Source organism: Tamandua tetradactyla, chromosome 14, assembly GCF_023851605.1.
Source record: "Tamandua tetradactyla isolate mTamTet1 chromosome 14, mTamTet1.pri, whole genome shotgun sequence".
NCBI classification, from domain to species: domain Eukaryota; kingdom Metazoa; phylum Chordata; class Mammalia; order Pilosa; family Myrmecophagidae; genus Tamandua; species Tamandua tetradactyla.
The window spans coordinates 74,934,249-75,504,296 of NC_135340.1; the positions used below are offsets into that span (position 1 = coordinate 74,934,249).

Sequence of the window (570,048 nt, forward strand, 5' to 3'; positions counted from 1 at the left end):
TAACATTTCTGTCTTCAAAGTCCTGGGAATTGCCAAGGGTTGTTAGTTTTATGTTGTATCTTTTGCTAACACTACAATGTAACAAAGGCAAACATACAATGATTTTACTCACAATCCCGGTGCCCTAAAACAGACCTATTATAGTACGTGGAATCACTAAATATATTCCTGTGCCACAAAGTAGCCAGAAGTATTTCCGTTTTACAGAAGAGGAAACAGGTTAAAAAATGTCAGATGCCTTAAAGCCAAAAGCGGGTGAGGCAAGGAAGGTATTTAACCGTGGTCTCTTAAATCGTCATTTAAACCTTACCCTACCACCTTGATCATCTGTACCCGAGTAACTGAGAGGTGAACCATAATTTTATTTTTAATTTTTTTGTTTTTGTGGGCCATAATTTTTAAACAGCGTCATAAAATAGGAGTGATGGGAAAACTTGTGGATTGAGCCTGATATCACGAGTCATTCCATTCACTGCTGTGCTGTGGGCATTCTACCATTCCCTTCCTCTTTCCTCTTTCTCGTTCTGTCTTGACTTTCATCACCCACTTCCTTCTTCTCTCTTTCAAAGCAAACATCCCAGTTCTTTTTGCAGTCGCGGATCCACTCTTCTCTCCAAGGTTGGGGGTCACACCTTGTTTCTTATTTTTAAAACCGTCTTTCGTCATAGGACTGACCGGATTTCCAACAAATACTTACTAAGCACCGCCCATTTGTCCGCTGTTGTGCTAGGTGCCAGGAGCACAAAGGAGAATCGTCACACAAATCGCTGTTACCCTTTGTTGTTGTTGTTGTGTTTTGCCTCTCCTTGGAACTCAGTTTTAGAGAATTCCCACTCCTTCAGCCCGCGTTGGAGGCTCACCATCTAACACCGCGCAGCCCTCAGCCGGCGCAACCTCAACTCCAACTCGACCTTTTCGGCCGGGGAATAAAGGTCGGAAATGGCATTTCCAGGGTACTCTCTAGAACCAACTTCTGCCCACCCAGTACAAACGAGAAACATCCATAGGCGAGGACATGTCAAAATTCAGGGAAGGCTTCCTACGTCTGCTTTCCCAATAAGATATTTTTCTTTTTCTTAGACGCCTGGGTTAAAAAAAAAAAAAAGAAAAAAGAAAGAAAGAAAAAAAAAAAAGACCGAGAACGGGAGGGGGGGGAGGGAACTCGTTGTTGTGACAACCAAAAAGGTTACGGGAAATCCAACCAATCAGTGTGCGGGAATGCCTCCTGGCTTAGCCAATGAGAAGAGCGCGCCGTACGTAGGGCCGCCCAATGGGGGCGCGAACGGCGCGGTATTTGAATCCTGGAACAAGGCGACCTCGCTGAAAATCGCCAGCGGTGCGGGTGGGAAGGGCTGACCTAACGGCGCCGCGGAGGCTTGTGCCCTCCCTCTCCAGACCGCGTCCCTCCTTGGGCCCGGCTGTCACTCTTGCCTTCCCTGTCCCTAATGGCGCTGCTCCGACGCCCGACGGTGAGTGGGCCCGGCTGCCCCTTCACACGGGCCGGCCGCTTCCGCCCTGCAGTCCCCTCGCCCTCCTTTCGCTTCTCTCTCTTTTCGGCCTTGAGTCTGGTCATCCCAACCAGTGCTACTTTTCGCCTCTCCGGGGCTCCTCGCTTCCTCTGCATTCCGGGCCCAGTGGCCGGTCCTCCCTGGTCGGCCTCTCGGCGCCTCGGTTGGCCTCTGCGGGTTCCCTCTCCCTGGTCGGGCCCCTCCCTGCCCTGGGCTGGGAGAGGTGTAGGAAAGCGCTTCGGGGATGTACCTGTCAATGAGCCCCCAGACCCCAGAGCTCTGGACCTTCCTTGTACACGGAGGGCGAGTCCCAAGTGCCCATTGTTGTTAAAGCGCTATCCAAATGGAGGTTCGTGGGATTTCCTCCTCCTTCTTTCATAACTCTGCTTGTTAAGGGATCTGTGGTGGGTGCGGGAGGAAAAACCGGAAGAAATTCTGAATGTTGGATCTAGCAACTGCCATGGCCTGCCCCACCCTCTCACCCCCATTTCTCTTTGTCTGAGCTTCCCATTTATTACTGCGCAGTAAGTCTTGTAAGCTAAGCTCACTAATGTTTGTCCTTAATTTATTTATTTTTTTACTTCAATGTAATACAAAGTTTGCCTATAATTTGGATCAGTATGGCATACCGGGAGAGAAGGGTTCAAATTCCTTTATTTCACCTTTGCAGAAATCACAGTGTTAGGTTGTTTCAGATGTTTGTCCTGTACCTGGACCTACTTTTCCTTTGCTGAAAACATGAGGGCCTGACCCACCTGAGTTCCATTGTCCTGACTGAAATGCTAGTTAAAAGCTGCCAATTTTTCCTTCCAGATGAATTTTAACTTAGGCACATTACCAGGCTTCAACCCATCAGCATTACCCAACTTTGTTGTTGTTGTTTTTAAAGTTGACAGTTGCTCTGGAAAAATTGAACATGGGAATTTTGCGAATCGTAATGTGTTGAATACTTTCAACATTCAGTTCATCCCATCATGAATCTAAGTTGAATGGACAAGTAATTTTTTTTTTATCCCCCCCTCTCCCCACCATGTTCTTTACTAGTCAAATTTTTTTCTGTTCAAGAAGACTTGGGTTTTCTTCTGGGCCTCTGTCTCTCCTATCTTACCAAGTGGTATCCTGGTAGCTCCACTCAAACCCCTGGTTGGGAACTTTCTTAGGATTGTGAGCCTGAAACTCTCAGAACATACTACTCTGTCTCCTGAAATGTTCAATTAAGATTAAATAATGATTTTTACTTCATACAATTCAACCTTCCTTAAATTTGAGACAAAACTGTGAGACAAAACTTTGTTACCCCCAAAACCTATTTTCTTTCTAAGTATTCTTAATATGAGAGAGCATGCTATAGCAACTTCATTTTAAAAAGCACTGTATCTCTAACATCATGTCAAAGAACAGACACTTCTTATTTTTACAGTGGCATGAGAATCAAAGCTAGGTTAGGTTTTAAACCTCTGCTTTCTAAAAATCAGCCAGCCCTATTATAGCTTTTAAATATTGTGTCCTAATTATATTTGTTATCAGTCACTGTAAAGAAATGTTTAAAAATAGATGCCTTTGATTTATAATAATCTCTAAATGATGGGTGCTACATGAGAGATAATCGCTTATCAGTGAAGCTTTCAAGCTTCTTACAGTCTGCTTTATCTTTATTTTAAATACATTGGATGAGCAATTTGCTTAGCTTAGAGTGATGTTATCAATCATAAATAGCATTTCTGTATTCCCTAAAAATGTATCTTTTCCCTCTCACACATCTCAGCATATTTACCTTTCCCAAAGCAATTCTGAATTTTAGTATCTGACATTAGCAAAGTACTCTAAATTCTCAACTCTTTATTGATTTTTTTTTCATAGGTATCCAGTGATTTGGAGAATATTGACAAAGGAGTTAACCCCAAAGCTAAGAGCCATGTGACCATTAGGCGGGCAGTTTTAGAAGAAATCGGAAATAGAGTTACAACCAGAACAGCACAGATAGCCAAGGTAACAACCATGAAGTCTGTGGCTTGTGTGCAAGGGCACTTAGAGGCAGTACTGGTTGGTTTGTCCTCTTTACATTTCTGTTTCTTTCCAGAAAGCTCAGAACACCAAAGTACCAGTGCGAACCATCAAAACGGCAAATGTCAACAAACAACTAAAACCTACAGCTTCTGTGAAACCAGTACAGATGGAAATGTTATCTCCAAAGGTAGGGAGTTCGGAATTTGTAAACATATTTCCTGAAGTAGCTGGTTTTCAGCTACACCGCAGGAGGGCCTTGTACCTGTCACTATAACTTTTGAAAAGCATATCTACAGCTCTGCTTTGAAACAGAAATGAATACATGTATATATATATGTGTTTGTATGTTTATGTGTGAGTGTGTGTGTATATATATATATATATATATATATAAAACCCTTATCAGTTATATGGTTTCCAAATATTTCTCCCATTTTATAGGTTGTTTTTTTCAATTTCTTGATAATGTCCTTTGATGCACAAAAGGTTTAATTTTGATGAAGTCTGGTTTATCTTTTTTAACTTTTGTTGCTCACACATTTGGGGTCATATCTGAAAATCCACTGCCTAATCCCAGGTCATGACGATTTGCCCCTCTGCTATTTTCTAAGAGTTTTTTAGTTTTTAACTTTTAGATTTAGGCCTTTGATCCATTTTGAGTTAATTTTTGTATATGGTATAAGGGTAGGGGTCTAACTTCATTCTTTTGCATGTGGATATCCAGTTGTCCCAATACCATTTGTTGAAGAGCCAATTCTTTGTCCATCGCATGTATTTAGCACCTCCGTTGAAAAATCAGTTGGCCAGAGATGTGTGGGTCTATTTCAGGACTTTAATTCTGTTCCATTATTCTGTGTGTGTATCTTTATTCCAGTAACCACACTGTTTTGTTTTTTTTTTAGTTAAATACTATTTTGATTATTATAGCTTTGTAGTACCTTTTGAAATCAGGAAGTGTGAATCCTCTCACTTTCTTCCTTTTCAAAGTGATTTTTGCTATCCAGGGTCCTTACATTTCCATATAAATGTGGGGATCAACCTTTCCATTTCTGCAAAATGGCTGCTGAAATTTTGAGGGGGGTTGTATTGAATCTGTAGATCACTTTGGGTAAATTGACATCTTAATAATATTAAGTTCCAATCCATGAACATGGGATATCTTGCCATTTACTTATATCTTTTAATTTCTTTCAGCTGTGATTCTGAATTTGTTTATTAGCCCTGGTAGTTTTTTTGTGGATTCCTTTGGATTTTCTCAATAAAAGATCATGTCACCTATAGGTAGAGTTAGTTTTACTTACTCCTTTCCAGTTTGGACATATACCTCTTTTAGTGGTGGTACCATAATTTAATGTTATAAACTTAAGTAGTGTGGTGGGGTATTGAAGCTATATGTGCCACAGAAAGATGTGTTGTTAAATTTAATTCATTCCTGTGGGTGTGAACCCATTGTAATAGGACACTTTGATGCAGCTACTTTAGTTAAGATATGACTCACCTCATTCAAGATGGGTCTTAATCTTATTACTGGAGTCCTTTACAAGACAATGAAATTCATACAAAGAGAGAAAGCCATGGAAGCAAGAAGCTGAAATCAGTGAAACCTGAAGGAGAAGGGAGAGACCAGCAGACACCTCCACGTGCCTTGCCATGTGATAGAGGAGCCAAGGATCACCAGCAGCCAGTCTTAGGGAAGAAAGCATTGCCTCAGTGGTGTCTTGTTTGGACATTTTCCCAGTCTCAAAACCATGAGCAAATTCCCATTGTTTAACCCAATGTACTTAATGGTATTTAGTTTGAGCAGCCTAGGAAACTAAATAGATTTTGGTATGGTAAGTGGGGTGCTGCTATCAAAATACCAAAAATGTGGAAACAGCTTTGGAATTGGCAGTGATTCAAAGCTAGAAGACTTTTGAGGCAATTGATAGAAAAGGCCTAGATTGCTTTGAAGAGACTATTGGTAGAAATATAGATGCTAAAGGTACTTCTGATGAGGCCTTAGACAGAAAAGATAAATGTGTTATTGGAAACTGTAATAAAGACAATCCTTGTTTTAAAGTAGCAGAATATTTGGCAAATTTGAGTTCTGATGTTGGATGGAAGGTGGAACTTGAGAGTGATGAGCTTGGGTATTTTGCTGAAGAAATCTCCAAGGTAAATATGGAAAGTGCTGGCTGGCTTCTTGCAATTTATAGTAGAACATAAGGGGAAAGGGATAAGCTGATTACTGAACTCCTGGGCACAAAGAAACCAGAAATTAATGGTTTGGAAAATTCTGAGCTTCCTCAAAGAGAGTCCCCAGAGAATAGGGCTCCATGTGAAGGTTTAACGGAACATGGAACCAGTCAGCAATTTCTGTGCAAGTCAGGATTGGAGGTGCAGTTATCCAAGAAGAATCCGTGGAAAATCCTACTCTCTGATGATTTGAACCCCTGTGTACTACATACAAAAGAAATTTCTTAGCCAATTTGTGTGAACAAAACCCTTCCAGTCTGAACAAAAAGCGATTTAAAAGGGACATATTGAAGGAAAAGTCACTTCAAGGGTAGAACCATGGAGACTGAGTTCTGGAATACAGGCACTTTCTTGGGCTAAGAGAGTGGGTCCACCCATGTGTGTGAAAAGGGTGAGACTACCCTAGTTTTGGGGAGGGCAGGTTTTCTACCCTGTTGCTCAGTAAGAGTGCTGCCACCCCAATGCCCCAAAAGGGTGGAGTCTGTGCCGCATTGATTGTCCAGAGTCTGGCTGCCACCTGGATGCTCTGAGAGGGTGGAACCTTCTCCCCAGTATTTGGGGACAGCATGGTCACTGTGCATGCACTTTGTAGTGGGGGTGCTGCTGCCTCATTGGCCTAGAGGACAAAATATTGTTCCATAGATGACTCTCAGACCTTGAAATCTAATGGAGTATGCCCTGTAGTGTTTCAGAATTGTTTGGGGCTCATGATCCCTTTTTTCCATCCAATTTCTTCCTATGGAAAAGGGAATGTTTAGCCTATGGCTGTCCCACCATTGTATATTGGAAGCAGATAACTCATTCTCTAGGTTTCATAGGTCCAGGGAATTGTGTCCTGGGACAGACAACACCTATAACCAATTTTGATTAGACTTTGTACTAAGCTTTTTGGATATTGTGATGGAAGAATATATTTTATATATGAAAAGAACATGTCTTTTGGATACAAGAGGGTGGTGTGTGGTCTTTGAAGCTGTATGTACCCCAGAAAAACATGTTCTTAAACTTAACCTATTTCTGTGGGTGTGAGTCTGTTGTAATAAACCCTTTTGATGAGGTTACTTCAGGTAAGGTATGATCCACCTTATTCAGGATGGGTTCATCCTATTATTGAAGTCCTTTATAAATAGAATAAATATAGAGATAGAAAGCAAGAAAGCCACAGAACAAGAAACTGAAATCAGTGAAACCTGAAAGAGAAGGGAGAGAATAGCAGACACTGCCATGTGACAGAGGAGCCAAGGATCACCAGTAGCCAGTCTTAGGGAAGAAAGCATTGCCTTCATGGTGCCTTGATTTGGACATTTTCCTGATCTCAAAACCATGAGCAAATAAATTCCCAGTATTGAATCTTACTCATTTCGTGGTATTTGCTAGGAAATAGCAGCCTAGGAAAATTAAAACAAGTAGCAAAGTTAGTTATCTTAATTTAGTGATCTCAGAGTACAGTTTGATGGATTTTATTAAAATAATCAACTATAAGAATGAGCTTGCCATGAAGGCTTTGGAAACTCACAATTCTTGTGACCCAAACTCATATAAGAAAAAGGTAATTCCAAAATTCTGTTTATGCATTGTAATCTGTGTGACTAGTTCATAAATTATTTGTGCCATTTCAATGAAACAGACACTGTTGTGAGTGCTGAGAATATGATAATTACTTCAGCTTTTCTGGCTCAAAAATATGTATTGCATGTCTGAAATTTTTCAAAATGTAACATTGTGTAAAGGTTTAAGATATTTCTTTATTTCAGGAGACTTATGTAGAAGGGGCATATATACCTCAATGTTCAAGTCTCTGGGCAGTATATAACAATTTTCAAAGGATGAAAATAGACATAGTGCAGTCTTCAGAAAATATGCTAAAGGAGTGAGAAAGCGCAGAAGAATGGACCACGGAAGTGGTCGGGATTTGAAGGATAGGGAGAAGCTGATAGGAAAAGGTGCTCTTTAAGGAACAAAGCAGCAGCAAGAATAAAAGCAGCAACATCCAAATAGGCCTATAATTTGGGCAAATAAACTGCAAGTCTAAGTTGTACCAGAGGTTTGTGTGATGGAGCAGACAGTAAGGTTGGGAAGAAGGTTGAAGGCCTTGAGATTTGCATTTTATCCTTATATGTAGTGAGGGAACAATGAAAAGTTTGGAAGAGAAGTGAAGAGATGGTAGCACGGTAGGGTGGCTGTGCTGGTTTGAAAGGATTGTGTGCCCCAGAAAAGCCATGTTTTGATCCTGATCCAGTCTTGTGGGAGCAGCAGTTTCTTTTAAACCTTATTCAGCCCTGTATGTTGGAAACGTAATTAGATTATCTCCACAAAGATGTGACCCCACCCATTCCGGGTGGGTCTTGATTAGTTTACTGAAATCCTATAAAAGAACCACTTTGGAAATGCTTCAGAATCACAGAGCCCATGCAACCAGAGACCTTTGGAAATGAAGAAGGAATATGTCCCCCAGGGAGCTTCATGAAACAAGAAGCCTGTAGAGAAAGCTAGCAGACGTCGCCATGTGCCTTTCCAGTTGAGATAGAAACCCTGAACTTCATCAGCCTTTCTTGAGTGAAGGCCACCTCTTGTTGGTGTCTTAATTGGGACATTTTCACAGCCTTTGAAGTGTAAACTAGCAACTTATTAAATTCCCCCCGTTAAAGCCATTCTGTTTCTGGTATATAGCATTCTGGCAGCTAGCAAACTAGAACAGTGACCATGGAAGTGAAGTAGATTAGGAGGTACTGTAATTGTCCAAGCAAGAGCTGATAAGGGTTTGAACTAGCCTCGGCCTCTCCTAAGTGCTCACCCATATACCTGTATGTATACAGAGTGCTAAGTAAAAGCACTGAGTACGTTTAGGATGTACCACAACTGCTTTCAGAGACATCCTCCTATGTATTTAGAAGGAATATTTTGAATTCATTGCTTGGGGTATAGGAATGAGATGCTTAAATACTTAGGTATTTAAGAAACACAATCTAGAAATACAACTGCAAATAGGCCAGGGACATATGAAGGAGAGGAACAGACCCAAAAACCTCCCTAGAAGTGATGTTTGAAAGCATGTTCCTATTCATAAAACACATGAAAAGAAACTTCAAATCAAGTGCTAAGTCTCAGACAAATATTGCTGGCTCAAGGTTGACCTTTTTAAAGAGGGAACCTTCCTTCAAAGGTTTCTAATGACCTCCTGAATGCCAAATCCAAAAGCAGGTTTTCAGGCTTTGACCTCTTAACAATTTGCAGCATTTCATATGGGTAACTGATTGAATGTGGTTCCTTCCACATTGCAGGGAAGCAATTGGCAGTATATTCAAATTGTTATTTCCTGTGCAGTAACTCTGTTTTTAAAGTTTGTCCTAAGAAAGTGATCAAAGGGCTTTTCAATAGTGCTTTAATGAATACTTCTTACATAGTAAAGAAATGCCCTGTAATAGAAGATCAGTTAAATCCGTTTAATGAAATACTAGTCAATCATAAATATCATGTTTCAGTTGAATAAAGATGTGGAAATGCTTGTAACATTAAGTGGAAAAATCATGTATATACCATATATGCAATTAAAAACCTAAATTTGCTTTTTAAAGTATATATTTATATGCAAAGTATTAATTATAGGTTCTTTATTTTTATTTATTTTAAAAATATTTTTATTGATAAAATTTAATATACAATCATTCTTAGCATACAAACATTCCATGAATGGTATACAATTATTGGCTCACAACATCATCACATAGCTGTGCACTCACCACCATGATCACCTTTTTGAACATTGCATCCCTACAGAAAAAGAAATAAAAAAGAAAAAACTCATGCATACCATATCCCTTACCCCTCCCTCTCATTGACCACTAGTATTTCAATCTACTAAATTTATTTTACCCTTTATCTCTACTGTTTTTTTATTTTTTATCCATATTTTTTACTCATCTGTTCATACCCCAGATAAAAGGAGCATCAGACACAAGGTTTTCACTATCACAGTCACATTGTAAAGGCTTCTGGGGCCGTGTTTCTTGATGATGATTGTATAATGATATAGCTTTCACAATGTGACTGTGTGATTGTGAAAACCTTGTGTCTGATGCTCCTTTTATCTACCTTGCCAACAGACGAGTAGAACATACGGAATAAAAATAAATAATAGGGGGAACAAATGTTAAAATAAATTTAGTTTGAAATGCTAGTGATCAATGAAAGGGAGCAGAAAGAGGTATGGTATGTATAATTTTTTTTTCTGTTTTCATTTTATTTCTTTTTCTGACTTGATGCAAATGTTCTAAGAAATGATCATGATGATGAATATGCAACTATGTGATGATATTGTGAATTACTGATTATATATGTAGGACGGAATGATTATATATTAAGAATGTTTATGTTTCTTTGTTATCTTTTTTTAATTTAAAACTAATAAAAAAATTTAAAAAAGAAAAAGAAACAAGGCTACTGGAACATAGCTTTACAGCCTCAGGTACTTCCCTCCAGCCACTCTAACACACCACAAACTGTAAAGGGATATCTATATAATGTGTAAGAATAACCTCCAGTATAACCTCCTCACTCTGTCCAAAATCTCCCAGCCAATGACACTCCAATTTTTCTTTCTTCTGTCTTCTCCCTCTTGACCAAGAAGCCCACCTCAATCCCCTGATGCCAGGTCCCGGCCCATCCTGGACTCCTGTCCCACTGCTGCCAGGGAGTTTCACCCCCCTGGGAGTCATATCCCATGCAGGCGGGGGCAGGCAGTGAGTCCACTTGCCATGTTGGCCTAGAAAGAGAGGCAACATCTGAGCAACAGAAGCGGTTCTCTGGGGGTAACTCTTAGGCCTAAGTAGGCCTTACATAGGCTTAGCCAATCCTTTGCAGGAATATGTTTTGTAGCGGTGAACCCCAAGATTAATTGACTTGGCCGTCCCCACTGATTGTGAGAATTTCAGAAATTCTCCAGTTGGGGAAGTTGAACACCTCCCCCATTTTCCTCATTCCTTCAACGGGGTTTTGCAAATACTTCTTTACTCACTGTCCAAATCACTCTGGGATTTACTGGGGCATCGATTATAGGTATTTTTGAGTATTGTATAGTAAAGGTCCATATACTGTTTAGAATCTGAGAGACAGTTTTTTTTTTTTTAAACAAAGAACTAAAAAATGTTATGAAAGAAAGAAAGGAGAAATTGTTCCCTCCTATTCCCTCCACAGTTCCACCCTTTCTGCGTTCTCTGTATTTCACATTTCATTAGTCAGTCCTTCTTCTCTAGCTTCCTGACAAGATTGAGACCACTATGTATCAGAAAAATAATTATGGACCTGTCTTGGTTTGCCAGGGCTGCTGTAACCAAGTACCACAGACTGGTTGGCAAAAATAAGAGGAATTTTTTTTTTTGATCAGTCCGTTCTATGTATATAATCAGTAATTCACAATATCATCACATAGTTGCATATTCATCATCATGATCATTTCTTGGAACATTTGCATCTATTCAGAAAAAGAAATAAAATGAAAATAGGAAAAAAAAAATTTTACATACCATACCCCTTACCCCTCCCTTTCATTGATCACTAGCATTTCAAACTAAATTTATTTTAACATTTGTTCCCCCTATTATTTTATTTTTATTCCATATGTTCTACTCATCTGTTAACAAGGTAGATAAAAGGAGCATCAGACACTAAGTTTTCACAATCACACAGTCACACTGTGGAAGCTATATCATTATACTATCATCATCAAGAAACATGGCTACTGGAACACAGCTCTACATTTTCAGGCAGTTCCCTCCAGCCTCTCCATTACATCTTGAATAACAAGGTGATATCTACTTAATGTTTAAGAATAACCTCCAGGATAAGCTCTGGACTCTGTTTGGAATCTCTCAGCCATTGACACTTTGTTGCATTTCACTCTTCTCCCTTTTGGTCAAGAAGGTTTTCTCAATCCCTTGATGCTGAGTCTCAGCTCATTCTAGGATTTCTGTCCTACGATGCCAGGAAGGTCCACACTCCTGGGAGTCATGTCCCACATAGACAGGGAGGGTGGTGAGTTTGCTTGCTGTGTTGGCTGGAGAGAGAGGCCACATCTGAGCAACAAAAGAGACTCTCTTGGGGGTGACTCTTAGGCCTAATTTTAAGTAGGCTTGACCTATCCTTTGTGGGGTTAAGTTTCATAAGAACAAACCCCAAGACTGGGGGCTTAGCCTATAGCTTTGGTTGTCCATGCTGCTTGTGAGAATATCAAGAATTCAACTTGGGGAGGTTGAATTTTCCCCTGTTCTCACCATTCCCAGAAGGGAACTTTGCAAATACGTTTCCACTCACTGATCAAATCACTCTGGGATTCATCGGGGCATCACTCTGGACAAACAAACAAAATCTCATGTCCTACCCAAGGTTCCATGTACTTATGGTGTTCAACCAAGTTATCTACATAGGTTATATTAGAAAATGCATTAGTCAAAATATAAATTTTGTACCAAATAAACATTTTTTGCTTTAGTCTCACATATAAGTTGAAATTTTAAAATATTCATTACCATCTATTTTCAGCATCCTGCAGTAATGATATTCCTTTGTTCTTCCTCCTGCAAAAACATTTTTTAAATTTGTACATTTAGTCACTATCATTATACACTCTAGGCATTCCTAGATTATACAATCTCAGTCTTTATCGTCTATCTTTCTTTCTGATTTCATTTGTGCCCCCAGCCCTTCTCCCTCTATCATTCTCACATTCAGCTTCATTCAGTGTTTTAACATAATTGTATTACAGTTAGGTAGTATTGTGCTGTCCATTTCTGAGTTTTTATATTCAGTCCTGTTGCACAGTCTGTATCCCTTCAGCTCCAATTACCCAATATCTTACCCTATTTCTATCTCCCGATGGTCTCTGTTACCAACTAAGTATTCCAAGTTTATTCACTTATGTCAGTTCATATCAGTGAGACCATACAGTATTTGTCCTAAAAGGAATTTTTTGTTACACGGTTTTGGATTCTAGAAGTCCCAACTTGAGGTGTTGGCAGGTTCATACTTTCTCTGAAATCTGCAGCATTCTGGTGGCAGCTTGCTGGCAGTCTACAACTCAGTCTCCACTCCCGTCACTTAGCCATCTGTCTTCCTTCTGTGTCTTCTCTCTCATTCTGTGTCCAAATATCCTCTGCTTATAAGGACTCCAGTCATATTGAATTTAAGTGCATCCTGGTTCAGTTTGGCCTCACCTTAACTAATAGGATTTTCAAAGATCTCCTTTTACAAATGAGTTCTCATTCACAGGATTTGGGGTTAGGATTTGGACATGTCTTTGTGGGGGAGCATGATTCAATCCATAACAAGACCTGTAACTCAATTCTTAAAAACCACTTTCATTGCTAAGATACATAGCTGGATATTCTAGTTTTAGAAGACATCAAGGAGTAATGAACAATTATTTCCAGTTCAAGTATACTTTTCTCTCAGGAGCATAGAGCAGAAGAGACCATGAAGTTTACAAATTTAGGTTGAGCACCTCTGCTTGCCTGTCCATTGGTGACTGAGGTGAGCCCTTTGACTTTTATTATGTCAACCTGCAGAGTTATCACTGCTTTATAGCCAATCCCTGGAATTGTGGAAATGCCAGTTGAGCACAGGGTTTTTAGCAGCATTAAGCCCTGGAAATTTCTAAGATAGGCCATGTATCCATGAAAGCAAGATTCTAATCTAGTCTTCTAGCTGATGAAGAAACAGAATCTCTGGCTATGACCTTGAAAGAGTTCCAGACATTCACAGGTATTTGCAGAAGATTATTATCCTGCAATTTTTGGAGAAAATAAAGATTTCTTGCTGACTAATGATACTTTAGTAAATACTGAGTGTTTTGAAAGGAATGGGAAAGATTTGTGCTGGCACCTTGTTTGTTGGGCATTTGGGAGGCAAGTAGAATAAACACTGCCTCAAGTAACTCCCAGTCAAGTTAGGGAATGAGGGAGTTGAAGAGCGGGTTATAATACACCATAACAGAGATAGACATTAGTTTAGGAGAGGTGGTGGGGAGACGCAGCTAGAAATTCAGATGAGTTTTCGGATTTACAGATTTGGTTTAAACACCAAACTCAGTGATAGTCATTATTCAAGCACAATCAAGTTTTATGGACTAATTTTCCCTAATGCAAAAACTATATATTAAAGGGTAATAAGCATAACTATTCACATTTTCTTAAAAGAACCTTTATTTTTAATCATGCAAGAAATATCTAGTCATAAAAATAGCAAAACGATACAGAAGTACATAGAGTACCTAAAATATAAAGTCATTTTATTTAACTATCCCCCTACTCCTGATATTCATTTCCATTCCCTAAAGCTAATCAAGGTAACTGGTTTAGCTTTTCTGGATTTAGGTCTGTCTATATATACACACATACATGCTTATTAGTACAAATCTCGAGTCATCTGATTGGAATTGAAAGTTTTTCTTGGGGTCCTTTCCTATTGCATTTAATCTATGTGTTTTACCATAAATTTAGTAAGTTAAGGAACTTGGTGTTTTATCAAAACTTGTATAAATAGCTGTATATTTGCATATTAATACTTTACAAGTCCCCTTGTCTCAATGGACCCAACTCAGTCAGTACTAAGAGAACTGTAGAAGTCTTTACTCATACTCCACCCAGTGCCTTATCAAACAGAGGCTTCTCAAATTAAACAAATTTTACATCCTTACTGTTAATGAGCTTACTTTTAAGTTGTCAGCCCCTACTTTTTTTTTTTGTACCTTTTTTATCATATAATATAACAGATATGCAAAGCAAAGAAAGAAAAAAGCAATAGTTTTCAAAGCACCCTTCAACAAGTAGTTACAGGACAGATCCCAGAGTTTGTCATGGACTACCATACGATCCTCTCACATTTTTCCTTCTAGCTGCTCCATAATATAGGAGGATAGAAGGTTTAAATATTTTATCATCACAATTGACTTTTTGTGTGTGTGTGTGAAAAATAACATATATACAAAAAAGCAATAAATTAGTTTGACATGGGCTCCGATTCCACAATTGTAGATTTTTACTTCTAGCTGCTCTAAGATATTGGAGACTAAAAGAAATATTAATTTAATGATTCAGCATTCATATTCGTTACTACTTAATTCCACCATCACCTTTGATCTTTCTATCCCTCTCTTTAGGGCTATGGCCATTCTAACTTTTCCCTGTTGGAAGGATCTGTCACTAATGTGGGGTAGAGATGGAGAGGCTGGGTCCTCTAAGTTTCAGGACTTATCTGGACTAGGGACTCTTCTGGAGGTTGTAGATTTCTACAGAGTTACTCCAGTGCGTGGAACCCTTGTGGAATCTTATATATTGCCCTGGCTGTTCTTTAGAATTGGCTGGAATGGTCCTGGTTGGGGTTTGGCAGGTTATGATAGGTAACAAGGTCTACCTGAAGCTTGCATAAGAGCAACCTTGAGAGTAGCCTCTCGACTCTATTTGAACTCTCTCTGCCACTGATACTTTTTTAGTTATACTTATTTTCCCCCTTTTGGTCAGGATAGAATTGTTGATCCCATGGTGCCAGGGCCAGATTCATCCCTGGGAGTCATCTCCCATGTCGCCAGGGAGACTTTCACCCCTGGATGTCATGTCCCATGTAGGAGAGAGGGCAATGATTTCACTTGCAGAGTTGCAGCCCCTACTTTTTTCATTCAATAGTTTGTGACCATTAGCTAGCTGATTTGGTTCTTAATTTTTGCATGTAGCAGACGCTGGAAAATAGGGTTTGAGCAACTACCTAAACAGATGAGTAGGACCTTAAAAACAGTCTTGGAATAAGTAAATTATGTGAAAGCCCAAAAGGAATTGCTTTCAAGAAGCTCTAAGTTAATGGCCAGAGCAAGTATTCTCATCTCATTTTGGTGGCTTTTAGATACCCTATAGCTAAACTCAGCTGCACTTCTGAATGGAACACTGATAAACATTCCAAACTGATAAGGCAACACATGAACCTTTCAGACTGAGCCTTCATCGAGGAGTGGCAATAATTTCTATCTCCTTAAACTGGGTTTGATAGCACTGACTGCCCTTCTTGGGGTGGGTGATAATGCTTATCCTTAGAAAAGGTACCCTTAAACTGAAACTACATGAGGTTATTAAAATTCCTAAATTTGATTGCTAAATTCCTACAGTGGTTTCGCTTTGCCTCAGATAAAATCTATACTCCTTAATCAGGTTCCTTCTCATCTTCCCAGTCCATCTGCTTACTCTTTATGTGTTAGGGTCCTACCAAACCAAATCCAAATCAACTTGCAGTTCCCAGAATTTCCTTTATTTCTTCACTTTCCCTGGTACTTTCTTCATGCTTTCCTTTTACCTTCTCATCTTTTTTCAGGTCTTAAACCTCCCTGGTAAACTTAATCAGGCTACTCTCCAGAACCCATATAGATCTTTGCATTCATTCTAGCCCCATAAGGTTCTTAAATTCTTCAATAAAAGACCTGCATAATTCCCATTCACTTGGCCCTTAGTGATTTAAGAGAGAAGGACATGTTTTGAATTATTTTGGTTTTGTTTTGGTCTTCTTTAGGATAATCATTGAGCTTAATATAGAGTTAAATAGTCTCTTTTATGATTCAGCCTTCTCTTTGCTTTTTTATTTTATTACCTTAATACATGTTCTTTATAACCTAGAAATCGCATTAAGTTTCACTTTGAAAAGTGACCCTTATTCTTTTCAAGAGTAATGGTTTATTTATGCTTCATTACTAAATGCTTGTTTTATCTGACTTCATGAATTTTTAATTTGTGTGATTTTTATAAATAAAATAATCATCCAGTCAGCATGAAAAAATAAATAGTGGGTTGTATACTTGCTCAGTCTTTCCTTCCTCCTCCTATTTATTTATAGACTGAGATGTGCTTTTCTGTTTCTTAGCTGCCAAACAATTTCTCTTTTAGAATAAGTTAGTTGAAGAGAATAAGAAAACATTGCATTTGCAGACAAGGCCACAGTTAAAGTAAATGATCAGTTTCAGTAGTCTCGGAACTCAGGTGGTTACGTTTCTTTCATTCAATATATGTACCTTGAGCACCTACTATGTATCAGGAATTATATTAGATACTTGAGATACTTTAGTGGACAAAGCCAATGAAAATAAACCAATAAATGTAAGCTTATAGTGCTTATATTTTAGCAGAGGCAGACAGAAATATAGTATATAAGTAAACTCTATAGTATATTGAAATAGAATAGGCTCTATAGACAAAAAACACAATTAGAGAGATTTTATGTATTTTTGGATTATAACCTGCACCCAATTCTACCCTACCCCATAGGAGAGGAGATCAGGATAGACTTTACTGAAAAGGTAACTGTGTTAGTTTGCAAGCTGGCAGAATGCAATATACCTGAAACTGAATGGAGTTTAAAACAGGGAATTTATTAAATTGCAGGTTTACAGTTCTAAGGCCATGAAAATGTCCAAATTAAGGCAAGTCTATAAAAATGTCCAATCTCTGGCATCCAGGGAAATATACTATGGTTCAAAAAGGCTGATGATATTCAGGGTTTCTTTCTCAGCTAGGAGGGCACATGGTGATGAAGTCTGCTAGCTTTCTCTCCAGGCTTGTTTCATGAAGCTCCCCTGGGGGTGTTTTCCTTGTTCATCTGCAAAGGTCTCTGGCTGTGTGGACTCTGTTAGTTTTGGCTGCTCTCCAGCTTTTTCCAAAATGGTTCCCTCTAAAAGGGCTCCCGTAAGCAACCCCGCCTTGAATGGGCAGAAAGACATCTCCATGGAAACCATCTAATCAAAAGTTACAACCCACAATTGGGTGGGTCATATCTCCATGGAAACAATAAAAAAGATACCACCCAGTAATATTGAATGAGGATAAAAGGACATAGCTTTTCTGGGGTACACAACAAATTCAAACCAGCACAGTAACTTTAAGAAAAATTTGAAGAAGGTGAGGGGATTATCCATGTGGATATGGGGGCAAAAGCATTCCAGGTGGAGGAGTCTGCTTGCTGCAAAGGAGGCTCAGCCCAGAGGCCAGTGGCTAGATTGGAGAAAGCCAGGGAAAGAATGGTAGTAGATGGGTTAGAGAGGGAAAGGAGGGGAGGCCATATGGCTTATAGGCCATTGCAAGGACTTGGGTTTTTTTTTTTTTTTTTTAACTTAGGTTTTTACTTTAGTGAAATTAGAGGGTTTTAGACAGAGGAGTATCTCTAAAAACTTCCTCTTTTGTATCCTGAATTATTCATCTTTTAATCTGAAATTTGTTTGTTTTGGCTTTAATATATTTCAAAAATGCATCTGACATAAAACGCAAATGGCTCTGTTCATATTTGTTGTTAAGGCAATTCCTAAGGTAATAATTTGCTTTATTTAATTTGTTGATGTAGGGTCCATCTCCCACACCTGAGGAAGTGTCTATGAAGGAAGAGAACCTATGCCAAGCTTTCTCTGATGCTTTACTCTGCAAAGTCGAGGATATTGATAATGAAGATTGGGAGAATCCTCAACTCTGCAGTGACTATGTTAAGGACATCTATCAGTATCTAAGGCAGCTGGAGGTGAGCGGGCCTTTGTGTTGGGTTATACAGGCAGGATGGAGTTTTGGAAACTGGAAAGGAAATGAGATTGGCTTTTTAAACTTTCATTTCCACCAACAGGTTCTGCAATCTATAACCCCCCGTTTCCTAGACGGAAGAGACATTAACGGGCGTATGCGCGCCATCCTGGTGGACTGGCTGGTGCAAGTTCACTCCAAGTTTAGGCTCCTGCAGGAGACTCTGTACATGTGCATTGCCATCATGGATCGGTTTTTACAGGTAAATGTGGCTCGGGAACTTTATGCCAGCAGCTCACTGAACACTGCATTTATGATTTGGAGTAGAAAGCTAAGGTGTGGTACATTGGAAGAAAGGACCCAAAGCTACTTCAATGAGAAGTCTGAGAACTTCTGGTGCTAAAAAGGGAAGTAGCCAAGCATGTCAAATCTTACCTTGGGTGATACTGATCAATGTGCACATTTCTGCAAGTTCAGCCTGCTAAAAAGTGCTTAGGAAAAAATACATTTTGCCCCAATTATTCATTACCTCTTTCAGACCATTAGGTGGTCTGAAAGTCAGTCTGAAATATGAAGTGTATTTGGACACTGGGTTTCTAGGCTGACTTGCATAATTTCCGAAGTTTGATATTCTTTGGTATTATGTTTCTTCATCTGAAAAATAAGAAGTTTGGCTAGAGAACCTCAAAGGTCCAGCCAGCTCTGGCATTGAATGACTATAAAAGTAAAAGGGAGAAGTAGAATTAAAAAAAAGGTATACGAGTGGAATAGATTGAGAATGTAAGGCATAAAGTAAAGAGGAATGTGAGAAAAGAAACTGAGAGGCAGGAGTGATCAAAATATTTATCAACTGGTAAGGCATAGACACTGACTGGTCAGAAGAGACGTTAGACATAAACTGTTAGTATGTTATCCACCAAACGCCAGCCCTGTTTGGTAAGGTGAGATTTTAAATTAATTTAAAATCAGTATTCATGGAATGAATTTAGGTCAAGTACAAATCTATCCAAACAATATTTTAATTATATTAATAATAATGACCCTGAGGTACTGTAAAGTCCTCAATAATTGTAGGCTTACTGGTTTTCAGTATACATCCTCATTGAGCAGGAAAGCAGAGTATATTTTAGACAGATTTTCAATAATGAGAGTTGAAGCAAAAAAAGTAAAGGCCAAGTTAAACAAACAAGGAAATTAAGGGAATCATTTCTTCACCAGGCTGTGATTTTCCCTGACTCTGAAGTATCATTGAAAGATTCTTCAAACTGGATGAGTGTATGTTTGGTGAGAATTAAGGAAAAGTTTGAGCCACTTCCTTCATTACCCCTAAAAGCCCATTAAATAATTGCTTTTTTGCTTGCCTTCATCTCCATTTAGACTGCTTCGAGTGCCCGACAGGGCTGCTACAGATGCTCCAGTCAGTATAAGGGGGAGGGAGCAGCGACTGGGAGCTTGTTTGTCAGGCTTGGATTCATGCATCGGCTTCCCTACTCAGTCACTGAGTGATCTTGGTCTGCTTTCTGAACCTCTTCTCTAGCCTTCTGCTTGTAAATGGGAATAACATATGTAATTCCTAGTTTTGTATGTATGTGAGGATTTCATAATGGATTAGAATCTTAGCACCAGACCTGGTATGTAGTGAGTGCTCAATATAGAAGCTGCCATGCTTGGTGGCAGTACTTTGGAGGGCATGGGTAGAGGCAACAGTTCTTCAAGCCTTGGTTTCTTCTCATCTTCCTGTACCCAGAGCACCAATCCTCCTTTTAGAGGTGACTTTTAACATGTTTTTCTTCAATTAGATTCAGCCAGTCTCTCGTAAGAAGCTTCAACTGGTTGGGATTACAGCTCTGCTCTTGGCTTCCAAGTATGAGGAAATGTTTTCTCCAAACATTGAAGACTTTGTTTACATCACAGACAATGCTTATACAAGTTCCCAAATCCGAGAAATGGAAACTCTAATTTTGAAAGAACTAAAATTTGAGTTGGGTCGACCTTTGCCACTACACTTCTTAAGGCGGGCATCAAAAGCTGGAGAAGTAAGTATCTCCAACTCTGTAAGAAACTTTATTTTACTGTTCAGTGTCTTATCCCAGAAACATTGACCTACATGAATTTAGAAAAAGCATCCAGTAGATAGGTCCCAATACTTACCTCATTCGTTCTTAAGAGAAGAGGCATTATGTCTGTGTTTTTAACTTATTGTGGAATAGAGCAGTTCTTGTGAGGAATAAGTGAGTTAGGCTTTCACCCAGAATTTTGCAAGATAGTTGTAACAATTGTGATTCTTACTGCCCTTGGCTGTCCTTTCGTAGGTTGATGTTGAGCAGCACACTTTAGCCAAGTATCTGATGGAGCTGACTCTCGTTGACTATGACATGGTGCACTATCACCCTTCTAAAGTAGCAGCGGCTGCTTCCTGCTTGTCTCAGAAGGTTCTAGGCCAAGGAAAATGGGTGAGTGGAGGATTTAAGAAGAAATCAACTATGTTATAGTTTAGGGCTCTTGATATGAAAGTTCTTAGCATTTTCACAATGCTTTCCTTGAATAATTATTTAAAGCCCAAAGGCCTAAAAGAAAGCAATCCAAATGCCCTTCCACAGGAGACTAGTTGAATAGGCCGTGGTGCACAAATGTGTTATATGTATTATAGAAAAATAATATATTATAAAGAAAGACTGAGGAAGGCAACTAAGAACTGATATGGTGTGATTTCTGGGATATTAAGTTAAACAAGCTAGTTGTCAAGCAAACAAGAGAAAGAAAGGCCAAGGCCTGGATTGATTATTCAAGTAAAGACACAAGGAGCCACTTCTAGATTCTGTCAGTTTAATACTTAATCAAACAGCCAAAGGAAGAGAGCCAAAGGGGCCAGCTCCCCCATTGTTTCCTCACAGACCAAAAAGGACCAAGCCAAAACAAAAGCGCCTGGATGATTACAATGCGAGTCATGGGGTACTCCGTTGCTGGGGAGCCAATTTTAGATTGCACTCAGCAACTTTAAGATTCTGCAGCTCTATTCTGAAAGGAGAGGGCAGAGAGTCTCTTCATAACCCAGGCAGCAGTGAGAAACATAACCTTTCAGGGGAGGCAGGGAGGTAAGGCAGTACCTCTCACACCTGCCATAGTCTGCTGTTCCAAGAGGATCACAAAGCATTTTGCCAGGACAAATTAGCTGTAGTTCAAGCGTTTGGATATGTGGAAGGTTGCCAGGAAAGAGCTGTTCCCCGTAAAGTATTGTACATTTTTTGTAGAAAAGAAAGGGAAATGAGAATAGGTGTGTGTACTTCTGTATTTGCTAATTGAAAAAAAAAAACATGGGAAGAATAAAACAGAAACTAATGAGATGGATAACTGGAGGGAAAATGGGACTAGGCAGGGGTAGAAGAAAGGTGCAGGTCTTTTGATTGTAACTTTTTACATAGTTATGACTTCTGAGCTATATAAATGTTTTATATGAACCCTAATGTAACAATGTAATAATAGATCAAATTGGTATATACAGACGCAAGAATTAGTTCAATAACTTGAACACAGCATTCTAACTTTATATCCCCTTAGTGGGATATAAAGTTATAAAAAACAAAGGACCAAAAAGAGTTAGTTACTTAAAGTTTACTTAGTAGGTTTATGGTATTGTAATTCTGAAACTATTTTATTCATTTTATAGGATAAAGCAAATACAGATTCATGTTATTAAAGGTTACAATTTTCTTTATAAGAGAACAGATAAAATATTTTAAAAAATCAAAAACAAAGGAAAGAATGTAATTAACACTACTGAATTGTATACTTGAAAGTGATTAAAATGTAAAATGTTTTGTTTTATATATGTTAACTACAATAAAAAATTAAATTAAAAAAAAGAAAGAAAAATAAAGGAAAAAAGCAAAACAAAAGGAAAACCCTTAAGTTTAATTTGGAAATATCAGTAAATTCATAATAAAAGGGCCTAGAAAGATGCCAACCCAGTAGCAATGAGCATCCGTAGTGCCCTTATCTTGGATACTAAATGCCATTATCCACCAGGAACTGGGGCTCCAAGAGAAATTCTCTTTGTGAGGCTGGGTCACGAGGCCGGGCACAGCTGGCTTCTCAGGCTTCTGTCCTCTGATGCGTAAACACACAGGGCCCAGCAAGATTCCTGGATACAGTCTTTGTTCTTCTGGATTTGGTAAATTGCTGCCTGTGGAACAATTTATTTCCTAATTCCCAACCTTTTCCACTGACTGAAAATACAGTACCTGTGGACCTGTATAACCATCTTTAAAAATAAACGAGACCTTTAACACTTGAATTAGCTGAGAGCCTCACAGTGTCTTAATTTGACAGTGTCTGAGGGCCAGAATCATCCTGCATTTACTGGCTGCTTTAGCATTGCTAGTACCACACTAGTGTTTAGGGCTATGATTGAATTTCCGGAAGGTAAGAATATTCTTTTACAGCTTTCATGTAAGTACTATCTGCATGTGTAAAATATGCTCTTCTAAAGGAGTAGAGGGTTTATCTTGCCCATGGATGCCTTGTTCATGTCTTCCTTCTCTTTGCATTGTGCTCCAGAGCTTAAAGCAGCAGTACTACACTGGCTACCCAGAGAATGAAGTACTGGAGGTCATGCAGCACATGGCCAAAAATGTAGTCAGAGTAAATGAAAATTTAACAAAATTCATTGTAAGTACTATTCTTTTTTAAGCTGTGGAAAGCACTGGATTATGGGTTTTATGCGTGCAAACATGTGCTTTGTGTTTTCATGTAAATATATTATTGGCATATGTGGGAGTCAATTTTAGCACAGTCTACTTTTCTAGTACAGCATGGAGTGGAACATCTTAATGAGACTTGATTCTTTTGAAAGCAGGCTTGATCTTTCTTTGAAACAAGGTAGATAGACAAACAGTGTCTGGCCCAGTTTGCATCCAGCCTGTCAGTGCATTTACCCTATGTTAGTACCACCACCCAGGGTGGAGCAAGCAGCAAGCAGGGGTGGTTGGTGAGCATGTGATGAGGAAGAGTAAGTGCCCAGCTTGAGTGGCTTTGTGGAACTTAGATTACTCAGAGCCTTTGTCCAGGATATTTTGGGACAATGACTTTACAGTCCCTGCTTAGCAAGCATGGTGAAGGAAGAGGAGTGAAAAGCCCTGTTAGGAAGCATCCTGGGGGTGTGGTGTCTGCCTCCAATGACTCCTGGGAGGAGAAGTCACAGGAGACTTCAGTCAGTCTTGTGTTTGTGTAGTGCTGAATATCTGAGCTCACCAAGAGTCTAGCGACAGAGAGCAAGATATTTGCACCCCATAAGTCACAAGTGTCCTCAGAATATGATTGGACACTATGGAGTTATTATATATTTGAGTAGTCCTGAGTACTCAAGATCTGCAATCTCTTGAGTACTAATTGCCACTTACTTTTATTGCCAGTTATTGCTGTCAGGCCTGGCTAACCTGTATGTCCCTGTGGCACTTTGATACAATATCCCATCCCTCTGGTAGCTTATGAGGAAGTGCCTGCTCCTTGGACCTCGAAATAAGTCCCCCACCCCATCACCCATGCTACCAGATGAGTTTTATTCATTCATAGGTATGGAAGGAAATGGTCAGGAAAAATCTTGTTCCTGACCATTGCCTTCCATACCTATTAATGAATAGGTCACATTTTGTGACCTTAGAGCTTTCATTAGCTTCAGTGATTTGGCCTCATCATACCATCTGGAAATTGTGGGTCTGACCCTTAGATATAAGTAAATTAAGAATGAGGTATAAAGTGGGTCCTGATATGTGCTTTATCACAAATGACTTCTGCAGGCCATCAAGAATAAGTATGCAAGCAGCAAACTTCTGAAGATCAGCACAATCCCTCAGCTGAACTCAAAAACCATCAAAGACCTTGCCTCACCTCTGATGGTGAGGTCCTAGGCTGCTGCGGCTCCCAGGAATGAGTGCTTCATCCATGCACTTTTTCTTACTGGTTTGGAACTCTTGACTTTGTATATAGTCCTCTGGTCTATTTCATGAAACCTTTTCTGAGACCTATTTTCTAAATGTATGTTGAGGAAAAATAAAGCTATTGATTTTTCTTAAAGTATCCCATGCATATTTGTTTATACATAGGCTTTTACCAATTTTCTTAAAGCTATGATGAATAGTATGTAAATTACTGTCTTTATGACTTTGGTGAAGGCCTTCCTACTATTTTCTCAAATGGAAAAACTAGAACTTGGCTTCAGTGAATTCTAATAAAATATTTTCCTAAACTTCTCAAATATAAGAAGATTAATTCATTATGAAAATTAAAAATGAGAAGATAACTATGATGGTTCCCTTTCTTCAACCTACTCAACAGCCAGCTATTCTCTAGTTCTTACATAGAAGCATGGTGCCCAGTGGGGCAGAAGCAGCTGTTATAATGGGTCTCTCTTTCAAAGCCCAGTGGTTGAGACCAGGAATGCAATCCCAAGTGGCCAAGGGGGCCACTGCTGCAGGATGCAAATGGCCCAGTGGCACCCTGTTAAAGTTGAAACTTGGAATACATTTTCCTATCATGATGTTTGAGCTACATTATGGGTTAAATAGTCTTTTTTTTAAATGTATGTGTAGACATTTAATCACTTTTTTTTTTTTTTTTTTGGCATGGGCAGGCTCCAGAAATCGAACCTGGGTGACATTTAATCATCTTTGACATTGTTTTCTAAGGGGAAATGAATTCTAAGTCTGCAACTGCTAACTTTTAAAAATTCCATAAATGTGAGTCTCTTATGGCAGAAACTTCCCAAACTGTCAGTTCAACAAAAATGGCAATTGATTTAAAAAAATTTTTTTTATTGAAATATATTATATATTCATATACCATGTACTCATCCGAAGTGTACAGTCAGTGGTTGACAATCTCATCATATAGCTATGCATTCATCATCACAAGGTAATTGGGTTTTGAAAGAAAGGAGTTGATCAAATAAGTTGGGGAATATTGCAAACCCAGGGAAACTTTATAAAGGCTCTGAGAAGCTTTGTAGTAAACTCATTTAATTCAGCATCTCCCAACCTAGAGTTTGGCAAATGCTATCTTCTACTTTGCTCAACAGTGAAATCAACAAGCGCTTGGCTCTATGATTCAAGTACCACTAAGGTGTGACTAACCTGTCAAGGAGGAACTGGCTGTAATTAGGGCTCCTTTGATTAGGGTTCCTTTCTCACCTCCTGCTCCTTAGGCAGGTTAGGGCTGCCTGATTACTAAGTTTTGAGCATTTTGAGGACCTGGGTATTTTTATATGGTGAAATCCTAATGATTGCTTATCAAATTTTATAAATATGCCTTATTGACTTAGTAAAACCTGTTCCCATGGCAGCAGTAGATCAACTTAGGTCACAAGTGTGAATGGTAATGAAGTGTGACCATGAAAGGGAGCTTTCCTGGCTTTGAAAAGAGAAGTTATTTTCCAAGGATGTGTAAGCTCAACTTCTGAAACCAAGTTTCTTAATTGCATATTTTGCTTAAATATTTAATAGACTGACTAAGGAAATTCTTACTTCAGCATATAAAAAAAAAAAGACCTTTAAAATTAAGTATCCTTATATGCCACAGCAGGCACCCAAAACAAAAATGTAGTAAGTATAAAATAAGCTGTCAAAGTAGAAATCATAATATCATAAAAACATTGACCCAGAAAATGAGATGCTGTCACCCTAGGTATAGAAAAGCATAAACTCTGAAGCTAAACTGCTTGGGTTTGAGTCTACTTACCAGCTGTGTGGCCTCTATGCCTCAGTTTTTATATCTGTAAACTGGGGAAAAGAGTGTCTGTCGCTTAGGGTTGTATTAAATAGAATTAGTGTATGTGGTAGTTAGATTCAGTTGTCAACTTGGCCAGGTGAAGGCACCTAGTTCTGTTGCTGTGGCCATGAGCCAATGGTACGTGAACCTCATCTGTTGCTGATTTACATCTGCAGTCAGCTAGGAGGCGAGCCTCCTGCAATGAAGGACATTTGACTTAATTGGCTGGTGCTTAAATGAGAAGTCAGTGTACTCGCAGCTCAGCCCAGGCCTTTGGAGATGCAGAAAGAAGTCACCCCCAGGAAAGTTGTTGAAACCCAGGGGCCTGGAGAGAAGGCCGGCAGAGAACATCCTGTGCCTTCCCACATAAGAAAGAACCTCAGTGGAAAGTTAGCTGCCTTTCCTCTGAAGAACTAACAAAATAAATCCCCTTTTATTACAAGCCAATCCGTTTCTGGTGTGTTGCATTCCAGCAGCTAGCAAACTAGAACAGTGTATTTCAAGTGAAGTATCTAGCACAAAGGAGCACAAACATTGGCTGCTTTCCTAAGGAGAAGGGTGATGGTCTTGGTAAGAAATGGGCTCTGGTGATTCTAAGATATGTTAGACTCAGCTCTTGTCCATTGAAGGCGTTTATAAGTTTATAGTTGTTAGAGTCCTATTTGTGAGTTCTCTTTCTCTCGTCTTTCTTAGATATTAGAAGTTTAAGGGATGACACATTAGACTGATTAACAAACTCCTCGATATTTGTTGAATTGGAAACACAATGATTAAAAGCATGAGCCTTGGGGTCAGACATGGTTCAAATCTGGCTCCCCCATTTAAGAGTTGTGTGATCTTGGGCAAGTTAATAAACTATACTGAGCCCCAGTCTTCTCATCTGCAAAGTGAAGATTTTAGATTGGATAATATTGATTAAAGGGAGAAGAAGGTTCAGTACAGTAGGAGGGAAAGGAATCAAGATCAGTTGATGGAAATAAAAGTGAGTACTAAATTCAGGAGGAATGGTGAAGATTAGGCCTTGGGAGAGAGGTTGAAACAAGGAAGGAGAGGGAACAATACTGCAGAATGACTATGAAATGGCCATAAAATTAGAGTCTCCAACAAAGATGCACCGTACATGCTCCACTCTTGACTACTCTGGAAACCAGACGCCATCTCTACTCCAGCTGTCAATAACTTGGACGTCACCTGTAAAAGTGTTAGCAATCCGAGGCAGAGCCAGACTTAGTCTGGCTAGCTCTAATCATGGAAGGTCTGGGAGGGAGCCATGCAGGGATAACATTTGGATTATGTATAATCCATATTCTGAGGCCAGACAGTGGAGTTTCTAAGTCGTATAGATGCACATCCATGTTGTCTCTTACTTGTTCTTATGAGCCTGTAAGGGGACCATAGCTACAAGGAGGAGGAGCAAATTCTGCCCTAGTGCCTTGTAAGCTGCTTAAACTGCTCTCTGCAGAGATTAACTTTCCCCAGTGTCCATTCCCTCTTCTTCCATGAAATTTAACCAGATACTTTTAACCAGCTCCTCTTACAGGTGAGGTCACATAATTTAGTTCCTACTAGTAGAATATGAATGCATATTTCCATGGAATGTCCTTTAAGGAAGAATTGATATTCATCTTTTCACCCTTCATGGGGTTGGACCTGGCAGTGGTCCAACCTGATACAACTATCAGGTTTGATCAGGATGGGCCAGGACAACATATTAGGGAATGGCTGGATTTGCATGTTGGTGGGAGAGCAAACTTAAAACTTTTCCCCCTTTGACCTCTCTGTGTGCTTCAGTATATTGCTTGCCTAAGAAATGCCCCACTTTCTTGTATTCAGGGAGCAACCACTTGCTCTCTCTGCTATACTCCCCTCATTCATTATCTCTTACTCCTTCTGGTGGTTCTCAAAATGTGGTCTGGGATTCCTGGAAGTTCTCGAGAACCTTTCAAGGAGACTGTGGAGTTGAAACTATCTTGAGGATAATGCTAAGATGTTATTTGCCTTTTTTCACTCATTCTCTAGGTCACGTGTGGTGGAATCTTCCAGAGGCTACATGGTATGAGATGATGTCATTGCTCTGGCTGATGGCTAATGGAATGTGTATGTGTGTAACTATTCTTGTGTTTTTTACAATGTGTTTTAATTCTAGGAGGGCAAATATTGAAAGCTATAACCAAATAACCAAAACTCGTTGGGGTTCTCAATAAAAGTATAAGAATGTGGAGGGTTTCTGTGCTCATGGAGTTAGAGAACTGCTGGTCTTCAACTTAAATTTGCATACCTCTGCCCAAGGTTCCATGTACAAGTCTGCTCACGTGGTTCTTGGTTACCTTCACCTTTGGTTGAAGGGATCTGTCTACTCTTCCCCTGTGTTTTATACGGCTCAGCATGTGCGTTGTGTGTGTGCACACGTGCATACCCCTTATCCTGGACAGGATGGCAAGCTCCCAGGAGGCAGGGATGGCTCCTTGATCTTTATGTTCTCCTAGGTTGTGATTAATCCTAGGTCCTGAACTAATCCATTTAACTGAACAGTGAACAAAATGACAGGCCTGGCTAGATCCAGAGACTAGAGGAAACTCAGATACGACTTTGAGGCCTCAGAGAAAAAAAACATTTTTCTGAAGATTTTTTAAGCAGGGGGGAAAAAAGGGGGGAGGGGGGAAATGTCATGCCTTAAAGTTCCCTACTCCTGATTTTTTTCCCTGTCCATTTAAAATCCTTAAATAGACATTAAGTTGAAGAATAAAGCACTATTTCTCAAAACTTTTCTTTCTAATGAATAGTTCCAGGACCTCTACCTAGGATCTAAGTCTATTTCATCTATAAATCTGGATTTACTCATTCACTCATTCAAACAACGTTTACACTGGCTGAGGTAGGGAGAGGCGGGTGGCGAAGGTGCAGTCTGTGAGTGCCGTATGGACACTCTGTGTGCTGACTGTGGGGACATGTAACTGTTCACTTTGCCCCTTAGAGCCTGAGCGTTCCCAGTTATACCCAAGTTCAAAACGTCAATCATTAGATGTCAGCTAGGCATGATTTTTAGGAGGGAAAACAAAGCTTGTCCTAGCCACCCAGGAGTTTATGTTAATAGCAGGTGGCCTTGGCATTCCTACTGGGTGGCCCAGCCAAGGAGAAGGGGGCTCAGATCAGATCTTTGTTCCATCTTTCTTCCTTCCTCCCAATTTCAGTAGAACCATCACTGTGAAAATACTTTGTAAAATACTAACAATGATTAGTACCAATAGGGATTACCTTTCTTCATTTTATTACATTATGGCTTTATTTTCTTCCACCTCTTACCTGGTCATAAAATGGAACTGAAAGATACTTTAACCATTATTTGTTACAGTTACTGAATGAAGCTTGCTTCCTGTTCTTGAACTAAAACAGGAGAATTAAATGGTTTATCTTTGTTCAAATTTAGATACATTTCTTTCCTTTTATCTAAGTCCTGATCTTTTTTTTTTCCTCAGAGACTTGGCAATCCACAAATAAATGGTACAAAGTTTGTATACTGGTCAAACCCCGATTTCCCAATAGCTAAAGAAGACTGTGGCAGCTGTGACAGGGATAGATAATTTTCAATCTTTTACAGTTATTCCGTTATTGATGAATATTACATTTCCAACTTTTCACTATTACTGCAAATAAATGTCATGAAAGAATAGGGCAGTATGCTGATTTCTTTATTTACTTAGGAGGTAGGGGATGGAACCCAGAGAGGGGCAGAGGAAAATTCCCGTAGGGAAATGGTTGAGAAGGGTTTTCAGGAACTGAACTAGAAAGCAGTAACACTGATTCTATAGTTGAAAATGAATAGTGCACATTTGTAAGTACCTGGTGCGGATCTTGTAATAAAGCCTACCTTATGAATAAGTACAGTGGAATACTACTTAGTACATTCATACATGTTTCTACCATCTTGAGATTTTTATATATACAGTATATGATCTGCTTTTATAAATGTACAGCTTGAAAAAAAAAGAGATCCTTTTTGTAGTAAGTACAGCCTTCAACACAAAACTGACATGGGCCAGCCACATTCCAATTGAAGACCTGGAGAAAACAAGGCTGTCAGCCTGGGCCCCAGCCCCTGCCCAGCCAGGCAGCCCTGATGGTCCCAGCAAAGTGTAAACCAAAGTTCCTCTGCACCTGTGGGCTCAGCAGGTTACGCCTGCCCTTGGCACTTGCACGGCTAGTGCCCACTCCTGCAAAGCCCAGCCTGTAGACAGCAGGTCCTCCCTGAGGGAAGGTGGCAGAGGGAGGAATGTGTGTGTTGGGTAAAGAAAAAAGGGATGAAAGAAATGTGCTCTTCAACTAAAGGCACTTGTCAGCAGCCGCCCACAGCTATTCCCTGGACCTGGTGAGCATGCGGGGTGTGGTTTTGATAGAGGCCAATAAAGTCTGAGTGGACCTCGCTAATCCTCTCACCAGGTTTAAATACAATAAATAAATCTCTGTGGGTGGTGGTTTTGCTCTTCTGGGTTCCTGTGAACAGGCTATCTTTTAGGATCATTTATGGAGTGACACTCCCTGCCCTCAATCCAGCGTTTTCGTTGTCCTCAATGGGGAAGGTGTCGGTAACTCCAGGTCTTAGAGAAGCAATTGCTCGCTGTGAATCGGAAGGGGAGCACCCCGATGTCCCCTCCTGTCTGCGCCAGGCGCTCCTCTGCCCAGTGCATCAGCTTCTGGCGCTTCAGATCTTGGTCACGTAGTTGTTGGGAAAGAGGCCCTGCTTGCCTCGTAATCGACCCGTCCACCAGCCAGAAGGATCTGCAGGGAGAGAGCAACGACGATCTCTGAAGTTTTTAAATATAGCTTCATTATATTTTAATTTGTCTTCTTTATGAAACTACAAAGCTCCCAGCCAAGCCCATGGACAATGTAGGTTGCCTTCCTGCTTCCATCCCATCCACCTTCACTTTGAACAGACCATGAAGTTTGGGCCCCCCCAATTCCCAGGACAGTCTCTGCTAGGCCTAACCCATTCAGGCCACAGAAGTTGGTTCAGGGGTAGGCACAAATCCAAATTTGGTTTGATCGGAGTGAAACCTAGGACTTTTGTCCAATGGCTAAGGAGAAATTTCAGAGATAAGGCAGATTTTAGACATGGTTTGATCTGTTGGCCTAGAGCTAGAGTCCCCATTTTGCTACTATGAGGAAAAACAGCTTGAGAACGAGCAGATACAAAGAAGAGAACAGAGCTGATGGAAGCATTAGAAATGAAGCTGAAGTTCCTGATCAAACTGAGCCTGAAGCCAGCACTACCTCTGCAAGTTTCAGAGGAGCCCATGATTACACTTCAGGCTTAAACTAGTATTTATGGCAATGGGACTGTGTGCTCTTTGGGAGGTCATTCCAGCCAGCCAGCCATGCGCTTACCTTCTTTGATAATATCAATAATGTCATTGGCATTGAAGCTGAGTTCATCTGTGTCCTGAGCATCATAGGCGTATAGAGCCTTGCACTGTGGCACCTGCGGCTTAGGCTTGGGTTGGGGCTTGGGTCTGCCTCCTGCTGGGGGCGGCCGGCTGGTCGTCTGTCTCCGTACACTGTGGGGTCAATACAGCCAGATGAAAGATGGGAATTAACAGGAGGCAGTAATACCTGGTGGTGATCGGGAGCGCGGGGGCCATCGCCAACCTGTTCAGGTTCAAATCCAGCTCCACCCTTACAAGCTATGTGGGCCAGGGGCACTCCTTCAACTTTCTCAAAGAAAAAAATTCCTCCCACGGCGAAGTCATTGCAAAAGCACACAGCTCTTAATCAACGTCAGCTGCTGCTGTTATTATTTCCCCAACACAGAAGTGTAGAAAAGACATTCACACAAGTGTATAAAGCATGTGTATGTATACACAAACACACACACAGATTTAAGTAATAGTGCAATAAATAGTCATGGATTCAACCCCAACACCCAACTTAAGAAATGGAACTTTGGCCAGTACCACAGAAGCCTGCCAGTACCTCTCCCTCAACTACACTCCCCCCGAAAGTAGCCACTACCCTTCATTTTCTATAAATGATTCCTCTGCTTTTCTTCATAGTTTTACCACACACTTAAATACCCCTAAACATTATACTTGGTTTGCTTGTTTTTCAGCTGTATGCAAAAGGAATCACACTATGCATAATCTATTATCACTCCCTCAACATTTTGGAGATATATCCACGTTGATGCATGTAAGGGTGGTTTATTCATTCTCCTTGGTTTATAGTATTTTATTCTATGACTATGTCACAATTACTTATCCAGGGTACTGTGGATAGTCATTTGTGTTGATTCCAGTTTACTACTTCAAAAAAAAATACTGCTGTAAATATTTGCAGAGCAAGAGTTTATTTAGAGCAGTTTTTTAGCCTCGGCTCCTGACATTTTGGGCTGGATAATTCTTTGTGGTCGGGGGCTGTCCTGTGTATTACAGGATGTTTAGCGGCATCCCTGGTCTCCACACACTAAATGCCAATAAAACCCCTGCTACTAAATATGATAAAATATGTCACCAGAGCCAGCAACCTAAGCCTGGTTCTAGCTTTAAATTTATTTTTCTACATACCATGCAGCTTCAAGTAACCATTCATACATACAGCATCAAAAAGGCAAATAACTTGTTTCTACTACGTGAGATTTTAAAAGTTTTGTCTGAAGAATAATTTATTAAATATCTTCATAAAAAGCATTTTAGCAAAGAAAAGGAAATCGAAATATGGAAAACTTTTTTTTCTTTTCACTGTAGAACGACAAACCACAGTAACGCATACATCCACGATTGGGCTGGTTTTTTGGTCTGTCCATGACTGTTAAAAACCACAGGAGAAAACAGCAAAAGGAAGGATGTCTCTCCTCTGGCCTGAGTTCTGAAAGGAAAATGCATGCCAGCTTTGAGCTAAGCTCTCCAGAGACCACAGCATCCCTGTCCTTGCTGAGTCCTGCTCACTTTTTCAGAGCTTGCAAAGCTGGTTGGGTGACGACATGCTAACTAGGTGCTGACAAACAAATGAGACCAGGAGGGGTGGCTGGGAGGACCCTGGTTGCCAGCTGGGGGCAGGCCTGCCACTGGCAGGGGCGGAGCTCCTCAGGTACAGCCCAGGTTTGACTGGGCTCTGCCCTGACCCTGCACAGGAGGGAGCAATCCCCTGGGTTACTCCGTCTCTGCTCTCCTCATATACAAAACACTTTCCTTTAACTTGGAGGAAAGGCATCTTAGAGATTGTTAGAATGCCATCATTTCCTGCCCAGTGTCTATTGGAAATTCCCATTTCTTGCTTGAGAAGTGCTTGCTTCTCTGAAAGTTGGCCAGGCAAGCAGGCTTTTAATTAAGCAACCTGGTCACTGGGGATTTGTCAGCATTTGGGTAATAAGAAGCATTAGCCTGGATACCAGAAGTCATCTGATTTCCCAGCAACAAGGAAACCGGGGTGGGGTGGCAGGCATCCAACACCCTGGGAGGGAGGAAAGCCTCTCGTCTGGCAGTTCCATGAAGCTAGGTTAGGAGCACACACATGTGTGAACGCACACACACAATGCAAATACGTGTAGGTGGAAATGTGGCTTCTCTTATGTTCAGGGTGGATGGGGCCTCCATAGCCCAAAAGGGGGTTCAGGGCTTAGCTGCAAGCCCCTCCTCTTGAGGATGGCAGAGACTTCCCCCTGACAGGTGCGACCACCCTCCTTCTTCTGCCACAACTGCCTCCAGCCTTGTCTGAGCACTCTCCACCCTCCTCCTCCATGTCTGTCCTGCCAGCTGCTTCTCTTTCAGGCCCCTGACCACTCTAGCTTGGCATTTATTATTCACTCGATGCTCTACCTAAAACTCCTTCTAAGGGCTTCTCTTCTACTCTTGGGGAAAAAAATAAAAAACCTTCACAGGGATTATAGAGTTCCTACCAGGTATGGTCCCTGCTTACCTCCCAGCCTCAGGTCCCACTGCAGGCAACTAGCACCTTCTGCATGGGAGCCCCCGAATCCTATGGGAGTGATGGGCCCTGTCCATGTACTCATAACTTAGTTCCCTGCACATTTCCTGCACCACCCTCATCAGTGTTTATAATGTGTGTGTGTGTGTTTGAAGTTATATGTATGTACAATATGTGATTCCTGTTTTCCCATCCAGACTGTAAATTCAGCAAGGGCAGAATAGCATCTCTTTGGCTCACCATTTGAACTTCTGCTTTATCGCAGCGCCCAGTACCTAACAGGAGCTTAGTGAATATTTGCTGACGGGACAAATGTTTTTGGATAGAATTTTTTTCTCCCTGCTTCCTCACCTAGACAATGAACCCCCTTGACAATAATGACCACATTTCAGGAACACAGAATAATTATTTTGGAGCTGAAAGAGACCCACTCAGTCTTTCAATTTGTAGATGTGGAAAGTCACTTGTCCGGGGTGTGGAGGTGGGATCAGGTTCCCTATCTTGGGCCACACCTGTCGACAGATGTGTATAAAACTTTTACAAAATTGAAGTGCTTATGGGTAAAACAATATGTGTGGAACTTGCTTCAGAATACTTCAGCACAGAAAAAACTTTTAAAAAGCATGCAGGGAAAAGCAAGTAGGTAAACTGTTGATGTAGGAGGACAACAGGTACACGGTGGTTCATTATACTATTCTACTTTTGCAGCTGAAATTTTTCATAAAAACAAAAAACAATAAAAAAAGAAAACCAAACACAAAACACTTTGTTTTATGTTTTTCTGAGTTGTAAACCACCATCTCCCATTTTAATCCTATCCCCAGGTTCCTCTTGGGAATCCAGTTAGAAAAAAGGCCCCCTTTGGGCTCTGCCTGGAAGTGCACAGAGGAGCAGACCTGGCCTTGAGGGGTCCAATTAGGGAACAGACATGTACCTACGCCAACTGCTCTTACAGTGGGCCTTCCAAGTATGGAAAGAAGCATGGCTGTTAACTCACTGGCAGAAAAATAATTCTGAGCTTGAGAGGGGGGAAGTCAGGGAAGTCTTCCTGGAGGAAGTGACACTGAGCTGGTTTGGAGGGAAACAGAAAACCGTTCCTGGGTATGTGAAAGTCATAGAAGAAGACAACATCAGCAGAGGTCAAGGAATAAAACAACCCTTCACAAATACTTCTTCTGTCATACAGAAAATTGTTTTGTTGCATTTAAAAACTTTACTCTGCATCCTCTAGTATCTTAACCACAACACAGCTTGCCCTAAAACATTTTTTAGTGATTGATTGCCATGTTTTCCTATTAACCCAACCTTTTTTTTTTTTTTGTCTATTATACTTTTCAACTCAATTACCAATGAAGCATTAATTTTGTATATATGTGTAACCTGGTTCCTCCCTCAACCCATGGTATGTTGCTCTCTATTGCCGTGTGAGGTCTCTGAGGGGACAGCCACGCATCATCACCATCACCGTGCCCAGCAGCATCTGCCAGTGCCCAGCATGGAGGGAGCTCAGGAAACATTTACTGAATTGAGGGGACCAGTGCAGTGTATTGGATGGGAACTTCCAGAACGGCAGTGTAAGGAATGTACCGATTGACTGAACAGGTCAAAATCAGCAAAGACAGAGTGTATGCGGATGGCAGGACAGGATAGCTGGAGTTAACCCTGCCGCAACGAACAGCTAAAGAAGAGACAGGAGGGCAGTGGAGATGGTGCTTCCAGGGTGTGAGTGACCCAGGAGCATCTTCTGCACCACACAGGGCGGACCTGGGTGCAAAAGTTGAGCAACTGAGCAGAGAACCGGAGACTGGCTGGCTGGTGCAAACAGCCTAACACAGAAGCCTGGAGCCCGCAGGAGTGCACGGACAGGGAGAAGGGGGCTAGGAAATAAGCAAAGCCCCGTTCCTTGAACACTACCCTTACCAGCGCAGTCCTGTGACCTGCAACTCATCCCACACCCCACGCACCTGAACCCCATTACCAGCCTCCACTCAGCGCTCCAAGCCCCCCAGCCCCACCAAGCCCGCGTGCGTGTACCTGCCCTACGCAGTCACACGCCTGCCCCAGCCCAACCCACCTCTCCTGTGCAAGCACAGTCTCGCCCCGCCCTTCCTCAGCTCTACCTCCCAGTCCCTGCCCCCCAGAGTCCAGGGGGGCTTTTTCTCTAACTAGATTCCCAAGAGGAACCTGGAGATAGGATTAAAATGGGAGATGGTGGTTTACAATTCAGAAAAGCAGAACAAAGTATTTCATGTTTGGTTTTCTTTCTTTGTTTTTATGAAAAATTTCAGCTCCCAAAATAGAAACATATAATGAATCACTATGTACCTGTTTTCCCCCAACATCAACAGTTTACTTACTTGCTTTTTAAAAATTTTTCCTAGGCTGAAGCATTTTGAAGCAAGTTCCAGATTTACTATCACTTACTCCCGGCTACATAAAGGCTGCAGGCGCCCCCCACAGGCAGTAGCCAGCACATAAAGGCTGCAGGCACTCACCTCGATACCCAGGCTACACCGGCCGGCCCATAGGGCCACGCAATCCCACCCCGCCGCCCATTCTGAGTTCTGCGCACATTTATAGCACTCCCAGATCCGCGCATGCGCAGGACACCCAGCCACACACACCCCCAGCTCTGAGAAAGCGCTGACCCATGCAGCCGGACCACATTTGCCCCCAGCGATGCCTGCATAACACTGGCTGCCCTAGCTCTGTGCATGCGCACAAAGGTCCCCACTTCCCCATACCCGTGCACCCGCACAACCACATACGCCACCACTGATGGGCCCCCACACTCACTGGCACCTGCGTAGCATCCCCAATCTATGCCTATACCCGCATGTACCACATTACCCTACTATTGTGCCCTGCCCCGAGCCCTGCATCCTGCTCCACATCCATCCTGCAAACACAAGGCATTAGCCTACTGAAGGAAATCAACTTCCAAAGTAAACCAACCAAGATATTTACATGCTGCTAAGACAGCAGAAGATCACTAAGCATATCATGATGCAGAGAGATACAGCCCAACCTAATGACCAAATTAAAACACCAGAGAGACACAGATGGTGGAACAACTAATCAAAGATGTTCATGTAACTCTATTAAATAAAATCAGTGGGATGGCTAATGACATAAAGGAGATCAAGAAAGCAGTAGAAGAGCATAAAGAGAAATATGAAAGAATAAATAGAAAAACAGTGAATATCACAGAGATTAAAGATGCTGTAGACCAAATAAAAAACATACTAGAGACAGACACACAACAACAGATTTGAAGAGGAACAAGAAAGAATAAGCAAACTAGAGGGCAAGACAATCGGTTTTGAAATAACAAATAACAAATCAATCGATTCTGAAATAACTAAAATAACAAATGGCAAGAAAGATGGAAAAATTTGAATTGGATCTCAGGGAAATGATATAAAAACAAAGCACACAAATAGAAGAATCAGTGGTGTCCCAGAAGGAGAAGAGAAGAGTAAAGGACTAGGAAGAGTAGTTGAGGATATAATGGTGGAAATCTTCTCAACCCTTACAAAGGACATAAATACACAAGTCAAAGAAGTTCAATGAACTCCAAACAAAGTAAGTCTAAATAGACCTTTCCCAAGGCACATGCTAATCAGTCTATCAAATGTGGAAGAGAAGCAGAAAACCCTGAAAGCAGCAAAAGAAATATAATCTACTACATACAAGGGAAACCACATAAGACTGAGTTCAGACTACTCAAATGGTACTGTGGTGGTGAGAAGGCAGTGGTGTGATATATTTAAGATCCTAAAAGAGAAAGACTTCCAGGCAAGAATTCTGTACCCAGTTAAACTGACCTTCAAAACTGAAGGAGAGCTTAAAAGTTTCACAGACAAACAAATCCTGAAAGAATATGTCAACAAGAGACCAGCCCTACAAGAAATACTAAAGGGAGTTCTGCCAGTTGAAAAAGAAAAAAAGACAGGAGAGGGGGTCTGGAGGAGGGCACAGAATTGAAGAGTACCAGTAAGGGTAATATCTAGAATAAAAAGAGAAAGAGGAAAGAGAATAGATAGATCTGACGAATAAAATCCAAAAAATTAGATGATGGATTCAAGAAATGCCTATTTGGTAATAACTTTGAATGTTAATGGGCTAAATTTATCAATTAAAAGATACAGATTGTCAGGAAGGATTTAAGAAATATAATCCAGCTATATGCTGGTTACAAAAGACTCTCTTAGACACGAAGATACAAATAGATTGAAAGCGAAAGGATGGGGGAAAAGATGTTCCATGCATGTTGTAAACAAAAGAAAGTAGGATATTAGCTATACTAATATCAGATAAAATAAACTTTAAATGTAAAGAAATCATAAGAGACAAAGAAGGACACTATATATTAATAAAAGGGACAATTCACCAAGAAGAAATAAAAATCATAAATGTTTATACTTCCAATCAAGGAGCTCCAAAGTATATGAGACAGACATTGGCAAAACTGAAAGGAGAGATAGATATTTCAACAATAATAGTAGAAGACTTCAATACACCATTCTCCTCTATAGATAGAACAACCAGACAGAAGATCAACAAGGAAATAGGGGAGTTAAACAACTTGATAAATGAATTAGACCTAACAGACATATATAGGTCATTACACCTCAAAACACAAGGATATACATTCTTCTCTAGTGCTTATGGAACATTCTCCAGAATAGATCACATGCTGGGGCACAAAACAGGTCTTTATAAATGTAAAAACACTGAAATTACTCAAAGCATTTTCTCTGATCACAATGGAATAAAGCTGGATATTAATAACCACCAAAGAATGAGGACATTCACAAATATATGAAGATTAAATAACACACTCTTGAAAAACCAGTGGGTCAAAGAAGAAATTGCTAGAGAATTCAGTAGCTATCTGGAGATGAATGAAAATGAGAATACAACGTATCAGAACTTATGGGATGTTGCAAAGGCTGGCTGAGAGGGAAATTTATTGCCCTAAATGCCTATATTAAACAACAAGAAAGAGCAAAAATTGAGGACTTAACAGCACACCTGCAGGAACTTGACCCCAAAGCAAATAATAGAAGAGAAATAAAAAGGTTAAAGCAGAGTTAAATGAATGGGAAAAACAATAGTATCAATAGAACAAAGGAATCAATAAAATAAAAAGTTGGTTGTTTGAGAAAATCAATGAAATTGATGGGCCACTAGCAAAACGGACAAAGAAAAAAAGAGAGAGGATGCAGATAAACAAAATCAGAAATGAGAACGGGTGCATAACCACAGACCCTGAAGAAATAAAAGAAATCAAAAGGGATACTATGAACAGCTATATGCCAGCAAACTTGGCAACTTAGATGAAATGGACAAATTCCTGGAAACACACAAACAAACTACACTGACTCAGGAAAAAATAGAAGTCTCAACAAACCAATCACAAGTAAAGAGATTCAATCAGTCATCAAAAATCTTCCTACAAAGAAAAGCCCAGGGCCAGATGGCTTTGCAGGGGAGTTTTATCAAACATTCCAAAAAGGACTAACACCAATCCTGTTCAAACTTTTCCAAAAAACCGAGGGAAAAAGGAACACTACCTAACTCATTTTATGAAGCCAATATCATTTTAATACCAACACTGGGTAAAGATACTATACGAAAGGAAAACTACAAGACAATCTCCCTAATGAACATAGATGCAAAAATTCTCAGCAAAATACTAGCAAATTGAATCCAACAACACATTAAAAGAATTATGCATCTTGACCAAGTGGGGTTTATATCAGGAATGCAAGGATGGTTCAACACAAGAAAATCAATTAATGCAGTACAGCACATTAACAAATCAAAAGGGAAAAATCATATGATCATCTCGACTGATGCTGAAAATGCATTCAACAAAATTCAGCATCCTTTTCTGATAAAAACACTCCAAAAGATAGGAATCAAAAGTAACTACCTCAATACGATAAAGGGCATATATAAAAAAAGATAGCCAGCATTGTACTCAATGGAGAGAGACTGAAAGCTTTCCCTCTTAAGATCAGGAACAAAACAAGGATGCCCACCATCACCACTATTATTCACAATGTACTAGAAGTTCTAGCTGAAGCAATCAGGCAGGACAAGAAATAAAAGGCATCCAGCTGGAAAGGAAACAGTAAAACTTTGATTATTTGTAGATGACATACTATACTTGGAACATCCTGAGAAATCTACAACAAAGTTACTTCAGCTAGTAAACAAATTCAGCAAGGTGGCAGGATATGAAATCAATGTGCAAAAATCAGTAATGTTTCTATACACAACCAATGACCTAACTGAGGAGTCAGTTAAGGAAAAAATTCCATCAAAATAGCAGCTAAAAGGATCAAGTACTTAGAAATGAACTTAAGTAGGGACGTATGGGACTTGTACACAGAAAACTACATAACATCGCTAAAAAAAATCAAAGAAGATCTAAATAGGTGGAAAGACATTCTCTGTTCATGGGTAGAAAGTTAAATATAGTTAAGATGTCAATTCTACCCAAATTGGTCTACAGATTCAATGCAGTACCAATCAAAATTCCAACAACCTACTTTGAAGACTTGGAAAAGCTAGTTACCAAATTCATCTGGAAGGGAAAAAGACCCCGAATAGCTAAAAGCATCCTTAAAAAAAATAATGAAGTGGGAGGATTAACACTTTCCAACTTTAAAAGTTATTATAGGTCAGGCCACGGTGGCTCAACAGGCAGAGTTCTTGCCTGCCATGCTGGTGACCCGGGTTCCATTCCCGGTGCCTGCTCCCATAAAAAAAAAAAGTTAATATACATGAGATTTTGTAGGTTTGTCCAGCATGAGATTTTGTAGGTATGTCCAGAGCGATGCTCTGATAAATCCCAGAGCTCTCTGAACAGTGAATAAAAAAGCATTTGCAAAGTCCCCTTGGGGGAATGGCGAGAAAGGGGAAAAATTCAACTTCCCCATTTGGAGAACTCCTGATATTCTCACAAGCAGTGGGGACAAACAAATCTATAGGCTGAGCCCTCAGTCTTGGGGTTTGTTCCTAAGAAACTTATCCCCACAAAGGACAGACTAAGCCTACTTAAAATTAGGTCTGAGTCACTCCCAGAGAACCTCTTATGTTGCTCAGATGTGGTCTATTTCTCTTTCAGCCAACATGGCAAGCAAACTCACCACCCTCCCCATGGGACATGACTCCCAGTGGTGTAAACCTCCCTGGCAATGTGGGACAGAAATCCTAGAATGAGCTGGGACTCAGCATAAAGGGATTGAGAAAGCCTTCTTGACCGAAAGGGGGAAGAGAGAAATGAGATAAAATAAAGTGTCAGTGGCTGAGAGATTTCAAACAGAGTCGCGAGGTTATCCAGGAGGTTATTCTTATACATTATACAGATATCCCCTTTATAGATTAAAGGGTATTAGGCTAGAGGGAAGTGCCTGAAATTGTAGAGCTGTGTTCCAGTGGCCATGTTTTTTGAAAATGATTGTATAATGATATAGCTTTCGCAATGTGACTGTGTGATTGTGAAAACCTTGTGTCTGATGCTCCTTTCATCTACGGTATGGACAGATGAGTAAAACACATGGATTAAAAATAAATATATAATGGGAGAACAAATGTTAAAATGAAAAAATGTATATTGGGAAAAAAAAGAAAATACCAAAGATCTGGTTAAATCTAAAATATGCAGTATATGATGATAATAATAATGATATTTCTTAATTAACAGAATAAAAAAAGCAACAACACTGAATCATAATGCTGAAATACACCAGCAAAAATGTTGAGTAGAAAGAGAGAATCATAGTTTAAAAGGTTCCTTTTAATTCTGAAGGACAGTTATTATACTATTCAAATTCAGACTTTGTTGTAATAAATATGATTTAAAAAGTTATTATAAGGCCACAGTGGTCAAAACAGCATGATACTGGCACAAAGATAGAAGTATTTACCAATGGAATTGAATTAAGAGTGCAGAAATAGACCACCAAATCTATGGTCAACTTTTTGACCAGGGCCCTGAATCCACTGAACTGGGACAAAATAGTCTGTTCAATAACTAGGCATGGGAGAACTAGATATCAATAGCCAAAAGAATGAAAGAGGACCTTTTCCTTACACCCTATACAAAAATCAACTCAAAGTGGACCAAACACCGAAAGTATCAGATGTAGCACCATAAAGCTTCTAGAAGAAAATGTAGGGAAGCATCTTCAAATTCTAGTAATAGGAGGTAATTCCTAAACTTTACACCAAAAGCACAAGTAACAAAAGAAAAAATAGATAAACGGGAACCCATTAGAATCAAATACTTCTGCACCTCAAAAGACTTTGTCAAAAAGGAGAAGAGGCAGCCAATTCAATGGGAGGAAATATTTGGGAAGTGCACATCGGACAAAGGTTTGATATCCTGTATACATAAAGAAATCATACAGCTCAACAACAAAAGAACAAACAATCCAATTATAAAATGGGCTAAAGATAAGAACAGGCATTTTTCTGAAGAGCAAATGCAGATGGCTCAAATGCACATGAAGAGATTCTCACTTTCATTACTATAAGGGAAATAACTGCAGATCAAAACTACAATGAGCTATCACTTCACACCTTTAAGAATGGCTGCTATTAAACAAACAGGAAACTATAAATGTTGGAGAGGATGTGGAGAAATTGGGACATGTATGCACTGCTGGTGGGAATGCATAATGGTAGAGCCACTATGGAAGACGGTTTGGTTGTTCTTTAGGAACAACTAAATATAGAGTTGCCCTATGACCCAGCAATAGCAATACTTGGTATATACCCAGAAAAGCTGAAAGCAGTGACACAAACAGCCATTTGCACCTTGATGTTCATAGCAGCATTATTCACAATTGCTAAGAATGGATCCAGTCCCAATGCCCATCAACAGATGAGTGCATTAACAAAATATGGGATATACATATGATGCAAACTTTAGGGATACCGAAATCAATAGGCCAAGCCCTTGATCTTGAGGCTTATGCTTGGGAAGCTTATGTAGGTCGCAGAGAAGCTTAGACTTAAGCATGTCTAAGAGTTACTTCTGGAGAGCCTCTTTTGTTGCTCAGATGTGGCCTCATTCTCTCTAAGCCCAACTCTGCAAGTGAAATCATTGCCCTCCCCGCTACATGGGACATGATATCCAGGGGTGAAAGTCTCCCTGGCGGTGTGGGATCACCAATTCCATCCTGACCAAAACGGGGAAAAGAAGTGTAACTAATAAAGCTTAGGTTAGACATTGTTACCTATCATAACTTGCCAAACCCCAACTGAAACGATTCCAGCCAATCCTAAAGAACACGTAGGGCAATACATAAGATTCTACAAAGGTTCCATGCACTGGGGTAACTTTCCAGAAACCTCCAACCTCCAGATGGGTCCCTGGATGAGATAAATCCTGAAACCTAAAGGGTCCAGCCTTTCTAGAACATCAGCTAGTTCCATCCCCCATCCCATATTATTGACAGCCCCTTCCAACATGAAAAAGTTAGAATGGCCATAGTCCCTAAAAAGTGTGATAGAAAGATCAAAGGTGGTGGTGGAGTTACACAGTGAAGATAGGAGTTAACAAACGAATATGAATGCTGAATCATTAAATCGATATCTCTTTTAGTTTCCAGTATCTTAGAGCAGAAGAAATAAAAAAACCTAAAATTGTGGAATTGTAACCCATACCAAACTCTGAAATTTGTTCTACAACTAATTTGGTGCTGTGCTTTGAAATTTATTACTTTTTTGTATATATGTTATTTTTCACAAAAAAGAAAAAAAAAGTTGATTGTGCTGATAATATATATATATATTTAAGCCTTCTAGCCGTCTGTACTCCAGAGCAGCTAGAAGGAAAAATCTGAGATGATGGTATGGCAGCCCATGATGAACTCTGGGCTGTCCTATAACTACTTGTTGAAGAGTGCCCTGAAAACTACTGCTTTTTTCTTTCTTTGCTTTGTATATGTATTGTATATGTCAGATTATACAATATATAAAATTTTAAAAAATCAAAGACGATCATTTACAGTCTTTGCGGATTGACGAAAGGCTATACAATGGATTGAGAAGCATTTATTTAACAAAATTTACAGATGCGCACTCCCTGGTAGAGAAGAGCTGTTCTGGGTATTCACTGAGGCCAACACAGTGGTAGTGAACATTAGCAGATCCCATTTCCCCAGTTCAGTACTGCAAAGAGATCTAATATGTTGGACAGTTGGTGGCAGAAAGTGAAAAGACAACCCACAGAATTGGGGAAAATGTTTGCAAATCATATATCTTCTAAGCGTTTATCACCAGAATATATAAAGAACTCCTATAACTGAACAACAAAAGGACAAACAACCCAGATAAAAAATCGACTAAGGGCTTAAATAGACATTTTTCCAAAGAAGATATACAAATGGTCAGTAAGTACATGAAAAGATGGTCAACATCATTTGTCACTAGGGGAATGCAAATCAAAATAATAATGAGACACTGCTTGACATTTATTGAATTGAATTTGTTGTGTACCCCAGATAAGCCAAGTTCTTTAATCCTCATTCAGTATGGCTGGGTGGGATCTTTTTGACTGTTTTCATGGAGAAGCGACCTGCCCAATTGTGGGTGGTAACTTTAGTTGAGAAGGTTTCTGGTGTATTGCATTCTGGCAGCTTTTACAAACTAAAACAGCTGGCTAAAATAAAAAAGATGGCTATTAACAAGAGTAGACGAGAATGTGGAGAAATTGGAACTGTCCTACTCTGCCGATGGAAATACAAAATGGCACAGCCACTTTGGGAAAGTTTGATGCCACCTCAAAATGTTATATATAGAGCTATTACATGATGCAACTCTTCCTGTCTAAATGCCCAAGAGAAATGAAAACACACATCCACACAAAAACTTGTACACCAGTGTTGATAGCAGTAATACTCCTAATAGCCTAAAAGTAAAAACAACCCAAATGTCCATCTACTGAGGAATAGAGAAATTCATACCGTGGAATATTATTTGGCCATGAAGTATTGATGTATGCTACAATATGGGTGGACTTCAGAGTCATTTGTGCTTGAGTGAAAGAAGCTATACACAAAGACCACATATGATATGATTTTGTTTCTAGGAAATGTCCAGAACAGTCTTGTCTATAGCCCAGTGCAGCTGGTGGGGAAGGTAGGGGAGTACTTGGGGAGACGAGGGGTGACTGCTAATGGGAATGAGTTTTTTTTTGGAGGGAGGTTGATAAAAATGTTCTAAAATCAGCTTACAATGATGGTTGCAAACTCCATAAATAAACTAAAAACCATTGAATTGTATCCTTTAAATGGGTTAATATTATAGTATTTAAATTATATCTCAATAAAGCTATTCTGTTTGTTAAAGTAAATCATCTGGGCTCCTTTGGGCTCCTCGGTGGGCATCTCCCAGGGAAGGGGTCAGAGTGAGAAGTGGGCAGCAGTGGGTAGTTAGGAGCATTTAAACAGGTGAGCACAACAGTTATCTGGTTTTTGATCTCAAGGCATCAGAGGCTGCTTCCTTAGCATAAGTGACCGCTGGTTAAAGTAAAACCTCAGGAACTACCTGGGGAACGTGGCTGCCTGTGCAGTCTTACGGCGACAGCCAGCTGAACTGTCCCAGGCCACAGGCAGCTGCTCCAGTGCAGGCCTATGGAGGACAGTGAAAGCCGTGTGGTCACTTATCGCTTGCAGGAGTTTCAGCGCATCCCGCAGCTGGGAGGGAGTGTCCAGGGTAGCTCCGAGGTTGGCCATTGTTTGCTGGGGTGCATGGTGTAGTCTGGGGGTGCTGTGCCTGACCCTGCTGGGCAGGAGGAGCAGGAGGGCGCGTCATGGAGAGCAGTGCTGCTGCTGCTTTAGGGAAGGTCTATTTAGGCAACCCTGAGGTCGCCATTTTCTGGCTCTTTCTTGTTGCCACCTTCTCTGCTACCAGGTAAGGGTCCAGCTGCTCCAAAAGGGTACGTCTTCCCAAAGTGTGTTACAGATCCGGGGAGGAGGGCTTGCCTCATTCTTACACTCTAGATGTGAGTGTCAAGTCCTGGGATGTCTTTGGAATGCCCTCCTGTAGTACTGGGACAGGCGAATTATCCTCAGGTGTGCCTGCCCTGGCCCAGCCGCTGTGTTGGGCATGTTCACAGACGTTGCTCCATTGAATCCTCACAAAACCCCCGTGAAATGACAGAGTCAGGTGCCCGGAACAACCCCCTCTCTGAGTGAACATGGGAGCTCCAGCCAACTTACGTTTCTGGTTCCTTGGCCTCTCCCCAGCCCCCAACCAGCACTGCTGATTCCCGCTCAGCCTTCCATCTCATTTCCATCATCGTTTCCTCCGACTGGGCAAACCTGCTCTCTCAGCCCCCTACCTCCTTCAGAGCAGGGACGGACCTTGGCATTACACTGACTTGTCATCTCTCCATGAAGACGAAGGCTCCAGGGGGCGGGCTGCAGGCCCCAGGGTGTACGCCCTGGCCGAGTGACTGTGGGGGGCCAGAGCCAGACGGCCGGAGGGACAGCCAGTGTCCGGGCCTCGAGGCCCAGCTCGGCCCCAGCTGGCTCGTGACCTGGACAAGGCACCTGGCCTCTAGGCATCCTGTCTACATCTGGAAAACGTGAGAGGATTCAGCCCAGGCCCTTTCTGCCTCTGTGAAAGCTTTACTGAGTGTTCCCGATCAAAGCCCTGCTGTCAGCTGTCCTGACAGGGCTCCCAGTCTCCACCCCTCAGCACACCGCAGCCCTGGACGCCGCCACAGAAAACCGTCCTGCGAACAGCCATTTTCCCAGTCCTCGTAAGACAGGGTCAGCTGCAGAAACCCCAGCAATCGCCTCTGTGTCACTAGATGGCGGTCCTGGGCAATTAATAATGAGAAATGCCTTTCTACAAGCTGCCGGAGACGGATTAAGGAGGTCTTTTAGGCTGCGGGAGCCCTCCCCTCCCAGCCAAGAGGCGACTGGTCAAAACCAGAGGTGGGTACAGACCTTCCACGCACAGCAGACGGGACCCCGCGCAGGGCGCCGGGCCGCACAGACCTACTCGGAAGAGCCAAACATTGCAATTTCAGGCATTCTGTAAACCAGTTAAACGCAGCCATTATTAAAAGCCAAATTGTACAAACTTACAATTAAATGAATTATATTAAAAATGCAGGTAATAAATACTCATGTTGCCTCCCTTTCCAATTTTATTACATTTTACTCCTTGAGGTTATTATTGCCTGCTAACTATGTGTTTTGGAAATCCCATATAATGGTGGGGGACGGCACTTCTCTTCCGAACTCAGGTTCAGTGATAGCCATGTCAGCAGCTCGAAATTGGTCATGTAGTTTACAGCAGAAATCAGGAAGTGCTACAACTCAGGGCCTTTTATCTCCAAAGAACCAGGACACCACTGGGCCCAGACCACGTGATAATCACATTCCCTCTTGTCTTAAAATGCATTGCCTACATGTGCTTTATAGTGGATATGCAGGATTTAGATAACTTTGGACCTCTGGTTGTTTTGTGATATTTACATTTCTGACAAACGTCACATGATCAAAAACTGTGTCATAAAAACAATGATTTCACTGGGAAAATGGGGGTTGGAGCAAGAATTTCAGACACGCAACAACAAAGTTATTTTTCTGGTCGACATTTCAATAATAAAGGTTGGCTTTATATATATCAGTGTATAGTTATAAAACTCCACATCTCTGAGCAAACCTAGTGTAGTTTTTTTATTAGTGTGTGACCCTTCGTTTCAGGGTAATTCATATACACCCGTCACCTAGTTGTGTCCATCACACAGGATGATAACTTCTTTTTCAACAGGTTCTTTTTACTGAGTAGGTCATCAGGCCTCTAATCCAATCACATCATAGCCCATAACACAAATAAAATGTTGGAATTACTTAAGCACATCACTCCCAGTGGTGGGAACACTGGCTCTGCAGGTGAAGCCCTGTGCTAGTGACTGGGGAGGGTCCAGGACGCACTCACCCCAAGACGTCAGACGCCAACTGACATTTCATCCTTGTGGACAGGTGCCAGATCTCACAAGATGCCAAGAGCTCACAAGAAAACAAGACACCGAGTGACATCTGAGGACAAAGCTCTCTACACTGGGGGTTGTTACTTCCCTCGGTCTTTGTAATGCTGCCACTTTGCAGGGGCTGTGAGTTGTTAGGATGATGGAAGCAAAGGATGTTTAATGAGTGTGTTAGGGTTCTATAGAGAAACAGAATCAACAGGGAATATTCATAAATATAAATTTTTTAGAAGTATCTCATATAACCGTGGGAACGTTGTGCTGGTTTGAAGGGAAGTATGCCCCCTAAGAAAAGCCATGTTTTAATATGGATCCCATTTCTTAAAGGTAGAATAGTCTCTATTCAATGCTGTGTATTTGGGACTGTGATGGGATCATCTCCCTGGTTGATGAGATTTAGTTAAGAACGGTTGTTAAACTGAATTAGGGGATGACATGTCTCCACCCATCTGAGTGGGTCTTGATTAGTTTCTGAAGTCCTATAAAAGAGGAAACATTTTGGAGAATGAGAGACTCAGAGAGGGCAGAGAATGCTGCAACACTACAAAGCAGAGAGTCCACCAGCCAGCGACCTTTGGAGATGAAGAAGGGAAATGCCTCCCGGGGAGCTTCATGAAACCAGAAGCCAGGAGAGTAAGCTAGCAGATGACGCCGTGTCTGCCATGTGCCCTTCCAGCCGAGAGAGAAGCCCTGACTGTGTTCGCCATGTGCCTTTCCAGATGAGAGAGAAACCCTGAACTTCATCGGCCTTCTTGAACCAAGGTATCTTTCCCCGGAAGCCTTTGATTGGACATTACTATGGACTTGTTGTAATGGGGACATTTTCTCGGCCTTAGAACTGTAAACTAGCAACTCATTAAATCACCCCTTTTAAAAGCCATTCCGTTTCTGGTATATTGCATTCCAGCAGCTAGCAAACTAGAACAAACGTAGACTCCAAAGTCTGTAGGGCAGGCTGTGAAGCTGACAATTCCAATGGAGGGTCTGGGTGAACTCCACAGGAGAGGCTCGCCGGCCAAAGCAGGAAGAGAGCCTGTCTCTTCTGAATCCTCCTTAAAAGGCTTCCAGTGATTAGATTAAACATCACTCATTAAAGAAGACACTCCCCTTGGCTGATTACAAATGGAATCAGCTGTAGATGTAGCCGATGTGATCATGATTCAATTCTATGAAATGTCCTCATAGCGAAAGACAGGCCAGCACTTGCCCAACCAGACAAACAGGTACAACCACCTGGCCAAGCTGACACATGAACCTGACCATGACAGTTCACCCCTTATCAACCTGCCAGCTATACTCATCACCTTAAACCATACCTAATCTCTAAATAGAAAACAATAAAAGACACATTTTGTTTTCTCTCCTAACAATATTCAACTGTCCTGCATATAATCGGAAACACATTAAATCTCTCCAGAATAGGGTGCAAGTCTTTGGGTAATATTCATTCTTAAACTTGATATCTTACAACTTAAATAGTTTAACATTAACAAAATGGCATTACAGTCCTCGTTTCTGTAACTGATCACGTGGCTGTAGTTCATATTTATCACTACCTTCTTCCACTACCCATTCCATGTTCCCTTTACCCTCAGCAAGCCCTTCAGCTGGCCATAGTTCTTTGCCTGGTGGGGTGACCCAAACCTTCATTCTTAAAGTTTCAGAGCCATTGGTAGCCCTGTCTGGATTGGGTTGCTACAGTTTTCCATGGATTTTAATCACAGGACATGGTAGTACTAAAAGACGCCCTAGGGGATCGCCTATATTCCACGAAAACTCTTCTTTACCTCCATTGTGTAGTTGCAGCCCTATTCCCCCTGATAGTCAGGGTCAATCACCCCAGCCAGTAATGTAATCCTCTTCTTGGCTTGTTGATCCAGGGGCATAAGTAGCCCAAAGTGACCAGGTGGCAGTCTTAGATTCCAGTTCAATGGAATCATTGTTGGTTCTCCTGGTAGAAGCACTCCCCCTTTTGGAACTGAAACCTGTAGACCAGCAGAGCTCAGGGTCGCAGGGACAGAAGCAAAAATTTTCCTAGTGGATCACTAGGGGTAATAGTGAGTGGTGCCACTCCCATTTCCAACCCTTGGTTCCTGGCTATGGGAGAAATAACACCATACAGCAGATGCTGATTCAGAGCATATATAGCTTCCTGGAGAACATTACCCCAGCCCTTCAAGGTATTGGCACCATAATTGAGTTTTCAAAAGGCCATTCCACCATTCTATCAATCCAGCTGCTTCTGGATGATGGGGAACATGGTAAGACCAGAGAATTCCATGAGTATGTGCCTATTCCCACACTTCATTTGCTGTGAAGTGTGTTCCTTGATCAGAAGCAATGCTGTGTGGAATACCATGACAATGGATAAGGCATTCTGTAAGCCCACTGATGGTAGTTTTGGCAGAAGCATTGCATGCAGGGAACACAAACTCATAACTAGAGTATTGTCTATTTCAGTTAGAACAAATCGCTGCCCCTTCCAATAAGGGAGTGGTCCAATGTAATCAACTTGCCACCATGTAGCCGGCTGGTCACCTCGGGGAATGGTGCCATATCAGGGGCTGAGTGTGGGTCTTTGCTGCTGGCAGATTGGGCACTCAGCAGTGGCTGTAGCCAGGTCAGCCTTGGTGAGTGAAAGTCCACGTTACTGAGCCCATGCATAACCTCCATCTTTACTTTGTTCACCATGACCACTTTGTTCATGAGCCCATTGAGCAATGACAGGAGTTGCTGGGGAAAGAGGCTGACTGGCATCCACAGAACAGGTCATCTTATCCACTTGATTATTAAAACCTTCCTCTACTGAAGTCACCCTCTGGTGGGCATTCACATGGGACACAAATATCTTCATGTTTTTAGCTCACTCAGAAAGGTCTATCCACATACCTCTTCCCCAGACTTCCTTGTCACCAATTTTCCAATTATAGTCTTTCCAAGTCCCTGACCATCCATCCAAACCATTAGCAACAGCCCATGAGTCAGTATATAAATGCACCTCTGACCAGTTCTCCTTCCAAGCAAAATGAACAATCAGGTGCTCTGCTTGAAGTTCTGCCCACTGGGAGGATTTCCTCTCACCACTGTCCTTCAAGGACACCCCTGAAAATAGTTGCAGTGCTGTAGCTGTCCACTTTCAGGTGGTACCTGCATAACGTGCTGAACCATCTGTACACCAGGCCCGAGTTTGCTCTTCCTCAATCAATTCACTGTAAGAAACTCCCCAAGAGGCTGGTCTGGGAAAGAGAAGGTAATGTGGCAGGAGTGGAGACCATGGGCATTTGGGCCACTTCCTCATGTAACTTACTTGTGCCTTCAGGACCTGCTCTGGCCCTAACTTGTATAAACCACTTCCATTTTATAATGGAGTGCTGCTGCGCACGCCCAACTTTATGGTGTGGTGGGTCAGACAATACCCAAGTCATGATAGGCAACTCAGGTCTCATGGTAACTTGGTGGCCCATGGTTAAGCGTTCAGTCTCTACTAAGGCCCAGTAGCAGGCCAAAAGCTGTTTCTCAAAAGGAGAGTAGTTATCTGCAGCAGATGGCAAGGCTTTGTTCCAAAATCCTAAGGTTCTGTTTTGATTCTCCTATAGAGGCTTGCCAAAGGCTCCAGACAGCATCTCTATTTGCCACTGACACTTTCAGCACCATTGGATCTGCCAGATCATATGGTCCAAGTGGCAGAGCAGCTTGTACAGCAGCCTGGGCCTGTGGCAGAGCCTGTTCTTGTTCAGGTCCCCACTCAAAATAAGCAGCTTTTCTGGTCGCTTGATAAATGGACTGGGGTAGCACACCCAAATGAGGACTATGTTGTTGCCAAAATCCTAAGAGACCAACTAGGCATTGTGCCTCTTTTTTGGCTGTAAGAGGGGCCAGATGCAGCAACTTATCCTTCACCTTAGAAGGGACATCTCGACATGCCCCACACCAATGGACACCCAGAAATTTCACTGTGGTAGAAAGCCCCTGTATTTTTGTTGGATTTATCTCTCATCCTCTGACTAGTCTAGAGTAGTTGCTACTTCTTGCTCACTAGGTCCAATCAACATGATATCATCAATCTAATGGACCAGTGTGATGTCTCGTGGGAGGGAAAAACGATCAAGGTCCCTGGAGACAAGATTATGACATAGGGCTGGAGGGTTGATATACCCCTGAGGTAGGACAGTGAAAGTATATTGGTGACCTTGCCAGCTGAAAGCAAACTGTTACTGGTGGTTCTTACTAACAGCTATTGAAAAAAAAGCATTTGCCAGATCAATAGCTGCATACCAGGTACCAGGGGATGTATTGATTTGCTCAAGCAATGATACCACATCTGGAACAGCAGCTGCAATTGGAGTTACCACCTGGTTGAGCTTATGATAATCCACTGTCATCCTCCAAGACCCATCTGTTTTCTGCATAGGCCAAATAGGAGGGTTGAATGGGGATGTGGTGGGAATCACCACTCCTGCATCCTTTAAGTCCTTAAGAGTGTCAGTAATCTCTGCAATCCCTCCAAGAATCTGGTATTACTTCTGATTTACTATTTTGCTAGGTAGGGACAGTTCTAGTGGCTTCCACTTGGCTTTTCCCACCATAATAGCCCTCAATGCACGAGTTAGAGAGCCAATGTGGAGATTCTGCCAGTAGCTCAGTATGTGTATTCCAATTATGCTTTCTGGAACTGGGGAAATAATTACAGAATGGGTCCGGGGCCCCAATGGACCCACTGTGAGATGGACCTGAGCTAAAATGTCATCAACCACCTGACCTCCATAAGCCCTCACTCTGACTGATGGACCAGAGTGACGTTTTGGGTCCCCTGGAATTAATGTCACTTCTGAACCAGTGTCTAATAATCCCCGAAATATTTGATCATTTCCTTTTCCCCAATGTGCAGTTACTGGTAAAAGGCCGTCGGTCTCCTTGGGGAAGGCTTGGAGGAAGATTAACAGTATAGATTTGTGGCAGTGTAGCAGGGTTCTCCCCCAAAGGGACCTGGCCTCCCCTTCATTCAAGGGGCTCTGGGTCTGTAAACCGTCTCAAGTCTGGAAATTGATTAAGGGGCCGTGACTCTGTGTTTTTGTAATCAAGTTATACTTCTGTTCACTTGATCTAGAACTCTTGTTCATACAGCTCAAAAAAGAATTTAGTAGACTGTCCATCTATTGTATTTCTAGGTACCCCATGATTTACTAGCCTATGCCACAAATCTCTGCGAATCAGATTATTCTGACTCCTGCTTTGAGTTGGCTGCCTATTATAATAGCCATGTCTACCCTGTCTTTGGCGATTAAGTGCTACACCTGGCTTCTGCCAACTCAGAATCCGGTCAACCCTATTATGTTTAAGGATTCCAGCTCAGTGACAGCAGTTCCCATAGTAATATCTGAGCCACAGAGAAGTGCAACTACAGAGCTCTTCAGGGATGATGGCGCTAGTCTCACAAATTTATTTCTCACTGTTCTGGTAAAAGGTGCATCCTCTGGACATTCCTGGGGTGTAAGAGCAGGCTTTGAATGATAAATCCACTCTAACATTCCAATCTCTCTAAGCTCCTGGATCCCCTCATCTACATTATAACAGGGCAGTTCTGGCATTTCAATCTCAGGTAATGTCAGCCACCTTTTGATCCATGTCTCAGCCAACTATCCAAACAAACTGTTAATGCCTTTTCTCACCCCTTGAGCTATAACATAAAATGCAGAATCTCAGCTTAGTGGGCCCACATCAATAAATTCAGCCTGATTCAGCCTTATATTCCTCCCACCATTATCCCACACCCTTAAAATCCATTGCCACACATATTCACCTGATTTCTGCCTATATAAATTGGAAAACTCACACAGTTCTTTTGGAGTATAACGTACCTCCTCATGTGTGATACTTTATACCTCACCTTTAGGGGCCTCTTGGGACTTTAGTCTAGTTATAGCTCTGGAAGAAATGAGGGGTGGTGAAAAGAATTAGAAGTATCTTCTAAGCCGTTTTCTTCAGGGCTTTCATTTGCAGTTTCATCTGGTAAAACAGGATTAATCACTCTAGGGCTAATCCCTTTAGGTGGAGGTTGGGTGGCCAACTCCTCAAGGCAGGCTGGAGGTGGGGCGGCTATGTCCTCAGGGTGGACTGTAACAGAGTTATCTAGAGAAGACTCAGCATGACCTAGGGTTTCAACTTCTCCACCAACATCATTATCAATCCATATGTCACCATCCCATTTTTCATGGTCTCACTCCTTTCCAATCAATGCCCTCACTTTAACAGCAGACACCATGCAAGACTGACATTTCAGTTTATATCGTAAAGTTGCTACTCTAACAATAAGATTCTGAGTCTGACTTTCAGAGATCTCAAGTCTACGGCTACAGGAAATAAGATTTTCCTTCAGGACACTCACAGAAACATCTACATCTGTCAGACAGCGCTTAAGCTTCTTATTTGAAGCCTTAAGCCCATCCCTTTCATTCATTGATGTATACAGTGCATCTAACAACAACCAGCCAACATCTCTATACTTACTATTTCCACAAAACTCCGTAAAGGTGTCAAAAACATTATCCCCCAGAGCCTGGCTTCATACAAGCGAAGCATTAGAAGAATCAAATGGTGATATTTTGACTATTTCTTTTGCCAACTCACCCCACGGATTGGCAGTGTCATTCTGATTATGGGAATCAGAGTCCTTAGTGCCTTTTAGTCCAGTCAGTTTAGAAAACCATTCATAAAAACCCATTTTTAAGATTCTGTTTCTTAAGAACCACTCCTGTATTAGTTAGGGTTCTCTAGAGAAACAGAATCAACAGGAAATATTCATAAATATAAAACTTTTAAAAGTGTCTCATGTAACCATGAGAACGTAGAGTCCAAAATCTGTAGGGCAGGCTGTGAAGTCGACGATTCCGATGGAGGGTCTGGACGAACTCCAGAGGAGAGGCTTGCCAGCCAAAGCAGGAAGAGAGCCTGTCTCTTCTGAATCCTCGTTAAAAGGCTTCCAGTGATTAGATTAAGAATCACTCATTAAAGAAGATACTCCTCTTGGCTGATTACAAATGGAATCAGCTGTGGATGTAGCTGACGTGATCATGATTTAATTCTATGAAATGTCCTCATAGCAAAAGACAGGTCAGCAGTTGTCCAACCAGACAAGCAGGTACCACCACCTGGCCAAGTTGACAAATGAACCTGACCATGATGGTGAGAAAGAGACCAGAATAGCACAGAGCAAGAAGGAGTTTTTAACTTTCATTTAAACCACTGTCCAAGTGAAGATCTAGTATCTAGTGTCTGTTAACAGGTTACCACTTGCCTCGGTTCTGCTGCTGCTCCGTGCCCACAGGCACTCTGTGGGTGTGTGGATGGGCATGGGGGTGGGGGCGGGGGTTGTCTCCTTGGCTTCCCTGTCTTGACTTCCCTAGGCTGCCCCCCACCCTCAACCCCGTTAAGCCAGCTGCACCTGAAGCTTAGCCCTTCAGAGCCCAGAGCTCTGAAGGCTAGAACAATGCAGGCTAGAACTATGAGTGCTTGAGAACAAGACCAGTGGGCCAGGGAACTCCCACCTTTCATTTCCAGTAGAATATTAAAAATTTCCTGGAAGACCAAAGCACAAGAATGTTAGTAATGACACCAACAAAAAAGAACTTTCAAGTTGCATGGTACTTTATAATTTACAAAGCTCTTACTTAATCATCAAGAAAACCCTGAGGAATGGGTTTTTAAAAACAGCATTTTATTATTATCCCTATTGTGCAGGTGAGGTCAACAAGGTATGAGAGATTAAATGAGAAGTACGAGGTAGCACAGGTGGCAGCTGTGAAACAATCCACCTGCCCAGCATGTGGCACATAGCCGGGGCTGGGCTCAGTAAATATTTGATGAATGAATTAGTGAAGTAACATACAAATGAACTGGAACTCACAGCCAGTTCTTGCAACTGCAAATCCTATACTCTCTGGACACTGCCAAGCCATCTACTGTGAACTAATCTGCAGCTCTCACAACTCCTGGGTGGATATGTCTAGGATATACCAGGGAGAGCTGGAATTAAACTTTCAAATACCACCTCTTTTTTCTGCAGATGTGACATTTATGTCTTAAAATTCCAAGAAGGAAAATAATAGCATTTTATTTCATTGGCCCTCAAAAATATGCCTTGTTCCAAAAGGTTGAATCTATAAACATTACTGGAAATATGGGAATAGATGCCAGGAATTCCTAAACTCCATGTCTGCCCAGGCCAGGATACGGCTGCTGCTCTTGTGGATTATGGGTTTAGAAATATTGCTATTGGACACTTGCTGGAAATTTTAAGCCTTTTGAAAATATGACTCTTTTAGGAAAGTCTTGACAAACAGGCAGCATTTACATTTTTCTATTGATCCCTCTTCTGCGGTGTGGCCAGAAGCCCTCCCTCTGAGGGCTTTCAATATTTTTCTGTTTCTCCAACTTCTAGTTGGATTAATTCCTGGAGTATCTTGACATTTCCCTACCAAGAAACGGACCATAGGATTGAAGAGGTCATAGAAAAGATACTTCTAGTCTGGATTTTAATGCTTCCAATAATGAACCAGAGGTAGATTATGTACATTGCAGTTATAGGAGGGAAAATAAGCATATTTAACAGGTAAACTATGTGTTCCTATGAAAGCAGAGCAAAAGTGGATGAACGAACTGTTTATATGATTCTCGCCTAACCTGTTCTCTTTCCTTGAGAATTAAGATCTTTAAGGTGAATTATGTTTGTCAAAAGTCATGCTAAGGGACTGTAAGATGACGATTCCCCTGGCACACCTTAGTTTTCTAGGACAATAATAATAATGACAACAAGGACGAGAGCTACCACGTGCATAAATACGGCAATGCAAAAGGAGAGAATCCATTTGGGAGGATAATTCAGTGAAGGCTTTTGTGCTCTCTCCAAAAAAAATCCTGATTGAAATGAACATAAACTGGCAAAGGTTTTTCCTCATTAACTTGAGGTGCTATTTAGCATTTGATTTTATCCATATTACATGATCCAAAAGAAATGATTGCTTATGCTAAATACGTCTGTAAAGAAAAACTACATTGAGACTTGGAAAATGGAAAAGATAAGACAAACCCAAGGGTGTGAAAACCCAAGGAAAGACTGGGGTAATCTTGTTTTTATAGATTGGTAAATTTAAGGTCACTATTCGGAATTGTGATATGTACAGGGCTTCTCATATTTATAGAAAAGTACAAACATATGTACACTTTAAACGTATTCCTGGTCAGGATCCCCAAATTCCTTGCTTGCTCCAATAATCTCCTGTGGAATAAAAGCAATTGCTGTTCTATAGGCAAAGAGGGGAAGCTGCAAGTTCAGGTAACCACAAGGCTCCTAAAATGCCATATCCAATGCCACACTGGAAAGAAACTAATTTAATTTTCACCTGTATTTGTTTTAGAAAATAAATACTAAGAGAAAGCTCAACCCTTTGCCAGAGTACCATTTCTTAAGCAATGTTTGTACAGCAGATATGAAGTGTAGAAAGAGGAGGCTGGCTAGGATTCCTGGAGCTACTGGACTGAGCGAGCCTAATAATAGAGTTTTACACACAGCAGACACTCAAGAAATTCTTGCTGCCTGGTAACTGGTTGTGAAAGTGTCCTCTCCCACAGCGTCACAGCCAGTCACCAAAGATAGCATCATATATGTCTGATCCTCGGGTGGAAGGTGGCAAAGGGTATGATAAAACAGGAACCATGCAGCTGAGAGCTGGAAGGGAGCAGCCTCGGTTAAGACACGATGTTCTTAAATTGCCTACTTTTGGCTGACAGATGCTCCCAGCTGGCTGGTGTGCAAGTCTGTAACTTGCAAAGCAGGCTGGAAAAATGGCTTTACTTGCCAAAACCAAAGCAAGCAGGAAGCTAGCAGAAACAGCTAAGAGATTTGGTGCACTTTGTTGACTGATTTGAATCCCCTGCCTACTTTGGGACATAAATCTGGCCCGGGAGGAGTGGCGATGAGAGCTGTTTGATTTTCGTCACATCACCCTTCCACTTCGCCTTCACGTGGAACCACCCCCGACTTTCATCAGTCAGACAGTAGGGACCTTTAGACCAGTGGTTCTCAAAATGTGGTCGCTGGATGAGCCAAATCAGCATTACATGGTAACTCGTTAGAAATACGTATTTTAGGGCTCACCCCAGACCTATGGAGTCAGACTCTAGAGAAGCACTAGTGAGCTGCGTTTTAATAAGCCGCCAGGTGATTCTGAGCACTCAAGTTTGAGAATCTCTGCCTTAGACCAAGCCCACCAGGTAAACCGTGCTCATGACAGCTGGAGGGGTATTCCCAGATCAGAAAAGGTGGAGGAGTGGAGAGAGGCAGCTACTTTATTGACAAAACCAGGATGCTTTTATATCTGTGGCCCAAACGGGGTAAAACTTATCAGGGAGAAGAGGGACATTGGGAGAGAATGTGGATGAAGTTCCTAAAAGCTCTGTGGTCTTTGGGAGGAGAACCCAAGGCAGGAAGCACATGTGACGAGGGGGCAGGGGGGTGAGTAGGTGGGAGCTCATGAGGAAAACGCTGTTGTTTCTTTTCTAACATGGCTCCATTTTATACTCGAGCCTCATTTGACAGGTCTTCATCTTTCTAGAGACATGTAGAGCATGGAAAATGGAAGAGGGCAGAAGGAAGAAGGAAGAAGAGGTGAGAGAGTGGGGTGGGGCAGGTCCATTGCCACACTAAGCCCAGGGAATCAGATAGAGCCACTAATTTCTCCCAAGGTCACTAGTAAAACCACCATGAGATATTGGTTGCAGCATCATGATCATCTTCACCATCCTCAAGCTACAAATGACTGTGTAGCTTCGTACAAGCTAAGTACCATACTAGGTATTTTACGTTTATTACTTCTAAACCTCTCAACAACACTGTAAGCTCGGTGGTATCATCAATGTACAGAAGATGCGATCAAAGCTCAGAGAAGGTAAGTAGCATGTTCAAATTAGGTACTGAAGAACAGAAATAAGATTCTTACCCAGGTCTGACTTCCCCTAAATCTAATGCTTGACAACATCCCTCTATCAACATTCTATCTGATTATTTCGATCCATCCTACACCTAAATACTTCCAGGGATAAGGTGCCCAAATGTACCTCCTAACAGAGTTCACCCACCGGTGTTGAGGTTGACTCTAGTTTTATCCTTTGTGACATGCCTAATCTCTTTTCCACGCTGCTAGCTCTCTGAATATCTGAACAAAGTTTCAGGAATTTTCACTTCCTTGGACTAAAAGTTCTAGGCTCCTTTTTACCACTCTTTATTTTCTGTTCTACAAAACAGGCAGAGAGGCTCTCATTTTAAAGCCTTGAAGATGAGTATTCATAAGAAAACATCTGTATTTCAAGAAATGCTAGGGTGTTTTGTTAATGTCACTAAAGACTCTCAGAGCTGTTATGTCTATGCAACCACAGGTACAGACATGAGGCAAAAAATCCCATTATTCCTCCACTGTGCCGGAGAGCAGAAAAGTACAAAGAGAAATCAAATCTCAGGGACGGAGGACCCTCCTAAAGTTTCCAAGATAAGCCCTCTTTGGAGATGGAAATGATTTGTGTGCTATCAGCTTGGCCAGACATTTAAAAATGCCAGCCAAGGGCCTTATCACCTGGGTTCCTGATTGCAATCTTTGGGTAGAAAACTGAATTTTAGAATCATGCATGGACAAGCCAAAGAAATCCCTGAGACTTGGTGCAACTGATGGAGACAGAGCTTCCCAGCCTCACACACACAACATGGGAATCTTACCCAGCAGCACCCTGGTCTGGGACTTTGAGGAAATCCAAGCTCTCTGGCGTCTGCGATACTCGGTCTGAACCTGTCGACTGCTGTCGAGGCAGGGGTGGGCGGGCCATGGAGGTGTACAGGCCTTTCTGAACAGACCTCTGATTTCCAGGAGCATGGGGGTGTGGCACAAACTGATTTTTTATGACTCCATTCTGATGGTATCCTAGAGAGAGGAAAAAAGGAGAAAACAAAGCTTAAATGTTCTGATCCTTTGCTAGAAGGCTCGCCAAAGTTATTCCATCTATTTGTCATATGACTTCTCCGAGCCCTAGTTTGGCATGTAAAAAACAGTAGGGCATTAGAGCTGATACACTGTGAAGATCAGAGCTAGTATAAACTGCCCAGCAGGTACCTAGAATAAAGCAGGCACTCAGCACATGCTTGTTGAATTTGATGATATAATGAACAGATGTTCTGGGTTTCATAGCCCACAGTCAAGAAGAGGTAAGCATGAAGCTAGTTGGCAGACACATTCATGGATCTAAGAAAAATTATGAGGTTCTGATTCCAAGGGCTGGCAGGCAGCTGTTTAAACAACTGATTATTCATTTCCAAGGGGGTCGGCTTTGGACATTCTCTGCAGGAGCCCAGTGTGTGAGGTGGAGAAAGCATAACACACCGGTAGGGGAAATGGATCAATCTGGATGGGTTTAAGTCTTTTAGCCAAACAATGGTTCCTTATCAAGCCCTTATTACTGATGAGTAAGAGATTATGGTGATGGGCTCTACGCTATGGGCCTTGGCAAAAAGGGGATCATCAATCTGTGCTAGGAATGAAGAACAACCTTATCTCTTCTCCTGCTGACAGGTCTGGACAAGAGCGGAGTAGGGGAACAACACTCCAAGAGGTATGCTTCAGCGCACCCTGCTATCAAGTGTCTCCCAGACAAATGAAATGAGCCTGGGTACTAGCACCATGATTCTTAGCTTACAGGGGGCATGCGGGGTCCAGCTCTGGCTCTGCCTCTAGTAACTGTGTTGACCTCGAGCAAGATATATCACGTTCCAGAGTGTTAGCTTCTTCACTCAGGAAAGCGAGGGAAGAGGCCAGAATTTATCTGGTCATTTCAGCTCTGACATGCATTTATTCCATATCTTGACATCTTTCTTACAGAGATAAGGACTTTTTCCTTGCCAAATAATGTTAAGTCTGACTTGGAGCCAGTTTTCCAAGGGTGGCGCTTTCACAAGGGTACAAAAACGGCTGCGCAGGGGGGCTTCTCGGCCAGCTGCCTCGCCTGCATTTCCTCCCACGGGGCACTCAAGCCAGACCAACACTAGACTTTGGGGTGACTAATCTCTCCCTTCATCTTCCTCCATTTCCCCGAGCCTCCAGGAGTGGGATTTAGATGCGCGTCCCCACACAGCACAGGCTAAGATCCAGTGCGCAGGCGCGGGTCTGGGCGGGGGAGGCAGGAGACCCGCCCTCACGTGAAAGGACAGCAAGGATGGCAGCTCAGAGCGGGGCGTGCTCCGAGGCAGCGTCCTGCAGGGTGGGGTCCAGAGATGGGCTTTTCCAAACACTGCCCGCGAATGACTCGTCCACCACGAGGTAAGGCACGAAACGGAGAGGCAGCATTTAGCAACTCTGACAGCAGTGTGACAGATACATTTCATAGCTGTTGAATCTAATAAGAAATCTTGGCTTGCATTTTGTATGCTTTCAAAATTCCATTCTTCTAGTAATTCATTTTTAGTAAATTGTACGAAAATATGGTTTAGGATGGACTGGATATTAAAAAAAAAACAAACAAGACAAAACCTGGGCCTTCACCACAGAGTTTGAGAAATGCTGATGTAAGGGATTCCGCGCCAATCGGCATATTTTATGAATGAAGAAACTATCACTCAGAGAGGGTGAGAGCCGTGGTCAAGGTCACACAGGAACTCTGTGGCCTGACTTGGTCTCAGCTGCACTGGCCAACCTGGCCGAGGAAAGCGAGCTTTCCATGCGGTCCCTGACAGCTAACCAGCATCCTGCAATGGGGCCAGGCTTTAGAAGCAACACAAAACGACTCTGCTTTTCTTAGGTTCCTTTGTGCTTAGTTTTTTTAAGGCTAGAGAAAGAGGGAGAAAGAGAGACAGCTGGGTCGAGGCAGGATGGGAGACGATGAAAGAGATGAGAATTAGCTTCTCACTCCTAGGCCTCAAGGTCAGTGACCTAGAAGACAACTGTGAGATTCCCCAGCAAGAGATTAAAGCCACGCTTTCTAGTGCTTCTCTCTGCCAGTACTTCACATAGGATTCCATTGTCTGGGGTGACTTGAGTCAAATATGGTCCCAAGATGGCCCTTTCAGACCTAGAATCCTAAACTTTTTAATATCACGCATTCTGAAAATGGTTTCTCATGTATTAAATTTTGGGAGTGATGAGAAAACAATTTTGGGGTGAATTTTGTTCATGTACTTCAAACACCAAACATTAAGGGCAAAAAGTCTTAAATTTATTCAGGTTTGGATTTTATTGATCTGCATGTTACATTTTTATTATGAAAAACACCCACAAAGAGTAGCCGTAAAGTCAAATAAGCTGTTGTCACAATTTTGCAATCCTCTAAGATATTAATCTACTGTTTTTGGAGCAAGGCTGGCAGATCCTAGCTGACTAAGAATAATTTTCTTCTACTTACTCATTATGCTGTGTTAACTGGTTGCAAAATATTGCAGTGGTATTTGGCTAGATGTGGGCGGTGGTAAGGGTTATACCTGACAAACGACGTTTCCCTAAAAGAAGCATCCTACGTCTTGACAGCTGACAGTATCCTGGTTGTCGTGGACAAAGAACTCTTTGTCTCTATTACTAATGTAGGAAATATTTCCTAAGAGAGTAATATTGCGAGGTAATGAAATCTGGATTGTTAATTCAGCTACAGCTTTCACACTCTGATTTTTCCTGAATTTGGGTGTCACAAGTGGGGCCATTGTACTCGTAGGAAAACATCTGGCACTAAAATAAATATACACATGGAGAACATGTGTATATTTATTTACTAATGGGTTTCTTCCTAAACATATTTTACAAGTTACATGAGTTCATATTTGGCAGTCCCAGTCCATGGCTTGTGCTAGGCTTACCTGGGGGAGGAGGAGCAGCTCTCAGTGGGAAATTGGGATTTTGAGTCCCACTGGAATAACCTCTGTTTTGGGTGGTATTTCTTCTGGTAGGACCTAAAAGTAAACAAGCAAGATACGGTTAAACAAGTAGTACTGGTTGGTGTTATAGCTCCTAATGGTTCTGCAGTCATGGAAAACTGTTGGGAAGTTTGGAAACAAGGTCTCAATTTGATTTACAGAAGACTGGCTGCAGTGGAGAAGGGACGGGACACTATGTTTACAGACATACAGCTTTGAAACATCAGAGAAAGTGCCTTTACAAAGAAGTATTAATAAGGTTTAACAAAGGAGTTTCTATTTTTGTAGACTTTGAAAATAGAAGGAGCATTTTGAGGTTTGTATTCATGTTTTGCATACTGTATAGAAGCTGAACATGCAAGCACTGCATCCTTTTGTCACCGGCATAATGCATGTTTCGGGACCAACTGCACATTTGCTGATGTCAAAAGCCTTTTATGTAAGAGTTTATGTTCTACAGTCTTCCACCCTAACATAGAGACCATGAAGGGTAAAGGCAGACTTGTACCACTGACACAGACACAAAGGAGTCAGAAAACAGTCCAGTGATAAATGCAATGCAAATGTGGGCTGGGATGGCAAGGCCATTCGTAATCAGAGGGGATCCCTGCAGAGACATCTGGGTTGCACAGAAATAAGGTCTCCAGTAGGATGTGAAGGAAGGGTAGGATTAAACCAGCTGGAAGTGGGGTGCAGAGGGAATTTCTTGTAAAGAGACAAACTGAAGAACAGAGGAAGTGACAAGTGACATGTGCAGCACAAAGCAAAGGAGCTGGAGCTTGGAGTCAAGAAGTGGATCCTCATCAAAAAGACAGCCTACACAATGGGAGACAACATTTGGAAATGATATATCAGATAAAGGTCTAGTATCCAGAATATATAAAGAGATTGTTTAACTCAGCAACCACAAGTCAGACAACCCAATTACAAAATGGGCAAAAGACGTGAACAGACACTTCTCAGAAGAGGAAATCAATAAAATAGAAAATGACAGGTGTTGGAGAGGATGTGGAGAAAGAGGCACACTTATTCACTGTTGGTGTCAAATGGTACAACCGCTGTGGAAGATGGTGTGGCAGTTCCTCAGGAAGCTAAGTATAGAATTGCCATATGACCTGGCAATACCATTGCTAGGTATCTACTCAGAGCACATGAGGGCAAAGACACAAACATTCGCACACCAATATTTATAGCAGCATTATTTACAATTGCCAAGAGATAGAAACAGCCCAAATGTCCATCAACAGATGAGTGGCTAAACAAGCTGTGGTATATTCATGCGACGAAATATTATGCAGCTGTAAGTCAGAATAAAGTTATGAAGTATGTAACAACATGGATGGACCTTAAGGACATTATGCTGAGTGAGATTAGCCAGAAACAAAAGGGCAAATACTGCATGGTTTCACTGATATGAACTAACATTAAAGAATGAACTTGGAGAATTTCAGTTAAGAACAGAGGTCATCAGGAGATAGAAATAGGGTAGACATTGGGTAATTGGAACTGAAGGGATACAGATTGTGCAAGGGGACTGACTGCAAAAATTCAGAAATGGATAGCACAATACTACCTAACTGTAATACAATAATGTTAGAACACTGAATGAAGCTGAATGTGAGAATGATAGAGGGAGGAGACCTGGGGGCACAAATGAAATCAGAAGGAAAGATAGATAATAAAGACTGAGATGGTATAATCTAGGAATGCCTAGAGTGTGTAATGATAGTGACTAAATGTGCAAATTTAAAAATGTTTTTGCATGAGGAGGAACAAAGGAATGTCAATAATGCAGGGTGTTGAAAACAGATGGTAATTAATATTTTAAAACTTTAACTTATGTGTGAGAATAAAGCAAAAAATACTTATTTGGTACAAAATCTATATTTCAACTACTGCATTTCCTAATATAACTTATGTGGACAGCTTAATTGAACACCATAAGTACATGGAACCTTGAGTAGGGCATGAAATTTTGTAGGTTTGTCCAGAGTGATGCCTCAATAATTCCCAGAAGGATCTGAACAGTGAATAAAAAAGTATTTGCAAAGTCCTGAAGGGGCTTTGGTGGGGAATGGTGAGAAAGGGGAAAAATTCAACTTCCCCAAGTGGAGAATTCTTGACATTCTCACAAGCAGTGTGGACAATCAAAGCTACAGGCTGAGCCCCCAATCTTGGGGTTTGTTCATATGAAACTTAACCCTGCAAAGGACGGGCTAAGCCTACTTAAAATTAGGCCTAAGAGTCACCCCCCAGGAGAACCTCATTTGTTGCTCAGATGTGGCCTCTCTCAGCCAACACGACAAGCAAACTCACTGCCCATCCCCCCTCTCTACATGGGACATGACTCCCAGGGGTGTGGACCTTCTTGGCAACGTGGGACGGAAATCCTAGAATGAGCTGGGACTCAGTACCAAGGGATTGAGAAAATCTTCTTGACTGAAAGAGGGAAGAGAGAAATGAGACAACATAAAGTGTCAATGGCTGAGAGATTCCAAAAAGAGTCGAGAGGTTATCCTGGAGGTTATTCTTACACATTAAATAGATATCAACTTTTTAGCTAAGGCGTAATGGAGAGGCTGGAGGGAACTGCCTGAAACTGTAGAGCTGGGTTCCAGTAGCCATGTTTCTTGAAGATGATTGTATAATGATATAGCTTTTGCAATGTGACTGTGTGATTGTGAAAACCTTGTGTCTGATGCTTCTTTTATCTACCTTATGTACAGATGAGTAAAACGTGGATTAAAAATAAAAACAAATAAATAAATAATAAATTAAAAAATGTTAAAATAAATTTAGTACATTGAAATGCTAGTGATCATTGAATGGGAGGGGTAAGGGGTATGGTATGTATGAATTTTTTTTCTGTTTTCTTTTTATTTCTTTTTCTGAATTGATGCAAATGTTCTAAGAAATGACCATGATGATGAATATACAACTATGTGATGAAAGAAAAAAGAAGGCTCATATTGTATGTTGATTGGTTTTATTAGTAAAAATTAAAAAAAATAAAAGAAGTGGATGCTGGGGAGACCTGAGCATGCAGGTTCAGGGGCAGGGCCAGGGGTAGTGGCTTGGGGAAGGTTTCCCAGATGTCCCCTCCCATGGAGGCATCACAGAGTACCGTGGTAGGCAACACTCTACTTTGGGGCCTACTGACCATTGATCCTACACATTTCACATACATCTACTGGCTATTTGCAGCCCCCTTTCCTTGTTCTGTGCCCTGGGGCCTAAATCCTAGTACCCTGCTCTGCTTTCTGGTTGGTCTTGGCCAATAGGAGGCACTGGCCGGAGACTTCCAAGCCCAAGGAGAGAGAGGTTGGGGTATTTATTCTGCCTGCTTCCACTCTGCTTGGCTTAGAAGAGACTGCCACCCTTCAGCTCAACCTTTCCTCCTGCTCTCTATTCAGGTTTAGGGGAAATAAAGGTTTCCTGCTATTCCTTGTTCTTAGGACCCTACTTTTTCCGCATAACCCTGCCCACATCTTTGCAAATATCTTTTTATTTAAAAGTTTCTTAAAAATCCAAGCCAAACATGCCATCTTTTTCTTGCAAGATTCAAGTGATACACAGATACACATCAACATTTTCCAAGTGGCTATATGCATATAACGGTATAACAGCAGTTATCTACATTGTATTTATATGTTAGTCACATAAAAACAGATTGCTTTGATAAAAGCCTATTTTATGTATAGTATACTCTTCACTGATCACACACATGGACTAAATTTCATAAAGCTGCCTATGTCAAATGAACATATGATCATAATGTACATTATAAATGTAATTTTATGAATATTGATTATAAAGAATCAAAGAAGCCAGCGAAGGAATTAGCCTGGGATTTGGGTTAGTGGAGCACTTACGGGAGTTCTTGGGCAGCCCTGGTCCGATGCTGACCTGCAGCATTTTGTTACTGGGCTTGAGGATGGCCAGGTCACCGAAGCCTTGGTGGAACTGCACTTGCCGGGAGCCACCAGCACTCCAGGGACCCCAACTCTCCTTTTTCAACTTCAGTTCCAGCCTGGGACAAGCACATTCATCGCAATAAACACTTTGGAATGAACCAATGGGAAAAGGTTCTCAGAGACCCCAGCATGGAGTTCTGCTGCTAGGCAAAGCTGCCAGAAAAATGAGGCCAGATGGGAGAGGCCAGGCACAAGGCTTAGGGATGGACTAGAGGCAGGGCTGTGGGAAACCAGCTGATGAGGGAGGTTCCCCATTGAAAGTGCCAGTGGCGCTTGGTCATGTGCAGTGTGAGTTAAGGGGAAATTTAAGAAAAGCTAAATAACTCACACTGAGCAAATACAAACTAGAAGCTCAGTAGGATGCCTATGCCTAGCCTATTAGACCATGTTGCCAAAGCAAATGGAGGTGAGCTGGTGAACAAAACCTTGGCCATTGGCAGTTAGCAAGTCCCCACATGCCCCCCAAAGCTCTCTTATGCATCCATTTTGAGAATGTAGGCTCCACCCATCCCTTTCTTCTGCTTCCAGCATGACCTTCCTCTTGTCTCTTAAATAAAAGATTCTTTAACTGGTGATATATAAAAATGTGCCTTTCCCTATCTCGCTTTGGTGGCCTTTTTTTTCAAATGATAAAATACCCCATTCTATGAAGTCCTTGATTCCCAGAGTGATTCTTTCCATCTGTGACAACCATCAGTACTGTCTTCGGCAGGCTCTCAGATGCAGCGGGGAAGCTGAGGCACCCGGAGCTGGGCTTTGAAGCCCCTTGAGCTTTTCAGACTCTATGAACCTCTCCGCATGCCTGGACCTCAGGGGTGACCAGAGGGCCCCGTATTGTTTTCTTCAGATGTGCGGGCCCCCAACTTACATATTGCTGAACTTCAGAGGTAGTCGCTTCTGGGTTTTTTCCTCATAACGCTTTGCTAAGAGGCTTAAGAATTCAGTTTTGAAGACAGATTCAAGCAAACTGTCATACTCTTGCTCATGGAGAATAAAAATGTCATCTTGCATCGTGCTGCAAAAAGATGGGACAGACATAATGAAAGTTACACATTTGTTTACTGCACCATTTTTCACTCATTTTGCTTCGGAAGGAAGTTTATAGCCTACAAAAAGCATAAACAAAATAATTCTAAACATGATTTTTTTAAATCATGAATTTAAGGGCAATTTTGTTTATATACACACATATATATATACATACACACACACACACACACACACACACACACACACACACATATATATATATATATAAATCCATTGTTAAATTCAAACTTTGTCCTGAAGATCATCCAATACATAAGATATTAAGACTGGAAATCTAGAATGCTATGAATAGAATGGAGCTGAAAATGAACAATTCCAAGTAAGTTCCAAGATAACAGAATTTTTGATATGGTTGTAGCTATTGTAACAGAGCCTGACTTGAACAACTGCAAGCTCGGTTATCAAAAGGGAAGCCAGCATCCTGGTCTTTGTATCCAATTATTAGGAGTCTGAGGCACATGGTCTAATTATACTCTATGCCAGGTGCGCCTGGAATGCAAAAACACATCAAAGTATTGAGATACATAGGGTGTCTGTCTTTAAACTAATGAATTTCATGGGACTAAGCAAACAACGTACCTTTGCAGGAACTGCATGTTTGGATAGGGTGGGGCTGTGAATAAACTCATGTCTGGAAAGAGAGAATGTCAGGAGCTGCAGGCAGGATGGAAAGGAAAGGCTGAGGCCAACCCAGTCCTGGGGAAACGCTCAGTGGTAGGGGGAGATTGATCTGACACAGTTCCTTCTCCAGGCCTCGCTAGACACTGTGGCAAGCTAAAACACAGGTATAATTGAAAGTTTTTAATTTTCTGGCTCAGATGGATGAGGCTACTGCCCCCAAGGCTTCATGTTATACAAGCTTACTATTACCTCCAAGTACCACCGTCAAATGGCCAAGACAATCCTTTAAAGAATGACATTTCCTTAGGGATTTTATGTGTTTTTCCAGGCACTAAACTCAATTTAAGTGAACCTCCCTCAAAGAATTGACCAGTGTAACATTTTAATCTCTTAAAGTGCATGGAAATGCCAGTGAGGTAGTTCTCTTAATCATCGGGGCTGAACTGCACTGCAGGGAAGCTGAGCTCTTCTCCCTGAGCTTCTGGTACCGCTGCGGCTGTGACAAAGCTAGAATGGTGAAGAAAGTGGCTCATAGGGAGGTCTGGGTTTAGAGTGACTTTTGGGACCAGGACTTCTTCTTCTGTGCAGAATTTGATCCATTTAAACTGTATCTTCAGCAGTTCCGATATTCACTTCCATGACCATGACAGGGTCGGGGTGGGCAGTCCTTGGAGCCAGACAGGCTTCCTGAGCCGGGGACCCTGTCGGAACCTTCTCTCTTTGCCTTCTCCCCAACTCCTCAACTGCACCGAGACAGGGACTTCATGATCTGCAGCCAATCCAGCCAGTAGGGGTAGCTGCAGCCTCTTTTCCTGAAACCTCAGCCCCTCAGTCTTCCTACAGGAAAGGGGTCTGTTATCCAACAGAGAAGAAAGGGCTGAGGTAGAAACACAGCACAACTGGGATTTGAAGGCACAGAGTGGTGGCCTGCACAAGCCACGGAGGAGGATTGGAGGAGACTGGAAGCAAGATGCAGCTCAGGGCAGTGAGAACAACAAAAGCAATAGGCCAAACCCTCAATCTTTTGTTTGTTCCTATGAAACTTATCCGTGCAAAGGACAGGCTAAGCCTATTTAAAATTAGGCCTAAGAGTCACCCCCAGAGAACCTCTTCTGTTGCTCAGATGTGGCCCCTCTCTCTCAGCCAACACAACAAGCAAACTCACTGCCCACCCCCTCTCTACATGGGGCATGACCCTCAGGGGTATAAACCTTCCTGGCAACGTGGGACAGATATCTTAGAATGAGAAAACCTTCTCGACCAAAAGGCGGAAAAGAGAAATGAGACAAAATGAAGTGTCAGTGGTTGAAAGTTTCAAATTGAGTCGAGAGGTTATCCTGGAGGTTATTCTTACGCATTATATAGATAACCCCTTTTTAGTTTAAGGTGTATTAGAGACACTACAGGAAAGTGCCTAAACTGTAGAGCTGTGTTCCAGTAGCCGTGTTCCTTTAAGATGATTGTATAACAATAGAGCTTTCACAATGTGACTGTGTGATTGTGAAAACCTTGTGTCTGATGCTCCTTTTAGCTATGGTACGGACAGATGCATAAAAAATATGGATTAAAAATAAATAAATAATAAGGACAACAAATGTTAAAATAAATTGGGTAGAGGGAAATACTAGTGGTCAATGAGAGGGAGGAGTAGGGGGTATAGTATGTATAAGTTTGTTCTTTTTATTTCTTTTTCTGGAGTGATGTAAATGTTCTGAGAAATGACCATGGTGATAAATATTCAACTATGTGATGATATTGTGAGCCACTGATTGCATACCAAGTATGGAATGTTCATATGTTAAGAATGTTAGTGTTGTATGTTGATTTTTTTTATTAATAAAAATTAAAACAAATAAAACATTAAAAAAAAAGATAGAACTCAGGGGAGAGGAACTTGTCTACTTAAGATACATTCTTAGGTCTCAGAGTTCTCCTTGGATGTGCAGTTAAGAGAGCTTTGTTCAGCCCAGGCCTTTGGAGATGCAGAAAGGAATCACCCCGGGGAGAAAAAAAAAAGAGAGAGCTTTGTTTTGGGGGAATAACGGCTATTTGGTCAGACCTGGTCATTTTACCTCATGTTTCAAACATTCCTGCATCACAGCCATGCTTCCCGTGATAGCGGAGATAAAGGTTTGGTTGTGGCGGTGAAGGCCCTGACTACCCATGGTTCAACAACGTAGTGTTTTTATCTGTCACTCAACATTATGTGCAAAAGTAATTCCATGTCTGCAGAGCCCAAGAGCCAGGCACATACCCCTTCCCATTAATAGCATGACCTGGAGGTTGAACAAACCACTTCTGCTCCCACCCCACTGGCCAGAACTTCATCACGTGGTTACCCCTAGCTGCAAGGAAGCCTGGGAAGTGTGGTCTTTGGGTGGGCAGCTGGCTACTGATAAGCGATGAGAATAGGGATGGCCTTCTCCAATCTACCTCCTCGTCCACAGACTGACTAGGAAGCAACATATTTTCCAAAAGGTTGAGAGCAATGTGCCTCAAAAGGCATAGATGTAAAACGACTCTTGTATTCCTGTTTCTGGGTAGGTAAACTCTGGAATTGTCTTAATCACTTCAGTCACTCAGCAATTCAAAAATCCAAAAAGCAACTTCTATAAAAGATTGTGAATTAATGAAATACAGTCCAAGTATCCTAGCACCGAGTGTAAGAGGAGAGCCACATTAGGAAAGGAGCGTGTGCAATAGGGAAAAAGTAAAACACCTTCTGGTGTGCGAGGTGAGGAATTAAACTTCTTTCTGTTTTAGTTGCTTGACTCAAAGCACTCTTTGGTCTGTCTGGACACATCTGATTGCTTGACTGCACTTTAGGCAGCCCAGGGATTACTTAGCAGCGCTAAATGAGCTCAATGCAAGTAACCTTAAGTAATTTAATGCGCTTACATTTATTTAAAAAATTTTATTGTAAGCTTCATTATCATAAAATTAAAAAAAAAAAACAGGACAAAACCTTCAAGGTCAATTATCAACAAGCATCTGGAAATGAGAAGAGATGTGTTTGAACATGTTGACTTCAACCAACAAACTAAAAAAAAACCAGACCTTCAGTGACCCAGGCAAAAGAGTTAGCAAAACTATCTTCACTCAGGCCAAAGTTTTAGCTTATTCCCCTCTCCTCAGCCCATGCTTCTAGACCTTGATAACAAAGCCTTCATGTTTATTTATTCTAAAAAAAATTTTTCAGACTTATGTTTGGATCTCATGCCTGTCTTATTCATATGATTCAACTGCAATTCCTTACAGATGTTTGATGCTGTACCCAGTGCTGAAAAATCCTTTACTAGACCCTGGTTTGGCTCTGTATTTGTTTTTTTTATTCCTCCCTCCTTGTGGCTTATTGCTGTATTGCTGACAACACTAAAAACTTTTGTTTTATCTCTTAACCAATATCTTCTTTATAAAAATGTTAGCTATAAAAAACACTGAGCAAAGCCCAGAAGGAGTTCTTAAAATAAAGGATGGCTCCGCCTTTATTTAAGCTTTCATTATGTCTTTCCTGATCATGAAATATATGTTCTTTGTGGTAAACTGTAAAATAGGAGAATAAAGAAGAAAATAAACCTCATCCAGAATTCAATCCAGATTTCAACCCATACATACAGGTAGGAAAAAAAGATGTTGGAGAATCTGCCTTGGGAAATTTCAAGACATTACGGAATTTTTGGGGGGTTGGCGGTACATGGGCCAGGAATCGAACCTGGGTCTCCCACATGGCAGGCAAGCATTCTACCATGGGATTTTAATTAATTGCGATTATATAACATGTTTTCACATATGGTAAAATAAGCTTCTCTCATTATTTAAAGTTTTCTTGTTATTCTGAGCTAGGCTTTTTTTGTGTGTGTGAGATTAATTAAATAGTTTTTCCAAGTTTCAAAAAATAAATATCTAATAGGGTTGCACCAAATCCATAAAATAAATAGGGGAAAACTGTTACTGTTATGAGCGCCTTCTCAGTTAGGACCATATGTAGATTCCTTTATTTAAGTCTTTTTTTTTTTACGTTTCTCAAACAAAGAAACAAAACAAACAAACAACAAAAACGGATGCACAGAACTCTCTTGCAGGCATCCACACCTTGGAAATGCAATACTGTCAGAACTGTGCACTGCTGTGCCACAGCGTGATAACTGGGGGTCTCACCACGCGTCCAGTGAAGGCAGGAAGGCAGACATCAGAGTTCTGGCTTAAGTTTTACTTAAATGGGGATTTATCCTACTCAGATTATCCTGGAGCCCCTTTGAACAACTGCAGCCTTCATATTTCTCTGAGCTCTTAGCCCTATTTCCATGTGCTGTGATACTATCTTTTCCTTGAAAATTAAGAATTGAAGTTTCTTTCAATTGTAATTCAAATAGACATTTCAATATGTATAAAAGTTAAAGATTTCTAAAAATATGAAGTGTGCTGCAGATTCAAAAAACTTAATTATGGAAAATTTCAAATATGTAAAAAGATAGACAAAATAGTAAAATGCACCTTTACATGTCAGGAAGTTTCAAAAACTATCAATCCATAAATGATCATATTTATCTATGTCCCCATTTTCTCTGTACCCACATACAAACTAGGTTATTTTCAAGCAAAGTACATTATATTATTTTATCCTTATATATTTCTGTGTGTATCTAAAACATAAAGACTCTTTCAATAAAAGTAACCACAGCACAATTAGCATAGCCAAAGAAATTAATAAAGAATCCAAATATCAAAGGCATGCGCCCATTTCCCAAACTGTCTCATAAATGGGTTTTACTGTTGGTTTGTTTGAACAGGGAGCTCTGAACCTATTTTGCTTTGACAGTAGTCGCAAGAGTGAGAAATGGGATTGAAAGATCAAGCTTGTAAGATATTTCAACATTCGTAGCTTTAAGAATCCATTAGTTGATATAATCTCAGCCAAAAGCGAACTAGTGAGTCTCATAATTCTTCAAAACACATTCAAATGTTATAATTAAAAAAAAATACAAGACAACTGTTAAGATCTTTCTTGACACAATCATTGAAATATTTTGAGAACACATATACACCCGTACTTGTTTTTCGGTTTGGTGCCATAATCAACTTTCACTCGCGGTTGGATTCTATTCAGAACATCAGCCCTCTGGTTCTTTTTCTAACCTGATTTCTGAAAACTGGCCTAACACAATGTATAAAGGAAACGAGGCAACAGTATCAGTCTGGGTAAACAAGAGGCTTGAGTAATTGTAAGCACGCAGAAACCACAAATTAAAATAATTTCTTTTTTCACCCTTAGAACCAGGACAGCTTTTAGGCTAACTACCTCATTTCATTAGAACCTCTAAAAAGGGAAGGCCTCAAGGAAGCAAGTCCCCGGACCATGAAAACTAAAGAGGCAGGGGAAAAAAACAGCTGGTACAGGAGGTGTTGTATGGCCAGTGGCTATGAGACAAGGTGGGCTGGGGGGGGGGGGGGGGGGGGGAAGACAAAAGGAAGCTATTTGAATGTGAACAGCCAAGTCTTGATATATGACTGTTTATTATCATAGTCGTTGTGAGCCTTAAGTTGGTGCCTTGGAAACAGGACTCCTTGAGCAGTCAATAGTAATTGAAAGAACAATAATTACTCTCAGAAATGAGCACCTGTGCCCCACAGTTGTGCTTCTCTAGCTTTCAGCCCCGGTTACTGTCAAGTGCACACACAGCCCATCTCTGCCAACCCAGGGATAGCTGGTCCCACTGCAAAAGAAAAAGCAGCTCCCTCTTGGGTTCCACTGCACTCTAGCAGGGCCCACAGCCCGCCCAGCTCAGGCTGGGACACAGCCAGGGTCCGCCTAGGGCACAAAGAACTTTTGAAAGCCACACGGTGCCTTGAGATTTTCCTCGAAATCCATGGCACTGAGACCTACCTGAGGAAAAGGACACTGGTGGAAGCAGCTGCTTAGAAAATTTACCACATCCTGAGTTGTCATGTTTTAAACATCTACCCTCGCTGCTTCCACCAGGAAAATTAGGACCAGACAAAATCAGAAACCACACTGACAAAGGCAAGAATGGACCCAGTGAAATCTGCTTTGGATTATCACACCAGGAATCCCACTGGTGCCGGGATTTCCAGCCTGGTAGGTCAGACGCCTGAGCATGCAAAACCCCAGCTTTTTCCTGAGTGCAGCAGTTTGTCTTCTGCGTGGAATAAGAGTTTAGAGAGGTGCCTAATTCCAGCAAGACATATTCACCAGCGTTCAGAACACTACAACCTTTCCATGCAATTGAAGCCTGGAGGTTCCCCTGGCAAGAGGGCTGGGCCTCAGAAGGGCCCAGCAATACAACTCAAAGAAACTACTGGGTCATGGGGGCCCTTCTTCCTCTTTTTTTTCGTTTTCCAGGGACCAGGAGGCATTTCCTATCAGAAGGAAATCAAGCTGGGAGATTTCAGGACATAGGGAAGTTTCCTCATGCACAGAAGCCCCTCTGCAAAAGGAAGTCTAGTGCTGACAATAAGGGCAGAGCCCCTGCCTGAGGACTGAAGGAGGAACCAAGGGTCCAACTGCCTGTGAACTTGGATCTGAAGGCAGCACTTGGCAATGACAAGATGACTCCAGGACCACAGATTATGGAGACCAATTCGTACTTGCTCCCTCCCTTGTATGAATGGGCAGGAAGAGCCCTAAGGAGCCTCACAGGGACTTCCCTTCCAAGACAAACTGAGGTCAGAGACAACTGAAAAAGCACTGACAGCCCATGGCCACCTCTGCTTAAGGACAGGTGCTGGTGAAATGGGTCAGGTCTTCAGACTGGGTGAGGCAGGGTGGACGGCAGGGCTCTGGACACTTTGCTCTGTTTCAACTACAGCAATTGTACTCTAATTTGGTTCATGTGCTCGGTTTACTGCTAGGACTTTCTGGGAGCAAAGGACGTGGGTATCCCTTGATTGGAGTGGCTGATCAGAAAGCAACCTTCTTGGTATCTTACCCCTGTTATATCAAGACTCCTTGGGACCTCTGAAGTTCAGGCGCCCTTGAGGAGGAAGGGGAATTCAGTTTTGAACACAGCAGCCCGACTTGACCTTTCTCCCGGCTGTGCGAGGACGGCGGGTGGTGACAGTGAGGAGAGAGGGCGGCCCTGCCTCCAGCCCCTCGCCACTCACCTGAGGGACACCGACAGGATCCGATCCATCTCGATTCTCCGCTTCAGCACTTCCTTCACCAGGCCTTTGTCAGGACCCTGCTTGATCTTTTCTCGTCCGATCAAGTATAAGCACTTGGGAGTGAGGAGCAAGTCTCGCTTTACACCCTGCAAGAAGAGATGCTTTCAGAAGGTGGAGAGACATGGCCGAAGTGACAACTGTCCACACAGTGCGCATCTGTTACTAAGATGCAGGCAGCCGCCTTGGGCAGCAGATCTTGACCATTATTGGAAAGACCATTTTGTTTACTGTCTAAACCAGGTCCCTTGGAAGAGAGGGCTGTGCTAATGATTACTGGGTTGACAGATAGGAAACTGCTTCTGTTTGGCTCCTTTTTTCTTTATGTGTCTCCCTACATATATGTATTTCTGTATCTGTACATACACACACACACAGAGGAAGATACGTGCTATGTACATAGGGAGTTCTGTTCACAGTGGTTTTCTGGGGGGTGGGGGGTGGTGTATGGGCCGGGAATCGAACCCAGTTCTCCTGCATGGCAGGCAAGAATTCTACCACTGAGCTAACTGACCACCCTCGTATTTGACCCTTAATGACTTATAAAAATGGCCAACATTAATGGTTCCACCTAAACCATCTGGTGTAAATGGGACTGTTCTGGCCAAACCAACACACGTGTTGCATGCGCCAATGGTTTGCCACACTATGTTTCTCCAAAGGGGAGCCCTCAAGTGTCTGCATATGTTTTCTTGGGAGTCCACGAAGTTTTCTTAAAAAAAAAAAAACAACATATATTTTCAATTTAATGATAATCTTTTAAAATCTAATAAAAATAAATATACTTTGGAACACTTGATCAACTACTTACAACCAAGCAACACCAGGTGACCTAAATTCCCACGTTTACATCGAAAACCTGCACCATAGCTGCTGGCCCCAGGGAGATTCAGGTAGTAAGGAATTATTTAGTTTCAGTAAAGCAGCATTATCCTTCTTATTAATGCTGATGCTTATTTCATTGCTATTATTTTCTGATAAAAAAACAAAAACAAAAACAAAAACACAAACTCTTAATGGAATCATGAGCTATTGAGGCTTTAGACGTCATTTAATAGGCCCAATATAATACTAGACTCAAGAAAGGGAGCACGGGGCGGGCCATGGTGGCTCAGCAGGTAAGAGTGCTTGCCTGCGATGCCAGAAGACCCGGGTTCGATTCCCGGTGCCTGCCCATGTAAAAAAAAAAAAAAAGAAAGGGAGCACCAGGGCGGGCCGCGGTGGCTCAACAGGCAGGAATGCTTGCCTGCAATGCCAGAGGACCCGAGTTCGAATCCCAGTGCCTGCCCATGTAAAAAATAATAATAAAAAGAAAAAAGAAAAAAAAAAAAAAGAAGGCGAGCACCTGAAGGAGGAGTCTAGAAAATCAGCTGTTCTATTAGTGGCTATACAGAGACTGCAAGGCCTCAGGCATTCACTCAGGGAAAATGGGTGAGAACACCAGGCAGTGTGCTTAATAAGGATTATGCAGATATTCTGAATCCTTTGCCCCAGCAATTCCATGCCTACCAATTTATTCTCAAACATTAGGAGACAAATGCACAAAGATGTATTCATTGCAGAGTTGTGATAGTAAGGAAACAAAACAAAACCCCGCACAAAAAACTAAGAATTGATTGAGAAGCCAACTTAAAAAAAGCTCTGTTTCAATAGAATACTAGGCAGCAATAAAAAGTAAGTTCTATTGATACATTTATTGATATGGAAAGTTCTCCCTAGTGTATTATTAAGTGAAAAACAAACAAACAAAAAAAAGCAGGACATGATAGAGCTCATTTTTATAAAACCAAGTATATATTATATCTGTCTAAAAAAGAGCAGAAATAGCCACACAAAGTGTTAACAGTGATTATTTATGAGTATAGGTGGCTATTTTTCTGTGGGCTTATCTGCATTTTTAAAAAATGTTCTACAATTAAGTGTTCTGTTTTGGTAATAAGCAAAGCAACTTTGCAAGTTTTTTTTTTATTATTATTTTTTAAATAAGGAACGTGTTTGGTGCCTCCCAGAGGCCGGTGGCCTATCTGTACCTTGAACCTCCTGTCGTACTTGGTGACCGTGTCTGCAAAATCAATCTTCTCTCTCTTGCCCACAAACTGCTGGAGCTCTGGGTGCTCTTCCATCCCGATGTAATCCCCGATGAAGTTCCGGTTGATGCTGTTTCTCCTTCTCTCCTTCTTGTTCAGCAGGAGGTCGGAGGCTGCAATTCCCAGGAGGATGGAGAAGGAGAAAGATCAGTGCACCAGAAAAAGGAGGAAAAGACTGGTGTGCGAACACACGGACAACTCTGAATGAGGGCAAGCGCTTAGCAGACCCTGTTACAGGCCAAGAAACGTGAACTTGCAACTTCATTTAGGCTCAAACTCATTCTTGAGGTTTGTTAAGTGCATGAGACAGCATGACTAAAATACCTTCTTCTCGCATTTGGACGTATTTCTTCCGGGCCACAAATTTCCTCCATGATTTCTGTATCACTCGGGCATACCCATCATACTTTCTCTCTCTCATCTCTTCAAGAAGAAACAGCTGTGGGCAGAGGAGACGGACATGAGCCAATTTCAAAGGCCTGAACATCATCCCCCCCCCCTTTTTTTTACAATGTAGGGGCACAGTTTACATGGGAAGTAGCTTCTCAGACTCATGAGTAAATATGATAAAATGATTACTATGGCATGTTGTTTATAATCATTATCTATACTTTTATGTGCTTTTTTTTCCTCTTAATGAAAATTAGAAAGGGAAATAGCTGGATCTGAATGTATTCAGTTGGACCTTAATAAGGGCATCTGCTCTCTGCCTTGTTCCTTGTCGCTGTGAGAATCGAGTAAGTGATCCAGCATTTACGTATTCCCTATCTTGCCCCAAAGAGAACATTAAGGGAGCTAGATCAAATGAGTTGATGGAAGCTGCCATTGTATGGTGCTGCCCACAGCCTCTTAATAGAATTTTCCAGCTCCCGTGCTGGGGAAAGTCGGCTGTCCTATTTTTGGTTTCATGCAAGTATCTATTTACTGCCTCACAGGATTCTCCAAGGAATCACTTGAAAGCAGAGGATATTAATCATAGTGATAAGAGCTGGACTTTAGATATGCTAGGAAAGACCTGGCTTCAGTAAGAATGGCTAGGCTATTTAGGGGCCCATGTCACACTCGGGCAGGTCTTGAGGCTCAGACCATTTTAACAATTAACATGGGTTGCTAAAAATCAACGAGCCTCTGAATCATGATAAGGAAAGTAACCAGCTGTAATGTATTGGGAGCCCACTATGGGTCAAGCTTCATTCCAGAGACTTTCTTTCAATCCATGGATGACTACACTAGCAACATACTTCTTTTATCACCTTTTAAAGATGGGAAAGTTGAGGGGCATGGGTAGTTTGGTGGTTAGAATGCCCACCTTTTATGTGGGAGACCTGGGTTCGATTCCTGCACCATGTACCCCCTCCCCAAAAAATTAAAATAAAGGAGTGAATAAGGATGGGAAAATTGGGATCCAAGGGTGAGGCACTAAGATTGAGTGGGGCTGGAAGGTGAACCAAGGTCACTCAGGCTCCTCCTCAGGCCGCATCTTTCTCAGTAAGCTGCATTTGACCCACTCTTAAAATGGTGGGGGACGTCTCTGATTCTCCCTGGAAGTGGTATGAACGACCCTCTAGGAAAAAAATTAAATGGGCCAATAAAGACCCAAAGTAAAACTGATTGATTATTCATCAAAAAATGTTCCACAAGTAAAGAAGCAAGTTTTAAGTGAAGGCAGCGATGTCCACACTCAGGAACCACATCTATCATCTCCTGCCAGTGTCAAGCTGTCCTCACAGCCGCAACCGTGCAGGAGAGACATCCCAACTCCAGTACCAAGGAAGGGGGAATTTAATCCCACAGCTCATAGTGCCATGGTACAAAAGGCATAATAGAGCATATTTCTGAACCTAAAATAAGCACACATTGTTTAACAACCAATAAAATGTTTAAAATTTGAGCCCTGAGGTTGTTTGCCTGTTATAAGAGGATTCCTTGATGTTTCTTATCTTATGTGTTGAGTTTCTGAGTAGGACTTATTTCATCTTCTTTCTTAAGACTAGTTTGGGAGTGCCATAGAAAATGTACTTGTGACGCACAGAAAGGATGAATATATCACCAATCCTTAACTTCCTATAGATTGTTTCAAAGATTATCTGGTTTTTAGTTTCTTTCCAAAAGTCCTGGGGGTCAGCAACCAGGGAGGTTTAAGAAAAAAACAACAACAATAAAACAACCTGGAGGCATATAACAAAAACAAAAAAACAAAAAACAAAAGACAAAAACACACTTTTGGTCTCTGATGTTTAATGTGGGTTCTTAAAGCAAACAGAGTATTTTGCATATTCCACACATTTACTATACAACTTAAGGTGAAATCACAAGGTAGATTTAAAAAAAAAAGCTTTTGTAAAGGTATTTGCATGTCCTGGCCAGATGTGGACGGGGGAGCGTTGCAGCAGAGACGAGAGACGGGTGGTGATGGGGTGGGGGTAGGGTGTGTGGGGCGAGCACATGTGTCTGGGGAAGGGAGGAACAAGTGATGGTAATAAAGCAATTAGGAGGAAGACAAGGCAAAGAAAAATTAAAAATAAATACTAATTTTGGAAATAAAACCCCCAACTGAATCAGAAAATTCAGTTTTAAAAATATTGAAGCTGTTTAAATTACATGTGAAAATTCAGCAAGCTGAAAAGCAAAGGCCAGTATAAAACCAGTGAGTTCTGCATTGTACTGATAAATCACTCCATCCCATTTTAGAAAGAACAGGAACTGTTCTGTGGGTTGCTTCATGGTGTATGACACAACATTTTCATTTTATATTTGGAAATGAAATTGCTGTGATGCTACAAATAACTCACAGTGGAAAATGCTACCACAAACTTTTCATAAACGAGTTCATCAATGTATGCCACTTATTTATTTAATAATATTTATGCTTTATAAAACCCATTACATCCATGATCTTTTCTGAGTCCCAAGCTGATTCTATGAGGCAGACAGAACAGCAGCTCTGGGGTCCATCTCAGAGGAGAAAACTAACTGCAAGACCCAGATTTGCCCAAAGTCATGTGTTTCCGTTATCTTCTACCCTGCAAGTTCTCACATTATTTTGACTTGGTCCAATGACTAATTTTGCTAAGTTTCAGTTGACTCTTGAAAGAGTCTTGTGATCGTTACAGGAACCCCAAGAAACATGATGCTGAACCTCAACTGGTTCCAGCACTGTCTCCAACTTAAAAAGTAACGTCTTTATTCCATGGCCTGAGAGCTCTGCTGGATCCCTGCTCAAATGGAAAGAAAAGTTTCTCTAAATTAATCCTTAAAGGTCCAATAAATTTGAGAATTGTAAAACATACATGTTCAACTTCCTTACTGGTAAATTTTATATTTATACACCCAAAGATCTCTCCCTCTACCTAATGTGTTTCTACAAGTTCTGAATAGACATGACAAATCCTTTCCCTCACTGAAGAGCAGAAAGACAACTATTCTTCAATACTCCATGTTTTCCTCTCAAGGCCCTTTCTGTGCTTCCTCACAGTCCTTAAGGTATGATTTTGGGAATTTCCACCCCTGGGCTCTGCTCATTCTTCAAGGCGGAAGCTTGGATGTATGCACATGTGGCCGGTGTGGCGCCATGGACAGGGTGTAGGTTTACACAAGCCTCTTCTGTCGGCCAAAAAAGTCCCTTCTTAAGATTAGAAACATAGTTTGTTTATTCACATTTTCTTTTATTAGACAACTATTGGATATTCTTTGGGGCCAGTTACTTTTCTAGTCTCTGGTGCATGTTAACATATGAAGCAAAGAGTCCCTGCCCTCAAGGAGATTACCACTTAGAATGAGAGAGAGCTGTAAGGAACCCTTAGATGAGGACATCTGTTTATGCTGAGTGCAAGCTCGCTGAGTGCAGGGAAGGAAATGAAGAGGGGGTATCGGGCCGGGGTATGGGGAGCGGAGGGAAGGTCTTCTTGAGGAGAAGACGTCTAAGGTGTAAAGGAAGGATGAGAAAGAGGAGGCAGCCATGTGGCGGGGAGGGGCTGAAGGCGGTGCTGCAGGGCGGGAGGTGGCACGTGCTCTGGCGCTGAGGCCACGCGAGGCAGGGGCGAGCCTCGTACTCACCGACTCCGGGGCTTTGATGAACACTTTGCTCTTGCCGAGCTGGAACTGGTCGCTGTCCATGTGGACGGACTGCAGCAGATGCAGGACACCGTGTTTCTCATCTCCTCTCCACTGCGGCCAGGTAGCCTTGGTCAGAATGGCGTATCTATGAGGCCAGGCGGGGAGGGAAGGATCAGACTCGGATAAAACCGCCTAGACGGGCTGCGGGGGTGAGGCACCGGGGGCTCCGTCCCCCAGCCACTGCGGCTGGGCAGGACGGGTGATCCATTTCCATTCCCTGGTGCTGAAGGATCTACCTTGATGACCGGAAAAATCCTCTGAATCTGGGATGCCCATTACAAAGCTGCCCTCCTCCTCCCTCCCTGGCTGCCCGTTTCCATGTTAACGCCCCAGTAAAATCTGCTTTCCTTTCTACCAGTTTAAAAATAGCAATACAGAAGGTCACCAATGACATTCTTCACACAAAAACAAATGGTCTTTTCTCAATACGATTTCCCTCTATTTCTTCAGGGCACTTAGCAATCAATGCAAACAAGTTTTACAGAGCATCCTAGAGGTCTATAGGCATCAACCTTCATCTTTTTTTTTTGCATGGGCAAGGCACTGGGAGTCGAACCCAGGTCTCTGGCACTGCAGGCGAGAACTCTGCCTGCTAAGCCACTGTGGCCCACCCATCAACCTTCATCTTTGAAGCTCTGTCTACCTTGAGCCACGAAGTCCTGGTTTCTGGCTACTCTCCACTCTGTCTCTCCACTCTCCTTTGGTTCACCATGTTCCTGGGAACATGTGCACTAAACTCTCCTTTGCCCCTGCTGTCCCCTCTGCCCGGAGTGTTCTCCAAACTTTTTGCATAGCTGGCTCTGACTTAGGCTTCAAGTCTCACCTGCAGTTGACTCTTGCAGAGAGGCCCTAGCAGATCCCCCAATCAAAAACTTCCGCCATGCAATTTTCTCTCACAGCAAGATACTAGTTTCCCTTTAGGGCATGTACAATTAATTCGAAATTATATTTGTGTTTGCGTTTATTTGGTTAATTCATGCCTCCCTCATGAGGACTGGGTGTGCTGTTTGGCTCATCACCTAATAGCTGGCTCCTTAAACAATGCCTGGCACACAGCAGCAATAATCAACACTCATGGTCAACATTTACAAGACGCTCTTTCTGCAACAGGCAGTATTCTCAGTACTTTAGATGTGTGGTCTCATTTTGTTCTTAGAGCAATCTGATGAGACTAGTCTTCCCTTTTTACAGAGTAGAAAAATAGATGCAAATGGAGACTAAACCAAGGCTACTTAGCAGCTAAATGTAAGAGGTGGGATTTGGGATTAGCTGAGTGTGGGAGCTCAGTCTCTTTAATCACTGCTCTGCATGTAATTAGCTGATGAGTACACATTTCTTTTAAGGATGATACTTACAGTTCTAACACATGTCTATGTTAGAAACATCATAATCAGAAATTGACATAATAAAGGAGAAAGAAACCCATTCCAGGATGTCAAATGCAGAAGCGACAGAAGGAAGGAAGGGAAGGAAGGGAAGGAAGGAGGGAGGAGAGAGGAGGGAGGGGGAGGGGAGGGGAGGGGTGGGGGAAGAGGGCAGGATGGGAAATCAGAAGAGCGTCCAGGTGTGGAGCCTGAGAGCGGACAAGGTGCTGGTGTATCTAGGGAACAGCCAGTGAACCTGTGGTGGTTCGGCTCACACGTCACCTTGGCCAGTGATGGTGGCCAGTTGTCTGTCTGGAAAAGCAAGCACTGGCCTATTACTATGAGAACACTTTGTGGACTATAATCGCCAGTAAGCTGACGGCATTTACGACTGATTATATCTACAGTCAACTAAGGAGAGTGTCTTCAACAATGAGAGGCATTTAATCCAATCAGTTAAAGGCGTTAAAGGAGAAGTAATAACTTCAGCAGTCAGAAGAAAGAGTTTTCACCTCTACTTCAGCTAGCCACCTTTTCCTAGAGAATCAAAAACCTTCATCAGAGTTGCCATCTTGCAGCCTGCCCTATGGAATACGGACCCCTGCATCCCCACAGTTGTTGAGACACTTTTGCAAAATCTCATCAGATCTCTTCTGTTGGTTCTGTTTCCGTAGAGAGCCCTGACTAATAATACAGTGCCCCTGGGCCTCGAGAGAAGCAAGGCCCTCCTTGGTTCCCAAAGGCTATTACTAGGATTAGATTGGTTTCTGGCAGCCCAGCTCCTCCAAGAAAGAAGGGAAACTTGAGAAGTGAGGCCCTACATTCAGGACCCATGGCTCCCTGAGAAGACAGAATCAAATCTACCAGTAGGGCCAGGCGATTGAGACCCTCTCCGCTCCCTCCAAATATTTACATCTTGCCTTATAATGTAAACTTCCTAGAGAAGTAAATCCTCCTATTCCTTAATTAGAGATGAAAAGCTTAAAATTAAAGAAATAATGCTGCATTTCTCTCATCTGATACTTTATGGTAAAGAAATTGTTTTGCACAAATTCTCTCTCCCTGTGCCAAAAAGGCCTACAATGGTGAGGGTCTCTGTAATATGTGAGGATTGCCTGGTGTTTCAGAGTCTGCTAGCCATGGAAATACTGTGACCTAGGACCTGTGAGGGTCCCCTTGGCTCTCAAGAAGCCTGATGTACCCTCACCTCTCCCTTCCGTATCTCACTGAAGACACCAGGGCACAAAGCTCTCCCACTAAATATACCCAGTTCATGTCCCCTGCCCCCAGCAAAGACCGGAAAGAACAGATTATACAAGGCAATGTTGCCACTTCCAAACTAGTGCCTGTGATTATTTTGGAAAGACGATGATAATAGCTTGTACTTCTTTGCCAGAGATTCTCAGTTTAAGACTCAAACACACCAATGTTTCTTCTCAAGGCATTTTTCACTGGCTGTTCTCTCAGCCTGGAATGCTCTTCCCTGCCCTTAACTGGTTGGTTCCTTGATATCCCTCAGATATTTCCTCCTCAGAGGAAATGGCGCCGAGGCCCCAGTGACCTCCAGCCACTCGCATTTGAGGTTAAGGGCATTTTCCACTCCCAAGGACACACAAATCTCACAGAGGGAGCACCCCCTCCCACACCGTGCTTACCTGGGATTCCTTTTCTTTCTCCCCCACTGCCAGGCACAGAAAAGTATCCCCTTTCTACTGTTAACATCTGGGCAGCTGGGTCAAGGGAAGGATGCTTATGAAAAATGAAAAGTATAAATGGTTGTAAAAGATAAATTTTGCAAATCTTAGTTTCTACTGCATTTTTCTTCCTAACGAAGCCACATTTGGTCCTATTTCTCCCAACCGCAGGTGAACACATGTTCCATAGCTCGATGAAATGCTTTCTGAAGAATTTAAAGTTATTTTCCCAAGCCAAGACCCAACATGGATGCCATTTCTAACAGCTTTTTAACACTTTGTAAAGGCAGAAAAGTTGTCCTGGGAGGGTGTGAAAAGTGCTTCCCCCCCCCCCCCCCTTTTTTTAAAGCAGTGCTTCAAGAGCACATAGCCTGCAGGGTGTGGGAAAGGGCTGGGAAGGGGGTATTGAGGTGCCTTTTGATTTTTGCACTCCAATACTCAGTCAAGAGGGATGGCTTTGATTAACATAAAGGATTTTCCAGAGGGGAATTGAACGTGCAAAAAAAGCTCTTGCTTCCTTTTTCTAAGCCACCATTATGCTCTAGGTAGTGCTAAGTCATTCCTTTGTTTAGACTTTGGTTTCCTTTGCAGAGAGAAAGACACAATGCATGCATATGTGGGATGCTGTGCTGCATGCTTATATAGACTTTCCCTTTATGTTTTGACTTTCTCTTTCTCACTTGGAAGTCTGTCTGTGGACACCTGGGAAGCCTTTGGTAAATTGGGTCTTTTCTCTCAGTCTCGGAGAGAATGAAGGTATGAGATGGTTAAATTACTCACAGGAGATCACAGACTTAGTGGCAGAGTTTGGACAAATTCTGCATGACCAAGGCTGCAGAGCCACACATCTGATGGAAAACAGTGCTTTTTTTCTAGTGGAATGTTCCCTACCCACTGACGTGGTTGGCCCTCACTTGATTTTTAAGTGGACTGTTCAATAAAAGTTTTGAAAAATACACTGAAATATACTGTTGATTTGAAAAATAGTCTTACACACTTTATTTTTGTTATCCTTCCAGTACTCTCAAACTAAGAGAAGTATGACAGTATGCTTTTGATAAACAGTGCTGACCATTTGCCTTCTGAAAGAGAAATAAATTGAATAAACTGAAATTCCCTCAACATCAGGGGCGCAAAAGGTAGCCACTAAATGCCCAGTTTGTGAAGGACCAGCATAAAAAACCATGCATGGAGTCACATGGTTAACAGAACATCAAGAGATGTGGATATCATAAGCAATGAGGACATCTCACAGCTCAGGTAAGGAGCTGCAAACAAGGAACGCAACCTCCTCAGTGTACCTGAACCAAGGGAGGGGCAGGGCATTCCTGCAAGGAGTACCTGGCTACTTCCTGTCTTGCCCACTCCTGCAGAACTCATAGTATTACTTATGGAAGTGAAGTGCTTTTTGTTTGTTTGTTTTTATTTTCTTTTTAATAGAGTGGAAAGAGGAAGGCCTTTTGTAATTGGTTTCTCAAAAAAAAACAATCAAGGGCGGGCCACGGTGGCTCAGCAGGTAAGAATGCTTGCCTGCCAAGCCCGAGGACCCAGGTTCGATTCCCGGTGCCTGCCCATGTAAAAAAAAAACAATCAATATCAGTTTAAAAAAAACAGGCTGATCAGTTATAACAGTAATACTGATTAGAAACAATTTGCAAACACCAGAGACTTTTCAGGTACAGGAGAAAAAATACTGAAAAAGGATGAAAGCATAAATGTTTTGAATTGTGGAATTAGGAATTGGAACTGTCTTTCTGAATTCGGGAAAGAAGGAGAGAAAATGCTCTCATTCCCTATTTTCTTTATAGATTTTTTCCTTAATTGAAAAAAGGTATTTTCAAAGAAATGCAGTTTTGCAGAAACTTTAATGCTAACTAAGCCAGGGTTCTCAGCTGGATTTACCCCGTCCCTCCCCCAGGGGACATTTGGTAAGGTTTAAATACAATTTTGATTGTCATTACCGGGCAAGGGCAGGAGTGCGACTGGCATTTAATGGGTAGAAGTCAAGGAAGCTGCTGCACATGCTACAGTATGCAGGAAAGCACCCCCGCCCCCAACAAATCCCTAATGTCAATAGCTGAGGTTGAGAAACCATGTGCTAAGCTTGTGTCACCAATCTCTTGAAAGAAGGGCTAGGTCCTTTATAATGAACACGTGTGACATTTGTCAGCAAATGGATGATGCTATAGCCGTACAGAGGCTCTTCAAACTTATTTTCTCAACTTCTTAAATGCTTATTTTCCTATAGTCCTGTTTATACTTTTGGAGTATTGGGCCCTTTAACTCAGAGAGCAGTGAGGGTAAACTTTCACTTCTAGTCCAACCAAAACTATCAAGAATATTGAACGTGTGGAGACTGAGAAAAAAGGTCTTATACTAAGCTGATATCACAGGCCCAGCTGTTCTTAAGCCTTCGATGATTCTCCACACGGGTGGCCACTGGATAATCCATCCCAATCTTAGGATACAAGAGAAGGCAGTCCCTTGGGAAAACTGCCTTGTTAGAAGTTTTGGATTTCAAAGAGAAGAATTAAGCTCTTCTTTAGCCTGCTAGTTGCTTGTCACATACAATTTGAATTAAAAAAAAGAAAGAAAGACTAACCCTACATTTTGCCCCTGTACCATACACACAGAGGGCACAATTGTTTTCTGATGGAACACTAAATGTGGAGTCCTTCTTTATTAGAGGGAGTTAAGTAGATGTAGAAAATACCATGGAACTCCATTAATTTAGAATCATTAGAGAAGTTAGGGTCATATAATATTTTAAGGACACCAAATCTTATTGTTTGAAAAAACAAACAACATGAACGAAGACCAGTTAAAGTATAGGCCCTACAAAATACACTTGTAGTATGTTGACAATACAAGAAAAAAAAAGTGAGTAAAGAGGCAATAGCAATTATACGTAAAATGTGATCCAGGACTGGATTTAATAATGGAAGAAAGATGCCCAAAAGGACATTATTGGGACTTACAAAAAAAAAATTAGAAGATGAACTGCGATGTTATATTTCTTGACCTTTACAAGTGTAAAGTGGTTACATAAATGAACGTTCTTGCTCTTAGGAAATATTAAGAAAGTATTAAGTGTTCAAGGAGCGCAATGCACACAAGCTATACTTAAATGTTTAGAAAATAGATAGATGGAAGTACATACAGAATGTCATGGTAAGTGTGGCAAAATGTTAAAAGTTGGTGGATCGGGGTATCTGGATGGGGGTTCTATTGAAATAATTTACTCAGTCCTTCCTGTGTCACCATTATCATGAATTCCTGAGCACTCATATTACACTAAATAGATGGGCTACTGGATACTTGCAGCCACTAATTTATTCTACAATACATGATGGTAAAATGGGAAAAGGATCTGAATAGCTATTTCTCCAAAAAAGTTATACTAATGGCCAATGTGCATATGAAAACATACTCAAAACCACAATGAGTAATCACTTTACTACACAGGGATAGATATAGACAAAATCAGATAAGAAGTGTTGGTGAGAACGTGGAGAAACTGGAACTTTTATAACTGCTGGTGGGAAATTAAAGTAGTGTGGCCACTGTGGAAAAGTCTGACAGTTCCTCAAAAAAGGTTCAACATACAGTTTCCATATGACACAGTAATTCCATAACTAGAAATATACCCAAGAAATTCAAACATATGTCGACAAAAACATATACACATATGTTCATAGCAGCACTATTCATAACAACCAAGAAGTAGAAACAAACCAAAAGTCCATCAACTGATGGGTGAATAAACAAAAGGTGGTATAACCAAAGGAATATTATGTGTCAGTAAGTAAGAATGAGGGGCAGCTACATGCTGCAACATGGATGAATGTTGAAAACACGATGCTAAGTGAAAGAAGCCAGTCACAAAGGACCACACATTATATGATTCTATTTATATGAAATGTCCAGAACAGGCAAACCTGGAGAGGCAGAAAGTAGATCAGTGGCAGCATATTTGTGCGGAAGGGAGGGACAAATGTGTGATAGCTGAGAGAAGAAGGGTTCTTTTTGGGGCAACGAAAATGCTCTAAAATAGTTTGTAGTATGGTTGTACAACTCTGTCAATATGCCTAAAGCTGTTGAATTGTATATAAATTATATCTCAAAATGGAAAGAAGGGGTGGGCCACAGTGGTCCAGCAGGCAGAATTCTCACCTGCCATGCTGTAGATCTGGGTTTGATTCCCGGTGCCTGCCCATGCCAAAAACCAACCAAACAAACAAAATGGAAGGAAGGCAGGGAGGGAGGGAAGGAAGGGATGGAGGGAGAGAGAGAGTGTGGAGTCATCTGTTCATTACCTTTGTAGGAATTTTTGGAAGATGCGCCGATAGGCGTAACCAGCTCTTCTCACTCGAATGTTTTCTTTCAGACCCAGGTATTCTACTTGATGCTTGACCCTTAAGAGGAGACCATGGAGCAGAAACATTAGTCAACAATTCTCCAACCCCATCATTCCTTCACAACCCCAAACCTGAACTGTAGGGAAACGTATTAAAAAGGCTACAATTTGCTGTGTTCAGAGACTAAGCTGAAGTTCTCAGACTGTTATCATCTTGACCTTTAAAATATTTTATTATGAAATACAGCAATTACAGAAGAGACTATAACATATCTATTTGAAAGAACAGCAAAATAAAATCCCATGTACCCACCATGGTACATGAACAAAAATGCTGTGTTTTCAAAAGAGGAAAGAACTTTGAACCTTTGTATTAAATTGACATTGGAGCTGCTTCTATTATTGAACCTTAAGTTCAATATTGATTCTAGAGCTAATGAGACTATACATCAACGCTCTTCCAGCACAGACAGGAAAGGGCATACAGAACTCTTCATTTCAAATGCCTAAATTGAAAATGTTCTAAAAATATATTGAGCTTATGTTTTCAGTTGGCATTTATAATAGTAAAAACCCAGCAATTTATTGTGAAAAGTGGCTATGCAGAGCACTGCTAGATCGATGCCCTCACATGGGGAGTCTTCACACCAAAAACAGTGCGCCTCACCACGCTGTCAGCCTAGTGGGCCTGCCTTTGGGGTGACGCACAGACACGTGAGTTATGAAAATCCAGCCCCTGCTGAGACGCACAATACCCTGAATGCCGGGAGAGATTGGGAACACTTGCTTTGACGATCCATTCGGGGAGGTGAAACAGGGCCTTTGCCGTGTGCTGTGCAGGCTGGCTGCACACAGGCAAGTGAAAGCATGAGATTTAAGGAAAATGAGACATTAAAAAAGTGAACTCTCTATCTCTTTCTTTTGAAGATAGGACGCTAGAATTGTGTTGTGGCAGGAAGGTAGCTCCCCAAGTTCCCGATTTGGTCTACTTGGCTTCATCCATGCTCAATGATTGGTTCTGGAGAACGGGCCCCTCATGAGCCTGCTGAGCTGAAAAGGCAATCAGTAGCACTCTCTTTACAGTTTCTCATAGGTTCCCAGTAGCTGTCTCCTCAGCAAGTCTCTCATAAAATTCATCATTTCCAACTAAGCCCCACACCTGCTGATGCCTGCCCTGTGCCAGTTACACCACGGGAGGTGTTAGAACACCAAAATAAACAAATCGAATAATAAAATAATAAATAAATAAGAATACGTCTGCTGTGCCAGAGCACAGGTTTGATTCCCGGAGCCTGCCCATGTCAGAAAAATAATAATAATAAAATAAAGGACAATGTATGATTCCAATTGGAGGACCCGCACATGGCGCAGTGCTTAAGAGCAAGTTGGTTTTTTTTGTTTGTTTGTTTTTAATTCTCGTTTTTGTATGCCATACGGCGGGTCACATTTTATTCTTTTCCCATGTGAGTATTCTGGTAGTATAGCACCATTTGTTGAATTTTTGTTTGTTTTATTTTTTGTTTATTTGCTTGTTTGTTTTTTGGGGTAAGTGCATGGGGTGGGAATTGAACCAGGGTCTCCTGCACAGCAGGCAAGAATTCTACCACTGAACTACCCTTGCACCCCTGAGAGCCAGGTTTTGAAGCTGGTTTCTGGGTGTGCTCCTGGCTTTGACACTCTGTGCCTCAGTTTCCTCCTCTATGAAATGGGGGTGGTGATGTTAGAATTTACTTCTTAGGTGGGCACAATCCTCTCAGCCAGCTCCTGGCATGGGTAACATAAAGCTTTTATCATCTTAATATATACCCAGCCACAGATAGATAAACTGCCATAGGAGAATAGAAAAGGAAATGGATTTTTCACAGAGGCTTCTCAGAGACAGTGACATGTGCCTGGACCCAGCTGGATGAACTGAATTCACCAGGATTCGTGCAGAGGAGAAGGTAGAGGCCACAGGAAAAGCAAATAAAGGCTCAAAGGTAGAAAAGATGTGGGTAGGGAGGAGAGAGGAGGTGGAAAAATCAAGAGGAATTGGAGCCTTGACAGCCATGGAAAAAAGGACAGGTCATAGTGAGGGATATTTGAAAAGTCTAAAGTCTAATTGGTCTTTACTTGCGTCATCATAAAAAATACTGGCCCCTTCAAAAATTAACTAAAACTCAATATCCACAGCTGCCTAGTTAGAGTGGAGAGAGAGACAAATAACAGACATCTTTTGCCGTAAATATCTGGTTAAAGCGGTAAAAATCTGATTGAGAAAAATAATTTCCCTTCTCCCATCCACCAAATCCAAAACTCGTCAATGGCCTTTTCTCTAGTAAGGAAATGAGCACAAGGCTGCCCATTTCAGATATTTGCTCATTTTAATGTTCTTTTAATAAATATTGGCTACACTCCAAGCTTTTGAGAAAGAAAATGCATCACCCATTGATTTAAACAGAAACATTCCTTGTCCATGAATCACACAGACAGGAATATTCCTCATGTGAAAACATTGCTTCATTCATTATAACTATGACAATCAGGAAAATTTTTTATTGAATTTTTCATCAGTAGGACAATCAGTTTAGCAAATCCTGTAACATTTTAAATTTCATGCAATCAAGGGATTTGAGCTGATTTTTTAATATCCCTGGAGCCCTGCTGCCTCCTCAGGGAATATTAGGGAGGCTGGCAGTGCCCAGTGGTTCCCTGGGTTGGGCTAGTGCCTTCTCTTGGGAGGGGCCCTTGTCCAGACTATTCTCAGCTCATTAATTCAAGTAGGTCAAGGCCTGAGAAGTCTGCTAGGGCAGCGGTTCAGAATCCAGGGCAAGCAATTTTGCCAAAAGCCAAATAAAAACAGTTTGACAGGAAAAGAAAAAACCCACACCCCATAAATTTGTGGAATGAGTAAATGCATCCACCAAAGACTTCAATTGAGCGTGTAATCCCTGCCAGTGAAGCTCACTGCCCTTTCAAGGACACCGAGCACTCAACATTCATGGAGGAAATGAAACCACTCATCAGGCAATAAAACCAAACCTGGGATTAAGGGAGGAATCCCAGGAAATGATACTATTGGAAATATAAACCAACCCTTTACCAACTGATACCCCGGACTTCTTTTTTTTTTTTAATTTTTAATTTTGTTCCCGACTTCTTAAAAAGCAGTTTACATGGGTTAATTTATGTCATGACGTTCCTCACTGCAATTTAAATAAGAGATATGACAAAAAACAAACAACAACAACAAAAACATGGGAAAGTTCAAAGAGGATTTACTGAATAAAATGGAACACTGTCTTACTCTCTCTATCTTCCAATAGCCAATGAATTAGTTTGGATTTTATGAGAAGGTAGCATCAGGGTTGGAAACTTCCAAGTAGTAGATCATACACAATTTCTATATTGGAGGGGCTTTAAGCAAGGCAGTCTACTTGGTAAGGGCTAGTGTTGGTAGGGGTGCATTTGTAAGGCAAGTGGAAGGTTTTCATTTAAGATTATGTTTGTGGGGAGGGCTGGGGAAGAGAAGATTGGTGGATTTTGACAGGATGGGGAGGGTGGGCTAAAGCAGCCCTAGCCCTACCCCAGCTTCCAAGCCTCTCAAAATTTATTTTTGAGATTGCCTATAATACTCCATCCTTCTGCTCTGTGCGTGTATTTGCACGTGCCTGTGAGTGTGATGTACATGCATGGGTGTGTGTGTAAGAATGACACAGAGACAGAGGCAGACTGACAGTCATGGGGAGAATGATCTGGGAGTGTTCTTTCTGTCAGATAGAAGGTGATATTTCTGCTGGTCTCACAGCTGGTGCTTTGTCATTAATTCTCACCATGCATGCTACAAAATACTTTCTGTAGGCCAATGGGAAATTCTCCCTCCATAGAGAAAGCAAAGTTGGCTTCCCAGATTTAGAATCCTCAGGAGCATTTCACAAGACCCAGCACTCCTTGATATCAGGGATATGTCTTTTTATCTTTTCCCCAGTCCCTAGCATAATACTATGATTGCTCAATAAATAGGGATATATGGATGAAAAAATTGGGTGACATCACAGAGTACTGTAGAGTTATTAAGGGGTATTTTCTCTTATAGATGTACTGCAGCTCAAAAATGAAGGCAAAAATTAAAATATGATTTTGCTACCCATGATGAATTAATGAATATAAGCCTTGGTTATCAATGTCTGTAAACAGCATGAAGAGATAGGAACCAAGCATGTGCCTCCTAATGGAAAAACACATTATCACCTATGAAGTATTCTTAGAAAAAAAGGGAGGAGGAAGAGGAAGAGAAATAAGGAAGAGAAAGTGAAAGAAAAAAATTAAACCTGAATTTGATTAAGTCTCTAATTCTAAGAACCAATTTCTAGGATATACAGAGGATAGAGAAACATGCTAACGATACCACAAGTATCCAATTTGAAAAATTCAGACAGTGAGCAACTACAGAATAAATAACCCAGTTGCTTCCATAATAAATTGTCAGAAGAACAAAAAGAGATCAATTGCCATGTATGGACTGATCTTATTTGGGTCCTGAATCAAATACACTGTAAAAAAAATGAATAAATATATGACAATCAGGAAAATTTGAACACAGATTTAATATCTAATATCAAAAGAATGAGTATCGTTTTCAGGTGTGATAATGTTATTGTGGTTATGTGTTTATAAACAAGAGTTCTTACAACAAAATATTGATAACTGAAGGATATGATGTCTGCGATTGTTTCAAAATACCTGGGGATGAAGGAGGGAACAGATGAGGATGAAGCCAGAACATGATTCATGAGCTGGTAATTATTGACATTAGGTGACAAGTACATGGGGATTTGTGAAACTACTCTGTCAACTTTTGTATATATTTTAAAATTTCTCTAATATAACTTGTAAAAAATTGGATGACCTGTTCCAGATTAACTTTCAGTTTAAAAAGGAAAACCCAAGGACTAGGGATATTAAGTTAATGATGAGGCCAGCACCAGTTGTTCCAAATTCCAGTGCAACCATGTGCTCTACACATCAGCAGTTCTCCAAGTGTGGTCCGAGACCTGCAACGCACCTGCAGTACCTGGGAGCTTTAAAAATGCAAGCTCTTGGGCCCCAGCCTAGACGTACTGAATCAAAAGATCTGGGGGTGGTGACCACATCTGAGTTTTAATAAGCCTTCTGGGGGATTCTTATGAGAACCAGTGTTAAGAGGGGGAGAAGAGCCATTTTTCTACCTTTAGGTGGAAGAGATCACATCTTGCTGGTATCCTTTTGGCATCAAAGGAAAAATGGAACCACACATTTCAGAAAGGAAGAGGACAAAACAAGTATGTCCAGGAGAATGACCACGGGGAGTGGTTGGATTCCATGTCCCAAGGGGAACTGCTGAGGAACTGAGTGATTAGCCCATGGAAGACAAGATTCACAGGAAACATGATGGCTGCCTTGGCACTTTAACTATCAAAAGAGCTGTCAAGTGGAACAGTAATGAGAAGAATTCTCATGGTGGATGACAGAACTTGGACCAAGGTAAAACTGACTGAGAGAAGGACTGTAGAAACATACTAGTAGTGTCATCCATGGATGGACTCAGAACCTTGAGAAGAGTGAGGTCCTTATCGGAGCCTGAAATCATTAGCAGACAACATTGTAGGAGGAACATTAGATTACATAAAATTGAAATATTTCGACAATTAAATAGAAAAGACTTAGGAACATGCATCTATTGATGAAATTATTCAACAAGATGGTGGATTGACCAAAAGGAAGGCTTCAATGTCCAAGCATCGTGATTTCTTAAGATGAGAGAACAGACAGTACCATGAAATATTTAAACATAAAGAAAAACTTTCAGACACTGATTGAGCTTAGGCATTTTCCTTAATGTGTATGTTTTCCCTCCTACAAAGAATCAAATATTTTATCTATTTGCCATAGAATGTGCCAGTAGGATGGGAAATGAACTTATATATGTCCTGCAGAGGAGGTAATTTCCAACTGGTCCTCTCCTGAAGTTTAACATTGATTAAACCACTTGATACTTAAGACTGCTTTCTTTTCTCCAAAAGAGAGACGAGATAACAGTTCTGGTATGCCCATATCCTTTGTCTTGATTATTTCACAACAACCTATTCTCTTCAGTCAGTGTTACCCAGTCCCAGGTTCCCTCACCAGCTTTTCTGCCTATATTTCTATTAACACTGGGACCAGGCCAGTCAGAAATGTGCGCCTGGACCCCCCAGCTAGGGACAAAAATGCCATTCTCTCATCATTTCTCCTACCAAGCATCCCCTTCCATCTTGCATAGGTCAAGCCCCCAAATGCCAGTTGTCAAAGGAACAGTGAACCAGGCTTTCTCAGTAGTCAAGGAGGAAAAGGCACATTGAATGCTTGGGTTCCACATCTTTCCTTTGGCCGATTCCCTACCAGGCTCTCTCTGCTCTTCCATACTGAGCCTACAGCCCAGCCCTGGCACTGTCATGAGCAATCCTAATGGCAGACTTCTTTTTATCCAGCTCTCTGGAACTTCACTCTCAAGCTAAGCACTCTAGGCCACATCTGATGGGTGTCATCAGAGCTGAGTGGATCAAGAATGTCTACCTAGAGCTTCAAACCAATTTTGAGACCACCGTTATTCTACAGCATTAAGGTTTTGCATTTTTTTAAAGATCTGCCCTCAGACTAGTCAAGATCAATATTATGAATTGTTAATTCCGAACTGAATGGCACTGTGAATATTTCAAGAAAATACAGGAGGTAAAATATATATGTATTGTCTACTTATAGTTATGCCTAAGAGTTATTTTCAGAGGATTTCTTTTGTTGCACAGATGTGGCCTCACTCTCTCTCTCTCTCTCTCTAAGCCCAGCTCCGCAAGCGAAATCATCACCCCCCTCCGCCACGTGGGACATGACATGCAGGGGTGAAAGTCCCCCTGGCAGCACGAGAGATGTCTCCCAAGAACGAGCCTAGCAGTTTGGCGGGTCCTCAGAAAGCTAAGTATAGAATTGCCATACAGCCTGGCAATACCATTGCTAGGTATCTACTCAGAGGACATGAGGGCAAGGACACAAACGGACATTTGCACACCAATGTGATTGTGAAAACCTTGTGTCTGATGCTCCTTTTATCTACCTTATCAACAGACGAGTAACACATATGGAATAAAAATAAATAATAGGGGGAACAAATGTTAAAATAAATTTAGTAGATTGAAATGCTAGTGATCAATGAAAGGGAGGGGTAAGGGGTATGATATGTATGAATTTTTTTCTATTGTCTTTTATTTCTTTTTCTGAATTGATGCAAATGCTCTAAGAAATGATCATGATGATGAATATGCAACTATGGGATGATATTGTGAATTACTGATTATATATATAAAACAGAATGATCATATGTTAAGAATGTTTTGTTTGTTTGTTGTTATATATTTTTTTAAATTAAAAATTAACTAAAAAAAAGAATTGAAAAAAAAAAAGAACAAGCCTGGCCCTGGCACCATTGGATAGACAATGCCATCCTGACCAACAGGGGGAAAAGAAGTGTAACAAATAAGGTATCAGTGGCTGAGAGAGTTCAGTACAAGCCTCAGTTAGACATTGTCACTTATCATGGGTTGCCAACACCCAACCAAAACCATTTCTGCCAACCCTAGAGAACACCTAGGATGTTGGATCTCTGAGATTCTACAAAGATACCATGCATTAGGATTACTTTTCAAAAGCCAATAACCTCCAGATAAGTTCCGAGGCCAGATAAGTCCTGAAATGCAGAGGGGCCAGCCTCTCCAGAACACCAATAGTTCTATCCCCCTATCCTGTATTATCAACAGCCCTTTTCAATATGAAAAAGTTATTATGGGCATAGCCCAAATACCCCTAAAGAGTGGGAGTAAGATCAAAGGAGAAGGTGGGGTGTGGTAGTTAGATTTAGTTGTCAACTTGGCCAGGTGAAGGTGCCTGGATCTACTGCTGTGGCCATGAGCCAATGAAGTGTGAACCTCATCTGTTGCTGATTATATCTGCAGTCAGCCAGGAAGCGTGCCTGCTGCAATGAATGATGTTTGATTTAATTGGCTAGTGCTTAAATGAGAGAGTACAACATAGCACAGCCCAAGCAGCTCAGCACACCTCATCTCAGCACTCTCAGCTCAGCCCAGGCCTTTGGAGAAGCAGAAAGAAATCATCCTGGGGAAAGCTGTTGGAACCCAGAGGCCTGTAAAGAAGGCCAGCAGAGATCACCCTGTGCCTTCCCACGTAAGAAAGACCCTCAGTTGAAAGTTAGCTGCCTTTCCTCTGAAGAATTAATGAAATAAATCCCCTTTTATTAAAAGCCAATCTGTCTCTGGTGTGTTGCATTCCAGCAGCTAGCAAACTAGAACATGGGGTTATAACAGAGAAGTTAAATCCTAACAAATGTGTATGATTATGGAGTCATTATATTGATATTTCCTTTAGTCTCCAGTGTCTTGGAACAGCTAGAAGTGAAAACCTAAAATTGTGGAATTGCAACCTATATCAAACTCTGAAATCTGTTCTACAACAAATTGTTGCAATGTGCTTTGAAATTTATTGCTTTTTAGTACATATGCCATTTTTCACAATTAAGGAAAGAAATATGTATATATAGGATCGGTTCTGAAAAAGTTAAGACACCAGGGCATGACAAACACATACCAGGGCCCAACTATGCCCATACCTGCTTTCCTCCCAGTCTTTGGGCTTCTTCGTTTCATTTGGTTTTATGCAGCGAATGTAGTGAGGTGTACATTTCATTAGGGTGCTCACAAGGTCATTGGCTTGTTTCTAGAAAGGAAGAATAACATCAGAAACACGAAACTTTCCCCTTTATAGATCAGCTTTCAAAGAATACTTTGATGTGACACTCCAGGGTGGAAATATTATGATAATTTGTTCATTAAGCTTAGACTCTCTTAAAGCTCTATTGACTTTAATGATGATTTTAACCCTTAAATACGTCTGAAATTTGATCTTTGAAAGCAACTGGGTATTTTTAGTACAGTTACTAAAACCAATCAAAACAACAAAAATCGTAGTAAATAACAATTCATTTCATTCAGTGCAAGGAAGATGTCATGTTAATAACAAAGTAAGTTCATATTATATTGACTTAGAGTCTTTGTAAATACACTCCTCATTACTTTTCTTTTGGGGAGGCAAATTATTTGCAAGGATAAATCATTAAAACAATTTTTGCTTTCTTTACTGAAAATCCAACCAAGGAAGAACCATTCTATTAAAATGATAGAAATTCACAATGCACAAAATATGTGCGATTCATAAAAACTTAGAATTTATAAACTTCTCATATGGCATCTCTACACAACTTTTTCCTCCATGTATTCTTTTCCAAACTTCACAGAGTTTGAGCAGTTTCAATGTGGCAGATCATTTATGACTTCACAAAGTTAAAATATACCATGTAAAATCATTTATCTCATTGGGCACCCAAAGGTCAACTACGTTCAAGCAGAAGAAACTACATAAGGAAAGCTAAACTTGCTTCAAATCATGAGTTTCTCAAGCTTTGTTTGAAGATACAGAGGCAGAGCTTGCATCAGCATTACCTCTACCACCCAGCTAAGCATACTCTGTGGGCCCAAGGATGTGGCTAGAACACATGCAATCTCTTCTTCCAAGCAAATAATAAGAAGAGAGAAAACCTCTAAAAGAAAATAGTGAAAAGCCATCTCCAAAGCCAGAAAACCATTGCTAAGTGAGCAGAAGTGATTTGCTTGCAGAAGACAACCCTCTCTCAATTAGGGCCTTTCGGTTTTCATGGGCTTGGGAAATCTGAAACCCTTGAGAAAAACTCTTGGGTATATTCAAAGCAAGATTTCACTGGTGAATTCAGTTTGCTGTTTAGATGTCCAGAATATAGCATTCTTCGCAATTCTTGAAATCGAGGACAAAGCTGCACAGGTTCCATAATCAAAGCAAAGCCCTATGATGAAAAAGTAATTTGACTTTTATCTTCTTTGTTGATGTAGACCGCACTACAGAACAAATCTGACAGTTTCTGTAACTCATAAGAGGAAGGGGGGGAGGACTGCAGTATCTTATAATAAGCCTTCTTTAAAAAATTACCAAAACAGCAAGAGTAACTTTATAGCTCCTTCTGTCCTAAGCAGTTCTTTAACAGCATACCTTCAGAGTAAAAGTTTTGTTAATGGATAGTGGGGATGGAACCACATATTGTAAATATAATTAATGCCACTGAATTGTGCTTAAGAATGGTTAAAATAGGAAATTTTATGTTATACATGTGTTACCACAATAAAATTTGAAAGAAAAAATCATAAAGAGCCAAGTTTAACTTAAGCATGTGTCACTTGACATAGTTCCCTCTAGCTCAAAATGGTGATGGATAATATTTACTGAGCATACACAGTGGACTGGACATATGGATTATCTATGCTGTAGAATGACTCTAAAAAGTAACTACTATTATTCTGTTTCATAGATGAGAAATTTAAAGAAATAAAGTTTTGCTGAAGATGCCACAGTAGTAAGCAGCAAAGCTGAGGACTGAAACAAAGTCTATGGACTACCAAAGTCTCCTTACCCACAACGATGTATCACCTTCCTAACAAAGATAGGGATAATTTAGTGTGATACAGAGGGATTGATTAGATGAGTTGGTATTAAACAGAAGACTTCAGGTGGAGGGATAATTAAAATTTTTTAAAATAGCTTTATTGAGATATAATTCACACCCATATAATTCACCAATTTAAGTATACAGTTCAGTGGTTTTTAGTGTATTCAGAGTGTTGCATCCATCCACACAACCACTATTACAACATTTTCATCACCCCAAAAAGAAACCTTGTATCCAGTAGCAGTTACATTCCATTTCCCCTAAAAATCTTCTCCCTATATAACAATGAATTTTTTTACTTTCTCCATGCATTTGCCTATTCTTGGCATTTCATATAATGGAACCATACATATGTGGCCCTTGTGACTGCCCAGTTGTACTTAATGTTTTTGTTCATCCATATTGTAGTATGTATCAATACTTCATTTATTTTTATAGCTGAATAATATTTCACTGGATGGATACACAGTATTTGTTTATCCATTCTTCAGTTGATAGGTATTTGTATTCTTTCCTCTTTGGAGCTATTGTGTTTTATGCTACTATTTACATTCATGTACACATATTTGCATGGAGATACATTTTCATTTCATTTAGGCATATACCTTGGTAGAATGGCTGGGTGATAAGTTTAACTTTTAGAAGAACTGACAGACTTATCCAAAGTGATTGCCCCATTTTACATTCCCACCAGAAATGTATGACAGTTCAAAATACTCTACATTTTTGCCAAGATTTGTTATCCTTTTTTTTTTTTTTTAAGCAATGCATTCTTCTTTTTTTTTTTTTAAATGTGCATTAAAAAGAAGCCTTCAGTGGAGGGGTGATTAATTTTTGCTAATGGGAATACAACTTTTTGTGTGTGTATAAAACTGCATAGTTTTTATTTGTGCACTTTAATTTCAGAACAACAACAAAAAACTCACAATACACAACATCCAAACCCATTGTCAAATGGAATGGAGCTCATGGCCCTTGCAACCTGCCTTGGACAGGAAAGGGGAAAAAAACCCACTAGGTATCAGTAGATGGAGCCAGGTGGGACAGGCCACCAGTGCTGTTGTGGGAACCAGGGGACCACTATACAGTGGATACAAGGTTTATGGGTATATAAACACCTAATCTACTTCTTCCATGTGAGATGCATCTTTTGTCGCCCTCAAGGTGCAGGAATCTCATCAGGAACAGCAGCCCTGGCTCTGCAGTCACTTCATCTTCACGCCTAAACCTAGCTTGATCATGTGGAAGATGCGGTTTGAGTGGGTCAGGGAAACCTCAAGGAGAAGCCAGAGGAGCGCAACACAGTTTCAAACAATAGTGCCACCAGGTCCTTGACTGTCTTGTCATTTTTTTTTTTTTTTTTTTTTTTTTTTTTTTTTTTTTTTTTTTTTTTTTTTATTAACGGAAAGAAAAAAAAGAAATTAACACAACATTTAGAAATCATACCATTCTACATATGCACTCAGTAATTCTTAACATCATCACATAGATGCATGATCATTGTTTCTTAGTACATTTGCATCAGTTTAGAGGAACTAGCAACACAACAGAAAAAGATATAAAATGTTAATATAAAGAAAAGAAATAAAAGTAGTAGTAATAGTAAAAAACAACAACAACAAACAAACCAACAAGCAAACCAAAAACAAAAAAAAACCCTATAGCTCAGATGCAGCTTCATTCAGTATTTTAACATGATTACTTTACAATTAGGTATTATTGTGCTGTCCATTTTTGAGTTTTTGTATCTAGTCCTGTTGCACAATCTGTATCCCTTCAGCTTCAATTACCCATTGTCTTACCCTGTTTCTAACTCCTGCTGAACTCTGTTACCAATGACATATTTCAAGTTTATTCTCGAATGTCCGTTCACAACAGTGGGACCATACAGTATTTGTCCTTTAGTTTTTGGCTGGATTCACTCAGCATAATATTCTCTAGGTCCATCCATGTTATCACATGGTTCACAAGTTTATCTTGTCTTAAAGCTGCATAATATTCCATCGTATGTATATACCACAGTTTGTTTAGCCACTCCTCTGTTGATGGAGATTTTGGCTGTTTCCATCTCTTTGCAATTGTAAATAACGCTGCTATAAACATTGGTGTGCAAATGTCCGTTTGTGTCTTTGCCCTTAAGTCCTTTGAGTAGATACCTAGCAATGGTATTGCTGGGTCGTATGGCAATTCTATATTCAGCTTTTTGAGGAACCGCCAAACTGCCTTCCACAGTGGTTGCACCCTTTGACATTCCCACCAACAGTGGATAAGTGTGCCTCTTTCTCCGCATCCTCTCCAGCACTTGTCATTTTCTGTTTTGTTGATAATGGCCATTCTGGTGGGTGTGAGATGATATCTCATTGTGGTTTTGATTTGCATTTCTCTAATGGCCAGGGACATTGAGCATCTCTTCATGTGCCTCTTGGCCATCCGTATTTCTTCTTCTGGTAGGTGTCTGTTTAAGTCTTTTTCCCATTTTGTAATTGGGTTGGCTGTCTTTTTGTTGTTGAGTTGAATAATCTCTTTATAAATTCTGGATACTAGACCCTTATCTGATATGTCATTTCCAAATATTGTCTCCCATTGTGTAGGCTGTCTTTCTACTTTCTTGATGAAGTTCTCTGATGCACAAAAGTGTTTAATTTTGAGAAGCTCCCATTTATTTATTTCCTTCTTCAGTGTTCTTGCTTTAGGTTTAAGGTCCATAAAACCACCTCCAGTTGTAAGATCCATAAGATATCTCCCAACATTTTCCTCTAACTGTTTTATGGTCTTAGACCCAATGTTTAGATCTTTGATCCATTTTGAGTTAACTTTTGTATAGGGTGTGAGAGATGGGTCCTCTTTCATTCTTTTGCATATGGATATCCAGTTCTCTAGGCACCATTTATTGAAGAGACTGTTCTGTCCCAGGTGAGTTGGCTTGACTGCCTTATCAAAGATCAAATGTCCATAGATGAGAGGGTCTATATCTGAGCACTCTATTCGATTCCATTGGTCGATATATCTATCTTTATGCCAATACCATGCTGTTTTGACCACTGTGGCTTCATAATATGCCTTAAAGTCAGGCAGCGCGAGACCTCCAGCTTCGTTTTTTTTCCTCAAGATGTTTTTAGCAATTCGGGGTACCCTGCCCTTCCAGATAAATTTGCTTATTGGTTTTTCTATTTCTGAAAAATATGTTGTTGGGATTTTGATTGGTATTGCATTGAATCTGTAAATCAATTTAGGTAGGATTGACATCTTAACTATATTTAGTCTTCCAATCCATGAACACGGTACGCCCTTCCATCTATTTAGGTCTTCTGTGATTTCTTTTAACAGTTTTTTGTAGTTTTCTTTATATAGGTTTTTTGTCTCTTTGGTTAAATTTATTCCTAGGTATTTTATTCTTTTAGTTGCGATTGTAAATGGGATTCCTTTCTTGATTTCTACCTCAGCTTGTTCATTACTAGTGTATAGAAAAGCTACAGATTTTTGAATGTTGATCTTGTAGCCTGCTACTTTGCTGTACTCATTTATTAGCTCTAGTAATTTTGTTGTGGATTTTTCTGGGTTTTCTACATATAGTATCATATCGTCTGCAAACAGTGATAGTTTTACTTCTTCCTTTCCAATTTTGATGCCTTGTATTTCTTTTTCTTGCCTAATTGCTCTGGCTAGAACTTCCAACACAATGTTGAATAATAGTGGTGATAGTGGACATCCTTGTCTTGTTCCTGATCTTAGGGGGAAAGTTTTCAATTTTTCCCCATTGAGGATGATATTAGCTGTGGGTTTTTCATATATTCCCTCTATCATTTTAAGGAAGTTCCCTTGTATTCCTATCTTTTGAAGTGTTTTCAGCAGGAAAGGATGTTGAATCTTGTCAAATGCCTTCTCTGCATCAATTGAGATGATCATGTGATTTTTCTGCTTTGATTTGTTGATATGGTGTATTACATTAATTGATTTTCTTATGTTGAACCATCCTTGCATACCTGGGATGAATCCTACTTGGTCATGATGTATAATTCTTTTAATGTGTTGTTGGATACGATTTGCTAGAATTTTATTGAGGATTTTTGCATCTGTATTCATTAGAGAGATTGGTCTGTAGTTTTCTTTTTTTGTAATATCTTTGCCTGGTTTTGGTATGAGGGTGATGTTGGCTTCATAGAATGAATTAGGTAGTTTTCCCTCCACTTCGATTATGTTGAAGAGTTTGAGGAGAGTAGGTACTAATTCTTTCTGGAATGTTTGATAGAATTCACATGTGAAGCCGTCTGGTCCTGGACTTTTCTTTTTAGGGAGCTTTTGAATAACTAATTCAATCTCTTTACTTGTGATTGGTTTGTTGAGGTCGTCTATTTCTTCTTGAGTCAAAGTTGGTTGTTCATGTCTTTCCAGGAACCTGTCCATTTCTTCTAAATTGTTGTATTTATTAGCGTAAAGTTGTTCATAGTATCCTGTTATTACCTCCTTTATTTCTGTGAGGTCAGTAGTTATGTCTCCTCTTTCATTTCTAATCTTATTTATTTGCATCCTCTCTCTTCTTCTTTTTGTCAATCTTGCTAAGGGCCCATCAATCTTATTGATTTTCTCATAGAACCAACTTCTGGTCTTATTGATTTTCTCTATTGTTTTCATGTTTTCAATTTCATTTATTTCTGCTCTAATCTTTGTTATTTCTTTCCTTTTGCTTGCTTTGGGATTAGTTTGCTGTTCTTTCTCCAGTTCTTCCAAGTGGACAGTTAATTCCTGCATTTTTGCCTTTTCTTCTTTTCTGATAAAAGCATTTAGGGCAATAAATTTCCCTCTTAGCACTGCCTTTGCTGCGTCCCATAAGTTTTGATATGTTGTGTCTTCATTTTCATTTGCCTCTAGGTATTTACTAATTTCTCTTGCAATTTCTTCTTTGACCCACTTGTTGTTTAAGAGTGTGTTGTTGAGCCTCCATGTATTTATGAATTTTCTGGCACTCCGCCTATTATTGATTTCCAACTTCATTCCTTTATGATCCGAGAAAGTGTTGTGTATGATTTCAATCTTTTTAAATTTGTTAAGACTTGCTTTGTGACCCAGCATATGGTCTATCTTTGAGAATGATCCATGAGCACTTGAAAAAAAGGTGTATCCTGCTGTTGTGGGATGTAATGTCCTATAAATGTCTGTTAAGTCAAGTTCATTTATAGTAATATTCAGGTTCTCTATTTCTTTATTGATCCTCTGTGTAGATGTTCTGTCCATTGATGAGAGTGGTGAATTGAAGTCTCCAACTATTATGGTATATGTGTCTATTTCCCTTTTCAGTGTTTGCAGTGTATTCCTCACGTATTTTGGGGCATTCTGGTTCGGTGCGTAAATATTTATGATTGTTATGTCTTCTTGTTTAATTGTTCCTTTTATTAGTATATAGTGTCCTTCTTTGTCTCTTTTAACTGTTTTACATTTGAAGTCTAATTTGTTGGATATTAGTATAGCCACTCCTGCTCTTTTCTGGTTGTTGTTTGCATGAAATATCTTTTCCCAACCTTTCACTTTCAACCTATATTTATCTTTGGGTCTAAGATGTGTTTCCTGTAGACAGCATATAGAAGGATCCTGTTTTTTAATCCATTCTGCCAGTCTATGTCTTTTAATTGGGGAATTCAGTCCATTGACATTTAGAGTTATTACTGTTTGGATAATATTTTCCTCTACCATTTTGCCTTTTGTATTATATATATCATATCTGTCTTTCCTTCTTTCTACACTTTTCTCCATGTCTCTCTCTTCTGTCTTTTTGTATCTGACTCTAGTGCTTCCTTTAGTATTTCTTGCAAAGCTGGTCTCTTGGTCACAAATTCTCTTAGTGACTTTTTGTCTGAGAATGTTTTAAATTCTCCCTCATTTTTGAAGGACAATTTTGCTGGATATAGGAGTCTTGGCTGGCAGTTTTTCTCTTTTAGTAACTTAAATATATCATCCCACTGTCTTCTAGCTTCCATGGTTTCTGCTGAGAAATCTACACATAGTCTTATTGGGTTTCCCTTGTATGTGACGGATTGTTTTTCTCTCGCTGCCTTCAAGATCCTCTCTTTCTCTTTGACCTCTGACATTCTAACTAGTAAGTGTCTTGGGGAACGCCTATTTGTGTCTAATCTCTTTGGGGTGCGCTGCACTTCTTGGATCTGTAATTTTAGGTCTTTCATAAGAGTTGGGAAATTTTCAGTGATAATTTCTTCCATTAGTTTTTCTCCTCCTTTTCCCTTCTCTTCTCCTTCTGGGATACCCACTACACGTATATTTGTACGGTTCACATTGTCCTTGAGTTCCCTGATACCTTGTTCAAATTTTTCCATTCTTTTCCGGATAGTTTCTGTTTCTTTTTGGAGTTCAGATGTTTCATCCTCCAAATCACTAATTCTATCTTCTGTTTCTTTAAATCTGTCATTGTAGGTATCCATTGTTTTTTCCATCTTTTCTACTTTATCTTTCACTTCCATAAGTTCTGTGATTTGTTTTTTCAGTTTTTCTATTTCTTCTTTATGTTCAGCCCATGTCTTCTTCATGTCCTCCCTCAATTTATCGATTTCGTTTTTGAAGAGGTTTTCCATTTCTCTTCGTATATTCAGCATTAGTTGTTTCAGCTCCTGTATCTCATTTGAACTATTGGTTTCTTCGTTTGACTGGGCCATATGTTCAATTTTCTGAGCGTGATCCGTTATCTTCTGCTGGCGTCTGGGCATTTAGTCAGATTTCCCCGGGTGTTCGACCCCACAGGTTGAAAGGTTTTTCTGCGCAGTCTCTGGGTTCTTTTCTTCCTATCCTGCCCAGTAGGTGGCGCACGTGGCACACGCCTGTCTGTGGGTTCCACCAGCGAAAGTTGCTGTGGGTCCCTCAACTCTGGAAAACTCTCGCCGTAGGGGAGGTTCGGCAACCGAAGCGTCTTGGAAGAATGCCAGCCGGCCCGGGGTTCCAAACGCGGGGAGGGTCGCCGGCTGTCCCAGCACAGGAGAGCGTCCGGCTAAATTAGCTAGTCGGCCCGGGGCACCAAGCGTGGAGGGAGGGCGCCAGCTGTCGCAGCCCGGGAGAGTGCACTGCTCCCAGCCGACGGGGGAGTCACGTGTTTGGAAGGGATCCCCCGGTCACTGTTCTCCACAGTCTGGGGATTTCCGACCCAACTATCTCAGTTGTTCCGGGAGGCCTCGTGTGGTGGGGGCACGAGCCGCCGCGGCCTAAGGGGACCGCCTGTCCAATTCTACCAGCTGGCCTGGGAAGGTGGAAGGGAGGGACTCCGGTCGCTTGCTGTCCCACCCAGGAAAGCCCGTGCCCCTTGGTGATCTCACCGGAGCTGGTTCTCCCAGATAGTCAGCCGTTCCAGGATGGGGTACGCTGTCCCTTTGATCTCCCTCGTGGCTCCGGGAGCTGCTCTGTATTATCTCCACTCCCCCAGTAGTTGTTCTGGAGGAGGAAAGGTGAGGGCGGCAAGGCTGTCGAGGCTGGTAGCGGAGGAGCACGGTGAAGGCGGGTGAAGAGGGCACCGTGTTGGTTGGAGAGCAGCCGGAGCAGGAGGGGGAGGAGGGGGGTAGGGAGGTCGGGCGGCTCGGCTGCTGTGGGGCGCGTGCGCCGCGCGGCGGTCCGGCGGAGAGAGAGAGGGGGTAGGGAGGTCGGGCGGCTCGGCTGCTGCGGGGCGCGTGCGCCGCGCGGCGGTCCAGCGGAGAGAGAGAGGGGGTAGGGAGGTCGGGCGGCTCGGCTGCTGCGGGGCGCGTGCGCCGCGCGGCGGTCCGGCGGAGAGAGAGAGGGGGTAGGGAGGTCGGGCGGCTCGGCTGCTGCGGGGCGCGTGCGCCGCGCGGCGGTCCGGCGGAGAGAGAGAGGGGGTAGGGAGGTCGGGCGGCTCGGCTGCTGCGGGGCGCGTGCGCCGCGCGGCGGTCCGGCGGAGAGAGAGAGGGGGTAGGGAGGTCGGGCGGCTCGGCTGCTGCGGGGCGCGTGCGCCGCGCGGCGGTCCGGCGGAGAGAGAGAGGGGGTAGGGAGGTCGGGCGGCTCGGCTGCTGCGGGGCGCCTGTCTTGTCATTTTTGTCTGCCTCAGTCTTCTGCTGCAGTGTCCCCACAATGGGGTGGTCAAGGTTGATCTCCAGGTGCTTTTTGGCCACCATGTAACCCATTGTAGAGTTTTCCAAAACTGCCTGGGCTTTCATGATTCGCTCCATGTTGGCTGTCCATCCACACATGCTAGTTATAATACAATACAACAGGATGAAGACACAAGCCTATTGGAAACCGTCACCTTCTCAACCTTTTAATGCAAGATTTCCTTCATAAGCTTGCAGAGGTCTTCAAACTTGGCTTTACTCTTCTCCACTTTCTATTTCTCGTCCTCATCCTCAGGTAGCTCCAAACCCCCCTTGTTAACTGAGACCAGGCTCTTCCGATCAAACTCCTTGAGCTGCTGCGTGCAGTACTCATCAACAGGCTCAGTGATTTAGACCACCTCAAAGCTCTGCGTCTGCACTTGCTCCACCAAAGCCGAGTTGGCCACCTGCTCTTTGCTGTCACCAGTGATGTAATAGATGGACTTCTGGGTCTCCTTCATGTGAGACATATTCAGAAAGAGAAGCCATCTCATTTTCAGACTGGGAGGTGTGACAGCGCAGCCACTCAGAAAGGCATCATTAGTTAGTGGAATCCTCATGGATTCCAAGCTTCAGGTTTTTAGAGAATGCCTCATAAAATTTCTTGTAGTTCTTGTCTTTGTCAGCTCAGAGAAGAGCCCAATGCATATCTTCACAGTGTTTTTGTGAATGACCTTCAAGATTTTGCTCTGCTGCAACATTTCTCATGAGATGTTCAGGTGCAGGGCCTCACAGTCAATCATGCCATGAATGAAGTTGAGATACTCTGATATCAATTCATCTCAGTTGTCCATGATGGACACACAAAAGACGGAAAATCTGATGTCGTTCTTTTTCTTCTTGTTTTCGAAGTGGTCAATGGGAGCTCAGTGGGGGATGAACAGCAATGCCTGAAATTCCAACTGACCTCCCACAGAGAAGTGCTTGACTGCCAGGTGGTCTTCCCAATTGTTGGAAAGACTCTTGTAGAATTCTCCATATTCCTCCTGGGTGATGTCATCAGGGTTTCTGTCTTGTTCAGTTCTTTTTGATCAGTGTACTTCTTAATACTCTTGGTTTTCTTGTCCTTACCAATATCATCCTCTTTATCTGAACCCATATCTTCAATCTTGGGCTTCTCTTTATCATCCTTATCTTCTTCTTTCTTACTGTTCTCTTCCTCTGCTTCATCATCATTGATTTCCTTCTCTCATTCCTTTTCTAAATAAAAGGTAACGGGGTAGCATATGAACTATGAGTGCTTCTTCACCACTTCTTTGACCCACCTCTCCGCAGAACTCCATATGTTCTTCTTTAAGATGCAAGATCTCTTTGGTACCCTGGCCAATAGGCTCCCCATGGTCAACATGAACAATGAAGGAACCCCCAGTGGAAGACTCTCAGGCATACTGCTTATCATCTTTGTGCTTTGTGATCACAATCACTTTCTCTGCCACCAAGTAGGCAGAGTAGAAGTCAACACTAAATTGCTCAATCATGGAGATATCTGTCCCAGCCTGCAGTGCCTCCATAAATGCTTTGGTACCAGACTTGGCAATGGTTCTCAAATTATTTATGAGATCAGCCTTGGTCATGCCAATGCCTGTATCCATGAGAGTCAGGGTATGTTCCTGGGGGGTGGGGATGATGCCAATTTTCAACTCTTTACTACTGCCCAATTTGGAGAGGTCTACCAGGCTTTCACAGTGAATCTTGTCCAAAGAATGAGAAGCATTAGAGATCAACTCCAGAAGGAAAATTTCCTTGTTGGAATAGAAAGTATTGATGATAAGAAAAATAAGTTGGGCAATGTTTGTCTGGAAGGCAAAAACCTCCACTTCCTCCTTTCCATAGTGCACTTCATTTTTTAGAACATTTGCATCACTCCAGAAAAAGAAATAAAGAGAAAGAACTCATACATATTGCGTTGGTTTGAAAGGATTACATACCATAGAAAAGACATGGTTGTATCCTAATCCATCATGTGGAGGCAGCCGTTTCTGTTAAATCTTTATTCAGCACTATAGGTTGGAAACTTGATAAGATTATCTCCACAGAGATGTGACTTGCTCATTGTGGGTATTAACCTTTGATTAGAGGAAGATGTGACTCCACCCATTCCAGGTGGGTCTTGATTAATTTACTTCAATCTTTTAAAAGAGGAAGGATTTTGGGGAAAGCTTCAGAATGATGAGAGAGCCATGAGAACCATGAGAACCCACGCAGTCAGAGACTTTTGGAGATGAAGAAGGAAAATGTCCCAGGGGACTTCATGAAAAAAGAATTCTGGAGAGAAAGCTAGTGGACATCACCATATTCGCCATGTGCCTTTGCAGTTGAGAGAGAGAGAATCTGAACTTCATCAGCTTTTCTTGAGTGAAGATAACCTCTTGGTGCCTTAATTTGAACATTTTTAAAGACCTGCTTTAATTGGGACATTTTCTTGGCTTTAGAACTGTAAACTTACAGTTTATTAAATTCCCCTTTTAAAAAGCCATTCTGTTTCTGATATTATCACATTCCGGCAGCTAGCAAACTAGAACACATACCATACCCCTTACCCCTCCCTCTCACTGACCACTAGAATTTCCAGCTACCCAACTTATTTTACCCTTTGCCCACGCTATTATTTATTTATTTTTCTATCCATACTTTTTACTCATCTGTCCATACCCTAGATAAAAGGCATGTCTGACACAAGGTTTTCACAATCACACTATCACATTGTAAAAGCTGTGTCGTTATACAATCATCTTCAAGAAACAAGGCTACTGGAAGTTCAACAGTTTCAGGGAGGTCAAGGCTACTGGAAGTTCAACAGTTTCAGGTACCTCCCTCCAGCCTCTCCAATACACTATAAACTAAAAATGCATATCTGTATAATGCATAAGAACAACCTCCAGGATAACCTCTCGACTCTGTTTGAAATCTCTCAGTCACTGAAACTTTATTGTCTCATTTCTCTCTCCCCCCTTTTAGTTAAGAAGGCTTTCTCAATTCCTTGATGCCAGGTCCCAGCTCATCGTTCTGTTGCCAAGGAGATTTACAGTCCTGGGAGTCATGTCCCACGTGGGGGGTGGGCAGTGAGTTCAACTTGCCATGTTGGCTTAGAGAGAGGCCATATCTAAGCAGTAAGAGAAGTTCTTGAGGGGTGACACTTAGGCCTAAATTTAAGTAGGCTTAGCCTATCCTTTGCAGAAATAAGTTTCATAGGGATGAGCCCCAAGTTTGAGGGCTCAGCCTATTGATTTGGTTGTCTCGACTGCTTGTGAGAATATCAAAAATTCTCCAAATAGGGAAGTTGAATATTTCCTCCTTTCCTCCCAGTGCCCCATGGGGACCTTACGAATACTTCTTTATTCATTGCCCATATTACTCTGGGATATATCGGGGCATCATACTAACCTGGACAAACTAATAAGGTCTTATGCTTTTAGACTTGAGACTAAAGTCTCAAGATTCCATGTACTTATGGTGTTCAACTAAAGAGACCACAGAGGTAAAGTTAGGAAATGCACTACCCAAAATACAAATTTAGCACCAAATAAACATCTTTCCCTTTGGTCCCACACAGAAGCTGAAGTTTTAAAATATGGATGCCCCTGTATTACGATTTACCTCAGTCTTACTCAGATCAGCTTCATTCATATCTCTACTTGAAGTCAGATCCCTTTTATCAACTTTTTAACCAATTCCTCTATGGGGTACTGCTGACTTTCATAGCTTCAGAGCTCTAATTCTAAGTCTCAGGTGTCACACAAATATAGGAAATACATTTTAATCATCAAAATTATCCTGAACGTTCATAGGCAGTAGTCAACTTTACATTTCTGCTGAAGTCATTCTATATAGCCAAGCAGAGTCCATGAGTTAGTACAGAAAGCTACAAATGACACTTGTCCAACAGACGCAGTGATCAAAGTATAAAGCTGGACTACACAGTGAGGGAAGACCTACGGTAAAAGCCCCTTATTCTAACCTCAACACAGATTAAGGCAGACCTTGGTTGGCGAACTGCTTCTACTGCTTGTAAGCTACATGACAAATCACTAAATTTGTCTATGCTTCAGTTTCCTCTCTTATAAAATAAGTGGGTTGGACTAGAAGACCTCTTCTATCTTAATTTCAAGGCTGAAATAGATGTTAAAAGTCACCCAGTCCAATCACCTACCTGATGCTTGAATATTCTGTCATATCCCATACCTCTCAAATCCAGCTTCACTCAGAAAATACTGCATCCCAAATAAGAAAAATAAGGACAAATAAATAAATAAATAAATGGGGGGGTGAAAAGAGGCTAAAAAATTGGGTCGATTACAATAGTGGTAATGAGTGGGAGGGGTAGGGTATGAGATGTATGGTTTTTTTCTTTTGTCTTTTTGTTTCTTTTTCTGGAGTGATACAAATGTTCTAAAAATGGTCATGATGATGAATGCGCAGCTATGAGATGATACTGTGGGCCACTGATGATATACTTTGGATGGATTGAGTGGTGTGTGAAGGTATCTCAATAAAAATATTTGAAAAAAAAAAAAGGAAAAGAAAACACTGCATCCCAGTTCATCTTTGCCAGCCCTGAGCTAAATTCCGTTTCCCTGTAGTGTCAATATTTGGTTCTAATTTCCATATTGGTCCCTTCCAGCCACAACAATAAAGAACTTAGTGAACCCTTTACTGTTATTATATATATCATACTCTTATTTATAATCAAGATAATGGGAGTGTTACCAGAATAGTCTATTGATTACATCCTACAGATCAGTTTTAAAAAGAATTAGAATACAATAAAATACCAAATACCAAAGCTTCCTTGAACATAAAATTAATTTTTCTTTCAAGGATCTCAGGATCCCAAACAATGCTAACACCTCAGGAATCTTCTTAAGACCCAGGGATAGCATTAAGAAACTTCATGATACCTGAAAAATATTGCGGATGTAGAGGGTGCAAGAGATTGGGTCATGGCTATGCACCTCTTCGAAGAGTCTTAAAGGGGAAAACATATAAAATAAAATCCATAGTATTTGTTGCTTTGAGAATTTGCCTTATTTTCTAATGAGTAAAATGTAAAACTTGCAAATCTAAACAGTATAACAGAATTGCCATTTTGTAAATAGAACCACAGTCCCAAAGGCTGAAGCTAACATGCCCACAGGCCCGCCTCCTCCCTCAGCATCTGCAGCATCTAAAACCTGTTCTATCACATCTGCATGCCAAAAACAAAGCGTTAATCCCACCCTCTTATCATTCTCAGTCTACTCTTTTGTTCCATTTAATATCAGGTTTTGATTGAAGTTTTATTTTCACCACTTCGAATATTTGAGCACATGTTTTTTGTTTTTTTTGAAAGAGATTTTGCCATCTTCCAGTTTTGTCTTTTTTTAAAAATATCAATGCAACACACTAAAATAGGTGAAATCTGAACTATTTAAACTACCAAGTTGAGGCTTCTCATTTCGTTCATCTCAGTAAATGATACCATATTCAACTCACTGTTCGGAACAAACACCCTAGGAGTTATCCTTGATTCTTCCTTTCTCTCCCATGACTCATTCCATCTACTGGAAAATCCCTTTTCCTCAACTTTTTTTTTTTAAATACAGTTTTATTGAGCTATATTCACACGCCATACAAACCGTACAAAGCATACAATCACTAGCTCACAGTATCATCACGAAGCTGTGCATATGTTACAGAACATTTTCATTATCCAGAAAAGAAGTAAAAACAAAAAAGAAAACTCAAATCCTGCCATACCTCTTATCTCTCCCCTATTACTGACCCATAGTATTGGTGTGGTATGTTTGTTACTGTTGATGAGAGAATATTAAAATATTACTGTTATATATAGTGAACGTGTGTTTGTTTTTTAAATTGCATTCTAAAGTTGTCAAATACTTCCTCATCAGAATAAGAAATGTGTCAAAATAAGGCCAAGCAAGATCAAAGGTGATGGTGGAGTTACACAGTGAAGGTGGGGTTTAAAAAACTAATATGATTGCTGAATCATTAAATAGATATTTCTTTTAGTCTCCAGTATCTTAGAGCAGCTGGAAGGAAAAACCAAAAATTGTGGAATTGTAACCCATACCAAACACTGAAATCTGTTCTCCAACTAATTGTTGTACTGTGCTTTGAAATTTAGTGCTTTTCTGTATATGTTATTTTACACAAAAAAGGAAAAAAAGTTGATTGCGATGATAAAAAAAGTATTTATTCCTTTTAGCCTCCTATATTTTGGAGCAGCTAGAAGGAAAAATCTGAGATGATGGTATAGTAGCCCATGACAAACTCTGGGGTCTGTCCTGTAACTACTTGTTGAAGACTGCTTTGAGAACTATTGCTTTTTCTTTCTTTGCTTTGTATATATATTATATTAGACAATAAATAATAATAATAATAATAATGCCAATAATAATGCCAGGCAGATTTGCCCCCAAAATCTCCTTACTATTTGACTTTTAATAGGATTTCAGGTAAATTAAATTAATAAGTGCATGTTTATTAGAATAAGGGCTCTGGAATAGGACTGCTAGGTTCAAATCTTGGCTTTGTTGCTTATTAGAAGTGTGTCAGTTCCCCATCTGCAAAATGGGTATAATCATTCTACCTCATGGGATTGTTACAAGGACTAAAAGAGAACAGCAAGACCAAAAGCTGTGAGGTGTCAAAATGTTGGATGCTTTGAACAATCGCCATATTTCTCATCATTACACAATTTGCTGTTCCTGACCAATGGCACTAGTGTATAAGGAGCTAATTCTTCCTTAGCTGGATTATAAACATACAGCAGTGACTCCCTCTGTGGCACTAGTGCATAAGGAGCTAATTCCTCCTTAGCTGGATTATAAACATACAGCAGTGACTCCCTCTGTGGCATCTCTGGAAAGATTTGGAAGCATTATAAAAATAGACCTCTACTTTATTAAAGCTACAAATTGGTTTGGGAATGTCTCAGATTTGCTTCAAAACAGGTCAGGTTGGGGGTTGAGGATAGGAGGGAGGATGGATGTATCAGTGAAATGAGAGGAGCCACGAGCTGAAGTTAGTGATGAGCACACGGGGCTCGCTATATCATCCTCTCTATTTTTGTATATGTTTGACGTTTTCCAGCATAAATAGTTAAAATGTTCAAGGAGCAACTATGATTATCAATGAGAAGGTTTGCAAATCGAAAAGATTTTATCTAGGCTTATAAAAGTACACGGAGTTTAAAATACGAAGAGTGCTGCCGGGGAAGTAAGTGAAGAAGAAAATGAGTGTGCTTCCATTTGAGTCGTAGCCTTCAGGAAGCACTCGAGGTACTGCTCCTTTGAACAGGTGGTGGCCTGCGCTGGGCTCCCACTCTATGCAGCTGGGCTTCTTTTGGTGAATGCAAAGGATGATGTTGTGGAAAAGTTGCATTTGAGACAGGACTATCCAGGAGTTTGAGCAGTCATAGTTTTAAAATCTCAACCCCATAAATTGAAGGCAAGCCAATGCTGTGATATTTCTGTTTGGACCTTTTCTTATTCTTACCCTCTTCAACACTAGAACCCCTAACAAGTTCCCCTTTATAGTAACAGCTTAAGGCCTCTACCTTGTACCGCTCTGCATTTTACTACAATTACTGCAAGTACTACAAAATACGAAGGATTATTCTGAATCTCTTTTGCACTTCCATGCCAAGTTCGCCTCTCCCTTCTTCATTTACTGGTAAATAATTTGCTTTCTTCCTCCATCTTCTTCGCTTCCACCTACAACTTTTGCTCTTACCCTTTTGTCATCCTCTGTTCTATTACTAACAGCAGGATGCTTCCATAACTTCTTCTGAACATAATAATATTAAGCTAACCTTTAAATGTTCTTGAGGGCTCTAGGGAGTAAGTGTCATTGTGGATACTGAACCTTCTAGCTTCAAGAATCTGGATAAGTAAGAATAAGTATCTCTCTCTTTTTTAAATTTAGTTTTTATTATCAAACCAAGGCATAAGTATCTCCTAAGACCTTGAAGAATAATTCATTAAAAAGAAAAACACTAACAGTAACAAAAACAAAAACCAAACTGCTGATTTTTATATACTTTGCATCCCATATGTTTACATTATACTGAAACACACTTGTTTGCTGTAAGTTGATAAGTATAGGACCTGTTTATAAGACTAATGTAATGGTTATCTGTGCCTCAGTTTCTTTTAAAGGGTGCTTCTACTAAATGTTGAATTAAATTTAAAAAAATTAATTTGACAATTCTTGAAGAAATGGTATCTGATAAGGGAAAAGAAAGCACTGCATATATTCACTAAGAGATGTATCTCTCAATGAAAGAAAAAAAGCCCACATATCAAAGAAAACAAATATTTTCAGATACCTTTTAAGTAAGATAAATGTTTATCTGTTGTAATTGTGCATTTTCTTTTTATCTTAGTGATGTAAAAAAACAAACAAACAAACAAAAAACACCTTGGTTTATTTTCAGTCTTACTCTTTAAAGAATCCTCACTGAAAAGTCAACACTTGATAAACTGCCAGGACTGGCTGGAACACACCACTGGACTGCAGTAGGCTCCACATGGCATAGGCTGGCGTTTTGTTCACCTCTATATAAGCAATAATTAGTACAATTCCTGGTGAATAGTAAGGCACTCAAGAAGGTTCTGTTGAATGAATGAATTGATGGATGGATGGATGCCAAAATGGAGCAGAGGTAAAACAAAACCACTTATCAGTCATGTGAAGGCAACTTTATTTCAAGAATTCAGACTTCCAGCTAACCTAGAAATGAGTTGTTTTGGATCTGGGTGAACAAAGAGGCACATTTGGCTTTGAAATATCTTTGAAATAAACTGTGAACAACTCACAGCATAGACCTTTCACCCCCTCTCTCCTACTGAGGGGATTATACATGCTAACTGACTGAGTGGGCATGGCATCTTTTCCTCTCTTGCAAATTGGGTACATCAGTACTCCAGGAATGGTTTTGATTTGTCTGTATCTCTACGGTTAAGAACTCCTTTCTCCACTACCCCATCAATCACTATTCAATGCAGCTAAATACTCTGTCTGGTCTTTGGTAGATGCTGCCAGTGATTAAAGCTATTGAACTTGGGAGGAGAACTGGAATACTTTGAGGATGAAGACTGGTCCTAAAAGGTGGAGAAAATCCTTCATAAAGCCCCTTTGTTATGTGACTGTTGTAAGAGGGAGAATTTCACTCCTAGAGGCAGAAGGTCGGGTTGTCACACAACCTACCAGAGGAAGTGCCTGGGGGTGAGAACTTGCAGCGCACAAGCCCCCTAGACAAGCTGGCTGACTTGAGGCTGACCTCACCGTCAATAGTCTGAAATTTGCCATCCTGAGCATTTCAGGGTCAGCCTAGAAAATTGGCACTTTTGGGTATTTGACTAGACTAGAATATGAAGCAAAGAAAGGAATCAAGTCTTCCAAGGAGGAAAAAATGTCCCAACCTCTGCCCTCCTTTTTATAGGGAATAAGCTTGACCGAAAATCCAGACCACATGAAAGTGAGTCATTGCAACCTTGATGGTCTGGGCTCTTTGGATCTGAATGTGACAGTCTTGTGACTACATTTTCCAGCCCAGAGCTAATCCTTATCCAGAACCTTGAAGTGAAGGCATGAGTCAGAAACTTCACACAGACAATATCTGGGGCCTCATGAGAATTTCCTCTGCTCTCAGCACTCAATTCTCTATTCCAGTGAACCTAACCCAGTTACCAAGCCAGGGCTATTAAGTTTCTCTAGCTCTTTGTACATACACAAGAGGGCCCTACCCAGCAGCACAAAATGCAGCTTGCATCTCACTTCCTCTACAAAAGCTGTAGGCTCCTCTTGACTGAAATCTTCTCATTACATGAACTTTCACTGATTGTTTCCTTTATTTCAGCCAGTGTCCCCGCCTTCAGGATGCTTACCACCGGCCGGGGAGGCAGGCTTCCATACATGAAACACTCAGAGAAGGCCAAGTAAGCCAAAAGGACAGACAATAATGACCACGGGTGTCCATGTAGGTGGGGCTATCTATGGAAAAAGACATGTAGGATTTGGACACTCAGGGCGAGGAGGAAAGGACTTCTAGGTAGGGAATCAGTATGTGCAAAAACAAGTGTCCAAAAAGAATTAAGGAGGGACCAACAAACTTGGCAAAGGAGGTGGTTGACCAGGTAGAACAGGAGCTAATATGTATTTTGTGTTTATCATGCTTCATGCCCTGTGCTAATTACTTTAGGTGAATTATTACATATAATCATTACAGCAACCCCTTGAGATGGGTACTAACATCTCCACTTTGCAGATAAAGCAGAAGAGGCACCGAGAACTAACTTAGGTAGCCTGCTGGCAACCACAGAGCTGGGATTAGAACCAGGTGACAGAACCCCAGAGCCCTTACTGCTAATTACTCATCAATGCCTATGGATATAAAATCAGGGAAGTATTTCATTGCTGTGATTAAAAAAAAATGATTTAGTAACTATTTCTGAAAGTATAAATTATAAAGTGTATTTGACATTTCTCAATTCAGAGGATAATTAGGATCATGAATTTTGCCACATAATGGTTTGGATAACACAGTGAGCCGCCTACAGGTAGCTACCAAAATCACTGTAAGACTCTAAATGAATTGCCTCTGACTTGGAGACACCCCCTGGCCAGATGTGCCCATAATTCACAGCAAGGAGAGGCCTGCAACATCCAGGAGGAGCGATGCATAAATTACCCCTGTGAGAGCCTGCAGAATTTCAGACACGTAAAGTTTCATGTTGGTAAATCTTGGGGCCTTGCTGGAAAACTGCTGTCAAAATTCAAAATGTGGCTCTGAGCCATAAAACTTCTCTGATAGTTTAACATGAATTCTTCCAGATTCAGTCTAAATCCATTTCCTCTGAGTGGCTGATTATCATCTGCTGACTGTTAAGCTGTGAAGGTACTTAATATCCATCTGGGGTTTCGATGCAAGTCAAATTCAGCTTGCATCTTTTTCTCAAGCAGCAACAGCATTACTTCTGGACGTCTTCTGTAACCATCCCCTAGACCTCACTGGCCTCATCCTGCCCAGTGATGGCAGTTCCTGACCCCTAAAAAAGCCTACCTCTTATAGGAAGCTATAGACCTCTTATAGGAAGCTACAGAACATTCCCAAAATAGAACAAACCTTTATTTTGCTTCCGGCAGTAGTTGGACGCCCTTTCTTGTCAGCTTGCAGATTTTCCGGAAATAAAGATTTTATAAAAGGTCTAGAAAAGGAGAAAGAATGGATTAGCAATCCGTGAGTACTTTGGAGGCTGAAAGCCTGCTTCCAGAGAGAATGGAGTGGAGGGCTGCCCAGGAGCCCCCAGCCTTGTCTACAGCACGGCCATCTAGTTCACAGCACAAGCCACCCAGGTTTGACCCAGAGAAACGAGCAACAGAAAAAAGAAACAACAGGAAAGAATTCTCAGATATAAATATCTTGGATAGAAGGCTGAAAAAATAATTTTACAACTTCTGCCTTTTAAATTTCTCCACCCACTGTAACTGGGGTATATCCTCACATTGGAACACATCGTCAAGACAAGCAAGACAGACCAGAGCTCAAGGAATAGTAGGCAACGTCCAGATTCAATGCAGATCCTGCTTTGCTCTGATAAACCTTGGCAGGATTGATATTACGTGCAGTATCCCTGGCCTCTACTTACTAGCTACCAGTAGCACACTCTCCCCAGTGCACCCTCCTCTCCCCAGGTAAACCTTTTAACAGAATACATAACCGTGTTCTGACTTGACAAATGGTGCTTTGGAGACGGTAATTGACTTGCTGGCAAGGGGTGGGGTCTGGACTTGAGCCCCCGGCCTGCATGGTTTTGAGCTTGTGCCATTACTGATTAGGAAATATTGTTGCTGAGGAGGTCAGCCTCTACCACCACCATCCCCAACTCAAATGGTGCTTTTGAGAGCGGGCAATTTAAGGTACAGAAGTAATAAGTCAATACTGCTTAGCTTGCTTGTGTATGTTCATCAGTTCTAATCATTTGTTACATGTCCGCTTTGCTAGCCACATAGGACAGAGACAATGCTTCAGCCACCTTTTACTTCTGGTGTTTGCAGCAGAGTATGGAAAACAGTAAGTGCACAATAAATGTTTGGTGAATGACTGAAGGAAGTGATCTATGTAAATTCGCAATCTGATCATCAAACCCACCTCCTCTTAAATGGCTTTTTGGGTGTCTCGAATTTGCCAGGAAGACTCCCCAGGAATCTATCTTCAATTTGACCAGACACAATTATAGAATTTTACAATCATATAAATTTTAAAACAATAGGTTAAGTCTGCAGGACAAGAATTTATGTTGAATAATCAATAGCTCTCTAATTTGCCCAGAAACTATTACTAAAAAATAAAATCAACTCTGGGAGCAGGACTATTTGACTACCATGAAAACCATAAGTTAGGATGTGTGTCTTACCTGATCTTTTTAGGGAAGAACAAATAGATTTTTCTGTGTTTGGCATGAAAAGAAATTAAGAATCTCAAAAGTGGATGTGTGCATGCAAGGAAGCACAGGCATAAGGAGGTGAGGGAGAGGGAAGAGAACTAAACAAAGCAGAATAATTGCTGACCAGGTTCTGAAAAGGAAACTCAGTTTTGCTTTCACTGTGCTTAGACCTCTCTTATAAAATTATCAGGCTTGCTGACATTAATAGAAGTGGACCTCCACTTGTACAACAGTTTAATAGAGACTAAGGAGCAACTCTTACATGGAGGCAGCTCTAAAAATGATAAAATCTGGAAGTGTGGGCAATATGGTACATGCCTGGCATGTATGGGCCATATCATGTAAATTACGTGTCTTCATTCATTCTCTAGGATCTCGGGGCCCTTTGCAAGGGGACGCAGTGGAGCTGGTCCTGAGATCAAGCAGCTTGTAAGAGGGATACTGCCACCGCTTCCACTTGTATAGCTTAGACAGGACCTTGGCAGTTAAAATGGTTACCTGAGTCAATCCTTCTCTAGTTGCTCCTCCCAAAGTTGTCGAGCTATTTCTCAAGTGCCCAGGATCTCAGGTTAATTTGGGTCTTGCTAAACCACTGGGCTTTTTAAACAAAAATTTTATTTTTATAGATAAATTTTCACACACATAAAGTCCATCCGAAGTATACAATGGCTCACAATATCATCACATTGTTGTATATTCATCACCATGATCATTTTTAGAACATCTGCATTGCTCCAGGAAAATAAATAAAAAGAAAAAACTCATATAACAATACCCCTTACCTCTCCCTCTCACTGACCACTAGTATTTTAAGCCACCCAATTTTACCCCTTATCCCCTCTATCATTTATTTATTTTTTTATCCATATATTTTTTTTACTCATCTGTCCATAACCTGGATAAAAGGAGCATCAGACACAAGGTTTTCACAATCACATTGTCACACTGTAAAAGCTATATCGTTATGCAATCTTCAAGAAACAAGGCTACTGGAACACAGCTCTACAGTTCCAGGTAATTTCCTCTACCCACCTCAGTACACCATAAACTAAAAAGGGATATCTACATAATGCATAACAATAACCTCCAGGATAACCTCTCGACTCTGTTTGAAATCTCTCAGCCACTGAAACTTTATTTTGTCTCATTTCTCTCTTCCCCCTTTTAATTAAGAAGGCTTTCTCAATTTCTTGATGTCGGGTCCCAGCTCATCCCAGGAGTTCGGTCCCACATTGCTAGGGAGGTTTACATCCCTAGGAGTCATGTTCTACTTAGAGGGGAGGGCAGTGAGTTCACCTGCCAAGTTGACTTAGAAAGAGAGGCCACATCTGAGCAACAAAAGAGGTTCTCTGGTGGGAGGTGGGGGGTGGTGACAGTCATAATTTTAAGTAGGCTTAGCCTTTCCATTGCAGAAATAAGTTTCATAGGGGTGAACCCCTAAAAAGAAGGCTCAGCCTATTGATTTTGTTATTCCCACTGCTTGCAAGAATATCAGAAATTCTCCAAATGGGGCAGCTGAGTATCTCCTTTCTCCCCAGGCCCACAAGGGGACTTTGCAAATACTTCTTTATTCACTGCCCAAATTACTCTGGGATATATCAGGGCATCACACTAACCTATACAGACTTACAGGATCTCATGCTCAATTCAAGATTCCATATACTTATGGTGTTCAACTGAATTGATCATACAAGTTAAATTAGGTAATATACTACCCAAAATATAAATTTTGCAGCAAATAAACATCTCTCCCTTTGTTCTCACACAGAAGTTGAAGTTTTAAAATATGGACGATATCATCCTTTACCCTATTCTGATCTACCCCAGTCCTATCCAGATCAGCTTGATTCATATCTCTATGCGAAGTCAGATCCCCTTTTCAACTTTGTAAATAGTTCCTTTGTGGAGTGGTGCTGACTCTCATACCTTCAGAGCCCTAACTCTGCGTCTCAGGTATCACATAAATACCCAAAGTTTCTGGGAATGACCAGATTACATACATACAGCTCAATATCTCAGAATTTGGAAGTAACAGTTACAAGTCCTGAATAGATGTGACTGCTGTAAGAGCTTACAATCTAGGATCCTTTACAATAGGCCCCAACCTGATAACCCATGCTCTTGACTTCAGTCACTGGCCTTTTCAAAAAAACTGAATGACTATACTTAGGATGATGTTCCAAGGGCCAATTGTCATAGAACCAGGCTGTTCTACTCTTAGACGGTCAAAAATGGGGATCCCAACCTAACTGCAGGATGTCAACTCTCCCTGGTAGTAGTATTTCAAATAGTGAAATGAGGGGCCTTGAAGGGTACAGAGATAGATGGTAGGGAAGGGTTAGTGGTACAAGAGAGGGCCTGAGATTGGAAAAAGAAAAGCTATTGTAAGAAACCAACATTTTTTTTCCTTTCAGATTATAACCCAGCCCCAGCAGCTCAAAGGAACAAAATGCCAACCACTTACATGTTGTAAGTTTGTTTTAATATTGAGAATTTGTGATCAAACCACTATCCCATATCAGATGAGGCTAAACACACTTACAGCTCACTGCTCTGCATAAGCTCGATCAGATCCATAAAAAGCACATCACGGTTCCTTTCACAAAAGCCATCCATGTCATAGGATACCTGGCCAAGAATGGAAAGAAACCTAATTTTATCCTTTAAGGATTTCACTGAACACAAACCCAAGTTGACCAAGCCATCCTCACCAGAATGTGTTTATTTCCAAATGCAGCACCTGGGACTTCATAACGAGCTCACGCTAAGGCTATGCATGTACTTATTTAGCTGGTCAGCTCATGTAGCTGATGATGGCCTGTAGGTGCTGGTGGACGGTATCTGGGTGCCCAGATGCTCTATGACCAAGACTGCATCTCTGAAGACCACACTCACCCTTCCATGGATCCACAGGGGATCTCTAAATCATAAACTCAGTCTTTCCCCCAAATTTTAGTTAAGGCAGAACCAATTAAAATAAAAACAAAAAACAAAAAACACCTCAGTGCTCACTGATCCATCGCAATGTACCATATCATCCAAGGCTCTGCAATTTTTCCAAGAAGGCATCAGTGTTACACCCTCTGGCCATAAGTTCAGGGATCCCGTTACCCAGAGACTGGTTGGGGCAAAAAGTAAAACCAGCGGATTACCACAGAACCGGGTGATCCTCAGGAGACACGATCTCAACTTATTTTTGTATCAACAGAACCTACACAGTGCCTGGCACCCAATAGGGACCCAACACTCATGCATTGGATGAAAAGAAAGCTCTCGGACGTTGTTCACAGAGGTTTTTGATCGTAGCAGGAGGTAAGACAAAAATGTCCAAGAGTACTTTGTGCATTCCTCCAGCAGTTATTATATATATTAGGGTGATTCAGGCTTAAAAAAGAACATGCAGTAGTATAAAAAATATTTTGCTCAGCCTCCCCCATGCTTCATATGTTCTATTTGTTGAATGACTAGAATATGGACACGTGAATGAACGTATTTAGACATCAACATCATTTGAAGAGAAAACAGATCCCAGACCCAAAGGTTTAAAACAGGGAGACACTGAAAAGGGTAACTCTGGAGCCCTTGCGCCCGGCCGTACCTTCCCGGCATAATGGTGGATGATGAAGCCCTGGTTCCAGCTGTTGAAGTGCTCGTGCATCCCAATCTGCATCTGCAGCTTCTGGAGCAGCGTCTGGTCGGCCCCCTCGCCCACCGCGTGCATGGTGGCACACACGTCGTCCAGGATGCTCATGATCCCAGGAGGGTTCTGAGGGGACGAGAAGGCAAGGCCCCAAATCACGGATGGTTCCAAAACAGACAAAACTTACTGGGTCCTTTCTGAAGTAAAGAAACAGCTCCCTAAACCTGAGGCAGCACCGCGAACCTCAGCCTTCCCCCTTGAGCAGGGAGGTAAATAATAATAGCTCCACCTGGGGAGTCACCATCGAAGATTCACTAGTGGAGGAAGCCCATTTGCCACAGAGCTGTTTCATTCAAAGTCATGCACTGATCATTATCTGCTTGCGCCTATTTTGTAAAAGTTGGCTTTAAAAATCCAAAAGAAAAATAAAAACATTTTCAGCCTATTACCCATAATAGGCATGTTTATATGAAGTTACAGAGTGTAAAAATTCTATCCTGCATTCCTTCTTTTGTTTCCCATAGTACTATTTTATAAGCATTCCACATGTTTTAAAGAGTCTTCATACTTATAAATTTAATGGCTATATTTCCCTACTCTGATATGCCATAATTTGGTTAACAAACGCATTGTCTATGGATGTCACTGTTCCCAGTATCTGGCTGTTATAAAAAAAGTCATAAAAAAACAATGGACGTCTCTGATTATATTGCCTTTTATTTTCTTTTGAATAATTTTTTAGCACAAAGTCCTAAAAATTATATGATAGGGCTAAAAGGCAGGGGCAGTTTTATGGGTCTTCATATGTGATGCCAAACATGGGACAGTTGTCTTCTCTTAGAATTTAGTAACTACATCTATTTGGATACGGACATTTTACTCATATATACGTTTATATTTACTGCAATAGTAAAACCCTATCACTTTATTTTCGCACATATACATAAACTTACTGGAGTTGCTAAAATTCTCTATGAATCTCATTTGTTCCCCTGTCACTTATGCTAAAACAATGAAACAGAGCACAAAAGCTCACTTCACGCGAACCTGTGTCGCTATAGAAACACACCAGAGCAGCACTTACAACTTTGTTTTCTATGAGGTCACACACGACTTTGTTATTAAAGTACTCAATGGGCGTCCACCTTATTCCCTCTTGAACATACTCTTCCTGTAAAACAGAATGCAGGAATTCTCATTATTCCCCAGTGAGGATCTGCTAGAGCTCAGAACAGAGAGATACAGAAGGATTATAAATCACCATGAAAAAGAAAAACTTGAATGAAGATTTGGAATTTTTCTTTTTCCTAGAGGTGATAAGAAAGGAAATAATTTATTGTTTGGTAACATTTAAGTTTAGTTTGAGCTACATGAAATTGCTACAACACAACTGTTTTTGACATACACACACACACAAAACTAAACCATAGGTTTAGTTACTGAAAATCTCTTTGAATTTCATTTAGCACAGGAGTATGGTTAGCATCTAGGAAATTTAAAGGGCAGGTTCCTCATTCAGGTCAGCTTTTCACTTGATGAATCCTCGACTGTCCTAGTTTTCCTCTTTCTCACTGGTCTTGCTTTCTTGGCTTCCCTCTTGTCTCTCTCTCCTTTCCAGACCTTTAAAGAAAGAAAGTCTTAAGGCTCAATCTTCTAGCCCTTCTGCTTTCTTAATCCTCATTTTCTAGGTGATTTCAATCCTATGGCTTTAAATAAACACCCGTAGGCGAATAACTCCCAAAGTATACTTCTGTCTGGATCTCAACATTTAACTCCCGGCTCAATGATATCCAATTGCCTAATCGGAATCTCCACTTGATGTACAACAGACCTCTGTGAATCAACAGGCAACGCTGTGAATCAAAACCACATCTCCCACCCTCTATCCAACTCCTTCTAATCTTGCTTTTCAGTTTATGGTTTCACCACTGACCCTTTTGTTCAGGTTACGAGGCTAAGAATCATCCTCCAGTCCTCCCTTTCCTTCTTAGTTCATTGCTAATCATTTTGAGCAAGTCCTGTTGGCTCATGGTCCAAAACATACACCAAATCTGACCACTTCTCTCCATATTACTGCCTCTGCTGCCACCCGCATTTTCAAATCTTCATCCATCATTTCTTGCCCAGTCTATGGCAGTAGTCTCCTAGTTGGTTTTGAAACTTCCACGGCTGTTTGTCTTCCCTTACCTCATCCCACCCCTGTAAAGCAGAATGACCTTTCAAAACCATGAAGCATAAATCAGATCCTGTCACTCCCCTACTCAAAATCCTCCAAAGGTTTCCCATCCTTAAAATCCAAAGCCTAGCGGGTGTGAGTGTGGTTCGGGGGTAGAGTTCTTGCCTGCCATGCGGAGACCCGGGTTCAATTCCTGGGCCATGCACTTCCCAAAAAAGAAAACAAACAAATTCAACAAATGGTGCTGCAATAATGGGATACTCACATGGAAAAAGAATGAAATGTGACCCCTACCATACAACATACAGAAAAAGAAAAAAAATCCAAAGCCTATTCCACACCTTCCAGTGTCCTATGTAATCTAGAGCCTGCCTGGTCCTCCAGTCTCCGTTCCTGTCACACCCTCCCTTGGTAGCGCTGCTCTAGCCACTCTAAGGTAGAGGGCTGAAACTCCGGGGCTGAGATGTATTTGAAAACAAAAAGGAGTCATCGATGTTTCTAAGTAGAGGCACTAATATCCCCATGACTAAACATGATTGAAACAGTTTTTAAGATGGTATCTGGAATAAGAGGGAACCCAAGTTGGACTTTCAGAAGCAACTAAAAGCAAGACATGTTATCTTAAGTCAGAATTAGAACAACTGGCCTTGTTAAAAATATATTTCTTTTTAGGGAAGTCTGGGAGTGAAGCAAATGTGAGAAAACCAAGCTTTCCCTTTGGAACACAGTATGTGTCCAAGACAACTGGGATGGAACTAGGTTTTGACTTTTCACTTGGTCAATGAGTCAGAATATAGTAAAAACAGTTAGTCCTAAGTCCAACTTCAGAGCATCATTTGCCTAAAGGAGAAAGAAAATGTAGCAGATGGTGTTTATATTTCATAGACCAAGATGCCATAAACGGCATATGGTTTTTCTGCTGGAATTTTATTTGGTACATTTCACAATACAATACTGAAATCTGAATCTATTATCAAAAAAGAAAAACCTATGATTTTTAATAAAACACATTAGAAACTGAACAAGATGAAGGAATGGCAATTACTTACCTGTTCTGCCTTTAATGTCAGTTCAATAAAAATCTGCTGTAATTTTTCATTAACGAAATTGATACAAAACTGTTCAAAGCCATTTTTCTGAAAAAAAAAAAAAGTAATAATATAAATGTTTCCGCAAAATCATTTTAAAGTCAGTTCTTGAGTGGTTTAGTGAAATGTTCCAAAGTGAAAAGCCTTAACAGAAAAATTCATGGTTTATATTTAGGAGAAATTCATTTGGTAAAGGTACATGAAGAACTCATAAAATCAAAAATGAGCTGTATTTTTTTTTCATTGCATGGAATTATTTCTTGCAAGGCATATGAAATATATCATCTTCAACCAATCCCCAGTTATTGAAACAGGCCTTACCTGGAATATTTCAAAGCCATAGATATCCAGGACGCCAATGTTGTATTCCTCATGGTCCTTCTCCATTGCCTTATTGATGGACTAGGTGAAAAGAAAAACACGGTAATTAATTCCTCTTTATTCATATATAAAAATGGGCATTTCGGGGAGAAAGGGAAGCAAGACTGTACATGGCAAAAACTACTGTCTGCTAGAAATAGAGGATGACATAAAGACTTCCAGCTTTAAAAAAGGTCACAGCGCAAAGTCAAATACTGGGGAAAACCAGTGGAATCCAAAACCACTACGGTAGGGAAAAAATGTTTGTTTACTGATGAAACTTGCTAACTTCTGGCAGAGCTAGTTCTTTTTCTCAGGAAGGAGGACTAAGAGGAAATGCCATCTTGGATGGTTGAAGTGTAAGTCTATTTATTGTAAGGAATCAATATTAAAAGGTCTGCAAATATCATATCTGGTCACCCACTTGCCAGTCATTTAATGACCACCTAACAGGGATTCCAGGGAAAACACACAGTCCCTGTTCTCAGGAGCTTATAGAGAGGGTGAGCAGAATACAGATGATAGCAGTAATTAATAAGATGCCAAAAATAAAACAGTTTCCATGTATTTAACATTTACCTTGTGCCAAGCTTTGCTAACTGCTTTTCCTGTGCTGTTTAACTTAATTCTCCTAACGACACTGGTATTACCATAACCCCCATGTTTTAGAATGTAGCTTGGAGGCTGCTTAAGATTGCACTGAGCAAGAAGCAAGGCTGGGATTAAGCTTCTGCAGCATGATGCCTAAATGTGCATCCATTATGAGAAGTGGCTGTTGCCATTCAATGCAGGGTGTGTGTAGGGTAGAGGGTGAATGCATCAGGAGAGGGAGAAATACAGGAAAAGTATTCCTGATGGGATGAATGCCTGGATGAACTTGGAAGTACCAGAAGGCATTTTCCAGGCAAAGAAAATGACATTATCATCTTCTGTGCAATAATGGGTAAAAATGTAAAGCACTGAGCCCAGTGCCTGACACACAGTCAGTGCCCTGTCCATGGCAGCAGTAATCAGTAACACTTACAGGAGGCATCCTTCCCCTTCTACCACACAAAGAAATTGCGGGATGACAGAAGGGAAGTAAGGTGGAAAGGTACTCTGAACACAGATAAGAAATGTGGGTTCTAGTCTCAACTCTGTGCCATCCATTTGCAGAATGGCCTCAGAAAAATCCACCAATACTCTGGCCTGTGAGTCCCTTCTCAATACAGTGGGGGGTCTTGACAAGCTAAAAGCTTAAATAACATGTGGTATGACCCTAACCTTCTCAAGAATTAGACACCATTCTATGCTATCCTACCCTATTCATATTTGACCATGTTTTAATACTTATAGGTGTTGATGCCCGAATTCAATCACAGACCTTTTGGTTCTAATGTGTATGTTGCTTTCCCCAGACTAGAGTTCCCGTAGGGAACTTTCTAGCTTGAATACATATAAAAGATATAGAAGCAGAATATCTATGACAATTGCCAAATTAACAGGTTTCAAATTCCTTGATCCCTCACTTAATAGCAGTACGACCCTGGGCAAGTTCCTGAATCAATCTGTGCCTCCGTTAACTTATCTGTAAAATTGAGATAAGACCTATTTCACAGGAATGTTGTGAGAATTTACTGTGCTAGTTATTCTAAAATGCTTACAACAGTACCTGGCACATAGTAAGGGCTATTTAAGTGTCTGCTATTATTATTCCAACATTTATAGGTTACAGTGATTAACATAGACTCTCCCTGGCAGCTCTATACTGCTGAAAGACAAATTTAATTTCAGAATATAAATGTGATATATATAAATATGTATATGTATGCATGTAAAAAAATATATATGATTATGCCAAAACTGGAAACATCTATGACAGTTTAAAAATATATCCAAAAAAATCTTTGATATTCCTCTCTTTAAAAGATGGGGCTTAATTCCCCTCCTCTTAAGTATAGATTATACTTAGTAACTTGCTTCTAATGACTAGAATGTGGCAGAAGTGACAATTTGTGAGTCTGAAACTAGGACATAAAAAATCCTGTGTTGTCTTCTTTTTGGATCACGCACTCTGGAGAGAGCAAGCTGTCCTGTTGTGGGGACAGAAAAGCAGCCCTATGGAGAGGCTGAAGTCAGACGAGTGTGCCATCTTGGAAGCACACTATAAGCCTCAATGAGCCTTGAAATGACTGCAGCTCCAACCAACATCTTGGCTGCAACCTCATGTGAGGCCCCAAGTCAGAACCACTGAGCTAACCTCTCCCAAATAAACAATAAGCGAATAAATGCTTATTGTTTTAAGCCACTAAGTGTAACATAAATAACAAATACAACATCCCTAAATGTTAAGGTTCAAAGCCAAGAAAGGTCCATGACAATGGGTTTCCGCCCCTTTTTTCTGGTCTCCAGTTTTAGCTTTACTAAATATTTTGTTCATAAGAAACTGTTACTTCATTAGGCTCAGCTAATATGTCTTGGTGGGCAATTTTAGAAGTAAAAGGGGATTCAGTGAACCCAGGGTGAGAAGTTAAAAGGCAGACTAACATACTGGTTAAAAAGAAGACGCGGAAACATGAAAACAACCCTTAGTAGTTTTAAGCTTTTAGTTAAAATATGGAACCTCAACAAAGTCACCATGTGTTTACTTACATCTACCAAGAAGTCGAAGACCCGGGCGTGCAGGGCCTTGGCGAGGGCGTCCCTGGTGTAACACGCCTGCTCCACATTGAGGGTCACGTGGATGGACTCTGACTTGCCACCCCACTTACTATCCATCTGCCGGCTCGTGAGCTTTTCTTTCAAGCGGTCCTGGTTTATCCCCAGAAGATAAGCAGGAAAAGCCAAAACTATAGAAAACAAACAAACAAAACATGATAGTCTCTCCAAACTGTAACAATTCATGTCACACACACGTGAAGGCACTTGTGTGTGCAAACACAAGACACCATCAATAGACCTCCAAAACTTACAATCTAGTCAAGGCTGCTTATCAGCAAATCCACACACATCTTTGCGGAAAAACTACTTTGTTTTTCCCAATTGTTTTATTACATGAGTCAATTCCTAGGACAATTGAGACTCCCAGTAATAAAAACCAGTGACTCAAGAAGGATGGGGAAAATTCCCCCTACTGAGATCATAGCTAAATGCTTAAAATGGACATACAAATGCTTGCAGCAAAACAGCCAGGAAGGAACTAATATTGCTTTGGCTCCAAATATTCTTCTCTTTCTTTTTGGTACAATGTTTTCAAAACATCATTCCCAAAGAGTTTGTAGCACCTGATATCACTGAACTAATCATTTCAACCAGTCACATATTTATTGTGTACTATGTGTAGGGCTACTAAAGGGAAAGGACAGGGTACAAAATATTTTTTTTTAATATTTATTGAAGACCATCTTGAGGAGGAAAAGATATTACCCAAATAATGAGGACCCCTAAAAGCTGAACATGTGACACAGACAGAAAATAGTGTCCTGTGAGAGTTTAGAGGACGAAGATATTACATTTGCTAGGGTGGTCAAGAAAGATGTGGGATTTGGGCAGGATTTAAAAGGATGAATAGGATTTGCACAGGTGGAGAAGAGAGGAGTAGGAGAAAGGAACGGAATGTGCAAAGGCAAGAAGACAGAAAATCAGGAGAATATGGTTGAGGTTTGGCATTTAGATGAGCATTAGCTGTAGTTTTTCAGCTGTAGCTGAAAGTTAAGGTGGAAGTAGGGGTCCTTGAATGGTATGTTTGGGCTGAAGGCAAAAGGGGGCAATGGATGACATCTTAGGAGGAGTGTTATAGGAAGGTTCCTTTGTGGTTGGCTTATGGAGTGAAAGAGGGGAGCAGTGTCATTCTTAGCATGGCAAACCCTTCCCATTCCAGGGACATGTATAGGGTAATCGTTTTCAGATACAAAACCGAGGCTCCCATGGCTCAGCCACTTATTTCAGAGGTGGGCCAGTGATATAAATGAGATTTTCTTGATTTCTGGTCAAAACACTAATGTGAAGAAATACACTATTCTTAGGCATTGAAAGAATATGCCAATATGAATGAAAGATGTTTATGGACTCAAATGAAAATTTGGGCATGATTTTTCTTTTTCTGCACAGAGCTTTACCAAAATTCTCTGAGAAAAGGATTTTGTTAAGTACCTTCTGATAATGCTGAAAAAGCACCAGCCTCTCGATACAGGATGATCTGTTCACATCTCACAGGTGTTAGAATGTAATGCTCCACATTTCTCAATATAAACTACTAAATGAGGTTGGCAGTAAATGCATTTTAGAACAAGTATAATTCCAGAACAATCGTCTACAAATGTCCTACGGAACTGCTTTGACCAGTGCCAGGGCTTCCTTTCACAAATGACAGGTGAACAAAATCAAACGTGCTAATTCGTCAATGGCCACTTCCTTTAGTTTAGTTATATGAAATGTTAACACTTAGGCAATATGAAACACCTTTGCACAGAGGTGGGGACAGATGACCTCCACGAATCAGACTGATAACCCCTGTTAGGGTAATTATGAGAATTACAAGACTATATATAAAGAACCTCCTGGGCCTCTGTCAAGGGACAAGGTGGTGGTGGGCCTGGCCCAGTTAAGGCAGAAGAAATGGAAATCTCTGCGATTCCTCTGAAGCAGCGTTGCTGGGGAAGTCTGGGCACCTCTGAGAAAACTGGAAGCCTTTGTGACGCCTGGCAATCCCATTTATTTCCAGTTCTTGCCCAAACACTGGGGAATTGAAACTCAGCGGCCCTGGGGTGCAGCCCTATATAATCTGGCCCCAGGCCCTCATGAGTGAACTGGTAGAAGATGATATATGCATTCTGAACCATGCAAAAGCACATAGGAGAGAGACAGTGCCTCAAGCCTCAATGTATTCAGAAGATGAGCCTATCGCTTCACATTTGTCACTGCATATGAAGACATCAAAAAACCACTTAACGATTCAGGAAGAGTCTTAAAAATTTTTTTTTCTGAAAAAAATTAAGATTTTTGGAAGAAAAGATTGTAGGAACATGATTAGATGAAAAACAAGTTTTGTGGGATGAAAACAAGTGAATAAGGCCTATCAAGCATATTGAGAGGTCTGCACAGATAGAGATCATTTGAAGGGCAAATTGGATAAAAGAAATAAAGATAACTCTGAATCTTTGAAAGTATTAAATGAATAGCTACAATCTAAAGACGTAGAACTGCTCCAGCTAAGGACAGAAGTGGAAATTCTGCAGGTGATGAGGAATTGAGATCTCCCTTCATCTTACTGGGAGGTGGAAAAGTTGAGCTGTGACTGGAAGATCCATGGTTTGGCACAAGAGCTGGAACTGATGAGGAAAGAATGCAATGATCTCAAAATAGAGCTACAAAAATCCAAACAAATGGTCTGTCTCAGGAAGACAATCTGAAGAGCAGAGCTCTCCAAAGACTAAGCATTTCAAGTGATGATATACAACAGACATAATGGGAACTGAAGAGAGAAATGTCTAATTTACATCTAGTGATGAGTACAAGCTAAACTAAGAAAACTGAAAACCCCAACTGCAATCAAGAAATCCTGTACCCCAGCAGGATGCGTTGAAGACCTTGGAAAAGATAACACAAAGCTGCTTGACAAATTTTACTGCAATATATTAAAGACATACCTCTCTCTCACCGAAAGGCAATAAAGCTTTTTGTCATACCGTATCTTTCCCTTTGCCAGGAGACATAAGGATTTTATCCAAGAAGCCAATTCTTCCATCATAGACAGATAAAGAGAGATAGTACAAACTTTCAGGGACACAATTCTTACGGCAGACATTTCCTGGAAGATAATTCTTGGGTATTTCCAAGCCTTCCTAAATCAAATGAGACAGCATTTGGGGAAACTACAAGTAAACCTTTGCCTTTATCCAACTTGCCACCACTGCATTACTTGGCTCAACATAATCAAAACCAACTTTCTAAGAATTCTGAAGAGTCACGATTTGGTCACAAGGATGCTCTATCTCCCTAGGTGGTTCCACCAAGAAATTATTTGACAAACTGAAAGTGGATTTTGATTAAAATTTTGTGGTTCTTCAGTATACACATTTGCATCTACCGTACCATAATATGTAGTTGATTTTCCACTGTCAAAGAACAGCACATTCCATCCCCACATTCTGGCTAAGAATCAGATACATGCTAGTAATTAATACAATGTCTAAGGTGTTTCAAGAAGACAATTCTACATTTGATGACAATTGCAAATTTCTGCCTCTCAGATAAAGAACACAATTGGAAGATTTTTAGACGTGGTTTTACAAAGCATGTGAAATGCCAAAATATTTCCATTCATAAAGATAAAAAAGGAGGCCACTAATATATGAATAAAACCATGTAAATGGCTTCATATTGCAGAAAGAGGCAAATGGCACTATCAATAGGTTATATTTGTGTTGACCTTATGATGCTTAAAGATATGAAAAATAACACACAGGAATAATGTAGGTTATCGTATTTCTATATGCTATTGTTTTAATGTTTTAGATTTAAAATTGCCTTTTAATCACAATATTAATTAATAAAGTCTTAGAATAGCAATTTGAATTCTAAGACATGAACTAACCCCATCATTTAAATCAACTCTGTCTCAGTACATCCCTCAAATCTTAATTGGAAAACAGAGATGAAATAGTTGTGAATGTGTAAGTAAACTATTATAAAGCTATGTATCATCCAATTAGAAGAAAGTAGAAAGAGTATCATAAAGGTTTCAGTCTAATCTGTTGCTTCAGTTGTCTTTAATGAAAATCTAAATATATGTATATAATTGTATAGTCATTTTCCTCAAAGGGACAACAACTAGCTGCTTATTATGTATAGCAGCTTAAGAACTGTTCAGCTTTGCTTTGAGATGTAATATTTCGTTCATGGAGAGAGTTATTTTAATTCATTGAACTAAGAATTTTAACCCTAGAGACTAAATTTTGTGCTGTATTGATACGGTACAATCATGCAATATCCGCAAAGTCTTTCATTGTCAGTGGCCTAACATTTATATACAAGTAAAGAAATAACAAAGGTGAAATAAATGAAAAAAGAGACTATATATACATAGTTACCAAAGTATCTAGTATACAAGAACCTGTCACCAATGTAATGTAATGTTAGTTATTACTCACCATCACCAGGTAGATGGCCAGCGGCAGGCACAGCTCACCTAACCCAGAGGATACTCAGCATCCACGGTTTATAGCAAACTCACCAGGGCCCTTCACTGTTCATGAGAACCCCATAGTGAATAGTAGCATAAAATGAGTAATTACCCCAGATTTGTCTGTTTTGTAAATATGGGCTTCTCCCCAGGTAAAATGCTAAAGTGGGGCATGGTTAAGATAGCTGGTGAAAATGGATATGCCATTGTTTCTACGACAACAGCTAGAGACACAAAACAATTAGGATGAGGAAGAGAGCTCTTTTTTTTTTTTTTTTAACATGGGCAGGCACCAGGAATCGAACCCGGGTCCTCTGGCATGGCAGGCGAGCATTCTTGCCTGCTGAGCCACCGTGGCCCACCCAAGAGAGTTCTTAAGGTGAGACCAAGACAGACAAAAGAGACTGACAAAGACACATGCTATACTTTCATCTTTCTTATCTCTTCTATAGAAGGGGGCATCACTGAAGGACTGCAGGCACTCCAAAAACAAGGCATTGAATTTGACCAAGAAGTTATAGCTTAAGAAGACAACCAAGAAGTCTAGAAAAAATCCATGCATGTTTTTCAAGTGCAAGCTTTAATAGCCTCCTGTTTTCTTCAGTGGCTGCCCAGGTGCTGAAATTACACAGCGGCTCAGAGTGAATTCCTTCATGCTGTGAATTTCCATGACGGTGTGTATTGGTGTGGCTGGATGATAGAGTCAGCATAGAAGCCTGGGGGTTGGGGGAAGGTAGAGGAAGGAAGAAGCATTGACTAATTTTAAATACATAAAACAGAAGACTCTGTTAGAAAGTAACATTTCAACACATTTTAATAATGAAGAGTGATTTCTATTACCACATTAAAGTGTAAAGCAAAATTGGATTTAATTTTTCCATTTAATCCAAGGTGTAGGGAAAATAGAAAAACTGAAAAGATGAAGCAAAACAAAATTCTGTTTTTACAAATATGAAAGAAATGAACAAGGTAAATATGGTTTATCTCTGACCATTGACAATTAGTTTCTAGGATTAAAGCTTGCACTTGAAAGGAAGGGACATTCTCACTTTTACTTCCAATTGCTACATAGAATGTTTTTCCCCTTTAGTAAAATTCCTAGATTAATTTGCTATTTAGCATCTTTTGAGCAAGACTCATTTCCAAAACTACGTCGTTTGACTTTATTTATGATGACTACACATGTGTACCTAAGTTGAGGTTTGTCCAGCTTGACAGCAACATCAAGGTTTGACTATAGGTCTTTTATCCGAAGGTCAGGTAACAGCCACATTGATTGTTATTAATGGCTATTTTGCTTTAGTAGGTTAGTTGTGATAGAAATCTTGCCTTTTTTTTTTTCTATAACAGATTAGGCAGAAAAAAGTATGCTTTCTTCCATTATAAAAGTGCTTCCCTCTAGAAATTATTTCCACAAATACACTCAAAATATGAGGAAGATAACACAAACCAGGTTATTCATTTCATTACTGTTTGTAATAGCAGAAAATTGGAAACCATATTAATGCCTTATAACAGATGACTGGTTAAATAAATCAAAGCATAGACAAGCAATGGAATACTATGCAGCTATAAAATGGATGAAGTTTCTTATGAAATGGTATAGAATCATCTCCAAGGTATATATTAAGTGAAAGAACAAGCTACAGAACATTGAGATTCATGCTCCCATTATTAAACAAAAATGAGAAAAAAGAATGGGTACGTATAGTCTCTTTGGAATACGTATCCTTGGGGGAAACAGAAGACTGGGAGTATTGGTCCCCTCCGGGGAGGGGAACAACTTGACTGACAAAGGGGTAGATGGAAGAAATTTCACTGTACACTCACTCAACCATGTTAATGTATTATTAACTGAACAACAACAAAAACCGAAATCAATAGAAGTAAATTATTGGGAGGGGGCACATTTCTTTATTAAACCTCATTGGCTGCAAGGACAGCCTTTTCTGAGCTCCTCTTCACCACCTTCAGTCAGGAATATCACAGACCATAATCCTGAGCCTACCCAATAGGCTGGAGGAGACGACTTCCTTTGGACATCAATGTGGATTGAACCACTTCTTTCTCAAGCCTACAGGGAGGGTTTGCTGTTTCAGTGTCATGACTTTGTTCTTAAGCATAAAGAAGCAGTAAAGGATTTTACTATTCAAAAAGGCAAAGAAAACCCAGTCTACTTCCATAGAAACAATTACCAAATCCAAACAGTCAATTTTAAGAGGCAATGGCCCTACTAGATCAATATGTGCATTTATTAGATGTGAAGGAGAATATCCATAAAGTCTAGAAACACAGTCATCATTATTAGGTCATGTTTCTAGACTTTAAGGACACTCTGTATATTTACTATCTTCCATCCCCCCTCCCTTGTTAAACATAATCCATCTTTCTCCTTATCAGATAGACAAAGAAGTTAGTAGAACTTCCTCTTTTTTTTTTTTTAATCAGAAAAGAAAACAAAAACGTAAAAGAGAACCTTATTTGGAATGGAAATATTCCACTGCATTGTCAGCAGTGAGTGTGATACTATTTATTACTTTAACATCTAAATTTATACCCTTGAAGAATGCTGAGAAAGGAAGAAATGTGCTCCTGGGTGGTTAAAGGATGTGTGGGTTCCGAGAGCAGCCTGGAAAGTCATCTGATGCCTAAGAGGCTAATGTCACACGCCACAGGATTTGGGGTGGCCACCCCAAATCTGAAACTGTCTCTCTGTAGGAAAGACTCTGATTTCTTCTCAAAGAGTAAAAATGATCATTCATGCCTTCAGGCCCATAAATACTACTGAATGCTCCTCATTGAAGGCAGTCAGCAGCAGTGTCAAAGGTCTACCTTTCCTGCTTTTAACAACTGCATCTAATCCAACCCACAGGGCAAACTGTGAAGCCGCGAGCTCTCCATATCTCCACATTCTCTAAACCTTGCTCTTCAAGACTTTTCGGTGAATACGGACCTTAAAGACCAGTTACAGAAAAGGTTTTCATTACAAGACTAACCTTTTGAATTGTTAAACCATTACTCTAATCTTCATTAAAGATGTCACTTTATTTTTAAAATTAGAGGTGACAGTCAGCCAGAATTCCACAAAGTTAGTGGTAAAGTGAAACAATTTCATTAATCTTCTCTTTCTCTGGAGGAGCTCATGGTGAGGAGAGGGGCAGGTGCATAGAGAAGACCTAGCCTCTTCTAAGGTTGTTTAGTTCTGCACAGAAGAACGCATAGGACTTCTCATCTCTTTCCAAATTATCCTGACTGAGATCTAAGCAAACTTCTGATGGGAGCTAAGTAACCATGTCCCCTCGCGCAACAACCAGATGCCAAAGCTACCCACACTCTTCGCTCTCCACTGCCGCATAATTGCCAACTTCCTTGAAGCTGATGTTTCCCAGGTGGAGAACTCCTGCCACTATCTGCAGCACCAGCGTTTGCTCTTCTGCAAAGATCCCGATCACATTCATGGCATGCTGGAGGAGAAAAGACTCAGAATTATCCAGACAAGCTGGTCACACGTTTTATAAGTACATCATAAAGAAGTCAAAATTGAGGTTGGGTCACGCAGTTCCTCAGGACAAAGGGAATAGTTCGGCTTAGCTGGCAATGACAGCTGGAAGTTCCTGTGAGACATTATTGCCGACCAGTGCATACTCCCACATTCTTCCCAAAGCACAAAGCCATGCTGGAAAGGCAGTTCTGTCTTTAACACAGCAATCCTCCCAGGAGTGATGGCAGGGGCGTGCCAGGAGGAGAGATACTCAGATGGAGCGGCAGCTGTGCACAAAGCCTTTAAGTCTCTCCTGCTCCCTTGGTGTATTCTTTATGCCAACCATGACTGCCTCTAAGGGCACTACTCCCCCTCTTTCCCACTACTCCAGATCGACTCCTAGACCATCCCCTTGATTGGGAGGTCCGAGAACAGATTTTATTTGCAAAATAATCTTGATTAAATATCTCCAGGAAATCAAATAAAAGCGCCATTAAAAAGTCTTGTCTCTGAAGTTCACGAAGTCTAAAAACAACAGACTAAAATGCCTGAGTTCTAGATATCATTATCCTAAAAGAGCTATACCTAGGACCACTCTATGGGTCCCTTAACTACGTTCTTCCCTCCCAGCTACTTTGAGGCTGCATGGCTCCTTGATGCCATCTTGCTTCTTGGCACCCAGGACACAATGCGTCTGAACATCCTGTCCCTTCCAAACACAAATGTCAGCTCCTCTCAAACTGAGCCCTCATTACCCTTTCAGGGTCTCCGCCTCAGTCCTAGATCTGGGCTGAGGGGCGGGCCTGGCTCATAGCTGACTCAAAGAGCAGTGGTAACGTACATCTTTTATGCTAAATAGATGACCAGCCTACCTCCAGAATGTTCTAGATTGATTCATTTGGTTGTCTCCCACCAGGACATGGCTCCTCAATAACCTACCTAAACTAGTTTCACAATATGTACCATAATAAATATATAATAGGACGCTTCTGATCTGTACAGCAGAGGTGAATTGAAAGCCCTTAAAAATAAAAAAATAATAAATAAAAAAAAGAAGAAGAAGGGTGGCGAAAAAGCTAAAGGTATTCTAACATTTCTAAAGCTGACTGAGAACATAGGAACATTCTTTGCTGGGCCTTTCTAAGAAAAGAGCTCAACAACTGTGCGGGCTAATCTTCGCTTACCAGAGTTTCCTGAAACTCTCGCCTGTCATCGATGTCATCGACCTTGTAGGACCCAGAGAGACTCAGGTAGTAATAATAGTCCATGCTGGTGATGCCGAGGCTGTGTTTCTGCTCTGCAGAGGCACCCTCGATGAGCTGGAGCAAGAGAATGTAGTAGGCGGGCAAGATGAACCCAAAGCACGTAAGTCACCTCGGGATTCTGCAGCCACAAGTCCTGAGCCCAGGAAATGGGGACTTTCCATCCCTGCTTCCTAAAATGATGGTGGCCCTAGTATCTGACATATGAAGGGGCTTCAGAATACTGCTCTATCTGTAGTAGCCCCAAATCATCTCTGCAAATTCTATTGAACATGATAAGACCTGCAAGAGTGAGCACTTTCCCTTGTCCATCAAAGAGAAATGCATTGCTACACTTGTAGGATCCCTTGAAAGAGTGAACGCAAACCAAATTACAATTACTTTGTTCCTAATTTGCTTACAGCTTTTTCAAGTGGAGCTGGCTCCTCCATACTTCTCACTGCAGGGCATATATTTTAAAAAACAGCCTTGGTACCTGGCCTCTGAAACCTCCTGACAACTTCCCTTGACTTTTTGTTCCATCTCTGATGCCTGCCCAAGTCTGGGCAAGACCGTCTTTAAAGGGCTCCAATGAGTAGCATGCAAGAAAATGTTTAAAAATTGACCCTTGGGAGAAAAGAAAAGCCTATTTGTGGATCTGTCCATTTCCATGGTGTACATATTTACACCATAATCAATTTCAAAGTCCCAACAAGATGTTCCTGAAGGGAGAGGTGGGAAGAGATATGCACAGTCCATGCAAGCCAGCCTTGCCACCACGCTGGCTCCAACCCAATAGTTAGGAAAACAGAGCAGAGAGAACTCTTTGCCACAACTCTCCACCTCTGCCAAGGTCTTCGTGATATCTTGCCCCCCCCCCCCCCCAAATCAGCGGCCCACATCTGCATCGTGGGGTCTAGGTCATCCCATGACAGGCTCCTTCACTTTCTTTCTCATTTTTACAAGATCTTTTTGTATCACTCCCTTTCTCCTTTTCCTTTTGCTTTTTGTCTGCGGAACATCTTTTCTCTTCTACTTTTCAGTCTTCTCCTCACTCACGTCACATGGTCCTTCTTTGGCTTACACCTTCAAGCTCCCCTTTTCTAACTCTCACGCTACTCTGCATCTTCTCTGGAAGCCTGCCCTTGACATTCTGAACTTCTTTGTGCTGCAGAATCCACTGCCTCACTGTGGCTTCTAGCTCCTCTCCCCACCACTCTGCTGAGATTCTTCTTGTAGTTACTTTCCAGTCACTAAATCCAACAGCCCTTTCTAGGTCCCCAAATCCCGACCCCTTCCCTTCCCTTCCCTTCCCTTCCCTTCCCTTCAACAGCTATAAGCACCTGATCCTGCGTCTCACCCTTCAGACTCCCCTGGCACTGGTGACAAACAGGGACCTGGGTTTCGTCCTTCTCCTCTCTCTGCTTCACTGCTTCCTCACACCCTCCTCATCATGGATATGTACAGGGACACCCCAAGGTGCTGTACGGGTATTGCTTTTCTCTCCACACTCCCACAGGAGGCTCAGCTACTGCAGTGCTTCAGTGATTTTATGTCAGACTCTTGAACCCTGTTTTCTTCCTGAGCTCATCAGGTTCCCAGCCTTTACTTTGATGGTTCCAGCTTGTGGGCAGAGGACTCCTGGAGGGATGGTGGGGCTTGCAGTTATGGGAAGGGATCCCAAAATCCATTTATGCATGTCTATTTAGGGCTCAAATAAATAATACACTATGTGTGGGAGTGTCATATAGTTATTGTTTCAATTGTCCATGTTACTTTGATTAGTACATTTAAAAGCATTACTAAATTTGCAGACGCTTTTGGTCATTTATGTTGCTTTTCAGCCAATAGATAACAACTAAAAGAATTATATGCCATCGTTTAGATGTCTGCATAACTGAAAAATGTAAATGTGAGCTACTACCACAGTTTAACTTTCTTCTAACCCAGTAATGTTGAACTAAAAACAAGGCAGAAGCAGTTGCCAAGTCCTTCTCAAAGAAAATCAAACGTGGATCAGATATTCTGTATCTAAATATAAAATACCTGACCATAAAGAATTGTTTATGGCATCAATTTTTTAAATGGTGGAACTGAAGATTGTTGAAGCTGAAACACAACTTAAAAGCATCCTGTACATTACTCCATCCCCAAACTCCCTAGGACTTTCGAAATTCTAAGTTGAAACCTTTTGACCTGGCATTAAAGATCCGAACCCTATTTCTAGTCTTTCCTCCAACAATTCACCTTTTGGAGACTTTTGCCCTTGCAAACTGGTTGAGGCAGGATTTACTGATTGGCTTTCCCCTTTCTCACAACTCTGCCTTAGTTTAGGGCCTCTGGCCCCTGGCCACTCTTCCTCCTATTTTATCCATCAAGAGCTATATATATCCTTAAAATCTCCCTAACCATGCCAGTCAAATCTTCCCACGTGAATGCCTACCTGGCAAAGAATCAAACACTCCTGATTAATTTTATTGAACTTTTGAGGTATTTCTGTCTTATCACCCCAACTAGAACTTATTCTCTTTGAGGGTAGAGATAGTCTTAACAACTCTTCCATATACTGACTTGCCCATACTCAAATACATTTATTTCTTGGCTTCCCAGATTGTCTAAATGTGATGGCTGGAAGGAAAATATAAGGCTTTTTGTTTATTTGTTTAAATGGAGAAAGAACTGGGAAGTGGGAAAGAAAACATATAAAGGCAAACCTGGTAAAATATGTGAAAACTCCGCTCTCCAGGGTTCCTCATCACCACCCTAGATTTTTCCAGAAGGAAGTTAGAGATCTTTCCACCATCTGGTTCCCCACCTGGACTGAACTGGATTTCAAAGTATTTTCCCTGCAAGAAAATTAGGGATTTCCTTCAAGGGTTGGTAAATAAAAACATGATGTTCCAAGCAGGCTTTTCATAGAGTATATAATTCAAGGAAATTCATTAATGAAAGACATTATTTTGAGTTATATCCAATTCTGGTCTAGACTTCCTGACCTTTTCCTTTCAGACAATAACCCATGTGGTTCTCGTCCAATCACACAATTCTGTATCAAGAGAATTCACTGTGCTGGCACAACTAAATAAGGATATGCAATATTCCTTGCTCTTGTTCCCCAGTAGGTACTTGACTCTTAAGCCGGAAGGTATAAAAAAATGGGGAAGAAGATCATACATTGCTAACAAGAGACTGACTTCCGCCAGCCTCTCTCAGAGGAAGCAAATATTCCTTTTGGTAGACTCCATGGCTTTGAGCAACAGAAACCAATCCCTTTACCTCTGGAGCATATAAAAGGTTTATTTAAAAGAAAAACATCTGGTAATGAATAAAGTTCTTTCCAGCTATTTGTGAGTGCAGCGATTTTTATTTTTGTAATTACTATTATTATTTCCCTTAAAATTGCTACTAATAAGGAACAGAGAAGAATAACAGAAGCCTGGAATTTAGTCTGAAAAGGTGTTCTGATTCTTAAGTAAGTGAATTTTTTCTCACTAGAATCTATTTTCTCTCCATTTCCCAGAAACTTTAATACAGGGTGAACTTAAATGAAGGAAAGACAAGCATGTGGGCACTAGGGAGTGGAATGGTCTACGGTCAAAATAGATGAATGTTATTCACATTTAATATGTTTAAAATTTGGATGCTGGATAAAACCCACACATTTCGGGGCCGAATCCTGCTGGGCCTCGAGTCTGTAGCTAGAACCATAAATTCATTAAGGACAAGAAAAGTACATTGCACGTTTTTGCTGTTGCCTATGGCAGTCAGTGCCTTCTGGGTGACCCGGTTGATTTAATATTACTTGCTGATTCAAGGTATCTGAAACACTCAAAGAGAAGGCCATCCTTTAAATTAAACTCTGAACCCCCCCACCCAAAAAAACAAAACAAAACAAAAAAATGCCTGGAAACATATACCTAGAAGCACAAAACACAGAGAAGAGACCCAGGCCACTTCTATCCTGAATGACAGTGGTTTCTGAGAAAAGCGGACAGAATAACACCCCATGCTACTTCCTATCGCGGCTGCCCTTCACCACCTCTTCCTTTTTCCACGTTCTGCAGGGAACAGTTCAGACTCCTCCTGCCTCCCAAGTCCCTGCCAATGAGGAGAACATGAAATCAAATGGGACACGCAAATCCAGGAAGGGCAGGTGTAGTAAATGGTGTACTCTTGAGTCTTTCTAAAGGAGAGGCTCCCAGCCTCACTGCCCACTGGAAACACCCAGGGAGCCTTTAAGACATGCTGGTGCCAGCACCACCCCGACCAAGTAAATCAGTAGCTCTAAGAACACCACCCCAACTTGGATAGGTTTAAAAAGTGCCCAGGTCATGTTTTATGGGTAGCCACAGTTGAGAATCTCTTCTCTAAAGTACAGAAATGGTTATACCTGGATAGAAATTGCTAATAGTACAATTACAAAAATGGGCCTGCATCAATTGTAACAAATGTACCACACCAAGGCAAGTGTTAAAAATAGGGCAGTTTGGCCACGAAGGATAGGTCAAGTCAACTTAAAATTTAGGCTTAAGAGTCACCCCCAAGAGAGCCTCTTTTGTTGCTCAGATGTGGCCTCTCTCTCCAGCCAACACGATGAGCAGTCTCACCACCCTGCCCCTCTCTGCATGCGACATGACTCCCAGGGGTGTGGACCTTCCTGGCAACGTGGGACAGAGATCCTGGAATGAGCTGAGACTCAACATCAAGGGACTGAGAAAAACCCTAGAATGAGCTGAGAATTAACATCAAAGGATTGAGAGACCCTTCCTGACCAAAAGGGGTAAGAGTGAAATGAGACTAAGTGTCAATGGCTGAGAGATTCCAAACAGATTGAGAGGTTATCCTGGAGGTTATTCTTACGCATTAAGTAGATATCACCTTGTTGTTCAAAATGTAATGGAGAGGCTGGAGGGAACTGCCTGAAAATGGAGAGCTGTGTTCCAGTAGCCATGTTTCTTGATGATGATTGTGTAATGATATAGCTTCTACAGTGTGACTGTGTGATTGTGAAACCTTGTGTCTGATGCTCCTTTTATCTACCATATCAACAGATGGGTAGAACATATGGAATAAAGATAAATAATAGGGGGAACAAATGCTAAAATAAATTTAGTTTGAAATGCTAATGATCAATGAAAGTGGGGGTAAGGGGTATGGTATGTATAATTTTTTTTTTCTGTTATCGTTTTATTTCTTTTTCTGTTGTCTTTTTATCGCTTTTTCTAAATCGACGCAAATGTTCTAAGAAATGATGAATATGCAACTATGTGATGATATTAAGAATTACTGATTGTATATGTAGAATGGGATGATATGTTAATGTTTTTGTCTGTTAATTTTTTTAAATAAATAAATAATTTAAAAAAAAGGGCGGTTTGGGTGGTGCCACCCTGGCTCAGTGGCAGAGTTCTCGCTTGCTATACCAGAGAACCAGGTTCGATTCCCGGAGCCCGCCCATACCAAAAAAATATATAGGTGGTCTATGGGGATCTGCATCTTATGCATGATTGTTCTGCAAAACCCACAACCTCTCTAATAAAAAAATTTTTTTAAGAAGTTTAGGGTGCTGTTCTCAATAGCTGAACATTAGCCTATGGGGGAGAGGGGGAGATAGCTGCTTTATAAAGTGAAGGAGGAACTACATTTTGATAATTAAATGGGAAGAAACTTTGACTCTATTGATAACACTTTATTTCTGAAGCTGGGTGCGGCTTATATAGATTTTTATTATATTATTTTCAAATAATGTGGGGGGAGTACATGGAAACTCTGTACTATCTGCTTGATTTTTCTGTAAACTAACAACTGTTCTAATAATTAAAACATCTTTAAATTCAAATGATAGATAACAAATGGTTACTCATAAACCATTTGTGTGGAATATTTCAAAATATATATTTTTAATGTAAAAAGATTTACAAATGGAAATATATGGATTTCTATGGTACATAAAAATTTTTAAAAATTTATGATACGTGGCCATTTTTAAAAGTGAAATTTTTGTAAATACTATGTTCAAACTTTTGAATTAAGGTGATTTACATATGCCTTAATATTGTTTTATGTAATGTGCCCATTTTAAAACAAAAACAAGAGCATATTATAACCATTGTTCTGTAGCCTATTTCTGCTAAAATTTAACAATATATTTACAGAACTTATAATTAAGAAATTAACAGGGAACTTACATAATTTATCCTAAAAGTAGTATTTTTGGGTCAAAGATAATGACCATTATAAGTTTTAATAAAAATTTCCAAACTGCTCTCCTGGGAGAATGTCAGTTTTCAATCAAAAGTATCTTTTCCCTAGGAATTAACAATCTCTTTAATGTTTGCCCATCTTAGAGACAGAAAATGATATATTGCTCTAATTTGCATTTCTCTCATTAATAGTGAAGGTATCTTTTGATGCCCTCAGCCACTATTCTGTGCTTATGTTAAATATGTAGGTGAATGCCAATAGATATTCTTTTCCACCTTTCCATTAGGGTTGTACAATATTTTTTAATCAGAAAAGCAACAAACGTTTCTTTTTACTTTTACAAAAACTGATATAGCCAACTTGCCCAAGGAAATCAAACAATTTAAATTGAAAAACTCAAGGAAATTCTCATTTTAATTATTTTTTCTGCTTTCCAAGAAAGACGAGAATGGAAGATAGGAAACTAGAGAGCTAAATTTGGTCAAGCCTTAGCATTTCATGAAGGAGGTTCAGATTGTGATAATCAGAAAAAAAAAAAAAGTCAAGTAGAAATTTAGTTCACATCTTCTTTCCTATTTTCATTATGTAGAAACTTCTTCAAGATAACACACCCCAGGCATTGTGCAAAAAAATATGGGAAATGAACAACGAGTAAATAGTGTGAATAATATCAGGCAGCAAGGAAAGCGAGGGCAAGTGTGCCAGACAGAACTCACCAGGGAACCTAACAATTACTGCATGAGAATTCACTAAGAATTCTCTTGGAAAGAGAGGCATCCTTCCAAAATAGAAATTTAAAAAGAAATTGTTTTTCTCCAAAATTTCAATTTATTTATTTTTAAATTGTCCAGAAACAGACTCACAGATGGCTCTGTGAATGCTTTGGTGCCAGAAATAATCTGTCTGAGTTAAGATGAAAAACCCATATAAATCAACGCTACCTGGTAAACATTAGTTTCTTTGTGAATGTGGCTACCTGTCAAGGGGAATATATTCATATTCATCTTTGGCAGCTTTCCAATTTGCTCCCTCTGGTAAACTGGAAATTTTTTCTGGCTGAGCTGGAAAAATGTCTAAATGAGCTTTACCTCAAGGCATTTGGTGAACATTTTCATTACCTTGGGTAAGTGAGCCAGTTAACAGCCAATCTGTAAGGCCATCAGGTCCAGTCGCTTTGGGATGTTATGTGACCTTAACATACATAAAATAAAAATCAAAGCTAAGTTGGGCAGGATAGGGAGTGAACTTCAGACAACTCAGTCCATCAAGCTTATTCTGGCTGACCAAGTGGAGGAAAGTCCCTCAAAGGTACTGGATTGGGGCTGGAGTCACAGGGTGCACAGAACAAGTCCCAGGCGGAGAAATCATTGTTTCTCAGCAAAAAAACCCTCAACCCCTATCCAATCTACTTGTGTCTTTGTCTGGGAAAGGTCTTTTCTCCATGGCATAAATCAAACTCTTCCAGGTTGAAAGTTGCCATTTTTATCCTGTTTTATTTTCCTTGGTAAGGCAACTCTAGTTGAGAACCGTTTTTGAAATTATCTTGTTTGCATCCCTAAGGCCCACAAATAATTTCAGTCAAAAGGCAAATTGAAGCCCGACAGTATACTACTATAAAAAATGAAGAAAAGATTGAAAAGGAGGCTTCCTAAGGGTATGTGAAAAGCTCCTGTTTCCTTTGGGATATCAGAATTAAATCAAGAATATTGACATCAGGGCAGGCCACGGTGGCTCAGCGGGCAGAGTTCTCCCCTGCCATGCTGGAGACCTGGGTTTGATTCCCGGTGCCTGCCCACGTAAAAAAAAAAAATACCGACATCATCAATCAGGCGATGTTCTCTGAATCAGGGAAGAGACTTACAAATCGGCTGGAGTTGTTGTTCCGGACAGTCTTGGCATTCCCGAAAGCCTCCAGCAGGGGGTTGGACTGCAGGATGATGTCCTTTACATGCTGTCACAGCAAACAGAACAGAGATCAGGAAGGCGCTAACACCTAATGGAGAGCCAAACAGGCCCTGAGAAACTGGTTTCTGGGCGTGGTAAGGTGAGAGGCCCTGGAGGTCCCCGGGGGGGATTTATTCTTTCACCAGGACAGACCTAAACTGTCTATATGTTCAGGACTCCCAATTCCCTTGGCTTGATACAGAGTTCCCTGGAGCCTGCATTAACAAGAGTAAATCAGAATCTACACATGAATCTGCAAACCTTCCCAGACTGGGTTTCCTAACTGATTGCTGCAGCCTCACTCTCAAGTGTGCCAGGAAACACGGAAAGAAGGAAAATGGAGCAGGAAGGGGTTTTTCTACTACTCAGGGTCTTTACTATCTCTACTCCTTACCAACTATACTACTTCCCTAACCCCACCCTCTCCACTGCAATGAGAGTCATCTTAAAACTTCTCCTTCCCAAAAAAAGTGGTGGAAACATAACCCTGTGCTTCTCAAACTTTAATGTGCACGAATCTCCTGGGGATCTTGCTAAAATGCATATTCTGATTCCACAGGTTTAGGCTGAGACCTGAGCTTGCATTTCAAACCGACTCTCTGGTTTTGCCAGCAGTGTACACACTTTGAGCAGCAAGAGTCAACGCTGGGTTGTGTGGCACAATTCCTGGCCTATTGGAAGGGAAGAATTTGGTTTTCAACGACCTTTCTTCTGTGCCAGGCTGAAAAGTGTGCCAACACACTATAGTCCTGAGACAGCTCAACAGACAGGATTTGATGTTGGAGAGGCCTTTGAACAAGTGAGTCATTCCTTGTACTTCTAATTATTCACATACTATGGTTAAGCATGTTCCAGAAATAACAAGCCTTCTGGCTTGTGCTCTTTAGCTACTGACTACTTCCAAGCCAAGAGCTCTGTATCATTGTCCTCATAGGAAAACAGGAAGAGAAAAATCAACATTAAACGTCTGCAGTCTCGCGACTAGGTCACATTCTGTAACAAACAGGGATCGAGTAAGGCACTAACTATTAATTGACTATGTAACAGCTCAAGCGTGCCTTTGGCAGCCCACTGAACATTCAGAGGATAAACGGCCATGTGGGATGAGAACTGGCATACCAACCCAACCAGGAATTCATCATTAGTAATGGCACCGACGGCAAATTCTGGGTGGTCCCTCCACGGGGTCAGTTTCAAAGCTTAGAAACATACTTTTCTAGCTTCTTATTTTCCTTTAAAATCTCATGGATTTATATAAACTTTGCTCTTCCTTATAAAATTAATTTTGAGCATGGATCTTCACTAATCTTTTATATTTTTTCACTGCTGGCAAGACCTGCCTGCACCATTTATCAACAAATAGCTTCTCTTAGGGAAAGAACAAAAGAGAGGGTCTTCTTTATCTCTTCCCTTCTTTAGTTATCCACTATTTTTTTTTTTTACTGAAAATCTTTATGGATGTGTCTGTCCCATCCATCCATCCATCCATCCATCCATCCATCCATCATCTAACTCCATCAACTACAAGTGATGTTCAAAGTTTTTGGCGTATAGTAAGCATGTCAAGGAAAAGAGAACAAACGAATTTAGGTAAAGGGACAGCCCACCTACAAAATAGCATCCTGGATTCCTGTCCCTACATCTCTTCTCTAATGAAAGGGTGCAATTGCATGAATGAAGGAAAGTATATGGACTGGATCACACCGACCTAGGTTCTAAAGCTGCACTCATTGCCCAATAGGCAGGCCAAATGTTCAGCATTTGCTGTATGGCTGGTTCTGAGATATGCTGTAAGTGCCAAGTACACACTGGATTTCAAAGATTTTGTACGAGAAAGAGAAAGTAAACTATCGTATTAATATTTTATATTAGCTACATCTTAAAATGATAATTTTATGTCATTCTTTTTACATTTTTTAAATTGTGGCTGCTACAAAATTAAAAAATGCATTTGTGGCTTGCATTATATTTTTATTGCACAGTGCTACCCTAGCTCCTCCTTCCATTCAGACAAAGAAGATACTTTAAGAGCCTTTTGCTTTAAGTGAGGAACTTTTGAATTCTAGCTTAACCTTCATAATCCACCAGGATCCGACGGAGCAGTATTTAGATAGAGCCACAATAAAGTGAGTTCTAATATATCTTTTGGAAGTCCACAGCTAAAAAAGAAAGTCTACAGCTGACTATGGCAATAATATTGCTGACCAAAAGATTCTGATTCACAAAGGAATCTTTACAGTGAACTTGGAACATGAGTTTCAATCAAAGGAAAACCAGCAGCACTCTTGCTCTCTGGGTCTTCTCCCTTTCTAAAGTTTTCTCACCTTCTTCTTTCTTTTCTGCTTCTTCATCATCTTGTTTTCTTTGTCAGCCCTTTTACTCTCTAATCTTTCCTTCTTTTCATTCTCTCCCCTTTCTCCTTCTTTCAATTTTAACATTTTCATTTACTTCTTAAATTAGTATTTCATTCACATAGTTCAAAATATAAAAGGTTCAAAAGGGCATACAGGGAAAGCACCATCCCAGCTTCCTAGCTTCGCACGCTGAAGGCAACCAGCTGTCAACTCCTCGTGTATCCTTCCAGAGTATGTCATGCATATCCAACAAACACAGATATACGTTCTCTCTTTCCTCAAATGGTACCACATTATACACAATTTTGTGCACCTTATTTTTTTCAATTAATCATATATCTTGGATTATTCCAGATCAGTACATGAAGCTACTTTTTAACAGCTATATGGTATTCCATCATTTGATTATTTTATTTGAATTATTTTACCAGTTGACTAATAAACATTAAGTTATTTCCAGTCTTTTGCCATTACAAAATTGTCACAACAAATAACTATGCATGTATCATTTTGCACACATTTGAGTTTATCTAAAGGATAAATTCGCTTAAACAGACCTGCTGAGTCAAGGAGTGTATGTGTGTAAATCTGAGAGATTTTGCTGAAATGCCCTCCAAAAAGTTGTATTAGGCCATGCTCTAACCAGCAACATATGAGAGTGACTGTGTGCCTATATTCTTTTTTTTATTTTTGCATGGGCAGGCACCGGGAAATGAACCCGGGTCTCGGGCATGGCAGGTGAGAACTCTGCCACTGAGCCACTGTGGTCCGTCCATATATTCTTATAAGCAGTTTTTAAAATACTACAGTATTTTTGCCAAGCTGGTAGGTAAAAAATAATCTTTTGTTATAGTTTTAATTTGTATTTCTCTTAATATCAGTGAAGGTGAGTATCTTTTTACAATCTTCATGAGTCATTTATATTTCCTTTTCTATGAGCTGTCTTTCATCTACTTTATTTTCCTTTTGGACTATTGGTCTTCTTATTGATTTCATAAGAATGCATTTTATATAAACCATAGCCATCTCATAATATACTATTTTTTGCAGATTTCAATTTCTTGGCTATAGAGCCAATATCTTTTCTGAGTAAGAAAAATTCTTTTTAAACCACAAAGAGTCTCTTGCATTACACATAGCTCAGGGTCTCAAAATGGGCTATCTCAACTTACCTGGACTTTGGGGCCTCCTCCAGATACCCTAGAAATGTAGCTCATGATATATTTAGCAGCAACTGTCTTTCCAGCACCACTTTCACCACTGAGGAAAGAAAAATAGTGGATCGTGACCAACCATTAAGTGGATCGTGACAAAACCTAGCCCTCTGCCCACAAATAATAACAAAAAGAAAAGAAGCAAAAAGCAATTCAGCAAAAAAAACGCACAAAATTGATTGGGAAAACATCACAGCAGCGTGAGGGCATCTACATGATTTGTGTAATCAGCATCCACATGGCCTGGAACAGAGTCTTGGTAACTATCAACTTGAACAGGATAGAGAATTTAGTATTTAATGCTCAGTTATAAGGGAAATGGTCATAAAGTTCCATAAAGTTATGGGATAATTTCATGCAGAAATTACAAACAATTTAAGAACACTGAAAACATAAAAAATGAAGTAAGTAAATTTGAGAATATATCATGGTTACAAAAATGTAAAAAAAAAAAAGTTCAGAGGGAACTACCACAAAATATTGGTAGAGGTTGAGGTTAAGGTAACGATTATGAGAGACTTTCAGTTCATATTTTCCAAACTGTTAGTAATGCAGCTGTATTATTTCTGTGATTATAAATTAAAAAGTAGGCATTTCTCAGTTTTCATACCATGCATCTTCGATTGATGCAAACATCTTTATTTTAGGAGTTCTAAACTTAGATGATGAGGCAATATTAATCACATCCTGTATAACAAAGACTGTTTTCCGGTCGGTGGCCTGACTGCACCAGGAGAGGCTATGTTCATAGCACAGTCTACTCTTCCTTCAAAATCCCCTTGCATTGACAATGATCTCATTTCAAAACATGCTTAAGTTAGTCCGGTTATTCACCTCTCTATTGGTAGCCTTTGACTTACCACAATAGAACCGGTTAGAGTCTACACATCCTGTAAAATGATGCTGGAATTTAGTATGAAAAATTCAAATTGTTGCAAATTCATAAGACGATATTTTTGTTTCCTACTGGGGATCAAGAATTTTGGGTACAGAACAAATGTTCTTCTATGAGCACTAAAACCAATTAGTTGTTATCAACTGCTGAGTTACTCAAGAAAAGAGCAAACATGCTCAGGGCACAAGCTATGTGAGGGCACCTTCACCCCCAAAGGAAATGGAAATAATTTTGAAATAATTTGACATTTTTTTAAAAAGGGATCAAAGTAGACATCATGGCCAAAATCAGAACTCGGATGAATTTCTTTGAACTAATATGCTTCGTTTCATGAGAGAGAGTTGGGGGAGGAATTAGGGGCACCACAGTGTGGCCAAGGCTTAAGACGTCAAAAGTGCTGAATCCATGTATGCAACGCATTCGCCACCCTAAGTTCCTGGCTTCTGGGTCACAACAAGGAAATAAGAATACAATTTCACGAGAAAGATATTGGTGGCAAGAATAAATTCCGCAAATCTGGGAGGCTATTGCTTCTCCTAAAGGGGACATGCCTACTCACAGCCAAGAGTAGGTTTAGTAAATATTTGAACTTCATTAGAAATTACCTTTTAGATGGTCAATGTTATCAGATAATTTATACACTAGATCCAGAGTGAAAACACACACCCTCTTTCATTTGCTGCACAGGCTTTGTCCACAATGAAACTCCATTTTATAATGTCAATCTACACTAAAAAATATGGAAAAGTCCGAGAGTACAATGGTGCAACCACCCATTGAAATATTACAAAGATATTTTAAATAATTATGAAGACTATGAGGCAATATTTAAGAAAGAGTGGTAATATAAGCAGAAGACGATGTATCCATAACATTATTACAACTCTAATGTATGGATAAGAACTGAAATTGAACAAGGAAAAACAAATATCTCTAACTTGTTGGGAGCTGGTATATGATGATTCTCTCTTTTGACATAATGTCTCTTAATGCTTAAATTTTTGGAGACAGGCAATTACCCATATAGTTTAAAAACAGCTTTTCCAGAAACAGAGGGTTAACATACCCCAATGATAATCAACACTGGTCAATTTCATCAGATTCAACATTTTCCTATTAAGAATTCCTTAGAGCAAGTTGTAAGAGAAAGGGGGTAAGAGAGAGAGAGAAAGAAAGAAAGGAAAAACAACAAATCCTATTAGAATTATGAAATAAAAGTACAGCTTTTGTAGGTTTGTCCAGAGTGATGCCTTGATAAATCCCAGAAGGATTTGAACAGTGAATGAAAAAGTATTTGCAAAGTCCCCTTGGGGGAATGGTGAGAAAGGGGGAAAATTCAATTTTCCTAAGTAGAGAATTCTTGATATTCTCACAAGCAGTGGGGACAACCAAAGCAATAGGCTAAGCCCCCAATCTTGGGGTTTGTTCATATGAACTTAACCCCACAAAATATAGGCTAAGCCTATTTAAAATTAGGCCTAAGAGTCACCCCCAAGAGAACCTCTTCTGTTGCTCAGATGTGGCCTCTCTCTCTCCACCCAACACAACAAGCAAACTCATTGCCCTCCCACTCTCTACATGGGACATGACTCCCAGGGGTGTGGACCTTCCTGGCAACGTGGGACAGAAATCCTAGAATGAGCTGGGACTCAGCACCAAGGGATTGAGAAACCTTCCGGACAGAAAGGGGGAAGAGAGAAATGAGACAAAATAAAGTGTCAATGGCTGGGAGATTCCAAACAGAGTCGAGAGGTTATCCTGGAGGTTATTCTTAGGTATTAAATAGACATCGCCTGTTTAGTTAAGGCGTAACAGAGAGGCTAGAGGGAACTGCCTGAAAATGTAGAGCTACGTTCCAGTAGCCATGTTTCTTGATGAGGTTTGTATAATGATATAGCTTTTGCAGTGTGACTGTGTGATTGTGAAAACCTTGTGTCTGATTCTTCTTTTATCTATCTCATGGACAGATGAGTAAAACATATGGATTAAAAATAAATAAATAACAGGGGGATCAAATGTTAAAATAAGTTTAGTAGATTGAAATACTAGTGATCAGTGAATGGGAGGGGTAAGGGGTATGGTATGTATGAATTTTTTTCTGTTTTCTTTTTTTTTTATTAATTAAAAAAAAATTAACTAACACAACATTTAGAAATCATTCCATTCTGTTTTCTTTTTATTTCTTTTTCTGAAATGATGCAAATGTTCTAAGAAATGTTCATGATGATGGGTATACAACTATGTGATGAAAAAAGAGAATGTTCATACTGTATGTTGATTGGTTTCATTAATAAAAAAAAGAAAAAAAAAAGTACAGCAGTCTCCCCACTGTGACTTTGGTTACAGCGTGTGCATAGACGAGCAGTATTTTGTCTCTTTTGCTGCAAGTAAAAGAGTAATAGGAAGTAACACATTTCATATCTGAAGATAAGTATGCCAAGCCTTAAAACAGTTAATTGTGAACTTTTCAGAAGATTTAAAGTAATTAGTTCTAGCTGAACATTCACCCAAATTTTCATTTCTTAGTTTCACTTTACGGACACTTAAAAAGAAATTTTATTGATCAGAGGTCAGTCATTTGCTTAAAATACAGTCCGATAATGAAATGTTACATAATTACTTGAAGTTACAGTACCTATAACCAGTGTACTGGAACTTTTGAGTTGGGAAAATATTGTTTCCTTCACTAGACTAAAACCCGAGTTAACAGAATTTGAAGATATTAGACAGTTTATACAGCACACTTGAAATTATTTAGTTCCCATCTCACAGCAGTTAGAGCAATTTGCTTTGCTCTGTTTGTGCTTACATGCAGTCTTTCCTAATAATCCAAAATTTTAACACACTCCCTGGTTGTTCTATAACTGACCCTGAACTAGCCAAGCAATTTCAAAACAAAGTAAAGACAAATGCCATAGCAAATGTCAATTCACATAGGAAATAATGTAATATTTCTTGTGTTAGCTATGGACATGAAAACACATGCTAAAATTTCAAAGAAATGGAAAGAATATTTTGGGAAAAGAAGTTTTACAACTGGGGTCAAGAGTGATAGTTGTTTTTCTTAATCTGCATGCTATTTCTTACCTAAAAATCAATAGTTTTCAACTCATTTCCATTTATTCTAGCGAATGTAAAAATCTCCCTCTCTCTCTCTTTTAAGGTACCCCATAGAATAAGTAAGGAATGTTGGAAAGTTCACCAATCTACTTCTATCTCCTTTTCTTGCTTCTGATCTCAAAATATCTGTACCAGTTCTGTACCACAGAAGCGGTTCCCTTCTAACTGGTGGGGTGAACGTAATTAAAACGTAGCTTTTTCAACTTCATATTTGTTTGCACTTCAGAAAAGATAAAGACTCAAACAAAAATGATGTAGCATTTATTCACCCAACATGCATCGCCTAAGCGCCTCCACGCTCAGGGACTAGACTGGAATGAGGTGTGGCTCCCATCCTCGAGGAACTCACCATCTCCACAGAAAGACAAGTGCCCAGACATTACAGGACCCAGTGCAGGGCTTTCAGGGTACCACAGGTGGCATTTATCTCTGCTTGGAATGTGAGTTGGGAAAAGAACCCTAAAGGAAGTCAAAACTAGTTGCATCTGAACAAGACAAGCAGAGTGTAGCCAGGTGACATGTGTGTGCATGAGTCAGAGAGTGGGGCTGAGGCTTGAACCAAACCAGAGATCAAACCCCACGGGGGACCCAGGAAGGGCACCACAGGCAGTTCTCTAAGACTGGGCAGCAAATGGGAAGCTGAGGGTGAGGCTGGAGGCAACAGAGATAAACTTGGCAGTGGCCGAAAGCACCCAGGGTCTGGTCAGTGTTACATCTTATACAGATATAACTTCCTCTAAACTTTAGTCCTTTCTGTGTGCCAAACTCATGAATTTTGTACCTTTACCAATGCAAGACTAATCGATCTACTATTTAATAGCTTTCTCTAAATTGACTCACGTAACTTAAATACATTTATTTTAGAAGGAACCTCTCCACAAATACTGCATATAGAAAACCAGAATCACTTGCCAAAGTTTGGAAACCTTAAAAATAAACACAAGGAAAATAAAATCGTAATGGTGAAAATAATTCAAATATCCATGGAGGTAGAATAGATAATATAAAATAAACTGTTAGATTTCAAATGAACAGAATCTAGACAACAATGAAAAAGAAATAGGAAAGCCTATAGCCAACAGTGTGGCTAAATTTCAGGTAATGCTATGTGAAAAAAAAAGTTGCAATGGGAGACATGGAATTCATATAGTATGATTTCATTTATATCAAGTTAAAAAAACACACAGAAACTAAAAAGCATGCTGGTTAGGGAAGCAACCATAAGTGGGAAGACCAGAAAGAAAAGCAAGGGAATGATAATATAATACAATTTAAGGTATTGGCTGTCGATGAGTGAAAGAGGAGAGAAGCGGGTATGCTGGAATGAGTAGGGGAGGATCATTGAGGGAAAACAAAGGTAACAGTGATGTCCTTTTACTTAAAAGTGAGGGATGGGTGACATTTGTATCATGCATTTAATAGAAGTCATTTCATTCTACTTAATAGTCAATGCTAACAATTTTTGAAGTTAGTAACATACTAGTTGGCCTACCAAAAGTCTGGAGTCTGAAACTCATTCTCTTTTTAATAAAAAGAGAAATTAATGAGCAAGTGTTAAACAACTTGTGTTAAACCAACACACACAACAGACTTTCTCCTTGATAGAAGCAGCAGTATTGAAATAAAATTTAACGTGGGCCGAGCCTCTCTGTATGCTTCAACATTAATAAACCTTATAATATGCCACCTAGAATCCCACTGCACACCCCAGGGGAGCAGTGTGGCCACCAGCGCGAAGCATGGGCCGGCGCAGAGGTCAGACTGCAAGGACAGAGCCAGGCATCTATTACGGCAGTGGGGTGAGAAAAAGAGATAAAGGGATGGATTCACGCCCTGCTTAGGAAGCAAAACTGGTAGAACTTGGCAAGTGAACAGTCATTGCAAAGGAAGGATAGGAAGGAATTGAGGGTGACTCCCTGGTGTTCGGCCTCAGGAACTGGTGGATATCCATCACCAAGATAAGTGTTTACAGAAAGCCCCTTCCCTGCCTCAGCCTGGAGCAGATGACGGTTGGAGGGGGGTGGGGGTATGGGTGCAATGAGGAATAAGGAGGTAGGAGATAGAGACAGCTGGTATGTCGGGAAGATTGAATACACTGAGCCCATAAGAAAATAAACTGAGCAATAGATAAATACATTGAAAATAATATGAAACAAGTCTCCCAATGCCAGGGAAAGCATTAAATTTTAAAAGGAAGGAAGCAAGGAAGAACCCTGAAAGTTTGGACTGGAATTGAAGGTATCAATATGAACTCATGGCATACACACACACACACACAAGTATATACAGAAATGTATGCGTGTGTGTACATATATATGGTATGTTATGTGTCACGTATTTCCTAGCATTATCTACTGAGAAGGCTGCATAGGTTTGAAGCTGTTTTGTACCCCAGAAAAGCCATGTCCTTTTTCCCTGATCCAATCTTGTGGTGGGAAGTCATGTTTCTTTCAATCCTGATTCAATATTGTTGGGAGGAAACTTTAGATTGTTTTCATGGCGATGTGACACACCCAGTTGTGGGTGTGACCTTTTGATGAGATGGAGATATGACTCTGCCCACTCACAGTGGGTCTTGATTAGCTTACAGGAGTCTTTTAAAAGAGGAAGCATTTTGGAGAACTCTCAGAGCCTACAGAGACACAGGTGTTTGGAAGTGCAGAAGGCCCAGGAGATAGCAGGAGCTGAGAGACCGGCAGAAGCTAGAGAGTTGTTTTAGAGCTGACACAGACAGACACGTTAAGAGATACAGAAAGAAAACATCCCGAGGGAAGCTGTTTGAAACCAACAGCCAAACGACCAGCAGATGCCAGCCACGTGCCTTTCCATTTCAGCCTTCCTTGAGTCAAAGTATCTTTCTCTGGATGCCTTAGTTTGGACACTTTTATGGCCTTAGAACTGTAAACTTGTAACTTAATAAATTCCCTTTATAAAACCCAACCCAGCACCATAGGATCAACAATGCCATCCTGACCAAGTAGGGGAAAAGAAGTGTAATAAATAAGGTATCAGTGGCTGAGAGGGTTCAAATAGAGTCAAGAGACTACTCTGGAGGTCACTCTTATACAAGCTTCAGTTAAACATTGTTACCTACCATAACTTGCCAAACTCCTGCCAAAATCATTCCAGCCAACCCTAAAGAGCACCTAGGGCATTATACATGATTCTACAAAGGTTCCATGCACGAGGGTAACTTTCCAGAAACCTACAACCTCCAGATATGTCCTTGGACCAGATAAGTCCTGAAATGCAGAGGGGCCAGCCTGTCCAAACCATCAACTAGTTCCATCCCCCTATCCCATATTATCAATAACCCCTTTCAAAATATGAAAAAGTTAGAATGGGCATAGTTCAAATATCCCTAAAGATTGGGAGAAAGATCAAAGGTGATGGTGGATTTATAAAGAGAAGGTAGGGTTTAAAAAATGAGCATGATTGATGTATCATTATATTGAAATTTCTTTTAGTCTCCAGCATTACAGAGCAGCTAGAAGCAAAAACCTAAATTTGTGGAACTGTAACCCATACCAAACTCTGAAATCTGTTCTACAACTAACTGTTTTGTTGTGCTTTGAAATTTATTGCTTTTTTGTATATATGTTATTTTTTACAAAAAAGAAAAAATGTTTCTTCTAGCCTCCTGTGTTTTGGAGCAACTAGAAGGAAATACCTGAAATAGTGGAATGATAACCCATAACAAACTCTGAAATCTGTTCTGTAACTACTTGCTGAAGTGTACTCTGAAATCATTGCCTTTTCTTTCTTTTCTTTGTATATATGTTAGATTTAACAATAAAAAAAGCTTTTTTTTTTTTTAAAGCCAATCCATTTCTAGTATATTGGAATTCTGGCAGCAGTAGCAAAACAATGGCCTAAAAGCAATGACACATTAGTATCAATAAACACACAAAGTATCCAGACTTGGCCTTTAAGTATCATTTTCCATTTCGTGGAGCAATGGCCAATTCCGGGGCTGGGGCAAGAAAAGTATAAGCTAAGCCTAGAACATGTGGCTGTACCAACCAGTAAAGAAATGTACGGTGAGGGAATGGTGTGGACCTGTCAAGTTCACAGGACGCAGCCTGACGGGATTCCACTGGCCAAATAAAAATAATGATCGTAATATATTACTATCTGTTGACAAAAATAGGAAGTCCTAAGCCTGTACTGCTATAAAAAAAAGTAAATGAATCAATGCATAAATAGAGAAGGGAAAGTTCTTCCTTACAGTAGAATGCCAACTAATAAAAACAGAGGATATGATGAAAGATTATTACCATTTGGCAACCATGACATAGGTGACTGATTCAGACGAGAGTCGTCGATGGATGATAAGGTTTGTGGGTGGAAGTTAGATAAGGAACAGGATGTTGCAAAATCTCAAAATATGTTCCCAAGGTGCTAATATATCTTTAAAGAAAAAAATGGTAAATTTAATGAGAAGAAGCCTAGCTGACACCTACAGGACCAGAGGATCAAGGACACAGTATCATCCTTATAATATTCCTGCAAAAATGCATGACCAGAGTCTGGTCATGAGCAGACAGCAGAGGAGACATTCTGAGGCCCAGCTGCAGAATTGAGAGCCTGAACTCTAAAACCGAAGGATGTGAAACACAACGAAGGGCTGAGGAGGTATCCAGAATGAAGCCTGAAGGGATAGGATAGTACAATGCAGTCCTCTACAGGGTCCTGGGACAAAAAGGAAAGAGAGATATTTGGGGGGAAATTGGCAAGATGTACATGGAGTCTGGGGGTTGGATGGCAAAGCTGTACCAATACTGATTTCCTGATTGGACTGCATGCTGATGACACAGGAGAGCATCCTTGCTGCTGCGAAATACACACTGGAGGGTCGAGGGGTGATGAGATGTAGACACACACCCACACCTCGCCCTTTAGAAGTTCAGAAAAATGTAATGACATTGGTAATAGCCATCGCTATAGGTGCGCACAAGGGCGTGGAGAGGCTGAAAGAAAATGTGGTAAAATAGTACCCAGTGGGAAATGTGATAAAGGGGATGCAGGAGTTCCTCAAATTCTCCTGGCAACTTTTCTGCACATTTGAAATTACTTCAAAACAGATTTAAAAAAAAAAATAGTTTACTGGGGAGGGCACAAACCTGAGGATGGGGGCGGAAGGAGTAGATGGAACATTTATTTGGTTTGTACATGTGAAATTTGATTTTATATACAAACTTACATACATAGCTGTCTTGATTAGCAGCTGAGTGGGATGCTCAGCAGACAGTTGAAAACCTGAGTCTGAGCACAGGGGAAGGTACAGGATGAGGGTATGGCTGTGTGAGTGATTAACTCATAAAAGAGAGTTGAAACGATGAGAAATTATAACAAGAAAAATGTGATGGAGCAACACAGCACACCTCGGGCCTTAGGGATTGTAGCGGCCACTGTTTGTTCCCACTCCACTTCTATTCCCACCTCCTCTTTCCTGGGATCTGCATAACCTCTGGGCGTTTAGTTATGGGAGACCATAAGTTTTTAAATGAGCATCAGTCAGGCGGATTTCCTTGTGCATGCAGCTCCAGGTACCATCACTGAAACAGGAACCACTGACCTCTTGGGAGCCTGCTAAGGAAAAGCTCCCCGCCGAGACAAAGCGGGAAGGTCAGAGAGGTGCAAGGACAACCAGGAAGATGGGGGACAGCATCATGGAAGCCAAGGGACCCAGGTGTCGACTGTGTCAACATGGCAGAAAATTCCCACTGGGACCTATTTACTTGGACCTCCCTTTTCTGACCTAGGGACACAGTTGTAATGAACTTGACTCATTTCAAAAAGTATAACCCAAGCACAGAAATAGAGAGACAGTTTCAAAACAGATTTTTCCCCCTAATTGTAAAGTTATAAAAGATGAACATAACATAAATATATTTCTCACAAAGATGAGAAATCATATCAAGTTCAAAGTAGCAAACAGATGTTATGCATGAGTGTCAGGGATGATGCAAGTTCTTTACATGTATCAATCATTTGATCCTCATATTAGCCCCGTGAGGTGGGTAGTATTATTATCCCCATTCTTTGGTGAGAAAAATTAAAGAACTCACTCAAGGACACATAGCGAGCTAATGGTGCAGCTAGGAAAAGACTTTAGGTAATGTAACTCAGAAGCCTGAGCCATACTGCTTCAGATGAGGGTAAATATCTAAAATCCTCACATGGGTTGGATAGCCAATTAAAATCAACAATGTTACATTGTGTGTGAATAAACCTGTTTAAAAAAAATGCTGTTTTGAGAAATGTTTCTCAAAGTAACTCCATGGATGGCACACTTCATAGTATAATCAAACTTTAATTACTCCCCAGTCTTTACTGCTACCCCTTAAAGCAAGCCGTGTCAATTTCAAACTGCTGTGTACCCCAGAAAAGCCATGTTCTTTAATCCTGATTCAATATTGTGGGGTGGGATCTTTTTGATTATGTTTCCACAGACATGAGACCCACCTCACTGTGGGTGGAGCCTTTTGATTAGGTGGTTTCTGTGGAAAAGTGTCTCCATCCATTCAAGGTGAGGTTGTTTACTGGAGCCCTTAAAGAGAGAACCATTTTGGAAGAAGCTTAAAAAAAAAAAAAAGCCAACACAGAGAGAAACCTTTGGAGACAGAGAAAGCAAAAGCCCCCGGAGAAGCTGTTTTGAAATGAGAAGCCAGGAGAGAAAGGTAGCAGATGTCTGCCACTGGCCTTCCCAACTAACAGAGAGACCCCAAACGTCATTCATTGGCCCTCTCTTGAGTCAAGGTATCTTTCTCTGGATGCCTTAGTTGGGACATTTTTATGGCCTTTGAAATATAAACTTGTAGCTTAATAGATTCCCTTTACAAAAGCCAACCCATTTCTGGAATATCACATTCTGGCAGCCTTAACAAACTAACACACAAGCCTTTTGCCAAAAACACTTAATAGCGCAAACACAGCTGGAACTAACAAATAATAGTCTGCATCACTGTGATTCCAAAGCAAGATAACTGAAAAACTGAGAAACCACATCAAACGGGTCTGATAGCCTTCTCCAAAGACTCAATTCAGACTCCCTTCCTGGCAGCCCTACTGGATCCAGTGACAGCAAAAAGTGCCTGGTGAAGTATCTCTGTTGCCCCTCTGAGCGGTGGGGGGTGGGGGTGGGTTTCAAGGCTGGGGAGACGTGGGGTCCCCATAAGACCATGTAATCAATCACATACACAAAAATAAAGCCTTAACGCATGCGGGGGTGAAATGTATAAAATATACAAACAGACATGCCAAAACTGCAGAGTAAATGATAAAAATTCATTATTTAACACATTGAAGAAAGCACGTACAAGCCAAAAGGCTGTTATTTCTTCACAGGTGCAGACAAATACCCAGCTAATTAGTATTATCAGGCAGACAAAAATCCTCACCCAGAGTGTGCTGAGAAAATGGCTTCACGGCAATGCTTTTCTTGGACCAGCCTGATAAAATGGGAAGATCCCAGTGTTCAATCTGAAGACTATATATGAGCCCCATTTTGCTATGTTTTATCCATGAAATTTCTTTTAATGTTACTGGCAGATGTTTTACAGCACTCTTTACCAGTTTAAGAATACTTTCCCATGTTTATTTTCTTATTAACCTTCCCTTAATTCTTTTAAGACATTAATCCCATTTTGCTAGTAAAATGTCTGAGGCTTCCCAGCAGTCACACATTTTAAACAGAATAAAAATTCTACACTGTGACTGAACCGTCAGAGATCTTTTCCCTGAAACCACATGACTGTGGATAGTGACAGATCAGCAACCAGAGAACTTAATACTTGCTGACAACCAAACAGCAGGGAAAGGTGGAAAGAGGGCACTACGGGAGCCATACAGCCTTGGCTCTGAGCACGGCTTTTAAATGTGCATGTTTAAATTTGAAAGGTTCCATACCTCTCTGAGACTCAGTTTCTTGATCTGCAGAAATAAAAGGGGAGGAGGTGGTGGTAGTAATATCCAGTTTTCCAGGTTGTTGTGAAGATCAAAAATGAGATAAATAAAAGGTGCTGAGATACAGAGAGAACGCTTGTTACGATTTTGGATCATACATGGTAAGTATACTGAGGTCTAATGAGTCAGCCTTCCTGAATCACACTCCATGACTGATGATAAAGCTACGGAACCACAGCAGGCTAGAAGGTAAGATCTGTAGGGAGCTCTTCAAAGCCACAGTTAGAATGTTGTCCTCACGGGTCCAATCCCACCCCACGGCGGGGCATGTGTGCGGGGTCAGGGGTGGGGTGGTGAGCTGACGGAGCCTCCCTAAGTCAGAGGGACAGGGCAGCCTCAAGGGCCAGGGCTGCTGTGAGAAACAACAAATTGGGTGGACCCACAGAAACACAGAGGAGAGCCTTGCAAAGAGTTCCAAAGCTAATAATAAAAGATTCCTAAAATACATCAAAGACAGGAAGACAGCGTGAGATCAGTGCGACACTTGATGGTGCTGAGGCAAAGAGCAGAGTGGAGGCAGAGACCCAATATTACAGGTGCTATCATCTTTTTCCTTCAATCTGCACTACAGCAAGTATCAGTGATTCCAAATCCAAAATGTCTTTTGAAGCTGGTAGGTCAGAAATTTTAGATTCAATCATGATTACTGTTTACTTTTCCTCTAGCAAAATTCTCATATTCAGTAAGTCACCACGTCCTGTTGGTGTACCTTCAAAATCTCTCACATCTTTAAAAGTTATTTGACACCCATAAGACACAACCTAAAAAGACTTTGTAAACTGGTGTTGGGGACATTAGACAGAATGCCTTACTCTCCAAAAAAAAAAAAAAAACTATTTCAAACAAAAAAAGTTAGAAACTATACCAAATGCGATGCTTTGAAAATGACAACACGCTTTTAAACTTTTAAAAAAAAAAAAAACAGGCTAAGATGGCAAGAGCTGTGGCAGGCCAAAAGTGATAAGAATCCAATTTTTAAGGCAACCATAAACTGCCCCCAAAAATGTTCTCCAAGGTCCAGTAAGTCTCAAAGAAGTCAGTTGGCAAAGTCTTCAATGATGCTTCCAGCCACGCTGCCAAGTTCTCATCTGGTGATATGGAGATGACAGAGAATATGAGGAAAACTTGCTGGTTCTCTTCCCTTTTTCTTTGCCACACCATGATTATTTTATTAAATAGATTTGCATAGATGTCTCTAGCATCCAAAAGTATCACATACATAATTCTAAAACACAAATTCAAAGTCTGGATCTTGGAGAACAGAAGATTAATGAACTAAGAGGATATATACGGGCTGCTCATTTACTAGGTTCAGAGGTGTCCACCAGCCCTTTAAATCATCACTTCCAATGCTAATGTGTCCTGAGCTGTTGTGTTTTTCTGTTTGCACTGCCTGGAGTCCACCATCGTCCGCCCATTCTTTTGATTCCTTCACAGGCTCACTGAAAGTCACATATTAGTTTCCTCCTTGCCTTTCCGACTCAGGTCAGGTCCTTGCCACCTCGTTGATTTTTGAATTAAGAACTCAAATAGTTTAAACGCATCTCCTTATAACTTTATCAAAAGAAGATATTCAGGTGATGATAGCACATGACAGTGAGTATAATTAGCAACACTGAACTGTATGTGAGTGCAGTTGATAGGGGAAGTTAAGAGTCATATATTTCAACAGAAAAGCCAGAGGTTAAAACATAGGAATGTATAACTCAGTCAATCTTGTGGTAGGGCTATGACTGTGATTAACAGTATAAATATAAAAAATCTCCATGAACTAGAATTAAATAGTATGAAACTATTACAAGGAGTTAATAATAGAGTGGTATATGGGGAAAAAAACACACCTACTGCAAACTATGGATTATAGTTAACAAAACTATCTTTATATTCTGTCATCAACAGTAATAAATGCACTGCACCAATGCTAGGGATCAATGATGGGGGGGTATTAGGGAGTGTGGGATGTTGTGAGTGCTCTCTTATTTATTTTGCTTCCTGGAATAATGAAAATGTTCTAGAATCAGTTGTGGTGATAAACACACAACTATGTGATAATACCATGAGCCACTGATTGTATACTTTAGACGGGATTGTATGGGGTGTGAATGTATCTCAATAAAACTGTTTTTACGAAAAGGATAACTTTTTAAACAGATAAAATCATCCTTCAAGAGCTTTGCCAAATTCTGAAAAAATAAAATTAGTGTTTACTAAGCTTTTTTATGTTTATTAAAATTCAATTCCTTTCATGTAGCCCAATTTTATAATCCACTTACACTTTGATTTTACATGCCAAATATACATAATTTTATAATATACTAGGATCTCTTTGGTAAGTGTACACATGTAAAACTTCCTGGCTTGTGGGGTAAAAAGCAGGGATGGGCCATATGTCAAGCTGACCTGTTGGTTTCCTCACTGAATGAGGACTTCGGTGACAAATCCATGAATCAATACACAGCCACAATTTCCTCACAGGTTTCTAGGGATAACAAGTCATAAGAAAATGGCTCTGGCATGGCCATCACATGGTATGTAAATGTGTCTTCACTTCTTTGTAGGAAATCGAAATTAAGGCATTAATAAGGTAGAGTTCTTTGATGTCTGTCCTCCAAATGATAACAAGCACAATCATCAACCTCCCGGGTATGCAGAGAACACCATAAGCAATACATATGAAGTGTTCGGGTTAACAAAAGCACTTACCGTGTTGTGGGTTGAGACTTTCTTTAGGAGCTCCAAGTCAAGCTAACTCTAGCCTCAATGAATGTTCTGACCCCTTCTCATTTTATATGGCAGCTATTAACATCTCCATTAAAATGTGAGAAACTGAAACACAGAGAGGCATCACTTACCAGTAGGGCATGGAGTTTGAAGTCAGACAGGACTAATTTCAAATACAGGCTCTCCCATTTACTAGCATTGAGATCTTGGAATTGTCTTATCCACAGACTGCATAATTTCAAGCGTCTTACCTTCAAGTTCACTAATTCTTTCTTCTGCCAGCCCCAATATAGTGTAAAACCCCTCTAGGGAATTTTTAGTTTTTGTTATTGTGATCTTCAACTCTGTTTGGTGCTTCTTCATCATTTCCATCTCTCTACAGATATTCTCTTTGTGTTTTTCTAGTTCTTTATCCTCATTTTCCTTTAGTTGTCTGATTGTATTCAGGAACATTTTTAAAAAGTCTTTGTCTGGTATGGCCCAGGTCTGATCCTCCTTATAGATGATTTCCAATGCTTTAATCTTCTCCTCTGCCTGGGTCTTCACTTTCTGTTTGTCTGTATTATAATCTTTTGTTGAAACCTGGACATTTTGATTTTTTAAACATTGTAATTTAGACTGAGGCATCTATTTTTTAAAAACATTTTTATTGATAAAATTACATACAAACACGAACATTCTTAACATACAAACCTTCCATACATGGTATAAAATCAATGGCTCACAATATCATCACATGGTTATGAATTCATCACCACAATCACTTTTTAGAACATTTGTGTCACTCCAGAAAAAGAAATGGGGCATCTATTCTTTAAGCTGTATCCAGTTAAATGCTATGGTAGAGCTTTCTTTGAATGCCAGGAGCTAAAAGAAGAAGGAAGAGGAGGAAGAGGAGAAGAAAAAAGGAAACCCCTTTCCCAATCTTTTCAGACTAACCCGCGTGAGTGCTCTTCTGCAGGGCTTATCAATACAACGAATTTAGAAAAAGGCACAGACCACAGTGTAGGGGCCTCCTAGGTCCTTTCTATACATTGTTCTTGCCTTGAGCATTCACATTTGCCCTAAGAATTCTTCTGTTTATACAGTGCAATCTCCCCTCTTTCTTAGGATACAGTTTCTTCATGGTCTACAGTACTACACTGTAAGTGTACAGCCAACAATCCTTTGCCCAAGCAGCCGCTTGACAGTTATCACATAGTCTTCTGTAGAAGAGCTCAGTGAGTTGCCTTCTATACCCAGGGCAAGTTCTGGGACAGAAAGTTCCCCAGGCCACCACAGGCAGATTGGGCCAAGCATACATGCTCCCAGTATGTGCACAAGGGTTACTCTGCTGCCCCTGGATCCGTAGCCAGTAATACATGCAAGCACGGGCCAGCTCCCCATGAAGTCAGTGAGCGGATGGGGAAGGGGTCAGCCAGAGCATTACAAGATCTTACCACCATTAAGTAGACTTTTTCTAGATTGGGCCCTTGGCCTGTTACTGTAATCCTTTAACCATGTTTTTTTTTGAGCTTTGAGACAGATTTTTTGCCAGTTCTTGCTGGTTGTTCAAACCTTCTGCGGATAGATGGAACCATCTTGATCAGGGCAGCTCATCATCAATTTTTTATTTACTAGTTAAATGATATTAAAATTCCCAATATCATCATTTCCAGCTATGAGATGGTCTTCCCTCTTAGAAAAAGCCCTTAGAATAAGGAGCAGGCTTCTCTTACAACCTCCAAGAAAAGGGTTATGTTTATTTTGCAATCATAATGCGCTCTGACAGGTACCATTCCACTCAGCCTCTAGCAGATCAAACACTCAGTTTACAGAAAATCCAGTTGAAGGAACAGGTATAGTGAGACCATGTGCAAGCACGCGTACAAATCCAAACAGGAGGAGAGTCTACAGGAAAACTGGTCTGCTCTCCTCACAAAGTCAATGTCATAAAAAAGAAAGAAAGAAAACGGTGATAGTGGGACAATTATGGTAGGATAAAAAAGATAAGACATAACCAAATGCTACCTGTGTTTCCAGATTTGCATAAACAAGCAGGAAAGGACATATTTTCAACTAGAAAAAAATGCAAATATGAACTGCTTATTTTTAGACCATATTAAGCAATCATTATTTAGTTGTGATAATGTACTGTGGTTAAGCAAATGTTTTTATTTTTCAGAGATGCATATGGAAATATTTAGGGGTAAAACATAAAGTCAACATCTGCCTTGAAATGCTTTGGTGTTGTTTTATGCTTTGGAGCCATGTAAATGTTTTATGCAATTACAAAATAAAATTAAATTAAAAAATTTAAATCTCTAAAAACCAAAATGAAACAAATGAACCTAACAGTAGGTCAGGTTTACACTTTAATGACACAGAAAAGGGTTATTTTAAGTGACTTAAAAAAATTTTTTTTATTGCATAATATAACATACATACAAAGCTAAGAAAAAATAACAATAGTTTTCAAAGCACACTTCAACAAGCAGTGACAGGACAGATCCAAGAGTTTGTCACGGGCTATCATACCATCATCTCAGGTTTTTCCTTCTCGTTGCTCCAAAATATTGGAGGCCAGAAGGAATAAATATTTTTTTTATCATCACAATAGACATTTTTTTCTTTTTTGTGAACAATAACATACATACAAAAAAAGCAATAAATTTCAAAGCACATTGCAACAATTAGTTGTAGAACAGATTTCAGAGTCTGGTATGGGTTACAATTCCACAATTTTAGGGTTTTAGTTCTAGCTACCCTAAGTATTTTAAGTGACTTTTAAAACCATTATTTTGACTGCACATCAGTCAAAATTTACAAATTTTAAAATACATTCAGTATTGCTAGTAATAATCTTGCTGTTAGTATTCTAGAGCATTAATAACATTACTTGTCTTATCCCATTACATAATACACACACATATTTGTGTGTGTGTGTATATATATATTTATTAATATTTATATTTATTCACACAGTGTAAACCATGTAGCTGTGTTAGTGTCATAAGGAATCAAGATTTTCAGCATAAGAGAAATGTGATCCAAAGATAAAAATCAAAGAAATATAAAATTTCTGTAATCTTAAAAATGAACTGGCAATATCAATACTAACACATTTTATTTTTCGCTTAAATTCCTACTGTCTAGATTTTCCACTGAAAAGAATTAGAAGTCTGGTAGAAGACCACCCAGATCAGTGGTCTCTCAGTACCATTTCCTAGCAAATGAATTTTTTGGTGAGATGACCATTTTGAAGTTTTGGGCACGAAATACGTAAGGTGACATCCTTCATAACTGAGGGCAAGGAGGCTATCAAAGACTACTGATGGTACATCAAAAGGACACAGGAGCCAATTCAAGGCCAATCGTCGGCCAAAGATAGAACAATTTGAGCCTCAAAAAACAGAACAATGAGCAGTGTGCTTTGAAATTTACTGTTTTTTTGGATATATGTTATTTTTCACAATTTAAAAAAAAAGAATACTGACTGAAATGTAGTAAAACCAGTAGAGTATTTTAAATCGACTAGTTTTTAAAGACATTAAAGATAAAAAAAGGTATTACCTACAGATGTTACTAGGGCATTGTTCTGGTTTGCTAGCTGCCGGAATGTAACATACTAGAAACAGAATGCCATTTAAAAAGGGGAATTTAATAAGTTACAAGTTTACAGTTCTAAGGTCAAGATAATGTCCCAAATAAAACAAGCCTATAGAAATGTCCAATCTAAGGCATCCAGGGAAAGATACCTTGGTTCAAGAAGGTCGATGACATTCAGGGTTTCTCTCTCGGCTGGAAGGCACATGGCGGCATCTGCTAGCTTTCTCTCCAGGCCTCTTGCTTCATGAAGCTCCCCGGGAGGTGTTTTCCTTCTTCATCTCCAAAAGTCACTGGCTGGTAGACTCTCTGCTTTGTGGTTCTGCAGTATTCTCTGTTCTCTCAGAATCACATGGCTTTCTCTCTAGTTATTCTCAAGAGGAACTCTCTTTCTGTGGTTCTGCAGCATTCTGAAGCTTTCTCCAAAATACTTTTTTTATAGGATTTCAGAAAACTAATCAAGACCCACTTACAATGGATGAGACATGTCTCCATCTAATCAACTTTAATACCCACAGTTGATTGAGTCACACCTCTGTGGAGATAATCTAATCAAGCTTCCAATTTATAGTGCTGAATAGGGATTAGAAGTAACTGTAGCTCTCACAAAATTGTTTAGATTTAAAACATTCCTTTTTTTTTAGGGTACATAAGTCCTTTCAAACTGGCACAGGCATCAATTCATTGCTTTGCAAATTATAAAGTAAAGGCAACAAATGAAGCTTTTTATAAATTTTCCTGTATGGATTATATTTTAAGGTAACAAAACAGAAGAACTCTGACTAATGAATGCAGAAGGAATAACAGAAATGGAAAATACCATTTTTCAATCAATCATTAAATAATGACTGTGAAATGAGAATTTATAATGGATGGACCCACTGACAATCTGAACAGACATTAAGCACACAGTGTCACCCATGAAGCCTTTTTGCCAAAAAATTGAATCTGAATCTGATCAAGCTTCTAGGTTAAATTACCAATTTACAGGAAATATATGGGACAGCAGAACACTTAATGTCACAAGGATACAATTAACCAATCCCAGAGTGAAGAAAAATTCTGCACAGCAAACAACATTTTTCTTCAAGAAATAAATGCAAAAATTTGCAAATGCTAAGAATGTTAAAATTAAGAGATTTAAGAGACATAGCAACCAAGTGGGCTCCATGTGAATTTCAAATAAAAACAAGCCAACTGTAAAAAAACAATTTATAAGACAATCAGGGAAATGGAATAAATTACAACGTTAGAAGATATTGAAGGAATTATTATTTTTAAGGTGTGGTAAGAATTTATCTTTCAAAGATACATATTAAATTATTGACAAATGAAGAGACTTGCTGTCTAGGATTTGCTTTAAATAATTTAGTGGGAGCAGGACAAGAGGAAGAGATAAAACAGAACTGGCCACATATTGATAACTATACAAATTGGATGACAGATACATAGGGCCTTATTACATTATTCTTTCTAATTCTGCATATGTTTGTAAAACTCCATAACAAAGAAGTATAAAACAAAAAAATAAAATCTTGATTCTTGAAGAAGACTGAATAACTATATAGCTTTTACAATGTGACTGTATTATGAAACCTTGTCTCTAATGCTTTCTTTATCCAGGGTATGGACAGACAAGTAAAAAAATAATAATAAGGATAAAAATACGTAAATAATATGAGAAGACAAAGGGTAAAAATTGGGTAAACTGAAATACCATGGGTCAATGAGAGGGAGTAGTAAGGGGTAGGGGATGGAGTTCTTTTTATTTCTTTTTCTGGAGTGATGCAAATGTTCTAAAAATGATCATGGTGAAGAATACACAACTATGTGATGCTATTATGAGCCACTGATTGTATAATATGGCTGGACTGTATGTGTGTGGATATTTCTCAATAAAAATATTTTAAAAAAAAAGAAAAAGGAAGTAAGATTATATAAAAGTCCTAATTATATGAGTAATAAAGAATAACTCTTAAAAAATGTTGGCAGGCTCACACTTTCTCTGAAGATCCTATTTACAAATACGTTCTCATTCACAGAACTACGATTCAGACATGAACATGTCTTTGTGTGAGACCTGATTCATTCCATAAAAGAAGGGAAATAAAGCAAAGCATATTCGATTCTTCTCTGCAGAAATGAATCCAAAATACATTTTAAAGAGTTACATAAAACACCATAAGGTTGATTACACATGTTAGATATATAGATATTTTGATGTTCAGAAAATAAAAATAATAATCTGTTCTTAAAAAAATACTTGAGGTAATAAAATTTGATAAACAGGATAGATGAATGCACAAATGGCAAAATGTTAACAACTATTAAATTCTAAGGGTTGGATATATGAGTGTTCCTACTTTCTATATGATTGAAAATGTTCATAATAGTAAATGATATTTGTGAAGCACTTAAATTTGGTGATGACTCAGAGCTGGGTCAGACAAAAAAAAAAAATACCCATGGTATAAAAGATCTCCAATTCAAACTAAAACCAGAGTACAATCAAAGGGGAGGAGAAATGCTTTAACATTTTAGTTCAAGGTTGGATGGCAAATGTTTTCCTTGATAATGAGAGAAGGATCTGGCTGGCCTCATGTTCTGTGAAGCATGTCTGCCGTCTGAGACAGAGGCATAACAGAGGCCCCATGGAAGTCCAAAGCTTTTATGATATGGAGTTATAAAGAAACCGATAAAAAGCAGCCAATTAACTGGCCACTGACATTACTGACTGTTGCGAAAATGCTGCTTCCTGACAGAATTTGGTAAGTATGAATGTGGTCTCCAACCCACCATGCTACTAACAACAATCTTTCTCTTACCTGATGATGACACACTGGTTCTCCCTGTCAATGATCATGTTTCTGTACATATTGTCTGCGAGAGCATAGATATGTGGTGGGTTTTCATACTGTGCCTAGCAAAGAAAAGCAAAACATAACAGGACTGTGGTCAGATAAAGCAACAAACGACACTTCTTTTCTTGGCCTTAGCAATGAATACTTACCACTAGGTAGTTCGAATGCCTTATAATAGCACTTAAAAACTTGTATAAGAATTCATAAAATTGCCTAAGTCCTACCTGAGACTCAGAGTTAGAGCTCTGAAGCTACGAAAGTCAGCAGTACCCCATACAGGAACTGTTTAAAAAGCTGAAAAAGTGATGAGACATCTAGTAGAGACATGAATGAAGCTGATCTGGATACGGCTGAGGTATATCAGAAGACTGGGTAAAGAATGATATCATCCCCATTTTTAAACTTTAACCTCTGTATGAGACTAAAGGAAGAGATGTTTATTTGGTGCAAAATTTATATTTTGGGTAGTGCCTTTCCTAATTTAACTTGTATGGTCAGTTTAGTTGAACACCATAAGTATATGGAATCTTGAACAGGGCATGAGATTTTGTTGGTTTGTCCAGGTTAGTGTGATGTCTCGACAAATCCCAGAGTGATTTGGACAGCAAATGAAGTATTTGCAAATGGGGGGAAAGGAGAAAATATTCAACTTCCCCATTTGGAGAATTTCTGATATTCTCGAAACAGTGGGGACAATTAAACCAATAGGCCAAGCCCTCGATCGCTGGCTTCATTCCTATGAAACTTATTTCTGCAAAAGACAGGCTAAGCTTACTTAAAATGAGACCTAAGAGTTACCCCCAGAGAACCTCTTTTGTTGCTCACATGTGGCCTCCCTCTCTCTAAGCCGACATGGTAAGTGAACCCATTGTCCTCCTCCACTGTGTGGGACCTGACTCCCAGGGTGTAAATCTCCCTGGCAACGTGGGACAGAACTCCCAGAATGAGCCAGGACCCAGTATCAAGGGACTGAGAAAACCTTCTTGACCAAAAGAGGGAAGAGAGAAATGAGACAAAATAAAGTTTCAGTGGCTGAGAGATTTCAAACAGAGTTGAGAGGTTATCTTGCAGGTTATTCATTATATAGATATTCCTTTTTCAGTTTATGGTATACTGGAGTGGCTAGAGGGAAGTACTTGAAACTGTTGAGCTGTGTTGCAGGAGCCTTGTTTCTTGAAGATGATTATATAATGATATAGCTGTCACAATGTGACTGTGTGATTATGAAAACCTTGTGTCTGATGCTCCTTTGATCAAAAGTATAGACAGATGAGTAAAAACTATGGATTAAAAAATAAACAAATAATGGAGGGAGAAAGGCTAAAATAAATGGATTAGATTGAAATACTAGTGGTCAATGAGAGGGAGGGGTAAGGGGTATGGTATGAATGAGTTTTTCCTTATTTCTTTTTTTTGTTAGAATGATGCAAATGTTCAAAAAAAATGATCATGGTGCTGAATACACAACTGTGTGATGCTATTGTGAGCCACTGATTGTATACCATGTATGGAGTGCTTTTGTTAAGAATGTTTGTAGGTTAAGTTTTTTCAATAAAATATATTTGTTTTAAATTGCTTAGGTCATGAAGAGATATGCCTGATACACTAAGTAGGAATGTGGAAGGACCGTATGTGTGATTCAGCCTTTAGACTTGACCCATGTCTTCAGATTCTCCAGTACCACACCCTTCCTCTTAAAACATGCCTCTGCAGATGACATTTCATTTCTAATGTTTCTGAAGACACTCAAACTAAGAGACGCCTACCAGAAACAGGCTTTAACATCTACTAAGCTTCTAAATGTCTATGGGTAGGTTACAGATTCTGAGACCCCCAAAGGAAAGTAAGTGAGACTATCTATGACTATGGAGAAAAATTTTTTAATTTTCCATAGGAAGAAGCCAGAAGGTGTGTCTTTACAGAAATAAACTGGTTCAGGCTAGTTTGTTCCATCTCCATTGGAAGCAAAAAATTCTATCACACCAAGATGTTTTCCTGGGTGTATGTTTTAGTGTCAAGGGATATTTTATGTATCGATAAATACAAAACCAAATAAATTCTCCATACCTAACAATTTCACTGTCTCAGATCAACTTCAGCCCTGCTTTATTCAACTTTTTGCCACCCATCCTCACAACTCCCTCAAGAATTATTAACAAGAGAAATGTTTCGTGTGGTGTATAGCTACAATAAGAATATCCCTTAAATTTAAGCTTATCTAATGTAAAACACGGTAAGCAGTGAAAAGAAAATTAGATTTAGACTGAGAAGGCATTTAGATTCTGCTTCTCTGCTTACTGGTCTAAAGTGGGGATTGCAATGTCCACGTTGCAAACCTCACAAGGTAACTGAGAAGATGACTGGGAAAGTAATTTGAAACGGTAGAATGACATGCACAGGTGAAGTACAACTTACCTAATAGAGCTAGGAGACTTACTACGCATTGACTCACCACAGAAAAGGGGGCCCAGAAATTGTCACTCATTGTCAAGCTCGGAAAGTTCAGGGTTCAGTACAAGGGGTTACTGGGCAGGGGGCTTTGGTGCCTGCACACCTGCTAAGCACTGATGGACACACTGTCCCTGTTCCCTGATGTGGCAGGCGGTGTGGGGGGGATCGTGGTTCACAAGGAGAACGGCCCAGGGAGGCCCAGAGACTCTTCCTAGGACTAGTCAACCCAAGAACTCTATTTAGAGACCAGAATAATACTTTATCCCTGCCTAGATTCATGGATGGGCCCTCAGGAGCGCAGTTTTGGATGGAGCTTCTACTCCGGACTGCATGTGCAGTATTATTTTTCATGCTTCTTTGAAAATAGAGAAATAGAGGCTTGTAAGAAAGAAAAGATAGGAAATAGAAGGGTATGGAATGGAAAGCTGCAGGCAGGTCGTTGTCCAATAAGGCTTCAAAGCTGCTTAACTAAGTTGCACTTGACCTTTGCACGTTCCGCTGTAATTTTCAAATTGGCTTCCCATCTATGGTTTCAGTGAATCTCTGTGATATGTACAGGGTAGCCATTTCCTCCGCCTGGTCGCTCACTCCTGAGACCTCTGAAAGCCATTCAGTGCTGACTTCCACTCCCAGCCCCACCACACAGCAGCTGCCAGTGTTTTCTCTCCCTGAGCCTCAGTTTCCTGCTCTGTTGAACAAGGCTAGTTAATACCCAGCCAGCACCCCGGGTCCTTTCATTATTGCCGCAAGTGTAATTAACACAGTACCCGGCACTCGGTAAATATCAATTTGACAACATTCTCTGTTACCATTAGCAGTAAAACTCAATATATGTATTTCTGAATTCTAGGGCATTTGAAAAGAAACGTTCATAGGCAGCCACCCTTTTCAGAAAACTGGAGAGAGAAACCACGCACGCGCAGCACTTCCATCCGCCCGCGTTCTCTCTTAGAGACTCCCGAGCCAGCTCCGCGCCTGCTACCCCAGGGCCAGGGCAGGACCTGCCTCCGCTGACAGTGTTTTCCTTGTGCTGGGCTCCCATAAAGGCAGCATTATCAAAGGTCTTTCGCGTGGCAGCCTCCTTCGGCTCCAGCTACCAGCACCATTCATCTGGCAACAATGGGGCGGGCTCTTGCTCTGGGTAAATTGCCTTCCACTTCAACTGATGAATTTGTGTGGGCTCTCTTTTGTTTGTTTTCCAGGGGTCAGGATTAATGGATGCTCTTGTGTCTCTGCTGCAAAGGAAAGAGGGAAGAAAGAGGGAAGGGACCAAAGATGCAGAGGTGGAGAGGCCGGGGGGGAAGCGATGAACCAAGGAATAAAATATATTAGTTAGGATTACAGTTTCTTATTTTTCTCACAAAACCGAAAAGACTATGGAGTTCAGTTTAAATAGGGGCCAGGGTGACATTAATAAGTAAAGTAATAAAACATTTGTTTCTCATGTTCAAGTCACAGCTTAATTGAGGTTCTGATGCTGAGAACGGATCTCATCGCCTGCTTTATTTTTACTCATTACTGATGTTTATTCCTTAGAATTTTGCGGCATTATGTGGAAGCAGGAAGATCCCTCTAGCCACTGGTCCTAGGTCCCATTTAACTAATATTGTACATAAATTAGGTTCAAACATTAGGTGATCCCTTGCTTTTTTTGAGCTGCACTCTAAAGAGAAGCATGTCATTAAAGAGCAAACAATGTCACTTGTTCCAGCTTCCCCAATAAATAATTCATAATAACAAAATGCAAATGTATTGCTAACTTCAAAAAAAACTACTTGTGCATCACACAAACCCTAACACTATGGTAATTTTTGTGGCACATAACTTACCGCTCCTTGGTACATTTCAATTTCCTTTTCTCCAAAATATGGCATCTGCTTGAAAGGGTTGACTGAAATTAATACAGATCCTATATATGTCTGAATTTAAGTCCAGTTAAGGTCCATCATTAATCTTCACAGCTACACATTTTTCAAAGTAAATAACCAGAGGTTAGGAAGAATTCATAATTATTGCTCAAACACAAAGCTCACATCCTTGTGTTCTGAAAGATTACAAATAAAGACAATGGGAACAGTAATGAATTTAATCACCAGAGCACTACAACAATAAAATCATTATTTTAAATGAATTGAAGCACATTATTTCCAAGACTGGTGATAGGTATGCCTAGGAGAAAACAAAACAAAGCAAAAATGGCCAAGGAGTGAAAAGAGCAGAATCACTCCTCTTCTCAAATGGTATGCATTTTCCCCTTGCTACTTTCATATCTCTTAAGTACACTAAATTATATTCATTTACTCATTTAATAAATGGAGAGAAGTAGGATGAACTGAATATAGTCATGCTCTCCAGAAGCTTTGGGGATGAATAAATTAGGTTTAGTGGAAGAAAGTATTATTTCTGCTGAAGGAATACAAGAAGGCTTCTCCGAAGAGGGCATGTTTATATTGGGTCTTGAAAGTTTTATGCAACACATTTTGATATTGCCAAAATCAATAAAATGGCATTATACAATAAGAATATATTGCCATTTATTCATTTAAGAATCAATTAATTTGATCATTTCATCGAATTAATGATCAATTTATATGCTCTGCACCATTTTAGATGCTGGGGATATGACAGTGAACAAGACAGAATAAAACTTCCAGCCCTGATGGAGGGAAAAAAATCTCATAAACACACTCAAACACACCCCAAATTATTTCAGTCCATGATCCAAAAACTGTTAGAAAGTTTACATTTAAAGGTGTAAAACTATAAGAGCTCTTCTCCTAAGGGACATTTATATATTCGATGAAGGAGAACTGTCAAGAGGGCAGCTCAGTGTGTCTGATCATAGCGCCTGATCCCTGAGGGACAGCTCCACTCTGACCTTGGGCAAATCATAATCTCTAGGTCTTGGGTAACGGATGATAGAGATAAAATAGAACCTACTTTATAAACTAAGAGAATTAAATGAAATAATATAAAATGCTTATTTGGCAAAGTATCTACCACATAATAGATTCTATTTCCTTAACTGATATACCCCGAGCTGCATGTTTTGATGCATTTTTGCATCTTTAAAATCAAGATGCGTGTTTCAATCTAGGCGTCTTCATTTGGATGAGACAGCAGCATTATAATTGCTGAACACAAATGAGCCATGTGTGGGGTCAATGGTCTAATTTTTTCAAAATGATATTTACAGATAAAAGTGAGAATGCAGAGTGTTTTGGTTGCTATTACGCTCCCTTTTACATTGACCAGAAAGGTCTTCAAAAGACTTGAAAGGTTGAACATGAATTGGTAGTAGAGAGGTGAGGTGGATTTACGAGCCCACCCAGCTAGGAGGAAATGCAGAAGTAAATGAAAATCTAAAAGGAAGGTCACTAAAGATCATGCAACAAGGGCCAATAGTCTGGAAATTGACAAATGTAGTTCCAATTGCCAAAGAAAGATGCAGCAATGTCCCAATGTCAGTGGGTAAACATTTTTTTTTAACTTTTTAAATTTTATAACATATATACAAAGAAAAATGTAATAGTTTTCAAAGCATTCTTCAAAAAGTAGTGTCATGGTCAGGTTCATGTGTCAACTTGACCAAGTGGTGGTACCTGTTTGTCTGGTTAGGCAACTGCTGGCCTGTCTGTTGCGATGAGGACGTTTCATAGAATTAAATCATGATCATGTCAGCTGCATCCACAGCTGATTCCATTTGTAATCAGCCAAAGGGGCGTGTCTTCTGCAATGAGTGATGCTTAATCTAATCACTGAAAGCCTTGTAAGGAGGATTCAGAAGAGACAGGCTCTTCCTGTTTCAGCTGGTGAGCCTCTCCTGTGGAGTTTGTCCAGACCCTCCATCAGAATCGTCAGCTTCACAGCCTGCCCTGCGGATTTTGGGCTCTGTGTTCCTGTGGTCACATGAGACACTTTTATAAATTTTATATTTGCGAGTGTTCCCTGTTGATTCTGTTTCTCTAAAGAACCCTAACTAATACAAGTAGTTACAGGACAGATCCCAGAGTTTGTCATGGGCTACCATACCATCCTCTTAGATTTTTCCTTCTACCTGCTCCAGAATATAGGAGGCTAGAAGGAATAAATATTATTTTTTCATTACAATCGACTTTTTTTTTTCTTTTTTTGTGAAAAATAACATATACACAAAAAAGCAATAAATTTCAAAGCACAGCACAACAGTTAGTTGTAGAGCAGATTTCAGAGGTTGGTATGGGTTCCAATTTCACAATTTTAGGTGTTTACTTCTAGCTGTTCTAAGATACTGGAGACTAAAAGAAATACCAATTTAATGATTCAGCAATCATATTAGTTTGTTAGATACTACCTTCTCTGTATAACTCTACCATCACCTTTGATCTTTCTATCATACTCTTTAGGGGTAGTTGGGCTATAGCCATTCTAACTTTTTCATGTTGCAAGGGGCTGTCAGTAATATGCAGTAGGGAGATGGAACTAGCTGCTGCTCTGGAGAGGCTGGGCCCTCTAGGTTTCAGGACTTATCTGGTCCAGGGACCCATCTGGAGGTTGTAGATTTCTGGAAAGTTACCCTAGTGCATGGAACCTTCGTAGAAGGTATATTGCTCTAGATGGCAGGAATGGTTTTGGTTGGGGCTTTGGAAAGTTATGGTAGGTAGCAATGTGTAACTAAAGCTTGTGTAACAGCAACCTCCAGAGTAGTCTCTCGACTCTGATTTGAGTGGCCCATATTTTTTGAGGTAAAATTTAGAACAAATTATTAAACAGACAAGAGATGCTCATGATGCTTGAGCCAAAACTCAGTAAATGGTGATAAAATAAAGATTGCACAAAGTTCAGATAAACAAGGAATTATTTTTTCAGTATAAGTATGTCTCAAAGAAGTATGCCCCCTACAATATCTGGGACATTCTGAGACACAAAAGTTACTTGTTCGTTATTTGAAAATCAAATTTAATTAGGTGGCCTCTATTTCATATGGCAACTCTAAATTGGCAACACAAGGATGGAACATAGGGAGTGACTCTTATTTTTTTGCATGGGCAGGCACCAGGAATGGAACCCAGGTCTCCTGCATGGCAGGTGAGAACTCTGCCTGCTGAGCCACTGTGACCTGCCCATGGTGTGACCCTCTGAATATTCAAAATATAACTCCCTTAGTTGGGTTTTTTTTTAGTATCCCTGGCACTTGGTGGGGGCCTAATTAAAACTGAATGGATGAGAAAACACACACATACACACACACACACACACACTCACACACACACAAACCAAAACCAAACAAAAAAAAAACCCTGAATGGATGAGGTATGGCTCTTATTCTGATTCTCAGTTTAACAAATACACTAAATTTTTATGGTTATACAGCATGGCTATAACCATCCTCATTTGAGAAGAGAAGGATATCTATGTCTCCAACTTTCCCCAGGTAGAAATGTGAGAAAATAAGATCCTTCCATGGAGGAGAGTGTTCCTTCCCTTAGTTGTAAAAAAACAAAAAATAGGCTGTTAATGCCACGTGGCGCTAAACAAACTGATCACTGTACATAAAGACTACAGAGCCACGCTAAGAACACAAGCCAAAGGCTCACCTCCATCCATCCCTTTCCCTCACAAAGCCCTAAGCTACCCAGTCGATATGGATTTGGTTGGATATGAGCTTATACACAAACTGACAATTTTTTTTTTTTTTATGGTTAACAATGTGCTATGTGAGGCGACATCTTGTAAAGTGTTGATTTTCACTGAGTGGATTAGATACATTCACAAAGCAAGTCCCAGTAAGGAGACACTCAGAGAAAAAGACTACTTTGGGAAAAATCTAGGCCTATGCCGAATCAGTGAGGAAGGAAAACTGTAGCTGCCCGTCAAATTTCTGGTTTTCAAGGGCAATATTATTTGGGAGGATTCCTGAAAAATAAAATTTGATTTGAAAAGAGTAATACAACCGGTTTCTAAACTAAGTCGCTAGAAACTTGCCTAAATAGGAAAACTGAGCTAAGAGAATTTAATTTAGAATTAGAAACCAAAGCAGCAAACATATTTTAGGTGCAAGAGGATTTGGCCTAATTGTTTAGCATTTTCCACCTGTCTGGGTCTGCAGAGACTTCAGCTATTGCCTTGCTAGCACAGGTGTCCTACGTTTCCAGTTAGCTCAATATCTCTCACGCTCTACTGCATAACTCAGGTGCGCCTTTGGGAAAGCCATCCATATAATTATCTCTGCCCACATAATCTTTGGCTGTGAAGATGCGGCCTAAGGTAAATTTTCAGCATACAGAGATACAAGATTATGATACCAAAATTAGAAAAGAGTAAAATAAATACCATTCTATAGATGTATAAGAGACAGAAGTGACCCAACAGATCAGTTAGCTTATTTGTTCCCAAATACCTGTCCATGGACCTATAATCACCTCTATTATAGCAAGAAAGGTTGCTATAATCTGTAGCAAGAATGACAAAATGAGGCACAAGGCACTGAATTTTTCATAAAGTTCATTTCATTCAACATAAAGGACTGTCCTCTGTCTCAGACTATTTCTTCTCTACTTTTTGTTGTTAAAATTGTCTTTCTCTTATGAAATGTGATGGCAGTATGCTTGTTTCCCATGGTTTTAATTAGGCAAACTAAGCTTTTAACTTAAAAAAAAAAATCATTTTAACCGTTCTCCAAACTGCCCACACGGATCTAGTCGCGTTATCATGAGGTGCAGGGAGGTGAGGGGACTGGCGGGAGAACTGCCCAGCAGGAACCTGAGCTGTCCGGGCTCCTCACCGCAGCCTGCTTCCTCTGCAAAAGGCCACTCCACCCCTCACTCGGAGTATCGACCCTGCCTTGAGCTCCAGAGGATCTGGCACTAAAGTCAACTCCTAGTTCAAGGACTTACAGTGCCAAATGCCTTTGAGTGTGGTCTTTGTAGAAACACCTTTAGAGAAAGTAGGGCCAAATGAGCACGGAGCGCTCTGCATAAGGAGTCATTCTCCACAGCCACGTTGGCTAGAAACGTGTCTGGCCAACCACGAGAGAAAACTGCAGTGTTTTCCTCATATACTTTAGGCTGTAATTGTGAGAAGTATGGCAGAGTCAGAAAATAATGTAAAGTATACCTTCCTTATCTGAGGAAAAATAGCTGGAAAATACTGGTTTTCAATTGGTAAACAATGTCAGCATTTTTTTCTAAATACATTTTTTTTCTAATGCAGAACCAAAAAAAATGTGCATTCTCCCTGAAGACATTAACCATTGATCGTTCCAAACACTGACCCTCAATACAAGATAATATGCTGGGATTGATGTAAAATGAGCAATTTTATACCTAAATGTGGAATCGAATCTTGAAACCCAATCTCTTCTCGTCTTAACTCTTAAGCTCAAGGGAGAAAGAGAGACCGAGACAGAGAGGGTGAGAGAGAAAGAACCTCTTATTTACAATAGCGCTGTTCTCTCATAATACTCCCTTAACATTGAAGTGATAAGGGGGCCATTATCACTTATCAGAGGAAAAGATTTGCAGCCAAACCCTTGGTATTGTTTCATAAACATCCAAGGGAGGCATCAAGCTTCCTCAAAGCTGAAACGCTATTTTGTGCCACTGATGCAAAGCCCACGTCTGCTGGGCTTCCAGTATACTGAGTGGGTAGAGGATTCTAAAACATAAAGTCATAAGTGGTCAAGTACCTCATTTCCTTAGTTGAATACGCTATTAGTCAGTCATTGATTCAAAGGCATTAATTCAAATGTACGTTATCACCCCCCTCTGTGTGAGTCATTTAAAAATTCTGTTGTCTGAATTTAAAAAGCAAGACTTGATTGATAGTCAACAAATTTTCAATGAACATTCAATACTATGCACTATGCCAAGAATTATGTAGGAAACAGAGAAACACTTGATGTGGGATAATGCCATTTTCATGAAAATTAGCAACAAGAAGAAATTTCGTCCATATGTGGTTAGCTAAATTTACACTAATAGGTTAAAAAAAACAAATGCCTGGGGGGTAGGATTCCAGGTAATTTTAATCTGCTCCCTTTTGTTTGACTGCATCTCATAAACTATGATAAATTAACTATGCTGCTTTCATAATAAAGGATTTTTTAAAACTTTTTAAATTGTGTAATATAATCTATATACAAAGCAGAGAAATAAAAAGGCAAGTTTTCGAAGCACTCTTCAACAAGAAGTTACAGGACAGATCCCAGAGTTTGTTATGGGCTACCACACCATCATCTCAGATTTTTCCTTCTAGCTGCTCCAGAATAAAGGATTTTCAAAAAGATACATAAGACACAGTCTTTGCCCTCAAGGAGATTCCCATGTTTTAGGGAAAATAATTTTTATGGGGAAGATTGAGGCCATCTGGATTGACAATGGATAACTACTGGTGACTCCTGACATCATTATTTTTCCTTTTTTTACCCAGCTTATCAAAAACTGTGTTTCCATGTAAATAATGGAAAAATCTGAGCCTACTTTCCAAGAACATTCTGAAAATTAGTTCAACTGTATTTAGTGGAAATGAGATTTTTATGGACTTGTCAATAACCAATCCTCCATTTAAAACAGTTCCTGTGGTAAAATGTATTTGAATTTCCCATAAGCAGCTTTTTACAACCAAATTTTTGGAATATAATTTAGAAATATGAGAGGAACCAATACCCCTGCCTTGGTGTATGATAATAAACTAGAACAGAGGTCATAAAACTTTTTCTGTGATGGGCCAGATAGTAATTAGTTTAGAATTTGTGGACCATATGGTCTGTGCAACTCCTCAGCTTTGCCATTGCATCATGAACACAACCACAGATATAAGACACGAATGAATGGGCATGGCTGTGTTCCAATAAAACCTTAGTTATAAAACGGGTAATGGGCAGGAGGGCAGGATTTTGTCTACTGGCAGCAGTTAGCTACCCCTGATCGAGATGCTATTAGAATGTTGCTAACACATCCAAATATATGTCAATCCTAAAAGCAGGGATTTAAGTACTTTACCCAAGTACTTGCTAAAACTCTTTTATTGTATTTAAGAGGCAGCATAAATACAATGGTCAGAATGGTCCAAGTAGAATAATGTTGCTAATTAATACTGCTCAATAAATACCTGTTAATAAATAACACAGACCTGTGATGGGAAAGGCAGTTCCTGCAACAGTACTATTGCACAGGCTTGGGTATTTTTAAATAATAGCCAAAATGAGCAGTGTAACAAATAAACAACAAAACCTGTAGATGTGAAACTATTCCTCCCCTAACCTATGTAGAACTCTGGGGGTTATTTAGGTTAAAATCTAAAATGCATGTCATAAGTAGCAAAGACTCCACCTTTTAAAAGGCCATCAATAGCTTCATACCCTCAGAAGTCACCACAACAAAAGATAAACTTTCTGTTACTACCATACATTTTTACACAGATATTTGCATACTATGACTAACTCTATGATAACTCCACTAAAAAAATCATCACATAGTTGCACCAAACTCTTGAAGAAACTCCAGAATCCTGCAAGAACTTAAGCCAAAGTCTCAGTTTTTTCTGCTTGCAACTAAATCAAGACACATTTGAATCAAATTTCCACACCAAATTTTTAAGGCCCTATAAAAAAAATTGGCTTCTGGCAAGTTAAATTTGAAGCACAAAGAACAACTCAAGAATGTCAGGTATTTTCAACAGCTGATGGTCACTTCTCACATTTCCATTAGTAAACAGAAGAATGCAGAAAAACTGGTAAAATTGCATATTTTTTTCCAAGCAACAATCTTTTAAAAAATCTTTTAAGTCTAGACTCCCATGTCTGTTTTGCAATCAGGAGGCATTAACCACAGAACCCTTGGCAAACCAAGATTTTTCACAGGAAGAGCTGCAGCAGCAGGTCCGCTACTTGTGGCCAGAGCAAGACAAAGGTATAGTATCATAGATTAAAACAGCCAAGTCCTGGCCACACCTTGACTTTAGTGAAATGCCAGGAAAATAATTTAGTATCATCTCTGCCCTTCCCCAGGCCTCAAGCAAGTGACAGAAAAGAACAAATCTTCACTGGGATGCGGTAAAAATGATGGGGACACATCCAGTCAGTTCAGAATTTCAGATGGATCTCCTTCTGTGAGGAATACTTCTTTCTGTGGGAATTGTCATACAGTGGAGACATTCCCAAGGAAGCTGATAAAGGATACAAAAATGTAGTCATCCATGTATCTCTTCTTTAGGTTCTCTACGATGGCGTTCTCCGTGATTTTTGAAAGCAGCACCATGTCGTCTACGCCGCTGTGTTTGACATTGTGGCTCTGCCAGTGGTATCGGTAGGCACCCTTGCTGCCCTGAAAACACAAAAACACACTTATGAGGACAGTTTATTTTCTCAGGGATTAAAAAGAAAAAGGCACCAATTTCCTAAATGTTCCTCAAATAAAGCACAGCAGAAGGAACAGCACAGACAGGAAAAGGCTTGATAGCAGTAGACCTGGATCCAAGTTCCAGCTTGGCCACCTACAATAAATGAAGTGGGGGGGAAGGTACCCAAGCGCTCTGGGTCACTTAAGATTCTGTTTTCTTATCTGTAAAATAGGAGCAATAAGACCCAACTCATAGCGGTGCTGTGAAGATGAAATAAAAACATTAGGTAAAGCACCTATCGGTGTCAAAACGCCATAAATGACTGTCTCCGACAACTCCTTCAACCTTATTGTTCAGTAGAATTTATCAGTGAAAATAAACAGTGAGATAGAGATGTTCTAGACTTGTGTTGTAAGTTATACAACAGAATTCAGAAGCAGAAAGAACACGTATCCCACAATGGCTAGATCACATGATCATGACTTCTCAAGCCATCTAAATCATTTTCCTCCGTGAATTTACTGGTGTCAGTGTAATTCAGGCCTTTCCTATTCAAAGATAAGTTACATTCTGATGATTGATCCCTGCTGGGCGAACGAAGATGTAGACAGGATGGACTAAACCCCACTGGAAGAGTAAAGCACTGTGCAGTGTGTGTCACGGGGCCAGGGCTGGGGGCAAACTGAGCAAGACTGAACCTTTGCCTTCACCCTGGGAGATCACTACAGCTTGGGGAAGTTTGGACAAGGAGGGAAATAATTCACAATGAGGGTATCTAGAAAGACCACCTCAAACATCAAAGCTAGAATTTGCAAGGTAAAGGAGGCTCTTCAAGAAAAAGGGCAAGTGGATGGGAACAGGAGAACATCATTTTAAATTTCACCTATTTAAATGGTTAAATTGTTTAATGTTTTCTCTGTGAGACATACAGAGACTCTGGGAAAAGCAATCTCTAAAAATGAGCCAAGAAGTCACCACCATAGAAAAAGTCAATGCCTAATACCATTAGCTCAAGCTTGGGGAGAGGAAGGGATCTGAAAGTTTCATACCCATGCTGTCTTGCAGAGGAAAACTGTCCTATATTTGGCTTCCTCAGAACCACATGCAAGACCAATTCTACAAAATCACTTCAGACTTCGCCACTCTTTCCTCTTGTGGCAAAGCAGAAAAAGAGGGAAGACAGAGGCCACGGTGTGACTCACTGGATTTCCACTGAATGCCCACAGTCTACTATCAACCAGATAAAGAGTGCTTGGCGACTCCTCGGAGCACTCACCGTTCCTCCTTACCTAGCTTGGTTATTCTTCGTGAGAACCCACTAAAGTTACCCTCCATAGAAAATTAAGGACCCACTAAAGAGTTCGCCAATTTTTCCTGGTACATTTATTCATTTATTTATTACCTCCATAGATGCCCACCTACTTTAAAAGGCCAAAATGTTATTTTCCTCTTTGAAAAATGTAAGCACAACTGAACAAAACAGAAGGGTTATTAATAAGCCGTTATTTAACTCCTAGAAAAGGCAAGAACAGAAGGGACTTTGTGTCATAGTCTGTTTTTATATTGATCCACAGAAAACGCTTTCTCAAGGTAACCCAAGGCTGCATTGGTGTCCAATCAAACTTCCTTCTCGGCCTCTTCTCAGAGGCTCTTTTTTCCTCCTTGATTCTCTAGCTCCACAGATCACTCAACACTGAAGATTCTCACCCCTGGGTCCCCAGTCCGGAACAAATCATGTGACTAAGCAGTTTTTACATCCGAGGGAATTAACTGTTTGATTTGTGGAGGATGTTTCATTTAAATTTCCAAACAACCCTATGAGACAGGGGTTAACGTTTCCATACTACATAAAAGGAAACTGAGATCTTCCAATAAGTGAATAATAAAGGCAAGATTTAAAATGAAATCTTACATCCAAACATGCTTACTTTACACCACCTCCCTCGTGACTTGTTAGATATTTCTATCCGTTGAGTTTAAGATGGCAATAGGATGACTATAGCCAAAACTGAACTCATCATTAAAAAGACACTCATATTCCACTCTTTGTTAATGATCACCTTCTCTTAGCATCCAAGACAAAAATACCATTATTTTTGACTTAACATATTTTCTATACCCAACTGGTTACAAAGCTAAATCTCTTTCCCCTCCCTTCCTTCCTTCTGTTCTCCCTCTCTCAGGCATGTTACATATGGTAACTCATTTAGCCTCCAACATTATCCCGCACACTATATATCACTATCTCTATTTTACTGATGAAAAACTCTGTAAATTGCCCAAGATCTTCTAATTTTAACTTCTCTCTAATTATTGACACTTATTGCGTTTGTCCTCCTCCCCCACCCTCACATGAAGTATTCGGATAAGGTAGAGGTAGGGAGGGAAGGTGGAGGAGAATTTAGAGTTTTGGGGGTAAGACTCAGAATCCACCATGTGGGTGAATGAAAGCTGGTCTCCTGCTGGGGCTAGAAGCTCTACCAGAGGCTGCAGACATCACCACGGTGGTAGGAAACCAAATAAAGATGCAGAGGCTCTCATCTCAGCCCAGGGGAGCTTAAAATCCCCACCGAGTGAAAACAGAAACACCAATGACCGGGGGACCACAGAGCCTGAAGCGCGGTGTGACCTCTGAGACTTCCCCGGAAATCTTCCTTGGCACATGGTAAGTGATTATCCTTTACAACCCCCAAACCTCGACCATGGAAGCAGAGGCTGGAAACTGCCTTGGGCTCACCGACTACTGTCCTAGAGTTGTGAGAACGTGGGCTGCTGTTCTGGGCAAACACTGGGCCCCGCTTCCCCTTCCACTCGCCCGGGACCATTTCCCTCCCTACTTACAGGCCAGCACCTTCGCAAGAACCAGCCTCCTTCCCTCCCCTGGGCCTCTTTAGTTTCCTCAACTAGAAATGGCCCCCTTTTAAAAAAGAGGGGTGCTCAGCGAGCTCCTTCCTTTCACAGCCCCGGCATGGGAAGGGCAGCACGGCCATCGTAATCGCCGAGAACCAAACATTTACATGCCACAGGGAGCTGGGGAAGAGTTGCTTTTAGCGCTGACAAATACTAAAAAATTCCAACTTAGGACCACCAAGTTGTAAAGATACATGTTTTTACCTAACAGTGATGCCACAGGTAGACTGTCCAGAAAAGCTGAGAAGAATGACTCAATAGCTGATACTTGTTTTTAATATTAATTAAAATTAATCCTGGTTTTGTGCCTTTTTTTTGGAGTTAGACCTTGACCACTAATCTGATACCATCTCCTTTTCGGGTGACCTGTTTCACCAGCAGGCCTGTTACTACTCTCCATGACTAACTGTGTAAGTGCTTTTAATGGAATAAATTGCTTTTTTACATTAAAAAATAATGAGAGTGGTATTTCTCAGTAGATAAGAATTAAGTGCAGACTTTCTCTAAGCCACATTTAGTGTCTGATTAGGCTTATTAAAAAGCAATTGATACACACGCAAATTCTAGAAAAGTTGGGTACGCCCTCATCCACTCGAAGGCACAGATTGTTCTTTGCATTGAGGAGGTGGCCCCAAGTCACGGGAGCCCGAGACCCAGACAAGGAACCTCAGGTGACTGACTCCCCACCTGGCTTTGAAAGGTAGAGCGGCATTGACTGGTGTGTGCTTACCAGGTGGGGACCAGGTGCGGCAAAGGTGAGTCAGTCCACAAAGGCAGGGATTATTCTCTCCCTGAAAACCTCCCCTCACCGCGCAGGGAAGAAAGCCCGAGTGCAGCCCTCGCAGGCCGCAGGAGCAGTTCTGCAAACACTCACACTAGTGTCCCCTTTAGCATTTTTCTTCTATGGTTCACCCAGGACGGAGGAGGAGACCACAAGTTGGGTCTACAGCTTCAGTCACCCAGAAAAGGGAGGTCATTAAATAAGCTCCATAAAATACAATGAGCCCAGTGTTGGGCAAGGTCTGGGAGAGGGTGTGATCAAAAATACCCCTACACTTCTAAAGAGTAAACTGCATGGTATTTTTAGAGAGTCATTTGGAAATAGATATCAGAATTTCAGACCAATACATAAACAATTAGCTAAATTAAAATAAAATTCACATCCTCCTCAATCTGGTTATTCTACTTCCAGAACTTGCCTCCAGATGTGCCGGCAAAAGTATGCCAAGATGTATGTACGTCTTGTACATGCATTTCCACACAGCAGAAATGAAAAGCATAGAATTCCCAGGCTGTCAATTAAAGATTTAAGTCTAACAGATAGTTTTGATCCTTTTCTGTTATGACTTATCAAGACCAAGAAATCCCATCAAAAAACAATGCCAGGGGCGGGCCATGGTGGCTCAGCAGGCAGAGTTCACTGTAGCAGAGTTCATAATAGGGAAAACTGGAAAAACATTCCAAGTGTGCTTGGAATACAGTACACTCATTAAAAGGAATCTGCACGTACTGACATGGAAAGATCTTCAAGATCTACTGTTCAATGAAAAAAGCAATTGATATGTGGAACAATAAGCAATTGTTTAACATTTTAAAAGGGCATGTGTGCTAGAACTGTTTTCTTAAAAGAGACACAAAAGAAGGTTTGGGGAGAAGGGAGACTTACTTCCATTTTATACTTTTCTATACAGTTAAGCTTTTTTTTTAGCATGTGCAAGTGTTAGCAAATTTGAAAAGGAATGGAAACACTGCAAACTATGTCAACACAATGGAGCCTTTTCTGGGGCAGTATTGGGCACTGACTGCGCTGTCTGAGGCCCCAGGTTCCTCATCTAAGACGATTCTGTGCTGATTCCAGGTTGAAAGGTGGAATGGGAGATGCTGCTACATGACAAGATTCTACCTTTTCTGGGACAGTCAGATAGCCCTTGCACACAATAGACCAGCAGATCTGATTTCCAGAAAACCTGGGACCAGAATGCCCTCCACATTCTAGATGCATTTCCACGAGAACCAGATCAGCCACGTTCTTACTGTGGGCAGTGGGCGAAGGGTGCCACTCTGGCCAACTGAATGGACATTGTTTTTTTGATGGGAGTTTTTGGTCTTGGGTAAGTCATAACAGAAAAGGAACAAAACTATCTGTTAGACTTCAATCTTTAACTGACAGCCTGGGAATGTTTTTCATTTCTGCTATGTGACTGCAATGAAACACTTCCAGTTCAAATGACAGAAAAATCAACCTTAAGTATTTGTCTACTGTTTGCAAATCACTGTTACCCATCATTGAGCTTTGGCTATATTTCAACTGTATGAAATTTATACCCCCAATGATTTGATGATGTGAAGATGTGTATTTGAAGCAGGAACGTGTGTGCTGGATTGCAGTGAGCAAAGTACAAGGCAATAGCTAATGAACCAATCCCCCCCACCCCGCTTGACCTCCGAGTGATTGGAAATAACATTTATTTAGCCATTTACTGAAATAAGTGTCACAGTTTATGTGACCTCATTTAATTCCCACAATACCTGTGAAACACAGTATTATAATACTTATGCTACTATTTTACAGAAGGGAAACTGAGGCACAAGGTTTTGAAGTCCACTCTTTCCAAATGCACCAAGATGCCACTGTGTGGAGGGGGTGAGGGCGTGGGAGAAACACAATGGGTGGGGGGCACACAAGGGGATAGCTCAGTGGATATGGAAGATGTCCCAATAATGAAACCAAAGAAATAACGGTGCATCTTACAACCAGTAGCATCTTAGGTTTGATGAATCACTAAATTACATTTACTATGGGTCAGGTACTGTTTTAAGTGCTTTATAAATATTAAGTCATCGTTCAATATCAGATACAAGATTTTATAAATATTTGTATCATTCTGGAAGCATCTGTGAAGAGTTCTACCATATACTAATCTCACTTGAGAACCTGTTTTTACTGGCTTTACTGGTGAGTTTGATGATGTCTGGTTTTAAAGGCTTTGTTGGAAATTTTGTAGCTGCCATGCCCCTCCCACATCTGCGTGATGAGGGTGGGCGTCGAGGGCTACAAGCTGCCTGCCCCCTGACCACAGACTAAAAAGCAAGGGCTTTAGTAATTTTTTTTTTCAATTTGTGAAGGTATCAATATCTACATTCAGGTTTGTGTCTCTAAATAGACATTTCGTGTTAACAATTTGGAGCAGGAAGTGCCTCATGCCCACGGCAATCTCCAGGGATTAGGGTGATTTCTCACTTCTATTCATGCAGGCTGTACTCCAGTGTTTCCCAAACCCTGGTCATTTTCAACGACTTTTACAATTTTTCTATATCCAAGTTCCTTCACCTATTGCTGCATTTCACATTTTTCTATAAACTCACTGTCTTTTTAAATTTGGCTTAATCCTAAACAATAACTTCCATAAAGTCAGCAGTTTGGCATGTTGGTTTCACTTTTTCAATACACGTAAAATAAATAATGAAGACATACGTTTCCAAAAACCCAAAGCCTGTTGTGCATACCTGCCCTGTGCTCCCCCTTGGTCCACGGCCCACACGTGGGACACCCTGCCCTTCACTCCTGGGTTCCTTTTCAAGTCCGCCCATTGAGAATTTAATTGGTGTCTGATCTTTTTCCCAGACAGACTTTTCTCTGCTCTGGAAAATCTCACATGGCAAGACCAGATCCCCGTCTTTGTTCAGTTAGCAGGTGAGAGACTAGGTTTTGTTTTTACAAGTAGAAACTGCCCTGCATGGTGTTTCCGGTCCCTGCACTTGCCATCAGGGATCCCGAGACCCTCCTCCTGGTCCCCTCCCCTCAGAAGACCTCAAGTCCCCAGGGCAAGCCACCAGCAGAGTCTTGAGGCTGGGGAGGAAATTCTCTTGGGGAATTCATTAATTCTTTCTCTATAGGAAAACACCTCTTCTAAGCATTAGCGGCACTGCCCTCTTTCCCTCTCCAGGAATCCTACAACAGTGGCTCTCTCCCCTCTGATGACCAGAGGCCTTTTGAAAGGCCCTCTTTATTTGGGATAGATTTCGATACTTCACATGATTTGGGTGCCCAGTGTTCTAGGCTGCTGATTCGTCCCAGGTACGCAGGCTCTCTGAGAAGCTGCAAGGCTCCGTCCTCTCGGCAATGCAAGGCAAAGGTCTCTGGCTGCGGCTTTTCTGGCCCAGGCACCAGTGCAGCTGAGGCCTCAGGAGGACGGAACCCCTCAAGTACGTCCTCTACAGGGCGTGCTATCTAAAGCTCTCCTGATCCAGTCCCTCCATCTCTAAGTATCTCTAATCCCTCCTTTCCCCGACTTTAGAGCTCCCAGAACACTATTTTCCATAGACACTGTGATGGATTTTGTATGTGTCCTTCTGGGGTACGAACTGGTGGGGAGGTGAGAAGCAGCTCAGTTAGGAAGAAGCAGTTTCTAGGTGCCTGGCTCTCCTGCACACCTCTTAACTCCCTGGAGTCAGGAATTGGGTCTTATTTACCATTGTCCCCAAGGGCCTAGAACAGTGACGGGCACACGGGAGGCGCCCAATAAATAGATGGTAAATGCACGAAATAGAATAAATATTCTTCTCACCTAATAGCAAATTCTTATTATTTATCAGGCACTATCCCAAACATATTTTTTTTTACATGGGCAGGCACCAGGAATCAAACCCAGGTCCTCTGGCATGGCAGGCAAGCGTCCTTGCCTGCTGAGCCACCATGGCCCGCCCATATCCCAAACATTTTACATATGACAACTTAGTCAATCCTCACAGCCCCCTTACCAGACAAGAAACTGAAGCCCAGAGAGGGGAGGTAACATGCCCAGCTCCAGTAGGCAGTCTGGCTCCAGCATCTCTGCAGTAAGCTAAGTGACCGCTGGGAACGGGAGCACTGCCTAAGCTACAGGTAAGGGCAGCACACTGCCGGCCCACTACCTGCCTTTTCTTGCTTGACGAAAGAGAACAGGAAGCGCCACATGGTCTGTGGGTCTGTGCACAAAGCACTGTAGCTAGGAGACGACAGAGGTGACTGGCTCTTTACTCCCTGACACTAAATGAAGAAAGAAAGCTCAGGGCCTGGAGTCCACCTCGGGAGCAAACCTGCTCATGGCCGGACCCCGGTAAGCAGGCCAGTGCCAGGGGCAGCGACGTGCTCCACCAAGGCCAGTGCTGTGGGATCAAATTTCGGGCTGCCTGGGCTCATTTCTCAAGACTTCTTCAAAGTAGGTGTATCACACTGTGGCTGCTATCGGTGGGGGAAATGGGGGTCCTGGGCCCGGAGTCTGCCCCAAGGAAGAAGTGTTCAAAGCTTTCGCTGTCCCCAGGTCACAGCCCTTCAAGCTACAAAACAACACAAATCACACATTTGAAATCCCTTTCCATGACACAGACTCATTTTACTTCTGTCCTTGTTTATATATATATATATATTTTTTTCCTTGTTTATATTTTAATCAAACAAATGAGTCAGCCTGATGTCACCATATCTTTTCAACTGTGGCTCTGCTCATATGATAAAAACTTTCACTTTTAAATAAGTAAGCAAGTTAACAATCCCTTCAAGGAGTTCCCTTTTATTTAACAATCTCTTCGAGGAGCTAGCTCCCTCTCATCACTCCTGCTTCCAAGTGCAAAGGTTCAGACATTGGGGAATGCAATTCTCTGTGCTAATCCAGCAGTGCCTAGAGTTGAGAGACTCGGGTTGAAGTTCAAACTGTACCTCTCATACACTTCCGTGACCTTAGCCAAGAAGAGTTTCATGGAATTTTCTTTCTCACTATCAAGGAGGTCTATTAAACGTATACCTGATGTGATTTTGGTTTTATATCTCTGTTGGTGAGACTTTTCACTATTAGGTTCACAAACCCTCAAAAAACAAAACAAAAAAAGTCCCATCAAACTACGTGCCTTAATTTTTGGTTTGAAAATTATAGTCTCTGAGTCAAGGTAGCTGTTCAGTAAATTTCTTTAATTGAAATAAGAAGCCAAAGCGAGGAAGCAGGCAGACCAGCCAGAAACGTGGGAGCCACTGGCTCTAGTTCATTGTCATTGACTGAAAAGGAAATGAAAACCACAGGAAGTTAATTGGACAACTTCGTGTCACAGAAAATGAACCATAGCTGTGTACCATGTAAGAAAAGAAATCTTAATTTAAAAGTTATTCTGAGGAAAAATAAAAATATGCCAAGACTTAGCACACTGCTGCAAAGTTGATAGTAACTTGATTAAAAACAGTCTCAGGACTCAATACATTCAGTGTCTCTTCTATATTGATTGCAAAATATGCATTATTTATAGGTAATGCAAAATGGTGGAAGCAAGGCCGACAGGAGTTAATCAACTCAAACTTTATGGCTTTCTTAGATGATTTAAATTTTCTGAAAAATAAACCCTTTCGGACATAGCCGAACGAGAACTCAAGAGAAAGAAAAGTTTGTAACGCTGAGGGAATTCTTCTTAGCTGCATCTTTTAACGCCGGTGTGGGAACACTGACTGGGCTTAAAGAACAGGATTTTAGGAAGAGGTGAAACCGGTAAGGAGTGGATCTACCATCTCCCATTCTGGGTGCTGTGTTGGGGAGGAAGGGTCAGGAATGGGGTCAGGGATGTCTCAAGAGCCTTAGTTCTGGGGCTTCTCCAGGATAGAAGCCACGCCCAGAATCCGGGGCATCCCCTCAGCACCACGGCCAGTAGCCAACGCTGAACAAAGTACAGAACCAAGTCCTGCCCTGATAGCCTTCTGTTTCTGGCATGGACACATCTGGACCCATCGTCTGCCTGATCAAGGTCACATGGATGCCATCGTCCTCTAGGGGCAAAATGTGGCCATAAAGGCTTTGGTGAGAAGTCTCGAGAGACATGTGTATCCAGTCCAGAGAGACCTCGAACCGTGGAGTTTAAGGGCTGACTGCCTGGTGGGGGTCAGAGACGAGGGTCCTGTGGGCACATCTCAAGAGGAGCAGTCACTGGAGCAACCACTATTAAATGCTGTCAGTAAGGGTCCTGCAGGCTCGAGACAGCTCAATGCGTGAGAATAACAGATTCCATCCTCTTCGCTCCCTTCCATCACCTGACAGAGGATCCAGGACCCACTTTGCCTTTATGCTCATAATCCACATCTTAGGCTTCAAATAGGGTACTTGGACAAAAAAGGGGGGCTGGGTTCAAAGAACTTAGAAGTTGTGGGGTGGGGGGAGGACTGAGAATCAAGTGTAAGCTTGAGCATAACTCAGTTAAAAGCCTAGTAGGCATGTAGGCAGGCATTTGGCCCTTGCCTCTTCTGTCGCTGGCTTATCTCTCAGAAGCCACACCTACGGTCCAGTTTGCAGTCGGCAAGGCCTGGGCTGGTGGGAGGGGATGGGTGTGGTGAGGGTGTGCCAAGCAAAACACAAATTTGTCCTTGTATTCATGCATTCCTTGCCTACAGAAGTTCAAAGGACCCTTACCTCTGACCTTCAGTCGCTGTGCCCCCCACCCTGCCAAGTTCATAATCAAGTTACAGGGATGAATTTGCAATAAAAGCAATTGGAGGATTTTTTGACAAACATGCTTTTTTCCCTCATTATTGGGTTCTTCCGGGTTTTAGGGAGGCCCCAAACAGGTAAGCTGTGCCTTCCTTTAACCAATTTAAAACTTACAAAAGGTTCAGGGGTGCAAGCGTAGTTCAGTGGTAGAATTATCACCTGACATGAGGGAGACCTGGGTTTAATTCCCAGTCCATGCACTTTTCAAAATAAACAAGCAAAGCAAACAAGCAACAAACAAAAATTCAACAAATGGTGCTGCAATAATGAATACTCACATATGCACATGAAAAATAATGAAAGGTGACCCTGTCATACAGCATATAAAAAAAAAAACTTTACAAAAAGTTCAACTGCAAACAAATATGGATTTTTTTTTTAATACAGAAATTGGACAGGAAGGGAGGGAAGAGTTAGCCAGAGAGAGAGAAAAGACCCTCCTCTCTCTCTGCGGGCACTGGGATTCTAACTGGAAAAGGTTTTAGCATCCCTGCAACTGAAAAGACTCTTAAGGAAGCTACACATTTCAAGGACATTTAGTAAAAGCAGCTTTGAGAGGATTCCAATCACAGTCTCAGAAAATTATATAACCTCTCTAAGCCTCAATTTCTTTCTCTATAAAATGGGGCTAATTATAGCATTGACCATTCTGGGCTGCTGAGATAATGAGGAAGGTTGCATACTACATTGTCTGGCCCACAGTGAGTACCGAGTAAAGATTTGTACAGGTTGTTCATAATAAAAGAATGGGGAATAATCAGCGATATTGCTTTGATTGATACCTGATGTTTCAAGAAATCGAGTACTGTCATCTTCTCTGGCTGAACAAGAAGGTAATAGCAGTCAGAGTCAGTGAATAAATACAGAAGTCATAAGAGCAGCTGAAAACTGCATGGGTAGAAAGAGGGAGAGATAAAGAACAGGCAGCTTCGTTCATTAACCTTGAAAACTTGAGCTCATTCTTTAAATTATATGAGCTTCATTTTCCCATCTGTTACCTGGGAAGATATTTCCCCCCCATTACCCCATCTCACAGAAGTTTCATGATGCTCGAGTGATGTATAATCACATGTTCTGAAAACTCATCAGGCGGTATAAATGTGAAACACAGGATTGATTCTCTTAAGAACTGGGCTCTGCTACAGCAGAGAAGAAATGGGGGAATTTAATGGCATAACTGAAAAGGAAACAAACACCTAAGAAGTACAGTAAACACCATCTTAAGTAACAGAATGATGTGTTAGAGGTAAAACATGTAGAAACATAAGGTACTGTTTTGAATGCGTATCACATCAAATTAATCTAAGCACTTAAATATTTTAAACTTCTCAATTAATAAGCATGGCCATTTGTGAACCTTGACCCTCTGGCAATTGGACTACAGGAGGAAATGGGTGTCAATTCAAATAGCAGATATTGGGAAAAAAGCTTAATTTCTTCCTAGTTTTAATGTAAAAATAAATACAGATATTAGTTTTAATACTTTCTTTCCTGGGCCCATAAACTTCACTTAGGGGGTCAGTTTCCTAGAATTCCTTGCTTCTACCCAAGATACAGGCCAAGATACAGGTGTAAGGAAAAGAAAAAAAACAGAGTAAGGATTGGCTCAAATATCAGAAATCAACTGGTAAAGGAGAAAGGCGATCTCTAGAAAACAGAGGAACTAAAAGTTATAATCTAACTAGAGACCGCTGGCTGAAGAATTTTACAATGTTCCTTTCAATATTAATTAACTTTTTCCTGCTTGCATCACTTAAACATAAAACACAAGCTAGCTATGTCGTTGTGATAATGGGGCATGGACGGCTCACACCAACTTAAAACTCACAACTGGACTTTCTCCATAGAAAAATCAAGGAATGTTTTGATGACTGCCCTCATTTCTCTTTGTGTTCTGAGAAACATAATGCAGCAGCATCAAAAAGGCAACTCATTTCATCAAAAGGTGTACTCCACAATGTTTAGGGAACAGGGAGAAGGCATCACATTTTCTGAGCACTAACTCTGTGCCAGACACTACCTTAGGTGGTATGCATACATCGTTTCATGTGGCCTCAAAAGAATTCTAGAAATAGATAGGTACTGCAATCCCATTTAACAGGGTGAGAACGTTGAGTCAGAGAGAGCAAGTGAGTTATGAGTCCAGATTTCTACTCAGGCTTGGGGGTTTTCAAAATCCACTGCAGCTTCCATTGAAGTTATGCTGGAAGACAAAATAAATGGATTCCCCAACTGGGAAAATGCCTCAAGGGAGACACTCTCTGGTAGGAAGGTTTAAAAGGCAGCACCTGCAGCTGCCTTTAGGTCCCACAACCAGCAAGATGAATGAACGGTCAGGGGGGCATTTTGGCACAGAGAATATCATTGACTCACAGAAAGATAACAGTGCCATGACAAACCACAATGAAGCCAAGAGTCCAAAGCTCAGGAGTCAGAGCAAAACTCGACCACCTGGCTAGAGGGAAGTACCTGAAACTGTAGAGCTGCGTTCCAGTAGCCGTGTTTCTTGAAGATGATTGTATAATGATATAGCTTTTACAATGTGACTGTGTGATTGTGAAAACCTTGTGTCTGATGCTTCTTTGAGCTAGGGTATGGACAGATGAGTAAAAAATACGGATTAAAAATATACAAATAATAGGGGGAACAAAGGTTTAAATTGGGTAGATGGAAATACTAGTTGTCAATGAGAGGGAGGGGCAAGAGGAATGGTATATATGAGTTTTCTCTTCTTTCTTTTTTATTTCTTTTTCTAGAGTGATGCAAACGTTCAAAAAATGATCATGGTGATGAATATACAATCACGTGATGATACTGTGAGCCACTGTATGGAATGTTTGTATGTGAAGAATGCATGTTTGTATGTTGTTTTAATCAATAAAAATATTTTTATTTTTTTGGTTTTTATTTTTAATTTATTTATTAATTTAAAAAATTAACAAACCAAATAAAAATCAGTAATTCACCATATCATCACTTAGTTGCATAGCCATCAATTCTTAGAACATTTGCATTAATTTGGAAAAAGAAATAAAAAGACAATAGAAAAAGAAATAAAAGGAACACAGAAAATAAAAATATTTTGTTTAAAAAAATTCTACCACCCTGAGACACTGGGCTTCAGTCTTGTCTTCTTCAAAGTATCTCTCACAGTCAGTTTCAAGGACAGACCCACAGCCCAGGACTTGAGTAAGTGCAGGCTTGCTCATTCAAGATTATTTTGGGAAAAAGATGATTTCTCTTTGTGACAAAAGTGGCTCTTACCACAATAAGGGCACTCAGAGCAGTTAAAAATAACCTCACAGAAATGCTCTCAAACAAAATAGTCAAGACAGACATCAATGCCCAAAACAGTCCCAGCCAGGGATCTGCAGGAGCAATTTTTTACACAGCTTTTTTTATAACATGCCACTCTTGGCCCTGCAAAATCAGAGCAGGTAGTACACTCTGGCCTCCCTGGGTTTGTGGACAGCAGCTAGGAGGGGCTAGAACTGATAGACAGACTACCCCAAAGCAGTTGGAACAGAAGTCACGTTAGGCAAAGAATCGAGAAAAACTGAGACCTGCTCCCTATATGTCCTCCTGGTACAGTAGAAAAGAGTGAGCTCCATTTTGGGGCAGGGCAGTGAAAGAAAAAAGAAGTCAGCATCGCCAGCTCACAGCAGAGAGCTGTGCTCAAAAACTGCCAGAAAGACCACAAATGTATTTGCATAAACATTTGCATGGTGCCTGGCTGCAAAATGCTGAAGGGATTTGTATTACATTTTGCTCCCAAGCCCGCAGAAGTCCTTTTCTGCCTGAGCCCAGGAACCCAAAATATGAGGAAAATGCAACACCAGCAGCCCTGACTTTCTCCCTGCACTGTAACCCCTTTGCTTTTTGGGAGCTGGGAAAAAGCACAGTATTAGCAATCAAACAACCAACACCCAGATGCACAAGGGAGTGACAACACATCAATTAAGGTTCACTGGAATCGAAAAGAAAAGGTTCACCGCTTGTCTGGATGGAGGATGGCTGGGTTTAAGACGCAGAGTAGCAGTTAGCTTTGTGCTTAGAAGAAAGGGAAAGCTCATTTCAATTTATTTTGCTTTTTAATTCAATGCAGCAAGAAACGAAGAACAAAGGTTAGAAAAGAGAAATAGCTGGAGATTCTGACAAAGATAAAAGGCAAATGATTTAAATTAAACATGAGGGAAGCATTAAAGAAGAGAAGGAAATAAAACAACCTCAGAGATCTAAATATACAACAAAGTTGTTTGATCATAGGGCAAGCAGTATGAGAAAACAAAATACCATAAACGCTCTAAAGGAAAGAAGTGAAATGAGAAAAAGTTTCCTTTCAAACTCCATTCTAAGGAAACCACAGCTCTTTCGCTTGGTAAAGTACAGTTCACATGCTAAAAGGCTAAATTCAGCTTTAAAAAAAAAACCACCACCATCGAGGCAACATTTTCTAGCTAGATAAATTTAAGCCAGCCAATCATTCCCCATAAGTGGGTAAAACTTGTTGCATTTGTAGAGTTTGAGTGGCTCTGAATAAAGGTAGGGATGACTCAATTCATCTTTTTTTCTGTCATTTAACATGTTTACCCTTTTTGAAAATCCTGTTTTACAGGACTCCAAGGAAAATTCATGAGTTTTGAAGAGTGTTTTGAATATTTCTAAACTACTAAATAGGGGTTTCTCTTGTTTCTGAATACTCTTGCCGACGAATCAACTGAGTATAAGTCTGTTGTCCGTTCTGTGTTTCTGCAGCACTTTCCAGGTGTGATTTATAACCTGCTAGAGAATCATCATTTAAACTTCCATGAAACGCACTTGAGCCGAGAGGCATGTGAATTATGGAATTAAGAGAAGCAAGGCTACCGTGGTGTACAAGGATGGCCACAACACCATCTGCTACAGATGGCAAAGCCAGGCCTGAAACAATGCGTAGTTCCTTTCTATTCTGTTTTGAACCATTGTGTTTTGACTCCACTGAATCACTGCCCAGCTTTGGGGCCCGAGTCTGAAAGGCCCCATTGTAAGCGGTATGCTTTCCAGAGCAGAGCTAAGGTTGCTGTAGAAACCTTTCGTATGAATTTCCTGACCAGTGCAATGAAAAGCTCAACCAAATTGTGACATTACTATAGCTACAAGTAAAACTGCCAAAAGATCACCCATTTAGGGGGTCTTTCCTTATCTGAACCTACTATCTGCCACCTAAATCACCTACCAAGCCAAAATAATGACTGAATTTCAGCGAGCCAAAGCTTGGGAAGGGAACCTGTGGAAAGGGTCAGCCCCTTTGTCTATTCCATTCGCGTGGAGGTGGTTAGGCAAAGTGTTGTCTGCAGACAAAGGGGAGGTCTCAGCTCAAGATCTGTTGGGAAAGTCACTTTAACAGAGCTGGACAGGGAAGGGTGGGGCACCCATGTTCCTGATGCCAGAACTAATGAATAGATCTCCATTGTGGTGAGTTAAGATTTAAGCAGTGTGCCCTTCATTTAGCTATGAAAAAGCCATAAGGCAATCACCCCAACTTACTTGATGAAACACTCGGCTAAAGTGAAACTTCTGCCCAAGTACATTTATGGAGGGCTTACTCTGTGCTAAGCAACACTCGAACCCTTTACATATATTAACTCATGTAATTCTCCTAACCAACCTATAAGATTGGCATCATTATTAATCCCGATTTTAGAGGTGAGGAAACGCCGGCATAAAGAAGGTACATAACTTGTCCCAGGTCAACAACCAGCAAACAAGCATTTTGATCCCCAAATCTATGCTCGCCAACCCTTCTCTCCCCACCCTCTTCAGGCAGGCACTGGATGTTGGAATCTGGAGTTCAGGACTAAGGAGTAGGCCAGCGACATCAATGAGGTCTTCCATCAGCTTCTAAGTCGTTGCCATAGGGACAGGTGAGATTGCCGAGAAGAGGAAGAAAACTGAAGATAAGAAAACTAAGGATGGAACCTGGGGAAGCATTTCAGCAATCTGGTCATTCACCATTCATTCATTCATTCATTCATTCATTCTACCAGTAGTTATCATGTGCCTACTAGGAGCCAAGCACTATTCTAGGTGCTTGGGTAATAGCTGTAGACCACACAGACAAAGTCCCTATTTGCATCAAGCTTACTTTCTCATTGGGGAGGCAGAAACCAAATAAACAAATACTTCTTCTGACAGTGGTAAGTGCTATGAAAAAAATCAGGTAATGTGATCAAGTGCCAGGGAAGTTAGAGGAGGCTTCTCTGAAGAGCTAATTTCTGATCAGAGTCATGAATAATGAAAACGAACTTGAAGGGTCTCAGACGGGATAAAGCAGACTGTGAAAGAGGCAGGAAGGTCACCAGGAGAGCAGTAAGACCAAGTTTCTCTTAATCCCTGAACACTGGGCCAGGCGCAGTGGGCACAGAGCTGGTTCTCTCATTCATTTAGCACTTAGACCGGGAGCTTCCTCCACACCAAAGCCAAAGGTTTAACAAAATCCTGGACAGAGAAAAACTCATCACCTAACCAATGTGATGACTAAACCCCTCACATGCACGAAAAATAATCAAACCTGTCCAGACCTCAGAATCTTGCCCAGTTGTCAGGTTAAAATCGGCAGAATAACAAACGGTTGAGACTCTTCAAGTTCTGTGTCTGTCACGTGCAGGTGTTCAGTAAATACCTGTGGAATTAATGAATTTTGAAAAGTAAGCCTGAAAAGTAGCAGTTGATAAAGGGAGCCTTAGGTAGAGCTATGTCAGAAAGTATTGTCGAATGAAGGCACAGGGAAAGGGTTTTAACTGCTCATTCACGTATTAAAATTTTAGAAATACATATGTATATAGCTGAAAGAAATTCAGACAAATGCACAATATTCAGCCTTTAACACATCCTCAGTGCTGTTTTAGGCATCATGGTCAATTCAGAAAAAGTAAATGTCTGAGTCCTCAAGAAACGTTCAATCTGATTTAGCAGAAAAGGCTGATTTGTGCGCAGGACTGATGCTGAGCTGATCCTTTCTGGAGAATACCTCCACCAAGAGTCCGTTTTGAGCGGGCCTAGTATTAAAAATTTCATCTCCCCCCTGCTGATGTTAAACAATTGATAAACCATAAACAGAGCCTGAGATTATTTGGTATAGATTCTATATAATGGCCATGGCCCTCAGACGTTCCTTAGATTTTCCTGGGCAAGATGCTTCAAATACAGGCAATCCTTCATTATCTGAACTCTCGTTATCCAGACTTAGGGAATGTATAGATTTGTACAAAATTTCGAGTAATTTTTCTTCTATCTGAAATCTCACTACATGCTATCACAAACTTATGAACCAAATAAATTTGGACAAAGCAATAGCCCTTGCAATCCACACTTTCTACCTGAACCCTTGCTATCTGAACTCGGAAATCATAAGCTTCAGAGAGTGAAAGATGTTGGCACTTCGTCTATTTGACCATACACTTGGGGAATGTTCTAGAAATGCCAATATTGTTGTCCTCTCAATGTAATTTTCAACAAGAAGGAAAAGGCCACCCATGACAGCCATAGGGATTCAGGGAGGCACACGGGCCCCTGGCTCCCACTCAACCGCTGCATCTGCTCTTCCTGGCACATGGTTCTGATCAGTTTCCTCCTGCACTCAGCAGAGCCCCTCATTTCCTAGATACAAAGTTCAAACTCCTTAGCCTGGTGTTCAAAGTTCTTCAGGATAGGGGTGCCACCTGCCTTGCCAATGTTTATTTCCCACATTGCCCCATGATCCTGCCACCAGACACCTAGGTTATGGCTATGGATAGAACCTTCCACCTCTGCATCTTGGCCACGATGTCCTCACCACCGCAAATGAATGTTCTGCATGTTCAAATCCAGTCCATCCTCCAAGACCCAATTCTAGGCTACTTCTTCAACAACACCACAAGTTCAATGAAAAGACAAACCAAGAGTTTATCTGTACCCCACTGATTATTTATCACTTTCTTCCACTGTATATGCCTTTATCTCCTCTCTCTCTTTTGAAACTGCGAGTCACTTGAGGGTGGGGTTTGCCCCATCTCTGCAATGCCCTATCCTTATAAAAAGCCATGCACATAATAGGGATAATAAATATTTGCTGAATGAAGTAATGATTGAACAAATCACTAAGGGCTGAGTCAACCTAGGAGGTGCCAGGGAGATCAGATGTGAGCTGAAGATTCAAAAGTTTAAGCACTGAATTGGGAGAAAGGAGAGAAGAAAGGCATTCCTATGGGGAGTAAGAGAAGCAAAGATATGGGTGAGGGACTATTAAAAAAGTCATTTGTTACCATTGCTAGGTATCTACTCAAAGGACTTAAGGGCAAAGACACAAACGGACATTTGCACACCAATGTTTATAGCAGCGTTATTTACAATTGCAAAGAGATGGAAACAGCCAAAATGTCCATCAACAGACGAGTGGCTAAACAAACTGTGGTATATACATACGATGGAATATTATGCAGCTTTAAGACAGAATAAACTTATGAAGCATGTAATAACATGGATGGACCTAGAGAACATTATGCTGAGTGAGACTAGCCAAAAACTAAAGCACAAATACTGTATGGTCCCACTGATGTGAACCGACATTAGAGAATAAACTTGGAATATGTCATTGGTAACAGAGACCATCAGGAATTAGAAACAGGGTAAGATAATGGGTAATTGGAGCTGAAGGGATACAGACTGTGCAACAGGACTAGATACAAAAACTCAAAAATGGACAGCACAATACTACCTAATTGTAATGTAGTTATGTTAAAACACTGAATGAAGCTGCATCTGAGCTATAGTTTTTTGTTTGTTTGTTTTTATATATATATATATTTTTTATTTTTTATTTTTATTTTTTTCTCTATATTATCATTTTATTTCTTTTTCTGTTGTCTTGTTATTTCTTTTTCTAAATCGATGCAAATGCACTAAGAAATGATGATCATACATCTATGTGATGATATTAAGAATTACTGATTGCATATGTAGAATGGAATGATTTCTAAATGTTGTGTTAATTTTTTTTTAATTAATAAAAAAAATTAAAAAATTAAAAAAAATTTTAAAAAAGGTCATTTGTGGGCGGTGCAATGGTGGCTCAGTAGCAGAGTTCTCTCCTTCCATGCCAGAGACCCAGGTTCGAATCCCGGTGCCTGCCCATGTTCAAAAAAAAAAAAAAATCGTTAGTGTTTGCATTGAGCTTCCCTCCACGTGAGAGCCCACTAAAGAAACCAACTGGGCTAGAAAAGGTGATTCGTGTCAAGGAAATAATAGACTAGGTTAAATAGGAAAAATAGAGCCAGCTGAGTGAAGGCCAGAACTGCAAGGCTGAGGACTTGGCACAGGAGACAGGAAACAGGCAGCCAAGATGGAATCCCCATCACAGGGTGCAGCCCAGGTCATGCAAAAAAACCTGTCTTCCTTCCAGAGGGAATGGGCCCAAAATATTTTAGTCAGATCCCCATCCAGCAAGAGAAATAATAATGCCACCTCTCATTTATATATTGCTTCTAGTGACCGCTGAGCCGTTAATCATCCTGCCTGAGTCCCAAACCAACTCTGCGAGGAGGGCAGAGCAGGTATAATTATCTCCATTTTACAGCTTGGGAAGGCTGGCATATCTCCCTCTATACCTTAGAGGACCCCAAAGGAGTGGTGGAGATGGGGGGCGGACTGAAGAGCAAATTTCCAGTTGGGCGCATTAGCTTGGGGAATATACCTCTGTTGATCTGTCTAGCATAATGGCTATGTCACTTAATCTTGAGTTATTAATAAACAGGGCTGTGAGTCTCTCTGTGTGCTGAATCTCGCCTACTTAGAAATAAAGAGGGGGCAGGAGGAGGGAACCAGAACCAGAAGCACAGCTAGACTGCTTTTAACCTAGAGACGGGAAAAAACAAACAGAACTTTAAAAGCACAATTTCTAAGCATACTTAAAGGTAGCAATTCTAGCCTTTTAAAAAGCCTCTTGGTTTTGGTAATGCACCACCCCCAAAGAAAGGGCAAAACTATCAAGGCACAGAAAAGCAGGAGATGTCACGCTGTGGGTGAAGGGCACGGCTGCTCCATGCCAACTTCTAAGCAAAATGAGGAATTACAGTAATTCGGCCCACAGCAATTTCCCATTTTAACTGATGTTTCCTGTTTTTCTATGCTGGGCATCATAGGGATATTCAGAACTAAACCCATGGTTCACAGGCCGCCCCCTTCACTGGGGCACATTCTTTTCTGTTCACTCATCGCCTTGTATGCAACATTGCAACCCAAACCAGATCTGTTTTCCTACTGACCTCGGCTGGCGCCCACCACTACTGTTGCTGAGAGAATTTTGGGCTCTGCGGGGCAGAGACGGGGGCTCTGATAGCCCTGGCAGCATGAAGATGTGGAGAGAACCGCTCTCTGGTGTAGCAACACCCTGTGTCTGCTGCCTCTGAAATGGAATCACGATATGCCGGATGGCGTGTCTCTTCAGGAGCCGTTAAGTCAGACAGGGCTGGTTGATTTAGGGACAGAAAGTGGACTGAAGTCTCCGACCTGCCTTTTCAGCTTGCTTGCACTCATCCCAGCATAGAGGAAAAACTGGGATTTCTGTATTGTTTGTTTCAAGATATTGGGTGTTTTAGCTTTTTTTAAAACTTTTTATTTTGAAATAATTTCAACATTATAGAAAAGTTACCAAAAAAACCCCACTATATGCACTTTACCTAGATTTAACGATTTGCAATATTTTGCCACATTTGTTTCATCCAACAGATAGAGAGAGCAATGACACATACACATCAAAATTGACTGCAGACATCATGTCCCTTTACTCCTTAGTATTCCATGTAGGTTTCCTAAGAGTCAGGAATTTCTCTTATGTAACCACAGTAGACTTAATAAATAAATTCAGGAAGTTTAACATTGATTGAATACTTTTTTTATCCAAGCCCATGTTTCAATTTCATCAATTATTCCAATAATGTCTTTTATGACAATTATTTCCTCCTGGTATAAGATCATGTATTGCATTTCACTGTCATATTTCTTAAGTCTCCTTTAATTTGTAACAGCTCCTCAACCTTTCTTTGTTTTATTAATGATGTTTCCATTTTTAAAGAACTGAAGCCAGTTATTTTACAGACTTTCCCTCAGTTTGGCTTTGCCTGATGTTTCCTCGTAATTAGATTCAGGTTTTGCATTTTTGGCTAGAATCCTATTCAAACGATTGTGTCCTTCTCAAGCATCATGCTGGCATACACGATGTTTGTTGATTTTTGTTGGTGATCATTTTAATCACTTGGTTCAAGTACTGTCCAATTTCTCAATTGGCTCATTTCTATTTTCCTCTTTATAACTGGTAAGTCATTTGTAAGGAGATACTTTGAGACTATGTAAATATCCTACTCCTTAGTAAACTTGGACAACTGGTGGTTCTTTTTGTTTTGCTTCATTTTTGACAACTGTTTTTTGATGCAATTAAAATGTAAAACCCATTTATTTGGTGTTCTGGAAGGAGGTATCACTCTCGGAATCGGAGCTTTTCAGACAAGCAACGGTCATCGAGAATTTATGTACACTGCTCAGACATGTGGCCAGTTTCCTTACAGCCTGTTGTTGGGTTCCAGAGAGGCTGAGGCTGCCAGATAACTCTGTCCCTAATGTGTGACATGGTGCGCCACCTCCATAGGGTGTGAAACTATAGATTCCTAGAAGCTGGACTGAAAACCGGAATTATGATTCAAAGTGATTTGTAATGGCCCAGATGGCATTGTGGAAAGAGGCATATAAGGAAATCAGGTCTGTCCATATGCAAAGCCATTATGTATGAGCAGTTTATCTCCAGTTTCCTCTACCCATGCACCCACGAGCCTCACCCCCAACCCCAATCCTGTTTCTTCTCTCTTTTTTCTAAAACACAGAATATATTTAATTCCATCATATAAACTAGGAATAACTTTACCGACAGAAAATGTGGCTATAAGGTACATACATTAAAAGATCAAATCAAGCACATACACATGGGAAATTTATACCAAGTAATTATGCTCAGCATCTTCAATGCTAACACTATCATTAGTATACTACTTTCATTCCCTCCTCTCTTCTTTAGCCACAGCAATATGGAACGAATATCTATTTAAAAGGTGAAAGTGGAAGCATTTCTTTGGACCAGAGCGCGAATACCAAGAGGGAGGGGGCACAGGAGAACTGGAGGTTCCTAATGATGTGAGGGAAAAGGATAAAGTTCAACCAGCCAGCTCAAAGAGGCTGCTAATGCCTGCCCTTGAGCCCCACGGAGGGAAAACCTTCCCTGTATCTAACCTTGGATCACAGCCATTTTTGTTCCTACAAGGAAGTTGCTACCACCTGGGAGCACCATGCAGCAGTTCTCTTTTTGCTAAAAATGATTACGTGGACATAAATAATATCTCAGAAGACTCTGCTATAAAAGGACCAACAGTAGACGGCCACTTTGGCAACTAGAGCGGTTAGGACGGAACCTCGGAAAGAAGCACACACAGCCCCTACTGTGACCTGCCCCAGAAATGCAGCCCACTGTGAGCTTATTCTGAGACTGCAGATGCCCCCTTGCTCTGCCAGTATTACAGCCACATGCTTCACGGACCCGGAGCCCACTCCACAAAGATGTGTGCACGTTAGTGATTTTAAAAGTTACTGCTAACACTCCACCAGAAAAATAAAAACTTCTACACTCTTCAGGTAAAACATTTGTCCTTTAGATTCATTTCTTTTTCAGCCATTCGCTAAATTAATCAATCATTCAACTCAGTCAACAAAGTTCTCTGCTAGGTACTGTGCAGATTAAAAAAAAAGATGCAAAGGTTTACAAATCAATCTGCACTTGAAATTTACAAATTAGTGTACATTTGTGGTTCCATTGTGAGTGATAAGTTCTGTTGACCTAAGATTCAATTCTCTCACCATATAAAAATACTGAATGAGCTGGTCCTATCAGGAAATAGCAGTGCAATTCATACCTAATTGTGAAATATTACTCCTGGCTGCCAGGTAAGCTGAGAAGACCCAAGTTCACACAAATCAGTTGGGCAAATGAATTCTAACCCGGTAACCCATTTAAGGAACTCAGTAACGTCATTTCGGGAACACCAGACCAAGCTCTGATAGGCAGTGGTCAGCTCTCATCTTGATTCATTCCATTTAAATTAAGATGATTAGATTTTTTTTTAAGATTATCCACCACTCCCCCCACCCCTACCCCCTCAATGTTTCTTAAAAAATCTCAAGGCCCAGCAGCCAGGTGCAGAAATTTGTGCGAGGTTGTGTGATACCATCTCTCACCTGGCAAAAGGTTTTAAATATCCTAACTGGAATCCCTAAATCTTTAATGTAATGTAAGATCTTCCTCAGATATACTTTGTTGCCACTGAGAAGCTGAAAGGGCATTTGAGCCACTGTTTACTACAGACTACTTAGCTCCTTTAAAATGGATCTTCTGGTAAAGTGCTAAGTGTTCAGTGCCCAGGCCTTTTGTCCTCTTGAATATCTTGGAGATGAAATCCCAACCAGTCTGTCCGGCAAAACCAGTCCCTGGGGAAAGGCTGAGGGTGGACATGGGTTTCCCGGTTTGCATGGCTCTGCCCAGCCCACACTAAAGGTCATCCCTTTCCTTTCTTTATTGACAGAATAAAGCAGATCCTACCAAGGGCTTGGAACCACTTAACGCCTTCCAACATGGTTCTCAGCCACCCACTCTCCTTACTCAAGGCCTCCCCACCCCTCACTCTCTGACCTCATCACTGGAGGAAGTGAATCTACCCCATGCTGTCACAACTTTTGAAATCTGGAAGTGGGTCACATGATGGAAAAGGAAGTCCAATGCTGGTCCAGGTTAATGCGCTGCTACACCCATCTGGAAACCTATAATCAGCCGCCTTCTAGCTATACATCTTCCAGGGACCTAATTAAAAAAGAAATTCCTAAAATGCCCTTCTTTGGAGATCTGAGTATGAAGCTTTGGTAAGCTTTCTTGAGGGCTCAGAGACTAGTTCTAAGAGGAAATCAAAAGATCAAGTCAGAATCATTGTAAACACCAACAGAAACAACAAACACAGACCTAACACTCTTTGGAGGGACTTATTTTACATCTTTATTTTATTTTCATTTTAAATTTTAGTAGCAACAGCCTACAGATCCTCAGGGTTTGTTAAAAGCATCTCTTTAGTTAGCGTTCCACACAAATTAATGTATCCACATCTCAGGAAGAGCATCGTGGAGGGGTGGGTTAGTGGAGGGGGGAGCGGGGGGTGGGGTGGGTGGGGGGTCTGGCAGTTAGAACATATATTTACTCCAAGCACTTTAGAAACAGACACCCCTGCCCCGCATGTCAGAGTTCATCTTCTCTTTCCGCAGAAATGCCCCCCTTGCAAGGAAGTTCTCTGCAGGAGCCTGACAGCTGGCCCTCTGCTGAGATGCAGCCGCCCCCTCACAGCGGGGGGCTGCATCAGGTGGAAGCGCTTGGGACCTGGGGTTAATGGCCGGAAGACTGTAAATAGTCGTTGAGAAGAGTCTTTTGGACGCTGGGAGGGAAAGTCAGCAACAGCCCCGCTCCCCGCTCCTCGCTCCTCGTAAGCAGAGCTTCTTTATCACCTTCTGCCACTGGCCTGGCGGAGGGCAAAGGTCCAGCACTGGAGCCTGAAGAAGGGACTCGTATTTCCTCTCCTGCTAGAAGTGCACTGGCACTCTTCTTGCTAGTGAGAACTAACAAGATAAAGGATGGGATAGTCTTTTGTAAACCTTATTGCACTATGCAAATGAATTATTCTGACAACATTAAGAGATGATAAGATACTATTTAATTTATTAATTTCTCCCTAATTGTTATACATTTCCCATGGCTTATTTCCCTCCTCATCCTCAGACCCCAGGTTTTAAAAACTGCAAGGAGAATGCCTAAATAAAGATGGACTTATTCACTCCTGGCAGCAGTGAAGCCTCCATTTGGGGTCATGACGGAGAATGGGGTCTGGCTAAAGCTCCAGCGGAGTCTCAGACAAGATGAGCATCAGATGTAGAAAAAGGTAATGCAAGAAAAGGTTGGAATCTATACCCCTTGAGGCTAACTGACAGCAGCATGCCAATGAGGAGATCAGTTATCTGCTATTTTGGGACCTGCCCAAATAAGTAAGGCACCTTCATGAATGTTTTGAGGAAACAGGCAACCCAAAATATAATCAACAAATTAGTCTCCTTTCTTGATATGGCAACAGGCTATGGAAGAATGGGTTTAGCTGGGTGGCCACAGCAGCTTCACAATACCTAAACCACAGAGAAATGTGTTATCCCTAAGATCCATCTCTATCACTGGATTTAACATATTGCCTCTAATAAATGCAAGGCATTTATTGTAAGAATCAATGATGCAATTGATTCTTTGACCAGTCTGGAGTTCCAAGAGGCCAGAGAAATTTGCCTCTTTTTTTTTCAAATGCCCAGCAACCAACAAGCACAGTGCTTGGCACTTCGCAGGGCTTGAAAAATTTTATTAAATTTATAAATGTGAAATCGAACACTGAGATGTAAAATCATTATAAATTTTGAAGTAGTACGAAAAATCTATAAATGTAAAGGTAAATTGTTGAAGGTAAATAAAAAACTTTTGCCAATTTGAAGTCTAAAAAATAGAGTTGGAAGGTAAGGACTGGTCAAGATATCTCCGGGTTTTTTTATAGATAAGGAAACTGAGGCTGAGGGAGGTTGAGAACTTTGCCCAAGATCACACAGCAAGTAAGAGCAGTAGAATCCAAATCTGGGAACATGTGTCCGTGGAGCCTGAACTTGTCACGACTGCCTCCTAGGACATACCAATTCTGAAGAAATAGCAAGAGATTGACTCCAAAGATGCTTTTATTTTACATCAATTTGCAAGACCTAACAATGATGTCCCCAGTTTATCTTCCTTCTGTTTGAAAATGGAAACTTATTTAAGGATGGCTGATTTACCCTATCAGAACTATTTTGGTGGAAAACTGTCTGCTCAAGGGATTGAACATAATAATGAAAAAGTTTCTGGCACAGAAATTCATAATTCACAATTATGAATTCTGGCACAGAATTTATACTTGACTTTCTGGAAGAGAAACTCAGAATGAATTTAAACAAAAACCTTGGTCCTCATGAAAGAGCTGTCTCCAGAGAGGTGACCAAAATAGTGGAGGGGCATTTCTACTGGTGAATCCCCCAGGAGCTGGGGCAGCCGAGCAGACCCCATCCTTTCCTAGGAAACTCCAAGTTCTGTTTCACTTTTCAGTCACTCCCCCCACGTTTTCAAAAGTTCTCTACGTTCACAGTTTGGGATGAGAAATCTGTCTTGGGGTAAAAGCTATGACTTAAATTGCAAGGTATCTAGATCAAGGGTTGACGAACATTTTCTGTAATGGCCAGTTAGTAAGTATTTTAGGCTTTGTGAACTGAAAAATCTCTGTCACAACTGCTTAATTTTGTCCCTGCAATGCAAAAGCAGACGTGGACAGTATGGAAATGGATTATATGACCGAGTTCTAATAAAACTTTATTATGTACACTGAAAAAAAAAAGATATCTCCCAACTCTGCCCAAGAAAGGATGACACTGCGACTAAAGGATGTGTGATTTTAACCCACTAGGAGTTAAAATCTCTAGAGAAGAGAAAGGAGACTTATTCAGCTATTGCCTGGTGAGAATATCCCATAGAATTATTCCAAGCTATCTACCATAGTACGTGGTTCCCATATAAAAGAAAATGTCAGTCCCTAGTCAGTTTTTATAGAAAACATCAAGAGCTTGGCAGGTGAGCCCAACACCACAAATGAAACCTTCTAACACCTTCGATTTCAGACCCCAATTATGTTCAAATTTGATTAGTAGAATCAGCTGCCAATCTGATATAATCCATCAACTGAAATGCAAAAGGAAGTGGCAACAGCACCTTCTGGGTTCCTTACGGAATAAGCAGTGTAATCCCGTAGCTAGTTCCGGTTCTATCTCCCAGCAGCAGTACTGAGGTATAAACATCTCTAATTTGACTCTCTACCTGACTCACAAGTGTGGTTAGTGAGAGGCAGCGGCATCACATGGTTAGACAAAGTGACGGTCACAAAGTTGGTGCTCAAAAGCCACTTCTTTTATTGAACAAGCTATGTAGGATTCTCTTCTAATAAACAACAGGAATGCAATGGCTTCTTTCCTGAATATATGGCAATTCAGAGTTAAAGAGTTTATACATGCATTACCCTATTGGGAGTCATGCCTGAAACAGTTATAAGGGAGGGATCCCCATTTCCATTTTATTAAAGCAGAGGTGAAGGTCAGGTCAAGTTCACATACAAAGCAAAAGACAGAGCTGGGTTCCTACTCTACTACCCCATGTAGCTTCTTTTCATCTCTTCACATCATACCAACACTGGTATGATGGTGACCCCGGGAAACAACTGGAGATGAAATACTTCTTGGTTCTAGAAAGATTTTCCCTTTAGGTTTCTGAAGCTAGTGATAATTTTACAGGGGCTATCAGGACAAAGGGCTGTCATCCAATAATTTAGCTAAGGCACAAAAAAAGTTATAAAATGACTTTTGCCCTTTCGCTTCCTCCATTCAGATGAATGTTGCCTCTTTTCTGAGCTTTCTTTTCACTGAGCTCTGTTGAAACGTCTCTCTGTTGCTTGTCCTTAGCCAGTCAACCAGCAATCTAGTCTGGGTAGAAATGTCAAGAGGTCAGACTCTTAGTTTATTACCTTCCCTAGTACAGGTAAGTGGGGACTATGGACACAAAGCCACTTACTGATGTAAGTTTAGCTATAAATTGAGCTCTTCATTGACCTTGGCTCAAATTAAACCCAGTAGATTTGGTCATTATTTTCTCTGTCATAATCAGAATCCAATGCCTTAAATCTGTAAAGTGCTTTATAATCTTAGAATTTTAAATTTTAAAAAGCTCTTCCACATATATCATTTAATCTTCACAACAACCTTGTGAAGTTAATATTACCATTTCAATTTATAGATCAGGAAGAAGGACTTTTTGAGGGTTAGAAACTGGTCTACGGTCACAGTGAGGTCTCTAAATGAACCCAGATTTTCTGAATTATAAAACAGTACTACTCCAAGAAGGTATTAGAAGGGGCCGATTATAGGATTTGGGCTTTGAATGGATGATTGGAGGTGGGGGGTGATGGTGGTGGTGGTTTGTGACTAAAGAAGCAGGGATTTACTCTAGATTAGATGCTGTTATTAAATGGGGGTGTGCCAGTTTGAAACTGTTGTGTACCCCAGAAAAGCCATGCTCTTTAATCCTGATTTAATATTGTAGTGCAGGATCTTTTTGATTCAGTTGTTTCCATGGTGATATAACCCATCCAGTTGTGGGTGGGACCTTTTGATTAGGTGATTTCTATGGAGGTATGTCTCTACCCATTCAAGGTGCGGTTGCTTATTGGAGTTCTTTAAAGCATTTCGGAAAAAAGCTTTAGAGTTAAAACAGAGAGCCAAAGTGTTGTGAAACCAGACGCCAAAGCACCAGCAGACCCCAGCCATCTGCCCTCTGAGATTGGCCTTTCTTGAGTCAAGGTATCTTTCTCTGGATGCCTTAGTTTGGATATTTTTATGGCCTTAGAACTGTAACCTTGTAATTTAATAAATTCCCTTTATAAAAACCAACCCAATTCTGATATAGTGCATTTCCGCAGCATTAACAGACCAAAACAGGAGGCAATTCTACAATTGGGTATCTCAATAAATCTTTTCTATGAGGAGGGCAAAGACACAATCATTAATTGGAAAAGAAGTAGCAGTCGCTCCTATTAGCTGGGTGAGAGATGTTTTGCGTTCTGTGATTGCACAGTGACCTTTTTTTGTCTGTGTTTAACAATATTCAGAAGTGGCCTTACTTTGTCTCATTGTACCATGGTCTCAGAATGACCATGCCTGAGGTGGGTGTCCTGGGAGATTGCTTGTGCTGGCCGGAAGACCATACAGCCGAGCTGTGGGCCGGGCCAGCTTCTAATGACTCTGATGCCTGGGCTGTGTCAGAACAGTTCCTGCACGTCAGCAGCTCAAACAACTACCCCTAAGCAGCCTACATGTCTAGCAGAAAATCAAGAAAGAGGCCTTAATAATAATCTAAACGAAACCTTTACTTAGTGAAGTCAGAAATGCAATCAGCACTGAAAGATCCTAAAAACTCCCTGAGATGAGCTAAACTCTGAGTCATAGTCTTCTCGCATCCTCTCTTCCTCAATACAGAGTCTCCCATCTGAATAACGGATTCACGGTCAGACAGGAGGCTGGCCACACCTGCAAGCTGTTCCCCAAAATCTGGGTTTTGTTTCCACCAAGTATTAGAATCTCTGACTTTTGAGAGGTTATCCTGCAGGTTATTTTTATGCATTATATAGATATTCCTTCTTAGTTTATCGTACATTGGAGTGGCTGGAGGGAAGTACCTGAAACTGCTGAGTTGTGTTCCAGTAGCCTTGATTCTTTTTTTTTCTTAATCACTAAATTTTTATTCATTGAATTCTTATCACATCGAACAGCAATACAATATCAGTTACTAGAGAGAAATATTAAATAAAGCGATACAGCAATAAAATGAGGCTGGTAGGTAGGAGGAGCAGCCAGGCTAGGGAGAAGTGCAGCGGTAAGGAGAGTAGCCTTGATTCTTGAAGACGATTGCATAACGATACAGCTTTGACAGTGTGACTGTGGGATTGTGAAAGCCTTGTGTCTGATGCCCCTTTAATCCAGGGTATGGACAGATGAGAAAAATTTTCTGGACAAAAAATAAATAAATAATAGGGGGGATAAACTGGGTAGATTGAAATACTAGTGGTCAATGAGAGGGAGGGGTAAGGGGTATGGAATGTATGTGTTTTTGTTTTTTTACTTTTTTATTTATTTTTCTGAAGTGATGCAAATGTTCTAAATATGATCAGGGTGATAAATACATGACTATATGATGATATTATGAACCACTGATGGTTCACCATGTATGGATTGTATGTCTGTGAAGATCTGTCTACATATATATAAAAGAACCTGACTTTCAGTTGAGTACATGGCTGTCTGAATGAGGAATTCAGTCCCAAACTCCCATCCAGCTAACCGTGGCCATGTGGTGTAAGTGGAAGGGATGTCAGCCGCTCTTCTAAAGAGCATCCAAAGGGATGCTCGAAATTAGAAGGTGGTGGCCAGAGCTCCTTCTGGGGCCCATGAAGTCAAGGGCCATACCCTAGGGCTGCAGAGCAGAACACTGGAAAGAGCTGGCACCCCAGATACCTCTAAAGCTTCCATACCAACCTTGAACTGCTACATCCAGAACGCTGTGGGAGACAAACACATGCACACACACCACAAAAATAATCAATAAAACTTCCTCAAAATTGCAACTTTATACACTCAGGCAGAAATTTCAAAGATGTATTAAGTTTAACCCCAGAAGTTATAATACCAGACACAAGTCTTGACTTACTTGAATCCCTTTGCTTTGCATCAGTCCTTCTCTCGTTTCTGTAACACACAATGTTGTTGTATGCTGTGCTCACTAATTGTTTCACGAGTATATTTATTGTTTTTCAATTTGAGGGTATATTCCTAGTATTCCGCTTTTTGTCCTACCCTTTTCCATTAGCCCAGAACCCATTGACAAGGACATAAATGATACTGAATAAATATCATTTTAAATAGCATGTAGAGACTCTATAATGTATAATATAATCATATTAAAACCTCTACCCCTTCAACTATTCACTCCTTCTCATCCTCATGTGAGAGGTTCATGTTCATCAGTGAAGAAACAATACATGCCTCAGCAAATAACTATGGGGTTGCTCCACAGGCTGGCAAAATCTCAAATGTTAAATTTGTGAGCAGCAAGGGTTTAAGCATATAAAATGCCTCTATTTGTAAAAGGCCTCAAAGGACTTTTTTTTTTTTCACTGTTGAATCATCATAGCCCTTACATTGTAAAACCGTTTTCAATTTGCAAAGTATTCTCATACTCATCACCTCTTAGTCCTCGTGTTCAGGCTGCATATTTGCACTTTACGTGTTAAAAACCAGGAGCTAGAAGTTCTGAGATGGGGAGCAACTTGGTAACGGGGTCATTCATGTCAAAATCTCTGGGAATGGTGCTTTGGGTTATTTTCCTGGTTTCGCCATAATGAACAATGTCGGGCAAATCTTCTTGCACATGTAGCTTTCCATCCTTGAGTTAATATTTCCTTGGGATGGCCTACAAAGTGGAATTGATGTTGTGGAAGTTTGAGGACTGTATGTCAGCAGGTAGACAGGAGCATAAGGAAAACACTACCGGCAAGGAAATGAGGGAGAATATAGAGAACAGAGGTTGAAAAGGCAGACCTGATGAGATAAAAGCTTCCAGTTTTTATTTAGCTGGAAATGTAGGCCACTGCTTTCTAAAGGCAGAGTGAAACCAAGCCCAAGCGGATGTCCCCCAGGGGAGCTGCAGTGTGACCTGAGCAGCAGTCACTCTCCTGGCCTCTCCGGTAGCACCTGAGCATAGATTCGCCGACTGGAGCTGCCAGCGGCTGCATCAATGCCTTGGGTTCTGGGAGGACGAGGTACTGCAGAGTCATTTTCTAATGGAGGAAAATAAACAGGAGACCCCGCTGATAGAGACCAGCCTGGGTGGGAAGGGGACAGAGCAAGCACCGGGTTCTAGATTAGTTCCAGAATTCAGTTGGATGTGATCATAATTCTCTGATACTACCTTCTCACCTTCACTCTCAGGACTCACGTCATCTACTCCAAGATCTCTAATCTAGTCCTTTGGGTAAGTATGCAATTTGTTATTGATTACAACGAGTTAAAAACAAATCCTTCAGAAAGATTAGTTTGTAAATTATTTATTTTTATTGATTTATCTTTTATTCCCAGAAGGATAGAATGGCAGAAATAGCTCTGGCCCTAAGAATCTGAAAACCTAGAAGCAAAGAAGAGAAGGAAGATTGAAGAGAAGGGGAAAGCAAAGGAACTGAAGTGAGCAGGAAGGAGCTCTGAGCAAGCACTTTACCTATATTAACTGATTGTTATGCTCACAATAATCTTGGAAGTGTGGGATTGTTGGTCCATTTACTAATGAGAAAAGGAAGCTCTGAGAAGTTAAGTCTCTTGCCTAAACACTAGTCTTTCCACCACCACCCCCCCAAAAAAACCAGGATTGGAAAGCAGTTCTTCTGACCCTGTCAAGGGATTTTCCATTGTTCTAAGGTTGTTGTGAAAAGCAAGTGAGATAATGGATGCAAGACACTTGACAAAGGGCAGGAGTAGGAGAGAAGATTGTGATGATGGCTCAAGGACTGGACAACTGGTTTTCACTAAAAATGTTTCCATCCCTCTGGGTCAGCCCACACCCTGCCTCAGGCTGGATGTTCACCTGGGAACTGACTTAAGCCAAAGGGCATCTGGGAATGCAGCAGAGTCCCCTGGCAGGGTGATGTCTGCCATCCCCTCAGACAATGACACTCCGTGTAAAGGAACCCTTCCCACAAGGCTGTGGGCCAATATTTATGTCATTTTCCATTTACCTTTAAAAATATCTTTATTTCAATGGATTTCCAAGGTTGTACCTCACTTTCCTACCATTTCCACTTTATCACTCTTCTTGCCAGCCTAATAAAGCAATACTTGAGTTAAATGGGAAGAGACAAAGAAAGAGAAGAGGTGCAAAATGAGCAGAGGCAAACTTGTAAAATCGACCTTGTTATCTTCTATATATATAATATCTACATGTAATATAAATAGTATAACAGTGTGCGCACACACACACACACATCTGTGAATAGGCTGAGAATCACCCTTGGTTCCTTCCTCCCCCTACTTCCAATCCTATTGGTTCCACCTCACTTGCTCTTCAACTCCACTTCCTTCTCGCTGCAGTAGTTAAAGTCTTCGTTATTTCTCACCTGCAATAGCACCCTAACTGCTCTCTTTGCCATCAGTGTTCCATCTCCTGCCGCCCTGGGTCCTGGTTCCCTCCCTTTACAATTACTTAATTAAGCTGTTTGCATTACCCTAGTGGCAGCTACCTTACCCTCCCAGCTCACACTGGCTAGCTGACCAACTTGGCCAGCAGCAAGTCCAATACCTGAGATGCAGCCCTGAAAATGAGATGCAGCAAAGTGTCTAAAGGATGGGGAAGAGAAGAGCTGTTCACCAAAAAAGAAAGCTTCAAGTACACAATTTTTCTACTTCACGAGTTTGCCACTGCTAGTTTCATATAAACTCCACAAGAAGTCCATGGCTTCCAGAATTATGGCTGTAAAGAACAAACTTGACCGTGACGTCCCTAAAGGATAAAGTCTAAGTAAGCTCTTGGGGTACCACGTAAGACCTTCACAGGCTGGCCCCTCCTGTCCACTTCTCTCATTGCACACTGAGCTGCAGCCATCACACTGCCCAGGACCTATTCTCACACGCTATATTCAACAATGATCATTGAGAATAGCCCTGAAAGTGAGTCTGGGTGTCCACCATACTGAACCAGCCCATGCGGTCCCACTCTAGAAGACCAAAGTATGGGCACAAAAATCACAGGGATTTACCATATCCGAAGCATGAAGCATAATTTGCTGGTTGTACCAGGCACCAAGTTATCAGGCAATAAATACCAGGTGGTAGTATAAGCAGCTCTCTATTTCCTCTCCAAATTCACTTTTTTTTTTTTTTTTTATTAACGGAAAGAAAAAAAAAGAAATTAACACAACATTTAGAAATCATACCATTCTACATATGCACTCAGTAATTCTTAACATCATCACATAGATGCATGATCATTGTTTCTTAGTACATTTGCATCGGTTTAGAGGAACTAGCAACACAACAGAAAAAGATATAAAATGTTAATATAAAGAAAAGAAATAAAAGTAGTAGTAATAGTAAAAAACAACAACAACAAACAAACCAACAAGCAAACAAAAACAAAAAAAACCCTATAGCTCAGATGCAGCTTCATTCAGTATTTTAACATGATTACTTTACAATTAGGTATTATTGTGCTGTCCATTTTTGAGTTTTTGTATCTAGTCCTGTTGCACAGTCTGTATCCCTTCAGCTTCAATTACCCATTGTCTTACCCTGTTTCTAACTCCTGCTGAACTCTGTTACCAATGACATATTTCAAGTTTATTCTCGAATGTCCGTTCACATCAGTGGGACCATACAGTATTTGTCCTTTAATTTTTGGCTGGATTCACTCAGCATAATATTCTCTAGGTCCATCCATGTTATTACATGGTTCATAAGTTTATCTTGTCTTAAAGCTGCATAATATTCCATCATATGTATATACCACAGTTTGTTTAGCCACTCTTCTGTTGATGGAGATTTTGGCTGTTTCCATCTCTTTGCAATTGTAAATAACGCTGCTATAAACATTGGTGTGCAAATGTCCGTTTGTGTCTTTGCCCTTAAGTCCTTTGAGTAGATACCTAGCAATGGTATTGCTGGGTCGTATGGCAATTCTATATTCAGCTTTTTGAGGAACCGCCAAACTGCCTTCCACAGTGGTTGCACCCTTTGGCATTCCCACCAACAGTGGATAAGTGTGCCTCTTTCTCCGCATCCTCTCCAGCACTTGTCATTTTCTGTTTTGTTGATAATGGCCATTCTGGTGGGTGTGAGATGATATCTCATTGTGGTTTTGATTTGCATTTCTCTAATGGCCAGGGACATTGAGCATCTCTTCATGTGCCTCTTGGCCATCCGTATTTCTTCTTCTGGTAGGTGTCTGTTTAAGTCTTTTTCCCATTTTGTAATTGGGTTGGCTGTCTTTTTGTTGTTGAGTTGAATAATCTCTTTATAAATTCTGGATACTAGACCTTTATCTGATATGTCGTTTCCAAATATTGTCTCCCATTGTGTAGGCTGTCTTTCTACTTTCTTGATGAAGTTCTCTGATGCACAAAAGTGTTTAATTTTGAGGAGCTCCCATTTATTTATTTCCTTCTTCAGTGTTCTTGCTTTAGGTTTAAGGTCCATAAAACCACCTCCAGTTGTAAGATCCATAAGATATCTCCCAACATTTTCCTCTATCTGTTTTATGGTCTTAGACCTAATGTTTAGATCTTTGATCCATTTTGAGTTAACTTTTGTATAGGGTGTGAGAGATGGGTCTTCTTTCATTCTTTTGCATATGGATATCCAGTTCTCTAGGCACCATTTATTGAAGAGACTGCTCTGTCCCAGGTGAGTTGGCTTGACTGCCTTATCAAAGATCAAATGTCCATAGATGAGAGGGTCTATATCTGAGCACTCTATTCGATTCCATTGGTCGATATATCTATCTTTATGCCAATACCATGCTGTTTTGACCACTGTGGCTTCATAATATGCCTTAAAGTCAGGCAGCGCGAGACCTCCAGCTTCGTTTTTTTTCCTCAAGATGTTTTTAGCAATTCGGGGCACCCTGCCCTTCCAGATAAATTTGCTTATTGGTTTTTCTATTTCTGAAAAATAAGTTGTTGGGATTTTGATTGGTATTGCATTGAATCTGTAAATCAATTTAGGTAGGATTGACATCTTAACTATATTTAGTCTTCCAATCCATGAACACGGTATGCCCTTCCATCTATTTAGGTCTTCTGTGATTTCTTTTAACAGTTTTTTGTAGTTTTCTTTATATAGGTTTTTTGTCTCTTTGGTTAAATTTATTCCTAGGTATTTTATTCTTTTAGTTGCGATTGTAAATGGGATTCGTTTCTTGATTTCCGCCTCAGCTTGTTCATTACTAGTGTATAGAAAAGCTACAGATTTTTGAATGTTGATCTTGTAGCCTGCTACTTTGCTGTACTCATTTATTAGCTCTATTAATTTTGTTGTGGATTTTTCTGGGTTTTCTACATATCGTATCATATCGTCTGCAAACAGTGATAGTTTTACTTCTTCCTTTCCAATTTTGATGCCTTGTATTTCTTTTTCTTGCCTAATTGCTCTGGCTAGAACTTCCAACACAATGTTGAATAATAGTGGTGATAGTGGACATCCTTGTCTTGTTCCTGATCTTAGGGGGAAAGTTTTCAATTTTTCCCCATTGAGGATGATATTAGCTGTGGGTTTTTCATATATTCCCTCTATCATTTTAAGGAAGTTCCCTTGTATTCCTATCTTTTGAAGTGTTTTCAGCAGGAAAGGATGTTGAATCTTGTCAAATGCCTTCTCTGCATCAATTGAGATGATCATGTGATTTTTTTGCTTTGATTTGTTGATATGGTGTATTACATTAATTGATTTTCTTATGTTGAACCATCCTTGCATACCTGGGATGAATCCTACTTGGTCATGATGTATAATTCTTTTAAGGTGTTGTTGGATACGATTTGCTAGAATTTTATTGAGGATTTTTGCATCTGTATTCATTAGAGAGATTGGTCTGTAGTTTTCTTTTTTTGTAATATCTTTGCCTGGTTTTGGTATGAGGGTGATGTTGGCTTCATAGAATGAATTAGGTAGTTTTCCCTCCACTTCGATTATGTTGAAGAGTTTGAGGAGAGTAGGTACTAATTCTTTCTGGAATGTTTGATAGAATTCACATGTGAAGCCGTCTGGTCCTGGACTTTTCTTTTTAGGGAGCTTTTGAATAACTAATTCAATCTCTTTACTTGTGATTGGTTTGTTGAGGTCGTCTATTTCTTCTTGAGTCAAAGTTGGTTGTTCATGTCTTTCCAGGAACCTGTCCATTTCTTCTAAATTGTTGTATTTATTAGCGTAAAGTTGTTCATAGTATCCTGTTATTACCTCCTTTATTTCTGTGAGGTCAGTAGTTATGTCTCCTCTTTCATTTCTAATCTTATTTATTTGCATCCTCTCTCTTCTTCTTTTTGTCAATCTTGCTAAGGGCCCATCAATCTTGTTGATTTTCTCATAGAACCAACTTCTGGTCTTATTGATTTTCTCTATTGTTTTCATGTTTTCAATTTCATTTATTTCTGCTCTAATCTTTGTTATTTCTTTCCTTTTGCTTGCTTTGGGATTAGTTTGCTGTTCTTTCTCCAGTTCTTCCAAGTGGACAGTTAATTCCTGCATTTTTGCCTTTTCTTCTTTTCTGATAAAGGCATTTAGGGCAATAAATTTCCCTCTTAGCACTGCCTTTGCTGCGTCCCATAAGTTTTGATATGTTGTGTCTTCATTTTCATTTGCCTCTAGGTATTTACTAATTTCTCTTGCAATTTCTTCTTTGACCCACTTGTTGTTTAAGAGTGTGTTGTTGAGCCTCCATGTATTTATGAATTTTCTGGCCCTCTGCCTATTATTGATTTCCAACTTCATTCCTTTATGATCCGAGAAAGTGTTGTGTATGATTTCAATATTTTTAAATTTGTTAAGACTTGCTTTGTGACCCAGCATATGGTCTATCTTTGAGAATGATCCATGAGCACTTGAAAAAAAGGTGTATCCTGCTGTTGTGGGATGTAATGTCCTATAAATGTCTGTTAAGTCAAGTTCATTTATAGTAATATTCAGGTTCTCTATTTCTTTATTGATCCTCTGTGTAGATGTTCTTTCCATTGATGAGAGTGGTGAATTGAAGTCTCCAACTATTATGGTATATGTGTCTATTTCCCTCTTCAGTGTTTGCAATGTATTCCTCACGTATTTTGGGGCATTCTGGTTCGGTGCGTAAATATTTATGATTGTTATGTCTTCTTGCTTAATTGTTCCTTTTAATAGTATATAGTGTCCTTCTTTGTCTCTTTTAACTGTTTTACATTTGAAGTCTAACTTGTTGGATATTAGTATAGCCACTCCTGCTCTTTTCTGGTTGTTGTTTGCATGAAATATCTTTTCCCAACCTTTCACTTTCAACCTATATTTATCTTTGGGTCTAAGATGTGTTTCCTGTAGACAGCATATAGAAGGATCCTATTTTTTAATCCATTCTGCCAGTCTATGTCTTTTAATTGGGGAATTCAGTCCATTGACATTTAGAGTTATTACTGTTTGGATAATATTTTCCTCTACCATTTTGCCTTTTGTATTATATATATCATATCTGACTTTCCTTCTTTCTACACTTTTCTCCATGTCTCTCTCTTCTGTCTTTTTGTATCTGACTCTAGTGCTTCCTTTAGTATTTCTTGCAGAGCTGGTCTCTTGGTCACAAATTCTCTTAGTGACTTTTTGTCTGAGAATGTTTTAATTTCTCCCTCATTTTTGAAGGACAATTTTGCTGGATATAGGAGTCTTGGCTGGCAGTTTTTCTCTTTTAGTAACTTAAATATATCATCCCACTGTCTTCTAGCTTCCATGGTTTCTGCTGAGAAATCTACACATAGTCTTATTGGGTTTCCCTTGTATGTGACGGATTGTTTTTCTCTCGCTGCCTTCAAGATCCTCTCTTTCTCTTTGACCTCTGACATTCTAACTAGTAAGTGTCTTGGGGAACGCCTATTTGTGTCTAATCTCTTTGGGGTGCGCTGCACTTCTTGGATCTGTAATTTTAGGTCTTTAATAAGAGTTGGGAAATTTTCAGTGATAATTTCTTCCATTAGTTTTTCTCCTCCTTTTCCCTTCTCTTCTCCTTCTGGGATACCCACTACACGTATATTTGTACGGTTCACATTGTCCTTGAGTTCCCTGATACCTTGTTCAAATTTTTCCATTCTTTTCCGGATAGTTTCTGTTTCTTTTTGGAATTCAGATGTTTCATCCTCCAAATCACTAATTCTATCTTCTGTTTCTTTAAATCTGTCATTGTAGGTATCCATTGTTTTTTCCATCTTTTCTACTTTATCTTTCACTTCCATAAGTTCTGCGATTTGTTTTTTCAGTTTTTCTATTTCTTCTTTATGTTCAGCCCATGTCTTCTTCATGTCCTCCCTCAATTTATCGATTTCGTTTTTGAAGAGGTTTTCCATTTCTGTTCGTATATTCAGCATTAGTTGTCTCAGCTCCTGTATCTCATTTGAACTATTGGTTTCTTCGTTTGACTGGGCCATATATTCAATTTTCTGAGCGTGATCCGTTATCTTCTGCTGGCGTCTGGGCATTTAGTCAGATTTCCCCGGGTGTTCGACCCCACAGGTTGAAAGATTTTTCTGTGCAATCTCTGGGTTCTGTTCTTCCTATCCTGCCCAGTAGGTGGCGCTCGTGGCACACGCCTGTCTGTGGGTTCCACCAGCGAAAGTTGCTGTGGGTCCCTCAACTCTGGAAAACTCTCGCCGTAGGGGAGGTTCGGCAACCGAAGCGTCTTGGAAGAATGCCAGCCGGCCCGGGGTTCCAAACGCGGGGAGGGTCGCCGGCCGTCGCAGCACAGGAGAGCGTCCGGCCAAATTAGCCAGTCGGCCCGGGGCACCAAGCGTGGCGGGAGGGCGCCAGCTGTCGCAGCCCGGGAGAGTGCACTGTTCCCAGCCGACGGGGGAGTCACGTGTTTGGAAGGGATCCCCCGGTCACTGTTCTCCGCAGTCTGGGGATTTCCGACCCAACTATCTCAGTTGTTCCGGGGGGCCTCGTGTGATGGGGGCACCAGCCGCCGCGGCCTAAGGGGACCGCCTGTCCAATTCTACCAGCTGGCCCAGGAAGGTGGAAGGGAGGGACTCCGGTCGCTTGCCGTCCCACCCAGGAAAGCCCGTGCCCCTTGGTGATCTCACCGGAGCTGGTTCTCCCAGATAGTCAGCCGTTCCAGGATGGGGTACGCTGTCCCTTTGATCTCCCTCGTGGCTCCGGGGGCTGCTCTGTATTATCTCCACTCCCCCAGTAGCTGTTCTGGAGGAGGAAAGGTGAGGGCGGCAAGGCTGTCGAGGCTGGTGGCGGAGGAGCACGGTGAAGGCGGGGGAAGAGGGCACCGTGGTGGTTGGAGAGCAGCCGGAGCAGGAGGGGGAGGAGAGGGGAGAAGGAGGGCGGGTGGCTCGGCTGCTGCGGGGTGTGGGCGCCGCGCGGCGGGCCGGCGGAGAAAGAGAGGGGAGAAGGAGGGCGGGCGGCTCGGCTGCTGCGGGGCGTGGGCGCCGCGCGGCGGGCCGGCGGAGAAAGAGAGGGGAGAAGGAGACTCCAAATTCACTTTTGAACCTTAACTGATTAAAAAGTAGTTGTTCAGGGATGGTTCAGTGGTAGAATGCTCGCCTTTCATGAGGGAGAGCCAGGTTCAATTCCCAGACCACGCACCCAAAAACAAAAAAAGTAGTTATTGAGTTTATCTACAAGGTACTTACCCCTGTACTAGGTTCGAGGACAGACATAAAGAGAACTAAGACACGGTCATGTTTGCGAGTTCACTCAAATTGGAGAAAGGACTAACATGCATCAATATGCCCACAAGTAGCGTCGTCACTGCTGCTGGGGAAAACCTACACTCAGCACACCATCACAAAATGAGGCCTCCAGCCTGGAAGCTTCAACAATACCAAAACGCTGCCATATGTGTCTTAGACCCTACGCCAGGCCAACTGAACTGAGATGCTCCGGGAGTGAGGGTGGATATTGGGGTCATCCATCTGTGTGTTAACAAGTCCTCCGATGATTCTGATGCACACCAGTTTTTAAGGACAAATGCACTGGTGAGAATACGCATTTCCTATTTCAAAGAAGCTTATAATATCAAAACTACAGGAGAAAAACTGTCGCCTCTAATTAGAATTAATTTCATTCAGTTCTTGACTAAACCTTATTGGTGGGGGGTGCGACGGTAGTTCTGTGGTAGAATTCTCGCCTGCCATGCGGGAGACCCAGGTTCAAATCTTGGTCCGTGTACTTCCCAAAAAGCAAACAAACAAGTAAAACAGACAAATACAAAACAAACAAGCAAAAACTCAACAAATGGTGCTGTAACAACAGGACACTCACATGGAAAAATAATGAAATGTGACCCTGTCATAAAAAAATAAAAAAGAACATTAAATAAAACAAAAATCTAAATGGCGGTACAGAAATATCTGCCAAACATGAAAGCAGAGCCGACCACGTGTGCATGTGACCATGTGTGTGCACGTGACTATGTGTGTTCATGTGACTGCACGTGACTATGTGTGTGCACATGACTATGTGTGTACACATGACTATGTGTGTGCACGTGACCATGTGTGTGCACGTGACTATGTGTGTTCATGTGACTGCACGTGACCATGTGTGTGCACATGACTATGTGTGTGCATGTGACCATGTGTGTGCACGTGACTACGTGTGTGCACACAGACCAAATCAACCATTCCAACCACCAGGAACTAACTATGACTATACAACTGATAGAGGTCCAGAAAATTAATTATTTAAGAAACAACACAGGTCAATGGCTGATGTCATGGTCCTATGGCACAAGAAATTCTCTATAATGAATATAAAGAAAACGATTTAACTGTGGCTACCTGGGGCTCAGAGATACTACTAGGAGTACAGATGCAACAATTTCCGGTGTAACCCATTGTCTTCCAGTGATCATATTTCCACACCCCAGAGGTAAGAGCTGCATATTCCTTTTTGTCAGGAGCCCCCGTATTTAAGGGCCTGCTTTCGCCACTCCCACCAAATGAAGGTTGGATTTATTTTTATTTATGTTGGCCCTGCAGCCCCTCGTTAAATATACTAGGGCCCTGTGTCTGGCATACTGCATTCAAGAAGAGAAAAATAGAAGGAATCAAAGCAAATTGTAGAGAAAGAAGGAGGGGGAAGTTCCCTGGAAGTCTAAAAGTAGGAACCAAGGGTGGTATTTTTGGCTTGGGACTTTCTGTACCACATGAAATTATGAGAATGACTTAATTGTTCCTGTGCATTCGAAACCCAAGAGAAACCATAATAGCTGGGTCACACCCAGACCAACCGGGCGGGAGTCAGACAGGCTGGCCCGCTGCCAACGAAACCTGCTCTACAAACATGAGCGGCTATGCCGTTCGTGTTTACAGGCCAGCACTGAGTCTGAAGGTGAGCAGGTTTGCTCTTCTCCCTCAGTTTCCCCGGAGTAGATGCAGTGGTATGTGAGATAGGGCTGCATGTAGCAAGAGGGGCAGGGTGAGCTCCCAAAGCTCTGCTTTCTAGTCCTTTGTCTACCTTGTCGGTATGTGCAACTCAACCGGCAATTTTAACTTTTCTCTGGGCCCTAATTTCCTCATCCACTGAACGAGAATGGCCACCGTTAGCCTTACCTATTTCAGAGAACGGTGGAGAGAATAAAATAAGAAAACAGACACAGAAAACGTCCTTTGGAAAGTTAAGACTGTTAGACTATTGAGAGTTACTGCTGGACTCTCATTCTCACATAGTATCGTTCCCATCCCTCTTTCTGACATTTGGTGATGGTTGCCTATTGGGTTGTCTGCCCTGTTCCCCTCTCAGCAAGAGGTGGCAGTCACAGCAGTCGACGCAACCTGCCACCTGGTCACAGGAGAAGATGCTGGACCCCAGCTGGACTGGTGGGATCCTCAGGATAATGAGTGACCTAGAGACAAAGTTACCAGTGGCTTAGACTCCTGATATTGCCCCACGGTGATTTTACTTCCCGGGGACATTTGACAATGTCTGGAGTCATTTTGGGTTGTCACAACCGGCGGTGGGAGAATGAGGATATTTACTGGCATCTACTGGGTGGAGACCTGAGACGCTGTTGGACATTCGACCATGCACAGGAAAGAACGATCTGGTCCAAAATGTCTGTAGTGCAAAGAGAGAAGTGGGTGCCACGTGAGAGTGTCCAGGGGTCAAGCAGATAATAAAGGGTAACTCGGGCCGTGGAGGAGCTGGGCTGACTGGAGGTGGGGGGTCTGAAGGGGGGCAGCCACTTGACAGCTCCTGCCAACTGTTACCACAGAGGAACGACATCTCAGAGTTGGCAGGACAAATTTTTCTGGAAAAGTTGAAATCTGGGCTTTCATCTGACATCATCTGCTTTTAAAAAGCTGGCTCAAGTTTTTAAAATGTATGAACTAAATAAACATATCTACAGGCTTCAGGATCCAAAGTCTCCTTTACTTGACTTACTTGGCGTGATCTGATTCCTTTCCTTCCTTGGATGCTGTGACATGACCTGGGATTCTTTTAATAAGCTCTCTGTATTGTCTCAAGAATGATTTCTGCTACATATACCCCTGAAAGCTTTAACTAGTGCACACACCTGCCCTCTCTTACTCACTTCTTCAGCTACATCTTTTGACCTGATGTGTCACCCTCACCCTAGTAAGAAATTGCATCTCTCGGGGTTTCAAGGGAACTTAGAAAATGTCTAGTCCTGCACCTGTCAAGAAAAAACATTTAATAAGTTACTTAACCTTTCTGTGTCTCCACTTCCTCATTTGTAAAATGGGGATGACAACAGTAATAATTCATCAAAGGGCCACTAGAAAGATTGAATGAGTTCATACATTTGCAATGATCAGTTAAAAACTATCACCTTAATCTCTTTCCTGAATTCTTGCCTTTGGAAAAAAATGTCCCAATGCTGCTCCTGCTGCTAATATAAACTATAAAACTGGCACATTTAGATCAAGATTAATACTTAATTTTTGTCTGAGGCTTAGCATAAAAACTCACACAGGATAGCTGAACATTAAATCCAGCTTTCCCTGTGACAAATAAGCCGTGTTCCACTGGTAACTTAGATACATTTTTGAAACATTTTATGAATACCAAGAAATATATTATGCATACATGCATCACTGGACCAACAAACATAGGGGTGGTTTGGATTATGGTGATTCTGAGAAGGGGTGAGAATGAAAGAGAGCGAGAGAGTAAGGGAGGAAGCCATCAAACTATAAAGCTTCCACTTTTGGGGAAAAAAAAAGTATACAAGAAATTCTTGGGCCACACTGCAACCATTTCTCACATCTTGAGAATTTAGTGTATCCAGGTTTTATGGCAAATCTAACCTGCCACAAGGGCTGTGGCATTCTTTGCTGAAGCCAAGTCATTCTATCCGAATTCTTGCCAAGGCTACTTGACCCCCATAAAAATCCTTGATCAGAGAAGTGGGTGCCATTTTTTCCCTCTGCTTTGAAAAGCTTTCTTGAAGACACCCATTACAAAGAGAATAGGATCTGCTCTCTAGACTGGAGGCCAAAATGCTAATTACTGTACACCAAGTCTGCCAAAAAAAAAAAAAAAAAAATTGTAGCCAGCACTCTCTTTCCAGCAGTATTGTACAGAGGAAAGAAAGAGAAAAGTAATGGACTAAATAAAATTCAGAAAGAGTCCTAATATTAGGATGGCATTTGCTTTTCCACATTTGTCCCTCCCACTTTATTCATGATTACTTCTTGTAAATAGAAATTAGTCTTTCAATTGCATAATTTATCATGTAGCAAAACCAGTCCTCTTGCTTTCCATTGAAGAAAGGATTTACATGAGGTCTTCTGGGTCTGTGACCAAATATTTTTCATTATTTCTATAATAGCACTGCGCTATGTTAGGAAGTTATAAACTAAATAACTAAAAATTGAAATATACTAGGGAAATAAATCTGGAATCAGTCCAAACACCTGTAAAAGTTAGTATTACTAAAATATTGCTCGTAAACACTAATAACTAACTCCCCACGGCTTTATCAGTACCAGAGCCCAATAAATAACATCAGCAGTCCAGAAGTATTCTAGAGCTTTGAATTTTATTCTTGCTAAGAATGGTTCCTCCCTAGGCAAAGAAGAAAGAGCACCTGATGTTTGCAATTTGGACGTGCCACAAGTGGCATTATACATTCCATTCCTGCTCTCTCCAATCATCCAGCCAGCCAGCCAGCAAATATTTACGGAGTGCTAATTATGTGCCAGGCACTTTGCTATGAACTGGGAGTCAAAGACGAATAAGATTTTACCTGACCTCATAAAGCTTATAGTCTGGCAGGCAAACAGACAAGCCAAAAGCAATACCAACAGCATTTGAAATGAGCTGGGGATGCTAAGACATGCCTTGGAATGAGAGGCTGAGAACTTATAACTAAGTAGAATTTAACTTAATATGGGTCGTGGCATCAGGTAAGAAGCTTGGGGCAAACTCTAAAGTCACAATCACCAAGATAAGCCCAACAGGGGAAACACTTTGGGAAGGCTAGTGGCACTGACAGGATGTGATTGCCTATTGCAGTTTCCTATTCCTACAAACTGCTTGCCCGCCCTAAGACAAATGGACAGTCTTGTTTTCAGAGAGGCAGTGCTGGGTTTTGGTAACTATCCCACATTGGTTGGGAGGTCTAGGTAAAGGAAGAGTCATGTTCACAAAAGGAGTAAATTCTGTACAGGATGGGGAGACTGAAGTGGGGGATAGATTTTGAAGAACAAATTAGCTGGCTTGTCAGGAGTCTAGGGTACTAAAGAGGAGAAGAGGAGGCACGTCAGGGAGGAAGGAGGGTGTGACATGGGGGTGAGGCAGTCAGTCCTTTCTTTACATGGGCTAATTCAGTCTTTGCGCTAACCCTAGGAGGTAGGTACTATTGGCATCCCCATTCTACAGATGAAGAAACTGAGGCAGAGGGGTTATAAAACTTGTCCAAGATCATTACTATTAGATAGCAGATAAGCCATGAAGCCAAAATGGAAATATGCCCAGCCATATAGAGACTTTGTCTTATATTACATATAGGCTAAGGAGTTCAGGCATACCTTAGTAGGAAGCAGGGAGTCACTGAGGATTTTTAAGCAAGGTAGTACAGAATTAGAATGACAATTCAAGGAACTCACTTGGTCACCATATGCAGAACTGGAAGGAAGGTGGAAGGTAATGGGTGCTTAATGAATGCCTCAGGGGTGCCAGGCCCTCTACAATCATTTTATAATCCTACCTCATTATCCAACAATCACTCTGGAAGAGTCAGACACTGAGATTCCCATTTTACTGATACTGGAAGTAAGACTCAAAATGGGTTGATGACTTGCAATACACTCATATATGTGATGGAATCAGATTTTGGGTCCAAGTGAGACTACTAAAGTCTCTCTCTTTCCCCCAACACTGTCCTGAAAATGCTGGTGGCAAGGAAAGCAACTAGTAGATGTTTCTAAGAGTCAAGATGAGTGGTCATGAGAAATAAGAGGAAGGGATAAGTGGAAAACTTGATAACTGTTTGGACATAGGAATTGAGACACTGAAGCAAAAAAGGAAAAATTTCAGCATCTCAAAATTCTGAGACTGGAAAACTTGTGGTGCCATTTATGGAGATTAGAAAGCTAAAAAGGAAGTTATTTTTATTTATTTGCGTTTGAGGGGTATGCCGAATAGAAGAGGAAGCCTGCCGAAGGGTGACTCAAATATGACCCTTTGGCAGGCTCGACATGCATCACCTAATTTAATGCCCACAAGAGCTCTGAGATAAAGGTTATTGTCTCCATTTAAAAGATGAGAAACATGAGTAAGTTACCAAAGACCATACAGTGAGTAAAATGCAGAGTTCAACGTAAACCCAGGTCTGCCTGACATGATGTCTTTTAGGATCTGCACATTTTAAGCCTCGGGAGATAGGGGGACATGCAGATGAGTTAGAAGTACTTGTACAGCTGGGTAATTCTGGAGAGGCAGAACCAGTATGAATGGATAAATGTTATGAAGAAATCAATTTTAGTTCAAATATGAAGTTTCTGTGGTAACCTGTATTTTTTTTCTAATGTCAAAAGAAAATAAAATTATATAAAATTTTATTATATAAAATTTATTTTATATATTTATAAATATATAAAATTCTTTTAAAAAAGAAAAAAAAATTACCCTGATGTTTCTAATAACTTTAGCTGTTCAAAAATAAACAGGCTCCCCTCTGAGACAATGAGCTCTTAATCACTTGAAATAGTCAAGAATATTTCAGAAATTTTCAGAAGGATTTCTGGAAAGGCGAAACGCTGCAACCTAAGATCACTCAGATAGATATCTTTTAATTCTAAGACTCTTCCTCCCTTCTGTCCCTCACTGGTCACTTCACAGTCACACAGATTGGACTCTGTCGAGAAAAGGCGTCTTTTGTGTCATCTAGAGAACTTTAAAAACCGTGTCACAGCGAAGCTGTATCTTCTATACTTTGAAAAGTGAAATTAAAGGAAAACAGCAAACCCAGAGCAAGTTTAGAAATGAAAGCCCAAACCTTGTGTGGGTAAACACTCCAGAACGTTTGAGAATAGAGTCACGTGTCTTTCAAGCTCAAACTGCTTACCTAGAGAGATTCAGAAGGAAGCAGTGAGAGCCCATGACGGACTGAAAGGAAATCATCTTGCTTACCTGGCTATTTTAAAAACCTGAGAAGCTCTGTCAGAGGTAAAGTGAAATTTAATCGAGTCCTGACCCAGATTTTATTGATCCTAAAAAGCACATCTTTTTGTTTTGTATTATAACATATTAGAATATATCTCACAATTGATGAGGCATCTTAATTTAGTTAACAGTGTTTTTCTTTCTTAAGGGTACGTAAAAAATGGTGCTTCTTAGAATCAATACTCTCAGTTTTAATGATGTATAGTGATTTCCGGACATGATACACCGAGAAACAGTTTTTAAGTTTATTTAAGGATGAAATGGAGAATGACTATGTACACTGAAGAGCCCCATCACGCTAGAGAAGAGGGGGACCACGAGGTTAAGAATGCGGTTGGTGCAAACAAGGAGGAATATTTGGGGAAGCAGCAGGCTAGGACCAAAGGGTGCAGCCAGATAAGGGATCAAGCTGCCCCATCACAGCATCTGGTGAGCTTCCACGATCTTTCTTTTTGTTGTTGTTGGTTTTTAAACCAGGGAAAATTTATTTTGATGGTCTAAAGCAGTGTCATTTCAGATGAGTTCAACAGATTCTTTTTCCTGTGTGCCAGGCACCGGTCAGGCATTCGGGGAGCTCCAAAACTGAACAAGCCCTCAAAAGTTTCAGAGGCACGCTTGCTCCAATTATGTGCCAGTTGTAACAAGTAGAACTTTCTGGTTTGCTACTAACTTTATACATCTGTTTACCGCCTAATCATATATTGTGATTGTACCAGAAGTGGCTGGATACTCTATAAGCTGTATCTTCACACAAATGTTTGGGAAAATAAAGATATGATATATTTTCATTGTATGAGAACATGTAGTGATTTCAAACTCGCAAATATTATAGTAACTCCCTTTGTTTGATAGGAGTAAAAAATATGAAGAATAATAGTATTAATCTTCAGAAACACTGGGGAATAAAACACTCATACCTCTTATCGCTTCCATATCTTTTAATCTGAACCACCTTCTATTATTCCTGAAGCATGCAGGGTCTGAGTTTGGAGAACATCCTGTGTTCTCTGCACCCACGGTGAAGACTTCTGCCCCAGGAGACCCACTGGCTGCCTCACAGAAATCAAGGAAGCCCCCTAAACCAAGATGCAACTGAATTCTAATAGTTTCTGAAGTTCAGGATGTAATGGGGACAGTGGAGGGACTCCCCGCGCCCTAGCTTCACATCTGGATGAAGCACAGCTTCTTTCCATGTGCCCTTGGTCCTAGAAAGCAGGGCTCCGTTTGGCCACAAATTACAAATAGGAAAAGAAGCTTCAGCTGGGAGAAGGTAGGATCACTATGCTTTCTGAGGTCAAAGACCTGGGCACAAATTCAGACAAGTATATACACCTATGTGGACAGTGAGGCAGAATATACAACATCCAAATCATGAGAATATCCATACTGAACCCTGCCATGCAAGGTCATCAATCTGTAAGAACAAAATACAAGTGCAGGTCAGATCAGATGGCTCCTCAGTTATATAAGAGAGAATAGGATTTTCTTTTCTTTTAATTAAAAAAAAAAAAAGAGCATGAGAAAGTCAGCTGTCCCAGGAGTTGGGCAGTGTTGGGGAGCAATTAGAGGTGTCAGATATCTGGGTTAACATCTCCGAGACGCTGACAGAGACAGGGCTCCTGAACATTCAGGAAGAAATGCCTTCCCCAGAAGCGCAGGTGGGAGAGGAGGCTGGGCTTATCCCTGCTCCAAGCATCTCACCGGGAAAGCAGCACACAGCAGAGCCTCAAGATTACTGAAAGAGTGAAAGTACAAGTCGCATCTACCTCTTGGAGACGGTTTAGATGAACTTTAGGAGTAAATGGAGTCTCTGAGCCCTACAGATGTGAGCCGACTCCTGAAGACCCCGCTTCCCTCCGTGTGGGCATCCAGAGGACCTCAATTGTAAGGACGTTTCTCATTTACCAAGCTTAGGATGGCAGTGGGATTTTTTTGTTTTTAGCTTTTTAAGGTTTTTGGAAAGAAATGGCTTTAGACTGGGGAACCATCATCTTTTCAGCAGAGCTTTTATAATCTAAACTAATTCGACTTTCCTTTTATATTAGGAGGAAACCCTCCAAGATACATCAACTGGGGATTTTATGAAAACGATCACAGCTTCACTGAAGACCTTAAAGCCCTGCAGTGAGTCCCATGCAGGAGTGAGTGAGATCGTCTGATCAGTACCTATCTCTACGATAAGCCACTGGTTAGGATGCTTTACGTTATCTCACTCAAGGTTTTCTGCAGTTGGGTTTAAACATAAGTACTAAAATTTAATGTCCAATTATTTTGTTAGCTTTCTTCCAAAAAGGTATACTAATCTTTAAAAAAAAAACAATCCAGTGTTTCCTCTTTATTTTCTAATATTAAATTGATTAAAATCAAACCAGTATCTCCTCCATAAATTAGACCGAGGGGCTGGGGAAAAACTGCTGGGCATCCTGGACATGGAAGCAGGTGCCTGTTTTTAAGGCAGGTGACCCTAGGTTAGCTGAGGCAGCGTTTGGACTCCTAATATCTGTTCTTGATTTTCTCATCTATTAGTGAGGGACATGGACTGACCTCCACAGCCCCTTCAAGCTCTGACCTCTTTAACCTCTGACCAACACTGTTCAGTCAGTTAAGACGTGAAGGTACGAAGAATTTTCTCAAAGCACAAGAAGCAGCAACTGGAACTTTCAAAGCAATTGGAAAAGGAAAGCTGCTCCACGTTCTTTAGGGTCTTGGGAATCTTTAGAAATCAAAGCCTAGTCAAATTCAAAGGCTCAGTTCCTCCTCTGTTTGGGTAGTTTTTATTATCAGGTGTTAAATGGGGGAGACAAGGATTAAAAAAAAAAACCCAGATAGCTATATATTTCTTTCGATACACAAATAATTCTCACTTCCTCTGGAAAATTGCATAGTAGAATTATTTTGGTGGTCAGCCTGAACCCATTTCTCAGCTGAAAATCACAAGATGTTTTCCACCATCACATCAACAGGTGATAACTGTTGGTATTTAAATAACACTTTGAGCTTAAAGGACACCTACACAATGGATTTACACTTTTATGATTTTCGTCACTCATTTTTGTCTATGGACTTTCCTCTTGTGTTAAAATATGCATTGCAACTTTTATACTTTATAGCTATGTTTTAATTAAAGCTGATGTAGTAGTCTCCATATAATTTCTTTCCTTCTTCAATATAGTAGGAAGGAAAACAGTGGGGAATGACTCAAAAGTGTGAGTTCGAGTTACCCTTACTGGCTGAGTAGATAAGTTCTGCCTTCCTCTCCAATGTATGGAAGAAGATTTTATAACACAGCAGGTCTGTGGCTAACCACACTAGAACCACTCAGGGACCGAAAGGGAGGAGAGTACGAAGGTCTTGACTGCCAGGCTTCAGGCAATGAGCTAACACCTTGGGGACAGGGAGTTGGGTGGGACTTCTTGGGGAAGTTCTCAGTGGGAAAACTAAGGAGGCAATGACATTATCTCCCTTGACAGAGATACCTGACTCTTTCATTGAGGGCACAGCTCTACGGAAGAGTCTCTACTTCGTGTGACCCAAGACTTTGCCTCTTACTCCCAACCACCCTCCAAAAATAAAGCTCCAGGTCACTACCAGTCACCGCCAGACCAATGCCTGCTTACCTCTCTGTACACCTTCTCTTCAGAAGGCAATGTGCAATGTGTAACACCCCTCCTAGGAAACCTAGTCCCAAATATTACTTTAGGATCAACAATACCATTCTGAGCAAATGGGGGAAAAGAAGTGTAATTAATAAAGTATCAGTGGCAGAGAGAGTCAAATAGAGTCAAGAGGCTACTCTGGAGGTTGCTCTCATGCAAGTTTCAGGCAGACCTTGGTATCTATCATAACCTGCCAACCCCCAACCAGGACCATTCCAGCCAATCCTAAAGAACACCCAGGGCAATACATAAGATTCCACAAGGGTTCCAGGCACTAGAGTAATTTTCCAGAACCCTACAACCTCCAGATTGTAGACTTATCTGGATAAGTCCTGAAACCTAGCCCAGCTCTTCAGAACATCAGATAGTTCCATCTCCCTACCCCATATTAGCGACAGACCCTTTCAACATGAAAAACTTAGAATTGCCATAGCCCAAACCACCTCAATGAAAGGTATGGAAAGATCAAAGGTGATGGTAGAATTACACATAGAAGATAGGACTTAACAAATGAAAATGAATGCTGAATCATTAAATTGATACCTCTTTTAGTCTCCAGTATTTTAGAGCAGATAAAAGTAAAGACCTAAAATTGTAAAATTATCATCCATGTAAAAGTCTGAAATATGTTCTACAACTATTTGTGGTGCTGTGCTTAGAAATTTGTAGCTTTTTTGTATATATGTCATTGTTCACAAAAAAAAGAGAAGGAAAAAAGTGAAAAAAAAGTCAATTATGATGATAAAAAAATATTTAAGGCCTCTAGCTGCCTATATTCTGGAGCAGCTAGAAAGAAAAATATGAGAGGATGGCATGGTAGGTAGCCCACGACAAACTCTGGGATCTATCTTGTAACCACTTTTTGAAGAGTGTTTCGAAACTATTGCTTCTTTATTTATTTGCTTCGTATGTATGCTATATTATACAATTAAAAAAAGTTTAAAAAAAAGAAAGGAAAAAAGTCTATTGTGATGACAAAAAAGTATTTAAGCCCTGTAGCCTCCTATATTCTAGAGCAGTTAGAAGGAAAAGTATGAGACGATCGTATGGTAGTCCATGACAAACTCTGGGATCTGTCCTGTAACTACTTGTTGAAGAGTGCTTTGAAAACTATTGCTTTTTTATTTCTTTGCTTTGTATATATGTTATACAATTTAAAAAGTTAAAAAAAATATTACTTTATATATTGGCACATAGTAAGCATTTTATATAAATACTTACATTTCTTTACCTTAAAAACATCACTGCTATATGGAGAATGGAATGCAGGAGGGCAAGTGTGGAAGCAGAGAGACCAAATAGGAATATTTTACACCATCCTGGGTGAGAAATTATGGTAGTTGCATTAGTGTGACAACCATGGGGTCAGATTTGATGAATATTTAAGTTAAAGTCATAAGACTTGCTGATGGCTTTGGAGGTGGAAGGTGACAGAAAGAGTGAAGTCAAGGAAGGGCTGGGTTGGGTTGCCCTTTGCAGACACATCCTGGGCAAGGCTGATTTTTCCCATCAGTGGGCAAGAGAATAGATCCACATCAACGCTCTCTTTCCCTTCCCATTCCAGCACTCTGGGAGCTGCCTTGAGAGAAGGTGATGATTCAAGGGCGTGGGTGCGGGCAGGGCTCACCCCCTTGCTGCAAGGAGGCAATCGGGAAACGGCCCACCTCTCTGATGGGGCTGGGGCTGGGTGGTGTGACTCGAGCTGGTGGTGGGGCGGGGACACACTGTACTCAGCAGTAGCTGCAGTGATGGCAGTTCCTGGTTCCATTGCACTATTCCCAGCAGACACACGGCCAGGTACAGAGGTGTCAGCAGAGAGAAGGTTCACCCTGAATGTTAACAGGGCGGTGAAAGAATGTGGCCTTTGCTCAGGCTAAAGACAGGAGGTGGGAACCTAGCAGTGTTTTCTCACACTGGGAAGTGGCCCTCTCCTTGGTCCTGTGCTACCTACCAGAGAACTGGATCCACCTCAGGTTCAAACTGTCAAGATTCTTTTAAATCAACCTTTTAAAAAGAAGTGACCTTCACTGGGTTGTGACCGACCAGACCAAAGAGGTGTGGAGAAGGAGTGTCAGAAGGCTCATTTTTACAATGAAACTCCAGCTGTGCTGCTGTTATTTCTGCTGCTGCTTTGGGGATCTCACCGATTCACATTGCACAGAGTAATTTATTAGTAGTTTATAACAACCAGTCACAGAAACTTAGAGGACATACACAACTACAGCTGTTCAGAAATGAGCCTGACCAAAACAGAGATGCTTTGATCAATGTAGAGTGGAAAACTGCCCACTGCTGGACACAGCTGTTCCCTGGGGAAGGAACTAGGCCAGCTCCCTGCATGTCTGGACATCTGCCTGCAGCAGGCTCCAGGGTAGAGTTTACAGCACCTACAGGGTTAAGCATTTAGTGCACAGGGAAAACCAAGAACTGCAGAAAGGGACAGGTTGTTTATATCCTTATATTCTAGGGAAACATATATTAGCCACTTAAACTCTGTGAAGAGGGCATTATTATCCCAGTTTACAGACAAGGAAACTAGTACTGAGAGATTAAATAACTGCACACTGCTAACTGGGGGCAGGATTAGAATGTGAACCCAGCATTACGTTGACAACACCGCAGCCACTTCATAAAGGAAATTACTGCCATCAACAGAAGGTAGGGAGAGGGACTCAAAATGGAACTTGAATCTAAGGATAAAATTATTAATAACAATTATGAGAATATTATAATTATTTAGTAATTACTAACATTTACTGAGTGCTTATTAATAATAATTTAAATAATTTATTTAACAAATACTTATTGAGCCCCTATCATGTGCCAAGCACTTCTCCAGACCCTGGGGCTACAGCTGTGAACAAAACAAGGTCCCTGCTCTCCCTCAGGGAGCTGACATTCTAGTGGAAGAGACCTGGTGCCAGGTCCCATGAGTTAATCCCTCTTAATCCTCAGGCAACACTATGATGTAGTTACTGTTAAAACTTCCATTCAGTGTGGTCAGAGAGGTTAAGTGACTTGCCCAATGCATCTCAGATTATACAGGAAGTGGCACAGTCAGGATCCAATATTGGGGCCAGAGTTCCTCAGAGTCTTACAACCAGTTCAGATCACTAGATGCCCAAATAGTGACCCGAAAATGAACCAAAGGCTCAAAATATAAACATTTGAGTAGCTACAAACCAAAGAGATCTTGACTTCTGTTCAATAGAGCCGCAGGAACACTTAAGAGGACATTCTAGGGCCTCTGCAAATCAGAGAGGGAGAAAAAATAAAGTCCAACCAAACTTTCCCATAATTTCATATTCCTTCCAAATTCATGGCATCATATGACTCAGTGTGGAAACTGCAAGCTGTCAAACACTGGGCAGGACCACTTCTTGTACAATCTTCCTGGAACCAGGAAGATTCTCTCCTAACATCCTTAAAAGAGCAAACCACAGCTATTTCTACTTCCCAGAACCCTCTGGTGATCAAATACCCACAGATAGGGTGGATGGGTAGTTCAGACATGAAACTCTGGAACGCAAATTAATAATTTACTAATGACTCTAAAATAAATATTGTTCATGGGAAAAAAGGGGGAAAAACCCACTTTAGAATGGGAAGTCAGTCGATTACCTCAATACTTTACAAGCAAGCTGCAAAATATTCTCTTAGAATTCAATATTTATTAATGTTGATGGTTTATTTTTGTAAGAATTAATCATTCCCAGCTTCTATATTCTGCTTCGGTATTAAGTTCACTTTTTTCTGCATGTGGATTCCCGTGCTCTCTGCCCAGACAAATTAATACATATTCCAGAGTCTGGGGACATGATCAATGAAAAACCACAGCAAATTCCTAAGCAGTAATAGATATTCCACATGGCTTGAAAAGGCTGCAGGAGAATTTTCTTAAGGCTAAGAATCAAAGTACTGTAATTGAAGATCTTAAAAATCAAGCAGCAATGGCTTTCCAAGGTACCGAATGTAACATCAAGGATCATTTAAGGTAAATGTCCCTCTTTCAGTCCTTCCCCACGCTCCCTCTAATCCAGTTTCCAGGTCTAGGACGGGTACACAGTCAGCATTAGTTCAGTGGAGTTAACTTAAAATGCCAGCGCAGCATGAAAATGTTACACTAAATGTGCAGAATAATTCCTGGAGGAAAGGAAATATATTTCAATATTCCCAAAGCATGTGCCAGGCATCTGTGCCAGAACTTTGCCGAGTTCTATAGGTACAAAGTGTAAGAAAGGATTGAAAATTGTGACAGTAGTTGGTTGTAGGTAAATTCCTGAGCAAAGCTTTTAAAAATCTATCCTTGACTCAACTTTAGGGTATTTACTATCACATTCCACAATCCAGCCAATATTACAAGCGCACCTGCTCTATCTCTGTGGAAATGAGGTAAATGAGGGGTCTGGCCCTCTGCTTGTTTTGGCAAATAAAGTTTTATTGGAACATGCCAAGTTCATTAATTTACATATTGCCTGTAGCTGATTTTGCACTACAGTGGCAGAGTAATTGTGACAAAGACCGTAAGACCCACAGAGCCTAAAGTACTTACTTACTCTCTTTTTTTTTTACATGGGCAGGCACCGGGAATCTAACCCGGGGCCTGGGGCCTGGCAGGCAAGCACCCTTACCTGCTGAGCCACCGTGGCCCCTTACTTACTCTCTTTACAGAAAGTTTGCCAACCCTGATATAGAAGAAGTTGAGGAAAACCCCAAAAGAGTTGAGCAAAGTCTTGTCCAGTCCACAGTTGCACTTGCTATACTGTGGAAGTTTATGGGGAGATTGAAGCATCTGGAGAAGTGGCAGCCCTTTTAAATCACAAACAGTTTTCAATGTCCCACTGCAATTAGAAGAAGCACGTTCTTGCACTAAGGGAAAAACACTGAAAAGGGGAATTGGGGGTGAGCAACATGTCAGAAAAAGAAAACGTGAGGACCAAGTAACTGCTCCATGTTGTAGGATGAAATACAGGAAAGGAGAGATATTCAAATGGCAAGAAAAAGATGGGACCAGGTCCCTCTTCTCTGATTGCAATTAGTTTGATTAGCAGGGATGGCCCAAACTGTTTCTTAATAGGAAATTATATAGATACCTCAATTCCCCACCCCTTTCTACCTACAGAAAAGAAGGTGAACGGTTGAGCTGGAAAGAATTTTTAGTCCCAAATTATCAAAAACTCAGATACCTTCCTTAATTTTATTTAGGTTAACAGTTTAGTAGCCTGCCTCTAAAATATGTAAAAAGCCTACTTAGGGATCTACATGTAGGTCATTTCCATCTTGATGAGAATTATTTGTCAGGCTGATTTTCTCTTTATATGGAATTAGTTCTGGCTCTAAAATTCTATAATTTCATGGCTTGATTTCACTTCCTGCAGCTCTATTTTATTATTTCAGGGCAGGGGTGGTGTTCAAAAGAGATGAAAGGAAACAGAAAGGCTAATTTTAAAGTAAGGATAAAGTAGGACTATTTCAGTTATAACAAAGTCTGAGAGCTCTCTTTCTTAGCCTAGCAGCTAAGATCTAGATAAAAGTTGGCATATGAGTTAAATTCAATTTAAAAGCAAAAAGTGCCCTAAATTTTGCAGTATGTTAGCCTTTACCTAACTGTATCACTTTAAGCCCCCAAACAACTCTGTGAGTGAAACTAGATAAAGTAGACATTATTCTCATTTTGCAGATGAGAAACGGTTCTCAGACAGGTTGAATCACCTGCTCACAGTCACAGGTAACGTAGAGTTCAGTCTCCTGAGGGCTGCTACTTGTCAGGAGGCAAAGGTGTGACAGGATTACCACATCCAAGAACCCAGCCATTTTAGTGGAAATTTAGTTAGCGGAAATTAATTCTGGGTGTTTCTACAGCTCTTACAATGCATACACCCTCTCAAAATTAAAAGTAAACCTGATATTTCCAAATTGCAATTCACAGACCAGAATGAGTACGCATACTGGAAAGGGGACCCCCACGCTCACTAGAATACAGCTTAACCTGGAGGCGGCAGTCTAGTCGCAGGTGTTTCTGGTTATATTATTCTTTGTCCTATAAATCCTCAAATTGTCAATGACCATATGAACTACATTTCCTCATCTCTTAGGTCAGGCCTTCGTGTTGCTACTGAACAGAAGGGATCTCAGGAATTGACTCTGTATACATCCTATTGGATGCAACCAATCTGATTGTCTAAATTGGCTAATTGTTTCTAGAGCAGGTATTTCCCAATAGACACACCTAACAGTTCCTCTACAACGTTTCCCCCAAAACGGAGTGAGGAGTTGAGCTGGTCAGAGGTACGAATCCCAAATTCTTCTTTCCTTCCCATGAAGACTGGGTGGCCTTATTTATCTGGAGTTGCCACACACAGAACCTCACTGGCTGACAGCTGCTTAGTAAACACAACCTAAACGCAATCCACTAAGAAATGTCACATTTCTTTCAGATTTTGAAATTCTATATTCCAACTTCACATCTCGCTCCTCAAGTTCCTGCTTAAACTATGTAGCTTCATCACTAGCTACTTTCTAATCTAGTCCACCCATTTATCAATCTTAATTACTTCAACAAACTGAGCACCAACTTTATGTCAGACACTGTGCCGAGTCCCGGAGAAAAGTCGTCAACATGACAGAGTTACGGCCTCCACAGAGCTCAAGTCTACTGGGGCTGGAAGAGCAAAATGGAAATTTGAGCTAAGGGGACTCTCAATATATCTTCTCTGCTAGTTTTCTCTTAGTTCATTTTGTTTATTATTATGATGGACAACAAAATTTCAAGTTTAGTATAAGTAATCCATATCTCAGGGCTAATCAACAACAACAGAATGCCTTGTTCTTCAGAATATGGCCGAGTTGTATGATTTCAGGGACAATACCGGAAAATTCTACCGAATATCCTCTTTTTTTCCACTAAGGTGACACCCATTGGTGACAAAGTGACAAGAACTGCTACAGACCCAAAGCAGAATCAGATGGTAGCTATAAAATTGCCACCAATTCCACACAAAAATTCTCTATAAGATGAAAATACAGAAATCACTTGGCAGGGACTTCAGGAGCCCTTCTACTCACAAATGCTAGGTCCTTCAGTACAGTCAAGTAGGGTGAAAAATAGTAGGGCATCTGAGGGAAACCTGCCAACTCTTTAATATCAGCTATTAGAATTATTCACTTGTCACACTGGCATAAATGTCTCTATCATTTTGCTCCATCCACGCATATGTGTCATCTATGGGTGACACATTTGGAAATCTGGAAGGAAATTACTAAACAGACAAGGGAAGCTTGTTTGCAAAAAAAAAAAACAAAAACCCCACATCAATCAAAAAAACCACTTCTTGCTGAGTATATTATAGAGGATGTTTTAACAAATTTATTGGTATAAAGATTCAAGAGTCTTTAATATATTTTGTAAAAACAAGTTAATACCAAAGACTATCAAAGAGAATATTCACACAACAGCGGATCAAACTACAAAAGAGAAAACCAAAGGCATTCAAATGGGACACAAGCCTGCTCAGAATAATCTTTGTTTGTTCCTTGTGCAGCTTATGGTTTTATATTTATATTACGAAACAAAGCACAGACTTGATGTAAAATTTAAAAAGAATAAAGAACCAGGTTTGGCACAACTTGATGGTTACATGTACTATTCTCAGTATTGCTAAAATGTGGACTATCATCAAAGAGTTTGTTGAAATTACTTGAAACCACTCTCAGACACTTCACTGGCAAGCAGAGGCTGCTGCAATATGTGATCTGCCAGCTACCATCAGAATGCAAAATTTTAAAAGAAGCAAGTGATGACTCAGTGTCTGCATCAAGGGGGTATGCTTTTTTGCATTAACAAATCCGTGCTGAATATGAGCGATAATAAAAACCCATTGGCTCTGCATCAAGGGCTGCTCTTCGCTGTTGTTCTTTGCTCAAGCCACATGATGGCCAGGGCTGGAAAAGGAGCAGAGCAGGGGCCTGGCCAGGTTTGCTCCCAGATTTCTTTGAGGTCCTACACAAAGTTTTCTTACCTGCTTGGCAGTTACATTTAGACTGTATTATACCTCATGCACCAGAGAAGAATGGCTGCTGCTAAATACCCAGAGCATTTGTAAACTTTGGCAGACACGATGGAAAGAAAAACTAATAAATTCAAATAACTCCCTGAGAATAGTGGAACAGGACCTATATCACTTGAAACCATGCTGTGGACCTCATCATCTGCAGGAGTATTCCAAGCGTCCTTTAGAATAGACACAGAGCTGCTTGCACACACAATGATGACCCTTCAAAAGTAAGAACTCCTGCCTGTGGTTTGGGGGCCTCTTCAGCCATGTAAAAGGGTGGTCCTGCAAGGACTCCTACCTGCCACTCCTACACCCACCCCCATGACACCCAGTAAATACCAAAAAAGAAAAAGAAAAGCAAGGAGATTTTCTCCTAGATTCAAAATCTCATTTGATGTTTGTTTATGTCCCTTTACATATCGATCTCAAAATACCATGGTAATTCTTTCATTTTTGAAAACTATGGATTTTTAATAGGACTTGAATTTTGGACAGGTGTTGGACCATCTGAAAAAGTCCCTGGTACCTCCAGGTATTCATATAACACACCCTGCAAGAACCTACTTTCTAAGGAAACCTCTGTCTATATAAAATCCCCTTACAATTATTAAATCGTCTATATTCTACAAAACACTTACAGATAATTTACTTCATTTGTTTCCGATAATGGCCCTATGAGGCTGTTAAACCCTATGAGTTTATTGTTATGAATATAATGAACATTTCCATTTTACAGATGTGAAAACTGTGGGAATTGCTCCGAGAACACCAGGGCAATGACGGAAACCAGGGCCTTATACTCTAAATTTCCACTGACTAGTTTTTAAGTATAGCCAAATCGAGTTTACTACAGGCCTGAAAAGAAAGCACATAAAGGACAGGCAATTATGATGAAGCCAATTTTGTTCAGATACGGAGCTGTCATCCACATCTACCAATGGTGAACTAGCTCGTGATTTTTCTAAACATGACCACGCATTAGATATAATTCTCATAATGCAAAGCACATGGTTTTATTCTGCTCTACTATTTCACATTTGGCAGAAAATAGAGCTTTAGGGCTGCAGTACCAGACATAAAAGAACATTCAAACTACCATAGCCTAAAACATCTTGCTTATAAAGTTCTTATGGGACAGGGTAACACCTAAGCTTAGAAACATCTTCGCTTAAGTATTAAGGCAAATCACTTAAACATACTCCCTGTGTTTCCCCATCCATGATGTGGCTAATGTGGTTAAATTAAGCTCATTTTCTTCCTCCTACTCAGCTGAAAAATGTCACCCAAGAGTGTAAATTAATCAAACTAAATCCTCTTGGAAGAAGTAAACTCTGTGGTATTTGCCGATTCAGCTACTAGGTGTAAGTCAAGTGGCCCCGTAGCAACAATTGCATTGCAAGACAAAAGCATGTGGACTTATTTAAGCTTGAAAAAAAAAATTAATCGATGGTTTAGGAATTTGATAGTCCCTTCTATTTACAATCGAACTTCTATTTTCATTAACAGAATTCTTTTATAATAGCCAATTAAAATAGGTCAGTGTTGCAATTTTCCTCCAAAAGGAATTAAAATGTCTTGCACAGCACTCAGTAAATTCCTGACTCCCCAGGTCTCTGCCTGGCAAACTTTCTGTTCTTTTCAACCTATTGGTCATTGAGATGACTGTATGTGTTAAAATCTACAAGGGAAATCATCTGCAGAATTAGGACGGCCAGAACAGAGAGAAAATTGTTTCCTCTGTGGCTTAGAGCACCTTCCCTGCGGGTTCTCCCTGAAAATGTTGGGCCAACTCTGCTTCTCAAAATCTACAGGGCAGGGGTGCTGGAGCTGTGACCCCGTAGCCCGCTGACCTAGGCAAAGAGGGAAGGGGAGTTTCAACCCCCTCTAATCTGTGAGCACTTCCCCCAGGCAGGAGAAGCCAGATTTCCTAACACCCGTGTGGCAAAGAATATAGGAATCTATGGAGAAAGAAACAGCTTGAGGACCAAGGCCAGGATGTAAAACTATGAAAATCTCATAACCATTTTTAATAGACACTAAAATAATAAAGACAGCGTCCTATAAAGAAAATGTTAATGGCATTTTTGTAGATCTTACATTTGCAATAAGGCAAACTAAACTCTTAACTTCCATTTTATCATCCCTAGATATAGATGGAAACCTTTTGGGGTCTTCCTCTCCAGCAGTTCTAATAAATGGTTGTGAATTCATTGTGCTTGGATGTAGATTTTATGTGTAATAAGAGACTTTTCCCCATGCCTGGTTCACTATCCAAATGTTAAACTGATCTGGAGGTTCCCTTCAGGTTCCCAAATGGAGCCAGAAATAAAAGGTAACTTGGTTACTCAAGGAGGAAAACCATTGACATAACCTATTCTATACTGCGGAGCTGGTGTTTCTTGGGTCCATTCCCCAAATTCCTAGAGTTATAGCACCCTTTCCTCTAGGCCAAAATCCCAGCCCACTGACACAGATCCAATTCTAGGGACTTTGGGCTCCCTTTTCACAGGGTTCTTTATTTTTATTCATTTTCTCTAATATTGTTGTTCTGTCACCCATTTTCTCTCTCCTTCCTATACCCAACTTCCAGTTTCTTTTCTTCTTTCCCCTAAATATCCTCAACTGGAGAAAGTTGCAATCTGAATATATGACAAGCAAATTAAGAATATGTGTAATATAATTCAGTGTAAACTGAACTTATTGTTACATGGGATTAAATATATTTGTATTTGCAAAATATCTTTCTTCAAACTCAAAAGAGGTTTTATTCTTCAGAGTAAGTGGGGCTCCAAACTCAGCATCAAGGATATTTAGACATGAGCACAGAAGCAAGAGGTGTGACGTGGAAAAACAAAGGGGCGATGGGCCATGCCAAATCTAAAGGCTGACAGATGAGGGGGCGGTTCTGCCTTCATATTTAACTCACTGAAGGGCTTCTCTATAAGAATTTTTTTTATTCCAGCCTAACATTCCAATTAAAGAAAACCTTTCACATAAAGTCCTAACATTCCAATTAAAGAAAACCTTTCACATAAAGTACTGTGTTCAGTGATGTACAATGTCTATGAAATGCTGTGTTCATGTTATGTTTTCTTTAATCTCACTTTTGTGACATATTGGAGGGAGGAAGGAAATGTTCAAGATAGGAGAAGGCGAGACCTGGACTGTCCTTTGACCTCATTCACTGCGCTTTTTACCTTGTATAGCATCAAATGACAGTCTGGCTCATATTTACAATCAGTTTTGCAAGTGTTTGCATCTTCTGGGGTATCTTTTCCCTTTTACTATTTTTTTCCTTCTAGTTTACTTGCACATTTTAAATTAGAATTATAGTGAGCTTCATAATGTTTGATTTTTATTTTGGAATAAAATCAGGAAGGAGGTATTTAAGAAATCTTAAAAGAACATAATATTTAAATTCAATAAAAACAAGCAGCCATAAAGAGCAGCCAGTCAATAGGCAAGACAGATCAATGGGGTACTAAAGGACCAAGAACCCGAGCTAGCACATCATTTTCTTTTTCCTTTTGATCCATTTATTTGCTTTCATATTGAAGGAATTTAAACATAGCTTACACAATAAGTTCAAGTAATTTATTTGGGGTTATTTTCCAAAATGCTTAACTTTTTATGAAGAAAAACAAAAAAGACAATGAGGAAAAAAGAGGCTTGACTAAGAAGGCAGTGGAGTCTTCTCCCTAAAAGTAAGGGATTTCTAACCACAATGTATTAAGCATGCTGAGCCCAAGGGAAGCTCTTTCCGTGAAGCAATCAGGAAGGGATCCACAGACAGGCTGACTGATCACAAAGGCAGCTTAAGTATTTAAATTCGAAAAATCTTTAGCAAAGTGCAGAACGTTGCAAGAGGGAAGTAGCATTAAAAAGCAAAGCTACAGACCCAGGTTTGACTCTCAGTGCACGCTGGTTATTTAGCTTCCCTATGTCTCAGCTCTCTCCTCTGAGAAATGGAGAGAGAGAAATCTTCTTAGTGGGTAAACGTGAGCATACAGCCTGTCGTGGCCATACGTCCTCACTGCTAATTCCCTCCCCTCCCTGAGAGAGGCTCTGTTCTGACTCAGCAGAGTCGAAAAACAGCCCTTCCTAAACTTGGATTCGGGAAACTTTGGTGGATAGCGACAATAAACTGTGTGACCTTAGACAACACACACTGTCACTCTGACTTTCAATTTTCTCACCCCCAAAATGGCAGGATTAGTCTGAAAGTTTCCAAAATTCTTTCTACCTCAAGAATTCTAAAATGAATGGTGTTCATGGTAATGCAAGAAATTAGTTTCTAGTTTTCTTTTCTTGTATCATCCTTCTCCAGTGTTTTAAATTAAGGTTTATTAATCTCATAGGGAAAAAAATCCGAATTTTTTTCCTCTGCTCTGGAACTATTTATTAGAAGAAGTCTTGGTCTTTTAGATGTGTTACAAAACTCACAGCAAAACCATCTTGACGCCTAAGTACACTTTTGAACACAGAATCAAAGCTCCTAAATAAAATATTAGTTCCAGGAATTCCAAGTCAGTTCTATATCAGGAAGTCTCCAATTGTAACTTTCTTTTTCCTTTATTCCTTCCAGTAAAGAAATGCATATATATATATATATATATATATATAGAGAGAGAGAGAGAGAGAGAGAGAGATACACACACAGATACACACACACATAATATATATTTTTTCTAGTTTTTTAACCTGTTCTTTAAACAAAAAATCAATATGCAACATGTTATTTCATGACAACAAAGTAGAATGTGAAAATATGAGGGTGGGAAAAACAATTTCATGGTTATACAGATGATTATTTCCTTGCACATAAAACTTTTGATTCACTAGCTTGTTTGAAACCAATTGGTTAAACATTCCCTTTTAGCTTTAGCTTTTATATTGTTGTCAGAAAATCAGACTGCCTAACTTATTTTTTATTTCCTGTGATACAAGACAGTTGAGGAAAGACGAGATGTAAAGAGGAAACATCAACTTCTCCCATGCCCGTGTCAGGACAATGAAAGGGTAGTTAGCCTGCAGATGCTATGAGTAGATGCCACATTCACAAGTTACCCAAATCCCCAAGCTTTTTGTGAGTTATTCATAATTTGGATAAGTTTCTGGGTTAAAGCAGTATCTCATAGTTTCCTCTGCTTCCAGGTTACGCTTCCTTTAAAGTCATGACAAGAATTCTGTGGTAGGTAAACCAGATTTTATTCAAACAATGCATTTCTGATTTTCTGGAAGTCCTTCAAATGTAGCTAAACACATGGAGATAGAACTTCCTGACACACCTGAGTATCACTTTATAGCTTGGAAAACTTTTATATAATTTGCTCTTAAAATTATTTGATTCCTGGAGTCATTTTTTTTTTTCTGACTGGGATTACAAACACAAGCCTGGTTACCACTTCTTATCTCATTCTGCTCAGCATATAGTAAAATCCTGGTTAAAACATCGCTTTTGAGGGGGCCACAGTGGCTCAGAGGCCGAGTTCTCACCTGCCATGCCAGAGAACCGGGTTCGATTCCCAGTGCCTGCCCAAGCAAAAGTAAGAAAGAAACAAATAAAAAAACATATTGCTTTCTTCCCTTTACTTTCAAGTGGGTGCTGTGCTTTCTTGACCTTTAGAAGGAGGTGATGCGTCACCAACAACTGGCCCACTAGCAGCAGGTATTTATTCAGAAACATGAGCTAAAGGGTGACCCACTACCGAACACGTTCACCCCAGCTTCTGCTCCTGCTGCCGCTCTGAGTCTTCAGAATGATGACCCAATGGCCGAGACACTCTTTCAGGAGTGTCACTATCATTTCATAACCACCAGGATGGCTATTATTTTAAAAATGGAAAATAAGTGTAGGTAAGGACGAGGAGAAACAGGAACCCTCATGCATTGCTGGTGGGAATGTAAACTGGTGCAGCCACTATGGAATATAGTTTGCTATTTCCTCAAAAAGTGAAACACAGAACTACCATATAACCCAGCAATTCCACATTGAGGCTTATACCTTAAATAACCGAAAACAGGGACTCAAACAGTCAACCGTTAGGACACACGATAGCCGAAAGGTGGAAGCAAACCAAATTTCTATCAACAGATGAATGGATAAACAAAATGTGGTATATCCATGCCATGGAATATTATTCAGCTGTGAAAAAGGAATTAAGCTCTTATACATGCTACAATATGGTTGAACCTTGAAGACAACACGTTGAGTGCAATAAGTCAGACACAAAAGGACAAATATTGTGTGATTTTGCTTATATAAAATACCTAGAATAAGCAAAGGCAGAGAGACAGAAAGTAGATTACAGGTTACTAGGGGCTGAGAGTAGGGGAGAAAGGAGAGTTATTGCATGACAGGTACAGAGCTTTTGTGTGGGGTGATGAAAAGTTTGATAATGGATGATGGTGATGGTAGCACAATATTGTGAATTAGTATCACTGAGCTGCACACATGAAAGCAAAAATTATTAAAATAGGAAACTTTGTGTTGAAATTATATGTTACTACAGTAAAAATGTTTAAAGTGTGCGCTAAGATATTTGAGGGAAAATTATTTCTTTTTTTTATCAACAGAAGTTTTTTGTTAACGGGATAAACCAGAATCTACAATCCCTGAAAACTTAAATAAATGAGATTCTTATTATAATGCCATGGGTTGAGACATGATGGCCAATAAGTTATAAGAACAAAATATGAATGACGTTATTAATATTTTCAAAAGACAATGTTACAGAAAAATCTCTCATTCCTACTAGGAACAAAATTTATAAAATGTACATGATAAACCTAATAAGAAATGTGAAAGAACTGTATAAAGGAAAGCATAATGGTTTATTCACGGCACTAAAAGAAAAGCTGATGGAGACGGATGCCATATTTGTGGATTAAAGACAATTATAAAAATGCTCACCTTTTCAAACTCTTCTATAGATTCCACGCAATTCCAACCAGAGTTCTAAAGAATTTTGTTTTGAAACTTTGACAAGGTGATTCTAAATTTTATCTGGTAGCATAAATGAATATGAATTGCCAAGAACTCATTTAAAAAGGAATATAGTGAGGGAAGTCTTACCCAAACAAATATAAAAACATACTGTTAAATGAGGTCATTAAAACAGTGTGAACTGGTAAATGGTTCAGGAATAGAAAAAAAGCATCAGTAGAACAGAAGAGCCAGAAGCAAATTACAGATGTGACTTTAAAATATGGTGGAGGTGGCATTTCATAACAGAGGACAAAGAATGGGCTATGGAATAAATTATTTCTAGGACCATTAACTCTCTTTTCATGTCCTGATAACCTGTGTTCTCAACTTTAACTTTGACAGTTTGCTTAAACTGTCCATCTCGAAAAAGTGATAGCCCTACCTCACACAAAAAAGCAAATTACAGATAATTTAAGGAGCTAAATTCTTAAAAATACATAAAAGTTCTGGGGAAAAAATGTGGGAAATATGTATATAATTATATAATTTGGAGACAAAGAAGGCTATTGCCTCTGATATGATCCACAGCATTTTTAACAAACAGAGGTTCTCAACTATCTGTTTTCCCAGCAGAATGACCTTGAACCCCTTGTGGCAGATTCCTGAACCTCATCCCAAACCTACTGAGTCACCTCCCCAAGTGACTGATGCCCTGTCATGTTTTGGGGGCCTCTGGTCTCAAAACGAGAACCAAAGTGGGTAATGAGCAGGAGGATTTCAAATGCAAAGCAGTAGCCAGGCTGCCACAGTCTTGCTGTCATTGAAGGTTCGCAGGTGCTATTTACGCAAAGGTTCCCCCTTTTTTTAAAAATCCCCTAGGAACTAGACTCTGTTTTACAGGAGTCAGTTGTATTAAATAAATTCCCTCCATCACCCATTTAAAACAAAACAAAACAACTCATAAGTTACATGAAGCAGGGTGATTTACAGCAAAAAAAAACTTCCTGATCGGCTTGCATTTGGTGTTGTGCCGAATGATGGCACAGCCAACACTTCTTGAATATCTATTCATACTGGCTCTTAATCCTGGCTGCATTTAGAAATCACCCAGGAAGCTTTTAAAAGTATTATACGTATCTGGGTTCCAGCCCCAAGGACTCTCATTTCAAATGGTCTAGGAAAAGAGTCCAGAGACTGGTACCTTTTAAAGCTCCCCAGGTAATTCTAAGCTTGGATTGAGACCAGTCCAATACTTCGGCACAGTGGGAAGGTACCAAAGCAGAGAAAAGAAAAAAAAGGATGATTTGAAACCTTATTTTGTTTAGTAGTTAATTATTATTTAATTAGTTCATTTCCCCCCAAAAATTCGCATATGAACATCTAAGTATACATACATTTGTCTCTTACAATTTCTACTTGTAATGATAATTTTCTAACAGAAGATTTGTAATACTGCTTATGAAACAGATATAGGCATGTGTTTAGCATGCACCTAGATAAGCCTGTGCTTCCCTCAGCCAAGGGTTAAAGAGAAAACAGTGTCCTTCTCCCACTTCTGATAATGCACCGTGAACACGTCACCATGTGCAAAAGGGTGACCTGAACTCACTCTATGCAGAAAATTCAAAGGCAATAAGCCTTTGAATTGCCTGTCCACTAAGGAGGGAGATGAGAATTTTTGCCAAAACTATTTCAAATAGGCAAACTACCCTGCCCAAATTCCATGAATACATCATTACTAACTCATTTCATTCTGCGATTTCTAGTCTCTGTGATGGGGCCTACCACTGTCTGCAAAGCAAAATCTGAAGCATCTCCACCTGCCATTCATACCTCCCAAACCAGTGCATGCGAACGTTGATAGCTGGGCAGGTCAAGCAGAGATGCATCTCTTTCCTTGAAACGTTTTAGACCTTAACCAATTGATTTCATTTTTTGAAGAATTCTCCTTAATAGACAACAGACAACTCTTTCAGATATAATCTGTTAGAAGACTGGAGACAAATGCTATGGTTTTCCTGAAGGTTCATGAGTCAGGACTTGAACAAGTTTGTAGTACCTTACATAGTCTCAATGATAGGATCCAAAGCATTATATAATTTTCTTTTTATTTTCAATATATCACCACTAAATAAGTGAATATAAGCTACTAGAAAAATGAAGGCACTACTCTTGTTTTTTTTTTTAATAATGAAATCAAAGTACACAGAGTTAAATGATTTGTTCTACTCGATTCCAGGAGACAGTGGGGTAGGAGGGACGGGCCCCTCTTCCCAGGTCTACCAGGCAGACTCTGGCCCCACCTTTCCACTCTAACGGGAGTCACAGCGTCACTATGATCATTCACCCACACAAGTTCAGAAATGGGAGTTCCAAGAACTGAGCCGAAGAACAATAACGTTGATAAAATCCAATTGGACCATGTTTATAGCACCCTTCATTCAACAAACTTTGGAAGACACAAAGGGGAAGCAGATACTTTTGTGCCTGTTCACAGGATGAATTATTTTGGGGGGAAGGGAAAAGAAAGGGAGCAGGAAAGGGGAAACCTGATCCATAACTAACCAAAATACCCAACCCACGTTCTGGAAGAGAGCTGCAGACTGACGAGGGCAGAAAAGTATATGGGAAAACCAAAGGGAAACAGTAAATTCTGAGGAGTATAAAGAAATGTAAGTCATTTGTGACCTCAAATGGGCAATCAAATGACCAATAAGATGTACACAAATAGGAATGTGAGATTTTATATAATTAAGTAACTAACATATAACTCCATGATAGCAAGGGCTATGATTTGAAAAAGGGGGGAGTTAAAGCAAGGTTTTCTAGGAAATGAGGCTTCATTTAGTTGGGCCTCAAAGGATTCAGGTAAATGGCACGGAAGGGAAAGGAGTCCAGTCATGGAAAATGGCCTGAACAAGAAGGGGATTCAAGCCAAAGACTCAAATCGCCAAGGGAATCAGCTCATTCATTCAATCAATATTTATTGGGAACCTATCGTGTACAGGCAGTATGCTAGGACCAAATTTGCAGTGAGCAAGGCACTCAACCTGCCCTAAAGAGCTTACATAACCTAAGTCTAATGGGAAATAGAACTGGACGGAGGCAGCTTGTGAATGGGTTTAATTTCAGTAGGAACTGAGAGGTTTTGAGTGACTGTGACATGTGCAAATGATTCCGGCCACGTTGTTTCTGATGAATTACAGGGGAGGAGAGTGAAACTGGGAGACCACTTAATAAACCCTTGTGATGATCCCAGTTTGTGACAAAGCAGATTCGAACTGGGGTGACAGCTGTGAAAAGAGAAAGCATTGTGAAGACAAACACACAGGGCTGAGAAAGAAAAAGAAGGCTGCCTGGGAGAAGAATGAGAAACGTAGATGCCTGGGGAAAAGGGAGGGCCAGTGACATAATCAGGGAATTCTCGAAGGAAAGTCAGTTAGGGGGAAAAAGTAAAGAGCACTTTCTCCAGTCCCAAGATGGAGTGTTCTGGTAGCTAACAGGTTGGGATCTGTTCAGTGCCCTTCTCTACTTTTGTGGTATTGATGTTCTTCAATCTGGATCTCTTTCTTCCTGCTTTAATTTGACAAATCTGCTCTCAGCCTTTTGAGGAGAGGATCTGATAGATTCGGTCACGATGAGGTGATATTATCTGACAAACACCCAGTGTTGTATCAAAAACAATTATGTAGCTCAGAGAGGTCAGTAATGGGAGCCAATTTGACATTAACAGCATCCATGGTGAAGACTTGCAGGATAGACAATCACCTGTTCCATGCACCCACTTAAGCATAGTGTGACTTCAGAGTTGCCTAAGAGGAAAATTTTCCCTCAATCCTGTTCTAAGCATTGCCCTTTAGTTTTCGCTTGAGCAGGATAATTGGGAGTGACTGGTTGGTTGTATTCCTGTACTTGGAAGACAGTCCTGTCTTCCTCCAAGCTTCCTCTGGAGTCACTGCTTGAATCACAGTGTTCCTGTGCACTGGTGCTTTCCAATCACTTAGGGATCTTGTTCATATGCAAAGTCTGAACCCCAGATAGGGCGGGGAGTTCTGCATTTCTAACATCATCCAAGTGATGCCCATGCCACTGGTCCATGGACCGGCAACTTGAAAATGTATGTGTCTAGGAACAGACAGCACCTCTCCAAAGCAGACTTCAATTCAGGTAACCCAGAATTTAAATCTCCCTGTGCCGCTTCTCAGATGGGTGACCTAGACCAGCTCATTTGTTGTTTCCTCCTCTGTAAACTAAGGAAAATAATAATATCCACTTCAAAGGAGGTTCAAAGGCCAGATGGACAAAACATTTAGAGTGGGTCCTCAGTAATTATTAGTTCCAACAGCAGATCCTCTTCTCTTCAATGAGATTCATGGAAGCACATCTCTCCTCCCCCTAAAAAATGTTCTAAGTCCTTAAGCAGGAATGACTGAGAATGCAAACCACAGAACACGCTCAGGTACTGGAAGGGACACTATTCATCATCATGTAACCTGCATGATTACAGACACTTCAAAAATAGCATTATTCTGTACTCGTCTGAGTGATTTACTACAATAAGATCTATTATACGTCTTCCCAGCTCTGAAATACCCAACCAACAATTTTCAGGGAAAGGAATTATTTCTTTTCTAAGAAAACCCATTCAAGGTACACTACATTTAGCCAAAATCAATGTATTAGGCTTTTTCAACTCACATTTCCTCCCCTAAAAGTCAGATTCCATACTACATTAAGAATGGTGTCCTCGTGTATTTTACCATTATTTGATCTAAAAATGATTCATTTCTCCCGCACGCTCTTGTGTCCACGCTGGCCTGTGTGGCCGGTCCAGCTGGTGCAGAGCTGCCACCACCGCCATCACCCCTTCCATCCCTCAGCTGTTTGAGATGAAGCTATTATTTCTGGAGAGACACAACGGCCCCGCAGATCAAGCAGGAAGTGTGGCGGGAGATGGAACAGTGGTGGCCTCTAGCATCTGGCGTGGTTCTGGCTGATGAGAATCTCGCCGGTCACTCCTGCCTCCTCAACAAGACCACGGCAGCCGCGGACTGTGGGAATGAATCACCAGTGAAACGATTTTGAAACCTGCTTCGATTTCAGGGGAAGAATTGTTGAGTTTGATCAATAAGCTAAATAACGACGGCAATGTAGATGGCCTCCTTGTTCAGCTGCCTCTTCCAGAGCACATAGAGGAGAGAAAAGTCTGCAATGCTGTTTCCAGACAAGGATGTTGATGGTTTTTATGTCACTAACATAGGGCAGATGTGTTTGGGCCAGTATTCCATGCTGCCCGCTACCCCATGGGGTTTGTGAGAAATAATGAAACCAACTGGAATTCCAACACTAGGGAAGAACGTGATTGCGGCCGGAAGGTCAGAGAATGTTGGAATGCCCATTGCTATGATGCTGCCCACAGATGAGGCACATGAACGTCCTGGAGGTGATGCCACCATTAAAATATCTCATCCCTATGCTCCCAAAGAGCAGCTGAAGAAACATACAATTCTTGCAGATGTTGTGGTGTCCGCTGGAGGCATTCCAAATCTGATCATAGCAGATATGATCAAGGAAGGAGCAGCAATCATTGATAACGGGAATAAACAGTTACGATCTTGCAACCTCTAAGCCCAAATTGGTTGGACATTTGGACTTTGAAGAAGTCAGAAAGGAAGCCAGTTACATCACACCAGTCCCTGGGGACGTCGGTCCCATGACAGTGGTCATGCTGATGACGAAAACCATTATTGCTGCTAAGGCTTGAAGGTGAGTGGGAAATGCAGATCCAAAGAGCTTGGAGTAGCAACCATTAGCTGTTTTATCTTCTCTTTTATGAACAGTCTTCCAAGCCAGTTCAGGAAGTAAAACAGGCCAATAGAAACGCAGTATTTTTTTTTTATTCTACTGAAATGGCTTAAAATGGTGCTTTGTATTTGTTGAAAGCTTAAATGGATGGGTGTTTGCACAAACAGTTCTTATCCAGGGGGAACACCAGTATCCTACTGGGCCTTGGGACCCAAGAGAAGACGTTCACCACGGGGCATTGTCACATGGCGAATGAAGGCTCAACTTCGTCAGGCCCCTGCATTTTTCACAATTTGCCTTTTCTAGGATTGCATTTCCCACGTGCTACTCCAATAAGAACTGGTACCCACATTAGGTTCAAAACCTCTTGGGTTCAATTGGTCAAACTAGAGGAAAAACATTGCAGAGAAAATCAAGGGAACAGTAAACAGGAAGAAATGATAGCAACTGGGTAAGAAAAAATTACCCAGATTTATACATGTATTCATCAATAGCCAGATTTATCTAAATAAAACAACTGGGTGGGAAAGAAGAAAAACTACATACTAATAATAATCCTAAACTGCTATTTTGTGGCTTAATCGGTGGGAAAACATTTAGGATTCTACCTGCTATTAGCTCTCGTTTTAATGGATGTTACTATTCAGTGAGATCTCCCCATGTGAGTTTTCTGGGATTGAAAAGGCTTATGTTATATAAATTATTCATGTGTGTTGTCATATTTGGCTCTTGCTCTATCTTTAAACTTAATTGGTGAATTTTTTACTACTAAAGAATATCTGGATGGTTTCTTTGGTGTATTTTGAAAAACTAAACTGATAAAGAGTTGGGCTCGATAATCAAAAGGCAGCTTAAGTATGCAACTTATTTTTCCACCAAAGAGTTGTCAGTAGCTATTTGGTTTTCTCTTTGAACCTGTTAGTTTTTACTAAAACGTTTTTTTTTTTTTTTTTTAAAGAGAGAGGGAGGAAGGGAAGGAAAGAAAGACAGACAGAGAAGGAAGGAAGGATGGGAGGAAGAAAGGGAAACATCTTTAAACATTTTCTTATTTTTATTATATTTTGTTTGTTTATTTGTTTTTTACATGGGCTGGGGCCGGGAATCGAACCGGGGTCCTCCGGCATGGCAGGCAAGCACTCTTGCCCGCTGAGCCACCGCGGCCCGCCCCTAAAACGTTTTTAAGAGCTTGAGTTAATATTGAATTTAACCTGACTTCTCTGATTAAAACTTTTTTTTCAATAAAACACTTTGTCCTGGGGAAAAAAAACGACTCATTTACACTGACCACATAAAAATACATTAACTACACAAAACAGAATAGTCTTTTACTTGGAATTATCTATCATATGTGAAGAAATACATCTCCTCTACATTTTCTACATTTTGAAAAGCGAACCACAACTTTGTAAAATGCGTCATTTTTATACAGCTAAATATCAACATCTCCCGTTGTACACATTTATCATTTAACCCCCAAAACTAAAATATGCGAGCCAAGTGAGCATAAATGCCATCATAAATATCAGGCTCCAAAATAAGCTGCAGCTTTGTGTGTTTAGATAGAGTGTATGTAATTTGAAAACAAATTCTCTCCCTTTCTCCATCCTATCCCCCAGAATAACCACTACTTAGAGAAAGCCACACCTGTCACTAGGGGCTGACCAATCTTTCAACAACAACAACAACAAAAATTGAGCAAGCATTAAGAGCCATTCAAAACCAAAGAAAATGCCAAGACACTTTGGGAAAAGTTCCACTCTCAATGCAAATAAAGCTCCCAGAATTCGAGGGAAATAAACAAACCAATTAAGCCATTAGCATGTCTCCTTTGAGACTATCTGATCTCCAGAAAAACCAGGTTCTACTTGGGACAGGTGAGTGGTTAGTCTGCTTAAGGAAAAACAAAAGGCAGCAAATTCTCCCCCTTAAACTGGAGCAGATACCAACTTTGTCAAGAAATCATACATTCTGAAGGTCCACATGGCTGAATGAGGAAACCTTCTTATGCTGCCTGTTAAATCTGGTGGTAAACTTTTATAGCAATCAAAATAGCCTGACCATTCCTTCCCATCAGAGAAGAAAAGCCCCAAAGCAGGGTGGCACCCACAGAGTGGCCTAGGTTGGCAGAACGAGGTAAAACAGGCTGCTGCCCCCCCTTACAGGAGGGCATCTGATTTGGAATGGCTCCATTTGGAGTTGGGAACTTTTAAGAGAAAGGAGCCACGATGAATTTCCTTTCCATTTTGCCTTGGGGAAGGACAAGAAGGGACTCGTTGTGTGGTCTGTGGCGATTACTTAACTTCTTCAGGTCTCAAATGAAGAGGCATTAAGAATCAAAAGAATGAGAGAGCCATGCCATTCCAGCCCACCCAGCTTCCCTCTGCCCACACTGCCTTCAGTGGGAGTTGAGCTGATATCCTGTTCTATTAAAATAAAATGCAAAAGGAACCCCCAATGGTTCTACTTGAAGGGGCTATTTCTATCTTTGAAAAACAAAACAAAAACATTTCCATGTTATTCGTTAACTGTCTGCTTTAAATCCACGGGCTGTCTTCTGTCACTCATAAACTGGAGACTGCCCTGCTGCCACCCACTTGAGTTGGGCAGCCTTCCACCTTCCAGCACCTAATTAGGGCCTAAGTGGTTCGGTTTGCCAATCGTGCTAGGATTTGGAAATACAAAAACAAGCATGATACAGTGTCCCCTTAAGGTGTTTACAGCTTCGCAGGACAGAACAGCAAGCAAATATTTAACGAATTAATATCTCTCAAAACCCTCCCAAGGCTTCCCATTGGCGGGAAGGACCCTTTACTTGCCTCAATTCCTCCATTCACTCGTGCCACAAGCCACTTCAAACTCCTTGCTCCATATACTCAAAAATTTTCGGAGTTCAAATTCGTCCCTTTTGTTACTACTTGGTGAGTACCAGTACAAAGATTCCATGTGAATGCAACTGAGAAATTAGAATGTAAGGGATGATTTTGATGACTGAATCACTATATAGCTATTCCTTTTTGCTTTCTGGTATATTGAAGGAGACAGAGGGAAATTCCTGAAAACTCTAAATTGTAATCCAGCTGCATTGATCTCTGATGATGATTGTGCAGCCCTTATCTACTGCCCCTGTGATTGTAACAACCTTGTGACTAACCTTCAACTGAACTCATTCATCCAGTTTTTCAACTTTAGAGTCTCAGTAATCACTCAAGACAGCCCCTAATAGTTATTAATGAAGAGTCTTGGGTCAGCCTAGAAGTAACCCACCCCAAGTCCACAGTTGTCTTGATAACAAAGACTGGATCTAACTAAAGTGGGCCTCCCTGACATGCACAGTAGCTTAGACTTTAACCCACAAGTCAGTTACATCTCATTATAATACTAAAAATCACGCCCATCATTAAAAATAAATAAATAATAAGAGGAACAAATGTTAAAATAAATTTAGTATATTGAAATGCTAGTGATCAATGAAAGGGAGTGGTAAGGGGTATAGAGAAAACATAGGGGAAACAAAGGCTAAAATATATTGGGTAGATGGAACTACTAGCAATGAGAGCGAGGGGTGAGGGGTACGGTACGTATGAGCTTTTTTCTTTTTATTTCTTTTTCTGAATTGATGCAAATATTCTAAGAAATGATCATGGAGATGAATATACAACTATGTGATGATATTGTGAGTTACTGATTATACCAAGAACAGAGTGATCATATGGTATGAATGTTCGTGTTTGTATGTTGTTATGTTAAAAAAACAATCACGCCCATCATAATAGCAAGGCTACCATTTTCTTACACATACTCTGTGTACTAAACATGTAATCAATCTGCACATGGCTCAATAATCACCTCTAATTGCATCATCTGGGGTCACTGTGCTCATTATCTTAAAACCTGCCCATCTTTCAATTCTATAAAACTATCAGAATCACTGCCGTTCAGGGAGATAGAGTCTGGGCTGACAGGCCATCTGGTCTCCTGCTACACACCTAGTAATTTCTTTCTCTCTTTGAAACCCCGGTGTCTCAGGAACTGGTCACTGAGTGCATCGGGCAAAAGAATCTATTGCCTTTCTCCAGTAACAAGGACAGTTTGGAATTAATAGTATTGGGATTACCTATGAATTTCAAACATCTGTCCTTCAAAACCAAATGCAATAAAAAGCACATTGTTAACTATTGCAAGAGCCCATTTCAGTTCTTTTAGGTTCCTTCTTCCATCTTCTATCTTTGCCTATTTAGAATTGTGAAAACCACTGGCGACATATATAACAATTCCGTTTTCCTGGGAAAACTATCTTCACAGTTTCCCAAACAGCTGGGACGGGGTGGTTGCCTTGATTTCAATTGTACCCGTGTGATGAGTGAAGGAAAAACACAGTAATGGCCAGCTGCATTCTTGCCTCCCAGGAGCGAGTAGTTTGGCTCTCAGGTGCCCATTTTTTGTTTTGTTTTGTTCTTAACATGGGCAGGCACCGGGAATCGAACCCGGGTCTCCGGCATGGCAGGCGAGAACTCTGCCACTGAGCCACCGTGCCCTGCCCTCAGGTGCCCTTTTATATATCTCTATTCCTCTTCTCCTCCCTGTCCTCACCATCCCATCTCCCCAAACGGTAAGCCAAGTGAAGTGAAGAGTGGCACTTAGATCAGAAAACTACATTATTCCCACTAAAATCAAAGGCTCCGGTGACATTTGAATCAGAGGATGCTTTCAGGGACACCCTCCTCCCTGTTCCATTCCATTAGCTGAGTAACCAAGAGCAATTTACCGGAGTGGATTTTACGAGTGCTTCCCTATGTCAGCGTTTCTGCACTCTACTTTTGTCCCAACATAACAACGTAGGGGGCAGTTTTAAAGAATGCATACTCATATCACCGCCCAGGACAAACTCTGGGATCTGTTCTGTAATGACTTGTTGAAGAGTGCTGTGAAAACTACTGCTTTTTTGTGTGTAAATGTTATATTATACAATAAAAAAAAAGTTAAAAAGAAAAAAAAAGAATATATACTCACATACAGCAGAAGGAAATGCAAGTATTTTTTTTCATTAAGTCTTAAAAGAGATTTATATACCTCACATGGCAACTCACTAAACAGAGCGGTGGAGGCTGGAGCTGGAATACCAAAGATGAGAAAAGCTTCTACTTCGCAAAGATTTTGATTAGAGGGAAAGATAAAATGTGCATAAGCAATCACAAGATCTCTGCAGATGAAGGGCCATGGGATTTTCAAGAGGGAAAGAGGACCCAAGAAGGTGGAATGAGGGGGTGGGCTGAGCTAGTGGGATGGGGAAGAGGAGGGAACTGATTCTAGCCACACTGGAGCTGAAGGTGGAGAACATTCAAGCCTGTGAGGGAGCAGCAAGTGGTCGAATTTGATTGGGCAAACTAGGCGGAAGACAAAGCAAAAAGGTAGACTGAGGCCATGCTGTAAAAGCAGAATTCGGAGGACAGGGAAAGTGGTGGAATCTTGCAATTCATGACATCTTCGGTGTTATAAAATATATCTTTGCCAAATAATACTAATATATAACTGCTTTTAAGAAAAAAAATTGAAGACTGATTCATAACCCCAAACAAAGAAGACAGTGCCTCTTTGTCTCTGTAGAGCAGACAACTGCATAACACCTCAGTACTCCATAATGGCTTGGAGAGGTGGCTGAGCAGGGTCGGAGAGAGAAGAGGTAGGGAGGTGGGAGGAAAAGAGAACTCCCCTTCTTTTGGCAGCCTTAATTAAATCTCCCCACTTCTGAGCACATGCAAACTACATTTTCTGCCTTCTCCAGCCCTCCTCTTCACCATCCCACATCCAGAAGAAGGCTTAATTTGGAGGATGGGCGAGAGGTCTTGTCGGGAAGGAATACAACTCTAGTTGAAGGATGTAGTTAGTTAGGGCTTAGGAGGTGGAGGGGTGAAAAAAAAGAGCTGAAAAGAAGAGACTATCCCAATTCCCCCAATTTTTTTCTGTTCCAAGCCTTAGCTCTAGAGAATAAGAACCAGAGCCTCAAAAATTGGAATCTAGCAATTTCCTTCTTATTATGTGCCCTCAGTTAGTAAATATTAATTTTATGATTAAATACTCTCCAGGGAAATAATAGGCTTTTAATTATTTACATAAAGTCAAAGCATTATGTCCTTGATTTATACTTGAAGTCTGTATTGGACTTATTTCTCTTTGTGATCCATAAGAAGATAGAAAAAATTTTATGCTTTATTACTATTCTGAAAAATCAAGTTAGTTATGAGTAAATAATAGGTACCGTGGCCTCCCATTAACTAATCAATTGGTTTAGTGTCTCTGAAAATCTTACCAAAAATAATCATTTCAAAGGATCACTTTGAATCCCCCTTTTCTCTAATGCTGTAGCATGTTTGATTTGCAACTATTTCGGCATCAGCGAAATGAAGGGTTAGGACCAGGATGCCTGGGCTGCAAGTCAAGAGATTTGTATTCTAAGACCCAACTCAACCATTAACTTGCCAGGTCACCTTGGTCAGGTCACCTAAACTCTCTGGACCTTAGAGGGTCATCTGGGGATGCTGGGGACCTCCCAGGGCAGGGGGGGATGCCGATATGGGCATAAGTATAAACTTCACACACAATTTCACATATCCTGGAGGACATACCTCTCACCTCTCATCTTGATATTCTATGCTTAAAGCCATCCAATAATGGAAGGAAACAAGCATTAATTTATAGCTATCACCATAAGACAGGTATATATGAGAAGGAATGAAAAGGCTGCTAACCATGAGCTCACCCTACTCATCACACCTAAAAGCAGTGTCAGAGTAGACGACAGTAGACAGTAGAGTGGAAGAGCCTCCCCACCACTCTCAGCCCTACAACCACACCTTGGACACACAATGATGGATGCCAAGTTTTAGAGGCCACCTCAATGACTGGAGATGTCCACATAATTCTGTAAAGCAAAGCCCCTACTGTTCAAAGTCAAAGGAAAGCTACTAGGTCTGGTTCTCTGAGACAGATCCCTTCTTCCAGCTCAAAGAGTAGTTGGTGCACAAGTTTTGCTTTATTTAAAACCCAATATACTGGGTGCATGGGTGGTTCAGTGATAGAATTTCACCTGCCATGCAAGAGACCTGGGTTTGATCATCAGCCTGTGTACCAAAAAAATAAAGCCAATATCTTATCAAGACATTTATGGGTGAAATATGATATCTAGGATTTGCTTAAAAATAAACCCAGGGTAGGTGAGAACAGAGTAAACGAAATTGGCCACGAATTTCCAATTGTTGAAGTTCAATGATGTAGTTTTAAATTTTTCATTAAACAAAAAGAGAGAAAGAGAAAAGGTGAGTTGAAAGATTCATAGGTTAAAGGATTTTTTGAGACTTCTACACAAAGCTTAGTTATTCTTACTCAATTTACATCCTATTGAGGAGCATACCATATATCACAACCTACGGCTCACAGAATATAGAATTGACATAGGGTTCTTTTGGAAACCATTGTATAGTTCAAAAAACACATGACTTCTAACCAAGGAAAAAAATTATTTTTTGTGTGTGAGGAATATCTCTCTGTACACGGACAGCTCTTTTTAGTGCTGACTGAGAAGAGAACGATGCAGAAAACAGTAATAGACCCACCTGGGAAGGCATGAGCTCCACCCTTGTGTTCCCACAGGCCATTCAGCCCAGTCAGGTTTGGTATGATTCACTGCTAAGTGTGGACTTACGTAAAAGCTTGTTATTTTTACAAAGCTCCCTTTAACGTCAGTCATTAAGTCCTTTTAATGAGTTTTCTTCTTATTAGTTTCTGCTTTTACTTTTTTTCATCAAAACAGCAATTTTAGAATCATACAGGGTCTCCATCCATGCAAAACAACTGCTGTTCCGATTCCTTATGGCTCGGGGAAAAAACAGTGGACCTAACAGGAACAAGGCTGACTTCTCTCTCACACATGGAATTCAAGGAAAAGTCAGAAAAAGTTGGAGCTACCATTGAATATTTGTGCCTCAATTTATTCATCAAATAAAAGAAAGCTGAAAGAGAAGAGGTCAAGCTGGGCAACTAAATCCAAGCCTATCTCACACTGCCTCTAGGCTTCCTCGTGCACTTGCTTTGGCCAATGGGAGAGAAGAAGGCATGATACTGGGACTGAGAAAGCTTTCTTAACCAAAAGGGGGAAGAGAGAGATGTGAAAAAATAAGATTTCAGGGGCGGAGAGATTTCGAACAGAGTCAAGAGGTTATCCTGGAGGTTATTCTTATGCATTATACAGCTATCCTTTTTAGTTATAGTGTATTGGAGTGTCTGGAGGAAAGTACCTGAAACTGTTGATTTCAGTTGTTTCAGTAGCCTTGATTCTTAAAGAAGACTGTATAACTACAGCCTTTACAATGTGACCACGTGATTGTGAAAACCTTGTGTCTGATGCTCCTTTTATCCAGGGTATGGACAGATGAGTAAAAAAAAAAAAAAGACAATAAATAAATAAATAATAGGGGGAGATAAAAGGTAAAAATTGGGTGCATTTAACTATTAGTGGTGAATGAGAGGGAGGGATAAGGTATATGGGATGTATGAGTTTTTTTTCTTTTTATTTCTTTTTCTGGAGTGATGCAAATGTTCTAAAAATGATCATGGTGATGAACACACAACTATGTGATGACATTGTGAGACAATGATTGCCCATTATGTATGGACTGTATGTGTGTGAAAGATTTCTCAATAAAAATAAAATTAAATAAATAAATAAAAGCATGATGCAGATAGAGGCCTAAAAAAGACTTGTTGAGTGGGGCTTGGTGTTCTCGGTTGCTCTTTTCCTGTTCCCAAGAATCTGTGATTATTTCTATGTAAACAAGCCAGGACTAGCCTGCTATGACAAGATATACATAGCCAAGTCATACCCATCGCCCCCGCTGAAACTGAGCACCTTCCAAACACATGTCTGAGGCCTTCCGAGATCACTCATCCCCAATCAAGCCAACAGCTGACCACAGGCAGCAGGTGAACAAGCCCAGACGAGAACTGCCCCAGCTGATCCACAGAATCCTAAGAAATAATAAATGTTCACTGCTTAAGCCACCAAGTTTGAGGTGATTTATTACATTGAAAGCTAACAAACACAACAGAGCAAGAAAAGGTGACTAAGAGATGCTAAGCTGTATTGAACATCCTGGGACATATCCCAGATGGCATGGCACCCACAGAACACTCATGGGACTCACCACTGATTACATCGGATGTCAACTATCAATCAAGTAAACTGACACAGATCCCAAATTGACCATACTTCCTTCACCTCAAGACAATGTTTGCTACAACTCTTGGAATGATCTTCAGGGCTCTGTGAGTGTCCTAAAGTTATATGAAGAAGAATGTGTGCTTACCTATTTTTTTCTTCTTAATTGAAAAAACATTGAAACTACAGGGAATAACGTAAGAAATATCCATGTATGCCCAGCTTAGAGTTAAAGATACTATTTTACCATGTTTGCTTTAGATCTTTTTTATATAAAGCAAGTAAAAAACATTACCAATAGTGTTAAAATTACTTTACTGATCCCAGCACTTGTCTCTCCCTCCTTTCCTCTTCAGAAGCCTGAATTTAGTGTGCATCCATGGGTTTATACTTTAAACATAAATATACATATACACATATATACACTTATATATATATGTGTATGTATGTATATAGCCCTTGTATATGTATATAACCCAATAGAGTCGTCTTGTTTTTAAATTTTTTTAATGATTTCATAATACGTACCTTTCTACAACTTGCTTCTTCACCAAACGCTATCTTTGTGAGATCTATCCATTTTGACGCCATATTATCAATAAGCCACAAAATATTCTTGCATTTCTCTGTGAATGGATATTTAGATTGTTTCCTTTTTTTGCTGTTAAAAACACTGCTGGGATTATCCTCCTTGCAGCTTGATTTGCATTTTCTTAATGACTAAAGATGCTGAATGTCTTTTCATGTACTTACCGATCATTTGGGTATATACACACATATTCTGAATACGAATCCCTTAATACATATGTGACTTGAGAATATTTTCCCCCATTCTGTGAGTTGTTTTATACGTGTGTGTGTGCATGTATTAAGAAAAGAAAAACGCTGCTGGGAAATAGGTCAGTAACTTCTCAGGGGGCCTCAGGACACCCAAATATTAGGAATTACCGTTCCGGTGGCGGGTGGGGGTGGGGCAGCTGTTATTTTGCAGGCACAGTTTTGCATGAGAGCCTCTCCAAGCCTTGGAGAGGTTGTAAAAGCTATCCTTTAACATAACTTAGTAGGAATTTCTATTTGAATGCAACATTTCTTGCCACAAAGGTTTGCCTCAACCTGGGATAGTAAAAAACAGCCCTATTTATTTTCCTTGAAAGTTCCTTAGAATCAAACAATGATACTGTCCAAAACATTGTCACCAAATTCTACATTACCTAAATTTCTATCAACATTAAATGTACCTATGAAATTACTAAGAGCTGTGATATTTTAATTTTTTTGTTTGTTTTGTGTTACGTACATAATGGTAAAGGGCTAAATCTCTTGCAGTTTTCTCATCTTTTGTTATTATTATTTTCTTTTCTCTTAACCTAATTAATATCTGAACACACTTTCTTTTACTTTTATACTTGCTCCCAGTGTGACATCATCTAGTCCTTACTGCAAAGTCCCTAAACAAGGAAATTAAAACCCAAACCCTTTCTACTCATAACAGACATAACAGACAATGTTCTTATGTCCAAATTATCCTGCCCTTGTAATATTGAGTAAAATTTCCAAAATAGATGATTTTTTCATTGATCTTGGCTTCCCATCTGAACTGTTATAGAGACACTTGGAGTCAGAGTTTTCAAATTTAAAAAACAGCAGCAAAAGCCATGGTTGCTACAAGAATGAAATGAAATAACGTATACGAAAGCTTTTTGTTATCGCTTCTCCACTAGACTATGAGCTTCTCACAAGCAAAGGCAGTGCCTAACACATCTTTGATTTCCCAGCTGCTGGCACCTGTAAAAATTCGTACATACCAAGTATGTATGCTAATCTCTTTTGCAACTGCTGTGTCTTCTCCACCCTAGGGTCCAAAAATCTCCAACTCCAGCCACCCAGGTTCTCCAGTGGGACCACTCATATGTGTCAAACTGGAGCCAGAGGTTCGAGTGTCCCCTGGTGCCACAAATTTGAGTGTCAATGCCAGAACACAAGGGGAACCAGTACCATGCACATTTGGGTCGGACCCTGAGCGTGCAGAGTGTACCCCAGGCCTGCCCATCCTTCTCCAGACTCCACTCCAGAGACATGGGGGTTCCTGTCTCAGAAGCTACAGAAGGCTGAGGAACCATTACTGAGCACAGCTGGTGCAGGGACACTCTCGTGTGCACACCTCCGGAGGAGAGATCTCTGTATAGACATGACTTGGGATGGGTAATCAGTTACTTGGGATTAGCATACGGCCACCAAGATATCACACATATGCTTGCAACAGAGAAAGGTTCATAAAATAAATGGAAAAGTCAGAGCACAAATTGTCTATCTGTCCCATAATTACAAGTACATAAAAATAATGTGTGTTTGGATAGATTAGAAAGAAACCCAAAGACATGAAAATAATAGGCGGGCCGTGGTGGCTCAGCGGGCAAAGTGCTTGCCTGCTATGCCGGAGGACCTCGGTTCGATTCCCGGCCCCAGCCCATGTAACAAAAACGGAGAAACAGAATACAATAAAACAAGAAAATGTTTAAAGATGTTTCCCTTTCTTCCTTCCTTCCTTCCTTCTATCCTTCCTTCCTTCTCTCTGTCTTTCCTTTAAAAAAAAAAAAAAAAAAAAAAAAGACATGAAAATAATAATTGTTAGGGCAGTGGTATTATGGGTGAATTCTTCTAAATGTATTTCTTATAATCTTTTAAGTTGATATGGAATAAATCAAAAATAAATAACACAACCTTCTATCACCCATGATGCTTTCTTGAAGGAATCCAGAAAGAAAACTTCCTGGTCAAGTCAAGTCTCTAAGGAAACAGGCTCTATTGTACCATCAGGGTTTGAGGGGAAGAGCCTTATTAGATGGGGCTCAGAAAACCTGAATTAGGCAACATCTCCACCAAAAACAAGCTATGAGATTTGTGAAGTCATTTAATCCTTCTAGACCTCTCTGTGAAATCAAGGAAAAGGACTTAGGATATAATTTTTAAGTTCTCTTTTGGGCGCCTTTGTTTTACCTTCTACAATGCAGCATATGGTTATAAAATATTGTGAATTAATTACTGTTCAACATTTTTTATTGTGAAATATAATGTGAATGAATTTTTAACAAATGCATCAGAACTCAAAACACCTGATAGAGTTATGCGTCCCCCTTCAGAGCAGTTCTTATATTTATTCCAGGAGAGATGGACTTCCTCTCTGGCCTCCAGAGCTTCCTCTGCATGACATCTTCAGTGGGGCTGTCTTCCTCCTTTTAAGGCAGAATGTGGCTTCTGGAAACAGCTGAGAGGGATCTGGTGCAAAATCTGGTCAATAAAATGGTTGATGGGGGGGGGTGCAAGGGTAATTCCAGCCATGCCGGAGACCAGGGTTCAATTCCCAGCACATGCGCTTCCCCCTCCAAAAAAAAAAAAAAAAAATCAACAAACAGTGCTGCAATAATGAGTTAATCGGATGGAAAAAGAATGAAATGTGACCCCCACCAAGGAGCATAGAAAAAAAAATTGGTTGATCAGGCTGGGCACTAACACTTGAGGTCATAAAGGAAATTAAGAAGTAGGTTTTCACAAGTAGCTCATAAATGATAATTCAAAAGCGCTTCAAACAATGGCAATGATGTTATTCCTACCACGCAAGGGGCATGAGAAAGCAGACCTTCATTTCGTTCTGGCATCAACAATGGTTTTTGTTGCCATTTTACCGGTAAGAAAACCAAATTCTTAGTCTACTTGTCAAGGCCAGTGCCATTATTTTAGTAGCGGCTCTTACAGTTCTTATAGATCCACCTCCCTCAAATGTGTCATAAGGAGACACATGCTAGGATGCCCCCAAATATTTCATCCCTGCCAACATAAATTCTGAAGTTGAAATTAAAAGCACAATTTGTTTATCATTATTATGGAATGTGCTTATAAAGCTGAGATATCTGTTTCTAATACTTTTGGCATTTAACCTCTAACCCTTTATTTGTTCTGTAAATACCAAGTCCTGGCAAGGTAAAAAATAGAGAGAGATTAAAGACTCACCCTGAGAATCTCATTTTAATCACATGATTATAAAACCACAAGTTACTGGATCTTTTGTGTAAAAAAAAAAATGACTCAAACTTGGAAAATCATGACTGAACATAGTTTCTACATATTATATCATGAAGCTCATAATAACTTGTATTTGTATAGAGCCTTCCAAATGTTTCTTCTTCATGAAACAGATGACAAGAGCTTTCACAAATTTTTACCAATTAAGAGCCTTATTCCTAGTCTCATCTGGAAATGCAAATGCACTTTCTCTTTCATTTAATCTCACATGAACTCACGACAGAACAACACTAGGTAAAGGAGCCCTTTGAAGTCATATTCCAAGTCATATTTACCAAAGCGCTTGCTGCTATCTAGTCCCAGCCTAATTCCTGAAACAGACTTCAAATTCAAGAGATTCAACTGAGAAAGGAGTAACATAAGATCATCATGAAATACTGGGGGAATGGAGAGAAATTTTCATGCAGAAGGGAGTTCAATTTGTAGCATCAAACCATATATACTGGTGTTTTGAGAGCTCCGAACAGTAGTAGCTACATGCAGATTTTCCCTGTTAAGTAGCTTTCTCCATGGGCAGAATATACGGATCAACTCTCACAAGGGAAACCCAGTGGGAATATGGGGATGTCTCAATAAAAATCTAACACCATTCCTGGAAATGAAGCCAAAGGTTAGACAGTCCTGCTGGGGAGTGAATGGAAGGAAGCACTTTGTTTCACAGAACTACAGCACTTTGAGATTTACAATAGATTGGCTGCAAAGGAAAAACATACATGTGTCTTTGGCCTCTCGTGATGGTCAAACACTTTAGCAAAAAAAAAAAAAAAATCTAGATATACAACTTCACTGAAAAAATCAAACACTGAGTCTCCCAATGGCCAATGGTCTAGGGCTGAGAAGTGGTTGCCTCTTTCCATGCAGCATATGTTCTTTATTCTCTCCCTACAGGCAGCCTCCCCACATCAAATTGTGTCTACCTGGCCTACAGAGTTTGCAACCACTGATAGCAGTCCCAGTAAAAATGCAGAGGGGGCGGCTTTCACCTATTGCAGCTGTCTGCTTCCTGTACTTCTCCGTTCCTCCATCTGCCACCCCACCCACTGTGCTTCTCTCCTTGCCCTGAGCTGGCCAAATATTTCCCGCCAGGATGACCCACCACACTGGCCTCTAGATGATATTCAGGATCCAAATCTTTCCCTAATCCCTCCTCCACCATCAGAACTTTTCTGTATTGCAACCCCTTCCTTTCCAGTTTTGTTTTGTTTTATTATCTTGTTTCGGCCAGGAAACTACTGGCCATCTGATAAGCTAATCAGTAAAAGTAACCAAGTTACCTTCCCAGGAAACATACTCAAAATGAATTCCAGACCTTTAAAATACACGCCTTGACCCAAAGGAAACTACCTATGTTACACTCAGCTCTTCATCAGGTTCCCAAGGCCTTAAGTCTATTTCTGTGTCTTTTTGTGTGTGTAATATCTGCAATTTACTTACACATATTTGTCCTTACACAAATATACAAGCAAGGAAAAGGAAACATATCTTGTACATTTTCTGAGGTGATGGGCATTTCAGATGAACTCTAAAGTGTATTTAATTTACAGAAACACAATGAATCACAGTTTCTGGGTCCAGCTACACAGCAGAGCTACAGACATAGACTCGAGTCCACTGGAAAGTCCAAATTGGTCACGGTACAAAAGCAAAACTTCCTTTGTGGATGATGATAAAGCCAGATTCTGTACAGGAAAACTTCGACACATATTACTAGCAATTAAATTCAAAGAAGGTATTTTGCTGTTCTGAACAATTTACACTAAATTATAGAGACAGACAGAGACTTCTTCAGTTCTTTAACTTTCCTAAGGAAAAAGATGCAAACTCCTATTGCCTGGTGGTGTACTTGGTTTTCCGCAAGGTGGAGAAGAGTGTCCCAATGTGAGATTTCTGGAGGAAGAGATGAGATGAACTACAAACTATACATTGTGCTCATGACTCAGAAGTGAGTCACAACTGAATGAGTCTTGGGAGGGCCTTGGGTACAGGTGAAAAACCTTCCTAAGGTGCCATCAATCTTCCTAAGAGACCTCACACACACACACACACACACACACACACACACACACACACACTCACACACAGTGACTCACACACAAATCCACACAGTGCAGGTGCTCTCCCTGCAGCCTGGCCAAGGGCCTCCTGGTGAAGGACACTCTCCATCCTCTTCCTCACCCACATCCCTGCAGGGTAATGCCTCTTCCCTTCCGTTCCATGCAGCTGAGGGATGCAGCTGGGCAGGCCCAGACAGGTGTGCAACACAAAACGAAACCGGATTTGGCTTGGAGAGGTCCTTACACAAACGGTAAATATTGTAACTGAGGGTTCTGATTATCTAAGATGTTGATGCTCTAAGTCAACTTCACAGGACATCTAATGGGCAGACTTAATTTTACAGGGGAGGAAAGAAATGATTAACTCTTGCCAAATAACTCTAGATCCAGTAGATCTAGTGATGACACATCTCCTGCGTCAGTACAAGCAGCTCTTTCAACTTTTCAGTCAGGGAATCGCGGCTGCACTAGCTGTATCTGATGCACAGACAGGCTTCTGGTGACCTGCAAAATGCCCATCTGTGCTGATGGTAGGGAGCCCATCAAAAGGTAAGTCACACCCTGTCCTCTCCTAGACAAGCTAGAGAATTCGGGAAACAACGCTCCTCCTTAGGACATGCCTCCCGTGCACGGACTGGACCAACCATCTACTTACTGCAAAGCAGTGGGGCTGAATTGAGCATCTTTCTAGGCCTCAAAAGAAGGCATCCACGACTACTTTCTAATCTGCCCAGCATGAAAAATGAATTTAATCAAGGGGAAAGCTAATTTTCCCAAGGTACCACTCACATATTTAAATTCAGTAAGATTCTTTAAGTTTTTGGCAAAATCAATTTTTTTTTTTTTTTTTTTTTAAGAAATACTGAACCATGGAAAATAACTGCAGCCATTCTAAAGTACTAGGACTATCACACTGCCCAAGATCAAGTGGCTGCAGGCACAATTAGGTAGCTCCACCCAAACACACTCTCCATGTAAATGGTTCTCTGTAGGGAGCCCAAAAATCCTGGGGAGTGGACTGACTCCTTAAACCCTAACACTGGAAGAGGAAATTTATTTATAGAAAAAAGTGCCACATAAGTTTGGACTATGTAAAAAGAAAAAGCTTTGGCCAACGATGTTGTTCGAAAGGCTGTCTGTTTATTTTAAATCATTCTTAATAAACACAGCCTCAGTCAAGAGCTGTTTCTGGAATGCAGATTCTGATGGGCCTTTGCTACATGTCCCTCAAGCTGGTCATACAGGATATCGATTTTTAAATTAGTGCTGTGCTGATTATCATTTTGACTTAGCTCCAACTTTCACCGTCATCAAAAAACAACACGCCAGAAGAGAACCAGCTACCACCTAAACGGCGTTATTAGAACACAAGCAGATGTGGAAACTATGAAGCTTTGTAACTTTTTTTCTAATGGTCTGCCACCAACCTCTTCAAAATAGAGTCCTCGCTTGTGCTTGGGAAAGAAAACAACCCCACACCAAAGCCCCAGGGATATGCCTAAGGTTTTTTGTGGATGTTGTTGTTATTGGGGGGCGGGGGCGGGGAAGGGGGCAGTCTGGGGTGGGGGCGAGGGAGTCTGAGACGGGGAGAGCTGAGGAAGAGAAAAAAAATGGAAAGAAGTCGGAGAAAGAGCCAGCTATTTGAATATATCCCCAAAGTGCCGAAAGAGAAAACAATTTAAAACTCACGAGGACTCCCCCTCTGGTCCGAGCCGCTCACAGGACATCCGAAAAGTCCCAAGCATCTCGCACTGGGCCTTCACACAGGTGGTGTTTACTCAGCGTTTTCTGCGCAAAGACCCTCTCCGCCGGCCGGCGCCCCTTAAAAGAGTCCAGGCCAGCCTGGCTCCGCGCTGCGCCCGGGTCCCGTCCGCTCTCAGCAGCCTGCCCACCGCCAGGTGCTCGCCCTACCTGGCGCCCCTTCCTGCCTTTGTGCCGCCCGCGCCGGCCCTCGCCAGGACAGGCTGGGCACCCCCACCCCCGCCGGCGTGCGGATGCCAGCCGGGACAGCTGCGGGCGCTGGCCGGGCCGCCAGACAGCGGAGGGGAGGAGAGGGACTCCGCCTGCGGTGGTGCCCGCCGGCGGGGTGGGAGCGGGGCGCAGCGAGCCGGGATCCCGCGCCAAGGTCCCGACGAATCCTGCCCCCAGCGCGCCAGGACAAGAGCGGGCACAGGAGGCTTTGCCCCCCGCTTCACCGGCAGGAAGAACGGGATCCCGTCCGAGGCCTGTGCCCCTGCAAAACAGATGTGCCCACATTCCGGCTTCCGACAGCTGGCAGCCATAGCCACCCAGCCAAAAAAGTTTCGCGACGCCGAAAGGCGACTGGAAAGTTTTCCTTTGCCCCTCGCTCCCTCTCCCCTAAGCCGGGTTTAGGGAAAGCAGCAGGAAATCAGAGCTCGCGACGTGCCGATTCCCGCGTCCACCTTCTCCAGCCCCGGCCTCGGCGGCGCGGCCAAGGTGGGTGCCCCGCGCCGGGGCTTCCCGCCCCATCCAGGAGTCAGGCGTCCTGGGACGCGGCGCGGCCAACTCACCATGGTGATTCGCCGACGGTCACGCCTCTGCCGGGTCCGGCTGCCGGGAGCTGGGGCCGGAACGCAGTCTCGGGCGAACTTCAAAAGTTGGTTCCCCTCGCCAGAAACAGTCTCCCGACACCCAAGCACTCACAGGAGCCAATGGGAACCCAGGCGGGTCTCCATCCAGGCGGGTTCGGCGGCGCTAGGTGAGGGCGAGAAGGGGGCGACTCGGCAGGCTGCGCGCAGGCTGCGGCGCGCACGGGTCCCCTCCCGCCCGGCGCTCGCCGCCCGCCTAGGTGAGCCCGATGCGCTCGGAGCGTCTGCCTCGCTCGGCGGGTCCCTGCTCTTTCTCCGGCCACTTACTCCCTACTCTGGCTGAGTCTCAGCTCGGGCCGGGCGATCTGTCCATAAATGGAGAATTCAGCTCGGGCCTGCCCAATCAGGGTTTGTTTTCACAGCGTCACTCCTCCGGGAAACTGCAGTAGCCAACAAGCTTGGAGCTGCTGAAGTTTCCAGAGACCTCTGGATCCTGTAGTCCTCCCCTCCAGTCAGACTCCAGCGAGCGCTACTGACCCGGCTCGCTCCCGATTCCAAGACCTGAATTGTTAAGGAGGAAGATCCTCCGGAAAGGAGAGGAAAGCCTCTCTCTCTCTGCCTCTTCACCCCCCCGCCCCCCGCAACGCGAAAGATAGAGAAGGTTTAGCTTCTAAACTGAAGTGGCAAGACTTTCCCAGAACATTTTTTTGTTGTTGTTAAGAAGAAGGAAATATTTTATCAGCATAAAAGATCAGAGTCGTGGCAACAGCCCAAAGGAAATCCTTTTTCTTTCCAACGTCTGGAATTGTGAGGAGTCAAAAATATCATTTCCCCCACCCCTCCTCTTACCTGAATTTCCTCAGAAAACAAAGGAAGGCTTTTTTTTTTTGACTTTTTGACTTTTTGATGGTCGAGAAACGGCAGTACAGCGGGTGGGGTGGAGTGGGGTGGGGTGATAGAGAGATGGGTGGGGAAAAAGTACCAATGACCTCACTCAACATGTATCTATTGAGAACAATCCGAAGTATAATCAGAACTACAAAAGTATTTTATTCCTGAGTGATGCATTTCAATAAGTCGTTTGGGCATGAAAAAAACTGGTGTGGGGGAGAAGCAGAATCCTGAAATAAAGATAGGAAGCCTGATTTTATTGTTTTGGGGGATCAGGAAGTAAACTTGGTGGAGGTTTCCCCTTGGGATCTGGGGGAGATAGCAACTGAAAATTCCAGGGCATCAAAAAACTATCAAGTTTAAGAATGTATGATAATTTAGTTTATAAACTTCTATTAACCCTTCACTTGAATATAAGATCATCAAGTTAGAAAGGATGTTAAAAATGATCTTGTCTGGTATGGATAAACAAGATGTGGTGAATCCATACAATGGAATATTATTCAGCCATTAAAAGGAATGAAGTGGGGATATATGCTACAGGGTGGATGAAGACATCACCAAATAAAAGAAACCAGAGCAGAAAAAGGACATATATTATATGATTCCATTTATATAAAATGTCAAAGATAGGCAAATCCTAGGGGTGAGAAGTAGATTAGTAGTTGCCAGCAGCTGAGTTGGGAGAAGGATGAGAGTGACTAATGGGCACCAGGTTTCCTATTGGAGTGATGAAAATATCCTGGAACTAGATAGCGGTGATGATTGCACAGTTTTGTGTATAACCACTGAATTGTACATTTAAAAGCACGACATTTATTGTATGTGAATTGCATCTCAATAATAAAATTGAAGGAAAATCATCTCACCTAAGTTCTTTTAGTAAATCATTCACGCAGTAAGGCAACAGATTTAATTACCTACCTCGGTGTTAGCACTGCTAGACACCGAGATACAACTGTGAGTACACATGGCCCCTGCCACCACCAACCTTACAATTTTGGAAGCTGGGGGATAACCAATAAATTTAAAAACAATAAAGAACTATAAGAAGGATGTAAATATAATGGGAAGTGATACAGTAGTTTTGAGCAAGGCACTGCTATAATCAAGAGCTATGGTTTAGGAAGGAAATTCATCTGGAAGCAAGTCTGTAGTGTGAACTGAAAAGGAGGCAGCCTGGTATCTACTGAGCACACACTATGTACTAGGCTTTGGCTAGATATGTACAGATATGATTCATTAAATTCTCAGGTAAGTCTAACTCCCTGTCTCTTCGGGACCTGTCAGCTTCAAAACGCTGTCAGGTATTTTAGGAACTAATGGACAGAGGTTACCAAAAGCAAAATTTGAGCTTACTAATATAAGTTATTAACACAAGAAATGCTGTTAAAGTTGGAAATGACGCATTACCTAAGCCACGACCCCTAAACCACGATCCAGGCAAAAGTTAACCCAAGAATACAACTAAATACTAAAAATATCTTCATAACTCTTTAACAACCTGTCAACCTTGGATTTATCTGAGACCATCCTGAGGCTGTCAGCTGTGTTATCATTTGGGATAAAAAGTTTTAAAAAATGCCTACTGTAGGAGATGACTCCGGGGATGAGCCTGGCCCTGTCACGGTGGGATCGACAATGCCATCCTGACCAAAAGGGGGAAAAGAAGTGTAACAAAGTATCAGTGGCTGAGAGAGTTCGAATAAGTCAAGAGGCTACTCTGGAGGTTCACGCTTACGCAAGTTTCAGTTAGACATTACTCCCTGTGCTGGTTTGAAAGGAAGCATGCCCCCTAGAAAAGCCATGTTTCAATCAAAATATCATTTTGTAAAGGGAGAATAATCTCTATTCAATACTGTATGTTTGAAACTGTAATCAGATCATCCCCCTGGATGATGTGATTTAGTCAAGGGTGGTTGTTAAACTGGATTAGGGGACGACATGTCTCCACCAATTTGGGTGGGTCTTGAGTGGTTTATTGGAATCCTATAAAAGAAGAAATATTTTGGAGAATGAGAGATTCAGAGAGAGCAGAGAATGCTGCAGCACTACGAAGCAGAGTCCACAAGCCAGCAACCTTTGATGATGAAAAAGGAAAACGCCTCCCGGGGAGCTTCATGAAACAGGAAGGCAGGAGAAAAAGCTAGCAGATGACGCTTTGCTCATCATGTGCCCTTCCAGCTGAGAGAGAAACCGTGACTGTGTTCGCCATGTGCCTTCTCACTTGAGAGAGAGACCCTGAACTTCATCGGCCTTCTTGAACCAAGGTATCTTTCCCTGGATGCCTTAGATTGGACATTACTATAGATTTGTTGTAATTGGGACATTTTCTCAACCTTAGAACTGTAAACTAGCAACTCATTAAATTCCCCCTTTTAAAAGCCATTCCGTTTCTGGTATAGTGCATTCCGGCAGCTAGTAAACTAGAACACTACCTACTATAACTTGCCAAACCCCAACCAGGACCATTTCTGCCAATCCTAAAGAACACGAGAACATGTAAGGCATTATATATGGTTCTACAAAGCTTCCATGCAGTAGGGTAACTTTTCAGAAACCTACCACTCCCAGATAAGTCCTGAAATGCAGAGGGGCCAGCCTCTCCAGAACATCAACTAGTTCCATCCCTCTATCCCATATTGTAGATAACCCCTTCCAACAGGAAGAAGTTAGAATGGGCATAACCCAAAGAATGATTGCTGAATCGTTATATTGATATTTCTTTTAGTTTCCAGTATCTTAGAGCAGCTAGAAATAAAAACCTAAAATTGTGGAATTGTAATCCATATGAAACTGAAATTTGTTCTTCAACTAATTGTTGCAATGTGCTTTGAAATTTATTGTTTTTTAATATACATGTTATTTTTCACAAAAAAGACAAAAAGTTGATTGTGATGATAATATAATATATATATTTTCCTTCTAGCCTCCAAAGTTCTGGAGCAGCTAGAAGGAAAAATCTGAGATGATGCTATGGCAGCCCATGACACACTCTGGGATCTATCTTGTAACTACTTGTTGAAGAATGCTTTGAAAATCATTGCTTTTTCTTTCTTTGCTTTGTATATATGATATATTACATGACAAAAAAAAGTTAAAAAAAAAAAAAAAAAGAAAAAGGTTAACCCAGGGATACAACTAAATATTAAACATATCCTAATAACTCTTTGACAAGCTATCAATCTTGGATTTATCTAAGACCACTCTGAGGCTGTCAGCTATGTTATCATTTGGGATAAAAAGTTTTTAAGAATGTCTGTGTTTATTTGCCCTAATAATCTTTTCTCCATTTTCAAGAGGCTCTTCCTACTTTAGTAGGTGGAACTTTTATGAAGATATATGATTGTCTTAATTTTTCATGATTTTGCAGTATAATCCTCTTTTATCATATATATACTACATATTTTAATATTTTGTCTAAGAATGCTTACATTATGAGATTTAGTAGCACATGAACTGAATTTGAAGTCTGACTTTTCCACTTAACCAGAATTGAAATCTTAATTTCTCTGAGCTTCAGTTCCCTTACCTATAAAACAGATTGATGTGAGTATAAATGAAATAATGTATGTCAAAAAGATCAACAAATGTTGACTGCTTTTTCCCAGTGCCCACACCATGTGTGTGTTCTAGGTCAGGGATTCAGAACTGAGGTTCCTGGATAAGATCAGATAAACCACGGCCCTCTGAACTTTGCACAGCGTTATGGGGGCTATTCACGTGTGCCTTTTCCGGAAGGAGAGTTATGAGTCTCATCAAATTCTCAAAGATGCCATAACCGTCAGAACTGCCAAAGCATTGGGAATCACCACCCCTGAGCATATAAATTATGCCTTCCTGGACCTTTTCCATCTCTACTGTGTTTTTCTTAAAACGTATGGATTAGAATTGATCTTTATGCTTTAAATACTAAGGCTCGGCCAGGATTCTCAAAGCACTAATTCAGAGTTTGAGCATAGAAGGCAATGTGTACAGTCCATAATTTCATAAAAAATCCCTCCTCACCTTGTCCCTCCGTCCTCACCTTAGGGGAAGTACATCGTGGGTTTTGGCTAGTCTGGACATAGATCCTGGTTTCCCTGGGAGAGTCCTGGTTTTTTCCTTTGTCTCAGTGAAATTATTAATTGCACCCCCTTTTAGCTTCATAACAATTTGGTTTGAATGATAAATTACATAATCACCTTAGATATTTGGACAAATTACACCTCCCATAAATTCTCACATTTAAAATGGAGGTTTTTCCAAGTTTCCTGATTTACACCTATTTTTCAGAGCACTCAGCAATATTTTACTATGTACTTTTTTTATTCAAGGCCACAGTAGCAATGAAGTGGAAGCAACTTTCAAAACTGTAAAACTCATTCTAGACACATGATGGAGCTAGTCAGATGAGACTTTACACAGACCTTTGCATGATTAACCGCAATTTATCTGGAACTGAATGAAAAAGAACAGAGGGAAAAAATTAAGACAGGTACAAAGCACAATTGCCATGTGAATTTATTAGTAAAAAAGCACTACGTATACATTTTGGAAAACAACCAGCAAGAAGATAATATAAGGCAATGAAACTAGTTCCCATGTCAATATGATAAAAGAATACTCAGAACACACTCACAATTACAAAATTAAAGAAAAATTTGTAAGTAGGAAAATTAGGCAAGAAACCTTAAGCAAGATACAAATGAAATAGAAAATTGTGTTACATCAGTGAAAAATGTTCTGCATATCATTGTTCTACCATAGCAGGCATCATTTATTAGCTTCACTAGATATCAACCATAAAGCTAAGTGCTATGTGTGCAATTATCTTTTTTAATCTTCCACCCTATTAACTCCATTTGCAGCTCAGAAACTAAAACTGCTTCAGTTTCCTGGCTGATAAAACAAGCACCATGCAATGGATTGGCTTAACAAGAGGAATTTATTGGCTCACAATTTCAGAGGCTTCTAAGAAGGCTTGCTTCCTCCTAGTAGGCATCTTCTGGCTGGCCAGCAATCTTTGGGGTCCCAGGCTTTTCTGTCACATAGAGCATCTTCTTTCTCTTCTGGTTTCCGTTGACTTGCGGCTCCTGGCTATATCCAGTGGTTTTTCCTTCTGTGTGCAATTTCCTTTGCTTATTGGATTAAGGTCCATTCCATTCGGTTTGGATACACCTTAGCTAATAACATCTTCAAAGATCCTATTTACAAATGGGGTCATACCCAGAGGGCCAGAGGTTGTGACCTGAACATGTCTTTTATGGGGGACTTGATGCAAATCCCAACAGAAACCAAAGTGAGACAGTTTGAGATAACTTGCACAAACCGTCACTCAGCCACCGTGCATCAAATCCATATATTTGCTGGACTCGGAAGCCCCAGCTCTTATACTCTAAGCAGTTAATCTGTAGCAGAAATGTCCACCAGAAAAAACTGTCCCTAAGGCACACCCGATATGAATAGAATCACATTTAACCAAACTGTGTAAGCCTCTCCAAACCAGGGTTCCTGATAAAATTATTACTTTTTTATGGGACATAAAAATTACATTTGTGTAGAGGGCTTAACTCAACTTTAAACACGCAAAAGTGTTCCTTATCTATGATGTTGATATTAAGATGTGAAAGTTTTACACACACAGTTTTTGACGAAAGGTGAAAGTTTGGATTCTAACTATAAAATCCTTATTAATAGCTATGGCAGACAATTTTAGTGGTAGGATAATGTACGATGACACTACCTCCAATGATTACAAATTTGGTTATAATGTAACAATTATCTTGCTGAAATAAAGGAAAAGAAATTTTTTGAATATATGCTAAATTGGGAGCTTATTAAAAGCATATTTATGTGGTATTATTAGTCCATTTTCTCTGATTTAAACCAATATTTTCTTTTCTTTCTTTATTCCAGCTTCAGTTTGATTTTCATGTCCAGGAGATAAACTCTGACCTTTCTCCAGATTTAAAAACAGTTAAATAGTGAGTGATACTAGTTATTGTGCTCCATGATCTGTCAAGGAATGAGGTGATCCACAGAAATGAGCTTTGTCTATTTCTACAGCCTAGTTTTCTTTCTTCTTCCCTCTTACTGTCAATTTACCTTTTTGGATTTTATGTTTTCTTGAAATCTTTGCTGGAACAAGGCCAAGAAGGTATGTATACCTATACACATGAACATACACATGCACACGCACACGCACACGCACGCGCACACGCACATACACACATTTTTTAAATGAAACAATAACAAATAACTGAATGAACTTGAACCTTGTCCTTTTTAAGCATTAAAACTTTTTTTTTTTAATTGAAGGAAAAATTCTCCAAAGCAAACTACATCCTTCATTGCTTTCTAAAAATATGTCCAACGTCAAGCAGCCAGCCTTTGCTCAAGGACTCAAGGTCAGCCCTGTAAACATCGATTACTGCGCAGTGCTGAACTGAGCTGTGGCCCTGGGGGACTATTGAATAGAATGACTGTTTGTTATCATACTTCATGGACCTGGTCTGTTGTCCTTGTATAGTTCTCTTGTCTTTTTGTTTGTTTGTTTAGTTTATTTCCTGCTTTCTTTTGTCTTGATTTAATTTTTTTTTTTTTTTAACAAGGAGCAGAAAAGCACTTCAGTTGCTTCACAGGAAAAATAAAATTAAGATACCTGTGCACAGGAGCCCAGGAAAAGCAGGACACAAAGGAGGATAGGGGCTGTGCATGCTCCCCTGTCCTTCTCTGGCTTCGAGGCTTCCCCGTGTGGCTGGCTATTCTTTTCTTCTCCTCCTACTCATAGCTGCTCCTCCTCCCATAATTTCAGTTTGCAAAGTGCCTTTACTTGTTATGATCCTGACTCAGGCTCCAAAATGACCTTACAGCAGTGTTGGCCACAGCTCCCTGGAAACTGCCCTCTTGGACTCTTGATTCAAGTTCCAGAGAGAAAGGGAGGGAGAGAAAGAAAGAAAATCTGACTCACATAGGTCAGAGGTCACTGGCAAGTCTGGGGAAGGCCCAGCTCGGACGGGTATCTGTCCGGTCTCACTCCAACCAACGGCTGTCGGAATGGGGCCATGAAGCAATAATGAAACCTAAAATTGTGAAGTTGTAACCCATACCAAACTCTGAATTCTGTTCCACAGCTAATCGTTGCAATGTACTTTGAAATGTATTGATTTTTACATATATATGTCATTTAAAGAGAAGGAGGAGTATAACAGAGAAGATAGGATTTAATAAATGAGTATGAATGCTGAATTGTTACACTGATATCTCTGTTGGTCGCCATGTCTTGGAGCAGCTGGAAGAAAAAATGAAAACTCATGGAACTGCAACCCTTACCAAACTTCAAAATCTGTTCTGTAACTACTTGTTAAAATGTACTTGGAAATCTATTGCTTTTTTGTATACATGTTATATTTCACAATAAAAAAAGTTAAGAAAAAAGAAGAAACGATAGTGAGTCGTCTTCGAGGAGGAGGCATGGTAGACATTCCAAATGAGGTGTCTGCTGCCTCATTTATGCACAATTGTGTCGGTGAGGTCACAGGGCATTTCAATTCACCGCAACAGGAAGAAAAACCAACAGAAGCATGTGGGTTTTGTGACTATTATTTTCACTTCACCTTTATCATCATAAGCCTATAAATGTATTTATGTATTTAAGATGTAACCTATGTTTCACCTTTATTGTCATGCACTTATAAGTGTGTTTATATATATATATGTATATATGCCTATATGCATTTATATATTCATATAGATTTATATGTGTGTGTGTGCATCTATTTAAGATCTGACATTTTCATATACGGTTACAAACACATGGGAGGATTTACTTTGAAAGCGTGCTTCCTGGTGTTGGTACACAGTGTGCTGGCAGCCTGGTTTTGAAGTCATTATCATTTCCATTCACCACCACAACAAACATCTGTGAGCACTGTCGTGGGTGCTGGAGAAGTACGATGAGTTCCCCTGTCCTCATGGAATTCACATCTTACCATCTACATCAGGAACATATGCGACAACACATGAGATTCCTACTTTCCTTGAGAACATGTTCCTAAAAACACATGCCTATGTCAAATGTATAAAATTCCAACACAAGATTTGTGGTTTTCAAGGAGAAGTTTCGCTTTTTAGGGAGCTAAATATAGTATAAAATACCTAATTGTGCCTTGTCTTTTAAATATGGTCTTCAGCTAGAAACATTTAGTATATGTGTTTAAGTTTGGACTTTCCATCCCATTTAAGCAGAGTTGACCACCTAAAGTCTAACAGGCAGCTTTGTGATTTGGTCTGGTTATTTACCTGCCTGTGAATTGAATTGTTTTCTTATTTTGAAAAGTAGAGATCATAGGACCTCCATTATTTATTTCTGACCTAGTATCGTTGGGGGAATTAAATGGATTGACTTATATAAAGTGATTAGAATAGTAACTGATGGATAGAAGGTTCTCGGTATGAGTTTTCGTTATTGAGGCTAAATATTCGCCATTTTCTGTTCACCTGATGATTCCTTTCTTTGTCTCCGCAGTTTTAAGTTTATAAAGGCTGTATTTCCTTTTACTGGTGTCAGTACTTATATATATATATTTTTCCATGTTCATCTAACTTTGATCATGCAGCAAGGCAAAATGCAACTTAATAGGACAATACGTGGAGCAGGGCTGCTACGGTGACAAAAACAGTGACACAGGGGCAGGCAACAGCGGCTCAGTGGCAAAGTTCTTGCCTGCCTTGCCAAAGACCCAAATTCGATTCCCGGTGCCTGCACATGCAAAACAAAAACAAAAACAAAAGCACAGCGACATGAATAGAACTGCCCTAAGCTGCCAGACAGCAATACCATGAGATAGCTCAAAATGTTTATCTGTCATCTGTGTGTTGTCCTGATCCCATATGGCAAAACTGGCTTGGGCGTGTTACTGTCTAATGCCATAACCTGCATAAAGGTGAAAGTTCAAAGTGCAAGGGCACCAAGACAGCCCCTCCCTTCACCTTACTAAATCCTAGACTTCTCAAAATAAAGCCAAACATGATAAAGTCAACAACAGTTTCCCATAAGATGAGTGCTTCGATCAGGCCTTGGTTACAAATACATTGTATATTTGCCCAAGGGTGTGATTCTTAAACAGTTATGACAATTGTAAACTTCTCCAACTTAAGGTAGGACAATTTTGTTCCAAATGTTATAAAGTAGGTAAGAACGGGCATACAAGGGACCTTAGTGGGATTGAAAAGTGCATTTACATCACATTTAAAATAAAATAATAAATAAATCCTATCATAAATTTTCTCACTAATAGTATTCCAGCTACAATAATTGTTACTTAAATATTTCTTCAATATTTTTACCTTAACTTTTCTTCAGTTTAAAAAGTGTAGGTAGGTGTGGGAGTCGTAGGAGGGGAATGAGGCTTAGGAAAAGTTTATAAAGAAGTTGGATTAATGGTTTTTTTCCTTGATAAATTTCCCTGTAAAATTAAGTTATTTAACCAAACAAAATACAGCTAACAGAATAAAAAGTGGTTGTAAAAATGGTTGAACGGATAAATCAACAACGAAAAGAAAAATGCCTAGACTTCCAATTTTTTTTGCAGGACATTATCATTGGTTTTAGGTTACGAAAGAAATCCACGTTTCTTGTAATAAAGTAAAGCTTAAGAATGTAAAGTTGGTAAAATAGAAAGTGAAAGTTTATCTGTCCCCTACCTTCCTACAGCCTTTTAAATGTGAGAAAATGGTGATACCACTAGCAGAAAATGGGAAATCAGGAGGAGGTTCCTGTTTCAGTAAGTTTTGTTTTAGGCAGGTACAGTTGGTGCTAACAGAGCTTTCTGGCATCTCTGAGAAAGTTTGGCTGACTGTCTGGGGTGGGATTGGATCTGACATTGTCTGCGCTCTTTCCAGTCTGCGTCTAGTTATTCTCTTGCTCCTTTTGATGCCAAGCCACTTCTTCCACACACCCTCTCCCCTTACCTCTCTGTTAGCAAGGCTGTTAGACAATCTCTTAATCTTTTACATCACTGGTGGAAGTATAAACAGGTATAACCCCAGTGAAAAGCAATTTGGCACTATTTATCAAAATCATTGAGTTACACAATCTCGAATCCAATAATCCTGTTTGGGGAAATCTATCCAAAGATGGACATGCACAATGCAAAATGACACATGTCTACAAAGTTAGTCACTGCAACAACATTTGGCATAACAAAAGATTGGAAACAAATAAATGCCCATCATTCATGAAACTGATTCAGTATTTTAGGAGACAGTGTGCCCCATTTAAATTGTCATGCACCCCAGAAAAGCTATGTTCTTTAATTCTCATTCAATATTACTGGGTGGGAACTTTTCGATTATTTCTGTGGAGCTGTGACCCACCCAATTGTGGGTGGTAACTTTTGATTAGTTGGTTTCCATGGAGATGTATCTCCACCCATTTAAGGTGGGGTTGCATTTGGAGTCCTTTTAGAGGGAAATGTCTTGGAAAAAGCTTTAGAGCCAAGAGAGCCCACACAGCCAGAAACCTTGGGAGATCAGAAGGAAAACACCTCCAGGGAAGCCTTATGAAAGGAGAAGAGAAAGTTAGCAGAAGTTACCACGTACCTTCTCAGCTGAGAGAGAAACCCCGAACTTCATCAGTCCTTTCTTTGGAGTTAAGGTATCTTTCTCTGGATGTCCTAGTTCGGACATTTCTATGGCCTTAGAACTGTAAACTTGCAATTTAATAAATTTCCTTTTTAAAAATCAATCCGTTTCAGGTATATTACATTCCAGCAGCTTTAACAAACTGAAACAATACATAATAGAGTTCTATAGAGTTTAAAAATCACATGAGGGATTTTTCCCTGAATGATATGGAAAGATTTCCAAGATATATCGATAAGTTAAAAAGTAACATGCAAAAATAGTATATATTAAGCTACCTTTTGTGTAAGAAAATGGGAATGGGGAAATAGTAAATGTGTATTTGTATTTTCATGATGAAACTCTGGAAGAGAAACAAATTAACAAAAAGTTTACCTGTGGTATGTGGGAGCAGGGGCAGGTGCAAGAAGTGGACAATGGATATATTTTATACTGTTTGATTTTTGAATCGCTGTTATATGTCCATAAACATAAAAACATTAACAGGGCGGGCCACGGTGGCTCAGCAGACAGAGTTCTCGCCTGCCATGCCGGAGACCCAGGTTTGATTCCCGGTGCCTGCCCATGCAAAAAAAATCTATATATATTAACCAACATACTATATTGTTATAGAGAGCAGAATGATATAAAGGCTAAGTAGGCATCACACTGGCAAAGATTTTGGAAAATATAAAGAGGGCTTCTCAGAATGGTGGCATGTGAGCCGACTGGCTTTGAAGATAGATTTCAAAAGGTGGACAACAGAGGTAGGGTCTAGGTTTTAGCATCTGTATTAAAAAAAAAAAAAAAGAGCCCAGAGATATGAAAGCTTAGTGAATTAACTGGAAAGGTTTCTCCCCAAGACACTTATTCAAACGCATTGAGAAAATTAATGAGCTGAGAGTCTACTTTAGTCACGTTTGGACTATGGCAAAATAAATTTGGTTCCCTAGTCTTTGCTCAATGTAGAGTGTAATTTCCAGTGCTCCTTATATGTTGGTGATACCAGTCCTTAGATATGTCAAGTCTCATCCCTTGTTCATTTTTGGGAAAAGTCATTGAGTAAATGCAAAGTTACTTATGCAATAGAAATTGAATCCTAATCCAAGGACAGAGCTTATTTGAAAACTCAAAATGATTAAATCTGATATACGACATCTTCACTCTTAGTCAGAAGTAGTTCTATCATGACTAAGGGCTCAGGTGGAATAATTTATTTGTGTTGTAGTCTTACTAGCATAAGATGTAGTTATATTTCTTATCTTTGTATCTCTTGATGTGTGTCTTGTTATCTTTTCTGCTGAACCCGGACCGTGAGAAGAGGAGCTGATAAACAGGCTAAAGGAAAATTAACTTTGTTTTTTACCAAATCTCATGAAGTTGCTCAATTATTCTGAGATGATTCACTGTAGTACTTTAAAATCACATTAACCTTATTGCCTTGAAAACAGTGCTTTAGGCAAATGGATCCAATTATGTTAAAAATCTCTGTTTCTCTTACAAACACACAGTCAGACACACACATACACATACACCAACTATGTTAAATACCAAAAAAAAAAGCACTCAAAGAAATACAACAAATGTTTACTGTGGTTGACCGTGGATAGTTGGGCCATGGATAATTTTTCTTTCCTTTTAATTTTTTCTGTTCTTCCCAAATTTTATTTAACGAACATGAACCACTTTTATAGTGAAACCAGAAAAGACAAGCAACCAAAGCACATATTTTAAGGCAGAGAATTTGCAGGACTAAGGCCAAGCCTAGCTCTCTCTTAGCTCATCTTTCAGGAAGCCAGAATGAGGCTTATTTGTGGCATCTTGAATCGGCCCTTTGTTTCATTGTCAGATATTTGCACCTCTACTCCGAAGCCTCCACACAGTCAGCTCTGGGTAAAGGAAAGCAGCTGCCCAGTGTCCTATTTATTGTGTTAGCCTGAATGCATCCAGGCCCTTGTGTGGTTCCAAGGTCACCTCCAGGCTGGGCTCAGCACTTGGTCCCATCCCTCTGTCACCCTCTTTCAAAACAACATACGAATCCGACTCCAAATAACATAGGGGTTGCTGGCTTTTAGAGCGAGGTGAGTTTCTCACTACACTTAGTAAATGTGCTCCAATGATACATGCATACATATCGGCCCTTTTCTCAAAGTTCCTCTCCTAGCAGTTGCTTCTCTCCCCCCAAATTTCCTCTTGGGGTCTCCTGAACTTGACATCACGGCCTTCCTCCCTCAGCTGACTTACCTCACCCAACAGAAAGGCAGTTCAGACTGTCAGCCAAATTTCAACAAAGTTATCTTTTTCAGGTTTCTCCCCAAGGCCTATAGTCCAAGTGAATGAAGTTTAAAGTTCCCTGGAAGTCAACTAAATTCTATTTCTATAAGAAACCCTATATTCTGTCTAATGCTCTCAGCAATTCAGACATGAAAACTAGTATAGGGTTTGCATAAAACATGTAGCCAGAAGGATGAGTCTTTAACTCACTCTTAGGTGCCAAAGCAGGAAGCTTTGGGGAGTGGAACAAATGAAGGCTGGTCAGCATGAGGTTTCAGCTGGACCTTATAAGCTCTCTGAGCCATGTGGGTTCTGAAGGCTTCTTATCAGGAAGGCAGCAGGGTGAACGGTGGAGTGTTCCAGGCCCCAAGACAAGAGTGCAAATAGAAACTCTCAAATCACATCGAAATATTTAAAAGTTATGATCGAGCTAGTAAATCATTAAATAAAATATGATCTTTCCAACTTCAACAAAAACATCTTCAGAACCCCCTGCAAGTCTAACTTTGAATTTAGGATTCTTGGACTCTTAGTTCCTTACCTGAACATGACTGCATGTGGAGAGCCAGCCCCAGTTTAGGCCCTCATTCCGCTTTGCTTTCTCTTCCCGCTGGCGACTCCAGCCCCTCATGCCAACAGCCCCCAACCCTTACACCGTGAATACCTTATGTGGATTCCCTAGCCCATGTGTCCAAATTACTTCCCTCCACACACAAATACTCACTTTTCATTTACTCCTTGAGCGCATATCAGCATTGATTCACCCTTAGAAGAACTGTTCATGAAAAGGCCTATGTAAAAATCAAAGGTGATGGTGGAGTGATACAGATAAGGTAGGGTTTAACAAATGAGTTTGAGTGCTGAATCAGTATATTTATATTTCTTTTAGTCTCCAGTATCTTAGAGCAGCTAGGAGTAAAAACCTAAAATTGTGGAATTGTAACCCATACCAAACTCCGAAATCTGTTCTGCAACTAATTGTTGTGCTGCATTTTGAAATTTGTTTTTTTGTATATATGTTATTTTTCACAAGAAAAGAAAAAAAAAGTCAGTTGTGATGATAATATATATATATATTCCTTCTAGTCTCTAATGTTCTGGAGCAGCTAGAAGGAAACATCTGAGAGGATGGTATGGTAGCCCATGACACACTCTGGGATCTGTCCTGTAACTACTTATTGAAGAGTGCTTTGAAAACTATTGACTTTTTCTTCCTTAGTTTTGTGTATATGTTATATTATACAATTTAAAAAGCCATATATATATATATATATATATATTTTTTTTTTTTTTTTTTTTAAGAAGGCCTATGTTTGGCCTGGAACAAGCTCAAGGATTATGGGCAAAGAATTCTGGGGTCTTGTGTTGTCTGAAAAATGAGAGTTATCAAATAGTCTTGTCCTAATTCATAAGCTTTGAAGGTGTTCCCCAAGCTGATTTGGGGAAATTCAAGGCCAAGGCCACTGGTTATTAGATTTTCAGTGCTGCCCGAAGGCAGGGGTGGGCTATTATGACTTTTAAAGTTTGTTCTTTCTACCTCGGTCTCCCCTGATGAGCACGGTATTTGGGGAACGCTCACCCCTGTCCCCATTAATATCTTTGACCAACTTCTGGCAGGGAGCAAAGTATGCCTCTGTTCCTTGTAGCTTTCTGCTCTGTCATAGATGAGCACCGAGAAAGAGGATGTTTAAAGGCACAGCATATCAGCAGGAATCTTTCATTTCCCTGATTTGTTAAAAATTAACCTTTCCTGACATCTAGGCTTGAAGGCGCAGGGAGAGTATGAGCAGGGTAGTTAAAGAATGACCAGGGACTTGGAGAAGGCCAACCTTTCATTCTACCTCTGCACCTGTGGTTCAGGAGCAGTCAGTCCTGTTGGGACAGCCCTCAGGTGCTTTGGGCCCAGCCAGGAAGCCGCGCAGCTCTGCAGGCCACGAGCTCGAGCTCGGGACTGGACGGGATGTGGGAAGGGTTAGGAGCTGAGGGTAAGGCTCTGGGCCCACATGTGTTGCTGAGGTCTCCCATTCACCTGACTCAAGCTGGGAGATGGGTGTTTTCTGAAAGTAGGAAATCAAGTCTTTTTTCCTCCCACAGGGTAGCTACCAGGCTCTGAAAGTCATGTGACCTCAGCCAATAATGGCCCAAGAACTGGACAAGAAAATTCCACAGAGGTTCACACGCACACACACACACATGCTCTCTCTCTCTCTCTCTCTCTCTCTCACACACACACACACACACACACACACACACACACACAAGGCCTTATCTCAAGGCCTAACCTGCAGAAGTAAATATTTTGGGGTAGGGCAGTTGGTGAAAGGTTACGAAGACACAGCCTGACCTTTTTCTGAGGTCTGTCCCTCTTGTCTCAGCAAAAACACACTCACAAATAAGTATGCTACCCTGGGTTCCAGCAGAGGGTCTTTAACTTGACAGGCTGCCTGCTGCCTGCTCTGCCACCCGCATTTTCATTCTGAAAGTAAAGTCACTAGGAAGTGCCATTGGAGTTCAGAAAGAGAAGTTATACAACTCCTAAATATTATGGGGTGAAGAAAATGGAGTCCAGGAGACCAGGTTTGCATTGCATTCACATAACATCATCCTTAGGAACTCATGTTCACCTCACACGGTTGAGAGCTTGCACTGTTTCTTGAGAGAAGGAATGTGTGTTAGGGCGGGAGCTGAGGGGCGGATGTGCAGCGCTCTGCTGGTATTAACAGGAAGTAATAATGAAGAGAAGCCTTGAGGAAATTACCTCAGGGCCTTTGTACTGGAATCTAAGCTCCAGAAACCATTTGGCTTCTATTTATGCCCAATACCACTTATGGGAGGAGTTCCTGCTAATAACTCTCTACCCTGAGAAATCAAACTCAAATAGCATCTCTCTCTCTCTCTCTGAGAAGCCCTTGAATTTGCATTTTGTGATCTCATAGAAAATCACAAAGCACAAGTCAACCCCTAGCTTGGGTTTATAAGAAAATAAATTGACATCCACATCGGATTATCAGATAAAGCACAGGATGCCTGTGTTTGCTATCTCTGGCAACACTACATCCACAGGTCCCTCAAATCCCCAATCTTCCCTGACTTCTTCAACAACAAAAGGTCCCTTAATATGTGGGACTGTTAACCTAAGAAAATCTGAGGTCACAGGGAGATGTCATGTGGGACCCTATAGAAAATGAAAAGAAAAAACACCCTCATGGAAAACCAAAGTGTCTTTTCTATAGACTTTTCCCACTGAGCAGACTTTAGTTTTTACTCTAGTCATATGCACGCCTATGTCTGAATAACCTGTTTTCACTACAAATCAAAAGAGGTAGGTTCTTAATACCAAGAGGTAACAATGCCTTTTCAGGTAGTGCCAACTCTTTGCCAGGCATTGTGTTTGGTTCTTTATGTACATCATCTTGTTTCATCCCCACTATATCCTTGAAAATAACTACTTTAAAAAAATCTCAATGTAAAGATGAGCACCTGAGGCTCAGAGATGTTAAATAACTTGTCACAGGTCGCACAGCAGAGAAGTGGGAAAGCACGATGATGGCAATGGTAGTGATGAAGACTGCTAACATTTGTCAAGAATGTGTTATGTTCCAGACAATGTGTGAGCACACTGTATTAATTCATCAATCATCACGACCTCTTTTTCTGATTATACTCTCATTGTCTCTACTTTAAAGATGAGGCAACTCATTCATCTTTGGTTGCCTGACTCCAATCCACTGACTCTGCTGTTCGCCAGCACTGCTTTTGATCTTGCCTCTCCACCCACTAGGTCCTGATATTCCACTCCCATGCCTCCTGTTGCAGAATGCTGAACTTATATTTGGACCCAGATGCTTCCTGAAATGTTGGCCTGATAACTGACTTATTGGCAGCTGTCAGGTGGATGTGAGTCCTTGCCTTAAATTGGGCAACCTCAGTGGAGTGTTTTTAGGCCTTGAAAATATGCTTCTGACAAGTTTCATGCAAATTATTCCCAGGAGTTGATCCATAGCCAGAAAACAACCTCAACAAAAATCTTTTAAAACTTACCTCCAGGAAGAACTAGGCTTTTGCTAACCATGGACTTAGAGAGACTTCCAGCCTGTCAAAAGAGACGACTCTGGCCTCATACCAATATGGCAAATCTGGTTTCTCTCCAATGGTGTGGATGCCACAGATCCTCTTTGTGGAGATATGCGACCCCCACCCCCCACCCCCAAATTGGTCATGTTCTCTTGGATTCAGGGTTACGCTTAGACAGACAAATGGGAGGACGAAACAGAAAATTTCTTACCCTTCCATTCTTTCCCCATCAGCCTGTGTGATATAGTTCCAACTCAAAGAAAGAGAATGAAGCTCTAAACCTCTCAAAAGCCCACCACTTCTTTTTTTATTTCTTCTTCTAGAAAAGCAGTTCTCTCATCTCATTCTTGTCTCTCTCTTCAAAAGCTTAGTTCTCTTTTTTCCTTGAAGTGGTTGGTCAATTCGCTGCCCAGCTTGTCTCTCTCTGTTTCTAGGGTGGGCCTCACAGACAGTACTAGAAAGGAGGCACAGCTTAGTGGCAAAGAGTGCAAGCTCAGGAGTCAGGTTGCCTAGGCGCCAAACCCAGCTCTCACATGTTTGCTGAAATTGTTGGCAGTTAGCCCTTTCTTTGCCTCTGCATTTTCATTTGCAGATTGGGGATGCCAATAGCCCTCTGCCTTATAGGGCTGAAGATTAAATGAGGTATGTGTGTAAAGCATGCAGCAGGTATGCAGTAGGCATTAGCTATTATCATCCAGTGGGCTTCAACTCCTTGAGAGCAGCGTCCCCATTTTGCAAATCACATTGTATCTCTAAGTGCCTAACATAGTTCTGGCATAGAGTAAGCACCCCAGGAAGATTTGGCCAGTGTTAACTGAATGAGTGAGGAGGACCTCGAGGGTAGAGAGTTCTTGCTGGTGTCCTCCTGTAAGTACCACCCTTCCCTTAGAAGGTCACAAGAAAAGACCCCTTGTCCAGAACTTGTGTGATGAGGAGACCATGCCACATCAGTCATAATGTGATCCCTGGAGCTCTGTGGGTAGGAGGTTATTAACTAGAATATAATGCCCACAGTCAGTGTAGGGTGAATGATGGTTTAAGGGAAAGAATTCCTTTTTTTGGGGGGGGGGGCGTCTGTGATATTATTTTACTTCCATTTATTTTACAGTATTTCTCTGATGACTGTGATACATAAATAGATATTGCCAAGTTGAAATCTATGACCCCTGTACTAAAAGCTAGATTTGGATAAGTAGCAAGCAGAAACCCTATGAGGCATGCTGTGGGGTGAGGTTAATTTGCGGAGCCCCTTGAAAGGAACCCTAATGGAAGGATGTCTCTTGTCCCAAGCTGTGGCATGTGGCTGTGCTCTTGGAACCAGAAAAAGAGAATCAGGTGAAATAGTACGCAGTAAACTAACTGGTTATTTTAATAATGAAACATTTATTTACTCCAAATAAAGATTTTTACTCCAGTTTCTGCTGACCTGAGACAGTGAAAGTCCAAAAATCCAGTATAATCCGGATCTCAACTTGATAGGATTATTAGGTCTCATGACTTTGGACAAAATTCTGTTGATAATGTTTAATTGTTTTTATTTCTGTTTTCTAGGAAATTTTCCAGGTTCTGTGCTTTCTGTCTGTCTCTTGGCCATTATTATTTTTACCTATATGTAAAGCCTTTATTAATTACAAATGAGCAAGTTAAAGGAGGAACCCTTTGATGTAAAAACACCATCACAAGGTATTTGATCTCTGAAAGGCTTTGGGGAAAAAATAAAAGAAAAATCAGTGAGTTAATCAGCATAGACTCACTACTAGAGTCTGTGAGAGTGTGTCACCAAAATTTGTTAACGTCGCTACCAGTGAGCTGATCCTCCAGGATGCACTCTGATCCAACTGAAATCCATCCTGACAATCTGTTTCTGCAGCGAGCGATGGAGACACAAATGCTGGGCCATTGGGACTTTCCAGATTGCTTTCAATATTCCAAATGCCAAACCATCAGAATTTCAAAAATTACTTTTGATTCTCCAAATAACACAACATCAGGACATGCAGGCTAGAAAATGCCAGTTAGAAGACATTTATTATGTGTGTTTTTCTGCCTTACTGTTTTTTCCAAAGGCTGCAGAAGAGAGAGAAATCACATGAGAGGAGAAATGGGGACAGGCCTAAGCATAGCGTCACCTAGAGACTGTGAACCTAGAGACAGGGAAGCAGCATTTGAAATGGGTCCACAGGATTGCCTTTGGATAGCTGGGCCCAACTTTCCAGTTACTTCTGGAACACTTGCAAAAATGCTTGTGAGAAGAATTTTGCTTCCTGACTCAGAAGGTCCCGGCATTTTTTAGCAGTGTTGTGGCTGGAACTGTTGTGGGCACCATGGGACTGGACTCATGGCCCAGCAGTTCCTCTGGAGTCAGGGTACTGAGGCAGTGAGGGAGCTGAACGGACCTGCCAAAAGGCACTCTGGGAACAATCTGATTCCCTTTCATTGGAATGGAGACTTGGCATTACACTAATCATGCCCTATTTTATGATCACGCGAAGAGGGCCCCTAAATGGGTTCCTGAACATACATCCAAAAGCTCGATAACGGAGTAGAAATGTACTATCAAGAACTAACAGAAACTAAGTGAATGAACCTTGAGGGCATTATGAGTGAAATAAACCAGAAACAAAAGCACAGATATTGTATGGTCTCACTAATATAAACTAACTACAGTGAGCTAACTCTGAGAATTGAATTTGAGAGTTTAGGTTGTCGGGGATAGAACATGGGCAAAGCTTGGGCAACTGATGATTAAAGAGTACAGAATGTTCACTAAGCCTCATTATAAAGATTCCTAGGTTGTAAGCAGTCACATTTATTCCAGAGTTTTAACTCATTTCTGAGATGCTGTGGTCTTTGTGAATAATCTGACAGTTTCCTGGAACTTTAGTTATCTGTGTGACACCTGAGACTCAGTTAAAATTCTGAAACTCTGAAAGTCAGCATTATTCCATAGAGCACTGTCAAAGAAGCTGAAAAAGTGATTAAACTTCAATTAGAGATATGAGTGAAGCTGATCTGGTCAGAGCCAAGGTAAGTGAAAAATACAGGGTAAAGGTTGATATTGTCTGTATTTTAAAGCTGCAACTTCAGAGTGAGACCAAAGGAAGAGTTATTTATTTTATCCAAAACTTAAATTTTCTGTAGCACCTTACCAACATAATCTATATGGTCAGTTTATTTAAACAACCTAATTACATAGAACCTAGAATAGGGAATGAGATCTTGTACAGGTTAATGTAATACTCTGATATATTCTAGAGTATTTGGGGCAGAAAAATGAAAATTTGCAAAGTCCCCTTGAGGGGTTGGGGAAGAAGGTAGAACGATTAAACTTCCTCACATGGGAAGTTCCTGATATTCCTTCAAGCATTAGGGACTCCTAATTTAATAAGACAAGCCCTCAATCTTGAGTCTTGTCATTATGAAACTTATTTTTGCAATGGTGAAGCTAAGCCTAACTATAATTATGCCTAAGAGTCACCCCCAGAGAACTTCTTTGGTTGCTCAGATGTGGCCTCTCTCTCTCTCTCTCTGTCAACTCTGCAAATAAACTTACCACCCTGCCCCCACCCTGACATGAGACATGACTCCCAGGGGTGTAAGTCTCTCTGACAACATGAACATGACTTCTAAGGATGAGTCTGGTCCTGGCATCATAGGATTGAAAAATGCCTTTTTGACCAAAAAGTAAAAAATAAATGAAACGAAATAAAGTTTCAGTGGCTAACAGACTTAAAATATAGTTGAAAGGTAAGCTTCAGCCAGGTACTGCAAATTGCCACAGTATGCCAAGCTCCAACCAACAGTATTCCTGAAAACCCTAATATGCTGTCCTCTTTCTAAGACTCTATCAAAGTTTACTTAGTAAATTTATTTTTTCAGAAATTTAAGGCCTCCAGATTTTTCCTATGCCAGATAAGCCTTGAGACCCAGAAATACCAGTCTCTCCAAGAACCAGTTTCATTCCTCTACCCCATAAGGTCAACACCCCTTTCCAGCACAAAGAAGTTAAAATGGTCATTGTCCAGACATCCCTGAAGATTGAGAGAGTGATCAAATGAGAGGGAGGAGGTGTAACTGAGAAGTTAGGGGTTAATAAATGATTATGACTCCTGACTCATTATATAGATATTTCTTTTTAGTTTCTAGTGTATTAGAATAACCAGAAGGAAATACCTAAAATTATTGAACCATAATCCAGTAGCCCTAATCTTTGATAATGATTATATAATTATATAGCCTTCATTTTGTGACTGTACAATTGGAAAAACCTTGTGACTGACACTCCCTTTATCCAGTCTATGGATAAAGTAATAAAATAAAGACAAGCATGCAAAAAAAAAAAAAAGGACAGATACTTTTGAAGGCGTTTGGATAATACCTGGACCTTTAGCCTTACCTCAGACTGTAGGAGATGGAAACAAAACAATAAGTTATCAGGTCATTGGTGAAAACAGCACAGCAGTCCCCTTAAACCTTAAAAAGTTGATTTTGGGCAGTGTTTATCGAACCGCTGATGCTAGAGACCATGGGTTTTCAATCCCATTTAACTGAATACCAAGTGAGCCTCCAGGAGATGGAGAAGTTGTCAGGCTGATGGTTTTTCTCTCAATTCGATAGAATTAAAAATATCAGGAATATCTGTGCTGTGGACACCTGTCAATTTCTGGAGTCCCACATTTACTCTATATCTGAACACAAGAAAGATTGAAGGAAACTGATCAGGGCTTAGACTTGAAATAATCATGAAAAATTTGAAGAGGGCAGGGATTGAACTAGATGATTAATTCATCAGTCTCTATGAGAAGAAAGCAGAGGAATTTAAAGCTGAGGAGACATCAGGAGCACAGAAGAAAAAGCCATCTTGTTTTTACCTCCGAAGATGTGTGACACTGGTTAATATATTTTAGTGGCTTTGCTTTAGATAAACGATGGAATCCTAAAAAAAGAAAAGAGCCCTTGTGAGTGATGGACTGTGTTAGGTGGGGCATCTTTGAAGTTACATGCACAATATGAATTGTGTAAGCTCTGGCAGGGCAGAACTTGTTTCACTCAGATTAGTAAACAGACAATGATAATGTAGATATAAGTGTTTTCATGGGAATAAACACATGGGAGGGACACTGGATAAATTAGGCTTTGGTTTGGTTGTATGCAACCCAAATCCCAAAACAGCATTGGCTTAACCCAAATAAAAGTTTTTTCTCTCTTATATAAACAAAGGCAGGAGGCAGGCAGTTCAAGTTTGTACAACAGCTCCATGAAGTCTTTAGGAAATGAACCAAACCCCTTTTCATTTCAAGCTTCCATCATCCCTAGGATATGGCTTGTGTCTTCCAGGTCCAAGATGGTGGATAAGGATTTAGTCACCAACATATTCAAATGGAGAAAGAAGAAATGCATGTCCCCTCTTTATAAGATTACATCCCAGAAGTAGCAAACATTTTCATTTTCATGTCATTGGCCAGAACTTAGCCAAATGACCACATTTAGCTACAGAAGATACTGAAAAATGTAATCTTTGCTCTAAGAAGCCATATGCTCAGCTAAACATTAGGGGTTTTGGCACCAAGAAGGAAAGAAGATAAAAAATATTGAGTAGAATATTAGCAGTGTCAGCCACAGACACTGAACTCAACCATGGGACATCAGAAAAGACTTCCTGAAGGATGTCTGAGAGTAGACTGAAATATAATTAAGGGCTCATCCAGGAAAAAGTTTTATGGGATAGGAGGAAAGAACAGCACGTGTGAAGTCCTAAGGTGAGAGGAAGTAGGGCATGCTCAAGGAGCTGAAAGACATTCTTTTGGGCTGGATTATAGAGGGGAGGCAGAATTCATCCTTCAAGTCAGTTCTCATTCTTCAGGATTATTCTTACTGATCTGGCTCTTTCCCTTGACTCCTGCTGCATCTTATTCTACAAGTCTATAAAGAATGGCCGTTCCATCCAGGGCAGGAAAGGAAAGAGGATATAGTACACCATATTCACGTTAAGGAAGCCCTCCATTTTTTTCTCAGGATAGGGGAATCAAATTTCTCCTCCTTCAGCCAGAATGAAAAACAAGGAATCTTATAATGGAATCCTTGAAGAGGCATCAGGGACGTGGTGGGAGACAGAGGGCCCCAAGCAGCTCCCTTCTGTCCTCCTTACTTGGGAGCTCACCTCATGTCATGACAGTAACAACCAGGGTCTGTGAACTGGGGGGCAGAGGCAGGGGTCACTAGGAGATCACAGAGATACTTCCAAGTCACCTTGTCCAAGACTGAACTCATGCTCTTGGCCCTCAATTCATCCAGTGTTTCCTGTCCATGTGAATATGCCTCCGCATATTCCAATGCTTGAGCAAGGAAGCTAGGATGCAGCTCAGACATCTGCCTTCCTTGCCCCTCACACTCAACCACCCACATGCTCTAGTGATTTTACCCCCCTAAAGCTTTCACATTTTCCTACTACCCCCATGCTAGTCCAAGCTGCTATCGTACACTTCTGACTTACAGCAGGAGCCTCCTTTGGGTGCCCTGCACTTGCTCAAACCCTCAACTCTCTGATCACACCACAGGATAGCCATCATTTCACAACATAAAATGGGTTATGATACCTCCCTCCCCACCACACAAAATTGGGTAATGGGCACCACCCTAATCAAGATTACAGAATGAGACACTTCAGGGCTCCAATCTGCCCCTCCTACCACCCCCAGAAGCTTTAAACAACCAGCAAGAACTGAGATACATCTTTCTCAAAGACAATTTTTTTAAGTGTTGCAGAAACAAAACAAGCACCAAATCAAGACAAAGACTACTTAAAAGTGGTAGAATCTGAGGGTGGGTGCAAGAGTAGTTCAGTGGTAGAATTCTCACCTGCCATGCAGGATGCTTGGGTTCAATTGCCAGCCCATGCACTTCCTAAACAAACAAACAAATAAGCAAACAAACAAACAAAAATTCAACAAATGGTGTTACAATAAGAGGGTACTCACATGGAAAAAGAATGAAATGTGACCCCTGCCACACAGCATACAAAAAAAAAGTGGTAGGATCTCATGGCACTCTGGCTGGCCCCACCCCCACCCCTCACTGGATCGGCACAGAGGCTGCCTGTGCTCCCAGGGCAGATCCCTGGTCCCAGTTCTTGCATGTCTGGCCTGATCCAACTAGTGATGGTCGGAGGGACTTACTAACCAAGAATTTGCCCTGTGTGTAGAAGGCAGTTCACAGAGCTCTGAAGAGCAGTCAAGCCATGCTGCCTGGGGCAAGGGATGGCTAGCTGAAGGACATGCAGTGTACTGCTTGGGATGATGAGGAAAGTTTCTTAGGGAAGAGGGGACATTTTAAGAACCATATAAATGGGGGGATTCCAATGGCCACATGTGCTCAGTCAAGATAAGACACGTACACAGAAAGAATCAGGGAGGTCCCTAAGTTTTGGCCTAGACCTATTCTCTAAACTCATTGGATAAGCCCTGAAGGAGTGACTTGGCACTAAATAAATGGAAGATCATTTCATGTTCATGAAATGAATCATTAAGATCAAATATCATTAAGATGTCAATTTTACACAACATGCTTTATAGATGTAACACATTGCCAATCAAGATTTCAACAACTTTCTTCTTTGCAGAAATGGAAATGCCAGTCATCAAATTCATATGGAATAGTAAGGGAACCCAAATAACCATCTTGAAATAGGGGAACAAAGTTGAAGGTTCACATTTCCAACCTTAAAACTTACTACAAAGTCACAGTAATCAAAACAGCACAGTACTACTACAAATACAGGCATATGGACCAATGGAATCAAATTAAGAGCTCAAAACTCACCCCTCCCTGGGGAGAAATGTGGAACTATTATACCTCCCCACATGAGGAATTCCTGATATTCTTGCAAGCAGTAGGGACAACCAATTTAATAGGTTGAGCCCTCGACCTTGTGACTTGTTCTTATGAAACTTACTCCTACAGAAGAGAAGATAAACCTACTTATAATTATGCCTAAGAGTCACCCCCAAAGAACCTCTTTTTGTGCTCAGATGTGGCCTCCCTCTCTAAGCCAACTTGGCAGGTGAATTTACACACTATGGGGTGTAAATCTTCCTGGCAATGTGGAACAGGACTCCAGGGGATGAGCCAGGACCCAGCATCCTGGGATAGAGAAAACCTTCTTGACCAAAAGGGGAAAGAGAGAAATGAGGCAAAATAAAGTTTCAGTGGCTGAAAGATTTGAAACTGAGTCTAGAGTTTATATTGGAGGTTAATCTTTTGCATTATCTAGATTTCTTTTTTTAGTTCATGGTGTATTGGAGTGGCTGAAGGGAAGTACCTGCAACTGTTGAACTGTGTTTCAGTAGCCTCAATTCTTGAAGATGATTGTATAACTATGTATCTTTAAAAGTATGACCATGGGATTGTGAAAACCCTGTGGCTGATACTCTCTTTATCCAATATATGGACAGATAAGCAAAATAATGACAATAAATAAATAATAGAGGGAATAAGGGATATGGGATGTTTTGGGTATTCTTTTTAATTTTTATTCTTTTTTTTGGATAATGAGATATTCAAAATTTGTGGTAGTGATGAATGTACAACTATTGATTGAATCATTGGTGTACATTTAGGATGATTATATGGTATGTGAACATATCTCAATAAAATTGCATAAAAATAATCCCTCACATTTATGGCCAAATGACTTTTGACAAGAGGGCAGAGAACACTCACTGGGAAAAAACAGTCTCTTCAACAAATGGTGCTGGGAAAACTGGATCTCCATTTGCAGAAAAATGAAAGTGGACCCCTACCTCACACCATATACAAAAATCAACTCAAAATGAATCATGGACCTAAATATAAAACCATAACTATAAAACTCCTAGAAGAAAAGACAGAGGAGCATTTTCAGACCCTTGTGTTAAGCAAAGGTTTCTTAGACTTTACATCCAAAGCACAAACAACAAAAGAAAAAAAAATGGGACCTCATCAAAATTAAATATATTTTTTTTTGCTTCAGAGGACTTTATCATGAAATTTAAAAGGCAATGTACACAATGGGAGAAAATATTTGGAAGCCATATATCCAATGTTAAATATCCAGAATACATAATCCTGAAACTCAATAACAAAAAATCAACCCAATTTAAAATAGTTAAAAGACTAAAAAAGAAAAAAGAAAAAGAAAAAAAGGTTAAAAGACTGAATAGACATTTCTCTAAAGGAGATAAACAAATGGCTAAAAAGCCTGTGAAAAGATGCTCTATATCACTAGCCATCACAGAAATGCAAATCAAGAGCACAATGAAATACCATTTTACACTCATTGGAATGGCTGCTATTAAAAAAAAAAAGAAGAAAATTAAAAGTGATGGAGAGGATGTAGCAAAATAGGAACGCTTTCATTGCTGGTGGCAATGTAAAATGGTGCGACTGCTGTGAAAGACAGTTTGGGAGTTCTTCAGAAAGTTAAGTATAGAATTACCATAAGACTTGGCTATCCTGCTCCTAGGTATTTACCCCAAAGAATTGAAAGCAGGGGCTTTCAATTTGCACACCAATGTTGATAGTGGCATTATTCATGATTGTCAAAAGATAGGGAAGCAAACCAAATGTTCATCAGCTGATGAATGCATAAACAGAATGCAGTGTATTCACTCAATAGAAGACTATTCAGCTTTAAAAATGAATGAAGTTCTAATACAACATGTGACAACATGGATGAATCTTGAAGACATAATGTTGAATGAAATAAACCAGACAGAAAAGGGCAAATATTTGATGATCTAACTTATGAAATAATTAGAATAAGCAAAGTTATAGAGTCAGAATCTAGAATATAGGTTACCAGGGAACAGAGTGAGAGTAGGGAATAGGGATTTAAAACTTAAAATGTAAAGAGATTTTATTTAGGATGATGGAAAAGTTTTGGTAATGGATTGTGATAAAGGTAGCACAACATTGTGAATGAAAATAACAGCACTGAAATATATATTTGAATGTGGTGAAAAAGGGAAACATTAAGTTGTATATAAGGTACTAGAACAAAATTTTTAAAAAAATCTATGAAACTGCACAACACAGTGAACGATAAGTTAAACCATGGATTATAGTTAATAGTACAACTCTGAAAATGTGCTTTCATCAGTTGTAACAAATGTTCCACACCAATGCAAGGTGTTAATAATGGGATGGTATATGGAAAACCTGTATTTTACACACGATTGTTCTGTAAACCCACAACTTCTCTTAAAAAAAATAAAAGTAATTAAAATGAAAAGAAAAAAAATGAGGGAGAAAGACATTCCCAGATTAATAAAACCCGAGGAATTCATCACCACTAGACTGGCCCTAAAAGGGATGCTAAAGTGAGCTTTGCAAGTTAAAAGAAATTATCTTCCAACTTTCAATCTATTGAAAGATTGAATATATTGAAGTCACAGGAAGAAATAAATGTCTCTGGTAAGGGTAATTACTGGCATGGGTGAATATAAATACCAGTACTACTGTATTTTGGTTTGTAACACCACTTTTTACTTTCTACAGGATCTAAAAGGCAAATGCATAAAGTGCAATGATAAATCAATGGTTTTGGACTCATAATGTATAAACATGTAATCTGTGACAAGAGCTACATAGAGGTGGGGGCCAGAGGGGTATATAAACAGTGTGTGTGTAGTATTGAAGTTAATATCAATGCAAAGGAGATTGTTATAGATTTAGCATGTGAAATTTAAACCCCACATATTTTGGTTTGCTAAAGCTTCGCCATGCAATAAACCAGAAATGGACCAGCTTTTACAAGGGGGATTTATTAAGTTACAAGTTATGATTCTAAACCATGAAAACATCCAAATTAAGGTATCAATAAGAGGATACCTTCACTCAAGAAAGGCCGATTCCCATCAGGGGGTTCTCAGTTACATGGGAAGGCAGGTGGCGATGTCTGTGGCCCTTTGCTCCCAGCCTTCGGTGCTTCCAGCTCCTGGTTCCAGTGGCCTCCTCTCTAAGTTTCTGTTTGTTTCCAAGCATCTCCAAACATCTGTGTCTAGGCTTCATTTCTCTGCTCTGTGTCGTTCTCCAAGCATCTCCAAATGTCTGCAACTGAGCTTTTCCCAAAATGTTCCCCTTTCAAAGGAATCCAGTAAAATAATTAAGACTCACTTTGAATTGGTGAGGTCACATCTCCATCTAATCAAAAGTTTCCACTCACAATTGGGTGTGTCGCATCTCCATGGAAACAACCCAATCAAAAGGTGCCACCCTATAGTAGGTTTGCCCCACAAGATTGGATTAAGATTAAAAGAACATGGGACTTCCTGGAAGATGGCGGCTTAGTAAGACGCGCGGATCTTAGTTTCTTCTCCAGGACACCTACTAGGGGAGTAGAAACGATACAGAAAGCGCCCAAAGCCACAACAGAGATAAAAAAGACAGCGTACCCCATCCTGGAACGGCTGGCTGGCTGAGAGAAGCAGCTCGGGTGAGATCGCCGAGGCGCGCGGGCCTTACCGGGCGGGGTGGCAAGCGGCCGGAGTTACTCCCTTCCCCCTTCCCGGGCCGGCTGGGAGAATTGGAGAGGCGGTCCCCTGAAACAAAGACGGCTGGCGCCCACACCACGCGCAGCCCCCGGACCAACTGAGAGAATTGGATCGGAAACCCCCAGGCCGTGGAGAACGGTGACGGGTGGGGGAGGCCCCTTCCAAACCCGTGACTCCCGGGGAACGTGCACTCTCTTGGGCGGGCCGCTGCCGCTGGCGCCCTCCCGCCACGCTTGTTGCCCAGGGCCGACTAGGAAATTCGGACGGGCTCTTTCCCTGGCTGAGGCGACCAGCAACCCTCCCTGCGTTCGGACCCCGGGCCGGCTCAAGCCGTTTCGGCTAGCGAACCCCCAGGACGGCGAGAGTTTTCCAAAGTTTAAGGTCCCACAGCACCTTTTACTGGTGGGACCCGCAGACAAACGGGTGCCACGAGCGCCACCTACTGGGCAGGATAAGAAAAACAGAACCCAGAGATTTCACAGAAAAATATTACAACCTTGCTGGGTCCAACACCAAGAGAAATCTGAATAAATGCCCAGACGCCAGCAGCAGAAGATAACTGTCCACGCGCAAAAGATTGAGAATATGGCTCAGTCAAAGGAACAAACCAATAGCTCAAATGAGTCACAAGAGCTGAGACAACTAATGCTGAATATATGAACAGAAATGGAAAACCTCTTCAAAAATGAAATCGATAAATTGAGGGAGGACATGAAGAGGACATGGGCTGAACATAAAGAAGAAATAGAAAAACTGAAAAAACAAATCGCAGAACTTATGGAAGTGAAGGATAAAGTAGCAAACAGAGAAAAAATAATGGATAGCTACAACGATAGATTTAAAGAGACAGAAGATAGAATTAGTGATTTGGAGGATGGAACATCTGAATTCCAAAAAGAAACAGAAACTATAGGGAAAAGAATGGAAAAATTTGAACAGGGTATCAGGGAACTCAAGGACAATATGAACCGCACAAATATACGTGTTGTGGGTGTCCCAGAAGGAGAAGAGAAGGGAAAAGGAGGAGAAAAACTAATGGAAGAAATTATCACTGAAAATTTCCCAACTCTTATGAAAGACCTAAAATTACAGATCCAAGAAGTGCAGCGCACCCCAAAGAGATTAGACCCAAATAGGCGTTCTCCAAGACACTTACTAGTTAGAATGTCAGAGGTCAAAGAGAAAGAGAAGATCTTGAGAGCAGCAAGAGAAAAACAATCCATTACATACAAGGGAAACCCAATAAGATTTTGTGTAGATTTCTCAGCAGAAACCATGGAAGCTAGAAGACAGTGGGATGATATATTTAAAATACTAAAAGAGAAAAACTGCCAACCAAGACTCCTATATCCAGCAAAATTATCCTTCAAAAATGAGGGAGAAATTAAAACATTCTCAGACAAAAAGTCACTGAAAGAATTTGTGACCAAGAGACCAGCTCTGCAAGAAATACTAAAGGGAGCACTAGAGTCAGATACAAAAAGACAGAAGAGAGAGATATGGAAAAGAGTGTAGAAAGAAGGAAAATCAGATATGATATATATAATACAAAAGGCAAAATGTTAGAGGAAAATATTATCCAAACAGTAATAACACTAAATGTCAATGGACTGAATTCCCCAATCAAAAGACATAGATTGGCAGAATGGATTAAAAAACAGGATCCTTCTATATGCTGTCTACAGGAAACACATCTTAGACCCAAAGATAAACATAGGTTGAAAGTGAAAGGTTGGGAAAAGATATTTCATGCAAATAACAACCAGAAAAGAGCAGGAGGGGCTATACTAATATCCAACAAATTAGACTTCAAATGTAAAACAGTTAAAAGAGACAAAGAAGGACACTATATACTAATAAAAGGAACAGTTAAACAAGAAGACATAACAATCATAAATATTTACGCACCGAATCAGAATGCCCCAAAATACGTGAGGAATATACTGCAAACATTGAAAAGGGAAATAGACTCATATACCATAATAGTTGGAGACTTCAACTCACCACTCTCATCAAGGGACAGAACATCTAGACAGAGGATCAACAAAGAAATAGAGAATCTGAATATAACTATAAATGAACTAGACTTAATAGACATTTATAGGACATTACATCCCACAACAGCAGGATACACCTTTTTCTCAAGTGCTCATGGATCATTCTCAAAGATAGACCATATGCTGGGTCACAAAGCAAGTCTTAACAAATTTAAAAAGATTGAAATCTTACACAACACTTTCTCGGACCATAAAGGAATGATGTTGGAAATCAATAATAGGCAGAGTGCCAGAAAATTCACAAATACGTGGAGGCTCAACAACACACTCCTAAACAACGACTGGGTCAAAGAAGAAATTGCAAGGGAAATTAGCAAATACCTCGAGGCGAATGAAAATGAAAACACAACATATCAAAACTTATGGGACGCAGCAAAGGCAGTGCTAAGAGGGAAATTTATTGCTCTAAATGCCTATATCAGAAAAGAAGAAAAGGCAAAAATTCAGGAATTAACTATCCATTTGGAAGAACTGGAGAAAGAACAGCAAGCTAACCCCAAAGCAAGCAAAAGGAAAGAAATAACAAAGATTAGAGCACAAATAAATGAAATTGAAAACATGAAAACAATAGAGAATATCAATAAGGCCAGAAGTTGGTTCTATGAGAAAATCAATAAGATTGATGGGCCCTTAGCAAGATTGACAAAAAGAAGAAGAGAGAGGATGCAAATAAATAAGATCAGAAATGGAAGAGGAGACATAACTACTGACCTCACAGAAATAAAGGAGGTAATAACAGGATACTATGAACAACTTTACGCTAATAAATACAACAATTTAGAGGAAATGGACGGGTTCCTGGAAAGACATGAACAACCAACTTTGACTCAAGAAGACATAGATGACCTCAACAAACCAATCACAAGTAAAGAAATTGAATTAGTCATTCAAAAGCTTCCTAAAAAGAAAAGTCCAGGACCAGATGGCTTCACAAGTGAATTCTACCAAACGTTCCAGAAAGAATTAGTACCAATTCTCTTCAAACTCTTCAAAAAAATCGAAGTGGAGGGAAAACTACCTAATTCATTCTATGAAGCCAACATCACCCTCATACCAAAACCAGGCAAAGATATTACAAAAAAAGAAAACTACAGACCAATCTCTCTAATGAATACAGATGCAAAAATCCTCAATAAAATTCTAGCAAATCGTATCCAACAGCACATTAAAAGAATTATACATCATGACCAAGTAGGATTCATCCCAGGTATGCAAGGATGGTTCAACATAAGAAAATCAATTAATGTAATACACCATATCAACAAATCAAAGCAGAAAAATCACATGATCATCTCAATTGATGCAGAGAAGGCATTTGACAAGATTCAACATCCTTTCCTGTTGAAAACACTTCAAAAGATAGGAATACAAGGGAACTTCCTTAAAATGATAGAGGGAATATATGAAAAACCCACAGCTAATATCATCCTCAATGGGGAAAAATTGAAAACTTTCCCCCTAAGATCAGGAACAAGACAAGGATGTCCACTATCACCACTATTATTCAACATTGTGTTGGAGGTTCTAGCCAGAGCAATTAGACAAGAAAAAGAAATACAAGGCATCAAAATTGGAAAGGAAGAAGTAAAACTATCACTGTTTGCAGACGATATGATACTATACGTCGAAAACCCGGAAAAATCCACAACAAAACTACTAGAGCTAATAAATGAGTACAGCAAAGTAGCAGGTTACAAGATCAACATTCAAAAATCTGTAGCATTTCTATACACTAGTAATGAACAAGCTGAGGGGGAAATCAAGAAACGAATCCCATTTACAATTGCAACTAAAAGAATAAAATACCTAGGAATAAATTTAACTAAAGAGACAAAAAACCTATATAAAGAAAACTACAAAAAACTGTTAAAAGAAATCACAGAAGACCTAAATAGATGGAAGGGCATACCGTGTTCATGGATTGGAAGACTAAATATAGTTAAGATGTCAATCCTACCGAAATTGATTTACAGATTCAATGCAATACCAATCAAAATCCCAACAACTTATTTTTCAGAAATAGAAAAACCAATAAGCAAATTTATCTGGAAGGGCAGGGTGCCCCGAATTGCTAAAAACATCTTGAGGAAAAAAAACGAAGCTGGAGGTCTCGCGCTGCCTGACTTTAAGGCATATTATGAAGCCACAGTGGTCAAAACAGCATGGTATTGGCATAAAGATAGATATATCGACCAATGGAATCGAATAGAGTGCTCAGATATAGACCCTCTCATCTATGGACATTTGATCTTTGATAAGGCAGTCAAGCCAACTCACCTGGGACAGAGCAGTCTCTTCAATAAATGGTGCCTAGAGAACTGGATATCCATATGCAAAAGAATGAAAGAAGACCCATCTCTCACACCCTATACAAAAGTTAACTCAAAATGGATCAAAGATCTAAACATTAGGTCTAAGACCATAAAACAGTTAGAGGAAAATGTTGGGAGATATCTTATGGATCTTACAGCTGGAGGCGGTTTTAAGGACCTTAAACCTAAAGCAAGAGCACTGAAGAAGGAAATAAATAAATGGGAACTCCTCAAAATTAAACACTTTTGTGCATCAAAGAACTTCATCAAGAAAGTAGAAAGACAGCCTTCACAATGGGAGACAATATTTGGAAATGATATATCAGATAAAGGTCTAGTATCCAGAATTTATAAAGAGATTGTTCATCTCAACAACAAAAAGACAGCCAACCCAATTACAAAATGGGGAAAAAGACTTGAACAGACACCTCTCAGAAGAGGAAATACGGATGGCCAAGAGGCACATGAAGAGATGCTCAATGTCCCTGGCCATTAGAGAAATGCAAATCAAAACCACAATGAGATATCATCTCACACCCACCAGAATGGCCATTATCAACAAAACAGAAAATGACAAGTGCTGGAGAGGATGCGGAGAAAGAGGCACACTTATCCACTGTTGGTGGGAATGTCAAAGGGTGCAACCACTGTGGAAGGCAGTTTGGCGGTTCCTCAAAAAGCTGAATATAGAACTGCCATACGACCCAGCAATACCATTGCTAGGTATCTACTCAAAGGACTTAAGGGCAAAGACACAAACGGACATTTGCACACCAATGTTTATAGCAGCATTATTTACAATTGCAAAGAGATGGAAACAGCCAAAATCTCCATCAACAGAAGAGTGGCTAAACAAACTGTGGTATATACATACGATGGAATATTATGCAGCTTTAAGACAAGATAAACTTATGAACCATGTAATAACATGGATGGACCTAGAGAATATTTTGCTGAGTGAATCCAGCCAAAAACTAAAGGACAAATACTGTATGGTCCCACTGATGTGAACGGACATTCGAGAATAAACTTGAAATATGTCATTGGTAACAGATTTCAGCAGGAGTTAGAAACAGGGTAAGACAATGGGTAATTGAAGCTGAAGGGATACAGACTGTGCAACAGGACTAGATACAAAAACTCAAAAATGGACAGCACAATAATACCTAATTGTAAAGTAATCATGTTAAAACACTGAATGAAGCTGCCTCTGAGCTATAGGTTTTTGTTTTGTTTTGTGTTGTTTTGTTTTGATTTTACTATTATTACTTTTATTTTTTTCTCTATATTAACATTCTATATCTTTTTCGGTTATGTTGCTAGTTCTTCTAAACCAATGCAAATGTACTAAGAAATGATGATCATGCATCTATGTGATGATGTTAAGAATTAATGATTGCATGTGTAGAATGGTATGATCTCTAAATGTTGGGTTAATTTCTTTTTTTCCGTTAATTAAAAAAAAAAAAAAAAAAGAGAAGGGATAATTGGAGATGAAGGGATACAGACTGTACAACGGGACTGGATATAAAAACTCAGAAATGGACAGCACAATACTACCCAATTGTAATGCAATTATGTTAAAACACTGAATGAAGCTGCATGTGAGGTATAGGTTTTTTGTTTTTGTTTTTTTTGTTTTTTTTCTTTCTATTATTGTTTTAATTCTTATTCTGTTGTCTTTTTATTTCTTTTTCTAAATCGATGCAAATGTACTAAGAAATGATGAATATGCAACTATGTGATGTTATTAAGAATTACTGATTGTACATGTAGATTGGAATGATTTCTAATTGTTTTGTTAATTCTTTTTTTAATTAATTAAAAAAAATAAAATAAAAAAAAGATTAAAAGAACATGGCTTTCCCTTCTTCTAAGCACAACTCTGCAAGTGAAATCATTGCCCTCCCCACTACGTTGGATGTGACATCCAGGGGTGAAAGTCTCCCTGGAAACTTGGGAGATGACTCCCAGGAATGAGCCCAGCCCTGGAACCGTGGGATCAACAATTCCATCCTGATCAAATGGGGGGAAAGAAGTGTAACTAATAAAGTATCAGTGGCTAAGATTGTTCAAACAGAGTCAAGAGGATATTCTGGAGATCACTCTTACACAAGCTTCAGTTAGACATTGCTACCTGTCTTAACCTGCCAAACCCCAACCAGGACCATTCCAGTCAATGCTAAAGAACACCTAGGGCAATATATGAGATTCCACAAGGGTTCCAGGCACTAGAGTAACTTTTCAGAAACTTACAACCTCCAGATGGGTCCCTGGACCAGATAAGTCCTGCAACCTAGAGGGCCCAGCCTCTCCAGAACATCAGATAGTTCCATCTCCCTACCCGGTATTAGTGACTGGCCCTTCCAACATGAAAAAGTTAGAATGGCCATAGCCCAAACACCCCTAAAGAGAGGGATAGAAAGATCAAAGATGCTGGTGGAATTATACAGAGCGATAGGATTTAACAAATGATATGACTGTTGAGTCATCAAATTGATATCTCTTTTAGTCTTAAGTATCTTAGAGCAGCTAGAAGTAAAAACCTAAAATTGTGGAATTGTAATCCATGTCAAACTCTGAAATATATTTTACAACTAATTGTGGTACTTTGCTTTGAAATTTATTGCTTTTTTGTATATATGTTTTTTTTTTCACAAAAAAGAAAGAAAAAAGTTGATTGTGGCTATTAAAAATTTATATTTAAAGCTTATAGCCTCCTACATTCTGGAGAAGCTAGAAGGAAAAATCTGAGAGGATCATATGGTAGCTCATGACAAACTCTGGAATCTGTCCTGTAACTACTTGCTGAGGTGTGCTTTGAAAACTATTGCTTTTTTATTTCTTTGCTTTGTATATATGTTATACTATACAATAAAAAAGTTTTTAAAAATAGCATGGCTTTTCTGGGGTACCTAACAGTTTGAAACCAGCACACCATGGTAACTACAAAGAAAATATTAGAGGGTACATAAGCTCATAAAGACAGAAAATAGAGTACAGGTTGCCAGGGGTGGGGAGCAAGTGCAATGGAGAGTTAGTATATAATGGGTAAAGTGTTTCTTTATGGGAAGATGGGAATGTCTTAGTAATGTAACACTTTGAATATGATTAACCACTATGAAAGGTATGCTTCGGAGTGATTGGGTTGGGAAAGTTTATATTGTATATTATGTTTCTACACGAAAGAAAGAAAGTATAATAAAAAGACAGTGACAATTACATGCAATACATCGTCCTGGATGGGATCTAGCAAGAGAGGAGAAAAAGTTCAGAAGGACATTATCGGGACATAGGAAAAATTTGAAATGTAGACTGTATGCTTTATATCAAAGTTAAATTTCTTGAACTTGATAACTGTAACTTAGGTGGTTACATAAGTGAATATCCTTGTTTTCAGGAAAGGTATATGGCAACATTAAATGTTCAAGGAGCATGATGTATACAACCTACACTTCGGAGTTCAGAAAATGGATGGATGGACAGATAGATAGAATGATATGGCAAATGTGGCAAAATGTTAAAATTGGTGGATCTGGGTATCTGTGGAAATAGGGGCATGTTGGAGTTCTCTGTATGGGATTTGCAATTGTCCTGTAAGTTTGAAGGTATTTCAAAATAAAAAATAAAGTTCCTAGAAAAACAACAACCTCTATAGTGGCATCCTCGCTGAGGCCCACTCAGCCCTGTAGAGTTGGTTCCATACCTCTCTTGCTTCCTCGGGCACCATCCCCTCCCGTATGCCCTTCACTCCAGCCACGCTGTTTGACTTTGGGTTCCACCAACATTCCCTGTTTCTTTCTGTTTCAGGACTTCCCGGCAAGCGAGAAAGCTTCCTGCCTTCTCCCATGGATATGGGATTCTCAATCTGCTCTCAGATCCCATCCCTTTCTGGGGAAATCTTTCCCAAGCCCACAATCTAATGGGAATCCTCCTTGCACACTGCCATGTTTCTTTTCTTTGGTGCACATGTGGGTTTGTAATTCTACACTCAATTCGCGTTATTTGATTAATGTCCAAGCACCCACGGTGGTGGATCACCCATAGTGATGGATCACCCTTAATGGTGGATCACCTATGCAAGAGCTCAGAGCCCCTGGATGCCAGAAGCCAGAAGCACACACATGAGTTGAGGACAAGGAAAGCAAGACTAGAACTGTGCTCTGGAGAATGGGTCAAATAGAATGTGGTGAACTAACTAGTTCATTTGATCCTAAAGCACTGAACATAGGAATTTATCCCTAATTTTACCTTCTGGTTAAGCAGTTTACTGTGTCTCACATTTGCAGCCACAGCAAAAAATGAAAATACTTGGAGGGGGAACACTGAAGGGAGTTTAATATCTTGAAGACAGGAATAAACCTCAAAAATATAAAGAACTCTGCTTCTTTCTCTTTTTAATTCAACAAATATTTATCCCCACTATAAGCCAGGCACTTTCAGCTTGTGGCTGTGAATAACAAACATCAAATCCAGCAGTGCCCAGTGCTTTGAAAAAGACGCGGCCATCCTCATATTTCAGGTCCCATCCTCAATCTCTCTTTACTCTTCCTTCCAGATTGTGAAGCATGCTGCCACGTGTTCCCTCAGCCCTCTGCCCTTCCCATCAAGGCCATCGTCACATTGTATCATAATAACTTTTTTCCTGCATTTTTTTCCATTGAGGTGAAATTCACAGAATGTAAAACTAACCACTTTACAGTATGCAATTCAGCCGTATGCAATACATTCACAATGTTGTGAAGGCTGCTTTTTTTTTTTTTTGAGGAAAACACAGAATGGGGTCGGGACCCATTTTCCATCTCAACCCTCAATGTGAGCCAGACAATGAAAGCTTCTATCACAGGGTCTTTCAGCCAGCAGGACGCTGTCCTTGGGAGATGGGCTCAGATAGCAGGGCTCCGTGTTCCTCTGCAGGTCCCTAGTCTCCGGTTTTGTCCTTAAAGATCACAGTGACAAAATGTAACAATGGAATTTTTAGTCTGTGATCCTTCCAGCCAAAGGGCTACAAAGGTTTCGGATTAATTCTGAAAATACTCTCCCTTTGCATTTTTAGAGGGAAAGTCATCTTTCTAATATTTATAGTTAGGAGGAGTATTTTAATTGGGGTTGTGAAGGATTATTATTTTATAATGATTTTATATTAACCTTGCTGTTGCATTATTCTTATATAAAATAAAACCCAAATTTCTCTCCCCCTTGTTCATGGCCAGTTGTAGATATTGTTAGGAAGATGCTATAATTATTTCTTGATGGGGTTGTTTTTGGTATCCCTTAATCGTTTTACAGCCCCAGAATATTTCTGCCTTCACCTCCTGGTGGGATCTGAGGGCTGAGGGACCCAGGGGAGCTGCTTGTGAAGAGGCAGCTAGTGGAAAAAAGGCTTTGCTTGCATTCTTCTCTCTCCCACATCTCTACTTTTGGGCACAACTTCACATCCATTTTGCTGACCAGGGTTTACAAACTGGAAGCCTATAGTCGAATGTGTCCACTAGATGTGCTCTGTTTGGTTAGAAGGATGCGTAAAATTGTTTCATACGGGAACGCTTTTGGGCAGATAAAGCATGTACCTGTTGAGATGTATGTCATCTGCTTGATCTCTAAGAACCTTTGAGTTTGAGATTCCTGCCTGACTATACCTTGTGGAGGAGAGATTGCTTGGGTCTGGAGTGCGAAGCATGTGACCCTGGATTAAATGAATATATAGATGAGAATTAGAGCTCATAAACAGGGGTCCCAGGTGGGTAGGCTTTTGCTCATCAGCTCTGGAGCTATCTGTTCTAATTCCCTGGTTCTTCTTAGATTACAAATATAATATCTATATATCTAGAAGAAGATGCATCTTCTTATATCTTATATATGCCTTCTCCTGATCACATTTTAAAGGGTTTCCTCCTTTGGTTCAAGGGGAGAATCCAGTGCAGGACACATCTCTCTTTCAGTCCTTAGTCTCTGTGCTGGTTTGAAAGGATGGATGTCCCCTAGAAAAGTCACGTTTTAATCTAAATCCCATTTCATAAAGGCAGAATAATCCCTGTTCAATACTGTATGTTTGAAACTGTAATCAGATCATCTCCCTGGAAATGTGATTTAATCAAGAGTGGTTGTTAAACTGGATTAGGTGACGACATGTCTCCCATTTGGGTGGGTCTTGATTAGTTTACTGGAATCCTATAAAAGAGGAAATATTTTGGAGAAAGCTAGAGATTCTGAGAGAGCAGAACAATTTAGCCACGAGAAGCAGAGAGTCCACCACCAGCCAGCAACCTTTGGAGATGAAGAAGGAAAATGCCTACTGGGGAGCTTCATGAAACAGGAAGCCAGGAGAGAAAGCTAGCAGATGACGCTGTGTCCGCCATGTGCCTTTCCAGATGAGAGAGAAACCCTGACCATGTTTGCCATGTGCCTTCTCACTTGAGAGAGAAGCCCTGAACTTCATCGGCCTTCCTGAACCAAGGTATCTTTCCCTGGATGCCTTTGATTGGACATTTCTATGGACTTGTTTTAATTGGGACATTTTCTCAGCCTTAGAACTGTAAACTAGAAACTTATTAAATTCTCCTTTTTAAAAGCCATTCTGTTTCTGGTATATTGCATTCCGGCAGCTAGCAAACTAGAACAGTCTCTCTCTTCTACAACATAATACGTGCTATGGGTTCTTGGTCCAGTGGAAGCATCTGAAATTCTTGATTTTGAAGCACTTAAGAGAAAAGGAAAATATTTTCACACTAATGGGCATGACAAATTCTTATCCCCTACAAAATAGTCTGTGCTTTGTTAAAGAACTCTCATAGTCAGTCTAGTTAGATTTGTAGCTGCACAGCTCAGCCCTGTTCAACCTTGACTGTTCTCTCCAGAAATGCTCTGGTTCAATCGCTGTTCTCCAGAGTTCACTCGTCTGAGTCTTCACCCCTTCTGGATACTAAATCACTGATCAAATGATACAACACATCAGATATTTTCTCTCTAGGAATGCCAGGCCCCTAACTCCAACTCCCCTGTTTTTGGCTATGGCTTCTCCACTGGCAAACATTTAAAACTTCCATAAACCAACAAATTTTAGTGCATTCTCTTCTTTCCAGGACCAATTTTCTTCCTTACTCTAAATCTGCTGCTATCTGAGTATCCGCCTCCCTGCAAGAGTATTGGACTCCCTGGGCTGGCTGCATGTCTCTCAGAATTCATCTCTAAGACATCCCCACAACACTGGGAGTGGGGTGGGTCAAAGGCCAAAGAGCTTCCAGGCCAGCTTCTGGACACACTTGGACCCTGAGGGCTGGCCTGCATCTGCTTCTCTACCTTCCTCTCCCACCAGCCTGGGAATACTTTTCAGACACATTTTTCTGATGCACACCTGAATCCCGCTTTGGGGAGGGCAGAGCCCCAGACCATCAGGGAAAGTAACCCTTGTCGTATGTAACCAGATCCGTTGTCTTTGCATCCTCACACCTTGTTAGAGTGTAATCCAATTCACACAAAATTTTAGTTTTGAAGTAACAGCCGTGGAGAACTTAATTAACTCTTTGGAGGTAGTTGGTGCACAAAGTTAAGGTACTTTCACTCAAACTCCTCAGTTTATGGGTGTCTGTCTCCATTGGTCCCCATGAAACCCCACTCTAAAATTTAATCTAGTTTTCTTTTTTATTTCTCTTCTTTTTCCCTCCCCCAGTATAGGTATCCTTGCTCATATGTTAAAAATACATTAAAAATTAAACACATAAATATTCTTGAAATATATATAGTGATGCATTGTAAGTCTTTTGTGTATTTTTGTGTGTGGTTTTTTTTGGTATGCTGTATGGTGGAGTCACATTTCATTATTTTTCCATGTGAGTATCCCGTTATTACAGCACCGTTTTTTATTATTTTTTGTTTGTTTTTGGGGAAGTGTATGGACCGGGAATCGAATCCAAGTCTCCTACATGGCAGGTGAGAATTCTACCAGCGAACCACCCTTGCACCCCTCTTTGGGGTTTTTAATTTCTGTGACTACTATTGTGTTATTCTATTTCTTACTTTTCACCCAACACATACTTTAAAGATATACCTAGTTCTATTCTTAGTATTCTATCCTATTCATGCACCACATTTTTACTTTTCCCTCCTAGTGATAGCGTTTTGTTTGCTAAAGCTAACAGAATGCAATATACCAGAAATAGGTTGGCTTTACAATGGGGATTTATTAACTTACTATTTACAGTTTTTATGCTGTGAAAATATCCAATTCAAAGCATGAACAGGATGATGCCTGGACTATGGAGATAGGATGCTGGCATCCAGGACACCTCTGTCACATGGGAAGGCTTCAAACCACCACACATTCCAATCTAAATGTTACTGATTTACCTTCTTTAAAAACAATAACAACAAAACAGCTTTATTGAGGCATAATTTGCATACCATAAAATTCATCCATAGTAAGCATGCAAGTCCATGATTTTAGTAAAGATAAATAGTTGTGCAAACATCACCACAATCAGTTTTAGAACACTTCCACTACCCCCAAATATTCCCTGGTGCTTGTGGGGACAACCAAAGCAATAGACAGAGCTCTCAGTCTGGAGGTTTGTTTATATGGAATTTAACCCCACAAAGGATAGGCTAAACCTACGTAAAATTAGGCCTAAGAGTCAACCCCAGAGAACTTCTTCTGTTGCTCAGATGTGGCCTCTGTCAGCCAACACAACAAGCAAACTCATTGCCCTCCACCCTCGAAGGGATGTGACTCCCAGGGGTGTGGACCTTCCTGGCAAGGTGGGACAGAAATCCTAGAATGAGCTGAGACTCAGCATCAAGGGATTGAGAAAACCTCGACCAAAAGGAGGAAGCGCAAAATGAGATAAAATAAAGTATCAATGGCTGAGAGATTTCAAACAGAGTTGAGAGGTTATCCTGGAGGTTATGTGTATGCATTATATAGATGTCACCTTTTTAGTTAAGGTATAAATGGAGAGGCTGGAAGGAACTGCCTGAAAATGTAGAGCTGTGTTCCAGTAGCCATGTTTCTTGAAGATGATTGTATAATGATAAAGCTTTCACAATGTGACTGTGTGACTGTGAAAACCTTGTGTCTGATGCTCTTTTATCTACCTTTTCGACAGACAAGTAAAACATATGGATTAAAAATAAATAAATAATAGGGGGAACAAATGTTAAAATAATTTAGTAGATTGAAATGCTAGTGATCAGTGAAAGGGAGGGGTAAGGGGAATGCTATGTATGACTGTTTTTCTGTTTTCTTTTTATTTCTTTTTCTGAATTGATGCAAATGTTCTAAGAAATGATCATGGTGATAAATATACAGCTATGTGATGATATTGTGAGTTACTGATTGTATATCAAGAATGGAATGATCAAATGGTAAGAATGTTTGTGTTTGTATGTTGTTATGCTGAATAAAAAAATATATATTCCCTGGTGCTTGTTTGCAGTTAATCCCCACTCCTACTCCCAGACCTCAGCAGCCATCGATTTACTTTCTGTCTCTATGGATTTGCTTTTTTCTGGACTTCTCATATAAATGAATCATCTGATGGTATTTTTTTTTTTTACTAAAAATTGCGTTTGTTTTGTGAAGACCGTACAGCTCAATTCTCAACATTCTCAGGGGAGCACTGGATTCACCTAGCAGGCAGCAGTCACACCCCTGCTTCTGTAGGACGCCTGGAGGGAAAGTTTTCAGCTGTGTTTTCACATTCTAGGCTCCTAAAGATCCAGAGGAGGGCACTGCCAGGCTGGAAGCGGAGAATCAGGGTGGTGGGGAGATCATGTAACTTGAGTTTTCTGTGCTTCATAAAACATGTGAGTCAATTCACAGGCTTCTACGCCAAATAGTTTCAGGAACAGCCACATGTAAAATAAAATACAGAAAACAAAAAGAAACCCTAAACATCTAATAATTTAAAAAGTAATGTAAAGGGCCAGTCTGAGGCCAAATCACCCCCCCTCCCCGGCCCCCATCCAGTAAGGAAGCTCCTCCCTAAAAGGGAAGTGAGGGAGACAATAGTGAAAGGGCGCACTCCCTTTTATCCCTTTTCTCAAACATGGCCATGGATGGCCATGAAAGGTTTGCAATATTCATCCTAGTCCAGCCCTGAAGCTCTGTCGGGCTCTCACTACCCTGTGTCCTCCATTACCCCTGAAGGCGCCTTTAGCTGCGGCAAGGTCAGAACGTGCCTCCCAAGGTAGGGAGACAAATGAGGGGCCAACCCCTTCCTTCCTCCCTGAAGAAGGAACCTGCCGCTCCTCTGAATGAAATCCCCCTTCCACCCAGAGGGAGAACAAAAACCCCTAATCCGTGAGCAGGTGGTCCATTCCAACCCCTCCCGCCTCCATTTCTCTAAGTACCACGAACAAATATTCAAAGGTGGAAAGGCAGTTCAGTGGTAGAATTCTCGCCTGCTATGTGGGAGGCCAGGGTTCAATTCTGGGCCGAGCACACACCACGCCCCCACCCCAATAGTCAACCAATGGTGCTGCAATAACGGGATACGCACATGGAAAATGCATGAAATGTGACCCTGCCATACAGCTGTACAAAAAAAATAATGGTGGAAAGGTCCATGGAAATGCTCCAGGCAAAGGTGCCACCCTCCCCCCACCTGCCCACACAGCTCTCTCCGCACCAAGACAGACCTGAAAACAAAACTCAAGTTTTGTTCACAAGTTTCTCTGGGTTCAAGGGGTGGGGGGTGATAGCATTAACAATTGCCAACATCTTATGCATTGATTAAGCAGTTACTATGTGCCGCGTTCCGTTTTTCCTCACTGAATGCTCAGAGTAACTTTATCAGAGCAGTAATATCATTAGCCTCATTTTACAGGAAATTATAAGTATTAATACAGAGCATTAGCAGTATAGAATTATTGTTATTAAATTATTTGGAGCATAGGCTTACTATAGTTACATCATTATAGTGTTAGGTTGGTTGAACCCGGAAAGGCGCAGGGTCTGGAGCTGCGGAGGCTGTGTCGCCCCTCCCAACATGACTTCTGGAACCGCCCCTTCCGGACACCTGACTTCCAGAACTAATGAACCGCCCCTTCCGGACACCTGATTTCCGGAGAACCGCCCCTTCCAGGCGTCACCTGACACGTTTGCTTAAAAACTGCCCACAGCATCACCCAGGTGCACACTCCACTCCCTCCATTTTGGATTCGGTGAGCTGTGCTGCGGAGTGCAGAAATAAACCCGCTCGCTTTAAATTTCCCGGTCTACCTTCCTTCTTTCTCACCCTTTCGCCTCCTAAACCTTTCAATTAGTAGAGAAAGTACTATTAGCATGCAGAAATTATTAGTACAAAAATAGTATCGATACTGTTACAGAAATTATTAGTATAGAAAATAGTATCAGTACTATCACTGGCCCCATTTTACAGAAAGCTGAGGCTTGAAGAGGTTTGTAATATTAGCTAAATGCAGTCTAACAGAAGCAATTTAGTGCTTAACCATTAAGCAGTACTTAAGGCATTTAAGTACTGCTTAATTTCCCCTATCACCCCCCTCCCCACCCCCGCTGCTGTCCCAGGGCCTAGGAGGTGGTGGGGGGGGGGGGGTAGGATCTGAGCCCTGGAATGTGACAATCAGACTGGCTGAAGGAGAATGCTAGGTCCTTCCTAGTGACCAGAGCCAACAGGGTAATAGGTAACTAATTAACCTGGGAAAGGTTTCCACATCCTGTGTTTTGAAGAAACCATTCTAAACTTTAGAATTGAGTTGGAACAACGTTGCATTTAAACCACGCTCAGGCAATAGGAATGTCTTGAGTGTAAATACGACAATAGGCTTTTCATTTGGCTTTCGACAGTTAGGCTAGTGAGATTAGCTTCATGGTTACGTTGTTCTAAGGTTTCACTCTGCGAATGAACCCGTATCTCTGTCCCACAGGTCGGGAAGTGGGGGGACCGGGGTGCAGACAAAGCACAGGATCAAGGCCAGATTTACTCTGGGAACAGCCTCTGGGGCAGGGGACACGCCCGAGGGAGGGGCTGTTTTCTTTGTGTGTGTGAGGCCGTGGGAAGCCCAGAGCTGCGCCCCAAGAACTGGAAGGAGAAGAGTGCATAGGAGCCTACAGCAGAAACCAAGTGGCGTGCATCTCCCAGTAGAGGCCCCTGGAATTCCCACTAAGGAAAGTTTACAGAAAATTCAGCTGGAAGCATTAATAAAGGAAGGAAATTACTCAAGAGTATGAATGGGAATTTATACAACTGTCCTCAAATTCAACAAATCAGTACCCACTTCTTCAGAGCAGGGAACGAGGCAAGTCTACAAAATCATTTTCATCCTCCCACCCTCTTAGGAGTGAAATTCCCTCCCTTTGCCAAAAGAGGAATACAATGACTTTTCTTTATTTCTCCTGGGTCTGTGCCTGGGTGTGGAATCTACTGCAGTCCTTGCTTGAGTAGGTAGGAGAAAATAAAAGGGGAAAGATCCTGGTGAAGAGAAAGTGGGACAATGGGAGGTAGAGAAAGGGGGGGTGGGGGGGGGGTCGAGAGGTAGGAGGGGGGGCTTCCAACGCGCATGCGTGCCTGGGTCCGGTTTTCTGCCCCTCCCTGCGTGTGAAGAGAAAGTTGGGACTCCTTGACTGGGATTTGTGAGCTTGGAAGTTTGGGGCAGGTTGGTTTAGAGTCTATGATGGCACAGCGGGGCTCGGGGTTTTCATGCGGAGCGGGAAAGACTAGCTGGAGCATAGGGGTCTGAGAAGCAGTTGGAAGTATCTGCAAAGGGGAAGCTGCTCTTCCAGCCCGAATTCACGTTCCTGTCCTGGGCGCTGGTGTTCAGGACGAATCGAAAGCCGGTTCTGGAGAAGCAGCGTTACGGGAGGCCTCTTCCCTGCGCTTTCTCTGTTGGCATCGGCTCCCTGGGCCACATCCGCCTTTCTCTGTGGTGGAGTGGCCCAAGCGGGGCTCTGAACGTCAGGATGGAGTCCTCAGCTGGCATTGCCACAGGTCTTTATGGACTTTCCTCTGATAGCATTAAAATGATTAAAATTAGCCTTGAGCTGGCTCAGAAAAGTCTTCCCTGAACTCTTCACGGGGAGAAAGAGCCATCAAAATGTTTTAAAAGTGAGAAAAACCAGGGAGCACGGGTGGTTCAGTGGTAGAATTCTCACCTTCCTTGCGAGATCGGGATTCTATTCCTAGACCATGCACCTCCCCCCCTAAAAAAAAAGCCATCATAAAGTGAAAAAAAAAACAAAACAAATAAGCACATGTACCCTGTAAACTTAGGAATTAATACCTCATTTCCTCACTTTAGGGGAGATAAACAAGGGGACGTATACATGTGTTCCCACTTAAGCCTGAATTTGCAAACATCGTTCTAAACCATCACCTACCTACCCTTATTGTAGCATCCAAGAGTTCTTAGTCATTGGGGGATAGCGGTTTCCTTTCTTCAAGCAAATGCCTGGAAACCTGTTATCTTAGGAATCACAGCTGCCTCCCAGGTGTTCTTCGGAGAAGTGAGCTGGAGGTCAAGGTGTAATGAGGCTGTGGAAGGCAGAATGATGGTGCCCGAAGATGTCCACATCTTATTTCCCAGAACCGGTGACTATGTCACCTCCCCTGGCTACAGGGATGATACGATTGCAGATGCAATCAAGGTTGCTAATCAACTGATCTTGAGATGGAGAGAGTATTCTGGTTTATCCTGGTAAGCCCAGTGAGCCCTTACAGTGAAAGAAGGGGCAGGAGAGAGGAGCCAAGTGATGTGAGGGGAAAAGGACTCATTGTCATCTGAAGATGGGGGAAGGGGCCACAAACCAGCTGCGCTAGAAGCTGGAAAAGGGAAGGAAACGGATTGTCCCTAGAACTCTCCAGAAGGGTACACAGCCCTGAGAGTTCTGGCCCAGTGAGACCTGTGTCAGACCCATGACCTACAGTTAAGATAACATATTTGTGTTGATTAAGCCACCAAGGTTTTTTTACAGCAACAGTAGAAAAATAATCCAGAAACTCAAAGGGGTTTGGTTACCTTTGAGTCACAGAGGGATTCCCCCAATCGGAACCTCTCTCTTAGACCTATTGCTACTGAAAACACACCCAAAAATATCAATATCGAAGATTTGTTTTTAGAAGGAAAGCTAGAGGATAAAAACTGGGACTGTATAACTTAGTGAAATGTAGAGTGGACAATGAGGGTGGTTAATTGTACAAATATAAAAAAACTAGGACAAATGCATGTCACTACTACAAGGTGTTAATAATAGGGTGGTATATGGAAAAAATACAATTAGTTTAAACAAAGGTCTACAGTTAACAGGAACATGGTAATATTCTTGCATTAATGGTAATAAAGGCACTATACCAAAGTTAAATGTCAATGATGGGGATATAAGGGGTATAAAATTTTTTTTCTATGAAACAAATAATAATGTGAATAATGTGAATGCATAACTGTGATTTTACAAAGCACTGTCAGTTGTACACTTAGATTGGATTGTATGATGTGTGAATAAAACTGCTATAAAAATAATAGGGGAGAATAAAGCGTTATGGGATGTTTTGATCTTTCTTTTTTATTTTTATTTCCTTTTTTTGGAGTAATGAAAATGTTCTAAAATTGATTGTGGTGATGAATGCACAATATGTGACGATACTGCGAGCCACTGATTGTATACTTTGGCTGGATTATGGTGTGTGAATACATCTCAATAAAATTGCATTAAAAAAAGATTTGTTTTTAAGTAGAAATGGTATTATTAAGGGGCATTAGATTACAGAGCATTCCATAGGGGAAGCTCCATAGGGCACATTCAGGAACAAGGCCTAACTACACCTTTGGGCTGCTCTTCTAATTAATTTTTTTTTTAAGTATTTCTTTACGTATTTTGAAAAGCTTAAAACCATGGGAAAATAGAACACTGTGATGAACACCCATGTATCCTGGTCGCAGTTCAAGTTTCCCCAAAAATAGATCCTGAGAGAAGAATTTGGGTGCAGGTAGATTTTTTAGGAAGCGATCCCAGGAAGCACAAGTGAGGGGGTGCAGAAGATGAGAAAGGAAAGAGGAAAATGGCAGTCACGTGCACTAACGTCAGGCACCGCTGCACAACCGGAGCTCAGTCCTGCTGGGGACCTCCTGGGGAACTATATAAAAGCCTTGGAGGTATCCCACCAGAGTATAGGGAGAGCAGGAATTTTTCCCCACTGCCTCTTGTCCCCCATTGGCTAAAGGCTGACCTTGAAGGAGTCAATGGCCCCAGTTCCAGGTTGTGTCTAAGCAACAGTGGTGGCAAAATTCTTTGTGCTGGTGAAAGCCCTTGGCTGGGAAGCAGGGAGATACATCCATTCGAGGAGCGAGGTCTTCCGCATGGCAGAAGCTGTGAATCACAACCGCAAAAGAACTCAAATGTGGGCTGAGGGGCTGAGGGCTAGGGCATCAGTAAAAGCTGCTACAACCCCTTACCAGTATTTACTGCTAATATCTTCCATTCCTTTCTGTCTCTGTCCCTATATACCCACGTAGGGCTTACCATGTCTTGGACACATCTATTTTGCACCTATTAACTGCTTGAATTGCATAATGACTCTATGAGGTAAATATCAAATAGCTGTGTGCCTGGAGGACATTGGACTCATAGCAAAGAGTGTTGTAACTGTTCTATTTTAAAATATCAACATTCAAAAAATTACATCTTTTGCAACAATTTGAACTTATGATGAACAATTTTAGATGCCAATTTAAAAATGAACATGGAATGTATACATTTTCCAGGGCTTCTGTAATGACGTGCCACAAACTGAGTGGCTTGAAACATTAGACATGCTTCTCCTCACATTTCTGGGGGACAGAAGTCTGAAATCACGGTGCCTCAGCAGGACCATGCTCCCTCTGAAACCCTGACTTGCAGGTGAATCACTCCAATCTCTTCTTCCATCTTCACATGGCCTTCTGCCCTCTGTGTCTGTGTCTGTGTCACTTCTCCTCTTCTTTGAAGGACAGACCAAGGGGTCACCCTATTCCAGCATGACCTTGTCTTAACTAATTACATCTGCAATGACCCTATTTCCAAATAAGGTCACATTCTGAAGTTCCTGTGGATTAGGAGATATATATATATATAAATTCAACCCATTTGTTTTATGAGTAAACAAAAAGTTCATCAAACTCTGTCCTGGTGCTCTGACGTGTCTCCCTCTGGTGATGTGCCCAGAATCGCTAACGGAGTTTGATGGGGGTCAGGGAGAAGGGTGTGAAGCAGTAAGAGGAGCTTCTGTGGTTAACCTTAAAGAATCCTGGGAAATAAATTTTAAATAGGAAAGTCAAAATGAGGGACGCTATAGATAGAAAGCGAGTTCAGCTTGCCGAAGGTCCAGATGGATGAGCGCTGAATAACCAGGCTGCGCTCTCCTGCATCCTGATTTAGTCCCTCCCAGAGCAGTGGATGCTGACTCAGTGGCTCGGATGTCTTCCCAACCTGTCATCTCCCCTTTTATATTTACTTGATTTCCTTAATGTCGCCTCCTCATGCTCTAAGTGTTAAACCTACTCCAAATTCAATATAGCAACGTAAAAAAAGGGCTCATTTTACTTTACCAAGAAGCCATTAAGTAAGTTGACACTTTTCTCTCTTCTGGGGGACAAAGTGAACGTCACAGCATAAGCTTTGTGGCAAGCACATTGAGGGCAAACAGGAGCCGTGAGGTAGTTCCAAGGTTGTGCTGATACCCTAGCTGCAGAGGTGGAGTAGCAAAGAATGGCAGCATGAAATCTACCTTGGGTGGAAAAGAGATGCCTTGGACATAATTGATCCAAACTGAGTTTTGCAATAAGTCAGCTCTCAGTTCATCTGTACTACAGTTCATCTGTAACCCTACTTTTCTCCTTTCAGTAGACAGCATTCTCTAACTTACAGGGGAAAAAGCAGGTTGTCTCCACAGTCTTTCATGAGTCTGTGGAAGGAAAGAATTCTTAGAAGCATTGCTAGAATTTGGTCGAACCTACAGCTTAACCTAAGTTGCAAAAATGATTCTTCCGGCTAATACAATGTTCAGTTCATTCACTTACTCAGCTCTCTTTTCCTTCCATGTGTTGTTCTTCATGATAGGAGCAAAAATTCAAGGATAGGTTTCCTGGCTCCAATTCCTTTTTTCATACCTAAAAGCTTGGGCTTTGAAGCCAGACAGGATATCAATTTAAATCTGGCCTCCATCATTTATTGGTCATGAAGCTTGGATGGGTTATTTAAACTCCCCGAGCCTCAGTTTCCTGATCTGTAGAGTGGGCATGATGATTCCTATCACACAGGACTGCTGTGCAGAGAGCCTCGCACATTCGTATGTGATTAATGGTGACCACTATTATGATTATCAGCATTATCCTGCTGATCTGTAATTTGGTTTCCTAATAGACGGACCCCGCAGGAAGAAAATATCTTCTGAAGAAGACTGATAAAAATCTTTGGCTGGTTTTATCTCCGGTTGTAAAATCAGAGATCAGCATTCTGGTTTTAGATCACTTGTGAGTAGGTTTGGGTACTGAAGTCGGATCATCACTTTGATTGCCTATGGGCCTAACATCACATCCTAAACACCACAAGCGTGTCATAATACAAAAACAACAAGGAATAATTCATATAAGCATTTCGGTTGTAAAGCATTTACAATCACTGTCTCAGCTAATCCTCACAATCTTGTGACTTAACCAGAAAAAACAACTATGCTTCTTCCCTTGTACAGAGCGGAAAGCAAGATTAAAAGACATTAAATAGAGCCACGGTGGCTCAGCAGGCAAGAATGCTTACCTGCCATGCCAGAGGACCCGGGTTCGATTCCAGTGCCTGCCGATGTTAAAAAAAAAAAGACATGAAATAATTCTCATCTCTGTGTCTTTGCTCTCCCTAGGAACAACTCCTCACCCCTTTTCTAGGAATTAAACTGCTGCACACTCATCGAAACCCATCTTAAGCTTTCCTCCCCTCTTTTTGCATGAAAAGACTCATGCCTTTTTGACCTTCTGTAGCACTCAAAGTGTGAGCCATATACTTTAACACTTTATTACTCTATCTTTCATTTCTTCCCCATGGTTTCTTATTTTTTGTATCTCTTTTTTTATTTTTTTCATATTTTTTGTATCTCTCTTTTTGTTTCAACTCTGCTGTCAAGGATAGGGATTGTGTGTCTTAGGCACATTTCAGGTCTCACCCCACAGCCCTCCTTCCCCTTCATATGTCCTACCCCAGAGCTGAACTCAGAGCAAGTGCTTGGTGAATACTTGATTGATTCACTGGGAGTTTACCAGAAATGATGACCTTGAAAATCTATTGCAGGATAAAAATGGAGAATCACTCCTTAGGGACTGCCATCTAAGAGGCAGGGCAAAAATATGCCTGCGGGGAAATTGAAATGCAGAAAGCAAACACAAGCAAGAAGGACACTGCTTATACTCAGTTTCTCCTGCTGATTCTGATGCTTCCCATATCCCCCTGTGAGTGTTCATGACTAGGACACGCCTTCAATTACAGTGTCCCCTAGTAGTGCCCCCGAGACTATGTATAGTTGGAGACATATGTGACACTTTGTCTCGTGTCACTTTGTGACACTTTCTTTTCCTTCCTGCAGTGACAAGAATGAACTTCATTGCCTTACAAAATTAAACAACTCTTAACCAAAGGAAGCGAAACAGCAACTGATATTTTTGGAGGCCCTCTTAAATGAGGACAGCTGAATTTAATGGAAAAATAAACACATTTCATGCTGAATATCAGTAACATATTGTTGCATATTGAATATCAGCTTAGAGAGAATTTTTTCTTTTTGTATTTGATTTTTATCACATCTCTTTTGGGGGCTCCATATGACTTATTAGATAATCAAATAGATATTCCATATATATTCTAAACAGCATGGCATTACTTGGGGTTCTTTTATAACACAAAATTCCAGACTATGACATTGACCAGGGTCCCTACTGCTAGAATCATTCCTGAAGAACGCGAGGTCTGCCGGGCTCTGGCGGGGCACATTCATAAGGCCAACTCTTAAACTCTAATATGCATATGAATCATCTGGGGATCTTGTTGAATTGGATACTCTTATTCTTAGACCTGGGGTGGAGGTCCTGATCCTGCATTCCTGACATGAAGAGGGAGCTGATGCTCCTGGCCCATGGACCACATTTTGGGTAGCAATGTTCCAGGCACAATGGGGCTCAGTGAAAAGGTAGAATGCAGGTTCTTGAGAGTTTGGTCAAGGGTCCCTGTATTGAAATAGACATGGTCTCCGTCACTGGAAGCCAAAAAGCTCTTTAAGTCCTAGAGGATCCTGCTTTTCTTTTTTGTTGACATGGGCAGGCACTGGGAATCGAACCCAGGTCTCCAGCACAGCAGGCAGGAACTCTACCACGGAGCCACTTTGCCCACTCAATGATCCTGCTTTAAAGGCAGTACAAAGCAGGAAAGATCTGGGCTTCTGGGGGAGAAATGGGTAACTGTCCTAGAAAGGCTGTAGTTGGACGTATTTACCAACTGGGAGCTCTCCCTGGTGCTGCTCAACGCTTTTCCCATCTGCTTCCTCACAGGACCCTCTCTCGAATTTCTGCTCTTTTATCTATAATGCTAATCCAAATTCCTGCTCATAACTGTACCCTAGTTTAATTTCTGCTGCCTGACCACACTTTGTATCTATGGCTGGTCTATACCAGAGCACTTGGCCTCCCTGGGATGTGGAGGAATTTAAGTCCTTATCCTCGGGGACAGATTTTCTAAACCATCAAACTCTATCATTCTTCTATCTGTCTGTCTGTCTATCTTTATCCTTATCTCTATCTATCTATCATCTGTATATCTTATCTATAATCTTTGCTTTAATTTGATGCTATTGACAAGGGAAGGGAAAGAAAGTTCATTGTGGCCCTATATTCATACAAAAAAAAAATAAGGAAGAGGCACATAATATCTGCCTTGCACATTGCAGGTATTAAATGCATATTTTTTAAAGCAAGGCTGAAGATTACTTGGGTGATTCAGAAGAAATGTCTGTCATTTGTCGAATTCAGTAGGCAATTTACTGACTCTTACAATTGCAAATTTCTTAACTGTATGAATAACTTTTTCACTTGCCTCTAAGATAATGATAATAATACCTATTATCTATGGAGTGCTTAGTATATGCCTGACACTTTACATATATTTTCCTATCTAATCCCCAGATCAATTTAACGAAATAGGTTATTAGTCTCCTGATGGTGATTGTGTAATTTTTAATAGTCTTTTATTTATTTATTTGTTCTTTTTTTTTTTTTTTTGAGGTGGGGTACATAGCCCGGGAATCGAACCCACGTTTCCCATATGGAAGGAGAACGTTCTACCACTGAACCACCTGTGCCCCCTTATATAATTTTGATTAGACAACTTGAAAGTTTATGGAAAAATCATTCATAAAATGCAGATTTCCATATGCAAACTTATTATTAACACCTTACAGTAGTGAGATGTATTTGCTACAATTGATGAAGAAACATTTTTATACTTGTACTATTAATTCTATTCAATGGTTTACATTGGAATTCAGAGGCCTGTACAGCCCTGTGAGATTTTAAAAAATACATTTACTCTAACAGCATATATATACAACCTAAAATATCCCCTTTTAACCACATTCAAATATATAATTCAGTGTTGTTAATTATGTTAACCATTTTGTGCTGCCATCACCATCATTCATTACCAAAACTTTTCCACTGTCTCAAATAGAAACTCTTTACAATTTAAACATTAATTTCCCATTCCCTACCCCCCACTCCAGCCCCCTATAATCTATATTTTAGTTTCTGAGTTTATTTATTCTAATTATTTCATAATGATTACATCATACAATATTTGTCCTTTTGCTTCTGGCTTATTTCATTCAACTTTATGTCTTCAAGATTCATCCATGTTATCACACATTGTATTAGAACATCATTCCTTTTCATTATTTATGGTTGAATAAAATTCCATTCAGTGTGTATACTACATTTTGTCTATCCATTAATCAGTTGATGTACACTTGGATTGCTTCCATCTTTTGGCAATTGTGAATAGTGCCACTATTAACATTGGTGTGAAAATTTCTATTTGAGTTATTGCTTTCAAGCCTTTGGGATATATCCCTGGTAGTGGGATTGCTGAGTCTTATGGTGATTCTATACTTAAATTTCTGAGGAATTGTCAAAATGTCTTCCACAATGGCTGCACCATTTTAAATTACCACGAGCAATGAAAGAGTGTTCCTATTTTGCCACATCCTCTTCAACACTTGTAATTTTCTTTTTTTTTTTTATAACAGCTACCATTCTAATGGGTGTGAAATGGTATCCTATTATGGGTTTTTAAAAATATACATATTTTTATTGAGAAATATTCACAAATATACAGTCCATACATGTTATACAATGACTCACAATATCATCACATAATTACACGTTCATCACCACGGTCATTTTTAGAACATCTGCATCTCTCCAGAAAAAGAAATAAAAACAAAAAAGAAAACACTCATACAAGCCATACCCCTTACCCCTCCCTCTCATTGACCACTAGTATTTCAATCTACCCATTTTTTACCCTTTATCCACCCCCATTACTTCTTTATTTTTTTATCCTAATTATTTTATTATCTTAATATCTGTCCATACCCTGGATAAAAGGAGTGTCAGACATAAGGTTTTTGCAGTCACACAGTCACATTGTAAAAAGCTATATCATTATACAATCATCTTCAAGAATCAGGGCTACTGGAACACAGTTCAACACTTTCAGGTACTTCCCTCCAGCCAATATACCATAAACTAAAAAGTGATACCTATATAATGCATAAGAGTAACCTCCAGGATCAGCTCTGGACTCTGAAATCTCTCAGCCACTGAAATTTTATTTTATCTCATTTCTGTCTTCCCTCTTTTGGCCCAGAAGTTTTTCTCAATCTCATGATGCCAGGTCCCAGCTCATCCCAGGAGTTCTGTCTTACATTTCTGGGGAAATTTATACCCCTGGGAATCATTGTCTCACATAGGGGGGAGGGCAGTGAATTCTGCGAGTTGGCTTAGAGTGAGAGGTCACATCCGAGCAACAAAAGAGGTTTTCTGGGGTGACTCTTACACATGATTATAAGTAGGCTTAGCTTTTCCTTTGCAGGAATAAGTTTCACAGGGGCAAACCTATTGAATTGGTTGTCCACACTGCTTATGAGAATATCAGGCATTCCCCAGATGGAGAAGTTGAATATTTCCTTCTTTCTCCTCAGTCTCCTAAGGGACTTCGCAAATACTTTATCTTCCCAAATTACTCTGGGGTATAATGGGGCATCACACTAATCTGTACAAACTAACAAGATCTCATGCCCTATTCATGATTCCATGTACTTATGGTGTCCAACTGACCATGCAAGTTAAATTAAGTAATGCACTACCCAAAATATAAATTTTCCACCAAATAAACATCTCTTCCTTTGGCCTCACACAGAATTTGAAATTTTAAAATATGGATGATAATATCCTTTATGCTGGATTCTGATTTACTTTAGTCCTATCCAGATCAGCTTCATTCACAGCTCTAGTTGAGGTATGGTCACTTTTTCAACTTTATTAACAGTTGCTATATGGGGTAATGCTGGCTTCCATAGCTTCAGACCTCTAACTCTGAGTCTCAGGTGTTACATAAGTACCCGAAGTTTCAGGGAACCAACAGGTAATATACAAATGGCTCAGTATCTCATAATTTAGAAATAACAGTTACAACTTCTGCCCCCTACGTGGGACATGACATCCAGGGGTGAAAGTCTCCCTGGTAACATGGGAGATGACTCCCAGGGATGAATCCAGACCTGCAATCAACAATTACATCCTGACCAAATGGGGGAAAAGAAGTGTAATTAATAAAGAATCAGTGGCAGAGAGAGTTAAATAGACTCAAGAGGCTGCTCTGGAGGTTGCTCTTATGCAAGTTTCAGGGCCAAAAGAGGGAAGACAGAAATGAGATAAAATAAAATTTCAGTGGCTGAGAGATTTCAGAGTCCAGAGCTGATCCTGGAGGTTACTCTTATGCATTATATAGGTATCACTTTTTAGTTTATGGTATATTGGCTGGAGGGAAGTACCTGAAAGTGTTGAACTGTGTTCCAGTAGCCTGCCAATCCCCAACCAGGACCATTCCAGTCAATCCTAAAGAACACCTAGGGCAATATATAAGATTCCACAAGGGTTCCAGGCACTAGAGTTACTTGCCAGAAACCTCCAACCTCTGATGGGTCCCTGGTCCAGATAAGTCCTGAAACCTAGCCCAGCCTCTCCATAACATCAGATAGTTCCATCTCCCTACCCCAAATTAGTGACAGACTCTTCCAATATGAAAACTTTAGAACTGCCATAGCCCAAACAACCCCAATGACAGGTATGGAAAGATCAAAGGTGATGGTAGAATTACACATAGAAGATAGGCCTTAACAAATGAATATGAATGCTGAATCATTAAATTGATATCTCTTTTAGTTTCCAGTATTTTAGAGCAGCTAGAAGTAAAAACCTAAAATTATGAAATTGTAACTCATATCAAAGTCTGAAATATGTTCTACAACTAATTGTGGTGTTGTGCTTGGAAATTTATAGCTTTTTTTGTATATATGTTATTATTCACAAAAAAAGAAGGGAAAAAAGTCAATTGTGATGAAAAAAAAAAGGCACTTAAGCCATCTAGCCTCCTATATTCTGGAGCGGCTAGAAGGAAAAATGTGAGAGGATCGTATGGTAGCCCATGACCAACTCTGATATCTGTCCTGTAACCACTATTTGAAGAGTGCTTTGAAAACTATTGCTTTTTTATTCCTTTGCTTTGTATATATGTTATACTATACAATAAAAAAAAAGTTGAAAAACAAAAACAAAAACAAAACAGAAAAGTTACAACTCCTGAATAGGTGGGACTGCTGTGAGAGCTTACAATCTAAGACTGTTTACAATAGGCCGCAGCTTGATAACCATGCTCTTGACTTCAGTGCTTCCGGTTTGTACATCATAGTTAGTCCATGTGTGAGGCATGATATTTTTGTCTTTTTGTTTCTGTCATTTCATTCGACATACTGTCCTTAAGATTCATGCACCTAGTTGCATGCCTCACAGCTTCATTCCTTCTTGCAGCCGCTCCGTAGTCCGTGGTATGTTTACTCTACGGTCTCCCCTTTCTTACCTCAGTTTTGTACCCTGAGGCCACCTCCCCCCACTGAGGATTGTGAACACTGCCGCCATAGACACCAGTGTGCAAATGCCCATTTGTGCTCCTGCACTCAGTTCCTCCAGGTATATACTGAGCAACGGGGTTTCAGGGTCATATGGCAGCTCCACCCCTAGCCTCCTGTGGGACCCCCACACTGCCCTCCAAGGGGCTGCACCTCTCAGCTTCCCCGTCAACAGTGAACAGCTACCCATTTCTTTGTCCACATTTTCTCTAGCCTTTGTTCTTTCTGTTCCTTTTTAAACAATTTTATTCACACAATCCAACTTAAGTAAATAAACATGCCTTTGCCACCGTAAACTATATGAGGACGTTTCCTTTTCTCCTGCAAAGAATCCATACCCCTCCTCCAAACCACTCACTTGTTGACATTTAGCTTGGGCATAATGGCTTTGTTACATTCAGTGGGAGCATATTAAAATGTTACTGTTGACTATAGTCCCTAGCTTACATTGATTCTGTTTTTTTCTCATATACCATCCATTGTTTTATACCATCCATTTTTAACACCTGATAATGTTGACGTTCATTGGTCCTCCCTCATGCAAAATGTTTTTATATTTGTACATGTAATCACCATCACTGTCTATCTTAGACATTCCTAAGTTATACTGTCTCAGTTTTATCCTCTATTTTACTTTCTGGTTTCATATGTGACCCCAGCCCTTCTCCCTCAAGCATACTCAGATTTAGCTTCATTCACTGTACTTGTATTATTGTGCTATCGATTTCTGAATTTTTACAACTAGTTCTGTTGCACATTCTGTATCCCTTCAGCACCAAATGCCCAGTCTCTACCGTATTTCCATTTCCTGATAACCTGTGTTCTTAACTAACTCTCAAAGTTCACGCACTAATGCTAGTTCGTATTAGTGATACTGTACAGTATTTATCCTTTTCTTTCTGGCTAGTTTCAGTCAGCATAGTGTCCTCAAGGTTCATCCACATTGTTCATGACTTTAATTCTATCTTACAGCTTCATAATATTCATATGCATATACCACACCTTGCTTAACCACTTGTCTGTTGATGGACATTTGGGCTGTTTCCATCTCTTGGCAATCACAAATAATGCTGCAATAAACATTGGTATGCAAATGTCCATTTGTGTCCTTGCCTTCAGTTCCTCTGAATATATACCTAGTAATGGGATTTCTGGATTATATGACAATTCTATACTTAACTTCCCAAGGAACTGCCAAACAGCCTTCTGGTGCGGTTGCATCATTTTACATTCCTACCAACAGTGGATAAGTGTTCCTTTTTGTCCATTTCCCCTCCAGCACTTGTCATTTTCTGTTTTTTGGATAATGGCCATTCTAGTGGGTGTCAGATGATATCTCATTCTGATTTTCATTTGCATTTCTCTGATGGCTAATGATGTTGAGCATCTTTTTATGTGTTTTTTTTTTTGCCATCTGTATATCTTCTTTGGATAAATGCCTATTCAAGTCTTTTGACCATTTTTAAATTGGATTATTTGTCTTTTTGTTGTTGAGTTATAGGATTTCTTCATATATCCTGGGTCGTAAACCCTTATTGGATATGTGGTTTCCAAATATCTTCTCCCGTTATGTAGGTTATCTTTTTACTTTCATGATAAAGTCCTTTGAGGCAAGAAAGGTTTTTAATTTTGATGAAGTCCTATTTATTATTTTTTATTTTGTTGCTTGTGGTTTGGGTGTAAAGTCTAAGAAACCATTGCTTAACAGAAGTTCCTGAAGATGTTTCCTATGTTTTCTTCTAGGAGTTTTATAGTTATGATCCTTATATTTAAGTCTATGATCCATTTTGAGTTGATTCTTCTCTATCGTGTGAGGTTAGGGTCCAACTTAATTCCTTTGCCTATAGGCATTTAGTTTTCTCACACCATTTTTTGAAGAGACTATTTTGTCCGAATCAAGTATAATTGACACACATGTTGAAAATCATTTGGCCATAAGTGTGAAGTTGATTTCTGCATTCTCAATTTGATTCCATTGGTCTATATGTCTGTCCTTATGCCAGTAACATGTGTTTTTGACTACTGTGCCCTTGTAATAAGTTTTGTTGTTGTTGTTGTCTTTTAGGTAAGAAACTTATTAAGTACAGTTGCAAAGAAACAGAGCGTGTGGGCACTCTAGCAAGTAAAGGAAGATTGAGGGTGAGAGGTCTGTAATAAATTTTAAGATAAGAGAGTACGAGTTCTCCAACTTCATTCTTTTTCAAGGTGGCTTTGGCTACTTGGGGTTCCTTACCTTTCCCTGTAAATTTGATTTTTGACTTTCCCATTTCTATTAAGACGGATGTTGGAATTTTTATTGAAATTACACTGAGTCTGTAAATCATGTTGGGTACAGTTGGCATCTTAAAAACATCTAGTCTTCCAATCCCTGAACATGGCATGTCCTTTCATTTATTTAGGTCTTTAATTTCTTTTACTAATATCTTGCATTTTTCTGTGTCCAAGTCCTTTACATTCTTGGCTAGATGTATTCTTAGATATTTCATTATTTTAGCTGCTATTGCAAATGGATTTTTTTCCCTGATTTCTTCTTCAAATTGTTCATCACTAGTGTGTACAAACATTACTTATTTTTTAGTGTTGATCCTGTATCCCATCACTTTGCTGACATTGTTTATTAGTTCCAGTAGCTCTGTTGTGGCTTTTCCAGGCTTTTATGTGTGTAGGATAATTTCAACTGCAAATAGGAAAAGTTTCACTTGTTCCTTTCCAGTTCGGATGCTTTTCATTTCTTTTTCTTGCCTAGTTGCTCTAGCTAGAATTTCCAATATACATGGGCATCCTTGTCTTGTTCTTTATCCTAGAGGGAACACTTTCAGTCTTTCACCATCAAGTACGATGTTTGTGGTTAGTTTTTCATATATGCATTTTATCATGTTGAGGAAATTTCCTTCTATTTATGATTTTCTTATGGTGACTCACTCTTGTATACCTGTGTTTTGGTTTGCTAATGCTGCCAGCATGCAATATACCAGAAATGGATTGACAAAGGGGATCTATTAGGTTACAAATTTACAGTTCTAAGGCCATGAAAATGTCCAAATTATGGCATCAACAAGAGTATATCTTCACTCTAGAATGGCTGATCACTTCTGGGGTTTCTCTATCATATGGTACAGCACATGGTGACATCTGTTGATCCTTTGCTTCCAGGGTTCATTGCTTTCAGTTCCTGGTTCCAGTGGTCTTCTCTCTGAGGTTCCGTAGGCCCTCACTTAGCTTCTCCAGGGCAAACTCTGCATTTTGTCTCCAAACATCTATGTCATGGTTTCATTTCTCTGTTCTCCATGTCAGTTCTGAGCTCTCTCTCTCTCCATGAGCTCTTTTAAGGATCCCAGTAAACTAATTAAGGCCCACCCTGAATGGGTGGGGTCACATCTCCATGGAAATAACATAATCAAAAGGCCCCACACCACAATAAATTGCCAACATAAGATTGAATTTGAAGAACATGACTTTTCTGGGGTATGTAACAACTTCAAACCAGCACACTGGGTATAGTTCTCTTTTAGTTTATCCTGTTTGCGTTTTATTGGGCTTCATGAATCTGCATATTCATGTGTTTCCTTAAATTTGTTAAGTTTTCTGCCATTATTTCTTTGACTATTCTTTCTTCGCCTTTCTCCCTTTCTTCTCCCTCTGGGACACCCATCTACACAAAAGCCTGAATCATTTAAATTGTTTCATCTTCAAAATTGCTGATTCTTTCTTCTGCCACTTCCAATGTGCTATTGAAACTGCCTAGGGAATTTTTTCATTTCAGTTATTGTGTTCGTTAACTCCAGGATTTCTGTTTTGTTCTTAGTGAGAATCTCAAAGAAATTCCCATTTTGTTCATTCACTGTTTTCCTCATATCTTTTATTTCTTTTTCTGTGTTTGCCTTTATCTCCTTGAGCATATTAAAAATTATTGTTTTAAAAGTCTTTGTCTGGAAAGTCCAAAATCTTCTCCTCTTTATTGATGATTTCTGGATTTTTATCTTGTTCCTTTAAATGGTCCATCATTTCCTGTTTCTTTGTTTGTCTTGTAGATGATAGATGGACTGAAGTTTTATCCAAGTCAATCTTAAACCCACACAATGTCTCACGTGGACCCTGACTTATTACGTGTAACAAGTATGCATATGGAGAAAGTTAAGCTCTGAGTAAGCAAAAAAAATGGACACATGTAAACTCAAGATTAAATACTTAGAACCAAGGAAAGAGAAGAAGCGAAACAAAATAGCAGAAACCTTCACAAAACCTTTAAAAATAAAGAGGGTTTTTGGTTGGAAATTGTTTTTGCATAACTTAAGGAACTTGAATTTAATTATCCACCTGTCAGGATTTTAAAACTCTCTTATCCCCACTCATCCTTTCAAGCTACCTTCCTATTTTCCTGCTCACCTGCACGGCAAAACTTCTTGAAAGTGTTGTCTATGGTCACTGCTTCCTTATTCATCTCCCAATTTCCTCAACCCATCACAATTGAGATTCTGTCCCAGCCATTCCATTGAAACTGCCCTCAGCAAAGTCACAGAAGACCTCTATGTTGCTAAATCCACCACTCACTTTTTGGGCCTTAAATTCTGAAACTTTTGAGTAGCCTTTGCTCTAGGTGACCATTGAGTCAACGCCTTCCTAGAAACTCTTCTTTTGGGTTATTTGTCACTATACTTCCCCGGTTTTCCTTTAACTACACAACCTCTGTCTTCTTAACCTCCTTTCCTGGTTCTTGGTTCTTGGTCCCCAGTCTCTGGGTTCTCCTCCCCTTTTCTAGGGTTTGGTTCTGGACCCCACAGCCTTCCCCATCTGCCTATCTTCCCTTGATGACCTCAAGCAGTGCCATAACTTTGAGTACGTTTATGTGCTAATGCCAATCAAATGGTATCTTCTGCTCAAACTCCTCCCCCATGTTTCAGCCTCACAGCTCCAGCTGCCACCTTGTTATTTCTCACAATGTTCTCTATCCCATAAATGGCATCATCATTTGTACCCAGTTGTTCAGGTGAAAAACAAACAAAAACAAAAAAAAGCAAACAAAAAATACTTAATTCCTCTTCCTCTTAATTCCTAACTAACCCACCACACATTTACTTAACTCTACCTTTACACCGTATCCAAAATCAGTCACTTCTGCCTCTTTCCATCTTCCCAGCCACCATCATACCTCACCACTGTAGAAGCCTTAAGACTGTTTTTTCTGCTTCCCTTTATGCTCTCCCTGTAATTAATTCTCAAAACTGCTGCCAGAGAAATCAGATCAGATGACACTGCCCTGTGACTTCTCATCTCAAATAAAACTAAAATTCTTACTGTGGTTTTAAAATTCTTATGTACACTGCCCCTCTCTTTCTCACTCTAACTGCATCAACCTATTTCCTGTCCCCCAAATACACGAAGCACCATTTTTGCACTGACTGTTCTTTCTGCCTGGAATTTTCTTCCTCTAGATCTTCATATAAACTGACTGTAGATTATCTAGCGGTCAGTCAGATGCTACCTTCTTAGAGAAGTCCACCCTATAACACTTTCTAAACTGTTTCCCATGCCCCACTCCACTCAGTATCACTTGGCCTTTTTCATTTTCTTCTGATCCTCATCACTATTTAAAATTACTTTGTTTACTTGCTTATTGTATCTTCCTTAGTATGTAGGCTCCATGAGGCCATAGAATCCACAGTTACTGTTGTGGAGTCCTTCTGTCACATGATATTTTAATTATCTGAGCTATGCAAAAAGGATGCCTGGCCTTGTTTGTAATACTTACATTTTTTCTTTCTCCTTGCTCTAAAACCTAATTATAATACCACACACACACACACACACACACACACACACACACATACATAAAATCCTTGGCGTAATTTAATGAATAATTTATGCAGCTGAAAAATATTTTCGTATTAATAAAATAAGCTCTACCTTGACTATTCTATCTTTAGAGGGCTAAAATTGACAGTAAAAACCAGATACTGATTTTTTTTCATTGGAAAGTTATTAAAGTATATTTGGAAAAATTTACTATGCTGTTCATTGGTTTGTGTTCTTTTGAACTAAATTATTTTTTAAATTAGTGTCTGAAGTTCTCTAAAAATGATTTCATAATGCCATACTAAACTGGAAGAAATGTGGTTTGTTAACCACACATTGTGGATATGCCTAGAATAGAACTACAAAAATTATGTCCTAGGAAGAAAGACAGTAAAACAACTCGTAAGTAAATAACCCAAGGAAGTTCAAAACAATAAGTACATGTATTTGAAGACACTCTAAAACTTTTTTGCACAAAACTTTGTGTTTTCTTTTATTTTTATGTTTTGCATCAAAGAAATACATGTACTTAGTTCATAAAGGAAAGCTTGTTTATACTGTTGTTTCTTGCTCTTTCATTTAGATGCTGTCTACTGACTTCCTACTATAGAGAATGAGGATTTAGCGTTCTTATACCTCCCTACCCACCTTCTGCCACCTACACTTTTACTTTCCGAACCCTCCCAATATGACAATGTAACATTTTTTTGTGGTTAAACCAATAATTAGTATTTACATTATTATGACTTTGTTCGCAGCTGAGCCAAGAATGATTTCACTTTTTTCTCACGTAACTTTTTACTTATTCTTTTTTTTTTACTTTTGGCATGAATAATTATACCCTTTGGCCATGAGCTTAGTTTTTATGTACCTATCCTTATTTAATCCATCTCCAAACTTTCTGATAGAACTACGACTCCTCTCACTATGGTCAAAGATTTTAGGTAATCTGCTCCTTTCTCTTTCTCGTTTTCTTGTGAATGCCTGGTTGCTCTATTGTTTTGCTGTAGCCTGAGTGTTGGGCATCAGTTCTTAGGCTTTCCTTCATCATTTCCTTACAGTTCTCTTTACTGTTATTTTAGGCTAAATCCTCCACTTCTGGGGCCCATTCCTACGTCCCTTTTTGCTGACTTTTTCATTTTGCTAGAAAATTCCTGAGAAATGGCGCATTAAGGCATATTTTTGGGAACTAATAGATATGAATATGTCTTTTTTCTGCCATTGAGCTTGATAGATAGTTTGGCTGGGTGTAGAATTCTAGAATGGAAAAAAATTCCTTTCAGAATTTTATAATTACTTCTCTTTCTTCTCATGTTACTATATATATATATATATATTTGCAAATATTTTATTTTAATAAAGCTGGTACAAACTATTTCCATTTAAAACCCATATCCCATGCCAAAAAGTACAAAAAAAAAAAGAGTGGTGTTCTGTTGTTTATACTTCTGTATGAATAACTTTATTGTTGTTGTGCTCGCTTGAAAGAATCATGTGCCCTAGAAAAGCCATGTTTTAATCCTGATCCAATCTTATGGAAGTAACCACTTCTTTTAATCCCTGTTCAGTAATGTAGGTTGGAATCTTTTGATTAGATTACGTACCCTGGAAAAACCATGTGTTAATCCTGAAGCAGTTTTGTGGGAGCAACCATTTCTTTTAATCCCTATTTAGTAATGCAGGTTGGAATCTTTTGGTCAGATTATCTCCACAGACATGTGACACACCCAATTGTGGATATTAATTAGAGGGAGATGTGACTCCACCTATTTCAGGTGGAGCTTGACTAGTTTCCTGGAATCCTTTAAAAGAGGAAACATTTGGAGAAAGCTTCAGAATGACTAAGACAGAGCCCATGCAACCAGAGAACTGTAGAGATGAAGAAGGAATATGCTCCTGGGAGAGCTTCATGAAACAAGAAGCCTGGAGATGAAGCTAGCAGACATGGCCAGGTTCACCATATGCCTTTCCAGTTGAGAGAGAAACCCTGGACTTCATTGACCTTTCTTTAGTGAAGGCAACCTTTTGTTGGTGCCTTAATTTGGACATTTTCACAGACTTGTTTTAATTGGGACATTCTCACGGCCTTAGAACTTTAAACTAGCAATTTAATAAATTCCCCTTTTTAAAAGTCATTCTATTTCTGGTATATTGCATTCTGGCAGCTAGCAAACTAGAACAACTGTTAATGAAAATTAGAACTTTTCTGAGGTCTTTTGATAAGATTGTTTTTAATCTTAAAATGCTTTGTCTCTTCTATGAAGCCATCTTTGGAGTTAGTCATTACTCTCGCCATATCTTGCAATATTCAACTGGAAATTCCTCTTCTTTTGGTCCAGACCTTCAGATATTAAAGTAGATTCAAGCTAAGGAGAAGTCATTTTTCCACAGTTCAGTTCTCTGAAAACTTTCATCTCCCACTTAAAGTCATAGTCCAGGAGTGAGGCAATCACATACTAGAACCTCAGGGCCAACTAGAAAACATTATGTACACTCTCATTGGTCAATCTTATTTATCACCACAAGCCTGAAAATACACAGTCCCGGAAAAGGTGATCTCTCTGTGCACACATGTAATTTTTTAAAATGAGAGGACAATATGAAGGGGGCTGAGTCTTGATCACCAAAATCAACACAATCAAAACAAACAATAATGAATATTGAGCCTGAAATTCAAAATACCTGATGTTTTGAAGAGATGGGGTTCCAGTTTTCAATTCCATTTTGAATACCACAGTACAAAAGAACTATTTTTTAAAATAAAAAACGGATTAATGGAAAAGAAAAAAAATTAAAGAATATCTAAACCATTGAATGACCCCCTCTTTGTTCCTGATTTACTTCAATCACATCTTCTTCCTCCATTACAGTTCTTTCGGAGTGTGATTATCAGCAATTCTCTTACCTTTAACGAGAAACCTGAGTGAATTCATTGAAACTCCCTATCTTTGACAGTATGATTCTTTGAGTTTCTTGAGATGTGTTGTCATTTTCACCTTGAAGTGACTCTCACTGCTATCCTGTCCAATGACTTTCCCCTTCTTTCTTATCCCCCAAGTCCTAAGTTGAAGGTATTGCCTCCTAGTCAGACATGGTGATGTGGCTTCACCCCAGGGTTTCCGTACAGCAGTGACCTTGGGCAAGCAGAACCTCTCTCCAGGGCTTACAAGTCTGTCTCTCTTCCCCACAGCATGACACCACAGCTGAAGGGACTTCTGCTGCCGTGCGTCTCAGTGTTACTACCGAGAAATCTGATGTTCTGTTCTTCTAATTCCTGATTGTAGGTGGCTTCCTACTTTAATTCTCTGGAAGATTTCAGGATCTCCTCCTTGTGTCTAGTGTTCTGAAATTTCAAAATGAGTTGCCTTAGAATGGATTTTTCTTCATCCACTCTGTAAGGGACTTACATGGTGGGTCCTTTCAATCTAGATACTCATGTCCTTTGATTTTAACAAATTTTCTTACATAGCTTCTGTGTCTTTAGTGGGGTTTCTAGAAGCACTCTTTTCAGCTGTCCTTCAGGGTTGCTCATAAAAGTGTCTGTGTGGAAGATATTTTAAAGATTTATTCATAATTTTCTCTTTATACTTGATGAAAGTTTAAAGTTAATGTAGCTTGTAGATATTTTCAAACAGATTCCAGTATGCTTATCTCCCCTTGGAAAAGTAGAGAATCTTCTTTGGGAAATGAAGAGTCAAACAGATTAAATTTAGTTTAGATAGTAGATATTACAGGTTTTAAACTTACCATAAACTAGTGATAATTTTCTACTTGTCACTGAGACATTAAGAAATGAATGCTCTGCATCAATTAGTTCTATCCCACTATCCCATATTATCAAAAGCTCTTTCCAATATGAAAAAGTTATAATAAGCACAGCCCAAATACCCCTAAAGAGTAGGAAAAAGATCAAAGGTGATATAGAGTTATACAGAGAAGGTAGATTTAACAAATGAGTATGATTGTTGAATCATTATATTGAAATTTTTTTTGTCTTCAGTATCTTGGAGCAGCTAGAAATAAAAACCTAAATTGGTGGAACTATAACCTATACCAAACTCTAAAATCTGTTGTGCAACTAAGTGCTGAAATGTATTGCTTTTTTTGTGTAAATGTTATTTTTCATAATAAAAAAATAAAAAGTAAAAAATGTTCTGACATTTAAGTACTGGAATTACCAAATTCTGCCTCTAGGTGTAAAATAAAATAGTTGAACCAATATTAACTAGACTTTCACTTTTCTGACTTCCTGGGGAGAAAATAAGCTGGATGCAAAGGCCTCACTTCTAATGTAAGAGACTTAGGCAGAGGTACTAGCCAGGAACAGGTTTACTCCTGATGTTTAGTACGAGGTAGACAGGTGGGACAAAGAGTCTGACAGGGCAGAGCCGAGGTCAGATGATGGGTATAGGAGGGGCAGTTCTTCCTTGCCTTTGTGGTGCTTTGAAATCTTATTTTGTTGTTCATGAGAATGAGCTGAACAACTGAAAGCAGGAGGTTGGTGATAGTTTGGTTGGGATGGTGGTATCAGTGACTCCACAGGTATTGTTGACTGCATTTATCCCCAGAAATGTCCATTGTGGGGAAGAACTAGCTTCAACCAGAGGTGGGAGAAGGGAGGATGGGTGAGCAATGACCACTTCCACCTTTCCTACAGTACCACAGAGGCCTCTTTCCCTTTATAAGGGCTTGAGTAGGTGCTTAGTTTGGGAATCATACTGATGGGAAGGATTCAAATATACAAGGAAGAAGACATTCTATGATGATCTCATTCAGTGTTCTTGGAGAAGAGAGATCTTGGGATTTGTGTTGGATATGGCCAAATGATTCAGAATATTAGAAGTTGTACATACCTTTGACTAGGACACTGAGAGCTACAAGCAAGGGAAAGAGATGGTATTGGGGTGTGGCCGACACCTGAAGGATACTTAGAATTGTTTCAAGGCAAGCTATGTTAGTAATAGTGTGAGGAGAGAGTCAATCAGATTAATTATTGACTTCTGCCTCCATATGTAAAATTAAGTAGTTGAGTCGATATTAATTAGACCTTCACTCTTCTGACTAAGTCTTAGGAGAAAAAAATAGTAACAATAATTATATGATGTTAGATGTAATGTTACAAATAATAACTAAGGTACTATACTACCCTCTTTGCATGAATTGGTGCCTTTAATCTTTATTAGAAACCACTGAGGTAGGTACTATATTATTCCCATTTTATAGATGAGGAAACTGAGTCAAGCACAGTTAAGTAACTTGCTCAAGTACATACAGATAGTTTCCAGCACTTCACAGCATGAATTCCTCTGAGAGAAAGAACATGTCAATCTTATGATTTATGTTTCCAAAGGAAAATGAGAGCTATTTCCTGAGTTTACAGTGATGATAATCTTGTACACGACTATGTAAGTCTCTCATTCCTGTAAAGAATCCTACAACCCATTCACATCGTCTTGAGAAATCTGAATGTGTGCACAAAATGATTAATCATGTATCCAAAAGTTGGAGGGGAAACCAAAGGGGCTATACTCGATATTTCTGTTTTTAAGAGCAACTGTATAATGTTAATCTCGTTTTGTTTTAGTCGCAGGATATGTATTATCTAGTAATTAGGGTGTTTTTTTTAAAGTACAACATTTTATATGCCTTTTGTCAGCAAGCATGCACTCATAAAGAGCTTGCTTCAGTTTCATTATTAAGGAAGATGCTCAAAACAGCCAAACATTTTGACTCTGTATATTTCAAACCAAAGATTCTTTTCTTTATCAGATTCATCTGGATAAGTACATTAAATCTTTACTCAATCCTTTAGCTAGTGTAGGTCTGTGATGAAGGAGTAAGAAATCAGAAAGAAATTTAAATTAACTTACTTTCTCAAAATAATAGTTTTTTTGAGAAATGTGTTACTATTCATACTCTTTGATATGCACTATCCTTGCAGGGAAGAAAGGGGAAGGGAACCAAATATTTAATTAGTTCTCACTATTGTCATGCATTTTGCCTACTGAAGTTTGTGTGAGGCATTTTTCCCACCGTATCTCATGTGGTCATAGGGAGGCAAGACAGCTGCTGGAGGCAATTCCACCTCTAGTATTTAACAGATTGGGTCCTTGGACAAGCCATATAATGCCTCTAAGCCTCGGTTTGCTCATGAGTATGAATATGAAAGTGTCTGTTTCAAAGATGGTTGCAAGGAAGAAATGAAATACAAGCATTCAGCACAGGGCCAGGAACAGAGTGACGTGAGTGAAAAACTCAAAAGGTATAAAATTTAAGGGATGCCAAAAAATAAATAAATAAACCCACCTCAGTAATGGAGATATATGATATATTTTAAAATTTTATTTTTAGAGCAGTTGTAGGTTTACAGAAAAATCATGCAGAAAGCACAGCGTTCCCATTAATGCCTCTTTATTCACACAGCTTTCTCTATTAACATTTTGCACTAATATGGTACATCTGTTACAACTATGAACCAATATTATTAAAGTTATATTCTTGACTGAAGTCCATTGTTTACATTAGGGTTCACTCTTTATGTTGTACAGTTCTATGTGATTTGCTTTTTTAAAGTTTTATTGTGGTAACATGTACAACATAAACTTTCCCATTTTCACTGCTTTCAAGTATATAATTCAGTGGTGTTAACTACATTCATAATGCTGTGCTAAGGTATTTTAATGCAACATTTAAACATCAAAATTAATGCAAAAAATGCTGGTGAACAAAATGTCAAAATTTTAAATAAGGACAGATTAGTATTATGGCTTTTTCCTTTGCTTCAGACTTCAATATGGTTTGCATGCCACTATAAACCACAGCTCAAGAGGTTAGTATTGTCATTTCTTTTTTGTCGGTGTTGAACAGAAGTGAAGGTTGTATTTTCCTTTTCTTTCTTTCTTTTTTTTTTTTTTTTTTGGTATGCTGTATGGCAGGGGTCACATTTCATTCTTTTTCCATGTGAGTATCCCCTGTTGCATTTTGTTGAATTTTTTTTTGGTTTTTCATTTGCTTGTTTTGCTTGTTTGTTTTGTTTTGGGAAGTGCATGGGCTGGGAATCGAACCCAGATTTCCCGCTTGGCAGGTGAGAATTCTACCACTGAACTACCCTTACACCCCCTGAGGGTTGTATTTAATTTTCCTACCTATAAGGATCACCAGAATGTACTACTTTGCAAAGAAGTCAAAATAAGTGTGTTGACTTATGCCATGGGCTGCATTATCTAAATTGTGGTATCATGACTGGTTAATAGAGGTACTTTTAAATGTTTGCTGAATTATACTGAACTGAGCCAAAGTAAACTCCAAGTGTCTTAAAGCCTGTATATATATTTTTGACCCATTTCCCAAAAATTGGTGGAAAGAAAGATTTACCAAAATCAATGTGCAATGGAATTTTCTATGATGCTCACCTTGCCTCTGGACTGGTGTTTAGATGAATCCATTTTATTATGAGGTTGTTCTAGAATTCCTGGCCATAAACTCATTAGACAAAGGCTCCTTTATACCAGATTTAACTCTCTAGTGAGTAGTGTTGTGCTAAGGCTCAGTTGGATGCTATTTAAACACAACCCAAGACTGACTTTGCCCTACTATATATACCAGCAATTATCTAAGTTAAGACATAAACACTACCAGGAAGAATCTTCCCAATATGGTATGCTCTCCCTGATGGTTATGCCTTAATTGTAGTCAATTTTAAAAATCTTTGAGAGATTGATGGACAAATGCATAAGCAAAACATAATGTTTGAGAGAATTAGCCTACACATAGAGGGAAATAATTAGCAAAAACAATGAAATAAATTATAGTTTACTTCAAAACACACGAAAAATCCATTATTTTTGTATGCATGAAGAAAGAAAGGATTTCCTTAATCCTGAAATGTCACTATTATGAATGAAGAAAATCGAGAAGGAAAAGTCATAAAGAAAAACATATTGTGTTAATAAGTTAACTCAGGTTTTAGTTGGTTATTCAAAAGAATGATGTACCAAGGTCTGAACTTTGCCTTTGCTCTAGGTAAGATTTCTCTAATTTGATGAAACCCTTTTTCTTTACTTTTTACATGGGCAGGTAGTGGGAATTGAACCCGGGTCTCCAGCATGGCAGGTGAGAACTCTGCCTGCTGAGCCACCATGGCCCACCCTATGAACATTTTTTTAAAAAGGGCAATGGATGTGGTAAAGATAAAATTAATGGTAGGATGTAGTTTGAGCAAAACAATGTACTCTCCATTTGTCAATTGCTATGAGAGTACATATAGTTAAATGCAAAGACTACCTTCTCGTATTGCAAGAGTTCACTTGGCACTTGAGACCTCTCTACTGATCTTATTTCTCATCTTTCCTACACTATCAAACCTCTCCAATATGTGGCCCACACATCAACTCTTGCATTTCTTCAACAGCCAGTCAAAACCCACAGCAATGTGATAACTAAAAAATATGCAAATGGAAAAAAATTAAAAAATGAAAGTTTGCAAAACAGCATAGTTTTGGTGCAAAGATAGACATATTGATCAATGGAATCAAATTGAGAGTTTGGGGCAGGCCACGGTGGCTCAGCACGCAGAGTTCTCGCCTGCCATGCTGGAGAGCCAGGTTCAATTTCTGGTGCCTGCCCATGCAAAAAGAAAAAAAAATTGAGAGTTTGGCAATAGACCTCCACATCTATGATCAATTGATCTTTGGTAAGGCCCCCAAATCCACCGAACTGGAACAGGATAGTATTTTCAACAAATGGGGTTGGGAGAACTGGATATCCAAAGCCAAAGGAATGAAAGAGGACCCCTACCTCATACCCTGCACAAAAATTAACTGAAAGACCTAAATATAAGAGTCAGTACCATAAAACTTCTAGAAGGAAATACTGGGAAACACCTTTAAGACCTAGTAACAGGAGGTAGCTTCTTATACCCAAAGCAGAAGTAATGAAAGAAAAACAGATAAATGTGAATGATTTTTTGTGCATTATCATTAACCAAAAATCAAATTATTCTGTGCCTCAAAGGACTTTGTCAAAAAGGTGAAGAGGGGCGGGCCATGGTGGCTCAGCAGGCAAGAATGCTTGCCTGCCAGGCCAGAGGACCCGGGTTCGATTCCTGGTGCCTGCCCATGTTAAAAAAAAAAAGGTGAAGAGGCAGTCAATTCAATGGGAGCAAATATTTGGAAACCATATGTCCTAGTTTGCTAGCTGCCAGAATGCAATATACCAGAAACAGAATGGCTTTTAAAAAGGGGAGTTGAATCAGATGCTAGTTTACAGTTCTAAGGCCAAGAAAATGTCCCAATTAAAACAAGTCTATAGAAATGTCCAATCTAAGGCGTCCAGGGAAAGATACCTTGGTTCAGGAAGGCCAGTGAAGTTCAGGGTTTCTCTCTCAAGTGAGAAGGCACATGGCAAACACAGTCAGAGTTTCTCTCTCATCTGGAGGGGCACATGGCAAACATGGCATCATCTGCTAGCTTCTTCTCCTGGCTTCCTGTTTCATGAAGCTCCCTGGGAGGCATTTCCTTTTTCATCTTCAAAGGTCACTGGCTGTGGACTCTGTGCTTCGTGGTACTGCAGCTTTCTCCGCTCTCTCCGAATCTCCCATTCTCTGTAACGTTTCCTCTTTTATAGGTCTCGAATAAACCAATCAAGACCCACCCAAGTGGGTGGAGACATGTCATCACCTAATCCAGTTTAACAATCACTCTTGACTAAATCACATCATCCAGGGAGACGATCTGATTACAGTTTCAAACATACTGTATTGAATAGGGATTATTCTACCTTTATGAAATGGGATTTTGATTAAAACATGGCTTTTCTAGGGCACATATATCCTTTTAAAATATCAAGTAAGGGCTTGATATCCAATATATATAAAGAAAGCATACAACTCAACAATAAAAGAATAAACAACCCAATTATAAAATGGGCAAAAGATATGAATTGACATTTTTCTGTAGAGGAAATGCAAACAGCTAAAAGATATTCATCTTCATAAATTATAAGGGAAATGCAAATCAAAAGCACAATGAGATATTATCTCATACTTACAAGAATGGGTGCCATTAAACAAACAAGGAACTGGAAAGGCTGGAGAGGATGTGGAGAAAATGGAACACTTATTCACTGCTGGTGGTAATGCATAATGGTACAGCTGCTATGGAAGACAGTTTGGCAATTCCTTAGAAAACCAAATATTGAGTTGCTCTACAACCTGGCAATACCACTACTTGTTATATATCCAGAAGAGCTGAAAGCAGTGTCACAAACAGACATTTGCACACCGATGTTCATATTGGCATTATTCATAAGTGCCAAAAGATGGAAGCAATCCAAGTGTCCATCAACAGACAAGTGAATAAACGAAATGGAAATGTGGTACATAAATATGATGGATTATTATGCAGGTGTAAGAAGAAATGAGGTCCTGAAGCATATGACAACAGGGATGAACCTTTATGACATAATGCTGAGTGAAATAAGCCAGACATAAAAGAGTAAATACTATATGAGTTCACTAATATGAACTCCCTAGAATATAAATTCAGAGTCTTAAAATGTAGAATGTAGGGTCTTCTCCATTTAGGGAATTCCTTATAATCTTGCAAGCACTGGGGACAACCAAATCAATAGGCCAAGCCCCCGATCTTGGGGTTTGCCCCTATGAAACTTATCCCTGCAAAGGATAGGCTAAGCCTACTTAAAATTAGGCCTAAGAGTCACCCCCAGAGAACCTCTTATGTTGCTCAGACGTGGCTTCTCTCTCTAAGCTCATAAGGCAAGCAAACTCACTGGCCTGCCCCCTATACATGGGACATGACTCCCAGGGGTGTTAATCTCCTTGGCAAGTGGGACAGAAATCTTGGGATGAGCTGGGACTTGGCATCAAGAGATTGAGAAAACCCTCTTGACCAAAAGGGGGAAGAGAGAAATGAGGGGAAGTGTTAGTGGCTGAGAGATTTCAACCAGAGTCAAGAGCTTGTCCTGGAGGTTATTCTTATACATGTATAGATATCCCCTTTTTAGTTTATGGTGTTTTAGAGTGGCTAGAGAGAAGTCCCTGAAACTGTAGAGCTGGGTTCCAATAGCCATGTTTCTTGAAGATGATTGTATAATGATATAGCTTTTGCAATGTGACTGTGTGACTGTGAAAACCTCGTGTCTCATGCTCCTTTTATCTACTGTATGGTCAGATGAATAAAAAATATGGATAAAAAATAAATATATACTAGGAAGAACAAGGTTAAAATAAATTATACAGATTGAAATATTAGTGGTCAATAAGAGGGAGGGGTAAGGGGTATAGCATGTATGAGTTTTCTCTTTTTTTAAATTTTTTTGCTGGAGAGAGGCAAATGTTCAAAAAAAGGATCACGGTGATGAATACACAACTATGTGATGATATTGTGAGCCATTGATTGTACACCATGTATAGAATGTTTGTTTGTTAAGGTTTACAGTAAAAATATGTATTTTTAAATGTAGAATGTAGGGGACCTAGAGATAGACAGAAGCTAGAGAAGAAAGCATGGTTACCTAATATGTACAGACTTGTTAACTAAATTGAACTTAAATGATGGGAATGGATAGAGGTGATGGTAGATCTTCGGTGGGATTATGAGTAATAGTGTCGTACTGAAGGTGAACATGACTGAGAGGGTTTTTTGGAGCCATGTGTCTCACTGATTAGCACTATAAATATAAATAAGTTCTTACATGAACTACTTCAAAGGAATGACACTTGTACAAAGAGTTAATAATAGAGGGGCATATGGGGGGAAAAAAGCACCCACGAAGGTCTTCATTGACCTCCTATTCACTACATTTTCTTGACTTCCTGCAGAATTGTCACTTTGAGCCTTTTCATCTGTGTCTTCTGTTACATGGTTTCTACCCTCATATTTCTGGCTCTTCCTCTTTCTGGTCCCTACATATGACTGTTCCTTGTCATTCAGTCATTAGGCATCCTATTATTAGTGCCGAACTATGCATGACAGTTTACAATGGTTCTCGACGTACTACTAAAACAGAAGCCAAGATTGAGAACTGCTGTCTACAAGACAAAAGTGCTACCACTCTATTTAACCTTCAGAGCTCACCACATTCTTGATCCAGCTGCGTTCTAGCCTTTTTATAAATACTGTTTTTTACCTTTAACTAGATTAGCCTGCTTTTTGGCCCCACAAATGTCCTGTACATCTTATCTTCATGACTAGAGGCTGTGCAGGGATTCAGGTAGGACCAGGATCCAGTTGTGCAATTCATCACTTAAAAAATCCTGGAATCTAGCACAATATCCTGCAAGGGTCCTTTGTATTTAATGACTGGCTGGTAAATGGATTACAGTTTGAGTTTATAAAGTTGCTCTCTTCGATAATGCTATTTTGAGAACCTACGATTTGCCAGTATAAAATAATTTGTGATGAACTTTGGCTTTTAAATTAAAGTAACGTAAGAAAAAAAAAACCCCATGTCCTGGACTGAGTTACAATCGAAACCATTCTGGTAAAAACACCTGCCCATTTTTCCAGACATAATGGCAGGATTACATATGTCTCGAAATCTTTTAAGTGAAAGAGTTTCTGTTTACTAAAGCTGCCGAAAGCCAAACGAAATTTATTAGGTTACAAATTTACAGTTCTAAGGCCATAAAAATGTCCAAACTAAGGCATCAACAAGAGGAAACTTTCACTGAAAAAAGGCCAATGGTGTTTGGAGTTCCTATGTCACTTGGGAAGGCACATGGAGACATCTGCTGGGCCTTCTCTCTTGGTTTGGTTTCACAATGGCTCTCTCCACTGCTTGGGTCCTTCTAGTTTCTCCTGGGGTATTTCCTTTCTGAGCCCCTCCCCTCCCCCCCCCCCCCCACCCGTGAGCTCTCTTAAAGGACTCCTGTAAGGGCTAAACACCCACCTTGAATGGGTGGGGTCATATCTTCATGGAAACAATCTAATGAAAGGTCCCTCCCAACAACAGATCTGCCCCAAGATTGGATTCAAAGAACATCACTTTTCTGGGGCACATAGCAGTTTCAAATCTGCACAGAAAGTTACTGGGAAACTGAGTGATACCATTTACACCATGATCCATGATTCAATTTAGTATGTATTTATAAACAATAAATTTTATTTATTTTGTTTGTAAATTCCTGCCTGGTAGAGGAAACATAACAAAGAAAAGAAAGGATCATCACTGAGAATTCATGGTACCAGTGGGATGCTGTCAGGTCAGATCTTCACATTACTGGCTATCAAGGCCCATGCACAAGGCCGTTTTACATATGCCGTGATTGATTTGATTCGTGTGGTCAGGCTGTCAGCTCCATGAGAGCAGCGAGCACTATTGCATTATTTCTTCTTTCTCACCATTGAATCTTAGATTCAAGCCTAGTTTCTAGCATACGCAAGTATCCAATAAATATTTTTGACTTAATGGATATTACAGATGCATAAACCCTTTGTGGAGGCATTAGCCCATTTTATGCGTGAGCAAACAGCCACGGAATACCCACGCCCACACACGAGTAACTGCTAGCGTCCTGATCCCAAAACGTCTCAGCCTGACTCCACAGTTCAGGTTCTTTCTACCAAGTCACGCTCCTTCCTTTAGTTTGGAGGGGCTCAGTCTGCTGGCTCAGGCTAGGGTCTAGAGGTAATGAATTGCAATCGGGAGGCGGGCAAAGGTGGCGACCACCAACTCTGCTTAAATCCCACCCACCAAGAGCAAGCAAAATCAAGAATGATTCGGCTTGTGATCCTGCTCAAGATCTCACATTGAGAGGAGGGTGGGAATAGTAGGGGCGCCCGGGGAGGGGAATGAGGCAGTGGAGAGATGGGAGGGAGAAGAAGGGTCGTAGCAGTTCTTTCTTGCGTCGTGTCTGTGTGGTAAGACACGGTCCTTGGTTCCAGCTGCAAGTGTCAGGGTAATTCATTAATTGGCACTTAGCAGTCGCGTAGGGTTCGTTCACCTGCACAGGTGGGGCGCCAACCCGCGAGCTGTTTATCAGACTGTGGCCTAATCAAAGAACTTCTTCCCAATTGGGGGAGGGGAGGGGTCAATAACTATTTGCGTGGGAAAGATGTTGACTAAATAAAGGATGATGCTAGGGCTCTGAAAAGAATTATAGGGAAACTACCATGGCTATTATCTTAATCAGGCACCATTACAACACCTCTCCCTTCTAGTCAGCCAGCCCTACAACAGGATTTATTTTCCAATAAGCGAAATCCCCACCCCACCAACTCCAAGCCGTTTGGATGAGAGCTCTGTGGGAAACAGCAGCGACGAAGAGAGGCTATTTTGGGTGTGGGAACGAGGAGGGAGGAGGGGCGGTGCCGCCAGGCTGGGCTCCGCTCGGGTGCGCGGGGAAAGCCTCCAGCTCGGGCTGCCACGGCAACCGCGTCCAGGCAACGCGCCCGGAAGCCGCTCGGGCGGCGCGCGGCGGCTCGCGCCCCCCACCCCGCCCCCCCCAGGAGCCGCGAACTCGGCCGGGCCGCGCGCCGGGCCAGGCGGGAGGCGCGCGCTGATTGGACGGCGCTCCCCGCGGCGCGGGCCCGCAGACGGGCGCCCCGCACAGCCCGCGCGAGCGGTCGCCGCACCCAGCAGCACCGGCGAGGACATGGGCTGCCTCCGCGCGCCCGCTCCCCGCGCGGGTGAGTGCTGCGCCCCGGGCCCCTGGCCGCGGCATCCTCCGGTGTCCCGGGCGGCCGAAGCTCCCTGGGACCGCCGGTGACCTTGGGGCAGCCGCTGGCCAGATTGGCTTGGGGGAGTAGGTCTGCGCGTGGTCCATGTGACGGGCTGCGGGCGAGAGGGTTAACTGCATGCTGACGCGAAGGGCTGAAGTTGGGCACAGACCGCAACTGGCATTGCATTTTCGCGGAGGATGAGGGGGTGGGTTGCAGGCTAGCAAACCAACAGAAGCCCGGAGGGTCTCTTTGGGGCATCTGAGGTGGTGCCTAGATTGCCAGGGGGGTGAGGGTGTCAGCCGTCTCACTACTTAGAGCTGAGTGACCTTGGGCAGGTTAACCTCTCTAAGCGCCCCCCCCCCCCCCCCTCTCGTCTTTGAAAGGAGGCACTTGGTTTCTTTACAGTTCCACAGTGCTTTCGTGCCATTGTACCGTGCGCTGAGAAAGAGCCCCAAAGTACGGTTCTGCAGGTAGAGGATGTAACAGGCTTAACCATATTTATTCTTTAAGAGCTTTCCATTGGCTCCCGAAGTGGCAAGAAATGTTATCGCTTTATGGCGGATTGGAGAGAGCAGTTGGTGATCCAGAGGGTGGCTTTTCAAAATGCACAGGTCAAAACTCCTTAGATGTCCCAAAGTCATGAACAAAATCAAGGTTCATGCTCCTGAGTTCTTCTTTCCTGTAGTTAGTCTAACAGGAAACTTTGTATTTGAACAGGTAAAACCAAAACCCAATAGTGGCATGCAGCAGCAAATTAAGTGAGTCATTTCCTCAATGTGTATGAGGTTGTGTATGTGTGTGCATGCGTGTGTGCGCGCCTCTGTGCCCTCAGCTTGAAATCTGTGTATGCCAGTGTTAAAAATTAATTTTGCAGGAGTAACCTGAAATAATTTTAGAATGATCTGAGTCCAGAGAAGTACAGCTCTCTCAGAAGCTGGTGCAAACATTTGTAGCTTGCTCTTTAATAGAACTTAGATTTGTGAAAGCAAATATGTTCTTTAATGAAAACGGTCCCTAGGATTCAGATCGCATGTCTGCCATCGGACCCTGTATAGAGATTGTGTGTGTAAAAGGTGCTCCTGAGACCCAGTAGGCTTTGGCGCCTCTTCTATTTTTAGCCTTGGTGCTGAAAGGACTCTCAGACTCCTTCCCATACTTTTGAGCCCATTAACTGCCATTTTCCATGGAGAGGGAAGGGAGCAAGTGCTCGGTATCCATCTTGCAGTTCCCTCAGGTTCCACCTTCTGACTTTCTGTCCCAGGGATATCCTTGATACTCATCTGAATCTGATTTCATCTGTATACAAATGTGGGTTGGGAGGACAAAGTTCTCAGTGTTAATAACTAAGCTTCTGCAAGTTAGGTTATCTGAGCACTTAATCTTTAGTGGTTTATGTGTTAGAAATCTGATAGCATTTAGATGAAAAAATCTTTACTCCTCAGGAATTCAACCATTAAGTCCTACAAACCCTCTTATAACCACATCACATTACATTTGGAACTCTCAATAAACTATTTAGCCTCCTCTCTTCGTAGGCCACTCACCTGTTTGTCTCAGCCATGTTCCTGTATTTTCATTTTTCTGTAGCTGAGCCTATCTCTTCCTCCACTAAGGTCTGGTTGAGTGAGCAGTTTTCCTCAGAATAACCCCCTCTACTCTTTTTCCATCTCACAGGAGCAGGGATTGGTCTTCCCCTTCATCCTCAGTGCAACTTCCAAATCATTGTGCAATCACCCAAAAGTCTTATTTTTAGCAGTTAAAATGCTGCCTGTTTGTGCCTCCGTATCTTCCTGCTTATCTTCTGAATCAGTAGTTCCCAAATTTTGGGCTCCTCAGAATCACTTGGGAGCATTCTGAAATACGTGGTTCTTTAGACTTTCCTCAACATGCCAAATTTAAATCATTGTGGTGGATGAGATCTATAAGTCCTTATTTTAAAAACAAAACAAAAAAGGAGGAGGTGGGAGAAGGAGGATGAGGAGAGAAGACAAAGCTCTTCAATTGATTCTGATGTATGGTCAGGTTTAGAATCAGTTTACTTGGTGCTACAAAGAAAGAAAGGAGAGCACAGAGCAAATGGCTTGGATCTCTTCTCTCCTTTGTCTCTTGCAAGTGATTGGGTTTATGTTGAGGCTGTATTAATTCATTAAGCTTGGTGCTCCTCAACATCAACTCCTGTGGATTCATATTCAATCACCCACGTCTTGGGTCTGTTCGGTCTTGGGAATTCCTTCACCTCCAACATCTGGAATTTGCTTAGCTGATTCTTTCCACCTTCTGTACCTGATCTTACTCATCACCAAGAACTCTGGTCCTTTGATTGTTTGCTGATTCCAATCCTTCAGCCTCTTTCTGGCTTCATTTCTTTACTTCAAGTGTATACATTGCCAGCCATTGCAGTTCTGTCTGAAATCCCAGAATCTTTTGTCTTCTTAACTTGTTGGGCTCTCATATTCCAGTCCTCAGTCTGAAATTACTCTCAGTATCTGTTTTTTCTTCTTCCAGCCTGCCACATTATCCAGGAGAATGTTACAAAGACCTCTGGACTGGTTCCACTGCAAATTTATGCTAGCTCTAATTTCACTTAGGTCTTGCTTTTCTGTTAAAACAAAACAAAGCAAAGTCATATTTTACTGATTCTTTACTGCAATCGTTTAGATACCATTCCAGGCCTTTCTCAGCTTCTTAAACTTCCAAATTCCTTTCAATTGATGGTCTTTTTTACATGGGCAGGCACTGGGAATCGAACCCGGGTCCTTGGGCATGGCAGGCAAGCATTCTTACCTGCTGAGCCACCGTGGCCCCAATTGATGGTCTTTTTTCACTGATAGGATTAAGGCCATCCCCAGTCAGAGTTTAGGTGCCCACTGTACCTTCCTCACCACCCCAAGAATTTTTCTTTTCCTATCTTTGTCCTTCTTTATTTTCTCTTTCTCAAAAGGAGAAATATGTCTCTATGTCTCTTTCCCAACATTAACCCACATACACTTCATATTCTCTTGACTCTATCCTTTTTTCCTTCTTTCTTACCTGTTTTGGGAACTTGTGTCATTTGTTATTTCCCTTTTCTAGCTTCTTTGGTCTTTCCTTAGCCTGTCCCAACCTTCACTTCATCACATATTCAGCTCATCCTTCTCATAGGAAAAGAAATTATACTAGAATCCCAGCTCTGCCCGATAGAACTTTCTATAGTGATAGAAATGTTCTGTATCAGTATGTCGGCAAGTAGCCACATGTGGCTCTTGATCCCTTGAAATAGTGTGATTGAAGAATACAGATTTAAGTTTTAGTTAATTTTAAGTTAATTTTCATTTAAAAAGTTACATGTAGCTAATGACTACTGTATTTGGACTGTGTAATTCTAGACCCTGCTACTCTTTTGAACTGCCCTCCAGTTTCTCTCCTTTTACTGCTGTTTTAGTTTCCTGGCCACCAAAACAAATACCATGCAATGGGTTGGTTTAAACAACAGGAATTTATTGGCTTATGGGTTTAAAGCTAGGAGAAGTCCAACATCAAGATATTACCAAGGTAATACTTTCTTCTAAAAGACTGGTGTTCTAGGGCGGGCTGCTGGCGATCCTTGGCCTGTGGCTTTTCTGTCACATGACTGTGCACATGGCAGCCTCTCCTGGCTTCTCTTGGTTTATTGACTTCCAGCTTCTTTCCGGGGCTTTCTCTCTCTCTGTCTGAAATTCATTCTGCTTATAAAGGACCCCAATAATGGGGTTAAGACCCATCCGATTGAGGTGGGCCACACCTTCTTAACTGAAGGAACCTCATCAGAAGGTCCTATTTGCAGTGGGTTCACAACCACAGGAATGGGTTAAGATTAAGAACCTGTTTTTCTGGGGTACGTAACTCCGGGCCACCACAGCTGCCCACTTGTGTCTTCTGGCACCACCTTCACCTTTCTGTTGAAACTGCTTTCTTGGTAGAGCTTCAGCCAAATTGTTCTGGTTGCAGATCTCAGAGGCCTTCGCTGTGTTTTTGCCTTCCTTGACCTCTGCCCAGCATCTCCTGTCAGCAGTCACCCTTCCTCCCGAGCCTCTCTCATTGCTTGTGTCCATGTCACTGGCTATCCTGGTCTTACTCGTTTGTCCCCTTCTTCCTCCTGGCCTCCAGGTGTGAGAGTTCTGGGAGATCCTGCCGTTGGTCTTTTTCTCCTCTTTACCTGGTTTCCTCCTTTCTCCCTTGGAGATCTCGTTACCTCTCACAGTGACCCCTCCCCTCTGAGCCCACCAGAGTAGGTGGCCAGCAGTGAGCATTTAACCTAGGCTTAGGATGGTTCCCTTGGATTATATCATTTCATCCTCACTCCAACTTTTTGAGGCACATATTCTTCTTATTCCTGTTATGTAGGTGAAGAAATTGAAGTATAGAGAAAATGGAATAGCTTAAGTTGGTCACCTACTGTTAAGCAGCAGACCGCAGAGAGAAACTCCAGCAATCTCCTTAGAGTCCCACTTTTAACCATGGTTTGCTCAGGCCTCCAAATAAACATTCCCCACTCTGTCTCTCTCCCAAAGTCCTTTCAGACTTTAATACTCAGATGCCTATTTTGTCTCTAAACAGCTCTTCATCCTGACTTCCTTAATGATTTTTTCCTTTTTTCAAACTGCTTATTTTGAAAAAATACATATTTACAGAAAAGTCGCAAGAACAATTTAAATAATTTCCATATATACTTTACCCAGATTATCTAAAGGTTAACTGTTCACCACACTTACTTTATCCTGCTCTCTGTATCATATTCCCCCTCTCTTCATATATAATTTATACACGTGTGTGTGTGTGTGCGCGCGCACACACACACACATCTGTATAATGGTTTTGAAACCATTGGAAAGTAAGTTGCAGATATGATGCCCTTCTACATCCCCTGAATACTTCAGTGTGTATTTCCTAAAAAAAAAAGGACGTTTGCTTGCCCAACAAGCATCAAAATCAGGAAATTAACATTGATTTCATACTATTCTTTGATCTCTGGACCTTATTCATATTTAACCAGCGTCCTAATAATATTCTTTATAGCCAAGAGAGGGGCAGTAATTTTCCGGGTCCAGGACCTTGAGTTGCCTTAGCTATCATGCTCCTTTCTCTCCAGAACAGTTCTCCAGTTCCCCAGTTGTCCTTTTTCCTTTGTGATCATGACGCTTTTGATGGGTACAGACCAGTTACTTTATAGAATGCCCCTTCACTGGGTTTTTTCTGGTGTTTTCTCACGATGAGATTGGAGTTGCGCGTGTTTAGGCAGGCATGCCACAGGGACGACGCGCTCTCTTCTCGGTGCTCCCTCGACGTTGCCGATCTCGCTGTAACCCGCACGTGAATGCTTTGTGTTAGTCTGGCTTTCTACTCATCTTCATCCTCCTCCATCCTGTTATCAGTGAGCCTTGGAGGTGCTTCCTGCACAATCCCTCTCAGTTTGTCTCTTCCTTCCCACGGTCTCCCTCCGATTTCAGGCAGTTGTAGAGTCAAAGCCTCAGCACACTTGCCTCAGTGTGCTGTTCCAGCCTTATCCCCTGCTGTTATCACAGGGAATTTGTGCCCCCGATCATTTTCAGTAGCCAGTGCTTCTTCTGCTTTGTCCTCTATGCACTCTTTCTCCCACTGTTCCTTGAGGAGCTTTGCTTTGCATTTACCTTAGCCTACCCCTTTGAATGAATGTCTAACTCAGATGCCTGCTCCTCGTGTGCTTTTCCTGCTGCCCATTTCAAAGTGGTCCTGCCTTCCACCTGGAGGTAATGCTTGGTTTAGCCCACTCAGTGGCATGAAACATATTCTCAATTCTTGCATGGTGCCTTCTTTCTTTTTGTTCCTTTACTGACTTGAAGCTCCTTGAGTACAGGGACTGTGTCTTGCTCAGTGCTGTAGAGCTCAATGAATATTTGTTAACTGGATTAAATTACTTGATTAAAATCATTAAGTAAATGTGCAGGGTGCTCTTAAATTTGTCTGCTGGCATCTGGCATATGATGGGGATGTGAGGCCCAGTCCTCACCCCAAGGATCAAGCTGGTGTTGGATCAAGGTTGGTTCAAAATAGGATCTTTTAGCAAAACTATGAGTAATTAGAAAAAAGATTTCCATTTTGTAAGTGGAATAAATTATTTTTCCCCGATGAAATCCTAACTTTGTGTATATGTGTCAAGACAAAGAAAGGACATATTTGATTTAAAAAAAAAGAATAGAGAAGCCTAATATAGCATATTAAAATTGGCCCATCTATCTTCACACCCCAAATGAGCAACCGATGGTGAGAGAAGCAGTTTCCCAGGCTCACACCCTCCCCTCCGAGCCCTGGAACCACCTGTTTCTCTCCTCTCTGTGGTCTGGTCTCCTCTTTCTGTCCTGCTCTCCATTACTACTGCGTTTCCTCCCTCCACACTCCCTTCACTCTTTCTCCTCCTCTTCCTTACTTCTTTCTTCCTGCTTGTTCCTTTCACTTAAGAACTCTTCTGTTTTCCTCCCTCTCCCCATATTGATAGTTTTATTTTTTGGCTTATTGAATGTGGTTTTATGTTCCATGTGTTTTTAAATATCAAGATAATTTTTGAGAAAAGGATAAAACTAAATTGCTTTTTACTATTCTGAAGTCTTTTGTTGGTTTCCCCTATTTTGTTAATGATACAAGGATTTTTTTTTTTAACATAATTACCTCTTTTTGGTACATCCGAAAAGATACTGGGAAAGTGCTTGTTGACAAGCATCAAAAGGCCTGATATTTCTTGATCTCTGATAAAACCAATAAAAACAGGTTTTTGAGGACAGAAGTCAGATTTGGGGGTGGCGAGTTGTTGAGGTTACTGGGGACATGCCCTGAAGTGGGTTAGCGCTTGTTGGAGGATGGCCTGTTTTTTTTTTTTTTTCTTCCTCCTGAAGAATGCCTCTGTGGAGATGACATCCTCTTTGGATGAGGTAGCTACAGAAGTGAAGGCGAGAGATTCTGCTGCTGTAGCAGTGTGTCTTAAATAAAAAGCGTGTTTATGTGGGAGAGAATGTGTGGAGGTTGCTTTCACATTATGGAATTCTTAAAATTGTTTCACTGGGAAGATGTTATTCAGACATCCCTGGTGCCTTCAGCTTGTTTTTTTGTTTATTTCAGGTCCCCACCCCCCTCTTTTTGCATTATCTCTGGAAGAGTTCAGGAGTTCTCTTCTCTTTGTAAAATGGTTATAAAAGTAATGTGCTGAACTCAAGTCGTTACTCCAAGTAAAAGAGTCTCTGCTAAACTCTAGTGTTAAGCTGAGAAGTCCAGCCCCCTCTCTGTGCACAGGAGAAGACGGGCACAGACTGGAGGCTGAGTATTTATTCCACGTCCATGTCTACAGCTTTTTAGTCACAACTAGCATCGTGTCTGCGTGAGTACCCAAAGGCTTGGCTTCCCCTCCTCTTTTATCATTCTTGGAGCCTCTGGGGGTGTAGGTACGGGGGTTAGTAGGTAGCGAGTTTGCACCGGCTTTAGTAATATTTTTTCTGTTCTAGCCGTTGCACTTGGCAGATTCCCTTTTTAATAACTGGTAATGTGTCTTCTCTAGTGCTAGAAAGAAGAGTTGCCAAATATAGCAGTTGATCATAATAAAACACCCCAAAAAATAATACTAAAGCACTTCTCTTTTGGTGCCTATACACACTCTCGGCAAGCCTGAAACGGCTTGCCAGGCTCCCAGCTGGAGAGGGACCTTGAGTCAGCAACCAATATGTCATTTGGGCAGAGCAACTCAATAATTAAAACGATGGGCTTTACCGAGTATTTTAATTTGAAAAAGCTGCCAGAATGCAATATACCTGAAATGGAATGGCTTTTAAAAGGGGGGATTTATTAAGTTGCAAGTTTGTAGTTCTAAGGCTGTGAAAATGTTCAAACTAAGGTATCCAGGGAAAGATACCTTGATTCAAGAAAGACCGATGGGTCCAGAACTCTTCTGTCAATTGGAAAGACACCTGGCAATGTCTGCTGGCTTTCTCTCCCAGCTTTTTCAGTGGCTTCCCCGCGGGCATTTCCTTTCATCTCCAAAGGTCTCTGGCTGTGTGGGCTCTCTGGGTCTAATGCTTTTCTCAAAATGGTTCCCTCTTAAAGGGCTCCAGTAAGCAACCCCACCTTGAATGGGTAGAGACACATCTCCATGGAAACAATAAAAAAGATCCCACCCAGCAATATTGAATGAGGATTAAAGAACTTGACTTTTCTGGGGTACACAACAGATTCAAACTGGCACACCAAATTAGAAAAACAAAAAGCAAATGAGCAAATACTCATGAGCATTTGTGAAGATGCCCTGTAGTAGACTTCATGAATGCTACAGATTCATATGAAATATGGTCCCTGGGCCTCAAAGCAGCTTAACTGGGGAGACACAATCCATGAAAAATTCAAATAACAATAGAAGATTTAAATAGCATTTCAAAATAGCTGTTATTAATAGATGAGAACAAAAACCAGTCTGTTTTTTGCCAGGGTTCTTCTAAAAATGTTAGCAGCATTCTAACCTGTGGGGAGTGGATTAAAGCAGCATCAGTGGCTGTTCCTTGTTTTCTAGGGGTCCAGATGATACCAGCTTATGTGTAAGTCTGTCTGCACCTGGCAGTGGCCACATGTGTGTTGCAGACTGGTGGATCCACTCAGTGATGCAGTAGTTCCTGGGCTGGCTGGGAGGCCACGGTAAATGCTCTGAGCATTCTGAAGTTCATTTTTATGGGTCAGAAACACAGCCACTCTTCACCTTTACCTTTTATAAATGTGATAGTGTCAAAGGAAAGAAAAGTCTTACAAAGTGGAACCAAGGCCATTCGCACAAAGGGCCTTGGAAGTATCTGCCTCGGGACCCCTTGGAGAGACTCACACTCTCTCTGAAACACAAGGCTTTGCAATGCTGTGCTGGTGGTGTCTGCAGCACTACTGGGCGGGCCCACGAGGCCTAATTCCCTGATGTACGGGAAATCCGGGGCTTCCATGAGGGCAACAGGCTAAGGCCTCAGTGTGCGCCCACAAGGAAATGAGGCTAGGGTAGGAATTAACAGCAAATGTATTTAAGCTGAACTAGATGGTCTTTTAAACCCAGAATCAGGCTTGTCTCTTGGTTTTGATAGCTATAAATGAGCTATTTCTGCATTATTTTGTCCAATGAATCATTCTTTTATTCAAGAAGTATTTATTTAAATTTAAAAGCATGTTTATGAAGGAGTATTTTGAAAATAAAGAAAAGTGAAATAAAGTATACCCGATGGTCATCATTTACATTTTGATTTTTTTTTTTTACTGTTTAAAAAAAATATAATTGTAATCATACCTCCAACACTGGAATATCTGCACACTCTCCCCAAAATGGTTGAGGGGTTTTTGGGTTGTTAGGGTAATGCATGATTGAAAAAATGTTGAACAGTGTCAGGGAAGCTTCAACTGCCATTGTCCTAATGCATCCAGGGAAGGTCGATTTGGTGTGAGAACACCTAACTTCTTAGAGACCATGTAAGCTTTATAAATACTCCTTCGTTTGATGAGTTACTAAAAATTTCCCCAGATCCACCACATAACTATAATGCTATCTACATCCCTAAATAGGCTAGCCCAGTACATTCCTTCCAATGACTGCTCACCTGTTCTCCAATAGCAAGGGTATGGGAAGTGAGGCTTCCTATTAAGAAGGAAACAGGGCATGCTTATTTGTGCGGTTTTCATTTTCTTTGTGTATAAATTGGAGGCCTTCCCCCAGTCTGAGCCCTGTGGCTAGTTTATAGAAAGTTCCTGCCATTATCAGCAGTCCTTCCTTTGGCGTTTTCATCAATTCAGCTGCTTTGGCTTTGGAAATTGGGCATCTTGGCCCCATTATGCAAGGTCTCTTCCTTCTCCTTTTACCTAGAACAAGCAATTTACCCAGATACCAACGATTCATACCACAGAAACAACACCAGCAATTTGCTAGGAGGTGGAGTAGGAAGACAACATTGAGGGTCGCCTTAACAACATGAAGCACCCATGCATGAAGAGAGAGGGCCCATGTGAGTAGCTCAGATAGGAGAGGGAGGGAAGACAGATAATTCGAGGCTTGTACAAACTGAGGGGCACTGGTTGACCCTTGACCTTGGATCTCTCATCCATCCATCTCTGTTGGCTTCTAAGAGGACTTGCTCAGGGTTGGGCGGCCTCTTCACTATGAGAATAAGAAGTGGGGTGGCGGGGGCGTGGCTTCATGCTAGTGGTAGAGGTGGTGGAGTACTTACTATATAGAACTTACTATAAGTCCTGTTTCAAATCTTAAAGAAAATTGTAGCTATCATATAAATATTTTCCATGTTACTTCATAGTCTTTGTAACCATTATTTTAAATGGCTATTCATATTCCTTTGAGTAGATGTGCCATATTTTAAAAAATGTCCTTAATTATTAAATATAACATATGGAAACAAAAGAAAGAAAAAGCAATGATTTTCAAAGTACACTTCAACAAGAAATTATAGAACAGATTTCAGAGTTTGTTATGGGTTACCATTCTACAGTTTCAGATTTTTCCTTCTAGCTGCTCCAAAACACTGGAGGCTAGAAGAAATGTTTTTTTTTTCTTTTTTGTGAAAAATAACATATATACAAAAAACAATAAATTTCAAAGCACTTTGCAACAATTAGTTGTAGAATAGATTTCAGAGTTTGGTATGGGTTACAATTCCACCATTTTGTGTTTTTACTTCTAGCTGCTCTAATATACTGGAGACTAAAAGAAATATCAATATACTGATTCAGCAGTCATAGTCATTTGTTAAACCCTACCTTCTCTGTATGACTCCACCATCATCTTTGATCTTTCTCTCATTCTTTAGGGGTATTTGGGCTATGTCCATTCTAACTTTTCATGTTGGAAGGGGCTGCCAATAATATGGGATAGGGGGATGGAACTAGTTGATGTTCTTGAGAGACTGGCCCCTCTGCATTTCAGGACTTATCTGGTCCAGGGACCTATCTGGAGGTTTTAGGTTTCCGGAAAGTTACCCTAGTGCGTGGAACCTTTGTAGAATCTTATGTAATGCCCTAGGTGTTCTTTAAGATTGGCAGGAATGATTTAGGTTGGGGTTTGGCAAATTATGGTAGGTAGCAATGTCTAACTGAAGCTTGTGTGTTAGAGTGACCTCCAGAGTAGCCTCTTGACTCTATTTGAACTTTCTCAGTCACTGATACCATATTTGTTATACTTCTTTTCCCCCTTTTGATCAGGATGGAATTGTTGATCCCATGGTGCCAGGGTCACAGTCATCCCTGGGAGTCATCTCCCACATTGCCAGGGAGCCTTTCACTCCTGTATGTCATGTTCCACTTAGTGGGGGAAGGCAATGATTTTACTTGCAGAATTGGGTTTAAGGAGAGAGAGGCCACATCTGAGCAACAAAAGAACTCCTCCATAAGTAACCCTTAGGCATGTCTATAGGTAGGCTAAGCTTCTCCGCTGCATACATAAGCTTCACAAGAGCAAGCCTGCAGATCAAGTTTTAAATAACCTCACTTCCATTGTTGGACATTAAACCCATAACTATTTATAGAAATAAGATCACACATTAAGTATGGATAAAATGCTTTAGAGATTTGGTGAAGATTAGTTACTGTTGCCCTGAAATTCCAATTTTGTGGGCCCCAGGATGTATAAGACAAGATTGAACTCTGTCCATGTCTTATGGAGTATGACAATTTGATTCCCCTTCAAACTAATAGACTTTAAATATTTGTTCTTTCTGTGTGGGAGAGGGGCAGAAGGAAGTAATTTTCTTCTTTTTTTTATAATGTTACAATAGTTTGGACATCCAAGAAGATAATCAATAATAATGTTGAGAAATCAGGTTTAAAGTTTAAGAAGTAAAATGTTATTCATTTAGTCAAAGCCTCCTATATGCCTCTGCCAAATCCCTTCTCTCCATCTCCCATTCAGATGTAAATTTGGCCCTGATTTGGCATTTGTCATTTCCATATTTGTCTTTAGATATTATAGATTTAGCATTTTATCTGTCTTATTTTAAACCTGTATAAAATGGCATCATAGTGTATATATCTTTCAACTTGCTTTTTTCACTCAATATTATAATTATTTGTGAGATTGATTCACATTGATACTTGTAGTTCTAATCTATTTAGTCTTATTCCTGTTTGTCCTTTCTTTGTATGAATAGATTAGGGTTTATTCATCCATTTGCCTAATGATGGATATTTAATCCCCCCCCCCACCACTCTTGTGATACTAGAAACAATGCTGCCTTAATTATTAATTAGTGTGTTCTTGTGGACACTCCATGAGAGAACTGTTTCGGATATTTCTTAGCAGAGGGATTATTGGATTATGGTATCTGGTTATCTTCAACCTGACAAGATACTGAAGATTGCTTCCTAAAGTGGTGGTACCAATTCACATTCCTTTGGGTGTTCCTGTTATTCCATATTCCTTTATTAACTTGATTTTGTCAGACCTTATTTTTGCCAATCTGATAGGTATGAAATGATACCCCTTGTGAGTTGAAATTTTATTTCCCTAATTCATAGTGAGTTGAGCATCTGGAAACTGATTTTCCTCATTTCATTTTTTCTGGAGAATCAGATTAATTTTGTCATTTGCTTCCATTAGCCAGAACAGAACCAATGTTCTGAAAAATTTTTTAAAGTTCTTATTCATTCTTCAATATTATTTTGAGATTTCCTTAACAAGATCGCCATTTGAAAGTCTGCTAAATTATTTAAAAGTTAGGGTAATAAAATAAATATTCTATTCCCTGTGAACTATGCCCTGTGTGACTTGGGGTCAGAATCCCAGTTGACTCCCGTTGCCACCCGAGTGCCTTTGACCGTCATTTGGCTGGTCTCAGCTGTGTTCTGTTGGTTAGAAGCAAGTCGTGGGTCCCACCCAGGCTCAAGGGCAGGAACCACACAAGGCGTGAACACCGGGACGTGGGCTCAGGGAGACCACCCCATGGGTCTGTCTGCCAGAACAGGTGCCGTGCAGTGATCATCATGTCTCAGCTTCGTGGGTTTAGATAACATTCCTGGTGCATTCAGAGACAGTCCTGGTTCAGGCGCTGACCCAAATAAGTGCACTTCCCGTTGGTGGTGTATTTCCAATGTATTAATTCCCTATGAGAAAAGTAGCTGTCAGATAGACAGTAGCTTATGTTTGCTGAGTGCATTCTCTCCTTTTAGGCACACCCATATGGGAAGCTAACTGATGTGCTCGGTGAATGTGGGCTCAGAGTGAGAAGAGCAAAGCAGGATTATCTTAATGGCTAATGTCATTGGGCCACGAGAGCTAATGAATCCCTCTCCATTATAGAACTCTTTCTTTCTGCTGCCCCAGATTCCTAGGTTCCTGGAAACACTGATACGTTTCATCTCTTTGGACTCTGTTTTTGCTAGACATGCTGTGAATATATCATCTTGCTTTTTCACTGCATATTCATCCTCTAGTCAGAATGTAATTCAGCTGATCAACTTCAACTTTATGAAGTTACTTCAATTCAGTCCTCTATCCTTGAGATTCATTCATCCTGCAGACATTTACTGAGCAGCTACTATGGACCAGATGCTTAGGATGCAGCTGTGGGCAGTACAGCTCCTCAAGGAGCTCACAGAATAGAGCAAAAGACTGACACCGAACGAGTAATCAGAACCGTGATAAATGGCTCATTTTGATTGTGAATGTCAGCAGTGTCTTAGGCCATTTTTACAGATCTGCTGATTTCATTATTTTTTGATTCTTCAGTTGTCATTATCAGAGGCTCACCTTAACTTCACTTTGAAAGTTGTTTGCGATCTGCCCCTGAAAATACTGATTTTCTATATTGCCTATGCCATTTTTTAGGAAAAAAAGGAAAGAAAATAAGATATCAAAAAGTTGAACTAAACCATGATTATAAATATCATTTTATAATATTTGGAAATTATGGAAATAATTATGGAAATTATGGCATACACAGTTAATGAGATACTATGCAGGCATTAAAATGGTGATGTTTATCTTTATATATTGACATGGAAACATGTCTGTGATATAGTGTCAGTTAGGGAATGAAAGGTACACATATATGAAAATATATTTCATGTTTTGAAAGGAAAAGTATGTGTATTCTGGAGAGAGAGATCTTAAAGGATGCAAATTAAATATTGACAGCAGCAATTTTTGAGTGATTTTCACTTCATTCTTCACACCTTTAGGTAAAGCCTAAGTTTTAATACTGTATTACTTTATTAATCAAAAAAGCACTTCTCAGTTTAAGAAAAGGTGTTTCTTAAAATGTTCCAAATCTCTTCAAACAAAATTTATGGGTTGCAAATTGTTGTTTTCATGTATGGACTCCGATTAAAAAAAAAAAATCGGGTAACAGCGGTATTGTTTCCATCTGCTGTGAACTCAGCACACCTTGGTTCCAGGAAGAACAGCTTTGGCTATATGTAAGGTAATATTATTACTTAATAATTTTTTCTACTAACCCCAGGCAATAAACAATATAATGCCTCTTTAGATAAAATAATTGAATATTCTCTGTCCAAGCCTTTTACATAAAATTTTACATTTTCTATCAGATGCATGTTCAAGGAGAGTACCTGGGGAAGGAAAGGAACCAGTCTTTACTGTGAGTTTATCCAGCGCCCGGGGCCAGGAGGCTGTCTTCCCGTGGGTAATGCTGGGTGGTGAAGAGGCTGAGGCCTTGGGTTCAAATCCCTCCACTGCTCTTTCTGCCCATGTGATGTTAGGCCAGTTACTGAACATTTCTACGCCTAGCATCCTCTGGTTAAATAGAGATAAGACGAGTAGCACCTTTACAAAGTATTGTAAGGATGAATTAAATGAATTCAGGTAGATGTGTTTCACCAGTGTCTGACACAGGAGAAATCCTTGATAAGTGTTAGCAGCTATTATTTGTGTGATTCCCCAACCCATCAAAAAGCCGCCTGCTGAGACCATACAGTTAATCAGTGGGGAAGCCAGGGTTAAAAGAGAGCCTTTCCGACCCCACCACCCATAACCACGTTTTCCAGGGTAGGAAAATATGTTGGATTAGTTGTAACCGAGAGTGCGAGGGGGGAAAGGAAAGAGAGTAGAGGGAAGGAAAGTGGGCAGTGTAAATGCGAGTTTAAGAGAAGGGAAAGACAAAAGAAAAACAAATGGAGAGTATTCAGTGGCAGGAATAGAAATCAAAAGAGAGAGAGCAGTGAGAAGGTGAGGGAAAATGCCTGGAAGAGAGGCAAAAGAAGAGAAGGAGGGAGAGGAGAAGAGGTGTTTTGGGCGACTCTTCAAGCTCTTCCTCCTTCCCAGGCCAGATTCCATCCCTTCACTGGTGAAATTCCCGGCTTAGCAGACAGCATCTTGGGCCTGCTTCGACCCTGAGACTCTTCTGACATCTGCCTGCCAGGGATACCCTTGAAACTTGCCTTCCACCACCCTTGAGTCTCCAACTCCACCAGCTCCAACTCCCACCTGTCTTTGCAGAGACGCCGTCAGCTGTTCTCTACCCTCTCATCCTTTTACTCTATTTTTAACTATAAGGAAATGGCTTTTTTTTCCCCCACCATCAAATTACAACCACTTTAGTCGTAAGTACTTTGCCTGTCTTTTTAAAATTCTGACATTCAACAGAATACTCTATTTTAATAGTAAACTGAAAAACTGTTAGTTTTGTGTGATTAGTATTTCATTTTTCCATAAAAAATATTATTTTAATTTAGTAAATTCCTGTATTATTTTACGTTAAAATGGTGGTGTAGGTATTTATTCTACCTGATGTCAAGTTACTTATAAAAACATAATTGGTTGGCCTGAATTACTATTTCCTTTTGTCATTAAAATATTACATATATATATATATATATATATATATATGTCTTTTTTCCTTCTCCTTTCTTCACAGAATCCTAATCACAGATAATTATTTGGTTTAGATAGTGGCATCTCCTTTTACTCTATGTGAACCACCAAATTCTATTGATATATTGCATATTTTGGACATTTTGCTTTTACTTTTATTTATTTCTGTCAAGTCTTCTCTCCTTAGTTTTCTCACCTGTCCCATATTTAAAATTTCTAAACTGGACATTGTCCATGTAACAATGAGTCATGGTACAATCAAAACAGCATACAACCTAGACCTGCCCAGTAAGGCTGTAAATCCACTTGCAGCATCAGAGATCAGATGCTTAATGCACGAGAGGTGACAACCTCAGGCACGTAAGCCAGAACTGACAATGGGGAGATCTGGAAACAATCTTTTGGAAAGTTACTTAATCCATTTGTTTATTAATTTTTAATCCTTATTTATCTGCAATATAGATCCCGTTACACTGGCAAAGAATTTTCAAATGTTCCTTCCAGCTGAACTTCATGATGCTAATAAACCAAGCAACCAGACAGCTAAATCCTCACTTCATTTATGAAAAAGCACTGTTTCTGAACAGATGTCAGTGTGTATGTGTGTTCTGTTCATGTCACATGAAATTTGTGTCATAGAGAATGCAGTGACTGCCGCGCACAAGGTTCTTGATAATAGGAATAGGAAGTGTTGATGAAAAGCAACCTCAGACAATCAGTGGTGTACAGAGTTCTTTTTCAAGGACTTGGCATGGCTGGGTTTCTGCAGCACAGTCAGGATGAATCCAGAGAAGGAGATTCCAAAAGTCTCCATTCATTCACAGATATTTATTAAGTGTCTAATGTTTGGAATGCACGACCAGTAAAGAACTAAACTTTTAAGCTAAACCATATTCTCTAATGCCTTTTTCCCTGTGGTTTCTTATCCTGGAACGCTAGTCATTCGTTCATTAATAAATATGTATTGATACCTTTGTGTCAGCCCTTTATCTTTTAAGATTTAAAAAAAAATTATTATGACAATATATACAAAATTGAACATTTCCCATTTTACCCACTTTCTGGGGTTAATTACATTCAAGATATTGTGCTACCATCACCACCATCCCTACCAAAATTTTCCATCACCCCAGACAGAAACTCTGAACCCATTAAATATTAACTTTCTAATCCCTACTCTTACCCCCACCCCTGATACCCTGTCATCTTCTTTCTGTCTCTATGAATTCGCATATTCTAGTGATTTCATATAAGATCATACAATAGCTGTCCCTTCATATTTGGCTAATTTCACTCAAAGTGATGTCCAAGTCAATCCATGTTGTAGCCTGCTATTAAGATTTGAAGGTATTTTTTAAAAATGAATAGTTTAATGGGGGACACAGACCAAAGGCCAGCTAAAAATAATAGAGCCTATTAAGTACTGTAAGACACACAGAATAAAGATGGAAGAAATACAAAAGAGGGAGCCATTTTCTTCAATTAAGAAGCTGGTGGGGCCTCAAAGGATCGATACGAGTTTTCTAGGCTGGCAGGGACAGGGAGGGCATTTCCAGTAGAGCACATGAGCTGAGGTTTCATGGCAGCAGATGCATGGCATATTCAAGGGTGGTAGTGGGTGAGATGGCAGTGGGGATGGTTAGGGTTGACTGGAGCAGGTGATTATGGTGAGATGTGGCCAAATATGAGGCTGGAAAAATGAGAGATGAGTGTTGAGAGTAAAGGAAGTGGAGGTAGAGTTGGAATGGTTAGGAGAGAAGTGAAGTTGTGGAGCACTTTCTCCAGTCCCTACTTTGGGAAACCCTACTCATTCCAATCAGTTCTTCTCTATCCTAGCTACTATCCAGGAAAAATGAACCCCCCTCCTTTTTTTCTCCTAATATGTTTTTATTCTTACTGACAGCCACCTATCCCATTGTTATGGTTTGTTTAGTTGTCTGCCTTCCTCTCTGGTCTATATAACCCTTAAGGAAAGGTATTTTTGTCTTTCCATCTTTAGGTTACCTGGTTATATTATAGATGCCAAATAAATGTTTATTAAGTTGCACATTCCACAGATTAATATCTCAATTGTAAGGTTCAATAATTCTAAAAAATAGAATTTTTCCCACTGACATAATTTTGTTTAGTCTAAATGGCAGGAGTTGTTATCTTTGATACTTAAGAGCTCTTTGGACATCATAACTTTTCTGGCAGGATTTTCCTTTTTTCTTAAATGAAATTTGTCTGAAATTCAAAGTTCTTTGTCTAGGAAAGTGAAATATTCACAATTTGAAACTCTAAAAATAAAACACTGGACAGATGATGCCAAAACAATAGTTTCAATCAGAAACGCTTTCTGAATCTAACATCTAAATGAGAACTAATTACTGAATCACATCACGGTTACTAGGCATTCATTGTTTTAAGGCAGTTAACAACGGTGTTGAGAAACCTCAATAATGAAATACTTTTAAAACCTTCCAGTTTTGCTTAGATTTCTAATTAGTTGGGATGATCAAATGTTCTTAATTTGCAAGATGCAATATGCACCATTCTTATAATAAAGTTTTCATGAAGAATATTATTCTCATTCCCTTAGTGGATAAGTAGCTTCCCCCAAATCAGATCACATTAATCATGTGTTATTTTGTTTTAAATTAGTTTTTAATTTGCCACAGAATTTGCTACATTTATTGTGATTGAATTTACTAAGGTAGTTTCCTGTAAATTTCTACAGAGACGTACAGATTGAGTAAGCCTGTTAAAGAAATGATCTTGTAGCTGTCGCGGTGGTTTCTCAAGCTTGTAATGTGGACTGGGGGTGTGGATACTTTGGGGAACTCCAGTTAAATGGGCTTTGGTGATCTGTCTAGCAAGACCAACTGAAATATTCATTTCAGAAGCGTTTTGATTTTGCTTGATTCTTTTCCCCTTATTTGGGAACATTTGCTGTTTATTTCATGTGTAAGATATAAGGTATTTAGTAATATAACTGATCGATGTGTCAGTATAATTGATCATTTGCTTAATAATTTAATAATTAGCTTTTGCGGTCATTCAAGTTCTAGATATAAACTGTTAAATAAATTAAGGCTTATTTTTTCAACAGATGTGAATTATTAAAAAGAAAATGGCCCAACGGAGCACTACATTTCCTTCTCTTGTCACCAAGGAAAGGTATAATATATGGAAAATATGCATCTAAGGTATACTTTTCCTTTCCACCAATCCCAGGGGGGGTGCCAGTGGGTGTGATGGTCATTATAAATGAAGCCTCATGGCTGTTTTAACAATTGTTTCCAGCAAGGGCAAGTGAAGTATTGTTGTCCCCTCTCCCAGCTACCAATGTGTAGGGTGCTTGGGAACAGTCAGTGACCCTGAGAGGTGGAAGATTCACAGTAGCCCAACAGTAGGGTTGTACTTCCTGTCAACAGCAAAATATAACTCAGGAGGCCTGGGGACTAATGTCCAGGTTAACCATTTTAACTCAGAAGTTGCAAGTCCACAGGCCAAAACTGGCTCACGGAAGTACATTGCTTGACTTACATGATCTTGAATACTTTTTAAGAGGCGTTGCCAACATTTAAGAATCAGACGAGTTCACGTACAAATCCTCCTGACTCTTCTTAAAATATCACTGGAAAAATGGACCTACGTTCCCAAGTGGTCCCCATGGATGGAATCGAACTGTGACTCCTGTTAGCTGGGGAATGCCCTTTCCAGTTCTCCAAAGCCCCCCCCCCACTTCCTACTGAATCATACCTGGTATGCTTCACTCCTTTAAAGACCATCTGCCTGACCCCTGTAGGCATTTGAGTTTGAAAACCCTGCTTTAGAGGAAGGCAGAAGGAGGAGAGCGTGTCAGGAGACTTTTTCAGTGCGCTTGATACTGATAGCATCCTCTGGGAGGGACACATCCCGTGTCCTCACTTCTGATGGCCTCTCATCCCTCAAGCTCATGGGGCCTAATACCAGTGCACTTAGTCTCTGGGCACAGTTGTGTACAGGTGCTGCCAGGCTCACGAAGAAAACCCTTTTGGGGAGAAACCCTGCCCCAAGCTCCGGTTAACTTGTAGGGATAGATTATTTGTATTTCCTTCTCTGGGAGGTCTTGAATCTAGCTTTCAGCTTTACTTCTTTCCAATTAACAACCCTTGCTCTTTGGTCCCCTTCCACAGACGAGTGAGAACCATGCCCCGTCACAGCCAGTCTCTGACCATGGCTCCCTACTCATCTGTAAGCCTCGTGGAGCAGCTCGAAGACAGGATCCTCTGCCACGAGAAGACAACCGCAGCCCTGGTGGAGCACGCCTTCCGGATCAAAGACGACATTGTCAACAGTCTGCAGAAAATGCAAAACAAAGGGGGAGGCGACCGGTTGGCCAGGCTTTTCTTGGAGGAGCACATCAGAAACATAACTGCCATAGTGAAGCAACTGAATCGGGATATTGAGGTAAAGGTGTGAAAGTCAAGTGGATTGCATGCCTTCCAGGAGGTCGCCAAGGCTACTCCTACCTCTCAGGCAGTGGTGAATTTAGACCAAAGCTGCCTGTCTTTTCTATTCTTAATGATCACCAGGGAAACAGCTTGCATAAACATCCTAGTTAAATTTATTTCAGTACTTGATAACAGTTACTGTCACTGTTATTGATGTTTAACCTAAATTTACCTTGCTGATTATTAAATCCACTTTGTTTTGTTTGGCTGTCAGTGGAGAGAGAGAGGAGAACTAGACAAATGGTTTCCCTGTAAAACCTTCAGATCTCTGAAGATAGCTATTAAACAATTACTGGATCAGCCTTGGCTGCTGCAGATTAAATGTTTCTAGGTCATAATGATTATTTATAACACAGTTTATTATTTGAACAATCTATGTATTTGAATTGCTTCTCAGACTCCCTTTTTATTGCTCTGTTTTTCTCTGAAATGGACCCAATGAAAGACCAATATTGTCTATTTTTAGAATTAATAAATTGACTGCTACTTACTGAGAAATCATGGGGATCGCACAATTTAATTTTAAAAGTTGAAGATTTTTTTAGGGCCTGGGCTTCCATTGCTATACAATGTTAATATCCTTCCACTGCAATTTAAAAATGTACGAACAGAAGATGTGTGGCTAGATTAGGTAAAATTTTAAGATACGGGGATTATATCTTTATGTGTTCTGAAATTAAGCCTCATTTCTTTTTTTTTCTTTTGCATTGTCAGATTTATATTTATTTTTTTCACAGCTTAATTGAGGTTTAATTTAAATGCTGCAACATGCACCCATTGTAGGTATATAATTCAGTGATTTTTAGTAAATGTATAGAATCGTGTGACTATCAACACAGTTCAGTTTCAGGACATTTCTATCACCTCCAAAAAAATTCGCACAAGCCCATTTGCTGCCAATCACTTCTATCCCAGCCCCAGGCAACCACTGATCTGCTTTCTGTCTCTAAAAATTTGTCTTTTCTGGGCATTTCATATAAATGAAATCATACAGTATGATTTTGCCTCTGGCTTCTTTCACTTAGCATGATCTTTCTGAGGTTCAGAGTGTTCTAGCATGTATCAGTAGTTCATTCCTCTTTATGGCTGGATAGTACTCAGTTGTACAGATATACCACATTTTGTTTATCCATTCAGTGGTTGATGTGCAATTGGATTGTTTCCAGTTTTTAGTTTTTATAAATAAAGCTGCTATGAACATTTATGTACAAGTTTTAAAATATTTTTTTATCATCACACTGGACTTTTTTATGAAAAATAACATATATACAAAAAAGCAATAAATTTCAAAGCACAGCACAACAATTAGTTGGAGAACGGATTTCAGAGTTTGGTATGGGTTATAATTCCACAATTTTAGTTGCTTACTTCTAGCTGCTCTAAGATACTAGAGACTAAAAGAAATATCAGTTTCATAATTCAGCAATCATATTCATTTGTTAAGCTCTACCTTCTTTGTATAACTCCAGCATCACCTTTTATCTTTCTATCCCACTCTTTAGGGGTATTTGAGCTATGGCCATTCTAACTTTTTCATGTTGGAAGGGACTTTGTACAAGTCTTTTTTATGGACATGAGTTTTCATATCTCTAGGGTAAAATACCTAGCAGTACATTGTTGGGTCTTGTAGTAAGCTTATGGTTATCTTTTTAACACACAGTCAAACAATTTTCCAAAATGGGTGTACCATTTTGCAATCCCATCAGCACTATTATTAGGGTTCCAGTTTCTCTGCATCCTCATTGACATTTGGTATTATCTTTCTTTTTTAGTATAGCCATCCTTGTAGATGTGTAGTAGTATCATGTTATGGTTTTAATTTGCATTACCCTAATGACTAATGATGTTGAACATCTTTTCATGAGCTTTTTGGTCATTTAATGTCTTCTTTGATAACATGTCTATTCAAGTCTTCTACCCACTTTAAAAATGAGCTGTCTTATTATTGAGTTAGAAATGACCCTTATTATATCTGGCTACAAGTCCCTTATCAGATTTGTAATTTATAAATATTTTCTCCCATTCTGTGGCTTATATTTTCATTTTCATAATGGTGTCTTTTGAGGCTCAAAATTTTTCAATTTTAATGAAGTCCAATTTATCAATTGGTTTCGTTTATGGCTCAGACTTTTGGTGATGTGTTCAAGAACTGTTTGCCTAACCCAAAGTCATGAAGATTTTCTCCTATGCTTTCTTCAAATGTTTTATCGTTTTAGTGCTTACATTTAGGTCTGTGATATATTTTCCACCTATTTATGTATTTATTTAATCTATTTTAATTCTGGTAATCCATATATAATATTATGTTTCCCATTTTAACTACTTTCAACTATACAATTCAGTGTTTTAATTACATTCACAGTGTTGTGCTGCCATCACCACTATGCATTATCAAAACTTTTCCATCATCTCAAAGAGCTGCAATCTATTTTGAGTTTATTTTTGTGTATAGTGTAAGGAAAAGGTTTAAGACCTTTTTTTGTTACTTGTTTTTATGCATGCGTATCCAAATGACCCAGCACCATTTATTTGAAAAAAACTACCCTTCCTCTATTGAATTGTCCTGATACTTTTTGTCCCTTTGCCAAAAATTAAATGATTATAAAGGTAAGGATTTATTTCTGGATTCCATTGATCTGTTTGGTTTTCCTAATGCCAATACCACATTGTCTTGATTTAGAGAACATTTTGAGATCAGAGTGTGTAAGTCTTCTAACTATGTTCATCCTCTGCAAAATTGTTTTGGCTATTTTAAGTCCTTCACATTTTCATATAAATTTTAGAGTTAGCTTGTCAGTTTCTATAGAAAAGACTGCCAGGATTTTGATAGAGATTACTTTGAATGTGTAGATCAATTTGGAAAGAATTGCCATCTTAACAGTATTTAGCCTTTGATCTTTTCAAAGTACACACTCCTTGCTTTATTGTTTTATCGCTATTGTTTTTCTGTTTTCTATTTTATTGATCTCAACTCATATTAGTTCATTCTTTCTGCTTGTTTTTTTTTGGTTTAGTTGCCTCTTTTCTGTCAGGTTTCTTAAAGTGGAACCTTAGCTTATTGATTTGTGACCTTTCTTCTTTTCTGGCAATGCTGTTTAAAGCTATAAATTTTCCTCTAAGCACACTGCTTCAGCTGCATTCCTTGAATTTTGATATGCTATATTTTGTTTTCATTGAGTTCAAAATATTTTTAAATTTTCCTGCCAATTTGTTTTTTTAACCCATATGTTATCAGAAATATGTCGTCTAATTTCCAGATGTGTGGAGTTTTCCCAAATTTATTTCTGTTGTGGATCTCTAGTTGAATTCCACTGTCGTCAGATAGCATGCTTTGTATACTTTGTCTTCTTAAATGTATTTATTCTTGTTTTGTCACCTTCTGTGTTCATACTGCTTTTCTGTCTTGTTCTATCAATTATTGAAATCTTTTCCTTTCATTGTTGGATTGTCTATTTCTTCTTTCAGTTCTGTCAGTTTTTGCTTTATGTATTTTGAGGCTCTGTTGTTAGTGCATAACATTTATAATTGTATGTATCTTTCTGATGTGAATCTTCTATCATTATAAAATGTCCCTCTTTGTCTCTAATAATATTTTTCATCTTAAGGTCTTTTTTGTTTGATATCAGTATAGCTACTCCAGCTCTCTGAAAGCTACTGTTTACAAGTTCATTTCCTGTTTTGATAATTCTCACTTAGCTTGTGCCTTTTGGTCCAAGTCTACTGCATGGTTACCAATTTTCACTGTTCTTTGAGTTTTACTTATGTTTACTAAGGAAAGGGATTCGCTCATACTGTATCTTAAGTGAAGTACATTTGTCTTTAGGGTTCTAAAATTTCCTTTCTGTACTTATGATGTTTAAAGAAAAGGACCGTGTGTTTGTTAGCAAAGAGGGGGCTTTGGACCTCTGTTGCTTGAGGGGCTGCTTGGCCTGCATTGCAATTTCTTTTGGTCACAGAGCTTTGACTTTCTTTTGGGGCTTATGTTTCTACCTGTGAATATAGACTGGGGTGGCTATTAATCAAGGTGCTTTATCACCTCTTCAACTAAGGGGAATTGGGAGCTATAACCCAGATCAGCACATTGGGATGCTCTTTTCCAGGAATTTGAAACCTGAGCACACTGATCTAAGATGGGAAATGGCTAGAGGGAGCACCTTCCCTGCAGCAGCTGTGCTTGTAGGACACCATCCATTGGTACCTGCTGTCTGAATCCTTGGAAGTGTCTTGTTTTGTGTTTTTTACTTAGTCAGGATCTCCAGCCTCCCTATTGATTGTGTGCACCTGTTCTCTATATCCCTCCAATAAAATTCTCTTTCCCTCACGTTGGCCAGAGTCAGATTCAATTGCCTAAAACCAGAGGATTCTAATGACATTAAAGGGGCATAGAAAGATTAAGAGATTGCCATGGATAATTTACATGTGTTTGGAAGGTGGTATCTATATTTAGAATGATCTTTTAAGTTTTATATTTGGATACTAAAACACTTTTATCCCAGAGGCTAAATAACTTGGCAACCCTAAGTTGACAGCTTCACAAAACTGAAGAACCCCAACTTAAAGTTTCAATTTTGTAAAGGGTTGGAAATGCAGATGCATTGGGAGGCTGATGGCCCCGCTACACCCCAAAGTAGAAGAGCGAGATCGATAAAATCAGAGTGATTGGGGAGAAATAAAGATTCTCAGGTTCCCATCCCCTCAGTCAACAGCCAAGAATATGTCATAAAAAGTGCAGATGCCCCTGTTTCCATGGTAGAAAATAATATGATCTCCCGATTTTATCCATGCCTAGCCTTTCCTTGCACTCAGGTGGGTGAGTGGGTAGACTAGAGAATGGAACCAATCTATTCTGGCATTACTGCCTTCTTCACATAAAAACAGAGTATATTTCTACCCTTCGATAACCTTGGGCTTAATTTCTTCTGTCAAAAGAGGTGATAGTGCTTTAGCTGTAACTGTGGGTCCAGGGAATAATTTGGTGACTGCTATTTATAACTGATAGTACTAATCTAATGGTCAGAGCCATTTATATAGATATAATTTCCAACCTCAGATGAGCTCTCAATGCTGTTTAATTGTTCCTTCACCCTAGGAAGCCTTCCGTGCCAGTTCTTCCCTTGCTCCCTAATTCCCTGTTCCTTAAGGCATTACTAACACCCAGTACATGCCCTGTTAGTGTAGCATTTTCTGAACAGGATTGCCATCGTTTCTTTATACATCTGTTTTCCCTAATAGATTGTGAACTTTTCTGCATTGGTTTCCTGGGACTGCCGTAATAAATTACCACAGGCTGGGTAGCTGAAAATGACAGAAATATATTCTTTCACAGAGGCTAGAAGTCTGAAATTAAGATGTCAGCAGGGACATGTTCTCTCTGAAGGCTCTAGGAAGGGATCCTTCCTTGCCTCTTTCCCAGCTTCACGTGACTGTCAGCAATAGTGGAGGTTTCTTGGCTTATGGCAGCACCGCTCTGATTCCGGCCCTCATTGTCACGTGGCCTTCTTCCGTGAATCTCTGTGTTTCTTGTAAGGACACTGATTCAGGGGCTTTAGGGTCCACCCTCATCAATACGACCTCATCCTTTTTTTTTTTTTTAATGTTTCCTTCATTGGCCTGTTTATTTATTTTTATTATTATCGTTTTTAACATGGGCTGGCACTGGGAAATGAACCCGGGTCTCCGGCATGGCAGGCAAGAATTCTGCCACTGAGCCATGGTCACACCACCCGGTATGACCTCATCTTAACTAATCATATCTGCTACGGCCATATTTCCACATGTGGTCACATTCTGAGGGTCTGGGAAGAAATTCATTTTGTGGAGGACACTGTGCAACTCAACACCTCTGCAAAAAGAGAGGAACCTTGTCTTTCTCATCTTTGCGTTTCCAAGCTCAATGCATGGAGCAAAATTCTATGAATGCTTGAATGAATAAACGCCCTATTCAGAGAAAAGCCAAGTGCAGATCTGCTGGGAGTGAGAAAGGACTAGGAAGGACCCTAGAGACCATCTTGCATCCTTTTCAGATCTCAGGCCCACATTGCGGAAAGAACTCACCTGAGGTCTCAATGACAGTGGCAGCACTGAGACTAAAGTGGGTTGTTAAACTCCAAGACTTTGCTACTTTCACTTTTCCACTTTGCCTTTTAGCAGCTTTTCTCGAGCCCTGAACTTAGGTAACCAACTCTCAAATGTGACAGGCCATCTTATTTAGCCACTCTTTGCTTTCTGACTTCTTCCCCAGCAGGAAAAACTTGTTCATAACACCAGGTAATTCTAGCATTAGTTCTTTTGGAGTTTGACCAGGCTCCATCATTCCTTTGATGAAAGCTCACTTGAATTGCTTAGATAATTAGGGTTAATAGTAAACATACCCAGAAATCCAAAACCATCAATCATCAACTCTTCTGCTAATATTGTTCCCTAAACTTCTTTCAGACTATTTTTGAACAATTTACAGTGCAATGAGTTTTAAAGTAATTTCAATACTGATGTTTTTCCAACATCTGAAACACATTTTATGTAATGGTTATTCTTGCTTTTAACCAGACAGCCCTCTTTTCCATTTATAAATATTTTTGGAGTATGTGGTTTTTTGTCAATGAAAAGATGATTCCTGTTGTAGAACTGAAAACTGAATAAAATCTAATTTTGGCAAGAAATTTACTTTGGCTATTTAAGCTTTTACTTTTTTATAACTAATGATAACTATATATTAAAATAATAGCAAGAAAGGTTGGAAATTTAATAGACAGATATGAAACACTTATTACGTAAGGTTTATGTATATTACAAGCCCAAGCGTGTCCACACAGATCACCAAAATAGAATGTTTGAAGTCATAGCCAGACTTGATTAAAATGAAACCAAGGGGGCGACTTCCGGAGAAGATGGCGACTTAGTAAGACGCGCGGGTCTTAGTTCCTCCTCCAGAAAAGCAACTAAAGAAACAGAAACAATACGAAACAGCTCCCAGAGTCATGACAGAGACCAAAAAGACAGCGTACCCCATTCTGGAACGGCTGAACAGGCAGGGAGAATCCGCTGCGGTGAGATACCTGAGGGGCGCGCGTTTTCCTGGCCGGGGCGGCTGGCGACTGGGGTCCCTTCCACGCACGTGGCTCCCCGGTCTGACTGGGAACGTTGGATAGCGGGGCCCTCCCGTCACGCTTGGCGTCTCGGGCCAGCTGGGCAATTTGGACCGGCACTCCCCCAAGCCGCGGCGGCCAGCGACCCCCGCCTCCATGCGCGGTTTCCCGGGCCGACTGCCCCGCAGACAGACGAGCGCCACCTACTGGGCAGGAAAATAAAAACAGCCCAGAGATTTCACAGAAAAACCTTTCAACCAGCTGGGTCCCACACCCAGGGAAATCTGATCAAATGCCCAGACACCAGCAGAAAATAATGGATGACGCTCAGAAAATTGAAGATATGGCCCAGTCAAAGGAACAAACCAATAGTTCAAATGAGATACAAGAGCTGAGACAACTAATGCTGAATATACGAACAGAAATGGAAAAACTCTTCAAAAACCAAATCAATAAATTGAGGGAGGACATGAAGAAGACATGGGCTGAACAAAAAGAAGAAATAGAAAATCTGAAAAAACAAATCACAGAACTTATGGGAGTGAAGGACAAAGAAGAAAAAATGGAAAAAACAATGGATACCTACAATGGTAGATCTAAAGAGACAGAAGCTACAATTAGTGAACTGGAGGATGGAACATCTGAATTCCAAAAAGAAACAGAAACTATAGGGAAAAGAATGGAAAAACTTGAGCAGGGGATCAGGGAACTGAATGACAATATGAAGCGCACAAATATACGTGTTGTGGGTGTCCCAGAAGGAGAAGAGAAGGGAAAAGGAGGAGAAAAACTAATGGAAGAAATTATCACTGAAAATTTCCCAACTCTTATGAAAGACCTAAATTTGCAGATCCAAGAAGTGCAGCGCACCCCAAAGAGAATAGACCCAAATAGGCGTTCTCCAAGACACTTACTAGTTAGAATGTCAGAGGTCAAAGAGAAAGAGAGGATCTTGAAAGCAGCAAGAGAAAAACAATCCATCACATACAAGGGAAACCCAATAAGACTATGTGTAGATTTCTCAGCAGAAACCATGGAAGCTAGAAGACAGTGGGATGATATATTTAAATTACTAAAAGAGAAAAACTGCCAACCAAGACTCCTATATCCAGCAAAATTGTCCTTCAAAAATGAAGGAGAAATTAAAACATTTATAGACAAAAAGTCACTGAGAGAATTTGTGACCAAGAGACCAGCTCTGCAAGAAATACTAAAGGGAGCACTAGAGTCAGATACGAAAAGACAGAAGAGAGAGGTATGGAGTAAAGTGTAGAAAGAAGGAAAATCAGATATGATATATATAATACAAAAGGCAAAATGGTAGAGGAAAATATTATCCAAACAGTAATAACACTAAAAGTTAATGGACTGAATTTCCCAATCAAAAGACATAGAATGGCAGAATGAATTATGCTAGGTATCTACTCAAAGGACTTAAGGGCAAAGACACAGATGGACATTTGCACACCAGTGTTTATAGCAGCATTATCTACAATTGCAAAGAGATGGAAACAGCCAAAATGTCCATCAACAGACGAGTGGCTAAACAAACTGTGGCATATACCTACGATGGAATATTATGCAGCTTTAAGACAGACTAAACTTATGAAGCATGTAATAACATGGATGGACCTAGAGAACATTATGCTGAGTGAGTCTAACCAAAAACTAAAGGACAAATACTGTATGGTCCCACTGATGTGAACCGACATTCGAGAATCAGCTTGGAATATATCATTGGTAACAGAGACCAGCAGGAGTTAGAAACAGGTTAAGATAATGGGTAATTGGAGCTGAAGGGATACAGACTGTGCAACAGGACTAGATACAAAAACTCAAAAATGGACAGCACAATAATACCTAAGTGTAATGTAACTAGGTTGGAACACTGAATGAAGCTGCACCTGAAATATGGTTTTTTGTTTGTTTGTTGGTGTGTTTGTATCTTTTGTTTTTGTTTTTTTATTTTTCCTTTATATATATATATATATTTTTATTAGTATTATTATTTTAATTCTCTTCTCTATATTAACATTCTATATCTTTTTCTGCTGTTTTGCTAGTTCTTTTCCTAAATCGATGCAAATGTACTAAGAAATGATGATCATACATCTATGTGATGATACTAAGAATTACTGAGTGCATGTGTAGAATGGAATGATTTCTAAATGTTGTGTTAATTTCTTTTCTTTTTTTTGATTAATAAAAAAAACTAAAAAAAAAAAAAAATGAAACCAAGGTGTAGAGTAAAATTTCTGAAGTATTGAAAGGAAGTCTTTATAAACAGTGTAAATTTGGGGAGGGTGGGTACTGTGCCAAAAATGATATTTGCATATTTAAAGCAAATAGCAATGATGATATTCAAATTGTATTTAAGTGCTGTAGCAGAAGTATTTTCTGTTTGTAGATTCTTGATGAACTTCTTCTGAAACTTGCCTGGCTTTTAGTTATTTTTATTACCATTTTACATTTGTTTTTCAATTTACTCAGTGAAATTTGACTGTATGTTTGTTTTGTGAAAATTTGTCCCTACAAGTGACAAAATGAAAATGAAAAAAGATGAATCCATTCTCAAGTTTTAAAGCTCACTCCAGGCTCCTGATAGAGTTAATCAAATTGAGCTATTTTAGTACTGCATCTTGGTAAATTTGCCAAGTCTTCTTTATGATCCTCTGTCGTGTGTGTCTGAACAAAGTAATGCACAGGAAGAAAAGTAAAATTTATCAGCAAATCACTTGTCTACATGATCCTTGGAAGCTAGACCCGAATCTTTTCTTTTTTTCATTTTTTTTTTTTCCCCGCATGGGCAGGCACCGGGAATCGAACCTGGGTCTCTGGCACAACAGACGAGGACTCTGCCACTGAGCCACTGTTGCCCGCCCAGAACCGAATCTTAATTATTCTATTTTTAGCAGCTACCACAGTATATAGCACAGAGTAGTATTCACTCAGTGTTTCTTAATCAAAAGCTCTGGGGTCCTTGGCCCTTCCTGGAACCTGAAATTATTACCCATATTCTATCAGCAGATTCCAATGTTGAAACAGATGACTCTTGTGTACTAGTACACAGTTGGTACTTGATAAATGTTGAATGAAGGAGTCTATTGTTTAAATCCATCTCCACCCATTGTTTCCATTAGCAATTTGCCTTATGATGTGGAGTATGCTATCAATGATTTATTCCTCAGAAACTTTCCACAAATTATCATCATCATTATACATTTAAAAGAGGTAATGCAGTCAAGTATGAATTATACATGTCTAGATCATTCACACTGTCTTTGGTTTAAACTGTTTTCAATCCCTGGAAGCCAAATCCTGGTAAGCAGTCTATGGTCCTTTTCTTAGGATTAAGTTTTCTCTTCTATGCCAGTTTGATGGCTTGGAGAAATTGTTTGGATGCCTCTGTCCCTCTAGGGCTTTAGCTGTGTCTCACTGGCCCTTGGGGAACCAGCCATGGAATCTGCCACCTGGCTGCTTTGGATCTACAGACCTCCTCCTGGTGTCCATCTTCTCAGGCTTCTTAACATCTCACTGGCTTGGGGTACTGGCTTTGACTTACTTGGGTTATGTTAAACTATAGCAAGCCCTCATCTACTTGAGTATATTATACTTAGTTTACTAGTTTAATACTTTTCAAATGGGCTACTGAAGAATTTTTTCAACTCAAATGATAATTGCAGAATTGGGCTTTATTAGAATGTCAAAATGGAGGCGTGGATAATGGTGTCAATGCATGGGTGGAGGGGCAGACCAAAGCTCGGTTCAACGCGTATCCAGTACAGTTAGTGAGGAGAGAGTCTTGGCTACTTGACTTCATGAATTTTGCCTAAAACAGGAATTTTAGTATGCAGCTGAGTGTTCTGCTCCCATTGAGACAACAGTATATCAGCGAAGGGACTTTGGTGATTAACACTGAAATTCATTTTTTTAAATGTTTTTTATTGTTAAATATAATATATATATACAAAGAAAAGAAGGGAAAAAGCAATTATTTTAAAGTACATTTCAACAAGTAGTTACAGAATAGATTTTAGAGTTTGTTATGGGTTACCATTCCACTATTTCAGATTTTACCTTCTAGCTGCTCTGAAACACTGGAAGCTGGAAGAAATTTTTTTTCTTTTTTGTGAAAAATAGCATATATCCAAGAAAGCAGTAAATTTCAAAGCACATTGCAATGATTAGTTATATTCAGAGTTTGATATGAGTTACAATTCCACAATTTTAGGTTTTTACTTCTAGCTGCTCTAAGATACTGGAGACTAAAAGAAATATGAATATATATGATTCAGCAGTCATACTCATTTGTTAAACCTTATCTACTCTGTATAGCTCCAACATCACCTTTGGACTTTCTCCCACCATTAGGGATATTTGGGCTATGCCCTTCTAACTTTTTTCATGTTGAAAGGGGCTGTCAATAATATGGGATAGAGGGATGGAACTAGTTGATGTTCTGGAGAGGTTGGCCCCTCTGTGTTTCAGGATTTATCTGGTCCAGGGACCCATCTGAAGGTTGTAGGTTTCTGGAAAGTAACCCTAGTGCCTGGATCCTTTGTAGAATCTTATATAACACCCTAGGTGGCAGGATTGGTTTAGGTTGGAGTTTGGCAAGTTATGGTAGAGAGCAATGTCCAACTGTAGCTCACATAAGACTGACCTCCAGAGTAGCCTCTTGACTCTACTTGAACTTTCTCAGCCATTGATACCTTATTTCCCCCCTCATTTTGTTTTAATTCTATACTTATAGCCTACCTTCTGTCTGTGACTTGGCTTGTCATCTGGCTTGACTCTATGGAGGGAAAACAGTGAATTGAGTGAAATTTGAGTATTAGTTCAGTTCCTTTGATGGATGTTTTTCAATATAAATTCATAAATTGGTGTTCTGGTATCTCCAGTATGTTCTAGTTTGCCTGAGTCTGTCTTTGAGGACCTGGTCATCTCCAGGCATGGGCTAGAAATAGTCTCTGAGCTTTTAATATGGAAGATCAGATCCTGGAACATGGAGCTAAGTTCACTGATAAATTACTCGGTTCTCATTGTTAGAGACACATGGGTCTACAGTAGTGACCCAGGCATGCCAGGCCCAGTTCTCAGCCCTGCTCTGGGGTATGCAGACAGTAAAAACTAAGGAACAAGTAGTTTCAGCCTAGTAAATGCCCTGACACCAATAAGATAAAATAATGTGATCGAGAGTGATTGTGGGCTATTTGAGAAAGGGTGTTCAGAGGTAGGGTGACATGTGGGCTGAGACTGGGATGAGGAGGTGGGAATAGGGAGAGGGAAGAGACTCATGGGGAGGAGAACATCCCAAAGAAAGGGAACTCAGATCCTAAAGGCATAGGTAGGAAGAAGCTTGGTGTGTTTGAGGAGCAGAAAGGGGACTGGTGGGACTGGAGTGATGTCATCTGGCAAGGGGCCAGATCATAGCCTTGAAGGCTACAATTCATTAGTTAGATTTATGCAAAATAATTAAAAATAATTCACATTCGTGGTGCTGGGGGTGCATTGGTAAATTGGACAGTAAACCCCCTTGCCCTTGTGAAGCTTGTAGAATGGTTTATGTTAGAAAAAGATCACTTGTAGGGGATCGTACGGTAGCAAGGGTGGAAGCAGGGAGACAGGTTAGGAGATTCCTGCTGCAGTTCAGGAGAGGTGACGGTGCCTTGAATTAGGTAGTCATGCTGGAGATGGAGAGAAGTGGGTGGATTCTGGGTTTATTTTGGAGCGCCAAGTGGACTTCCTGGGTGTTGGAGATGAGGAGACTTCTGTTTTGGACTCAGCAAGCTTTAGGGGCCCATTGAATATCCAGATGGAAATGCTCAAGAAAGCAAATTGATATCTGAGTCTAGAACTCAGGGGAGTTTTAAATCTGAGTGCAGAGATAAAAAGGTGGGAGCTGATGCCATGTAGGAGAATCTCCTCCTGATAAGGCCCTGCCCTGCTGCAGATGGGCTGTGCTCTCGGTGATATCAGAGTCACACTTTCATTTCCAAATCTAGAAAATGCTGGAGAAGGAGCAACATGAAGAGCTGTTTCTTTCCTGCACGTTCCTAGGCAACCTCAGTCTGCCTGGACGGTTTGGAAGTCCCGGGGGCATTGGTTGTCATCATCTTTGCATAAAAGCACTAATCACATGGGGCTCTCTGTGCCATGATGTCCCTGCAAAGGGAGGTCCTTTATAGACAGATCGTATCTTAGAAATAAATGAAGACCTGGACACCACTTTGTCAAGGGGACGGGACCCCTCTGCTAGTGTGAAATATGTTAATTGTGTGGACTCAGGCCACGCACTTACCACCTGGAGTCTTTTCTGTTGCAGCCGAGCTCCCTAAAGGCAGATTGGCGCACAGCACACAGTAGGCATGCAAAAAACATGCTTCTTGAATTGAATCGACAATAATGGAGAGCTGATAATATACTTAAATTGTGCTAGTTTGAAAGGATGTATGTCCCCTAGAAAAGACATGTTTTAATCTAAACTCCATTTCATAAAGGCAGAATAATCCCTACTCAATATTGTATTGTGTAATCACATCCCTGGAGATGTGATTTAATCAAGAGTGGTTGTTGAGCTGGATTAGGTGACGACATAACTAGAACATAAATGTACACGCTTTTTGAAGTAAATACTTCCTAATGATATATTGCTATACAATGAAAAATTAAGGCACAATTACTGACTTTACAGAGGGTTGCTTTTCTAAGGTTTCATTATAGAATTGCTTTAAATAGCAAACTCTCTAAAGCCTTCTGTTTTCACATAACTTTTTAGTAACATGAATATTATGTTATGCTCAGGTATATACAGGTCTTTTCAGTATTATTCAAAGGACTTCTAATATAATACCTTTTTCATCCTAATAAGAATTCTGAAGATTAAATGGGCTTTTCTGTCTTATTTCTAAGCATAAAGAAACTCACATTCTCTGCACCCTCTGCCCCACCCTGGTTTTAAAAGTAATGTCTCGTTGTAGAAAATACAATAAATCCCTCCCTAGAGATAAGCCAAATGTTCATATTCTAGTTTTATTTTATGTGCATCTGACTACATAGCTGGAATTGTGCTGTGTATTTAGTTTGTACCTTTTCTTTTTCTTTTCTTTGCTTGAAATTAAAATAGAAATATTTTCCCTTGTCTTTTAAAAGCACTGCTCTTTCTTTAGTGGCTGCATAATAATGCACTGTGTGGATAAGCCATAAAAATACTCTATGTATTTCACACTATAAAGATGTCTTTGTGCATACAATTTTTGTGTCATTTTTCTTATCTCCTTTAAAATTGTTTGCAAGAACCAGAGTTAATGGTCAAAAATTATGAGAATTTTAAGTTTGTTGGTATGTTTTGCTGTACTATTCTCCAGAAAAGTCATACGAGGATGGGCCAACTGTGCCTTTTGGTTTTTGAGATGCTTTCTAGCATTAAAAGTTTTTAAAATATTTGTTTTCTAATAGGTGAAATGGTATGATTTTAATTTCCTGTTTATTTGCCTCTAGTAAGGCTGAAGCTTTTAAAAAAATGTGTTAGTTATTTTTAGCTTCTTTTATAAATTGCTGTTCATTTTCTTTGTTTAGTGATACTTTTGATTGAGAAACAACTCAAATGCAATAAGTGATTCTTTTGATTGAGAAACAACTCAAATGAAATAAGATTGCTTGCAGCCTTTGTCATTTCTCTATTGCCTGATGCAGTCCTTTGCCTGTGAACCACCACTCTTCAGAGCTGTTCATTGAACACCTACATTACAGGGCCCTATTCCAAACCCTGTTTGGTTTTCTGGCAGTGGGGCCTAGGAATTTTTGTGTTTAACAGGCCACCGGAGTGAACCTTATGGACTTCACAGAAGTTCAAGAATCACGGGTCTTACACCTCGATATAAACAAAGATTCGAAGCATTACACACTAAAAGATACGTGTTAACTTTCTGTTACTCTCAAAAGGAGAGAGGAAACGAGAGTGCCTTTTCATCAGTGGGAGAGTGTCAGAACCAGATTAGTCAGATCTGAAGTTTTCCTGCAAGAATGTGTTCAGATGACTAATGTTTTGTCATTCACAGGTGATTGTAACTAGTTTGCATTCCTCTTAATAGAGCAGGTTCATTCAGAAAAAGCTGGAGGCTACAGCAAATAATTGATAGATCTAGCAGTTCCAAATTTCTTTCTGTGCAATGTTGATTTACGGTCGCTGTCTCTTCATCCATAGTGTCCCCAACCAAGTTTCCAAGAAGGAAATCACAGAATATTCACATCCCTAATTTCTGCTTTTTACTGAGAAGTTTGAAAATCTTAAAAAAAATTATATCTAAATGCACTTTTTGGCATGTAAGGGAAAAATAAGAGAGAGAAAATAGTTGAGGAAAGGGAGCACAAAAACAATTTATGTAAGCATAATTACGCTTTCTCTAATTGGGCTCTTCTATTCATTTGCAAACTGGACTACAAATTGTCGGTATACCAGAAATCATCCAGTTTCTAGACATAAATAGTAACACGTTGCTACACACGCAGATAAATGTGGAGTAGAACGTATTCTCGAGAAAGCGCTGGATTGGTGGAGGAAGTGATGGGAGGTGTGCCTGCCTCTACTTGATACCCGATTCCAGTGCCACCTTCCCGAAAACCTGGGGTGGGAAGGCACGCAGGTCTGGGCCAGCCTGCAGTGATGCAGCCCCAGACATCCTCGGAGTGAGGTGTAGACCTTGTGGCTGAGCAGTTGGGGGAGGGACGGCGAGAGCCAGTGGCCTCCCATCCGTGAAGGTGCCAACTCCCTGGCCCCATCGGGGCACCGTGTTCCCACCCTCTGGCCTGGGAGAGTTGAGGAGAGCAGGACGCAGAGAGGCTTCCTCCACGGTGTCACCTGGAGACTGGCTCTGCCCTCTCACCTGCCGCACCTCCAGCCCACGAGTCCCTTCTACCACGCTCAGAACCACCCAGTTACGGTACTTGTAATGAGCAGAGAGAGAAAAGGAACATCTCACCTAAGGGGGCCCAGCAGCCAGAGAAAGAACAAGCACAGCCCAGAGCAGGCCTGAATAAAAGAGAGCTGCCAAAGAAACAGGTAGACCTGAATGAAAACTAACTGGAGCATTTAAGGAGCCAAGGACAACGTAAAATTTCTTCCTTGAACGTAAATTTCACAAAGTCAGTGAAAGAATTAAAGGCAAGGATGGTTACTTTTTTTTTTCTTTATTAATTAAAAAAAAATTAACTAACATTTAAAAATCATTCCATTCTACATATACAATCAGTAATTCTTAATATCATCACATAGATGTATGATCATCATTTCTTAGTACATTTGCATCGATTTAGAAAAAGAAATAGCAAGACAACAGAAAAAGAAATAAAATGATAATATAGAGAAAAATAAAAATAAAAAAATATATTAAAAAAACAAACAAACAAAAAAACTATAGCTCAGATGCAGCTTCATTCAGTGTTTTAACATAATTACATTACAATTAGGTAGTATTGTGCTGTCCATTTTAGAGTTTTTGTATCTAGTCCTGTTGCGCAGTCTGTATCCCTTCAGCTCCAGTTACCCATTATCTTACCCTATTTCTAACTCCTGATGGTCTCTGTTACCAGTGACATATTCCAAGTTTATTCTCTAATGTCGGTTCACATCAGTGGGACCTTACAGTATTTGTCCTTTAGTTTTTGGCTAGTCTCACTCAGCATAATGTTCTCTAGGTCCATCCATGTTATTACATGCTTCATAAGTTTATTCTGTCTTAAAGCTGCATAATATTCCATCGTATGTATATACCACAGTTTGTTTAGCCACTCGTCTGTTGATGGAAGGGATGGTTACTTTTATGAATTGAGTTCGCTGTCCACAAGACAGAGTGAAGACCCACCTACAACATCAGAGCTGACGCACAGGAATGGGTTAACTTTCAGAACGTGTTTTTTTCCTGGGGTGTGTACAGCTTCCCCATACCCCTCACTGCCTGTGTGTCTTTGGGTGCATCATTTAGCCTTTGGTGCCTTGTTTCCTGGTTTGTAGCTGGGGGGGTCCTTAAGGGGATATTGAGGACACGTCAGCGAGTGGTGCAGTGCAGGGCACCTCATAGCTCAGTAAGCACTGGGGTGGGGAGAGTGGCCCCCCTCGCCGTCCTCATTCCTTGGAAGATTTCCTGAGATGGCCATGCTTATGTGAGGCCACCTGATCTTCAAGCAGTTCTGCTTTCATTTAATGTCTCCTACGAGATACCATTCTGCCTTTCATGTGAGTCAATACAAACTTTTTGATAATTTTCTTTTGGGTGACTTTTCACAAGTTCTGTGTGTGTTGCAAAGGGATTATAATTACGTAGCTTTCAGAAGTGGTCATCTTTTCCTAGCATCCATGAAATTGTCATAACCTGCTTTTCTAGTTTGCTAGCTGCCAGAACGCTTTAAACCAGAAATGGAACAGCTCTTAAAAAGGGAAATTTACTAAGTTATTAGTTTACAGCTCTAAGGCTGAGAAATTGTCCCAATTAAAGCAAGTCTATAAAAATGTCCAAATTAAGGTACCAACAAGCGTTGACCTTCACTCAGGAAAAGCCGATGAAGTTCAGGGTTTCTCTCTCAACTGGAAAGGCACCTGGCGAAGAGGGTGACGTCTGCTAGCTTTCTCTCCAGGCTTCTTGTTTCATGAAGCTCCTCCAGGGGTGTTTTCCTTCCTCATCTCCGAAGGTCTCTGGCTTTGTGGGCTCTGGTAGTTCTTGTGGTTATCTCGCCATTCTCATGGTTCTCAGACTCTCTCACGGATCTTTCTCTCCAAAGTGCTTCCTCTTCTAAAAGATCCCAGTAAACTAATCAAGATCCACCTGGAATGGGTGGAGTCACATCTCCCTCTAAGCAAAGGTTAATACCCACAATTGGGTGTGTCACATCTCCCTGGGGATAGCCTAATCAAGTTTCCAATCTAAAGTACTGAATAAGGATCAAAAGAAACAGCTGCCCCCACAAAACTGGACCAGGATTAAAACATGGTTTTTCTAGGCTACATAATCCTTTCAAACCAGCTTTTCTCTTCACACCGGAAATCCCTCTTGCTACATGATATTTCTCATGTCCAAGTGAAGGCATTGTTTCACTCATTAACTTTCAGGTAATAGAATGACTATTCTGTAATTGAAAAAAGTACTGGGAGAAAATTAGCATTTCCTGAATATTTACTGTATACTAAGCATTGTGCTAAATGCTTCACATGTATAATCTCATGTAGTCTTCACAGGAGCCTTAAGAGTACTGCACTTAACAGACAAGGAAAAGGAAACTCAGAGAAGGTTAGACATTTGCCCAGGATCACTCAGCTGGAGGAGCTGGTGATCAAACAGGGATTTGAATCTGTTCTTTTGACTCTCCTTACCTTCTGGCCCACCCCTCTTGCTATGCTATATGGCCTTCCTAATAGATTTAGGGATTGCTCATGTAAAACAATGACTATCAAAGAAAGAAACCAGCCTGGAGTAGTGGACAGAACTCTAAACTGCGTATTAGTGGTCCAAGTTTGAGCTCCGGGCTTGATCTCTTCCTACAGTGGGACCTTGATCAAATGGCTTGACATCCGTGTCTGAGTGTTTATTCAAGTCAAGGGACTTGCTGTATGAATGATCTCTGAGCTCTTTTCTCTCTTTCTGGTCTTTCTGGCTCTCTGTACATGTGTATTTCCCATGACTGTTAAAAAAAGGAGACATTTAAAAAATGAATTAAATATTCCTATTTTTGCTAAAACCATAAAATGCTTTTGAGGATTTGTACATCCTCAAATGATGCTTAATGTTTTTCCGTGTTACCTAGGTACTCCAGGAGCAGATCCGGGCCCGGGATAACATCAGCTATGGAACCAATTCTGCTTTAAAGACTCTGGAAATGCGGCAGCTCTCAGGGTTGGGGGATCTTCGAGGAAGAGTGGCAAGGTGGGTGTTCAACTGTTGGCAACTCTGTTCATCAAAAAACTATTTTTCATAAACTGTATGTTCGTGGGGAATACATTCATGAAGTCCAAAAGCAGATTCTTTACCTGCTTCTAGTATATCCCACCTCTGCCCATAAAATCTAATGGTAGAAATTAAAGCTTGTTATTAGCATGCCGTGATTTCTTGTGTGTCTGCAATCTAAGTTGTCTTCGTGGAAGGAATCGATGGGAGAGCTCAGCTGACCTGTATGATTTGGTAATATTATATCTCTTGAGTCCAGTAATACAAAATTGGAGCTTATGTTTTTGTTTCTTTTTAAAATTTCATTATTCTTAGTAATTCATTTTCATTTTATTTTATGACTGTATTGGCCCATGGCACATTGGACATTTACAAAGCAGGCCTTCCACCTCCGGTAGTTTGAGAAGGGCTGTCTTAGCGCCTCACGACTCAAAGTGTGCTCCCCAGACAGCAACCTGGCCATCAGGCTGTCTCTGGCCCCACCCCAGACCCGCTGAATTAAGAATCTGCATTTTAATGAGATTCATTAGGTTTGTGTGCATGTTAAAGTTTGAGAAGCCCTGCACAGAGACTGTGTCTAGGATTAGTTTTATCTGGCTGGCACCAGGCTGTCCGGAATATTTATGGGCCACTTCTGCCCTCTGCTGCTGCAAACCAAGCAGGTGATTGCACTCCTGCATGGAGCTGTGGAGCAAGTGGGCTGATTCGGATCAGCCTGGGGGAAAACTGAGGGAGGTCTGTGAGGGGTGGGGCCACAGGAAAGAACAGGGTCCAAGGCTTCTTTTGGCGCAGAGAGAGGGTAACCGTTGAGGGCATTTGTGGAGGCAACAACAAAGGGCCTTGAACGCGGAGCATGTGGGTTTGGATCTGCTGTAGCTCAGTCTAATAGCAGAAGGCTGCCTGGACTGAGTGGAGGACAGACTGACCTCCCTCCTTCTGTAGGGTTCTGTCCTTGTCAGGGTGAACTCTAATCTCCTCAGTAGGACCCTGGTCGGCACACAGCCTGATGGCCTTTGCAGCCGCCTCCTCACCTCTCTCTACCTTTGCACTTATCCTTTCAGGTGAAATAAGCTGCTTGCTAGTCACTGACCGGGCCATGGTCTCCTGACTTGGTGCCTTTGCACTTGCTGTTCTTGTACCTACAGGCCTTTCCCCCTTATTTTGTACCTTCTAGTCAGTCTTTAAAGTTCAGCTTGGATGTCACCTCTTCCCTGGCACCCATTCCCCTGAGCTCCCCTGACACTCTCTACTCCATTGTGTCCTCCTCACTCCCTCATCTTCACTGTTTCAGCATGAGGCACCGTATGTTTCATTTCTGTGGCTGAGTGCCTGGAAAGCAATAGATGGTCAATAATCATTTGGATGAATGAATGATCCCAAAACACCCACTGTTGTAAGACTGAGAAACCTGAGATCTATTTATGGCATTTGGCTGAAAACAAACCAATAAACAAAAACCAGCCAGCTCTGTTGTAACTTAGAGCAGTAAGGAATTCGAGCTTCAGAGCTACAGGGCAAAGTCAGGGCTTCAGAGGGACTTTGAGAATGTTGGTTACCGCTGTAGTTCTAAGAGGCTCGGTGTAAAGCAAGGAATGAGAGGGCAGGCCTTGAATGGGGGCTGCGATTATCTCCAGGACAAGAACAGCGAGGTTGTCCACATGGTACTGGCTCGCCCTACACAGTGGGGAAATGATTTTGAAACACTTCCAGGAATTTTACACCTTTCCGACAGTTTCTTATAAACTTCTCTACCAAAATTGTTCTTTCCCTATAACAAATACTTTTCATCTAAAACCACCAAAAATGTTTGTAGCTAGCACTACAGATTTTTAAATTGTTTTGTGGCTATATTTGTCTTCTCCCTGGAATGCTAATGAGACTTAGGTTGTTGAAGCTCATGTGAAATAAAAATTCTTTGCCTGGATTCTGGCTTCTTTGCATTGGGTATGTAATTGTGTGGAAGGAGTATGAACCTTCAAGATGATATTCTTAAGTTACCAGGCTGCTGTATTATTTGATATTTCATTTTATATTATTTATCAATCCATTGGTGATGTAATTGATAGGAAAACATGCCTATAGATCCTATTTTACAAGAGAATTAACCAATGTGTGCAAGTATACATACAAAAATGGTCTAATAAGAGCCTGGGTATTCTAATGTTAGAGCCCATGCTTTCAACCCTTAACCTATACTACTTCACCAAAAAAATAATTAATGCTTGAGAAATTCCTGCATGCCAAACGCATGAGAAGTACTTTGCATGCATTATCTCAGTTGACCTTCACTAAGCAGATCACATTTGAGAAAAGACTTGGAGGATGTGAGGAAGCTAGCTATGTGATATTTCTAGGAAGAGAGAACACTGAGGATCTCAGAGCATGTGTGGTATGTTGAAGGAACGACGAGATCATCACTGCTAGAGTGGAGTAAGCCAGGGAGATGCAGTAGGAGGTGATGGAGTCCGGCCATGGAGTGTAGGCTGTTGGATATGGGGGTTTGGAATTCAGGCTGAGGGTATAAACTTGGGAGCCAATGGGGTGGTTTTGGTATTTAACATGATGGGACAGCGTGAGATCATGTAGAGTCAGGAGAGGACCAAGGACTAAGCCCTGGCCTCAGTGCAGTAGTAAATAAGCCTGACCCCTGGACCTTAACTCCTCTTGTAAAATTTAGACAGAAAATAAATGACAAATAAAATAATTAGAAACCGTGGTAAGTGTCATTGGAGAAACCAATGAGGACCCGAGATGGGGAATAATGAGCTGGAACTGGGGCCCTCCCTTAGGAATCGTGGTCAAGGAAGGCTTCTTCGAGAAGATGACCTGAAGGCTGAGATGGTGCAAGCCCTAGAGGTGGTGAAAGGGCATATGCTGGTCAGAGAAGAGAGAATGAGTGGGAGAAGTTGAGTGTGGTGGGAACATGGTGAATGGGGAAGAGATCAATGTGGGATGAGGCTGGAAAAGCAGACAGTGGCCGCACCACGCAGGGCCTTGTGATTCCTAGAAAGGTGGTGGGATTTTAATTTTGAGTGTGATGGGCAGCTACGGGAGGATTTTAAGGTGGTGACTGATCTGATCTGATAGATAAATGTTAAAAGATCACTCTAGCTCTTTTGTAGTGAATGGACTCCAGAAGAGGACGAGTGGAAATGGGCAATCTGGTCAGGAAGCTGCTGCGGTCATCAGGACAGAGAGGCGCCTGACCCGGACCAGGTGGTGGCAACGGAGGTGGGAGAAGTGGCCCGATTTGAGAGATAGTCAATAAGAACCTGATAGCACTCGCCAGCGGGTTGAATGTCAGGGAGAGGTGAGAGGAGCAATCAAAGATGATGCCCAGGTTTGTTATCATTAATGAGTGGAGGAGACTTCAGTTGGCTGCAGGTGGAGAGACATGAGAGGTTTGTACACTGAGAGGTTGTGTACTATTCCTGTTTTTCTTTCCTTTCGCAGAATTGTAAGTTTGTATATCTCTAAGACTTTTGAAGATGACTGTAGACTATGGCAGTCCAAAGTTCAAAGGAGTGGTCAGAGCTAGATAAATAAATTAGTATAGGATGGTGTATCACTTAGGGAGACAGTGAGCTACAGAAGAAAGCCAGTGTCTGATCCCTGAGGAACAACTAAGTCAGCAGCAAAAGAGACCGAGAAGGTGTGGGTAGAGAGAGAGGAGGTAAACATGGAAGAATGATGTCTTTGAAAACACAAGAAGGAAATGATCATCTATGCCGCATCTTGCTGTGAGGTTAAGAAAGATGAGCACAGGGAAATATTTTTTTTGATTTATCAAAATGGAGGTAAATATTTATTGACCTTGAAGAAAAGTATTAGAGGTTTGCCAAGGTGTGCTGGTTTGAAAAGGTTTATGTACCCCTAGAAAAGCCATGTTTTAATCCTAATCCCATTTTGTAAAGGCAACCATTTCTTCTAATCTCTATTCAGTACTGTATGTTTGAAACTGTAATTAGATCATCTCCCTGGAGATGTGACTCACTCAGGAGTGGTTGTTAAGCTGGATTAGGTGAGGATGTGTCTCCACCCATTCGGGTGGGTCTTGATTAGTTTACTGGAATCCATAAAAGAGGAAACATTTTGGAGAATGTGAGAGATTCAGAGAGAGCAGAGGATGCTGCAGCACCACGAAGCAAGAGTCCACCAGCCAGCGACTTTTGGAGATGAAGAAGTAAAACGCCTCCTGGGGAGCTTCATGAAACAGGAAGCCAGGAGAGAAAGCTAGCAGGTGACGCTGTGTTTGCCACGTGCCCTTCCAGCCGAGAGAGAAACCCTGACTGTGTTCACCACGTGCCTTTCCACTTGAGAGAGAAACCCTGAACTTCATAGGCTTTCTTGAATCAAGGTAACTTTCCCTGGGTGCCTTAGATTGGACATTTCTATAGACTTGCTTTAATTGGGACATTTCCATGGCCTAAAAACTGTTAACTTGCAACTTATTAAACTCCCCTTTTAAAAAGCTGTTCTGTTTCTGGTATATTGCATTCCGGCAGCTAGCAGACTAGAGCACAAGGCAAAGGGCAGATTGCTGTGTGTTGAAGAAGAATGGAAGATGAAGAAGTAAAGGCAGGGAGTTTAGCTAACTTGAAATTTGGCTTTGAAGGGCAGCAGAGAAACGAGAAGGGAAAGTAGTGTAAGGAAAGTGAGAGGCACTAGTTTGTAAATTGATGGGAATGATCCAGTAGTGGGAAGTAGGAATACACAGGAGCAAAGTTCTGGAGAAGGGTGAGGTAGGATGGGATCTGGGACACAAGTGGAAAAATTGCCATTGAAGGCAGGAGGATCTTCCCTGCTGTTAAAATTGAGGGGAAAAAATGGAGGGAAAAAAAGGGGAAGATTAAAATGGGGCATGGTGGCAGCAGGATTAGAGAGTTTCTGTTTTGATGGCTTCTCTTTTCCTCAAAGAACTATGGATGAGAAGGTCTAAAGAGAGAGGAATAAACTATGAAATAGAGCTCTCAAGGAGTGAGAAAGCAAGCTTCCTAAGAAATGGAGAATCGCAGAAGTTCTGAGAGTTTATTTAAGGTTTAAGATTCAAGATTATAAATTTAAAGTGAAACTAATCAGCTCAGTTGCTAGATTTTCTTTAGAAACATGCCATCCATCCAATGCAAGAAAAGGGGCAAGAAGAACCATGGAATACATCAGTGATTAAAATTTATGAAAGATCCTTGTATTAGGCTAACATTGAGCTTTGTGTTTTCTACCAGCCTTTAATGGCTAAATCATATATATATACATTAATTATTGCTTAGACCCACATGGAAAATGAGCAAGTGAATTAATGCTTTAAGTGTCGTTGCCTTCGGTACGCTACACCACCATGTCACAAGCTGTCAGGAAAGTTCTGCTTGAGCAAGTTGTCCAAGACATGCGTGTTGCTAGGCCTTTGGGACTGCACCTGCGGGCACGGCCAGGACTGCTCAGCAGTAGAGTCACTCTGCCACCTGATGGCCATACCAGGAACTGTACCTGGGAGACTGCAGCTGCTCAGACCCGAAAAGGAAAAATTTGGAATGAGTGCACTATTTGTCCATTTATAATACACAACCTCAAGAAAGAAATAGCACAACCGATCATATTCACCGCCACTAAAGATGTTGAGCCAAGCATGCGGCTATGTTAGAGTCCGAGGCATTGATGCATGCTTTTTTTTTTAAAAAATGGGAATGATATCTTTAATTCAGTGAGCTAAAATAACAATATTGCTCTCTGCTCCTTTTTTTCATATATATATATAATTTCAAACTTAGAAAATTTGCAAGAGTCACTGTTAACATGATTTCACATTTGCTTTATCATTCTTTCATACCTATGATTTTTTTCTGAAATAATTGAGAGTAAGAACAGCATTGGTTTTTGGTTTGTTTGATTTTTTTTTGCATGGGCAGGCACTAGGAATCAGACCTGGGTCTCCGGCATGGCAGGCGAGAACTCTGCCTGTTGAACCACTGTGGCCAGCCCAGAAGAGCATTGTTTTTAACATGAGTTTATTTCACCCATATATATTTTCTCACGGGAAACCTTCATATCCTTCCTTGTACTCCCGCCCCCGTTCCTGCCCCTTTATTTAAAACAATGCACAAGTGATATTTTCTTGAAGTAAACAATCAGAAATACTATGAAAATGTGTAAAGTAGAAAGTGAAGTTTCCACAGTCCCTGTCTTTATTTTACCTTTAAGAGGTAGTTAATGTTAACAGTTTGGTCCTTTATGCATAGGTGATCATAATTTGTCATTACAGTAATATAACAACTTATGATGTAACAATGATCTTACAATATATTTTTAATTTTACAAAATATTATCCATATATTTCTGCAAAATTGTGGATCTTCTTCTATTGTACATATGGATCTTGCCTTTTTTATTGAATATGGAGTATCCTGCTATGTCTGTGTACCATAATTTAATGTATTTAACCATGCCTTCATTAATGGAAATTTACATTGTAGTATTTGTATTTCCAACTGAAACACAGTATTGAAGCCATGCTATAGTTAATGAAATCTGTGAGCCAAAGGTTTCAGAATAATTTTGTGACATTTCCAAATAACACATGCCTTGAACTGCTTTGTAAAGGTGATGAAACTAGTCTGATTTAGTGATACCTGACAGTTTATATCCATCAAGATTGTGCTTGGATTGAAAAAATAATGCCTTTTAAAAAATACTTTATAATTTTTTGGTATTTCATGGTATGTGAAAACCTCAGATATGCCCCCCAAATGATCAAAATCATATTTTACTAAAAAAATTTTGAACTCAAAATTAAAAAGCTGGGTCTGTTTTGGGCATTATTTTAAACCATTGTTTGCAAAATGGGGTTGATTTGTGAGGATTAAGAGAAGTAATATATGTCCAATACTTGTATACGGCCAGCTACAAAATAAAATGTTAGTATTCTTCCATTACTGGCTCTTCCTAGGATATGTCTTCTTAGACATTCACTCTGGATCTTCCAAAAAGTCTGCTTGACTGAATCTTCCCTTCACTTACAGTCTCTCAGTGAAGCTGTTCATTTTATGTGTTCCAGAATGGCTGCTACCGCCTCCTAAAGCACTGAGTGTATATATAATAATTGCTTATGTAATTATTGATCTCTTCCACTAGATTCTAAATTCTGAGAGGGCAAGAACTTTGTCTTATTCCGAGTTTTATCCCCAGTACCTATGCAGTGTCTGATACATAATTGCTTAGTAAATATTTGTTCTCCTATTTCCTTATATTCATTAATTCACAAATGTTTGTTGAACACCTACTACATGTAAGCCACTTGTGCTAGGCAGTGGGTTTTAGTAATGAAAAAGGCAGATATAGCAAGCAGTTTATATTCTAGCAGAAGAGGCAGACATTAAATAATTTATAGCAAAATAATCATTTGTTTTCATTTATGATTCTGATAATTTATCAGTAGATTTGTGGGAGGGGTCTGTGGAAATGGTCATATCATCTTCAAATAATATCCTCTTTTTAATCCATATGTCTTTAATCTCTTTTTCTTGTCATATTGCACTGGCTCGGACCTCCAGTTCAGTAAAAGCTATGACAGTGGGCATCCTTGTCTTCTTTTTGACTTTAGTGGGAATGCTTCCTGAACTTCTCAATTTTGGTGATATTTTTTCTCACTTTTTTTTTTATAAAACAAATATTTATGATCAGGTTAAGGAAATTTTCTTATATTCCTAATTTATTAAGAATCTTTATCATGAGTTGATTAAGAGTTTTAAAAAAATTTTTGTATCTATTTAAATGATCAGTTGATTTTTCTCTTTTAATCTGCTAATGTGGGTTTAGCAAAGTGGCTAAATATACAGAAAAGTCCATTTTATCTCTATAACCAGCAGCAAATAACTAGAAAATATAATTTGAAGGAAGACATCATTTAAATTAGAATCAGAGAATATGACATAACTAAGTATAAATCTGACAAAAGATGTTTCAGTCCCCTACAGGGAAAATTTTAAAACTTTATTAAGAAGACCTGAAACCCAGAGAACATCAACCATTTTCATTCCTCTACCCATAAGGTCGTCACCCTTTTCCCGCACAAAGTTAAAATGGTCATTGCCCAGATATCCCTGAAAATTGAAAGGTGATCAAATGAAAGAGAGGAAGTGTAACTGAGAAGTTAGGATTTGGCAGATGATTGTGACTACTACCTCATTACACAGACATTTCCTTTCAGTTTCTAGTGTATTGGAATAGCCAAAGGGAAATATGTGAAATTGTTGAGCTGTGGATCAGTAGCCTTGATCTTTGGTTATATAATGGTACAGCTTTTGTCACGTGATTGTGTGACTGTAAAGGCCTTAGGCTAACACTCCCTTTGTCCAGTACATGGGTAGATGAGTAACTAAATGAAGACAAATATATATATAATGAGGGGCAGGGATAAAGACTAGGGGTGTTTTGGGTGTTCTTTTTATTTTTATTTCTTTATTTGGAGTCATGAAAATATTCTAAATTGATTGTGATTTGAATGTACAACTATATGATGATGCTGTGAGCCACTGATTGTATACTTTGGATGGGTTTATGTGGTGTATGACTTTATCTCAATAAAAGTGCATTGAAAAAAATTTTTTAAGGGATGCTAAGAAGAAAATAAATGGAGAGAGTTACTATATTCAGGGACAAGGTACTTTAATATATATATATTTTTTTTGGCATGGGCAGGCACTGGGAATCGAACCCGGGTCTTCGGCATGGCAGGCGAGAACTCTGCCACCGAGCCACCGTGGCCTGCCCTACTTTAATATTTTTAAAGATATTGATTCTTTCTAAACTGATCTTTAGAATCAATGCAATTCCAACTAAAATCCCAACAGAGTTTTACATAGAAACTGATAAAATGATCCTTGCATTTATATGGAAGGATTAAGAGCCCCAAACAGTGAAGATACCTCTGAAAAAGAAGACCAGGGTCGGGGTGAGGGGTGGAGAATTGTCCTACCAAATGGTAGGACTTGCTATGAAACTGAAGTAAATAAGATGGTGTGTTGTTGGTTAAGTATAGAGAAATTGAGAAATGGAATGCAGTAGAGAACCCAGAACTTGCACCACACATGTGTGGATCTTTGGTATATGTCACACATGGCACCACTGGAAAAAGGATTGTTCCATAAACGGAGCTGGAAAAATGGATTAGATAGAAAAAGATTAATTTTTTCCACCTTCACATCAGATATAAAATAAACTCCAGATGAATAAAAGACTTAGATGCTAAAAATAAAACTTGAAAAATTTTCATAGAAAAATATAGGTGAATACCTTTATGTTTAGGAGTGATGTCTTAAATTTAGCACAAAAAGCATTGATGATTTTCTTTCTTTTTTGCCATGCCTCCTGTGAGAATGAAGACCATTCTCAGCAACCAGACTGTCGACATTCCAGAAAATGTCGACGTCATGCTGTAGGACACACAGTGATTGTGTAGGGCCCCCGAGGAACCCTGTGTAGGGAGTTCAATCATGTTAATGTAGAAACCAGTCTACTTGGGAAGAAAAAGAAGAGGCTTCAGGTTGACAGATGGTGGGGAAATAGAAAGGAGCTGGCTGCAATTCACACTCCTAGTCATGTGCAGAAAATCTTCAAAGGTGTTTACGCTGGGTTTCCTTACAAGACAAGGTCTGTGTGTGCTCACGTCCCCATTGTTATTCAGGAGAGTGGGTGAAAATTTCTTGGGTGAAAAATACATTGGCAGGGTTTGGATGAGGCCAGGTGCTGCCTGTTCAATATCTCAAGCCTAGAAAGATGAGTTAATTCTTGAAGGAAATGGCCATTGAACTTGTATCAAATTCAGCTTCTTTGATTCAGCAAGCCACAACAGTTAAAAACAAGGATATAAGAAAATTTTTTGATGATGTCTCTGTCCCTGATAAAGGAACAGTTCAGTAGGTTGATGAATAAGATTTAAGTTGTGCAGCTATGGAAACAACAAGATGCCAGACCTATTTGATTTTAAAGATGCAATAAAGTTCATCTGTTAAAAAACAAACAAACAAAGCATTGATGATTTTCTTTTTCAGAAGAAAATTATAAAGGAAGATATTGGCTGGTAAAGGGTTAATGTGGAGAATATATAAAGACCTCCTTCAGGTTAGTAATAACACAAACTACCCAGTTGAACAATGGGCAAAAGACATATATAAGCATTTTACCAAAGAAGAAGCATTTGTGGGCAAAGAACACATGAAGAGATTCAGCCTCATTGGTTGATCAGGGAAATGAAAATCAAAACACAAGAAGTTATGTATGTTTTTACTTAGCTGATTTGGCATCTGATACATCTAAAAATACCCAGTGTCAGAGAGGACCCAGATGCTCTCGTACTCTGCTGGTGGGAGTATAAATTAACGGAAGCACCTTGGCACATCATCTGATTGTATCTTCTAATGTTGAGCATTTGTATCCTCCTGCCCGAGAGAATTTATTGCACTGGTTTCCAAGGAGGCGTGTAAAAGTGTAAGAATGTTCATAGCCTACTGTTCACAATTACAAAACCCTGAAATAACCCAAAATTGCTCATCAATGGGCATATGGACAAATAAATTATAACAAAAATAGAATGTTCTGCAGTCAAAATGTACAACCATAATGAATATGGATAACAATATAGATGAATATGACATAATATGGATAAATAATAATGTGAGTCATTATGACAATGCCTTTTTTAAAGTTAAATTCAACTAAAACTACACACACGACATCCTTTGAAGATATGTGTGTGTGAATAATTATCTTAAACGGAAAGCAAGGGAATGTCCATCAGATTTTAAATGCTTACTTATGTGAGAGGTTATTAAATTGAATAAAGCACAGCATGCATGGGGTGATGACGAAAGTATGTCATGACGCAAGGATTAAGATTAATCCAATTCTAGGCAATTGAGGTAAAAAAATAATAATAGTTATAATAAATGATAAATATTTTAATAATGAGACATTGAGTGAAACAGAAAGGTGGGGTGTCCTGAGAATATTTAATGGCATACCTGATCTACTCTGGGGGCTCCAGCTAGGTTTCCTTAAGTAAGTGATGTGTGGGCTTGGCTCTGAGAGATGAATAGCAACTGATCAAAGTGAAAGAGTCGGGGGAGAGTGTTCCAGGCAGGGAAGGAGTAAGGTAATTTCAAAGCCCTGAGATATATTCAGTGTGGTTGGATGCAGAGAGGCAGAAACGTGTGCAAGGAGGCTGGGGAGATAGGTGAGTAGAGATCAGCTCTCTCTGGGCATTTTAAAGCGTTTCAATCTTTATCCTAAAACAACAGGAGTTATTCAAGAGGATTTACATAGAATTTATACAGAGGTTTATTTTGTTTGCTTTTTTTTTTCCTTGCTGCTTTGCTTTGGAGTTAATGTCTAGATTGAAATGTATTTATGTTTCAAGATGTTGGATAAATACTGCCAAGTTGCCTTCTAGAAAGTCTGCAAAATCTCTATTTCTACTGACTGTGTATGATATATCCTGATTTCACAAACCCTTCACAACTTTAGACATTAACATTAAAAAATATTTCCAGTATCAAACAGTGGCATAATTCTTGCTTGAATTTGTGCATATTTTATTGTTATAAAAATAGCATTTTTTTTCATACGCATATAGACAGTTTTTCAGATTGGCTTTTAAAAATGTTCTGAGTCAATGTTTTAGAAAAATTTTATCCTGATGATTTTTTTTCTGTTACTCCCAAAAAGTATTATAGCATTTTAACAAAATGATTGAGCTGAATAATTATTCACCTTAGAGAAAACATGAGTCAGTACCAAGTAAGGACTTAAAGGAAATGTGGAATATTAATTGAGCTGGTTGCTTACTTTCTTTAGAGTCAAATATAAATTAAATTTACCAACAATTTTATCAATTTACCCACCATTGTTTCATGCATCCCACTCCTTCCCTCTGGCTACTCTTTTCTCCTTTCTAAAGAACATTCTTTAGAGACTCTTTCAGTGTATAAATAGCTTCCTAAATGCAGTGGGGATGCATTCCTTAAGATGTGTATCTCCATTGAAAGAATTTATAAACCATTCCCTAAATGATTTAGATACTGAAAAGAGCCTCACTCACTAAATCACATAGGATATTTGCAGTCAGCCACCAAAATGAACATATTTATTGTCAGTGGTTACATTAAATTCCTCCAAATGCTAGAGAAAGTAAAATATCACTGATCTACACTATTTAAGTAATAAAGATTAGAGAACATATCAGTGCTTGTTAGGCTTACTAATAAGCTAGAATATCTAACCAATTCATTAATTACTTTGTAATAAAATGTTGCAAATTGAGAATATTTCAGCTAAACATGCGTGGGTTGAATACATGCCTTATCTTGGTTTCTTCCTCAAAACCTATAAAAATGATGAATAAAAAAAAGGTATAAACCCACAAGGACAAAAGAAAATAGAAGAAAATGAATTGCACATGGGTGGTATAGAGGATGGAGCAAAGCTGTGATCTTTTGGGGCTCTATATCTGAGAACAGATGGAAGTGAAAAGGAGTTTCAGTTTCCACAGAGCGACAAGGCAAAAACGAGCTCTACTCATGGCAGAAGACAGGAGCCTTGTACCTGGCTCCACCGCTTATGGAAAAAAAGCTGAAAAAAGAAAAAAACTGGAACCAAATGAATTCAAAGTAAATATGTTTAAGATACCTAAACAAATCAAAGACAGATTAATATCCATAAATAGAACTCTAAATTATTAAACAGAAAGGCAGAAACAAAAGATCAAATGGATAAAAGGAAAAAAAAATTAGATCTCTTGAAAATAAACTGCACAGTCATGTTAACAGGCCCAACAAACTCTAGGCTTTATGTGGTTGAAAATAGATTCATTGAATTTGAAGACAACATCATGGAACGCCTCCAAGTTGCAAGAATATTTACCTTGAACCTGATCTAACTTTCCCAACACTGACTATATCCTGTGTCTCTAGTTCTGGCTTTCTGTTCCCCAGCCTCACTTCTGCTTCATGAGATACTTGGGCAGAGATGGTAAATCACTTCATATTCCTAAAATTGTAATACATTGTTTATATATGGCTCTTAGCTAAAATATTTTGCTTGTGTAACTTTTTTTCTGATTATAAAACTCTATACACATTGTAGGAAAGCTTACAATTTAGAAAAGATGGAAAAAGAAAGTAAAAATCGCACATGATCCAGCGACAGTTGGTTAATATTTGGTATATTTCCTTATAAAATTTTAATGACTGTCTGTGACAGAGTTTGGTGAGAAAAACAGAAACCACGGTAGGTTCGCAGGAAGGGATTTAATGCAGGAAATTAGAGACTTGCAAAACCGTGGGAAGATTTGGAGGAATAAAGGTGAAGAAAAACTGCCTTTCAGGGAAATAGGAAGTATAAGAATCATAGAAAAGAGTCTTGGGTGATTTTTTAACTGCCAATAGCACAGAAGTAAGTGGTTTGCAAGAGCAAGCCTGGAAGTGGCTGCCGACCCCACATCTGCAGTCTGCCCGTTGCCTGTCCACCGCTGCTGGGGTGAGTAAGGGCTTCTCTGCCCCTTCTGCCTTCCAAGTTTTGCCTTTCATTGGTAGATTCTAAATCAGAAACCTGCTGAGGAAGTCAGGGGAGTACAGTTTCTGGGCTTTCGCCCCTATTATATGACTAGAGATTGGCCTAGTGGGTGTGGTGCATCCAGACATACCCTTCTCCTCATATTCAGACTCCAAACAGTAACAATAACATTAATCAACTATCTCTTTTGTAAATGAAGATACCCATCTTTCCCCCCAAAGTAAGATTCTAAAGTCCCATCAACGATTGGTTCCGTCTCTGGGTGATGTTTATTCCTTTTCTGTTCAGTCACCAAAACCCCATTGATATCCTGGACCTTAAGGACTAAATTCATAAGTTTAATCTCTGTCAATACACTAGAAGAAGAAAAACTGTTTGCTATACGAAAATATGTGTTTACAAAACAAGTAAGAAGATATGCATAGAGTCCTCCTTTCTGTGGCTGGTCATGGAGCCATAGTTGATAATTATAACTTCCTACTTCACCCTCACATTCCATGTCCCATTTGTCAATGAAACCCCAACTGTTTGTGGTTATTTACCTGGTATGGTGGCCCAAACCTTCATTCTGAAAGGTCTGAGTCATTAGAAAACGTTATGTGTATTGGCTTATTGTAATATTGCTTTAACTTTCACCATTTGGCATGGAAGTACTGAGAAGATTTCATATGTTCTCCTTCTTGACTCCACTGAATAGCAGTATCTCATTTCCTCTTGACACTGGTGATCAATCACAGCAACTAGTACACGAATCCCCCTTTTCGCCTGTTGGTTCAATAGGCTGAGGACCCTAAAGTGGCTGGGTTGCAGCCACAACTTCAGTTTATTTGAGCCATTGTTGTGACCCCTGGTTAAAGCATCCTTGACTTGGGAAGCCAGCAGAGTCTAAAGATAGAAAGAAGAGAAGCAGACATTTTACAAATGGTTCACTAGGGATAGCAGTAAGAAATTATCTTTGCTCCTGGGCATGTGTATCTTACTATGGGAAAAAACACCACCCTATTTTACTTGTTTTTACTGAGCATAAACTATATCTGGTAGGACAACACCCCATTGTTGTAGGGTGTTGTCACCCAGCCAGGCCCATAACTGAGTTAATAGGCCATTCCATTATTCTATCAGGGCAGTTATTCTGGATGATAGAGTACATAGTAAGACCAGGGAAACCCATGGCTATGCATCCCTTGAATAACTTTTTTGGATCTGAAATGAGTTGCTTGATCACAAGCAGTGTTATGAGGGTTATCACCATACCACAGTGAATAACTTATTCATGAAGTCCATGAATGGTACTCTTGACAGAGGTGCCATGGCAAGGAATGTGATATTATTAATTGCTGCCTTTTCCATGATGGAAAGGGTTTAACACAATCAACCTGGCATCAGGTGGTAAGCTGAGGCATGTTGCTATGTTGGGGCCTTAGTTTTGGCACCTGCCATTCACAGGGTAGGTGCTCAGAAGTGATGGTAACCACACTGGCCTTGGTAAAAAGAAGTCCATCTTCATGAGTCCTGCCATGGCCATTGGACACATGTTGGCCGTTTGAAATAGCAGTAGCTGAAGTGGTTGGGAGAAGGTGACTGATACCCGATGACTGTATCACCTTGTTCACAGTTGCTGGGAGCCCCTCCTCAACAGGAACTCTTTGGTGAGCCGTCACAAGGAGCGCAGATACTCTGTGTCAATTCTGATTGATCCATTTATAAATGTTTTCCCTTCATCACCAATCTGCCAATAGTTTTTCCAAGTCTCTCTCTATTAGCCACCTCCTATGAATGTTGGGCCATCTCTTCAAGGCAAAATGAACCCCCAGATATACTGTTGAAATTCTGCCAACTGTGAGTGTTTTCCATCCTAAGTATCCTTAGGGTTACCCCTGAGTGGGCCTATAAGCTTCAGTAGTCTTCTTCCAGATGGTAGGACCATCTGAAAACCTGGCCTGACTTCTTCTTTCTCGGTCAGCTCCTTCCTGAGAGTTCCACAAGGGGCTACAGGTGTGGGTTAAAGGAGAGCTCACACCATAACAGGAGTAGATGCCAGGGAATCTGGGCTCATGTCGCTTACTTGTGCCTTTAGAACCTGCTCAAGACCCCTCCTCCTTGAAGATGGAGTGCCGCTGCAGAGACTCTCATTTATGGCTTGGCATATGTGTTAGACTGCTACAGGTTGCAGAGTCACTTAACGTGCGTGCTTAGGCATTCATTCTCCACTAGGCTCCAATAGCAACCAGCAGCCACTTCTCAAAGGAGAAATGAATGCCTTAGAACAGGGCATGATTTTGCTGTAAATTCCTAGGGGTACATTTTGTGACTTTCCTGTCAGCGCTTGAGAGAAGCTCCATACCTAGCTTATCTGTCACAGATCCTTTGAGCATCGTGGCGCCTTCCCTTGCTCTGATCCCACTCAAAGCATAGAGCTCTAAGGTTATTTGGTAAAAGGTTTGGAGTAGTACTTTCAACTGTGGTAGAAGTTGCTTCCAGAATCCAAGGAAGCACAGAACTTGAAAGGATAGGATTGGTACTGAAGAGCAAAAGACCACACACTGTGCACTCTCTGTGCTCTGTGTATTTAGGCTCACATTGCATATATGGTTTTGTACCCAGGAGCGTTGTAAAGCCTTTGCTCCTTTGATGGGCACATCTCTAGTCTGATTAAGCACTAGCCCTGTGTTTTAACTTAAAAACCATAATGAGGGCAGCTCTCTGAATTTCCTTGAACCTCTACTGAAAGGATGATGATAGTACAGTTTATGTCATGCATTTTATAATATGTAAGAAAACTTTGGTGCATGTTTTTTAAAACTTTAATGTGAGCAAGCATTGGTGTTTATCTGAACAGATGTGATGCCAGCATAGCCAGACTCTCTGCAGAGCACAAAACAACCTATGAGGGGCTTCAGCACTTGAACAAAGAACAGCAAGCTGCCAAACTTATCTTGGAAACAAAAATCAAAGATGCAGAGGGACAGGTATGACTTCTTTCGGGTAGCTTTTTAAAAGTGGGTAATTTGTTCTTTGCTAAGAATAACATGGTGTTGGTTATTTCTTACAGGAGAAACCAGGTGGGGCACCCAGCATGGGTTTATGCAAATCATAAGCATCTCTTTTCTTTACTTCTTCCTTCCCTATACTTTACTGGCATGGCCCTGCATGAGCATAGCAACCAAACCTGCAAGATTTTTCAGTACGGCTCTAATTTGAGAGATTCTTTTCCCTCATTCCTAAAACAATTAACATATTCCAAAAATTCTAAATTATATCTCCAAAACTACCTCTTGTACAGGTAAGCAATCAAACATTCTTTTACATGCCACTTGTTGCAATTTTGGGTTCAGGAAACAGTTATGTTTTCGCTGGGACTCATTTTATGTGCTTTCTCATCACTTAGTCTTTAAGGGGGACAAAATTAGGACGAGCTAGAAAGTGGGTCATCTAATTCATTTTAGGGTGTTATACCTTGAAATTCACCAGTTGATTTCACAAAGCAAAACTCTTGGCATTTTACAGCTTTTTTTCTGGCCACTTAGAAGCTTTCTGCTGCCGTAATAGTGCCTGTTATCAAGGGCCTTTCTCATCGTAGTATCCAGTTTGCTGTCCTTGATTTAAAGATCAAAGATCAGTCCCGTAAAATAGGGACATCTGGTCACCTTATTGGATATATCCTAACAGCTCCCAATAAGGATATGAATCTACTTATTAAAAACACACAGATATAAAAGCATGAAATAAAAAAGAATAAAAAAACAATTCCAATAATTTTTTTATTTTAAAGAAGGAGTGAGGACAGAAATATTCCATCAGCAAATTTAGACAGAGGTAACTGAGCTACCTGATGGCCAAGGCAGGTAGAATACATGCAGAAATCCATAAAAAAAAAAGACATAATATTTCCTTCTTCTAGATCTTAAAAATACTTTTTCCAAGGGTCTTGAAGTATGGAACATTAAACAACAAATTTTTTTGCGGAAAATGCAGGCATTTCACACAAAACTAGTGTATAACTTTTAGTAAAAAGACAAAGGAGGGGAATTCAGGGGTAGAATTCTCACCTACCATGCAGGAGACCTGGGTTCAATTCCCAGCCCAGGCACCCCCACCCCACAAGAAAAATAAAAAAAAGAGGAGACGGGAGAAAGCATCAGGAGGGATATAGTCTACAAATGATACTTTCTGGTGACCTGACTCGATATGGAGGCCCAGGATCTTAATGGACTTTGTAAGTAATAAGAATTCCATTTTTGTAACTAGAAGCCATTCTGATGGTAGAAATTCCAAGGTAAAAAAGCAACTTTCTTTCATACTAGATGGTAGCAGCAGTCTTCCGAGTCAGGATCTGGGTTTACTCATCAGAGAAATGTAGGACCAAGTGCCCAGAGACTAAGGAATATTTTGGCAATGCTGTTTTCTTGACTTTGGAGGGCATTTATAAAAGAACATAGTGATGGAAAGATGAGGAAAGATCCTAATTGGATTTACTAAGTTGATTGAATCTTTACTGCCATTGTCTGGAATATATCTTACTAAATTTCCTCTGAACGACATTTTGAAAGGTTAGATAGGATTTACAAGCAAGCTTTCTTTTTCTAGATATCTCAGCTTTTGAACAGAGTGGATTTGTCAATATCAGAGCAAAGCACCAAACTGAAGATGTCCCACAGAGATAGTAACCACCAGCTTCAGCTTTTGGATACTAAGTAAGTAATCAGTTTATTTAAAAAATTTTTTTTTGTTTAACGTAACATTCTTATGAGTTTATTCAATACTACGTTTTTCCCTCTTGGTTTTTATTGATTGCACAAGGCAAAAAACAATAATGGAAGCTAAAATGAAAAGTTTCCATATAACAGCCTGCCACTTTACTATCATAATTATTGTTCTTAGTGGTTGGGTAAGAATCCATCTGTCCATTGAACAAATACTTATTGAGCATTTTCCTTGTGCCAAGCACTAGCCTAGGTGCTGAGGATCCTATGGTGAACAAAACCAGACTTCATTCTTACCTTTGTGGCATTTACAGTCTAATGAGATGATGGGCATTAATCAAATGACAACTTAACTAAGCATAAAATATTTTATTACTAACTGTGTATGTGCTTTGAAGGAAAGGTACATGGTTGCATGGCCTGGATAATAGTCCACCAAAGATCTCTTCCTCTTAATCCCTGGAGCCTGTGAGTCTGGAGTCTTACGTAAAACTTTGTAGATGGGGAAGATTACCCTGGGTAATCTTTATAAGAAGGAGTCAGGAGGGACAGCGCTAGGGAGAAAGCTATGTGACTATGGAAGCAGAGATTGCAGTGATTGTACTTTAAGATGGAGGAAGGAGCTACAAGCCAAAAATATAGGTGGTCCCTAGAAGCTGGAAAAGGCAAGGAAATGAATATTCACCTAGAATCTCCTGAGAAAACCAGCCCTGCCAGGACACTCACTTTAGTGCAGTGAAACTAATATTAGTCTTTTGGCCTCTGGAACTGTAAGAGAATAAATTTGTGTTGCTTGAAGTCACCAAATTTATGGTAATTTGTCACAGAAGCAACAGGAAACTAAAACAACAGTGACCTAAGAGGGAATAACAAGGCCTGTTTTGGGAGGCTCCTGAGGAGGGGATGTTTGAGGTCAGATCTGAAGAACGCATGAGATTTACTAGGTCAAGTGTGGGGCGAGAACATACGAGATGACGCAATAGCCTGTGAGATGCAATAGCCTGTGAGATGCAATAGCCTGTGAGATGCAATAGCCTGTGAGATGCAATAACCTGTGAGATGCAATAACCTGTGAGATGCAATAGCCTGTGAGATGCAATAACCTGTGAGATGCAATAACCTGTGAGATGCAATAGCCTGTGAGATGCAATAGCCTGTGGTGGGAAGAGTGTGGCAGGTGAGAAACTGAAAGATAATATTCTAGGTGTGGCTAGAGAGGAGAAAGACAAAGTGGAGAGACGCGGGGCTGGAGAGGAGGGGGGACCAGCTTGCAGGGCTTTCCTCTTGGAAATTCAGGGTTGGTTTTTTTTGTCTCCATCCTTAGAGCAATAGGAAGTCATCAGAGGATTTGAAGCAGATGGAGTGATATAATCAGATTTATGTATAATATTTAAAAATGGCCTTGATTACAGTTAGAAAATGAATCTCAAGGAGATGAGATGAAAATGGGAGATCAGTTAAGGTGTGCATTTTGTTGCACTAGTCTGGATGGAAAAGATCCAGAAAGAGAGATTTTTTTTTTAACTTTTTTTATTAATTAAAAAAATTAACAAACAAAACATTAAGATATTCCATTCTACATATACAATCGGTAATTCTTAATATCATCACATAGTTGCATATTCATCATTTCTTAGAACATTTGCATCGATTTAGAAAAAGAAATAAAAAGACAACAGAAGAAGAAATAAAATGATAACAGAGAAAAAAAAGATTATACATACCATACCCCTTACCCCTCGCTTTCATTTACCACTAGCATTTCAAACTAAATTTATTTTAACATTTGTTCCCCCTATTATTTATTTTTATTCCATATGTTCTACTCTTCTGTTGATATAGTAGCTAAAAGGAGCATCAGACACAAGGTTTTCACATTCAGAGTCTCATTGTGAAAGCTATATCATTGTTCAATCATCATCAAGAAACATGGCTACTGGAACACAGCTCCACATTTTCAGGCAATTCCCTCCAGTCTCTCCACTACATCTTGAACAACAAGGTGATATCTACTTAATGCATAAGAATAACCTCCAGGATAACCTCTCGACTCTGTTTGGAATCTCTCAGCCATTGACACTTAGTCTCATTTCACTCTTCCCCCTTTGGTCGAGAAGGTTCTCTCAGTCCCTTGGTGTTAATTCTCAGCTCCTTCTAGGGTTTTTCTCAGTCCCTTGATGCTGAGTCTCAGTTCATTCCAGGATCTCTGTCCCACGTTGCCAGGAAGGTCCACACCCCTGGGAGTCATGTTCCACGCAGAGAAGGGGAGGGTGGTGAGACTGCTCGTCGTGTTGGCTGGAGAGAGAGGCCACATCTGAGCAACAAAAGAGGCTCTCTTGGGGGTGACTCTTAGGCCTAAATTTTAAGTAGACTTGACATATCCTTTGTGGGGTTAAGTTTCATATGAACAACCCCCAAGACTGGGGGCTCAGCCTATAGCTTTGGTTGTCCACACTGCTTGTGAGAATATCAGGAATTCAACTTGGGGAAGTTGAATTTCTCCCCACTCTCACCATTCTCCGAAGGGGGCTTGCAAACACTTTTCTAGTCACTGATCAAATCACTCTGGGATTCATCGGGGCATCACTTTGGACAAACTAACAAAATCTCATGTCCTACCTGAGATTCCAAGTACTTATGACATTCAATCAAACTATCTACATGAGTTATATTAGGAAATGCTCTAGTCAAAATATAAATTTTGTAACAAATAAACATTTTTTGCTTTAGTCTCACACATAAGGTGACATTTTAAAGTATTAATTATCATCTATTTTCAGCACCCTGTAGTAATGACATTCCTTTGTTCTTCCTCATACAAAAACATTTTTAAAATTTGTACATTGTACATTTCACTATTATTATACATGCTAGGCATTCCTAGATTATACCATCTTGATCTTTACCATCTATCTTTCTTTCTGATTTCATTTATGTCCCCAGCCCCCTCCCTCTATCATTCTCACATTCAGCTTCATTCAGTGTTTTAACATAATTACATTACAATTAGGTAGTATTGTGCTGTCCATTTCTGAGTTTTTATATTCAGTCCTGTTGCACAATCTGTATCCCTTCAGCTCCAATTACCCAATATCTCACCCTATTTCTATCTCCTGATGGTCTCTGTTACCAAGGAAATATTCCAAGTTTATTCACTAATGTCAGTTCATATCAGTGAGACCATACAGTATTTGTCCTTTTGTTCCTGGCTAATCACACTCAGCAGAAAGAGAGATTTTTAGAGATCTGGTTAATGCCCTGCGATTTATTATACTGTCCCATTTTGTTATTGTGACACTTTGTTTGTACTTGTCCACAGTGTAACTCATCTTCTATTTTTCTACTCAAACAAAGCTGGGATACATTTTCCTTTCTTGACTCTGCATGAGCTCAGCATTTTCCTGCCAAGGAGGAGCAAGAGTGACTGTATATATATATATGTTTGTGTATGTGTATGTGTATGTATAGGTATATATGCTTTGCTTAATATACTTTTTTTTTTTTTTTCACATGGGCAGGCACCGGAAATCAAACCCGGGTCCCCGGGCATGGCAGGCAAGCATTCTTACCTGCTGAGCCACCATGGCCCGCCCTTAATATACTTTTTATTGTGAAATATAACATATATAAGAAACAACAAATTTCACACTACATTGTAGCAAGTAGTTACAGAACAGATCTCAGAGTTTGGTATGGGTTATAGATCCACAATTTTAGGTTTTTCCTTCTATCTGCTCCAAGACACTGGAGACTAAAAGCGCTCATATCATTTGTTAAATACTATCTTCTCTGTTATAAAGCCTCCTTCTCCTTTGATTTTTCTGCAGGTCTTTAGGTGTACTTGGACCATGCCTATTCTATATGGGGTTGAATTAGTTGTAGTTCTAGGTTTCAGGACTTATCTGGCCGAAGAACCCATCTGGAAGTTTTAGGTTTCTGGAAATTAACCAGTATGAGAAACTTTTGTAGAATCTCAGATAGAGCCGTAGGTGTTCTTTGGGGTTGGCAGGAATGATTTTGATTGGGGTTTGGCTAACCATGGTAAATAGCAATATCTAGCTGAAGCTTGCTTAAGAGTAGCTTCCAGAATAGCCTCTTGACTCTATTTGAATTCTCTCAGCCATTAATACCTTATTTTGTTACAATTTTATTCCCCCATTTGGTCAGCCAGACATTGTTGATCCCGTGGTACCAGGGCCAGGCTCATCCCTGGGATTCATATGCCATGTTACCAGGGAGATTTTCATTCCTGGGAGTCATGTGCAAAGTAGAGGGGGGAGGGTAATGATTTTACTTATAGAGTTGGATTTAGAGAGAGAGAGGCCACATCTGAGCAACAAAAGAGGTCTTCTGAAAGTAACTCTTAGGTATAACTATAGGTAGGCTTAGCTTTTCCACTATATAAATAAGCTTTGCAGCAGCAAGCCTGAGGATGAAGGGCTTGGCCTATTGACTTGGGAGTCCCTAATGTTTGAGACAGTATCAGGGTTTCCCCAGTGGTAAAGCTTATAGTTCCATATTTTTTCTCTCATCTCACAAGGGACTTTGCCAATACTTTATTATTATCTGCTCAAAATACTCTGGGATGTATCAGGCATTACATTAAGTTGTACAGAATTACAAGCCCTTGTTCCCATTCTGGGCTCCGTGTGTTTGGGAGTGTAAATGATCCATCCAGACAGGTTGAGTTAGATTATGTGCTATAGAAAATTTGTTTTGGACAAAATAAACCTCTCTTCCTTTGGTCTCATTGGGTAGATAAAGTTCTAAAATACAGACAATTTCTTCCTTACCCTATATTCTGATTTACCTTAGTATCAGTCAGTTTGATTCGGCGTCATTCTTATCTTAATTAAACCCAGTCGGCGTCATTCTTATCTCAATTAAAGCCTGATCTCTTTTTCACTTTCTTTAACAGTTGTTGTATGTGGCAATGCTGATTTTCAGACCTGCAGAACTCCTACTCTGAGTCTTAGGTTTCACATAGGTACCCAAAGTTCCAATGAAATACCAAGTTATACATATATAGCACAGTCTCTCAAAATCTAGAAATAACAATTGCAGGTCTGAACTAAATGTGACTGCTCTAAGAGCTCATCGTTTAGGCCCCAATTTTCTTATAATTATTTTCTAAAAGGGTCCATACAATATTTGCACTTTTGTTTCTGGCCTATTTTGCATCACATGGCATCCCCCAGGTTCATTCACCTTGTTGCATGCCTCAGGACTTTTTCCTTTCTGTAGCCACACAATATTTGATCATATGTATACACCACAATTTGCCATTCTACTTCTCAGTCACTGTATCCTTCCGACCTCCATCCTTTGGGCCCAAAATCAACAATCTATGTCTCACATAATCCTCACTTAGTTGTGTAGTCATTGACACACTCAATTTTAGACCGTTTTCATTTCTCCCAAGAGAAGAATCACTGTTAAATATACCCTCATTGAATAGAAAATCAGTCTCCCCTTAAATCATGTCCTTCCCAAATATTTACCTCTGGTATTGCTGTGGTACTGTTGATACTGTTGATGTCCTCTTGCTAAGCATAGACCATAGCATTGCTATTTCCCCCCTATAGCCCAGTACGATTTATTCTTTGTACAAGTCTCATACCTTTGAAGTAGTTCATGCAAGAACTTACTTATATTTGTAGTGTTAAACGGTGGGACAAAATGGATCTATACAACCCTTTCAATCATGTTCACCTTCAATATGGCAATATTACATATAGAACCACTAAAGAACTGCCTTCACTTCTATCCATTCCCTTACATTGAAGTTCAACCTCATTAGCTAACTGTTCACCCGTCTCTAGCTTCTGTGAATCACTATATCCCCTATATTCTATACTATAAGCCTCTGAGTTTACCGTTACCAAGGTCATAAAAGGGAAATCATACAGTTTTGTGTCCTTTTGTGTCTGACTTATTTCACACAGCATTATCTTCTCAAGGTTCATCCATGTTGTCGTATGCTTTGGGACCTCATTTCATCTTACTGCTGTGTAGTATTTCATCATATGTATATACTGTATTTTATTTATCCACTCGTCTGTTGATGGGCAGTTGGATTGTTTTTGTCTTTGGCAATTGTGAACAATGCTGCTATGGACATTGATGTGCAAATGTATGATTGTGTTACTGCTTTCAGCTCTTCTGGGTATATACTGATAGTGGTATTGCCTGGTCATAGGGCAACTTGATTTTTAGTTTTTTTAAGGAACCACCAAACTGTCTTCCATAGCGGCTATACCATTATACATTTTCACCAGCAGTGCATAAGTGTCCCAATTTCTCCACATCCTTTATAACTTTTGTAGTTTCTGTTTATTTAATAGCAGCCATTCTCATAGGTGTGAGGTGGTAGCTCATTTTATGTAGTCTTGATCTGCATTTCCCTATAGCTGAGCTTGGTTTTTAACCATTTGTATTTGTTCTTTGGAAAAATATCTATTCATACTTTTAGCCCACTTTATAATTGGGTTGTTTGTTCTTTTGTTGTTGAGTTACATGATTTCTTTATGTATACAGGATATCAAACCTTCATCCACTGTTGATTTCCAAATATTTTCTTCCATTGAGTTGGCTACCTCTTCACCTTTTGTCAGAGTCTTTTGAGGCACAGAAGCATTTTATTTTGAGGCGTTCCGATTTATCTATTTTTTTCTTTCATTGCTTATGCTTTGGTTATAAAGTTTAAGATGTTACCTACTATTCCTAGGTCTTGAAGATGTTTCCCTATATTTCCCTCTAGGAGTTTTATGGTGCTGGCTCTTGTATTTAGGTCTTTGATCCACTTTGAGTTAATTTTTATATAGGGTGTACGGTAAAAGTCCCCTTCCATCCTTTTGGTTATTGATATCCAATTCTCCCATGCCCATTTATTGAAAAGGCTATTTTGTCTCAGTTCAGTGGATTTGGGGGACTTCTCGAAGATCAGTTGGCCACAGATTTGGTGGTCTGTTTCCACACTCTCAATTTGATTCCATTGGTCAATCCTTATCTTTGTGCCAGTACTGTGCTGTTTTGATGACTGTGGCTTCAAAATAAGCTTTAAAATCAGTAACTGTTAATCCTCCCACTTCATTGTTCTTTTTTAGGATATTTTTAGCTATTTGAGGTCCCTTTTCCTTCCAAATGAATTTGATAACTAGCTTCTCCAAGTCTTCAAAGTAGGTTATTGAAATTTTTATTGGTATTATGTTGAATCTTGTTGTAGTTTGCTAGCTGCCAGAATGCAACATACCAGAGACGGATTGGCTTGTAATAAAAGGGGATTTATTTTGTTAGTTCTTCAGAGGAAAGGCAGCTAACTTTCCACTGAGGTTCTTTCTTACATGGGAAGGCACACGATGGTCTCTGCTGGCCTTCTCTCCAGGTCTCTGGGTTCCAACAACTTTCCCCGGGGTGACTTCTTTGTGCATCTCCAAAGGCCTGGGCTGAGCTGCGAGTACTGAGATGAGGTATGCCAAGCTGCTTGGGCTGTGCTACGTTGCGCTGTCTCATTTAGGCATCAGCCAATTAAGTCAAACGTCATTCATTGCAGCAGGCATGCCTAGTAGCCAACAGCAGATATAAATCAGCAACAGATGAGGTTCACATACCATTGGCTCATGTCCACAGCAACAGAACTAGGTACCTTCACCTGGCCAAGTTGACAAATGAATATAACTACCACATGTCCACCCCTTGTCAACTTGGCAACTACTCGCATCACCTTAAACAATATTAAGATGCAAAAAAAAAAAATTCTCTTCTTGCTGTGGACCTGTGAATCTCAAAACAAGTTGTCTGGAGCCAATATGCAAAGGAGGGACAGTCACAGCATACAGGTTTTCATTTCCATAGGGAGAAATTGGAAGAAACACAGATGTAAAACCTGCAGGGCAAACACCATTGGATTTCAAAGTCTGAAAGTCATTCATCCTTCGGCTTTGGAAAGTGGCAGTCCCACCCTTTCCGAGGGCCTATGCAGGGGCCTGCCTTTTTCCAAATCAACCTTGGGGAACATTGAGGAGACTACCTCTTTCTCGGCTCCACTCTCTCCAGGCATCAGGGCCACCCCTGGGCTCTCTGCCATCTTCAGGGCACATGCTCAACCCCTCCATGTGGTGGCAGCCAGGCTCTCCCAGTCCCCCAAGGAGCGTGCTCTGCCTTCTCCAAGGCCTGAGGCTGCACAACTCTTCCACTGCAACAAGATGAGAGGCTCATCCTCACCCTTCGAGGTAAACTCATCCTCTCCATGTATATGGGTGGGTCCACTCTCCTGGCTGAGGTTTCTTGGCTTCAGACCCAAGCTTCCATGGTTCTCGCTCTGTAAACTCCATTTTTTTCCCTTTTTTGTTCTCCTTTGTCAAGACTGGCAGTGGTTCTGTTTACACCAACAGTCTCTTCAAGTACTCCAGGACTTCTCCATCATTCTCTTCACAGTTCCTCCAAAATCTTCCCCTTAGCCATCCAAAACACCGTTCCAACATATCTGGTGTTTGCAAACTGCAGCAGCACCCCACTCTCTGGTACCAAATCTGTTCTAGTTTGCTAGCTGCCAGTATGCAATATACCAGTAACAGAATGGCTTCTAACAAGGGGAATTTAATGAGTTGCTAGTTTACAGTTCTAAGGCTGAGAAAATGTCCCAATTAAAACAAGTCTATGGAAATGTCCAATTTAAGGCATCCAGGGAAAGATACCTTGGTTCAAGAAGGCCGACAACGTTCAACGTTTCTCTCTCAGTTGGAAGGGCACATGGCGAACATGGTGGTATCTGCTGACTTTCTCGTGGCTCTACCAAAAAGGGAGTCTCCAAAATGTTTCCTCTTTTAAAGGATTCCAGCAAGCAACTCCTCCTTCGGTGGGTGGAGACACACCTCCATGGAAATCATCTAATCAAAACTTACCACCCACAGTTTGGTGGGTCACATCTTCGTAGAAACAATCAAAATGCTCCCACCCAGCAATATTGAATGAGGATCAGAGGGCATGGCTTTTCTGGGATCCACTACAGATTCAGACCAGCACAAATTTGTAGATCAGTATTCTAGTTTGCTAGCTGCCGGAATTCAATATACCAGAAATGGGACGGCTTTTAAAAAGAGGAATTTATTAAGTTGCTAGTTTATAGTTCTAAGACTATGAAAATATCCTAATTAAAGCAAGGCTATAGAAATGTCCAATCTGAGGCACCCAGGGAAGGATACCTTGGTTCAAGAAGGCCAGTGATGTTCAAGGTTTCTCTCTCAACTGGAAAGGCACATGGCATACATGGCAACATCTGCTAGCTTTCTCTTCAGGCTTCTTGTTTCATGAACTTGTTTCATGAACTTGTTTCATGAACTCAAGCTCCCTTGGGGGCATTTTCCTTCTTCTCCAGAGGTTTCTGGCTGTGTGGACTCTCATGGTACTCATGGCTCTGCTGTGACTGTCACGTCATTCTCTTTTAAAGGACTCCAATAAACTCATCAAGACCCACCTGGAATGGGTAGAGTCACATCTCCCTCTAATCTAAGGTTAATACCCACAATTGGGTGTGTCACACCTCCATGGAGATTAATCTAATCAAAAGATTCCAACCTGCATTATTGAATAGGGATTAAAAAGAAGTGGTTACTCCCACAGGATTGGATCATGGTTAGAGCATGGTTTTTCTAGAGTACATAAATCCTTTCAAACCAGCACGATCAGTTTGAGTAGAATTGATACTCTTAATTTAATTTCTTAATTTAACCTTCCTATGTGAGCAGAGAATGTCTTTCCACCTATTTAGATCTTTGATTTCTTTTAGCAATGACATGTAGTTTCTATGTACAAGTCCTTTATATCCCTGATTAAGTTTATTCCTAGGTGCTTGATTCTTTTAGTTGCTATTTTAAGTGGAATTTTTTCCTTAATTGTCTCCTCTATCATTGCTTGTGGATAGAAACATTACTGATTTTTGCACATTGACCTGCCACTTTATTAAATTTGCTTATTAGCTCAAGAAGGTTTGTTGTAGATTTCTTAGGATTTTCCAAGTATAGTATCATGTCATCTGCAAATAATGAAAGTTTTACTTCTTCCTTTCTAATATTGATGTCTTTTATTTCTTTTTCCTACATGATTGCTCTAGCTAGATCTAGCACAATGTTGAATAATAGCCTCCTTGTCTTGTTTCCAATCTTAGGGGGAAGGCCTTCATATTCTCCCAATTGAATACCATGCTGGCTACTGGTTCATATATGCCCTTTATCATATTGAGGAATTTTCCTTTAATTCCTTCCTTTTGAAGTGTTTTTATCAGACAAGGATGCTGAATTTTGTTGAATGCTTTTTCAGCATCAATCGAGATGATCATGTGATTTTTCCCTTTCAATTTGTTAATATGCTGTATTACATAGATTGATTTTCTTGTGTTGAATCACCCTTGCATTCCTGGTATAAACTCCATTTTGTTGTGGTATATAATTCCTTTAATGTGTTGTTGGATTCGATTTGCTAGTATTTTGTTGAAAATTTTTGCATCTATGTTCAGTAAGGAGATGGGCCTGTAGTTCTGTTTTCTCATAGTATCTTTACCCAGTTTTGTTATTAGAGTGATATTAGCTTCATATAATGAGTTAGGTAGTGTTCCTCTTTCCTCAGTTTTTGGAAGAGTTTGAGCAGGATTGGGGTTATTTCTTTTTGGAATGCGGATAAAATTTCCCTGTGAAGCCATCTGGCCCTGGGCTTTCTTTGTAGGAAGATTTTGATGTCTGATTAAATCTCTTTACTTGTGATTGGTTTGTTGAGATTTTCTGTTTCCTCTTGAGTCAGTGTAGCCTGTTCACGTGTTTCCAGGAATTTGTCCATTTCATCTAAGTTTTCTACTTTGTTGGCAGATAGTTGTTTATAGTATCCTCTTATGATTTTTTAAAATTTCTTCAGGGTCCATGGTAACAACTTCCTTCTCATTTCTGATTTTGTTTATTTGCATCCTCTCCCTCTATTTTTTTCTTTGCCAGTCTAGCTAGTGGTCTATTGATTTTGTTAATTTTCTCAAAGGACCAACTTTTTGGTTTTTTTGATTCTTTCTATTCTTTTGTTCTCCAGTTCATTTAATTCTGTTTTAATCTTTGTTATTTCTCTTCTATTTGCTTTGGGATTAGTTTGCTGTTCTTTCTTTAGTTCCTCCAGGTAAGCAATTAAGTCCTTAATTTTTGCTCTTTCTTCTTTTTAAATATAGGTTATGATCTATTGTGGAGAATGTTCCATGAGCACTGGAGAAGATGTATATCCTGGTGTTTGGGGTGTAATAATCTATATATGTCAGAGCTTATTCATTTATCAAAATATATCCCAAAGCTGGGATACATCTTCCTTTCTTGACTCTGCATGAGTTTGGCATTTTCCTGCCAAGAAAGAGCAGGAGTGACTGTATATGTATATATGTTTGGCTTAATATACTTTAAAAAATATCACATAAGTATGGAACTTTATTAGAGGATTTTGGAAAATTTACATCTTCTCCTGGCTCTTAGGTTTCATCACTTCTGTGTTTAATGCCATTTCAGCATTGCCAATTAGCCAGAAATTCTCTTATGAAAACCATGTTTTCTCTAATTATCTACATTGATAGAATTATTGAGTTATGTTACCATTTCTTATAGATTTTTCAGGCTTGTCAAGTACATACAGAAAGATCTCTTCAATACTCTTCCTTCTGAGGAAGAAAATAAACATCTTAATATTTGTAAATGAATTATTTCCTTAGGCTATATTCCTTAGAGAGAGATTACTAGATCAATAGACATGAACATTATTTTTCTCCCTGTAGTTTAAAGTCTAGACACAGTGGGCTAGTCAAAGTACAGGGTTTATGCGAGGTAGAAGGTCATATTGGAGACCCAAAAGGTGACACCTCATTGGATGAACAAGAAAAAAATCCCATTCCACAAGAGATTATAAGGGAACTTATCTATTGGAATCTTGGCACTGGGTGGAGGGATAAAATTATCCCTTAAAAATTCAGGACCATATTCCAGCTCTCCTATGAATGTAGTGCTAGAATTCCCATTACACAAGTGTCCTGAAAAAAAATCACAGTGGATAATTTATCTTACAGTGATCATGATTTGGTCATGCTCTGAGGTACCTGGCAGAAAAAAATATATATCCTTAATCTTTAAGTCTTCCCTTAGATAAAGTTTAAAGCAACATGAATATACAGTCAAAGATTGCATAATGCACAAGGAAACAAGCCACGTAAGTGATAGAGTCAGAAGGAACAATAAAAAGGAGAATCAGACCTCCAGAAATTGTAGATATAGAAATTATTAGGTAAAATAAACTATGCATATATATATGCATGTATCAAATATCCATATGTATGTTTTGAAAGATGAGGAGATTATCAAATATGACCAAATAGAACATTGAGAAAAATATAATTGAAAATAAAAGTTGTATAGATGAATTAAATAACCGATTGTGCACAGCTAAGAAGAGGTTTATAAACTGGGAAAGAGCTGAAGGAATAATCCAGATTGTAGTAGAAAGAGTTGTAAAATATGAAAAATTAAGAGCTATAAAAGTATGATAGGCAGAATAATGCCCGCCATCCTTAATGAAATGCACAACCTAATGCCTGGAATCTATGAAAATACCATGTTACATGGCGAAAGGGGCTTTGCAGATGTGATTAAGGTTATAGACCTTGAGATGGGAAGAGTATCCTGGATTATCTAGGTGGGCCCTGTCTAATCATATGAACCCTCAAAGCAGAGAACCTTCCCTGGCTGAGGTCAGAGAGATGTGGTAGAAGAGGGAGACAAAGGAAAGATTCAGAGCATGAGGACAACTCAACTGGCCATTGCTAACTTTGAAGGTGGAGGAAGGGGACCACAAGCCAAGGAATGCAGTCAGCTTTTTCAAGCTGAAAATGACCCTTGGGCAACAAGGAAGTAGGGACTTCGGTCCTACAGCTGCCAGGAATTGAAGTTGACCAATAGCCTGAATGAGCCTGGAAGTGGATTCTCCCCCAGACCTTCCAGTAAGGATGCTGCCCTGGAGACACCTTGTGATACTCTGAGCAGAGCCCAGCTGAACCACTCAGATTTCTGACCTACAGATCTGTGAGACAGTAAATTTGTGCTGTTTAAGCTGCTAAATCTGCAGTGATTTTTTATGCTCAATAGAAAATGAGTACAACAACGTAAGGGTGAGAAGGCTTACCACATGCCTAATCAAAGTTCTATTAGAAGAACTATCTGAAGGGATAATGGTGTAGAATTTTCCAGAGTTGAGGAGAGACAAACCCAAGATTTAGGAAGCCCAACACATTACAATAGAAGAGATAAAAGTGAAGTCTAGACATATGTGGTAGTTCGAAGCTGTTATATACCCCAGAAAAAACCATGTTCTTTTAACCCATTCCTGTAGGTATCGACCTATTGTGGGTGGGACCTTTTGATTAGGTTATTTCAATAGAGATATGACCCATTTATTCAAGGTGAGTCTTAATCCTCTTTCTGGAGTCCTTCATAAGAGGATAAAAGCTGCTGAGAAGCTAAAAGGGATTAAGAGAAGCTCACAGATAAAGCTCCAGTGAAGTTTAGAGAAAGAGCCGCAGATGTAGGAGCCAGAAGCTGAAGCAACGAAATCCGGGAGAAAAGGACCAGCAGACATTTCCGTGTGCCTTGCTGTCTGATAGAAGAGCTCAAGCTTGCTAGGAACTGGTCTTCAGAGAAAGTATTGTCCTGTTGAAGCCTTAATTTGGACATTTTTGTGGCCTAAGAACTGAAACTTGTAAACTGATAAATCCCCATTGTTAAAAAGCAGTCCATTTCTGGTATTTTGCATTTCATCAGCTTTACAAAACTGAAACAACGTATCAGGGTCAAACTGCACAAAAACACACATAGGAAGAAGATCTTAAAGTGGAGAGAGAAATGAACCAATGCTGATTTCTCAGCTTCATTAATGGAGTCTTGAAGGAGGTGTCTCATACCTTTAAATGCTGAGGATGAATAATTGTCAATCCAGATTGTGTGTACAGTGACAAAAATAAAGATATTTCAGGTAAACAAAGTCTGAGTTTAGCAATAGACCTTCACTAGAGGGATTTTTTAAAGAAAAGCTTCAGGGAAAAGAGAAATAATGTAGAAGGAAGGTCTGAAATATGACAAAGGGATAAAGAGCAAAGAATATGTTAAACATTAGCCAGTTCCAAATCTAAATCTAGATTGAAGTGTAAGTTACGGAGTGTAGAAGTACGATAGAGCTTCTGGGGATGTTACATGGAGGCAGTCAGAACGGTCCAGTGTTTGACATACCGTCCTAGGCACTCCTGCAATACTGCTTCTAATAAAATGCGGCTGTCCTGGCCCCCAGTAGTAGAATTGTTTACCTTCGTGCCAAGAAAGTTGGGAAAGCCTCCAAATCTGCATGTGGTGTGTGCCCAAGCCAACTTCAGGGTGTCCATGCTGTGAGGCCTAATATTCTTATGAGGTGTCTAAAACAAAAAACCATGCGCCGTGGTGGTTCCTTATGTGCTAAATGTGTCCGTGACAGGCTCAAGCATGCTTTCCTGACTGAGGAGCAGGAAAATCCTTGTGAAAATGTTGAAGGCACAAGCACAGTCAGAAAACGACGTTTTAAAAAATGAAGCTTTTTTAAGTAATAAAAATCAAAGTCTTGTTTGTTTAAAAATAAAACATTCTTGATATTCTCACAAGCAGTGGGGACAGCCAAAGCAAAAGGGTGAGCCCCCAGTCTTGGGGTTTGTTCATATGAAACTTAACCCCACAAAGGATAGGTCAAGCCTACTTAAAATTAGGCCTAAGAGTCACCCCCAAGAGAGCCTCTTTTGTTGCTCAGATGTGGCCTCTCTCTCTCAGCCAACACGACAAGCAAACTCACCGCCCTCCCCCGTCTACGTGGGACATGACTCCCAGGGGTGTGGACCTTCCTGGCAACGTGGGACAGAAATCCTAGAATGAGCTGAGACTCAGCATCAAGGGATTGAGAAAATCTCAACCAAAAGGGGGAAGAGAGAAATGAGACAAAATAAAGTGTCAATGGCTGAGAGATTCCAAACAGGGTTGAGAGGTTATCCTGGAGGTTATTCTTATGTGTTAAATAGAAACTGCCTGTTTAGTTAAGGTGTAATGGAGAGGCTGGAGGGAACTGCCTGAAAATGTGGAGCTGTTTCTAGAAGATAATTGTATGATGATATGGCTTTGCAGTGTGACTGTGTGGTTGTGAGAGCCTTGTGTCTGATGGTCCTTTTGTCTACCTTATTGACGGACAAGTAAAACATATGGAATAAAAATAAATAAATAATACGGGGAACAAATGTTCAAATAAATTTAATAGATCGAAATGCTGGTGATCGGTGAAGGGGAGGGGTAAGGGATATGGTATGTATGAAAATTTCTGTTTTCTTTTTATTGCTTTTTCTGAATTAATGCAGATGTTCTAAGAAATGATCATGATGAATATACAACTATGTGATGATAGTGTGAGTTATTGATTATATAAAAGAACAGAATGATCATATGATAAGAATGTTTGTATTTGTATGTGGTTATATATCATAAATAAATTAGAAAAAATACTTGGAGCATTGTAAAATCACATAGCAATAAAGAAAAATCATTAAGAACTTTAAAATAAAATAACATAAAAAAAATGAACTCACAAATGTAGAAGAGAATTAAAAAGCTGACTGTTTCAAGGTTTGATCACACTGATACAATTTGGTTTGTCAGATTTTGCTAGGATTTTCCCAAATCATTTCTCTCCATCTTACTTTTATAACTTCTGTGAAATTTTACATCTCCCTAACTTTTGTTCCTTTTATCTCTTTCTTATTTTGCATCACTTTGTCCTTCTCTCCCCAATGTTCTCTTTGACTCAATCCATTTCTTCCCTCGTTCTTTTTTCTAGTTGCCAGACTGGCTCCAAGTGGGTTGTTAGGAAATAATTAGGTGAATTAACAAACTGATCAACATAATGAATTGACAGGAAATAATGCATCCAGAAAATTGTTTATACAGGTAATAAGGCATTATTTAGCTTAAAAGTTATAAAACCATGATTACTCAGGCTGAGGATTTTGCATGAACTAATTCTACATCCATGTGTTTATGAGAATAGTAAAATAGTGCTCGTGAGTACTGGAATGCTAAACTCGTGTCCTAGTTTTGCAACTTTTCAGCCATTGATATTTATTTCACCATGCTTTTATATTATATAATTTTTTAAAATGTGAACTCTTATTAATCTTCTTCTAAAGGGTGGATTTAGACTTTCAGAGGTCCTAAAATAGTGTAAAGAATTTAATGTTCTGTACTGATCAAAATAAGAACAGTACTACATTGTAAATAAATAAATAAACAAAACAAAACAAAATACTATAGAACTAAAATATTGGTCAATAATATAAGTTAGGAGGAAGGTTTCCAAAATTAAAATGTTCTAAGAAATTTTTCAGGAGCAAGGTACAGATATTGAATAACTTTATACTTTGGTAAATTCAATAGGATACTAAAATTTCTATTCTAAAAGAATAGAATTAGGCTGTTAATAATTTCAAGGTGATGGAAAAAAATCCAGAGGACAAAAATCACGTGAGATATGTGAAAGTATGAGCATGGATGTGGAGAGAAGAAACTCTTACACCCCTGATGAAAATCCAAAAGTTGTAGCTGCTTTGGAAAATAATTTGGTAGTTTTCTAGTAAAGTTGACCATGTGCATAACCTAGAGAAACAATTGCATGTGTGATTGAGGAGATGTGTATCAGTTTTTCCATAATAGAGTTCTTCCTATTAGGAAAGATGGAAAAAATGTCAATCATCAGAAGAATGGAGAAATTATGGAATATTAATAAAGTGGAATATTTTTAAACAGTGAACCTGAATTAGCTAGTTATATACATCAGCATGGGTGAATCTCACAAACATGATGTTAATTTAAAAAAATAGAGGGCTCACAGTATATTATCATTCCATTTATGTAAAGTTCAGAAACATGCAATACTGAAAAATATGTTGCTTTGGGATCTGAAACAATAGGATAAAATGATAAAGATCAATAAATTCAGGTTAATGGCTCTTTCTGGGAGGGAGCTGTGTGACTGGGGAGCATACTCGGGGTTTCTAAGATACCAGCAATGTCTGTGTCTTAACCTGGCTGGTGGGTACATAGCTGTGGTGGGTATGATGCGGCTGTCACATTGAGTGGTGAGTAGTCCCAAGCAGTTTTCTCAGGGCAGTTTCTCAGGTTGCTTCATTCCTTGCCATTTCTAAGCCAACTGTACTAGGAGAGAGTCCTTGTGAAAAACTTTGTTTTTAAGGATGTGATCAGAAAGTTGTATGTATCCCATGTCCCATTGCTCCCCTTCGCCTTGTGGCCACACCTAGCTGCAAGAGAGGCTGGGAAATGTAGTCTGTCCAGGTGGCTGTGCACTCACTTTACATTTGCAGGCTTCTTAATAGGGAGGACGAGGAGAAGAGGTAGCACAGGTCAATGAGCGCTTCTACTGCAATGGGTCTCCATCTTATTATTATCCTTTAACTTGCATATTCACTCCCATTTGTTCTTTTGTGCTTATAATACATTTTACAATAAAAATAAGCAAAAATTAACTAAAGGAGGCAGCATGGGTGGACTGTTATTTTAAGGAATTTGGGAAAGAGACAACTAGAAGAAATAGGGTTGAGGGAGGTTTTTTTTTTTTTTCCTTTTTCCTTCCCCTTCAATTTTGTGTTGATTTAAAAATAGGAAATATCTCTATAGGGTAAGAGGAAATTGGGGAACATGAGAGAGAAAAGGGAGCCACTCTCCAGTTCTGGGAGATAAAAGGGAGCAGGAGGAAGTGTGCAGGGTTAGGGGGCAGCCTTGACAGGAGCCAGGGTGCCGAGTCCTCTGAGCCTGGAGTGTGTGGATGGCTGAATCATCATGGGCAGCCCCACGCTGGCTCTGACCCTCTGTGTGTCACCTCCAGCACTGCACTGTCAGCTCCCGGTGGGTGCAAAGTGCCGCCTTTGGATGCTTTTCTGTGGTATCCTCTTTCCTGCACCCTCCCCTACCCCGGCTTGGTGCAAAGTGGAGCTCTACAAAAAGGTAAGCACCTTATTCTGATCGAGCTGAGTTTAATGCTGACATTTGTTAAAGATTCGATAGTGGAAGGCTGAAGTTGTTTGAAGCCATTTTAAAATTTTTTAACATTTGACTTGCTAATTTTTTTTTTCTTTTTTAGATTTAAGGGTACAGTTGAAGAACTCAGTAACCAGATTTTATCGGCACGGAATTGGTTGCAACAGGAACAAGAACGGATAGAAAAAGAACTTTTACAGAAAATTGATCAGCTTTCCTTGGTTGTTAAGGAAAACAGTGTAGGTATTGATGTTTAGCAATAAAATAGTAACGTTATTCAGCAGGGGCCTACAGTGTTTGAATAATACCTAGTGAATTTATCATTGATTTATTTAACACCACATAAAGCTTTTCAATTGTTTCTTGCCTTAGAATCCATTTCCATTGTTGACATAGATTCTTTGCATTTTTTATAAAGAAATAGAAGCACCTTGACTTGTTTTGCTTAATAAAGGTTAGGTAGACAGACAGGTGCAATATTTATAACACAAGATAAATTTAAATCAAGACCTTAGTGATCCAAATTGTCCATGCACATTTGTAAATAAAACTAACAATTACAAACTTCATCCTTGTTCATTTTAATTTCATGATCTGGTTTTCCTTTTTTTTTTTTTTTAACCAGTGTTAGATTTTTCCCTCCAGATCCTTCCATCAAATTATTAACCACAGTATGAGATATCACAGTGCAACATGTAAATATAATCTGTTTTCTTTTTCATCCTCCTTTTCCTTCCACCCCAGTCTCCCACAGAACTAAGGTTTGCAGAAGTGTTCAAAAACTGTGTCAAAAAAGCCTTGCATATACTGCATTCAAAATCAGTAGGCTCTGAAACTGATACTTTGCAGGCAGATTTTTACTGATTTTGGTTATTTAGCATCATTGTCTCCCTCTCCCATCTTTTCTTAAACTGGGCCTTGACGGAGCAGAGGTGACTAAAGCAGTTTGCACCTCTGACTCTGCTCTCTCCACGTGCAGAGCTATTGAGGTGGCCCTGTGGATGCTGCATTGAGCACCATCCGGAGTGCTTTGTAATGTGCTCTCTGGTCTCCAAAGCTCACCTGCAGACACACATTCCCATAACAACTAAACATGTTGGAAAAGGAAAAGAAAGAAAATATTTAATGTTTCCTATAAGTATTCTCCCATACCTTTGTCAGCTCAACTGCTTAATTTACTTAGGTCCGTACTAATACAATTTTAGGCTTTTGGGCTTTTGGATCACTGTTAATTTTACTTGTGAATTAGTTTAATAACTGACAGTAAACACCAGGATAATGGTGGTTTTAATATGATAGAAGTTTATATTTCCTATAATAGAAATTTGGATTTGGCAGTACAGGGTTGATGTGTCGGCTCATCAAACGTCAGTCACCCAGATTCCTTCTGGCTTAACCATCTGCTCATCCTCGAGAGTGCCCTTTGTCTTCATAGTTCAGGATGGTTATTAGAGTTCTGGCCATCATGTCTGAATTCCAGACAGGAGGAAGAAGGACGGGGCAAGGGTATGCCCCACCCAACTGTCTTTTTTTTTTTTTTTAAGTTTTTAAATTGTATACTATAACATATATACAAAGCAAAGGAAGAAAAAACCAGTCATTTTCAAAGCATTCTTCAGCAAGTAGTTACAGGACAGATCCCAGAGTTTGTCATGGGCTACCATACCATCCTCTCAGATTTTTCCTTCTAGCTGCTCCAGAACACTGGAGGGGAGAAGGAATAATATTTTTTCTATCATCACAATTGACTTTTTTTCCTTCTTTTTTTTTGAAAAATAACATATATGTATATATAAAGCAATAAATTCCAAAGCATAACCCAACAGTTAGTTGTGGAACAGATATCAGAGTTTGACATGGGTTACAATTCTACAATTTTTGGTTTTTACTTCTAGCTGTTCTAAGATACTGGAGACTAAAAGAAATATGAATATAATGACTCAGCAATCGTATTTGTTTATTAAACTTTACCTTTTCTGTATAACTTCATCACCTTTGATCTTGCTATCCCACTCTTTAGGGGTATTTGTGCTATGCCCATTCTAACGTTTTCATGTTGGAAGGGGTTTGTCAATAATGTGGGGTAGGGAGATGGAACTAGCTGATGTCCTGGAAAACTGGGCCCTCTAGGTTTCAGGACTTATCTGGTCCAGATTGTAGGTTTCTGGAACCATCCAACTTTCCTTTAAAGTTTTCTGGCAGCTGCCACATAAACTTGTACTGACAGCCCACTGGACAGAACTTAGTCATATGGCCACGCCAAACTCAGGGGACAGTGGAATATGTAGTCTTTATCCTTGGTACCCTTGAACCTAGCAGAAAATTGGAAATATTTTAAGGAAGACAGTAGCCTTTGTGATTCTGTTCCCTGCAGATTGCTGTTAAATATTATGACTGATGAGTATGTAATGCAGACTCTTTTTGGAGTAATCAACTGCAATTCTTATCATGGATCTTAGGGAGCCAGTGAGAGAGACATGGAGAAGAAGCTCACCCAGATGTCAGCCAGACTTGACAAAATAGAAGAGAGTCAAAAGAAGAATATAGAATTGCAGAGAACAAGGCAGGAAGAAGATAAGGTCCATGGGCGAATCAGCAAGCTTGAGTTACAAATGACTGAGAACTTGAAGGAAATTAAAGCAGAAGTTAATGCTGGTAGGCTAAAAAGAAAACTCACATGGTTTATTTTCTACTTGATCTAAAAACCTACTAATTAGTAGCTTTCTACAACTACTTATGAACGTGGCTAATGGTAATAACAATGAAAAATTCTTAGGTGATTTTCTTAGTAGCTGTGCTGTATTAAACTAAAATTCTATTTCAGTTCTGAGTACATGAAGAGCCACCACATGGGGCAGGCAAGCATAGCTAACATTGCCCAGCTTGCAAAACTCATGTTTTCATTAGTGCCATTTGCTGATTCTTTTCTGTGCATAGCAAGGTCAGTATGTCTTTTAGAAAAATGCATATACCTTTGAGAGACTTTGAGGACTTTTTCTGCCTCAAAGAAATTCTTACTGCCCTTATAATGAATGATTTCCCCCTACTCAGAGGTCAGCATTTGCTTAGAGGGGAGTGCTAGAGCTAATAGCAAGTTTCTTTTTTTAAAATATTTTATTGACAAGTCTTCACACACATGCAGTCCATACACAGTGTACAATCTGTGGCTCACAGTATTATCACATGTTAGTATATTCATCAACATGATCATTTTTGAGAACATTTGCATCACTCCAGAAAAAGAAGTAAAAAGAAAAAAGAAAAAACTCATACATGCCATACTTTTTATCTCTCCCTCTCATTGACCACTAGTATTTCAATCTATCCAATTTATTTTACCCCTTATCCCCCCTATTATTTATTTATTAGTCATATTTTTTAATTCGTCTGTCCATTCATCTGCTCCTGGATAAAAGGAGCATCAGATACAAGGTTTTCACAATCACACAGCCATATCGTAAATGCTATATCGTTATACAGTCTTCAAGAAACAAGGCTATTGGAACACAGCGCTACAGTTACAGGTTCTTCTCTCCAGCTGCTCTAATATACCATAAACTAAAACGGGGACATCTATATAATGCATAAGAATAACTTCCAGGATAACCTGTCGACTGTGTTTGAAATCTCTCAGCCACTGAAATGTTATTTTGTCTCATTTCTCTTTTCCCCCTTTAGGTCAAGAAGGCTTTTTCAGTCCCATGATGCCAGGTCCTGGCTCATCCTAGGATTTCTGTTACACGTTGTCAGGGAGATTTACACCCCTGGCGGTCAGGTCCCACATGGCAGGGAGGGCAGTAGGTTCACCTGCCGAACTGGCTTAGAGAGAGAGGCCACATCTGAGCAACAAAAGAGGTTCTCTGGGGGGTGACTGTTAGGCATAATTATCAGTAGGCTTAACTTCTCCTTTGCAGGAATAAGTTTCATAGGGTCAAACCCCAAGATCGGGGCCTTGGCCTAATTGATTTGGTTGTCCCTACTGCTTGTGAGAGTATCAGGAATTCTCCAAATGGGGAAGTTGAATATTTCCTCTAGTAACTAGTTATCCCAAGAATAATGCTGTCATCCTCACCAAGAGTTTATTACTTTAAGTAGAAGCTACAATTAAATTTATGAACTGCAGAATTTCTGAAAATAAAATGAATTTTCTTTCAGGATATTTTGCGCTGTTAAAATGTGTTATTTGAATGTTTCGTTGATGTTTAATTTGACATCATTTCCTGAATGAATTTATTGTCATGTATTCAATATACCACTAAAGGTTGTTAATATAAATGCCACAATAAATGCATATGATCCCTTTTAAAATAAAATATATTTTATTACAAAAACAATATATTTCTTAACAGAAAATCAAAAAACACAATATATTTTTTAAAAATACACTCATAATTTCTCTCATTAAGAGATCTTTTTTTTGCATGGGGATTGGGGGAAGTGCATGGGTCAGAAATCAAACCTGGGGCTCCCGCATAACAGGCAAGCATTCTCCCACTGAGCCACCTGTGCACCCTAAGAGATCATTGTGATGTATATCCTTCCTCTAGATGTGAAATATACATGTACTTTTTCAAATGAAGACTCATACTATATGTGCTGATTTTTTTTTTTTTTAACATGGGCAGGCACCGGGAATCGAACCCGGGTCCTCTGGCATGGCAGGCGAGCATTCTTGCCTGCTGAGCCACTGTGGCCTGCCCTATATGCTGATTTTTAATCCATTTTTTACTTAGTACTATGCTGTGTCTTTCCATGTCAGTAAGAATATTATTATTTTTTAAATTGACAAACCAAAACAACATACAAACACTAACATTCTTAACATACAAACATTCCATACATTATATACAATCAATAACTCACAATATCATCACATAGTGGTATATTCATCACCATGATCATTTTTCAGAACATTTGCATCACTCCAGAAAAAGAAATAAAAAGAAAAAAAGAAAAAACTCATACATACCCTACCCCTTACCCCTCCCTCTCATTGACCACTAGTATTTCCATCTACCCAATATATTTTATCCTTTATTTCCCCTATTTTTTTCTATATCCCTTACCACTCCCTTTCATTGATCACTAGTATTTCAATCTACTCAATTTATTTTAACATTTGTTCCCCCTATTATTTATTTATTTTTAATCCATATTTTTTACTCATCTGTCCATACTGTAGATAAAAGGAGCATCAGACACAAGGTTTTCACAGCCACACAGTCACATTGCGAAAGCTATGTCATTATACAATCATCTTCAAGAAACATGGCTACGGGAACACAGCTCTACAGTTTCAGGCACTTCCCTCTAGCCGCTGTAACACACCTTGAACTAAAAAGGTGATACCTATTTAATGCATAAGAATAACCTCCAGGATAACCTCTCAACTCTGTTTGAAATCTCTCAGCCAATGACTCTTTATTTGTCTCATTTCTCTCTTCCCCCTTCAGTCAAGAAGGCTTTCTCAACCCCTTGGTGCTGGGTTCCAGCTCATTCTAGGATTTCTGTGCCATGTTGCCAGGGAGGGTTACACCCCTGGGAGTCATGTCCCACCTAGAGAGGGGGAAAGAATATTATTTTTAATAAGTAATCTTATACCTTTTTAATGAACTGTCACATAAAGAAAATTTTCCAAGGAAATTCTATATTTGCTAATAAAGATAGGCTTTTAAAATATTTATGTATATATAAAATATTTATTTTAACCACCAGTTAGAATACAGAATAATATGAAATGTTTTTCTGATGGTGAGTATTTTCTTTTTGCTGGGTTTTAATTTTGAAATCATTGCAAATTTAGAAAAACTACAAGCCTATATACCCCACCTAGATATACCAATTACTAACATTTTTACATTTCAATCTCTTTCTCTTTCTCTCTCTCTCTTTATATGAATAAAAAATCCCCCTCATCCCCTCAAATAACTCAGAGTAAGTTATCAAAGTCATGATATCACTTTACCCCTTTATTATTTAAACATGTACACTAAGAAAAAAGGACAAGCTTTTAAATAGCTATAGTACAATGTAACACTGATGACATGTTTTTCAGTTTTCACCGATTGTTTCACATCCTTTAAAATAAACCTTCCCCCGTCCAGGATCTATTTCAGAACCACACATCACATTTAGCGATCATGTTTATTTAGTCTCTTTAATCTGGAAAGTTCCTCAGTCATGTTGACATTTTTAAAGAATACAGCATTGATTAGATTATGATTATGCATTTTGTACAGAAATAGCACAGATGTGATGCTGTATCCTTCTTAGGGTATCTTATTTTGAGATACATGATGTTGGTTTCCGCCAATATTGGTGATGTGAGCTTTGGTCACTTGGATGAAGTATTACCTGCCCGATTTCTCTATTGTAATGGTGCCCTCTTCCCTTTCTAATTAAAACATAAGCTGTAGGGTGAAACTATGAAACTATTGTAAGTACTCTGTCACCCATCAAAGTTTTAAGCCAGTAGTTTTAGGGTTTATTGATATTTTTTGCCAGAATCAATTATGAGTATATACCATCGAATTTAATACAATATTAACTCCTGTGAAATTTACCTTTTCTTAAGGGTTTACTGCCATCTACGAAAGCTTAGGATCCCTCAGACAAGTTCTCGAAGCCAAGATGAAGCTCGACAAGGACCAGCTACAGAAGCAAATCCAACAGATGCAGAAGCCAGATGCTCCCATGTGAAGGGAGCTGGGACTAGGACCTAAGAGGAGGTTTTGCCAGTGGGGCTAAGAGCTGGATACCTCTGTAACCAGGCTGTCACTGCATTCGGGACTGTGTCCCCCATGGTGTGCATGTGCCAAGTAATGTGTTTTCACAGGTCTAAATGTTTACCCCAAGTCTTGAAGACACTCTCTTTAAAAATACTAAATGCAATTTTTACCTTTTTAGTTCCCTTATCTAAATTCGGTGGAATCTACCATCACCCACTACCCTTTTAGCCTCTTAATTTTATGAATGGAAAGACTTAATTTTTCTTTAATGCCTGATACTCTACCAAGACTTTACCATTTTGAAAAATGTCATGGTGATTTTTTAAATTAAGAAACGAACGAATCGTCACAGGAATGTGTTGCTCTTTACCCTAAATTAAGAGAATGCCCTGATAAGTAGAATTCAACTTTTGAGTCCATATTTAGATTTTGTTACTGTTGTCAGTGTGTTTCTTATATTGGTTATCTTCCTATAAATCTTCCGTCTTTTGTAGGGAGAAGGGTTTTAACAATTGGGGAAAAAAACCCACAATTCATATAATAAAAATAGTTTTAAAAATGGATAACTTCCATATAGGTACATTGCAAATTAAAATGGAAACTTAAGGCAATCATCTAGATAATAAAAGGCATAATGCCTACATCAGCCACCTAGAAATACTGGGTTTTAATATTTAAAACTATTTTTCAATTATCCACTGCCTGTATAGTAACAGCCATATATTTAATAATAGAATGGTGGTTAACATTCTGCTTATTGCACAAGTATTTGTTCACTAGCTATAATAGGATGTGAGAATTTTTCAGGCTTTATGGTCTTCTCGCTAAATGTTTCTAAAATTGGCACCATGTTCTGGGGTTTATACACACTTATAAATGTATTCGTGTGCCTTGGTTTTATCATGTCAATGCACTGTACCCTCGAAAAGTTTTACAGACAAAATAGAAGACCTGAAAATACATCACAATTAAGATGTAAAAATGGGATCCTATGTATTTTTTAAATGTCCTAAAAATTTTATCCCTGTTAAGGCATTAATCCTTCAGTATGGTTAATGGAATAGAAATTCATACTTTTGTATGGACAAGAAATCAAATTGATATTGCATTTATATCACTGACAAGAAACATTCATCTTCAGCAACTATGTAGATGATGGGTGTTTTATTTTTAATCACATTTGGTTAGTCATTGCAAATTGGCACCAGTGCTGTCTGTTCACCTCTGTGTGTAAAAGCTGATAGTGAGACACACCGTGCTAAACTGTGAGGGGGCCCCAGGAAAAAGAAAAACAGGAGTACTTAAAAAAATTAACGTTTTATTTGTTGTTTGCCAAGGACTCAGGAAAATAAAAGCGTTTTCTATTTTTAAGATAAATCTTAAATGAAATATCTAACTGGCTATTACTGTTTGCCCATATAAAATATGCTGCTAAAGTACATAATATTTTACCCTCAATGGCTTGACAAAATTTTTTTTTAACTGGACCCAACAGGTTGTAGAAGGGGTATGCCATCCAAAACATACTTCCTTATTTTATCATGCTTCTTTTCATTTCTATATAAATCGAATATTTCCCCTTAGCAAAGAAAGCAAGAAGTTCATGCCCTTTTGCAGTCAGAAAGTGAATTTCTTTTCATGATAGAGTAACCGTGTTCAGTGCAGTTCTCCGCATTCAAGCACAAGCACAGCACAGCACAGCACAGCACAAAAAGCCAACCCCCCATCCAGCGCCCTCTCCTCTGGGGTCTCTGAGGAGGAGTCAGCACATCTGACACCTGGGAAGAGGGGGCTGGAGGACACCTGCTGGATTCTGGCCAATGAGGTGACATGAGCAGGTCAGCTTGGCTGTCAGTTGAATTTCTCAGGTGCTTCTGATATTGCCAACCCCCGAGTAACGAGCTAGAGCAGTGGTTCTCCACCCTGGCTCCTCATTGGCATCACCTGGGGAGTTTAACGAACTCTTGCTGCCCAGGCCACCTTCCAGACAATGAACTGCAGGTCTCTGGGTGGTGGGAGGTGGGACGCAGGCTTCAGTGTACATTAAAGGTGGTTCCGTGGAAAGTCAGTTACCACCACTGAGTTACAGCCTATTCTTATCACCAAAGTTTAAATGAGAATCAGCTTCCGTGTTCTTTCCTTTACCAGAAATTTGCAATAAAAACAATAAAATGACCAAATAAATGTGGTGTATGATTTTTAAATTTAAAAGTCTTTTAATAACAGGTGAAAATTTTCTTAGGTAAAGTAATATAGGAAATGCCTCCCTTTTCCTTCTGTGGAAACCCTCTGATGGCTGCAACAGAGTGGTGGAAGTCCTAGCAGGGCCTCTGGGGCTTGGGAAGTCACAGGGAGCTGCTCCATCTGTGGGTCTCTGGGGACGGCTTCTCCGCCCCCTTCTCACCGCTGTAGTAATGCCAGCCAGCATCTCCTGAGTGTGTGCTATGTGCCACACACTGGGCTATGGCCCTTGTGCATTACCTTATTTCATCCTCATGACAACTAGCTGAGTACTCTTTGTTTCCCCATTTTACAGATGAGGAAACTGAGACACCTAAAGGGTAAGCAACTTGTCCAAAATCATATAGCTAATAACTGGAAGCCATGATTCAAACAAGGTAGCTTACTTCGGTGCTTAATCAGTGCTCTGCATATCCCTGCTTCCCACATAATTGGCTTGCCAGGCCACCAGATTCTGGTCCCATCTCTGCATTAACTTAAAGTTCCACCATCCGACTACCTTCACTTAAAAAAATTTTTTTTTTAAATACTTTAAACTTACATGAAAGTTACAAAAATAATGCAAGTCCCATATTGAGAACTCTAGCATACTCGTATACCCCGAGATTCCCAAATCCACCAATTTTTTTTTTTTTTTTTTAACATGGGCAGGCACCGGGAATCGAACCCGGGTCCTTGGGATTGGCAGGCAAGCATTCTTACCTGCTGAGCCACCGTGGCCCGCCCCCACCAATTTTTTTTTTTAACATTTTCTCTATCACTCTTTCTAGCCATCAAGCTATCAATCCATCTAGCTAGCTAGCTGAGTATCTGTGGTTCTGTTTTATCAATCCATTTTCTGAATACTTGAGTGTAGATTGCATATATATCATGCTCCTTGACACTTAATACTGCCATGTGCATTTCCTAATAACAAGGGCATTCACTTATGTATCCACCTTACGTGCAGTTATCAAGTTCAAGAAATTTAACATTGATATAAAGGTTACAGTCTATATTCCAATTTATTTTATATGTCCTAATACCATCCTTTTGAGACATCTCTCCTCTCTTGTTAAGAGCCCATCCAGGATCGTATATTGCTTTAATTGTCAGTGACTCTCTGGTTGCTTGCTCTTAGTATTCTTTGTTATTTTTATAAATGCAATTTTACTGAGGTATGTTCATAAACCATACAATCCATCCAACGTATACCATCAGTGGCTCCCAGTATCATCAGATAGTTGTGCTATCATCACCACAATCAATTTTCGAACATTTTCATTACTCAATAATAAGAAGAAAAAAAGATGAAAGAAAATGAAAAATATCCCAAATCCCTTACACCCCCACTACTGTTGATCCTTAGTATTGGTGTGATACAATTGTTACTTTTGATGAAAGACTCTTAAGATATTACTGTTCACACTAGTTCATAGTTGACAATAGGAACATTTTCTCGCAAGTACCCCTCTATTATTAACTCCTTGTAATAGTACCGTGCGTTTGGGTTAGTTCATGAAATAACTTCGTATTTGTACAATTAACCCCAGTCATGTCCACCAGCAGATACTCTGTGTTGTACATTTCCATGTTTTCACCCCTAGTTTTCCTTCTGGTGACTCTAAGCCACCCCTTTCAACCATACTCACTCACAATTCAGCCCTATTAACTATACTCATAGTGATGTGTTACCATTATCTCTATTATTTAATTTTTTAATGTGGGAACATATGAACTTGCCCATTTCAACTACCCGCAAGCATACCATTCAGTGGGATTCACCACCTTCACAGCATTGTGGGCCCCTCACCACCTTCCATTACTATAACTTTCTCATCTCCCAACCGAAACCCTATACCCATTTTGCCTTAACTCCCCATTTCCCCTGCGCCTGCAAACCTGTCCTCTAATTTCCGTTTCTATGAGCTTGCATATTTACTTTGTAGTTACTGGGGCTGGAATTTAACACCCTAAATTTATAGCAATCTCATTTGCTTTGATACCAACTTAATCTCATTAGTATTTACAAACTATGTTTCTATATCCCTGTTGCCCCCACCTATATGCAGTTCTTGTTGCAATTTATATGTTTATACATTATGAATCCAAAGCCTCTGATTTATTATTGCATTTTATGCGTTTGCCTTTTAGGTCCTATAGGAAATAAAAAGTGAGTTACAAACTAAAAATGCAATAGCGCTAGCATTTATATTTACCCCTGTTATTACCCTTAATGGAGATCTCTATTTCTACATGTGACTTTTATCTGTTGTCTGGGGCTCTTTCCTTTCGACCCGCAGAACTCTCTTTAGCATCTCTTGTAGGGCTGGTCTCTTGGTACCACACTTCCTCAGTGTTTATTTTTTTTAACCTGGGAATGTCTTAATCTCTCCTTCGTACTTGAAAGGCAGTTTTGTCAGATATAGAACTCTTGGGTGGCAATATTTTTTCTTTCAGCCCTTTAAATATGTCTTCCCACTACTTCTTGCCTCCATGGTTTCTGATGAGAAATTGGCACTTGATCTCCTTGAGGTCCGTTTGTATATGACACATTGCTTCTCTTTTGCAGCTTTCAGAATTCTGTCTTTGTCTTTGGCATTTGACAGTTTGAATGCAATATGCTGCAGCATGGGTCTATTTGGGTTTATCCTGTTTGGGGTGTATTGAATGTCTTGGCTGTGTCTTGCTAAATTTAGAAAGTTTCAGGCATTATTTCTTTGAATTTTTCTCTGTCCTTTTCTTCTCCTGGAACTCCTATAATGTATACACTGGTGTGCTTGGCAGTGTCCCACAGGTTCCTCAGGTTCTGCTCACTTTTCTTTATTCTTTCCTCTTTCTACTTCTCAGACTGGGTAATTTCAATTGTCTTATCTTCAGATTCACTGGTTATTTCTTTTACCAACTCCAGTCTGCTACTGAACTCTAGAGAATTTTTAATTTCTGTTACTGTGATCTTCATTTCTGTTTGGTTCCTTTAAATAATTTCCATCTCTCTATTAATATTCTCTTTAAATTCATCTCTAACTTTTCCTGATTTCCTTTAGTACTTTGTTCATGTCCTCCTTTAGCTTTCTTTTCCTTTCCTTTCTTCTCTTTTTTTTTAAACATATTTGGGACCACTTTTTACAAGTCTTTGTCTGATATGTCCTGGGTCTGGTCCTTCTCATTGATGGTTTCTAGTGCTTTAATTTTCTCCTTTGCCTGGACAACCGTTTCCTGTTTCTTTGTGTGTTTTGTAATCTTTTTTTGAAACCCACACATTTTGGTATTTTAATGTTGTTATCACAGGAATTTAGACTCTGAGGTGTCTGTTCCTTAAGTGTCTATCCAGCTAGTGTTATGACAGAGCTTTCCTAGAGCGCCAGGAGGTAACATAGAAAAGAGAAGAGAAGAGAAAAGTTCCTTTCCCAGCTTTGCACGTGGACCTATCCCAGAGCTGTCCTTCAGAGTTTATCCATACAATGTGTTTAGAGAATAGCTCAAGGCCAAAGCATACGGGCCCATCCTTATCCTTCCTTCACATGTGTCATCTTTGGCATGTACATGTGGCCTTGGGAATTTCCTATTTATAAGAATAGACTGTGTTCTTTGTCTTAGGAAACAGTTTGTTCACAGTTTCTGAGTTGCAGTCTACATGCAGGGCGAGTTCTGGGACAGCCAGTAGGCCACCACCAGATGGACTGGCCGAAACATACATGCTCCCAGTATGGACACGAGGATTATTCTGCTCCCTCCAGAACTGGGTCCAGGGATCCACACTGAGAACGCAGGCTGGCTCTGTGCCCATCTGGTGAGGGGTGTGGTTGGGGCTGGCCGATGCATCACGAGATCCTACCTCTTTTAAGATTTTTTTGTTTTCCTTTTTGATTCGGCATTTGCCCTGATACTGCAGTCCTTTACTTGTTTTCTGGAGCTTTAAGAAAGATGTGTTCTGCCAGTTCTTGCTGTTTTTTTCAAAGCTTCTGTGGGGGGATGCAGCCCTGAATTGAAGTGTCTTACTCGCCATCTTGATTAGGGTTCTACCTTCACTTTTACAGGCCCCAATTCCAAGACCTAAGAGAGCCCATCTTATTGGGTCTCAGATATCTTCCTCTGGTTGTGTCAGTGGAGGCAAGAAAGGTGGGGTCTGTGGGTGCCACAGGATTTTAGGATCACATGTACTTGATCCTCTGGGCTCTGGGCTATTCTAGGAAGTAGACTGTGAGTCTTTACACCGGAATGGAATTTGTGTTGGGTAAGTATAGAGCATGACAGAAAAAACACAGCCCCACCAAACTGTGGTTATTCCACTAGACATTCAACCTGAAAAATATCACAAACCAAGACATTCTGAAAACTCAATAAGAACTAGATGGAGTTTTGCTGTCACTACCTTCTTTTAGCTGTATTACCTGGGCAATTCTCTTCACCTCTCTGAGATTCACATTTCTTTTTTATCTATTTATTTATTTTTCATTTATGATACATAACCACATACAAGCACAAACATTCTTATCATATGATCATTTGAGACTCACATTTCTTGTCTTCGGAATGGAGATTATAATAATTTATAAAGGGGACTAGTTTATAGTTTTCAAATGCTCAAGTAGTTTATACAGTATTGGGCATCAAATGGTGAAAAATGGGGTGTGGGATATTGGTATTATGACATAGAAAGTATATAAGGTCCACGTTTTGGTCCACAGTGGCCCATGATCTGCTGGGATCACATTTGGGAGGGGAGGCTAACCTTCAAAGAAAGGGAAAGCCCAGCCTGAGACCCAAAAGATCAGTACAGCAGTAGAGAAATGTAGATGGGACCGAAACTGGGACAATCCTGGAATTGCCTGGAATGAGGTGAGTCCCCTGGCACTGGATAAGCTCCACAGGAGGGGTAAAAGCTGGCATTAAGGATGAATAGGATAAGCTTAGCGTTTCAGCTAGAAAATGAAATCCACAACAGGTGGGGCTGAGACCTGAATTGCCATCTGACATTTGAAGCTATGGACTGGAGTTATAGGCTGAAAGAGCCCATGTGTGGTGGGCTGGACTGATGCAAAGAGTGTATATTGTGTGCAGACAATCATCAGTTCCTTAGCAAAGAGAACCTGGCAGCTGAAACCAGAATCCTACTAGGGATTGGCATTAACTGCATAGAATGATAGGTAGATTATATTTCATTCTGGGTTTCTCGTTCAATTGACTTCAAAAACTATTTTGACATCCTCATAAATCTAGAGCTAAAGGACCTTTCTAAGCATTCTTTTATATAGACACCTGCACTGCAGACCCATCTGACTATGAGAGTCCAAATTCTGGCTGTGGTAGACTGTACAATGTTTCCCAATGATCAGAAATTAAAAAGAATTGTACAATAAATATCCTTATACCCATCCCCTAGATTTAAGCGTTGGTATCATTTTGTCATATATTCCATGTATTTTTTTTTTGCTGAAATATTTTCAATTAAATTGTAGATAGTATGACATTTGACTTCTGACTATATTGGTTTACATCTAGAACAAGAACTATCTAATGCTCCCCAGTTATCCCCAGAATGCCTTGTAGAGCTGGTTTATTCAATCTAGAATCCAGCCAAGAGCCACACATTACACTTGGTTAAGTTTCTTAAGTCTTTTTTCTACCTGGAAAAGTCCATCCACTTTCTCCCGTGATTTTTAGTTGTTAAAGACCTTGAGCCCGTTGTCCTCTAGGTGTCCTACTTTCTGAGTTTGTCTGATTGCTTTTTTGTGTTGTCATATAAGATACTCCTCTATTCTGTTTTTCTTATAAACTGTAAATTTAAAGGCTTGATTAAGCATTTTTATCACATTCCATCATATGTGAAGATGCATACTGTCTGGAGTCCCTTCAGCAGTAATGATGCTAACCTTGGCCTCGAGGTGGCGGTCTGACTCTACCGTTGTAAAGTTACATCTTTCCCCTGTGACCAGTTAGTAATCTAGGGATATTTTTGATCTGTGTGAATATCTAGTTGCCCATCAACCTTTTAACCAATGATTATTTTGGTTGCTCCTATCCTGAAAGAATGTTTTCATTACCATTTCATTATTTCCATTTACATTTATCAGTTGCATTCTTTTATTAAGAAGAGCATTCCCCATCAACTGGGGCAATTTTTGGGGCCTCACTTTGAATAGCCCTCTCCGTAGTCCTTCTGTCACTTGGTCACCTGTGGATCGTACTAGAAATGTCATTAAGGTGACTGCTGGGACTGCAACTCTTCTGTTGAAACTCTCCAGCATAGTTGTGTGTCATGTGACCTAATTCCCCTAGTCACAGCTGATTGGGCCAAAGTGTACACCCTATCAAGCACAGCCAATCACAGGTGAGCTAATAATCTCTGATATTATATGACATAAAAAGATGTCTTGGACCTATGGTTTATTAAACTCATTGGCAGTAACATCTGCTTTCTAGGGGATGAAGTGGTGAGAGAAGATTGGCAAAAAATTAACTGATATCTGGGTTACAGTCCTATGGCTGCTCAACACAGATTTCAGGATTCTGGGTTTGAAATGTTTGCCTTTGAAGGGACAAAAGTGGTGCAGCCCTTTTTAGTTAAGGTGTAATGGAGAGGCTGGAGGAAAGTACCTGAAAATGTAGAGCTGTGTGCCAATAGCCATGTTTCTTGAAGATGATTGTATAATGACATAGCTTTCACAATGTGACTGTGTGATTGTGAAAACATTGTGTCTGATGCTCCTTTTATCTACCTTATGGATAGACAAGTAAAACATATGGATTAAAAATAAATAAGTAATAGGGGGAACAAATGTTAAAATAAATTTAGTAGATTGAAATGCTGGTGATTGGTGAGGGGGGAGGGGAAGGGGCATGGTATGTATGAATTTTTTTCTTTTTTCTTTTTATTTCTTTTTCTGGATTGATGTAAACATTCTAAGAAGTGATCATGGTGATGAATATACAACTATGTGATGACATTGTGAGTTATTAATTATTTACCAAGAATGGAATGATCACATGGTAAGAATGTTCGCGTTTGTAAGTTGTTATGTTTTTGTTTTTGTTTTTGTTTTTAAAGTGGTGCAGCAAGATCCAGTGACCCCTCGCCTTCTGGAAAGTGAGTCTGACTCTGGCTGTCCTTAGACCACATCTTGAAAATCCCTTCTCTGGATGAAGGAAGTAAAAATGGGACAGGAACTCCATCCAGGTTGGCGAGCCTCTGTCCAACTGCGTGGTCAGACCATGCCATGCCACGCGGCTGCTGGGGAGTGTACATATGGGGGAGCCCCAGCCACTTAAAGGGCAAATGTCAGACCGGGATCTTCTCCATGACAGCAGTAGCAACCTCCTTTAAGGCGGGGAACTGGAAGGGTCTTCTCATCTGGGTGGGAGAGAATGAACCTGAGAAGGAATAAGCCAAGCAGACACGAAGGAGAGGTGTTGAGTTTTCTTTGAGAAACTAGACACGGTTTCTCCTCCATGGATGTGGCCTGGAGACTTTATAGTGTGAGGACTAAACTAGCAAATATCAGGATGAAGAGGACCAAACGACTAAGGGAGCTTCTGCTTCAGGTCCAGAGGGGTACAGAACCAATCCCAAGGGGGGTGGTGGTAAGAGAGAGTCCTAGAATCAGAGTAAAGACTGGGTTAGGGCTATGGAGAGAAGAATTTACTCTTGGTCAGAGATGACTAAATAAGGTTCAAGGCCTACCTAAAGGGGATTCCATATGGAATACTGTAGTGTTCTGTCACCAGACCAAACATATATAATATTATTTTCAGAGAACAGGCTATATAGGTAAAGAGGGCACTCAGCAATTCCATTCCTAGGTACACAAGAGAAATGAAAATATGCCCACACAAAAACCTCAACACAAATCTTCATAGCAGCATTATTCATGATAGCCAAAAAATGTAAACAACTCAAGATGTCCATCAACTGATGAATGGATAAGCAATACGTGGCATATCCATGTGATGGAATGCTATTCATCCATAAAAAGAAAGGAAGTACTGATACATGCTACAACATGGGTGAACCTTGAAAACACTATGCTAAGTGAAAGAAGCCAGATCAAAAAGTCACATATTGTATGATTCCATTTATATTAAATGTCTAGAACAGGCAAATCCATAGAAATAGAAGCGTGGATTGATTAGTGGTTGTGAGGGTCTCAGGAGAGGGAAAAGGAGAGTAACTGTTAATGGATATTTTTGGGGGGAGGATTGATGAAAATGTTCTGACATTAGAAAGTGGTGATGGTTACACAGCTACAACTCACTAAATAGTACATTTTAAAAACATGAATTTTATGGTACATGAATTACATCTCAATAAAGCGGTTACTAAAAAAAAACATTCACGGAACAAATAAAACCTTCCATTAAAAATGTAATAAACAGGGCGGGCCACGGTGGCTCAGCAGGCAAGAATGCTCACCTGCCATGTCAGAGGACCCGGGTTTGGTTCCCGGTGCCTGCCCATGTGAAATAAATAAATAAATAAATAAATAAATGTAATAAAGATAAATGTATGCTCCTGCTTTGGGGCTCAAAATAAAACTAGGCTGCAGTGGATGTCTCCTTGTTCTGGCAGCCTGCATCTTCTCTTACTTGGGTGATAGTCATTGGCTTCTATTTCAGAGAACAAGCTTCCACCTGTTCCATGTGGTTGTGGTAGGAACGTTATATGGCTCCTTGCCTGCCACTCAGGGGACAAATGACTCTAGCTAAGCCCAATCAGACTCTCTCGTGGGAATTTGAACCCTGATCAAAGTGGCTCACAGAAGCTATTTGGACTGAATCACCAAACGTTTCCAACAGAGATCCCTGGAATTGCCCTCTTTCCAGTCCTTCCTTTCTGAGGTTTGGGCACAGTCTTCCAATATACTACTTTTCTGCCTAGGTTGTCAGATTTAGTCCCTGTTGCTTGCAAAGGGAAACCTCAACTGAGGGAACAAGGCTTAGGAGCAGCACATACAAAAACACACATACACCCAGGAGTTTTAGCATCAACGTTTATAACAACTAACCACTATTGAGTCCTTCTATGGGGCTGGGACTGTGCTAAGAACTGTGTATGCTTTTCTTCATTTAATACAATCCTTACAATAACTTTAGGAGACAGGAACTGTCTTTGCTCCATTTCACATAGGAAGAAACTGAGACTCAGAGAAATTAGGCAAATTTTCCAAGATGGTGCAGCTAATAAATGTTGGATTCAGGATTCAAATGCAGGTCTATGTAGCAGCAGAACTGGAACTCCTAACCCTACTCTATACTGCTTCAAAAGGAGTCAGCAGGGTGGGTGGCTGCCAGCCGTGAATAGGACCTCAGGCTGGGACTTGGGAAGGTCAAATAATAGATCATGTCCTGCCTTTCTCTGGCAGTGGTCTCAGAGATAGGGCCCACATTTTAGGATGCTCTATAGTGGAGTTCTCAAAACTGGGGACACATGCACACGGGACTCACCTGGCAGCTTTAAGAATGCTGATGCCTGGGTCCCACCCTCTGATGTAATTGGTGCCTGGCACTGCTGTGCATCGGGAGTGTTTCGGAAAATTACCAGGTGATTCTAATGAGCAACCTCGGTTGTGAACCATGGCCCTAGTTTTGCAAACGTTCAAGTGCATACTATTCACATGTGGATCTTGTTGGACTGAAGATTCTGATTCGCAAGTGTGGGTTAGGGCCCCAGAGTCACATTTTTCTAACAAGCTCAGGGTGATTCTGAGTAGCAAAGAGATCCCAAGTGGAAGACTTACACTCAAAGTAGTGGGCCAGCAGCATCAGCATCGCCTGGGAGCTTGTTAGAAACTCAGGCTCTGATGGAATCCAAAGGTGAAATATAACAAGATCCCCAGGTGGTTTTAATACTCATTAAAGGGGAAGATGCACTGCGAGCCCAGTGCATATTTAGAGAAGAGCTATTAGGATAGTGAGGAGATGAAAAACTAAAGCATCTGAGCAGTAGTTAAAAGAATTGATGTGTAGCCTGGAGGAGAGAAGAAGGAACATTAGGAGACACAATTGGTGCTCTGGGCCTGAAAGGGCTGCTCCAGAGAAGACAGACAGGACTGATTTTGTGTGGCTCCAAAGGAAGACCTAGAAGCTTCCGGAGGGCTCATGTGGCCTGCAGCTGCAGCGGTCTGCCTGGCCTTGTAGTGAGCTCCACTTCTTGACTTGGTCAGGGAGGAATTCACACATTGTAAGGATTCAAGGGCTTTTAAACTCCCTCATTACTCTGAAATTCTAAGTCTATGCATTTGAAATGAAGAATGTTAGGTTCTAGGTTTGTCTGGAGATGCAGCCGGTGTCTGTGGAGCTAAGGTGAATGTACCAGAATTTGGATTTGAGAACCAACAAAATCAACTAAATGTGAGGAGGAGACATCCCTGGAGAAGAATCAAGTACCTTACACAAATATGCTTGAGAGGAGACTATGGAAACCCCAAGCCCAGCTTCTCTCTTCAGGTCCAGATGTTCTCCTAAGAGCTGTGGCCTCACCTGCCGTATTGCGATCTGATCTCTGAGGTAATGGTAAATGAACAGAAGACCTGTGGGTTGAAAGGAGCAAGAAAAGAGGAACTAGAGGCCAGGAGTTGGGGTGCCCCATCCACAGGAGATGCTGGTGGCCTGGTGCAGAAACCAACTCTAGCATGGAAAGAGCGAGCCATAGCCCCATGGCTTGATTGGTTGGAAGGACTAGAACAAATTATTTCAAGTACTGTGGGTTTGTTGTGAGGAAGCATGCACGTGAGTTGAGAAGAAGCAGGGATGGAGAGGTCTGGGCCCGAGGTAGTCCCACAAATGTGGGCAGTACAGCTTTCTAGACCTTCCGTCTCAGGCTCTTTCACATGACTTGGTTCCTCTCTGTGCCTGTCTCTGCCAGTTTGTTCCCAGCTTCTTTACAGCTCTCAAAATTCTTGGAGGTGGCCGGAAGGAGGTCAGGCGTCAGCAAAGGGTCCCCAGCTGCAGCGTGTCAGGATCCTCTTTGCACAGGGGACAGTGGTCTAACTCCCAGCTCTCCCACTGGCTAGACAGAGAACCATGGGCAAGCACTATTCATTCAATCCAGACATATTTGCTTATATGCTAAATACCTGGGAAAACTCTTGTCTCCCACAAAGGACTTTCCTCTTTCCTATTTTGCTTAAAACATGAAGCCCTCCCAGTGCATTTTCCTATTTGGTAGAGAAATTCAGAGAAACATTTTCTCCAAGTTTTCAGGAGTCTCATGGCTCCTGCCATGAGGAAAGAAACCATCCATGGCTTCCTCTCTTGGTTGGGGTGTGGTCAGGGACCACAGCGGGAATGTGCCTGGGATCTGCTCAGCCTCCCTTAGAAAAAATTAGTCAAGTCACCAGAAAGATTTTCATGGTCCTTGCTTCTGGGTGGGAGAGCTTTGGACATCCTTAGCCAGGGCCTTGGAGAGGTAGGAAAAGCTTTCAACACGTTGGAGCAATGGAGGCAAGCCTCACTGGATTACTTGCTCTGGTCAACCTATATAGAAAAGAGCAAGAGAAACCGACATTAATTGATTGAACTTATTAGGAACTATATTCCTTGCATTTATAATTTCAATTAAAGTCTCAAACCCCTCAATTTAGTATTGAGAAACTAGCTGAAAGAGCAGGCCCAACTTGCCCTGAGTTGCCAACGCAGGCTGTCACTTCCTATACAGGTATCTTAACTGCTAGGACTTGCAGAAATACTCACTTTCAGACCAGAAAAAAAGGGCCATTGTTCTCTTACTCCATGAACCACATTCAGCACTCCATCACTACCCCCTGGCTTTTTATCATTTTTTTCACAGATTATAATAACCAGGAAACCAATAATTGATTTCAATTACCTTCTGGTTTGTTTTACTGCTAGTTTGTCTTGGAAGTTTTACAAGGAAGTTCTCCTCGGAGCTAAGCCTTCCATGGGAAGAACTTTTTTGTTCAATGACTGAGATGAAAGTCCGGTTATACCTGTGGTATGAGCATTTCCCAGCCAACACTTCTGCAGCCGGGATCTAGGGGATGTTAATCACCTCTGCCCACACCTCAGTCCAGGGCTGCTGAGGCCCTTCTCGGTCACCTTTGGGTGGGAGAGCAGTAGTTGCTGCCCCGGGCACCTGGGTTTGTCTGACTCTTCAGTACTTGTTCCTTGCTCTGCCTTTTCTGCCCACACAGCCCCCATTTGCCGGGAGCTACCTCCCCAAAGCCTGCAAGAAACTACACTGATAGAGAACTTCTTGGAGAATATAAAATTATCCCATGTTTTTAAATCAGGGTTCTATCAGTTTCCTAGGGCTGCCCTAACAAAGTACCACACACTGGATGGCTTAAAACAACAGAAACTTATTTTCTCTACGTTCTGGAGACCAGAAGCCCAAAATCAAAGTGTGGGCAGGGCCATGTGCCCTCCAGAGGCCCTAGGGGAAGATCCTTCCTTGTCCCTTCCAGATTTTGGGGGCCCTGCGTGTTCCTTGCTGGTGGCAGCATAATTCCAACCTCTGCCTCAGTCTCCACGTGACTGTCTTCTCGCTCTGTCTCCCCATCTCTGGGTCTGTTTTCTTCTTCTAAAAAGGACATTAGTTATGTTGGATTGAGGGCCCAAACTACTCCAGTAGGGCTTCATCTAAACTAATTACATCAGCAGAAACCCTATCTGCAAATTAGGCCACATTCTGAGGTACTGGTGGAGGGAAGGACTTCAAAATATCTTTTGTGGGGGGATACAATTTAACCTATAACAAGGTGATATTGCAATAGTCTCTTAGTTGATTCTCCTTGCATTCCACAGTCAGAGTGGTCCTTTTAGCATTTATATCAGATAATATCATTTCTCAACTCAAAATTCTCTAGTGTATAAAGAACATATAAATGGAAAACTACAAAACTTTGCTCATGGAAATCAAAAGATCTAAGTAAATGAAAAGACATTCCACGCTCAGGGATTAGAAGACTAAATATCATTAAGATGTCAATTCTACCAAAAATGACTTATAGATTCAGTGCCATCCCAATCACCACTCCAACAGCCTACTTTGCAGAGGTGGAAAAGCCAATTGTCCAATTTATTTGGAAGGGTAAGGGACCCCAAATAGCCAAAAACATCTTGAAAAAGAACAAAGTTGGTGGACTCACATGTCCTGACTTTGAAGCTTATTATAGATATAGAGTGGTCAAAACAGCATGGTGCTAGCACAAGGATAGGCATATAGACCACTGAATTGAATTCAGAAATAGACTCTCACATCTATGGCCAACAGATTTTTTTTTTTTTAGGTTTTTCCTTTTAATACCATCATTATTTATTGCTAATTAATTCAAAGCAATTATGCAGTTTTGTTTATACTAAAGCAAGGTCAGGAAATCAAGGTACAATTGCCATCATCAAATCTTAATCTTCAGAGAACAGCCTCTCCATAAGGCTGGGCTGAAGACACTCAGATTCTACCAGTTTTTTGAGGCGTCCCGTATTTTAGTAGAGTACTCACTGCAGTTGCTTTCAGGTTTTTTCTGAAGTCATTATTTGGATCTTTCCAGCCTATACCCAGTCTGGGCACTAGCTTTTCCCTCCAGCGTCCTTAGTACCAGTAAATGAGGAGAAGAAGGTTTTCCCATTGTGTTGCTCCAAGGCTTGATTGAACTCTTGGAGGCCGGACCCGCGCCCTCCTCAGAGTGGACCTTCTCGCAGTTTGTGGACTGCGAGAGCAGGCCTTGGGTTCAGCTGCTGGGGTGCTGGGTTCCACGTGGCACGGGGCTAGCCAATTGATTTTTGACAAGCCTGCCCAGTCCACTCAATTGGGAAAGAACAGTCTCGTCAACAAATGGCACTGGGAGAACTGGATAGCCACATGCCAAAAAAAAAAGAGGTCCCTTAGCTCACATCATATATAAAAATTAACTCAAAAATGGGTCAGAGACCTGAATATAAGAACCAGGACTACAAAGTTCTTAGGAAGAAAATATAGAGAAGCATCTTCAGGATCTTGTGGTAGGCAATGATTTCTTAGACTTTACACCTAAAGCATAAGCAACAAAAGAAAATAAAGGTAATGGGACCTCATTAAAATTAAAAACTTTTGTGCGTCAAATAACTTTATCACAAAGGTGAAAAAGCAACCTACTCAGTGGGAGAAAATACTTGGAAACCACATATCTGGTAAGGTTTTAATATCCAGAACATACAAAGAAACCCTATAACTCAACAAGAAAAAACAAACAACCCAATGAAAAAATGGCCAAAAGACTTGAATAGACATTTCTCCAAAGTGGATTAAAAAAATGGCCAGAAAGCAAATGAAAAGATGTTGAACATCATTAGCTATTAAGGAGATGCACATCAAAACCACAATGAGATGCTATTTCATGCAGAAAATTATACGTGTTGGGGAGGATGTGGTATGGAGAAATAACAACCACTCATTCACTGCTGGTGGGAATGTAAAGTGGTGCAGCCAATGTGGAGAAGAGCTTGGCAGTTCCTCAGAAAGCTAAGTGTAGAAATATCATATGACCTGGTAATGAATGGATAAACAAAAGGCAGTATATACATACAATGGAATTTTATTTAGCATTAAAAAGGGATGGAGTTCTGGTTCAAGTGACAACATGGATGAGCCTTGAAGACCTCATGCTGGATATAATAAACCAGACACTAAAGGACAGGTATTGTATGATCCTACTGATATGAAATAATTAGAATAAGCAAAATGATAGTTAGAGTCTAGAATATCCCCAGGGGATAGACTGGGATAGAGAGTGGGGAGCTGATGCTTAATTTGTACAGAGATTCTATTTGAGTTGATCGTAAAGTTTGGAAACGGATGTTGGTGGTGCTAATGGTAGCACAACATTGTTAAGTATAATTAACAGCACTGAATTATATATGTGAAAGTGGTTAGAAGGGGAAATTTTCAATCATATATATATATTATAATTTTTATGTATCTATTTATTTAGGATACATGGGCCAGAAATCGAACCCAGGTCTCCCACATGGCAGGCAGGCATTCTACCACTGAACCACCCAGGCACCCCTTCAATCCTATATATGTTACTAGAATAAAAATTAAAAGAGAAAACGTAGGACTGTATGATACAGTGAACCCTATTACAAATGATGGACTATAGTTAGTAGAAGTATAAAAATGTTCTTTCAAGAATTGTAACAAGTGTACCACACTGATGCAAGATTAATAATAGGTTGGTATATTGGAAAAAAACATACATTCTATTGTGAATTATGGACTATAGTTAATACTAGAATTATAATATTATTTCATCAATTGTAACAGAAGTACCACACTCATGTAAAGTGCTAATAATGGAGGGGGGGCAGGAGGCATGTAATGTCAGAAACCTGGATTTTTTACATGCTTTTTCTGTACATTTTTTTTTTTCCTATTAAAAAAATGTTTTGGAGCAGTGCAATGGTGGCTCAGCAGGCATAGTTCTCGCCTGCCATGCCAGAGACCCGGGTTTGCTTCCCAGTGCCTGCCCATGCAAAAAAAGAAGAAAGCTTTAAAAGATCGAAGATTAGTGACTGCTAACAGACACAACTTCTAAAATTGGAAAATTCACAACTCTGTAAATTTGCTAAAAATCACTGATTGTACTCTTAAAATGAGTGGCTTTTATGGCATGCAAATGATACCTCAATAAAGATGGTTTTTTTTCAATAAAGATGTTTTAGAAATAAAAATATTAAAGTAATAATAATAATAGTAAAAACTCTCCAGTGGCTCACTCTGAAGGACCTACAATGATCTACAGACCCCATGTGATCTGTCCTGACCTTTTACCATTTCCTCTCACCCCATTTTCTCCATTTCTCTTGCTCTTACTCTAACAGGCTAAGCCACTCCTGGCCTCAGGGCCTTTGTACCTGCCATTTTCCCAGATGTCCACACATCCTCCTTACCTCTTCCAGGTCATTACTCAAATGCTACCTTCTCAGTGAGGCCTCCACTGACCACTCTATAAAATTTCCCTTCCTCCAGACTCCTTCACCCTTTGTTGCTTTATAATTTTCTGTAACATTTACCCATCTGATTTACCATATAGTCTTAATTGTCTATCATCTGTTCCCTTCAAAGAGAATTTGTTATATGAGGCAGGGCAAATATTTATTTTTTAAATTGCTGTATCCCCAGAGCCTAGAGCAGTGTCGGGCAACAAAAGATGTTGAAAAATATCTGTTGAATGAGTAGATGAATGAATGGTATCTCCAACACAATGCCTTTAGGGACTGGTTATGCAACATAAAATTGTGAAGTAGCTGCATTCAAGACAAGAGGCAGTAGGGAACTGGGGCATGTATGGTCCCACCTAAAGGCATTAACTTTAAATTGAAATGACAGCAGTAACAATCACAAAACAGTCCCAGCTAAACTAGTCCATCCTGTACGACAGACCAGCAGACTTTTGGCATGGACCTCCTAGATTTGCTTTTAATAAATGACTCTTTGGAAACATGCTCATGGTCTTCCTGGAAGGATTTTCTAAGAAGTGGCTCTGCAAAATCTTCCCCCACTCTAAAGGTATTGTTGAGACGGCTCATTATGTTGTAATCTACATAAAACATTTCTTTCTGGTGTTAGTATTTGGCCAGGTGTGCGTCTCAAGCAGTTTTATTTATTTTTGAATTGGACCCTGTGATTCATATGACTGATCATTTTTCAGCTAGAAAGTTTAGAGCTGTATTTATGGTCTTCCCTTCATAAGGATATAAGACTTCCTGGTATGCATTTTTGTTTTAACCTCATTCCTGAGTCGTCCGTTTTTTCCCTTGCCTTATCTTTCCTAATATTGCTATTTTTTGTTTCCTTGGTATATTTTAATTACATTCTTTTCTTAAAATAAGCTTATGTGTAAGTAAACAAATGAACAGAATATTTTCTTGCTCAGGCTCCAGGAATGGGAAATACCCAGAAGAAGTAGAATTGTTTCCTTTTGTTTTTTTACTGGTACCCTCCAACCCAGAGGTGCCACCTGCTGTGATAATCACTGGAAATGGAGAGAGATTTGCAACTAGGGAGGAATGCAACTGGGGATCTAAGAGGGAGGCAAGCAGAGGTGAAGAGATGGGACAGAGTTGAAGTGGAAGATGGAACCAGGAGAGGACTGGGTGCATTACAGTATTTCCCAAAATACAATGAAATAATCTCTTCTTGAAGGATTGGATTCCACCTCTCTCATTATGGAATGCCACACCCCAAGCCATACAAAGAGCATTTCCACAGTCTGCATTTCCTGACCAACCCCAGGTGCTATGTTCACGTTACATTGGAGTGCAGCTTCTCTTGTTGGGTTGCTTGGGAGTGACTAATGGTCCTTTCCCTCGCCCAGGATCTGGGTCCCTGTGGTTTTCTCAAGACTTACAGACATGGGAAAGGGCATGCCCACCCAGTGACTGGCTACAGGGTCCCACTTTTTGTTGACTCCTATAGGCACTCAGAGACCCCCGCAGGACATTTTTCAGTACCTTCATATTTATAGTCAGAACGTATGCAACAACAGGCCTACCCAGGAGATGGGTAAGCGAAGTTATGAAACCCACAGCCACCTTGACCAGAAACAGAGAGCAGAGTGGAACTAATCAGAGAGGAAATAATCCCTTCTAAAATGACTCCATCTAACCAGGAAATACTCTAGTGCTCCCCAACCTCATGCCCGGCTAATCCATTTATTGTAGGTACAGAGTAAATCGTCAACCCTGCCTGGTTTGTCTCCTTTAATACCTAGTTATTCTAAGACCTGGATAGACTCCATGTTCACTGATTGCATGAATGTTCCCCCATCTCCCTCCCAGAGGGCTGTAATCTTGAACATTGCCTGACAGCACAAAGCCCTTTATGATGATTAGCACAGCTGTGTGACTCACATCTGCTCCTTGACTGTTGTCAATTTAGATAAATGGTTGTATTATCTCTCTTGTCACGTTCTCTTCTTGCTTTCATTAAATACACGCACGCACAACTCTTAATTTTTTTTTTTTTTTTAGGTTCACTAAATTTATTTTAAAAATCATAAAACGTTTCTTACAAAAGAGCATTACATTCTGAACACTGCTCTGAATAGATGCCAGGGACACGGACTATTTTTACTCTTCCTCTCTGTCCCATCCCCCACCTCCAAATGTTACAGTGACCACAAAGCAAGGTGTTCACAATAAGTAATCTCATTTTTGTTTTTTTCACCACCAACAATGAACAAAAAATAAAATTCACTCACTCTGCTGCTGTTTCAAAATTTCAATGTTAGTTTTTGCACACCCTTTTCCCCACCCCCCCACCCTGTTTGTAAGGAACTAAAAACATTACATCTGGCGAACAGCAAAGATTTCACTACCCCTCAAATGCAGAACACCTACGAAGCAGAGGAATGTTGGCTTTTTAAACAGAAGCAGATAAAAAAAAAAAAGATGCAGGACTCCTTCAGTTCTTCACTAGTCTTAGAAAAACTTTCCAGAATACTGCTTCACACTGTTCTGCAGCAAATACTGTGCATTCTGTATCTGGTCCTGTGTTCCTGTAATGGTAATGATTCGATCTTCAGATCCTTCTAAGGGCTCATCAATTTTGATTGAAGCTCCAGACTCATGACGGATTTGTTTAATGCGTTGACCACCTTTCCCAATAATAGATCCAGCCAAATCTTTGGGAATAGTTACTTGTGTAGTAATAATAGGTCCACCGAGATCACCATATGAGCCACGACCCCCTGCATAGGAATAATCATATCCAGAGCCACCCTGTGGTTCATAAGCCATCTGCCATTCTGATGGGCTCCATGTATCTATCGCAGAGTCCCAAGTTTCATCAGCACTGAAACCAACCATTCCATCATAACGGTCTCCAGGTCTTCCTCTTCTGTCGTAAGCCATTAGATCTCCTCCTCTAGGTGGTGGTGGTGGTGGAAGAGGAAGATTCCGAGCTCTGCTGCCGCCCCGGCCACCTCTTCCAGGAGGAGGAGGAGGAGGTCCTCGACGAGGGCTCATATCATCATAATCTCTTCTAGATGGAGGCATTGGACGCCCACCCCGACCAGGAGGCATTCTGTCAAAACCACCTCTTCCCCGCATGGGAAATCCCACAGGACGTCCACGGCGGTCATCAAACATCATCGTAAAACCACCGTAATCATAGGTTTCATCGTAAAAATTGGGATCATAAGGCTGTGCACGTCCTTTGATGGGAGACTCAGATATAAGATCAAGGATGATCTTTATGCACTCTACAACCCTATCAGGCTTTCCTCCAATAAGGACAACCCTGTCAGTGGAATGAGGACAGCATTCCTGGAAAAGCTTGATTGTTGTCTGAGTGTTCTCTCGAAGTTCTTTGATTTTAGCACCTTTGACCCCAATAATTCCTCCTGCCAGACTCTGATGAATCAACAGTCTCAACTCGCAGTCAAAGTCGCTTCCTTTATAGTGTTGGTAATTTAAGCATTCCACAGCATCAGATTCGAGCGGGAGCTGGCTGGTTGCAGTGGGTGATGGCAACTGCAGGCCCTCTTCCAAGGTAGGGATGATTTTCTTCAGAATTTCTCCAATTGTTTCAATATCAGCACTGATACTCAATATGCGCTCGGGGCCACTGCTGTCTGGGACTGAAACACTGGCATTGTAGTCTGTACGGAGAGCCTTAATATTCTTGCCTCCTTTTCCAATCACTGCCCCAGCATTCTTGCTCTGAAGCAGAATGCGAAGCTCAACCATCTCATCAGTGTTTCTAGATCTTTTAAATGCTTGTTCCTCTTCCATATCTTCTGCAGGGCGTTTACCAAATTCACCATTGGTTTCCGTGTTGGGGAAGGTTTCCCCTGGCTGTTCAGTTTCCATTTTCTTGTATTAAATGGACACACTGATCAGTTATTATATATCCTTGCAGAGCAGAACTGAAGCGTTCTGGGCGGGACCAACTGACACCCTAGTGGCTGCTGTAGCCCGGATCCGACGGGAAATACAACTCTTAATTTTTAAAAGCACTCAAAAACGCTCACCTACGTCCTTGAGATTTTCTTCTCTTTTCATTGTGGGTGGGGGGCACGTGGCTAGGTAAAGGAGTTTAATGCATTATTCCAGCTCTCTGCAACCAGGGCTCAGTCCGCAAATATGAATCAAGCACCTACTATGTGCCACGCGCTGCTTTAGCTCTGAGGACACAGCAATGACCCAAACTACCTCTGCCCTCACCTCTATCCTCCTCCTCATGGGAGGAGAAAGACACTAATCAAAGTAAATAAGTTAAACATGAGGTGCTAAGCGCTCTGCAGGTAAATCATCCAGGGAAAGGGGACCGGGTGTGTGTACATGCGTGTGTGAGATGGGAGTGGGGTGTGTGTGCGATTTAAATTGTGATCAGGGAAGGCTCTACTGAGGAGGTGAGATTTGAGTAACGAGGTGAACGAGGTAACCGGGTGGGTGTGGTTCAGGTGAGGGGAACACAGGTGAGTGCAGAGGGCCTGAGGCAGGGGGGCGCTGGGTGTGAGAACAGCCCAGAGGCCCCCATGGTTGCAGCTGAGGGACACAGCAGCTGGACAGGAGGTGGGGGTGGCGGGTTATTTCAGGCCTTGTGAAGAAACGGGTTGACTGAGCCATGTGAGGGCTTTTAGCAGTGGAGTGACGTGAGAAATAGTTTAGCTTGTTCACTGCCACTGCTGCGAGATCAGCTGCGGACAAGCCAGAAGCCATAAGCCCAGCTCTGGCTCCTCAGACTCCCAACAGTGGCCTCTGCCACCTCGGAGGACCACTGGCCTTGTGTTTCAAACCACCATGAACGTCAAATGTAGACGTTTGAAAATTGGTGACCTTTAGTTTTTAATTTTTAAGAGTAGAATCCATTATGTGCTTATTTGCTTCTGTTTGGAATTCTGTTTAAAATAACAGAGGTAATACTGGTGAGTTGCATTACACTTTCTAGAAATATTTTTTATATATACTGCTTCATTTAGTCTTTTCAACAAGCTGATGAGGTAGACATCCATTTAAATTTAAAGTTTTAAGAAAAGTAATACTTATGGGATAATATAAAAATCTGACAAGTAAATGGTTAATAAAAAAAATGGACAGGAAGGACTCCTTTCTTTTCGGCAGCCACAGTCCCAAAGGCAATTTCTTAAGTTTTTTGAGAGTCTATTGATAAATCATCCAGCACATAAAAATGTGTAACTTATACCCCTCCCTCCCAAATGGGATCAAGTAACCAAGAAATCAAGATTTAAGGGATAATTTTGATGACTGAATCATTATATAGATATTCCTTTTTGCTTTCTGGCATATTGGAGTAGACAGAGGGAAATCCCTGAGATCTCTAAATTGTAATCCAGCTGCCTTGATCTCTGATAATGATTGGATATCCCTTATCTTCTGCCCCTGTGATTGTGTAACCCTTGTGACTAACCTCCGTTTGTACCCAGTTATCTAGTTTTTCAACTTTAGAATCTTGAAATCACTAAAGACACCCCTAATGTTTATTAATGAAGGGTCTTGGGACTTCCCATCCCACGTCCAAACTTATCTTGATGATGGAGACAGGATCTAACCAAAACGGACCCGCCTCACATGCGCAGAAGCTTAGACTTTAACCTAAAAGTCACCTATCCCTCATTCCGCCATTTCCTCCCCTGTGACTCGGCATGCAATCAATCTGCACGTGCTCAGTAATCAGATCCCCTCTCATGCCATCATCTGGGGCCACGGCGCTCAGTACCCTAAGCCCTGCCCATCTTTTTCTCTAATTATCAGAATTACTGCAATTCGGGGAGACAGATTTTGGGCGCATAGGCCATCTACTGTCCTACTACGTGCCTACTAACACACTCTTTCTCTCTCTGAAACTCCATTGTCTCAGGAATTGGTCATGAGAGCACACTGGGCAAAATAATTCACGGCCTTTTGTCTGGTAACAATCACACAGTGCATTCTGTTCGGCATGCTGTGTTTTTTCTCTTACAGCTACATTCCGGCCCTCTCTCCATGTGCGTGTGTAAAGACCTATTCCCAGTCTTTCTAATGTCTGCACAGTTTTCCAAGGAATGGATGTATCATATATTAAACAGCAACATATGAAAAGCTTTTGAGATAGTTCTTGCCATTTTTTAAGTGAGGAAACTCAAGTTCAAAGAGATAAAGTGACTAGCCTCACACTTTGCCGTTAGCAAAAGAGCAAAAACCCAGGTCTTCTAATTCTCAGTTCCTTGTGATTTCTGTGCCAGCATCAGGAGTGAGAGGAACAATAAACAGGTTCTCCTGTTTCAAAATTCGACCGGAGGCAGCTTGCACACTCTCTGTCTGGCCACAGGAAAAATTTCCTCCCCCAGCCCACTCCTTCTTACCATTCTCAGGTTCCTGTCAGTAAATAACCTGCTTTTACTTTCTTATACAATTGCCTGGGGTGTATGTGAAGACGCTCCAGGAAAGGGGAGCAAATTAAGCTGTTGGGTTTGAGGTCACTGGCAGAACAATTGCACTGTCACACTCATGAGCCGCTGGCTTTCCCATCTGGGCCATTTCCTCAGGCAGGCTGGGTGCTGCCTTCCAAAGCGAAGGGCGTGCCAGGCAAAGAAGTCCTCTCTGGTTGTGCCAGTTTGAAACTGTTGTGCACCCCAGAAAAGCTATGCTCTTTAACCCTCAATCAATATTGTGGGGTGGGATCTTTTTGATTAAGTTGGAGAGGTGACCCACCAATTGTGAGTGGGACCTTTCGAGTAGGTGGTTTCCATGGAGCTGTGTCTTCACCCATTCAAGGTGGGGTTGTCCTTAAGAGGGAACCATTTGGGAAAAGCTTCAGAGCTGACACAGACAAGTGACCTATGGAGATGCAAAGGAGGCAGATGCCCCCAGGGAAGCCTCTTGAAAGGAGAAGCTGGGAAGAGGAAGCTAGCAGACATAGCCAGGTGCTTTCCCGGCTGACGGAGAAATGCATCATTTCTTAGGTCAAGGTATCTTTCTCTGGATGCCTTAGTTTGGACATTTTTATGGCCTTACAACTGTAACCTTGCAATTTAATAAATTCCCTTTATAAAAGCCAACCCAGGAAGGGGAGGCCCCGTGCACCAAGGCCGCGGTCACCTGAGCCTGGCGCTAAATTCAAAACCCAGGGGGAGGCCGGCCAGGCACCCAGCTGGCTGCTTCCAGATGTGGAGCACCCTGGGCTGTGCGCACCGGCCCCTGGGCGCCTGCAGTAGGCCCTTCTCCTGCCACTATCACTGGCTGCTCCCTAGCTGGCCCGCGAGCCCACGATCTGGAGCAGTGCACAGCATGGTCGTGGGCGGGGAGCACGGGGACGAGGGGCGTGCCCACCAGTACATCTTCCTGCTCCCAGAATATTTGAAACATGCTCCAAAGAAGAAAAAGTGGCTTTATGTTTGTAAAATGGGTTAACCCACGTTCATGGGATGGCGCCGTTTACTTGGTCAATATGTGTGTGCAGCAGCTGTTGGAAATAACAGTTTTCAAGGAAAAACACCCCTCTTGGTTTATAAATCAGTCAGTTCAGTCAGCACTTGCAGACCCGTGAGCCCCCTGGAGCCCAGACCATGGAAGGAGGGAATTGCAGAGTGAACGACACTGCTTTCCTGTGGCTTCATCCTCAGAAGCACCGGAAGGAGGACATCTCCATTTTCCCATGCCAATGAGCCCCTTATTTCTGGTTCTCCGCTGTCTCAGAAAGGCTGATACAGAGGAAACGTTTCAGCCACTAGATCAAGTAGTGGATGATGTATTTCCAAATTCTGTCTTGTTGTTGCAATTTCCTGAACTGGAGAAGTTACTTTGCCATGTGACAGAGGAAAAAGAAATAGATGGCAAGAAATATTACAAATACAACAAAGAGAAAACATTAAAGTGGCTGGAAAAAACAGTGATTCAGACGACAGCAGCTTTAAAAGCCAAAAGCGTCAATGTTGGAGCCCAGGTACAGTCAGCTGCCTTTTTACCTGGTGACCAGGTGTCCAGAGATAAGAGGATTATATTAGTTATGCCCATGGTCTGATATCTGAACACATTTCTAAAGAATTAAGTGATGACTTATCTAAATACTTAAAGCTTCCAGAACCTTTGCCTTCATTAACAAATCCTCCATCAAAGAAAATAAAGTTATCAGATGAACCTGTAGAAGCAAAAGAAGATCACACTAAATTTAACATTAAAGATTTGAAGACTGAAAGGAAAAATAGCAAAGTGACTGCAGCTCAGAAGTCTTTGGCTAAAGTTGACAAGTATGGAATGAAAATTATTGATATGCTTTTTGGTGCAAAGCATAAAAAAAATTTGAAAAGATTTGAAACCTTGAAAATGAAATCTAGCAAAAACTTATTTTTGTATTTTACCCATTCCATTTTCATCTTCTTCTCTGCCACTGTACTTCCAGACCTTTAATTGCCACCTTTTGGGGAAAAAAAAATTAACAAATGCCCAACAAAGATGCCAAAGGGCAGTTTTCAAATTCACTTTAACATTTCTTTGTATTTGATTTTTTGTTCCTGAGCAAAATATGAAAAAGTCATTGTATAACTTCATGGCTGGTGGTCTTTGGTAACTTGTTTGACATAATAAAAAGTCGTCAAGCACAATTTCCTCAATAAACTGACATGGGACAATTAAAAAAAAAGCCAACCCATTTCTGGTATATTGCATTCTGGCAACATTAGCAAATAAAACACTTGTCATTTCTGACATTTTGTATTTTCAAAGTAGACAGATCCTAGTTTTTAAATATTGTAACCAAAGTGCATGTTCATTGTAAAACACACACACACACACACACACACAAAACACACATATATGAAATAGAAAATGAAAGTTTTCCATGTAATTCCCCCACTGCAGAGAAGCACTGCTAACAGAAGGAATGTCTTTCCAAACTTTTTGTACATTTACATGCATGAATGTGTGTGTGTGATGTGCATTTCATGTTTCCTTTCTATAGAGATGGAATTGTGCCATTTGTATTCCTCCACACCTCCTTTCTTTCATTGACAATATGTGGCGGCTATTTCCCCAGGCTGTCTCAATCTTGGACACTCGTTTTTATTTTTTTGCATGGGCGGGCACCGGGAAATGGACACTCTTTTTTTAAAGACTCTAAATGACTCCATTAAAATATTGTAATGATTTCATAATATTCTGTAGTCTGGAAGCACCATAATTTACTGATGGTTATTTTGATTGTTTTCAGTATTAAAAATAGAACATGCGTATTTTAGATCCTCAATTATTCAACTCACCATTGGAGAAAAACAGATCAGACTTAAAGGATGGAAAGCAGGGGAACCAGGCTTCCTTTCCAGTTTTGCTGTCTTAAGTGTGGCCTTACTCAGCTGTGTGAGGTTAGGCAAATCCCTTCACCTCTCTGGGCCTTTTTTCACCCAATTGTACAAGTAGGTTTAAACTCCAAAGCAGAAAGTGTTTCAGAGAGCCCTTGCCATGTGCAGAGAGGTATATGACTAAGCACTGTGGGATGCTGAGGAGAGCTGAGCATGTCCTTTGCCCTCAAAGAGCATCAAAATCTGATGACATGACACATGCAGGTGGTAAGCTGGAAGACTCTGGGATCCTTCCCAGCATCCTGCACCCCGCAAAAAACAGGGTTTTGATGATAAATGGGAAAGGATGGCAATTTGGAGATAGCATTAACCACAGTATAGAGGTGGGAAAGTGCCAGGAGCAGCTAAGATTAGGAGGGAGATTCCTAAGAGTTCGCAATAAATCTGGAGAGACAGTTCAGTGGTGGTAGGATTTTGAATGTCAAGAAAAGGAATTTGGACTTGACTTGTTTTTTAAACAATGAGAAATCATGGAAAACATGGGTGGGGCTGAGAATTCATAGAGCCATGATGTCACTTCTGTGATCTGTGGGTGACCCATGGTTTGTGCAACCAGGTAAAAGTATGTGTATATATGTTTGTGAATTCACATCGTGATAATAAATTAGAATTTAATTGCTGGAAGGGCAATCCAGACAACCCAACCCTTTCAGGGAACCAGACCCCAGAGGAAGGGACTTGGCAGCAGAGATCAGAGTTCTGATTCCAACTCTGCCCCTAAAGGAGGCCCCAAGAACCCACCTAGACCCACACTTTCCGTGACGTGAAATGAAGACATTGGATGAGAGCTTATGCTGTTTCACCCACTCTGATCTTCTGAGTCATACTTTTGTGTGTTTTGAAAATCCCTTTTGTACACATAAACTCATTTAATCCTCAACCAACCCTGTGAGTGTGGATAGAACAGGTGTTACCTGATTTTACAGATAAGGAAGTTAGGGTTTGTAGAAAGATTAAGTGACTTGTCCTGGGTTATTTAATGAGTAAAAAAGAACAGAATCCTAGTTTTCAAGCTTCTAGTCCAACGCCCTTTCCACTACAATGCTAAAAGAAAATAATTTCCCTTTAGCTTTGTGATTATTAATTTAGATTTCCTTCAAATGAGATCCACCGATACCAATGTAAAGGTTACTACGGGTTTGCCCAATAGGAAGCACGCAACAATGCAGGTGAGTAAGAGATAGGGAGACAAGTGAAAGAAGACATTTTTGGAGCAAATAAACCATCTGGCTCTCTGGCTTCTTTACAATTTATGTTCTTTTGTTCCTTTCCAATCTGACCCTCTCAATGTACCTTTGTTTGTTACTCTGGTTGTGTCCATTAAATTAAATTGGAAAATATATTCACAATGTCATCATACCTTGTTTAATAACGTCTTCTTAGCTTGAAATAATTGGTCATTGTATTGTGATGGTGCAAAGTAATTCGGTATAAAAAGGGAGAGTGGGGAGAAAGCAATGCATAAATAAATGGAATTGGATATTTATAAATGTGTTTACTGCAAACCAGCTTCTTGGTTAATATAATCTTAGAAATAACTTAGTAAGACTTTCAAATAGAACTTTTCAGAGAAAGGAAGAAGCAAACTCAGTTGATGAATTGGAAAGCCAGAACACAGTGCTGACGTGTCACTCTCAGGGCTTTGGAGGATGGTTTTTCACTCTGGCTACACCTTTCCTAATCTTTCTCAAGGGAATCAACACGATTTTCCTTCATTCACTTACAGCAGTGTTCATTGCAAATGTTGAGAGATACTGTTTACATCTTTGGCTCTTTGAGGGCACAGAATGAAGCTTATTCGAAATAATCTTCTCTGGGCAATAAATTCTTAATTTTGCTATTGGGAGATTCAAGTTAAAATATGAAACAAAACAATACTACCTGATTGTAGCACAATAATGTAAGTACACTGAACGTGAGAATGATAGAGGGAGGAGGGCTGGGGTACATATGAAAACAGAAGGAAAGATAGATGATAAGGACTGAGATAGTATAATTAAGGAACGCCTAGAGTGTACAATGATAGTGACTAAATGTGCAAATTAAAAAATGTTTTTGCATGAGAAAGAACAAAGGAATGTCACTATTGCAGGGTGGAGAAAATAGATATTCATATTTTGAAACTTCAACTTCAAATAAAGCAGGAAATGTTTATTTGGTGCAAAATTCATATTTTGACTAATACATTTCCTAATTTAACTTATATAGACAGTTTAATTGACCACCATTAAGTACATGGAACCTTGAATAGGGCATGAGATTTTGTTGGTTTGTCCAGATTAGTGATGCTCCAATAAATCCCAGAGTGATTTGAACAGTGACTAAAGAAGTATTTGCAAAGTTCCCTTGGGGAAATGGGAGAAAGAGAGGAAAATTCAACTTCCCTATTTGGAGAATTCCTGATATTCTTGCAAGCAGTGGGAACAACCAAATCAATAGGCCAAGACTTCAATCTTGGGGTTGGCCCCTATGAAACCTTTCCCTGGAAAGGATAGGTTAAGCCCACTTAAAATTAGGCCTAAGAGTCACCCCCAGAGAACCTCTTTTGTTGCTCAGATGTGACCTCGCTCTCTCTTCTCTCTCTTTCTCTTTCTTTCTGTCTCTCTCTCTCTGTCTCTCTCAGCTGACATGGCAAGCAAACTCACAGCCCTCCCTCCTCTGTGTGGGACATGACTCCCAGGGGTGTAAACCTCCCCGGCAACATGGAACAGAAATCCTAGGATGATCTGGGACTCGGCATCAAGCGATTGAGAAAACCTTCTCGATCAAGAAAGGGTAGAGAGAAATGAGACAAAATAAAGTGTCAGTGGCTGAGAGATTTCAAACACAGTAGAGAGGTTATTCTGGAGGTTATTCTTACGCATTATATAGATATCTTCTTTTTAGTCTATGATATATTTATTAGAGTGGCTAGAGGGAAGTACCTGAAACTGTAGAGCTGTGTTCCAGTAGCCATGTTTCTTGAAGATAATTGTATAATGATATTGCTTTGGCAATGTGACTGTGTGATTGTGAAAACCTTGTGTCCGATGTTCCTTCTATCTCAGTATAGACAGATGAGTAAAAAATATGGATAAGAAATGAACAAATAAAACAGGAACAAAGATTGAATAGATTGAAATACTAGTGGTCAGTGAGAGGGAGAGGTAAGGGATATGGCATATATGAATTTTTTGTTTTTTCTTTCTTTTGCTGGAGAGATGCAAGTGATCATGGTGATGAACTCACAACTATGTGATGATATTGTGAGCCATCATTGTAACCATGTCAATAGTGTTTGTATGTCAAGAATGTTTGTATATCTGTTTGTTGCTTACAATAAAAGTATCAAAAAAAAAAAGTAAAGCAAACATATTGAAGAAAAAATACTAAGCAAGACCAATGGACTATTCAATAAATAGTCAGGGAACAATGGTATACAATCTGGAAAAGTATTAAGTAGATCCACATCTCACATTGCTGACCAAGATAAATTCCAAATGGTAAGAAGATTTAAATGTAAAAACTGAAGTAATAAAAATGCTAGAAGAAAAAGTGGGAGAATTCTTTTACATGTTTGGAATGGGGAAGGTCTTTCTAATATGACACAAAAGCCAGAATTCAGAAAGAAAAGGTACGTAAATTTGACCACATTAGGAAAAATGAGAAGAAAAACAAAAACAGAAAACTTTCCAATTGACAAAACAAAACATATAAGGTAGGTTTAGGCAAAAAGCAAATGGCAACCTGGGGAAAAAGCTATAACTGGCGTCGCGTCACAGATTAAGAGTGAAGGTTAATCTCTCCAATATGGAAATGACTCTTAGACTAAGAAGAAAAGTATTAAAACTCAAAAGAAAGCTAGGCAAAGAATGTGAAGAGACATTTCACAGAAAAGGAAATAAAAATGATCCTTAAACATATGAAAAGGTGGGAGTCAACCTTACATGTAATAAGGGAAATATAATTTACATGGTAAATATATAAGAGAAATGTAAATGACCACTGCTGAGATACCATTTTTTTCACGTATCATACTGGGAAAAATTCCCAGGGTTATGGGGAAACAGTCATTTTCATACATTGCTGGTAGAAGTGTAAACTGGTACAATTTCTATGGAAGGAAAACTGTCAACATCTATCAGAATTACAAATGCATATCTTCTTTGTCTCTGCAATCTAATTTCTGGGAATTTATCCTACAGATTTGTCTTTGCATTCATGAAATTATGTGTGTGTAAAATGATTCATTGTAGATTCTTTATGATACCAAAAGATTAGAAACAACCTAAATGTCCTTCAGTGGAGGTCTAGCCATGGTACAGAGACACACTGGAAAACTATATAGCTGTAGAACACAATGTTTATGTGGAAGAATCTCCAAGCTCTATTGTTAACTAAAAGCAAAACAAACGAACAAACAAAAATCCATCCAACCAACCAACCAAAACATCAAGGTGGAGAAAAACAATGTGCTTATACCTTATGTAAAAGAAAAGGGAGGGTGGAGGTGTAGTAAAACTATATATATCGAAATATCCTTGTAAATGCATTAAAAAGTCCAAAAGGATACATAAATTAATGAGAGTGGTTTATGTCAGGAAGGATGTAGGAACTGGATGGTAGAGGGAAATGATGGCAACTGGAATTTTTATTGTATACCTTAAAAATTGATAGTGAAATATGACACCATAGAAAACAGCAGTGTATTGCTAAATTAATTATTATAAGGTGAACACCTGTGAAATTATGATCCAGGCCAAGTAACAGAACATTGCATCCCATTCCCACCCTCTCATTACCTCCTTCCATTATAGTTTATTACCTAGGTATGCATCTCTAAACATTTTTGTATGTCACGTAAATGGATTCATATGTCACTTATTATTTTGCATTCGTTTCTTGTGCTCAATGTTTTATTTGAAAGATTCATCCATGTTGTTATGCCTAGCTATAGTTGGTTCATTTTTTTGATGGTGCAATGCTCCGCTATGTGAACATAATACAATTCATATTTCCCTTCTACTATTGATGAGCATTTGGATTATTTCCATTTTTTTGGGCTATTAAAGATAAGGCTGATGGGAACATTCTTGTATATGTTCCTTGGTAAACAGGTACACACATTCTGGTGGGTTATATACATAAGAGTGAAGCCACTGACCATAGAGTACAACTATTCACCTTTAATGGGCACTGCCAAATTGTTTTCAACGTGGCCGTGCCACTTTACACTCAACCCAGTAGTCCGTGAGAGTTGTGGTTGCTCTCAATCCTCATCAACACTTAGTATTGTCAGGATTTTACATTTTAGCCAGTTCAGCACCCCTGTACAGCTTGATCATGGTGGTGTAATTTGGATTTTCCTGATTACTAGTGAAGTTGAGCACATTTTCATGTTTATTGTCTACTTGGATATCCTCTTGTAAAATGTTTTAGACTCTTGCCGTTTTTTTCTTCTTAGTTTCCTTTCTTTTTCTCATTGGTTTGTAGGAATTCTTTATATATTCTAGATGTAAGTCCATCATTTGCTTTACGTGTCACAGATATTTTCTCCAATTCTGTGGCTAATCTTTTCATTTTCATTCTCTCTTTCTCCCCTTCACTCTCTCCACATGGCAATATATCATACATTCTATTCTTCACCTTGTCCTTTTAAAACTATCCTGGGAATCTTTCCATTATTGGTACATAAAGAGCTCCCTCCCCCCTTTTTAATAGCTGCATTATGCTGTGTTACACAAATTTTCCATATGAATTTTAACAAACTTGAATTAGGCCCTATTGCAGACATCAGAGCTGTTCCTACTACTTTGCTATTGCAAACAATAATGCAATAAATAATTTGTATATATATTTAGTACCTTTTCCTATAAATGGCATTGTGGGGTCAGAAAATAGGCTTCATTTGTTATTTTGATAGCTAGTATCAAACAGGCTGTCCTCCTGGAATGAAGGCGTATTTCTACATGGTTTTATCTTTGTGGTTTTGTCAGACTTTTATTTTTCAAAAGTGATAGGTAATAAACGGTGCCTCAATATAATTTTTTAAAAGACATCTTCATAGAGGTATGACTGGCATCAAATCAACTGCACATATTTAAAGTGTACAATTTAATACATTTTGACATATGCATACACGTGTGGAATCATCACCACAATCCAGATAATGAAGATACCTATTACCTCCCAAAGTTTCTTCCTACCCCATGGTAATTCCCATCTTTTGCCGCTCTCCAGCCCTTTCCTCCACATGCAACCACTGTTCTCCAGCTGTGACTATAGATCAGTTTGCATTTTGTGATCTGTTTATTCATTCACCTGCTGACGGATATTTAGGTTGTCTCCAGTTTTTGCTATTACAAATAAAGCTGTTGTGACACTTCACATTCAAGTCTTTGTATGGACATAAATTTCCTTTTCTCTATGGTCCTTGAAGAAATATGGCTGGATCATATATGTACTATTTTTTAAGAAATTGCCAAACTGTTTTCCAAAGTAGTTGTCCTATTTTCCATTCTCACAAATCGGTATGAGAGTTAGAATATTTTCACGTGCTTGCCAACATTTGGTATTCCCAGGCTTTTAAATTTTGGCAATCTTATTTTTTTTCCATCATTTTTAGAAACTGAAAGTACAATTTCAAGGGACAGTGAAAAATATGGAGGATACCATCTGCATTTTCTATTTAACTCATAGATTTGGATTTTTGCCCCCCCCCAAATGAATTATATAACTCTAGAGATTAAATGACTTCTCTTGAAAGTCACTTGGATCTTTAAACAATAAACAGATGTTCAGTCCTCAGTGACAGTCCTTTAAGATTTATGAATAATCCCTCCAGGCTTTGAAGAATCTGTGAAGAATAAACAATTACTACTGTCTTACCTTGCCAGGTAATCTTCTGTATATCAAATAGACATTTGTTTTAAAACTGTATCATCCAAAAACACTTATCATATAATCATATCCAGAATCCAGAAATTCATAATAGGTAAATCCATAGAGACAGAAAGCAGATGGGGAAGTGTGAACATGATTACTTAAAGGGCACAGGTTATTCCTCTGAGGTGATGGAATTTTGAAACTAGAGAGAGGTGGTAGATGCCTAACATTGTGATTGCATTAAATGCCACTGAATTGTAAACTTTAAAATGCTTAATGATATGTTATGTGAATTTCACCTTAAAATAAAATTGGAAAAAAAAAACAAAACAAAACAGCTTTGGTTGTATGAGGCAAGAAACCAGGTAATGGAGAGGGTATAAAGAGCCTAACTTTGGATAACTTAAATCTGAAGCAGACGCATATACAGATCTGAATTCCAGAGGAGAGGGGCTAAGAGTGCAAATAAATTCACCTCTCACCCACCATAATATCACAGAATATTTGGGACTGGGGAGGGGGGTGTCGTTCATGAAACAAAGAATAGGAATCCCTGGTATATATCAAGTGTTCCATATTAAATGACTTTTCAGGGATTAAGACTGAGAGCTTCCATGGGGCAGACATTCTTACCGCCATCCTTGGCTCTTCAATGAGATCTAGGATGTGCTTTGGTGGGGTGGAGGGAGGACAATCGCAGAGGCAGGACATGGCTCAGCAGGTTCCTGGAACTTACCATACACCTTCACTGAGTCAGAGAAAGCCAGATCTGAGTCGCTATCAGGCACCAAGGATACTGAATATTTATTGCCCCAAATTTAACATATGCAAATATAAGGAAGGATTTACCAGAAAGAATCAAAGAAACTTCCCCCCAAATTAAATGTTCTTGTGTAACTATAAAGCAATAGAGAGCAACTATTTTTCTCTTGTCTCATTCTCCTTGCTGTCAGATAAAGGACATTGTATTTGATGATTAACGTATTTTTTTTCCTGTAATTTCCCTGTGACAGATGGAACTGTAATGCTGTAAAGCAAACTCAAAGGGCAATTTCTTTTAATTACTTTGGACTAAAGATGAATATGAGTGAGCAGGGACTAAGTTCCAGAAAAACTGCTATCCTCCGTACTCCTAGACTTCATCCTTTATAACTGAGTTTCACTTTCACTCTGAAAAGTTTCAGGGGATCATGCATGTATAGTATAGTATGATTCTTGACCCCATTTTCTGGTGGTGTGTTATTCAGAGAGGTCATTTCTGCTTCCATCCTAAGAAATATACAAGGTCATTCTGCTATGATATCCATGGGCTCCTCCCCATTGCCCAGCCCCATTCTGTTGGGCTGTGTGACCAGTTGTGGCTAATCAACTAATGGCTGAAGTATTTAAGAGCTGGTGTCATACCTTTCCCTTCTCTACCACAGCACTATTGATCAATTTGATCTGATGATTATAAAATACTCTCCCCAATAACAGTATAATACACATTCTTTTAAAATGTGTACTATATATATAATATATATGGTACATTTACCAAAGTAGACCGTGTTCTCCCATGGTAGAACATGTTTAATTGTTCATAAAACAGTTCTCAATAAACTTAAAAGAATTCAAGTTGTAAAAAAGTATGTTTTATGACCATGGTGAAATTATTAGAAACCAATAACAGAAATATAGCTGGAAAATCCCCATGTACTTAGAAACTAAAAAACTCACTACTAAATAACCCTTGCATTAAAGAGGAAATCAAAAGTGAATTAGAGAGTTTTGGGAGAAAATGGAAATGAAAACACAGCATATCAAATTTATGAAATGTAACTGAAGTAGTACTCAGAGAGAAAATTTTAGCATGAAACATCTATGTTAGAAAAGAAGAAAAGCCTCAAATCAATTACTTTAACTTCTACCTCAAGAAACTAGAAAAAGAAGAGGAAATGACAAAGTATGCAGAAGGATAGAAATAAGGAAAATCAGAACAAAAATCACTGAAATACAAAACAGAAAAACAATAGAGAAAATCAATAAAACTACAAGCTGGTTCTTTGAGAAGGTCGATAAAAATTGACAAACCTCTAGCTGACCAGTAAAAAGGAGAAAAGGCACATTGCTGATAACAGGAATGAAAAAGATGGCATCAGTACAGATTCTATAGATCTAAAAGATAATAAAAGAATGTTATGAACAGCTTTATGCCAATAAATTTGACAACTTAGACTAAATGAACAAGTTCCTTGAATGATACAACTATTAAAGATCACCCAAGAAGAAATAGATAACCTGATTAGTCCTAAATCTACTAAAGAAAATGAATTTGTGGTTAAAAACTTTCCCACGAATATAAAAAAAAAAAAAAAAATCAACAACAACAAAAAACCCCTTCAGGTCAGGATTGCTTCACTGGTGAATTCTACCAAACACTGAAGAAAGGGTTGTAGGGGCCAAGAGGTGACTTAGCAACATGTGTGATTTAGTTCGTCCTCTAGAACAGCTATTAAATAACCAGAAACAGTACAGAACAGCTCCTGGGGCCATTTCAGTGACCAGACACACAGCGTACCCCAGTCTGGCCCAGCTGGATCGGCTGCAAGTCCCCAAGAACCGTGAGTTCCCCAAGCTGTGGTGGCTGGTGTCCCTCTCCCACAAGCTGCTTCCCAGAGGGGAAAGGAAAGGGACTTTACCAGCAGCAGGGGCTAAGCCATACCAAATGCCAATTGTGGAATTAATTAACAAATTCTGACAACTAAAAATAGGCCCCCAGCTCAGGTGAACCTGGTCAAAGCGGAGGTTGTTCATTTTTGCCCTGGGGTCGGGGGGCAAGGGGGCAGGGCTGATGGAAAAAGAAAAAGAAAAGAAACAGAGGTTTGTGTGGCTGTGTTTCTACAAAGGCTTGACTGTATTTGGATACAGCAGCAGGATTTCTCAGGCTGCAACTGCCTGCCCCAGGCACAGGCAGAAACAAGCTCGTTTCAGGGCTTGTCTGGAACCTGTGCCTTCCCCAAGGGAGGGGTGAAGCCCAATTTAGGTGGAATCCCTCCCTTAAGGAATTCAGACCCCAGGGCTTGGTAATTTGAAGCCATTAAAACCAGCCTACAACCTCTCCTCTGTCTCCACCATGCCCCCAGGAGGGAGAGTCTGCCAAAGTTAAAGGTACTGCATCATCTTATGCTGCTGGTACCTGCAGGCAGATAAGCACCACATACTGGGCAGGATAAGAAAAACAGAGCCCAGAGACTTCACAGGATAGTCTGTCAATCTGCTGGGTCTCACCCTCAGGGAAAACCGATGCAGGTGACTCTTTCCTCCTGAAAGGAGGCCAGTTGGTCTGAGAAGGTCTGGCTGGGGTCTATAATACCTAAGTAGACTCTCCTAAGGGTGGGGGTGGGGGGAAAGGCATCATACAAGAAGGGCAAGAAACAAGAAAACAAGAACTGAAAAATTCTCCTCTGTTAAACAAAACCTAAGCTAAAGGTCCAGAAAAAGCTGGACTGAATGTCAAAGAACAGATAGACAATGAAGTCATACAGAAAGAAAACCCTAGGTAAAAGAAGTGAAAGCAATCTCCAGAATAAACTAATTAAGGTAATTAAATACCTAGACGCCAAAAAAAATAACAACTCACACTAGGAAAATTGAAGATATGGCCCAGTCAAAGGAATAAACCAACAATTCAAATGAGATACAGGAGCTGAAACAATGAATTCAGAATATACAAACAGACTTGGAAAACCTCATCAAAAACCAAATCAATGAATTGAAGGAGGATATGAAGAAGGCAAGGAATGAACAAAAAGAAGAAATCAAAAGTCTGAAAAAACAAATCACAGAACTTATGGGAATGAAAGGCATAGCAGAAGAGATGAAAAAAAATGGAAACCTACAATGGTAGATTTCGAGAGGCAGAACATAAGATTAGTGAGCTGGTGGATGGAACATTTGAAATGTGACAAGCAAAAGAAAATATAGGGAAAAAAATGGAAAAATATGAGCAAGGGCTCAGGGAATTGAAGGACAACATGAAGCATATGAATATACAAGTTGTGAGTGTCCCAGAAGGAGAAGAAAAGGGAAAAGGAGGAGAAAAACTAATGGAGGAAATTATCAGTGAAAATATCCCAACTCTTATGAAAGACTTAAAATTACAGATCCAAGAAGTGCAGTGTACTTCAAAGAGAAGAGATCCAAATAGACGTACTCCAAAAATCTTACTAATCAGAATGTCAGAGGTCAAAGAGAAAGAGAAGCTCTTGAAAGCAGCAAGAGAAAAGCAATGCATCACATACAAGGGAAGCCCAATAAGACTATGCATAGATTTCTCAGCCGAAACCATGGACGTGAGAAGACAGTGGGATGATATATTTAAATTGTTAAAATAGAAAACTGCCAACCAAGAATTCTATATCCAGCAAAATTGTCTTCAAAAATGAGGGAGAAATTAAAACATTTTCAGACAATAAAATCACTGAGAGAATTTGTGACCAAGAGACCAGCTCTGCAAGAAATACTAAAGGGGATCTTGGGTTTGGTGAGCTCAACCCGGGAGTGCAGAAATAAACCAGCCTGCTTTAAAAAAAAAAAAAAAAGAAAGAGAAATACTAAAGGGAGCACTAGAGACAGATACGAAAAGACAGAAGAGAGAGGGGTGGAGAAGAGTATAGAAAGGAAGACTATGAGTAAAAGTAAAAAGAAGGAAAATTATATATGACATAAAATCCAAGAGGCAAAATGGTAGAAGTACTACCTGTCAGTAATAACACTAAATGTTAATGGATTAAACTCCCCAATCAAAAGACAAAGACTGGCAGAATGGATTAAAAAGCAGGACCCATCTATATGCTGTCTACAGGAAACACATCTTAGACCCAAGGATAAACATAAGTTGAAAGTGAAAGGTTGGGAAAAGATATTTAATGCAAATAATAATCAGAAAAGAGTAGGAGTTGCTATACTAATATCCAACAAATTAGACTTCAAATGTGAAACAGTTAAAAGAGATAAAGAAGGATACTATGTATTAATAAAAGGAACAATTCAGCACGAAGACATAGCAACCATAAATATTTATGCACTGAACCAGAATGCTCTAAAATACATGCAGCAAACACTGAAAATACTGAAAAGAGAAATAGACACATCTACCATAGTAGTTGGAGACTCCAATTCACCACTCTTATCAGTGGACAGAACATCTAGACAGAGGATCAATAAAGAAACAGAGAATTTGAATAATACAATAAATGAGCTAAACTTAACAGACATTTGTAGAACATTACACCCCACAACAGCAGGATACACCTTTTTCTCAAGTGCTCATGAAATCATTCTCAAGGATAGACCATGTGTTGGGTCACAAAACAAGTCTCAATAAATTTAAAAAGATTGAAATCATACAAAACACTTTCTCAGTTCATAAAGGAATGAAGTTGGAAATCAATGATAGGCAGAGTGCCAGAAAATTCACAAATATGTGAGGGCTCAACCACACACTCTTAAACAACCAGTGGGTCAAGGAAGAAATTACAAGAGAAATCAGTAAATATCTTGAGGCAAATGAAAATGAAAACACAACATATCAAAACTTATGGGACACAGTAAAAGCAGTGCTAAGAGGGAAATTTATTGCCCTAAATGCCCATATCAAAAAAGAAGAAAGGGAAAAAATTGAAGAATTAACTGTCTACGTGGAAGAAGTAGAGAAAGAACAGCAAACTAACCCCAAAGCAAGCAAAAGGAAAGAAATAATGAAGATTAGAGCAGAAATAAATGAAATTGAGAACATGAAAACAATTGAGAAAATCAATAAAAGCAGAACCTGGTTCTATGAGAAAATCAATAAGATTGATGGACACTTAGCAAGATTGACAAAAGGAGAAGAGAGAGGATGCAAATAAATAAGATCAGAAATGGAAGAGGAGACATAACCACTGACCCCCCAGAAATAAAGGAAGTAATGACAGGATACTATGAACAACTTTATGCCAATAAATACAACAATGTAGGTGAAATGGACAATTTCCTAGAAAGCCATGAGCAACCAACTTTGACTTGAGAAGAAATAGACGACCTCAACAAACCAATCACAAGTAAAGAGATTGAATCAGTCATTAAGAAGCCTCCCAAAAAGAAAAGTTGTGGACCAGATGGCTTCACATGTGAATTCTACCAAACATTCCAGAAAGAATTAGTAACAATCCTGCTCAAACTCTTCAAAAAAATTGAAGAGGAGGGAAAGCTACCTAACTTATTCTATGAAGCCAACATCACCTCATACCAAAGCCAGACAAAGATGTTACAAAAAAGAAAACTACAGACCAATCTCTCTAATGAATATAGATGCAAAAATCCTCAACAAAATTCTAGCAAATCAAATCCAGTAACACATTAAAAGAATTATACATCATGACCAAGTAGGATTCATCCCAGGTACGCAAGGATGGTTCAACATAAGAAAATCAATTAATATAATACACCATACCAACAAATCAAAGCAGAAAAACCACATGATCATCTCGATTGATGCAGAAAAGGCATTTGACAAAATTCAACAATCTTTCCTGTTGAAAACACTTCAAAGGATGGTAATAGAAGGGAACTTGCTTAAAATGATAAGGGAATATATGAAAAAACCAACAGCTAATATCGTCCTCAATGGGGAAAAACTGAAAACTTTCCCCCTAAGATCAGGAACAAGACAAGGATTTCCACTATCACCACTGTTATTCAGCATTGTGTTGGAAGTTCTAGCTAGAGCAATTAGACAAGAAAAAGAAATACAAGGCATCAAAATTGGAAAGGAAGAAGTAAAACTCTCACTGTTTGCAGACGATATGATACTATATGTCGAAAACCCCGAAAAATCCACAGCAAAACTACTAGAGCTAATAAACGAGTACAGCAAAGTGGCAGGTTACAAGATCAACATTCAAAAATCTGTAGTGTTTCTATACACTAGTAATGAACAATCTGAGGAGGAATCAAGAAACGAATTCCATTTACAATTGCAACCAAAAGAATAAAATATTTAGGAATAAATTTAACTAAAGAGACAAAAGACCTATACAAAGAAAAGTACAAGAAATTGTTAAAAGAAATCACAGAAGACCTAAATAGATGGAAGGGCATATTGTGTTCATGGATTGGAAGACTAAATATAGTTAAGATGTCAATTCTACCTAAACTGATTTACAGAGTCAATGCAATATCAATCAAAATCCAACAACTAAACTTTTCAGAAATAGAAAAACCAATAACCAAATTTATCTGGAAGGGTAGGGTGCCTCGAACAGCTAAAAGTATTCTGAAAAAAAAAAATGAAGTTGGAGGTCACACGCTGCCTGACTTTAAGGCATATTATGAAGCTACAGCGGTCAAAACAGCAGAGTACTTGTTAAAGATAGTTATATTGACCAATGGAATCGAATAGAGTGTTCAGATATAGACCTTCTCATCTATGGACAATTGATCTTTGATAAGGCAGTCAAGCCAACTCACCTGGGACAGAAGAGTCTCTTCAATAAATGGTCAATTAAATTTTTACAAAGGAAAGGCAACTTAACGAAGAAAGGTAGTATTTTTCAACAAATAGTCATGGAATAATTGAATATTCATATTCAAAAAAGAGAACTTCAATCATACCTCATACTATATACTTATATTAGCTCAAAATGGACCATAAATCTAAATGTAAAACCTAAAACTATAAATCTTCTAGAGAAAACATAGAAGAAAATCTTTGTGACCTAGAGTTAGACAAAGGTTTGTTAGACAAAATTACAATCCATAAAAGAAAAAAAATTAATAAATTTGACTTCTCCAAAATTAAGAATTGCTCTTCGAAAGTTATTGTTATGATAATGAAGAGCTATGCTACAGTCTAACAGAGTATTTGCAAAATCACAAATCTAATGAAGGATTTATATCCAGAATATATGGAGAACTCTCAAAAATCAATACTAAGACACAAACAACTTAATTAGAGATGGGCAAAATAGACAGACACTTCACTAAACAAGCACATCAAAAAATGCTCAACATTACAAGTCATTAGGGAAATGTGAATTGAAATCACAGGATATCACACACACAGCTATTTGGACGGAGAATGTCCAAAATTTGAGAAACCATCTGTAGCAAATCTTGACAAGAATGCTGAACAACTGGAACTTTCATGCAGTTCTCGTACAACCTCTTTGGAAAACAGCTTGACATTTTCTTTGAAACTTAAATATATAGCCCAGTTAAATATATAACCCACTCCTCAGTGTTTACCCAAATGAGACGGAAGCATATGTCAATATAAAGATTTACATATTTATATTTATACCAGCCTCATTTGTAATAGCCCCAAACTTGAAATAACTAAAATGTTCACTAATATGTGAATGGATAAGGAATTTGTGGTGTATCCATACAATGGGATACTATGCAGCAATAAGAAGGAATGAATTATTGATGCAATATGGATGAATTTCAAAATAATTATGCTGAGTGAAAGAAGCCAACAGGAAAGAACACGTACTGTATGGTTCCATTTTTATCAAATTCTATAAAGTGAAGTCACACCCTTTTACTTCCACTATAATCTATTGGTCATATAGGCCAGCTCTGATTCAGTTATAAAAGGACATGACTATCAGGAGGCAAGCCTCATCAGGAACCATCTTGGAAGTTAGCTATTCCATGCATCAATTTATATCTCATCCTGCATGTTTTTTTTACACTGTGGTATTGACATACCTCCATTAAGAAGTGGGTGTACGTTCCCTCCATTTGAATCTGTGCAGAACTTTGAAATTATCTCAACCAAAAACATGTGGTGGCAGTGATGCTATATGATTTTTAAGTCTGGGGCATGAAAGGAAATATGGCTTCAGTTTCTCTACCTCTCTCTCCCTCCCCCACCCCCACCTGGGACACTTGCCCTTGGAACCCAAACACCATACTACAATGACTCTCAGGACACAAGATGACACATATGAATACCAATGGTACCAATTAGACCCTCAGATGACACCTGCAGCAACTGTTTCTGTGAGTGAATAAGTCTTCTGAGGTGATTCTTCAGACAAGTCTTCAGATGATTCCAGACCACAGCTTTCGAGTATTCCAGCTAATACTCCAGACCTCATGCAGCAGAGATGAGCTGTCTCTGTCTGAATTCCTGACCCACACACACACAAAAAGTGAAAAATAATGACTAATTATGGTTTCAAGCTGCTAAGTTTTGGAGTTATTTGATATGCCATAATGGATAAATAAAACAAGCCCTTAGCTTCTTCCTTTGATACACTAGCACAGACTGGCCAGCTAGACCCAGAAAAGGAAACAAGGATACAAGGTCAAGGGTGGTAATGGCTTTAGTGGAGCAGCAAGAGGTCCCAGAGTGAATGAAGCAGGAAGGTATGAGGGCAAATGCTATTGAGAGTCCAGCCCCAGGATGAACAATGGATTCATCACGGCTACATTTAAGAGGAGCTGTTTCAATAAGGTGGCCCTAGACAGCAGATTTCAGGAAGTCCAGAAGGAATGCAAGGTAGAGAAACAGAGACAATGGGTAAAGAAATCATGATGGAGAAGTTTGGTGAAGAAAGGAAGAAGAGATGTGGTCAGAAGCTGGAGGGGTGGGAGGAAGGAACCACCGGCATTTCAGAAAGGAGCCCTGCTGCCCACGCAACAAGGAGGGTGAGCCAAATGTTGGCCAGCGCTAAGGACATGATAATCCAGCAGCAGGTAATGGTGGTAGACCTTATCAATCTTAGTTGTAAGGACAAATAGGAGTTACCTATTTGCCTCTTCCATCCAAAGGAGAAATACAGTGACTGTAGAGAAACTAACTTTACATTTTCATATGTGAGAAGGAGGAAAGCAAATTTCTCTGTGTCAATAATGTTTATGAGTAGACTAATGCATCCTTGAAGAAGTACTGGGCATTAATCCACTCATTCACAAAACATTCCTTGAGGGCCTGCTTTTTGTATATGTATGTAAATACAATATATTAATGTTAAAATGTGTTGATATGAATAATGTCAATTTCAATAATACCTACTATCTACTGAACACTTATCTTCCAAGTCCTAGAATTGCACTTCACCTAATTGTCACAAAAACCATACGTGATATAAATATTATCATTCCATTTTAGAGATGCAGATACTGAAACTTATAGAGATGATGCAATTTTCTCAACAGCTGGGAGGTGGTAGAGCTAGGACCAAAGCACAGTTACATCTGAGACCAAAACTCTGCTTACAGATGCTACCCAAGAGGGCCTCCCTGCAGTCTGTTAGGACCTTAATTATTAGTTATGGGAGCTTTCAGTTATCAGAGCACAGAGAGAAATTGGAGGTGGGGGAAGGGAGAAGTGAGGAAGTAGGAAGCAAAAGGAAGAATAATGAGTGAGCTGCTTGAGGACAACTGGGATTTAAAATTCTTTCTTGCCTGGATTTTTCCTGATGTTTATGACCTATCTTTAGAAGTCATGGTTTCCTTGTTCATGGTTCATTTATTAAGAACTATCACCCAGTAGGCTGCTGGTCATGCAGCAACTTTCCAAAGAGTTTCATTTATTATTTAGGGGTAAGCTCTATCCACTATTAGACAGAAGTAATTAATTATTGTAAATTCTACCATCATTGCCTGCTGCCCGGTCTTCAAGACCTTAGCATTCCTGCAGAGTTCAAATCTATGACTTCGACCCAGAAAAGGGATACCATCAGCCCATTGGGCAAAGAACATGAAGCCACCACTGAAATCCTCTAACTTAAGGAAAACTCAAGGAAGAAGTTCTATGATGCAAGTGATGTTGCGGTGAGACAGCTGAGGGCTGCTGCAGTGGGGGTGGGGGTGGGGTGCAGTGAAACCTGAAGGTGTTCAGGATGAGGACCTTCTCTGGAGTGGTCTCACCCCTCACCTACCCGACTCACCCTTTGCACTGGGAAGCCCTTGGTATTGTCCTCACATTCACCTGTGTTTGCAGCCTTAAAAAAAAATCTGTCCTTGCATGTTAGGGTCAGGAGTATGGCACAGTCCCCTTGATCTCCACTTCTTTTTTCAGACACCAATTTTATCACTTCCTTTTTTTTTTCACTTTCACATATTTTTTATTCAAGGTTAACACCATATTATAATTTAACTATAGGTTTCATTTTCCGCATTGCTTAAAATTATTAGCGCATAATATTTTTTCATGCAACGGGGATTAATGCTTTGCTATCATTATTTATTTAAATACAATTTCATTGCCATATATCCACATACCATACAATCCATCCGATATATACAATGGCTCACAGTATCATCACATAGTTGTCTTCATAACCACAATCAATTTTAGAACATTTTCATTACTCAAAAAAAGGACACCTCGGTGGCTCAGCAGGCAGAATTCTCCCCTGCCATGCCAGAGACCTGGGTTCGAGTCCTGGAGCCTGCCCATGCCAAAAAAAAAAAAGGACAAAATCCAAAACATCCTATGCCCTGTATTTCTCTATCATTGGATTGGTGTGGTATATTGTTACTGTCAATGAAAAGACATTAAGATATTACTGTTAACTCTAGTCCACAGTTTGCAAAGGTGTTTTTCTTCATATACCAATCTATCATTAATGCCCTGAAATAGCTTCATTCATTTGTTCTAGTTCATGGAAGAAATTTTTTTATATTTGTACTGTTAATCACCAGTAACATATTTATTTGTTAGACAGTCCTATGCTTTGAACTCTGGCTTTCCTTCTGGTGACATATATAACTCAAAACTTCCTGTGGTAGTTAGATTCAGTCATCAACTTGGCCAGGTGAAGGTGCCTAGATCTATTGCTGTGGACATGAGCCAATGACATATGAACCTCATCTGTTGCTGATTACATCTGCAGTCGGCTAGGAGGAATGCCTGCTGCAATGAATGATGTTGGATTTAATTGGTTGGTGCTTAAATGAGAGACTCAATGTAGCACAGCCCAAGCAGCTCGGCATATCTCATCTCAGCACTCGCAGCTCAGCCCAGGCCTTCGGAGATGCAGAAAGAAATCACCCCAGGGAAAGTTGTTGAAACCCAGAGGCCTAGAGAGAAGGCCAGCAGAGATCGCCCTGTGCCTTCCTACGTAAGAAAGAACCTCAGTGGAAAGTTAGCTGCCTTTCCTCTGAAGAACTAATGAAATAAATTCCCTTTTATTAAAAGCCAATCTGTCTCTGGTGTGTTGCATTCGGGCAGCTAGCAAACTAGAGCACTTCCTCTACCCCTACATTCACACACCAGTCAGCATTGTTAATTATACTCACAATAACATAATACCACTTTTATTCATTTTTGCAAATTTAAATTCAACCTAGTTAAAAATTCTGTATATCTTAAGCAGCTGGTCAACATTCTCTAGCTTAATTCTATCTCTTGATAACCTATATTCTGGATTCTGTAGCTATGAGCTTATATATTATAATTCTTTCATGTTAGTGAAATCATTCAATATTTGTCCCTTTGTGTCTCACTTATTTCACTCAACATAACGTCCTCAAGATTCATCCATGTTGTCACATGCCTTAGGACTTCATTCCATCTTACAGCTGAATAATATCGCATGTATATACCACATTTTGTTTATCCATTAATCAGCTGATGGGTACTTGGGTGGCTTCCGTCTTTTGGCAATTGTGAATAATGTCGCTATGAACATTGGTGTGCAGATGTCTGTGTCCCTGCTTTCAGTTCTTCCGGGTATGTGTTCTTCCGTGTGGCAAGATTGCCAGGTGGTAGGGCAACTCTATTTTTAGCTATCTGAAGAACCACTTATCACTTCCTTTTAAGCCACCACCAGCCAGCCCTGTCGCCTGCCATTTGTACTTATTGCCACCACCTCCAAATTTCTTAAGCATCTTGGCCTGTGAATCTTGGACCGTCCCAGTACCTGTCCCCTGCTGCCATCCCAGGCATCCCCAGCGTCCAGATGAGTGACTCATCCAGCATCTGGCCTCACTGTACCTTGACTTCCTTTCTCCTTTAGCAGCCTACTGGGACGGGCCCCTTTGCAGAACCTAAAACTGCAAGGTCTGAAGTTCCTTCCTCCTACAGTGACCTTTTCCACATCCTCCTTCTGCCTAAACCTACTTTACAGGGGCATCTCAACCACTGATTTCGCAATCCCTCCCTATTCTCAAAATGCTTCAGTCCCCTATGGCTTCATACGTTTCTCTGTCCAGCCTGGAACTAAGTTCAATCATTTCTCTGCTCTCACTAGCTTCTTCCTTTCTTCTCATCCCTGATTTTCTTTTCAGAATCCTAGTCAAGCACCAATCTTAGGTAAACACAGGTGCAGATTTCCCAGGTTTTCTCAATAGAGCTGACAAAAAAAATCAAATCAAAATATTATAAAGTCACATGATCAACTTTAGCTGGACCTTAATGCTTGGTGATTCTTCTACTTACCCCTAGTTACTATTTTAAAAAAATTCTTCCCAGCTGTTTGGAATTGTTTTCGTTTGCATCTTCCTTATGCCATCACTCTTCCTCAGTGACTGAGACTTGCATTTCTCTGAGAGGGCTGGGGGACATAAACATCCTCAATTCCTGACTCTCCTAAAACCTCACCACAACCTCGAGCATTCTCTTCAGGGCCTTCACCGAGAAGCATTCTTTCTCTACTATATCTTAAATTCCTCCCAATCCTCCTGGGTCTGCTATAATTTAACTCAAGCTGCCTCATCCTTAAACACAAACAAATAAAACCTCTTTCTCTCTTCCTCCCCTGAATGCACCTTTCCACATTGTTCAGACTTCTATTTAGCACCTATTTCATTTTGACTAGCCGTTAGATTGTAAATTTCTCTAGTGCTGGGATTTTATCAATTTTGTGTATTTTATCTACCTCCCACCGCATTCAGCTGGATGATAGAAATGACATTTATCCTTCTCCATGAAGCTCTGGCCAATGGATGCAGCCCTGATGTAAACAATCAGAAGTTGCTCCAGTGATTCATCTTGACACCTGCACAAGACTGGTGGCCGAGAAGCTTCATGTTTTTGTGGAAATTTTTGCAGGAAACTGCAACGAAGCAGTGCCATTGTAACCTGGAATCATCACAGGATAGGAATGCTGAGGAATGACTTGCTAACAGTTTTCAAATTGCTAAAATTGCCTAAGAGTTTGTGTACGGACTGCTCTTCATCGCCAACCAGAGGGACAAAAAAAAAAAAAAGGAATGAGTCAAATTGCAATAGTATTTGTTGCAGATGTTCACTTCACAAGGGTTGTTGAGGCAGATGAATCTCTGTAGTGGGAATGAGTCACATGAGCATTTAGAAAAGATGAACATTCAAATGCTTCAGAAATGCAGGTGTGTTGAGCTCGAAGGAGATAGAAGAATACAGCAGGGTGTGTGGCGCATTCAAATATGAGAAATGGAAATATCCTGGACAAACAGATCTTTTTATTGTGAGGATAAAAAAATTGAGTAATTAATGAATTCAATGATTGAATAGCTCTTTATCTGAATTCCTATCATGGGCAGGGCACCACTCTGGGCGCTGGGAACACAGCAGAAGTAAAACAGAGCCACTGCCCTATGGTCAGGGAAGGCCTAGCTGAGGAGCGGACATTTCAGAAGAGACCTAAATGAAATGAGGGGTCAAGCATGAGAAGCTGTGGGGCAAGAACATTCCAAAGGAGGGAGAAACTGCATGTGCAAAGGTCCTAGGCAGGGGGTTCTGAGGTGTTTAGGAATAGCAAGGTAACCAGTGAGCAAGGGGCAGAATGAGGAAGAGGAAGAGTGTAGAGATATTGTGAGAGATGGGGCTGCAGGGTCTGTAGGCCAGGCTAAGGGTGTCATGAACAGATGTGAAAATCCCAGTCGCTGCTAAAGGGATTAAAATAGAATTAACTTATTACATTATTTTATAATTAATTAATGTGTTAGTTAGATTCAGTTGTCAACTTGGCCAGGTGAGCATACCTAGTTCTGTTGCTGCGGACACAAGCCAATCGTACGTGAACCTCATCTGTTGCCAATTACATCTGCAGTCAGCTAGGAGGCTTGTCTGCTGCAATGAGTGATGTTTGACTTAATTGACTGGTGCTTAAATGAGAGATTGCAAAGTAGCACAGCTAAGCAGCTTGGCATTCCTCATCTCAGCACTAGCAGCTCAGCCCAGGCCTTTGGAGATGCAGAAAGAAGTTACCCCGGGGAAAGTTGTTGGAACCCAGGGGCCTGGAGAGCAGACCAGCAGAGACCATCTTGTACCTTCCACGTAAGAAAGAACCTCAGTGGAAAGTTAGCTGCCTTTCCTCTGAAGAACCAACAAAATAAATCCTCTTTTATTAAAAGCCAATCCATCTCTGGTGTGTTGCATTCTGGCAGCTAGCAAACTAGAACAATTAACTACCATATAGTCATCTTAAATATCCACTAAAATATAAGACCATTGTCCCACAGTCTCTGTACCCACCTGAAATACCATGTACAGGTTACAGAATTTATCCTTGCAAATTCCAGCAGGGCATGGTAACCTATTATCATCATACAGGAGAAATACTTTGTTATGTATATTAGGTAAATATTTTCTTCTTGAGTTAATGTTTGTCATTTGACTGTCTGTGGTGTTTTTCCCCATACTGAAATGTTCAATTTTTATACTGTCAAATCTCTGTTGTTTTTGTTGTTTCATTTACAGCCCATTTCTTATCTTGCCTTAGAAGACTGCCTCTATCCTGAAGTAATACAAATATTCTGCTCCGTTTTCCTAATTTTTTTAATTAAAATTATTTTTTATTCCATTTGAAATTTATTTCCTTTATGGCATGAGATACATATCTGTTGGAGATTGTTCAGATGTTCAAAAAGGCATGTTCAGATCCCAAACCCTGATACTGCAGTATGAAACCATTTGTAAAGTGAACTTTTTTTTTTGCATGGGCAGGCACCGGGAATCGAACCCGGGTCTCCAGCATGGCAGTGAGAACTCTGCCTGCTGAGCCACAGTGGCCCACCCTATAAAGAGGACTTTGAAGAGGTTCTTAGTTAAGATGTGGCCAAGCCGAATGAGGATGGGCCTTAATCTATTAAGCCTGATGACCTTATATGCAAAGGAAATTGGACATGGAGAGAAGCCAAGGGAAAAAGCAAGATGGTGGAAATCAAAAGAACCCAGAAGAGAAAGGAGAAGATGCTTCCATGTGCATCACCATGTGATAAAAGAAACACTTTTTCCTGCAGTTTAGGATTGTGGGCTTGGTGTGCCCAAGATGACATCATTGAATCTCCACCATAACTATGAGTAGTGGGTAATCCTACATCAAAATGAATAAAGAGGAGGTAAAAACTTCTTTCAATTTCCCCTAACCTATCCACATAGTTCCAATGTGTCACCCTCTCAAGCACAGTGTTAAACATCTGAACTGTGAAGTCAGAAAACCAGAATTCACATACCAGTCTGGGCAAGTTACTTAATCTGTTTTTTGTTTTTTCCATCTGTAAAATGGGGATATCGTGAATAATAACAACTTCTCAGGATTGCTATGGAATTAAATGAATAAAGAACTTAGTGAAGTTTTGTCCATAATAAGCACTCAAGAAGAGTTTATATGTACAGAAGAGTTTATTTATTATCAGGATAGTGGTCAAAGAAAACACTGCATTGGTCAAATGACCAAATGAATGGCAGTGACTGTGATTCGGTAACTTCTCCAAGACCCTGGCTTAACTACTGCTTCTTCCCCAGAATCAGAAGTTTCTTTTAAGGAAAAGGAAAGGAGTGGTGTCAAATCTCAAAACAGCACTTGAATAATAACAATTCACATTTATGTAACACTCATTTTTTTTTTTTGTCTAGATGCTGCTTGCAGTGCTCTAAGGGCTTTGCATATATTTATTTTTTCATAATAGCTCTGCGAGGTGGAACTCATTTTTGATGAGAGGTTAAATTAGTTGTCTGAGGTCATAAAACTAAGAAGCAGCAGAGTCTAACCCCAGCACCTGGGCCTGTAGGGTACGCACCTCAATGTCCACCGCCACTGCCCATGCTCAGAAAGTTGCTGCATCAGAAATGAAATTTAGCTTCTTTACTGGGCTTAGACCAATGGGCTCCTTAGACCAGTTCTTTAGGTAGACCAGCTCTTTAGAGAATGTGGAATGGCTTCTTCTTAGTTCAATTACTGTATTACTTTAGCCCAGCTTAGGCAGAGTGCAATGGACCCTAACTTCTACAGGGACCATCAACTTTCACTGGCGAGCCCCAAGGTTGCTTCCGAGTTGAAACATTTTCTGCTTTCTCATGATCTTCTTCTTTTGGCTGAGATAAATCTCTATAGCCACGTGACTAAGCATTATTCTTCCCACTGGAAGTTCAGATGAGTAACTCACCAGCAACTGATAAAATCAGATGCCATTTTGCACGTGGGAAAACTGCAAAGGGCTTGATGTGAAATTGAAGGCAGGTTACGACGTGGGGAGACAGTGAGCAGGGACTCCTAGGCCAGCAAGTCCAAGGCTGGCACTGGGAATTGTTAGCATGGATGATTTAGGTAGCATAGTTTGCCTCTTTTTTTTTTTTTTTTTTTTGGTGGGGATGAGGGGAAGAATTCCTGCAGTACTGTGGGAGGTGGCACCTGGATGGGGATTTCTATTTGACAGGGAAATACTCTGTCCACCCAGCTGTCTCCTCTTGGTCAACAGGAGAACTTTACATCTATTAACTTATTTGCTCAAGGCTATGCAGCAACACCTTAGTTTGTCTAAAACTCTGATCTACGCCAGGCCCATGTTCTATAGGAGAGCTTAAACAAATAATTATTATATCAGAGATGTAGAAATCAAATAGATAAAGGAATTACAATCCTTGAATAACTGAATTTAGAATTTTTTTGCTGGTTGATTATTACTGTTTTAACAATAAAATTCAAGGCTAACCAGTTAAAGGAATTGTATTGACTGGAGGACAAGGCCTCTACTCCACTTAGCTCTGTGCCCGGGATCCCACCTGACTGTACTAAAAAACAGGTGGCAAGCTGGAAATACCTTTAGCCCAGGAGCGGGATGATGAACGGGCAAGAAGTACCACAGGACATTATTGGACTGGAACTCATGCTTCCATTTAAATGATGTTTATAAAGAAGACCTCATGGTATAAGTGATTGCTTATCATATAATACAAATTGAAAAGAGCTGGCTACATAACTGTATATGCAGTATGTTTATGCATTAAAAAAAAAAACTGGAAGGAAGTACACTGACAATGATTTTGGATTATGAGAAACCGGGTGAATTTCTTCTACTTTGACCTTACTTGTGCTTTCCACGTTTTTGTAATAAGACATAAGATATCATATAATATAGATAGAGAGAGAGAGAGAGATGTAGACACAGACAGTATAGGCAAAATGCATTGCCGGACTGAGGCTGTAGTATTTCTTGGACACTGAGCCTATACCCAACTCTAACTGCAAGAGATTAAAAACATCATCCAAGCCAATCCGTGATTTTAAATTTGTCCTTTTGCTTTTTACTGTTTTTATTTAATATAAACCAAAATGGAAAAAGAAGTTTTACATTTAGAGAACCTTTTATAGCCCAAGGACAATTTGTTTTTCTAAAGGGTTTGTAGTGCACGATTCGGAAGTCTACAGGCCATCTAAAATTCACAGGTGACTCCTGGTCCCCTCTCAGTGACGCACCTGCAGATGTTGAGACTATATCATTGATTGTGAGTACTTAGCTGTATACTCTCCTTTCTTCTCAAACCCCTATCAGATAAAGTCATCTCTTGAAAGAGAAAACAATTTATTAAATAAGTTTACTTAAATGTGGAAGATCATAATTCCAATGTATAAGAAAAGTTGTACTTCAAACCTACTAGTTTTGAGGGGGAAAAAAAGCCCCAGAAATCTGTCCAAGAACTACTACAGCCTCAGTCCGGCAATGCAATCTATCTATACCATCTGTATCTTTTAAAGAACCCCAGAAATCTTTTGGCTAACAGCAAAAGCACAGGACCAGAACCAGGAGAACTGGGTCCTACTCTTGATCTGGCCCACCATAGGAAGATCACCTCACAAACTTGTGGTGTCACCTCACAAACCAAATGACAAATCCCTTAACTCTACTGAAGCCGCCTAAGTTACCCACAGTCAAGTCTGCCCTCTTCATGTCTCCCTCATATTAACACAAAATTCGTCCTCAGGGGACATTTTTCTTCCTCCTTCATTCCACAATCAAACTTTTCTATGGAGTTGTCTACCCACAGCATCTCTGCTTCTCTCCCTTCCTTCTACCCCCTAACCCACACCCAAATAACCACTACAACTGCTCTTCCTAAAAGTGTCCATAAACCATTTAGACTTTCCTTTGTGACCTCCAGCAGCACTTGCCGCTACTGACACCCTCTTTCCTGAAATGCTTTCTTTGGGCTTCCATGACATCACAGTCTCTTGGCTTTATCGGCCCAGAAGCTTCTCCAAAAGTCTCTTTGGTGGTCTCCAATTTCTCTGCCCCTCCTTAAATGTTGTTTTTCCTTGGGGTTCTACTTAACATCATTTTCTCTCTCTCACAAATGCTGTCTCTGAACATTCTTTGGATCTATTCTCTTTGGGGTACGCTGCACTTCTTGGATCTGTAATTTTAAGTCTTTCATAAGAGTTAGGAAATTTTCAGTGATAATTTCCTCCATTAGTTTTTCTCCTCCTTTTCCCTTCTCTTCTCCTTCTGGGACACCCACAACACATATATTCGTGCGCTTCATATTGTCTTTCAATTCCCTGAGTCCCTGCTCATATTTTTCCATTTTTTTCCCTATAGTTTCTGTTTCTTGTTGGATTTCAGATGTTCGGTCCTCCAGTTTTGAAATCCTATGTTCTGTCTCTCGAAATCTACCATTGTAGGTTTCCATTGTTTTTTTCATCTCTTCTACTGTGTCTTTCATTCCCATAAGTTCTGTGATTTGTTTTTTCAGACTTTCAGTTTCTTCTTCTTGTTCTTTCCTTGCTTTCTTTATATCCTCCCTCAATTCATTGATTTGGTTTTTGATGAGGTTTTCCATGTCTGTTCGTACATTCTGAATTAATTGTTTCAACTCCTGTATGTCATTTAAATTGTTGGTTAGTTCCTTTGACTGGGCCATGTCTTCAATTTTCCTAGTGTGATTTGTTATTTTTTGCTGGCATCTAGGCATTTAATTACCTTAATTAGTTTATTCTGGAGATTGCTTTCACTTCTTTTATCTAGGGTTTTCTTGCTGGATGAATTTGTTGTCTATCTGTTCTTTGACATTCCGTTCAGCTTTATCTGGACCTTTAGCTTAGGTTTTGTTTAACAGAGGAGAATTTTTCAGTTCTTGTTTTCTTGTTTCTTGCCCTGCTTGTGTGGTGCCTTCCCCCCACACACACTTAGGAGGGTCTACTTAGATATTTTATACCCCAGCCAGATTTTCCCAGACCAAACTGGCGTCCTATCAGGAAGAAAGAGTCACCTGCATCGGTTTTCCCTGAGGGTGAGACCCAGCAGGTTGAAAGACTTTCCTGTGAAGTCTCTGGACTCTGTTTTTCTTATCCTGCCCTGTGTGTGGCACTTGTCTGACTGCAGGTCCCACCAGCATAAGATGATGTGGTACCTTTAACTTTGGCAGACTCTCCCTGCTGGGGGCATGGTGGAGACAGAGGAGAGGTTGTAGGCTGGTTTTAATGGCTTCAAATTACCAAGCCCTGGTGTCTGAATTCCTTGATGGAGGGATTCCACCTGAGTTGGGCTTCACCCCTCCCCTGGGGAAGGCACAGGCTCCAGACAAGCCCCCAAAAGAGCTCACTTCTGCCTATGCCTGGGGCAGTTGCAGCCTGAAAAGTCCTGCCGCTGTATCCGGAGGCAGTCAAACCTTTGTAGATACACAGCCACAAAAACCTCTGTTTCCTTCTTTTCTTTTTTTTCCCCCTTTTTCTGTCAGTCCTGCCCCCTGGGTGCTGGGGCAAAAATGAGCAACCTCCGCTTTGATCAGGTTCACCTAAGCTGGGGGCCTATTTTTAGTAGTCAGAATTTGTTAATTGGTTCCACAATTGGTGTTTGATTGTGCCCAGTCCCTGCTGCTGGTAAAGTCCTTTCCTTTTCCCTCTGGGGAGCGGCCTGTGGGGGAGGGGCGCTGGCCACCGCAGCTTTGGGAACTCACGGTTTGGGGGGGTGCTTGCAGCCGGTCCAGCTGGTTCATACTGGGGTACGCTGTGTGTCTGGTCACTGACGTGGCCCCAGGAGCTGTTCTGTACTGTTTCTGGTTATTTAGTAGTTGTTCTGGAGGACGAACTAAAACGCGCAGGTTGTTAAGCTGCCATCTTGACCCAGAAGTCTGTGAACATTCTTACCCAGTGGATTCTACTTCTATGACACCCATCCAGGTCTGTCTCCTGGACTCCAAAGCTGTCTGTTCAGTTGCTTATGAATGTCTCCACTTGGATTTTCCACAGTCATCTCAAACTCAGCATGTCCAGAACTGAGCTCTTCATCTTCCTCTTCAGATGTTGACCATCGTCTGTGCAATTTTGCTCAGTGAATAGCTTTGCCAGCCATCCAATTACCTAAGTTAGAAACTCTCCTATATCCAATCAAGCACAAAACCCTACTGATGCTGCCTCCTGAACGTCTCCATAGTCTGTTGCTCACTTCTTTCCATCTTCAGGAGAGGATGTATAATGGCTATGAGCACAGACAGTGAAGTTTAGCTCTGCCATGTGGCCTTGGCCAAATTGTTCAACTTCTTCCTGCCTCGAATGTAAAATGAAAATAGTAGTGCCTTTCTCACAGGGTTATTGCGAGGGTAAATGGTCATTACAGGTAAAGCACTGAGAACGGTGCCTAGCTATGCAAGTGCTTGTAACATTATTTCTCTTGGCTTCCACGACATCAAATCCTCTTGGCGCTATCTTCCCAGAAGCTATTTTATTTCATGTCATTTTATTTCACCAGGAGCTGCCCAGGAGATGCCTACCCAATCTGTCTGCTTTCAGTCTTACCAGCCTAAACCCCACCCAGCCAACAGGCAGATTGTTCTAAAGCTTGTGCTGGGTCACTCTCCTGCTTAACTGCATTCAAAAAACAAAAACAAAAATAAACAAAACAGAACCCCCAAACCCCACAAACATTCAAATTTCTTATCTAAAAAAGACATGTTTTCCCCATATACAAAATACATTAATTTCATAACAATATCACAAATCCTTAAACCATCCAGTAACATTTCAAATACAAGATTAATACAAGATTAAAATCAGTACCAAGTCTCATTAAAGTTAGTTATAGGCATGGACAGTTCTAAGGCAAAAGTTTGTCCATTTGCTCCGGACCTTTGAAAACTCATAACAAGTTATTTGCTGCCAACATACATAGGAGGAACAGTCATGGGATACATATACATATTTCCATAGGGAGGAAAGAGCACAGGGGTCACCAGACCCATACAGTTTCAAAAATCTGCAGGGCAAACTTCATTAGCTTTCAAAGTCTGAGAATCATTTATCTTCGGGGCTTTAGAAAAGAGCAGTCCCACCCTTTCCAAAAGCCTACTTGGTGGCCTGCCTCTCTCCGAACGCAACCTTGCAGAACACTGGGGAGACCACCTTTCTCTTGGCTCCACCCTCTCCAGGCATTGGGGCCACACCCAGGCTCTCTGCCTTCTCCAGGGCTTACACTCAACCCCTCTGTGTCATGGCAGCCAGGCTCTCCCCAAACCCCAAGGAATGTGCTTCACCCTCTCCAAGGCCTCTCTTCCACTGCAATGAGGTGGAAGGTCTATCCTCTGCCTTTGGGGTAAACTCACCCTCACCATGAGCTTGGGTGGGTCTGCTTTCCTGGCCCGTGGCTTCTTGACTTCAGACCTCAGCCTCCATGGCTTTGCCTCTGAAGTTATTTTTCCTCCAGTGTGTCCTTTCTCTGTCCCTGTAGTTCTCTTTATACAGGACCTGCAACACTCTCATTGGCTTTCTATGCAGTAGCCCTGGATCGTGCCCATCAGACATAAGGAGTTTCCACAAATCCTTCCTGGATAACTCCGTGTCCAATCTTGGCTTTCTCTGAGATGGCTGACTGGTTCCACATTTGGTCAAGTCCTCATGTGGGGCACTGTTTTCTGGGATTTCCCTTCCAGGAAGCCCAGCATTTTCCAGAATTTCAATTTCTGGTTTCTTTGTATCCAAGAGTTCAGTTCACAACTTATCTCTTTCCTGTCGCATTTCACTATAAGCTGTAAGGAGAAACCAGGCTGCACTTTCCACATTTAATTTGGAGATCTCTTCTGCTAAATATCCAAGTTCATGGCTTTTAAAATCTGCCTTTCAGCCAAAGCCACGAGTCAGTTTTGCCAGATTATCTGCTATTTTAAAACAAGGCTCACCCTCTTTCCAGTCTGTAATGACACACATCTCATTTCTGTCTAGAGCCTGGTCAGAGGTAACTTTACAGTCCATATTTCTACCAAGATTCTCTTCAAAATATTCTAGACCTCCTCTATTAAGCTCCTCACAACTCCTCCAGATTTCCCCCTTATTCATTTAAAAAGCCGTTCCAACATGTTTGGTATTTGCAAACCACAGCGGCACCCCACTCCTGGTACTAAAATCTGTTCTAGTTTTCTAGCTGCCGGAGTGCAATATACCAGAAACAGAATGGCTTTTAAAAGGGGGAATTTAATAAGTTGCTAGTTTACAGTTATAAGGCTGAGAAAATGTTCCAATTATAACAAGTCTATAGAAATGTCCAATCAAAGGCATCCATCCAGAGAAAGATACCTTTGTTCAAGAAGGCTGATGAAGTTCACAGTTTCTCTCTCAAGTGGAAGGGTACATGGTGAACTGAGTCAGAGTTTCTCTCTCATCTGGAAAGGCACATGGTGAACACAGTCAGGGCTCCTCTCTCATCTGGAAAGGTACATGGTGAACACAGTGTCATCTGCTAGTTTCTTCTCTTGGCTTCCCGTTTCATGAAGCTCCCTGAGATGCATTTTCCTTCTCCATCTCCAAAGGTCACTGGCTGGTGTACTCTGAATCTTGTGGCTATATTGTTCTATTTTGCTCTCTCTGAATCACTTTCATTCTCCAAAATGTTTCCTCTTTTATAGAACTCCAAAAACTTCTGAAGACCCACCCAAATGGGTGGAGGCATGCTGTCACCTAATCCAGCTTAACAACCACTCTTGATTGGGTTACACCTCTAGGGAGATGATCTAATTACAGATTCAAACATACAGTATTGAATAGGGATTATTCTGCCTTTACGAAATAGGATTTGATTTAAAACATGGCTTTTCTAGGGGACATACATTCTTTCAAACCAGCACATTATCTTAACCTATAAAGGTTTTTTACAATCCAGCTACCTGCTCACTTTTTCAACCTCATCCCTTGCTATTGTCCCAACTTGAAACCTGCAGTCTCTTACCATCTGTGCTACTGGATGCTCCCCCTCTCCTCTCATCTTCAAAGTTTCCCACGTGCCATTGTCTCTCACCATCTGTACTGTTGGATGCTCCCCACTCTCTTCTCATCTTCAGAGTTTCTCATGTGCCATTCCTCTGCTTAGAAAACTCTTTCCCTTGTATTCTTTGCCTGGTCAATGCCTACTCAGGCTTCAGCTCTCAGCTCAGGACACTTTCCCTGGGAAGCTTTCCCAGACTACCACCATCCCTCATTCTTCCAAGCAAGAGCCCAGCTTGTCCAAAAAGTTTATGTGGGGAACACAAGCCTCTTGTCTATCCAGGAGAATACCATATCTCACCCCAGTCCATGCGGTACCTGAAAGGGTGAAAACAGAAATATGTACCAGAGGAGAGCTACTTTAGTGATGATTCTGATATCTTGCTCTTTCTTTGCTCTTTTTTCTTCTCTTACAGAACTTTTGCAGTGGGGACAGGTTATTTATTGGCAATAACATTAGAGACCTACTCTCTCATGGGAGGCTGTTCTGGGTTCCCTCCCAGACACAGAGCAGCCCAGCACATTTCTTGGTCTTGGGACCATTTGGTCTTGTGTTGCTGCACAAGAATCCATTCTCAGGCTGGCTTGGTGGTTAAATTTGGAGCTGGAGCTTAGAAAATTTGGGGATGTCTCTTTTTTCTATCAGTCTCTTAAGCCCAAACTCAGCTTGGTCAAAGGGTTGTTCTAGTCTAGCCCTTCAAAGTATAGGGACAGATCTACTCGTCTGTGGCAGGTTCTCTTTTCTGTCCTGGAGTTACAGTTTGTGTGTATTGGGTCAGTTGGTGGAGGCCAGGTAGAGGGACACTGATTTACGGCAGCCAATTCTGCATATCAAGTCCGTGAGCTATTATGTGGCATATGTAATCCTCTATCTGGACATCTCAGAACCACATGGCCTAAAGCTACTGCCCAGGGGGCACTGGAAATGGACAAGCCTGGTCACTGGAGGAAGTACTTGCAAGGTCCCCAAGTCTGCTTGCCTTGAAGGCAGCACTCCCAGCTCAGAGCTTGCACCTTTATTGAGGCTAATGTGGAAAACAGGATCAGAGCATGGATTTGCCAACATAGAAGGAACACGAGCGAGTAAATCTCCTGACCTGGCCTATCATAATGGCCTGGGAGTTGGCCATCACTCACTGAGGTTTGAGCTGGCACTTCTAAGCCCACATAGATCTCAGAGATTTTTCCCATGTAGGAGAAGTGGCCAGAGTCAGGGCCCACTTTTGCTTTCTGCTTGCCCACCTCCATCCCCATTCTCAGTCAAATATCTAAATTAGCTAAAAATTAAAAATTTCACTCATTGCAGAATAGTGTCTGTATTTATTATATTGTCATATGGCAATTTAGAGTTTAGCTTTCTAAATTTGTCTATAAACTGCTTTTTTGATTTATTGAAAAATAACTCATTATATTTTCCTGAATATCCATTTTTTCCCATGGGATGAGAGGAAGAGGGTGTTGGTTTGAAACTGTTATGCACCCCAGAAAAGCCATGTTCTTTTAATCCAGTCTTATGGGTGGAACCTTCAGAATAGACTGGGTAACCATGGAGATGTTACCCACTCCATTCAAGGTGGGTCTTAATCCTTTTCCTGGGGTCCTGTATGAAGAGAATGAAAGGCAGAAAACAGAGAGAGAGCTCAGAGCCGACCCAGAGAGCAGAAAAATGAAGTTAAGTGAAGGCCACTTAGAGAAAGAAAGCACCCCAGGATAAGCCAGAAGGACCCACAGGGAGAGAGTCATTTTGACTCTGGCAAAGCCATTTTGGAACCAACTCAGGAGAGAAGGATCAGCAGATATCGATATCTTCATATGCCTTTCCATATGATAGACAAACCCTGGACATGATTAGCCTTTCTTGAGTGAAGGTATATCCTATTCTTGATGTCTTAATTTGGACATTTTCATAGCCTTAGAACTGTATATTTGTAGCCTATAAATCCCCTTTGTAAAAGCCAATCCATTTCTGGTATATTGCGTTCAACAGCTTTAACAAACTGAATCAGAGGGGATTTTGCCGCCATTTTCCCCCTCCAAGCTTAGATCAATTATCAGTGCTACTTCTTAATCTTGCTCCACTGGGCTGAACACTTGGACTAACTTAACAGATTAAATGGCATTCTTTAATCTTTTTCATTATTCTCAAGTGCTATGGCAGAATTTTTTCATGTCAGAAATGGACATGGAAATTTTAACAGGAAATTGAGAGAAGACTCATCTGAAACTTTCACTCACTTGTCATTGCTCTGAAATGGCTTTTTCAATGGGGATTTATTAGATTACAAATTTATAGTTCTAAGGCCATGAAAATGTCCAAATTAAGACATCAAGAGGAAGATACCTACTGTGAGGAAAGGCTGCTGGCATCTGGGGTTCCTCTGTCACATGGAAGGCACACGGTGTTGTTTGCTGGTCCTTCTCTCCAGAATGTCTCTGAGTTTCCGTGGGCATTTTCTCCTGAGTTCTGGTTTCAATCTGGCTCTCTCAGCTCCTATGGATCCTTCTGGATTCTCCTGGGGTGTTTCTTTCTCTGAACTCTCTCTCAGTTTCATCTGTCTTTTATCTTCTCATAAAGGACTCCAGCAAGGGGATTGAGACCTACCTTGAATGGGCTGGGCCACATCTCCATGGAAATAATCTAACTAAAGGGTCCCACCCACAATAGGTCTATCCCCATGAGGGATGGATTAAGAGGACATGACTTTTCTGGGTACATAACAGATTCAAACCAGCACATCATGTGGGGTGAAAAGCAGGTCCCCAGGGCCAGAAATCCTAGTGCAGGGTCCAGGTGCTTACCCCTTCAAACATAAAGGTAAAGACTGAAACATGCATGCCTGAGGTTGGTCAAATATGCATAACCCAGACATCCTCAAGTTCTCTAGCTGATAGAGGGTCACTTTTCCCTTTTGACCCAAATAATAGTCCATGCCTCTGGGAAATACAGTCCCTCATTGGGTCCTCCTCCCCAAGTATTTCAGAAACTGTCCAGATGATGCAAACCTGTTTCCTACATCCATTCTGAGGTTGTGTTTGCCTTCACTATCCATCTCACTCCAGTCCCACCCTCTAAGGACCTCTAGCCATCACTGATTAACCTCTCCAAGGGGTTGCCTTCCCACCCCAAGTAGGAACACAGATTCTCTCCTTAATTAGTAAAGCCTTGGGTCTTACAGAAAGGGTCCCTCATGGTTCACTTTCTTCCTTGCCTCCTACCATGGTTGTCACAAATCTGGGGCCAGTTAATTTCCTGCAGATGTGGCTCCCCCACCCTGCATTTCCTCTGCCCCAAGCAAAGAGGAAATCCTCCCTTCCTCACATCAGCAGTCCTGCAGATCTGTAGCTCCACCCCTGAGCAAGACAACTCTTCAGTTCTCAACCTTCCCATTCCAGGACAGGATCTGGCTGTTTCCTTTGCAACTCTAAAATAGTCATGGACGTATTCCAAAATTAAAGACTAACTTTAGCACCAAAGTTGAATTCTTCTCCCACCTTAGACATAAAACTGCCAGCAGTTTTGACATGGTAGTTTCCACAGCCTCTATTAAGCTTCCAGAATTACTGGAAGCACCAATCATTGTGTGAACACCCTGGGAGTCTGATTTGTCTGGAGCAGAAGTGGAGGCAGTCCACTCTGCATGAGGCTGAGCAGCATCACTGCCTGGAACTCAGCTGAAGGGCAGAGAGAGAGTCAGAAGTGGGGCCAAGCCCAGGCATGGGGCAAAGTGTGGGAATTCTGAGTACAGCATTAATACAGTGTGCCTGGGTCCAAGGGAGAGGGGGATGGAATTAAACAACAACAACCAAACCCAACTGTTCTAGTTTTCTAGCTGCCAGAATGCAATATACCAGAAACGGAATGGCTTTTAACAAGGGGAATTTAATAAGTTGCTAGTTTTCAGTTCTAAGGCTGAGAAAATGTCCCAGTTAAAACAAGTCTATAGAAATGTCCAATCAAAGGCATCCAGGGAAAGATACCTTGGTTCAAGAAGGCCAATGAAGTTCAGGGTTTCTCTCTCAAGTGAGAAGGCACATGGCGAACACAGTCAGGGCTTCTCGCTTGGCTGGAAGGGCACATGGCGCATATGGCGTCATCTGCTAGCTTTCTCTCCTGGCTTCCGGTTTCATGAAGCTCCCCAGGAGGCATTTTCCTTCTTCATCTCCAAAGGTCGCTGGCTTGTGGACTCTGCTTCGTAATGCTGCAGCATTCTCTGCTCTCTCTGAATCTCTCATTCTCAAAAATATTTCTTCTTTTATAGGACTCCAATAAACCAATCAAGACCCACCCAAATGGGTGGAGACATGTCGTCCCCTAATCCAGTTTAACAACCATTCTTGACTAAATCACATCATCCAGGGAGATGATCTGATTACAGTTTCAAACATACAGTATTGAATAGAGATTATTCTACTTTTATGAAATGATATTTTGATTAAAACATGGCTTTTCTAGGGGGCATACTTCCTTTCAAACCAGCACACCAACTAAAAGAGCTAATTTTACACAATCTCTAAGAGGTAAGATGTATTTAGGCTGAGTTTAACAGCGCAGGGCACAAAGCTGAAAGAAGGAGGCCGATCTTCTAAGAAGTGTCTGTCTCCAGTGGTGTGTGGTAGGGCCCATGTTGAGAAGGGCTTGGTTTAATGCTCTGTTGTCTCTGTCTTGAAGGGACACAGCCTTTGTATTTTGCTCTGGAAACTGCAGATCATGCATCCAGTCCTGGGTGTTGATAAAAGATGGCACAGGCACTGTGGCTTCCCTATCTACCTGCAGCAACTAAAATGAGCTGTGTTGATGGAACCTGGGAGGCATCGCCCCTGGTCTTGGCACACATACTGCACTCAACAGCAGACAACAGGCATGGGGTAGCTTGAAGTGATCTCATGGAGCTCTCCAACCAGGGGTGGGTCCAAAAGAGCAGCTGAGGACAGGAAACTTTGGCTTCCCAATGAGCACAGGAGACACTCCCTGTTATGAGAAAACTGGAGATACCTTTAAAGGACAAGGAGAGGTGGTACAGAAAGCCACTGGGAAATAGAGCCAGAGATCAACTTCTAAACATTTCTGTTAACATGACCCTATTTTTATCTCAAGATTGATACAGCTTGGGGAAGCATGGATTACACATGAAAAGTATAGATTAGGTTACAGATCAACCAACAAACCCTGCAACTGACGTGAGACCCTAGATAAAGGGAAATCAAAGGCCCAATCCCTATATTTACAGTGGGATAAACTGCCAAAAAATAAAAGTTTATTTACCCTGTAGAACATTAACCAGCAATCTTAATCCAGGTTTCTTTTTCCATTAATTAATATTTACCAATATTTCCTTGTCCTCCTTAGAAATAACTTTAACATCCTGATTTTTCTCTTATTAGTAAGTTAAATAAATCTTTCAGACATGATCTCTATACATTTATATGAGTCACATTTAAAATTTTTACTTTGATAATTCAAATATAAATTACTAAATTTCATTTGGAATAAGTTACAGTTTGGATTTTTTTAAGTGCAGCTACCTGAAAAAATATCAGATTTGTCTACTACGATTTTGTTCTATGGTGTGTATGATCCTGAAATCCCAGACATCGTCTTCCTGATGGTAATTACATCAGTCAAATCAATGACATTGGATATGACAATTTCTCATAGTCAAAGTACTTTTAAAAAATTTCATCATGAAGAATTTTGAGCATACATAAACATAGACAGAACAGCAAAATGAACCTCCATCAAACAGCTTAAATAATTATCAGTCCATCAGCCAGTCCTGACCTATCCCCACAGCCACCCACTCTTGTTTTGAGGCATTCCCAGACATCACAGCATTTTTACCCATAAATATAAATGTATTCTTAAATCAGGCCATATAAGCAAAACCTTGCTTGACTTCTCAGATGCTTGGTCAGTGTTGTGAGCTAAATCTATTGAAATTACTTGTCTTACCAAATAATCACATGCAGAGTAAGTTTTCTAAGACAAAACTAAATGTCTGTCATTTGACTCAAAACCATTTTCTCAATTGACCAGTGTCGTGGTCAGGTTCATGACTCAACTTGGCCAGGGGGTGGTGCCCGGCCATCTGGTTGAACAAGCGCTGCCCTGACTATTGCTAAGAGGATAGTTCATGGACTTAAATCATGATCACATTGGCTGCATCCACAGCTGGTTGCATTTGTAATCAGCTAAGGAGGGTGTCTTCTGCAATGAGTGATGCTTCATCTAATCAGTGGAAGGCTTTTAAGGAGGATTCAGAAGAGACAGTCTCTCTTCTTGCTTCAGCCAGTGAGCCTCTCCTGTGTAATATGTCCAGACCCTTCGTTGGAGTCACCAGCTACATAGCCTGCCCTGTGGATTTGGACTCCTCCATCCCCAGGGTTGCCCAGTCAGCCTCTCCTGAGAATTTTCTATGGACTTCATTGGGGTTACCAGCTTGCAGCCTGTCCTACAGACCTTGGACTCTACATTTCCCTGGTTACGTGAGAAACAAGGATATCTCCTGCTGATTCTGTTTCTCTAGAGAACCCTAGCTAATATAAACAGGTAAGAAAATATTTCTCTTTCATTGTCATGAGAAAATATTTCCTAGCAAAAAAGTCACTAATAAAATGGATCTGGCCTGAAAACTATATGTAGTATGTATGTATGTAATATGATTTTACATTGATTTTAATGTTTTTGCTCGTTTTAAAATGTTAGGTAATAAAGAATAGGGATAATAGTGAGGGGGGAAGAGAAAAAAGAGGAAATTTTCTGTAGTTCCTTAACTGAGGAGATTGACTCAAGTAGTATAAGGACATGGATTCTGGAACCAAATTATTTGAGCTCAAGTCGTGGCTCTACCACTATGCAGCTAGGTAACCTTTAGCTCTGTGTCCCTATCCATAAAATAAAGGAAATGAAAATCCCTACCTTATCAGGTTCTTACGAGGAGTAAGTTAATGTTTCTAAAACCCTTAGAACAGGGCCTGGCACATTGTTAGCACTTTGTTAAGTATTCGTAAGTAACAAAAGGGAATGATTCCCATTTTTTCAGGTTCTCTTCCAGACCTTGTCCACAGATATGCAACTTACATACTCTTCATTATAGTACACCTGCAGTTTTCTAATCTGCATTTGTTCGATCTGTGGTCTGTTTTTATTGTCTAACTGCTTCCATATATCCATCCTTATGAGTCTAATTGGCTCTCATGATGATCATTTTAAGTTACTATCTCCTAATGATGCATCACACTTCATCAAACTCTTTTCCTTGTAGGCACTTAGGTTGCTTCCAGTGTTTTGCTACCACAGAAAGGCTGCACCTTTGTGTAAGAGTGAGAAGGGAAAATGAGAAGTTCCGGGAATGGGTAAGATGAGCCCAAAGAGATGTTGAAAGGTGTTGGCAGGGAAAGTAGGAAAACCTCCTGTGAACCTTCTACCCACACCTCTGTAAAAAAGTAAAAAGTGGGTGCACCATGACTAGGAGCAGAGGCTGAAAAGACAAAAAAGGACCTTAGTGGTCCAAACCACTGAACGTGGAACCAGAAGATCTCTGATGAAGTGCTGGCACCCCAGCCACCAGCTAGCAGCCTTTGATGAAGATGTCCCCACTCTGTACCTCGGCCCCCTCACCTGTAACACAGGGGTCTCAGCACCCCAGAGGAGTGCGGCACCCAGGCGAGCATGACCAAATACACCAATGATCTGGCCTGTCATCCAGGTAGGGTTGAAAAATTACCTCTGGACAAATTTTCCCATTCCCCGGAGAAGTGGGTAGAAGGATGGGGGGACAGCTTGTGAAACCCATAAAGTAACGCAGAGTTAAAGCAGTGAAGCAACCAGGGCAGAGGCAAGCTCTTCGGCTTAGCCTGAGGCTAGCTGGGGCCTGGCTGTCAAATCCAACCACAAATCCACCTTTGGCACAGAATCCAGGAACAGCAAATCTGCAGCCCCAAATCCCTGTCTCCTGTTCCAGACCTCTGGCCTTGCTTGCATCCTTCAGCACGTCTCATATTTACCAGTGTCAGAGAAGGAAGGCCGGACAACCCTGGGGTCTGGCAGCCCAGGCCAAAGAATCCCTTAGTAAGCTCATTCTTTGAAATAGTGAAGATTTGGGGGAAATAGTATGCACATTTCATTTGAGCCCCACAGTTTATCCGTGCTTCTTTATATATATATATATAAAGTTTATATATATATAAACTCCCGTGTCATCAAGCAAAACAAATGTGTGGCTTTGCTTCCCCCCAGCCTGCTTTGCATGCTACCTCCACGGTGTGCCTCAGTGTAAGAGGCCAAGTCAGGCTTGCAAGGTGAGTGAGTGGGGTCTCGTCTCTGCATTCTCCATCTTGCGGAGCCACAAGCATTTTGTGTCATTTCCCCCCTTCTCTTGCTTTTCCTCTTCTATTCTCTATTTGTATAATATTTACCAGACCCTAAAATTTTATTGTAAAATAATTTCAGACTAACAGAAAAGTTGTAAAAATAGTACCAAAAATTCCCATACACACTTCATTCAGATTTCCTAAATATTATTTACCTCTTTTTGCTTTATCATTCTCCGTGCGTGTGTTTACATATTTAAAAAAATGTGTCTGAAGGGCATGAAGTTGCCTACAAGATGTTCCTTTTCCTCTAAATATTTAGATGTGCATTTTCTAAAAACAAGGATATTCTCTAACAATCAAAATCAGAAAATTAACCTTGTTAAAATAGTATCATCTAATCCTAAAACAGTACTAAAATTTTATCAGTTTTTCTACTAATGTTCCTTATAGCAAAAAAAAATGCATGGTGGGTGGTGTTCAGAACCCCCAAAATCACACATTGCATTTAAAAGTCATGTCTTTTTTTTCTCCTTTAGTCTGAAGCAATTCCTCTGGCCTTCTTAATTCTTCATGATATTGATAGTTTTGAAGAGTATGCCTTGTTTATTTTGCAGAATGTCAGTTAGTTTGGATTCATCTGATGTTTCCTCGTTGTTGGCTCCTAATTATACGTTTTCATCAGAAATGTGCTCTTGAAATCTGTCAGCCTGTTTCCTGGTAACTTCCTGATGGTAACTTTAACCTTTTAATTAAAGAACTCTCTGCCTTGTTTCTCCACTGTAAAATTACTATTTTCCCTTTTATAATTAAGAAGTATCTTTTGGGAAGATACTCTGGGACCATGTAAATGTCCTGTTCCTCATAATACTTTTATCTTTAGCTGTAGCATCTGTTGATGATTCTTGTTTGATACAATTATTATGATGGTGGTTGTCAAATAGTGATTTCTTTAATTCCTCTGTATTTCCTCATTTATTAGTAAACAATGTCCAAAAAGATAAACTCCGAAAGATAACTATGGGGATAATTATCTCTCCCCCATGCCCCCCCCCGACTCCTGCCTGGTCTTGGCACCTGCTAGCACCCCAGAGTGAACACAGCACATGCTTATACTAAGACCCCAAAGAGAGAAGAAATCTTGCACCATTCACAGAAACCTCATCTCAGTGGGTTCAGTTACTGCAGAAGCTTCAAACTGTCTTATAGAATTTGAAAAATGAGCTCAAAGAAGCTGCTGTTTCCTAGAAGATAAGTCTTCTGCATTTTTCTTTCAGGGATCAGTGCAACATAGCAGTCCAGGAATTACAAAGAGTTTATATTCTTGAAGAGCTACACAATACAAATATGTATTTATAGAGAGATAGACCATGATAGATATAGATGCATAATATGTAAATGTATACATGTACATTTATATTCACATACAAATAGCACAATTGCAAGCAATATATATGCAATTTATGTAATTGTGTGAAAATACACATCCTATAAAATTTTGTATAGATTGACATCTGTAAAGAACTTCATAAACATCCCTTTTCTCTTTATATCTTTATCAGGACAGTGTATATAATTTTAAATTAAAACTTCAGTAATAATAATTGTCTAACTATTGGAATAGACTGTAACCAGAATAATAAAATGGTTTTACTATACTCCTTGCCCACAAACACGCTCTAAGAAAATATAGAAAATAAAAATACTGGAGTAAAATGTAATGACATGTTTTGTGGCAAAAATTTCAGAGCTTTGACTGCGTTTTTATATTTGTAAGGGATAGGACATGATCTTATTTGAATCATATGCCCATTTGAAAGTGGAGAAGGGAAAAAACAAAAGACCTCAACCTGCATTTTTGCTTAATAACATGAGCTATTGGCTATATTGTGAGGGGGAGGAAACTTGCCAAGTATGAGGCACTTGGGACACTTTCTCTTCCCCCTTTGGGATTTATACTATATTGTCTCTGAGAACAATTCTTTCTCCTCAGGAAACATTGACAAATGGTGCATGTGTTGGTTCACCTGCTCCGCACTGGACTGTTGGACGCTCCCAACTGTGAAGAGCTCTGTGAAGGAAGGATTGGGGGTAACAAATGGTGTCACAGAGTGTCCTTTGGAGCCACGAGCCCTGGCAGTGCTGCCTCTCCCCACCTCACACACACTCTGGGGCAGGATTCCAGATTCAGATCCTGGAAAATGTACAGCAAGTGCAAGGCAGGGGATACTGGAGCAAGATTAATGCCCATGAATAGGAGCCTGGATGTTTGGGATAAAGGGCAGTGATTTCCATGTACAGGGCAGCAGGGATAGGAGGGCAGGAGAGCTAAATTAGGAATAGGAGAGCACTTTTGTGTGGGACTTACTTTCCTTGCTACACAGCTTTAATTGCACTCCTGCATTGAATAACCTTGAGTTGCTTCCAAACCATTCGGTAAAGTCTGATGCATTTGGACAATGTTGTAGGATGGTTTCTTGGAGGACGAAGGGATCAGCCTTCCTCCATATGACGAAACATTTCTCCTGGTGCCTGAGTTGAGGGAACAGCGTTTTCTCATGGGAAATGGATCTGGTCAGAGGACTGCAGGGAAGCACAGTAGCCCCTGGTGATTCTGGGAGCAGCCCTGAGGAACGAAGGAGCCATTCATGGGAGAGACAAGATAGAAAACTCTGATTCCCCAATGTTTACCAAGGAATAAGAGAATCCATTTGGGAACCATGGGTATAGTCTCCACAGAGTGAGAAACATCCACATTTGCCACATGAGACTGTGCGAAGAAAAAATGGAGCTATTGACTGAAGGGCTCAGCACAACCTTAGATGACAAAAAAGCAGTTCTTTATGAACTGTGTTTTACTCGGGGACATAAAGACCACAGACTCAGAAGTGTCACAGCATTGTGAAGGTTGTTATTTTTAAGTACTGCATTGCAGGAAGAACAGAGAAGCATGATCTGATAGTTGAGCAACCACCATAGCTAGTATCATATCGAAATTAAAGAACTCATTCTATTGGCAATTGTGACCTAAGACACCGTCTAAGTGTCACCTTCCTGTCAGTAGAGGAAAAAATGCCTCATGACTTGAGAGGAGGGAAATGAAACTTCTTATATACCATAAAGAAGGCAAAGGTGTATCCTGTAGTTAGCAAACTTCTTAAGGAGTCTTTAAAAACGTAGTTAGCATACATTTGAAAAGAATCATAGTGTTAACCAAATTAGTCATTAACAATGTATTATGGGGTGGGCCACGGTGGCTCAGCAGGCAGAGCTCTCGCCTGTCATTCCAGAGACCTGGGTTGGGTTCCGGGTGCCTGCCCATGCGGAAAAAAAAAAAGAATGCATTATGTTTCTACATTTTTTTTCTTTAACTAAGCCTGGCATAAAAGGTATTGCTTAGCTTTTTATTCTTTAACTATTCCTGGAAGTTCTGTTTTGTTTTAGAAAGGCTGATTTCTTCCCCCCCAGTAACAACCTCTGTTCTAGTTTGCTAGCTACCAGAATGCAATATACCAGAAACGGGATGGCTTTTAACAAGGGGAATTTAATAAGTTGCTAGTTTACAGTTCTAAGGCCAAGAAAATGTCCCAATTAAAACAAGTCTATAGAAACGTCCAATTTAAGGCATCTGGGGAAAGATACCTTGGTTCAAGAAGGCTGACGATGTTCAGTGTTTCTCTCTCAGCTGGAAGGGCACATGGCAAACATGGTGGCATCTGCTAGCTTTCTCCTGGCTCTACCAAAAAGGGACTCTCTCCAAAATGTTTCCTCTTTTAAAGGATTCCAGCAAGCAACTCCACCTTCACTGGATGAAGACACACCTCCATGGAAATCATCTAATCAAAAGTTATCACCCACAATTGGGTGGGTCACATCTTCATGGAAACAATCAAAATGCTCCCACCCAGCAATATTGAGCGAGGATCAAAGGACATGGCTTTTCTAGGGAGCATACTTCCTTTCAAACCAGCACAACCTCCAATATTCTCATTACATTTCAATAATTCCCATGTAAGCATGCATATAAGTAGCAGGAATATTATGAAGACTTCTTTTTTATACTTCTGGGATCTTTATGAAAAATTAATAGAATGTATATTATATTTATCTGGCATTAAGCATTAGAAATTAAGGACAGGAACATGTCTTTTTTGTGTATCCTGAAGTTGTCCATATAATTATTTCTGGAACTGAATTGCAAAACTGCTTAAATTTTTAGGTAAAATGAAACTGGTAATATAAGATTTTCTGTTCTGGCAATTTTGACCAATTTAATATTTTTACTTGATCAATATGCATCAAATGCACAGCAGATGCAGGGGACGGGTAAGGCCCTCTGGGAATATCTGAAACAGTAAGGGGTTAACAGCCCTTCTCACACCAGGTACATTAAATATTGCACTTTTTAAAAATCCCATCTCTTTAATTATAAGGTGGAACATTTTTTCCCATTTTGAGGTCTCTTATAATCAATGGCATTTCACAATCCCTGTTGACCTGACTGCAGTTCTGATGTAGATGTCATCGCACACATAATGCACATACATGAACATGACTACTTTCATTGTTGTACCCTCAATTGAATAATGTGCATTGTTGGATTAGGTGCAGGTGTTTGGAGTCATACCTGTTGAGTTTAATTGCCATTTACAATGCTTCTTCTTTTAACTAGCTTTATTGAGGTATAACTGACATATGAAAAACAGCATATTTAAAGTGTACAACTAAATATATCCATATATCTGTAAAACCATGATATATGAAATGCTATTACATCAAAAAGTCATTGTGTACACATTAGATGAATTGTGTGTGTGTGTGAATAAGATGGTTTTAAAATATTTTTTAAAGAGTCATTATGTACAAAAAAGCACACACGAAAGTAGCAAGTCATATATATTAGAGAAGTAAATGTTTGCTATTAGAGGAATGACCAAAATTCCATATTTACTTGCAAAGCATCAATCTAGGATTTTATGAGAGATAAGAGGGGAGATTAAAAATCTGCAGAATGGCATCACCAAAAACAATGGAGGTGGGAATTGCAGAGCTCCATCTATCCGCAAAGGTATCTAATGAATTGGTAAAAAATCTGACAGAATAAACTTTTGCAGAACTGTGGAACATGATAAAAAAATTCCACCTACTGGAGGAAGGTTTGATGATGCTTTGTGGTAAAAGTGCACTGTGACATTTAAAACTGCCTGCCTACCGAATTCTACAGCCCAGATTGGGAGCAGCTGTGAAGATGGCAGTCTGTACTCCTGGTTCAGGTTCCTAATGACAGAGAGAGCAATATGGCCTGACTCTAAGCATTTCCAGAGCCAGGAAAATTATAAGTGGCCTGGCTAAGCATTTCTTTTATTGGCTCCAAGCATTTAAGTAAACTCTGTCAAAAAGATAAGCTAACCAAGCAGAGGCTTCAGTGGCCACAAACAACAAAGAATACAGACTTTACAAAAATCGTTATAGAAATATCACTAAACAAGCAAACAACAAAAAACTCTGGGGAGGGAAAGAATTTAATTTCAAAAGTTGCCACATTACAGTATTCAAAATTTCCAGTTTTCAACAAAATAATGTGAGGTATGAAAAGAAAAAAGAAAGTATGGCTCATTCACAGGAGAAAAAGAAAATAAAAGAAACTATCCATGCCCATGCATTGTACTTGTTGGGTAAAGACTTTAAATCAAGTGTCTTAAATATACTCAAAGATGTGAAGGACACCGTGGGACAAAGAATGAAAGAAAACCAAATGGAGACTATCAACAAAAAGGCAAAAATTATTTTAGAAGAATCTCATAGAAACCCTGGAGCTGAAAAATACAGTAACTGAAGTTAAAGGCACTAAGGCTTCAACACCATATTTGAGCAGGCAAAAAAATCAGTGAACTTGAAGATAAGTCAATAGAAATTCTCCAAACTGAGGAGAAGAAAGAAAAAGAATGAAGAAAAATGACCAGAGTCTAAGAGACCTGAGGGACACCATCAAGCTACCAATATATGCAGTATGGGAGTCCCAGAGGGAGAGGAGAGAAAGAAAGAAGGAGAACGAAAGAAGGAGAAAGAAAATTTGAACAAATAATGGCCAAAATCTTCCCAAATTTGATATAAATAACATGAATCCACACATTCAAAACACTCAATGAATTCCAAGCAGAATAAATTCAAGGACAGCCACACTGAGATATATTATAGATAAATTGTCAAAAGACAAGAAAAAAATAATCTTGAAAGCAGCAAGAAAGGAATGACTTGTCATGAAAAAGATTCTCAAAAAGAATGAACAGTTGGCTTCTTTTTCAAAACCATAGAGGCCAGAAAGCAGTGGGATGGTGTGCTGGTTTGAAAAGATTTGTGTACCCTAGAAAAGCCATGTTTTAATTCTGATCCAATCTTGTGGGAGCAACCATTTCTTTAATCTCTATTCAATAATATAGGTTGGAATCTTTTGATTAGATTATCTCCATGGAGATGTGACACACCCAATTGTGGGTATTTCTTGATTAGATAGAGATGTGGCTGCACCCATTCCAGGTAGGTCTTGATTAGCTTACTGGAATCCATTAAAAAAGGAAGCATTTTGGAGAAAGCGGTAGAGCCCTGAGTGAGCAACAGAGCCATAAGAACCACAAGAGCCCACCAGCCAGAGACCTTTGGAGATGAAGAAGGAAAATGCCCCTGGGGGAGCTCCATGAAACAAGAAGCCTGGAGAGAAAGTTAGCAGACATTGCCATGTTCAACACATGCCTTTCCAGTTGAGAGAGAAAACTTGAACATCATTGGCTTTTCTGAACCAAGGTATCTTTCCTTGGATGCTTAGATTGGACATTTCTATAGTCTTGCTTTAATTCAGACATTTTCACAGCCTTAGAACTGTAAACTAGCAACTTAGTAAATTCACCTTTTCAAAAGTCATTCCATTTCTGCTATATCGCAATCCAGCAGCTAGCAAACTAGAACAGATTGTATATTTAAATTGCTGAAAGAAAAAAAAAGTCATCCAAGAATTTCATACACAGCAAACTATTGTTCAAAAATGAAGGTGAGGGGAGAAAGTCTATGGAACTTTTAAACCTCACCATCAGGGAATCCCCTGATATTGTGTCAAACTTTGGGGACACTCAAGTCAATAGGCCATGCTCTCAATCGTGAGGCTTACTCTTGTGAAGCTTATGTAGGTAGCATAGAAGTTTAGACTACCTATAGGCATGCCTCAGAGTTACTTTTGAGGACCTCTCTTGTTGCTCAGATGTGGTCTCAGTCTCTCTAAGCCCAACTCTGCAAGTGAAATTATTGCCCTCCCCCTATGTGGGACATGACATCCAGGGGTAAAAGTCTCCTTAGCAACATGGGAGAGGACTCCTAGGGATTAATCCAGACGTGGCTCCATGGGATCAATAATTCCATCCTGACCAAGTGGGGGAAAAGAAGTGTAATTAATAAAGTATTAGTTTGAAATGCTAGTGATCAATGAAAGGGAGGGGTAAGGAATATGGTATGCATAAATTTTTTTTTTCTGTTTTCATTTTATTTCTTTTTCTGAATAGATGCAAATGTTCCAAGAAATGATCATGATGATGAATATGAAACTATGTGATGACATTGTGAATTACTGATTATATATGTAGAACGGAATGATCAAAATAGGAATGTTTGCATTTGTTACGAGTTTTCTGAATAGATGCAAATGTTCCAAGAAATGATCATGATGATGAATATGCAACTATGTGATGACATTGTGAATTACTAATTATATATGTAGAATGGAATGATCAAAATAGGAATGTTTGCATTTATTACAGGTTTTTTGATATTTAAAAAAATAAAATAAAATAAAAATTAAAAAAATAAAGTATTAGTGGCAGAAAGAGTTCAAATAGAGTCAAAATGCTACTCTGGAGGTTGCTCTTACACAAGCTTCAGGTAGACATTGTTACCTATCATAACCTGTCAACCCCCAACCAGGACCATTCCAGCCAATCCTAAAGAACATCTAGGGCAATGTATAAGATGCCACAAGGGTTCCAGGCACTAGAGTAACTTTCCAGAAACCTACAACCTCCAGATGGGTCCCTGGTCCAGATAAGTCCTGAAATCTAACCCAACCTCTCCAGAATATCAGATAGTTCCATCTCCCTACCCCATATTAGTAACGGACCCTTCCAATATGAAAAATTTAGAATTGCCATAGCCCAAACACTCCAATGAGAGGTATGGAAAGATCAAAGGTGATGGTGAAATTATATATAGAAGATAGGACTTAACAAATGAATATGAATGCTGAATCATTAAATTGATAGCTCTTTTAGTCTCCAGTATTTTAGAGTAGCTAGAAGTAAAAACCTAAAATTGTGAAATCATAACCCATGTCAAGTCTGAAATATCTTCTACAACTAATTGTGGTGCTGTGCTTGGAATTTATTTATAGCTTTTTTGTATATATATTGTTGTTTACAAAAAAAGAAGGAAAAAAGTTGATTGTGATGATAAAAAAGTATTTAAGCCCTCTAGCCTCCTATATTCTGGAGCAGCTAGAAGGAAAAACATGAGAGGATTGCATGGCAGCCCATGACAAACTCGGGGATCTATCCTGTAACCAGCTCTTGAATAGTGCTTTGAAAACTATTGCTTTTTTATTTCTTTGCTTTGTGTATATGTTATACTATACAATAAAAAAAGTTAAAAAAAAAAATGAAGGCAAAATTAAGGCATTCACAAAGAAAAACAGAATGAGTTTGTCACCAGTAGATCTGTCCTAAAGGAAATCCTCCAGTTTGAAATGAAAGGACACTAGAAAGTATCTCAAGCCATATGAAGAAAAAAGAACAATCATAAAGATAGCTACTTAGGCAAATATTAAAGTCTGTAATGCAGCAGTTTTAGTCTGAAACTCGTCTCTTTTCTCCTATATGGCTTAAAATACAAATATATAAAATGATATTTAAAACTATGTTAATGAGTACACAATGTATAAAGTTGTAATTTGTGAAAATAACAATATAAAGATGGGGGACAGAATTGTAAAGGAGCAGAGCTTTTGTATCTATTGAAAATAAATTGTTATTATTTCAAACTTGATTGTTAAAAGTTAAGATATTGGCGGGCCACGGTGGCTCAGCAGGTAAGAGTGCTTGCCTGCCATGCCCGAGGACCCGGGTTCGATTCCCGGTGCCTGCCCATGTAAAAAAAAAAAGAAGGTTAAGATGTTAATTGTAATACCCATAGTAACCACTAAGGAAAACACTAAAAATATATATATATATATATATAGAAAAATAAATGAGAAAGGAATCAAAACAGTTCACTAGAAAAAAATCAACTAATCACAAATAAGGAACTAATGGAGAAATTGCAGAACAAAATGATAGGATGTGTAGGCAACTAATTGCAAAATGGCAGAAGTTAAATACTATTTTATCAATAAATATTTTAATTATAAATGGATTAAACTCTCGAATTAAAAGGTAGAGATTGCCAGAATAGATTAAAAAAAAAAAAAAACAAGCAACCCATAATCCGAATATATGCTATCTGCAAGAGACACACTTTAAATCCAAGACACAAATAGGTTGAAAATTAAAGGATGGAAAAAGATATTCTCTGCAAATAGTAACCAAAAGAAATCTGGGGTGGCTTTACAAATATCAGATAAAATAGACTTTTAGTCAAAAACTAAGAAATAAAGAAGCACATTATATATTAAAAAGTTGGTTCATTCATCACGAAGATATAACAATTGTAAACATATGTACACCTAACAACAGAGCCTCAAAATGTATGAAGTGAAAAATGACATATTGAAGGAACAAACAGAAAGTTATAAAAATAATAGTTGGAGATGTAAACGTTGCTCACAATGATAGGTAGAACAATAGGACAGAAGATCAGTAAGGAAATAGAGGACTTAAACAATGTTATAAATCAAGTAGGCATAAGAGACATATATAAGACACGCCACTAAACTGCAGCAGAATACAAATTCTTCTCAAGTGTCATGAAACATTTTTCAGCATAGAATCATCTGCTAAACTATTAGCAAGTCTCAGTAAATTTAAAATATCTGAAATCATGCAAAGTATTTACTCTGACCACAATAGAATGAAACAGGAAAGTTGGGAAATTCAGAAATATGTGGAAATTAAACAACATATATATATTTTTTAGTTTCAGTGCTCTTCTGTTAAAGAATTTATTTTACACTTATCCCACACAGCATGACATTTTAAAACACTGACATATAGCTCCCTAATAAGATAAAGCAAAAACAAAATCATTTATCTTAATAGAAACAATATACACCATCACTTAATAGTTTTCAAACAATATTGCACTTTAAGTTTCATAATTTGACAATATACATATACATGAAACAATTTGCAGACAACTATTGTTAAGTAGACATGACTGTTCTAAATTATTTATTAGATATGAATTTTACAAACATTACTTATATTAGTGATATATAAGTATATATATATATATATATATATATGGTGGAACTGGAGAATATTGCACCTTCTCCAACCTGCATGGCGAGAACCACCAATAGTGTGGTGGAAGTCGTGGCCTTTTCTGAGACCAAGCTCCTGTGGCCTGCAGACGTCAGCTCCACATCTCCCTGTGCTTGTGGACTGGCTTGGTGATCCACTGGGTGTCAAGATTTCTTCTGATAGCTTTATGGAATGGATCAATGAGGATAATCTCAAAGAACTTGTATATGGAATCGTCACCAACCCAGTAAGAATTCAGGACTCTCAGTGCCCCACAGTGGTGTCCAGCTCACACCTCATGACAGACTGAAGTTTTCTAGCAAACTTCAGCTGGCTACACCACGATGGACAGGCTTGCTATAGGTTGCACCCTTAGGAATCGGGCATAAGGCCATCACGGCACAGTTGAATGCTAAAGATGACATAACCTTGTTTTGCCTTGTATCCCAGTCTGTGCACTTTACCAAACTGGGTGGGATGAGGGGGCCTGTGGAGGGCAGAAAGCGGTAGAACTGCCAGCAGTGGACCCTCAGAAGAAAGCGCATCACATCAGACTGCTTCTTCCTCCATAGCTCCTGTGTGTACTTCTACGCACCCATCTTGGCTTTGATGGCTGCCGCCAGACAGAAAGGCTAAACAATACATGGTAAACAAGCAATGGGTAAAAGAATAAATCACAAGTGGAATTAGAAAATACATTGAATTGAAACAAAACCAGAGAATACCCAAACTCATGTGATGTAGCAAAAGAAGTTCTTAGAGGGAAATGTATAGCTGTAAAATACTTACATTAGATGAGATCCCATATCAAAAAACTAACTTCAAATCTAAAGGAACTAGAAAAGAAGATAAAGCTAAACCCAAAACTAGCAGACAGAAGGAAATAATAAAGATTAGAGCAGAAATGAATGAAATAGAGAGTAGAAAAGCAGTAAAGGACTCAATAAAACAAAAGTTGGTTCTTTGACAAGATCAACAAAACTGAAAAACCTTTAGCCATAGTGACCAGGAAAAAAAGAGAAACTCAAATTACTAAAATCAGAAATAAAGTGGGGGCATTATTGTAGATCTTATGGAAATAAAAAGGGTTATAAGAGAATACTCCAAATAATTGTACGCCCACAAATTAGATCACCTAAATGAAATGGGCAAATTCCTAGAAACACAGAAATTAACAATATTGAATCAAGAAAAATAGAAAATTTGAGCAGATCTATAACAAGTAAAGATATGAATCAATACTCAAAAACTCCCAAGGGGGAAAAAAGTAAAAAAGAAAAACTCCCAAGCAAGAGAAGTTTTTCAGTGGTGAATTCTATCAAAGATGTATAGAATAATTAACACCAACTCTTCTAAAAAATAAAAAATAGAAGAGGGTGGAGAGCATGGGTTATCAGGTTGGGGCTTATTTAAAGCGTCCTAGATTGTAAACTCTTAAAGCAGCCACGTATATTCAGGAGATGTAACTGTTAATTCTAAATTCTGAGATACTGAGTTGTTTGTATATAACACGGTCTTTCCAAGAAACTTTGGGTACTTATGTGACACCTGAGAGTCAGAATTAGAGCTCTGAAGCTATGAAAGTGAGCTATAAAAAGCTGAAAAAGTGATCAGACATCAAGTAGAGATATGAATGAAGCTGATTTGGATAGGACAAGAAGACTGGGTAAAGGATGATATTGTCCATATTTTAAAAACCTCAAGTTCTGGGTGAGACTGAAGGGAGAGATGTTTATTTGGTGCAAAATTTTTATTTTGGATAATGCATTTCCAAATTTAACTTTTATGATCAGTTTAGCTGAACATCATAAGTACGTGGAATCTTGAATAGGGAGTGAGATTTGTTTGGTTTGTCTAGGTTAGTGTGATGCCCTGATAAATCCCAAAGTGATTTGGGCAATGAATAAAGAAGTATTTGCAAAGTGGTCTTGGGGGAACAAGGAGAAAGGAGAAAATAGTCAACTTCTGCATTCGGAGAATTTGTAATACTCTTGCAAGCAGTGGGGACAACCAAATCAATAGGCTGAGCCCTCGATCTTGGGGTTCACCCCTATGAAATTTATTCCTGAAAAGAATAGGATAAGTCTATTTAAAATTAGGCCTAAGAGTCACCCCCAGAGAACCTCTTTTGTTGCTCAGATGTGGACTGTCTCTCTAAGCCAGTTTGGCAGGTGAACTCACTGCTTTCCCTCCTACTTGGGTCATGACTCCCAGGGGTATAAATCTCTCTGGCAATGTGGGGCAGAAATCCTAGGATGAACCAGGACCCAGCATCAAAGGATTGAGAAAGCCTTCTTGACCACAAGAGGCAAGAGAGAAATGAGACAAAATAAAGTTTCACTGCTGAGAGATTTCAAATAAAGTTGAGAGGTTCTCCTGGAAGTTATTCTTACACATTATATAGATATCCCTTTTTAGCTTATAGTATATTGGAGTGGTTAGAGAGAAGTACCTGAAACTGTTGAGCTGTGTTCCAGTAGCCTAGATTCTTGAAGATAACTGTATAAAGATATAACTTCTACAATGTAACTGTGTGATTGTGAGAAACTTGTGCCTGATGCTCCTTATGTACAGGGTATGGACAGTTGAATAAAAAATATAGATAATAAATAAATAAATGATAGGGGATAGAGGGGGTAAAATAAACTGGGTAGATGGAAAGAATAGTGATCAATGAGAGGGAGGGGTCAATATACAGTATGTATGAGTTTTTTCTTTTTACTTTTTTTTCTGGAGTGATGCAAATGTTTAAAGAATGATCATAATGATGAATACACAGCTATGTGATGATATTGTGAGCCATTGATTATGCACCATGTATAAAAAGTATGTGTGTGATGATTTCTCAATTTAAAAAAATTAAAAAAATAGAAGAGGGAATAATTTCTAATTCATTCTATAAGACCAGCATCATTCTCATCTACAAAATGAGATAAAATATTTTATAAATAACATATTTGATAAAAATGTACTATCCAGAATATTTTTAGAACTCATAACTCAACAGCAAAAAGACAAACAGATATAAAATGAGCAAAGGATTTGAATAGACTTTTTTTTCAAAGAAGAGAGACAAATGGATAACAAGTGCATGAAAATATGCTCAGCAGCATTAGTCATTAGGGAAATGCAAATCAAAACCACAATAATACCACTTCACACTCACTAGAAAAGCTATAATCAACACAATGGAAAATAAGTGTTGGAGAGGATTTGGTGAAACTGGAATCCTCCCAAATCGCTGGTGGGAACGTAAGATGGTACAACCACTGTGGAAAACAGTCTGGCAATTTTTTGGAGTTGAACACAGATTTACCACATGACCTGGCAATTCCATGCTTAGGCATATATCTAAATGATTTGAAAATAGGGGCTCAAGCAAATATTTGTGCACAAATGTTCATATCAGCACCACTTACAATTGCTGAAATGCAGAAACAAACCAAATGTTCGTCAAAGGATGAATGGGTTAAAAATTGGTATTTCCATATAATGGAATCTTATGGAAATTCCACAATGTTTATTGTGGATAATAATAATAATAAATACTATTTATTTAGTTATAAAAAGGAATGAAGTCTAATACATGTTATAATATGACATTCTGCTAAATGAAAGAAGCTAGACACAAAAGGTCACATATTGTGTGATTCCATTTATATGAAATATCCAGAAAAGGTAAATCCACAGAGACCGAAAGCAGATTAGCGGTTGCCAGGGGCTGAGTGTAGAGGAGACTGGGGAGTATCTCCCTAACTGTGCATGGAGTTTCCTCTTGGGGTGATGAAAATATGTTTGGAACTAGATACATGTGATAGTTGTACAGCAATGTGAATGCACTAATCATCACTGAATTGTTGACATTAAAATGGTTAATTTTATGTTATATGTTTTACCTCAATCAAAAAAAAAAAAGGAAAGAAAGAAAGAAAGAGAGGTGGGCAGCAGTGGCCCAGTGGCAGAGTTCTCACATGCTGGAGACCTGGGTTCAGTTCCTGGAGCCTGCCCATGCAAAAAAAAATAATAATAATAATAACAAATAATAGGAAAAAAATGGAGAGAGAGAGAGAGAGATTAACTAAAGCAATAAAGGCTTGTACTTTATTTTGAGACTGTGTGTGCTTTTCACAGGCCAAATACTACAACTAAAAACAGGAAGAATTGCTAAATTCCTCAGAATAAAAACATTTCAAAGCAATGACATCGTTGCCAGATAAGACACAGGTGAGCTGCCTGATGTGCTCAATGATCAATCCTGAGACACCAGGACTTCAAAGAGAGAAAGAACCTTTACTGAGGTTGCCAAAGGCAGGGAGAAAAGGAGGTTAATACCTCAGATCTGTCCCCCTGAATTGGAGAAAACTTTGGGTTTTTATGAAATTCAAACAAAATGAGGTGGAGAGAGTAATGTTGGGATGTTGGGAGATATTGATTGAGTTTTCAATTGGAGGTGTGTAAGCCTAGGCCCAGAGTTACTCTTGGGGACTGACAGAAGTCAGCGGGGGTGAGCCTCTGGCTACAGGTTACACCTGGGTCATAAGTTGCTTAATTCACATAAGATGACAAGTAAAGGGGCTAAGCTAAATAAAATAGGCCATTTAGGAACCGACGAGGTGTGGCTGGGTAATATGTATGGTTATAGGTTACAACAGAGTTGTAAATAGTTCAGTCCACATAAGGTAATAAGTAAGAGTTGTTTTGGTTTGCTAATGCTGCTGGAATGCAATATACCAGAAATAGAATGGCTTTTAAAAAGGGGGTTTATTAAGTTACAAGTTTACAGTTCTAAGGCCATGAAAATTGTCCACATATGGCATCCAGATAAAGATACCTTGATTCAAGAAAGGCTGATTTCTGTCACTTGGGAAGACACTTGGCTGGCATCTTCTGGTCCATGTTCTTGGTTCTGTTGCCTTTACCTTGTGATTCCAGTGGCTTCCTCTTTAGGCATCTGTGGGGCCTAATTTAGTTGCTCCAGGGCAAAACTCTCGGTTTCATCTCTTAGCTTAGCATCTCATGGGAAGGCACATGGTGATATCTGCTGGGTGTCTCTCCCAGCTTCTGGTTCCAAACAGCTCTCACAGATTCTGTGGGTCCCTTTGGCATTTCCTTCTGCATCTTCCAAAGTCTGTATCTATATCAATTCTTTTAAAGACTCCAGGAAATTTATCAAGACCCATCTTGAATGGTCGGAGTAGCAACTCCATCTAATCAAAAGGTCTCACTCACTGCTGGGTGTGTCATATCTCCATGGAAACAACCTAATCAAAAGGTCCCACCTACAATATTGAATCATGATTAGAGGAACAAGGCTTCTTTGAGGTATATAACAGTTCCAATCCAGCACAGGAAGCTAAACTAAATGGTTGCAAATAGCTTAACAAGAGGTAACAAGTAAAGAGACTAAGGAAACAAACGGGTCATGTTAGGGTTATTAAAGGCTGACAAAGTCTGGCTGGGGCATGTCTGATAAAATACAGGGATACAATCAGGGCCAGTCACAAATTAACTCATGAGTATCTAATTACAAGGTATAGACCAAGCAGTTACAAAACAGCATCAGCCTCAAAGAAACAAGTTTAGTGAGTTATAACAGTTACAAATATTTGCCTCTAGCTACTTCATAAGGCAACATACTGATATTTGCCTCTAGCTACTTTAAAAGGCTAACCTACATCAAGACTGTGGGTTATTTGTTAATTCTCAATACTTGGTTTTGATTCCTCCCTTTTATTTGTAAATTCCTCAATCTTGAGGGGGTATTTTGGCAATGACTATTTTGGCTTATTTTGCTGACAAGCGGCATCAGATTTAGGGATATAAGGAATAGAATTTTGCTGATAGTAGTTATATATATATTTATATCAAGTTTTGGCTAGAGGATTAATTCCCTTTTGTCGTATTGTCCTGACAGTGACGAGACAAAAGGTAAAGACAGGTTTTAAAGAGAAGTATACATATAACAAGTATTAGTTATGTTATTAGTGCCAATTTTGGTTCTTATTATATAATGACACAGCTTTCTCCTTGGTGAGCTGTTAGCTATCTAAAGTCATTGAATTCTGAAGTACAGCTTTAATTATAAGGCCATTTCATATTTAAGAAGGATAAAAGGATATGCTGTTTATTATTTAAAGCATATGGTGTAAATAAATTTAAAACTTTTACTCTGTGTATAACATCTTTCATACCTAATGAAGGTAAAAAGATATCAGCTGGGTGATCATACCAGTGAAATATTGATTGGGCCCATCAGGCTTTAAAAAATGCCGATGGTAAGGCTTGATGTATACTTCCTTGGGTCCAGGGTAGGCCTAAAATACATTGGCCTATCCAACCTGGGGATAATCAAGGCCATAAATGGGTGCCACATTTTCACTGGGTTCCATAAGGAATAAGCCAATAAATACTAGGTCTGCTATGCCAATCTGTTCCAAATCAGTCACTCTCTTTTAAAACTATAGTTTGGTGACACTGCTCTGTTATTAATTATAGCATATTTCTTGTGTTATATGGATTATGTTGTTGTGAATAGTTTCAACAGTTTCTCTGTTCTCAGTAAAAGGGTCAGTTTGAAATAATCATATGTCCTGGCATTAACCATACTCTGCCATCCCAAAGATGTAAGTATCCTTTCTTTTCTCTAGTAGTGAGATGTTTTGCCTGATTGTCTAATTGTTTTGCCTATTAGAAGGCTTTTCTAGAGTTATATAATAAGACAAGGGAATTCGGTACCCTGGGGCTTTTGATCTAATTGTCTATTTCTTGGGATCGGCATTTGAGATGTCTATAATATTTTGCTCTTGTTCCTTTTTCGTGAATTTTTTTTTAGTTCTTTCAATAGGTTCCCTGGAGGGATAATACCCATTAGGGTAGCTCAAAGACATTAGATACAGACAGTTGACTACATATGAAATGATTTGATTGATTTACAGAGCTAGCATACGAGTGTGCCCACTATAAAAAGGCATTTTCCCCCTGAAACATTGAATAGACATTGTAAAAAGACGAGTTATCCAGTTTTCTTGTGATCGCCCTGTGAAAAGGTCTAGAAGGAGGAGATGGGTTAGAGGGTACTAATATTATCCTAGAATGATGTACCCATGGTTTCATTCCCCTAAGTCTAACAGAAGAGTGGGTAATTAGAAGGATTTCGCATGAACCTTCCTGCTTTGGCTCTAATTAGTTTTTTGAAATTGATATTTCAATTTCCTTAGAAGAATCCAGTCCCCTGGCTTAAAAATGATGTAAAGGGACAGCTGTAGGAAAAAAGAGCTTATCAGAGACGTACCTGTGAATTGTTTTTATTGGAGCTCCTAACAACTAAATACATTTTATTGTTTCTAGCTCTTCAACTTGTTTAGTCCAGAAACATATGTCACATTGTTTTAAGAATGGCTTCCCATGTACCATCTCAAAGGGCCTCCAAAGGAGTCTGCTTCTGGGTACTACTTTTATCTGCATCGAAACTGTTGGATACACTTTATCCCATGAAAGATTTGTTTCTTGATAGAGATTAGCTACTGTTTTTTTTTTTTTTTAAGGTATGATTCATTTTGTACTCCTGTACACTGGGATCTCCATGATGCATGTAGCTTCCAGTGTATATCTAAGGCCCCTGAAGGTTTTTGTGAATTTTTAAATATGAAAGCTCCTCCATTGTGACTTTGTAATGAAAATGAAAGTCCAAACCATGGGATTAATTCCTTTAGGAGTGCCTCGGCAACTTCCGGCTCTCACTCCATCCTGCAAGAGAAGGCTTCTACCAATTCTTTTATAGATACATTTGTAAATATATCTATAAAAATGAGAACATATGTATAGTCTCCACAAACTTTTGGCAAGACTGTAACGTCTATTAGCCAGTCTATATCTGGAGTAACACATCTCGCTTGCATTTTTTTTATAGTTTTTGGATTATTTTTAGCACAGGTTAAACAACTGTGAGTTTTCTTTTGAATGGCCCTTTGCATTTTTGGTCCCATTATGTAGTTTTTTAGCCACTGATACGTAGCATCTTTCCCAGAATGGGTGCTTTGATGTAAGTAAGTGAGGATCTTTTTAGTTAAATGTCCAGTAATAGAATTAGCCCATCTTTATTACATATCCATTCTTCCTTGGTTTTCAATGTATAGTAAATCTGATTGGTAATTAGCATCTGTTTCTTCTAAAGTAAAGGCCCACTCATTTGCTCTGAATAAGTCCTAGGTTGAGTAGTGGGTGTTAAAATTTTTTAATTTTATATTTGGTATAAGGGAAAGTCTTAATGACAATTCCGGAACTTTTGATTTGGCTGCTGCTTTAGCTTCTCAATCTGCCTTTATGACATACTGTATTTCCCCTTTTAATGACTGTAACAATGCATTACAGGTTTGCATTGACTGTTCAATGCAAACAGTCTATTGTTTGCTACTTCCTTAGGCAGCATTATAACTTTCAGTAAGGCTAAAATTATGTCTGCATGTTTGATCTTTTCCCCATATGTCAAATGCCCTCCTTCCTTCCAAATGGCTCCATGAATTATATGAAGGTGTATTTAGATTCAATACATACATTTACCCATTTTCCTTCCCCTAAGTTTAAGGCTCTTGTGAATGCAATGAGTTCTGCCCACTGTGCCAATGTAGCTGGTGAAAGAGCTACTTTCTAATACTTCTTGAAGAGCTACCACTGCATATCCTGCCTTCTAAAGGCCTTGGTCCATGAAGCTCCTTCCATCGGTGTACATTTCTATATCGGGATGCTCTAAAGGGTGATCAATTAAGTCTGGTCTGCTAGAACAGGCTTTATCGATTATTTGTATATGATCATTATGGGTTGCTCTTTACTACCTGGGAGGAGAGTGACTGGATTTAAACAGGAAGCCTTTAAGATAACTTTTGGATTATCCAATACAATGGATTGGTATTAATCTGCCAGTAGTGATCTTTTTGTTCTACTAAGGGGAGCACACAGCGGGGTGTATGTACAGTGGTGGGTTGTTCCAGGGAAAATTCTTTTCCTCTTTGAGAATGTCACAGACGGCTGCTACAACTCTTTGACACACTTTCCACCCTAGCGTGGTGTTATCTAATCATTGAGAAAAGTAGGCTTCAGGGTGTTTGACGTTCCCCAGAGTTTGATGAGGTATACCTAATCTGACCCCTTGCCTCTTCTGAGCAAAAAGATCAAAGAGCTTTAATGTATCAGGCAGCTCTAAAGCTGAGACTATTAGAAACATTTTTTTTTTTATTTCCTCAAAGGCATTTTTACATTCTGTAGTCCTTTATAAGAGTTCCTGTTTAGATTGTTAGGGCTTCTTATAATGGCATTGCTATAAGTCAAAAATTATGGATTCATATACTGCAAAAATGCTGCTATCCCTCCCTCTCTAGAAACCGCTGAAGCTGTCTTAGTGTCTGGTTCTGCCACTAAGAGATAAAGTCTCTTTCCTATCAGGTAATAGACTCTCTGTCCTCTTGATATTCTAAAGCTTAAATATTTTACTGATAGTTGCAAAATTGGGGCTTTTTTCTTAGAAACTTTATAGCCTCAATCTGCTGGAAAGTTTAGAGTCTGGACTGTATTCCTATTGGATGCTTCTTTAGCATAGCTTGTATTAAAATATCATCTACATTTTGTAATAGTATTCTTTTTTGTAATTGTAATTCCCTTAAATCTTTAGCCAATGTATTTCCAAATATTGTTACAGCATTCTTAAATCCTTGCAGAACAAGGATTGTTTTTTTATTTTGGTGGTAGGATTTTCCCACTCAAAAACAGAATTCTTGAGATTTTAAGTCCAGTGTATATGCAATAAAAGGCATTTTTTTTCAATCTAAGACAGTAAACCAACAGAGGTCTCCTGATAAAGTTGTAAGTAAAGTATATGGATCAGGAACTATAGGATGGATATTTTCTACCACCTGGTTAATATCTCAGAGATTGTGTACAAATCAGAACTCATTTAATATTCCAGCTTTTCGAACTGGTAATATTCATGTATTATAAAGAGACTGGTAAGGCCATATTAGCTGATATTTTCGGATGGTTTCAGTTAATGGAGTAACCCCTTCTCTGGCTTCCAACTTGAGTGGATTTTGTTTAACCTTTCTTATGGTACTTGCTGTTGAAGTTTTACTAGAACTGGTTTTATAGTTCTCGTTCATCCTGGGTTCCCGTCAGCCCAGATTTCAGGATTTACAGCTTTCAGAATCTCATATGGTATAAGGATGATATTCACAGCTCCTTCGGCAAACAGTAGCACAGCTTGCAACACACAGGCGTGTCCAGAAGGAACTTATGTTGATAAGCACTCTGGAGAAAAGGTTATCTGAGCACCTGAACTTGGTTAACAAAAGTCTCTTCCTAACAAGGGGACTCATCATCTGGGCACATAGAGGAAACTGTATTTAAAATTCTTAGTCCCACAGTGTAGAAGCTTAGCCTACTTATAGGCATGCCTAAGAGTCACTTCTGGAGGACCTCTTTTGTTGCTCAGATGTGGCCTCTCTCTCTAAGACCAACTCTGCGAGTGAAACCACTGCCTTCCCCCTAAGTGGACACAACATCCATGGGTGAAAGACTCCCTGGCGGCATGGGAGATGACTCCCAGGGATGAGTTTGGCCCTGGCACCAGGGGATCAACAAAGCCATCTTGACCAAAAGGGGGAAAAGCAGGTAACAAATAAAGTATCAGTGGCAGAGAGAGTTCCAATAGTCAAGAAGCTACTCAGGAAGTCACTCTTATGCAAGCTTCAGTTAGACATTGCTACCTATCATAGCTTGCCAAACCCCAAACAAAACCATTCCAGCCAATCCTAAAAACACTTAGGGCAATATATGAGATTCCACAAAGGTTCCACGCACTAGAGTTACTTTCCAGAAACCTACAATCTCCAGATGGGTTCCTGGACCAGATAAGTCCTGAAACCTAACGGGGCCAGCCTCTCTAGAACATCAACTAATTCCATGTCCCTACCCCATATTAATGACAGCACCTTCCAACATGAAAAAGTTAGAATGGGCATAGCCCCAATAACCCTAAAGAGTGGAAGAAAGATCAAAGGTAATGCTAGAGTTAAACAGAAAAGGTAGGGTTTAACAAATGAGTAGTACTGCTGAATCATGATATTGATATTTCTTCTAATCTCCAGTATTTTAGAGCAGCTAGAAGTAAAAACCTAAAATTGTGGAATGGTAACCCATACCAAACTCTGAAATCTGTTCGACAGCTAATTGTTGTGCTATACTTTGAAATTATTGCTTTTTTGTATATAAGTTATTTTTCACAAAAAAGGTCAATTGCAATGATAAATAAATAAATATATGTGTATATATTCCTTCTAGTCTCCAATGTTCTGGAGCAACTAGAAGGAAAAATCTGAGATGATGGTATGACAAACCCTAGGATCTGTCCTGCAACTACTTGTTGAAGAGTGCTTTGAAAACTACTGCTTTTTTCTTTCTTTGTTTTGTATACAGGTTATATTATACAACAAAAAAGTTTAAAGAAAAATTCTTAATTTAAAGGTTGTAGAAAAGGCTTCTGTAGCTTTTACCAGAGACTCCTGTTACAGCAACTGATTGGTTAGAAATCACAGTTTGTCTTTTATACAGAACTGCATATGTATCTCCTGTAACAACAAGACAATCAATTAGCTGTTTTTCCACTTGTACTGGGACCTGTGGGTCCTGGTGGGAAATGAAGAGGAGGGGCGTTTTGTCTAGTGGAGCCCGCAGGCCTCTTCATTCCAGGTTGCTGTCTTGTTTGTCATCTCGTTGGTGCAACTGACATATGGGCTGCCTTGTTTCCCTCCGTGTCTGCTCCTGGGGGAAACCAGTGCAATCCTTTCTCTAGTACCTTTTCTCCTTATAACAGGCACATTGGCTGATCCTTAGCTCTTTAGGGATTTCCCCCATTTTGTGAAATGGGCCTGGCAGTCTTAACTTTTTGTAGTTAGCACGTCCTGCTCCCCTTGGGTTGACCAGAGCGCCAGCAAGGGCTGTTTGCTTTTGGAGACATGGTCCCCTAAATGCTCACTGTTTCGTGACATATCCATTCTCATTGGCTTAGTCTCTGTTATTATAGATCTTAAAAGCGATTTCTACTAATCTAGAGTTAAGGAATCCTAATCTCCTATCTAGCTTTTGTAGTTTCTTTCTTATATCAGGAAAACTTTGGGCAATAAATTAATGTTTATATTTCTGGCATTTTCTGAACTTTAAAGATATATATCAGTCTATTGTTGGTAAGGCTTATAAATTTTTTTCTAAGAAGGCTTTCTTTAGCCTTCTGTACTATCTCCTGAATCTTTTGAAGGTTTCTGGATCTAGGAACTCTATTTCATATACCAATTTTAATGCAGTCCTTATAGTGTTCTAATTTAGCACCATCTCTGCTATCATTTGGATCCCAACCCAGATCTGCCATTGGTATGGCTAGGTGTGCTCCCTGTAAGCATTGGATTACCAGGTGTTCCGCCTTGTTTCCTATCTGACTCCTGCTTTGCTTTTTCTATAAATCATTCCCCCTTTCTTCTCCCTTTAATTAAACCAGGTGGGATTATATGTTGCAAAGATCGAGGAGATTAAACTTTCCATCCTCTTTGGAGCCTCTCTATAAGGAGGAATATTATTCTTCCAGCTGTATAAGACTGAGGCAAGAATGGGGTCTGTAGATGCACAAATCCCCTTGGTCTCCCCTGCTCCTCTATTCCTGCAGGCACTTGCCGGAGGGGAAGAAGCTTTTCCAGTGGCTCAGCTTTACAGAGCTGCCCTGGCCAAACTGGCTCCCCTGGTGGGTATGGGAGGGGAGACCATTTCTTTATCTTGGGTAGGGAGGGATATAAGGGCAAAGGGGAAGGAAGTGAAGGAGAAAAGGAGGTGAAGGGGGAGAAGGAAGACTTTCCCTTTCTCTTGGTCACTCCTTGGTTTTAAGGTGGAGGAGGTAGAGCTCATGGGGACTTGATAAAGATTCTATTGTGTACTCTGGGTTTGAATCAGGAAGAACTCTTTTCTCCTCTTTCACAGTTTTTATTGACCTTACAGGTAAAGTATTACCAGGTTTTAATTGTACGACTTGTTGCAAAAGGCATATAAAAGACTCAACATTCATCTCAATTCTCTTTTCTTTTACAAAATTGATCTAATTGCTGTAAAGTAGCTTTTTCCAGAGTTCTGTTTTCAGGCTATTCCTCACCTGATTTTAAATTATATTCAGGCCAAAGAGGGTGACGCCAATGAACCATTCTCTGCTTTTTTCATTGGTGCATAAACAAACTCACCCTAATTTCCTAAAATACATCTTAAACGGTTATGTTCAGGAATAGTATTAGAATTTCCCATTTTATAAGTCGTCTTATACCAATTGATGTTAATACAGAATAGATTAATTTAAATTTTGTAAACACACAGACTTTTGTACACAATAATAAACAAGTACAACACATGTCCTATTATAATACAAGGCGCACTTCCTGATGCTCTCGGGGACTCAAACCCTTATTCTTGGAGACTTAAACTACTTGTACTTTATAATTCAAGGGGCTGTGACCCCTCTTATGGGGTACGGTGGTTAGAGCAAGGGCAAACCTTTCAAGAGGGATCTCCAGCCTCAAACCAGCATTCAAAGGATTCTAACTCTTTTTCTTTCTTCCTGATCCAATTTTGCCTTGGTAACCTACAGACTCAACTCGACATCTGGTCTTGGAACTGTTTCTCCCTTTGAAATGTTGAAGCACAGATGAGCTTGGAACGCTTGCGGGCCAGGGCAAAACCAGCTGCTGAGGTAACCAGTTTGTTACCACACTCACCCAGGCAACTGGGGCACAGGGCGCCTGGCAGCCAGACTCTCTGGTCCCAGTGGAGTCACTGAATTGTTGCTGGACAAGACTAAGCTGCCCGATGTCCTCAGTGATCAATCCTGACAGCCTGGAATTTCAAAGAGAGAAAGAGCATTTATTGTGTTTGCACAAGGCAGGGAGAAAAGGGGGTTACTGTCACTGATCTTTCCCCTCTGAACTGGAGTAACTTCGTGTTTTTATGAAATTCAGACAAAGGAAGACGAGATAGCGGTGTTGGGATGTCAGGAGGAATCGATCAATTTGTTCAGTTGGAGGTGTGTGAGCACAAGACCCAGAGGCTGTTCTCGGGGGCTGACAAAAGTCAGCTGGGATAAGCCTCTGGTTACAGTATACAACTGGGTCATAAATTGCTTCATTAATGTAAGATAACAGGTAAAGAGACTAAGCTAAACAAAAGGGACCATTTTAGGGTTATTAAGAACTGACAGAGTCCAGATAAGCTAAAATAAGGGGACATGAGCTGGGTCAGTCACTAGTTAACTCGTGACTGTCCAATTACAGGGTAAGGATTATACAGTTATAAAGATAAGTGAGGGCGGGCAACCGAGGCTCAGTGGCAGAGCTCTCGCCTGCCATACTGGAGACCTGGGTTCGTTTCCCAATGCCTGCCCATGTCAAAAAAAAAAATTAAAATTAAAAAACAAAAAGATAAGTGAGTTGTAACTGTTACAGATATTTGTTTTTAGCTACTTCAAAAGGAGGACATACATCAAGGTTGTCAGTTATTTGTTAATTCTCAATACTCGGTTTCAACATGTCTGTGAATAATTCATGCGTCTTTCTGGCTAACATTAAGGAATTTATCATTAATTAATTAGAAGCTTTCTACAGACTTTCAACAGAAACTGCTTAATTTCCAGTCAGGTGATTTAAGTGGGACTAAAACAAAACTACTAAGGGAGCCAAAGAGGAAAGGCTGATTCAACTTCAAGTTCTGCAACACCTCCAAAATTATACTATCAATGCCAAGGGGGTGAGAGAAGCAGGATCACGAGACCAGGTGGTGGGTCTTCAGATCTAAAGAGTCTGAAAGGTCCCTTTTAGTAAGCATAAAAGAAATCTTCTACATAGCCGGAGAGCTTTGTGTTAAGCTTTAGTTGGCATTTGTTTTTTCGTAGTGGCTCATAAAATAATGATGTATCTTATAATCAATCACATTTTAAATTTGAAGCAATGTATTGAGGAAAAGCAACGGAAAGCAGTTTCAAAGCTCCTAAGTGAGATGTTTCTAGCTTTTGTCAGATGCATTTTTCTCCTTTGCCCCAGGTCTTTAGAGAAGTGCAGTCACAGCCAGCCCAAACTGGATTCTCACCTATACTGAATATACCCTTATTGGCCACCCCTAGACAGTCCTATTTATATATTATTACTAGCTGAGGCTGATACATTTCAAATATAGTTGAACTATTACTTCAGGATTTACTTAAGTTTCCCTTTGTCTTAATCATTTACCTTTCATGGGACTTCCTTGTCTGCCTTGTGCAGTTATGTGGAAAATGATGGTTCACCAGAAGCACCAGGGCACTTGTGGTTGAGACTTCCTTGTTTATTTTTCAGAGGTACAAATCATCTTTGCATGAGAATTGACTTTGGAACATTTTGTGGGTTTTCAATGAAATGAGAAGAAAGGTCAAATGCCGAGCTCTTGATAATTTTTTACTACTACGTAAGAAAGTTCAATCTCTCTCTTGCACAGTAATGGGTTGAGTTGTGTTCTCCAAAAAAAAGCATGTTCAAGCCCTAATTTCCTGTATTGTAAATGTGACCTTCCAAATAAGGTTTTTGAAGATATAGTAGTTAAGATGAGGTCAAACTGGATTAGAGTGGGTGTGATGGTTAATTTCATTTGTCAACTTGGCTAGCAGATCATGCCCAATTGTTTGGTCAAGCAAACTCTGGCCTGCTTATTACAGTGAGGACATTGTGTGGATGGATTTTTATCATTCATCAGTTGATTGCATCTATGACTGATTTTGCATCTACACCACTCAACCAAGGAGATTGGCCTAAACGATGAGGGGAGTCTCTTCATCCAATTAGTTGAACATCTTAAAGCCAGAACTGAGAATTCCACGAGGGAGAAAGAAGCATTTCTATCTCTCCTTCAGCCAGCTCTCTTTTCCTGAAGAATTCAATGTCCTCTTCGTCAGAGTATCTAATTTGTGACCTACCTTATGGAATTCGAATTTGCTGATTCCCACTATCATGTGAGCTAATTCCCATAATAAACCTCTTAGAATTTACATATCTCCCAGTTGTTTTTCTCTGAAGAACCCTGACTAATTTTGTCACCAGGAGAGGTTCTTGAGAAACAGAATTTTAAATGAGATTTCTGAATTGGTTCTTAGATTTTGGGAATTGGGTCTTTAATCTGTTTAAATTTAAAAAGTATGAATGACTCTATTTCCAATGAGGGCACTGATAGTCCATAGTGTGAATTGACAAGAGAGATATGCAAAATATTACCATTGGATACTCCTGTTCAAATGCTTATAGGAGACAATACTCTGGATGACAGTGTATGTGGTACCTTCGCAGAGTTTTATTATGATATTTATAATTTATATATAATTTATAAAATGTATAGATTGTAATGACATTGGATGGTTGGTCCTAAATATGCTAGATAAAGTTAATGACAAGGATGAGCTCAGAGCTTCAAATTCCCAGCTCAATCACTGCATGAAAGATATGAAAGTTTCTATGTGTGCCCTGAAAGAAATTCTTACTCCTTGTAGATCCCAACTTGAGATTTCTGAAAACCATGCAGTGTGAGTGGCTGATTTACAACACAAACTGAATTCCTATTAATGTGTCTTCTGTTAAGTTAGAGCACTGATTTGGAAGGAATGAGATTGAGATAATGGAATGGAGACATACGGGCTGATAATGATGATGGCAGGGACATTAAACCCCTAGGTTTAAACTCCTCAGGGGTGGAAAATACAGCCTTTACATATCTATCTGAAGAGATTAATCCTGTTTCACCAGGTGAAATTAGTGGAATGCCCTAAAGTAATTAGCTTGGAAGACCCTGCTAATTCCTCTCATGCCTTACCTCCACCATTCCCTTCTCTTATCTAGACTTATAACTGGACTGAAGTCCCCAAAAGCCCCAAAAGGTTAGGGACAAGTATGACCCATTAGGAAGTACACTACACTCCAAAAGAACACCATTATTTTTCCGATTCATACAGATAGAACTCAGGCAAATATGTGTGGGAATGAATATTAAGGGTATGAAATAATGGTGGAAGGAAACCAGTTGGATCAGGTTGAATTTATTGAGACGGGCCCACTAAGCAAGAAATCTGGATTCAGTGTTGTAACTCAAGGTATTAGAAAGGGATCTAGCAGCTTTTGTTTTGTTTGTTTTTGGTTGGTTGACTGAAGCATGGACCAAAAGGTGGCCTACATTAAATGTTCTGAGAAATGATCATGGTGACGAATATACAATTATATGATGATATTGTCAGCCATTGATTGCTCACCAAGTATGGAATGTTCATACATTAAAAATGTTCACGATGTATGTTGATTGGTTTTATTAATAAAAATTGGAAAAAAAAAAAAGGTGGCCTACATTAAATGAAATGGAAATGCCAGAGCTGCTCTGGTATAATGTAGATGAGGGGATACAAAGGCTTGAAGAGACTGCAATGTTAGAGTGGATTTATTATGTAAGTCCTGCTCACCCACCCCAGGAATATCCAGAGAATATAACTTTCACCATGACTGTGAGGAATAAATTTGGGAGAGCAGCCCCATCATCCCTGAAGAGCTCTTTAGCTGCACTTCTTTGTAGGTCAGAAATCTCTGTAGGAACTGCAGCTACTGAACTTGGATCCTTAAATACAACGGAAATGATCAGATCCCAAGTTGCCAGGAGTCAAGTGGGCAGCACTTCATTACCAAAGGCAAAGTTGATATGGCTACCATAATGGATGGTGGAGTCAAAGCAGTAAGCAGAATAGTCTGACTTGCAGAGACCTATGGCAATGCCTTGTTGATCATGGGGTAACTAGGAGTGAAACAGATGGGCAACCTAACTAAAGTCTCACTTGATCTATGAAAGGATAAGAGTTCTAGGTCAAGTGAACAAAAATCTAACTTGAGCCACAAAACAGAGAGTCACACACCCTCAACCAATTCCCAGATTTGAGACAGTTAAGACCCAGAATGCTTGAATAAAGAGAAGGCTAGGTCTCCCTGGAAAGGACCTATATACTGCCAAAAATTTATACCATTAATCTTCTCCTAGGCTTCCCGAAAGAGAGCTATGACTTTTATCAGGGTGACTGTGCATTAGAGAAAAGAAAATGATCAGACATTTCAGGGCTTATCAGACACTGGCTTTGAACTGACATTAATCCCAGGAGAACCAAACCCATCACTGTGGTCCATCAGTCAGAGTAGGAGCTGATGGAGGTCAGGTGATCATCGTGTTCTTGCTCAGGTCTGTCTCACATGGTCCATGGGTCCTTGAACCCATTCTGTGGTTATTTCTCAAGTTCTGGAATATATCATTGGAATAGACATACTCAGCAACTGGCAGAATACCCACATTAGTTCCCTGACCTATAGAGTGAGGGCTGTTTTTGAAGATATGCTGTTTTGAAACTTTTATGCACCCCAGAAAAAGCCATGTTCTTTTAATCCTAACCCAATCTTGTGGGGGCAGTCCTGTTTCAGGGTGGAATCTTTTGATTATGTTGTATCTGTAGAGATGTGACCCAGTCAGTTGTGGGTGTGGCTTTTTGATTAGATGGAGATGTAACTCCACCCATTCAAGATGGGTCTTTTTTTTTTTTTTACATCGAACCTGGGTCTCTGGCATGGCAGGGGAGAACTCCGCTTTTTGAACCACTGTGGCCTGTCCTCAAGGTGGGTCTTAATAAGTTTACAGAAGTCCTTAAAGGAGTTCATGGAGAGAGAAAGAGCTCAGAATTGACATGGAGAGCAGAGAAATGAAATCAAGACACAGAAAAGTTTAGAGATGCTAAGCCAAGAAGATGAAATTTAGAGTTTGCCCCGGAGAAGCTACATGAGGGCCCACAGACACTTGGAGTGAAAGCCACTGGAATCAGAAACTGAATGCAATAAACCAGGAGCAAGGACCTGCCAACACCAGCCAGGTGCTTTCCCAGCTGACAGAGAAACCCAGATGCTGCCTTCCTTCTGAGAAGGTATCCTTTTATTGGTGCCTTAATTTGGACATTTTTATAGCCTTAGAATTATAACTTATACCTTAATAAAACCTCTTTATAAAAGCCAATCCATTACTGGTATATTACATTCCGTCTGCTTTAGCAAAGTGGAATAGAAGAAAAGGCCAAGTAGAAGCCAGTAGAATTGCCTCTACCTATTAAAATAGTAAATCAAAAGCAATGCCACATTCCTGGAGGGAATGCAGGAAGTAGTGCCACCACTAACACAGGAGAACCACAGGATTGACCCTTAGGGTTCTGGAGCAGAGTCCTGTCATTCTCTGATGACAGCTACTCTCCTTTTGAGAAACAGCTTTTGGCCTACTACAGGGCCTTAGTAGAAACCAAATGCTTAACCACTGGCCACCAAGTTACCATGAGACCTGAATTGCCTATCATAAACTGGGTGTTGTATGACTCACCAAGCCATAAAGTTGGGTGTGCACGGCAGCACTCCATCATAAAATGAGATGGGGCTCATCTCATTTGAGCAGGCCCTGAAGGCACATATAAGTTACATAAAGAAGAGGTCCATGACCTCCACTCCTGCCACATGACCTTCTCTTTCCCAGCCCACACACCTATGGCCTTTAGAGAGGTCTCTATGATCAGTTGACTGAGGAAGAGAAAATGGGCCTGCTTTACAGCTCGTTCTGCACAATATGCTGGCACCACCCCAAAGTGGACATTTGCAGGCACTGTAGCCCCTTCTGGGACATTCCTGAAAGACAGTGGTGGAGGGAAATCCTTCTAGTGGGAAAAACTTTGAGCAATGCCCCTGGTTGGTCATTAGTTTGGAATGAGATATGGCTGGAGGTATGCTTTTATACAGATTCATGGGCTATGGTCAAAGTTTTAGTTGGATGGTCAGGGACTTGGAAGGAAAATAACTAGAAAATTGGTGACAAAGAGGTCTGGGAGAGATACATATGGACAGACCTTTCTGAATAGCTGAAAAACATGAATGGTACCAGAGGATGACTACAGCAGAGGAGGATTTTAATAATCAAGTGGATGAGATGACCCATTCTGTGAATACATCATTGTCTAGATGGCCCATGAACAAAATAGCCTTGGTGATAGGGATGGAAGCTATGCATGGGCTGATTATTATGCTGAGGGTATTTCATAGATGGATTTATATCATTTGTCAGTTGATTGCACCTATATCTGATTGAATCTATACTCAACAAAGGAGAATGAGCTTGCCCTCAGCAATGAGCAGAGTCTCTTTGTCCAGTCAAGTTGAAGGTCTGAGAGGCAAAATCAAAGATTTTGAGAATCAGAAAGAATTATTTCTATTTTTACTTCAGCCATATCTGCAACTCCTGGGGAACTCAGTGTCACCTTTCTTAGAGTTTACAACTTGAGGCTTGCCCTCTGGAATTTGGCTTACCAATCCCAATAGCCACATGAGCCAAATCCTATAATACATTCTTAATGTCTCTGTATATATATTGCTGGTTCTGGTCCTGTTTCTCTGCAGAATCCTCACTCATTCAGTGGGTCCTAATCCAATATGACTGGTGTACTTATCAGGAGAGGAGAACTGGACACAGATAGCAGGTAGAATGCCATGTGATAACTGAGGCAGAGAAGTCTGTGGACTGCCAGCAAGCCAGCAGTGGCATGGAACAGAGCCTTTCCTTTAGGCTTTGGAGAAAGCATGACCCTGATGACATTTTGAACTTCTGCCTTCTAGAACTGTAAGACAATAAAATAACCCAGTTTGTGGGACTTAGTTATGGCAGCTCTAGAAAACTAAGACACATACCGATGAATATTTAATGCATCCTCGCTTATTTCTGGGATTTATGCTCAGAAGTTGAGAAAGGAGAGGTAGCTGTGTAGGTTCACTTAACCTCTTCCCACTTCGAGCCAGCTGTCGAGCGTTTTGAGGGGCCTATGGGAAGGTTGTCTGGGGAAGATCAACTCAGTGGAGAAAAAAGAAGCAAAGGTAATGATTGTACTGAATGAGCAGATGTTAACTGAATTTGCTCCCTCTTATAACCAAATGATTTGTCTCTCAGCTGCATGTGGACATGCAGTAATTTTTTTCTTAAACTTCATTTTCTTATGGTGATGTGCTTTGAAATTTATTGATTTTTTGCATGTATGTTATATTTCACAAAAAAGAAAAAAAAGTCGATTGTGATGTTAAAAAAATATTTATTCCCTCTAACCTGCTATATTCTGGAGCATCTAGGAGGAAAAATCTGAAAGGATTGTGTGGTAGCCCATGACAAACTCTGGGATCTGTCTTGTAACTACTTGTTAGAGAGTGCTCTGAAAATTACTGCTTTTTTCTATCTTTGCTTTGTATATATGTTATATTATACAATAATAATTAAAAAAAAACCACTTCTTTTTCTATTCTATACCATGTTTGGCTTTGTTTTATTACATTTCACCAGCATTTATAGAGCACAAGTAGGAAGCACTACCCTAGGTGATAGGGATGCCTAATAAATGAGATACATTCTTTATCTGCAAGAAGGTTACAGGCTACAGGAGAGGGACGGTGGGACTGAGGTACAGAGATTAAACGACTATGTTCAGTACATTGTGACAAATGCTGAACGTGGTTCAAGCTTTGAGCTGGGCAATCCTGGTATTTAAGCTTTCTGCTTGGGAAACAAAATGAGAAAAGTTAATAGACACAAACATCAGTTCTCAGCCTAGATGTGACCTCTTTTGGAATGCCCTGGCTGTCCCAATGTCATTAATTCTCAAAGCACCTTATCAGAGTACTTTGCAAGGGATCAGTGGGCCTTGGCAATACAATACCTCTCCAGTAGTCTTAAATCCCTTGAGGTAAGGGCCCATGTTTGGTTCACCATGTACATTCCTGTATCAATCAGAGGTTCGATGAATAATAAATGTTCTTTATGAGGATGTCAGAAAAAGAATACAGTACTTACTTCCCTTGAGGGGGCAGCTTTTCATATATATATGAAAAAATATATATATGTTTTTTCCGTCTCTCTTCCAAATAGGTTCTATTGCTTCCAAATTTAGGTCTTTAAACCCATCCCCCTCAAATGTTTAAAAGTATTCAAAATTCATTTTTAATGAAAATGTAAAAAAAAAAAATTTAAGCACATGTCAGGGAAGGCGTGCGGTGAATCAGCACGAATTGTCTCCTCACACTGGGAATATTTATTTTGGAGCTGGTTGGTATATCTCTATAATGACAGATATATCGGCTGGGACCATTTGGTGCCTGCCAAGGAGATAGACATCAAAAATGAGCATGTGAAAGTGGTGTAGTGGTTTCCAGAAACCTACAGCCTCCAGATGGGTCCCTGGACCAGATAAATCCTGACACCTAGAGGGCCCAGCCTCTCCACAACAGCAGGTAGTTCCATCTCTCTACCCCGCATTGGTGACAAACCCTTTCAATATCAAAAATTTATATATTTCCATAGCCCAAACAACCCCAAAGAGGTATGGGCAGATCAAAGGTGATGGTGGAGTCATACAGAAAAAGATCTGAGAGGACCTCATGGTAGCTCGTGACAAATTCTGGGATCTGTCCTGTAACTACTTGTTTAAGAGTGATTTGAAAACTATTACTTTTTCCTTTCTTTGCTTTGTATATATATATATATAATATATAAAACACACAATAAAAAAGTTTAAAAAATAAAAAAATAGAACACCTAGGGCAATATAAAAGATTCTACAAGGGTTCCATAGCCCAAACATCCCTAAAACGAGGGAGAGAAAGAGCAAAGTTGATGGTGGAGTTATACAGAGAAGACAGGATTTAACAAATGAATATGATTGCTGAATCATTTAATTGACATCTCTTTTAATCTCCTCTATCTTAGATCAGCTAGAAGTAAAAACCTACAATTGTGGAATCATAACCCATGTCAAACTCTGAAAATATATTCCACAACTAATTTGGTGCTATGCTTTGAAATGTACTGCTTTTTTGTATATATGTTATTTTTCACAGAAAAGAAAGTTAAAAAGTCGATTGTAGTGTTAAAAAAACATTTAAGCCTTCTAGCCTCCTATATTTTGGAGTAGTTAGAAGGAAAAAGCTGGGAGCATTGTGTGGTGGTCCATGACGAACCCTGGGATCTGTCCTGTAACTTCTTGTTGAGGAGTGCTGTGAAAATATTGATTTTTTATTTATTTGCTGTGTTTATTTATTATACAATTTTAAAAGTTAAAAAAAAAAAAACAACTCAGTGGCTGAGAGATTTCAAACAGACCTGAGAGATTATCCTTGAGGTTATTCTTACACATTATATCGATATCCCTTTTTATGGTGTATTACAGTGACTAGAGGGAAGTACCTGAAACTGTTGAATTGTGTTCCAGTAGCCTCAATTCTTGAAGAAGACTATAAAAAATCACTTTTACCATGTGACTGCGTGATGGTGAGCACCTTGAGTCGGATGCCTCTTTTATCCAGGGTTTGGAAAGATGAGTTAAAAAAAAAAAGGATAAAAAATCAAATAAATAGTAGGGGGAGATAAAGGGTAAAAATTGGGTAGCTTGAAATACTGTTGGTCAATGAGAGGGAGAGGTAAGGGGTTAGGGATGTGTGAGTTCTTTTTTATTATTTCTTTTTCTGGAGTGATGCAAATGTTCTAAAAATGATCACAGTGAAAATACACCACTATGTGATGATATTGTGAGGCATCGATTGTATCATATGGTTGGGCTGTACATGTATGGATATTTCTCAATAAAAATATTAAAAAAAAAAAAAAGAGTGGTGTAGTGGTGGCTCAGTGGCAGAATTTTCGTCTGCCATGCTGGAGACCCAGGTTCTTTTTCCGGTGTCTGCCCATAAAAAAAAAAAAAAAAAAAAAGAGAGAGAGAGAGAGAGAGAATGTGAGAAAAAAGGTACCAATGTCAGAAGATCTGGCATCTGACCTGGGAGCAGGAATGCTGCTACTTTGCTGCAGTATCTTTCAGCAAGGAAGCCTGGAGTTAAGTGTGAAGGGTCCCTGAGGGAAAGCGTCTGGCTTCTGTTCTCTGAGCTCATACACAGCGAAGCTCTTGGGGATTTGCTTTGGGGAGGGTTGTTGCTTAAGCAGAGCTGGGCTTCGGGACAACTAATCTGTAAACAGGAGAGAAGGGATTAGACTGGGGCGGTCTTGTTACAGTTGAGAGACTGGCACTAACATAGTTGAGGGATGATAAGAGGCTGAACCAAGGCAGTGGTGGCAGGAAAGGAGAGGGGCGTGGAAGGAAGGTTAACCGAGGAGGGACGAGTGGCAATCAAGGGAAAGTTCTGCTCACCACCCTATGCAGACTCAGTGCCTGGCGGGAGCTGCTCAATAAATGTTTTCTTGAATGAGTGAAAAAGTGCAGAAGGGAAGGAAAGAATAGGAGTCTAAGTCAGCATTAAAGAGGCTGGCCCGGGTGCCTGGGTGGACATGGTGCAGGAGGAGATTTGGCCCTTGAGGGCTGGCAGCGGGTATGGTGGGAGGATGGCTCGTGCTCAGACAGGGTCAGTCGACGCCGTCATCGGCATCTGCCTCCTCTCAGCTGCCCTTCCCGTGGTTTTTTCCTCTGCCCCTTCCATAATGACATCAGAACATCATTTGTGATTTTCTTTTTGTTGAATATTCTTGTTTTTTCAGAAATTTATGGGCACTTTCATGCTCCCCAGAAGAATTCCATAGTCCTTGAATAGCAACTGCAATGAAACGCTCAGTGAATGGGGAGAGGTGTTGTGTTCATTGACTGTTTCTGGTTTTCCTCAGGTTAAGCAGGAAGAAAACCTTAAAAAAAAATTCAGGTGAATAGAATTGCCATACGACCCAGCAATACCATTGCTAGGTATCTACTCAAAGGACTTAAGGGCAAAGACACAAACGGACATTTGCACACCAATGTTTATAGCAGCGTTATTTACAATTGCAAAGAGATGGAAACAGCCAAAATCTCCATCAACAGAAGAGTGGCTAAACAAACTGTGGTATATACATACGATGGAATATTATGCAGCTTTAAGACAAGATAAACTTATGAACCATGTAATAACATGGATGGACCTAGAGAATATTATGCTGAGTGAATCCAGCCAAAAACTAAAGGACAAATACTGTATGGTCCCACTGATGTGAACGGACATTCGAGAATAAACTTGAAAGATGTCATTGGTAACAGAGTCCAGCAGGAGTTAGAAACAGGGTAAGACAATGGGTAATTGAAGCTGAAGGGATACAGACTGTGCAACAGGACTAGATACAAAAACTCAAAAATGGACAGCACAATAATACCTAATTGTAAAGTAATCATGTTAAAACACTGAATGAAGCTGCATCTGAGCTATAGGGTTTTTTTTGTTTTTGTTTGCTTGTTGGTTTGTTTGTTGTTGTTGTTTTTTACTATTATTACTACTTTTATTTCTTTTCTTTATATTAACATTTTATATCTTTTTCTGTTGTGTTGCTAGTTCCTCTAAACCGATGCAAATGTACTAAGAAACAATGATCATGCATCTATGTGATGATGTTAAGAATTACTGATTGCATATGTAGAACGGTATGATTTCTAAATGTTGTGTTAATTTCTTTTTTTTTTTTCTTTCCGTTAATAAAAAAAAAAAAAATTCAGGTGAGATATCTGTCAAAAAGAGGAGTCTACCTTCCTTTGCAGGCAGATCTCTGCCATTAGGAGAAATTATTTAATAGAATATGGAAATAAAAAAGGTGGGCAGCATATCCTTGCAGGGTCAAAGAAGAGCGTTCTTTAGCAAGCCCACCCAGGTATTATGGAAGAAGTTTATGCTTCTCTACTTTAATTTCTGGAAAAAAAAAATGTATCACTTTAAAATTCCTACATGTTGTGTGGAAGGCCTAGAGGTACAGCTTTAAAACCTAAAACTTCCTTTTGACATCTACAGAAACTGTTTACCATCCCTGGATCCCCAAAGCTACTTATTTAATCATCTGACGCAGGGCTTCTCGATCTTCGCACTGTGGACATTTTGGGCTGTATAATTCTTTGTTGTGTGGGGTGCCCCGTGCTTTGCAGCATCCCTGTTTAGCAGCGTCCCTGGCTTCCACCCACCACGCAGCATTAGCCACACCGGCTCCTTAGGTTGTGACAAGCAAAACTATCTCCAGACGTAAACTATCCCCTGAGGGGCAAAAATCACCCCCAGGTGAGAACCACTGGTCTAGGAGAGTGCACTCTTGTTGGACTCCTCTGTTTATTACTAATTAAGGGCTCAGACTCAATGAAGATACTTGATAACAATTGTTTCATAGAGGTGCAAATAACTCCCGCTTGGTAGAAAAAGTATCTAATCTGTGGTTTTGTATAACCCTATGAGGCATTGACCAGCCTAGCAACCTCATTCTAACGTTCCTTTATAAATGCCTACAAAAGTCCAGTTTCTCAAAAATGCTCTTTGAACCAGCTTTACCGTCTTACTCTTTCTTTCATTAATTAATGAATCAAGTAAAAATTATACACGTGCGAAAGAATTCAGGGTCAAGTTTACTGACGACGGCATTTTATTCTGGACACCAAAATTTTACCGCAGCAAAGGAAGCCAGAATGGAAGTAGCTTTGGGGATCCGGGGATGGTAAACAGTTTCTGTAGATGTCAAAAGGAAGTTTTAGGTTTTAAAGCTGTACCTCTAGGCCTTCCCACGCAACATGTAGGAATTTTAAAGTGATACATTTTTTTTTTCCAGAAATTAAAGTAGAGAAGCATAAACTTCTTCCATAATACCAGGTGTTCATTCTGATGTCCAGGAGGAGAAACGTGTTAAGTACAAATTTGAAGTGGATGAAAAGCATGATTAATGTGACGATGTTTTCCGACTTAATTCAATTTCTTTACTTTCCCCCCAAATTACATATTTTTACATTAGAAAAAAAATATTTTTGTTATCTTTAAATCTATAGAAAATTGTTCCTAAGCATGGTGTTTTACTCCCCATTAAGACTGAATCAGATACTATTTCTTGTTACAACTGCTTTAATATCTGTCCCTCAAAGGTCAGTATTAGGTCCCTGATGTGTGTCTATGAAGACAGCCCAAAGCTGGAGCATCCCTGTGGCATGAGTCGAAACTGGGACCCATAGAGATAGGAGCCGGACAAATGAGTCCAAAGGGCAGGAAGGGATGACAAACAGAAGAACTTTAATTCGTATTTTAAAAGGAAACTGGGTCAAAATAGGGACTGTAAATTATTAGGGTTATACCATCCTTCTGAAAAACATTTCATTCACTGAGATACAAAAATTGAGTGAATGGAGAGCTCCACTATATTCAGTAGGAAAGGCAGAGGTAGGTAGGAGACCAACTTTTTGAGGATTATAAGAGGAGAAAAGGTCTGAGACCTTCAAAAATACTGTTTCTCATCATCAGTGAAATTCAGAGTTGTTACATGATAGAATAGAATAGGCTGCCCTTTACAGAAAGCTCAATTTAATAATAAGCATAATGGGTAAAATGAAACTCAAAGAGTAATGAATCGAGAAGGGATACTGAGAGAAGCCAAAGTTAGTTTGTAGAAAATAAGCTTCACAATATTAAAAAAATGAAACTTACAATATTTTTTACCCATCATATTAGCAAAGATTTAAATTATTATATACAAGAAATAACATTTTCAGCATTATCATTTGGCACAGCCATTAAAAGAATGTAAATTAGCAATGTCAATCAAATTCCAAAATGTTCATATCTTTGGAACCCAGAGCCTGCATTTCTAGAAATTAATCCTGAACTAAAAAAAGGGTCAAAAGTATTTGCTGAAGGCTTTTTTTTTTAAATAACAGTTTGGAAATAGCCTAATGTCGATCAATAAAGAAATAGCTAACCAATATATCTATAGAATATAATATTCTATAGCAGTTAAAAGGATTGAGATACTGAAACAGAAAAATGTCAAGGACTGCTAAGTGAAAGAAGCACATTGCACATAATAGCCAACATTTTAATAAGTACATATTAATATTTATTAATGTCAGTAATAAATATTAATATGTATACAAAAAATGAAGTTAGCCTGACTTATATTGATCGAACAAGGGTTTGTCCATTTATAAGAGTGGCTTTAGGGTAATCGGGCTTTATTTTGTATCGGTCAGAAGAAATGAACTAGGGCTTGACTATCTGGGTCAGGTGCCTTAGTGGAGATAACCAAATTTCAAAAGATAAAGAGGCAACTTAAGAGGGTGTGGGTTTTTGGCTCTGAGAGGTCCCCGGGCTTTGCCCTATACAATTTTATCACATATGTCCAACTTGTATTTGTAGAGTCACGCTTTTAACTCTTTGGAAATTATATTTGACATGATTGACTTTTCTTTTCTGCACTGGCATCACTTGGGGCCATCATTGTGAATTTTGGGTCAGAAGGGTTCTTTGCTTCCAGATTGGTCTCCAAGTCTTCTCAACCCTATATGTTTTAAATTCTTCTGTCTCTCATCTAGCCCTCTCCTCTGTCGTATCCCCATTGACGCTGACCTGTTGGGCCCTTATCATTTCCACTTGGACTACTGACATATCTTCCTATCTGGCCTCCTCAATTCTAGTCTCTTGTTCCTTTCTTCTATCCTGAATGAACTCTCCTGAGAGATAAAGATTCTTGAACCATTGCTCTAACATGTTGCTCCCAGGAAATAAATGCAGACATTAGGATCATAGAATTTCTGAATTCAAGGAGCTGGTCTTGCAAATTCAGGGTTAGGATTAAGGTTTATGGTTTAGGGTTAGGACTAGAGTTAGGTCAGTGAGGAAGATGATGCCCAGGGAAAGCAAGTGGCTAATTAATGTCGCATGGTAAGAAAGGGGAATATTTTTTTAAGAGGTTGGTAACCAGGTTGAATGTGACCAGGACAGTTCCTGGAAATTGACTTTCTGTATAAATGCCAGGTATTATCCTGTTCCCTCATCGTTTGCATTGCAAAGTAAGGGGCAGAACATGTTCCTTCAACCAGGCTTTTCTGACCTCAATTACCACCCTCAGAGCAGCCTTGATCAGCTTTCCTTTGCCCTTATCTTGCCTACTTTAACCTCAAAAAGGTCTTGCTTTCTTATGCTGCCATTCAGCATTGATTGTGTAGTTGGTTTTTCCTGCCACTCCCATCATTGATTTAGTTTCCTTTTCACCGTAGATTTCTACTTTCTTCCAGCTCTCTGGCCTCCCAGTTGGGCTTCTGTCTTCCTTCACTAACACCACCTTCTAACTACTCTTTTTTTGGTTCTCCCCCTACAAAAAAGGGTCAGCCCCTTAATTTCTAATTTTTATACCCCTATATATAATTGGATCAATTCAGTGTTAGATGCCAGGTATGTTGGCATTGCTGCATTGACCACGACAGGTATCATATTTGCATGTTTGTAAATAGGAATTTAGTAAGTGCCCGCAAGTGTATGTTGTTTAAATAGCATCCGAAGTTAAGTGGACTCTGCCACGTGGAAAGTGGCCAAGAATAGATGCATTCTAACAGAGATAATACAATCTCATGGATTGTTATTCTAATTCAGATTTGGCTTGTTTGCCTTGGTTTCTATGAATTAGGCTCTGATTTCCCTAGAAAATCAATGGCAGTTTGTGGCTTTTCAAAATCACTGACTGGTGTTTACATATACAAAATCAAATGTAGTTTTGGAAGTTAGTGATACCTCCTCTTCAAGTTGGCTCCGTTTCCTTAGCACCCCTCACCCCGAATTCCACAGGGACTTGGAATTTTTCTGAAGTGTCAAACCGAAATGCTAAAAACTTTACTTCAAAGCACAGATTCGAAAACAATCATTGCCTTCCTTACTTCATTCTATTTATCAAAATCTATTTCAGGTAGATCCAAGATTTTAAGTTAAAAAACATTTCAAAAAATATTAAAAGGAAATGTAGGTGAGTATTTTTATGACCCTGGAGTGCAAAAGGACTTTCTCAACATTATTTGAAGCCCAGAAGCCAAAATGAAAGTACAGATAAATTTGACTTCATAAAATAAACTCAAACTTCTATATACCAAGAGTTGCACATAGCAAAGAACATCATAAAACAGAATCAAAGTCAAACATACTGGAATGGAGTATCTACAAAACCAGAACAGAAGTTGACTATTCTTTAAATTCAAGTAACTTTTATAAATTAATAAAAATTAAAAATCCAAGAGAAAAGTGGGTAGGAAAAAATCAACAGGATATAAATTTAAGAAAAATACAAATGGCAAAAAATTTTATGGGAAGATGTTCAAGCTTCAAAATAATCAATGAAATGTAGATTAAAACTGAGGTGGGATATAATTTTTCATCTATTAATTGGGAAGGACAAAAAAGGAGATAATAGGGAAACAGGTACTGTTATAGTAAGTGTGAAATTTTTTTAAATTTAACTTTATTTACATGCACTTCATATCCATCAAACATACACTTGCCATCTCCCCATCCCCTGGTATCCTTAATCGACTGTCTTGCTGAATTTGCTATTTCTTTTCTAAAATTTTTGAAGGCTGCACAATTTTCAAGCCAGAAGTTACATTTCTAATCATTTTTCTATAAACATAGTTACCCAAAGGCACAAATATATATATGTGTCTGTGCATAGATATAGATACAGAGAGTCAATGCAGCATTGTTTGTAATTAACAATGCACTCGAGATAGCTTCAATTCTAGTGAAAACAAGATTGCTTATATAAATTATGGTACATCCCACTTGGGGATAACAAAGGAATAATATGCAACCTTTAAAAAAAAATGAGAAAGCGTTAAATGTATTAACATGGAATGGTTTTCAATATACATTTAAAGGGAAAAGGTTTCAAAAGGGCATGTAAAACATAACACAATTTTTGTAAAATAATAACTGACCACTGTTGACATGCACCCTTCCAGATTTCGTACAAGAATACCATGAGTCAAGTCCCTAGGGTGCTGGATTAAATACCACTTAGAATCCAGTGATCCTTCCTCCCTGCAGAGCTGGGCGTAGCTTGATCATTCAACCTTCCACTCACTCATTCAACAAACAACTTGTCGTGCATATGAGTGTGAGGTAAGCCAACCGATGCCAAACTTGTTTCTTAGTGTGAATTCATCACAAGGAGCTGTTATCTTGGACAAGAGACTTTCTTTCCTTTCATAGTATCCAGTCATATCTTTCTTTATGGGTGGAGAAACTGAGGCCCAGGGAAGAGAAAGGCTTCATCCAAGGCAGTGTTGCAGCCATGGCGTGGTGGAGCGTGCTCCAGAATTCTAGTAGGAGTGTGTGACCTGCCCAGAAACATGGTACTCATAATGCGAGCGGCTGGCGTGGAGTGGATTAGGAGATGGACCTAGAACCAGATTGCTTTTGGTACAAATCCTGGCCCTGCTGCCAACTAGCTGTGCAATTCAATGTCTCTGAGTTTACAGGATTTATTGTGAGGAAAAAATAAAGAATAAATGCACAGTGCTTAGAAAAGTACCGGACACACATGAAACATGAGTATATTTGATAGTTAATAGCTGCAAATCACTAGGGATTAAATGCTGGACAAGAAAATTTAGAGCTTGTACTGAAGGAATTCACAATATAGTGGAGAATAGAGTATGGGAAGGTCTATGATGAGGAAACATTTCAGGATGTTATCCGAGAGCAAGAAAGAGGGATTCTCAACACAGGCTGAGGGCCGGGGAGGCCCAGGGGAAGTCCCAGACCAGCTGAGACCTAAAAAGTGCAGTCAGCCAGGTGGAGAGGAGGGAAGGAGGGCATTCCTTCTGGGCATAGTCTCTTGCCTGCATGTGTGAAACTGCTTATTCAGGAACTGAAAGAAAAGCAGGAGAAACAACTGAGAGTATAAAGGGACAATGACGGATATTGTGATCTTGAGGATAAGGAAAATATGCTGGGCCTTCATTAGGGCAGTTCCCTCTTCCCCTACAATTTGCCTGTCATCAGGTGTCAGGCTAAATGCCACCTTTCCCAGAATGTCTTGCCGGAAACACAGAGTCCTACAGAGCTTTAGGTCTACTTGCTACACGTGCCCTTATAGTACTGTTCACATTTTCTTGTTATTGCATTTGTTGAACTTCCCTCCTAACCATGAATTCCTACACAATTGCATTTGCATGGTGCTTGTTTAACAATGCATACCATTAGTACAGCTCAAGCTGTAGAAGACATAACAAAAGCTGGGAAAGAATCCAGAAGCTTCCCAAAGAAGAAGAGAGTTAGAACTTCACTTGGATCCTTGGATTTATCGACCATTCCACTATGGGCTCTAGTCCACTATAACTTACCCAAAGTAGGTACACACCCTGGCTGATGCGAACTGCACTTCCGGAACTCCTCTGGCTGGGGCCATGCCAGGAAACAGTGCTCAAAGACAAAGCTTGTATCTGCTGAGCTGGAACCACATTATTTGAAGGCTGGATGTGTACTAAGGACCATGATGAGTCATGTGAACTCCCACCTGCGGACCAGCCACCCAGTGTTTCCCTGACAGGTAGGTAAGCCTACGATGTTCCCTCCTCACCTTTCCCTATGCTTCCCATCTAGAAATTAGAGACTCTCTGCCCAGAGCCCAGCCCCAGGTCTCAATTACGAAAGCCTGAAGATTGGTAATGACCAAAATTACACACACGAAACTTTCCAGGTGGCCAAGAATGATAGGACCTTAGAGGCAGGGGCAGGGGCAGCACAGAGAAACTGCTAGAAATACTTTCCTCATTCGCTGCCAGAAAGGATAGCATGGAAAGCCCATAGTTTCTTTTGTTTTATCTTTTAGTTTGTTTTTTAAGATTAAGGAAATAAAACTAAAAGCTACTGTGTATTGTTTTATCATTTAATGCGTTTTCTGTTTCCATTTAATAGTTGGCATGGTAATCATTTTCCTTTAAAAGATAATGTACGTAGTATATATCCAAAGGACTCAAACAGGTAATTGTAGGCTACTGTTCACAGTAGCATTATTTGGGCACAACAGGCAAAAGGTGGAAATAACCCAAGTGTCCCTCCACAGATGAAGACATAAAACGGGGTATATACGTACAATGGAATATAACTCAGCCATAAAAGCGAAGCTTCCCTGCCTTTGGCTGTCTTCTACAGTTATATATGTGCAAGGAAGGAGGACCAAAACAAAAGATAGTTAAATTAACTCCCTACACTGAGGGTATTAGGGGCTGAGTAAAAAAAATCTTGTACAGAGCAAGCTCATCTTTCCTCTGCTTTGAGATATGAGCGCTGGGACTGCACGTGGCGCCATTTCCACTTTGCCAGTCGCTCCGTTGGGCTCCGCCAATAGGGGGAGCTGGAGGGAGACAGGGAGGCTGGGGGAAGGACTTCCTGTCTGCTTCTTACGTACTTCCTGCTCTGGGCTCATCACTACGTCACCGCTTACTTACCTTGTATTGGTCGTTGCTTTATGTAGGAAAAAGCACTGAACCCAGTTTACAGTAACAGTATTTGCTACACTTGCGCAAAAAGCCTCACCTTGTCCCTAATAGAGGCACCAGCATCAGCCACCTCCCAAGAGGTCTGGGTCTCAGCCCAGAGGCCCTCTTGAGCACAGGTACCCCAGCACCTGGTGAGCAGTGCCCCCTTTTGTGAGGTCTGAGTTTCAGCTTTTGGGGCACTTTTATTTAAATTCTAAATTTAATAATTCCCAATTCTTCCTTTTTTCCCCTCCAGCCTAGGGTAGTAGCTGCCTCCAACGATTGGTACTTCCCTACTAATTTAGTGTCCCTTTTTTTCTGCTCTTTTACCCACTTAAACACCTTTAGACCTAGTTAAATTGTTTAGATTAACTTGTTTATTGTTCAAATGCCTGGCCTAAAACGCTTTTTTTTTTTTTTTAAAGGGGAGAAACAAGCAGGGTTGGGGATTTGGAAGAAGGCGTTTTCTACATTTTATTGCCAAACCCCGTGAGGCTCTTGCTTAAAGTTCACGAAGCCTGGGATAATATAATCCATTCTTTAGACTGCCAAGAATCTTAAACTCACAGACATTAGTGAGGTACATCTACACTCTGAAACCCTGTGGGTATTTCTACAACCTACAGATGATTTAAAACCACAGATTCCTAATAGTCATTTAAGGCAAGGCAAATGGATTTTTTTTTTTAAGCAGATGCCATTTGAAGAAACAACTCTGGTTTTCATGGACTAGTTTTTTAAAAAAGAAAAGTAGCAAAAGAAAGAAAATCCTTGAGGGATATTTTTATTGCCTTACTCTTGTATTGGTTAGGTAAATAAGAGGAGTGACACTTGTGCTGCAGGCCAGAAAGAAGGCAGGGACACACCTGTGTGCTTCTATGTTTCCTTGTTGAGGGGAGAAAAAAAAAAAGCCTCAAGTTCTTATATGATCATTGACAAGTTTTTATGAATGGACATGGATACAAAGTGGGTTTTTTAGGTGAAATACTGCTTACCTTCTCAGATATTGCCAGCATTTTTCCTTCCTTTTTTTCTGCCTCACCTCTCCAGATAATTCAGGTTTGAGAACATTGTTGTTAATTTTATCTGAGCTTGCTCTGTTATCTGGAAGCCCAAAAGGACAGAGTGGCTGCTCTCTTATCTGGAAGCCCAAAAGAACAGAGTGGCTACTGTCTACTTTGCAGAGATTAAAGAAGAGCTGGAGCCGGTTTCTTAGGTGTCCTGTAAATATCAAAAATATTTTCTTTGGAGGATTAAGAAGACCAGGGAAAATGGTATTCATGTTTGCTTCCATGGAAACCAATACGTTTCCCCTTGAAAATGGATTCATGGCCTGGCAGGAGATCTTTCCCAAGTAGGAAAGAAGCTATTAAAGGTGAGTATTTTCTCAAGTTTTCATTTCTCCCCCTCTTAGATTATCATGGAAACTATTACTAAAGAAGATGCGAACTTTTGTTTAGAGTGAGGGCAAACGACCATTGCTGGAAGGATGTTTTTCTTCTCTTAGGTACTTTTCTATAATATCTGGTTTCCTTTGATGGTACTTAACACCCCGCGTGGTATTGAAAAGATGGTTGTGGTTTGGTAGAAGAAGTAATAGGTCTAATGGCAGCAAACAAACAAAAGAAAAAACAACTAGGGAGAAGGGGGAGTGGGAAAGAGTCCCAGATCTATTTCTTATAACGTGGGTGATATTTGGCAAGTTATTTAGCTTTCCTTTTCCTTTCTGTCAAAGAGATCTTGGGCTCTGGGCTACTAGCAATACTACATTTCAGGCTGGATATGAGGATTCAATTAGATTATGTAAAGAAATATCCCTGGCCCATAGAAGGCACTTGTTAAATATTGTATACTTGTTAAATATTGTATACACACCTATTTGAGTATATCTCTATGTGCAGATATATTTTAAATTTAAATAAACTGAGTTACCTATATGAATGATGATAATCCCGTTTTTTTTTTTTTAAATTGTGTCCACTTTTTTTGTACTTCTTTAGGATAATTTTTTAATTTTAATTTTTTTATTTTTTTAAGATATTTTTTTAATGGCAGCTAGACATCTCATCTGACCAATGAATTACATGTGATAATAAACATTTTGATATATAATTTGCCAAATAAGAGCAAAAAAAGTTCTTTTCCTTTTGAAAGGACTTTTGGATTTCTAGAAATGATGTATAGAGTCTGCATTTCACGGATTTTTCTCTCCAGGACCTATCAGAAATTCTAGGTCCTGTGTTAAGAACTGTATAATAAAAACAGGGTGAAAAGGGGTGGGGGGAAGAATGGAGACTAAAGAGTGGGAACTTCCTCTTGCTAATTACACATCTACTTCAGCAGGTGCTTCATTCTGCTCCTCCTTCCCTCTCCTGGAGTGTAGGTGGAGCCTGACCCCAACATGATCAGTTTGTTTGTAAGGTCAGGTTATAAACCTCGATGAGCAAGCCAGGTATACATGAGGCTATCCGAGGCAGGACTTCACTGAGGATATTTGCCTAGAGAGGAAACATTTCTTGCCATCACTGAAATTGAACTTGATGTTCCTGTCAGTGTGTTCAGGTTTAGTTTGTAATTGAAGGCATTTTGTTCTGTCCAAGGATTCCATTCTTCTCTTCCCTCCCTCTGCTCAGACTCTCCTTGGTCTCCATTCCATGAAGATGATTTTGTGGAGGAGGAACCCCTGCTTAAAATATTACCTCTGGGTCCTGGGCTGCTATATGCTACTGGCCATCATTGCTCTGAAACTTTCTCTCAAATTGAAATGTAACTTCCATCACCAGCATCTGGAATCCAAGGACTTTCTAAGCCAGCACTGTAGGGACGTACTGTACACATCCCTGAAGCTGCCAGCAAAGAGGACCATCAACTGTTCTGGGATCATCCGAGGGGACCAGGAGGCATTGATCCAGGCTCGCCTGGACAACCTGGAGACCAAGAAGAAGCGGGAACCTTTCACAGATGCTGACTACCTCAACCTGACTAGAGACTGTGAGCACTTTAAGGCCAAAAGGAAGTTTATACAGTTTCCCCTGAGCAAAGAAGAATCAGACTTCCCTATTGCATATTCTATGGTGGTCCATGAGAAGATTGAAAACTTTGAAAGGCTGCTGCGAGCTGTGTATGCCCCACAGAACATATATTGCATCCATGTGGATGAGAAGTCCCCAGAAACTTTCAAAGAGGCCATCAAGTCGATTATTTCATGCTTCCCAAATGTCTTCATGGCCAGTAAGCTGGTTCAGGTGGTTTATGCCTCCTGGTCCAGGGTGCAGGCGGACCTCAACTGCATGGAAGATTTGCTCCAGAGCTCAGTGCCCTGGAAATATTTCCTCAATACATGTGGAACAGACTTTCCTCTGAAAACCAATGCCGAGATGGTTCAGGCCCTCAAGATGTTGAATGGAAAGAACAGTATGGAGTCAGAGATACCTACCGAGTACAAAAAAAATCGCTGGAAATATCACTATGAGATGACAGACACACTGTACAGGACTAGCAAGCAGAAGGACCCTCCCCCTCATAATTTACGTATGTTCACAGGGAACGCCTATATTGTGGCTTCTCGAAACTTCATCCAGCATGTCTTGGAGAACCCCAAATCTCAACAACTGATAGAATGGGTAAAAGACACTTACAGCCCCGACGAGCACCTCTGGGCCACTCTTCAGCGTGCACCGTGGATGCCTGGCTCTGTTCCCTACCACTCCAAATATGATATTTCAGACTTGGCTGCCATTGCCAGGCTGGTCAAGTGGCAGGGCCATGAGGGAAACATCAGTGAAGGGGCACCTTATGCTCCTTGCACTGGAATCCACCAGCGAGCTATCTGTATTTATGGAATTGGGGACCTGCATTGGATGCTTCAGAACCATCACCTGTTGGCCAACAAGTTTGACCCAAGGGTGGATGATAATGCTCTTCAGTGCTTAGAAGAATACTTACGTCATAAGGCCATCTATGGGACTGAACTCTGAGACATTTTGAGAATTCAGAACCATCGATGTCACCTGTGGATCAGGAACTTGTGCACTTATGCCCAGAATTTGCTGGGATGATGTGGGGGTGGGAGACAGGGGCTCTGGAATCCATGGTCATCCCCAGGGCAAGGGGGCTGCTGTTGGAGTGTGGGTAAGTAGATTTACTGCCTTGCAAATTATTACCCTAGGTGAATGCTGACTGTTGTCCTCTTACCCTATCTCCAGTAACTCCACTGACTTTCTCACAGAGTGAGATGGGGCTGGAGAGTAAGAGGGGGTGGGTAGTATGGCAGGGGGCCCTGGATTTCAGGCCAGTGCTTTTATGTCAGCTTTTATACTCTGTGAAGATGAACTTTTCTATTAGTTCTAGGCTTGGTGGGAGAAGGGAGGATGAGTGCTTCACTAAGGTAGAACATCCAAAACAGCTTGATGGAAAGTTGTACTATCAACTTAAAAATAAATAGTTCCTGATTGAAAGCCCTACCTCTACTTTTTGTCTAATAACCCAGGGATAAGCTAAATAAATATAAAAAAATGTTTGAGACCATTTCCTCTCTTGGTGGCATTTAAAGTCCCTGGGGGCTGGGCAGAGAATCCCCATTATTCAGAAATGGTCATGGCCAGTCTGTATGAATAGCAAAGTCAAAAGAATATAGAGTAGCTGATTCTTTTGTTATTTAAAGCCCTCCTCATTTTGTTTACTTTGCCAGATACATGTTTTTTCTGTAAGGGAAAAGGCAGAGTGATTTAACCAGTTATGGTCACACATTTCCTTATGGGAAAATGACAGCATTAATTTTGCCAGCTTCATAGCCAAAGCTTAAACTTCCATTACAAAGTCATAATAAATGATAATTTATTGTCCAAACTGGACCACATTTGTGTGGGGTGGGGTGGGGTTGGGGTGGGGGTGGGGTGGGAGGCTGCACTACTAATAATTATACTTGGAAACAAAAATAAACTGGGACTGTTCAGCTAAATCAGGATGTCTGGTTTCTCTGCATTTAGGCCCGTTGAGTTAAAACTCTCATTTCACTATGTGGATGGGAAGGGCACTAATTGTGATTCTGTGGCTTATAAATTTTCTTATGGGGAGACCATAATATGTGTGTAAATATATATATTTATATGTTTTTCCTAAACGTTATCCACTGAAGCCATTTCCTTTCTGAAGCTCCAGAGATAATTGCCAGACAACTGGAGGGCAATTGGCTACTAGTCATACTCTTCTGTGACGGACAAGGGTTACTATACAAAAATACATAGGCAGTGCCTTTTGTATATAGTAAAGTTGATCTGCATACAGTATGCTGTGTAAAAGTAATTTATATGCAAATAAATTTGTGTAATTTGAATGACGTTTCCATTAATATGTTCTTCACTTTTTGATTGTGATTCAATTAATCAAGTTTTCTCTCACTTTAGATATAACTTTCTCTGCAATCCCACTTACTCTGACATAACTATCATATAGGTAAATTTTCTGTTTAAAAGTCAGATTCCAGTTTTTTGCTTAGTGCTTCTGTCTGGGATGATGAAAAAGTTTTGGCAATGGATGGTGCTAAATAGTAGGATGACATTATAAATGTAATTGATGTCGCTGATGTGTACGCTTAAAATGGTTAGAATGACAAATTTTATGTTACAGATATCTTACCACAATGAAAAATAATTAAATCACTGGGAAAATGAAGGAAAAAAAAAAAAAAGAAAAAAATGTCAGATTCCTTTTGCAAGATTGTACTCCTTTGATGATGGGCAGCCCCACAACCAGCTTACCTGCATTGTGATACTGAGTCCTTCTCATCTCGCCCCTAGCCCCACCCCGGAGATGAGTGACAGCATAGTCCACACCGTGCACAGGTGCCCTGTAAGGTCTGTCACAGCAGTGGTCTCACGGCCCCCCCCATGTGGCCCTTGTGACTGCCATGGGCCTCCCCTGAGGGGCGGGAACGGGTGCCTCTGTGGGAAGCGAGGCTGAAGAGCTTCCTTGAACATGCTTATTCTGAGAAAAGAACTCGAATCTTTGGCCTCGTATAATAATTTGCTTTATAAGCTTTTATATAAAATAAGCTGGAACTTTTCATGTAAATAAAAAGGACTAAAATGTAAACTTGTCATTTTTGGAAGCACAAGATCCCAGAACTTTCCAAGTATTGAAATTTTCTCTAGGAATAAACTAAAATGAATAGGAAGTGCTCTCTTAATTTCAAATACAAGGTCTTCGTATCAGAAGGGTCAATTTCTTCCTTATTTGTTTAGTGCACTTAGAAACCATGCAGTTAAACCAATGCATCTGTTGACTTTTCCCTCTCTCTGAGTCACAGTTATTTTCTGTAATCTTTCTCTGGAAACAAAAAAAATCTTATAAACGAATTCATGAGCAACTATGTTTGTATTACTTCCCAAGGTTTGAATTTCCTCCACGTTTTGACCTGTGGACAACTGGTGAGCATGATTTTCAGTAACTATATTTTTGTCTCACTCTGTTTATTATAATCTTTGTTCTTGGTTGAGTGAAAAATTTTTTAAAAGGAAAAGACAGTTGATAATCTTATTTGGGAGTAGAAGAAATAATTTAGTTGAGGATCAAATATTTGGACTGAAAACAAAGAATAGTTAAATGCTTTGCCTGTCCTATGTACCTTAATTGAATGAAAGACCTGTAAATGCCTATTTAATCAGACGTTTACGCAAAGATGAAAGAGATATGGCTCTTACCTCTGAAGCTTGATTGTACTGACAAGGATAAAATAACTCATTCATCCCACAGATATTAACTGTGAGCTTTTTTTAAATTAATTTTTAAAAAAAATTACAGGAAAGAAACACAAACATTCTTAATATGTGATCATTCCATTCTACATATATAATCAGTAATTCACAATATCATCACATAGTTGCATGTTCATCAGCATGATCATTTCTTAGAACATTTGTATCAATTCAGAAAAAGAAATAAAAAGACAACAGAAAAATAAAATGAAAACAGAAAAAAAAATTATATGTACCATACCTCTCACTCCTCCCCCTCATTGATCACCAGCATTTCAAAATAAATTTATTTTAACACTTGTTCCCCCTATTATTTATCCCGATTCCATATGTTCTACTCATCTGCCGACATGGTAGATAAAAGGAGCATCAGACACAAGGCTGTCAAAACCACACAACCACACTGTGAAAGCCACATCATCAAGAAACACAGCTACTGGAACACAGCTCCACACCCTCAGGCAGTTCCCTCCAGCCTCTCCACTTCCTCTTGGACAACAAGGTGATATCTACTAAATGCGCAAGAATAAACTCCAGCATAACCTCTCAACTCGGCCTGGAATCTCTCAGCCATTGACACTTTGTCTCATTTCACTCCTCCCCCTTTTGGTAGAGAGGGTTCTCTCAATCCCTTGATGCTGGGTCTCAACTCATTCCAGGGTTTTTCTCAATCCCTTGATGCTGAGTCCCAGCTCACTCCAGGATCTCTGTCCCACGTTGCCAGGAAGGTCCACACCCCCGGGAACCATGCCCCACGCAGACAGGGGGAGGGTGGTGAGTCTGCCCTTTGTGTTGGCTGGAGAGAGAGGCCACATCTGAGCAACAAAAGAAGTTCTCCTGGGGGTGACCCCTAGTCCCAACTTTAAGTAGGCTTGACCTATCCCCCGTGGGGCCAAGTTTCATATGAAGAAACCCCAAGACTGGGGGCTCAGCCCACAGCTCTGACTGTCCACATTGCCCGTGAGAATATCAAGAATCCAACTTGGGAGGTTGAATTTTCTCCTGTTATCACTATTCCCCAAAGGGGACCTTTCAAATACTTTTCTGCTCACTGATCAAATCACTCTGGGATTCATCGGGGCATCACTCTGGGTAAACCAACAAAATCCCATGTCCTACCCAAGGTTCCATGTACTTATGTTGTTCAAACAAGCTATCTACATAAGTTATATTAGGAAATGCACCAGTCAAAATATAAATTTTGTACCAAATAAACATTTTTTGCTTTAGTCTCACACATAAATTGAAATTTTAAAATTAATTACCATCTATTTTCAGCACCCTGCAGTAATGACATCCCTTTGTTCTTCCTCATGCAAAAACATTTTTTAAATTTGTACACTTAGTCACTGTCATTATACACTCTAGGCAATTCTAGATTGTACCATCTCAATCTTTATCTTCTATCTTTCTTTCTGATTTCATGTGTGCCCCCAGCCCTCTTCCCTCTATCATTCTCACATTCAACTTCATTCAGTGTTCCAACATAATTGTATTACAGTTAGGTAGTATTGTGCTGTCCATTTCTGAGTTTTTACATTCAGTCCTGCTGCACAATCTGTATTCCTCCAGCTCCAATTACCCAATATCTTACCCTATTTCTGTCTCCTGGTGGTCTCTGTTACCAGCGAAATTCTCCAAGTTTATTCACTAATGTCAGTTCATATCAGTGAGACCATACAGTATTTGTCCTTTTGTTTCTGGCTAATCTCACTCAGCATAATGTTCTCAAGGTCCATCCATGTTGTTACATACTTCATAAGTTTATTCTGTCTTACAGCTGCATAATATTCCATTGTATGTCTATACCACAGTTTGTTTAGCCACCCGTCTGTTGATGGACATTTTGACTGTTTCCATCTCTTGGCAATTGTAAATAATGCTGCTATAAACATTGGTGTGCAAATGTCCATTTGTGTCCTTGCCCTCATGTCCTTTGAGTAGAGACAGCATATAGATGGGTCCCGTTCCCTAATCCATTCTGACAGTCCATGTCTCCTGATTGGGAAGCTTAATCCACAAACATTCACTGTTATTACTGCCCGGGCAGTACCCTCCTCTACCATTTTGCCTTTTGGCTTTTATATGTCCTTCTAATTTTCCTTCTTTTTACCTTTATTCGTAGTCTTCCTTTCTACACTCTTCTCCATACCTCTCTCTTCTGCCTTCATATCTGTCTCAAGTGCTCCCTTTAGTATCTCTTGCAAAGCTGGTCTCTTGGTCACAAATTCTCTCAGTGATTTTTTGTCTGAAAATATTTTAATTTTTCCCTCATTTTTGAAGGACAATTTTGCTGGATATAGGATTCTTGGTTGGCAGTTTTTCTCTTTTAATAATTTAAATATATCATCCCACTGTCGTCTCACCTCCAAGGTTTCTGCTGAGAAATCTACACATAGTCTTATTGGGCTTTCCTTGTATGTGATGGATTGCTTTTCTCTTGCTGCTTTCAAGATTCTCTCTTTCTCTTTGACTTTTGACATTGTGATTAGTAGATGTCTTGGAGTACGTCTATTTGGATCTATGCTCTTTGCGGTACGCTGCACTTCTTGGATCTGTAATTTTAAGTCTTTCATAAGAGTTGGGAAATTTTCAGTGATAATTTCCTCCATTAGTTTCCCCTTCTCTTCTCCTTCTGGGACACCCACAGCACGTATATTCGTGCACTTCATATTGTCCTTCAATTCCCTGAGTCCCTGCTCATATTTTTCCCTATAGTTTCTTTTTCTTGTCAGATTTCAGATTTTCTGTCCTCCAGTTCACTAATCCTAAATTCTGCCTCTAGAAATCTACCATTGTAGGTTTCCATTGTTTTTTTCATCTCTTCTACCATGCCTTTCATTCCCGTTAGTTCTGTGATTTGTTTTTTCAGACTTTCCATTTATTCTTTTTGTTCATTCCTTGCCTTCTTTATATTCTCCCTCAATTCATTGATTTGGTTTTTGATGAGGTTTTCCATGTCTGTTTGTATATTCTGTATTAATTGTTTCAGCTGTATCTCTGTATCTCATTTGAGTTGTTGGTCTGTTCCTTTGACTGGGCCATATCTTCAATTTTCCTAGTGTGATTTGTTATTTTTTGCTGGCGTCTAGGGATTTAATTACCTTAATTAGTTTATTCTGGAGATTGCTTTCACTTCTTTTACCTAGGGTTTTCTTGCTGGATGAATTTGTTGTCTCTCTGTTTTTTGACATTGGGTTCAGGTTTTTCTGGACCTGTAGCTTAAGTTTGGTTTAACAGAGGAGAATTTTTCGGTTCTTGTTTTCTTGTTTCTCACCCTGCTTGTATAGTGCCTTTTCCCCCCAACCCTGAGGAGGGTCTACATAGGTATTATAGACCCAAGCTGGATTTTCCCAGACCAAACTGGCCTCCTATCAGGAGGAAAGAGTCACCTGCGTTGGTTTTCCCTGAGGGTGAGACCAAGCAGGTTAAAAGACTTTCCTGTGAAGTCTCTGGGCTCTGTTTTTCTTATCCTGCCCAGTATGTGATGCTTATCTGTCTGCAGGTCCCACCACCATAAGATGATGCAGTATCTTTAACTTTGGCAGACTCTTCCTGCTGGGGGCATGGTGAAGACAGAGGAGAGGTTGTAGGCTGGTTTTAATGGCTTCAATTTACCAAGCCCTGGGGTCTGAATTCCTTGAGAGAGGGATTCCACCTGAGTTGGGCTTCATCCTTCCCCTAGGGAAGGCACAGGCTCCAGATAGGTCCTCAAACAAGTTTGTTTCTGCCTCTGCCTGGGGCAGTTGCAGCCTGAAAACTCCTGCCGCTATATCCAAAGGCAGTCAAGCCTTTGTAGAAACACAGCCACAAAAACCTCTGCTTCCTTTGTTTTTTCTTTTTCCATCAGCCCTGATCCCTTGGTGCTGGGGCAAAAATGAGTGACCTCTGCTTTGACCAGGTTCACCTGAGCTGGAAGCCTATTTTTAGTAGTCAGAATTTGTGAATTAATTCCACAATTGGCGTTTGGTTGGGCTCAGCGCCTGCTGCTGGTAAAGTCCCATTCCTTTCCCCTCTGGGAAGCAGCCTCTGGAGGAGGGGCACCAGCCACCACGGCTTGGGGAACTCATGGTTCTGGGGGGGCTCGCAGCCAGTCCAGCTGGTCCAGACTGGGGTATGCTGTGTGTCCGGTCACTGATGTGGCCCCAGGAGCTGTTCTGTATTGTTTCTGGTTATTTAGTAGTTGTTCTGGAGGATAAACTAAAACACGCACATTGCTAAGCCACCATCTTGGCCTGGAGTTAACTGTTAGCTTTTACTGCATACCCAGCATTGCCCTTGACCCTGGGGATATAGCAGTGAACAAAACAGACATAAATCTCTATCCCTGTGTTGTTCACATGCGTAGAGGGCAGAGTGAACAGTTAAGTAATGTATGTGTATATTAGAAGGAGACAAGTTCTAAATGAAGACGAGGAAAGTGATGGAAACTTTGGTGGGTGAGATGGGAAGGGAGAAGCTTTAAATTTTAAATAAGGTGGTCCTCAATGAAAAACTGATATTTGGGTAAAGACCTGAAGGTGAGGGAATGATCCATGAGGATAAATGTGGGAAGAGCATTTTAAGGGGAAAGGCTTGTGAGGCCCTGAGGTAGGAACCCATTTGCCAGATTTGAGGAGCACCAAGGCCGCTAGTGTGAATGGAATAAATTGAGAGAGGGGAAGAAGAGGCATTAGGTTGATTAGGAGAGGAAAGTTGAAAGGGAGCAGCTAGCATGGTAGAATGAAAAATGGCCAATGTGTTGTTTTAGAAGTGACGAAGAGAAAATATTTTAGGAAAGATGAAGTTGAAGACTATGTCAAAAGCCGTTCAGTATCATGTAAGAGGAGGATGAAAGAGATGATTGTATTTCATAGCATGGAAATGACCTTGATCAGATCAGTTTTGGTGGAGTGTGGAGGTGAGAACGTCAAAGGAGAATGTCAGAATAAAATTGGTTCAGCAACTGTAGATAAATTTTTTGAGAGGTTTTGTTTTAAACCAGCAGAAGGAGAAAAACAACCAGTAACTGGAAATTAAGAGAAGACTGTCTTAAAAAGGCAAAAGTAATAGAATGTTTGTATGTTGACAGGAAAGATCAAGAGTGCAAGGTAATGTAGGAATGAAAAGGGATCCTTGCTAGAGTGACATCTTGAGAAGAAGAGGTAGTTATTTAGTGTATAGGAGGAAGGGTTTGCCTTTGATGGAAACACAAACAGTCCACTCAGAATAACAAGCATGACAAGAGTAAGGTAGAGTGGATGGGCTCAGCTATAGGTAGATGGCTGGATGTGGTGGTGGGAGTGTGGGGACATTCTCTTTCTCTTTTTAAACTAATACTTTATCCGAGATATAATACACATATGGAAGAATGCCAATACCCAAAATATGTAGTTCAGTTTCTATAAAGGGAACACACCTGTGTGACTAGACCCCAGCCCAGGAAACAGAACAATACCGGTGCCCTAGAACACCACTCGCACCTCTTTCCAGTCACCACCCAAGCGCCTGCAAATAGAACCATTGTCCTGATTTCTAACACAATAAATTATATTGCCTGTTTTTACATTTTAGACATGTCCTATGTTCTCTTTTGTTTATGACTTCTTAAACGCAGCATCATGTTTTTGAGATTCATCTATGTTGTGTGCATTAGTAGTTCAATTATTCTCGTTGTATAATGTTCATGAATATTTGATAGTTTATCCATTCTATTGTTGAACTTTTGGGTTGTTTCCAGTTTTGTCTGTTATGAATTGTGCTGCCATGAACCTCCTTGACCATGCCTTTCAATGCACATACATACGCAGTCGGCTGTGTATCTAGGAGTGGAATTGCTGGGACCTGAGGTATGCATATGTTTAGCTTTAGTGGAAATGTTACAGTTTTACTAAGTGAATCTGCCAATTTATACTCCCATCAGCCATGTGTGAGTGAGTTCCGTTTGCTCCACTTCTTTGCTAAAATTATTAATTTTGTCATTTTGGCTATTTTGGTGGGTGGTAGTGGTAATGGATTTTGGTTTTAATTTGCATTTCCCTGATGACTAATGATGTCTAGTAGGTTTTCATATTTGTATTAGCCATCTGGACATCCTGGATATTTTCTTTTGATTACCTCTATTTTCTCAGTGAAATAAAGAGCAAGATCATTTTATGAGTGAGGACAGGGGAGGAGAATGAGGTTTGAAAAGAGAAGTATGATAGTTGTTTTACATTGTGTAAGACAGGCTAAACCAAGGAAATATGATTCCAGGCAGCATTAAGGGCCATTGCCATTAGTGGAAGTGAGTTCAAAAAGAGACCAGCCACACATCCACTGTCTGCTACATGGACATAGGCACAGAGTAGGTGAAGAGTAGTATTTACCCAGGTTTGTAGTTTATCCAAATGAGTAGGAGAGAAGGACAAGGATGTTGAAGTTAAGTGCAAAGGAATGATCATAATGATGGGCCATGGAATTTAATCTTGGAAAGATTTTTTTTTTTTTTGCATGGGCAGGCACCGGGAATCTTGGAAAGATTTGAGGGGAGGGGATGAGGCTGGGAGTTATTAATATATAAAAGGTATAGTAGAATGTCTTGTCCATGATATGTTGGGATTGCTTTAAAGCAAGAGATTAGTTATATTTCAAGGAGTCTATTAAAAGTTTATAGAAACTAACCTTTGAACGGGGCCATAAAATTCACCAAACATTAAAAGTGAAAAACAGTTTTCCAGGCCTGCAAATGGGATTACCAAATCTATGAACACACAAGACGTAGTTCAGAGAACTGAATGTAGCTCCCAAGAACTAAAGTGGAGGCAGCAGGGTATGAGGACAAGTGAAGATGAGCTTGGAAGATGGCAGATGGCAGAAAACTGGGTATTCTGCTTCTGTCAAGGAGTTTGGGCTTCATCAGTAAGGACGGATAATCTACAAAGATATTTTTGAAAAACTTATTAAATAAGTAAGAAAAGTTTCAAACATACACAAAAGCAGAGTGAATGGTAAAGTGAAACTTCCATGTACCCATTACCTAGGTTCAACAACTATCGACTCCTGATCAGTCTTGTTTTATTTATTCTCACTAGCATTCCAACCCCAACTGGACTATTTTGAAGTAAATTCCAAATATTTATTAGTTCATTTCTTTATTCTTTATTATGTATCTCTAAATTAAGATAGGTATTAGGTATCCTTTTTTTAATTTATTTTTTAGAGGATTTGTAGGTTTACAGAAAAATCATGCGAACAGTACAGAGTTCCTATGTTCTGCACAGTTTTTGCATTAGTGTAGTAAATTTGTTCCAATTGGTGAACCAATGTTAATTACATTAGTAACTGGAGTCCATAGATTGCATTAGGGTTCAATCTTTGTGATGCACAGTACTGTGGGTTGTTTTTAAACTTTTATGGTGGTAACATATTTATGAATGAGATTTCCCATTTTAACCATTTTCAAGTATACAATTTAGTGGTGTTAATTACACTCACAATATTGTGTTACCATCATTATGTACTATTAAAAAAACACAATTCAATGTACTATGCCCAAATTTTAATAATAATTCCTATATAGTCAAATGCCAAATCAGTTTTTAATTTCCCCCATTGTGTCATAAATGATGTTTTACAGTTGGGTTATTTGAATCAGTACCTATGGGGTGGTACATCTCTTAAATATCTCTTAATTATAGATTTCTGTCTCTACTTTCTTTTTTTTTTTTTTTTTTATCCGGGACCCTTTATTTTCCATAGCCACAATGTCATTCATTATTCCTCTAACAAAAGAAGACAACAATGCCTTTTTACAGTTAGTCTGAATCCAAATCCAAACAAGGTCCACATATTGTATTTGGTTGATAGATTTCTTGTCTCTTTTTAGTTGGTGCTTGTCTCCCACTTTCTTTTTGCCACTTATTTGTTGAAGAATCTGGGTCAGTTGTCTTTAGATCCTTTGCATTTTCTTTTTTTTATTTTAACATTTGTTCTCCCTATTATTTATTTTTATTCCATATATTCTACTCGTCTGTTGACAAGGTAGATAAAAGGAGCATCAGACACAAGGTTTTCACAATCACACAGTCACATTGTGAAAGCTATATCATTATTCAATCATCTTCAAGAAACATGGCTACTGGAACACAGCTCTACATTTTCAGGCAGTTTCCTCCAGCCTCTCCCTTACATCTTGAATAACAAGGTGATATCTACTCAATGTGTAAGAATAACCTCCAGGATAACCTCTCGATTCTGTTTGGAATCTCTCAGCCATTGACACTTTGTCTCATTTCACTCTTCCCCCTTTTGGTCGAGAAAGTTTTCTCAATCCCTTGATGCTCTGTTTCAGCTCATTTTAGGGTTTCTCTCAATCTCTTGATGCTGAGTCTTAGCTCATTCTAGGATTTCTGTCCCACGTTGCCAGGAAGGTCCACATCCCTGGGAGTCATGTCCCATGTAGACAGGGGGAGGGTGGTGAGATTGCTTGTTGTGTTGGCTGGAGAGAGAAGCCACATCTGAGCAACAAAAGAGGCTCTCTTGGGGGTGACTCTTAGGCCTAAATTTTAAGTAGACTTGACCTATCATTTGTGGGGTTAAGTTTCATATGAACAAACCCCAAGACTGGGGGCCCAACCTATTGCTTTGGTTGTCCACACTGCTTGTGAGAGTATCGAGAATTCAAGTTGGGGAAGTTGAATTTCTCCCCATTCTCACCATTCCCCGAAGGGGGCTTTGCAAATACTTTTCCACTCACTGATCGAATCACTCTGGGATCCATCCGGGCATCACGCTGGGCAAACCAACAAAATCTCATGTTCTATCTGAGATTCCAAGTATTTATAGTGTTCAATCAAACTATCTACATAAGTTATATTAGGAAATGCGCTAGTCAAAATACAAATTTTGCACCAAATAAACATTTTTTGCTTTAGTCTCACACATAAGGTGACATTTAAAATATTAATTACCATTTATTTTCAGCACCCTGCAGTAATGACATTCCTTTGTTCTTCCTCATGCAAAAAATTTTTAAGATTTGTCCATTTGGTCTCTATTATTATACACTCTAGGCATTCCTAGATTATACCATCTCAATGTTTAACATCTATCTTTCTTTCTGATTTCATTTATGCCCCCAGCCCTCCTCCCTCTATCATTCTCACATGCAGCTTCATTCAGTGTTCCAACCTAATTGTGTTATAGTTAGGTAGTATTGTGCTGTCCATTTCTGAGTTTTTGTATTCAGTCCTGTTACACAGTCTGTATCCCTTCAGCTCTAATTACCCAATGTCTTACCCTATTTCTATCTCCTGATGGTCTCTGTTACCAATGAAATATTCCAAGTTTATTCACTAATGTCAGTTCATATCAGTGAGACCATACAGTATTTGTCCTTTTGTTTTTGGCTAGTCTCACTCAGCATAATGTTCTTAAGGTCCATCCATGTTGTTACATACTTCATAAGTTTATTCTGTCTTAAAGGTGCATAATATTCCATTGTATGTATATACCACAGTTTGTTTAGCCACTCATCTGTTGATGGACATTTTGGCTGTTTCCATCTCTTGGCAATTGTAAATAAATCTGCTATAAACATTGGTGTGCAAATGTCCGTTTGTGTCTTTGCCCTTATGTCCTTTGAGTAGATACCTAGCAATGGTATTGCCGAGTCATATGGCAATTCTATATTCAGCTTTTTGAGGAACCACCAAACTGCCTTCCACAGTGGTTGCACCATTTGACATTCCCACCAACAGTGGATCAGTGTGCCTCTTTCTCCACATCCTCTCCAGCACTTGTCATTTTCTGTTTTGTTGATAATGGCCATTCTGGTGGGTGTGAGATGATATCTCATTGTGGTTTTGATTTGCATTTCTCTAATGGCCAGGGAAGTTGAGCATCTCTTCATGTGCCTTTTGGCCATTTGTAGTTCCTCTTCTGAGAAGTGTCTGCTCAAGTCTTTTTCCCATTTTGTAATTGGATTGGCTGTCTTTTTGTTGTTGAGTTGAATAATCTCTTTATAAATTCTGGATTCTAGACCTTTATCTGATATGTCATTTCCAAATATTGTCTCCTATCATGTAGGCTGTCTTTTTACTTTCTTGATGAAGTTCTTTGATGCACAAAAGTGTTTAATTTTGAGGAGTTCCCATTTCTTTCTTTCTTTCTTCAGTACTCTTGCTTTGGGTGTAAGGTCTATAAAATTGCCTCTAATTATAAGATTTATAAGATATTTCCCTACATTTTCCTCTGTTTTATGGTCTTAGACCTAATGTTTAGATCTTTGATCTATTTTGAGTTAACTTTTGTATAGGGTGTGAGATACGGGTCCTCTTTCATTCTGTCCCAGGTGAGTTGGTTTGACTGCCTTATCAAAGATCAAATGTCCATAGATGAGAGGGTCTATATCTGAACACTCTATTCGATTCTATTGGTCAATGTATCTATCTTTATGCCAGTACCATGCTGTTTTGACCACTGTGGCTTCATAATATGGCTTAAAGTCAGGCAGCGTGAGACCTTCAGCTTCGTTTTTTTTCCTCAAAATACTTTTAGTGATTCGGGGCACCCTGCCCTTCCAGATAAATTTGCTTATTGGTTTTTCTATTTCTGAAAAGTAAGTTGTTGGGATTTTGATTGGTATTGCATTGAATCTGTAAATCAATTTAGGTAGGATTGACATCTTAACTATATTTAGTCTTCCAATCCATGAACACGGTATGCCCTTCCATCTATTTAGTCCTTCTGTGATTTCTTTTACAATTTCTTGTAGTTTTCTTTGTATAGGTCTTTTGTCTCTTTAAATTTATTCCTAAATATTTTATTCTTTTGGTTGCAATTGTAAATGGAATTCATTTCTTGATTTCCCCCTCAGATCGTTCATTACTAGTGTATAGAAACTCTACAGATTTTTGAGTGTTGATCTTGTAACCTGCCACTTTGCTGTACTCGTTTATTAGCTCTAGTAATTTTGCTGTGGATTTTTCGGGGCTTTCAACATATAGTATCATATCATCTGCAAACAGTGAGAGTTTTACTTCTTCCTTTCCAATTCTGATGCCTTGTATTTCTTTTCCTTGTCTAATTGCTCTGGTTAGAATTTCCAACACTATGTTGAGTAACAGTGGTGATAGTGGACATCCTTGTCTTGTTCCTGATCTTAGGGGGAAGGTTTTCAGTTTTTCCCCATTGAGGATGATATCAGCTGTGGGTTTTTCATATATTCCCTTTATCATTTTAAGGAAGTTCCCTTGTATTCCTATCCTTTGAAGTGTTTTCAACAGGAAAGGATGTTGAATTTTGTCAAATGCCTTCTCTGCATCGAGATGATCATATAGTTTTTCTGCTTTGATTTGTGGATATGGTGTATTACATTAATTGATTTTCTTATGTTGAACCATCCTTGCATACCTGGAATGAATCCTACTTGGTCATGATATATAATTCTTTTAATGTGTTGCTGGATTTGATTTGCTAGAATTTTGTTGAGGACTTTTGCATCTATATTCATTAGAGAGATTGGTCTGTAGTTTTCTTTTTTTGTAATATCTTTGTCTGGCTTTGGTATGAGGGTGATGTTGGCTTCGTAGAATGAATTAGGTAGCTTTCCCTCCTCTTCAATTTTTTTGAAGAGTTTGAGCAGGATTGGTACTAATTCTTTCTGGAATGTTTGGTAGAGTTCACATGTGAAGCCATCTGGCCCTGGACTTTTCTTTTTGGGAAGCTTCTTAATGACTGATTCAATTTCTTTACTTGTGATTGGTTTGTTGAGGTCGTCTATTTCTTCTTGAGTCAAAGTTGGTTGTTCATGCCTTTCTAGAAAGTTGTCCATTTCATCTACATTGTTGTATTTATTAGCATAAAGTTGTTCATAGTATCCTGTCATTACTTCCTTTATTTCTGTGGGGTCAGTGGTTATGTCTCCTCTTCCATTTCTGATCTTATTTATTTGCATCCTCTCTTCTTCTTTTTGTCAGTCTTGCTAAGGGTCCATCAATCTTATTAATTTTTTCATAGAACCAGCTTCTGCTTTTATTGATTTTCTCAATTGTTTTCATGTTCTCAATTTCGTTTATTTCTGCTCTAATCTTTGTTATTTCTTTCCTTTTGCTTGCTTTGGGGTTAGTTTGCTGTTCTTTCTCTAGTTCTTCCAAGTGGACAGTTAATTCCTGAATTTTTGCCCTTTCTTCTTTTCTGATATACGCATGTAGTGCAATAAGTTTCCCTCTTAGCACTACCTTTGTTGCATCCCATAAGTTTTGATATGTTGTGTTTTCATTTTTGTTTGCCTCAAGATATTTGCTGATTTCTCTTGTAATTTCTTTCTTGACCCACTGGTTATTTAAGTGTGTTGTTGAGCCTCCACATATTTGTGAATTTTCTGGTGCTTTGCCTAGTATTGATTTCCAACTTCATTCCTTTATGATCTGAGAAAGTGTTTTGTATGATTTCAATCTTTTAAAATTTAGTGAGACTTGCTTTGTGACCCAGCATATTGTCTATCTTTGAGAATGATCCATGAGCACTTGAGAAAAGGGTGTATCCTGCTGCTGTGGGGTGTAATGTCCTATAAATGTCTGTTAAGTCCAGCTCATTTATTGTAATATTCAAATTCTCGGTTTCTTTATTGATCCTCTGTCTAGATGTTCTGTCCATTTATGAAAGTGAGGAATTGAAGTTTCCAACTATTATGGTAGATGTGTCTATTTCTCTTTTCAGTGTTTTCAATGTTTGGCACATGTATTTTGGAGCATTCTTGTTCGGTGCATAAATATTTATGATTGTTATGTCTTCATGCTGAATTGTTCCTTTTATTAGTACATAGTATCCTTCTTTGTCTATTTTAACTGTTTTACATTTGAAGTCTAATTTGTTGGATATTAGTATAGCTACTCCTGCTCTTTTCTGATTGTTATTTGCATGAAATATCTTTTCCCAACCTTTCACTTTCAACCTATGTTTATCTTTGGGTCTAAGATGTGTTTCCTGTAGACAGCATATAGATGGGTCCTGTTTTTTAATCCATCCTGCCAGTCTATGTCTTTTGATTGGGGAGTTCAATCCATTAACATTTAGTGTTATTACTGTACAGGTAGTACTTTCTTCTACCATTTTGCCTTTTGTATTTTATATGTCATACCTAGTTTTCCTTCTTTCTACACTCTTCTCCACACCTCTTTCTTTTGTGTTTCATATCTGTCTCTAGTGCTCCCTTTAGTATTTCTTGCAGAGCTGGTCTCTTGGTCACAAATTCTCCTAGTGATTTTTTATCTGAAAATGTTTTAATTTCTTCCTCATTTTTGAAGGACAATTTTGCTGGGTATAGAATTCTTGGCTGGCAGTTTTTCTATTTTAGTAATTTATATATATCATCCCACTGTCTTCTCACCTCCATGGTTTCTGCTGAGAAATCTATGCATAGTCTTATTGGGTTTTCCTTGTATGTGATGGATTGCTTTTCTCTTGCTGCTTTCAGGATCTTTTCTTTCTCTTTGACCGCTGACATTGTGATTAGTAAGTGTCGTGGAGTACGTCTGTTTGGATCTATCTCTTTGGGGTACGCTGCACTTCTTGGATCTGTAATTTTAAGTCTTTCATAAGAGTTGGGAAATTTTCAGTGATAATTTCCTCCATTAGTTTTTCTCCTCCTTTTCCCTTCTCTTCTCCTTCTGGGACACCAACAACACGTATATTTATGCGCTTCATATTATCATTCAATTCCCTGAGTCCCTGCTCATATTTTTCCATTTTTTTCCCTATAGTTTCTTGTCAAATTTCAGATGTTCTGTCCTCCAGTTCACTAATCCTAAGTTCTGCCTCTAGAAATCTACCATTGTAGGTTTCCATTGTTTTTTTCATTTCTTCTACCGTGTCTTTCATTCCCATAAGTTCTGTGATTTGTTTTTTCAGACTTTCAGTTTCTTCTTTTTTGTTCATTCCTTGCCTTCTTCATATCTTCTCTCAATTCACTGATTTGGTTTTTGATGAGGTTTTCCATGTCTGTTTGTATATTCTGAATTAATTGTTTCAGCTCTTGTATCTCATATGAATTGTTGGTTTGTTCATTTGACTGGGCCATATCTTCAGTTTTCCTGGTGAGATTTGTTATTTTTTGCTGGCATGTAGACATTTAATTACCTTAATTAGTTTATTCTGGAGATTGCTTTCACTTCTCTTACGTAGTATTTTCTTGCTGGATAAATTTGTTGTCTATCTGTTCTTTGACATTCAGTTCAGGTTTTCTGGACCTCTAGCTTAAGTTTTGTTTAAGAGAGGAGAATTTTTTGGTTCTTGTTTTCTTGTTTCTTTCCCCGCTTGTATGGTGCCTCCCCCCCCACACACACCTTTAGGAGGGTCTAAGTAGGTATTATAGACCCCAGCCGGGTTGTCCCAAACTGGCCTCCTATCAGGGGGAAAGAGTTATCTGCATCAGTTTTCCCTAAGAGTGAGACCCAGCAGGTTAAAAGACTTTCCTGTGAAGTCTCTGGGCTCTGTTTTTCTTATCCTGCCCAGTATGTGGTGCTTGTCTGCCTGCGGGTCCCACCACCATAAGATGATGCAGCACCTTAAACTTTGGAAGACTCTCCCTGCTGAGGGTGTGGTGGAGACAGAGGAGAGGTTGTAGGCTCGTTTTAATGGCTTCAAATTACCAACCCCTGGGGTCTGAATTCCTTGAGGGAGGGATTCCACCTGAGTTGGGCTTCACTCCTCCCCTGTGGAAGGCACAGGCTCTGAAAGGATTTGTTTCTGCCTATGCCTGGGGCAGTTGCAGCCTGAGAATTCCTGCAGCTTAATCCAGAGGCAGTCAAGCCTTTGTAGCAACACAGCCACAAAAACCTCTGTTTCTTTCTTTTTTTCTTTTTTACATTAGCCGAATGAGCGACCTCCAATTTGACCAGGTTCACCTGAGCTGGGAGCCTATTTTTAGTAGACAAAATTTGTGAATTAATTCCATAATTGGCGTTTGGTTGGGCTCAGTGTCTGCTGCTGGTAAAGTCCCATTCATTTCCCCAGTGTGAAGCAGCCTGTGGGGGAGGGGCACCGGCCGCCGAGGCTTGGGGAACTCACGGTTCTGGGGGTGCTTGCAGCTGGTCCAGTTGGTCCAGACTGGGGTATGCTGTGAGTCTGGTCACTGACGTGGCCCCAGGAGCTGTTCTGTACTGTTTCTGGTTATTTAGCAGTTGTTCTTGAGGACGAACTAAAACGTGCACATTGCTAAACCGCCATCTTGGCCAAACCCCTTTGCATTTTCCTCTTTTGTTTTTGTTTTGGTAATTTATTTATTGAAGAAGCAAGATCTTTTATCCTTTACAGTTCCCCACACTTTAAATTCTGCTGATGGCTTCTCACAGTATCATTTAACAGTCCCCTGTCCCCTGTATTTCTTGTAAACTGTTCTTAGATCCAGCATTTTGATCAGATTCAGTTTTGAATGTTTGTCAAGATATGTACTTCTGTTTCATTACACCAGGAGGTACATACTGTCTTTTTTCTAATTTTCTTTTAATGCTGCGATTGCTTTGTGGGGTTGGGACATTGTTAGCCTAATTATAAATTTCTCATAACTTTCCTAATGATTTTCACAACAACTGATGATCATTGCTTAAATCTATTATTTCATACCTATTTCATATAATTATTGCAAACTGGTGATATCACAATACAAATCCTTTCAATTTTTTCACAAAGCAAAACTTTTCCTCATCTATTGTCTTGATTCCCTGAAGTACAGTTACTTCCCATTTATCAGTTTTCAGAATAATGAAATGGTTACCTAGTAACAAATGAATGTGTGTGTGTAAGGGGCTATTGGTAGAATTTTGAACTCATGAGTTGTTTAAAAACATAATTAATAAGCTGTGATTCTGTACAATTATTATCCTTGATTATGCTCAAAATTTTCCATCTTCAGCTAGTGTATTAGTTTCCTATGGCTGCCGTAACAAATTATCATGGACTTGTTGGCTTAAAACAGCAGAACTCTATTCACTCTTCCTAGAGGTCAGAAGTCCAAAATCAGTCTCACTGGGCCAAAATCAAGGTGCTGTTAGGGCCATATTTTCTTGGCAGCTCTTGGGGAGAATCTCTTCTTTGCTTCTTCTAGCTTGTGCTGGCTGTTGACATTACTTGACATGTAGCTGCCTCATACCAATCTCTGCCTCTGTGGTCACATTGCCTCCTCCTTTTCTGTGTTTCAAGTCTCTTCTTTTTAAGGATAAATCCTTCTTTTTAAGGATAAATGT

At 40.2% G+C, this 570,048-nt stretch overlaps 4 protein-coding genes and 10 pseudogenes across 11 annotated transcripts; 8 read left to right on the forward strand and 6 right to left on the reverse strand.

The window, feature by feature from the left end:
• The first annotated feature begins 1,257 nt into the window (after window positions 1-1,257).
• On the forward strand, window positions 1,258-24,352 carry CCNB2 (cyclin B2). The gene is made up of 9 exons (XM_077128061.1): window positions 1,258-1,469; window positions 3,369-3,497; window positions 3,589-3,702; window positions 18,114-18,284; window positions 18,384-18,542; window positions 20,080-20,316; window positions 20,593-20,733; window positions 22,838-22,948; window positions 24,076-24,352. Exons 1-9 carry the CDS (start codon window positions 1,446-1,448, stop codon window positions 24,184-24,186), a joined length of 1,197 nt encoding a protein of 398 aa, XP_076984176.1. The 5' UTR covers window positions 1,258-1,445; the 3' UTR covers window positions 24,187-24,352.
• Window positions 24,353-27,723: 3,371 nt separating this feature from the next.
• MYO1E (myosin IE) lies at window positions 27,724-275,543 on the reverse strand. Of its 3 annotated transcripts, XM_077128062.1 has the most exons (29): window positions 275,526-275,543; window positions 275,181-275,364; window positions 185,135-185,278; window positions 176,804-176,893; window positions 172,488-172,582; window positions 151,332-151,419; window positions 147,723-147,812; window positions 142,372-142,503; window positions 139,601-139,735; window positions 138,267-138,399; window positions 130,405-130,601; window positions 127,735-127,815; window positions 127,375-127,461; window positions 125,234-125,320; window positions 124,108-124,275; window positions 123,052-123,137; window positions 119,189-119,270; window positions 98,042-98,148; window positions 89,327-89,425; window positions 81,893-82,037; window positions 78,161-78,275; window positions 77,780-77,949; window positions 75,693-75,838; window positions 67,768-67,914; window positions 66,798-66,955; window positions 62,869-62,961; window positions 59,755-59,956; window positions 31,427-31,596; window positions 27,724-30,817 (listed from the first exon to the last, which is right to left on the reverse strand). In XM_077128062.1, the coding sequence occupies exons 2-29, from the start codon at window positions 275,181-275,183 to the stop codon at window positions 30,741-30,743; spliced, it is 3,327 nt and encodes a 1,108-aa protein (XP_076984177.1). In that variant the 5' UTR covers window positions 275,184-275,364; window positions 275,526-275,543; the 3' UTR covers window positions 27,724-30,740. The 3 variants fall into 3 exon arrangements, with proteins under 3 accessions (XP_076984177.1, XP_076984178.1, XP_076984179.1); XM_077128063.1 differs by lacking the exons at window positions 275,181-275,364; window positions 275,526-275,543 and adding an exon at window positions 274,339-274,602; XM_077128064.1 differs by lacking the exons at window positions 275,181-275,364; window positions 275,526-275,543 and adding an exon at window positions 202,267-202,763.
• LOC143656193 (heat shock protein HSP 90-beta-like) lies at window positions 98,159-109,932 on the reverse strand (annotated as a pseudogene).
• LOC143656530 (5-azacytidine-induced protein 2 pseudogene) lies at window positions 132,552-133,753 on the forward strand (annotated as a pseudogene).
• Window positions 256,277-257,364, forward strand: LOC143656531 (bifunctional methylenetetrahydrofolate dehydrogenase/cyclohydrolase, mitochondrial pseudogene; annotated as a pseudogene).
• Window positions 275,544-290,770: 15,227 nt separating the features above from the next.
• Window positions 290,771-297,949, forward strand: LOC143655471 (nuclease EXOG, mitochondrial pseudogene; annotated as a pseudogene).
• Window positions 297,950-341,746: 43,797 nt separating this feature from the next.
• Window positions 341,747-342,037, reverse strand: LOC143655180 (small ubiquitin-related modifier 1 pseudogene; annotated as a pseudogene).
• An 11,478-nt stretch (window positions 342,038-353,515) lies between these two features.
• FAM81A (family with sequence similarity 81 member A) lies at window positions 353,516-438,237 on the forward strand. Of its 2 annotated transcripts, none has more exons than XM_077126641.1 (9): window positions 353,516-353,592; window positions 372,549-372,616; window positions 373,618-373,891; window positions 392,817-392,935; window positions 409,356-409,485; window positions 411,104-411,210; window positions 429,442-429,577; window positions 431,798-431,993; window positions 435,913-438,237. In XM_077126641.1, the coding sequence occupies exons 2-9, from the start codon at window positions 372,570-372,572 to the stop codon at window positions 436,035-436,037; spliced, it is 1,134 nt and encodes a 377-aa protein (XP_076982756.1). In that variant the 5' UTR covers window positions 353,516-353,592; window positions 372,549-372,569; the 3' UTR covers window positions 436,038-438,237. The 2 variants fall into 2 exon arrangements, with proteins under 2 accessions (XP_076982756.1, XP_076982757.1); XM_077126642.1 differs by having other exon boundaries at window positions 353,538-353,592; window positions 372,549-372,645.
• On the forward strand, window positions 402,186-402,868 carry LOC143655181 (large ribosomal subunit protein uL6 pseudogene; annotated as a pseudogene).
• A 13,414-nt stretch (window positions 438,238-451,651) lies between the features above and the next one.
• On the reverse strand, window positions 451,652-454,148 carry LOC143656532 (thioredoxin domain-containing protein 17 pseudogene; annotated as a pseudogene).
• Window positions 454,149-456,449: 2,301 nt separating this feature from the next.
• Window positions 456,450-458,218, reverse strand: LOC143656194 (heterogeneous nuclear ribonucleoprotein K pseudogene; annotated as a pseudogene).
• Window positions 458,219-461,398: 3,180 nt separating this feature from the next.
• On the forward strand, window positions 461,399-462,640 carry LOC143655472 (ribonuclease H2 subunit B-like; annotated as a pseudogene).
• Window positions 462,641-505,144: 42,504 nt separating this feature from the next.
• Window positions 505,145-514,278, reverse strand: LOC143655473 (large ribosomal subunit protein eL15 pseudogene; annotated as a pseudogene).
• Window positions 514,279-547,032: 32,754 nt separating this feature from the next.
• GCNT3 (glucosaminyl (N-acetyl) transferase 3, mucin type) lies at window positions 547,033-551,936 on the forward strand. 5 transcript variants are annotated; one of them, XM_077126643.1, is made up of 3 exons: window positions 547,033-547,240; window positions 547,514-548,463; window positions 549,689-551,936. In XM_077126643.1, exon 3 carries the CDS (start codon window positions 549,743-549,745, stop codon window positions 551,063-551,065), a length of 1,323 nt encoding a protein of 440 aa, XP_076982758.1. In that variant the 5' UTR covers window positions 547,033-547,240; window positions 547,514-548,463; window positions 549,689-549,742; the 3' UTR covers window positions 551,066-551,936. The 5 variants fall into 5 exon arrangements, with proteins under 5 accessions (XP_076982758.1, XP_076982759.1, XP_076982760.1 ...); XM_077126644.1 differs by having other exon boundaries at window positions 549,722-551,936; XM_077126645.1 differs by having other exon boundaries at window positions 548,139-548,463.
• Window positions 551,937-570,048: the final 18,112 nt, after the last annotated feature.

Coding starts and splice junctions, on each gene's coding strand:
- GCNT3 (XM_077126643.1), top strand. CDS start 549,743: ATGAAGATGATTTTGTGGAGGAGGAACCCCTGCTTAAAATATTACCTC.
- CCNB2 (XM_077128061.1), top strand. CDS start 1,446: ATGGCGCTGCTCCGACGCCCGACG. Junction 3,498..3,588: donor GAACAGCACAGATAGCCAAG/GTAACAACCATG, acceptor GTTTCTTTCCAG/AAAGCTCAGAACACCAAAGT. Junction 20,734..22,837: donor TTCTAGGCCAAGGAAAATGG/GTGAGTGGAGGA, acceptor ATTGTGCTCCAG/AGCTTAAAGCAGCAGTACTA.
- FAM81A (XM_077126641.1), top strand. CDS start 372,570: ATGGCCCAACGGAGCACTACATTTCCTTCTCTTGTCACCAAGGAAAG. Junction 372,617..373,617: donor TCTCTTGTCACCAAGGAAAG/GTATAATATATG, acceptor CCCCTTCCACAG/ACGAGTGAGAACCATGCCCC. Junction 392,936..409,355: donor CTTCGAGGAAGAGTGGCAAG/GTGGGTGTTCAA, acceptor TTATCTGAACAG/ATGTGATGCCAGCATAGCCA.
- MYO1E (XM_077128062.1), bottom strand. Junction 138,400..139,600: donor GAGAGTTTCAGGAAACTCTG/GTAAGCGAAGAT, acceptor TTTCTCCTCCAG/CATGCCATGAATGTGATCGG. Junction 127,462..127,734: donor ATGGCTTTGAAATATTCCAG/GTAAGGCCTGTT, acceptor TTTTTTTTTCAG/AAAAATGGCTTTGAACAGTT.